Here is a 445,059-nt window from a genome sequence, read left to right on the forward strand (position 1 = left end):
ATTCGTAACCTTTGGGAAGCTGGCAAGGATGGAAAAGCATCCTTCACCTCCTTCGCCACTATCTCCATGTCTACGATCCCGATCACCCCGTTGGAGAAACCCCCAATGCGCCTTTACGACAGCGTGTCGTCCCGAATGCTAACTTCGAACCACCGATAGTCTTCTGCAAAATTGCTGAAATATGACTGACTCGCAAATTTAACTACGACAACTTCGTTTCGAAAGCATCGAGCAATTTCCTGCAAAGTAAGTATTAAAAATAAATTCAAAGGGCACGATATTTCTTTCTTTTCTCAAACGTGTATACAAAACTTAAAGTTTAATTCATAGTTGCGAAACGTGAGATACCTCTGAGATAGATAATATAGTGAAAATTCCCTTCTCCCCCCTCATTCCGCGAACTTTGTGACCTCCCTCTACTGCCTTCTACTCGCATATCTTATTGAAATCAATTGGTGATTAATTTCGTTCAACTGCTCGATGTACATACGTACCACGTCTGCGCCAATAAAATGTATTTATGATTATTAATACATACAATTAAAATTCATTGCGCAATTACCTACATCAGAATGTTTTCCATTAAACAACATCAAATGGTTCGAAAATTTCAAGCCATCGTAGTTTCGAAAATTCTAAATGAGTTTAAGTTTCAATACCAGCACGCAGTAATAACTTTATACGTTGGACAAATAAACAGAAATAAATTGTAGACGATCGAAAAACGAATTTTATAAATGTGCTTGAAAATATGTATTTGAAAACAAGGAAGTTCCATTACTCGTGGGTATTAAACTTTTCATTCTGCGAGCAGAGGACAATTTTGCAATGTTATGTATATTATGTGAAATCAAAACCCTATGTTATTACTGTTTCGTATTTCGTTGCAATAGTACATTTAAAATGCATTTGTCGCAAGGTTGCGAGTGGGCAGAGTACAAAACAGCCCACGGAACCGCAGAAAATGGTGAGAAGCTTTACCAAAGATACCTTTGAACTGAAGGAAGGCAGAAACGCATCCACCTACACAGTTTTCCTCTTATCCTTTCCATTTCCCACTCAATCGCATCGAGTATTTCTTTGCCATTACGTACCTTGATATCTAGTTACTAGGACAGCGACCCTAGGTTTGAGACAATTCCTGCCAAAACGTATACTTCCTATTTCAGCTAGAATTTCGTCAGGGAATATTTGAGAGAGCGATTCTACGAGCCAAAATAAAACCAAAACTAAGAATTCCCTCTCTGGTTGCACAACAATTTTCAGTGCAATCTGTGTCCGTTATAAACTATCGTACAATGCTATCATTCGATTCATATTTTCATTTAATTCCTAACGAGTAAGAATGTTTTCGTATCTACACGTTCAACCGATTGATTTATAAACAAAGACACAAAACGAGACGAAAAGGCGAACGAGTTTCGTATTCTCTTAAATAACACGGAGGACCATAATCTATAGAGAAAGAAGAACAACAGCTGATTTCCTCGTTTCAGCAACATTCCTGGAAGGAGCAACCAGTATACAGGGCGATTCTAATGTCTGAGTCAACGTATATACAGGGTGTTCAAATTTGTTGATGAAGGCTTCGTTAAACAGTTATTAACGTTTAGAGTTCCGACGGTACTGAATTTTTTTCTCGAAAATGTGCAAGATTTCAGGGGTATGTCTATTCACTAAAAATGATTGTAATTAACCCCCGCAGCCGAAAATAATTTTTCCAGAACGATTTGAAATTTTTGAATTTAATTGTTAATAACTTTTTAACGAAGCCTCAATCAACAAATTGGTATTCTTGATTTTCGTCTTATTTTGGCCTCTAGAATCCTCTATTAAAATTTTTGCCAGGGGTGGCCGAACACCCTGTGTAACAGCTCTATCGATACAATTTTTCCTTAAGAATTTAATTGCACTTTCCTCAGAATGGAACTATTCAATTTTTTCATATAAATCTTTCCGTGTGTGAAAGATACGAAATGAGATCATCGAAAACTAGAATACTTTAACGCGTTTGCATTGGATTACAAACATTTTCTTACGCGTTACGAAAAAGGTTATTAGACGACATAAAGTTTTGTGTTGTGATTTCTTTTCTTCCCTCGTTTGAGAGAACGCTGCAGGTCCAGTTATTAGAATCACCCTGTATAAGAAGCGGTACGTCTTCAGGTGTTGTGGCATATAAGACTGTTATACCTATACATATATACGTTTACCAGCAGGTCGTATCTTCTCGTTAGCCGTGCGATGAAGCTACCCGCGCGGTAGAGTCACGTTTTTAATTTCTACCGGGCTGGCCTTAGTTCATTTTCACACCCCCTCAGTGGGCGCCGTGTTCGCCAGGCGTCTAATAAGTAAATAATAACTCGTTGCGCCACATAACTCCTACCGCTGGCCTTCCCTTCGGAGACCAACCACGCCGCACGCTCTCCACGCAATTAATACAAATTCCACAGCGACACGTTGCGAGGAAACGATGTTTATTTGCGATCGTCGTCGCCCCGCAAATTTTGAAAGCTCGCAAACCTCGTACAAGACGTACAATGCAAACACCGAGCAACTCTGAAACGCGTAATAAACCGTGGTAGAATCATACATGATCACTTTTGAAATACTATCCTAGATAACGATCTATATCTTCCTTCACGATCCATTTTTTGAAATATAATTTCCTTGTTTCGCAATTTTGAAAATTATTATTTACTACTACACTAGAATTTAATATTTACGTTAATCTATTCTGAATAGATTATTAATTCTTCGAGAGGGAATCGAAGTTGACAGTGAAACTTGTGTTTTGAAAATTTTGTCCGCCCATTATTGGTACTTTCCACTTGCGTTAGCGTTTGAAAAGATGGATCGTTACGCGCCTACACAATCTTTTGTTCAAACTGAAATATCTTTAAGTCATCATTTAGCGTTTTAGGAATTTCGTACGAAATGGAGGCTAAAAATTCGCAGCCATTAGCTCGATGGTACCCGAGACTAAGGATTTTATGTAAAATCGTTAGTCGCGAGTAACATCGATTACCAGGTCTCACCACGAGGAGGTTGCTGCGACCGGAGACCCAAAGGGAGATAGATGGAATCCAAGTTCCGTTACATTCTTTGATTACTAAACTCAGGAGGTAGAAGGAAGTAATTATTTTATCAAACGAGGTGAAATCGGGAGATACGCGATTCTGAAACGTGCAGCAGATCCTAGGATCGAGTCATCTACTCGTTGGTGAGTCGAGTCTGTGGAAAAATGAGTTCGCGCCCCTGAAACTGGTCTCCATTTCTCCAACGCACCCCGCCGGGAGCCAAAAGGACCCGATTTAGGATGTCTGACAAAGAGAGAGTACCTGAGACAAGAACTTCCGCCGGAAGGTATGCGTTTCCGCGGGAAACGGAAACTCCACACCTTCCAGCGAAGAGCCATTTTCCTCGGAATCGTACTACTAGGAGAAGGCGACTAGATCGTTCACTGATAAAGAAGCTATTTTCATAATATGTAATTGCTGGACAGAGCACAGACATTCGTACACATAATTCTAACTTAATCCAAAGTTAAACTACTTAAAAAGTAAGAAATATAATATAGAAACAGAAAAAAATAAAAATTTAATTATATTAGACAGTATTAAACAAGATATCACATTACCAATCTCGTAATGTTACAATGAAAATATCACAAGAATTGAAACAACGTCTTAAACAACGTGAAAATAGAAATTTTCGAACGAAGTACTCTACCTGTACCTGCAGGATCATACAAATTTCAGTGACGAACGGAAACGGAAATAGTTAGAATCGAAGAAAATCTATTATTGTAAATGTTCTTCGATCGACGTAATACCTAAACTGAAATCCGTTTTAGAAATACAATATTCCTTTCTTACTATTATAGAAGCAAGTGAGAAAATAAAAATCGTAGGCAATTGAACGGAATAATGTATTATAAATTATATAAAAATTCCTGGAATAATTACAATACACGATGGCATTAAAATTATTAAAAATTACAATCGATAGAAATCATGATATAGCAATATTTGTATGGGTGGAAGGTAATGATAATTAATATTTATATATTTTAAAAATGTTGTTGTCACAATATGCATTAGTAGTAACAATTATTTACCATTAATATTAATTATCAGTCACATTTTTCACGTATAATTTCGTTTCATTCGTAGGAATAATCTTCCCAGATTGATAAATAAATTTCGAAGACGACAATAATCGATATTATTAATCAGAATATGCAGAGACACCTGATTCTTGACCGAGAAACGTACGATATTGCCATTTACGCACCTCAGTGCCCCCTTTGGTAGACTACAATTAGAATTGCACAGTAAAATGGTAATAGAAAATAATATCGAAATATTCTTGTCTCTCGGGAGCAATTCTCCATCATCGAACGTAACCACGCGTGCACGTTAGATAGCACGATCGCGTATGTGTAGAAGAAAGCACGACAGGACGGGGATTGGCAAAAGTACCTACCTCCTGGCTCGCATGAAAACGTAGATGTATGTCGCAGGGACCAAAAACGAAGGAAATAAGGGGGATGCTGGAGGGAGGAGGAGCCCAACCTCCTTAGAATGCATGTGTTTGCCTTTAATACATTTTTCGACGATGTTGACCGAAGCGTATCTTCAACCTGTGTACGTGTGCATGCATATATATGTGGGAACCAACAACGTACAGGGTGCCGCTAAAATATTCACCTTGTCAGAGCCGGGCCGCAAAATGTAGACGGCAATTTCCGCGGTACCGAATTCAAAGGGGCGGACGTAGAGACTAAGAAAGAAAAACGAGTCTCGTAGAAAAATGTGCTTTATCTGATTCCCGCGAAAGGAGGAGCCCCTCCAGCGCGATAATTGCATTCTTTCCAAGAAGAGTAGTTAAAGAATTTACCTCAAATCGACTTCGAATGAATTTCCACTGGCATTAGGGATTGCAAATTCATCGACATTTTCAATCACGCCGTAATTCGATAAAATTTTCAATCGCCACCTATTTACCAGCAACGTAAAATTAAAGTTATCATCCTGCGCGTGTTATTAACGTATCAAATTACCTACGAAGAATTGCTAATCGTCGGTAGAAATTTTTCGTGATTCAAGTATACGGCGATCCGTAGATTGGACGGTGTATTTAAAGGGAAGAGGCCTACTCATCGGTTATGCAATCTATTATGAATTATATTTTTCGAGACACGTGTATCTTGACGTAATCGATAGTACATCGATCATCGTTATCGATACACCAACGGACCACTCGCTACGTGTACAGAAAGTAACTTGTTATTATCAAAACAGACGGTCGTGTAAAGTAAACGGTTTTTTCATCGAATCATTAAGACAAACTGCATTAACGTAATCATCGTACGCAAACACAAATAGCAATTTCGGAAATAGGTTCTGGACGAAAGCCAGCCAGCTACGAAGGATTTCGCGTGACATTAATCTGGGCTCGAGCTCCTTCGTAACTGATTTTATCATGTTTTTTGTTATTATTAGTATAGATAATCTCGTACCCTCTCGTGGAGCAATCAGTTATCTCTTTTATTTATACAATCACGGAAAAATATTTCGGTATAATTTTTATTCGTTTAAAAAACATTCAATTAGAAAAGTGTGAGTTTAACTAGACGTCTCTAAGCATGGAAGACTGTCGCGTTAAAGTTCCTCTGCCCCTCGTACGAAAGCAATTTGTAAAATAGCATTTCCAATGTCCACCTCGGCCCCAGCCAGCCTATCTTTGAGGCGATTTCACGTGGTGTTACCTTGGACCGTGCTTTCGTCGCTGACCGGAGATTCAAAGGAGGTTCAAAGACCCTTTGGCGCTATTTCCCGCTAAAATCATTCGCGAAGGATCTTCTCATCTTACTATGCAAGAGAAAAGAAAAGAGGAGAGAGAAATTGACAATTCTTCTGGTCTCGGGAGTTCCGCGAGCAACCGTCGTCGTTCCTCCTCTTCCTTCGGAGTGACTTTCGTGAAAGGTTGCTCGCTACGAAAGGAAGGGACGAGGATAGCTCGCGACAAATCTTTTTCCCTGCGCGGGGGAACGACGAAAGATGGATAGATGGGAGGCAGCGGCGGGCGAGACAGAGAAGAATAGAAGCAGGAACAGTACTTGCGAAAGCTATGTCAAGGAAGAGAGGCAGAGAGAGACGCGAGGAAGGGCAAGAAACGAAGGGAGAAAGAAACGCGACTCGCGCAGTGTTTGTCCAGAAGGATTCGTAGGAGTAGAGCGTAGCGTGTTCGTGGAGGCCGGGCAGAGGGTGAAAGGGTGGTCACCCCTCTCACGGCTACCCACATAGGTGGTGGCTGTTGCAGGAGAGGTTGGAGGGTGGGGTGGTTCCGAGGCAGTCCTCTCTTAGAGCATTTCAATATATGGCAAGGGCCTTTGAGGTTGCGGGGGTTGGGTGCTCGAGGGCAAGAGGAGGCACCCACCTTCGTGGAAGCGAGGGGCACAACGATGGTGTGGGGTGAGAGGCGCTATTGATTCTTCTTTTAATCTCGTCGCGACCCATCCCTCCGGTCGACCTGAGGTTGGGGTAGAAAACGCTGGTGCGAGGAGGAGGGGGGGGGGCGAGTGGGAGGGGGCAGGGGGTGCGGGCGAAGAAAACGAAAGAAGGACCTTACGACCGAGGGGTGGCAACGCAAGGTCCCAGGGTTGGGTGACACGAAGAGCAGAGTCCCCGAGGGGGAGGGGGGGGGGGGGGGGGGGGGAGACGAAAGGATGGTCTTACTTATTTGAATGTGTCGCCGCGCGAGACAAAAACGACGCCGGTGAATCCTTGGAATCGATGTGCCGTGGCATCGCCACCCTCGCCGTCGCTTAACGGAATCGTGGAAAGTTCGCCACGAACGCGATTTAGTACAGCACACGCGTATCGAGTCCACGCACGTGAACATCCCGACGCGAGATGATATTTATGTACCTATTGATTGACTACCACCGCCGCTGCCGCCGCCGCCGCCGCCGGCTACTCTAGGCAATTTCGTTTCATGTGAAATCGACCTTGGTGGAAGGTCTGTCTTCTGTGTTACGTTACCCAGTCGACTGTTTTCGAATCGGGTACGTGCAAACGTACGGTACCAACGATAAAAATAGATCCGTTATAAACGGAGAAACTACATTTTTAACGTCGTTTTAGTCGCGAAAATAATCTACGCTTCCTTTGGACTCCTTGATTCGCGAATATCTAATATCGTAACATTTTTCTGATTCGTTAATTAATACATAGTTTTGCGTAGTTAATGCCTTATATGATATCAAATGTTTACAATTTGTTTAAGAAAACTTTGTTTCACTACTAAATATATTTATTTTGTAGATTAACTAATGTAAATATTCGAACTTTTAAGATTCAAAGGAAAAGACACAATTAACCCTTTGGCTAGCAACACACACGTTGAACGCTCATGAGCGTTATGGGTGCTTTTAGTAATCAAAAAGTTAATATATGACACCTTTCACACCTTTTTATAACGCCATCTACAATCTAGTAGATGGTGACAGTGGTGTCAAAAATGAAAATACAAAATAAATCACGCAACAATTGTATTCAGTAAAGAAAACTAGAGTGGCGTTCGAAATCCAGTCCGAAGGGATGAAACGTACGTTTTGTGTACACCCTCTCGCGTAAGATACAGTTACGTAATGCTTATATCGCAAACTAAAATGTATTCTATCGATAAATTCTCTACGAAAATCTAACGAGAAGAACTGCAGAAAATCGTGCACGATACCGACCCGAACATCGCGTTACTCTTTAAACTACTTCCGCATCTTTATTCGCAATAGATATCAAAGTTGCGAGCGCGTGGCACGTGCCAGCTAGGTATTAAAAGTCCATAAGTATGGGCCGCATGCGGCGTATAAAAATTCAGGAAACGCAATAAGCGCAACGAAATAAAGTCGTGCAGTTTCTTCCGTTATCCGCTATACCGTCGCCCTCCTTACACCACTTCCGAACTCTGTGTCTGCGTGCACTCGGTGCCTCCTGTTCGGTGTCCCTCTATCTCCGTCTCGTGTCCGCTTTCGACTGCATCCCGAAGAGGGAACAGAGAGAGAAAGAAAGAGCAACGGTAAGGGCAAAAAAAAAAAAGAATGTGCTTCGCGGCCGAAACAACCAGGGAGCAACGACTGAAAGACGCGGGGATGGATTCGTGGGATGAGAATCGGTAGTGGAAATGACGAGAAGACGGGGGAGTCACCCTATTTTTTTGTGCCCTCGCCCGGGCTAGGGTAAGATATTGATTTTTTTTATTTTATAATTAGGGGCTCGCACCCCTTGGCTGCCAGAAAAACATGTCACCCTGCGAGAGCCCCGACGCGTCGCGAGCCCCCGGAAACCCGTATTGTCGGACACGAAACCCACCCCTATCGCTGGCAGTTACTCTTTCGACCGCATCCGCGGAGCACACGCAACCGTGCGTCCTTTAAATTGAAATCGTGCCCGCGAAACGCCGCGCTATCCTCCAGTCGGTCCCACGTAACCGTCACTTCCGATTCCTTTCGAAAAATCAAAGCCACCCCCGGGGAATCTCGTCGCGGTTCCCGACAGGGCAGGAGGCCGGTAAAAATCACAGCGCGTCGGGTTTCTGTCGCTCTCGTTTCTCCATATAAGATACCAAGATTCGTAGAATTTCCAGCTTTACGGGGGTGGAAGATTCTCCGGCATGGGGTGAGTTCACTCCGCGAGGTAGAGGCTGCCGTGGGGTATGGGAGATTGCAGCAACCCTGCAAAGTACAAAGAACCGGCATAGCCGCGCACCCCCACCCCGATTCGCGTTTCTTCTCTTACTTCCTCTCGCTCTGCCCCCCTCTTTCTCTCTCTCTCTCTTTCTCTTCGGTTTTCTCTCCGCCTTACGGTCTCTCGCCTCTTCCACTTCCTCTACCCTTCCTCCAGTCCCGTCGGAGGTGACAATTCCTCATCTGCCTCTGCTCACACCTTCGCCCGATTCCTTTGCAGCCCCGCCACGATCGCAGACGAGCGAACGTACACATACAAACGCGTGGTTTCCCGTTCGCTTAAACGCACCGACGCAGACGAACACGCACGCACTTACCGACACGGGAGTCGGTACACCTCCACACCTACACGGGCATACATAACGAGTCGGCTTGTCACACACAGAGTATAATATGCAAAGACCCGCCCCCGGGTTGCTATGGAAACTCAGGAGCTAGCGTGAGAGGTGCCCGGTGCAGGGTGGAGGTCGGTGGAGAGCCAAGGAAAAGGAGGTTCGTCGGAACGAGGGAAACGAAGAGAGTAGACAGGCACCCTTGGAAATTTGTATAACTACCCCCAGGAGCGACGAGAGCAGTAGGAGAAAGAAGAGACGGGTGACTCTCTGTGGAAGGCGGGGGCACACACATCGATCCGGGGAACCACCCCGCGCCCAAGGCTCCTTCGTCATCTCTCAGAGCTACTGCCATCCATCCACCCCCTCCGCTCTCCTCAAGCTACACCCGTGCAGGGAACGGCTGCATGCCTGCAATGCCCGTTAGTCGAATGTTTGCGCCTGCATTAAAACCACTCTTTCTTCTTCGTGCTTCCGATACCACCATCACCCATCAAACATTATCCTTGCGTTACACCTAGCGCGAATTCCGTTTAGGAGGAACCCTTCCCACCTGTAGGTATTAGAACCGTTTGAGAATTGTGACAAGAAATCTGGATCCTCCGTGAATATATCGGTACAAAAGTAATTTAAGGGGTTATTCGTTTTTCTTCGAGTAAAATGCTTCGAAAATATACATGCGGTTCGTTAAAGTAACGAAGTTGTAGAAGTTTCGATACGTCCGCTACGCACAATCGAGTACCGTAGTAAAAACTTTAAACGTGTTTGTCTTGGTCTACTGAAAGTAGGATTTTTTGGGCTGGAACAGGAACCTTCTCGATTCAAGTAATATCTACGAATATTGGGAAATATCAGGAAACAAGTATATTTAGAATACGATGGAGATTCGTTTTATTTATAATTTAACAGTTTTACAACGCGTATCAAAATAGTTAAACTTTAGAAACGTACAGTTCCGAAGCTACTAGAGTTTTCTCCATGACTGAGCTATCGTTGGAAGCGATAAACCTTCCCCTTTGAAATGCTTTTTGAATTATGTCGATCGGGCTTCCCGTTTTCGAGATATCGTAATTTATGTAAAAGTGTATTTTTCTTAATTTTACTATCTCTGTCTCCGTCTGATGCATCGCGTCAGACCTCTTTGTTGCACGTGAGTCGTGACCGAGTGATCTAGTTTCGGGCGTAGTATTTCCAAGAATTTACTACGCACTGTTTACTATTTTCACGCGCGCGCGGTCATTGACCTCGCAGCAATGAAACGTAAACAAACACTTCGAACCCTTATATCTCCGGAACTAGCCACCGCATCGACTTGAAACTAAAATCGCTATATCTCCGGAATTAATAACGCTATCACCTTGTACAAACGCTCATTTTAAAGGGTATTTCATCCTCTATCTCATGATCGTATCACCTATTATAATTTATGCCATCTTCTATGTTTATTTTGATATTTACTTTGACGCTACATACTCAAAGTAGTTTCAGCACTTCCGATCGTACGACTGATGTGCGATAAAACTCGATCATAAATTGTTTATTTAATCGAAAATGAATTTAAATACAAGATGTTCGTGTAATTACCAGCCAGCACTTTTTCTTAAGTAGTTGTTTTCTCTAGAACTAACTACGGTATCGACTTGGAACAAACTCGTTTTAAAGAGCGTTTTATCCTCTATCCGATGAAAATTAAAAAATTTTTTAACGTAATAAACATTAAAACACAACGTAAGAATTTTTAAGCTGGAACAGTAACTTTCTCGATTCAAGTAATATCTACGGAAATATCAGGAAACGAGTATATTTAGACTACGATCGAGATTCGTTCGAGTACTTGCTGTAGTATACTCGAATAATGAAATATCTCTCCAAGTATCGAGTTTTCGATAATCTCGTCGTATACCTTTTATACGGAAAATAATGCAAATGGTATACGATAAAGTCACGGCTGTACATATAAGACCCTTTATTATCTTCTTTTTGTAATATTGAATTTTAGCTGTTTTCTCCCATCCTAGTTGTACGTACGTAAAAATCAACTCACCGTGATATGAAAAATGTGTGAATCAAAGAAAGCCATCAACATCAGAAAGTCCGATAAAACGAAGCACGACCTCGAGGTAGGAGATTAGTCGACCGAGGCCCTCATAATCCGAACGTAAAACAGATCCCTGATGGAGAGTCGCTCACGGCGAATCCTGACCACGGATATACACGAGGGCGATTCTAATCGAATTAACTGAACTTTCACCCGGCTCTATAGTCATCTAACGACCGGTCCGCGGCAATTACCAATCCCTCGTGTTTCGATCTGCATTACTTTTCTATCGCCTCGAGCTTTTTTCCCCCGCGGTTGCACGCTCGTCCGGACGCGTGGCTTCATTTTCCCGCGCCCGTCGATGCAGCAGCCCTTCGTCTTCCCTTCTAAATTTATGAACAATACTAGCATCATTGAAAATATTGTAAAACAATACACTATAGAAATATCGAATGCTTCCAGTATCGATATAATAATTTGAACAAACGTCGAGGATAAACCCGAACGCTCGAGGGACGTTCAGCGCGAATCAAAAGGCATGAAAAATTCACTCGGTACTCGAATAGCTTATGCGATAGATCCTGTATGCTTTCAACTTTTTTACGTCGCGTACCAAATAAAATATGGTACCTGTTGGTGACTATGGAAACCGAAAAGTTAAGGGGATCTTCTACTGTAAAACGTGTTTCTCTATGTTCTTTTTGGTATTTTTTTATAAAGAAACTATGCAACTTCTTGCATCGGCGTTTCGCATATATATTTGTTACTCTTTCAGTAATATTCACAAATTTTTACAACGAGAAATAGTCAAAATTAGTAGCAGTAGATGAGTACAGAAAAAGTGTTCTAATTGGCTTCCACGATTCCAGCCATTCTGTTTGCCTAAGTCAACAAAATGGAAAAGATTCTTAATTAGGATATAGTTTTCTACAGCTGGTACTAAAAGGAAAGAAAGAAATTGATAATTAAAAAAATGTCAGCATTTTGATGTTGAAACATCGATTTTTTCTTTTTTTCAACTTTAACAAGCTAAAAAAAAATAGGAATAATAATGTTTTTGACTTCATTGTAATACAAGCTATAGCGACACATGTACTGAAGGTACACGCCGAGTTTGAATGAAATCGGTCGAGTAGCTCTTGAGATATCGTGGAACCCAATTCAGAGAAGATAGTTTTGAGACAAACGCATTTAAACGGAAGTATACTTTCGTTAATTTTAGGAGTTCGGTGATACGCTTTTGCACATATATTTCTAAGACTATATCCTTTAAGAAAATGGAAAGAGCAACAGCAACGAGTTTAATAACAAGTCGAAGCTGTTGCTAGTTTTCGACTGCGAGCACAGTCATAATCATCATAACGATAATTACGTAGGTAAATGCAACTACGACAGGGAGAGAGGGATGAAGAGCGAGAGACGAGGATAAGTCCCGATTCCTCCGCTGGCCAGCTGCCTCGTTCGATCCTTCGCTAATTATCCTCGTAAGCATCGAGTTAATTGCTACACTCGCTGCCTCTCGGTTCGATCGGTCCTACTTTTTCACCCCCCTCTTCTCGGACACGGTCTTCCTCGGGCTTCGTTTGCCCTGGTCTCTGACCGTCTCCGTCTTATTCGACTCTCCACGGACCTCTCGCCAAGTAGGAAGTAGCAAAACTGTAACGTGGGACCCGGGTGTCTCTCGCCATTCGGACGTAGATCGGTCAGAGAGCCAAGAGTCAACGCGCCAACGGGGATACTTTCTTCGTGACGCGATGGTCATTGGTGACCGGCATTTCAAACTTACGACGTGTCTCCAAATCGTTCGCCACGATCGAACCCTAACGCTGGCAAAATTTTAACCCCTAAGTGGATTATTAGGGCCCTCCGCAAGTTTAAACTAATAATTTTTTAATACATGTCGATGTAATTATTTGAAAATTTATGCAATCTTTATCAAAAATGCAAATTTCATCTATCGATCTCAAATGTATGAGAATATATGTAGCAAAACAGTAAAGTGCATCATAGGGTGCTGTTGATGAAAGTACTATTCCTGGTCCATCAACAGAACTACAAGAAAAACGGATAAGACTCGTCTTTCAAAGCCAAAAATGTATGCAAAGAACATTAAAAAATAATTTGTAGTGACTGTTTAAAATGAAGAAGCATCGAATACTCTGTGCTTGACATTAGTCGAAAATTAATCTCACCTACTTTAGTTTTCAAATATTTCATGTATTTCTAAACTTATTACACTACAAAACAATTGTCATTTTAAAGAACATAGGCCCAACAACTAAACTACGATAGAATATCAAGTAATTTAATCTATAATTCGAACAAAAGCCGAGGGTGTCTCTAAATATAAATAAAATATACTCGCGTTGATTAAACGTCCGCTCATATTTCGAACAGTCATTAATGTATTAACCCCACTAGTTATTTTCAATGCGTCACCAGCAGTAACAAGACAAGCATTCATTCAAGAATTCGAATCCGACGAGGATGATTCGACAGATTCGTAATCAAGATTGCTGAGACGCGAGACTTCGAGCGCGTTAAAGAGATTGAATCCGATCTGTTACGAAGCGTGCAATAGGAAATCAGAAATACGTGTCGGAGGGGTTGTCCTTGATAGATAAATCTACAATCGTGTCTCCGCGAAAAGTCGTTTCAATAATTTTATAACAAACCACGAAGCACGTTACTTCAACGTTAACGAGAGTAGCTGTTGGTTTCTGGATTTATTTTAACGCGACTTCCCATTACAAAATCGAATGAAGACGACCGTTTCCGCTGACCACAATCGAACCACGAATATTGCAGTCCTAGATAGCCCGAGCCTCGAAGAAATGATGCGGCACCTTCGTGATCCCTAATACTAGTTCGCAGGGGCGCGAATTCAAATGAGCCGAAACGACCACGGCACGGTTACAGCGTAAAAATGCAAGGTACGTGGATGATTACAATGTTACCGCACGGTAGAACGTAGAATTGCAGAATCGAAAGACAGAAAAGGAGGGACGTCGGCCGAGGAACAGTCGCGCCGGACAAGGGTGGGAAAGAGAGGACTTAGAGGCGACCAGTGTGCGGGACCAGGACGGAAGACCTAGATGCACCGTGTGGTGTGTGCGTGGCGTGGGTGGAGACTGCCCCACGAAGCCCTACGGGCAGAATTATCATACCCACACACCGACGCGAGGCCTGATCTAATCACACTCCCATATACATAAAATAACTGCTCTACGGGGCCCTATGGGGCACACCGTGTACGATCCGGGGAGAAAGATCGAGAAAGATCGAGAGAGACCGACGGAGACCGAGAGAGAGCGAGATAGGTGGATTGTTTTCAGCTGGGACTCAAGTATAAATTGGCCAATTATTCGGAAATAAGGTAATTATATAAGAAGGGAGTGATCTCCGATCGCGCGGACTCGAGTAGAAGGAAATGAAGGGCGAGGTACGGGCAAAGTGGGAGGAAAGGGGAGGGTGGAGGGGAGGTGGGGTAGCAGGAATCGAAGAGAGAAATCAAAGGCGATTATCTGCCTATGAGGTAGGAATCGTTGGCTGGCGTCGGACCGTTCTCTCTAAGAATTATTCGCCGTGGGCCTTCGTCGTTTGCTCGCGGTGCAAAAGGGCTCGTTCGAAAGCGGCAGATGTTTTTTCTAAATGGAGACGAATTAGTCGATAAATAACGATCAAACGCGATCGCGACGCCGCGCGTAACGTCCAAAGGCCAAAGAGAAAACAGAGGGTGGGACGGGAACGCGTTGATCCACCCTCGAAATTCTGGTCAACCGGGAAGACAGCTTTCGGACAAGTGCCGGATCAAGAGGAACATTCACCGACGCTCTCGTATTTTCTAGCGCGTATAGAAGACTGGGGTTGGGGAAGGGTAGTAAAACCAGGCGATTCCTCGCCGTAAGAATGAGTGGAAAATATGGAGTAAAATTTCCTTGCGTAACGCTAAATATACACAGCGCAGAACAAATGTATTTAGACGCGAACGTTTTTCTCGATATTCGTTTTTCCTCGCGAAACGTTTTACTAGTACGTATCAGGATGCATTAAGTTACTGGACAGAAGTATTCGTTTACAATAAATTCTAGTATATCGTCTCTATCGTGTTTTACGATTCTACCCGAGATTCTTCTATTCGTTTCTTCTCCAAACTTTAGCGTGATCCGGCAATACCGAGTTTCCGAGATTGCCGAATTTCAAGACGTTACGAATGAAAATTATAACCCCTTCGAGCATCGAGCGCGGGGTGAAATTTTCTGAAGGTAGCAAACGAGGGGTTAGCAAACGGAATGCTTTCTAAAAATCACAAAGTATCGTCCGGCGTACCGTGCGGTATGTAGATACACCGTCGTTTAAAGGATACAAAGTGACGGCGTCTAATAAACTTCTTCAAAATCGGAGAGCACTGCAATCACGGTGTACGCGGCACGGCGTATATAACCCCCGAAGGTAATCGAAGACGGCCACTTAAACTCCCTCACTTAAATACGATAAAAAGACCCCGAATACCTGGAAAATAAGTAATAGGAGAGTCAACGCATTATCCCAATTACACGTACGAGCGCTAATCGTCGGCATGAGTTCGTAGGGGCGCCTCTACCAGGACATTAACATTCCGAAAAACCGGTGATTCTCGCCGACGGTACCATCGACTCCGAAGACCTCTATAACTACGAGATACTCTTCGTCCCTGTCTGTATATACGAGCGCTAGTTGCCGGCATAAGAGCTGCTCAGCTGGCTATTAAGGGCTGCGTGGTGGCCCGAGGCCGGAATTAGCATACCCTCGAACCGAACTCCACCTCCGCACCGATATCTCGGCTGCACGAGGAGGAATATAACTTAAGTTCAAGCGGATATTATGCCACCATTCTTCCCTCCGCCCGTGATCCGCCCTCCCCTGGCCTTACCCTTAACCATATAGGTGGGTGCATCGACTGGACCGTAACAGGCGATAGAAAGGGAGGATGCGCGGCTAAGAAGGAAGGTGGACGGAGGTCCTCTTCCTTATCGACGACGATCTCTTTTAATTGTAATTATATGCGGCGTCGTACCAGATAAGAATCGAACCAAAGGAGTCGGGGCCCGATAAGTCCTGGGTCCCAGTCCCACCCAAGCGCGTGCCGTTAACGCCCAGGAATCGAGAGGGTTAGTCCCCAACTCGAAACGCGTACCAAGTTACTTTCGTCCATCTATTCGACACGATGGACATATCGACCGTCGTGTTTGTCAACCCATTCGAATAGATTATCCACACCAGCGGTCTTAATCCGGGGTGAATAGATACACGGGGGGGGGGGAGGGTTACAAATCATCGCGAAGAGATACACGACTGCTCGACGCGTTCTGATCATTAAAATTTATTATCAAAATTTATTGTCTCAGAGGCCTTGAAACACGGAGAAAACCGAGTACTATTATTTTTGAAACAGCAAAGTTGTAGTGACATATGGTCACGATGTGCATTATTTCAGCAACAAAAGACAATCGCGATGCCGTTCCGCTTACCAAGATTATGCTGTCGCGTGTGTTTTTAGAGGGTCCGATCTAATTGTCGATTGTTGTAGAACTCCAACACTTTTAACAATCTTCGAATTATGTTAATCGTTGGGCATTCAAGTGTAAATACCTAAGAGAATTCTTTATTTTCTCATGGTACTGTTGGTAATTAATAATAAATTACAAAGTTGTATGCTAGGGCAAAACCGTAAGGAATAAAATCGGGTACCCGGTTTTGGACATTGAAGGATCGGAGATCGAAGAGTAATGATAGCAATAATAATGAAAACAATGATTACAGGAGCAACGAAGACATTTGTATTTATTGCCACGAATCCTGTTCATCGAAATTAAATGAAGTTTGCTTACTAATGCAGTGTACAACTTGTTCTATATGAGCTTACGCAAATAAATAAATAAAATTCTGGCGTCGACGATGGATCTAACAGAATCGATTCTATCCTTCGGACGCGTTTCCAGCGCGTCTATAGTTTCGCTAAAATTAAAACAAAACGTACACGGCGCTGGCAAACTGTTCGAACGCTGATTTCCAACGTTGAAAAATTTAAGGAACGTACAATCAAACTGAACGCCCGGGGCGACGAATTTCCGTAGCGCCGGGATTCGGGAATATTAAATCATAGCTGTTTAAAGAGGTATCGCGTCGGTCCCTTTATTTAATTTTCGTAATTCCGATTCCGGCCGCGGCGTTCGAAACTCCGTATTCGTTGTAATCGTTCCGCTAAGCGGACTATTATTACGGGCAGCGTTCGCTACGCGGACCTTGTAATAAAACGCTGAATGATCGTCGGGTATTTAAAACCGTTTCCCTTTCCTGTTCCTCTGTCTTCCGTGGAACACTATAAAAAATAATGCGGGCAAAAAAAGAGATGAAAATTCGCGTCGGAACGCGAACTGGCGCGTTTTATTACACCGGTCGTACGTACGTTTTTTCTCGCGTCGACGAAAAATTCTTTCGCGGCGCCTTTTTCCGTTAGATAGAAAACCGGATACGATTAATCCAAGCCCAGCGGGCTTCGATGATATTATGGCTGATAATTGGTCGTTCAGGTATCTCGGACATACAAGGGGAAGAAAGAGGAAGAAAGATGGCCACGGTGGGGAGGTAACCAGCAAGATAACACGGCGCAACTCGCCTCGGCCAACCCATAACTAAGCTGCGCCTTATTTAAGGCATTATAAGGGCCCTAATTAATACAATGTGGGGGTAGGCGAGATTTTTTTACGAGGCCGCAAGGTTTTATCGCCAATTAAGTGGCGCGCCACGAAGCTGCTCCGAGGAGAGGAACGCAAGGAGAATAAGAGAGATCGGTGGAATAAGAACGAGGAGGAACAAAAATTAAGGAAAAGAGAAGCCAGGACGGAAGATAGCGCTACCTTGGAATTTTTTTTGAATCTTCGACACCTCGACACATACAAAAGGCGTGCCAATGATCCCGTCAGACGTCGAGCCAAACACCGATTCCCTAAATCAGAACGATTTTGAACGACAGTGACCGCCTCGAATATACGATTCTGAAAAAGGAAACATCCGTTAGAATTTAATCCACTTCCCGTTGTATTTCCCGTTTCTGCCTCGGTTCTAATCGAAGGCCCAGTGATTCCATCGTGGAATTGATTTCCGTCTCATCTGAATATAATTTTCTTTGGACGATCACGGCCGCCGCAGATATTATGACGGAGTTATGCCGTAACACCTCCCAGGCATCCATTGTATATATGTACAGCGTGCATACATTGTGTGGTGCAGGGGAATATTCAAGCACACCCGTGAACCAGCGCGAGGAGCACGCTGTACCTCGCCTGTGAGCGTTCGTACGCTTACGTTCCGAAACAATAAATTGACTATCATGCTTGACTGACTAGCCGAGCCAGAACTCAAACACTGATAGACACGACTGTAACGAATCGTAAAACGTGCGGATTTCAAATTGAAACGGTAAGGCAAACTGTTACCTACGTGTCGTCAGAAGTAATTGAAACGTTTTTTCGACCGTACGTTTAATAATCATGTAACGCCGCGGTAATTGATACATTAACTATTCACCTTTTACGACACGAATCCAATTTTCATGTAACTTCATCGCGAAACGTTCGTAATAGTGGACCCTCTTTCGACTATAAATTTACACTTTTAGAACAGTGTTTTATAATTTGCTGACAACGTTACATCGACGAATATTCGCGAAAATGTCGAACGGACGTCGGATTCTTTTCTAAATAAATATAATCCAAATTATAGTATTAACTCTTTAACGCTCACGCGCGTCTCTGACACGGACATGCCTGACTTGCAGATTTGCACTTTGCTGATTCTGACACGGGCTGCTCTCCGTACACGGCGTCTGTCGTCACCGGTTCGTTTGCTGTAGCCGTCGAAGTCGATGATTTATTTAATGGTGCCTTACAGCAATACAGGGTGTCCCGTGTCGATCGATCCGCGCGAGTGTCGTTGCAAATAGAAACTTAATTCGTCCAAAAATAAATAGAAAACAATTCGATAGAAATTTAAAGAGTCTCAAGAGAGACGTTACGAAATGAATTTTATGCATATTTAAGAGAAAAAGCGTTAAAGTTAAAGAAAAATCGATTTTTTTAATCCAAAGAACACCGTAGGGGTATTTCTGTCTTTGAAGGTACGGCAAATTGGCACGAAACAAGCGTAATCTTCGCGCAGTACCTGCTTCTCCGGTGGTGTATCGCGAATTGGGCGGGCGATTCTTTTCTTACACAACAAACTGTTCTTCCGAGATTTACTGCCCCTTAAAGTATATTTCATTACGGCTGACCCTCATTGTCCGGCATGCGACATATTTCCGACGGTTGTAAACAGCCGTCCGAACCGCACAATTCGTTCAGAGCTCGTAACTAATTTCTGAACGTCCGGTACTAGCGTAGTGCATAAATAACCGGGCAATCGTGGGTGACGAGTTTTCGCGTCGCGTACGACGACCTTAAATCTCTTCGGGGCCGAAGATGACGCCTCGTAATGCGGGGTTGCACGAGTCCTCGGCGTGGACGGGGTAAGGAACGAAGGACCGAGCGCATCGACGTTACGGTCCCGCATTGGCAGGCGTTTGAAATACACTCGGCTGAATTATGAACCGTAAAAACACGAAGTATAGCGGCCAGGACGAAACTCGTGGGGCTTTAACCTGACGGTAACCGTATTCACCCTCGCGGAGGGTTATTACCGTGCGTGACTCGGTGTGGTCTGCGGTCCAAACACCTCGCCAACATGCCCGAGCAACAACAAGAAACATGGAATAAGATGCAAGAAAGGGGAGGGGGGGACGGTGGATCGTAGGCGAACCGGAGAAACGGAAGGTGGACGAGGGTGGAATCTCCTGCAGATGGGAATTCGAGTGGCGACCGTGCCTCGTTAACAGCTCGTCTTGTTTCGAATACGAACGGGGGGCCTTCGAACTTCCAAATCGACAACTTCGAATCCGTTTCGGACACGTTCCGTGCCCTACTCGTTTTTAAGGGGAGAGTCAGTAAAATGCTAAAACGAACAGTGATATTTGGCAATTTTTTTTATAATAGAAGACCTTCATAAAACTTTTCAACACTCTCCACGTATATTCTTCAACGTTTCAAGATACAAATATGTTTTTTTCGTTACGTTCCATCGACTTTTGATGAAATTATAAATGTTATTCCTTATGTGCAGTCTAGCATTTTTTTTCCTTTGATCTAGAATAAAAAGTCGAACGACATTTTGTTCATAATAGTACTATGCGTAGTATGAACTAAAGTTCTCCTTAAAGAATGCAAAATTGTTCAAGATACACGGATCTGAACACAAAAAGACCATTTAAACATCTTTCTTTAGACTTTTTTACGGATTACAGATTACTTAGACTTTTAACACTTTCTTTATAACAAGAAGCGCGACGTTGCTCTACTCTCGACAATTTGCCTCCTTGCTCGTTGCTTTCGTATCTGTATATAATACAGTCCCACGAACTTGATTGCTACGTTGCATGTACCTCCAATGGTAAATTACGTGATAACTACTTCATGCACCGTAATTATTCGGTAACCGATGATATCATAAAATATTTTATGACATCTAAGTGGATGGATCACCGTGGGCCAACGGTGGTACACGCGACACAGAACATGTTAAAGGTGTTCCTATCCGGTGATCCACCGTGAGAGCTTCCAATGATACATTGTAAGGTTTAAAATAGAACCACAAACGGGGAATGTCTACGTTGTGCCTACATAAACGCATAGAAAAAGAACACGAGGAACAACAAAAATTTTTCTCACCGTATTCAGTTAGCAACGCGACTTTATAAACGTTGGCCCATTCTCTCTTATTGATTGCTTAGGCGCGAATGAATATATCTTAGTCACGAGGTGTCAACAGAACATTATCACATTATCTCGTAGAGTATTGTTTGTAGTAGGTTCACATTTCACGTCAGAAACAGAAGTATTCGCAATTATTCAAGCTCGTGTGATTACGTAACAACAAGTGCATTAATTCATACGACTCTGAAGCGTGTCTGTCGGTTCCAACTCAGAGGATCACTTGTTTCGAAACAGGAAAGGACACCTGCTGGGTCTCGGTCAACCCCCGTGAACACTTTCTCTCCTGTGAATACGAACGTTTACGTATTCCTTGCTCGAAATGTCGTACACATATACACTTTAGAAGGGTTCGAGGCCTACGAAACCCTTGATTCACCGTAAGGAGCAAGACTGAACACTCTCGTGGACTTTTAACGTAAATAGATAAACAACGCGTCGCGTGCGATGCATTGGCTTTCCATGACAAATATTAAGTTCGTATTACTAACGTTATTTCGGTATAGGTATGGACTATACACGTATTTTTTGACCACTCGAAACTTCAAAACGTGGTAAAAATACGAGAATAGAAATATTTATTTTGTATATAAATCGAAATTTAAGTTTTTACGCCTCGATTATCCGGTGAGCTGTATTTCTATAATTTAGTGCTATCAAACGTAGGCATAATTTTAGCGTCTGCCTCGGTGTCGATAGGTTTTAGCACCGTCGCGCCAAAAATACCTGCGCACGGGCGTTCCTTTGCGACCGAAGATAGCGGACTCGTTAAAAATCTCGCGATGCGTGGCTCCGAGTGCCTCAGAATGGAACACAATGGAAACAGGAATGACCAGCTGGTAACGAGAAAAAAAAAGGAAAAAATAAAGAGACCCGAAGGTTAAGTACCAATCAGAACGGCCTTACACGTCGTTCGAGGAAGGTTGGGACCCAGCAAGGGCATCGACTGTTCAAGGATCGAAACACAAACTGTGTCAAGTATCCTTCGACGGAGGTGTGGCGGGCAGAAAAACGAAAGGTATCGGGGGCTGAAGATGAAGAAGAGGAAAAGAAGATGGACATTAACGTAATGACGTCCAAAGTGAGGTGTAATGACACCAGGGTCATCGGGCGATACTGCAGCGGATCATACTCCGAGGTCGTGATGGCGAGGTCGTTCCCTCCATCCTGCCCACCTCCAACTCCGCTATCGCCACCTCTCTCGTCCTTCCTCCTCCATCGGTTCCTCCACCTCCGCCTACTTCTACCTGACTCCTACAGCTCCTCTTTTCCTCCTTGTATTCGCAAATGCGCCCGCGGAATGAGCCAACTCGGACTGACTTGCCCGCCAATAATAACTCTTACCAGATTCAATTTGAATAATGCCGCGTGCGGTTTCCATCGGCATGCCCGAGCACGCCTTATTATCTCACGTACCAACTCGCCTACTCGATATCCATCGATGATATATCCCCCTCTATGCCAACCACCATTATATTTTTTCCCCTCTCCGATACCGAGGATTCTCCCTCGATCCCCTTCGTCCTCCCTTCGGTCCTTTATTCCTCCCCTCCCCCCCTCGTGCTCCTCTAGTTCGCGCCGAACCGATGGTTAAAATTCTAGAATTTATCTCTCCTTTATCCTTTCATTCATGTCTCGCGATTAATGTCGTCGCGCTTTCTTTTCTTGCGGCCTCGTCGCCGACTCCGGGTCCTCTTTTATAAAATCAAGGCGAAAATACGGTCCGCGCTCGAGTCGACGCGTCGACGGTCCCGACGTACGAAATTCGACGGAATTCCACGGACGAATTCGATTTCCATACAATTCACGGTCTTGATCCGCGCCCAGGATCAATATTTATGCGCCGAGATTAACGCGTTATTACCAGGAATCCGGCTCCGGAGTTTCTTCATGTGAAATTACAGCTTTAGACGATCCCCCTGCAGAAATTAACCCATACTTTGCCATTAAGTTTTTTCTTCGTTTCTGCTACTGCCCGTTCTCCCTCGTTTTATCAAAATTACTCACTCATCACTCGCGCCTCTTCAAACCTCAGAAAGCTCCGCCCTGCTCTTCCCTCTTCTGTTATGCTCGCCCTCCACTTTTGGCCGCCACTTTCTTCCGTATCCATCTTCGTCTTCTTCGCGGGGCTACTTTATCCCTGAAGAGAGTTAGCGAGTTCCGCGCTCGGCCGTCATTATTCCCCGCGATACTCGCGAGGTTACGAAAATTCTCTCGTCCCTTCCACGTATAAGGCATATCGAGGAAGGTACGCGTATCGTCGCGGTCCAATCGCAGGTCTTTTTCCTCTTTTTCGGCTGCTTCTTCCACCGCGTTAAGAAAACGATGTACCCGCCAGCCGACGACAGATCTACACTGCGAGCCACGACCCAGACGTTTTCGATTGACGCGTACAAAAGGACAGAACGTCACGGGCCTTCTTCCTCGGCTTTACGTCACGTACGAGCCTTTACACACATCGAAAATTCATAACGTATTTAACGAACCAATATAAATAAAATTAAATCGATCTATTAATACTCTTTCTTAGCGAGGATTTTCTATTCGAGATACGATTCGACCATTTAGATCTTTAACCCTTATGTGGACTCCCAATTCCAACTGAATTATTCTACTTAACGTTAATTCTTATCAAATTGGTAAATGGAAATCAGCTTTTCAAAATCAGTTGATTGTTGCGTCTAATTAGAATCTACTGTGTCGTACAAATTATAAACTACTATACCTCTCAATTTTTGTAATGAAAAAACGCATAGAAGGCATAAGATATTATATTTTTTTAATGATTTAAAAAAACCTCAAGTATCCGTTACTAGGGGAACGTCCCCTACATAAATTTTTAAATTACATTAATATATATTAAACAATTATTATTTTAAACTTACAGAGAACTGCAACGGCTCCAATAATCCACTTAAGGGTTCAATCTTGAAAAACAATTTATCGTCGTTTTATGTTCGAGGAGCTAAAAAAAAACCAACGACGCGGTATTTTTTGGCACCGTAGTTAGTTTCGCGCTACTAACTTTGGAGACCTTCGTCCCTTTCCTCGGTCGTCGACATAATGTCCTTTGAACCCCCTTTTAAAACCCCTAAGCAGTAATAGTTACAGCGTGATAGGGAGCTCTCTAGCCCCGTCGAGTTCGACATTTCAGTCCGAGAAAGAACTCTACTCTACGTGACTGCCATTAGGAAACCATCTTCGTCAAAACAGCTTGAATTTGTTTTAACGGTCGTCGTTTCGAGGCAAAGGTTTCAGCGTTAAACTTTTACATTAGGCCTTTGTTACGGGAAAAATATTTAACTAACGGTCAGAATTTTACGAGGCAAAAAAATATTGTTTACTGTACTTGTGACGAGTGTTACGAAAGTGGACAATTACTAATAAAAAAAACATGGACTGTATTGAAATTGGGTAAATATCTCGTAAACCATTAGACAATTTTCATTACCGATATTCATGTTACTTCGCGTTGTATAAATAATTTGGATGTGGCCTTTGGAGGTAGTCGAGTTGGTTGTCTGGATACGAATTTTAAACAAAAGAAAAGAACGGACGATAAAGACGTGGGTAATAAAAGTTAATATAATATTCTTTCTTTTTAATGAAGTTTGTTTTAGTTAATAGTTAATCGTTGAATTAGTTAAAAATTTTAAACAACGTGAAAAGAATTACGAGACAAAGGATTGAAAGAAGTAGCTCAAGAATAATTTTTGATGAAGTTGTTTCTCCTGTAAATATATATCTGTTACTTGTTATAAATATGTGGATTGTATTTTGTATGCAAAAATCGTGAACAGCAACGTGGGTGAAATGAAGCATATTTGCCATTAAAAAGAATAGTGTGTACCGAGCCGACCTGATGCGCGCCAATCGCACAGTTATTGATTACCTGTCGCTGGAATCAAATAGGAGATTGAACGGACTTGTGGTTTGAAAGAAAAACCACTGTAGCATATGTGTCCCGTAGGGGTTCTTTTTATCGGAACCATTATAAAGGTTTTCGGAAAGTTTTCGATGGCCTACCCCGGCATAGCATCCACTGCCTGGGAAACACATTAAATGTAGGGCTGTTACGACAACGCCATTTCGATGAAATCTACGATACGAAACGAATTTTTAATATATATTAAATTATATAAAAAAGACACGCATCATCGCCTGATCGTCTCCGTTTTCGGAATGTTTAAAAATTCTATATCATTGTATTACTTTTCACTAAATGCCCTAACGTTGACATTGAAATTGATTTTCTCGAAAATCTTAGTAAATAATTTCCTCGATATTATTTCTTAGCCTCGTAAAATTTGTACCGTTCGGTCCTTCTCGGAAAAAGTTAGCGGCCCCCCTTGGCCCAGAGTGGAAAAGTCCCTTAAAACCCGGTAATCAGGGAAGAAAGTGGCTTTGTCTCGTTTCGTTCGTAGAAAAACGCAATCTCCGCGTAGCTTTATCGCGGGTACCGCCTTCTTTTGCTGGGTGTTTGCGATTCAATACGACGGAAACATCGGGCCTGAAAGTCGTCGGAAAGAAAAAGACGAAACGAGCCGACATCGCCCCGCAGAGGGATCACCACGAGGTAAATCGAGAAGCTGCGCCAGTGGAAGTCAGCCGGACGGGTGCGGACGACCAGAGGACTCATGATTCAGTTAAGAGTTTGAGGTTTGAGGTCTGGTCGTCATTATGTCGCCTACCGCCGTAGCTGGCGGCCTGTCTGACGAAGAACGACGAGGTGGCTGCGAAGGAGGACGGGGCGAAAGGAGGTGGAGAAGATGGTGGTGGCGGATCAAGAAGGTGAAGAACGAAGGACGAGGAGGTATACCGAGGAGGGAGAAGGACAAAAACGAGGCATTAGCGCTGCCCATGCTACCGTGTGTTCCATGGTCTGCTTGACCGCCCGCTGATGCCCATTTCTACTTACCAAATTAGCATTATTACCCGGTACGGACGTAAAAATGCAATCAATGTGTATATCCGTCGGTACGTATGTAGAATCGAAAAAAGAAAGTGACGACCCCCGTCGGACGTCGATGTACCCGCCGCGAACCAGTGTTAACGACCCTGATCTCTCCGTCCCCGAAGACGAACGAGTACCTACGTCTGGCATCGGTTAGCGCCTCGATGCTTTATACACGCCAGGATTCCCCAAAACTTTTTCTTACGCCACTGGCTGTGCACGTTCAAAAAAACATGATTATTTTGCGCACGGTAATTGACTAAAGCGTCTTACTTCGCTCGAACCTGAAAATTTAATAAAAAACCATAAATCTTCGAGGTTACTTAACCCCTCGATCACGGAATCCATACATCGTACAAACCTTGAATCCGTTCGTGGAAGCATTTTCAAAAACGTGTGTCCCTATTCGACGTGCAGGCGTCTTGTGGAAACAACGTTCCAATGTCTGCCATTTTTGCAGTCCTGTAGTCTGTCATTATCGCTTCGAATCGAAACTACCACTGAGACGGGTAGTACTCTTACCTAGAAATTGTTTACAAGCAATTAATTCTCAAAAACTCTGCTAATCGTCGGAACGCGTCGCCAAAGCATTTTAGTCTCTTTCGAAATTTTATAGTTGGCAAGATTTTTTGATCGCGTTTAATAAAAACGATTAATTTAGCCTCGTTAAAATCAGCGTGGAGCACGTCACGTGGCTCCCATATAAGTAAATGCGATCGATTATCCGCGACTCGTAACGACTGCTAATTTTCAACAAAGTTTTAAAGATCTTTTTTATGAATCGTGGACGAGAAATTATGCAACGCCACTTCGGCAAAATCAGCATGCATCGACTATGCGATCAACTTTTCGAGCTACCTGTCCTCTCGTTAGTATGCACGCTTGAATTTTATGCATATCAGCATTTTATGAAAGCGATTTTGAACGCGCGGCTCCGCGGACGTAATTAACATGCAATCTCGAAGGTGGGCAGGCAACGCCAGAATGCATCAATTAAGTGAAAGATACTTCGCGGTAGAGAAACCTGCGCGATAGAAGCAAAGTATGATTGTTATAGATATAATTAAGTCGTTCTATCGAACATCCCGCGTAAAGTCTTTCGAAAGATGATGTTACGGCTATTAGAATTTAAAATAGATACCCTTCGGGAAGCAAACAAATGTTCGAAATATTAATAACGTCAAATTTCAAATTATTAAAACTACTTGAAATGAATTTATTCTTTTTGTTTTGTGTACGTAAATACATCTTTTCTATGTTTCGAGATGCGTTTCTCTGGTTTATATTGCTTCTAAGTTTCGACTCAAGACGAAACGAATTAAGCCTGTTATAGAAGGGTTGACAATGACGTCAAATTACAAATCACTAAAAATACTTGAAACGAAGTTTTTTTTATGCACGTAAATATGTCTCACCGAACGACACCTTTCGTGTGATTTTCTATGTTTCGAGATGCATTTCTCTGGTTTATATTGCTTCTAAGTTTCGACACAAGACGTAACGAATTAACCCTGTTGTAGGAGGGTCGACGGTGACATCGTGCGTTCGTTTTCCGAATAAAGAACGGTCGTTTGTTGCTTTTGCATCGAATAATTCAATCGTTGATGCCCAGGCAGAGGCGTCGTCCAGCCACGTGGTTACATATACATATGACAGAAGCCAGCGAGGGCTCGACTTTGGATGCCTCAGGGTACGTAAGACGTATATAGGCTCCCTGTCTTACGCATCCTGCCGCACACGGGGCATACATCACTCCACGTGTGAACCCTCACCACCACCACCTCATCGACCTCACCTTTTAGATACCTCGTTCCCGTCATCGTTCTTCGGTGCGCGGCACGAATGTGTTGGTAATTATTGTTACGAGGGATAAGAAGAACGAGCCGGAAGAGAGAAACAGCAGGGATCGGTGCGTGGATCTTCTTTCAGCGTTCCCCTGTAATCAGACAGCCGGACCTGGCTTCTAGGTAGGAGGGGCGAAGCGAAACAGAGAGAAAGAGAAACTGAGAGGCGTATTAGTGTCGTTTCTGATTTAAGGCGGCGCATAGATGAGTTTAATCGTTTCTAATAGATCCTTTAACCCGAAAGGGTTGCCTTTGACTTGTCGTAAACAAGTCCGGTGGCGAACGTGTCGATACGCGAATTCTTTATCGCATAGATGCTGATGGTATTAAGATGCACCGCAAGTTTGTATTCAGTCCTCGTGTCAATGACCAAAATAATCACGGTAAATCGTCTGCACAGTTTCATGAAAGTATTCAAACGATTACATATTCCTAATTGAAATTTACACAAACCTCACAGTGCAGTAAATATTTTGAAACTGTCGTATATATCGCGTATAGGAAATATGCGAGAATAACTTGGATTTAATAGCATATCGGAGGTCACAAAAGTATACGAACTGTACATTTAACATTAGTTAATAGCAACATTAATTGGACCTTTTGCTGTTATTACATGCTTCAATAATCTTCTGTTTCAATTCTTCTTTCGATGTAATCATTGTATTTCTTAATTTTCTTTCCACCTCATCCCATAGGTGTTCAATGGGACGTCAGGACTGTACAGTAACCATTCTTGAACAATTTTCAAAAATGTTTCCGATCCGAACAAAAGAATTCCGCCACGAAAGGAAAGATCGATTCTTCAAATCCATGGTAATTCTCGGTTTCATTTTGTAGATAGTCGCAACGACCGGCCAACAATTTGCACGCGATCGCGACTTTTCGTTCCATGGGTAATTGAAACTCGGTAACGTTGGTAACAAGTTTTACGCGCGAAATAAGAAAGTGGGGGCACAAGTAACGCACGGGTACCGGGTACCTGCTAGCGGGTGAACGTCGAATTATCGTTCCAGCAATTATCGTTACCCGGGTGTAATTAAATTATTTCTCGAGGGCCCCGTGGAATTTAACCCGTTTTACCGCTTTTAGAATTTCGCCCGATAGCACGATTGTACACACACAAACCACGGGTTTCAGCTACGTAATTACGGGCGCGATAATTCATCTGGTTGCTTAAGTGTGCGTGCGTGCGTGCGTCCGCGCATGCGTGCGAGTTTCGTTAATAACGGTTTGCACCTCTGTCCGGGCTAATTAATGCTTCCCACCCCGGTGCCGTTAATTACCGTGCTCCTCGAAAAAAATGTCCTTATTATTTTAAACACCGGCTTTCGGTTAAATCTGGATTCGTCGATCGCAACAGTGTAGAAATCGTTCCGTTCGCCTTGTTACCGTTCCTCTTGCCCGGTGAACGATAAATTTTCAACGCAGAAGGAGAACTTTCGGATGGCTGAGGGGCACGTTTTGCGCTGCTTTGTCCTTTCGACTCCTCTCTCAGCCTCCCTCGACCACTTTCCTTTCTACTTCTCTTCTCCGTTCACCGCCTTCGCTCTTTTCGTCCTCCTCGCGGTTCCCGCTTCTCGGCCTCTCTGCTCCTCCTCTACAAATTTACAATGCCCTCGCTTGTAATAAGCGGTTGCGCGCTTTGTTCACGATTATGAGCTCACTTCAGGTACCGAGGGGACTTATCGAGTTAAGGCTCTTCTGTGCCCGGAACACCGAAATCTTCTCTCTTTGAAACGATACTTCCCGTGGAAAAAACGATTTTCGTTTACCCTTGTCGCTTAAGATTCGCGCGTCCAACCGATTGCCACCGTGCAATAATCCAAGAACGTTCACGTTGAAAGAGGGAAAGATTTAAAAAAATTTCTTCCATTCGAGTTACGTTAAAGAACATATAAGCACGTGTCTTGAGAAAACGTTAATTACATATCAAGCATACGAGACATCCTACCGACAGTTTACTTCTCTATTATCGTGTAGAAAGGAACATAGGCGATCAAATAGTGACAAGATGCTGTTATCGAGTAAAAATCTTTGCAAGGATAGCATTGTATCTACAAAAATTCATGTATTTTTATTACGTATCGTGGAGCAGGACAGACACAATCTACGACACGATCACTATCCAGCATCTACGTTTCTTCGAATAAAAAGTACAATACGATTTCGTCGCTTTAAAGCCCCAGCTTCTTAAGTGCTTCGCGTATGCGAAGCTTCTGTATACCCCGAGGAAAGATTAGGGATTCGAATCAGTGGAATGTACCACGAGGCAGTGGCACGCCATGCTTTGTAAGGGGGACACGTGCACCACATGTTTAAGCTTTAAGTGACAGGCAGAGTCCAAACATGTCGTGGACAAGTTAGAACTCACACAACTCACCGCGGTCACATTCTTCTTCCACCTTTCAGGATTCAAAATACTCTTCTCGTCCCGCGTGTACGAAACCCCGATTAATTAAAGGAAGGCCAGCCGCCATTGTGAACTATTATAAATTTCAGACCACCCTTTAGCGAACTAGAAACAAATTGTCTTGTGGAAATTCAACAACAACATCGTTTACCAAAGAACGAAGATATTGCTTGCTTCGTTACGCTTTAAATTTTTTAATTAAAAATCGAAGATAAGCGTTCAATAGTATGTACTTATAGAATTAAGTAGAAACTAACGTTTAACCCTTAAGTGGTCTCTCAAATTGGTAAATGGGAAGTAACTCTCCTTTAAAACATTTAAAAAATAATAAACTAATGGAGGATTACACAGATTTACAAATTTATTTACAGCAGCCCCAATAATCCACTTAAGGGTTAAGTTTCCAGTTGACATTCAATATACAGGGTGTTCGACCACCTCTGGGAAAAGTTCTAATGAGAGATTCTAGGGGCCAAAATAAGACGAAAATCAAGAAAGCAATTTGTTAATTGAGGCTTCGTTAAAAAGTTATTAACGTTTAAAGTTCCGCCTGTAGAACAGCTACGTGCGCATGATAGTGGTTCTCATTCAACATGAAAAATTCTACTTACTGACGTATCGACAGCCTCACAGTTTTCTGAGTGAGAACCACCATTACAGCTGTTCGCAGATTGCCGTTCTACAGGCGGAACTTTAAACGTTAATAACTTTTTAACGAAGCCTCCATGAATAAATTGATATTCTTGATTTTCGTTTTATTTTGACCCTTAAAATCTTTCATTAAAATTTTTCCCAGGGGTGGCCGAACACCCTGTATAGGACAAAAGAAAGAAATAAATAGTTTGGTACAACTATTGGAAAAATAAAGGGAGAAAATGCCACATCGCGAGTTACGCGAAATGCATATTTCTACCTTGAACAATTTCGAAATGAATGGAAAGGCATACGGAAGTCCGAGGAGAGGGTGTCATAGTGTCAGCGACGGTGAAAAATTTGCCAATTAAAAAAAATCTCATTTCTCCCGGTAACGAGGGGCGGCGTGCAATTAACGTCAGAGGCGAAAATGATTTATGGGGTGAGGAGAGGAGGGTGTGGGTCGTAGACGAGAGGCTAGCTTATCATAAATTAATGAATTATCAGTCCTCACTGGGGAGAGCATAAGGGAGGAGGTAGCGTGCTGCATCAATATGATATTTAAAATATTCATCGGTACACTTAGATGTTCTAGAAACTTTCCTACAGTCATATTTATTTCACGGAAAACTTTTATCCGTGTCTGTAACATCGTTTAGGGTGAAACCGCGATAAAAAGGAACCCGATGGTGTACCTACGGATCTAACTATAATAAATTTACTTCCCTTAAAACTTTGATTGTCGCGTGATGATTTTTTACGCGCGAAGCTAGCTTAAAAATAAATCGAACATTTCTATTAGTTCGTGAATAAATTTTGGCCAATTTTGTTGATAGCAATAGTGATTCGTAATATGTATCTACTGTTAAGAATTACGTCGATATTCCGCGATTCACCTCGACACATTTTTTAACCTTATCATTCTATCTCTCTCATTAACGAACGAGAACGCGTCCCTGTCTCTTTTCCTTCGCGCTAGCATTCTCACTCTCGATCTATCCATTCGTTATCTTTATTTTACTTTTTAACGAGTCGATCGTTTCTTCTCTCTTCCTTTTATTCAATATCTCTTTCGAACTCCTCTCGGATGAGACTCGAATCAAGGTCGCGAGAAAATTGAACCGCGCGACCTGAAAAAGTGGAATATGATAGCAAAGACACGCACGATCGAACGAGATCGTACATTTGCTCGCGACGTTCTCACTCATTAAAACTTTGGCGCGTTGCTTTGTCGCTCTGTGCAAGACGTCGATAAGTAGCGTTCCCACGCGTATTATTGATTTTATTCTTATCCAAACGTACGTAAGAAACGTTGCAGTTTCCAATCGGAAATCGTAACGCGTGTGAGCTTTTCATACGATGCATTATAGATCGTGCGGGAACTCGATACGACTTCTCGTATCGTGTCTCGTCCAAGAAAGCGTAACGTGTACGAACCGTTTAGCTGGAATATTCCTGCATCGTCGACCGTGACGTTATGGGAGAGACGCTTCGACTACAATCCACCAGGTGCCGCCACTGTTGCCAATATGGCCACGTGCTAAACGTGTTTACGTGAACTGCGTCATCTTTCGTATTTTTCTTACTCGTATAGCGATGTGTTGATCGCGAGATTACGGTGCCGAGTTTCATGACATGTGTGTACGCTGTCTAACAGTCATTAACGTGCTCCTTGTGGGCATGGCGGCTCCGGATGCGTCTATTCCAAGGTGTACCTGCGATGTTAGGAATGTGGTGACCTGTTCCGCTGTCAATCAGGATGCACCCACGAGTAGAGGCGTAAGAAATTATCGACCGCACGGAAGCCTTGCCAGAATACTGTACGACAAGCAAAAGGCGGACGAGCAACTCGAGGCATACGACAAAACTCAGGTGCGTAAAATGTAACTAGGTTACGTTTCTCGTTCGGTTCTGCACGTCTGCACCTAAACCGCGCGTATCCGTTCTTCGTATCGCCGCCTGAGGTCACGTCAGTGGTTTCAGGATCGTAGATACAGTAGGGTACTTCTACGAACGATCTCATAATTGTGTATTCTCTTTCTTTCTTCGTTCGTGAAATACTATAACGACAAGAACATGAAAATTTTCTACCGTGTAACGATTTCCTGTAAAACGATGCATCCTAATGGCAGTAAAATAAAAGTCCTCGATTATCGTTTCGCGTAATAAACACGGGCCACCGAATACGCTTACGCGTTTGAACGCGCTCGTACTGGAAACTGGATTATTCTATGAGTCAGATAAGATAATAGAATTTTGAGTGCAGCCAAGCCATACGTTGTTTTTGTATTTCGTTGACGACTCGTTCTGTGTTTCAACTTTAATCGTATTTAATTATAATACCACGTCGAAAAGTTTCATTCCGAGAATTAAGTTTTTAAAATCTGGTCTACACAAACTCCAAGTGCGCCGCACGGGCCAGCAGAGTAATTGGGTTGCTTGTAGAGGAAGCGGTCACAGAGGGGAAGGGACAGTAATAATTAGTACAATTACCGCACAAGGCCAACCACTGACTAAAACCTCTTTCCTCGAACGATGCTACTCAAGAGTCAAGACCGTGCTCGGTAATTACGGGACAATTACGTCCTCGATATTCCTGAAACGTCTTCGAAGCCACTTCGAGTACTGTCCACGTTCTTAGTCCTACACGTAAACCGCAAGTTCATCCTATTTATAATTACACTCTACGGTTGCTTTTTAATTTGACTTTTAGAACTCACCGCCAAACTTCAGACGGCCATAATTGTATACGAAGTAATTAGGGTAGGTCTTCGACCTCGTACGCAGAATTCATGACTTTGTACGAGTACTTTATTAACACGTTGGCCTAGCTCTGCTCGCCCAACTCGCTACTAATGACCGCCATTTTTTGGCGCGCCAACAAGCAGTCTCTGTCCACTTTTCTAATTTTTTCCACGCGTATTTATTTCGCAATTCTTTTGTTATGGAAGTAAATAGTTATTGGTCGTTCAACCCTTTGACTGTGAAAGACGTTGTTTTTAATTAACTTAAAATTTTTTGATCGTTCAAAGAAAAATCAAGTGCTGCCTTTTTTATCATATTAGTTGCACTTGTAGCGGCCATTGTATTGCCACTACGCCCTTGCCATGGTATGAATGGAAGCGGCAATACAATGGCCGCTACACACTCATAATTGTATGTTACATGTTTTTGTATACAACTTTATAAAATTTATTTGATATTTTAGTTTAGAGTATTTTACAGATAGTATTTGAAATATTTTCTCTTTTAATTTTACCTAGTTGTATTGACGTTAGAGACATTCTTTAAACGAGCATTAGTATTGATTATTTTTTGCTATTTAGTATTATACGTATAGTTTGAATTACGTCCGACGAAACGAGAAGACTTTTCGCCCGACCCAACAGATCGTTCTAATACCCTGTTACGTTAACAATGTAACAACCGGCCCGAGTTACTCTAAATTTAGCGCACCATCAGTACGCGATTATAACGAAGTGCAAAATCGTGGTATCTCGTGAACCGTTCTCGACGTATAGTTTGCTAGCATGAGATATCTCGTGAGCAGTACGCGATGCATTAACGTCAAAAGCGTCTCACGTTCCGCGTTTCGAATTCGTGCTTCAAAATTGTTCCCCCGATGTTTCGAAGACGAAATTTAATTATTATTTATTAAACATACGCATTTAAGATCACGTGCTCATGAAAGATGCAAAATTCTATTCTAATCGAAAGATAGGCGTCTCTATTAGGTTGGTACATATGAAATGTCGGTTTTTCTTTACATGTGAACGTTTGTCTCCCTGTTTTCGTTATGCTTTTGTTTCTGGCGTAACCTCGTTTATAGTCGTACCACCCCATTGCCAGAGTCATATTTTAACAAAGAAGATTTTCTCAAAAGTGTTCCCTTTTGTTATTTGTTTTGAATTTTATACCGAAAAATTGTTTTCGGTTACGGAGGTCAATTACGATCATTTTTGGTGAATAGATATACCCCCGAAATCTTGCGCATTTTCGAGAAAAAAATTCAGTACAGGCGGAACTTTAAACGTTAATAACTTTTTAACGAAGCCTCCGTCAACAAATTGGTATTCTTGATTTTCGTCTTATTTTGGCCTCTAGAATCCCCCATTAAAATTTTTCCCAGGGGTGGCCCAACACCCTGTATTCCTCGACCGACTTCCCAATATCCCAGTCTAAGGCAGGGCCTGCTAGAAAGCCTTACTGACGAGTCCACTAGCAGGCCCGAACGAAACGCACCCCCTCCTTTCTTTTTCTGTCCTCCTACGAATTTCCCGAGTTCCTACCCGCAGCAAAACAGCGCCACATATGCATTAAAATCTCGTTGGAAAAATTATATCGAAACAAATGGAGCATATTCTAATTAAATAAACAGCTTTTGTAGAAAGATATGCAGTTTTATATATTCGCTTAAAACTCCGACATTTCATACGCACCAACGTAATAAAGATAGCCTCGTGGAAAATACAATATGACGCGTGGAAAAGGACAACATCCGTCCGTGGGCAAGGCCCTACTGGCGGAAGTAAGAAGCTTTTATCGGTGTTTGCAAGAACGTTTCGCCCGCGACAGAGAGCAAATCGATTCGGAAGGCTGGCTGAGCCGCGTACTCGAGCAGGTGCCCGCAGGAAAAGAGAAGAATCCCATTCGGTCGCGTGAAACGAGAAATTTGAAATTCGTGAGGAGGGACGCCCTCGCGAGATTTCCTCCTACCCCCTCAGCGACCGAAATCGACGCTAGACGTCACTCGTTCGCCCCCCGCCCTTCTTGCACGCCCGATGGCACGCTATGTTTCTGGGGGCTGCCAGCGTCTAATATCCCTGAGCAGTCTGAAAACTTTACTCTCAGACAGAGTGGCGTGGATGCGTCGACCCGGTGGTGTTTCAAGGTTTTTAAAAGGCTGGTGTACCGTCGATATCTCGACGATGGAGAGAGACAACCGAGGGGGAAAAAAAGAAAGCGGAAAGAGGGAGTCGCGGAAGGCGCTGCTTTAAAATATTAAGTGACTGATGGATGAGGCTCCTGAGGGGTAGAACGAGAGACGGTGGCTACGCGACAAAGATATCACCGCCACCGAGAGACGTTTGCATCTTTTTCTTACGTCCCCTAGCTTTTACGCCACCGCGTGTGTCCCCGTTTCTTAGGAATCTTAACTTGCCCGCCCGTAGTCGTTGGCATTGTCGTCGATCCTCGCGCGTCCAGAGCCAGGCGTCGAGTCAGCCGATGGGTAAGCACGGAGCTGGCGAAACGCGTCCAACGACGCGTATCTCGCGCAGGCCCGTAATAATAATAGCAATTCTCGTGATAGTAATGTTTATTACCTTCAACGGGGGGGGAGGGGAGTTGTAAGGAACGACGTCCTGATTGCAGTTGACTTCAACGATTAATGATGATTTGCTTTCGCCGTATCAAATAGAATTTTTCTTTCCCCGTTAACGAAGGGAACGAACGAAATAAGAAACCGAGATCGCGATTTTTATCTAACGCCCTGCCCGCTTTTTGCGCCCCTTCCATTGCGTACGCGTCATTGAAATCCCGTGAAATTCGAGGATTCGCAATATACCGTTGAGTAATAGACGATAAGGTCGAAAAAGTTTAGGAAAGCGCGGCGTTGCGTAATGCAAAATAAATAAATGAAAATGTTGTCGGTTCGCGATTTATAGACTTTGAAACCTGTCTCGAGATAAATCTGGCGTACGATAAATATACACATCGAGTGCCCGGTGGCGAGCAACAGCACGTGACACGCATGGTTGAGACTAAATGACAATGTAAATAATATCGTGCCACGATACTCCCATTATGTCACGCAGTGAATACAAAAAAAAAAGAGAAAAAGGAGAGACCGTTATCGTTCGCGCGACGAGCACGCGGAATTGTTTGAGGAAAGAAGAGGCGGATGATACGGCTCGCGTTTATGGTCCAGCAACGAAATCTAGAATCTTTCACGGCGCTTCCACGGCCGGAATCGCGAAGGAAGATCTTGTCGGATCCACGATAAATCCAGATGGCCGGCGGATCTCTGTTTATCAATTCATATAATCGCGCGTGGCGTATGCGCGCGCACTCATGCGCGGTGGACCGGTCGCGTCGAAAAAAAAACTGATTTCTGGACTCTCTCTGCATCCGCTCGATCCCCGAACAGTCGTATTTATGTCTTTATTCGTACGCGGAATACCGGTTCCAGAGACGAACACGATCCCGGACGGATTCTTCTGCTCGCGGACGATACGCTTTGTCGCCGAACTTCTTACGTATGCGACGCGAGTGTCGATGCGAGGAGCGGACCAGACGGCTGATTTGAAACTCGCGGGCCAAAAAAAGCTTCAAAGACGAGTCGGTGAAATGAAAGATTTCATTACGTCCGCTACCGTTCCTCGGCGTCTCGCATTTTTGCCAATTACTTCTGGCTCGCGTCACTCTTCGTCGCGCAAACGTGCAAAAAAATACTAAATACAATTTGTGCAAATTCTGTTCGCGGCCGACGATGTAAAAAGCTTTTTATTCGCTCGTATAGGGGAGATCGGGATCAGTAGTAACACTTTGACTTTGGAACACAATAAGTCAAAAAGTATTACGCTTAGAATAACGATTGTTGTATGAAAATGATACCTCATTATGCCAAATAATACTCAAGTTATTAGGGGGAGTTCCCCTAAAACCGGACGGCACCTAGTACCGAACAGTAACGATATCTTTAAAGTGTGAAACCCATAAACAATAGTAGGGTAAGTTTCACCATGTTCTAGTCGCGCGTACACAGCTAAAAGAATCAGTTGATTGTTGCGTCTAATTAGAAGCTAGTATATCGTGCAATTTTTTTCGATGAGGAATTTTTTTCTCGAAACTGAGTAGGATTTCGGGGGTATGTCTATTCACCAAAAATGATTGTAATTGACTCCTGCAACCGAAAATAATTTTTTCAGAACGATTTGAAATTTTTTCGTCGAAAAATTTAGGCACCTACCCCCTGTCGATTTTTCTTAAAAATTCGTTTTTGATTTTTAGTAATTTTGTTTGACGCCCTACAGAAAAGTTGTCTAATACTTTTCTGTAGGTACCTATGAGCTCTACTTTAGAAAAAAGTTTCGTTGAAATATATTCACAATTGTAGGAGTTATGGCTGTTTGAAATTTGGACCATTTTTATGGGGTTTTTCTCATTTTGCAGGGTCAAGGACCAACTTTTCAAATATTTTTGCGATTTGTACATATTCTCCATCAAAATACGCGTAGTTTGCTTTTTTAAACATTAAAATCGTCCAATCCGTTCAGAAGTTATGACGTTTTAAAGATTTGCATGAAAATTCGGGCAGATATTTCTGGCCAGAAATTAGATTTTCGGTAAGGAATTTTTTTCTCGAAAATGCGTAGGAATTCGGGGGTATGTGTAATGACCAAAAATAATTGCGATCGATTCTTAAAACCGAAAATAATTTTTTTTAAACGATTTGGAAAATTTTTTTTCACCCAAAATTTCCAGCACTTACTCGAATGTTTTTCTCGAAAGTGGATAGGATTTCGAAAGTATGTCTATTCACCAAAAATGATCGTAATTGTCGCGCGTTACTATTGACCCCGGTTTCCCCTACACTTCCGTAACGCGCGTAACTCGAAACAACAGTTTCGAAAATAAGATTGCCACGCGAAAGGTGTTATCCTTCGCGTCTATAAATACGTTAATAAGGGTGCGTAGACAATTTTCATGCGCAGCCTGCACTTATCGTCGCCGGGACAAAGCATCGCGATATCGCAGCCGTTTCAAAAAGTATCAACAACTCGCGGCCCTCCGTTCCACGAGGATGAGAAAAATATTATCGTTCGGGGAGGACTATCGTCTCCGCGGACCGATCGATGGGGGAATGGAAGGCCTGTCATAAGACCGTGGAAAACGCTGGAAATCCCGTTGAAAAAACGTCTGGAACGGGGAGAGATGGGACGGTCGAGCCGCACACATCGTAATTTGCAAGTTATTTTGCACGGCTATACGGATCGGATAACGAAACCGCGGGACGGACACAGATCGTTATCGGCTCGTTCTCGAAACATTCCTCAGGCGCACGACGTAAATCCAGGGACGCACGTAACAAGAGAGTGCTCTTCCAGGCGTATTCACGCATGATCGATCGTACCCGTGCATCAGGGAAAAGGGAGTCGAAAAGATAATATCGGTTTTGCGTAGGTACGCCTATGTCTACCGATTCGTTTCGAATCGTTGGGGTCAGTGACGATTTTCCCTTTCGCAGCAAACGGAAGTAAATACAGAACCCGTTGTCCTACCTTTGCCACTAAAAATGTGGTTTTACGTCATAATTCCGGCTTATGGCGGCTGATCATTGCGCGGAACTTGTGCTCGTCGCAATTCGTACGAAATGGTTATACGCTCCCTTAAAACGTCAGACTACAGAACATAGGGAAACTTGCAAAACGTAAACACAGTCGTATAACCGTATGCATCGTCGAGAAACGCATCCTCGAAGCTACGATATTTACGATTTCGTCGTTGGAACGCTATAATTGAAATGCTATAAAATTTATTTTTATAAAAAACGATTTTTAGGAAAAACGCGAACGCTGCGGGTATCGATCGCCATTATCGAGACCGATGCCTGTCTATTGTCCTCCGAAACAGCAATTATATCACACCGGAGGATTGTTTCCCCTTTCGATACCCAGAATTCGTCGAATAAAATGGAGCTCTGCCAAGAGTAGATCGAATCGCGAGATCTCGGATTTCTCCTCTCTCGTCGTTTCATTTCTTTCTCCCTCGTCGGGTTCCTTTTTCTGGAAATCTCTCGTATTCACGGATCGAGAGGGACCCCGAAGCACGCGTAAACCTGGCGTAAACTGTGAACAATAAACAACGCCGTCGAGCAGTTTATGCTTTCAGCGAGGAATACTAGGGATGTTTGGCCGCTCGTACGTGGAGCTCTTCGGATTCCTCGGGCGTGTTGGATCGCGAGTCAAACGCATTCTCTTCCTGTGCCATTATGTTATTGCTGCAGGCGGCGGCGGTGGCGGGCGCGAGCCAACGGGCGTTATATTGGCGCCGTGAAAGAGAATCGACGCCATCTTTACACGTTTCTGAACTTATCGTGTGATTTCGCTAACGATCAAGCAACAAACGCCACCGAGATTAATTTCAACGACGCAAACGTGGCCATTTTTGTTTTAACGTTTTAATCTACCTGTGTAAAACCAGAGGTAAAACTCTACTTTTGATCCGTTATTTATTAAAAATTACGCTTTCAATTGTAAAACGAAATGACGTTTCACGTTCGACGAAGTTTACCGTGGGTCAGAAGTGACCCTGCGTCCGCCTTTCGAAAGTGACTATATTTTATTTTACACGGTACCCAGTCGTTCGTTTCTTCTTTAAAAATTAGAAAAAAAGTTCTCGTTGAGAAGGTGAAACGAAGGTATAAGTGTAGGATAAGGGTAGTACCCCTTTTTGGAAGGATCACGCCGTGAGCAATTCGAGCAGCGACGCTTGATTGGAAAAGCAGCGGTGTACAGAAAGCGTCGGTGTAACTAACCGTGAAGAGTTTTTCATCGAGATCGACGATTGGCTAACGAAGCCCGCCGCGCCTAGAATATCAGTTCGTTTGCGCGAAAAGAGAGACGTTCCCGACTTTCGTTAATCCGGTAACTCGAGAGGCGGCGATAACCCGTGATTGCAATACGATGTAGCTATTTTCATATAGGATGTTAAAAGAAAAGAAAAAGCTTGTTCGTCGTAAGCAACGATTATTTTACAATACTTTTACTTCCACGTTTGGGAAAGAAGAGTAATATATTAGATCGTGTAACAAGCCCCGTCCGTGTTTCTCTATAAAAATATTGAATAATACTAATTTTATGTGGATCTTATTTGATCAATGATAGTTTGATGTTTTTAAACAATTTTACTCGGGGTAAAATGCGATTTGGTTGGCGCGTCTGTTCATTACTCACTGTTTCTACTTATACTGATGTCCAACTCGAACACTTACGCGCGACGCCATGCACTTTTAAACTCGATTTTCTTGAAAGCGAAGATTCTTATAAAGAAAACAACCGATTACACGCCTGCTTCCGTGTGTTGAAGGGAAGATTGCGATCTGTATTCGTTAAACACCTCGTAAATGTGCTTACCAACGATCGCCAAAAACACACATCCGACCGATTAGCGGTTATTAATATTTTTCAGTCGATTGAAACGGCCGAAAGGTTTTATATCACGAAACAAAGATAAATGAAGTTACACCGCTTTCAGAATGAATGGCTCGTATATTGAGAGTATTTGGCTTTTGTTAACGACAACGAAAGAAAGAAATAAAAGAAAAAGAAGAGAGAGACTCCATTTGTAGAAAGATCGAGTCTTTCTGTTGTTTGTCGGTGCGTTGCGAGACGTTGATTTAGATGACTGTGATTTCCGAGTTGGCTACTTGTTATCCGAGTCAGAAGGCGATTGGTGCGTGCTGTGGACTACACGGAAGGTGTGCGAATCTGATTCTCTTCTCTTCCCCTTTACCTGATTCATTCCGTCTCCCTCTGGCGCTGCGCAGCGCCACAGAAAGTCGCCACTAATGACGCAAAGAGGAATGCTGTCCGGCAGCGCACGACCACGTCGGTAGCCATTTGTAATTCGCTGAGAAAAAGTTGAGAAAAAGTCGAATCAAAGTGTGATGACGGAGGGGGGAAGCCCGGCTACCTGCAATTAGTGATGCATGCTGGCAGCCATAATTAAAATTGTATGGTTCCCCTTTCTTCCTCTCTTCTCACCTACCGTCTTGCTGATTTTCATATCCCTTCGGCTCCCTCTTCTCTGTCACTGTTCCAATTCAGTTGGCCGCGAAAGGTCGTCAGGAGTTCGTTCGAATAATAATCGACCTTCAGGATTCGTTACGTTACCAGATGCAGCTGGAATTATTGTCGCGCGTCTTTATACTTCTCAAGAATCAAAGACGGTCATTGCACACAATAGTTTCGTATCCTTTATATCGATTCTTCACGAATTCTTCCGAACGACGATAGATTCGATAGTTCCTAAGGGTAGTTGCGTTTGTCATCGTTCGTAGGATACGCTTTGAAAGAGCTCGAGGTGACGTTTAGAAGCCGTATATAGTTATTATATATTCGCTAAAGTAAATCTTTCGGTTCAATATCGTGAACTTAACATTATACGTTGTACAGTGAAATTACAAGTTTTCTTAACTAACTTTCAAAATTCTCTGAGAATATCTTTCCAAGAAACGAATATCGACGTAGGTAGCACAATTTCCTCGCGAATTCTCGTATGCTTCTGGGAATGGCGCGGCGCGTTTCATCAACTCGTACGATATAATTTTTTCACGATCACTGTATTGGTTGTGTTCGTGTGTTTATAAATGGAACACCATTATCACTCGCTTCGTGCGTATTTTATTTTCATTTTATTTACCGCCTTTATTACGCGAAACGCGAGGTACGTGAAATAAGAACGAACGAGCACCAGTACGTAAGAGAGAACTAAATATGTAAGAAACGAGACGCAGCTAAAGAACTGTTACGAAACCCTAGCCTCAAATTTCGATTAAACTCGTACGTAAGAGAGGTGGTGCAGCTAAAAAATTATTATGAAATCCTGACCTCGATTACCGATTGAATTTCTTTTGTTTCGAACGATGGGGCAAAAAGCAGAGTTTCGAGAAACAAAAGGTTTCGTTGGGCTTGGCGTAATAAATTCCACGACCGTTTCGTTCGACCCCCGATTTTCAGAATAACGCAGGACGAAGATGCTCGACTCTGGTTAAAAAGAAGCCATCGATTAACAAAGGTCGTGGTTTAAATCATAAATTCGAGAGGGCAAGTATACGCAATCCCGAGTAAAAGTTAATGAAGCACGGGGAACAAAGAGAGAACCTTCGGTAATTACGTTTTTATTGCAGTCTATTCTCGCGCCGTCTCTTGGTACATTGTATCGGTTCCGTGGCGATTTAAAAAATCGCGCAGCTCGGGCGCCCCATCCGACGATGACAGAGTCGACAGAATATTACAGAGGTTCGCCGGAGTTAATTCCCCGGGGCCGAGAAGGGACTGTTTTAATTAGAGAATCTAATTGATGGCCGCGTATGGTGTGGCTGCCGAGCAATCCATAAACGACTTCTTAGGGCCGCGCACCTGGGCAACACGGCGTTAATTACTCACCTTCTGTGGCCGGGTCCTTCCATCTCTCGACTCCCTCCCCTTCCCCCCACCCCCCCTTTTTTTCGTTCCTCGGTTGTTCTCATCGTTTTTTTCGAGCTCTCTCTCGACTCGTGAGCCTGAAAGGGACGCGGGGCGAAGAATAAAGGGAGGGAGGGGGCTGCAGGGGGAAAAAAGAGGAAAACGTTAGGTTCGCGCCGGTCGAGGAAAAAGGAAGGGGAGCGAAGTCACGGGGCCAGAGGGAGAAAAGAGAGAGGGAGTGAGAGCAACAAGTGTCTCCCGTCGCGAGGCGCAAAAGCATTCCTAATTACGCCCCTGCCCTTGGAGCGAAACGAGACAAAAAGCGCGTTGATTACATTTTCGTATAATTTCATCGGTCGGCTCTCGCCATTAAGAGCCACCACCGCGCGCAAATTAGATCGATTCTTTAATGCCCCCGGGGCCGCGTAATTGGTTCTCATTCTCGGAAGCTGACGATGAAATCGGATATCTGTCGTGTACCGGGACGGGTGGACCCTGGGTTGGACCAGTGGACCGGTCAACGTAATTGCTTCTCCGACTGTTTTGCGGTTCCGCGCCGAAACCGCCTCGTCTCCTGGCGGAATATCGTTAATGTCGCGATACGCGCCTTCGATAATGAAGCGAGAAACACTTTTTGCCCGGACACCTTGCGGGATGTTAATGAATCGTAACGCCGCGGCTGTTATTTTAACGCATTAACCCGTCGCGAAATTTACGGACACCGCGGTCGCGGTCTAGCGGTCGTTATGCATGTCCGTGATTGCCTGCGAAATTGAAAATATTCGCGGACGCGTACAGGGTCTTCGGGGTTCTGCGCTCACGTGCAGACGCGAGCATTTATTCAGCCGTCGTGAATTGCGGACACGCGAAGGATGTCTTATCCTATCGTAATGTCAACAATCATTTGTTACGTCGCGATTCTTTGCGTTACACGTACGATGTTATAATCGAAAATTAATCCATCGTGCGTAACCCCGTTTGCGGGATCGACGGGCAAAGCGGACGCGGCGGCGAAATATGTGGAACAGAGAGAAAAAGTCTACAGGATATTTCATAACGCGCGATACACCTACAACGAGACGCGGATGCGCTACGATTTCTGTCGTCTCGCGATTGGATCGTTTCTTTCAGCAATCGACGCTTGTTTCGGAGATACGAATGAAGGGTATTCCAAAATTCACGCAAGAAGTAATTTTGATAGAAAACACTGGTTCTTAATTGAGAATTGTAAATTTTGTATTGATTCGTGAAGTATATGGAATAGGGGGAGTTCCCCTAGTACCCCTATACCAAAACAAATAATATTATTGTAATAGTTAACTGAAACTTTGGTTAAACTTTGGTATAGAATTTGAACTACTGGTACTGTTGGCCACGTTCATCCGTTTTTTTCTAAATATTTGTCCTTCGTTACTCCAATTGGAATAAGTCCTTCTAATTAATAATTTGATTAGATTGCACAAGTTCATATTACGTTATTCTCTCCAATCCTACGATACACATAACATGATCTTCTTGAGATGTAAACCTGCCTTGGGCATATTATTATAAACAATCTATTTATTTTCATTCGTGAAATAATTCGATGATCCACTTCAAATATTGCGTTTCGAAAGAGAATTTCAAACTCACATTATGCGAATCCCAAACATCGTACATAGAAACTTGACATTAATTCTGCTAAGAGAGTCTATTCAAAATGACGAAATATTTTCTTTTTTGTATGCAATAATTATTGTAAATACTATGTATTTTTCTCATTCGTTATCTTCTATTTAATAAGCAGTACCTTATATGATGTAAAAAAAACTCCCCGATGCATTGTATTGTCGATGGTACTCACGTTTCGTGGAGAAATTTTTAATACGTTCCCTCTGCTTCTTATTGCAGTGGTACAGAGTAAACAGTACCAAAATCCGTGAGGATTTGGTCCGTTTATGGATTCCCCTCGGAGCAGGTCCTCAGCGTGACCAACCTGACAAAACTGCCGAAATCTTCCTAATGAAATCCGCTGAGAGATCGGATTCGATACCATTGCAAGCGTGGCATTCTTTGGCAAGATCTGCTTTGTCCTGGTTCATTAGCCGCACGTCCATAAATGGGTGAGTACCAAGCTGCACAATCTCCTCAAAATCACAAAATTTATTCGTCATTAATTCCCCCATTCTTTTTCTCCGTTCGACCATTACATTACATCCCTTGTTCGGTTCAATTTTAATTCAATATTATAGACGCATGCAGGATACAAACTTCGTACTTATGAAAATACGTTGCTTTAAAACTGTTCGTTGCAATAAGCAAAACTATAAAGTTAATCTTAACCCTTCTGATTCTCGACTATACGATGCATTTGTATTTTCTAAACTGTTTGAAATAAAATATTTTAACAAAGTTTATTTAATACTTGTCACGTTCTTTCGAAAAGAGATTTAATTTCAACCAAACGAGCAAAAGAGAAAACTCAAAGTTGCGAATAATGTTTAATTTTTAATAAAACCAGCTGTCTGTCGCTATCATATTGATGTCGACCATCGCATCGTCCCTGCATCAGGCAATTTCTTTTCTTCCAGTTCCTTCATTAACGCCAAACTAGTGAACCAGTTATCAGCCGCGATATTTCTTGCTGATCTGTAAATTGATGCGACGAGTTTCGCTACAGCAGATTGCGCAAAATTACTCCGACGATAGAGTTCCTCTAGTTACAACCCACGATATATCTTCATATTTGAAGTATAAAACGATCTGCATTAGATCGTAGCATGAATCTATAATATATTCGTCGAATAATGGGGAAAATATTTCAGCTCGCGACTCGACACTTAATTTGTCCCGCCGAGTCTAATAATTCCAAATGGGAAACGTCATCCATCAAATTGTCGCGCGCGTAATTTTCGTTGGACGGAAATTGCTAGCATTTTGGAATAACGCTAACGACGATATAGTATTCCCACCTGTTAGCAAGATGTCAACCAAAATATCTATCAAATCTATTTTCGACAAAATTCCTTATCCTATAATTGTACCGAGTACTTGTTGCGATACGACCTGTACGATTTTCACTCTGAATGACTGTAACTCTCCACGATGGCTTGTAAACCACTACTGGATACGAGTGTCACGTGACTGGAGCAAGCGAATAACAAATGCGGCGTGTATGACAATTGAAAGTCGTATCGGTCTTGTTGGAAAACCCTATACACGTTGTCTATACTTGCTAGGGCAAGGCCGAGGCCAACCGAAGGCAGATCGTTCGCGAGGTGATGAAAGGAGGCTTTCCCTTCTCGCCGGTTAATTAATAACCGCGCAGATACGATCTCCGCCTATCTCGCTGTCCGATGAAGCTCGACAAGCTGGTGGCAAAGGCCCTGGCATGGCCGTGGCGTTGCCTGGTCGGCTCGTGAGGTGGGCCCCTTCGGAACAGAGACGGAGATAAAGCAAAAGAAAGAAAGAAAGAGCGAGAGGGAGAGAGGAATGGTTATTGATGACCAGCTTTGTTTGCCCCCCGAACCGTTTATTAAAATCCAACGCGGGTGATTAACCTCTCCCCGACTGCGTCGTCCTGACAGCTACCAGGCGAAACACCTCCGCAGCTCGGGTGTGTATATAGGATTGACCGGGGAACCGTTTATTAAAATCCAACACGGCTATCCGAGCTACTAGGCGGAACAGCTCCGCGGCCGCTTCATGAATTAGAATGATGTAGAAGTTTCTTCGTGGCTTCTCGTCAGCCGGATTGAGCAATTAACGCATTAAGAGCCCGGACGTTTCGGATCCTGCAGGCGGGAGGATAAATTCACGGTAAAATATGGATTTTCTCGAAACTGTTTTATCGATCGTAAACGAGAACGAAACGTATCGGCGCGGGGCACACCAACCCCCGTAAAAGTCAATCCGTCGAGACAGTTAATATTGTCCGCGATGCCGTAAATATAAGTAAAATATGCGTAACCGCGCGACGAGATTGGCGTGAAAAGCATTACGGTCACGCCGAACACGCATGAATATAGCAAACTCAAAATTAACGCAACTAAAGGTAGGAAACTGTGAAACGTCGAGGCGATGGTTTAATTTCATATCCAAACGAGCATTACGATAGTAGGACATTTTCCTAGGGCTGTAGGAAAAATTTTTTAATTTAGACGACTTTGTCCACCTACTCGAATTTTTTTCTCGAAAATTCGTAGGATTTCGGGGGTATGTCTATTCACCAAAAATGATTGTAATTGACCCCTGCAACCAAAAATAATTTTTTCAGAATGATTTGAAAGTTTTTAATTTAATTTTTGAATAACTTTTTATGGAAGCCTCAATCAAGAAATTGATATTCTTGATTTTCGTCTTATTTTAGCCTCTAGAATCTCTCATTAAAATTTTTCCCAGCGGTGACCGAAGACCCTGTACAGCCTGGAGTCAATCGGTACCGGTCGATAAAGTGTTAACTAATTTTCAATTTGATAACAGTTGTGTTACCTGAACGAACATACGAATTGATTAATTTGAAAACGTATTTGATTTGAAATGGAAAACGATCACTGTATTTAACGTGTTAAAGACTTGCGAGCGGTTAGAAGAAATTGATCACCATCGACTAACGGGAACTCACCGGTAAAGGAGCGAAGCTACATTCGTTGGCTCTATGAATTTATGTATAATCGCAACGCAACAGTGATCATATTACCGATATAATAAGGTAATAACGTGAAATAAGTTTTACTATCTTTGTTTAATATTAGAATGTCCAATCTCAATCAATCCACCTAAGTATCTTTGAAACTGATACAAAAAATGTTTCGGATAAAAATTACTCCTTTTCCGAAGTGGACATCGTACGATGAATATAATATTGTTCAGAGTGGAAGCGCTTCTGAGATTTCAAGTACTTCTAATCTTTCTAGTAATCTTGCTTCTTATAATACATCGTATATATACAATTCGATTAACGTGGAAATCTTTAGAACGAATTAACAACGTAAGTCAAGAGATAACTGTATATTCGTATTACACACGTCTCATTTCACACTCCGAGTCCTTTACCAATTATTTCAACAATTTTATTGTCATTCAAATATGTAATTAAATTAGCTGTCGGACATATTGAAAATAAAATGTTGAGACTAAGACGGTACCTAGTTAGCTCTGAGTTATAGCTAGAAGAAACCTTCCAGCAGCGTACAAACAAAATTCTCAATTTCAACTTAGATTGAAGCAGAAACTATTTGCAATGCAGAGCGAAAGAGTAACTAAGGGTATATAATACTCTACGTTCCAAATTGCATCGCCTTATCGGTTGGCTGTGTGCCGTGAAATACTAAGATAATCTTCGTCCATCCAAATAGTAATTCAACGATATCAGATAATTTGGTCATTTTTAATCTCTTAACTTTTATAATCTCGGATTTTATTCCGTTATTTTAGGAATAGAGTGTGATATATTGCTACAATTCCCGAGCTATAATAATTTATCAATTTAATATTAGAAGAAATCAGTTCTAATATCACTTACTCCATTATTGACATATTACTATCTTTCATACTGCAATCTCTTAGTTATCTACTTTGTAACCATTTCGCTACAACTAATCAAGAAATGCATTTGAATAGCTAAACATGATTTTATTTTCCTAATTCGTAAGTATTACCAAGCACATAAAACGTGCACCACAAATCCGTACTAATATTGATAAGCAACATAAATAGAATTTAGACGATTACTAACGGTCTTCTATTTATCTTAGTCATCGCGTGTGTCCTTAAGACACGCGTGATTAAACCACTTCGCCGTTCGATGATAAACTGTTTCCTGTATCGAATGATAGGTATCGATCGGCGCAACGTTCAGTAACTTACGGTAGCCTAATTCGATAATATCGGATGTGCGTATGTTTTAACGCGATCAATCATCGGAAACGATTATCTTCGTCGTTTCGATCAACCAAAAAAAAAAACAAAGAAACACGCGTATTATAAATTGATCAAAATTTCAAACAAACGCGAAACATAATTGCACAGACGGCTAAACGTAACTCGACGACTCGTTTCGAGTTAAACAGCAATCAGAAACCGGCATCTGCAGCTTTGTTATGCATATTCGCGACAAATTTTCTGTAGAAAGGAATGGTCTAAACTAGGATGAGAAGAACAACGAAGAAGTCACCTGGATGACGTTCACGTGACGTTACGACACACTCCCGCTGAGAATATTCATTACATTCCCTTATGGCTGATCCCCTACGTCTTGGTAGCTCCTGGCTTCGAGGCCCGTTCGCTCATCTCACAAATTAATCATAATTAGCGGCGAGATGTCCTCCGTCGGTCCATCGCGAGAGAAAGAGACGAAACGCGATAAAAAACGAACGAAAGAAAAGAGACGAATAAAGAAGAGACGAAAGAAAATCAGCCGCTCGAAGCGTGCATCCGCTCTTGACTCTCGACAAGGGTCTCGACGTGGCCTTTTCGAATCTCCACGCCATCCTGATTTTATTTTCGGGGCAAATTGCGCGCAATTTTCGACAAATGGGCAGGTGTCCACGTACGAATCCTTTCGCAGCTCCTGACGTCAATTAACAATGATTGGTCGCCGTCGAATGGTTATTACTTCTAATTGTCGGCCGGAAATGTTCTCCTTTAACCACAAGTTTCTGTTATTTCCACGGTTCTTTGATAGTATCTCGATGCAAATTCGGTTGTTAGAGCCTGTTTGCTTCGCGAAACACGGAATAATTATAGTCCGCCTGTCACTGCTTCTACTCTAATCCTATTATTCTCTCGGAACATTTGAATGTACACTACCGTTCAAAAGTTTCGCCCTGCCTACCGTATTTCGGTGCTATAAGTTACTTCTTATGGGGGTGTTTTTTCAATACCAGGCACAGGCAGTAATATTTGAGGTCATTTTTAGAACTCTACTATTTAAGTAATATCTTTTAAACGTACCGTTTGCCTTCTGATAGGACCAATAGCTAGATTTTGAACGCAAGTTACCATTCCAATAAACATCCACCGATCTTCTCTGAAATCTACGCATGAGATACGACCATAGGCAAGGAGCTAAATCTAGGAATTAGAAGCGCCGCTATTACACTTCGAAAAGTAAAAACAGGAAAAATGATCTGCACGCCGAAAAGTGAAAATAAACGAATCGATCGAGAGGTGTACGTTTTCGCGTCGGGGACAACAAAGTCAGACAAGAAGATGGAGATCTTTCTGGCTCCAAAGTTAGACGGAATCCAGTAGCCAGTTTTTGTACCGGGCCCTACCATGTACGGAACTTTAAAACGACCGTGAGTACCTGTTAGAGGAAGACGATCGAAGAAGGGGGCTGTTTAGTTCCGTGTGCCACCTGTTATCTTCTTGCCTCCACTTCAACCTCCCCTCTATCCACATAACCCTAACTCCCGTAGGGTGACCAGATACCTAACTTCGTTTCTCGTACGATGTCCAGATTGGCGATGGTTATCGGATCCATTTGATGTATCCACCGATATGTGACTCGACGAAATTTGAAAATAAAAAATAATTACTGTAACGATATGAATTAGAAATGTGCTGCTCGGCACTGTTTAGAAATTACTGACCGTGCAATTTGCTGCGTTGTGCTAGACTGAAGGATAAACTGATCCTTCGATTTCTTTCTTCTTTCTATGTTACCGTGAAGGAATTATACGTAAGCAATAATTAACAAAGACGAATGGGCCAACACGTGGCTTTAATACTAATTTCATTTATGATGTACGTCACCAACACGCGTTTACGTTATACGACAAATTGAATTTTCGTAAAGGCACCTACTATTTTGTACGTGAATATTAATGAAAAATATCGTGAAACCGTTGTTCGTTATTTAATAAGATTTCGTATAACGCGTGAAATGATTAATGGAAACGAGCGAATGGGCACCTGTATGTCTTGGGAATGAGCTGGAAACCAACGGCTGGAACGTTTACAATAAAAATAAATAAGACTCGCGAATGCTATAATTAGCGTATTTTATATCGCCTGAAAACACACCGTTACATTCCACTTCGTTTTCACAGTGACCAAAGATCAATCATTTCGTAATTGCTTGTCGGTTGGATTTACAAGTTGAAATTGAACGTACGACCAATTTCAAAGTAAGAGGTGTAGCACCTCCCGCGCTCTCCAACAGAGGGATACGCTCGACCTTTACCTCTCCCACAAGCACTCGACTTACCTCCGTTATTGCGCTCCTCGACCGATCCGAAATATCTCGACGTCTAAAGCAGGACCCGTTACGTTGCCTTACTAGAAGACTCAGACCCAAGGCTCCCCTTTCCTTTTCTTTTCTCCTATCTCGTTGTCGTTAACCGTAGCAAAACAAAAGGATAGGTATTCTGCATTAAATTGCGTAATAAAAATTGTAGAGTTATGTTTAAAAAAAAGAGATGCAGTTACATTTTTTAGGTGCATCAATGGACAAAAAGGAATAAAATTACATTAATTATCTCTGATCTTTGTAAAAGCTTCGTAAAGTCGTGCTATTCAAAAAGTGAAAAGAAGGCACAATGGAGAACCATTTTCCGAGTTGGCGCTGCTTTAGGGGAAAGGGTTAATGAGCAATTACCAGGGCGCAAACTCGGAGAAGGGTGGTTTCGCTGAGGGTGGGTGGTGTACGTTAAACCCTCGGGCACCGCCCCTCAGTTATAATTAGTGGTCATAGCTCGGGCACAGAGAGAAAGCCAGAAATCGTTTTCAAGAGGTCGACGAGGCGGCGCCCACACGCTTTTCCATTAGACGCGAGAATTCGCGCCTGCGCTCCTGGATTAATTACAGAGAGGGTTGCCAATCGGAAGGAAAGCCAGAGTGCGCGGTCCGGGCGCGCAAACGCGCTAATGATAATTATTGACCAATCGCAGGATGCTGCGGAGAAAGGAACGAAAACGATACGGAAGAGGAAGAGTTAAAATAGCCCGGGGGTTGGACCGTGGAAAGGAAAGTTGCTCGCTGAGAAAAGTTCGTGGAAAGATTGGGAAAGGATATTCTTGTGAATTAAGAAACGTAACCCACTTACTCGGACGCTTACTTATATTAAAACACGTATAAATTACTGAGAGGATAATATTCGATGAGTAATGCCGAACTATTACTCCTTGATAAGCCAAAAACCATTAGTAAACTAAAATGTTCAGTTATTTCCTTAACGTTTATAAATATTATTGAAAGACCCTGAGATTATAAGTAACGGCCGAGTTTATCTAAAACTTACTTCTCTTCGATGAAAATCAGTTCGAAGAGACGAAGTAAAGCTTTACAAATATAAACATCTTAAGACCATACTCGACGAGACAGCCAAAAGAGATTTAGAAATTCGATAATGATATTACGATTAACGTATCTACGTAAATACCTATTAACGTAATACCCTACTTCTCAATAGCGTTTCGACTAAAGAAGCATAAGGTGAGCCACTAGAAGAATTAAGTTTCATTTCTAATCAAATCTCATATTTCATCTTTTTAACTGTGCAATTAAATTAAACGAACTAATGTTTCAACTGTTATTAGTTTCGATAAATATTTGTATCTTCATTGTTTTTATAGAGGATGAATAATGTTTGTCCGTAGGAAGATGTACCAGCAGGCCCCCCTCGTTATTAAACGTAACGTAATTACAAATATGGGCGTTTCTGGAGATTGAAGCTATCCCCGATTGGTACAGTCACGCGTTTGCGCTGTACTAATTACTCATTAATCCTTTCGCGAGAAGCGCATGCTCAATGAGGAAACTTGAAACGTCCCCAAACCGATAAAAGGGGTGTATCCTATTCGTCTTACGCAGCTTTCGAAGGGCTGTTTCGTCCCTGATATTTGAGATTGGGCCCAGATAAAACGATTCGTGTCCCTTAGATTCTAACGATCAACAGTGTATCTCGAGGAGAACAAAATCGGCCATCGGACACTTTGATAACCGTCCCTTGTAAGTGTAAGTGATAATTTAACGTTGAAAGTGATAGTTGGCTTGATTTGTGAAGAAAACGTTGACATTTGTGTTTTATTTGTTTGCTCTATTTACACTTACAAGAGTGATGTATCCTGCGTGTTTTGATGTGTTTTTTTCCTTCAAGTCTCCGTTACAACTCCCATCGATCGAAGTATTTTGGCGCGCAATCTGCACAGGACTCCCCGACGATTCATCTGACGATGACGTGGTATGTTTAGAATATTCTAGATATACTACTTCCTCTTGCTGTGAAACCCTGCATTTATGGTTTGCGTTGCAACACTAAGCATAATTAACAGTTCTGAACGATGTGGAATTAACAAAACTCGAACTGTCGAGTAACAAACAATATTCTGATACTTTTCAGTACTTCTAAACGTTTAACAAATCCTTAACCCGCAATAGCAAAAGTTCCTTAGGGGGTACGATTTAAGCAAATTTAGCTCGTCTCTGGCAATTTTACGATTTCGTTTACTGATGAAATTAAATAATAACCGATCGATACCACAAGTTCAACGCCTCTTTATGTACACGTCTGTCGGTAAGTTAAGATTCGTGGACATTGACCCGCGGAACACTAATGGACGATACTCTTCTCGTAGGGTAGTAATGACCCTTGTTACTTTCATATTAACTACGTTCCATGGGAAACGTCAGACTCATAAAAAGAAAAGAACCGATTGAATCGCGATTAGAATAAGGATTTTTAAAATGCACCCTTAGGGATACACGCAATGCACAGAAGCAATAGTAGAACACCTGTACGAGACCGAACTACATAATGCATTTAGTTGCGAATAACTAACTTGCAATTTTCTGTTCGAATTGTAACCCGATGACAATAATACCTTTGCAAATATTTAATAACTCGGTAACTTTAGGTTCGATACCTTCTCGTAAAACGCTAATCGCTTCTATTACCGATTATTAAAAGTGGATCCTGTACAAATACGCGTTTCACAACGTTTGCAGAAGGTCTTAAAACGTCCCTGAGATGCCTCCTTCGAGGATCGCGTAAAAAAGAAGCGGTCGTAGCCTTTTGAGGGTTTGATATCGTGTCGAACCGCTTTTCTTAGAATGTAGGAAACAAAAAGTAGTCGTAGAGAACCAAATTTGGCTATTACAATGACTGGTCGAGCGCTACCACCCTTTTCAACCCAAAAATTAACGCACGCACCGATTACTGTTCGCTTCGACGTAATTTTTCGACTACCACTTATGGTCAGAAATACATAAAATTTTTTATACTAAAATAAAGTGTCTACCTTTCTGTGCAAGATTCATACGGTACAAAATTAAATCATCGTAATATCATTAGAGGGAGAAATATGAACTGTAATAACAAATTTCCAAGAAGAATAGAAACGTCGAGTTTCCGAGTAAAAATTAACCTATTTAAACAATTTCTAGGGATAAATAATGTCACCTAAAGTAAAATCATGGTAAAAAGTTGGACATTTCCACGTTTAAATCGCCGTTTTCGAAGACTGCGCGTCTGTTTGCGATACCGTGTCGGGTATCGGTTGTACAGCGTGACGAACGCATCTTCCTCGTATATATCAGTATAAACCGGTATTTCCTCGAGAGATCACAACAACAACGCCCGTACGTAAGAATGGTCGCGTCCCGTCTCGTTGCAACTCTACGAATTACACATGCACGGGCGTCATAGTCGTTCGTGGAGTAGCGGAGAACTCGGCCAACGTCGCATAAATCGAACGATATGAACCTGGTCACCAATTAGAGGTGGCCTTTAGTGCCGGAATAAAAACTGACCACGCTTGGTGCGATCTCCTCGCTTCCATGCAGATATTCGACTAACGAACGCGAGCCCTCGCCGATTCCACGTACCTCGATACCAACGAGTTACATGGAACCGCGCACAGCTCGACTCTGAACTCGGTAGACTGGCCTCTGTCTCTTGCTATATACTCGCTTACGTGCACATAATGCATGCCGGTGCATTCGAGCTGCAGCGCCATCGACACCTCCGCGTATCGCCAACGATCAAAAGATTCGCTAACGCGGCGGAACGAAAGGTCGAGGCGCGCTTATTACGCCGGACGAAATTTCTATGAGACCACTTATTCTGTAAATATACGCTAGTAACGCGAGAAAGCCTTACGAACACCCGCGGTATCGTTACCGTGGGACAGTATTCGTAGACAAATTCGCGCGTTATTTTAGAAACGGGAACATTAAAAGGCTGACCGAGGTAAGAACGAAATTCGTATGTGAATGGTATGTTTTTCTCGAGTATTCGCATATCGCGTTGTATGAACTCGTCTTGTATGACGGATTAATTTAATCGTTGCAGAAAATGCTGCAAAACAACGTTGAAATATTCATCTCAAATGCTCCCTTCTGAAATCTGAGAAGAAAAACTGTAGACTTCTATTTAAGAAACTGACCTTAAGATGATTGTACGCGTATTGTAGGAAGAGCCAAACTGCACGAAAGAACAAAAATTTGAATCGATCTATCAATACTAAAAATGATCAGCGTAATTAAGTTAAATACGCGAATCATTTTATGCATTATGTTTGTTTTTAAACGGTATTCGAATGCCATTAAACTGATAAAAATTACTCGTGCTCTGCCAATGGTAATATTTTACGCGATATTTTATCTTTAGATTAACGACTCCGTGCTCTCCGTGCATAATGCATTCGGTTGCATTCGAGTTGCAGCGCCACCGATATCTACGTATCGCATTCGATCGCGAGAGTTATACCAAGGAAAGGTGTGTTACGTTCATTGTATACATTGAACACGTTCGGGAAGAACTTGCATTTCGGAGAGGATGTGTAACTTATTATATACGTTACAGTCGATAAAATGAAAGGTTCCGGTGGGGGAAGATACATTGACCTTATACACGGCGATCGAAGGAAACTCAAATCGAAGAAAAGGTACATACGTTCGTACATTATTCGCATCTTTTTATGTTTCAAGTAATTATTGCGAGGAGAACATTTCCCCCGGAGATTTATACATTTCAATCGAATAAAAAATACTAATAATACGTAAATTTGTTATGAAATCAGTTTTATAAGTTCTTCTAAATCTAAAATTTTCAAAATTACTGTTTGCAGTCGCTTTTAATAGCTGAACTTCTATTTTATTAGTTTGTATGATCAAGACCTACGCCTAACTTTTTGTTGTTTACGACGCAACAACTCGGCAATCGCGTTTAAATCGCGGTATTTAAGGTGTCTAAAATTCAGAAACGTCTTGAAGGAAAAGAAGGATTTATTGCAGCTCGTAGGTGGTGTCGTGAAGGAAAGAGTTATAAAAGTGTGTATTTCCCTCGCGAATAGTCCACTTTGTGCTTTCATCCAGCTCCTATAACCTCCCGTGACGATCCCGACAAGTATCCGAACAAAGTTCCTAAAGCTCTACCGAAATTAGAAGACTAATACCTTACGTTGCAACTGGAAATTGCCAAACTATAACAAAAAACAAACGTACACTACCGTGAATAAATGGCGTGTTGAGAGCCAGGGTTTAAAATCCATACACATATTAAAGTTACAAAAACACTTCCACAAGCTCAGAAACGTGTTATAAAATATCTGTATATAAAAATTGAAGGATGTTTAAATTCTGGAGTGAAATATGTAAGGTGGACTAACACCATTATGGTTCGAAATGCTATGCTAATTTTGTTTAGTCGCAAACAAAAGTTTCGCCATTTCTCGGCAAAGTATGAACTTACAAGTAAATCGATTTTGATGATAAATAGAAGACAGCTTAAAGGTTTCAAATCCACTGTTAACTCAAATTTGGAGGTTTTGGACTTACACCACTATGGCTCTCGACCCGCCAAATATAGCGGGTCGGTTTTCTTACCGGGAATTCTTACTCTTGACAGCGGCAATATACTTTTGTTCTTCGCTGTGCATCGAACCCTTGAAAGATCGACGCGTGGAAACAAGAGAAAAGGAAGAGAGTCGCGATTACTTCGGTCGCGCCCTTCGGAAACCCACGGACCTAGGGGGTGGCGGTGAGGTTGAATTGGTTCGAACGGATATATGCGAGACGTGATCCACGGTGCTCCGGACACGCTCACGCGCAATACACGCGACACTCGTCGAGTTGTGACGTACTAACACCACCGACGCGAGGAAAGCGCGCGCGCGCGCGCGAGAAAGAGAGATGGACGCATATCCGGGGGGGTGAAGAAGGGGTTTCGAGTCTGATAAAGGAGAGGGATGAAAGGAGACGAAATGGGTGGAGAACAAGAAAATCGAAGGGGATGAGAGCGAGCCGGGAGAAGGAAAAGAGAGTATGCGAAAGACTCGCATAACGATCCCGTTTAAGAATCCCTCCCCATCCCTCCCGCGCGACGAGCCTTTACCCCGCTTAACTCCCAACGAAACCGGGCGAAATAACAGGCACTCGTGCTGCTCGCCACCCACCCCCGTCTTTCTCGTTCTCCTTCTCCCCGGTCGGAGGACAGCATTTGCAAAACTCCGACGTATATAATAATAATTACTAGCCGCGGATACTCCTATCCACCCTTTCTCCCCATCCTCCCGCCGCCGCCTGGACAGATGGCGTGGCCTCCCCTCCAGAAATCGTGGACAGGGTGGTCCGTGGTCCACGCCTACCCAGCATCCCCAGCTCCGAGCTACGTCTCTGCCTTCCCCTCTTCTCTTCGTTTTCTCTTCCTTCTCGCATCCCCTCGGAACTTCTCCAATCTCTCATACTCGCGCTCTCGATACACCAGAGCCGAGGGAACGCTCGGAGGAGAGAAAAGCCGGCTAACGAGAAGTCGTCGCACGGGCAGGGGGAATGCTAAATAGACGTTACGTTCCTCTCTGTCTCCTCCATTTTCGCTCCCCTCGTTTTCCTTCCACGAGACACTGTCGTTCCCTCTTCCCCTTCCTCTTCCCCTCCCTCCCCCTCTTTCTCTTTTTCTCCACCTTGGATTCCCCACCATATCAATGTCCCCACTCCGGCGGGGACTTCTCGTGAAATAAGCTCGCGCCCCCCACCGCCGCGTATAAATACACGACCGTCGACGGAAACGACCGAACGAATCCGAGAATTCTTTACATTGTCGCTACGGACGCACACTATAGCTGCGCGCACGCTGCGTCGAGCGTGTCGTTCCCTCTTCGTTTGTGTACGTATTTCTTTCTCTTCCTCGTGTTCCTCGTACGCGGACCTAAAGCGTCGATTGTATAATCGTGCCAGAAGAAAGAAAAGGAAAGGGAACCCGGCGGAGGATGAGGACCGATGATATCGAAACGAAAGACCTCCCCGCTTCCTCGACCGCTTTCTTTCGCATAGTCTTCAGACTTTTTAGAGTATTCTTCTTTTTCGTACTCCCTGATGACGATGGAACCGACCGAATCGACTGCAACTTCGTACGCGGAATCTATAATATAGTAAACATGTCAAATTCATCTTTGCCCGAGAACCGATATAGTTACACATTGTTACCATGTTACGGGTGCACAATTATTTAACCACGGTCAAAACTATAAAACAATGGTTCCTTGACCGTGGAACCTAAGAAAACCGTAGAAATTTTAAATGTTTACAGTTAGTAATCGACGTACACGAAAGTTCGCGTATAATCCGCAAAAATTTTCAAACTCCCACGATCTCCTTGCTTCTTACCAATTCAAAATAAATTTTTCAGGGTGGCAGACATTGATTGAATACAACCAAGGAAAGTAATATCTCTAGAATTGACCGAATCGAATTCGAAGATTTTGAGCATAACGTGGGGATGCCTCGGTCGTTGTTCACTGTTCTATACCTTGGTTGTTTCCGTGATTAGATAATAAGTAACGATTGAACTGAATTTCGTGAGTATGTTAAAGATAAATAGTTCACCGTAATTGTAGTAAACATTAGTATCGAACTTGTAGTAAACACGTAATACTAGACAAAGTAATCCACTCCCGCTATAGAAACGCAAAATGAGTAATTCTCCTCATTTTTATTAATTTCTACCATTAATCTGTTAGTATCTTGCTTTACGTGCCACGCAATGCTATTAGGTTTATCCCATAAATGATCCGATTTTTCGAGTTGTGTGCAACGAAGCAATAAAACTGAATGTAACCACTGCCTATACGTTTGTTATAAATATCAATTCGAGTGGAAGTCGAAGATTTTATTTAAGAATATATTTTGTGCGTAAACTGCTTTTGAATTGAAAAGTTAAAAAGTTTCTTCTTATGTAGTTCTTATTCCATCAAACGATACTACGAAGCACAAATTGATTCTCGTAATTAATTAACGCCACTTTGCACGCGCGTTAATATGTGGAGGGGTAGCTCGAACAGTAAGGGATGATTTTCTAACGAGTTCGAAAAACGATCGCGGACAACGAAAGATTTCGAACGTGTCCCGGGAAGGGGAAAGAAAGATGACGTAGGAAAAAAGGAAGAGAAAGGTCAGGATACCACGTTGCTCGTTCAGAACGGCAAACGAAGGTAAAGATGACTGGATAGATTCCTTAAGCGTTGCTCCAATCAGATCCCATGTCACTCGGTTCATTAATCCATTCAGGGTGTACTCTGAAAAGTCCCACGTTGTATTACAGAGTTACACTCGTACGAATGTAACGACGTGAATATGTAATGGCATTCAGAACGCGAAGAATCTCGAGCGTGACGAGATTCAATCAAATTATAATTGTACAGCGTCGATGTACCTTTTAAAGCGGTTTATGCTAAATCAAAGTTTGCATCTATAAATACATGCTTGTTATTTTCTCGACGTAACTGTATTAACGCATTGAAAACCGGAAGTATTGCTTGTCCCGCGTGTAAAGTGACTCACAGATTTTACCACGTGTGTCTAGATGTTAACGTGGAGTTTGATAGCGTTCGTTTTCACTTTGACGAATTTCAAAAATACAAAAATGTATTCTACTCTTTCTTTGTTCTCTGTATGGTAATCCGTACGCTGCAACGTCATAAATTATTGTCGTAAATAATTGACGGGTCCAGAATCATAGTGACGAAAGCCACGTTCGTGCTGGTTCTCGTAAAATGGTGCTTTCCAATGCACTCTTTTAAACTACTCTTTTGTTTCTTGAAAAAGTTGTTGGTCTTCCCAATCTTTTCTTCTCTTCGAAATTTTGAGGATTGCATACAATGACCTTGTATTCATTTTAAGTGGTTTTAAATAATCTTCTTTTACTTACAATCACAGAATTCCTGTTTCTTCGTTCTCGTTTAATGATTTGTCACGTGGTTTGCTTTTATATTAACGGAGTCACTCCAACGAAAGATTTATAAGATAATACCCGCGAATATACCTTATAGCAATATCTTATAATTTTAATTTAAAAATTTCATATTATTGGGAAATGTTTATTTCGTACTTTCTGTTTGTTTACATCCTGATGTATAGTCTAGAAACTTTGTTAAGTGCATAGTGACAGTCGGAGCGGTCTGTCTCATGATTTGATCCAGTGTATTTCCAGTTTTTCAAATGAAAGTATCAGAATCGGAACTAGAAAACAAGGACCCATAAAACTCAGACGCGTTCCGTGTTGATGTCATTAGGTGTGTTTTTGTAATGCCAGGGTACCTTCGATTATTTGCGGGACGGCTATCGAAAGAAAGAGAAAGAGAAATCAAAGGAAGAATGTGAAAGAGAAAAAGAAGGGAATAGGTGTATCGAGAGCTCCGCAGTAATCCAGCAGAGAGCAGCACGGTTGAAACGGGGATTTGCAAACAATAGGCCCGAAGCAGGGTGGATTCTTTAGATGGCGGCTTGATACGCATCGCATTTACATATTATTGCTATTATTAGGTAAACGGTCCTTCGAGCGCCTCTTTAACACTACGCGCTCGCCCTTCGAGGTATTTTACGAGCGACCGCGAGAGGCCCCCACCGATAAAAGCTGAGCCCGTGGTCAGCTGAACCAGCGCCGTCTGTCGGTAGACAAAAATTGAACCACCACCTGGACCGAGTGGGTGGCTGGAATTGTAAATAATCGCCCGAATTGCTGGAAAAAGATTCTTATCGGATTTATACCCCGTACCATTCTATCCGCGCCGACTGCCAATGCTCGAGACACCTTGCAGTCACTTACGATGTCAGGCGCTGAAAATACTTTCCCCTTCGACTAGTTATTCGATACTATAACTTTATCCGATACCACTAAAGTCCACGATCGGTTTGCGTTACTGGAAACACTAACGACTTTTTAGATTCGCGTTTTTATGCTGCAAACAGCCTGCAAATATATATCTATCGAGCTCGTGTTCTAAAGATAACGGTATTAAACATTCGTTCGAAAGACACGGTTAAAAATATTTTTTTAACGTGCGTATAATTAACGTTTATTTTCTTAGAAGAATTTGCGGACCCCAGTTTGAGAAACACTGGTACAGAGAACCAAGATCGCGTTTTCATTCTTGTACGAAAGTACGCTTCTACCTGCATCGCAAGATGCCCGAACATTGTTGACCTTTGACCAGCGGATTCCGAGTACATTTTGACCCGTGCGAACCGTTTATTGTAACAACTGCGTAAAATGCAAATAGTATGTTTCGTATTTACCGTAGGCACGACTAGTCAAGTCGTCATAACACATTTGTCGCGACGCGTACGGAATATACTTTTGATAAGTTAGCTCTCCGGTTAAAATGTGTGTAACGCCTCGGTTATTGCAAGATCGGCTTTTTAAAGCTGGCAACACTGGACCCGCGCGCATCGGAGTTCTCTAGACCGCGTGACGCCGGGGTCGAAATTAAAGACGCGGCTTTAGAAGGTACGGGGCCCCCGACGAAGTCGAGGAAGGCAAAAAGAAGGAAGGCGAAGAGGGATCGGAATCGCTCGATAAAACAGGGCGACGTTGGAAGCACCGATGGGCCCGGAACGATTCGAAGGGGAGAAACATTGGACCGATGGAAGGGGGAGGAACGAGTACGTACACACAATGGGGTCCAAGAAGAGAAGCCGAGAGCAAAAGCGGTGAATTAATTGTCGCTCGCGCCGCCGACGAAGCCGCTACGATCCGCAAGCCTGATTTGTGAGCCGCACGCGTGTATATCGTATGTGTATCTCCCCGTTCAACTCCTCCCTTTCTCCCCCTACTCCTTCATTTTCTCCTTCGGTCTCTTCCCTTTCCATTTCTTTCATTCTTCCCCTCTCGCTCGTCGTCTCCACCGGCAACAAGAAGACCCGTGTAGAGGCCGCGACGATGGTGATGGAGACTGACAATGGAAACAAGCACAAAGAACGACAGAGTAAACAAACCGAAGAAAGAGAGATACGGAAGGAGAAGGGAGGAAGGAGGATGGGGGAAGGGGGGGGAACAGGAAACAAAAGCGGGATGGTGAGCAGAAAAAGGCAAAGAAAAGGAAAACGCGAAAGAGAAAGAATCGTCAAGGAACCATCGAAAGGAGAAAGAACAAAGTACAGAAACTGAAAGATGCTACGAAAAATGCGGCGACCGCGATCCCCGCGTTCCCTCCCCTTCTCTTCGTATCCCCTCGCCGCGTCGGTCCTCCTCTGCTTCTTCACTTCGCTCTCTTGTCCCCTGGTATCTTCTTATTCGTTTTCTTCCTTCTTCTTCTCTGTCTCTTTTTTATTTTTTTTTATTTTTATTTATTATTCAATGGAGGCCAGGAGGTGCTCGTTAATTGATGGCACCGGCTATGGTTGAACGCAGAGAAAGGGAGGGAGAAAACTCGAGGTGGGTCCCCCGAAGAAGGGGACCACGGGACCACCATCGCCTTATTTATAACGCCGGGGGTAACCGAATTCACGATCAAAATGCCGCGTTCCGCGGCATTGATGGATCGCCGCGGCCATGCACCGCGTCGCGGTGGCACTGGTATTTTCAAATGAACCCGCCCTTTTTCCTCGTCAGCCCGCCATCGGCCAAACAGATTCCCTCCAAACGGCATCATCGAATTCTGCTGGCTAAACCCGCGCCGCAACCTGTCAGACGTTCGATTTCTATGTATATACAGCTGCCGATCATCGATCATGAATGTTTCGTCGACTCTTGCAATGAGATGTTGAAATATTCGTTACCGTTGCATTGACTTATTCGATTCACTCCTTTGTAGTAGTCGACCTTGCCTTTGAATGATTTAACGAGTTAACGCAGTGGTTCGTTACCTTTTTTCTCTCCGCAGACCCCTTTTGCCAGTCTAATGGAGCTTGCTGGCCCTTTCTGTGCAACGTTCCTTGCGACCGACGAGCATTGCTCGATTCTATTGCAATTTTTCTTGTTCCCTGGTCTATAATCGTTCAACGTACAGCACTGCTGTAACTGTCGTGTTACGCTTCAGCAGTTCACAACGAATTATTCCACTTCGATCCTACCATACGCAAGAATCTTCTTTCCACGAAGGGTAGCTTTTGAGTTCTGACCCAATTTTTTACTCGTTAGCCTAGAATTGTACACAAAATTCACTTAATGTGTAAGATAGTATGTATTGCTCGATGAACCAACTATGTTTATAATAATACATGTATTTTAAGGAAAGTTTATAACATATTAAAGAATGTTTCGGTAAGAAAACGGATTCTCTATAAGTGTATATTCTTTACGCACGGTAGAGCACTCCGATGGTAGAAGAATTGGATCACGAAGGTTCGTACATTTAAAGTTCTGCTGTACTCAAATTCTATATAAGATAACATAAATTGAGTGTACCAAGCTCACATTCACGTTTGCTAACGTTGCCATTAAAAATAGCGTTTAAAAAAAAATACAAAAATCGCACTGAAAGTACGACGGTTTGTTTTCACGTCAATAATTTCCAAAATATTAAATAATCTGGTACGAGTATAACAAATTTTTTAAGAAGCATAAAACTTATAAATACGTTTGACAAAATGTTTCGATCGGTAAAACAGTAATATGTCTATTTAAACAAATTTAAATCTACTCGCTCAGATATTATCTGTTGAGAAATGTTTATACATTATACAAGATGTAGCACCGATTTCCGTACAAACTTTGTAAGCGTGTTCTCTAGCTAAAAATAAAACGAAAATGTCGTATAAACGCAGAACCATAAATATTCCATTGGAAATTTATGATCGTTTATATGACATTTTTCAACTTGGGCCACAGAACACGTTGACAAACTGTACGAATGTCTGTGGAACACCCTGATACGTTAACGGTATCGCAGTGTCTTTGAGTGAAACACTTGAGAGAGTTGCAGTTTGAAAGCTAATCGTGTTAAATGAAATCAATTGTGGATTGATACTTTTTTATATTAACATCCCTGCATGAGGTAAAATGTAGAAGACGGTTGTAATTTAAGTTCAAACGTAATAAAACAATTTTTACAGGCTGCTGGGTCGTGGTTCCATGCACGTCTTTTCTTGTGAACAGTTTCAAAAGCTGATGGACGCGAGTGGCTTTTCAGGACCATGGTATTCCTTGGTGGACTTAGGGGCGGGCGACGGTGCCACAACCGCTCACGTTGCTCATCTCTTTGAAAAAGTTTACGCTACAGACATATCGGCACCGATGAGATGGGCTCTGACCAAAAGGAAATTTACGTAAGCTTCGTTCCACCTTTTGATCACTTTCCACCATGCAAGATGAAATTAGAACGACAAACAAAGAGTTACTTGTAACCATTTACGGTTGCATACATATTCTGACACTGAAACGAAAAAGTGTCCTTTGTAGAATTTCTTTTGTTTAAGAATACTATAAACACGAATAATTTGAAATTTTTAAAAATTAATATAACTAAAAGATCGATACTTGTTTTGAAATTACCGAACTGCCCTCTTGATTTCACTGTCACCCGAAAATTAGGGTAAGCATAACGATGCTCTTATTGATAATGGTACACGCTGGTTTGTAATGCCCCGTCGTGCACTAGTAACAAGTTTATTGCACCGAATTGATTGGAGTAGAAGTTTACGGTGGTTTTACACCCCGACTGTCTCCCCATCGATACAGACAGCCGGTTGCTTTGCTCGAATTGCTCGAATTTTAAATAAGTCTCTGCAGGGGTACGATGTGCTCGTAACATTTTATAGAAATCCGTTTGGTCTTTTTCAAACGAGCCTGAACCTCTCTAAACATGTTTTGTCGCGCGTAACTTGATCACGAATGAAAATCTGCAACGTATAAATAAAATATCAAGGAAATTTACATTAAGTAATTATTCTAGTCTGATCGTAAATATTTATGCGTTCTCTGGAATGCAAGAAGAAAAAAGAAACTAAAATATACAATATAAAAAATGGTACTTCATGGTTAATAACATTCTTGAATATTATTATCCTCTTACTTTTCCACCCACCCAAAAAAAAATCGCAAAAAAACGCTTTATTTCAGGCTTTTACAGTGATCTTACCTCTTAATTGACTTAATTTACCTATCTCTTTATCTCTTGACTTAATTTATCTATCGTTGCATGTTTTAGTGAAAATTAACCGTGCATTACCGGCCCCGATCGAGCACTATTACAAAATTTTAAAAACTACATATTTACGTAAATGTTTTAGGGTGCTCGACGTAGAAAAGTGGCACGAAACCGGCCCTTTTAACGCCATACTCTGTCTAAATCTATTGGACAGATGCGACAGACCCAACACACTACTGAGACGTCTGAAAACATCCCTGGCTCCCGGTGGACGTCTCGTCGTAGCGCTAGTCCTTCCGTTCTACCCTTACGTCGAGTGCGGCGAAAGGGACGATCACAAACCGTCGGAATATTTGCCGGTGAAAGGAAACGGTTTAGAAGGTCAAATCGCCAGCCTTGTCGACCGAGTTTTCGCGCCGTTGGGTTTAAGGTGTCTCGTATGGAGCAAGCTGCCTTACCTTTGCGAGGGCGATCTCGGCCAGGCGTATTATTTTCTCGACGACGTGGTTTTCGTTTTAGAGGCACAGCCCGTTAGTACACAATCCTGTGAATACTCAATCGGAAACGTTTCGAAAATCTCATACGCCAGAAACTTTTAGGACACCTCGCGATATTCCGCCTCCGAGTGGACGGATACCGAGAGCCGTGGAAGGGAACAACGTGCACGAACGAACTGGACGTAATCGGAAATGTTAACGCAGGCAAGTCACACTTGTAAAAACATTTTAATTGATTGCTGTCATGAATCAGAATTATGCAAGAATACAGAAGAGCAATACTGGCAAGCGACAACGAGCTTAATGTGCAGATACAGCGGTAGCATTGGTGTGTATCGTATCATTAATTGTCCATTTGTAAACAACGAATGAACAAACGACGGTGCGCATTTTACAACGATCTTACTGTCAAAGTCGGTGCAGAAACTTGTACACGGTCTATGGTATAAATATGGCGCGAGAGCAATAAAACTCGGAAACGTGTTCTGAACCGGTCCACGTGCGATCTTACGTCACAATATCTATTGTTTAATTTTCCTCGATACTTGATTTTGTACCTTTGTCAGACTTAGTTTCCGCGCTCCCCTCAACTTCATTCGGCATGTAGAAAGTATTTCATCTAACTTGGTCACAGAAAATATCTTCATTGCAGTTTTTGCGGCGCAGGTAAGTGCCTGGTGTGGCTACCGGTTTATCTCGAAAGGGCGAAATGTGACATTTCCAAGATCATATAGATCATAAAACGACGCATTTTTATTACTTCAATATCGAGCTTTAAAAAAAAAACGTATTTAATTATGCGCACCGCTGATCTCAAGATACGCTTAAACTAAACAAAATTCACATTTGCATGGTAAAAAACAGAAAATTATAAAACGTACAGGCTCGATAAAGATAAATATATGTATATATAAATTTCGAGAAATATTACCTTAACGATAAACTATTACTCGTTATAACTGTTGCCCCTTCGAAACAAACAATACCGTCCTAGATGTTTCCTTATATCATCAAAGTAACAAAAATATTTTAAGTGATCAGGTTGAGCAAAACACGTTGTACGCTGCGGTTTAATCATGGATATGCTTAGTTATGTCGATACTTCGACAGCAAGACAAACGATAATACGTTTGCATTAGTTTTATATAGCTACTAGAAGAAATAAGTCCATTTAGTTGTTGTAAATACACTTTGGTGTGTAACAGGTAGTAATTATCGAATTACTTAGATATTGCAGTAGTCTTATATTAAGATATATTAAATAACAAAAACATGGGCTATACAGGACTCAAATTTCTGTGATTTTTAACACTTCAAGAAAATGATTTCGAACAATTTATAAAATTGCAAATGCCAAATTTGGATAACTTGACAGAAAAAATTGTCTGCTCCATTCGTTAAAGTCCAGTATAATCCAATCTCCAGTTAACGTACAACTAGTTTACTTTCTATAATTTCAACGAATTTTGAAAATTTAATTCGTAGTAATATTGCAACTTTTTTTTAAATACCTCAATTATAGAACTAACTAGTACTAATAAACGCATTGTATTTTCAAATTTATGGAAATATATGTAAGTAATCTTGAAAGCTTGTTATCATCCTCAGTACCTACACGTTCGATTTTTCAAATTCAAGGTACTGTACAAAGTATGCCCACTTACATATATGTATATTAATTAAAATATGAGTACGTATACTTACACGCGATCTATTAAAACAAAAAATAAAAGTGAAACACGATATTTTCCGTTTGGCAATGACACGTTTATGAGTATGAATGAAACCGATGTGAAAATCTGAGTCCTGTTAACAATCGATCGACACATTTTTTGTAGATATTGTAAATAAATATACATGCGTTTATAACAGACACATCTAGACAGGTTGTTGAAAAGGTATATTTTAGAACTGAGAAAACATATTACTTACTATACAAAGTAAAAAATATTTGATCAATGCAGGTTGAGAAATAATCTTGTTTGCAATTAATTTGCTTTCTTCTGTTCATTGCAAATTGTAATGTGCATTCAGTGATCTTTTCATTTTCACGTATACTTCGCATCGTAATGTTAACTAACTTAATTTATTTTATATTATAACACCAATTTTTACTGCTGGAGAAACAAACAAATGGCAATTACTACTAAAACCGCAAATCACTAACTGTGCCTAATTAATTTGTTTCAACCTGCGTTGATCGAGGATTTCTTACTCAATTTAATCTGTAACTAGGTATTTTCAAAGTTCTAAATATTTGTCTATCAACATCCTGTAAAAAGATATTTAGACACAAACATACGTAGGCATTCGTACGTGTCCATATAAAATTTTGCTATTTCATAGCCGAAACTTTATGTTCATTGAATCCGCGTACAAACAAGATCCATGCATTCATACCTTTTCCACGCACTCGATACACAAATTTATTGTTTATATTCAGAAACGTATAATCCGTAATTTGATATTATCGAGCAAGAAGGAAACATTTCACCATCGCAGATATGCGTATAACAATCGAGTTTAAAACGACTTTACTTCTACAATCAAAATAAAATGCATTCCATCGAGAGATATCGATCGAGATGACACAATATTTTTTTTATCGCGCATTTCGCGGTTCGCAGAGGTAATATCGCTTTTAAGTAATATTAGTGCACAGGGAAAATTTTGAGCATCAGTGCAAATCACACTTTAAAACTTTTTCTAATAATGTAACTTGTTTTCGTAACATGTTCTTGAAAAATATCTATAAATTGTCCAATGATTTTTCTTTCACGTGCACGCCGCATGTTACTGCCCATGGAGCTTATGAATTATTGCAAATTCTAACACGTTTCACTCTTGATTGCGAATAATACTAGACATAACAACAATATATGCTTGACTTATTCTTGTAAATAAACAATAATGCATTCAATGTAATTTTTAAGAAAACTATACATATATATATAAACATACAAATTGAATAATTACTTTAACTAGACAACTTTGCTATGACTTTGGTCATTTAAATCAAAACGATATATCAGTTATGTAATAAACATTAGAAGAATATTCAAAAATTAAATAACGCGAGGTCAAATGATAACAATTATGATTTCTTACGCTTCCATATTTAAAATATCCACAGTAATGTTTAATTACCAAACATTTCAAACTTTTATATAAGACCAATTTAGTCTTTATACTTCATTCAAACTTTCAGCACATTCATAAAATTTATCTATATAACTCATAAAGAATCTTTATAATACATTATTAATCAGGTAATCATTAGAACACAAATGGTGAGTTATTAAATCAATATATAATAATAAAATATAAATGCTGTTTTATAATACGTATAGTAAGCTAATTATTTGTTGCGTGGCCGATACTTAAAAATTATCTGACCGCTATTGCTAAGTAAGCCCCATAGGCAGATTGTAAAAATTTGAGAAAAAAATCATAGCAAAACGATAAAGCTGTTTTAAATCGGAAATAACGGTGTGAGTTTCGATTGACTATATATAAATTTTTTCACTACCCACGTTTATCACAGTCCACGCATGACTCATTTTGTCTCTTAGTATTCTGAGGTCCTAAACGCCAACAACATTTGAGCAATCCTTCGGGTTGTTTAAATATAAAACACCCGTCTAACCCATAAACACCACATGACTAGAACATCATAGAGCGCAAAGACAAAACCTGGTCTAACACTTAAAAAGCGAAGACATTGTTTAGTCTAACTTGCGTTGTTCGCACAACTCTTCTAAACCTCCAGTCTTTCTGCATAAAAATTATAACTCTTTATTTGATATCTCTAGTCATGTAACGAGGGTATACTTAAAATATAAACCATAAGAAATACTTACAATGATGGGAGATAAGGAGTACCCGTATGATCTAATCGATGTTTATCTTCATTTTTCCAGCTTGATACAGGAATATGTGGAGGTGGCAGGAAACTTCTTAATGACTGCACAAGCTGTATGGTATCCACTAGCGCTGTAACAAAATGAACATGCATTTCAGTGTTTTCACTAATGAAGAAAGATAAGAGAAATGCTAAATAATCGTTAAAATAGTATTTAATATTTAACAACATTACATGTTAACATGATATTGTGCAAAATGTAATTAATTTATGACAAAAATTGACATCTATACACAATACGATATAGTAAAATTTTTTTAAAAAAATAAACAACTTGTCGTTTCTATCTGTTGTGAATTTATCAATAATAACATTTGGAAAATATAATTGTTGGACTTTTCAGAACAGCAATTCGTTTAATTTGTCAAATTGACGAAAAACATAAAAACTCTTTTAAAGTATATATTGATAAATGAAAGAACCATGTGTCCTGGTAAATAAAATTGTTATATGAAAAAGCATGTCACTTAAAATAAACCATATTGTTAAAAATTTATAAAAACAAATTTGAATAAAATGATGCTAATCATTTTGTCACGATTAAAATATTCGAAAACTAACCTCTTTTTGAAAAGAGAACGTGGTAATCCTTAGTAATGATCAAAGTAACAGATCGACACTGCTCGTAAGATTCTGTATTTTATGAATTGTCAACCATGTTATTAGTTTTAATTTTTCGAAACGATTGTATTTTTTCTTTTCAACTTATTGTTACATGTAGAATCCCCCCACCCCCCCAATCGATTGTCCGTAATTCATAATCCACTCTTAATGTAAGCACATACAAAGCATGTGCACAACCAATAAAATTCGTCACGTATGCGTATACTACGGCTCAATTTCTCAAATGACACTTTAAATAAATTATTAAAAAACGGACTATAATAGATTAAGTATTTTATTACTTTTCTGCAAAGCTTCTGATTGCTTTCCATATGGTTTGCACATTGCAGGACGTACACAAGCCTTCATCCTTGCCATATTCTTCATGACCTCTGCAAAAGCCCTTACTATCTTCTCTTGTCCACCTAGAAGATAATAAAATTTTATCATTATATATAAATTCAATTTTGTACCGAAAAGATTATGCAATTTTTTAAAAACCTTCTGAATTTGAAGACGAGCGAGATCCTTTTTCATTTTCCAATGGCCAAGCTCCATTATGTAATGCTAACAGATCTTTATTTGCATTTCCTATTCCTTGTAAGTTCCCTAAACCAAGCCCACCGAGATTGTCCAAATTATCCAAATTTGTTCTTAAAAAATCTGTTAACTTATGATCAGACATTGAAATAGTAGGTACTAAAGATTCATAATGCTGCTTCCCAGTTGTTACTTTCTTTTCTTGCGACATAGGCCGATGTGGTATATTTAACGATGGACGGCTTGGAGGACGTTGAAGATTCATTTGGTTTCCAGCACTTCTAATTTCTGATAAATCTGCCGTAGATCCTCCACCCATATGAGTATTTGGATTAGCACCACTTAAACTCTATAATGTAAAGAAAACGTATAATTAATTTACATAATTGTAAAGGATAACCAAAAATGCATATAAATTAATATCAATACACTTATGCTTACTGCTTGAAAATCAGTATTATGAGGAAAGCTACTACGTAGAAGAGAGGCTGTTGTTTCGCTATCTTGAATATAAGTTGGCGCCATATGTCCCATTTTTTGGGTTAATTCCAATTGATTTTTGTAGTAACGACAAGCAGGATTCGGACAATTTTGTACCACCTCAATTATAAATTCTTTCTCCATACCAAAACATTCTCGTCCAATTGTGTATGATTCCATAACAGCTCTAACCGTGCCTTCTAAGCCTAAATGTAGACCGTGTGGACCATTCATGTGCTTCAACATCACAGCATTTGCAAAATGTTCATAGGGCAATATTATTTTTCCGTTCTCTCTAAGGACTAGCCTTCCCTGAGTGTCCAATGCTATTCTAGATGCCATCATCCTATTTATACATTAAAATACATATATTAAAGAACAGAAAATTTTATACATAAAAACTATGTACTTCATGACAAATTAAAAAACATTATTTATACACAAATGTAAAACAGTGCATTCTTACTGCAAATAAGCAGCACTTGGGATCATAGACGCATCCTTGAATTCCGAAAAACATTGCAGAAGTTCTATGCTTGGATTCCAACCTTTATTTTGAAGATAGGCTTGTAATAACATATACATCTTCTCAGTAACATAACCAGCACTACTTGGTGTACCAGGATAACCAGAACCTCCGCCTGGTGGTCCCATTTCGGTTTGCATACCTTTGGCAACAATGTTTTTCATAGTTTCTGCCAAGTCCATTCTGTACAAATGGAACCATCTACTTTAAAACTTTTTATGCACAGAAAAAACTGTAATCTCTAAAATTAAGAAAATTAAAAAGTACCATTCATCGACGGAGAAAAAGATTAAAAATTAATAAACGGTTAGGTATAATGTAATTGTATCAATATGTAGAAAACTAATATAATTTTATGGCGATCGAAATAAAAAAAAAATTGTATAATCTGAGTAATTAACTCACACAAAAATAATTCAAAAAAAAAAAAATTAAGATGTACAGTAGCCGTACCGATGCTAATTGACACATGTAATAAGAAAGGGTCAGGAAAATGCATGTAGGTTGCCAGGGTAGCAAGCTTGGCATTTTAAAAATCCATGCATATTCGAATCCTCCGGCCATTGTTATTTTCGGGATGAAGACGTCTAAAGAAACGATAAAAAAACACTGATGCGAGCCACCGCCCCCCTTTTAAAGCGGGGGGAATGAACGTTTTGGACACTCACCCCGTACCGAGCACAATTTTCACTCACTCGAAGTGTAACCGGGAACGTTACAAGGCCCGTTTATCACCCTAATCGCCGCTACTTGGCACACCCTCATTAATGATTCTTCTCACATTTACAAATAACATAAATCGCGATAATTATTTCCGCAACGATTGTTTGCGTCGCTGACCGCCAGGGGCGCATTGCCTTCACAATTTTTAGCGTATCCGTCCGTCGCGTATGAATACATCTACGACCTACGGCACAGCGGCATTTCGGCGCTTACGCGACGCCACTTTGCGCATTTATCAATATTGCTTTTTACAATTGATATCCCCTACCAGCTTTTGGAACGTCTCTCAACAAATCAACAAAAAATAGACATTTCATAATGTAATTGTAGTACGACCTAGCTAAATTTAAAAATATTTGTAATTACATTCCAATGGTACATCAATTTGTATAATTATCTATGATACATTTGATGACAAGAAGTCGTGCTGCACACAAGGGGAAAGAGGGATGAGTAGAATGTACACTGCGAAACATAACTACAGCACCATTATAATTTGCTATCAATGGTGGAATTGCATTTAAAGACATGATGAATGCATTTAATAGTTTTTACATCAGTTATATTTTCAAATGTACGGCTTAACTAGAATTGACAGAAAAATGCAATTAGTATATTCCTATTCATAATTCTTTCGATAATAAAATTGATTTTTTCTGAGATCGAATCTCGATCGAATTAATAATTTCGCATGCGACACGAAAATGAATTGAATGATAGGTCTATGTTCACAGACCAAGTATACGATTAGACCTTATGCAGTGTGACCAGATTTGGCATGGATAATTGAATGCATTAACGGCGATACTAGTAACGACGAACTTCTTTAGCGCCTAACGGAGTAGTGGGGAAAGCAGCATATGTATACTACCGCATGGACCGTATGTACATGAGCTCGGCACTTGGCCCAACTTTGGGAAATCGAGAAAGAAGGCGAGTGTGAGCCTTTCCTTCTTGCTCTTCCAACAGCCGAAATTCGACGCGACAATTGGTATACGATTTCGAGTCTCGACCAGAGATGCCAAATTCAGCACCCGGTGCGCTACTCACACATGTCAGATTCACGCGTACGCAAGCTCGTAGAGTTTCGAAAAGTCGACAAAGGCAAATTAACACATGCTCTCTTTCTGGATTCTTCGAAGCTAGCCGAAGTAATTTCGGACTGCCTCCAGGGAATCGAGAGAGCCGCCCATGTTTGTCGTGGAATAGTTTGTTATTTTCAACGATAGATGGCGCTTATTTTTCGACCTCAAACCCTCTGGTGCTAAAACGCCCAAGTTTGTCGTGGAATAGTTCGCTACCTTCAACGCTAGATGGCGCTTATTTACCGACCTCAGGCCCCCTGGTGCTAAAACGCCCAAGTTTGTCGTGGAATAGTTCGCTACCTTCAACGCTAGATGGCGCTTATTTACCGACCTCAGGCCCCCTGGTGCTAAAACGCCCAAGTTTGTCGTGAAATAGTTCGTATCGTCCACGCTAGATGGATTTCTCGACAAACTTGGGCGTTTTAGCACCAGAGGGCCTGAGGTTGTGGCCACCATTCGTAACTTTGGCGCTCCAACATTAATACAGTCATGCCTCTAGTGGCCAAATAATAGAAACAGTTTCACCATCAAGATCACACAGTTACTCTATACACTCTCTCTCAGTTCTTTCCGAACCTTACACAAGGACACACGCCACAGCTGTAGCTACATACACAAGTATCTGTTGAGTTTCGCCACGTTTTTTAATCATCAAGTTTATGTAACGTTTTCATTTGTGTTTTATTAAATAAATAAATAAATATACGTTTAATTCAATTCACCTCGTTCACTAGTATATTTGAATATAGCCACAAGCGCTATAATTGGTGACCCCGACGTGATCGAGGTGGATTACTTTATCGCGCGCGTAGCCTAAAAATCCACGTGTTCTTATACTCAACGCGAACCGCGTGTTTTAGTGACGCTTCAGCATTAACTTTGAAAATAAATAACTACATAGACATTGAATCATTTATTTATTTTGTTTTATTGTATTCTGAACAATTCATTTTCACAAGTACGTGAAAGCCACGTGGTGACAAAATAACTGCAAACAAGGATATGCCATTGCAACACTCACCGAGGAAGACCAAGGATTTGCAACAACCGGGAACGTCTCAGGCATCGCTAGATTTTTCTGACATAATAGACGAAACAATGACGAGCTACCAGAACAATACGACACTAACACAAGGAGACAAAAACCCAAGCCGCCGGTTCACGGACACGGTTTTAGCCAACTTAGCACAGGACATGTCTGCCATGAAGCATACAATGGAAGAACTAATGGTGCAAATAAAAGACCTGTCACGGACAATAGGTCGTAACAACTCTTATACTCCACAACGTGGTAGGAGCAGACAACGCTCGCACACAAGAGAAGCCACACCATCACGGGGTAGTGAGTGTTTTTATCACCGAAAATTCGGTGTAAATGCAAAGCATTGCACTTCACCTTGCTCATACAATAGCATCGATAAGCAGGGAAACTAGCAGCGCTGTCACACATACATGCGGTTAACAAGGGCAGCGTATCCAGTACCGCAATCAATTCCGAGGATACCAGATTATTTCTACACGATAAAAATACTCAACAACGATATCTAATTGATTCCGGATCAGTTGTTTCATTACTGCCGGTACGACTATTTAAAACTCGTACCCGAAATATTAATTTAACTCTGTTTGCAGCAAACTCTACACCAATACCCACATATGGTTTGCATACAGGCGATGTTGATTTGGGACTAAGACGTGCATTTCGTTGCTCATTTATCATTGCTGATGTTCCGGAATCCATCCTCGGGGCTGACTTTCTTACTAAAAACAATCTTCTTATTGATATGACTAACAAACAGTTGATCGACTCCATAACTGGTTCAACCACAAAAGGAAAAATTATCAAGACTGATGTCCATAGTATTTCAACAATCAGTCAAACAATGACATACGCTGATCTATTGTACAAATACATTGTCATAACAAAACCGAGATTTTTTTCACCAGATCCAAAAAGCGCATTCAGCCACTCAATCGTCACTACTGGACCACCAGTGACTGAACGTCCACGCAAATTATTTGGTGAGAAAGCAATTGCAGCTAGATCAGAAATTCAACGACTCTTAGACGACGGAGTTATTCAACCATCAAGTAGTCCATGGGCAAGTCCAATTCACCTAACGAAGAAAAAGGACAATACATATCGTCTTTGTGGTGATTACCGAAAACTTAACAGCATCACCATTGCGGATAAATACTCACCACCACTAATCCAGAGTTTATTTTTGATTACCCATGGGAAAAAGATTTTTTCTACTATTGACTTAGAGAGAGCGTATAATCAAATACCAGTCAACATAGACAGCATACAAAAAACCGCAATTACAACACCATGGGGTCTATATGAATATAAGGGAATGCCATTTGGTTTAAAGAATGCAACGCAAACTTTTCAGAGATACATGGACTATATCTTTCGTGGTCTGGACTTCGTTTTTGTTTACATCGATGACATTATTGTAATGTCCAAAGACGAACAACAACACAGAGGCCATTTACAACAAGTTTTTCAACGACTGTCCGATCATAACCTATCGATTAATGTAAACAAATGCAGTTTTGGACAAAAACAGGTATCATTTCTCGGGTATCAGATCAATGATGAAGGATACCATCCAAACCCGGAGAGAGTGAAAGCTATTGATGAATATCCACTTCCATTAACTGTAATGGAACTACGGAAGTTCCTTGGGATGTTCAACTATTACCGTCCGTGCATACAGAATGCAGCACAATTACAAGTACCTCTCACATCATTTTTGAAGAACTCCAAGAAGAAAGATAAAACTCTCATCGACTGGACAGATACCTCAAAACAATCTTTTTACTCTTGTAAAAAAGCGCTTTCATCTGTAGCACTGACTACATTTCCAGCTCCACACGCATCTCTACGACTGACGACGGACGCTTCGACCACAGCTATCGGTTCAACACTTGAACAACAAGAGCGCAATAAAAATTGGAAACCGATAGGGTTTTTCTCCAGGAAAATGACTGACACTGAAACAAGATACAGCACCTACGACAGAGAGTTACTTGCAATTTTTGCCAGCACAAAACACTTTAAGCATCTTTTAGAAGGACGTAAATTCACGATAAGAACAGATCATAAACCACTCATTTACGCGTTCTCACAGAAATTGGAAAAAGCTTCAGAACGACAATTGAGACAATTGGACTATATTTCACAATTTACAACCGACATAATCTATGTAAAGGGTGAAGACAACGTAGCAGCAGACACTCTTTCAAGAATTAATTCAATTAACCTACCAACGATACTAGACTCACAAACAATACAGCAACACCAACAAGACGATAATGAATTACGAGAACTTCTCGAAAACAATAGTTCATCCTTGCAATTGAATAAACTTAAACTCGACAACACTAACATTTACTGTGACGTCTCGACAGGAATAGTTCGACCTTACCTTCCACTCTCACTGCGCAAGGCAGCGTTTGATGTCATTCACGGACTGTCACACCCAAGTAAAAACATCACGTCACGCCAGGTTCGAGAGAAGTTTGTGTGGCCAGGCATTAAAAAAGATATAATCACCTGGGCTAGAGAATGCTTACCCTGTCAACGATCCAAGGTACATCGGCATACACGCATTCAACCACAACACATAGATATACCAGATGATCGTTTCGAGCATATACATCTGGACATCATCCTGGTACCAGAGCATAATGGATACAAATATTGTTTGACCATCATTGATCGCTTCTCTAGATGGCCTGTTGCTGTACCACTGAAAAATATCACTGCTGATACTGTCATCACCGCTCTATTTGATCATTGGATCGCACATTACGGCACGCCAACGACAATAACCACTGATCAAGGTTCACAATTCGAGTCATCCTTGTTTCAGGCTTTTACTAAATTCATTGGCTGCAACAAACGGAGAACAACACCATATCACCCGCAATCTAATGGTATAATTGAACGATGGCATCGTACCTTGAAATCAGCGTTAATGTGTTCACCAAAACCTTGGACAGAGATACTCTCCACTGTATTGCTTGGACTTCGCAACAGCTATAAGGAAGACATTCAAACCTCACCAGCAGAAATGTTGTATGGAACAACTCTACGCATTCCGGGAGAATTTTTTATCGACGGCAATTTTGCAGGGGATCCACGATTTTTCGTAGAAAAGCATCGCGAATACATGAGAGGGTTGAGACCAACACCAACAGCTCATCATATTAAATCGAAGATATTTATACCAAAAGACCTCCACACTTGCAGCCATGCATTCATAAGATCTGACCACGTAAAACTACCTTTAGAACAACCATATAGAGGACCATACAAAATTACAAAAAGACTTACAGATACAAATTTTGAATTAGACATTGATGGCATACTCAAAAACATAAATATTGACAGACTGAAACCTGCATACCTATCTAAGACGGATGCAGACATTGACTTAGGACCCACAGAAACTAATCGCGTTCCTGAGCATCAATGGAGTTCAACAACAACCATTCCTTTGAAAACATACTCAAAGAAGAAAGTCTCCTTCAATCTTCCGATTTTAAAGACTTAGGGGGAGTACTGTGGCCACCATTCGTAACTTTGGCGCTCCAACATTAATACAGTCATGCCTCTAGTGGCCAAATAATAGAAACAGTTTCACCATCAAGATCACACAGTTACTCTATACACTCTCTCTCAGTTCTTTCCGAACCTTACACAAGGACACACGCCACAGCTGTAGCTACATACACAAGTATCTGTTGAGTTTCGCCACGTTTTTTAATCATCAAGTTTATGTAACGTTTTCATTTGTGTTTTATTAAATAAATAAATAAATATACGTTTAATTCAATTCACCTCGTTCACTAGTATATTTGAATATAGCCACAAGCGCTATAAGGTCGATAAATAAGTGTCATCTATCGTTGGAGGTGACGAACTATTCCACGACATACTTGAACGTTTTGCCACCCGGATTTCCAAAGTGCCCTGAACATTTCCGAAATGCTGGCGGCCTTGCAAAGAGGTGGCATGTATCTTATAGCTAAAGGAATAATGGGGAGAGTTAAAGGAAGGTAAAAATGATGAGAACACATAGAATTCTATGAAATTATATCATTTATTGCCATAGATTTATATTATACAAAGCTTTAATACATATACATATATCATGTCAGTAGTTGTCAACGAAGGTCAGCAGGAACCACCAGAGGCTAGTAGAGGCCGGCAGAGGTAAGTAGAGTCCAGCAGGGGCAAGCTGTAACAAGTAGTAATCGTTATTCGTTGTCGGAAGCATCAGGGGTGGTCAGCTGTGGTCAGCAGGGGCTAGCAGTGGCAAGCAGTGGCAAGCAGAGTCCAGCAGGGGCAGGCAGTAGCAAGTAGTAATCGTTATACGTTGTCAGAAATGCAAGCAGTGGTCAGCGATGGTCAGCAGAGGCCTGTAGGAACATTCAAAAGTACTTAAAGTATTTTCATTTTGAAAAATCATATTAATAATATACATATGTACGCTCATACATAGGAATAATAAAAAAAAATTTCTTTTTCTTCAATAGTTAAAATATGATGGGGGGGAGGGGGATACTTTGCTTATGTTAGCCTACATAGGTCGCAAAGTAAAAATGCCTGGGCAGTCGAGATTCCAAATCGTATGTCGATGTGAGTTCGGATTTCAGTTGTTCAAGAGCGAGAAGGCAACTGTTAGCCTTTCTCTCTCGACTCCCACGAGGCGGTCCGAAATTACTTCGGGCAACTTCGGAGAATCGAGAAAGAGCGCATGCGTCAGTTTGCCTTTGTCGACTTTACGAAACTCTACGAGCTCACGTACGCATGATCTGGCATGTATGAGTAGTGCACCGGGTGCTGAATCTAGTATCTCTGACTGTAATCAGTAATGGAATGGTTGCGAATTAGGCGAGGGATGGGGGAAGCTCCGATGTCTCGCGAAACTTGTATTTTGAAAAGGAAGGTTAAACCTTCTTTTCGAAACTTCGTTAATTCGCTGAGCTAAGAATGCCTCAGGTAGAAACCGCGGATACAAAAAAAGAACGAAAATATTAGGCCTACGTGCCTGAACAACGTAAATACGTTCACTTTAGAACTTTATTAATGAATGATGGTATAATGTATAAATTAAATATAATTCAAACTTTTGTCGATTTATAATAGCAGGTGACAAAATTTTTGAATTTGTTAATGTTATTCACTTCGATGATTACACGTTAATTATGATTCACATAGTCACATTTCTTACGCATAGAGTGCGTACGAACATTTCTATTCGATTATCGATTGAAGAATTTCTGTTCTAACAAAATGAACAAATTTTATTCCTTTTCTTTCTGGATATATAAAATGATTGTCAAGGTCAGCTTAAATCAGAAACTGATCTAAAAATGATTCTTCTTCTGACAGAGGGTTTAATAATTCTTTATAATCTATTATAACCTGTCAATACAAATTGAATTGTTGTGCATACAATGTCTTGATCACAGTGAATGTTAATATTTCATTTATTTCAAATATAAATATAATGACAAAATTAAAGATAGGGCTTCATAAATAAATAAAAACTCTCTTCAAAATGTCATTATTCAAAAGATGAATTTTTATTTTACTTCATATGACAAAAATGATGAGAACGAAATGAAAGCAAAAAGATAAAGTTATTTGTTACTGTAATCGAAGAAACATCGGAAAGTATAATGCCTTCGTAGCGAGGATGAAAAATATGAGTGATATTTAAATTTTCGTAATGAGTTAACTCGTTTCGCCCGCTATAGAGATATTTTCAAATATGTAATTAATGTATGTACCCAGAAACACATTTGTCATTTTGTATAATTTGATTGTTAATTATATGTTTTCAGTTTCGAATATGTATATATGTTTCATTATTTTAACTTCCTTATTATAAATAAATTTTGTGTATTTATAAATACCGCAAATAACGTATTTGTCTGGACTGATGATGATTCGTATAAGCTACTAGTATTTCTTACAAAGTGTGGCTCTTTGTATGTTAATATCCTCTTACATCAATGCGTGTTAAAATTCAACTTCGAGAAAGATTCAAATTTAAATTGCTTATAAAACAATAGTGCCAATTACAAAAGCAGAAAAAAGAAATATTCCAAAGATCGTAAACATGGCCTCGCGGTACAATCACGGTGTTCAGCGAGTTTTAGCAAAATTAGAAGCGTCCGTAAATTCGGAAAATTATTATGAGGCTCATCAGATGTATAGAACTTTGTATTTTAGGTGAGACCACTTAATCAACATCGTCAAAGAGTTATTTTAGTGTGATCGTCGATATTACCTGCTTAACCTCTTCTTTTAGATATCTTGGACAGAAAAAGTATTCGGAACTTTTAGAATTACTGTATAATGGTTCAACCCTTTTATTAGAACACGAACAAGTATGTAACGCATTTCAACATTTTTAATTTTATGAAATTTTATCTATATATTACCAAAGGAAGTACTTTTAAACTGACGTCATATTATTCATTTTCAAGTGTTATTTACAAACTTCCTTCTCGAATGGTCTATATTTAAAGTTTATTATTAGTTATCGTTATGCACATTATAGTTTGCATTTATTTTCATTGACAAGATTTTGTAATGCATCAAATCCTTTTTTCAATAAGTAAAAGTATATAAAATATTACAAAAATTAATAAATTATATCATGTGTTTTACATTACTTGTTAATAGCACATAGTAATTTATTATATGACAATTTGCATTCATATGTATATATATATATATATATATATATATGTATATGTGCAAAAAGTACATATAAAATAAAAATAAATCACTTGATAAATTACATTACAGTATGTTAGCGGAGCTGACCTAGGAATTTTATTTATAAATGTCTTAACACAGTCAGGAACAGAACCTTCTCAAAACTATTTTGAAAAAATTATAAACTTATTTAGTTTAATGAGCCCTTTATCGCCTGAAAGAGATGTTTTTGTGCAATCTGCCCTACGATGGAGTATAAAGAATACAGAATATAAGACGGGTCACCCTGATTTGCATAAAAAAATAGCACAAGTATTTTGGAGAGGTAATTAACTAAGGGAACAAGAAACTTTGAACATATAGTTATAACTAGAAGTACATAATGATTGTTTTCTTAGAAAAAAACTACATAATGGCAAGACAACATTTCATATATAGTAGAGATGGTTCTGGATGTGCTACAATGCTTGTTGAACTTCATGAGCAACGTGGTTACACAAATGAAGTAGATCTTTTTATAGCCCAGGCAGTTTTGCAGTAAGCATACACTACAGTAATCTACTTAATAAAGTATTATTTGTTAAAAATTATGTAAAATCTGGAATGGTATAAATTTTTTCAGATATCTCTGTTTACAAAATACAGCAGCTGCACAGGAAGTTTTTAATTCTTATACTTCACGGCATCCGAAAATAAATAGCGGCCCACCATATATTCTTCCATTATTGAACTTTTTATTTTTTTTATTGAAAACAATTGAATGGTAAGTTTAAATTATTTATTTTTATAGCTACTAGCAGCTATTAATTTATGAAGATTATATATATTATATAATCAATATTTTTCAGTGGTAAACTTGCTGTGTTCACAGTACTTTGTGAACAATATCAAATATCTTTAAATAGAGACCCATGTTATCGACAATACTTAGATAAAATAGGGCAGTTATTTTTCAATATTCCATCACCGCGTCCTCGTAAACAAGGGCTATTTAGTTCTTTTTTACAATCTTTTTTTAACGATGTTGAAGACGAAGACTCAGACGATGAACAAAGAAATACAGCTTCAACCTCATACACAGCACAAGAACTTGACTGATTAAAGGTTGTGTGTCACTGTGCAAAGTGATGAAAGTAAGCAATGAACTATACGTGTGTGTCTCACATATTTTCAAAAATTACATTATGCTATTCTTTCAAATTTTTAAAAGAATAGTACATTGAAATTATTTTTTTTAAATATATTGTATAGATAAAATTATTTAAAATAAAAATATGTGGGATACATTACCAGAGGAATTTTTCAAAGTTGTAAGTTGTGCGAGTTCCAAACAATTCCCTAACTCACTTTTCGAAGGTCTTCAAAAAAAGAAGGCATCCGAGAAAGGTAACAGTTTCCAGCTTCTTTTTTCATCACTGATGTCTGTTTTAATTCTCTATTTAAACAAAATTATTTAATATCGTTATTTTGAACAGATTCCTTAAACTTAAACTTTGAACAAAATCCTTACATTAGTTACAATTCGTATATAACATACATATATTTAAACACAAACGTGTAATTGAGTGTAATTGCTAAAACGAAGATTTATTTTATATAAACTTAATCGTGTGACAAATAAACCTGACATATATACTTATAGTTTCAAAAACAGAGTACTTAATAATATTACTTGTTGCTAAATTATTAAATGAGGTAAAGCGAATAGTGCATAGATAAATGTAGCAACAAGTAAAATATTTATTTATTCAACTCTACATCAATATAAAAAATATTAATATTGTTTAAAATTTCAGTAGAAAAATAGATTACATATTTAATTTAAAAAATTAAATTGCCATGATTCTGTAACAAAGCATTTTTTAGTACTATTAATAAGAAAAGTATACTTTTGCTGTGTATTGAATAAAAAAAGGTATGGAACAAATATAATTATAAACAGATTTATAATAAGTATATACATATATAGACATATATTGTATATGTATTCTTATAAAAGTACTTGTGTACACACAGAATTTTCATTATGGGTATAGAAGCTTATTTTTTCATAGTTTATGGATACAATAAATATTGTATAAATATGCGGTGTTCAAAATGTCAAAATTTGTATGATTAAGTTTCATATTAGAAACAATTTCTATTCAAAAGGAAATAATTGTATTTATAAAATTCAAACTTTTTTCATACATTATTTAAAACGGAGACATCAGAGAATAGTAAGAAGATTCATTTACTAAGATCATATCGTACTGATGCTGGTACATATATATGGTCACATTGTTGCTCCAAAAGCTTTTCACAATGAGGCATCAAGAAAATCCAAATGTAAAGTATTTGGATACTTAGTATATAAATATTATATACAGTCCAATAGTCAAAGAAAAATAATGTACAAATAAAAGGTTCATATTATCTATAATAATTGAACAATTTTTATTTGAAATTTATTTTAACAAGACGAATTATACTACATTAACAAGTATATTATTTATACCTTTTAAAAATTATCTTATCAAGAAGATTAAACTAAATAAGTGCTATAAACATTATTTAATTCTACCAGTTATTATGTTCCTAATTGAAACCAATTTCCATTACTTAGCAACAGAATGCATGGTATCATTGTCTACAAGTTCATTATAAACTTTAATATATTGCTAATCTTTATCATTATTGATATTAATGTGTCATTACATATTGATTTAATTAAAATTTTACTGAAATATTGATTAGCTTTAGATTAATGATTTTCAATTATAAAACAAATATAAAATTTTACATAAAAAAGAATAGGGTTATGATAGTATGATATAGTTAAATATGAAATTAATAATTATTAATCAATTTAATTTAATGTTTTATTTAGAATTGCTATGCCGCAAGTAATAATGAAAATATTGAAATGTTGATAAATAATACAATAACAGTTAGAATTTAAAAAAGAAAGATGTGGTAATTCAATTATGAGTAACTACAAATCCTTTCCATATATGTAAGAATGTAGGAAGAAGGAAGTAAAGTTTAAATATCTATGTATGTATGTATTTATTTACTAGTTACCCCTTAGCATTATATGGGCTTTTATGCCCTTCTATATACAATCCCTCTTAGAACCAATCCTCCTCTTCCACCTCTATTTATTTATTTCTATTTAATACCTAATACTTGCTTTACGCCTTCTTACTCCTCTAATTTCGGTTCTCATTCTCTCTCTCTCTCACACACACTTCCTCACTCATACACACAAATTACCCTTGTCATCCTACTTCCTCCGTTATGCCCCTATTCCATGCTTTCCCCTCATCATCCAATATTACCCCCTAACATTTTTGTCAACCTTCCATCCATTTTTCCCTTCTACTACATTCCTTCTGTATCCCTGCCTACTTACTTACTAGATAGTTTAACCCTTTGCGAACGGGTGTCGGCAAATAGCCGCCCAAGCCTCTTTACTAGAAGTGTGCGAGAACTTGAAATATCGGGAACCCGATGGTCGGATCGGGTCGGGTTGGATCGGATCGGGTCGGGTCAGATCGGGTCGGATCGGGTCGGATCGGATCGGATTACCGAAAATGTTCGGGATTCCCGATATTTCGGGTTCTCACACACCTCTAACAAAAAGTCTTGGACAACTATTTGCCGATACTCATCCGCAAAGAGTATATATGCTATGTATTGTCACCATTCCTTTCCTAAAGTCTATTTGATTCGGTGGAACCATTTTCTTTTACTTCATATCCCACTTCAGCCTCTCCACCAATCTCATCGTAAAATTTAAATAGTTGTTTATATAATACAAGTTATATTTTTTTAAAAATTTTAATATTCTGTTAATAGTGATTTATAAAAATAAACTACAATTAGAAGTAAAAATTTGTCACACATATATAGAATACATCTGCATGCAAGTGCAATAAGTGTACAAATTTAAAAATTTTAGTATAAAAAAAATATACTATCTACATATATAAAAAATGCAATATTATAATCCACAATCTAATATTTTTAAAAAATGTTGTTAAATATTGTTTTATATTTAATTTCTTAAAGTACTTACATTTTTTAAGTAATTTATATCTATAAAAATATTATGTACTTATATAAATACATATTTCACACCAAATTTGTATAAGATGTTGAATATATCTTTAATATGTATCATAACCAGGCATAGCAAATTGTTTAGAAAAAGTTTCTACTTCTTCTTTTAAAGCTGCAACTTTTTCTTTAATACGAGCATCTGTATTCAGTACTCTATTATAATCAACGAGTAGAGGGCCAGAAATGTCAGATACTTCTTTGGAAAGTAATAAACCTGAAATACATTTAAAATATTTATTACACTTTCTTAATATTATTTTTACTCTTTTACTTATACCATAATTCATTATTATAATACCAATATACCTCTATGTATAAAGTCAACAACTTTATCAATATCTTCTTCGACTAAACCACGAGTAGTTAATGCTGGTGTACCTAATCTGATACCACTAGGGTTCAATGCACTTTTATCACCCGGTACTGTATTTTTATTACAGGCAATAGAAATACTCTCTAAAATCTTTTCTGCTTTAGCTCCTGTAACACCTGTAGACCGTAAATCTACTAATAACATATGAACATCAGTACCACCAGTACTTATTTTATAGCCATGTTTTTGAAGACTTGAACATAGCCTTTTTGCATTAGCCACTATTTGTTTTTGATATCTAAGGAATTCTTGTGATTTAGCTTGTTTCATTGCTGTAGCAATCCCTGCGATTGCATGATTATGAGGTCCACCCTGTAATCCTGGGAAGACTGCCTGATTGATTTTATTTTCTATGTCATACATAACTTTTTGTCCATTTTTCTTAATGCTTCTGACTCCCTTACGAAAGAAGATAACACCAGCTCGAGGTCCCCTAGTAATTAAAAAATAACGTAATATTTGTATTTTCTATCAAAACTAACTTTTAAATGCACTAAAGAATGAAATACAGTTAAGATAAAAAGATAGTACGTTTTGTTAATGATTTAATTTATATTGATTCTTCATCAATACTATACGTAATAACAATTACCTTAAAGTTTTATGAGTAGTAGTTGATACAACATCACTGTATTCAAATGGACTGGGAATCAATCCAGCAGCAACCAATCCTGATACATGAGCCATATCACTAAATAAGTAAGCATTATTTTCATTTGCTATTTCTCTAAATTGCTTATAATCTAAACATCTGCTGTAGCAAGATACACCTGCTATTATAATTTTAGGCTTGAATAATCTTGCTGTTTCAGCTAATTTATCATAATCAATTAAACCAGTTTCAATATTAACTTTGTATGGCATCGATTCAAAAAATATTGATGTTGCAGAAATTTTTTTATTTGGTGTAAAGAAACCTGCAAAATACATAAAATAATTAATAAAATTATAATATAACAATTCATAATATTTTTATTACCATGAGTAAGATGTCCTCCATCGGGAAGATCCAGTCCCATTATACGTCCATGAGGTTCAATTAAACCTGTATATACAGCAAAATTAGCTGGGCTGCCTGAGTATGGTTGTACATTACAGCCCCATTCTTCTGGATTTAAATTAAATGCTTCTAAAGAACGCTTCTGTGCCAATAATTCAATTTCATCGATGTATTCATTTCCTCCATAATACCTAAATAGGAATAGACACACTATTTTAAAAACTGTATAAATATTTGAAAAATACTAAATAATAAATTACATAAAATGTACCTTTGGCCAGGAAGACCTTCACTATATTTATTATGAAGACAAGAACTCAAACACTGAAGTACACTAAGAGATGTAAAATTTTCACTAGCAATCATCTCAAGACTAAATATTTGTCTCTTTTTTTCTTTTTCCATCAATTCAAAAAGTTCTGGGTCTGTCTCCCAAAGATTTTTTTGAATTAAGCTTACCATTTTCTATACAAAGGATAATATTTTTTAAACTTATATAAAATATTTATTCTATTGAATAAATATGTTTATTTCATCGAATAATAATAAATACATTTACGTATACAATATATTTTTTTATTATTTAAATAATACATTCTTCTGATAGAGATATTACGAAACGATTTATACTTATTATTTTCACAAAGTTCGAATGATTGTAACCGATGACCCCATATATAGTATCATGATACAGAGTTTGTTTACGAAGAACTCAAGAAGTATACATTTTTTATATATCAAGTACATATGTAGAAATGTTAAATCGGGATTTGTTTTTATTATTCATTTAAATTTGCACTTTGATTAATAAATTATAATATTTAAATGAAAAAAAATAGTATGTTTTAAAAAAATTGATGTAATACAATACTATTGAGGTCGTTCACTAGATTGAAAAATATAATAAAAAAATATTCGTATAAAAATTGTGATTTATACAAACATAATTTACTAATTAAAATTTCACTTAAGTTATAAAGTCACTTACAAGTTCGCGTGTGCAACAGGTGGCCATAAAGCGTACGTTACGATTTGAAATTCGAAACACTTCTGATATTCGTCCTTGAACAACATGATCTTTTATACGCTGTGTTCGAGTGATTAACAGGTTTTCAACTAACTGAAAACCGCGCTGATTTAAATTCGACCAATTCCGAATCATTGAAAAGCGTTTCCTAATTCATGTGCATGTAGATACTTATTAAATGCGCAATGCAATATTACATATTATAACACACTATCTAAAAATCCAGTCTTATCACATGTTCAACGATACATTCAATCATGCTACCTAACCTAACAATTTTCGAGAAGGAAAATTTTAAATCATCGGCGCTACAAAGCACGAATATGTGATACATGTAACTTTCGAGTTTAATTTGAAACATATTCCAATAGTAAATCAAATTGAATTAATTTGTAATATTTAAATTTATCTAATAATCCTTTCTATATGTAACATTGAAAAATATTTGCGTACCCAATAAAGAATATGTCAGAGGATTAATATGAAACGAACAAAAAATATATATGATTGAGTTCGTTATATGTTTTAAACGCATATATTATTACTCGTAATTAGTGTAACAGATTTATAAGTAAATGTGTAACTAACGAATCAAACTTTATACATTACACTATCAAATATTATTTAATTTAAAGTTATGCTTAAATGTAAAGTAACTTTAAACTAAACTAACATCATTTTCAATAAAGATAAAAACTGAAATTATAACTAAAATGTTGTAGCATTTCGGTTAATGCCATTTTTAATGTAAATTGTTACGATAAACAAATGAAGTTTCTTACTAACAAAATTTCCTATTACGATATTTTTTTAAAAGAAACTACTACATAATTCGACAACTTATCAATATAAACGTTTATAGAGTTATTAAAAATATTAATGTTTTTATTTAAATTTATGAAGAACGATATTTATTAGTGCCTTACGCCTTCAGTGTATAATTTAGTATGCACTACAATACCTTTACTAATAGTGAACAACAGTAACAGATTTTACGCCTTGATTGTAACAGCACTACTTTGAAAGTAGTTCACGATCAATATGTACAACTTTCTTCGGTTACGTACAAATTGTTATGTCTATCGTTTTTCAAACCAACTAAACCAGTCGACATTTTTATCGCGACCTTTCGAAACTCTGGGAGGGTTTCTCCTTTATTGCTCTCCAATGAAAGACTATTATGAGTTAATAGTATTGAATATGCATATCAAAACAATTATTTAAAAAATTCTAAGACCAAGTACATATAATTGCGTTAAAATATAAGGATAGTTCGATAAATAAAAAAATGAATGTTCCAATATTCTTGAAATATTTATTTGAAGAAACCACATTTCCCTTATTCTTTAATACGATCTTGCTTGTTGATCGCACATTTTATCCCATCTTATATAACTTTTATTTCTGTGATAACAAAATCTTGAAATTGGTCTTGCATTCACGTACATCGTTTTCTTAAACAGCTTTTTGTACTGTATCATAGACCCCAAAACGTCGAAACAATTTGAAATGTAACTTTTTATGAACGAAATGTTACTTAATCAATTTTTAGTTATAATCTGAAAGGCTATTATATAAAAAATTGATGTATTACTAACAGAGTCTTTTGTTACAAATTCATTAGAGGAAAATTTAAAATCTGTTGAACATAATGTACGTCTTGGTATTTTACAATTGATATAACACACGGAAAAATTCGGAGACTAAACTTGGATTGCATTTCTTCGTTTAATAATTCCGACGGGACATAACTCGTTCTTTTCTTTTCCTTAAAATCCAACCTACTCTTTATCATAGGAATGACCAAGCTTGTAGAAAGATAAAGCCAAAGTACATCAACAGTTAGGCATTACAATTAAAAAAAATGTACGTATTTTAACTACTTTATTAAAATTTTTACTTAGGTTATTTATTTATTAAATGACACTTAAATTCTATACTTTAAAATAACTTCGATAGCGTCACAACAACTAACAAGTTATCTGTGAATAATTAAATTATTAAAGTACGCAAAATAATATTTTCACACATTTTTCAAATGTCTGTCTTCCATTACATGTTAATCACATTTGGTTTATATAGTTCTTGATACGAATACGATATTTAGCAATACGTATTAAAAGATAACAGTACGGCATGGGGTCAAAACAAAATGTAAAAAGCAACTTGACAAACATATTTCCTTTACTCGGCAATAATAACTTGTTAACAAATAACTGACATTTAATATAATTACTTTTTATTATTATTATTATTATTATTTCCTTAATTATTTTTTAAATTAATATTTTTCAGCATGACAGTTTAAAAATATTAAGAAGATCGTAAAATTATAATTATGAAACTGTATATTTTTAGTTTTAAATTAAAAGTAAAATGCTGAATCTAAGATTCTATTTTTTACTCGTAATCAAATTTTAATATCAATATATGAAGATTTCTATAAGATAATTACAGTTGTAAATAATATTTAAACAAAATTTGTTCTCCATACGCAATTTATTCCTTTGAAATCAAAATTATTTTTTTTTTTTAGTAACTTTCTTGTTTAACAAATAGTTAATTTATAAGCGACTACAAGACCACGATAGAGAAAATTTGAATTGAAGCGAGGAAAGAAAGAAACAGAAAAAATACGCAGACAAGCTAATTGAAATTTTTCAACTCAAACTTCAATCGAGGCAATTTTTAGTGAATTTATTTAAAAAATTACATGATAGCATAGCAAGAAATTCGCAGTCATCGCGACTACAAGTGTATCTTACAAAATATTGATTCTTTTTCAAATAATTACCATCTCTATGAAAATGTTTTCCAACAGAAGTTATTGTGAATATTGTTTAAATGTAAAAACATAGTAGTTGATGTCTGTGATATTATTGTAGTTTCATTTTACTGCAGGTGATCTAAAACTTTCAGAGCACTATATAATAATATATCATACATCATATAATAAATGATGTTTAATATACTGCTACGTAATTAAACATTATAAATGGTTGGTATTAAGTTTTTCAAAATCAAGTTATATTACACAATTGATGAAAAACGAATTTGTAAAAAATATCTACACATTTTAAAGTAATCACGATTTTCATATTTCATTATATTTAACGAGCGTTTTATGAATGACAAAGTATTATTAAACATTGCACATAAAAAAAGTTTTTGATAAACAAAATACGATTAGACTGCTCGATAACAACGAATTTGAACAAAATAAATAACAAATAATTTCGACGATCACTTTATAAGGAAATATTAAATGTTATGTTATCAACATATTTACAATTTTAGTATTATTTAAGAAGAAAACCGATTTAATTACGTTTAATATTTATATACAAAACTTTTACTTAGGAATAAGGTCTTGCATAAGATTCTTATTCAAATGTTGCAGGTATAAAATATTAAGTTTTTGTAATATTTTAATATGATCGATTAATGAAGTTTATAAAATATCACTGCCATAACTTGATACCTTCATATTTCACCTTTAAAAATTTATTCTATTAATTATTCTAGTATCTATTTGATTTTTTAAGAACGCAATATTAAAATATACATATTAATGAAAATTCAAATACATAAAATAAAATTGTTCGCGCCAAGCAAAACATCAGTCAAAATCATAAAATATTAGTTCTTTTCTTTTTATTATCAATTATTTCTTTGATGCATATCTGCATTGCAGTTTGCTTTTATTTGCTTAGAAAAAAACTACTAAAAACTTATAGTTCAAATTTACAATCGCAATTGAGCAGCTGCTACAAAGTTAGCTGTACAAAACACAGAAACGCGCTAGAACTAATTACAAGCATTATGTATCAGAAGTGCGTCCCTTTTCGGATCATTTATTACATATGAGTCTGATACTTTCATTTTGCAGTATAGTACAATAACTTAAACGACTCTTCCAATAAACTTTTTATGTTTTCGTGCAAAAAATACACAGTTACTATTAATATCGTCATAAGTATCCATAATAGCTTCAACTTCAAGATCATAATAATCATTATTGGTATTCATCAAGGAACGTAGTAACGAAATATATGTATACAATTTATATATGTATATGTATATATGAACTACAAAATGTAATCCATATTTTCAGAGTTCCCAAGTTAACATGTATGATAGTTTGATTTCCTTCAATTAAAGGCTGTCATTTTCATATGTAAATTAACGAAAACATTTTCTGTCTATGGTGTTTTGTTTCTACATTTTAATAAAAATGTAGTCAGGAACATCCGCAATTATTTCAATATCGTTAAAAAAATTTTTAATTTCAATATTTAAAAAATACCTTAGTACTTTGAGTGTCTTAAACTCTGTAAATTTCCATTAATTCTATTTTTTACATAAATATCTTCACAAAGAAAATATTATCCATGATACTGTAGAATATATTAAAATTAATTTTGAAAACAGAAGTAACTAGTGATAAGTTGGGTGTACAATGACATAATGTTTGAAATACGCATATCATTTAAATCATGATTGTAAGTAGCCAAACTACCTGTACAATCACATTTGGATTTTTACAAACTATTGTAACACATCTTCACAACTAGTATGTCCAGCTTTCATATATATTACTGCACGTCGCATAGGTTTCGTATGTATTGTTCGTTTATAGTAATATTCGCCAATCTTGGAATGCGCTCAAGAAATGTAACATCATGAAACACGATAATTGTTTCTCATTATAATAACTAGATTTGACATGCTTCTTTAAATTATATACTTAATATTGATATAAATTATAATTTCAATCGAGTTGCAGCAATTTATTACCCTAACAAACTAACAGCTAATTTAATTGAATTAAATTTGTTAACTTGATATACTTTAAGTTTTCCTTTAAACTTTAGAACCTTCGCTCCATTTAATAATTGTAACAAACTAGTCTCTCAGAAAAACAAACAAACTTTATTTATTAAATAAATTGAATAAATTGCTTCATCTTCTTTAAATATTTAATAACACTCTTAGGTATTTCAGAGCAACGAAGTTTAAACACGTCTTGAAGAAAGACTTTAATCACAGTTAAGGCAGGAGAAACACTGAATAAAGTACGATTCATAAATAATAGGAGATCTCGTATAATATTGTGGCAAGTCTTCATGCGAAAAATATTAGGAAATAGATTTGAAACATGTAATGAATTACAAAAAAAAAAAAAAAAAAAAAAAAAGAATAAAAAAAAAGAACTGTAAAATATTAATCAATAAAAAGACAAACTTAAAATAACGATAAACATGAAATTGTGAAATGATTTTCCTTTTTAAATAATAGTTTACCTCTCTGTATTTTTAATATAGTTACTTACATTCAATGCGCGATGAGTTAAACATTTACTATGCTCGACGCGTTCTTTTCTTTTTAAATTAAAATTCTGCCTCATTAATATGTTAGTCTACTGTTACATATTTGCAAAATTTTATAGTCTCGGTAAAATATATAGGAATAGGCGTATAAAACACACACAGAAAAGAATATATTCAAACGCAAAAAATTCCAGGGTGTTTGGAAGGCAATTCAGAAATTTTACTAATAAATCACCCTAATTGGTGTTTTATAGTAAGTTTTGATATAACAATGGACAACAATTCTTTGCTTAGATTGTTTTTAAATTAAGGATCGACAACGATATTTTAATGTACAAACAAAAATGCATATTATAAGAAATGAGGTTATGAACAAAATGTTAACATTTATTTTTTCGTAAAAAATACCTCAGTGTGCAGCATGTAAGATTACAGGTTAACTGTAAGTCTGCGTTTCAAACATCCTGAATATAATATAAAACAGGTATATGTAGACAATTCTTCTCTGATAGTGAGCGTTAAGTATTACATCATGTAGAACAATATATAGGCATCACTTTGGATCTTATTAAATCAACACAAAGATTTTACGTGGCAGGATCAAATAACCAAAATTTCGAAAAAAATGAGCCTTTCTATAAAATGAATATTATGCTACATTTATAAATACCTCTTTGTTTCCTCACTTGAGCTATCTTCATTCTGCAGTTGCAATCCATAATTACATTCGTAATGAAATACGTATTTAAAGAAATTCTTGTTCTTGATAGAATTGAATGCATTCAAAACACTGTCTTCGAAAATACTTTTTAAACGATTGCCATAATGCGGCAAAATAGTTATAAATACAAAAATTGATTTCACAGATAGAAGTTTCTAATCCGTTGTTGATGCACAGTGAAATCGACGTACGTAGTACCATCGATCCAGCCACTACGTAAAATCCCTGTCGATTCGAAAGGGAGAAGTTCCATGATGCACAAAGTATCATTACATGTTCATTACACTCTCTTAATCCATCGTATACAAAGCATAGATTTACCTTTCGTTAACATGTCATAATATTAAAACCGCGCACAACCTGGCTGAAGAACCGAAAACATAAACGCATTTTTCCATTTTGTGTCAGACGTCGCTTTCTTACTATAAAGTTGTATAAATTATATGAGTGGCTGCCTAATTTTATTCCTCTTCATATGATGAAAATTTAATTGTAAATTTTAATGGCCTTTTCGAGGTAGTTGATGCGAGAACGCTTTGGCGCTTTGTTGACGTGTTCCAAACCAAGCCAAGGCCTCTGTGGCGATGTGCCTGCTTTTAAAAGTGGATAAACTACAAAATTTATTCTTCATCAGCGACAATTTAAAATTTATACTAATAAGAATATGTACTACATCTTCTACTGTCTTTTACTAACGAAATGTTGTTTTTAAATACACTTACTCTGGTTTGGATGAGTCTGGAAGTCAGCAAGATCAACAATGTATCCTGGCGAATCCATAATAAAGTGAGGTTTACCCATTGTCACCACCGCGAACTTAAACTTCAAAGTTTTTTTATGAATTCTCATAAAATATCAAATAAAATTAGATTAAGATGCCTACCTTTTCGAATTCTTTTTCTTGTACTCCTAATTTCTTCAATAATCTTTCCTTCATTTTTGGAAAAGGTTCACCCTGTAAACACATAATTGATAAAAATATTTATAACTACGAAACTGAAGTATTTATTTATTTTTTTTCAATTTCATCATATGTTCAATTATACTTACATGCTTAATTTTAAAGAAAAAGGGAATACCAAATGTTGAGAAAACATCCTTGTGAAAGTGTGCAACGGGAATCAACATTTCATCTTCTGCTAAATTTAATTCATCGTTTGGAACTTCTTCTATCCTGTATAATTTTGTGCCTGATGTATTTAAGTTATCTAGGGGTACTTCGTCTTTTGGACCAGGCGAAAGTTTACTACAATTGATCTCTAGTATCCTCAACTTTCCAGATCCATTTTCTGACAATTCCACTTGTTTCTTAGCTTCTTCAAGCAAAGTAGCCACAGTTCCATTTTTATTAGGATAAAGAATGATTTCCTTCTCTTCTTTAAGAGATGGACCAACCCATATACATTTAAATTGCTTTTTGTTTTCAAGCTCATTTACTCTAATACTGAGCTGCTGATAGTACAATTTCTTCGCTTTTGGTTTACCAAAAGAAACCAAATCTTTAAGCGAACCTTCGAATGTACATTTTAATGGATGTCCAGGTGAATCTTTGTAACTACAAATAAAATAATATTTATAACCATAATAAAATAAACATTATGCATATTATATATTGATACGTATGCAGATTACAAGTTCTTACTTTTGACTCTTAAAGAACTGCAGAAGATATGGATCTGTGCCAACCCTTTGTGCCACAGCTTTTGCTATTTGATCGTATGTCATTCTCAATGAAAGATCCATTGTAAAGCCTGGATCATTAGGAATTGTTTTATCAAAAAATGTTACCTCTACTCTATGAAATAAGTCCCTGAAATACGAGAAAACTTTTCATATTATTCTTTATAATAAAATAAATGTTTGTAAATATTTCTATAACTTACTTGAAATATTCTTTACATGTTGGAAGTTCATAGACTTGATTATCTCCTTCTTTCTGAAAAACGATGATATCTCCATCCATCAATTCTTCCAGGACTTTTTCTAATGGCTCTGATAAGTTATCTATCTTTTCTACCAAGTTCGGTTTGATTTCCTCATAAAGTACTAATTCTGTATCCGGCGGGAATCCAGCTCTTTCATTTAAAATTGGTACAAGTTCCTCTGCACAAAACCGTCATAACAATTATTTTTCACTGTTGTAAAATGAAAAGTTTATATTAACAATTAATAACCACGTTCTATACCAAGAAATACTTCCAGAGGATCTATAAGTAGTATTACAGAAAACATCAATTATAAAGTATGCAAGTATCAATAACATTTTACACAATGCTACACAATAAAGAATTCAATTAAGATAAATTGACCTAATTTCTTTCATCTTCCTAGTTATTTTAAATGGAACTTACGGACTTTAGCTGTGACAGGCATATAAAGGTGACCACAATAATGAATTTTCTTGATATTAGGATCATACAATTTAAAAAATAATAAAACATCGGTATCCTTATCGAAAGGTGGTAATGCTCTTAAATCTGAATCTGGAGGAACAAGTTCAACAAACACATTCCAAACATTTGGATTCTCTGAGCATTGATAAATGGATCTCTGCAGATCAATTTCTAATTCAAGTGGCATCGGTCTACAGGTCTGGTTCGAACGTACGTTCAATGGCCATAAACGAATTTTCTCTACTGGATATTTCTGTAGAAAAAATTCCACTACATTAGACATTTAAATGAAACAATTTTATTATTTGAAATAGAACACTTGATTCATTCATAAATATTGTGTTTTCAATCACCTACCGTGCTTGTAGATGATCACATTATAGTATATAACCAAACTAGTAGCACATATTATAAAGCCACACCAATATTTCAACATTATATAATTTGAAATATATGGATGTATCGGTATTAACATAACATTTCAATATAGTAACATGTGTAATAGCATGAGAAATTTGTCAACAGTTACACTTACCAAGCTATCACCCAGCAATTCGAGAAACTCGTGCAAGGTACACTGCTTACGTACGCGAAATACACGATACAAAGCATGCTCTGGATCATACAAGTCATTTCCTTGGTGACCGTCAAAGTTATCCTCAAGAAGGACGTTGACGGTTATATACAAGTATGCTTCTGTTCTTTCCTTTCTTCTTATTTGTTCCAGCCTCTTCTCCTCTTGCAGCCTCTCCACCAGCTAGACCAACAAAATTAAAATTATCCATATGTATACTAAATTCATCTCATTCGTAATTTTTTTCCTCATCTGTCTTCTAAAATTTAAACTTTTAGAAAAGCAGTGTGCTGGTATCATGCTTTTGATATTCGAGAACAGATAGTATTCGAAACATCAAAAGAATGACTTTTGTTTCTCATTTACGTAATTTTAATTTTGTTCATCTGCCGCAATACAGACTACTAAGTCAAACAATTACACAATGAAAATTATTCAGCCGTGAATGATGATTTCATGCACCGTACTTTAGATTTATTGTAGATAAATTTTGCGGAAATTTATATACTCCATTAGCAAACAAAATTACTTTTATACACAGGGATGATATTTTGATAAACGATTTTTGTTAAACAATAATTACAAATTCCATAAAACCTTTACATTATAATTGGATATCATAAATTACATTTGAATTTAAATGATAAATCAATTCTAAGTTTTAATTAAAATATACCACAAAACTTTTTTCTTGAATATTCATCAAATAGGAATTACAACATTCTAGCAATCAATATTATTTCTAAATTCAAAAGTATCATACCTGCATGTAACAAGTACTTTTTTAAGTACATGACCATCATTTATGCTAAATAATAATAAAAATGTAATATATAACCATAGTAGTGTGGAGATGCCTTACACTTTGAACTGTTGTTATATAGATATGTTTTAAACAAAAATACAGCTGCAAATGTTCAATAAATCAAAATTAAAAGTGGTTACGAATTAACTAATGTAAATTCTATTCTTTGAAAGTTTCTAGTACTCAACAGTTTATTCCATACTTTTTCATTTCTTTTATGTCTAAAATATTAGTATAGTATTTATAGGTACTTTATAGCTATTATGAAATATTCACTCTGTCGATGATGCATTGAGTTTTTTCTATTTATTAATATGTAACAAATAAATAGGTAGCATCTGTTGATGGTCATACTGACTATTAACATTGACAAAATTTAATGATTAACGACTTGATTGATTGATTCAGACCTTTTTATCAGGTTTAACATCCTAGCTTTGTTACCCACGTTAAGTCAAAGTATTAATTCACGAAAATTAGGGATTTGATAATATAAATCACATTTCACCTCACTTACTGAACGATCTTCATTAAATAACAAACACACTGTAGAAGACGTATTAAGGAAGAAGCCGACATTATTAATAAATCCTACTTATTGTTCATTTTTTTTCTTTTTTCCCTCAACGTTATTTATTCATGAGTTAAGACTCACTGCTTCAAATCAGATTTTTAATAATTATCTCACTATGTTAACTAATAAGTCTTTCCTGCCCTTATTCTTCATATAGTTATTCACACATTTCCAACCTATTTGCGATATGTCTGTGCATTCTTCACCCAAAGCTTTAAAATACTACAATACAATTATTCGTTTTAGATATAATATTGTACAATATTTATTACAATAAACATTTCAAAACGATTCTAAGGCTCATTATGATAGTAGCCTAATAATCAGATCCTATGTCAACCCGATTGTAGTTTTTTTTTTTGTAGTACCTGAAGTGCAACGCGTACATTAGTTATAGCTGTATAACTTTCAGTCAATTAATATATGTATATATATGTATATATATATATATATATATATATATATATATATACACACACATTATATTTATATTGAGATATACAAATATATGATCAATATAAATATATAAATATATATTGAGATATATAAATATATGATCAATATAAATATATAGATACCAATATAAAATTTTTGAGTAACAAAAAAATAAGTTAAAAAAATCAACAAAAATTTCATTCTTACACGACTCAATCGTCCATACAAAAAATCCTCTGTCAAAAAATCGAAAATATCTTTACTGGAATAAACAAATCTCTATATAACACGAATTATTAAAAATTTCACTGATAATATATATTTTAAATAACGGTGATGCAAAATTTTACATTAAATATTTTATATTAATATGATATAAATGATACATCTATCTTTCATTGCGTGTATTGAATTTCAGCAAAGTAATGCGCGCGTAACACTTTAAAAATGATCAAATGTGAAGTATTACATACAACATGTCGTACCTGAAAATGGACATAATGTATTTAGTATCAACATTTGGTGATATAACAGCCTGTAGCTGATAACACTATAAATTTCTGTTCATAAAAAATATTAAGAGAAATTTTATAACAAATATTTGGAAATATATGTGTATGTATATATAGATGCTAAAAAAAATATTAATTTATTAAATTTAATTTGTAGATCTTATTTTCTGATTAATTCACATGTCCAAAATATTGAATCTATTCAAATACGTTCCTACCTTGTTAAACTCATTTCATCCTTGCATTTAACTTGATATAATATGTTATGAATTTGATGACCTCATATGCTATGAGTTAATTAGCTTAAAACGTATTTAAGAAATGGGAAGAGTTTTATCGAAGAACAATGCAAACGATTTACAACTCTTTCCAGCTCTTTGCACGATAATTATTACTTAAAAATCATGAATATAGAGATTTGGATTTCGAGAATTTTGCGTGCACGGACGAAGAGTCGTAGTCTCTGTGTGTGAGTCTTTAATCGAGTCAGTCGTGTCTTTGTCACGTTCAAGGTCGCTCAACTCCTGGGAAAGTTCTCTTTGAAGGACGTTTCTGACCTCTTGAGGTATATCCTCTTCCTTTACTTCTTGCAAGACGTTTTCCAACTCAGAATTCCTTATGTACACCAACATATAGGCGTTCGTACAGTGTTTCACAGCCATAGATATGTCCTCATCTTGACCACCGTAATTATGTTCAATGGCTTCCTGCTTTGTACACTTCGAGACGACATCATCGTCGAATTTACACCACTGTTTTGAAATTAAGTATGCGATCAATGACATATATATGCATCAACCATTTATATTTTACAAAATTTAATATTTAAAACTATATATAAATCTTCAAAATCAAAACATTTAAATAATAGATATATATATAAAATATTAATGCAAGTTGCACATACTTTTCCATCACCCGCTGGATTGATAAATACAACATAATGTCCACCATGATTATCTCCACTGTGAACTAAGACTGCATGCAATGTATAATCTGCACTTGTTGCTTCTTTATTTTGTAAATATTTGCCAAGACTTATTTTATCATAGAATTCAAACCTTTATTGAACATAAGATACATTTTTTTAAAGACGAAATATAAATAAATAAATTCAGTACAATAATTAAATACTACTTCGATGTTATGTTGCTTACCTGTCATTAAATTTGACAGAACAATCTGTAACTGGATCATATTGAAATCGCATTAAATGCAAATGTAAAACTGGTGGAAATGATGAAAAGATAACACCTTTTTCTGCTTCCTGTAATCCATGTTCTCCCGCATCATACTTATTATCACCATCCAAACTTTCAGTGCTTACATAGTCATTAAAAGATTCATAAACTAAAAAAATGATAATTTTTATGTGGTACGGAGTTATGAAATGTTTACATGAACTCGCTGGTGATTACGAATACTTACTATTTTTCTTGCCCTTTATATTTAACTGTATATCATAGAAAGTTTCAACTCTGGTTGATTTGTAATCAATATTTTTACATTTAATAAATGACACCATTTTGCCCTCAAATAATTTCGGTACTGTACCCTCTACACATGTTCCTTTCATTTTACTTTCCAACTTATCTAAAAGCTAAAGCAGTTATTAGTAAAAAATATAAATTCAATCAAAATATTATTAACAATATATTATATTACTTCCATACCACTCGTAAAAATTCTTGTACATCATGCTGCATGAAAGAATCCAATGTTTCCCAACCAAAACTTTTGGTTAGTTTTTTTGTACCTACTGGCTTATCAGAAAATTGTAATTCATGAAAGACCCTTTGTAAAGCCAAAGCAACGCTCTTACTAGAATCATCGCTTTCTGTTGGCATTTTGTAGACTGCTTTGCGTAACTAAAAACAAAAATAAAGATATTTAAAAAATTGTATTGTAATCACAAACAAAGAATCCAGATACCACATAGTGTAAATTCATTATCAATTTTACGATTTTTTTACATTTTATAATCTATATGGTTTCTACCAAATTATCATTCGTATCATATCTGTATTATGTTTTGTTTTTAATAAATAGAACAATATATGTAATTTTCTAACTGAATCAAACAAACTCTTTAATTCCTTAATTTATCAATACAACTCATTTTTGAACTCCAAATATATTCAACTTACCTGATTGGTAAAATACAAAGTTTGAAGCAAAGAATTCATGTAACATGTAGCACCTTGATTTTTTAAACCTACAAATCCCGTATGTTTTTTACTATCCCAACTGACACCATGTGGAGCGTCAGCCATCACATGAACCTATTTCAAAAAATACTCATAAGTATATAAATATTTACTAAAAATATTTATAAGTGAAAAATTAATGTTTCAATTTCGGACGATTTTCTTAATAAACTATACAAAAACGGGGAAATCAGCTAAAATTACATTACATATTGAATGAATCGAGTTCAATGTACAAATCAACAGTTAATGTAGAATATTTAATTAATGCAAAAATTTTAAATATTTTCATGAAATAAAAATAAAACACATTTTTTTCTATACAATATTACAGATCACCTACCTCAAGTGTAATAGAATCATCTTTAATAAAACCTTTATCAGGATCCAGGACATCCTGCAATGTCATAAAATGACTAAATCCCCAATCATTCTCTTTACTATAGAATAGGTGTTGAATCTCTAAAATAAGAATGTATATACTTCAGTACATATAAAGATACATAATCATATTATCAAAGTGTTATAACATGAAAGAAATTAAATTAAAGTTTAAATGAAAAATGTGACACTGTTTAATTTAAGTAAACTATTGATATATTACAGTATACTAACTTCTGTTAAATGGTTCCTGTCCTTCCTTACAAGAAAGTAATCGAAGATCTGCAACAGCATAACAACTCCACGATGCTGATTCACTTTCCCCATTACATTGAAGAAAAAAACCAAGCGATCTTTGAAGTGGTCTTTCTTGTGCTTGACTTGACCTTGGCATTATCATTATTTTCCATGGCAAATTACGAACGTAACATGGCGGCGACAATTGTGAATCTTTCATTTTAGAAACATTTTCTACTGTGTAGCGAAATGTTGCATCCGATCTTGCTTCGTCTATTTATAAATGAAAGTACCATTAACATATTATTCATAAACTGCAATAACATGACTTGAAAATCATTAGCTTACAAAAACAAGTTTGTATAATAAGATATTGAATTGAGACAATAATATTATAGTATCATCATTCCATACCATAAATTCAACAAGAACATCTCTTTTTATACCAACAATGAAAAATCTAACATTTCAAATAATATAACTATTGCAGCAAACAAACAATATAATAATATTATATATAAAATCTTCTCTTTAAAAACTATTTTAATTACTAATTAGCATACACTATACATAATAATATACTAAACCCATAAGGCATGTAGTATAAAACTTTAAAAATATGTTATTACAATAAATGTTTTAAGTATTGTACTTCTAATGTATTAGTCATATACCTACATGTAATATGAAAAATACAAATAAAAAGTAGCACAATGAAAATGTGTCTCTAGTTTGAATTCCAATATATTGACATGGATTTAAATTGGTTTAATTAAATAATGAAATGCTCTTAATTTTTATAATTATTATAATTCCTGACATTCATAACAGTTAATATGCCATCTATTATTTAAAATTTTGAGATAGTAGAGTTAAATAAAATTTAAAGAGACAATATACATGTTGGCCAGCAGCAAAATTTAGAATTTTATATTTTTATGTACATGTTTTATACAATGTTTACACTGAACAAATAAACCTTATAGAGTTATAATTTTAATAAAGTGACATAATGGCATTTTTGTCTTACCTTCTTGCATTTCTTGGTCTTGGACTATACAACCTAATTCCGATTCTCCATTCATAGGACTAGTATCATTGCCATCTCCTCCACCATCATTTGGTGTTTCTACAAAGTTAAAATATTTGTTAATATATGTTTCTTCTTAATAACATGTGTAAAAAAAATTATTTCTTTAATACAAAAATCATTTAAGTTTTGTAAATGTTTTGAGGAAATAAAATGATATAAATTTTATATACATTTTTCCATTGAACAAATAAAATATTAATGTAAGTATACTTAAGATTTGCTGTAGTATAATTCTTGTTTACTATCAAAGAAATATTCTAACTTTAATCTAAGGTTAAATACTTATAATGCTTGTAATTACCTACAGTGAGTATAAAATGCACAATTTGTTGAATATTTAATAATAATCTTGGAAAAAAAAGAATTTATAAAAGTATCCATATAGTAATTTATATAAATGTTGTCAAATTGTAATCATTTTGACATGATTAAAAGACAAATGAATATTTTCATCAAATGAAGAACTATACATAACCCTATGTATATAAATTGTTATTAACTTTTTAAATTTCCACACAAAATTCAATAAAAGCTCAGATATCAATACATTTTAATAAAAGTTTTGTTTAAATTTTTAAAATAATGTTTAAATTTTCTTAGTCATATTAGTGTAATATATTGATTTTTGCTTTATTCTGTGTACATAGATGTCTAATATATGCATAATTTATTACAACAAAGGTTGCAATAAACATCATTGCACATAATTGCATTTTTATACACACTTTCTACAAATATTCTCACACAATATGTACAATTAAAATCATATAATAAAAATGAGTAAAAATATATATTACCACAATAGGAAATTACATTTAATTAAACATCAAACAGACAAAACAAAACAATAAACTAGAGTTTTGAGAAGAATACTATTCTATGCAAACAAAGATTTATTACAAAACAATCATATATTGTCATAAAGATATAAATAATTTCTATAACCTTCAAAGTAGAAATAAAAACAAATTAAACTAATATAAAAATAAAAATAAAACCAAATCAAATCAAACAGTGAAGGTGAAACGTACCTTCTTGCGTGTCCATTTCTTCGATTTCATTGAACTGAACGGGTGCCAGATCGAGCTGTTTAAGGTTTTTCTGGTCGTTAACGTGGTTCATCGCAATGCCGATATTGATGGTCGTCTTGATTGCGCCGGGTACCTCGGAGGCGGCTTCCGCCGTCGAGGTTACTTCCGATGGTAATTTAATTGATATATCCACAAACGAATTTCGAGCAGAAATATGTTGTTGTTCGATGTACTGACTACTTTCGTCGAGGACGGAAGACTTTTGCTGAAGCAAATTCTGTTGCGTCTGCTCGATTTCAATCGCAACCAGGTTCGCGTCACTACCACCACGACTTAACAGCGACGTTGGTTTACCACACGATAACGACGATTGATATTTGCTTGCGATGCGCCCAATTTCAGCAACTACCAAGTGCCCCCGTTTTTTCGGGGGACGCCCACAGCATATATTCCACCCTTGTGCGATATTTTCGTAATTCTTTCGTTGTTCTTTCTCTTGTCGCAACGGTTGTATCTTTTCTTACTCTCGTGGCACTGTCCTGCTTGCACCTCTCAATTTGTGCTCCCTCGCTCTTTCTCGCCCGATCCGAGAAACGGATTCCGCACCGCGGGACCGGCGCGCTACTAATCGGGAAACCTACGTACTTCTTGCGAACCTCGACTCCGTTACGTCTTACTCTTAATATTTGTTCCAATCTTTGCCAACAGGCCCCCGTGCAGACGAGTTTTTCTGCCAGTTCTTCCAGGTTTCTAACGTGATCACAGATGCACTCAGCTGACGTTTTCGCGGACGAAGACAGAACGATCTGCTTGGATGACCGTCTCTCTGATCTCTTACGCGAAAATAAACAAAATGGCGACAAACCGCACTACTCTGCTGCCTGCTTAACTGTCTGAACTGTCCTGCATACAATTCTTACAGACCATGAAATTGTTGTAACACTTCAGATGGCATAGTCGGTAAATTGTTTTGTTGCATAGACGCGGGAAATATAAAAACTTACATATGGAATGTATACAAAATAAAGTTTGAAATCTTTCATATATTCATATATAATTATAATTATACAAATTATACAAATAAGCAATTATAAAATATAGATTCTAAATAGATTCTAAATAGATGTAAAAAAAAGTACCAACATGCTTCACCTTTCGATTGGTCAAATACATGTTCCAATTTTATTCTACCAATCATAATCACATATATGCTTCGTCTAGCAAAGATTTCGGGTAAATAAAACCACACGACTTGCCACAAGAATAAAATGGTTGGGCAATGTGCTTCAAATAGATGCACATTCGATAACTATTATACAAGATATTATTTATGTATAATAATTAAATTAAAATTCTGTAGTGGAAGAGACAACAAGACAAAATTTGTAAAGATATCGAATAAGATAATATAAATAAAAATATATTAAAAAACACAAATAATAAGTTACAGACGGTGGACCAATGAGATTCTGTTGCAAATTACGTGATTTGTTTACAGAATTTCTTTCTCACTGGACAAAGTACATTTAAAATTTATAATAGATTATACAACGAATATATTATTATTAATTAAATATGTATCATAATATTTTATGTATGAATTGTGATACAATTGTAGTAGCTTATACACATGTCTCACATGTCTTAATTGTTATGAATTAAGAACAATGCTCTCTCTTTGAGTTCTGTTAATACATGTTGACGCTTTAATTACCAACAAAAATAATTAATTAATTTAATTACTTCAACCAAATTTGTTCATTTAAAATATTCACATTTACAATCAGTCTACTGTTTATTATCATGCAGAAAAAACAATATTTCCTTCTTTAATAATGTAATGTCACGCTAATAAACAATTATCATTTCTTATATGTTATAACATACATACAATAATAATTAAATAAGAGTTTCGCCTCTTAACATTCTAACCAAAATTATTTGACATACATATAACCAACCATAATTAATTATAGATTTGTAAATGTTAATTCCAATACATTCAAACGTGTGTCCCTATAATTTGTTGATCATCATAACAAACGTTAATCAAACGGGAGACTGAATAAACTAAATTAAAGTTTCTTTTGTACACGAATAAAAGTCGCAGGAAGATGAACATACTTTTTCTTATACAATATAGAAAAATAAATTTAACAAAATTAATTGAAAAAATGGTTATTTCTGTATCGATTCCATATTACCGATTTTATACACAATGGAATATGGAATTCTGATTTCTTTATTGTTACGCTACGTTACATTGTTATAACCTTGTATGAATAGTAAAAAAATAAAGGCAATTGTACCCACATACATAAAACCACTTCCATCACATTACTTAGTAAATTAAAACTTATGAATTATAATTGATATTCAATAAAATAGAAAAACATATAAACTTTAATGTTATAGTAATCAAACTGTTAATTACGACAAATGGATCTACTAAACAAAACGATATTAAAATTATAAAAAGAATTTGAAAGTATGTTTACGTTTCTAATAAAGACCATAATTATTTTCGTTCATTATCCTTTGGAGTAATAGGTTTCTTAATCTTTCATACTAACAATTCAACGAAATTAAAAACGTTTTATACTAACAATTCAACGAAATTAAAAATATTTTTTATTTAATTGTAAATAAGATTTCAGTATATGAATAATTATTTTAGTATTTAATATTAGACGTGTTGGATATTTTTGATTTGGAAAAAGTAGTGGGAAAAATAGCTAATATTGAAAATTGCACGTCTCTCTCATTCAGTGGACGACGCGAGAAGGATGAAAAACAGAAACATAGTGTAAACTGTTATACAACACATACTATATATGTATCTCTTATACATTTTGCCATGTTAACCTATTGCTTGAAAAGTACATGCTGAATATGGCAAATATCGCAATTATTCATTCTATGAGCTTTAAAAAAAAACATGTGCAACTTATTTAAATTAAAATGTATTAAACATTACTTCAGTAATAGAATATTGTTTAACAAAATTTTATTTTGTTAATACATATTAATACTTAATGTGTTCATAATTATCTATATATTGCTTTATACTTAAAACTTATTTCCTATTTAATATCAAGTTATTATTATGAACATATATAAAGTTAACTTTAGGCATTGTATATTGTGACATTTTTACACAATAGAGTAAGCTGAACTGTCATGTATTAATGTCTAAAGGTTTTAATAGATGTATATATCTAAAGAAAACATAAGTACATATAAATATCCATATAATATTTTAAAGAAATATTCAATTTTCCAACAAAATAATTATACAATACATTTGTTGTTATACTATGTATAATTTATAGGAAATAGTGACGATCTTTTGAGCATCAAAATCTTAGACTTCATTATAATAGTAACCCATTTATAGATTTAGAAACTTATACAAGGTGATCTATTAGAAATAGAATATTGTAATTTCTTAATATAGTAAATAATAAATGGTGGTGACGGTATCTATTTTATTATGTCTACTTTAAAGTTTAAATATTAAGGTGTATTTTCCCTAATAGACCACCCTGTATATAATATTACATATTCCTACATCTGTGTATGGTGAGGCAAATAATAAGTCGGCTTTAATTTTTTAAGCTATATTCAATTTTTCTCAAAATTTAACATTTTAATCTGCATTTAATTACAAATAAAAGTTTTAAATTTTAATAAAAATATTTCATCTTTTGTTTGTAATTATTCCCAGATTAAAAAGTTTCAATGCATTTTAATTATTCTTACTTAAAGTTGAGATAGCATAAGGTACTATGTTCAACAAAATTTCGTACAATAAGAAAATTAAAAAAAATTGCAATTTAATTTGTTTCATACAAAAATAATTAAATGGCTTAGGATACAATCATTTCTCATGTCTTTTAATATGTATGTATATAAATGCCATTAAACAATGCCATTAATTGCAGTCATCAATAGTTTCTATATCAATCTGTTATAGACAATCAGTCCATATCAATGTATAGTATCTAACATGTTCACAGTCTGCTGAACCGTATGTGAATAAGTACAATTTTATCTCAGATGACCAATAATCTATACGTGAATTAGAATAAATTTGATTTGAAAATCTACAAATCATACATAATTCAAGCCAATAAATATCACCTGCATGATCTATCTAAAAATTGGTCTATGTTTATAAGCTTAGACTGTGAACATGTTAAGATTCATTGAACTACTTATTCAAATAATTTATAAGTTACTACTTTAATATTACACTAAATAATAATATTTATGAAGCTATGTGTCACATATTTTAACATGTGTTAATATTACAATACTGTCTTTATATAGTACTTATTATCAACTTCTTGAAGTACTTACAAGAAAATTGTACGTATTTATGCAGTTTTAGTGACACGAAAAATAAAATTTATTCTGCTTAAAGTTAATAATAGAATTTATTTTTTAAATAATATAAAACTTTTCTCTAGCTTAACATTGTGGGTGGTCCCAATAAATAAAGTTGCAAAATAAATTAAACATCTTATAAATTATAAAATCATAATTAAGACAACCCATAAGATATAACACTATAGACAGATCTTTTCTTAAAATCAGTATTACATTTACGCAGTTTGACGTAAAACTTGCATATTTTCTTTACATAAATTATATGTGTATTTACAGATAAAATAAGTATTTATAATATAAATGACGAATTATTTAATCAATTATTTCATTATAATATTGTGTAAATTTATAATGAAATAATTTGAATAAAGAATACTTTAAGTAAATATAATTAACGCAATGCTTATATCCTTAAAATTTTTGAACATTCTTCTGAATTATGACTTATGCATACATAAAATGTATAAAGCATAGTTACGAAATAGCAGTAGGTATATACACACGGAAACATTGAATCTGTCGCAGGGTGTAAAATTTTCCGATAGCTGGAATGACATTGGTGACTCCCAAGTGGTAGAATGTGATGTTTTCAATGTACTTCCACCAATCGGAAGCCTAACGCTATACATATATGCGCCATGACCTCACACCAGATTCAATGCCCTCTAGAGTACAATTCAAACTTTTGTATACGTTTAAGTGTCAAAAGAAGTCAGCGTCTTTTCATTTCAACAGTACACGTAACTATTATACCCTACTACTGTAGTTCCTAATTTCATGAATAAACAGTTTACATACATCTTTATCTTGACTAGATATTACAAAGTGCATATTATACAATAACATGCTATATAAACTGCACTAGAAAAACGGTATTTGTTATTTGTGTAAAAAAGTTATGAACAGTTATAAATGTTTTATATATGTATAGAGAGTATACAAAAAAGAAGTGATATTGGTTGTGAGAATTGCAATAGCTATGTTCTCACGTTCTGGCATTAAAAAATTAGAACAAATAAATATATAATACTCGTGTTATACAAACTTGACAATGTGACATTTTTTTCACCGACGAAATTTATATCTACGTTTATTGAATTGAACATACTTTCGAAGTTCCATGGGATTCATCCATAGCAGCTGCTCGTCTCTTTATACCTTCCAAATATATCTCGCGGTTAAACAAACCACCACCAAGAGGAATTCTATAATAAATAATTATTAAAAATTATATAATATATTTTAATATCATATTTAAGTTGCATATGATATATATACGTACGTATCAATACCAGGCCTTATGGTTGTTTTAAAAACACCCCACACAGGTTTGTGGTCTGAAGTACAAATGCTTGGAACAGAATCATATACCAGACATTCTATAATTCCATCTTTATGTGAATTAGTACTTTCATGACTAACTCTTCGAATGTATCCTCTTGAATGTCCTTTTCCCTTAAAGAGAATCCTGTCGGTATATGCGGGTGTGCGCTGTTTACTACTTGAATCAAAATTTTGTGTTCCTGGATCATATTTATAAGTAGGAGGAAACATAATTGATGCCTCTTCAAATCCACGTAAAACGGCTCCTTCGTTAAGAATTGTTCGTAATTGGTCTTTATGTAAATTTATTGGTGACTGTTGAGGAAAACATGTATCTGTAACCCATTGGATAACTTCTTCTCTTGGCTGAGCTAGACGAAAATTTAAATCACCACACCAGAACACACAATCAAAGTTTTGAGTTACATCTGAAAGTATTAAATCTGTTATATAATATATAATTTTATAATGATAGTGATGATAATACAATTTTTGTCCATACCTTTGCTTTTATGTCTTGTAGGTAAATCTTTAGGAAGATCAAGATTTCTAACTATTCTTTTAATATCATTTACTCGTTCTTTAACTTTATCTTGATGCGCAGTTAAATGTGCAGTAACAAAGAGAAAACTTGTGCCAAATAACATTAATGCTATGGCTACTGCTCCTTTTGTTCTAAACGCAGTTCCTGTTCTAGTTGAAAAATTAGCATCCTCAGCAATAGAACAGAACCAAATTAAATCTCTCCTTAAAAACAGAGCAAGATGCAATGTCCCTAAACCAGTACTGAACAATAGTACGTGGGAAGGACCAAGAGTTTCTTGTAATGCTGCTTCCCATTCGTTTCGTTCAGAACATGATTCTTGTGTTCCAATTGCTAATAAGTCTGGAACAGTTTCTATGTCTGAAGGTAACATAAAATCATTTAATTCTTTTGGTGGACTTTGCCCATTCATGTTCCATGTACCAACAAAAATTTTCAATTCTCGATTTGGCAATACTTTCTCAAGTTCTACTGGTCCGAGCAATGAATTTGCAGCAATCCTTCCATGAAGAAAATTTCTGTAAGAAACCAGCAAAAGTATAACGTTCTTTAATACGTATAACTAATTTTTTTGTAAAATTATAGTTTTATTAACATTTGTATACCTTTCTCGTGCTTTTTGTGTAGGAATTAAATTAAGAACTTGAGCAGCTAATAATGCCTGTTTTGCTAAACTGTCCATAGATGTTCCAGTTGTTTGAGATCGATGACGTTCTTTCTTTTTGGACAAAGCATCATGAGATGTAGAACGAGGTTTAAGTTGAACAGGTGCACTTTTTATAGACTCTGGACTTGAATGTCGCATAGAATTAGTTGGCGAATTTGCTACTAAATTATCCACAGACCGTCTATGAATTAGTCTTTGTCTTAAGTATGCAGGAACACTTGGTGAAGTAGATCCAGAAGATGAATTTTCACCTAAAACATCAAAGTATTATACAATTATATTAAAAAATATATAATTTGTTGACACTAATGTGAAACTTGAATGATACATATGTCCTTCAATATAATGTCTTGATGAAATGAACTTAATATTACAAATTAGAACAATAAATGATAGTAGAATATGTATCTGTAATGAAACCAAATTGGTTCAATTACTTCTTATTGTGTTCTTGATTCTGACACAATTATTCAAAATGTAGCAGGAATATCTATGATTCATGTAAAGTATATGTCTTGATAAATTATCTGAAGTTATTTCAATGATAGAAATTAATATAAATATAATTAATTAATTATATTTTTGGGAATTAACAATTAACATTATTATATTAAAGAGAACTTAAATTAAGTGTTGAAACGATTATTAAGACAGCAGTTTACATGATTTACTCTGTAGGTACATGTATCAATATTATTTTTAAATACTTTTGGGAAAATATAAATAAATTTTATTTATAATATATAAATTGAGAGTACTTATTGTGCGAATCATTTGTAACAGAGGAAATGCTATCTAATGATTTAACATTAATATAATGATTTTATATCTTAGTTATCAATATTATACAAGTGGCCAAATAGAAGAAATAATGTAACATTTATACAATAATAAAATGAAAAGTATTTGAAGAAGCACAAGAATGAAACTTTAAGCAGCAGATATACTTTATTTATTATACCTTCTTTTCCTGGTTTTTCAGTATTGTTAGATTCATGGTACTGAACCATACTATAAACGTCATGAGGATTGTAAAACTGCCGTTCCATTTCCAAGAAGAAATAAGAGATATATTTTCCTTTTGTAAAATATTCATCCTTGACATTTTTTTCATTTTTTTCATAATCAATCAGAAGTTCATTCTCATCTTCTGATGATTCCTCAAATAAATCTTCTGTTAAGTCTGCAGAAAAATCACTATCTTCACTACTCTCTTGAGATATGACTTTTATTTCTTTTAATAAAAATTTATGAGTTTTATATGGACAACTTGTAATATTAGAATATGGAATTAAATTTGGTATATTCGAGAGAGAATTTAAGTATTTTGTAGAATTATTGTCATTGGATTGACACACATTTTCTATATTAAAATTCTTTGTCAAAAATGCAACTTTCATATCTAAATTCCGATCTGAACTACAACTAAACTCTCCTTTTTCCTTATTCATGTTAATATTTATTGGACTTGCTGCTTTTTTATCTGTCTTAAAATCTGAGATATTTGCATGTATGTCATCAATAGAATTACTACTTTTGTGCTTTGAACTTTGGTTTATATCAGATGTAATTTTAGTCTTTTCATAACATTTTTTCTCATATGAGTTTTTAGCAATTTCGTGATTACTATTTCTAATATTGTCAAAATTAAATTCATCATTAATATCCTCTTGTTGGGATATATTCTTTCTACAATGACTGTCACTATGAACTTTAACATTTAAATTCTCAGTACATTCTTCTGAAGCTTCTCCAAACTTTAAATTTTTTGTTGTTTCCTCTGTTAATTTGCCACTTTTTTTTTTTTTGAATACTCGGATTAATTTATTGAGAAAAAAAGTTCTCTTTGTTTTATTATCAGAATTAGACATTTTTTAAAAAGTGTTATTTAAAGTAGTACTTGAAACACGTTCATATGTCAAAGATTGGTCTTCAACTGACTATCATTAAAGCCTACACCTCTACTCATAAATACAATGCAAGCAATTCCTTTTCTACATTAATGTCAAATAAGACGTAGTGGGGATACACAAGGTCACTACCTCATTCGGTCAGATTGCACAATTAGCAAAAATGGAAACATTGTAATAACTGTAGTACTTAAATTTAATGAACTCCAAGTAGGTTTATATCCTCATTGGAAATTTTTTGCTACTTTAATGAATAACAACGATCATTTAGTAAAGAAAATTGAAGATAATCTTTTACAAAATATATTGAAATTCACATTTAAGTTGCCCAAATTAATGTTTAATTTAGGAACAAAATAAATCACTTTACAATGTTTTAGATTATGTCATACATTAATTTAATTTAGTGAAAAATAGTTTCTGATTGACACAGATAAATAATTAAAAAATTTATATTTTTCAATACAGTATGTAATTGTCTTACCTTCAACAAAAGTACTTTGTTGTTGTTCTTTCTCTACAAAAATACTATTCTTTTCCACATTTTCTTGAGCATTACATGCACCACTTGACGTGTAGATTTCTTCCTTTTCCACTAATACATCAGTTTGACAATTTCCATTAACAGAAGCTACTTCAGATTTGACGGATGTACGACTTAATGTAGTTGGGGATAATCTACTGACGGTTAAACTTTGCGGTGGTGTCCTGCTGCGTTCAGTCATTGCACAGCACAATGAAAGTTTTGTACTAGTATGAGATCCATGTTGTGAATTTTCCATTTTAGAATTTTTGTTTGAATTACCATCTTTGTAAGATGTTTCCAAACATCCAACTTTGGTTTTTTTATTCATTAGCATGCGACAAAGAGATTTTTTCTTTTGCTTTGTTTTAGGAGAAATGTCTGCTTTAACAGCATTTGTTGTGTTAGACACATCATTCTCTTCGCATTGCTCCATAGTAATACTTGTAATTTTATACTTTGAACACAATATAAGTAAGTAAGTTGTGCAAAGTATACCACATAGAAAACATTAATAATGTAGGTCTATTTCATATATGTTACTACAAAGTAAATCAGCAGTTAGACATTTACAAAGTGATTTTGATGTCTGTTGTACAATTATAATCACTTTTTTTTCAATATGATATACAATATAATTAATGATCATTTTAATCGCTTATGATTATTAACAGCACAAACTCTTGGTTGCAATAAATATCTGTAATACAGTCTTCCCAGAAACAATGTGCAATTCTTTCAATAATTCTAATACATATATTCTATTGTACAATGTGGACTAGAATCATAAAACAAGATATTTTATCTTGTCAACATAAAGAATATTTTATCTTGTTAATAGTTTATTATCAGCATATTTCTTGTTTAAATAAATACATTTAGTATTATATTAATAAGTAATTGCACTTCAAATATTAATAAATTTAACACTTTCATATAGAACAATTTGTATGCAATAATTAGACTAAAAGGAAATAATACATATTGTAAATGTGCTATTTAGATTGACTATTCAATTTTTAACTCTCCTTGATTTATTTGCTTAGGCACAAAATTCATCATCCTTACATGTAAGTATTTATACTTAATTATGCCCAGGAACTACTGTTGTAAATTTTTCTATAATATTGTGCTGTAAATTAAATTTGATAAAACAAGCATTGTGCCAGTCAAATAAAAAATGTGAATTCGTTAATATTGCGTACACTTGTCTTATATTGTTACGAAATTCAATTTGACTTTGAATCTCACATTGACAATGCATTGACACGTCATTCACGTCAAAATCCATAACAAACTGCATTGCGATTGAAAATACTTGACAAACGATCATTAACTCTAACTTCCGCTTCCATTTTTAAATTAATAATGAAATAAACAGCATAATACGTATATTATGTTCTTTAAAAATTAGTAATGGTCTTCATTATAATTATTATTCCCACAACAATTGTTCTTATTACGCATGAACTGTCACACATCCGAATGTTGTATCATTCACCACTTTCGAGCTAATATCTGAACTTGCGCAGCTATCAGTCAAGCAGACGACAACGTTATTATATTTTAATACACCTTATAACATTTTATATTCGGTTACTTAATGTTTCGTACAATTAACACAATAAAAAATAAAATTACAAAATTAAAGAAGACTCTTTGCCACTATTTAAAAAAAAGGATATTTCTTATATTTTAATTAAAAATATAGCTGTCATAGTGAGCAGACGACATTTACAGGCGCCATATTGTTGGCAGAAGCTATCTGTGACGCAATATACCTACTTCGGCATCTACTTATTGGAATCCGCTGCATACACATGAATAAGTATACAGGTACCTAGGGATACGTAGTTGGCCAGTGTCGTTTGGTGGGTTGCGTTATTATAATGTTTGTTTACGTTGACGATAAGTTTACGTACATTCGAAGAAATACAAATATATAATTGAATTATAATATAAAATGTGTAAATATTGATTTCAAATAATTGTTGAATTACAGATAAACAAAAATATTTTGATGTCGTGTAAATTTCATGACTCCTACCAATCGATTATGTAAATTTAATACAACATTAAATTTGAATAAAAATCGTGCGCATCTATTGAATAGTGGTGATCTAATGCATAATTAAAATTTAATAATGACATTCGTTGTAAAGATTTATGTTTTTATCGAAGATTCGAGAATGAGCATCAATGTAGAAGCAATAATACACGCACATAGAAAATAAAAATATACATATATACATATATTTGTGTGTGTATCGCGATTTTCTAAAAAACGTTTAATAACCAAACACATAACTTGTGTTCTTAAAAATTTCATATATTTTATAGTAACTTCGAAATAAATTATTTCGTTTTCTTAAATAACAATAAAAAGTTAAATTACTAAAATAATTGCCTCGAGTATATGGGCAGAATTGTAATGGAAAAAAATCCTGTAGCTAAAAATCGCAAATGTGGACGATGTTAGGAGTTGCGATAAGTTTTGAATTAGTTTTTAATATGTTAATAAGAAAATATATAGTAAACGTAATTCTAAAACACACACGCACGCATACAGAATGTTTGAAATTTTTATTTTAAACAAAATTTTATAATTATACTTTTTAAAATACTTTTCATTGTACTAATTTTACAAACATTGAAATAGTATATGAAATAAAATATATTTAATACCAGATCAATAATATGATTGTTGTGATTCATGATTTAACAAACGTAGGTAGATATTCCGAATAAGTACAGTCTGTTTGATAAGAGCGTGGACGCGATAAATCAGAAAAAAATAATTTTCTTCATAAAAAAATTGTGTACAAATCGCAAGTATATTTAAAAATCTAATACGCTTTTGTTAAATAATAGGTCTAATCTCCCCCATTAGCGACTATCTCTTAACAACTTTAAGCATGCTTTCTACCAACTTTTCTGCATATGATGATAAAGATCTCCATATCTTATGAATTTTTCTACTTAATGATTTGAGTGTCAAACAGCGTTCTCTTCGAAGTTTATATTTTATTACAGAAGACATTAAAACATTTTCGGAAAGACTTATAACACGACACGTCAAGATTCTCGTGTGCCCACGCTGGTCTCTTTTTCGACGTGCTTTGTTGGCAGCAACAGTTTGACAATTGTGCTTCACTATGCAACATTATTTGCTTGTAAGCGATGTTGGATAGTCAAAATACTAATATTTACGCCTTTTCTTGTTAGAAGAATTTGCCCCTTTCACGAAGAAGGCGACAGATTCTTGGGAAAGAGATGGACGATCGCTTTGTCCTGCTTTTCTGTAGTTGCCCTCTTTGATCCTCGATCAGGGAGGTTATCGACATTCTTACTGTTTTTATATCGTTGTACCCAGTTATTAACAAATTCGTGAGACTTCCGCATATATTTTGTTGCACTTCTAACACTCATTTTTGATCGTTTTGAATGACAACACCAAGACTGCTTCAAATCATTTAGCATATACGGCACTCATATTCGAAAACGGCTGTATATCGCATGTACACAACTGAAACTGAAGGACTCGAGTGAATGCGTATCGAAGGAAACTACAAGTGTTTAAACTAACACAATTTCCCTCTCATTAGGTATCAAGTTTCGAAAATATCACGTCCACGCTCTTATCAAACAGACTGTATATGCAATCCTTATGTATAAATGTATGATCAACTTCGTGTGCACAAATTATAATACTACATGTTTGTACAGATTTTTATAAGTATAATAGTAAGTTTATATAGTAAAATGGAATGGTTAAATATTTGAATTGCTATATAGAGAAATACCAAGTAGTAGTTTGTTAATCAAAAAGGATCGTGGCTGTACGAGGGAGAATGTACGAATGCGAACAGATGAGCGAGAAAGACTAATATTGAAGCGAGCAAGATAGAAACGTAATTCGCGCCGCCACCGTAAGGTGTCAGCATTGCATGCGGTTCGCTCGCTAGCGGCCACCATTGTTGAAATTCTGCTTTGGTTGATGCCCTGACGATTTTTTGGCTAAAAATCGTAAATTCGCCAGCCCCTGGCAAGGGCTTTGTGCGGAAGGTGCGTATCCCGTGATAAGCCCGCGACTATGTTTAAACCATAGTGACCGTCAGTGGCATGTTTCGCAATTAAGGGCCCACCGGGAAAACCCAGTGAAATCGAGTGTGCCCATCGATTTACGTGAAAGAAAGAGGCACCCATGTCCGTGTCGTGTGTCTTGTCGGGGTGTTGGTGTTGTGTGCGGTGTCTGAATTGTGCATGGGACATACGTGCGTGCATACGTGCCGGTACAATGCAACGCGTTTACATCACGCAACATACAATCTGTCGATCCTAGATCCTGTTGCCCGGAGTGAAAACTGAAATTACCCGAGTGTGTAGAGAGTGAGATATTTGAGGCGTCAGATAGAGATTGCCGCGAGTAACTTGCAATTTTTGAATAGGTGCACGTTGTTCCGCGTGTCGGCACACGCGGCTCGCGCGTTATCGATGATAGTGTCCAGGTGCGGGAACTACATCCCTGCTTCGTTGTTTCGTTTGTGTGTATGTGCAGTTTTACAGGGTTAGATGTCTTCTTCTTTCCACGGTTTGCACGTTGAGCGTGCATAGGCGTGTGCACGCGCGACACACGTCATTGATGTATGTATGCATACGCGTACCCGTGTGTATTTTCTACGGGTGTACATGCGCGGGTTGGTTAACGTGTCTTTCTTCGTGTATATGCGTGCTCCCGTGCGGTACTTGTACGCAAACTGCATGCCATCGGAATTTACGAAAAAGCACGCGAACTCTGTTCTGCTACGACGCTGTTGGATGAGGAAATCGAGACACACAGTATTACACTCGCATGCTCATCGCTCCCCTCGTGGGTAACATCGACTATGAAACACCTACAGTGTTATTTCTTACATAGTGCTTCTGTGGAAACCGTTAGAATTTTTTTTCGCTGCTATTCTGACAGATCCTTTAAGAATTGACGCTTTAAATCTATGGTGACAAATTTTCAAAATAAGCGGAAATGTAGTCTTGTTAACAACGTCAGTAATTGCTAAACGTATCAACGTTGACACCCTGACAAAACTTGTGAATTTTGTTTATTATATTTATATTCTTTAACAGATCCTCAATGTTTCGTATTTTAGGTGCTCTATATACATTATTGGACTTTAATCAATGTGAAAGGGTACTTACAATTATGTACTAATATTATACTATTGTTGATAAAGTAATAGCATTATTCCTTTCACAAATAGTTTTTATGAATTTTTCAAGTTGATATTATAATATAATATTAATGCTCTATAAAATACAATTACTTTAAAATTATTGACAATGTGATGCTTAGTTGTATGATAGTTTGCAATAATGAAAATGTAAACAATGTATATTATAAATCTTAACTGAATAGGATTTCTGCTTTGTGAAACATAATAATTATCTATCAATATTTTAATGGAGGAAAAATATGATTTAGTTTTCGTTGATTTAGAATCAAATAATGTAGCATTATAGACAATCTTGTTTTCTGTAAAAATGATTTTTTTGTATTCGTGTTAGTGCTTATAAAGTGTTATAGCTTTATAAGTTTTAATATTTATTGTTGGTAATAATAGTATGTGCATGTTTATGTTTGTTTATTAGCGATATCAATTGATCGTTTTCATATTATATTTTATTTTTACATTAATTATATTATATTAATGAAACATGTGCTCAATTGTGTTATTTCAAACAAATTGTTCAAATTTTTTTACATATTGTTTCTATAATAATTTCAGGAATTGGAAACACGTACAATAGCATATTACAAGGAAGAAAAATTAAAAACCCTGACATACATAAATTATCAATTAATCATCAATTTTGTCAAAATATACAAAATATTAGTGAACAAACCATAGATATTCCAGATCTGCATTATGGTGTGACTTGTCAAAACACATGGACTGTTCCCAGCAATGGTAAACATAACTTTTAGAATTCTCTTAAGCTCCTAAGTCATAAAGAAGAAAATTATATTTTGTTAATAACATAAATATAAGTTTATTTACTTGTTTCATATTTCAAGTAGTCACTTTTATTCAAAACAAATGGTATTAAATATTGAATATATTTCAAATCATTGATTATAAAATAAGGTACCTATAATTATAATCATAATTTCCTATTAAAATTTTCAATTACAGGGCCATTCATACTTGGAATTGCGCCAAAATGGGCGCTATCAAATAATTTCATGCAGTGGGATTATATACAAGAGTTGGTAGCACATGGTGGTATGCCAGATATACATGGTTTATGTCAGAAGGAGGAAAATATCATAGGTGTGTCAGACACAAACTCAACATATGTTAATCAATTTACAAACTTCTTACAATCAACAAACAACAGAAAAATAGCAAATTCTGATATACAGAGAGCAACGGATAATAATTGCTTATCAGAATTTTCAAAACACGAGTTTAAGAATCACAAGGAAAGTTATAGTACCTGTCAGAGTGACAATAGCAAAGTAAAAACAATTAATTTACCAAATACTAAGAGGGCAACAACTATCTATCAGTTTTGCAAAGACAACAGTGAAAATTTGTCTGAGACAAAAACAGAAATTGATTATAGTGATAAAAATCTTTATTTGTCAGAACACCTAAATAGTACATGGAATATTGCACAGCACAAGGCTTTATCAAACATTTTGAAACAGTGTAAAAATACTTATAACCTTCTTTGTGCTTCTGAAGAAGAACTACTTAATTTATCAAGAAACTTAGAAGACAGTAAAGATTGTCATAATACACAAAGTAGAGATAAGAAAAAACTGTGCAATTTCTCAGGCACAAAAGCATCTTTGAAGGACAGTGCCATCTTGAATCAATTAAATCATTCCTGTAACATAGAAACCTGCTATTATACAAAGTACAAGAAAATAGATTATGGTTTATTAAAATTTTCAGATTTGGAAAGTTCATCTCATAATTTAGAAATTGATAATACATTATTTAAAACTTATGATAAATACTTGAATTGTAAAACTTTGCTTTTATGCGAGAAACAAGATACAGACTTTTCTTTTACACATTTATCACCGAGTGTTAAAGATATTAATTTTAAAAGCGAATCTTCTACAGAGGAATATACAAATAAGTCAAAGAACATCTATTTTGCAACTGATTGCAAACCAATATTAAGTAATTGGGAGGATTTCGAAATGTCAGGACAGTATCCAGGTCATAGCCGACCTCCGGTTGGCACACCTCCACCACAGGCAGTCTGGAATCATCTCACAATGACACAAGGTCAAGGTAATATCACTGCTAATTTTCATTTATAAATATTTTTAAAGTAACAGATATCATATATATTCTCATATTTTATAAATAGTAATTTCCGTTGTAACAGTTTCAGGCTTGAATATTCATCCAACAGCACTGTCGGGTGCTGCCCTAAGTTCAGCTGGATTTTATACGCATCCATCTATAGCTAGGGCATCTCATATAACATCACAACTTACGCCTCAACTTGCGCATACTCAAGCACCTCCAACGTGGCATACTCCAACTGTTCCATCAAAAACTGTTACTCCAGCCAGCACACCAGGAAATCCTTTGTTTAGTTTACAAATGCTGGTAGATAATAGGCAGAATCAAAGTCAGTATAGAAACTCACCAGGTTCGCAAAATACGTTAGACTTATCTTCTACGTCTGAAATTATTCCTGAAAATTACTCACAAATACCTCAAGATATTCCAATAAGTTTGACTGCAAGAAACGTAGATAAAAGTAGTAGAAATGGAAATATAATTTCCCCTCCGATACCTTTGAACGGGGAAACTTCATCGGATAGTGGAATTAGTTCATCAGTTCCAACACCTAATTCTGTCAGTGAACCAGTTTCTCTCTCGACAAAAGAAGTTACAACACCTAAAATAACGGTCAAAAACTTTGAAAGCAATTTAAAAGGTGTGGCAAATCTTCACGATAAGATTAAGGAAATCAGTGTAGATAATTTTACGCAGAAAGTTATAAATTTACCACCTAGTGTAACAATCGAAAGGATAGTTCCGGACAAGAAAGAACCTGAGGTTATGAAAAATAAAGATACATTAAGTGTTATTGCGCAAATGCCAAGAAATGTTCTACCTGTTATTGTAAATCTTACCTCTAAAGTGGACAAAGATGTAACAGATAGTCCAAAAAGAGAGTCATCTTCAGAACGAGATCGAAAGATTGAAGAAACAAATGTAAGGTCCCCTAAAAATTTACCAAAAAGAGGTAAAAAGGGTGTTGACTCTCTTTTAGAAAAATTAGAAGGTGGCAATAAAAAACTTGGCAGTGCTGAAAATATTGGGTCTGTTATTGTAATGCCTGTAGAAGAAAAAGATACATCGAGCGTTAAAAGTATGTCCCCGGATAGACAAAAATCGAAATCCCCAAATAGAGAAGACGAGGTAGTATCACCAGCGTTCAGTAATGACGATTCTAATGATACTACTAAACAACGCAGAAAACGAAAATTAGAGAAGCCTGTGCGGCTTAGTAAAGATTCCAAAACGGAAGTGGAAGATATGGAATTAGAGCCTACGGAACCAACAGAACCTAGAATGAGTGAACCAATACCAGAGGAGGCAACAAGTGCAACTTCAGTTGTAAAATTAGAAGAAAATAGTGATTCGGTGGAACAGAGAATACCTGACAAAGTAGAAGAAAGCATAGAAGAAAGAAGCGAAGAAAATCAACCAATTAGAAGGCGGAGAAGTAGTGAAAGTACGCCTCCTAGTTCAACTCCTTCGAATCAAAGGGTCCGGAGAAAATCTAGCGATGACGCTACAGAATTTTCAAAAGTAACAAGTCCAAAAGGTGTAAATAATACAAATCCATTTAATGAAGTCGAATCAGAACTTGAAAAGATGTTTGCTGGCATTGTTGAGACAGAGATAGATGTCAAAAAGGAAGAATCAAAAACAGAACTTACAGAACCTGAGCTTCAAGCTGGAAGCACGACAAAACCTGAAAATTTAGGAAATAATATTCTGCATACAAAAGTTTCACAAAATATAAACCCTACTGACGTTTCATCTACGGTAGATGCAAAATTGTCTGGGAAAAAGGGGAAGAAAGCCAAAGTTCAAGGAGGTAAACGAAAAATATCAAGATCTTCCGAAAATATTTTCGGAACTATAGGCAACGATATACCTCAGAAGGAAGTAAAAAAAAGGAAAATGTCTAAAAGTTCAAAAAAACAAAACGTTTCAAAAAAAACAAAAAAAAATACAAAAATAGATGGATTAAGAGAAATGGCATATGATTCCGGTTCAAATGCAAGTTCTATTAGATCTCGTGGACCGGTAGTTCATGTTGAAGGTCCAAGAGACAGTCCATTAAGCATTCAAGTAGTTAATGCGCCAAGGGAGGAGGAAGAGGAAAAAAGTAAAGAAAAGCGAAAGAATGTTGGAAATGGTAGTGCAGGGAGAAGCAAGAGACTCAGTCATCAAAACGATTTAGACTATAGGGGTAAGTAGTTTTAATCTTTAACTTGCATACATATACAGAGTGTTCGGCCACCCCTGGGAAAAATTTTAATAGAGGATTCTAGAGGCCAAAATAAGACGAAAATCAAGAATACCAATTTGTTAATGGAGGCTTCGTTAAAAAGTTATCAACAATTAAATTCAAAAATTTCAAATCGTTCTGGAAAAATTATTTTCAGTTGCGGGGGTCAATTACAATCATTTTTGGTCATTACACATACCCCCGAAATCCTGCGCATTTTCGAGAAAAAAATTCAGTACAGGCGGAACTTTAAATGTTAATAACCTTTTAACGAAGCCTCCATCAACAAATTAGTATCCTTGATTTTCGTCTTATTTTGACCTCTAGAATCCTCCATTAAAATTTTTCCCAGGGGTGGCCGAACACCCTGTATGTAAATGTATGATATAAAATAATATTTTTCAAATTACTTAGAAAGATATTTAATAATTAAAAATTATTGATTATTTGAATTAATTATTTTATGTAGGTAAAGTCAGTAGAGCGGGTCTCTTTAGTTCAACATTATCGTCGCGTTATGATGCACATACAACAGATTCTACATGGGTTTGCGTATTTTGTAAACAAGGTCCTCATTCTGTTATACCTGGGGATCCTTCTCGACCACATCCTAATTTGGCTGGACCTCACATAGCACCAGGAACTTACACTGTATGTTATAATCATTTTCAGATTTTGTATTATGTATATTTTTTTAAATGAATCATTCGTATTAACTATGAATAGCATTTATAAACAGTGTTGTTTTCAAATTACAGGTTCCAGCAGGTGTTTTAAGTGATTTATTTGGACCTTATTTAATTGGTAAAGAACGTTTAGAAGATGGAATTCTTTCAGCTGATGAACAAGAAATTACTATAGAACAAAAAAAAGGTGGTAAGAATAAAAGAAGTTTGCGGTATGCTGGACTAGCTGATCAGTTCACTGCAAAAATGGGTAAAAAGAAACGAAATTCCGTTGAAAGTAATAGTAATGCCATTTTTACGGGAATGACTGTACTCCCAGGGGAAGAACAACGTTGGGAAGTGTGGCTTCATGAACAATGTGCTGTTTGGGCAGCTGGAGTATATATGGCAGGTATAATAAACGAGAATACTATCTATATTGATAATTGTTATAAAAAAATTTTGTTAAAGTTAACTTCTTGACGACGGTGGACGCGAGATAAAATTTTGCATTTAGTGTCGATGTAAATACAAGTGACTGAATTTTTATACAGTAGTATTCAAGATATTTTAAGTTTTGAGAATTCGTCATCTTGATGCTCAATGTTACTATTATCAACATCGATAACGGCAACAACAGTTACAAAATTGCTATTACGATTTTTGCTACCTGTTGCTGTTGTCATTAACACTTTGAGAATCAGAAATGTCTAAACTTTTTTCATAACTTACAATTGGTGGAACAGTCAAGGGGTTAAAATGCATAACATTAAATGATTCTAAAAGAAGTGATTTTTAATACAGGTGGCAGAGTAACAGGTTTACAAGAAGCAGTATGGGATGCAGCGAAGTCGATATGTGACTCTTGTGGTTTAACAGGAGCAAATATTGGCTGTGTTAAACGAGGTTGCAAAGCTGTTTCACATTATCCTTGTGCATTAACAAAAGGTTGGCACTTAGATACTAATCAGTATATACCGAAGTGCAATCTGCATCGAGTTACGTGAAACTTCGGTGAGTCTATAAGAATAGCATGAAATAAATTATATTTACTGTGTCACGAAGTACGGCTGTAACTTTGAAATATCGAATGTCGAATACTATCTTATAAGACACGACATTTAAATTTGTTAATAAATGAAAGTAGCATTAATTAACAAGGTATGCTTAAGTTGATAAAATATAAAATTGATCATTATTATGCGTCATTAATATTTTTGATGATGGATGTCGAAGACCTAATTAAGTCTGATGATTAATTTATATTTTTCAGCATTTAACAGTTTTGAGACGTTTTGAAATTACGCTTTGCATCATTTGGTGCATAAGTGTGTTTGAAGTGTGAAAGTATAAATGTCAGAACAGATATATGGTAATTTGCATACACAAAATATCAATATGCTCGACAGAAATACCTTCCAATGTACAAGATGTTCAAACGCGAATGCTGTTATTGTCTTTAAGAATTACAAACGAAAATGGAAATTAACGAAAATGAAGAAATGGAAGTTCTTCTTGTTAATTAAATTTAATTAATTTTCTTGGCCTGTGGCCTTGAACAGTGGCCTTTTCGACCTAATATAAAAGCAAGATTTTTTAATTTAAAATCTGTAGTATAGACGAGTCGTTACTGAGGAACAATGTTAATCAAAAAAGTATTTGCTTTTTTACTCATATTTAAGAAACATTGAAAGGTTACAAATTTTTCCCTAAAACATCATGTACGCCGGAATAAAATATAGGGCATATTGTACCAAAATTTGAAGAAAAAATCAGAATATGACAAAAGTATGAAAAAGCATAGAGTTCCCGTTAAGAATCATATGCATGTATATAAAATGGGATGGATTATTAATCAATTAAATTGCTGGAGTTTGAACACTATCAACATTTTTCATAAGAAGTGTGAATAAGAAACATATAGACAAGTGTTCTCCTGTGAATGTAAGAAATCATCTGTAAATAACAAAGTTCTTATGTGAGAAAATGACTATTATATTATTATACAATTCCAATGATACTACAAGACATTCTTCCGTTTATAAAAATCATGCTATTTTAGTAAGCATGTGTAGTTGTGTTCTTTATTGCGCGAAAATACATTTAGTGTAATGATACTTATTTCTATTATAATTTTTTGAAGATTATTTGTGACATATAAATCTGATATAGGTGTAAATAAATAGAATTTCGCTCATATAATATTTTTGTTTATTTCTTCACCTCGTCTTTTATAATTACGTATTGAAATCATTTGCATACCTAAAGAGAACGGGCTCACATGTTTACTTAAAGAGGACACTTGTAACACTTGTAATTATTGTTATTAATATAAACTCCAAGAAGAGAACGTACATTTGTTCCATAAATATTAGCTTCTGCTTTTCTGGCGTGTAACGATTATAACTTCACTGTCTACTATAATTTATGAGTGTGAAACCAGTAATTAAGATTTAATAGTACTTGTACGATTTAGTGATTAAATTAATCGCTACTTATAAAATTTATGGTAATTGCTACTGATTTATATAATTTTTTCATATTAATATTATTGTAGTCATCTGCGCCGTCATTACTGTCACTATCATTTTCATCACATTTTGTAAGAATGTAAAAGAGACAAGTTTTTGTAATAACAAATGTAAGAACAATGATAAGTATTGATTCTCTTAATGTATCAGGGAGAAGTAGTAAATATCAGGAAAATTGTATAAAAATATATAGAATAAAGTGTACATAACATTAATTTGAGTAGACAACAAAGAAATATACATAATACACATCAATAAATATGATAAATATAATTATCACTCTTCCTAGAACACGGAGTACAGTAAAGTAAAAATAATGATTTTTAAATACTAATTATATAGATACAAAAATTAAATTGTCAAAGGGAAAATAATTATTTGTACATATATAGCATATATATTAACAAATGTCTTGTAAAGAAAATTTGAAGAACATAAAAAAGCATTTTATTTAGGGAAGTATAGTATATCTGTTTTAATGTATGATGACAAACGGTTTACATAAAAGTAAACTTATTTGAGTTTCTCTTAAACTCCTCGAGACATGGCTCACTATTCTTGTGTGAAGGGCAGTCTTTGTAAAAACAAGTAACAAGTACAGTAAAAAATACTACTTAGATATAATAAGAAAAATTGAATTGTAAACAAAACGCTTATAATATACAATTATGTATGAAAGGGAAACAAAATTCTATCTTAGGCGAGTAATTGTAATATTAATATTTGTGATACAAAAAATTTCTGGACAGAATAGTGTGATGAATAATTCCAATATATTCTTATGTTACATTCTAACTTTGCGTACATAGAGCACTTCTCACATCTCCATGTACAGTTTAATTTTATATTAAGCCGTTTTAGTACTGTATACATACTTAGTCCATTCGTGGAGAAATAAAATCAAGATATTATATACAAAAAATGTTGAAGATTTCAGAATCCTCTCTGTACGCATAGGTTATTAATATTTAACGAATATTGAAAGTGACGTAGAAAACGTTTCACGACCTGTCTTGTATAAATGCTGAACGCATTTGGCTTGTAAATTGCGGAAAAGATAATTTAAAGCACCGAAATAATTAAGCGCAATGAAACTTGAATATCATCATGCCTAAGTAATTTGTATAAAATATAGATCTGTAAAATAAAATTGTCGCATCGTGATATGTGGTGAGAGAGGTACGGTAGTAATGATCGCGAATTAAAATCAACAAAAACAGTGTATCTTCCCTTCCTTTTCTGTTCAATTCTCTCTCTTTTTTTTTTTTTATTTCCTTATTCCTTCTCAAAGTCGATTATAAATGTATGTACGCAATTTTTGTGACCTGGTTTAGTATCAATAAGTAGTAGGACAAATATCGGTTTTACTCTACTTACTACTATGAAACGATAAAAAAAATTCGCGGAATGTATTTAAAATCGATACAATAATATAGTTACGTATACATCTTTGTGTAATATAAATATAATGAATAATAAATCATGATGTCACAAGTCGGAATAACGGACACTTTCAAAATAGCCCTTTAAATATTACGTACATGTAATAAATTTACAAAATACAGAATTACAGTACTCCTACCCTAACTTTGATTCCATTAACAAAGTACAAAGAATACGCAAATTTTAATCACATGACAAACATTTTGATGTACGTTAATAGAAGTACATATGGCATTATTTTAGTTCACATTTAAGTTTTGTTATACAGCGTAATAAAAATCTTTGTAAATATATTTAAATACAATAAATCAATAACCAAACTAATGTTTTTTTATATTGCATCGATACCAAATGACTATAATGCTTTTTTAGTATGTCACGGATACATCATTTTAGGTATGGTATTTTCCGAAATAATGTGCATTTGTTATTAATGTATGAAATGTAAGATTTTTAAGTATCGACAACTTTTTCATCGATAGCGGGCAGTGTTAAGCAACTTTTATTTATTAATAATAAATACAAATTTTAGATTCACTCATAGACTAGAATTTGCCCCTGGCTTCGCATGCTTGATGTCGATTTAAAAAATTCGTTAATGAATTCTAATTTACGAGTACAATGCATACGGAAATTAGTTTACGAATGAATCTAAAAATTTTATATATTATTCGCGAATGAAATTTACCCAATTTGAAGAATGTACTTGAATGTTGGATATAAAAAGATGTTTGGCGTGAGAGTTATAAGGAAGCATTAAGGAAAACTTAAAAATAAACTTCAAATTCAAAGGTAAATCAGCTTTATAACGAACAAAATTTTTGAATACTTTCAATATTCATTGAATATATAAAACTTAACTTACTGCTCTTTAATGTGCATTTAATTTTAACAGATTTTTTGCAATCAAAATTTAACCGAACGAATCTAGGGGAAAAATCTAGTAAGAATTAAAAGTTTTGTAACGTCCGACGTAACGTAACAGTTTACTCGAATAATATGATATTACTCAAAACTACTTATGCATATACATTAGGGAAAGGACATTGGATCTGTTGCGAAGCATAGTGCATATATGGCGCTAAGCATCCAATTGGTGAGACGACATTGTCAACATCACATTCTACCAATTGAGAATCGCCAATGTCATTCGACAAATCACAAGAATTACCATTTATAGGTTATTTTGTCCATTAACGATGTTTTAGTTTGTAACAACAACGATGATGATATTTTCATATTGAGTATGGTCTATAGATTGGGTTACCATAATCGTATGATTATCACGCACACTTACACAACACAACAAATCCCTATACTACATCGCGCTCGATGCGCCATCTTGAAATTCAAAGTAAAGTAGGTATGCAACATTGTGGGTCTTATCTCCAATATATCAATGGTTTTAATCTTCGCATCGCAGGTTGGGGGAATGAAAACACCTTCCCACTATCCCACTTTCTAGTAGAATTTGTTTCTTCAGTATGCTACCGACTGTCGCGAGAGATGGGTGTGTTATTAAGTGACTGAATGATGGTTTAGTTTTTCATGAAGTTTTGTGACTTTTGCGGCGGGCATGGGAATTATGTCGACTCAAAATGGGTAATTTATCAACAGTAGTGAAGTTTAGTGCAGCACTCTTCTCCTGTCTTGTGGATTATGCGTGGGCTGAAAACGAATTACGAGGTAATAAAAATGAACTATGCTGTGTTATGGTATCCTGTACTTTAAACACACGTGGTTAATCTGATTTATTAAATCTTTATGTTATATTTTGTCATTTATTATTTTTGGTGCTCTTATGTTGGTTCAAATCTTTTCATAAAATACAAATTAATAAGTTTTAATTAATCGAATAGTTTCTAGTAACTGTATAGATGTTTACTGTTGCTATATTGTCATTACACTATACTTTTACAATGATATAAACATATGAATGGAGAAATAAAAACAATATCGTATCAAAACGTAAACAAATTTACATAGTTTTGAATTGTAGATTTATTTGTTACTTTTACATTTATTCTGTACGATTAATCGTGCGATATTACGAACCGTAAAAGATGAATACCTACTTGAAATATATTTCGTCACCGTGTATAAAACACATCACTGTAACTGACATGATAGCTACATCATCTCAAAATTAATTGTTCTGCAATGCTTGCCAGTTTACACATGCATCATACCAGAAATCCTCTTTTGATGTCAAAAGTTTCCTTCGTGAGTCTTGTATTAAATAGTGATTTTTCTAGCAGTTGTTGAGAAATAATATCTACAAATATGACATTTAAAAACACTATCAAAGCAGTTTAGTTTCGATGATTATACAGCTTTTTGATGAACTTTATACATTTTATATATTTATTACGAAAATTGAGATTTTAATATTTCGATACAACGTATAAAAGAGAAATCGATACTTAATATTTAAAAGGATAAGACAAAGTGAAGATAATGACATGAAATGTATCATTCTGTGCAAAATTTTTATAAATATTTACGAATTTTAAAATTTTAATATTCTGAGTACACATTCGTAAGTATTCAACAGTAAAAAGATAGATTAATGAAAAATAGTCATTTATTTCATATGTATAGCGATTCTGACATGAAAATATTTATTTTTTTATGATGACTGAGTACGCGTTCAAATTTTAATGTTCAGTTTTACTTATCAAAACATTGTATTTGCGATTAAGTTATTTTAATTAGTAATATTTTCAAATTAAATGGTTATTATTTTACCATTGTTACGTATATTGACAAATCAAAATATGAGTAAATATATAAAAATTAAGGCGAGTTAATACGTAAGTGAATAAATAGATTTCAAAAATTAATGTAATACAAGACAACGATAAAATGTTAGACAATACATATCGCTAATAAAATTAAATGTGATTATACATTACGTAAGGATACGTGCGAAAATTATTCTATCGAATAGGGGGTAATAATAAAGTTTTATACAATGGAGTTATGCGACCAATCATGGTGGATGAAATGAAGTAGATGTTTGCGGCTTGTTTGTGCAAGTGAAAGGAGACAAGAATCGTTTTTGCGTTGTTGGTGCACGATTGTGTGTGAGTTACTCTAGGTTAGAGAACGCTACCAGCCCTGACCAGAACAAATCACCACTGGGCAAAACCGTAGATGCAAGGGAAAGGTATACTACTTCTAGGATGGAAATGCTTCTATAAAATCTTGTAGAAGAAAATGGTCGAACTTAGAGATACGATATTCTTCATACGTTCCGAAAAATATTTCGCGTTGAAAAAGGTGTCATAATAATTATTTTTCATTTTATACGTGCATATAACAAAAATAAACAATATTTATATACTTATTTATTTTCAATATAAACGAATCCTATTTTCGGAATTACACAATCAAAGTCTGCTTGTACATATATTGATCTTGTTGATAATATGGAAATAAATTAATGAAACTTGTTGAACGATATTTAAAAATGGACTCAGAGGTTTGGTGAAAGGCACATACAGAAAGTATTTTACACGTATAATCGGTACGAGCAATATCTTCAACTTCGAGAGATACATATACTTAATAAATTACAGTAAATGATGTATTATTTGGAAGACGCAAAAAATTTAAAAAGTAACGTAAATAAATAATAATGGAAAATCTTTAAATGTACGTTCGTTAGAAGCATTTAATTACTTCAATACTTTCTTTATAAGAAGGCTGTGATTGCAAGAATTCATTAGTTTTTACCTTTTCTTTATTTCGAAGATAGTAGTGGCTATTATGGATTATGTTGAAAGCGAAACTCACACATGAATACCTTAGAACGTCTTTTTATATCGTGTTACAAGTAGAAAGCAGGTACTTAGTATTTATGCCAGCCAGATTATTAGCAATTTCTACCGTAACACTTATAGTGTTGAATTGCTCGGTATGTATTTTATTTTATTTTCTTTAATATCACGTATCCTTATTTTATACATGATAAAATAAAAGTTTTAGCACAGGTACAACATTCCGTGTATAGTTCTGAATTGCTAACTTTCAAAGAAAATTTTATTTAATTAAAAACTTTTCTCCAAATGGTAATCACTTTTAATTATGTCTAAACTTCTCTTGGCTTTCTGCTTTCTATTATTTCTTAGCATTTCTTTAATATTATTATCAAAATTCTTGCTATTCTTACTCGAAATAATTAGCAGTGTTCTTATAGAAATTTCGTCAACTGTACCGCTGCCCCAATATTTTTGTGATCGACTGTATATTATAGTTCATTTTCCTATTGGAACATTATGCTCTTTATAATTCGTCGACCGTGTCCGGGGTTAGCACCATACGTTTAGTCTTTTATCGTATGCACGTGCTACGAGCGCATCGCTAGATAGTTCGATAAGCGGTAGCATCCTGTGAGCAACTTGCTCAATATGGTACCATAGCTATCATTTAGATGAAAAGATTACTCAAGTCTTTTTTAATTAGTAGAATCGTACCGTTTCTCTCTCACAGTTATTGTTTCGTATACGCATTACTCGGACTAATTGATGCCTTAGACCATACATTCGCAATAATTTTACTAATATCACTGCAGATTGCGATCGCATTTTTCATTTAATTAACAAATAAGCACAAAGATTATTTTTAAAAATGTTCTTCCAACAGATTATAACGTATAAGGTCCATAAAATAATTGAAAATTTTAACAGTTTCATTCGACCTTTGGTTTAATTGTTTAATTGTCCTAAAGTAAATATTAATCTAAAAGAATACCATTCTTTTTACGTCCACATCATAAATTGTATTACTGTGAGGCGCGAGCCATGTATTACTGTACACGTCAACAATCTCGAAGGCACCGTAGGTAAGCGGAATCTAGACTTTTTCGAGTAGCGTACGGTGTAGAGAACTGGTAGTAGAAAGGGAAGTTGGAACGGTAGTCTCCGTGCCGAACTCCCATTTGATTTTCCAAGGTACCGTTTTCTTCTACGAATCTAGCCTGATCCATGTGCCCAATGCAGAGTAAACTAACTTGTACCGCACGAGACCCGCATTTTCTACGCACACTCGACTCGCTAGTTTCAGGCTTGGATTTTTCTTCTTTCAACATACACTTAACTATTGTACTAGACTTCGCGGAAAGTAGAGGAAGTGCAGCATATTTGGAATACCAGTCTGTTTAGGATCCCAACATTCGAATAAACAATTGTTTTTAAATAGCTTAAAAAATAAAAGTCCAACAGATTTCAATGTGTAGAGCGAATAGGTCAGGCAGTAAGGTTCCGCAGGAACTCATCCATCTGTTAGAAAATCGTTCGTTGAAGAACTGTCTGGCTACTCAACTGAAATGAAACGTTGCACAGTCATGCACAAATCACATGTGACGTACAACATCTAATGGAACTTATTCCAATAATTCACACAAGCGATTACACAAGAAAATGATATGAAATTGACCTGTTAATCTCTTATTAAGGAAAATAAGGTGTTATCTAACATTGTGTATAAACTATTTAGTACAATCAGTTATACTAGCTCAATTTATAATTAAGAATTATCACAGTAAAAAAATTACTTTTAATTCAGAAAAAAATTAATAAACTAGTACAACATGAAAGAAAGAGAACAATAATGTTTTATTAATATATGACATTTTTAACGACATTATTTATCGTCACAACAAACTTATATTCTTATTGGAGTAAAATCACTTTCATCGTCCGAAATATCTACTGTGATTTATATCGATTGTGATGATGTTTGTTTCACTTGATTGTTTTAATACTTCGTAGTTCGTTCAACATTCGAATTCTTTTCTAAATAAAGAAAGTCTATTTTATGTTTTAGTATGTTTACGTAAAACATCAAACATTATTTCTGAACCGATGACTAACTTTAGGTATGATAATTTCCATGATAATAAGAAATAATCCTGTAAATTAATTAAAAGAAAGCTCGTATCTTTAAATATGATTTTGTAGTTAAATATGTAATAAGGTATAATTTCATACATTTTTAAAGAGACCCAGCAACCTTATCGTCCAAATACATGTTTTTATAAAGCACACGGCAATCTTACTATCGGCATCCGGTCTGACAACTTCCGCCTTGGCTCTGGTAACTCATCGTCAGCGAAACATCTGCATCCTTCTCCTGCCCCTTCCTTCATCATTTTCTGTTCCTCTTATCCTCGGCTATCTCGTTACCTTCTATAAGGGACTTTAATTCGATGAGAACAGTTTTGAAATACAATACTCGTGCGATAAAATAAAATAACATTAGTCTTGAATTTCCGCGAAGAGAATTTAAACACTAGATCCACCGAGAGTAGATTATAATTATAATAAGTAAATTTCTGTATTATTTCAATTGAACCGTTAAAGTTTACTAATAAATTAAAAATTTAATAAAATAATCATGTATATGAGATTTTGTATTTTTAAAAATGATTTCTTGTTCTCTACTCGTTACTTTTAGAAACGTCAAGTATTCTTACATTTCAATAAAAAATTTATTTCTAAATATGTTCTCAATTAAAGATAGGAGATTATACGGTACGACATTTAAATGTGTACGATTCGTGTCTCAAGAAAATGAACCTTGAGATTTACACAATGTTAACGGTTTTAGTACGCGTATGTAGTGGTTCCATGACCGCATAGTTTTCTTACCGTGTCGATTTCTGGTCTTCTTGCAGTTTACTGAATTTTACGGTTCTTTTCATTGTTTAATTACATTTACCGTGGACTAGGAACACAAATGGATGTCAGTGACAACCATCTTTTAATGAAGGAACAACTTTTCGAATAGTCTTGGAATTTCTACATATTCTTCGCCTAAATATGCGTTGTTTGCCTTTTGAAACATTAAAATCCTCCGATCCGTCCAGAAGTTATGGTTTTTTAACCATACGCATATTCGTAAATATGATTTCGAAATCGCGAAGCAAGATTCAATATCATTGTTATGCGGACTTCGTTGCTAGGTCACCAGTGCATTTCACGTGGCGGCGTATGTCCCTCCTTTCAAACGCGTATAATGTTCGACGTTTCACATTCTTAGTCAGTTTACTTACATTTCACGGGATCCATGAGTTATAACTGTATATTTCTGGAGGCAGGATAGGTCCTGGCATTAACAAAGTTACGTAATGACTGGTTTTCTCAGAGAACGAATTCTCGGTGTACGAGTTTCTCTGTTACTCTCGTGCACCGACCATTCGCTGGGTCGCTTCGGGATCACGAGCAAATTGCGAAGTACAGTTACTTATTTGTACAAATATGAGAAACTCGAGCGACGATACTGGCTAACATCGCTCGCATTGAACAGTTTACAAATATAGGCAAAAAATTAAGCAACTCGAAACCGAACGTTTATGTGTTTCTCGATAATTTATAAAAAATATTGAAAATAATACCTATATTAATATGGACCGATTATTGGGCAGGTTTCGTGCGGCTACGTGAAAAATACCGCATTGCGGAGAACCGTGTTTTTATAATGCTGATCATAATTTCAATAATTGAATAGTTCCCTGGAAAAAGGACGTGTGTTACGAATATTCGAATTTTATTTTATCGTGGAATCGTGGTCAGCATAATGTGATTCGTAGTTAATAAATCACTTTCTCCTTAGTGGATTATAATTTTAGTTTTTAAAATAAAAGAATGGTGTAACGTTACACCAGTTGCTTCTTTATTTACTGCAGTGTACAGTAAACCGTTTATCACTATCCTCTCAAATTTATGCAATGCAACATATGCCCTTTTTCTAGGAACTATTCGATTATTCTTTAGAATGTAATAAACATTTCTATAAGGAACATTTTACTGATACAAACAAATAACTGACAATGTCGTTTCTACAACAAGAGATTCTAACGTTAAGAAGTGTTCGTGAGTATATGTCCGCCACTGTATAACATGATAATAGTTCAAGGTCATAAGAAATTAGATAGGAATGACAATAACGGGTATAAAATCTTGGTACATATCAGAAGTGGCGTACTAACGGAGCACTGGCATCTTAGCCGTTGCTTAACCCTGTTTCTGGTATGTACCAGATACTCATTATGTGTTCCTTTTGTTATATATTTATCATTCGAATTAATTCTCTAAGCTTGCCACTTTTATGAGATCGTTAACTAATTAATTCCTCTATTCGTTTAACCTTACGTTCTATTTAACTGTCTTCGAGTTAATATAGAGAGATCTATCGTGTCAATTAATTTTGTTTGCAATTACAGAACTGATATTTCGAGCAATTTTCTGAAACATATGTAAAGCTAGTATGATGTCTTACAGTGGCTGAAAAAAAGTATTCGTACGCTTAATTTTTTTTCTAATAATATCATGCAAATAATACGAATACTTTATCGACCAGCTGTATTTAAAGTCGTAACACCGACGTTGTTAAATTTCTCCCACTTTACATTTATATTGTCACACGGTGACCGACGAACTTCCACTTTGCGAAATGAGGACGGATTCCGCAATAAGGAAACGTTTAGGAGAGAACTCGGTTCCTACTTTGTCACTGATGCAGATTGCCGTGCTACATAGCTAAATTGACCGTGGGTATGTGGAAAGTTCTCATACGTGGTTAAACGGCAATTTCTCTTTTATCGATTAAACAAGGAATGCCGTGTATCGATGCGTTACATATACTAAAAATTAGGTTCTCTAATAATATTTAAAGCGAATTTTATTTTTAACAATTTTTTACTTTTTGCAAATACACGTGTACGTACGTGTCGCTTATTATGAAAATGGCTTAACGGAGTATTCTACTGTAAACTTTTGAAAAAGAACCCAACACTTTTCTTGTATATTATATTTATAACGTGATTACCTAATATTAAAATTAATAAAAATCAACTGTATACTTTCTATGCATCAGATTTCGTTTCTACAAACTATTTATTACTGACATAGAATTATGGTTATATTCAAATTGCATAACTACTTAAATTTCTTGCTAGGAATGATAATTGCTTAAAATATAAAGATACCGATCATTCTGCGAGTAGAAAAACCGTAAAATGTAGTTCTACGAACTCGTAGCTTGAAATGTAAAAGGTGACCAGGACTTTCTCCCAATGTATTGCCAGTCGTCACTGCGAATGCAGACAGAATACTGGAAAGCGAGTTTCACGCTATGTTCCTATACATATATTCATACATCGTTCCATTAGTTAACAGTATAAATTATAATATTAACGATGAATGGTAGTGTAATCTTTCCTGAAAATGTATGAAACTCGCCCTTTATAAATTTATATTTCATCGAAAATATCTCTAAAATATTGAGATCAATACTATTATATCCCGTTGCCTGATTAGAACGTTTTAATACTTTGTTAATTGGTGTATGTAACAAATTACTCGTACTAATTGCATTATAATATAAATGAAAGCTTTAAAAATTTGTATCTATCCTGGCGACTTGAGTTATATTTGTTTATGAAACATAAATAATTTTAACGGCAATGCCATCAGTTTATTTGTCATAAGTAATATTTTTATTCATCGTTATTCGTATATTTTTTATTAGCATGCAATTTTTTAAAAAATACCTTTCCTTTAATCATGAATGTTTTCTACGTAAGAATCTTCGTAATTACATCATGTAATAAAAATTAATGATCCGCTTAATTGTGGAATGAATATTTAATTACCAGTAACTGTATTACGCGATACATGAACGTGTAAGACTCGGCTTTCTTCCCTTTTATATCGAACGAGCCCAATGATCACCAGATCGTTGTACAAAAGTTTTACACCGATGATGCAATGCATTCATGTGGTGGTACAGTATAGTATGTAACTTATGCGCTTGATGCCAGCGAAACGTAATCGTGGTTCGACATTTAGCAATATGGGTTTCCTAGCGTAGATCCTAGACTGCGTTTTAGAGTGCAGTCTGTAATACAATAACATGACAGCGATATCTAGAAAAGTCTGATCCAGACCTAATGAGGTAGAAATTTGAATAATCTAAACATACAGTGTGCCCCAGGGTTGTGTTACAGAGTGTACTACGCGCGTCGTTGAACACACTTGAAGCACTTAAAAAGAGTCACTCGTAAAGGCACCGCGCATCGAAAAGGCGTCATAATTATGTTCTGTGCCGTCCGTTGCATGTGTGGAAACGTGGCTAAAGATATTATAGACCGATGGCAGAAAGCAAGAAGTCAGCTTAAATGAATAAATGGGAGATACGAGGTGGATCTTGATCCTTTCGATACGAATACTGTACATAGACTGATTCTAGAAACTGGGACAAGCTAAGAACGAACTGCACAGAACGTTATTCGAATCGAACAAAAATTTTGACAAGTTTCAATAATTTCAACACATTCAAGATCACGGGGGGTTATGAATAATTGTAGAATAATAATTATTACGTTATAATAACTCTAAATGTAGACCATTATCATCACTGCACTGTTGCAGGTCTTTGAACCGCTACGTCACGTGCACGTTTTATAATTTCTGAATTCATACCAGCACACGCTGCAACGATGTTCTGCCTCATATTCTAAGATGTCATATTCTCTCTCATATTCTCATATTCTAACAATTTGTACTTCATTATACAAGATTTGATTTTTAGAAACACAAGTGCTTGACAAATATTAATCTTTTTCTCCGATTTTCTTTATTTATGTATAGCATTTTATGAAGCAGTCTACCATTGCAACCACTTTCTTTTAACGCTCAACGAACTGTATCCGGACGTAAAATCTTTCTGGTTTTATCAAACAATTCAGAAATATCGGATGATAACCGATACTTCATTATATGGAAAAAAAATCTTTTCTTCCGATGGTTTTTTTCCACATTTATATATTCATTTTGCTATTCTTGCTTATCTATTAACCTGTTAGAAAATATTCGAATTACAGTATCCTTTTAAGAATTACTGTAAGGACGTTGAGAGGTCGATAAGCCGCAAAGGCAACGACTCTGTTGCGAAAGCAAAACTCGTGCGTAATATAAGATGAAATCGGTAAATGCGAACATTGGCACCGCTCGTAGTAAATATAAAATAAGTTTCTTCGCGCTACTAATTAAATTGACTCTTTTTTTATCTTTTATTCACTGTGTCGGTTAAACAGGTCAAGGAGTATCGCGAGCAATGGTTTCACTGCAAAAGTTTTATTATGATACATTTTAATATTTTTTATATACTTACAGCGAAATCAGAATGTGAACGGATTCAAATGTTTAACGTTTACTACTATACAAATAGAAAATAATATGTATCTCATATTATTATACATTAATGGCATGTTTATAATATTCGTATGAAATGTTGAATAGCATACGAAAATCTCATTTTGGTAGCGTCAAGTATTATCTTCTTGTGTCTAATACTGTTACAATTCGTTTCTTTTTCGAATATTTTGGTTCGTAAGAAATCTATTAAAACGTTCAATTAGCACGAAGAAACAGAGTGTCGTGAAATTAACGAGCACAATTGGTAAATAGAGCCGGATGGGTAGCAGATGCTCATGACTAGTGGACGCGTATGCGCATTTACACCGTAAGTGTAACACATCCAACGTTACACGTAAAGCTAGCGGTTTTATATTAACACCTTTTCCACAAATATCCTAACATGAGTTTCGATAACAATCGAACGATTTCACTTTAATAATTCATCAGTGATCATCAAAAAATTTCAATGTACGTCGTAATAGTGACTTCTTTTCAAAATGCGTTAGTCTTCGTTATTTTATCATAGCGAGAACAACAAAGCATGTGTATATCTGTAATCGGCATTTGTTTAGATTAAACCAGCACATCAGCTTCGATTGAGGCAGTCACAGTGAAATCCACCGTAGTCAGTGGATCAAAGTATTAGGTCGTCCCATAAGTTCGTGCCGTTCGATATTCTGAAATTGACGAGGATAAAATTTATAATTTAATAGAAAACAAAGAAAATTTGTCAGTTGAGGGGACCTCTGAAATTTCAAATATAGTAACATGAACAATTCATAGAAATTTGAAACAAATAGATATTGTGTCAAAGTTCGCAGTTTGGAATCCACACTAGCCTGGTTGCATGAATATTTTTGTTATATTTTTGCATGAAAAGTAGGAAACGCGTGAAAAATAAAAATTATGTTCAAAGTGGTAGGTATGTAAAACTGAATATTACTGTTTTACGACGAAATCTTAAAAATCATAAAATTACGAAACGTAATATTATATTTACATTTGATTAAAATTGAGTATTCCTTACTAACGAAGGTGTACTAATGCGTGTTAGCAAACACACAAAACGTGCAATTATTAAAAGGAAAGTTACTTTAATTGATACTTTTAATAGAATTAAAAACTGTGGAAGTGAAACAAAATAATTCTATTACCTTAAAAAATTAGATTAAATTGGCTATTGTATAATGGACGCAAGCGAAAGCGATCTTTATCCACTAAAAACGGTAATTCCATTTATGTAGTCTTAGGACCCATCTCTTGTTATGCGTATTGTATCATATCAAATGCTTCAGTTTAATGATTTCATTCGACGAATATTATAAACACTTTCGTGTATAAATGTACTTCGTAATTAAATATTTGTTTCCTTTTATTATTTGCTGATCTGCTGCAGAAAGAGTATACTTATTGTTTGAAGTTAACTCCTGTTTACACGAAGTGAAACATCACAGTTTTATTAATTAAATAGGACATATAATAACAAAACATATGTTAAAAGTGGAGCTGCTTCTTTATTACAGCGAACCCTTCAAATATGTCATATCGGAATAGAATTAATCTCACCATTCAAGGCCATTGAAAGATCAACCCCCACTATATCCGTTTAGTTACTCTGTCATTTCTTCATACTAACCTGCTGTCTATCTTTCAAACATGAAGGCATGTAGCGGTATCGGTAGAGAGAACATAGTTTGTGACGTCATTCTCAGTTGTAGATAGACGAGGATGTGACTTAAAGCGGTCACTTCAATTTGTGCATATAACAATGTTAAAATTTAATTAAATATTTTAGCCCCTTTCCCTCATATCTATCAGTGTATATAATTTTTGACAATGAGTTCGACTTATGACGAAGTATATACATGTACCTACATAAAGTTCTAAAACTTTATTTGTGTACTATTATAACGGAGACAAACTAGCGGAATTGCTCTGCTCTCAAGAACTGCTGTGAATAGAACTGATGTATAATTTGAGACAGTGCTATCACAGTTTTGTTGACCTGGAAACATATCTACTTTAAGGAGAGGCGACAGGCATTTTACTTAACCTCGATAATTAATAATTAAAAAAAACAGATCACGTGAAACGTATACGTTTAAATGAAATCAAGTAAATTTCGCATGTAATAAGTGAATTTCTTTAAAATCATTAAGGTCTTGCATTTGTTTCGTATAAAAAAGCCTTAATGTAAGTAATAAAGTTACATAAATGGTACTATTTGGTCGACATACATAAGAAACGTAATTAACTGTATATTTATGCTTCAATTGCCATTAAATAATAATTGTAATACCTATAGAAACTTTGTATGTTTAGATATGTTTACAAATATACATACATATATTCTTTAATATGCCTATAATCTTTATTGCACAATATAATACATTGAATAAATATAGTTTATAATCAAACTATTTTTAAAAATTATACATTGGATATATGTAATGCATTATTAATGCAACTTCTACATAATAATATTTCAGATTTATAAAGATTATCCTCGAATAATGTTCATTATGTAAGAACAATTTCTCTGTTTATCCATGAAATATATTTTTGTGATAGCAATGTTATTAATCATTAGTTTATGACATGAAATTTTGATCAATAATAAAATAACCTTTTTCAAACATCCTGATCCCTAAATATGAATTCTATCTAGGGACAATTTTTCCTAATCCTCAGTATACATTAAATCTTGTTTAATATAAGGATACTTTAAGAATTAAAAAAAGGATAATAATTTAAAATTAATAGTAAGGACTAAATTTTATAAGAAAGTAAGAAGAATAAATAAAAAAAAGAAAAAGAAGGTAAATACACAGTTAGTACAATAATTATAAATCTGTTAAGAGCTTTTGAAACTATGTAAAGACAATTAAGATATGTACATAAGAAGAATATTGAAGTACATATGTTCTTGGAATAGTAATTTATAGAATTCTATTATAGTCTTAACAAGTATATGTTTTTTTAATTATTCTGTGCAGAAAAAAGTAAAATGTACATTTTTTATAGTTGTAGAATGTATTGAAGGGCAAGGAGGATGCAAGAGATGCAGAGATGGTACATGTGCTAGATGTGCAGTACTTTTACATCAAGGAACTTGTGTTGATACTTGTCCACCAGGTCACATTGCAGATTGGTCGACTAGAGATGAATATATGGGCAGAATTTGTAAAGAAACTGGATATATGTTTGGATTCACTGGTAGTCAGGTAGCCATTTTGGTAGGAGTTGTTTCTGGAGCAACAATATGTATCCTCATTATATTATGTGGAGCTATAATTGTGCATAGAAAAAAGAAAAAAACTGCTAAATTTATTCAGCAATTTGAAGACAGGTATATTTTTAATATATTACAATTATAATTTATAAAACTGACAATATTAGTTATACAGAAAGAGTGTGTTTTCACTTGTGTTTTAGTGCAGAGAGAAGAGAATTTTTAAAACACCTTGCAACACTGAGGGGAGAAGGTAATACATTTCTTTCTATGCTCAACGATACTAGAAGACAAGTTAGAGAATTATATTATTCAGGAAACAATGGGGATGGTGCTGTTGGAATACAAGCTTATAGGTATAATTATTTATATATGTATTTAATACAATATTTTAATTCATAAATTTTTTAAATACATATGTACAATTTACAGACCAGTTTTACGTGATTTGGCAAGGATACTAGTTCTTATTAACAGAAGAGATGATGAAATACCAGTTCCTCCAGATGATTGGCAAAGACTCTTTTCATGGGCAGAAAGACTCTTGAGGCGTTATAAAAGGCACAGTTCTCCTGAAGTAAGTTAAATATTTATTTAAACATCGATTTAGAAAGAATTGATTTCAAACAGCTTGTTATTTTATATTTTAATTCTTTTTCATGCAAGTCCTTAAAACATTTTGGTGAGTGATACACGTTGAAAGCATAGTTAATGTAGTTACTTTTCTATGTATATACAGAAGTATATCTTTGTAGAAGAAAGAAGTTGAAATGTTTCATATACCAATAAAAAATACAACATTTTATATAAATTTAAACAAAGAAAATACTATAGTGAATATTTATTTTACTCTTTAAGGTGGCTCAGCTTGTGACATTCTTGCAACAATCAACAGTATCCGTTCAAATGAATTCACCACAGCAAGCAACAATCACACAATCACCTCAGCCATATGAGCTGAGAACCACTCCAACTAATCTGACTACATTCCAAGCAAATGTACCACTTACAACATTTCAAGCAAGTGATAAGTCAAGTATCAGTCCTGCAAGTTCCAGCCTTGGATATGTAAAGGACAGCCCTGTAAGTTCTAGCCTTGGGCAAAACAGTTCTGGAGCATATAATGAGAAACTTAGCCCAAATGGATCTAGTATAGGACAGACAACTCCGCTAGTATATGACAACCAAAAACAACTGAAACCTTCAAGTACACATTTTCAAGAACTTGCCATTTCAACTTTCAATCATACTTATAATACTGGTGCAACTTTAACAGAACCAACTTGTGCAATAGATGAGTGTGAAGGAAATGGGCTTGATCATGAATTAAACCCACAATGGGAATTTCAAAGTACTACAGAGGCTGCTAACTATACTATTCTATCTGATTGGTCACGGGTTCGTGAATACCTCATTGATGACTTTACAATACTTGGTTTTCGACCACAAGATGAAATTACTACAGAATTGTAAATAACATGTTATAATATGTATAACATGAATATTTCTTTATAGTATTTACTTGTAAAAATACTTTTTCTATTTTACAGTTTGTATATATTTAATTCGTTATCAATTTTTTTTTGTGGATTCTAAAGTCTGCACACAGAAGAACCTCCATTATTTGTGCTATCTGAATAATAAGGGATATGTGATCGTTTAGAAAATAAAATGCTCACTTTTCTAACGTTGAACATTCTATTTGTTTCTCTTTTAAATGATATAAATACGAATAACAAATGAAACACATTCGTAATACGTATACGTGTACAAATTTTTTAAAATGTACGAATTCTATATTTTAGGTTGTTAAATCGTCTAAATACTTTTACATTCTTTTTGTATTTTGAACAATTTAAGCCTTTTATCCTCAAGGTATAAACGCATTGAAGATATTTATAGAGACATTTTTAATCCTAATAATCATACCTTCTCCAATGTCTTATATTGTTACTGCACATGAGATAATATATTTCCGTAGATGTAATTTTAGTGTAAGGTTAGAATATGAAGAAGCAACGTATTTCTGGCTAGCCAGGTACAAAGGGCAATAAAACCCTGTTCATAAGATACGAAAAAATTCTAATTAGATAGCGATACTTATCGAAAGTGCCATAAAAGGACCTTTTTTCTTGTCAAAAATTAAGTCGATTATGTCTACTCAGAAAAGTAGGTTTGCATCTCACAAGGTATATACACGAATTCTTTTTGCCTAATTTGAATTATAGTCAAGGTTTTGCAAGTTTACATCCAAGTTCATGAGATTCAGAGACTTTCTTTATTAAATCCAAGTCTAAATTATATGTATTCAAGTCTATAGATTTTCGAGATACATAGTGTAAAATAAGCCAACATAAGATCGGGAGCAAGGTTTCGGTAGAATTCGCTACTCTAGTCTAGAGTAGCTGATTTAGTCTTCAGAGATGAAGTCCACATGAAAGTTTGAAAAAATTGATATCCAAGATACGGCTGAAAAGAGAAGTTCACGTTATATAACTAGTTTTATAGTACTTACAACACATATTACAATTTTTTTTTTTTTTTTAATTTTTGTTGTATTTCTGTAGTTAACGCTACACGTTTTTATTGTTACTTATGAAAACATACGTTGCAAGTTTCATACTGTATTACGATCAAAGTTAATTTTTACCATAATAAACAAATATTCTTAAAAAAAAGAGATATTATATGAAGATATGTTCCGTTCGGATAATAAAATATGTAAAGAATAGAATGTTTGAATAGAAATAGTAGAACATTCAGATAATGGAGATTCTACTGTATTGAATATTAGTACCTAGAAATTGAATGCACTTTTATATTATTATAATAACTTATTTGTATCTAATGTATTTTTACAAAATCATGTTTTCAGTCATTTTCATAAAATTATAATTTTCAAAAAGACATGTATAATTTTAACATTATTTTTTTTAAATATTCAACAACGTATATATATATATATTATATATATATATAAAAGGTGAGATACCTAAGACTGGAATTTTAAATATCTGTTGTTTTTAATAATACGGAAAAATATTGAAGATAGTCGTATATTTGATTGAAAGGAGCATATAATATGGTAAAAATCATATTTAGTTAAGGTTCCAATTTTTTCGATTTCAAGATTACATAAGTTTTTTTTTAATGGAACCTATATTTCTTTAAAAGAAGTACAGTATAATGACACAAGTCCAATTATACAATATATCGTTACTGAGCAAAGGATAGAATGTACAAACAACTTTCTTTCTTAAGTAGGGGCATATGTTGATAAGTATTCCAACATGAAACACTGTCCAACAATCGATCATATTATATTTTACAAACAAACAAAAATATAGGATCCAAAAAAAAACCTTAAGTTTCTTGTGCATATCTATAATAGATATATTTATAATGATACCAAATAATTGTAAACGTTTATATGTTGATATTTTTTTATTTAATTTCTATCGTATGTATAATTAATAATTATTATTGTATAATTTACTATACTAGTCAATATTTCCTATTATCTAAGAATATGATTTATAAAATCATATCTTCATATCATAAATATCTGAAACGAATTTATAAAAATAATTTTAAACATTTCATGAAAGTACTCTTCATTGATGTACCAACATACCACTACCAAAACAAAATATTTCAAAATACTTTGCGCGAAAAATACATATATACAAATATTTGTATGTTATTATATGAGACGATTTTTATAAATTAATCAATGAATGGAATTGTATTCAAAGTTTGAGGACACGTGCAAATTGTACAATTTGAACTCTGCAGGTTTTTCAAGTGGAACAGTAATTATGTTATATATTTTATCTTTCAATAAAATCAAAAACTGATGTGGCTGACAATTTTTCTTGGTACTCTTTCATGTATATACATTAAAAGATAATATAGCTTCCATTTTTAAATACTTAAATATTTTCAACATTTACACATGAAAAATAATTGTTTGATTAATACGATGTCTGCTTATGAATTAAAGATTTTCTACATGGATAGTTTTTAAAATATGACCTCGAATTTTAAAAGTAATCACATAAATCAGTTTATATGTCTCATCCTATGTATAAAGACCAAAATGGTCAGTTGTATGTACAAATTGATGTAAATATTGACAATTTATTAGTAAATCTAAGAAAATGTTAAATATAATATATGTCTATGTAAAAATTAAAAATTAATTTTTGTTGTAACCCTTTTCCTTTATAGTATATTTTCCTTAAATATGAAGTTGTAATAAAGGATTTCTTGCTTCCGACAAATAACATAATGCAATAACATTATAAATATATATATATATAATTGTTCTACAAATTAACATATTTATTTTTACTACACAAAACTGACCTATTATCAGATTTCATTTTATTAAATTTTCATTTCAACTAAAGTACGTAGTAGTGATAATTATATAAAACAAAACAATTATAATTTATAAATTTTGACTATAACTATCGAAATCCTCGAATATATTTCAACCAATCATAAACGAAATTAGTAGATTAAAAATATAAGTACTTACATTGATATCAATATGCTTTCAAATTGGCGGGATTTGATACAGGAAGTGATCGAATGGCGCACGCAGCCGGATGTTGCGCGCGCATACCGAATGAAATAACAAAGAGCACTTGACATATTTCATTTTCTCGTATTATAAATCGGACGGTTTATTTTCATAAAATTTCGGTAGGAAATCATTTTTCATTGTGGCAAGTTTATTCGTTAAGTGATTTCTGCATAGGAGGTAATCAGAAGGTGGCCGACTAAATGATACTGCTAGCGCGTAAGTTCCTGCGGGGTGGGCGAGGGACGCCATGACAGTCGTCGTATTTTCTGTTAACCGCGAGCACGTAGGCTCTTGCCAGCGTTTTCGTGAAATTCTTGCGCCGTTTAGCACCCATCTGAGTAAAAATTGGCAGCCCCGTTTCCTAAGCTTCGCGGACTTTGCTTCAAATATATTGTGGAGGTGGAGGGCGAGGGCGCGTGGCCATTATCAGGGATTTGCTTGTGGGTACCCATGGCGAGGTGAGACGTCGAGAGGCGGCGAAAGGCGTCCCCCCCTGCATCGGGACGCGTGTCGCCCTGTGTACAAGACGGCCTAGGGCCGACGAAGCGAGATGCCAGAACCGCCGATGGCACCGTACACCACGTGAGTCCACCTTCCGAACTCTTTCGATTATCGCTTCGGCTCTCTCGTTCGGTTTCTATAAACCCCTTACCCCGAATCCCGAGGAACCTCCATTTTGTGACCTCTTGTCCTCGTTCTACGAGTCACGATAATTGACGCGTCATATGCCTAAGACACCAGAAGATGGTGCCCGTGAATCCTCTCGTAAGTGCTGGGGGATCTGCGGCAAGTCCTGGCAAATATGGGAACACAGCTGCGTACTTGTACAAACCGTTGGTACGCTACCATTTTAGTGTTTCACTATTTGTCTTTATCATCTTTGAACGATTGTATCAGATGACTCACCTTTTCCCGCTCACTCGACAAAAAACTCTTAAATATTTGCGAGGTTAAAATAACTACTTTCTTATTTTTACAGTATGTCGATTATTTCTTTTTGCGATATCAACCTACCGTATCAACATTATATAATAATAAATTTATGCCTATCGAATTTGTTTGAATTCGTTATATTCGAAGTATCGTTTCTTCTATCGATGTTAAACTAATTGATTTCGAGGTTAAATTGTAGGATTTATTTTGCCAGCCTGTTCCCACAGGTCAAAGGGCAACGTAGCTATTCTATTAATCATATGTAATGCTGTTTTTTCTTAAAGAACATATAGTTTATTAATAATCGTTAGTATTTTATGAGTAACATAAGATTACATCAATAGGATATGGAATATTATATTTTGTATAAGAAAATAAATTATTATTAATTGGTAATTGTTAAATTAATTTCTGTTTTGCAGGGTGAGAAACGAAATATATCAGGAACATTCAGTTAGTATTCTCCAGTGAACAAAGATGAATAGTGAGCAGCATGCATTGCCAGCGGCTACGCAGGCACAACAAGAGGTAAGAATATTTTCATTTGAAGCAGGCTATTTACCAAGCCACAAATGCGTAACTGATATATTATATTAAAATTAGAATCCAGAAAAATTATAGGGTAGGTTAAAATTATTATTATAATCGTTAGTAATTTATGAAATTTGATATATTAATTTGCATCAGTTATTTTTTCAAATTTAGTTTTGTTCATTTAACATTATTTTAATATTTTACTTAATCACATTTTGCAGTATAAAACAAAATGTTATATAAATGATGAAACTCATGTTTAAATTATGGTACTTTCTAAGTGAATTTAATTGCTTGTGGCTTTTTCAAATAAACTAGTTTATGCTTGAACATTTTATATTTACTTGTACTTTTCATAATATGAAATATATACAGAAGCACATATTTTTGTATATTAAGAATAATGGATTTCAAATATGCATAATAGATTTATGAAATTGAAGTGCATTATATAAAAATAGTTAGTACAAATAATATATAATTTTTGAGCATTAAAATATATTTTCAATAGCTTTGCAAATGGGGTCAAAGGTTTATTTTGCTGGCACACATTTCTTGTACATAATGAATCTCAGTATTGGTACTGGTTATGCAAATTTATTGGAAAACTGGAAAGTAGCGCATTTGTAAATTGGAATTGAGCCTGGTGCATGCTGTTGCATGCCCTATCAATGTTGTACAAATGTTTGAATGTATATTGGTAGGATGTAAACGCGGGTCAAAGTGGTCGTCCTTCATACCCAGGTGGTCTGGCTACTACAACTAGTCTTGGCAATGTAGGGAGTACCCCCCATTCATCCGCGGACCTGCGTGTAGGTACAGCCGTAGCGTTAGCCTCCTCGGTAGCTAAATATTGGGTCCTGACCAATCTGTTTCCTGGACCGCTACCTCAGGTCTCAGTCTATCACCATTCCCACCACAACTCCTCACATAGGAGTAGTGGAGGTGGAGAGGCATCTTCCAAAGAATCAGCCTCTTCATTGAATCAAGAAATGGCGTTGACTTCCAGTTCGCACCATCAGTCAACACCTACACATCATCATCATCAACCTTCAGTTAGCAGTAGCAGTCATCATAGTTCTTTACAACCAAATCCACAGGTTTGTTTATTTAGAGGTATGCAAGTCTAGTTATTGAGTATAGCTTATAGAGGATCCAGATTAGAAACTTCTTTTCAGGGATTGTGGTAACATACTAAGTTGTATGTAAGTTAATGTAAGTGTGAGTAGGTAGAAAAGTATGTATTGTATTAAATATGTAGGACGTATTTGCAACGTTACGTTTATAATTTGAAATATGGCTTTTTTAATTAAAGTTTGTTTATTATTTTATATTCTCTTTTTATTGCATATTATTGTATGTTAGTTGCTGTAATTTATATAAAATACGTAGTGTACATTTTATTACTGACACAATATTTTTACTATTATTATGTTTGTAATCCAATTTATGGTATGTCAGTGAACAAACAAAAATGCAAAATGCGTTTGATTAAAATTCTTAATGTTTTTAGTCATTTGATTTTTGAAATTATAATTCATTATTTGAAAAAAAAAAGTATTTTGTAATTTTTTTTTTATATTTTATTTAGCAGATTCCAGTTTCTCTGCCAGGCCTTAATTTAGATGGACCACATTTACCTGCCAGCGTCAGTCATTTACAGGCAGCACATGCACAAATGCAACAACAAATGCAGGCACAACAGCAACAGCTGCATCAGCAGCAACAACAGCCACAGCAGCAGCAGCAACCTCAGCAACAACAACAACAACAACAGTCTCACCATCAAATGCAAAATCATCAAAATGCTCAGAATAATGGACCAACTACACATAATCAAAACGCACAGAGAGATGATAACAAAGTAAAAGATGAAGGTGGTAGTTGCACAACTGAACGTTGTAGCGATAATCAAGTTCACTGTCAAGTACAATGTGATCTTCAGTTACAAACATCTCAAGATCTGCAACAAAGTCTTATGCAACAACAACAGCAACAACAACAAATTGGCGTAAATATAAGTGGGAATTCTTCGACCGAAGGTGGAAGTCAGAGCAATTCAGAAAAACCAGAAAAAGAAAAGGAGCTGCGTCAACTAAATATGACGCAGTACGTTTATATGGTTTATTTCTATATTGAATATAATAATTTTGTATGACATAACAAACGATATTACAATGTTTGTATAGATTTCAAGTGCCAGATTTAAAACCAGGAGGTCATATGATGGATGTAAGAACAGCCGATGGTTCAGTTGTAAAAATCAGTGCTGGAAATGAACAAGATTTAGCAAAAACTCTTGGTGTTGAAATGGTGCAAAACATGTATAAGGTAAATAACATTATAACATGTTATAGAGCAGTATTTTAACAGCCTTTTGTATCTCTAATCGTTTTAAAAATATATTTATAAAAATACCCTTTCCCATTTGCGTGTGACACCCTGTGGAGCATCTTATATAATAGAAACTCCAATTCATTTTCAATTTTCTATTAATTTTTTCGTGGCACGCTCACACTATCACTGCACACCGTGACGCGTCATACCCGTTTGAAAGAACTGATGCAACGTACAATGTTTAATTGTAAAATCTGTATTGTATTTTTCAGGTGAATGTTGAGGACATTAATCAGCTTTTAGCATATCACGAAGTATTTGGAAAGTTACAAAGTGAAATAGCAGCTGGTACAACCTTAGTCGGAAGTACTGTTCCTACTCAAACAGTTACCACTATACAGAATGGAACACCAATCGTACAACAAGTTCAATTAAATAAATTCGATATTAAATCGAGCGACGGTGAAGCTACGCCCGGACCAAGTGCGTCACCCGTATCAGTTGGCAGCCATGCTTGTGAAATATGTGGAAAAATCTTTCAATTTCGCTATCAACTTATCGTACATCGTCGATATCATACAGAAAGAAAACCGTTTACTTGTCAGGTACATAACAAATCATAGTTTTCGTATAATTTTTTGTATATTCAATTTTCTTTTACTACATGTGGAATACATTGAACTGTGCAGGTATGCGGCAAAGCATTTTTGAACGCAAACGATTTAACACGCCATGGTAAATGTCACTTGGGTGGATCCATGTTTACATGCACAGTATGTTTTCATGTATTTGCAAATGCGCCTTCGTTAGAGCGTCATATGAAACGACACGCTACCGACAAACCGTACAATTGTACAGTATGTGGAAAGAGCTTTGCGAGGAAAGAACATTTGGATAATCATACTCGTTGTCACACGGGAGAAACACCGTATAGGTAAATGCATCTATTTTGTTTCATGTAGGATAATTAGGATAATATTCTTCGGTTAAATAAATTAACGAAAATTGACTTTTTGTACTAATAATAATAATTAAATTCAAGAAACAGCTATAGGAATTTTAATATTTTTACAATTTTAATGTTTTGATTCTTCTATTGTGTCTCAGGTGTCAATACTGTTCAAAGACATTTACCAGAAAAGAACATATGGTAAATCATGTTCGGAAACACACGGGTGAAACACCGCATCGATGTGATATTTGCAAAAAGAGTTTTACCCGCAAAGAACACTTTATGAACCATGTTATGTGGCACACAGGAGAAACTCCTCATCATTGCCAAGCCTGCGGCAAGAAGTACACACGTAAAGAACATCTTGCAAACCATATGCGTTCACATACCAATGATACACCATTTCGTTGTGAAATATGCGGTAAGTAATCCATTTTTCTCATTAGCGTGAAGTATTATGTTTATGACACGCTGTTTCTACATATTTGCGTAATATGACTTATAATATACTTAATGAATACATTTTCTCAAAATATCTGCACTATACAGATTGAGACAAAATTTTCGTTTACCTGAGATGTTTCTGTCCTTTTTAGACATAGAAAAAAAATGTTGTTTACAGAAGTTGTGCAGTATAAAAAGAAACGTATTATGATAGTTAAAATTTTTTTTTCCCTGTAGATGAAGAGATCTCAAGGTTAACTTCATTATATATATTTTAATTACAATACTTATAGTGTATGTTCTTAATGTGGTTTTGTATGCAATGAATTCATCAGATTTCATTTAATTCTTTCTAAGATTTATTCGAAACATTTAAAAAAAAATTATTAATAATGAATATACATACAGCAAAAAACTACACGAGGTATCCTTCTAATCCATTATTCATGGATTAATTTTGCTAAAATTCCAGTCAGATCTTGAGTTAAGTACATAGAACTTCAATATAAAGTTTCATTGGAATTTACTGAGCCGTTTAGATACAATTGTATTGACAAATATATATATGTATATATATATATATATATGTTATTTATGTGCAATCCTAGGGATAGAGGTAAAAATAGGGATGAAAGTTATTAAGTGATTGTAGAACGAAATTAAAATAATGCTTTTTATTTTATATATATCCATTGACCAAATTTCATACATGCATAGATCTTATGCATTCCATAATTATATACAAATTATATTTATATCTTAAAATATATTTTAAACAAATATCTAATACCACCTTTATAGAAACAAAAGAAATATACATAAAGATTTTATTTTTAATTCAAACTTCCTCACATAATACATTTAAATAAGCATGTTGTATAACTGAATTTACAACTTAGCTTGTCATACTGCTTCAAAGGAAACAGTGCAAAGTACTAAACTTAAAAATCCAAGTATTTGTTAAATTCGCTAAAAATTATTAGTCGTAATTCCCAAAGCATTTATCTAACTGTATAATTATTATATACATACATTTTGAAAACATGTTATTTGATCTGATCTAAAAATCTGTAGCCACAAAGAAAACTGCATTTATGTATACCTATGAAAGGATAATAGCATTTGGTTATCCAATTTACTATCATGGATCATACTTAAGATATATAATAATTTAAACATAAAACATGATGGGACGATTTCAGAATATCATAGAATCATTAGTGATTATAGAAAATTAAAATTAGTAATGAAATTAAGATTTATGTTCCTTGTTGGCTATAACTTATTCTTAATTTCGTTAGTAAATTTTTTTTTTTATCCATATAATTTCATTAGTTTTAATGCTATGAGAATTCTACGTATTAAATTAAAAAAAATATGTGTTTTATTTCAACATATGCATACTTTAATTTACTGCGCTCGAAACCTTATATTTTTCAAATCAGAGTCAAATAATTCATTTTTTTTCCTGTTATTTCCTATCTCAATATACAAAAATAAATGGGACGATAGTTTAATTGTAAAGAATACAACCTATTGCTAACAGTTTATTGACCAGTGATAAATTAAACCATACTATTTCAATTACAAAATGTTTAATTTTTATTTAAACGATTTTCACAAATTTGAAATTTTAGTGGCGTAAAATGATCGAACTTAATCTGCAAGTTGTATCGTCAGACGAAAAATAGAGATTGTTTATTGCATTTTGCGTCGCGAAGTTACTGCAAATGTACTTTAAGCACGCCGGTTTGTAGGTTTATGGAACTGAAATAAAATTCGTGAGAATTGATCGCGCATCGTAACTAGCTACCCCCTGTCGCAGGTCGCGCGCATTCCTTTATAAAAGCGCCTCTCTAACCTTAGAATTACCAGAATCTTTGGCCGGCGTGTATTATTTCTTTCTTAGTTATTGTTGTGACGGGAAGTTTGTTGCTGTTTCATACGCCTTCGAGATACTGCATCTGCTCTCCACCACAAACTTTGATGACATGACTTACTATTTCGTAAATATAAGCGGTTGGTACATATTGCTATACGTTTTATTTTCATGTAAACAAGATATGATTTTACTTTCGAAATTTACACCAATAATCAGTTTTAGTTTGATAATGTTATACTATTATCGTGATAATTTAAACTTTAAATAGTATATTATTGTATTCGCTGCATATTTTTTTTAAAATGCAAAATATACGATTTGGAATAAAATAGGGTTACACATGCACATTGGATTCAAATATTTAATATTTATTCGAAAACGCCTGTTACACCATTTAGCTATTTTGTTATATTGATATTAACATATTATATTGAAATTATAGCTCTTTGCTTTTAATAGTTTGTATTTAATTGAATGTTTTTTAGTGAGTACAGGCGTATGCCTTGTTTTACGCCGTCCCGCACTTACGACACTTTTCAAACATAGGTATTCTCTGGTCTGTCCTTGTGACACGTGATCTATACTTACAACATTCTGTCAAACAAAAATCAACCAAACCGCAGTTATGTTAGGTCATCCCATAAGTAATGTCGTTTTTTGACATTGATTTTCACCATTAACATTTACAAGTAGTAATCAATCGTAGAATTAACTTTCACGTCCAACTAATGCAAATCACGGAAGATTTTTCATATGTTTCATATTCCTTCTATAAAATCACATTATACTCTCTAATAAATTTCGAAAAAACATCTCTCGTTTTTCGAAACACGATAAGACATAAGTTGAACTCTCTAAAATCCTTAACAAGTTGAGAAATTAGCATCGTGCTATTTAACAACAATAAGTAATATTTGAACATAGAACGCAATAATATAAAATACGTAGTGTTATACAGGGTTTCGGCCACCCCTGGGAAAAATTTTAATAGGAGATTCTAGAGGCCAAAATAAGACGAAAATCAAGAATACCAATTTGTTCATGGTGGCTTCGTTAAGAAGTTATTAACGTTTAAAGTACCGCCAATACTGAATTTTTTTCTCGAAAATGCGCAAGATTTCGGGGGTATATCTATTCACCAAAAATGATTGTAATTGACCCCTGCAACCGAAAATAATTTTTCCAATACGATTTGAAATTTTTTAATTTAATTGTTAATAATTTTTTAACGAAGCCTCCATCAACAAATTGGTATTCTTGATTTTCGTCTTATTTTGGCCTCTAGAATCTCCCATTAAAATTTTTCCCAGGGGTGGCCGAACACTCTGTATATAACACTTTGGTTTCGTATGAAAAATATTAAATTCGTATTACTGTCATTAATTAACTTAATATAAATTCTTTTCATAAATATCAGTTTTGGACCACAACTAATTTTCAATAAACTCTTGAGTTTTTGCAAACTTAATATTTGGTCCACGAGTCTTTGTCTTTAATAACGACTCGAATAAACATCAACGTACTTGTTACTAAATTTTTACACTATTTTCACGAAATACTATATTACTATTCCTGAATCCTTCGTCACATGTCAATCAATAACGATGGAGAAGCATCGTACCGTTTCATTTTTAAATATATCCAGACATTTTCTGTTGTATTCCAATCTTAGATTCGAACAGGTCATTCTAAGATTTTAAATGTTTTAATGTGTAACCAATTTTTCACATAAAAAGTTATTCGTTATTGGTAAAAAGGGGGTAAAAGAAAATAATATAATTTTTAACTATAGGTCAATTGATTAAGGGAAAAATCATTTCTAAAAAGATTTTTATTGGTGAATTAATCGTCTTGGAATCGTCCCATGCATGTACTCAAACGACAGTTTTATATTTTTCATTCGTATTACAGTATAATGAACTATTGGTGTTTTTGGTTCTGTTTAACGCTGCTAATGCAGGTAAGTCTTTTACGAGAAAGGAGCACTTCACGAACCACATAATGTGGCACACGGGTGAGACGCCGCACCGCTGTGATTTCTGCTCGAAGACATTCACGCGAAAGGAGCATCTTTTGAACCACGTTCGCCAGCACACGGGTGAGTCTCCACACCGATGCGGCTTCTGCTCCAAATCGTTCACCAGAAAGGAACACCTTGTTAACCACATCCGCCAACACACAGGTGAGAGCGGTTGGCAGATGTCCACTTCACGGACAACCGATTGTAATATTTGTCTCTAAGAGTAGTTATACCATGGCTAGAAGATTATTTAGTTAAGGAACACGTTAGGGAGCTGAGTCACCTTTCATAATGTCATGTAACACACACCAAAACGCTCGTGTTCGTCCAAAAATCAATCACGTTCAATTGTGTCTGTCAATATTTCGCTTTCGGGCAGGGACTGAAAACTGTTATAGTATCGGTTTCGTTTCTCGAAACAGCTATAAAGTACCGAAATGATATTATACCTGTTACGAGTGAAAAAGATTCCAGTAAATATCGATTGCGGTTACAGTTCTACAAAAATATCGTATCGGTTCCCTTATCTGTTACGCGAGTATCATTTTTACGTACCGATACTGTGGGAAAACAACCGTGATGTAAACCTAATGCTCATTTCGTTCAATTGTTTACAAACAATGTTTGTTATCGTGTAACCGATATAGAACCTCTCCAGACAGACATAGAACTGTTTTATGAAACCATTTATTGATATTTATTGAATCCATTTTTCCCTCGTAACGATTAAAGTATTATTTCTGATTTTCATAACTACTTCGGTTGAAACCTTTATATAACAGTTAATAACAGTTATTTCTAGAAACATTTCGGTCCCTGCTTTCGGGACGCAATCCTCAATTTTGCTTCTAACGGACGTTTAACTCTGAGTTGCATACTTGCATGCGAAACGTATACATGTGATCATGTATATATGTCAGGAAGTTCATTTACAATGATACCGGGAATAATCCGTTTATTGTGCGTGTATAACAAGTCACATTGTGTCTACGTAACAATTAGTTATCTAATCATTATTATCCCATTTCATTAAATCCCTAGAGACATTTACTGTTCTGCCTCATACACCGCTCTCATACATGCTTTTTATTAACTGTTTCAGAATCCTTTCGCTATAAACATTCACAATAGGTTTACATTCTAAAGACGTTCAGTGAACTTCTTATCATTTTGAAAACTTGTATATAGTTCCATTTTCATTTTCATTTAATTTCGTAGGTGGCATACCATTATATTATTTAGTTTTACCGCGAAAAAGTTTATAATATAATTTCGTTTTAAAATTGTAATATTTCAAATTAAAAATTGCATTTAAATATTAAACATTGATCTATATCTTCGGTAAATTTGTTGATGGTTCGATATATGCCTTATTTAAGCATTGCAATAAAAACCTCGAGTTGTGCAACATAATTCGTTATTTAAATAATCAGTAAATATCGGAATTTGTTGTAAACTGTACAGGAGAGACGCCCTTCCGTTGTCAGTACTGTCCAAAAGCATTTACGCGGAAGGATCACCTGGTGAACCACGTCAGACAACACACGGGTGAGTCACCGCACAAGTGCCAGTATTGCACCAAATCCTTCACGAGGAAGGAACATTTGACAAATCACGTGCGTCAACATACAGGCGAATCGCCACATCGATGCCACTTCTGCTCCAAGTCATTTACTCGTAAGGAGCATTTGACGAATCATGTCCGAATCCATACCGGCGAATCACCGCACAGGTGTGAATTCTGTCAGAGGACGTTCACTAGGAAAGAACACCTCAATAATCATCTCCGACAACATACCGGAGATTCTTCGCACTGTTGTAACGTGTGTTCTAAGCCATTTACAAGAAAGGTACGTTGATTTTAAAAATTGATATCATTACCACATTATAGGGAGAGATCGAATGAAATTGTTAAAATTTTTAATTAGTTCTAATATAACAGTAATTCTTTTGACTACGAACTTTTCATTCCATTCGTTTTTACATGAAGAGAAAATTAGAAATTATTCTAAAGACAGACCCTATATCCTAAAGAACCTGAAGACTCGTCACTTAACAAAATAAAAATTTTGGAATTAATCAAATTAAAAAAATTACATTGATAATAATGCGATAAAACGATTTTCAAGATTCCACTTTTTTTTTATTTTTGTTTTATTTTGTTACAGGAACATCTTGTAAATCATATGCGATGCCATACTGGTGAACGTCCATTCGTATGTACAGAATGTGGTAAAAGCTTCCCGCTAAAGGGTAATCTACTGTTTCACATGCGTTCGCATAATAAAGGAAGCAATGCCGAGAGGCCATTCCGTTGTGATCTTTGTCCGAAAGACTTCATGTGCAAAGGACACTTAGTGTCTCACAGGCGATCGCATTCAGACGAGCGACCACACAGTTGTCCAGATTGTGGGAAAACTTTTGTCGAAAAGGGCAATATGTTGAGACATTTGAGAAAACATGCAGCCGAAGGACCACCGACACAAGTTAGCACGCCATCGGCCATTCCTCAGTCTGGTGTTCTGCCGATCCCAGCGGCAGCAGTTTTGGTCGGGCATCCATTGGCACCGCCAGCACCGCCTCCCGTAGTGCCACAACACACGGTTGTTGTGCCTACTCCACCCGGTGTATTGACCTCCTACTAAACCAAATCAAGAAAAAGGATGTGAAAGCATTTGATGAAAGAAAAAGTGAGTGTATACATAATGAACGTTTGTATTGTTGATCATAAAAGTGCGTCATTCAGTTTTTAAAGACCAGTGGTTTCTATGGCCATGAAAGTTGATAAAAAAAAGTGTTATTGCATCGCAGTAGTATCATTGTGAATGTTGTAACTACAAACATTGTCTTCGTTTCAAACGTTTGCCGCAATATTCGCCTGTAGCTATGTGCAAAGAAGTTCATATGAACTTAACATTGAACAGTAACCGCTGTTATAATAGCAGTGTATCATCCAAAGTTTGAATTTCTTTGTTTCTTTTTTGTATAATACCTTTAGTAGATTGTTTATGGAAGGAAGTATATTCGACGTTTTCACGTTTCACTTACTATGCAAACTCAGGACTATGCGATTCAGTGATAGGCACACATAAAATTTCGCTGTTAATTAAACTACAATTAGGCGCTAATTGTAGTAGCAATATGTCACTGTATTACTTTTATACAATAATTTCGTTATAAAACAAAATAAGCGTATCTACCAGTGGGAAAAGGCAGAATTTGGCGTAATATATAACGTGCGATATATTCCGGATAGTATGATCGTAATTTGAAGAATTTATCAAAATGTTTGCTTGAAGTACAAAATGTATTTTTAATTCAAATTATACAGTGAACGCATCATTTTATAAGGCATCTTCTATTTCTTCGAGTTTCATGAAGTTATTCCTTTCAAATTAGTTGTAACGTTAAACGCAGAAATAATTATTTACAACCGCCGTAGTTCAGTGGTTAATTTTGCATTAAATTACATTTTGTGCTGTCGCTTTTATAATATTAGGTGATCTCGTTAGATTCAGAGTGGTATTTCTAATTTTATAGTCGGAATATATTGATAGGCGTCACGTTTACTAAGTGTGTCTAATCGATATGTTCTGAAATATCTTTGTGAAAGATATTATATGTGTGGGATTGGGTTCTCCAATTCAAGAAAAGGAGCTCTAAAGACCAGGATATCGAAGGATCATCGATGACACAATGATAAAGCGACCGGTTAACAATCACAATTGAAGGTTTTTAGTTTAAATTTCATCATCTGTGCCCTTTTTTCTAGGCTCCTACACACGAATTCACTTATTCTATAGAGTGTGATTCTAAAAACTGGTAACTCTCGTCTAAGTAAATATACACAAAATTGATATAATGTAATCTTTTATTTTAGTGCAACGATGCAAGTACTATATGCACATGCACTTATTTCGTACACTTTTGTTACATGTTTCTATTCTTTTCAACATTCTGCATATGAAAGTATTAGTCATGACCATACAAATTGCGATTCATTATACTATGCTTTAAACTGATCCAATCTAATACACTTAACAAACAAAATGTGAAAAGCAAGAGCCGAATGAAATATGGTTTTAATTAACGTTGTTTACTAGGCATCCGTACCTCTAATATAAATATAAAATTCGAAATATATCGTAAAGTACTACGTTTTCGATGATCATATCTTGATACTTTTATATTCAAGAAAACAAGAAAATTCAAATTATGTTTAAAAAAGTGGACCTATTAAGATACAAGTGTACGTGCACCATTCTAACAGAAATTAGAATTGTAGCATCAAAAAATGGTCCCTATTGAAAGATATTAAACTTTTCCCTGTATAACTTTTTGTATTTATATTTACAAAAAAATTATAATTTGTTCCAGATTTTAGAATCATTCTATACATTTGACTTTAAAAATACAGTGTTTCTCGCTTGTATGCAACTAAATTTCCACTCGTTTCCGTACATCTGAAAAGGCAATCCTTTTTTTTTCCAAAGGTATTTCTTTTATCCCTAACCGAGGCCTAGCCTCGCATATACATACAGTCAATAGTACAAATATGGTGATTTTATGAAAACTGTGGTGGTGTACCAAGAATTCAGCCTTAGCTATTAAAAACAAAAATGTAGGCATATATCTAATTTCACTGGAATAAAAATCTCACTTATTTCGATTTTAATCTAAATTTATTTGTTTTATCTTATTTTTCTGCTAGTCTCGTTTATCGGTAAATTTGTAACGTTTTATCATAATTTTTAGTCTCGCGTTCAATTCGAACGAGATAGTCGCAATCATTTGTTTCTTGTTAAAGCATTTAAATAGTCGTATATAATTCTATGTAAATAGCTGTATATAATTTTATTCAAATGAATAAAAATAGATTTATATAACGATGATAGTGATGACGAATTATTTGCGAATAATTTGTGAGAAATTTTTATTAAAAATGACTCGAATACAGATAAATACATTAATTGTGTCTTTAAATAAAAGAGTACAGTATGCCATCGTTCGTTGTTAGCGTCCATCTCAGATTTTATAACGATATAAAACAGGATTTTGTAATGTACAGTAGAATTTTAATTATTGCATTATTGTATTATGAATTATAGTCGTAAATGACCAATTACTAATTCACAAATGAGCAGTAACTGTCCGTGTTGATAAGCATTGAAGGTTTCATCTACATTAAAGAAAACAATTTATTACAGCTAAAAATAATTCAAAATAAACGTAACTTTATTAATTTTATAAATGCTATATACTTTGGTCAAATTTAGCGGAAATTTTCAGGCTGTAAACAATATTAATTATTGTCCATAAATAATAAATAGACTTTTTTGAGATGATTTAGTACTTTGTAAGTCTCAATGAGCCTTGATAACTGCTTTACATCTGTTGAACGTTAAATATACCACTCTTTTAAAAAGAATGTTCATCAATCAACTATAGGAAAAATATTTTGTTATCTTTTGTACCAAGTTCATGCCAAATTTGAAGACTATTTGCCTTCATGGTTGTATATAATTTCAAGAAAGTTAGTTACCTTACAATGTTTTAAGAATTAAATAACTTTCTGTAATTCTCAGGAATTCGATATTTCAGTGGTGTTTAGATGCATTAATAAAATTGGTTAATGTACGACGGTCGCGCTAGTCATCGAGTTGCTTACTCTGAATAAAAAAAAAACATTAGCGGAATCAATATCGTTGCCTTTAAGCGGGTGAAAAATTATCGTATACAAGCGAGGACTATTGTAAATAAAAAGTTTTGTTTTTCAGTACATACAAATCGGATACGATAAAAATTAAAATGTTTTATTATTTTCATTAAAAAATCTATGTAAATAGGACTGAGAAAGCTACTATATATTTAATAACACATAATTTTCAGATTAGTTAAATATTTACTTTTATGTTTTACCCAATTGGCGTGCAGTTTAGTTTAATGTGAAAATTATGTTTAACTTTAAAAAAGATTTATATTTTATGCATATACCAATTCTGCATCAATTGCCCGTTTTTAGCAATAATTATTGTTTTTCATTTAATCATAATTATTATAATTGAGTGCAATATAACTATGCTGATTTCGCTTAAGAGACATCTGCATTGAATACCACTATTACACCGGATTTTAAATAGGAAAAAAAATTGACAAACGATAGGAATTCAGTGCGTTTATCTGTACTCGAATTATTGTTTCGAATTTTTGGTTTTTAAAGTTAATTTTAAAATAATTAACAGTGCTTGTCTATTGTCTACATCAAAAGAAAAATGTTACGACTCTAGCAGTCTTGTAAGGCCATGTATTTCGTATTTACATTTAAGACAAAATAAAATCGTAAGCTTGGTTCTGCGACGTCGTTGTCGTGCTAAGTTACCTAAATATACTACGTATTTAAAAGAGCACTTGACATCAAAACGTACGTTCAATTCCTCTACAAAATTCGCAACTGCGTCTTACCGGTTGCCGCATTACCAAGCTTATCTTGATTATGTATGATATTCATAATTATTGAATAGACAAGAACAAGACGATGAGAAACTTATAAACACGGGTGCATGTGACAAATGGACTTTCGTGTGCGATAATGTTCGTCACTCCGTAGGAGTCTAGATTAATATATTACGACAAATATTATTAAGTATATTCAAACAATTAGATATCATATACTATTTAAAGTAATGAGGGGAAAAAACTAATTATACTGCAGGGTCACTGTACGAGTGACATAAATCTGTCACATACCGAACGTAAAATTTTCACTATATTCGTAAGAAAAAAAAAAAACACGCGAAGTTAGTGCAAAGATACGTCTATAAAGGAGAAAACTATATATGTATAATATATATATTGCTCGCGCTTATATACATTATGTATATATACAAAACACGATTTGAAAAGAAATGAAAAATGTGATGCAGTACCGAACACACTTGGAACATGTAAATGTGTCCAATGGCACGTGTAATGAATTCCTTTGCAATTTAATCGTGGCATCGCTCCTTGCAATTTGCTAAAAAAAAACTTTAACAAGGAATAAATAGAAATAATGTTTATATGAATTATTATTATTAATAATATACGTTACAAAAATAAAATTAAGAGTTGGTTCATGCTTTTAAGAGATTTAGTTTCGTGCTTGTTTTAAAAAAACAGCAAGCAAATATCAGATCCAGCTGTTCTCTTTGAATCGAAGCGACTTAATGCAGTTATAGTAAGTACATACGCGAGCGGGATGATTGATACTATTATATTTACATTTACGTTAACATACGTACCTCTTGTTTTATGCAATTTTTGCTACATCCTGTCATGATAACATCTTTTCGATGATAATAAAATCTTGTAAACGCTTTGATTCAAAGCGAAGTATGGTGGTGAAAGAGAGCATTCAAAATATAATTTACTTTAGATAGAACAAAATATGTATAGAATTTTATTATGCACCATTGTAATATTATGTATCCCAGTTGTGACACAATATACACTGGTGTTATGTTAAATGTGAACGCTATGTGTCCTGTCTTATATGTAATAATTTCCCATGTTTTAGTTCTATTATAAATAAAAATCTCTTTAGTATAAATAATGATTTCATGAAAATGCGAAAACTTGAAAATTCGTGGTCGCTAATCAGTTAATATCAATTAAAAAAATATCAAATATTCACGATTTTCTGTAAACTTATAGGAAGTTTTCCGATAAAAACAGTAGCACTTTGAATTGAAATAAAATGAGAACTACAGAAGATAATTCGGTGCTAAAGAAAATAAAAAATTTCATATCGTTCTGGAAAAATTATTTTCGGTTACGGGGGTCAATTAGAATCATTTTTAGTGAATTCACATACCACCGAAATCCTACGCACTTTCAAGAAAAAATTCAGGAAGGTGGACGAAATTAAAAAACTTCCAATCAATTGTTCTAAAAAAATTATTTTTTATTGCAATGGGCAATTACAATCATTTTTGATGAATAGACATACCCCCAAAAATCCTACGCATTTTTCAGAAAAAAATTCTTTACCGAAAATATTATATGTGGCCAGGAATATTTCTGTAATTTCATTTTCTGTCTCACTTCCTCTTGTGTTCATTTGTGTAACCTATTGGTAATGTTGCGAGTGACAGGAAAATGGTAATGGAGCTCTAGAGCCCCAGACAAATGGGCCGAAAAAATACATTGGGTGAAAGGTATACTCGTATACCTCGTCTGTGATCTTTCATCGCCTAGTCAATAAAATATTTTTATTTATGGTGAATTTTTCACCATATACATATATAAATTCGAACGAAGACTACAGTTTCTAAAACTACCGTTCTTTAAATGAAGAAATTGCTCTAAAAATACTATTTTACGAGGTTGACATATTAAATTATAGTTCATGTGTCACGAAGTCCCTTTAAACAATAGGTCTATTCTGTACTATGATGTATACATATGTCGGAAAATAGAAATATCTAAGCAATCCAAGACTCGAAATCATGATGCTGATTGACGCAAGTTGAATTTCTGCTGTTTCGAGAACGAGAAGGAAAGGATCACATTCGCCTTCTTTTTCGAATCCCCGAAGCTGCTGAAGCGTCAGAACTTACGTACGTATAGCTGTACATTAATGTGCATAAGTGGGGGGTAGTTTCCTCTGAGCACCGGTCTGCCATCTGGTAACACTGAATACATATTTATACTCATTGTTAGTTTATAACAGTCTTATGTGAGTGCAAGGCAGCGTAGTGTCATTGAGTATTATGGATCAGTGATATGTAATTCTAATGTGTAAGAATGTGTGAATTGGGCATATCTGGCATAGACATTTTCTTCAATTTTAATTATTACAATGAAAGTGGTTAATAAATAACGATTGAAAATTTTGGTATACATTTGTATACAGAATAGTGAATATTTTATTTTCGGCCAAATAAATGTATGTATAGTACAAATTAATTATTTTGAATACAATTTTGTATATAATTTCTACAAATTATTTTAATAAGAAATAACAAAATATAACGATATTGTAATATAATATTTTCCTTTTATTTTAGTAAAATTTAATATGCAAAGGGAAGAAAAACAATTGGATTCTGCCTTAGAGGCTATTATTATGAGAATAAACGACTTAAAAACAGCTATAGCTGCAATGATATTCAAATTGGAACATGAATATGAAACATTAAATTGGCCTAATTTCCTTGATAATTTTGCACTTATTTCAGGACACGTAAGTGATATTACATCAAATATTTCAAAATTTTTATTTAAAAAAATTGTGTATAAAACAAATATTTTATTCTATTATATTAATTCAAAATAAAATAGTGATAAAAAATAATCATTCAAATTGAGTAGAATATCAATATAATATAATATCAATATTAAATCAGGAATATCAAACACATGGTCTCACATATTCCCATTGGAGTATATTATGTACTCCTATGTGTTAAATAATTAGTGTTAAATGTGTAACTATGGTCCACAACATGGTGACAAATAACAAATTGGCCAAAATGAATTTGATATACCTGCATTAAATATTTTTTAAATTCTTACATTTATCAAATAAATATATGTTTAAATTATAATAAATAATTTCATTTAAAATAAAATTTTATAGTTAACTAGCTTATCAAAAATCCTTGGACATGATAAAGCACCAAACTTAAAAAATTTAACAGTTCTACCATTACGATTATGCCCTGAGAAAGATGAAGAACTGCTTCGATTAACCGAAGGTAGAATTTCTACATTTGCTCATGATTTAGTACCAGATTATCTACGAACGAAAGTGGAGCCTCAAGCTGAACAAAAAATGATACAGCTTGAAGCAAAAGCTGCAAATTTAAATTATGAGACTTCACATGTAAGATAAAATATGTCTTATTTATTTTCTACATACGTAAAAAATTTATCTAAGAAATACTTTTCATAAATCTCATTTTTCCTTGAATAATAATGTATCTAAGTACATATAAATTTCATCAAATTCACTTTTAAGAATATTTGAAGACACAGATACAATTATATGTCTGTATTGTGTAATTGTAGAAGCTTAAGAATAACTTAAGATGTTCTATTTCTCTGTTAATGTGCTAACTAAACAACAACTAGGACTGCAATGTAAGCTACTATCAGCTAGCTTTCAGCTTCTATTAGTTCCATTCGCTTTGGACTGAAATTGAAATAACTAGTTTCAGATTGCATATTAAGTAATTTCAACATTTTAAGAACATTCCATAAAGATACATTTTATGTTCTACAGCCATGTGTTTAAAAAAATGTACATTTTATCTTGATATATATTATTGTATTTGATATTATAAGTTATAAATTATTTTGCAAATTTTTTTATAATTATATGAGCATATTTAATGGTTTGCAATAGATATTTTACCAATTAACATTAAACTGTTAGAGGAAATTGTTACTAAATATATTATTTATAAATTCTTTGTAAGAATTTATACTTTTGTATGATGTTTGGTTGAAAAAACTAAATTTATTAAACATGTTTTATAATTATAATTTATTGAAAATAATTTTCCTCCAATAGTTTACGATATACAAGCAAAATTTGTAATCGGTCCATTTAGCGAGTGGAACACCAAATGTCTTGTTTTTCTAAAATATCTATGAACTTTATACATTTCAGAAACAAGTTGCACAATACACAAAAGTAATTAGTCATATATGGGATATAGCAAATAAAGCACGTGAAGAATGGGAAAGCGAAGCCGGATCTAGAGCAACTCAAGCTCAAACTAGTAGTACAGCAGATACTCATGCTCTTGTAGCAGCTGTAGGTATGGGTAAAGGTTTAAAGGTAAATTTCACTATGTATATACATTTATTGAATTAAATGCACGTACATTTTGTTATACATTTTTATTTATTGTAGTCTGATTCTGTTCAAATGGTTCAATCTGGAGTGAATTCTGTACCTAGTGGAATGATGGTAGGTAGGCCTGGAAATCAGCAACAAACTCCAGGACAAGGATCTCTTGGAAATCCATCTCGTAAGATACCTATTGAAATTTATTTAATTATATATTTGCAATTATAATAAACATATTTTGTACATTTATAGTGGGACAAATTAGTAAAGCGCCAAGTACAATCAAAACTAATATCAAAGCAGCATCGCAAATTCATCCATACAGATAATATATATGAACATATCTATTCAAAAAAACGTTTTCCATTCAACTAAAGTATCTTTGAGTTTGTAAAAATTATTGCCACTCATTTTTTTTTCTGTGTGTAATTTATCGCTACACTAACGTTATTACTTCGCATTCTTAATATTAAAATTTATAACAAATGACTAGAAATACATACACGGTATATAAATAAAAATATGAGTTATACAAACATACTCGTTGCAAAAATAGTTTTACGATATTTATTATCGTTTCCAAGATACAATTGCATATGACCGTGGAGATAACTGTTTGTTCATAACTGGAATAATTGTAGCATCTAAACCCCGTTCGTGCATCCAACATAACCAATCTTGAAGGATAAGTGACTCTGCCGCTGATTGTAACATCAATTGTAAAGCGGTATAAATTTCTACAACTTTTAGTTTATTATAATGATTTTTCCACAGTTCTATTATATTTTTCTCATGTATATCAAGATCGGATTGTATATCTAAAAAGTATTAATTTGATATTCTTAATGTCATTAAGATATTGAATATTGAATTTGCTTATATTGTATATAGTACGTATATTTAAAAAACTTCTTTAATAACTTTATAAATTAATAGAATATATTTTAAAAATAGTGAAGGAAAGTATGTAACTATAATACATATTATTACTTTGTACTTCGATTTTTTCGTCTTTTAATGACTGTAAAATATATCTATTTAATGAATCTTTAACGTAAGTTTCAAAATTTAAACACTGTGATTTTCTTGTTCCTTTACGAGTACATTTCTTGAGAAAGAAACCATCTGAAATATTATTTTACTTTATAAATCAAAGTGAAATAATTATTTCCAAAAAGAAAGAAACAAATACTCACTTTCAGTTGCATATAATTGAAGGACTGCCCTTGCAAGAACGTAAAAAGAATGTTGATTATGAGTTTCAGCAGACATATTATTCCATCTATCTGCTGGTTCTTGGCACGCTAATCGTAAAAACGGTTGTCTTAAGAAGAGACCAATATCAAAATCAGTGTTGAGAATTACGGATTTAAGACAATTAGATAATGGGAAGTTATTAAAGTATTGTTTTTCGGTTGATGCATTTATTTGTATACTTTTTGATATTGATAGTTTATGATAACAGCAAGAAATCATAATAAAAATCTGTGCTGCTTTCATATTGAGAAATATTTTTGATGCATGTATGCTAAGATCTCCACAAGCATGCAAACCAATTAAACAAACATCTGAATTTTCTTGGAATTCAGTACGTAAAATAGTCTCTATTATTTCAACAGAGTCACATGTTAAATCACAGCAATTATATTTAACATATTCTAATGAATCGGGATACATTTTTACTTGTCTGTCTCTAGCTTTATTTACATTTGCTTGATTTTTTTCTAATCCCAGAACTTTGTAACCATACAAATGATATAATAATTGACAAACATATCCCTATAGAAGAAACGTACAATAAGTTGAAATAGAAATACATCATTTATATAAATATATGTTTCTTACCAAACCTGCACCAAAATCAATAATAACGTTAATATCGTGCGGTGCGCATTGCTTATGCACTAAATGTGCCAAATGCATTATTTCATGTTGTTTTTTATCATTAAGTCCTATTTGAAAATTCTTTGGTAATGTTGTAGACAATACAGTATTTATAAGTGGTAATCTATTCAAATTTTTACATTTTTTAACAAAAGCTTTTAAAGTCTCTGGCCATTGTGGCTAAAAATAAAACAATATTCTATATATTATTAAAACAAATTTACAATACATAAATGATTATATTTATTTACCAACCTTTGTCGTTTTCTTTACAACCATGTTGTTAAGTTCTTGGATTTCTAAAATTTGCAAAACATTCAACCAGTCTGTTGGTAAAAAATCAAGTAATCCTTTGGCTAATAAATCTGTGACTGGAGTATTATAAAGCCACTGTGTTTCGGCAAATAAATTCAAGGCATCCGAAAAATACTTATTTTGTACACGTTCACTTACACACGCCATCTAATTGAAAGAAAATAATTATACTTTAATATCAACTTTTACTTTTTAATTATAGAAACAATCTATTTGGGCATTATATATCTGACTCACAAAATTGTAATTTTGATCAAATTTATTGTATGAAAATTACATTTATTAATTTATTATATACATAATACAAATTTTAATTATAGTAAATAATTACACCATTTTTTATTTTAACAAAAAATTTATTCGACAGCCCTTGCTTGAGTTTCTTCTTCTTGATTTTGTATTATCCAGTTTTCTGAGTGCCTATTTAATAAATCATGATTAACTGGCCCTATCAGTGCACGTCCTACTCTAATGTCTCTTTGACCAGATTGTAAATATTTTTTAGCAACGTGCATAAGTTGGTCTTTAGTCACGGCTTTTAATCGCTGTCTTTGTTCTTCAATATTATCATCTGTCAAATTATGTGTAAATTTAATCATCCCGCGATTACTTGGAGAAATTGGAGCATCAAGACGTTGAAATATTCCCAATTTTGCTTCATCAATATCACTTTGTGACAAAGAATACTTTAATAAAAAGTCATATGTTTTATCAAACAAATCTAAAGTACGAGTAGAATTAGGATCTCTATAAGAATAAAATATAAAGATTCCATCTGATGATAATCTTGCACCACCACCATAAGCCCCACCTTTTTCACGAATCTCTGGATGTAAATAAACCGAAGTGATTAACTTAGAAAGTACTTGTAAAGGCGCATAATCTGAATCTGTGTATGGAACTGTAAAAATTGCTTTTGCTACATAATTTACTGTATATGGTAGTACATAATGGATAGCATTCTCTCCTATTTCAATATTTTTATCATGTGTAAATATATGGGCGACGTTAGACGTGCCTTTCAATGATTTGTAAAATTCGGTTACACTATTTAATATGCTGTCTTTGTTGTTTTCAGATAAATTTATTGCTGATCGTAAATATTGTTTACTCAAAACTTGTTCAGATATCGTTTGCATTTGATTTAATACAGAACTTAAATCTTGCATTTGTGCTATTTTCTTCATTCTTGAGACAAATTGCAGTCCTGATAAAGATTCCTTAAACTTCGTAATCGGCGAAACTAAACTAGCTGCACTGCTCATTGCATATATATGCCCTGAATCTGCAATTCCATTTACCAAATCTGCTGCAATTGTTTTAACAAGTGTTTCAAATCTCTGAAGATCAGACAAATCAACATTATTAAACACTTCTGACCACAGCTTCCACATATCAGTTACATTATGATCTAAACAGTATGATTCTATTAGTATTCCTTCTTCATATTGTAATAAGTTACTTTTGTGTTCAACAATATGACTCATAAAATTCAAACCTCCAGTTTTTAATCGTATCATCTGATCAAAATTTCTGTAATCGTACCTTTTTGTACCCATTTTGGCAACAATACTATTAAAGAGTGGTAACAAGATTTTTAATTCTGAGCTTAGATCTTGTGTATTGAGAATTCCCCGATAGTAACAAACATTATTTGTGGGTTCAAGAGCTATTTGTAATGGAACACCAACAAACTTTGAATCCATAAGATTATATCGCTCTACGTTTGGTTTTATATCTTCCATTTTCAAAGTAGGAAGAACATTTACATCTTCCTCTTTTTGTTGCTCTTGAAGTAAAATTTGTCCATCGATATAAATTTGGTCTAATTCTGATTTAGAAAGTTGTTTTAATTTTGAATCTAATAATTTACGTTCAGCAATCATTTTATCATAATCATATTGTTCAGATGGTAACATTGTCAGTGTTAATTTATGAGTATTATCCATTAAGTACGTTTTCACTAATTCTTGAAGGTACTTGGGATTTTCGTTCATTACTTTCCTAAATTTTCTAATTGCTTCATTAATTCTCATTGACTGTATAACATCTCCTCCGTGATTCCATAATGGTGTCAAATTAAAAAGTAATTGTAACCCAAAGTTAGAAGTTTGATGTTTTACTTGAAGTTCAATACTATGCAGAACTGCTTCAATATGATCTTTCTCAAAGCCATTTTCAATAATTCTTTCAACCGTTTTATTAAATATTTGTTCTACCTTCTCAAAATTTTCTGGTTTAACACCAAGTAGACTTATAACAAACATTGTATCTTTACAATGTGCATCATAACCTGTTGTTGGACCAAAAGCAACTCCCAAATCTGATTCCACTAAAGACTTATAAAATGCTGAATTTGGACCTCTTAAAAGTAGTTGAGATAAAACATGCATTTCAAACGTTTTTTGTATATTGATTATGTCGTTGCACAAGTGACCAATAGCTATAGTACCTTGTCGAGTAAGATCTGCAGCCATAGGATCTGGTCTACATGTAATATGTTCCTTTCTTGGTTTGTCCCAACGCTTCTCCGGAGGAACTACTGACAGAGATGTATCAATTTTATCCATTAGAAACAAGTATCGATCATTAATGAATTTTAAATGATCTTCTAAAGGAAAATTGCCATATGAATAAAATCGACAGTTAGAAGGATGATAATAAGTTCGATGAAAATTGACCAGATCCATATGTCTTAGATTAGGAATAACAAGAGGATCACCTCCAGAAATTACTGCATATGTATGACTCGGTAAAATACTGTTCAGTAAGCATTCAGCTAATATGGCTTGATTTTCATTGAAAACGCCTTTCATTTCATTAAACACTACTCCCTTAAAAATAATGGGTGAATTTTTATCATTAACATCTTCGTGTTCTAATCTCCAACCCTCTTGTTTAAAATCCAATTCTCGCAGATTTGGTTTAAACACAGAATCCAAATATACAGATTGCAAATTTTGAAAATCTTTCAAGTTTTGCGTAGAAAATGGATATATAGTGTAATCAGGTCCTGTCATAGCATTCATAAAGGTAGCTAATGATCTTCTCAGCATTTTAAAGAATGGATCTCTGCATGGATACCTTTCGCTACCACAAAGAGTAATGTGTTCCAGAATGTGAGGTAAACCTGTGGAATCTTTTGGAGTTGTGCGAAATCCAACTGAAAAGACATTGTTACTATCGTCTCTGGCTAAATGTAAATATTGTGCTCCACTACCCAAATGTGTCAACTGCACTGCAGTTAAATGTATTTCATCTACTTTTGCAATTTTCTCCACTATAAAGCCATGAATAACTTGTCCATTTTGAAATTTATTGAATTCATCTTGAACTAAATTTATCTCATATTTTGTGCTTCTAAGTGTTGTATTTGTTTGCGAATGAAAATTATAACATTTAAAATATTTCTGCAATCTTAATGGACAAAAATTGGATCTCTGAGATAAATTTAATATCCTCAACATTGTTGTATAGTACTTCAATATCTGCAAAACACCAAAGACACATAACCTAACTACTATATTCCACCAATAAAATAATATACAATGAAACATTTTCATAAATACTACATGTTTTTACACTAAATATTACTTACCAAAAGTCAAATGTCGAATATGTGGATAATAGTTTATATTGTATATTTCACAGAGCAAACACTCGTGAATTGTTCACTTTTTGAATTTAAAATAAAAGAAATTACAGTACATAGTGATTTATTACAATGAATACCAACATTATATTAGTCAATATCTATTATTTAGTAATATTTTTTACAGTGCACTGGATTATTAAATAAGTACATAGCAAACGTGTTAATAATTACGCGCAAAAGTTCATGAAATAAAGAGTGATATTTAAAATTCATATTTATTTTTATTATTATAGTCTGTACATAATTCTTTGTATTTGACTATAAAATATTAATTATAATATCAACCAGATACAAAGAATAAGCATTTACCGGTTAAAATAAACTTAATAATTCTTAAGTCTAACCTCTACTCTAATTTAATAACGCTTACCTTTTCAAATTTGTATACAGCACGCGTTTCGTATGTGAATTTTAATTATTTACAGAAGTAATATGTTTTAAAAAGCTGATATCTTTACATTTTTATGAAACGATTTTAAAAAACTATTATATGAGTGTGCCTTCTATCTGTGATCGTTAACTGTGAAAACGGGCCTCAAGTTATTAAACCAAACTATCAATTATATCGTTCATGTTCGTGCCATTGGCCGTGTGTATCAATTTGAAAAATACTAGAATGCTATAAGCACCCTATAGGTAATATTGTTATTTGTTCATAAAAAATTCTGATAATTATTTTTTTACATAGAAGTTATTTGCAATTATGGTTAAATTCATATTTTATTTTTATTAATGTGTTTCTTACAGTTCGTAAGAAAATTTTTGTTAAAAGTCACACATATAGATATTAACGAATGATATTACTCCGTATATTATTATATCCTATAAATATATTTTAATTTGCCGTTGACAAATTACAATGAATAAAACATATATTCTTTATTTAATTTATCAATAATTGTTATTACTATTATGGTTCGTTATCAAATTCGTTGATGTTACGATATTATTATTTTAGCATATATAAAATAGTTATTAGATATATATACGTGGTTAAGTAATATCACAGCCGACTCAGCTGTGATAATATAAAAGAAATTCTCCAATGATTGACGATTTTGGAGAAACTGTGGATTTAATGAGAACGCGACCATGACACGTCAGAGAAAGCGATATGAAGCGATGTTCCCATAAGACGAAGCGCAAGATCTATGACGATCGAAGAACGCGCAAACATCTCGGATTTTCGTGCCTAGTAGACCGTCCACTAATCCTGGATTTTAAGTTCGTCATGGGTCGTGCATAAGTGCATTCCGCCAAAATTAACTATGTCAAAAAGCGCAAGTAAAACGTTGCGCGCAAAATCGGTATGACGGATTCGCGGTTATTCTTATATTGTATGCGATTCGGCAAGTTGTCGGTCCGCGCGAGTGGAGGGTCTCGAATGGCGCTCATGTATAATTACCGGGAGTGCAATGTTAACAAGTAGTCCAGCTGACTCTGACAAAATGGTAGGGCACTCGCGTCCCACGGGAGGTGATACATTTTTACATACGTAATTGAAACGCCTCCGGTAACGGGGTACGATGAGTACTGATAACCATGATCAATCGAAGCCCTGCGTCAGTAAGCTACCCGCAAGAATCGAGCTTAACGCCGACGAAAGCGCGTTCGATGGCAGGCGAATCAAGAAGGAACGAACTGACGTTTCCCTCGAGAACGGTGATGGCAGCATTAATGCCGGCGTTAACGATAATAACAAGCAAGTGCAACCGAGCCAGCGACCGGCTGCCGGTAGATTTTCGAACGGTTTCCACGACGGCGACCTACTTCAAGATATCATCGCGGCCAAGTTCACGGCCCTGGCGAACCATGGCACAGCTGCCAAGCACGATAAAATTCGGCTCATGATCGAAGATAGCATCAGGTTAATTCAACTTTTTCGTTCACTCGCGTACACATGCATACACATACACTCATACACGAAAGTATTCAAACGCTTACATTTATAACATTCGACTAATGAAATATGTATATCAAATTGAAGCTTTTGATATAATATGACATCTATAACAAGAGATGAGTTCTAAGATCATATAAAAGAAATTAGAAAGTAATTAGACAAATGTATACCGTTTTTATAATATATTTATTGTAAACATGTACCAGAAGCGGTTCACAAAAGTGTTTGAATAGAACATTTAATAGTTGTTTAAATTAAATAATTGAAAGTTTGAATAATAAGTTGGCCCATTATTTGCTTTTATAACAGCTCCAAATTTGTTTTCCATTGAGTGGACTAACTTGGAAGTAACATTTGTATCTATTAAGTATGATACATAAATAATATTTCATTTTTATGCTTCTTTTGAATCAATAACTGTATTTCTTAATAGTCTTTCTACTTTGTCTCATAAATGTTCAATAGGGTTCAAATTGAGACTTTGCAGTAGATATGGCAATACGCGTGGATCATTATACAATACCCATTCTTTAACTATTTTGGCAGTATTTAAAACTAGTCATTTAAATTTTATAGAATCTAAGAAAAACAGATTTGAATGTTCCTTGAATGTTTATATAACTTTTATATTTAAATTGAGTTATAATAAAGAATGTAATGTCCAAATAAATGAAGCGGTTCTTATTATGAACGCAATAAATTACATAGATAATTTCTGCCTTGAATGAACTTGAATTATAAATTGTTGAATCCACAGTGAATGTTCATATTATCGATTGATCAAAAAAATATAACATTGCATGTAAAGAATTTAAGGTAATCTTAATGAAGATTATCTTGTGTGAAGTGAAACTGTTCCTATTGTACTGTATCTTCTACAAAATCATATAACTTCCATAGGAAACAGTTTTTTGTAATTCTAAAAATAGAGCAGATATATTGGATAATAATATCGGGTAAGATGTCTTATATATGCAAGAGATTTTCATTTATTTGTTACTTGTTGAAGTTTTGTAACTCTAAAATATTAATGTATTATGTTTCTAATGTTTTCAAAATTAAAAAACTGTTATGCATACTTTTCAATGTCTTAGATTTGAAATATCTTTTTATTTAATAGATGTTGTATATATCATTTATACTAATTTTATATTAATTTTTGTATATAGTGAAGAATCGAAAACACGCATTCAGGATATCTTTTCACAAATTGAACAACTGAAAATAGAAGAAAAATTATTATTGTACCTGAAACTTCCATTATCATTGACTAATACTGGGGGAACTGTTGATCCTTTGAGACAACCATTAAATCCATTAGGAAATCGCTATGAAATTCATCAAACTATCATGTGGATTAAGACACATTTGGAAGAAGATCCTGATGTCTCTTTACCAAAACAAGAAGTGTATGATGAATATAAGTAAGAGTTTTTAATCTTACATGTCTTAAAACTTATATAGATTTATATATTAATTTGTCATAAATTTATAAGAAAATACAAATTTAGTATGATCACATTAGATCACAAAATAACAACTTTCGTTTTAAAACCACTTTGTATCTTTGACCACAAATTATATCATAAAACATATTGTAATTTGTCATTTTAATTTATTTGCAGTATGTACTGTATGCGGAATTCTATGAAACCCTTATCAACCGCTGACTTTGGAAAAGTGATGAAGCAAGTATATCCACGAGTTCGACCACGCAGACTAGGCACACGGGGCAATTCACGTTACTGTTATGCTGGAATGCGCAAAAGAGTTAAATTGGATCCTCCAACATTGCCTAACATAACTGGAACTCAAACTGTAAGACATATGATTGAATTTGAAATGTTGAATTTACTACTCATTTATTAAGATAATACAACATTAATGTTGCATATTGTTTTTCTATATTGGGAAATATCTAATCGTTCGTTTTTACACTAAAATTGAGTCCCACTTGATACTTTCTGAAAATAATATAATTTAAAGTTAATTTCTTTAGTAACATTAATTATTTTTATTTTAACTGTTCGATTTTTCAGAGCGACGATGTAGATGAGAATATTACCAATGAAATGTTGGGAGCTGCATCTACATTGATCAGAGAATGGGCAGAAAGACTGTTGGGCTTGAAATTTCCAACTTTGAGTGCCTTAGCACGTCATCTTGTTGATAATAATCTTTGTGTTGATACTGGATCTCTGGCTGCTGTATGCATATTGTGTACTTCAGAAGATTCTAATACATCAACAAATAAAGGTTTGTTAATTTTTGTCCATTTTAAAAATAATTTTATTACAAGTGGGTTACAAATAATATTTATATATTTAGAATCAACTACAGATTTGCGTGTAACACCTCTAACTGGAAAATCTGGGAAACTCAGAGAAGCACAGTTACAATTGCAACGAAAATTACAGCAGCGAGAACACATAAGGGATCAAAAGCATCGTCATCTTGATACTGTTATGCAGGTACAAAATGTTTTAGCTACATTATTTTAAAATTGTTGAATTTACAATGAATACAAAAATTTCCGTAACGTATGTAAATAATGTTTCAGAATCAGAACAAAGAGAAGACTGTTGAAAATAAAACTGGGGCAAACAAGGGAAATAAGAAAACTAAATCCAATCAATCATCTCAAGGTACAAATGTATCGAGTGGGCAGAACACATTAACTAAGTTCAGTTTATCTGCTGTAGTGACCAGTCGGCAGAAGAAAGTTCTTAAAGCTAGTAGTCAGCCATGTAACATCTCCCTGGAATCCAACTGTGATAATATAGTGGTACAATCGATTGAAGACGTACAGAATAATAGCAACCCTAGTGTAGTGATGACCAACTGCGTAAATACACAGAGAGATGTCAAACCTAAAAATTCCAGAAAGCGTGCCAATCCAATTGTATTGAATCAGCCATCAGATACCAGCCCTGAGAAACAAACAAAACTTACAGAACAGCAAATGCAAGAGAATGTAGAGCATTCCAATGTGTTATTGCCTAAGCTTACATCTATACAACGTCCCGAGAAAATTTCGGTGATACTAGCTGGTAATTTGAAACCTACCAAGTGCAAAGTAAACGAGGCTGTTAGTAATCAGCCTCCTAAAAACTGTGATATCGAAACATCAACATGTTCGAAAAGTTGCGTTAAAGTAAATGGTTGCCCTAACAGTTTTGATCCTAGTTTGAACACAACAGAAGAATCTACAATCTTAACAAAAGATCAGATTCGTTTATTGCAAGAAAATTCAAATCTCATAAGTAAAACTGAAAAGCTTTGTTCGATCGATTCAGACGCTTTAGATGATTATTTAAATGGAGGTAACAATTCCCAAGAGCAAGAAGAGGAATTATTACAGTATTTTCAACAAAGTAGCTCGTCGAGTTCGGATATGGAAGCCAACGCTATTGCTATTGATGAACAAATATCAAGATCTGATAAAGTATCGCAACTAAGACTAATATTGCAACAGAATTTAAAAGCAGGAACTATGCATGCACCCGTTGATATACTACCCGCTGCTATTATCAGGCAGAACATTGAAAAACGTGAAATTACTCAAAAACATAACTTGATATTACCAACGTTATTAAATCATTCAAATCAAAGTAATACCAGGCGTAGGGTCAGTTTTGAAACAAATGTTGTAGAACATGTGCAAGATACAAACGTTATTGCTAACACGGTACCGCAAAGTCCAAATACGCGTCGTAGAATATTTAATTTTACACCAATATCGCCAGGTCCACACTCGCCCATTAATGGTCGCGCTTCCAAATCTAATTCTGCGAATGCTAGTCCATTTGTTTCACCGCGAAATACGCCTGTACCACGCTCGAGAAGTAATTTACAAGCAAGTAGTTCTAGAGCACGTGCTCATAAATCATTATCACGTTCAATATCCTGCAGTATGCCTTACACTAGTAAAAACGATACTTTCGTCGTTCCAACAAGTGGTCCAGAATTAATTAGACAAGCATCTACACCGCAGTTACCATTGATTTCTACCAAATCATCAGAAGTACAGGTTGGCAGCAATACAACGCAAATTTCTGTTACTTCAAAAAGAGAAGGACAAGGGCCACAGTGTGCCGCATTTTTAACATCTGATTTAGCACCGCAGAAACAGTTGCTTATTAACTATCCGAGTCAGGAAAATTTGCAAGAAATAAAAAATGTTTATCAGAAAAATCAACCTGATCAGGAAATTAGCGAATTGTTTCATGGCAATAAACAATTTACCAACGAACTCTACAGATCACAATCAGTTCCATTGCATAGAATGGTAAATCCTGCCTTAATGTCGCCTATTTCAACGCAACATTGCCTATCAACATTTCAAAGTCCGAGTTTTAATCCGTCTACAAGCAGTTCTATAGCGCCTACGCCAGTACCTAGCGAATTTAACGATTTTGGATCAATTGGTCAATCGGAAGGAACTTCAACGTATTTACTCGACGATGTTGATCCAAATTTTATGTCGGACGATCAACATTTCTTAATGACCGATAAAGAAATTACACCTGAAAATATAACAAATATATTAAATATTTTGGACGAAGAAGGAACACAGAGCTTACAAATTTTACCAGAGCAACCTACAGAAGAAGGCTTAATAGAAAGCAATGCTATTGTATTGGATGCTTTACCAAATTCGAACTTAAACTTATCAGAAGAAGATATGTTGGACCCATCGAATGTACTTGATATTCCAGTAGGCGGAGCCTTGCAGAAAATAATACAATCACGCTCTTATCCTAATACACCACTACCTGTGCCAGTATCTACCTATACACCATCGTATGCTGAAGATAGTAATGGATCAAGATCGTATCCTTCAACGCCACTACATACAGTTCAGTCGCAAGAAACCTATCAGGAGACTAATGAACCAATGCTTTCAAGTCCTACTTTAAATTCTTTAAACTTACATAATGAAACTGGAAATGAATCTGCTTCTGGCAGTTTGTGTAGGAATGTTGTGGATTTGCTTGAGGCGAATTTTCTCGGAGAAACTGATACAGAAACAAATGATTTGGACCCACTCGGTAATTTTGATGGATTGCAAGATGTTGATTCATTAACACCTTTGTTTAATGAAGTGACAGAGCCTAATCGTTGAAAGCATACACAGAAGTAATTCGTGGATCTTAAAATTTTGTATAGTGATCTACCAAAGGATGGAAAAATAATTCAAGTTGTATGTTTATATGACTTCTTTTAACAATGATAATACTTTGCATAAGTATTTTATTTGAATATGCAAAGCATTAATAGTGGCAGTATAAAACAATGATAAACAAGTTAGTTACTTGTGCTAATATCAATCAATTAATGTCACAGTGATCAAATAATGGTATATCAATTTGAGCTTCTTTTATAACAAATATCTATTTTATATTCAATAGAATTATAATAGCAAACTTTTACTTACTTTCTTTTCATAGTTTCATCATGATTTATGTGGTTTTGTGATTTTTGACAATTCCTTGAAAAATTAAAAAACTTTACTGCCTACGTAATATACGGTAAGAAATAAATAATATCAATTGGAACTAATGTTATCAATTATCTTTTTAATTGCAGTACCATAGAAAAAAGTAATAATGACAACAGTTCATAATGGAAAAATCAGATATAAAAGAAAATATCTAAAAAATTTGACCAGTAAATTAAGAATATCTTTGAAGCAGTCTACAACTGCAAGTGTACAATTCAATTTAATCTATAAAGAGCAGAAAACAAAGTGAGTAACTGCCAATTATATTCACCTTAGACTTGTGTCGCTTATTTTTTAAAGTAAGTAAAGGGAAAAAAACCACTGTGATGCAAATGTAAATCTCTGAAGATTGTATATTTCTTAAATTTGCCACTAGTGAAACTAAAAGTGTAAATGTCTCCGGTGAAGTCTGAGGTGTCTTTGGTGGAACATTGAGTTTGCAAGTGTGAAAAATGACGAAGAAGTTGCTCAAATAGAGCGATTGTCGCTGTGAAGCATTTGAGATTCGAATAAGTGGAAGTTGATTTTATATAAATACTTTATATTCATCGTTTCGAAACGTTTGTTTCTAAGTCATTTAAAAACGCGTTATTGCGACTTTGTTATTCAAGCGTTTCTAAGAAATATTTACGATCACCTGCTGGACATTGGTGAGCTTCTTTTTACATAATAATCGGTATTGAACCCAGTACATAATACTTTTCCAGACCAAGAAAAGTCAAAAAACAGATATATGTATATATACATAAATTTGAAAATGTTACATTTTACATTTTTATAGATTAAAAATTTGTGTTTAATTTACTAAACATCGCGTATGAAATCAGAAGTATTCAAATTTCATAAATTCAATGTCATTGCAGAAAACTTTTACTTGACTTTTCTTCCTCAGTTTCGTTTGATATTTTAAATTTATAGATCATATAATTATCATATTTAGAATTGTTATAAACTACGGTGTGGCGAACCTGTGACATGTATGCTCAAAGTGGCACGTTAGACGATTTTGATTGGCTCGTTGTCATATCCTGAATATTAAAAGTTTAAAAGACATAAATATCTTTGAAAATGAAGTAAATTAAAAATATTTTCTAATAAGTGCAAAAATTTTAAAACAAGCAGATGTATTTGAACACCTTTCCAGTAACTGTTTGCACTACATAATAGTTTTCACGGTATTTCTGTAAAATGTAAAACCCTTTTCCAGCATCAATTTTATATGTAAAAATTAGGAAAATATTTTTTTTCGTCTTTGTAGAATTAAATTTTAGTCAGTATCTTACATGATCAAAAAAAGGTTCGCCGCTCTTATAAACTCTTTTTAGATAGTGTATCAAAGTTTGTTCTAGATCTGATTTTTAAATATTTGTTGGATATCTTGAAGATGATCAAAATTTTGGCTATTGAATCAAAAGTTTGAGAACTTCTGTTTTAAATGGAAAGAGTTATGACTTTCGAATACGTAAAATCATATATTTAAATTTCGTACTGGATTCTGCATCGATAATAATGCGAAATAATTATTGCTATGGCGGGTCTTCCTGGTATGTCGTTTTGTTCACGAAAGAATTCCGAATTACCATAAGAACACCGCCAATTTATATTTTTCTATGGCGCTCTCGATCGAGAATTTTATGAATTGGATAGTTTAATCGATTTTTATTCCTACACGTCGTGGTTACTTAGCTTTCAAAGCGAAGAACTTAGATCTTTTTATAGAAAAATCGCGCGTAATGGACCTTATCATTTGCAATTAATAAATTTCATCGTTTAAAATTATTTTTCACGTCGAAGTCTTAAATATGCGCTTCACATCGTAAAGTATTAGATTTTTATAAAATACGAAGTAAACGTAATTTACTCGCAAATGATCACAGACACACGACATTTGCAAAAATTCTGTATTATCATTCTGTAAAGGATTATATGGCGTTACAAAGTTAACACCATGTAAAATGTTATATAGTATGATTTTTGTGAAATCTTGTTCTTTAAAAGTTACTATTGACGTACAAATAACATGAACCAAATTGTCTGTTCTTGTATCTATTAACTTGTTAATAATCAAATAAGAGATTATTATGACAATAAAGACTAAAATAATAATTTATTTGACAATTACATTTTTGTACCAATAAAATTAATTTCTATTCATTTATCTCAGTACATTTTAGTTGACTAAAATATTTTGAAAACTTTATTTGGTTCATGCTATTGCTCTATAAAGCACAACATTGCTAATACCAGTTTTTAATCGCCATTTCACATACCGTAATTAAATGAATAACCATATGTGGGAATCCGAAAAATTTTGTATCCTGTGAATCTAAATAATGTTTAAGCATGTGTTATGATTTTTAATTTCTAACATGCATATTTGTATTAACCTTTTGAAGCATATATTGAGTAAACATAACAATCCAAATATTCGAAATATATTTTTTTAATTTGAAAGGAAATTCGATTTCTTTAAAAGTAATCATGAAGCATATCTTAAAGTTATGAGACGAACAAAAATAAGAATTTGAGAACAACAGTATACAGAAAGTCTGAATTATAAGAGTATGAATAAAGTATATTTTTCTATGGCTATCTTGATTTAACATCATTAAAAAAATGAAATAAATCAAGAATGAAGTGAGAACCGAGCAATATATTAACGATATTTCAAAGGGTTAATACTCGTTTTTTGTTATTGTATTACACACTCATATAAGAAAAAAAAAAGTTGGCTTCCCACACAGCCTAAAATACATTGAACACATTTTTTTGTGAAATGAGTTAAGCATAGTTCAAATATTTTAAAATATTGAACGACCATAAGACGGTAATCTTATTGTAAGGCGAGTTGTGAATTGTACAAACACAAACATCCGATGAACCAAGTAGTGATTTGGATCTAGTGATTAATTAATCGATGAACAAAAAAAAAACCCCCCCGACCTTTCAGGTTGTGTAAAAGAAAATGATGAAAAAAAGAATATAATCACAGCAAGTATAAGAATGTTATTAGGCAAAATAAGTAACTTTCATTAACTTGACCAAATGATCGAAGATCTTGGAAATTTCTATAATAGTACAGCTATTTGTAACTCGTAAGTAAAAAAAAACATGTATTACAATATTACTTGTTGTTATACGCACAAAAGATTTTAGATAGGAATTTTTCAATATTATCGTATAATCAGAGTTTGTCTGTGCTGTTCGATTAATAATTTAAATTTATCTAGATACAGATATCGATACATTTAGTTTCCGAGAAACGGAGCATCTTCATGCGACTAGTGCAATAATTATATATTTTTCTTTGTTTGCTTAAAAGACTATTCTCGCTAATAAATATTTACGATATATTACTATAAATATCGAACGTTGCTCATGCAATTAAGAACACGAGAATGAAAGCAAAATCGTCAAAATTGATACTGATATCTAGACATGTAACGTAACAGCACTGATTTATAAACAAAAAAAATACAGAAACAAATTATATTGAAACATATATACATTCATATTTACACGAACAGTCAATAGATATAGCTATATTTAAACAAAATGATAACAATGACAGTCTTGTCTATATAAAATCATGGACACCATTTTGCATCATACAATGTAATTTGAAAGAAAAGGAAGATATTCTGATAAGACAAGATTGTTTCAATGGGCATAGTATAACTAAATTACAATAACAATCTAACTTTGCACTGTATTTTTTGCCTCCATCGGAAGTTAATCCATCTGTGGGTTATTATCTGTTATGATTAGTTAATATTTTTTTTATTTTTTACGAAATTAATACTTGATTTTATAATATGATGTAAATACTTCTCTATGACAGTAATTTCGATTGAAATGTTATTTTTATTTTCGTAATACAAATTTCGAAGGAGAAAAAATGGGGTACAAATGGAACATTACTCGGATATTAATAATATTGCATGGGTAGGACAATTTTATAGAACAGTAAAATATATGTCGTAATTGTAGTATGCAATAATTTATCGATTGTCACTATTAGAAGTATGTAGAATGAAATAATTTTCATAAAACAAGATCCATCGATCATCCTTTTTAAAAATGTTGTTAAAGTTCTATTGATTTGATATGTTAAAATTTGATTTGTCTGTGTCGTTATATTTAAAGTATATTATAAACATTAGTTACTAAAAAAAACATAGACATTTGCAGAAATATGAAACAAGTTCAATGCTTGAAAATTAAATTATTAATTTTATAATAGTTATTAAACAAGAAACTCGCCTTGCTTATTTTCCGTCAAATATTAATAATACAAATAATCTTTGCTACACTTAAACGATCTGCGTTTTGTTTCTTGTCAACAATATGTATTACTTTCAACACAGGAAAGGTGGACCTGGCGATATTATGTGGCTACCGCTGCTCCAGAGGCTTATCGATCTTCGAAGGATCGTTTTTTTGGATTCTTCAAGATCTTTTTGCTTCGTTAATAAAAATTCCTCTACCCATTTTGTATGGTCGAATGCCAGGTGAACTATGTTAAGCAATAGGAAAGCGGTATTCCTATTGCATGTGCTAGTGTCACTGGCAATTTATTTTGCTTTGTAAATAAAAGTTCTTTTTTAGAAAAAAAGTTGTTGCAGAGAAACTTGGAAAAGTGATTCCCTTTTTATCCTTTATAAAATAATAATAAATTTTGATGACCATTTTGTTATAGATTCGTTTTAGTACTAAGAACATTTGCATGGATTAGTAGAAACTTTATATTAAAGATAACTGTGATATACTCGTTAAAGTAAAACATTAAAGCGAAGAATTTTCATACATTTCTAATTTTGGTCGGGTCGTATTGTATACATATGCTCGTCCATGGGAACAATAAAAAAACTGTATTTTTAATAGTTAAAACATGATCAGGGGGTCTTAATATGTGTATTTCTGTATAAAATTTTTTTCATTATGGATTTTGCTTATATGTATGTGCCTACATAAATCGAAACGTAAAAATGCCTGAGCAGTCGAGATTCGAGATTGTATGCCATTAACGCGAGGACGGACTTAAGCTGTTCAAGCTCAAGAAGGAAAGGCTTGCACAGTTAGTGTGGCCCGGTAGCATTGTTTGAAAATGTGGACACTTTATTTAATATGTATACTTGCTTTAATTGTTGTTCTAATTAGAAAATTGTATTTAAAGACATATAAAGAACATAAAAATGTCTGTGTCCTTGTTCTTGGAGATTTGGGTAGAAGTCCTAGAATGCAATATCATGTTATGTCATTTGCAAAAGAAGGGTTTACCGTAGATTTTATAGGTTATCCTGGCTCGTTGCCATTAAAAGAAATAAGAGAAAATCCTTGCATACGTATTCAGTACCTTCCACCCCCGCCAGAATTAAACAGTAGTATGATATCAACTTTATTATGCATTTACAATACGCTTCATTAACTACAATTGTAACAAATTCTTTTGCTACATATGTCTCATTCAAAGTTGTCTATGTTTCATTCATTCAAACAAAACATTTTTTTATATTTTAGTATTATCTCGGCTTCCATGTTATCTAATAAAAACATTATGGCAAACTATTACTCTAACATGGGTTTTGTTTCGAAAACGTATATCAAGTCATGTTCTAGTGCAGAATCCACCTGCGATACCAACACTTCCAATTTGTTGGTTTTATTGTATTATAATGAATTCACAATTTATAATTGATTGGCATAATTATGCTTATACTCTAATGGCACTTAGTTTGAGAAACGATCATTTATTAGTTAAATTTGCAAAAGTAATAGAAACATATTTTGGTTCTAAAGCACAAACTAATTTTTGTGTTTCTAAAGCATTGAAGAAAGATTTAGAAGTAAACTGGAAAATCAAGTTAGTATTTTTGAATATATTTTTCTCTTTAAATAGATCATTTAATAATGTTTTTTTGTTTAGAGCTGAAGTATTATATGATCGTCCAGCAAATGAATTTCATCCTCTATCATTAATAGAAAAACATACATTTTTATTAAAATTAAACGAAAAATATAATATATTTAAAGGTTCAAACGAAAACTCGACTATATTTACAGAATATATATCAAATAAAGTACATTTATCTTCTGAAAGACCTGGCTTCATTGTTTCAAGTACAAGTTGGACAGAAGATGAAGATTTTTCAATGTTATTAAGTGCATTGCAAGGTATTTCTAATTCCTTTTAATACATCCAAAAATAAAATATAAGATTATGAAATAATAAGGGACTTTTTAATTTGTTTTGACATAAAGAAATTTGTTGACCTGTAACATGATTTTAGAATATCCTATATAATTACTGCATGATTAAAATCTTGTATATAATTTTCTATACTTTCTATTATAATTGAAATATATGTATTTTTTCAGAATATGAAAATGCAATTATACAGAATATTTGTAATCTACCTGATTTAATTTGTGTAATAACTGGTAAAGGTCCTTTGAAAGAATTTTATATGGCTATTATAAAATTAAAAAACTGGAAACATGTTACAATCATAACACCATGGCTTGAAAGTGAAGATTATCCTAAAATACTAGGTATTTAAATATTATACAAAATGTATTCTATACTGATTTTGTATGTATTTATATATGTAGAGAGTATTCCATTTCAATCTTTCAGGAGATATGAAAAATTGTATGGTATCAATGTCGAATTTTTAAATTAAAATCTATATTATTATGGCTGACATGGAGACAAGTAATAGGAGGTCAAATAAATGACAGCATAATCTGTTCCCCTTAACACCTTTACAACTTTTGTAGAAAATATTTCTTCATAGCTTTTGCATCTTTTAAGATATTTAGCCTGAGAGATTGCAATGGAACACCCTCCCTCACTCACTCACTCATTCACTCATTCACTCACTCATTCACTCATTCACTCACTTACTCATTCACTCACTTACTCATTCACTCATTCACTCACTTACTCACTCACTTACGCTCTCTCTCTCTCTCTCTCTCTCTCTCTCTCTCTCTCTCTCTCTCTCTCTCTCTCTCTCTCTCTCTCTCTCTCTCTCTCTCTCTCTCTCTCTCTGCGTGTGTACATGCACATTTGGATATAAATATATAAAGAATGTAATCTTTGTATAAAGCTAGCGCCGACTTAGGCATTTGTCTCCATACATCATCTAGTGGTTTGGATTTACCAATGAAAGTTGTTGATATGTTTGGATGTGGACTTCCAGTTTGTGCATATAATTTTAAATGGTAAGTTTAATAATAAAAATTTACATTACTTTAAATATAAGTATTTGTTGTTTTCATAATTTTTGTCTGCCACATTCATTACTGCGTATAATGATGTTTTTAATATATTTGTATTTATAATGTCTTAAGGGTTAAAATTAAAGATTCAGCCACAATATTTTTATTTTTCAGTTTATCAGAACTTGTTAAACATAATGAAAATGGAATGATTTTTTCAAACGAAAAAGAACTATCGGATCATTTAAAATTTTGGTTTGAAAATTTCCCCAATAATGATTCTCAACGTGAGTTGGACGAAAAATTCCGGGAAAACCTTCGTAATTTTCAAGAAAATCGGTGGCATAGTAACTGGACTTCTGTTGTGCTATCTTATTTTAATAAATAATTTGTAACATATTCATTTTACGCATTTGTATATTGTTTAAAGTTTTTAGACCTATTTTTTACAACAGATATTTAACGCATTGACTGATAAGGTAAGGGATGGGTAATTAGGCCTTATATGAACTTTAAGATTAAATAGAAACTAAAATTTTTTTCTTAAAATTTTTAATTGTGTAATTGATTTATACATAAAGTATTTGATTGTTCTGGTTTACAAATATGTGAATGACAATGTGGATTCGAAGTTTAAAGAAAAGTTTTCAGATCAGATACAAATTACTTAAACTAAAAGACGTTCAATTTCTTGCTGTATAGCTTGAATCTGGGGTTTCAATTGTGAGCCTTCATTAACTGTTACAGAACAAGCAGCAACAGGTCTGGATACTCCACAAGCACGACCTAAAGCTTGTTTGCTCCTAACAAATACGTATGGAATGTTTTTATCTTCGCACAATAATGGTAAGTGTAGTAAGATCTCCAATGGTTCGGCATCTGCAGCCATTACAATAAACTCTGATAGTCCACGGTTCAATGTTTTTGTTGCCTCATTAGCCCCTTTTCTTAATTGCTTATAATTCATTGCTTGCTGTACTAAATTTAAGATTTTCGCGGTTAATGTAGCATCAGCTAAAGGATATGCTTTTGGATTAACTTCGTCTCCCTACATAAGAAATATTAATCATCAGAGAATTTTTATTTATAATAGAGATAATATTAACTTAAAGTAATAAAATTAATTCAGTTTACTACAGTAATGTGTCACGTGCAAAACTTAACCTATAATATCACACAAAAGGAAACACAATTTAATGTCCTTACCATTTTGTACAAGTTTATATTATGCTTGAAACTTTTATGTGAAAATAAAAATATTTTCCGTATAGAATAAGCAACCTCTCCGCGATTATTCTTAAAAATCACTTCATGGAGGAGCTAAACACAACATAAGATTTAATTACGAGATACCAACCAGTGTGGCCAGATTTGGCATAATTGGGTGCATTGACGTAACACTAGTAACGACGAACTTCCTTAGCGTCCAACGGAGACATGTTCTATAGTTCGAATCGTAGGGATTAGTACTACTTCTTTAAGCATTTTTCCACGGTAAAATTATAGAAGTACAAATAAAACTTAATGAAGTTAAAATTCAACGAAACCATTTATTTAACAACAATAATAAAATGTAACATTAATATGCATAGTAAGGTAATTACTACTGCACATGACTGAAAAAACCGTCTCACTAGTCACATTGATTCTACCAATCAAAACTTAGTACACGTCTAGCGTCTTTCATCACATAGATGTTGTTATAGCCGACTCTCAATCAAGGACAAAATCAAACTCTCGCGGGTTACTGTATTCATTCAACATGGCTAGTGCTGGAATGTGCTGTTGTGTATGATATTCAACAAATTCATAATAATAACATAAAAATGTCGTATTTGAAATAAAATAAGAGATATTTGTATAATACGATCGTCTATTTCAATTAACTACTAAAAATTTTTATCAGAAAATCAATTTAAGAGACGTAGAAGAAATAAAAATTTGTATTTTTAAAGCATCGCCAACAAAAGCCTAAAGCAAATGGCGGGAATATTACATGAAATCCGTTTTAGTAGTAACGTATAGTGTCATGGCGCCAAAATTTTACACTACGTATATGAGAAGAATAAATGTTAAATGGATTTCTTTCATAATGTCTTCTGCATTTTTGTAATTTTCCTTGTGCAGTGATGAAGAATGAAAAATATCACACAATACCTTATGGATGCTGTAAAATCTAGTAAAAGTACAGTACATTCTAATGATAACACGAAGAAAGAAACAAACTCTACGAAAGGTTCGAAAGGTAAATGTAATCATGTTAAAGTGAAAATATCGCGAACAGATACAAAAGATGGAGTATGTGATATTCTAAAAAGTAATACTGATATGATTGATGAAACACTTAATTCATTTACCAAGGTATATAATGTGGACAAAAAAGCACACAAACCTAAAAGTTCTTCCTCGTTAAAGTTAACATCGCAGAAATTACGAAATCAAGACCTAGATTATTTATCATTAGAAACAAAAACTATTTTGGTAAATAAACTCAAACATCATAGAGAAAAACAAAATTCTCAAAATTGTTTAGATAGTGATAAAAATTATAAGAAAGAATTGAGAAGTGAACAAAATATTAACATTGATATAAACTCCACTAGTACATTTAAAAATAAAAATCATGCTAATAATATAGATTTATTAATTATTGACTCTAGTGACAACGATGAATGTTATCATAAGGAATCTAATGCTTTTCAAATTATTATGAGTCGTAATAATAAATCAATTCAACAAACACCACAGATTAGAGTTCTTTCTCAAAATAAGGAAATAGATGCTGGAAATTCTGAAGAATATAAAGAGAAATTAAAACGTTCTAAAGAAAAGTTGATAGCTTTAGCAGATAAAAAAGGATATTCTAAAAGGAAATTATTCGAATTAGAAGAAAGTGAAAAAGTAGAACGAATTATTCAAAATCGTATAAAAGCTTTTAAAAAAGAAGAGAAGAAAGATAATGTACGCTCAACTGTTTTAAGTCAAAGACAACCACAAGGCAATTTGTTAAATTATTTCAGGTAATATCATTAATATCTTTTTCGATAAAATAAAAAATAATATTTATCTAAAATTGTATTGTACTTTATTTTATCTGTGATAGGAAAACACCAGTAGATTTAACACATACAAATATATCAGATATGTCTACTATTGTAGTCAAGGCTGATGTACATATAGCAGAAAACTCCATTAAACATGGTATACATAACTCAGATTTAAGCAATGAAATACGGCCAAATAGAAAAAATAGATCAGATTTGGATTTGCCTCAAATTGATGATATTAATATCATTGGATCTGAAAATATTAGTACATCACATAAAAAGAAAGAACATGATCAACAACAACAAAATAATAAATGCAGGTGGTCCTTACGAGTTAAATTTCGAAATTATGAGGATAAAAATTCTATCTTGGGTAATTTATAATTTAGTAAATATTGTAAAATAATGATTACACTATTTAGTATAAAAAATTTATTATGAAGAAAAAAAAATATAGAAGTCTCCCGAATTATATTTTGGTTGCAGGCAATGAATTTACACACTTTGATCTCTGATTTTTAAATTTTGTTTTAATATTACTTGTACAGTTATTATTCGATTTTAAAAGTTTTTGTTATTCGAAAAATAGGTAACAGTAGCGATGAAGAATTATTCTCACCAAAAAGTAAAGATAAATTAAATATGGAAAATTCAAAAAAATCTAAAAGAATTAAAAATATTTGTTCCGAAGATTTATCCTTAAATATTAAAAGCAAGAGAAGTATGCCAAAACGGATGAATGAATGTGTGAAGGTAAAATTAAAGGAATTAAAACAATCAGAATGTTCTACAGATGGTATTGTAATACAAGATAATAAAAATTCAAAAACTACATTTAAAAATGAACATAAAGTAACGTCTTGTAAACACAAATCAATTTTTATACAAGATAAAAATGAGATCAACTATGTTTGTACCAATTTAGAAAATATTAATGAAGTTAAACTGAGTAAAATAAACTCACTCATTCATGATAATAATTCAAAGAGAAAAACGACTGATAAATTAGCACCCTTATTTACAAAACGGCAAAAACCAGATCCGGAAATTGTAGCAGCACGGCAGTTATTTTTACAACCAGATATAACAGATAGAAATAATAAAACTATAGATCGAAAAGTAAATGGTTATGGTACATTGCCATTTCCAGGTATTAGTCACATTACACAATTAAGCAATTTAAATTCTGACGGAATGATTAATTTTCATATTCGAGACAAAATTTTGAATCAATATGTTCCAGTTTTAAATGTAAATAACTATAAATTTATAATAGATTTTTCTGAAACGAAGTTAAAACCATCAACAAATATTAAGAAACCAAAAATTCAGGAAGTATTATCAGAAATGGAACAAAACTGTCCAGATGTAAGGAAAATGTGGGATATTGTTTTGTTCGCTATTAAAGAAAATTCTAATAAAACGATGTCTCCAAAAACAAAAACTAGAAGAAGTAAACAATTGGAGAAAAAACAAATACTTGAATGTAAAAGCAAAGGTAATCAAATTGAAGATTGTAGTTGGACTTACAAGTATAGACCAAAAAATGCTAAAGAAGTAATTGGAAACGAAGAAGCTGCTGCAAAGTTAAAAGAATGGTTGATTGGGTGGACAGAAACATTTACAAATAAAGATGATAGTAGTGGAGATGAATTTTATTTATCAGATAATAGTTCCTCAAGAATTAGTGAAAATAACCAAGTGGCTGTATTATTAGGACCACATGGAAGTGGTAAAACAGCTACTGTGTATGCAGTAGCAGAAGAATTCGGTTATACGTTCGTATGCAACATTAATACTTAGATGATGTATAATTTAAATATTTTTTTTATCATATGTAGTTATTAAAAAAGAACTCTATTTTGTTTAGCGTATTAGAAGTAAACGCATCATCTAGAAGAACTGGGAAAAAGCTTTTAAAAGAATTGGAAGAGGCAACTAAATCGCATAGAATAAAAAAAAAGAACAGCGCGTCTGCTTTCTTTAATTCAATTTCAAATGAAATGTTACCAAAGGAAATACCACAAAATTCTCTCATTCTTATAGAAGATATTGATCTCGTATTTGAAGAAGACGAAGGTTTTACTTCTGCTACATATCAATTAGCATCAAATACAAAACGTCCAATTGTCATGACGTGTAGGGATGTTTATCCACAATTGAGTAAAATAGCACCTCAGCAAAATAGAATTTATTTTCAAAACGTTGTTGGCAGTAGAATGTTTGCTTTATTAGAACTGATTTCATTAGCAGAAACTGGTTACAAACTACCGCATAACTGCATAACAGTAAGTATTGTTAGTACACAGGCGAGTGAAAAAAATTTTTGTTTTCTTAATACTATCAAATTTATATATGCTACTTGTATGTTTCAAAACACTTTTTCTTATAGGAATTAGTGCAAACTGGAGATTTACGCAAAGCTATACTGCAGTTGCAATATCTATTGCTATCTGGTCCAGTACAAATACCAGAACAATGTATAATTTTCAAGAACTCTTTTTGGCAAAATATGCATCATTACTTATATAAACCAGCAATTAAAATAAGTAAAAGACAGAGAACAAAAAAGATTGCAGACGGAAAAGTAACAAATGATAATAAAGAAATATTAAATGATGTAGCAAGTAAATTAGATAACATAGTTTTATTGTCATCTTTAATTAACATAGAAGATACTGCATTAAATTTATGGCAAATAAAAACACAACCCAGTCTGTCTCTAATCGAGGATACTGCTTCATATTCAGTTTCAAATAATATATGTTTAAACATAGCTGAATGGATAAGTAACAAAGTTACGTATAAAGATCACTTAAATAAACACGATGAAACCCAGTATCAAAATAATATCATATTAAAGAAACAATTAAACAATGGAATAAATATAGCATTATCACACACTGCATCTTTAGTTCTCGATCGTCGAATTATATCTACAGATTATCTTCCATCTGTAAGAACGATATGTAGAGCAGAAGAATGTAAAGTTAAGATGAATCTTAAACGAGGAAATCGATTTTTTCATTATCTTCACAGTTTAAAAGTTCCATCTACATCATTCCAGCCTAATATTTTATCAGCAGCATGTCAAGTAATGTACGACAAAATAGATAATGATACACGTATAATTAAAAGTAGTAATTAACTTTTAACTATGTAATTTATAAGAATAGAAATGTATATTTGCAAATATTTTTAAAAACAAACATAGTATACTTAATGATACAAATTTTTGGACAATAAAATAATTAATATTATACAAATGCAAATATTTTATTTGTTTGATTTCTTTTTTAATAACACAGAATGTCAATCAACGATTACCTTCAGAATATTAAAAATTAAATCTGAATCTTGCATAAATCGATAATAAGATAAAAATGTTGATTTTATTTTAATAGTAAGAATCTATCAAATACTCAAATTTTTCTTAACATAAAATTGTATTATAATGCCTTTAAAACGCCTGGTAAAATGACTGACTATAATGTTTTTAAACCTTATAATTATACATAATAAAGTGTCTTTAAAGGATCTTTTGAAGTGAAGGTTTTGATTATACGATAAAAACTACACAATAAGAACGTATTTATTATTAATCAAAATTTTATTTTCCTTTAAAAAATATGATTACAATACAATTAAATTTTTATGTGATGTAATTTTCGATTTAACTCTTCAAACTTCAGAATTTTTCGAATGAAAAAGTCACCGTAACGATGTGCCACTTTTGTATCCGCGATATGGATCATGTCATGATCGATATAAAAGTCCAACTATAATAACATATATTATAAAATTACTATTTCTCATTCTTAGCTGATATTAATAATGACAATATTATGTTAATAAATACATAAATTACCTCTGAGCCAGATTGAAATTTTCCATCTAATCCTGATGCACCTTTTGTCCAAACAATATTTTTCATTTTATGTTTGAAACACAATAAATGAATGGTCAGCGTATTAACTTCCTTTTTTAAATCCCAACTTTCATCAGGTCTAGAATTGCTGCACATGAATGTAGCTAGTTTACTTAGCGGTAGAGTAGTATATAATTTTAAATATGAACGAATCGTTGGTAACATTTTCTGTTGAACTACTTCATCCATAAAGACTTGAGTTTGGTGCTTGATTGCTTCTCGAACATAGTCTTCATTTGGATTGTCAGGGTTCGGTGGTGTAAGGGACAAGAATTTTGGGCATGCAAATAGGAAACATGATTCAAATTCTGCTAAATCTCCATATTGCATCTTGTACATTTTTTCATGATAATTTTTATCACGTAGTGCCTGTTGTAATCCTTCATCTATGCATTGGGGATGAAGAACAAGACAAATGGCTAATAAATGATACATCTGATCTGTTTGCTTATTAATTTGATCATTTTGATAACTTCTTGTTGCAAATAATTGCTTTGTTCTTTGAATGTATAACAAAATACCAGAAAATGTTCTGATTGCATCTGCGTATCTTCGCATCATCATATATGCAAAACCAACATAATATGCAGTTGATATCTGACACCCAGGTACATGAGAGTATGCACTTTTTTTATAAAGTTCCACATTCTCTAATACTTTAATAGCTTGATAATAATCTCCTAAGAGAGAATGTAAGCGCAATAAACCTACAAGAGAAAAATATCCAAGCATTTTATACAAAGAATGTCTTCCAAATACTCCAGCAACCGAATCTGGATCTCCACCACTTGCATAAACTTCTAATTGACTTTTAATTTTTGATTTATCAACTAAATAATGTAAAACATTTAAAACGCAAAGTATATCCCATATTTTGCTGTGTGCACTCAAATTCTCAATTTCTTCTGATGTTTTATTGGATATATTAGCACGATATTGTGTAAAAGATTGAAATTGGTAAACAAATTCATCAATAAGTTCCCATAACCATTGATCGGGTAATTCCAATTGAACTGGTGTATCTGGATGCAATATGTAATTAAAAAGATCGCAATAATTATAAAAGGAACCAAGACGTTGTTCTAATGTTGGTCCTTGCATTCTAGCATAAATATGGCGATAATACAGTTCTTTATAGAGAGTGAGGAATACCGGATCATTGTCAACTATATGTGCAATTGCTTGAGCATCTGGCCACGAAGATTTATCAAATAATTGTTCTGAAATTTTCGGAAACGATGTTTCATAAAGATTTTGTATTTCAAAAATCATTCCTTCGTTTATACAGTTTCGTAAGAATACGAGAAAACTTCGTACAACTTCTGGTATTTGACGATAGTTCACTCTGTCATACTGTTCGCTATAACCATCCATCGATCCATATTCATCATATGTATCATACTGAAAATTGTGTAAATAATAATTTCATTTACGAAATTTACATCATTTTATCTTACTATTTTTCAACCAACACTTACCTCGTTATAATCGTCGTACATGATGTCTAAATGTATCTGATTTTATACGAACAAACTTACTTAACCTATGCGTTAAGGAGGGTACAAATTCTAACCAAAAAGAACCGTGGTAAGTCCACTCACCACCAACGCAGAGATGCCAGATTCAGCACCCGGTGCACTATTCACGCATGCCAGATCACGCGTACGGAAGCTCGTAGAGTTTCGGGAAGCCTCGTGGGAGAAGAGAGAGCCGTCCAAGTTTGCGTGGAATAGTTCGTTATTTTCAACAATAGATGGCGCTTATTTACCGACCTCAGGCCCCCTGGTGCTAAAACGCCCAAGTTTGTCGTGGAATAGTTCGTTACCTTCAACACTAGATGGCGCTTATTTGCCGACCTCAGGCCACCTGGTGCTAAAATGCCCAAGTTTGTCGTGGAATAGTTCGCTATCTTCAACACTAGATGGCGCTTATTTGCCGACCTCAGGCCACCTGGTGCTAAAATGCTCAAGTTTGTCGTGGAATAGTTCGCTATCTTCAACGCTAGATGGCGCTTATTTGCCGACCTTAGGCCCTCTAGTGCTAAAACGCCCAAGTTTGTCGTGGAATAGTTCCTATCGTCTACGCTAGATGGATTTCTCGACAAGCTTGGGCGTTTTAGCACCAGAGGGCCTGAGGTCGATAAATAAGTGCCATGTATCGTTGGTGGTAACGAACTATTCCACGACAAACTTGGGCGTTTTGTTATCTGGATGTTCAAAGTGCCCGGAACATTTCCAAAATGCTGGCGGCCTTGCAAACAGGTGGCATGTATCTTATAGCTAAGGGAATAATGGAATAATGGAGAGAGGAAAAGAAAGGTAAAAATGATGAGAACACATGGAATTCTTTGAAATTATATCATTTATTGCCATAGATTTACATTATACAAAGCTTTAATACATATAAAAATATTATATTATATTATATCATGTCAGAAGTTGTCAACGAAGGTCAGCAGTGGTTAGCAGAGATGCCGTTGACGTGAGTTCGGATTTCAGTTGTTCAAGATTGAGAAAGCAAATGTTAGCCTTTCTTTCTCGACTCCCACAAGGCGGTTCGAAATTACTTCGGGCAGCTTTGGAGAATCGAGAAAGAGGGCATGCGTCAGTTTGCCTTTGTCGACTTTCCGAAACTTTACGAGTTCACGTACGCGCGAGCTTGTGAACCACAAATAATAATGTGACTAAGAACAATACTTTAAAGTAGATACATTGGGCATAATAAATGACCAAACTACAAAATCTTTTATAAATAAAAAGTTTTTATCAGCTTTTTTAACCTTATGTTAATTAATATCTATTCATTTGTATCGTATTTACATTTACAATTTAAATCAACTTTATTGGCAATCCTCGTATCACTATTGCAGCCGCAGTCATATACTGAGAACAGGCATATTTAGACTTTGCCACTGCTCTCAACATCTCAGGTTCCAAAGGAATATTTTGAGCGACTTTTTGTGAATTTTTTGGAAATTCTAATTGAAAGATTAGATTAAAAAATTTGAATGGAATTATGGTAATAAAAGTAATTGAAAGATAAAAAATAAAAAATAAAAACGGTATAAGTATTTGTACTAACTTAAAATACCCGCAAGCCACATATTAATGTCGACGTCAGCCCATGGTCTGTTTAATGGTGATGGAATCCAACTACTAATGAAATTTGTAGTCATTTTATCAATATCAACATCTGTAATTTCCCATAACATACCGAGTACGCATGGACTAAAAATAAAATAATTACTGGAAAACACTTCTTGATTTGTGTAACAATTCAATTTAAATTATATGTTAAATCACACAATAATTTTTAAATCTTAAAATTTACTACCTGCTTGCTATTAAATACCGATTTGAAACACCGTGCGGTGGATAACGTCCTCCTACTTCGAGTAATTTTACACTACTACAACCAAATAATAAAACAATTGACTTCACCTTAAGTCTTTCAATTTGTTCTCCTGGTAAATATTGTATCCCATTACCATGACCATTATACCTATCGAAACAGCATACTATAAACATTGTATGAATAATGAAATATCAATATTTTAAATAATCATACATTAATATATCACGATTAATTAAAGTATCTTTGAAAATTTCTTGTGGTTCAACACTGTACGAACTTTTCCAATTTGGTAACCAGTGTTCAATAAAAAGTCGGATGCGTTTTTCCATTTTAAATAAATTTCCTGATGGGTTAACAATACATGTGCCCATATCATTTTTAACTGTAATTATTTTACAGCCATTTTTCATTGTACTTTCGTGTTCCTTAAATAATGCGTGCGCAACGTGCAGCGATGGAAAGCGAGTAATGGGATGACATTGTAAGATTTTCATAGATTCAAAGGGTATGTAATCCATATGCTGAAAGTTATTTAGAAAACTTATGAAATAAAACAATATAATTTATCCTATTAGTTATATGTAACAAAATGATGTGTACTTCGTCAACAATTAAAACCAATGTCTTTCTAGTTGCATCTTTTAATTCTTGTATACATGACAATTTACCATATATGGATAGTATAATATTATCAGCAAGTTTGTCATAACCAGGAAGTACATACTTTACTCCATATGCTATTTCTTCTCGTGTAAGAAAACATGCACCAAGTGCTATTTTTTTCAGTAACCACACAGATCGCTTTGGTATGTTCCATCTATAATACATAATCTCAAGTACATTGGCCAATAAAATGAAAAATTTGTCAATCTGAAAGCTTACTTACTGTATTTTGTTGTCTGATATAAGTTTATCAATCATTTGTACAATGTCTGTTACTAAATCATGTTTGTCTATTGGATCTGCCATAAATAAGATCCTCCATTCTCGTAACCACGTGTATTCCAATGCATGTATAGCTGTCTTCAATATATATATATACACACATTCATACAAAAAATATTAGACTTATTAAGATTTTACTTATTGATATTGTAAGTACCCTCATGCTATCATTTTGTCGATTGCGCATTTTCCAATATAATTCATGGTTTGCATAAGTAGCCTCGAGTTCTGATCTATTATTAGAAAGTATTTTCTGGATTTCATCACAAATGTCATAGGGATAATGAAATTTTGGCTTTGGTAATGTTATACATAAAGGTTCCATCTCTTTAGTTCCTGTTGGTAGTACGATAATATGCATAGCTTGCATTTCATTAAGTATGGATTTGCGATTTTCAGAAATACCTGGAGACTTATATTGAGCAGTAATTTGAATCACATACCATTCTATGCATTAAACAAAAATGAATAATAAATTAAGATATTGGATAATATTTGTGCAAAATGTATTTGTTTAGTGTATTTCACCTGTGGGTAAATCAAAGAGCTTTGCTTTTACATTATCAACACTATTTGGCAAGTTTATATCAAACTCTACGTAGGAAGACTGAAGTCCATAGAATTTTTTTGTATTTAAAATCAGTTCTTGCATCTTTGTCTTCACACACCTGTGCAATATTTGTTGACGAAGTATGACTGCGTGCGACTCGATTAATCGACATATAGCTTCAAGTTCATTACCCATCTGTAAACGATATTTATAAATTTATTAATATCTTCTGTATGTATATATATATATTGCTATTAAGTAAGCTCGTCAGTGCATAAGATAATATTAATACAATGATAACACCTTTAAATAACAGATGGCCAACATTTTGTTCAAACTTGCGTATTCAACACTTCCTATAGTGCACCTTGCGTTTGCAAGCAATTCTTCAGTATCCCTTTTTAAATTTTGCAAGGAACTGCTTTCAGCAATATCCTCCAATTCTTCTTCATTATTGAAATTACTTTCGTGAAGTATTTGAAAAATTTCTTCCATGATAACGGATAATATTTCACTTTTCACGTAATTATACTTGTTCTCGATAATTTGTTTGCTTTAAATTGTACAGCAACAGTTATCTTCACTGATTCAAATTAAAACGGACCGATTACAATAAAGTAAAGAGTACCAACTTGAAATCTAATGTCGGCCGTCCGGTTAGATAGTGTTATGCTATCGCGTGAAGCGGGTTTAGTACACATAGCGCCGCGATGGGAATTTATTAGAACTGGAATTTGCGTATTATAATACATATTACTATTGTAGGCTGTAACCTACGTATAGGGATACGGGGCCTAGGAAATAACTAAACACGTGGCTTTGCGGTTAGGATTCGCCTGTCTTTCAGGCTGGCTTGGAGACGACTGACTATCTCGCGAGGACCAGGGAGTACCTAGAGACAAATCCCCTAGAGCACCCTGGCCTCCATCTCGACGGTTGGCATCGGCGCCAACTGCACCATCTGCGGTAGTAACTAGGGAGTTACTTTATGCTCCCTACATATTAATTATAAGTAATAAACTTTTAAGAAGATATTTATTTTAACTATAATATTTATACAATTTTTATACATACCTATAATGCATATCGTAAACTGTAAATATCTGCCGTAAATAAGCGGAAAGTTAGCAGGAAATGACAGAGCCAATCAAAAAGAAGAAAGATTATGACGAGCATGGTGTAGTACGAATTCCTTCATTCCACTTCATTGTTTATGGTAAATATAACTAAATATGTGTAGGTTATCACGCATACATTGATGCGTCCATACAAATTGTCGTATATTATTACGCACACCGCGCGTAACGGTGTGTATCTATTTTGCAAATGTAAATTTGTTAGCTTTTTAAATACAGAATGGGCATATTAGAGAAAATATCTGAAATTGAAAAAGAAATTGCTCGAACACAAAAAAATAAAGGTTTGTACATATTTCAAGAAAATTAAAATTTCTTCCCTAACCATATTTTGAAATACTCATTTATACTTTTATGACATATGCAAAGAATGATGGAATATTACATATTTACTGAAATACTCTCGTTGTATATTTCTAAACAAAATTGTATAGAATCATAATTATTTTATATAATATGACGACTTTTTAATAAAGCTAATTTAAAAAAGAATGTATATGCATATTCCTTTTTATTATTATCTATGATTATTAGTATAGTGATAATGAAATGTTGCTATAATAACTACATATAAAGGTTATAAATATGATAAGATGAAAAAAAATATTTATTTCAGGTATTAGAAATTTATATAATATAATAATTATAGTAAATTTGTTATTATTAAGAATATAGAATTGTTTAACTGATACTTAAATTTCTTTTTATAAATGAAATTAAATTTTATATGATAATAATTTCTAAATATAATGTAGTTCAATTATAATTTATAAAAATATATGTATAAAGTATACAATTTTAATAAATATCAATACAATAAAATGATTCTATTGTTATTTAATATTTAATTTTTTTAATTTAATGTATTTGTTTTATTTTCAGCAACTGAATATCATCTAGGATTATTGAAAGCAAAACTTGCAAAATATAGATCACAACTTTTAGAACCGGGAAAGAAATCTGAGAAAGGAGAGGGTTTTGATGTATTAAAATCTGGAGATGCAAGAGTAGCTTTAATAGGTTTTCCTTCAGTGGGAAAATCTACTTTATTAAGTACTTTAACACATACTGAATCTGAAGCAGCATCTTACGAATTTACTACTTTAACTTGTATTCCTGGTGTTATTGAATATAAAGGGGCAAATATCCAACTTCTTGACCTTCCTGGAATAATTGAAGGTGCTGCACAGGTAATCACAATATTAAGTTTTGATAAATATATTATAAAATTTTATTATAGCTAAAATAATGATTTTATTTCATTTTCATACATATAAATAAATATTTTAGGGTAAAGGAAGAGGTAGACAGGTGATTGCTGTTGCTAGAACAGCAGATTTAGTTCTTATGATGTTAGATGCTACTAAACAAGATGTACAAAGACAACTTTTAGAAAAAGAATTGGAATCAGTTGGTATACGACTTAATAAGAAAAAGCCGAATATATATTTTAAAGTAAAGAAAGGAGGTGGATTGGCCTTTAATTCGACATGTCCACTAACAAAAGTAGATGAGAAATTAGTTCAAATGATTCTTCATGAATACAAGATTTTTAATGCAGAAGTTTTATTTCGTGAAGACTGTAGTGCAGACGAATTGATTGATGTGATCAATGCCAACAGAGTATATTTGCCATGTCTTTATGTACATAACAAAATAGATCAAATATCAATAGAAGAAGTGGACAGAATTGCTAGGCAACCTAATAGTGTAGTAGTTAGGTAAAGTTTCTGGCATGTATTCTTATATTCTATATGGAAAAGTTATCTTAATAACAAAGTTTTACATAATTAAGAATCAGAATAACGATAAATGTAATGTTTCATGTAATTTTCCTTGTAGTTGTAATATGAAATTGAATTTGGACTTCTTGCTTGAAACACTGTGGGAATACTTATCTTTAATAAGAGTGTACACAAAGAAACCTGGACAACCACCCGATTTTGACGATGGTTTGATATTAAGAAAAGGTGTTACCGTGGAACACGTGTGTCATGCCATTCATCGCACACTTGCTCAGCAATTTAAGTATGCTCTTGTTTGGGTAAGAATCATGTTTCTTATACCTTAAGAAATATTTAATTTATACATATATTAGATACTATGAATGGCCATACTTTAGGAGTACATATATTCAATTCATTATAAGGATCAAAAAGAGTCATGAACATTCACCTAACAAACTCTTTGATAAAGTATCCTTATAAAATAGACGTGATATCTTAAAAAAGATGAAAATATTGTTTATAAAATATTGAGAGTATGTTTACAAAAATTACTGTATTTTTTTCAGGGTACAAGTACAAAGTATTCCCCACAAAGAGTAGGAGTACAGCATGTTATGCATGACGAAGATGTTATTCAAATAGTTAAAAAATAAAATTCACGAAATTGTATAAATTATTATCTGTGAAAGTCTAAATGGCAAAGTACAGCTTTATATAGTTTCTTTTAGATTTTATATACATTTAAAACATACTCCAACATTAAATTCATTTTTTTAATATGACTATAAAGCATTTAAATTGTAAATTTTTAAACAATATAAAACTTAGAATTGTTTAAATAAAATTTCTAACAATAAAGATTATTCGTACAAAATTAATCACGAAAACTAATTTTTGTATAACATAGTTTAAACTTTCGTTAGATTGTCGGTAATCGAAATTAATTAAGAAATTCTTTACAATTTGGTGATTAGTACCCAAGAATATATGAAAACTGCATACTCTATTGAACAGTTTTATTGATGTCGATTACGGTAATGTCGAGAAGAGCCAAGCGCACAATAATTGATCGAGCAAATTAAAAATTGCTTTGACGTTTGCTAGTTAATAAACTTTTTTAAAAAATGTAAATATATTGTATATAAACTACGTACTTCGATACTTTTTCAAACTTTAACAGCCATTTATAATGATCCAAAATCAAAAACCTTAATAGCCATATATACTAACATATTCAGAAGACTTTCCTCTATTTTTTAAGACTATCTCGAGCTTCCTAGCTTTAGTGTTTAATGAAAATCGTGCTTTCTACAAGAATTTGTACTTCTTAAAAATTGAGGGTAATAGAGCAATTCTGCTTTCGGACTCGTGTTTGTAACTTGTGACAAAAATCTTACTAGGAACACTTAGTAGACATTGCAGAACAAAAAAGATTTGAATTTATTGGACAGTGTAATTGAGTAACATGGAAACTGACCTTTTGAAGTCCATTTTTGTCAAAGCATTTGTCGTCCATTACATAACCGCCTTATTAGTTTGTGGTTATTTGTCGAACGTACTTGACCTTCGAAAAATTCATGACAGCGGCCCTCAGAATAGTAATTAAACGTAGGTCGAATGATACGCTGGAAAGTAGACACCATTCTTGTTTTGTTATGATTTTGCTTAAAAGTAAAACAGTTGTTAATAAAAAAACAATAAGAAGAAGCGTCGTCGATGCGCTAAAAGAACTTAATGTTTTGTGCGGTATGATTTGATCAACGAAAAAGATTCATTAGAAAAGTTCATCCGTCCACGGATTCTAAACACAGAAAACATTAAAGGGGAGATCAGTGCTTATAGGGTCGCCTGCAGTATGCTCAGGGTTTCCAATACAGGGATATTATGGCTGCAGGTGAGGCCAGGACAACAAAGCCTCGTCAAGAAAAACAGTACGATTACCTCCTCAAATTTCTACTGGTGGGTGACAGCGATGTCGGAAAGCAAGAGATCTTGAGTGGACTCGAAGATGGTGCTGCTGAATCTCCGTTTTGCAGTGGCAGTGGTATTTATTCTTTTTAAATCGTTCTTTTATATCTATTTAAGTTTAGTACTATTTTATCTAATATTTCCCTGATTTCAAGTAGTACATCTATGCTGTGATTAAGTTCATTTAACCTTTTTCCTTCTTTGTGCATAATAAATATAAAATATTTTAGTTTCAAATTTTACCATTTTTATAAAAGGATGTATTAACTACATTCTATAAATTCTATAACTGTAGTATTTTATCGTTTCATTAATATTAGTTATTAATAACAATTTTTTAAAATTATTAAATCAAAAGTATGGTTTTTTTCAATATCTGTTTCTATATAGTAGTATATATACACACACACACACACACACACACACACAACACACAAAATACACATATAAATGTTGCTTTTAACACGTTTACAATGGTGGCTTTTTTTAACTTTCATATTCGATGGTATGGGAAAAAATAGCAATGTAGACATTTCAATTTTATTGTATCTTTCTATAAAGCTAATAGAAAGATTACAGAGATATCCTTTTAACATATAATGAAGGTTGAATGAAATATGGCACGCATGGAACAATGTATGATAAAGGACATATGTTTTGTGCCGCAGTGAACGTGTTAAAGGTAAAATTTCTAAATAATCCTTTCATTACATTTTACTTAATACACTATGTAAATTATATATAATTATGTGTAACAAATATATAAGTAAATATGTATTTTCTAGCATATAAAACTACTACTATCCTGCTGGATGGGAAAAGAGTAAAATTACAACTATGGGACACGTCGGGTCAAGGTAGATTTTGTACAATAATCAGATCTTATTCTCGTGGTGCACAAGGTATACTTTTAGTCTATGACATTACCAATAAATGGTCTTTCGATGGCATTGACAGATGGTTGAAGGAAGTTGAAGAGGTACATGGCAATTAAATGTTTTTAATTTTAATTATATAGTATATCATCTGAATTGCATTTTAGCTATATATTAAATTTATTGCACTATTTTATTTAATGTCTTTACTAACGTCTTATACAGGGTGTTCTATCAGAAACAGGACATTAATTAATATTTTTAAATTGTAGTCATGAAAAGTATTTCAGTGTATTATTATTTACAAAATAAAATTTATGTTTGATATATTTTCTTATAATATATAAAGATAATAAATTAAAATTATTAACCAATAATATGAAATAAACATTTTTTTTTCTGCAAATATTATAGCATGCTCCTGGGGTACCAAAAGTACTTGTTGGCAATCGCCTTCATTTAGCTTTTAAAAGGCAAGTAGGAGAACGTGATGCAGAAGTATATGCAGCTAAAAATCGTATGGCATTTTTTGAGGTATCGCCTCTTTGTGATTTTAACATACGTGAAAGTTTTTCGGAGCTTTCTCGCATGGCTTTACATCGTAATGGTATGGAAAGGCTATGGCGATCCAATAAAGGTAATATATTTATATGTATATTATTTGTTTAAGAGAATTCCGTATAAATATTTTATTTTTCAGTACTCAGTCTTCAAGAACTTGCATGCCGTGCAATAGTAGCAAGAACAACAGTTTATGGTATAGATCAGCTTCCGTTGCCTAAATCTATTAAATCTCATCTAAAATCTTATGCGATGACGACTACATCGCAATTACGTTATAATGGAAATAGATCATTGAGCTCTAGTAAAAGCCTAGGTTCCCATCACCGAAAATTACGTTTCGTTGGAGTAGGTCATAATGGACTATCGACTCCAGGTAGTTCACCTGGGAGTATAACAGATTCTCGTACTAGTTGCGTTGGTCGTAATTCTTGCACAATATCTTGAGAGTAATTTCAACGTTGCAGTTAATTTGTGAACATGCAACATAATGTCAACGTTCTTCCTTCTTATTTTGATATATAGCGTTTTCATAAAATATGTGCCATTGGAAGTGGTAAAGAATTTGTAATGTTTCTTCTTAAATAATAATTATAATATGAATTGTCAACAATCTAACATAGGAAAATGTGATTACTTATCATCAAGAAGTTTAGATAACAGTAATAATTTTACACTTGGTGTGACAGTCATTATATGTTAAAATACTTTTTATGTTGTATTTTTTCCGAATTTCAAAGGTATAAAGATATATGATAATAATAATAATGAGCTTAAGCAGAAATAATTTCATATGGATCGCTATAAGCGTGCTGTTTGTTATACAGAGTAGTATCTAACTTTTGGCATAAGCAATCAACTGTTTAGTAATACTTTAAATGTCAGTTTATATAATATCTTTAATGAAGTTCTTAAACGTTTATAAACATTTAAAGTCTAAAGGAGTATGAGTTTTATTCAACAATTAGCAATATATTATGGAATCACAATAATTGTTCCAAAATATACCCATATTTTGCCGAATCTCTATAAACTGCAGATGTTTTTGTCTATTAATTAAAAACCGTTAATACGTTTTACATATTTCAGTGCACAATGTTTTTTTAAATCGAAAAAGCTGGAAATGTTGAAGTGGAAAGTACAAGTTCATTAAGTCTACAGTGGTTGTGGTGTAGACTAGGAATAATATAAGATGAATAGTTTAGGGCAGCTAATTTGATATTAGCATGTAAGAACAATGTTCCCAACAGTTATTACATATAACTTTTTGCAAAAATCATTTTTTTTATACACTAATTTTCAATAACAATATAATAAGTGAAAGTTATTTTACTGCATCGCTTAAACATTTATATGTTAGTATCTATCAAAGTAAATGCAAAATTAATGTTAAATATTTAATTTTCTCTTTCATTATTCTTATCAACACTTATTTATTATGCAAAATTGAACCAAATTTTTTACAGTAATGAAAACAGTATATATTAATCATACTATTTAATTTGATTTTTATCTTATTTAAATAACTTAATATTATTAAGCATTATTTTATTTGTACAGTGTAGGTTTATAACAAAATATGTTGTGTATTATGTAAATATAAGAGAACATATTCACAGTATATTTCGACAAATTTCATTACAAAAATTATGGTCTCTCGACATCAGTAATATTACCTGTTTGTTTAGCTAATTTAGTTACATTACAACATTTTAAATTATACTCATTATTTATTCTCCTATTAAACATAATAGTTGTTAACGTTAAATCAAGGAAATCTGTTGTATGAAATGTATCGAAATATAATAACAATTCATATTTGTTTTTTTTTTTAAGATTACGATATCAAGAAAACGGAGGATGTATTTGTACTGTGTAAGATTCAAATTAAATTATATGTATATATAAAAGCGACTACTATTAATTATATATATAGACGAGCTTATTTGTATATTAAATGTACAGTAGAACGTTGATACTTGTATGTAATTAATTCTTCTTCTTCGTATTGTATTCATAAGTGTTGGGGGTAATTACTAATCAACAAGTATTATATCTTCCATCTGAGACAAAAACAAATATTGGTAAAAATCCAATGATCGTAAAGAGGTCACGTATGGATCCTAAATAATGAACATAGACTATATAGATATAGATGGTTCCTTATTGGATTGATTACCCCAATAAGTGCAAGAATTTTGAGCCCTGTTTTCCTACAACTATTGAAGTTCTACTGTATTACTAAATGTACAATAGACACTACATAATACTTGCAGAAATAATTTTAGTACTGTCCTAAAATGAATTTATAACTATAGCATTAAATTGTTCTTAATTGTTGATTAATACATTTTAGTAATAGAAACTTATAAGACAATGCAATTGAGTTAAAGGAACATTAGAGTCTCACTACTGCTGTATATATATATTTGACTGTAAAATAAGAAGATATTCACCAATATTAAAAATATAGTGCAAGGGGCCATCCGAGTAATTGGAAAAGAGTGAATGAAAGGATAATTTCTGATTATTAATTATCACTAACAAAAACTTATTTATGTTTATACTCGATGCATACTTTTTTTACAAATATAATACTGTAAATAAGAAAATTAATACTATTGAACATATTATATCAAACAAATCAAGCAATTTATAATCGTATTTCATACATAAAATTCCATTTTATTGTCATGTTTTCCTAACATTGTAATTTGCATTATAAACGCAATTAAACAAATCCTTTTTTTTAACAAAACTGTAATGTAATTTAATATTTAGCTATTCTATGTATAAATACACATTTTAAAATTGCATTAAACAATAAATATTATCTTTAATAATAAAAGATTTTTTTCATTGTAACAACTGAATACAATTGTACAACTTGAATCTTAAATTTTATTTATTTTACAATAGTAAAACATGTATTTCACTACTTTTATTTTTTCTATTTATTTACAATATGACAATTTTAAAAGTGGTCTATTGTATAAAGTTTGAATATTTAATATTCGATATCAAAGTTGAGTAATAGTATATTAAGTAGTGTTTTGATTTCAATTTTTAAGTATAATTCCATATAAAATAAAATTTTATTATCATTTATTCAAAAATTAATAAGTTAGATATCTTCTAATACAGAACAATTTAGTACTGATAGATATTTTTCTAAAAATCAAATTACTAACATATCACAGGGTATGCCATTTAAAAATATTCAATTGTTTAATAAAAGACTAATGTAGCGTAAATTAGTTTAAATATATATTTTTACACATGTTTTCTTATACAACTTGTAAACTGATTTAATTAATGATTATTTATAAAATATATTTATTTAACTGAAAATGACAACAATCGATGAAGGACCAATAGTTAAAAAAAATATTTGCATTCCCTTCAATAAAGGGAACGTTTTTGTTCCGCAACAGTTAATAGAAGCTAATGAATTATTGAATTCCGTCAATAGACGATTGGAAGATTGTGCTTTAGAATGGCAAGCAGAAATTTCTCGTAAACAATGGAAAATTTTTAATTCTAATATAATTGGAGAAAACCCAGCTGAAAAATCTTTATTGGCAAGAACATATTTCACTGATAAAAGTCTTGATGAAGCTTTTCAACATTTACTTTCTTGTAATAAAGGTTTTTCAGGATATTTAACTAATTTTATTGGCAAGTAAATTAAATATAGATACGTGTAATAATAATAATAATAATCGAAGTTTTTGAAAACTAAATAATCATACAAAATTTATTAATATTTTGTAGCTCTTCTACAAGGTGAAAAATCTGTTCTAAATGCTAAAGAAACATGTGATGCACAAAATCAATGTTCTAGAATATCAGAAAATTTGAACGTGTTAAATAATTCCAATACTGAACCAATGCAGTCTTTTTTGCTCAAAAATCAACGTTTAAATGAAACAATGAAAACTGAAAATCTTGTTGATAATATGTTAATGGCTCAAAATTTATTTGCTGATGTAATTAAAGCTAAAGTTAATTTTGATACAAAATTCTTGGGATTTGAAGCAATATTACATAAAAATACATCCATATCAACTAATGCGCATTGTTTATGTCATTATTGTTCTAAAATTATGGTAAGTAATTCTTATGTTATACTAAATTTTGTTGATACTATAAGAACATAATTGAATAAATAATATAACTAATCATATATCTTAGGCAACTACAAATGGACATAAAAGACTGCAAAATTTAATTGTGAATCAAAGAAATCGAATAACTTTAAAGTCAAAACGTTTAACTAGATCTATGAGATCACTGTCTAAGAAAAAAGAAATGAATGGATCATCTCCACCAATTGGTAACATCAATGATCAACCATCATTTGGAACAAATACAAGTTTATGCTGAAAAATTTATTATGTATGGTATTTATTTTCCGTTAATTATTAAATGTTTATATTCTATGGATACTAAAAATTTTGACTAAATTGTAATATATACATATACATGAAAAAACAGTTTACGAATATGACTTTGAAGTTTCTTTTATTATATCTTACTTTATTAGTACATTTTACTTTAATGATGATATCTTAGAAAATTAATTAGTATTTAATGAAGTAATCTATTATTATTTTCTTTAGCATAATTTTATTACATTTTAGCTAGAATGCTATAATTTATACACAGATTCACAACAACTTTATACATTTTTCAACTTTTTAATTTTATTTTTATACTATATTAAAAATAAATATTTCATTGGTCATATAAGTGTTTTTACAAGTATGTTGTATTTAATAATCAATTAACAATACAACAGATGTTTACATAATTTTTATACACTTACTTTTATTTAATTGTCATTAACCGATACTTTTTTATTTGTTTTAATATTCGAATAACTATGAATACACACACATGATACACAAATATGAAATGAATTCTAAATTTTATTGACTGCAACAAATGCAACCGATATCATGAAAATATTATTTTATTAAACATTTACACAAATTTAAAAATTTTTCTTTTTATATATCTATCATAGTACATTACTAATTTTTAATTTTTGTTAATTTTCTTTATGTAAACGTTAATATGGAAGAAACTATGCAAACTAATTCATTATCTGTTTAAAAAAACATGTTATACATAAAAATAATACAAAAAGTTGTCAAATTATATGTACTATAATATATTACATTTTCCATATTCTATAGACTCATATTTTAAAACATATTTCTTTAAAATTAGTATCTTACAAATAAACATTAAGAAAACTCCTACAGAAAACATTACTGACTTCTATAAACCACAATCTAACATAGTATTTAATGTCTAAAAGCTCTATTTAATAAATTCTAATTATATTTCGCTTGTGTAAGATATAAACAGCAACTGATGTTAATCAATACAATTAAGAGATGCAAATACAAAAAGTATTTTAACGTAAGTCACACAATCCATAGATATTTTATTTTAAAGTAAATAGGTATTTCTATTTTACACTGTAAGTAATAGGTATAACTAAATTCTAAATAGTGGATAAGTTTCACTATTTTGGTAACATTCAATATTTTGTAACGATTTGCCATTTTAAGATAATAAATTTCATTTTTTTTTTTTTTTAATTAAGAGATTCAAAATTAATGTTTAATCTTTTACATAAGATAAAAATATCATTTACAGTATATCCATATGTTAACTATACTATAACTTACTAAATGAATATATCAGTTTAAATTATTAGTTTCAATTACATATTACAATAAATCATTATAATATTTTATTACAATAACAGATTTCATATTTCATTAATGTTATCGTTACATCACAAGTTCTATAAACAGACAACTTGTATCAAATTTTGTTGTTCTGTTTGTATTATGAATATTTGTAAAATGCTTTCCTGTTCATTTGGCTCATTAAAACTGTGTAGCTTAAAGTGAATATCACGAAAGAGCTTACTATACTTTAGAAGTTCTTGTGATAACACAAAATTTGGTTGGATTAGAAATACAATAACAGTTATTAAGCAAATAGGTTAAAAATTGAACAGAATGAAAGAAATGTTTCTGGATAATATTATTAAAATTACTTTCATGTTTCAGTTTGATTTCTTCTCTTCCTACATTCACACCAATTCATTCATTGTCCTTCTATCATTTTTAGGCAGACAGATCTCATAAATATACAAATGTAATATATGATAAATAAATTTTGTATTGTTTAAAATCGTACAGCTATAAAAAGTAAACATTTTATAACATAGAATTTAAATGTAAAAAAATTATTCATTTTCTTAATTTTACACTTTCAAATTTCAGGCTCTGAAATTTTGACAGTAATTTTATATTATTTTATCAATTTAAACATAATGCCAAATATGTTACTTAAACTATAAAACACATTTAAGTTGTATGTAATACTAAAAACGATATTACAATTTTATAGTATGTAAGAATACCAAATAATCAACAACATTAATTTTAATTGACAAAAAGCATCAATTTATTTATTTCGATAAAATATCTTACAATGAATATTAATAACTAATTTATGATCAAGCGTATCTCAATGAGGCACAGCAATCCTCGTCATTCGTTCAATTACGATTTTTTCGTTTAAGACATGTCTAATATTTATAGGAAAAACAATATACAGTATACACTGTACATTGTTTATTAACATTAAAAAAGACTATGAAATACTTTGTCAAAGTAGATAGTTCTTTCATGAAGTACCTCACTTTTAAAGTAAATAATTTAAAAAGATATTTATTTGAATTGAGTTTAACTAATTTAAAGATTATGTTTTTTATGAGATCTGTATGCTAGGAGAGGTGAAATATGAATTTAAAGAGATAACTGAGCAACAACTATTGATTTCACCTAAATTCATATATCTGTATACTATGTTCTGGAACATGTTTCAAATTTAGAGATTGATACCTGAAATAATAAAGATATGTTCAAAATTTGCACAAAATTCTAGCTATTAAATTTATATTGTACACAAATAGTGTGTAGTTATATGTATATAGAATATATCACATTATTGAAAATTACTATATTTTAGTACAAACAAATTATATGAAGTATTATCCTTAATTTATGTTTATACATAATACTGAAATATTATATAAATTTTTACAAACAATTACAAAATAAATAATTTATGTTAATAACAAATTATCTATATATTTCTAAATGCTATTAATTGAATTCATTATGAATTATGACATAATTTATGTAAAATAGGTATCTATATTTCTTTCTATTTTTACATATAATTAATTGCATTTATAAATATATTATTAGTGTGATTATATAAAATAATATTACCATTCAGAACTGCGATGATAGTAAAAACCTTCAATTGTGGCAGCAGATTTTTGGAAGCAAATATAATAAAATCCTGCAAATGAGGCACCATTGATATCTTTAATGGTATGATCAGGAACTAGAAAGTGTTCCTTCCACCTCATAAAAACAAAATCAGTTCCCTTTAGAGCTTCATAATCAAATGTGTCCGAATTGAAAGTTTTGGCATATTGACAAAATGACTCAAATTTACTCTGTAATTATAAATAAAAGAATATGTAACATTAGAGAGTAATGGAAATATGAAATTAAACATACAATATAATACAAACCCAATGTTTTTTATCAACGTCCTCGTCTGCATCCCATTTACGAGTTAAAAAAGGATACTTCTTCGATATAATCTCACCATCAAAAAATGTAGTCAAAGTGGGGAATTCTTCTGTCAAACCCTTAATTTTAAGATAGCCGCATAAATAACTATTTTCCTCGTCTACGTGCTACAACAAAACAACATTCAATATTTCACCTACATAAAAATTACGTTTTTGCATAGATAATATTTATAAATATAGTACTTTTTATATGTATGCAATTAAAATCAATAGTAAATCAATTTTTTTATGTACTATTTACAAATTTCTATTTATTTTTTTTTTTCGTACAATTCTCATGATGGAACTATGTTATGCATTAATTAGAATGCTGAATTGTATGCATCATTTACAAATACGCATAAAAATACGGAGAAATATTGTTAAAATTGTTTTCATAGGTTACTTTAAATCTGTAATATTTTGAACGTGTAAACAATGCAATTAATCAACTGCGATACAATGAATTGTAAAATATTTAAAGAAAAAAAGGCACACGATTAATCATTGCGCAGTAGACAGATGTCAAAGGTAGAATAGAAATTTGAGATACTTGTGGCGCAATTTCTACAAAGGCAGAGAACTAACCTGCAAAACTACTTCTACGTCGTAACTATTGCCTTTAGATTTTTGGGAACCTTGAAATCGCGAACCGTTGTATAATAAAGATTTTGTGACACCCGGCTGCTTTGAGTTTGCGGGCGGTGGTGGTACTACGTCAACTTTCACCGGCATTCTCGGCTCAAGTGAACGTTCTTAAACTTTGCCCTCGTTGGGCGACAAACTCCTCATCACAAGACTCTTGCAATGACTTCCGGTAATTTTCTGAATATAGATGTATTTATATGAAGCCTCGAACCCAGACACGTTTGCGATCAGAATTTTTACGTAAAGAATGAGTTAAACATACCCTTAATAAAATTTCTTTTCTTTGCATACACAAATGATTTAAATTATTTTCGTTAAAAACGGAAGGCAAGTTTTCGTTTCTGAAACGAAAAACAATATCGCTTGTTTTGTTTAACTTCTGTGTTATGATATCATATACGGACTTTAGTTGTATCTTGCCGGATGTTCAGATTCATACTACGTACTAATAATTTAAATATTAAGTTTCTTCGATTCTTTTGAACATTATACTTACATTATTAATTTCTTTACTATCATTTTATTGCTATCTAACGCCATGTATAAATCTAAATTTTTTGGTAGAAAAATAGTAAAAAATTGTTGAAATCTATTTTTTTCTTGTTTATGGTTTTTATTTGCTTTCCCGCCATTAAATGTTTCAATTTTAATTGCTTTATTGCATTTTTAAACGAAAGTAAAATATATTAATGAATAGAACATACTGTTTAAATTAAATTAAGAAACACGTGCTGAAATAATTTTTATATTTACTAATGCGATATTTAAGGTATGGATTTGACTTGTCTCAAAACCTATGTACCGAAACAAGTTGGTTTTAAAGCAAGCATGGCGGATTTCAGTGATACGAATTCGCACGAAATGACAGAAAATCATGTTCAGAAACGGTGTAATAATCAGTGGGTTCGATTAAATGTTGGTGGAACATATTTTTTAACAGCAAAAACTACTCTAGCTAGAGACCCTAATTCGTTTCTCTATAGATTATGTCAAGAAGATTCTGACCTTATCTCAGACAGGGTTAGTTTGATGTTTTAAGATAACCGCGAACTTTGAAACTACCCAAACATTAATATATCTTTATTCTAGATAGTATGTATCTTGCACTGTTATAACTAAATGAGCGACAATTTTTATAAAAATTAATTTTATATATTGTTTTTAAAGACTTTGTATATTTAAAATAAACTTCAATGTTCCAGTAATATTACAAATTTTGCAGACTTTTAAAACTCATATGAAAATAACGTATAATTTATTAAATATTAGTATAATATGTAACATATATTGTTATATTAGAATAGTTGAAAATTAATTACATGCAGTATAATAAAGCACATATCATTACAAAGTAGATTGTAAAGTTTTATATGAAAGCATGTATTAACTGCTGGGAAATACATATTAAATAAATGAACTTTTCAATTGTTTTATTGTATAGGATGAAACTGGAGCATATTTAATAGACCGTGATCCAACATACTTTAGCCCTGTTTTAAATTATTTACGTCATGGAAAGTTGGTGATTAACAAAGATTTGACTGAAGAAGGAGTGTTAGAAGAAGCAGAATTTTATAACATTACAGAATTAATACGATTAGTCAAAGAAAGAATTTTATTAAGGGATACCAGACCACTACGTGATTCAAAAAAACATGTTTATAGAGTTATTCAATGTCATGAAGATGAATTAACTCAAATGATATCAACAATGTCTGATGGATGGAGGTTTGAGCAGGTATTCTTTGCTTTTTAACTACTTATGCAAAGAGGATATACTATTCATATAATGATCTATCTGTGCAATAGTTGAAGACATTATATGATGTGAACTATGAGTCTTCTTATCGATTTACAGTAGAGTGAATCCTTAAATTACACAGTTGTATTCTAATTTATGTCCTTATATTTACTTAGGACATGTGTATGCATTTATATTTATTTTAAATGTAGTTTCTTTTTTCTTCGGTTATCTTTTATAAAGGCATACATATATATTGAGTCGCATAAGTATTTATACTTCCACAACTGCTGACTGCAAACAGTTAATCTCTGCAGTCTTTTTAAAATAGTTGTTACAGGATTGTATGTAACTTTTGATGTATCTATGAAAAATAATAATTCAATACAACAAAAGTAGAAATTTAATTATATGAATATATTTTACAAATAACCAAATAATATGAGTATCAATTTCAAAGTCAAATAAAATAAACCTTGACACAGGAAATGGCTGTGAAAGTGATAATCTGAACACATGGATTTACTTATTTAAATTTTTCATTGTATTGTTATTTTTTTAAAGGTAATTTGTAAAGTGGTTATTTATTTTGGTTTTAATGTTAATAGACTTACACTGATTGACTTCTCAACCCTTTCTATTCAATCCCTATATTATATATATATATCTAATAATTATCATAAATTTAAATAAAATTAGATTATTAATATTTATTCAAGGAATTTAAACAATTTATCTTTATCTGTTTTAGTTAATCAACATAGGATCTCAATATAATTATGGAAATGATGATCATGCTGAATTTTTATGTGTGGTCAGTCGCGAATATGGGGCCAGTCAACTCAATAGCAAAGAACAAGAGTCAACGGATCGTGTTAAGGTATCATTATCGCATTCAAGTTTTTCACATCATTATCTCAATCAAAATAATTACACATAAATTTTTTATGGTTTCACAAAATAATTATAAAGTATTGTAGTAGTGATTTTATAACTTTTTTTATTATACTGTACTTCTTACTATAGAATCACGCCACTAATGTTAATAATTAAGTTTATATTTTGCTCATATCAGAGGTTCTGATTAATAATTACATCTACGAAAACAAATCTACGACAATGTTTATTTATTTAAAAAAGTTCAAGAACCTCTGGTGTGTGTCATTAGTATTATCTTATTTCATCATTACGTTTATTTGTATAAATGTCATTAACCTATTTGTAATAAGAAATACAGTAATATGTGGGCAAGATTTAAAAAAAGAAATTAACATAATATGAATATGTTACATAATACTAGTTTCTTAGAAATCACTAATTTTATTTAAATGTAACCTATAACCTCTCTTATTATTAATGGGTTAAATGAAATAAGACATTACAATAAATTGAGTAACAAATTGTTACCATTTTATCATTAAAACTTCAATACATTAACACTTACTAAGAAACCAAAGATCAGTTTAGAAACATATACATTTTAAAATTGTAGTAGATATTTTCTATAAGTCATGTTTCTTTAATCTATCAATTTTATTTTCATATTTCAACACATAGGTTATTTTATTTAATACACATAGTATCTATTTCAAATACTTTATTTTGTAAGATAAGACAATATAAAAATGTCTTATACCAGATTTTATTAGATAATTTATTTGATATTGTTTTATCTAAAACTTATAAGTATTCCTTTTTTTCATTTTTGTAATGTGAATTAAAATACCTATGTCTTAATTTGATCAGTAATTAATTCTATTTTAAGTATCAAAACTCTTTATACAAGTTTTTATAATTTGTGCCGATTCAGGGGCCAATTTGCATGAGCATGTTCTGCCTCTGATATTTGCTATATGTACCATATTGTTATTGTTGTATCGCATGCTATTCATCAAATAAAGAATTTTTTCTTTCATTGGTTTGGTTACTTTCTACCCTGTATCCTGCATGATTCATTATTGCATGACTGAGTTATTTCACACATACTCCATTTTTTATTCACAAGATGTTACTGTTTTGTTAATAGTAAAATTTATTACTTACTAAAAGCTTTTTGAAATTGCTGTTTCAAGAATATTGGTTAAAGTGAAATAATGTATAATATAATGATATCACAGTGTCCAGTTTGTTTCTAGTTTAGTTTCTTAAACATTACATTTGTATTAAAATATATTTATACAATCTGTAAAGATATTTTAACACAATGCATAGTAAAGATAATATTTATATAATCAAATGCAGAGGCTGAACAATGCTAAAATTATTTATAAACATTATGAAAAATTTTATACAATGTATTGGATAGATTTACTTTGTAGTTTCATAAAACATAGAGGTATAGTTTTTAACATAAAAGTTTTATGATATTATCTTAAGTTTCAATCATTAAATTGTATTTTAGGTTCTGCAGCAGAAGGGTTCTCGCATGTAATCTCTAAATCCGTCCTTTTCTTTCTTTACTTCGTTTAATTAAGTCAACTGTGCAGCGACAAGATGAAGACTGCTTTTGTTTCTACATTTACAAGTTTAAGTTTATGCAAATCTTCATTACTCCATTTTTTCTGTATGGTGGTAATACAAACACGAAATATGTGGAAAGGTATAATACCTTCTGTAGATATGTACCTATAATGTAACAACATAAGATGAAGCTTTAAGAACCGAAAGTATCACACACTGATGAATGAATTTTTTTTAATTAACATTTGACAAGAATAGATATGGATTGCAATGACAGGTGTAGGCTTTAGTAATTCAATGTGGGATCATACATTTTATAATAATGGAGAAAATTTAATACTAAATTAAAATTTTCTATCCCATTAATAAATTATGACAAACCCCTTTTTAAAAAGGAATGTACTAAAACAAAAATATTAATACATACAATTACCAATATTAATATGCTGTTAAGGAAATTGTTACTTAGCTATTGTAAAAATTGTGTTTTAGTTTCATTAAATAATTAAAAAGACAATAGCATTCAAGAAGGCAATCTTTTTCATACAAATTTCTACAATGAATATAGATACTATCTCTAGTAGTAAACAGTTAATCTTTTTGTACCAAATTGTACAAAAATAATTTTTACTTTAATTGTGTCTGTATCGTAAAATTATCTAAATTGAAATCCTCGCATTGCCACTATGAAACGTAAAATAATATTTGTATATCTTGCATAATAATTTTAATTATCTGATATAAAGTTATACTAAAGAGAAATATCGTTTTTAACAAAAGCAATGTATTATATTATTTTATAATACATGCTGATGTATACAAATGAAAAGAACTTTAATGTAAAATTTTTAATCTTATGTAAAATTATAAAGCAAGCAAAGGATAAAAGAGTATATTTTAAATCATTTAGCAATAATTTTTTTTTAAATGCATACAATTTCTGTTGCACAACAGTTTATTCCAAATAACACAATCAAAATAATAGATTGTAAAATTATATAAAAAGATATATTACTTTTTCATACCTTTCTCTCTTTCTTTCTTCTTTTGTCCATGATGCACGCATATTGAATAAGTTTTCATTTTCTAGACGTTAAAATTTGCAATACATTTATTTTGCTGTCACAAAAATAAAAGCACTTTACAACAGATGTTAACATAGGTTGTCAATTGTTGAAGGCCTATTAAGGAAGTGTTGTAGACAATATATTCATATTTAAAAACATTATTCACAAGGAAAATATATCTAGTATAAATTGTCATAAGTACTGTTAGAATGTTGTAATATAAAATATATTATATGTATAAAGCATTTACATACAGATGGGCAATCTTTTAGGATGTCATACTACATGCCAAAATAAAAAAATTAAAAATGACGCAATTACGTTTTAAGCTTTTTACTTTTGTATAATTTTATCTACATATATGCGTATATTCACACATTTAAAAAATAATTTTTTTCTAGTAGTTAAAATGTTTTCAAGTTTTGTGTATTTTTCAAACTTTTCTTAATTTTCGTTTCTTATATGTTGGAAAGTAAAAAATGTCTATATCACAATTTTGTCATTTTTCATTTAAATTTTATTTTGACATGTAGAATCACCTCCCCCCACACAAAAGATAGTTTACTTGTAGGTAAATACCCTACATATATGTAGGATGTCTCAATATTGATGGTATAACCAAGAAAGGGGTGATTTTACATGAAAAAATAAGTCGAAAATATAGAATAAAATTTTTTTATTGGAGGCTTTATTTTTGAGAAAATTGACTTTGAATATTCTTCAAGTACGTGTACACTCGATTATGTGTGGTTGAACAGATCTTGATAGACTATATCGTTTACATATGGCATTAATATGATATGTAATGTTAATTCATTATTAATAATGCGTGTTATTATACATATCTCTGTCCACCTAGAGCGGGGTAAACATGAAAACAAGCATATCCATGTATTCTCGATTATTGTTTCTTTATCATTGTGATAGATTGATGGAAATTGGTATTGAAACCAAAAGATAATAACATAGTAAAACAATAGATTATGGCATTGTATTAATATGGTTGTACACAAATAGAAAAGTAAATAATGATCTGTATCAAGATTAATTAAATCACAATATGAATATTCAAAGTTAATTTTCTTAAGAATAAAAAGCTTCAAATAAACAAAATTTATTTTGTTTTCGAATAATTTTTCCACGCAAAAAATCCTTTTCTTGATTGTACCATCAACATTGAGACACTCTATACATATGATACATATAAATATGTGTATAATAGTTTCACAAGAAAAAATTCTTTTTCTAGCTATTAATATGAAACAGTTCAGTGATACTATTAACTAATTACATTTTTACATTAACACGATATAAGTAAATATTATTAAAAATGTTTATTACAATTTACAGTGAGAAACTTTGTAATATAATGATAAGAACAGATCCTAAAAATTTATCAATTGGCTGATAATCATCACTTTTCATACTGAAAAATGTCAGGAAAATTAGGACCAATACTGATAATTAATTGCAATGTACAGTGTTATTAATATCAAATATGATATTGTTTTACATCTTCAATTCATGTCATTAATTTAATTGATATTAGTATTCACTATTGTCACATTAAGCATATGGATATAACTCTCTGTATGTGAAAGAGTTTGTACTTTCATAGATATATTTCTAAATTCATTAACTGTTTAATGTTTACTGTTAGAGAAGGCAGTAGTATTTATATATATTTAAAAATAAATTTTAATACTGATGATTGTTTTAAGTTAGATACAAGAGTGATTGTAGGAGAAAGTGTATAAATATAAGTGATACTAATGGGAGATTACCATATATCTATCTAGGTAGTAAAAGAAAATAATTCCACATATAAAAAGTATACTCATTTTGTGATTATCTTTCAAATGACACACGTTCATTTCTATGTAAACATGTCTATTTAATATTTAATTTTATATAAGTATTCGGTCAAGACTGTATTTCATAATATATATCCAATTTTAATAATTTTAGACCTAAATTACGCATATTTAATGACAAATGGTAAACAGAATGAATTATTTCAAATTATATAATTTTTGTTTTTTGCACACTTCATTACACTTTTTGTGTTTAATAGAAATATAAAAAACACAAATAACATAATTTGTTTTTCCTTTATTGTTACAAAATACACAAATTTAACTATTTTTTAATAATTAAATTTTGAAGATATGATTTAAATCTATACAAAACATGATCTTCACTTGCAATATTATATAAATAATTATTACTATTATGGTATAATAATGTTACTTTAATTCTTACATGAATATATGTAGAATGTTAAAAAAAATTATTCAGCATTTATATGGTAGATAGTACATACCATATTAAGTAAGAAATACTATAGTAAACATAGGTCAAAAGCTCAACCATTTTTTAGATACAATTATTTCTGTATGTAATATCATGATTGATTTATTAATTTTTACAGATGTTCCTCATATCCTTCTATTTCCATACACGTTTGGTACCTTCTTCTTATACAGTCATGAATTCTCTCAAAAATTCCAAGTTTCTGACAAATTATTGAAAACTATAAAGTAATATACTGATATATTTAGTATAATACTTTATGACTGTCTAATTATTAAAAAGATCCGCCGGTTAACGATAAATGACGGATTGTTGGTGAAATCTTCTGTTATAAGCTATATATATGGGAATTAAATGAAGACAATTTGAACACGATTTATAAACACTGAAGTAAATATCGCATGCGATACGTAGAAGCTAGTAAGTTAATCATCATTTAAACATACAAAAATGTTTATATGTCAGAAACAACTGTGCTTCGACCAATATTTATAAGATTTTTTTTACTTGGTGTGTACTATCTACCATATAATTGCTAAATGATTACTTTTCATACTACATATATATATATAGGTATACACACAAACTTTATTAATAGCATCCATTTTATAAGAATAAATATACATAACACAGTAAATATTTTAATGGTATAAATAAGTTTTTCTTACATAAAACTTACACTTTGATAAAAGAGTCATTTTAGTTCCTTTTTTAATAATGAAATATATAAAATAAATATTAACTGAATTATTAAAATTAAGATTACTGTGTGAAACTAATACACGGTTAAAAGGTGATATGAACTCTTGAGTCGTTTTATATAAATGCACTATAATGAGATTATCACAAAATATAAACTTCTATTTATTTAGTTATGTTTTGCTTTAAAAACAGATTTTAATTGTATTGTATGTATGAAACATAAAATAAATTGCTATGCAATAGGTTTTGTAGTGTAATTTACAATAAGTTAATATTAAAAATATATTAATATTTTGCTATGTACAATTCTTTTTCAAACAAATAATTTTTGTAAGAATATAATCAAAAGAATGTCAAATTCTCTATATTGAAAGTGTAAATTTGCAATGTTACACACATTAAAGAAAATGATTTTCTATATGTAAGTCATTTTAAATATATATTTTGATTATAGTGTATTATATGTATTCTTATTTGAGAATATATCAAAAGTAATTGTTTATATTAATTGTAATTCATTTAAAATAAACAAATGGTTACACTGATTAAATGTTGTTTAATGAGTAATATATATTTCACATCAATGTCTTTCAAAACAATGGGCATGACCTCTAAGGAAGGTGTTTTATAATCCAAGTAATTCACGAAAAGAAACATTAATAGCAATAAAGACTTATAAATATTTTCTGGTTTATTATTGTAGATTTTTAAACTAACAAACTTTCGATTTATTAAAAATATATTATTTACAGAGTTGTACAAATCATAAATTCTTACAAAAAATTACTAAAAAAGTATTAAGAGTATGGAATATCAGCACAGTTTATACATAATATACCATAGATAACAAAAAGTATTATTATATATATGATGTTCAAGGCATATTGGCTATTGTTTTTAGTGGTTGATCAAGATATCTTGCTAGAGCTTGTGCTTTTTCTCTTAATAAACCAAATCCTACATTTTCTTTTGCATATAAACATAATAGCAAATTTGCTACTTCAGTGATTACAACTTTGCCCTCCTACAAAAGATTAGTTAACAACTAAAAAATGTATTTATAACTATGGTGAAACAGTTACATTAAATTTTGTTTTGTTATAAAGTTATTAGCATCAAGTACTGTGACTCTATTATACGTAAAATAAACATAAATTATGGATTAGCATTGCAAAATTTCAATTAATTTATTTATAAATACTTCATACTTTTAATGAGTACTATTAAACTAAACTTAAGAACTATTTGTAAAAATGAAATTTGAATTAGCTTGAGATATATTAATTAATAAAATAAAATGGCAATCTTAAAATATTCTTTTAATCAACACCATATGACTTTACATTATATTATGTTTATGATGCTTAAAATAATTTCATTAATGTAAAAGTTTTAGATTTTTAAGTAGCAAAATGAATTCTTTCATTATTATATCTGACTGATACTCAAGAGCATGACAAAAGAAACTCAATAAATTTATTTTGTTATTAGCTAAGGCATTTTTGTAATATATTTTAAATATTTTAATTTTTAGATACTTAAAGGAAATGATTACAAATATACAGTAGTTGTATAAAATGATATATACTTAATTGATAGTAAAATATTTGTTAATTACCACACAATCCATTAATACAAATTGTAATTCATCCTCCTTAAATGCATTTCGTCCATTTTTTTCATAAGCTGACCAGATATTGCTTGTAATTGCAGCAGTTACTCTTGCATCTTTATCTCCATAACCACTATAAGCTAATAAACCACCATCTCTATTTAACAATCTAAAACATGTTTTTAATTATAAAATTTAATACTATTAATTAGTACTTATATTTATAATTTAAAAATATAATAATAATAAGATTATTTAGTAATATATATTACACACACACTCACACACGTACAAATATGTACATATCATACTGTATTATATAAAAAGATATACATAATTTTGACGAAGAATGTTTGTAATGTATGATATATCTTTACTCACAAAGTATTTTCTACTCCACCTGTATTGGCTTGACTCAGAACTTGTGTAAGAGCTTTTGGTTTTAACATATTTTCATAAAATAATAAATACAAGTCTTTCTTTACTATGAATATTTTATAAATTATTATTAATTGCTTTCACTGTAATCTTAATATTAAACAGTAACAAAGTAAGAACGTTGAGAACATCACTTTTCGATAGTTGTATTCCCTAAAACATAATATGAGGAATGTTCCTAGGTTAAAGAAATAATTGCACTGCAAACATTATACATGTAGGGAGCATAATGTAACTCTCTAGTTACTCCCGTAGATGGCGCAGTTGGCGCTGATGCCAACCGTCCTTAGTATATGTATACATATGCTCATTCATAGGAATAATAAAAATAATTTCTTTTTTTTCAATAGTTAAAACATGATCAAGGGGACTTAAAACGTGTATTTATGTGTAAATGTTTCTTTTATTATGGACTTTGCTTATATGTATGTGCCTATATAGCTCGAAACATAAAAATGTCTGGGCCGTCGAGATTCGAAATTGTATGCCGCGAAGACGGACTTCGGCTGTTCAAAAGCAAGAAGGAAAGGCTCCCATTCACGTTCTTTATCAAATTCCCGAAGTTGCATGAGGTGCTGACTTAGCGTAACATGTGGCTCGTGCGGTAAGATATGTCGGCTTTCCCCACCACTCCGTTAAACACTAAGGAAGTTCGTCGTTACTAATGTCGACGTCGATGCACTCAATTATGCCAAATCTGGTCATACTGCCCTGTATATGAAGAATTTCATTCGTATTTTGATAAAATTCCCTACAGTGTATCTACAAAAGCTTTACGTTAGATAGGAGGTGACGAACTAGCGATTCGCGAGCCAATTGTAACTTCTTCTCTTCCTTCATACTCAGCTCGAACATAATAGAACTACCTCTTCATTTTGACCCATAATATGTATACACGGAGGCATTGAATGTATTGCAAGATTGGAAGTCTTCCGATTGGTGAAATGACATTGATAAAATGTGGCGTTCCCAGTGCCAATCCCCTAATTGAAATTTTAGCGCCATATTACAGCCAATTCTAGAACAAATCATGCTGGGCGAGAGACAGCAAAATTGGGAGAGCCGATTTTGTATTGAATAGACAAAGACGCACGAACGCTGCTTATTCTTTCTATCGAGTGTAAAATCAGACTCTCGCAAGTTTACTGTTTCTTGTTTAGCATGGCTAGTACCGAAGTCAACTGTGGCAATATGGCCATACACTTACGTGCATGGTAACTTCGCGACAAATCCAATGCCCTCCGAGTAGCCCTCGCCCCTCAGTAACTTCCTGCTATTTTGACTTGGCTGTTTTCAGTCTCGTAGTTTTGTTTACGATGATTCTCTTAAAAATTAGCTGTGCAGTATTATAACGTTTTACATCGCAAGTTTCTATAGTACTGGCTTGAAGTTTGATAAATATTGTCATAACACGTGATTAATCTAATTTTTTTCGTAATAATGGTTTATTATTTTACGAGTGAAGGTATTATTATAAACTGTGTCATTTACTTTATATTTATAGTACACATTCAAAGTTTTTCTTATTATATTGTAATAATAAGTATAATAAATATAATATGATTCGAATAATGACTCATTTAAAATTACAGTTGTACAACCACCGGTAACATTATTTATGGGAGTTGATAAATACGAGAGTGAGTTAGAAATACTAAAGTTTATTATCATTTAGAAAAATGTATGTTCCCCTAATATATAATATTTTAAATATATGCTTTTGTAGACGAAAATCTTATAAAATGGGGATGGCCAGAGGATGTTTGGTTTCACGTGGATAAATATTCTTCAGCCCATGTATACCTACGTCTTCATCCTGTAAGTACTTTCTGTTGTTACTAGTATATACCATAATATATGTTACTAATATTATGTACATTATATATTTATATGTAATTTATAGGGTCAAACAATAGATGATATACCAAGCACAGTGTTAGAAGATGCTGCACAATTAGTAAAAGCAAATAGCATCGATGGTAATAAAATAAATGATGTTGATGTAGTATATACAATGTGGTCCAATTTAAAAAAGACTCAGGGTATGGTAGTAGGACAAGTTGGTTTCCATAAAGATAAAGATGTTCGTAAAATACATGTTTCTAAACGAATAAATAATATTGTTAATCGTTTGAATAAAACTAAACGTTCAGAACAAGTAGATTTTAAAGCGCAAAGAGAACAGCGAGACAAAAATGAACGAGAAGATAAAAAGAAACTTATAAGGGAACAAAAAGAAAAGGAAAAAGCAGAAGAAAAACAAAGGAAAGAGGAGGCAGAGATGAGGCAAGTTGCAAATTTCTGTTATTGTTTTGTTACTGCAAAATGTTTCTTTCTTAAATTCTATAAAACTAACATTTTTATATTTATTTTTTAGAAGTTACAATTCTTTATTCAATTCATCCAACATGATATCAAACACAGAGAATAGTGGATATGATTCGGATGATTTTATGTGATAAAATTATTTATATTATTAATAATGTTTGATTAATATAGAGTTAATAATCTTGAAAAATAGATATGTTTAAAATTAAAACAAAAACACTTATGACTTAAAAATTTGAGACTTAGACTGGTTTTAAATGAAAGTATCATTACACTTTACAAAAACAACACTGTTTTATTTGTAACTTATTTTTTCATGTAAATCACCCCCTTCTTGGTTGTATAATAGATATTGGAATACCTTGTATAAATTTTGTGAATCGTGTTTTTATCGGATATATATAAAATAAAATTAATTAAAAGTCTATTTTTTATGGAAATTAAGTATTTATTTATAGTATATTTATAAAAATTAATTTCGTCTTCTGTTTTATAATAATTTAACATTAACAGTCTCTAAGACACTAATTATCCATGAAGGATATTTTTTATCTGGATATACATTTAACATATATTGTTGTATAAATTTCGGAAAATTTTGTTTCATAATACTTTGTCTAATATCTTGCATTAATTTCATTTGAAATGCAATATTATGAACGGTTAGTAAATGACATGCAACTGTCTCTATCGTTACAATATGATGAAGATAAGCACGTGTATATATTTTACATGTATTACATTCACATGATTCATCTATTGGTCTCATGTCATTATGATATTGAATCTGCTTTAAGTTAAGTTGACCTGTACGTACTAATGCACAGCCAAATCTCTGAAAAAAATACATATCCATTAAATATCCATTAATAAATGACATGTTCCACATTAATCACATTCTGAATAAATATTTTTATTTGTTTCTTTTGAATAATAAATGGTTATAGATACCGCTGTTCTTGTGGGAAATACGCAATCAAACATATCTATTCCCAATGCAGAACAAATAATTATATCAGTGGCAAATCCAACACCCATTAAATAACGTGGCTTATTTTTTGGAAGTACATCTGTGGAAATATGTACCATTTTCCAAAAATCATGTTTACTTTCTCCACCACTAATAACAATCATTAACAAAATAATTTTTATTTTTGTTATTGACATTAATTTACGAATTGTTACCTTAATCCACCTACAGCATAACCATTGACTTTGCGTTTAACCAATTCATTAGCACATTCTGATCTAAGCTTAGGATCAAGACCTCCTTGTACAATTGGAAATACACTCTGCTCACTTGATCTTTCATGTGCTAATAAACATCTATCTAACCATCTCGTTGTCCTAAAATTACATGTTAAGTAATGAACATGATTCAATAACAATTAAAAATTTAGTTACTTATGTGTCATAAACAGTTCACTCTTTAGACAACAACCTATGCATTGCTTCTTCTACTCTTGGTCCTGTTAGTAAGCTAGAAACTACATCATCAAGTTGCATAATTATATCTGCACCTATTGCATTTTGTATTTGTATAGAGTGCTCAGGCGACAGCATGCAATCAGATTCTAAAAAATAATATTAGAGAATTGTTGAATTTTTCCTTATTTTTTATATAGTGAAATATAAATATGTTTTTAAATTTTAACTACCATTGTATGGTGATTTAAATTTGACACCTTCTTCTGTAATTTTAGCAAGTTCTAATAAAGATACCATTTGGAAACCACCAGAATCAGTTAATAAAGCCCTTTTCCAATTCATGAAATTATGCAATCCACCAGCCTTTTGTATAACATTAAGGCCCTGGAAAACAATTTTTAATCAATTAAGACACCATGTAAATAGAAATAATGTATCCTACTTAAATTTACAAAAAAGGTTTTTTAAATCTAAAATAGATTAATTTTTATTTTGAATGATGAATTGATTTTAAACAAATTCATATCCTAGATTTGATTCAATTAACATTTTAAGATAAAGAATTTATTTTAACAAAACAAATTCGACTTACTGGTCTTGTTCCAAGGTGATAAGTATTTGCAAGAATAATTTGGCAGTTCAATTGTTCTAACTGTTGAGGAAGTAGGCCTTTTAAAGTACCCTAAAATATTAGCATTAACAGTAGAATAGTGTTAAATAAATATTTTACAGTTTAACTTACTTGTGTTCCTACTGGCATAAATACCGGCGTATCCACGTGATAATGAACGAGAGTCATTCTTCCTGTTCTAGCTTTTGTCGTTTGACATTCATAAAATATTTCGAAAATTAATGGTGATTTTACAGTATCTGTCTTCAGTTTTTTCAAATTATCTAAGTGCTCTTTTGAGGATGCTAACATTTTGTTTTCTATTTACACACTAGTAAAAGAACTTTCGTTTGTAATTATGTCCATCAATGACAAAATTTTACTGCACATAAAAAACGTTCATATATTATTTTAAATACAGCATATTTCTACTACATATGTTTATATATTAACCTCACCATACGTAAAATAACACAAAAGCCAAAGTTTATGCACTGCAGTGTGACCACATTTGGCATAATTGATGTCGAGATGTCGACACTAGAAATGACGAACCAGTGTGGCCACTAGTCATCCCCCAGCCGCCATTTAAACCGAATCGAAGGGACTTGGTTTCTTCTATCTTCTTAGTTTAGTCATTCAGATTTTTTCGTGTCATTCGCAACGTTATCAATAGATTTTGAAATGAATTTTAATCCCTTCCATAGTCAACTTACATGTGCATACTTACGCACGCATACACTATGTGAATAGTTTTTCAACTGACCACCATCCATGAAAAGAGGACGCTAAAATCACCTCAGAATTTTCAGCTCAGTATGACAGTCAGATTGAGGAGCCACGAAAGCCCGTAAGTTGAAAGGTCTACTCGTGTACCTCGCCTGTGGTTGCAATACTGTTACTTTTTTTATTTCAGTTTGTAACTATTATAAATAATTTTTATCTCAACATATATACAAGACTGTTTATTTTACTATTGTACACAAACTCTTAAAAAATATATACAGTACATACTCATCAACTCAAATATTATATTGGAATTGGTAGATCTTTTGCTACCAATATTAGGATCTGATCTGTATTTAAACACCAATTCACTATATTCTTGGATACTTTACACCAGTTTTCACCATGATGAGGTTCGGCGGCAATGCATCGTTTCTTCACGTCTTCTTGTTGTTCTTCCATTCCATTTAAAAGTTCAAATTTGTAGAAATATGCCCATGCATCTCCTAAATCTGGATCTATCTTCACCGTTCTGTTGAACCAGTCTCTACACTTCGTAATTTTATGTTCACACCAAAACAATCTGGAACATGTGATGTATATTTTTTTTCACCATTATCACTTCTAGATTAATACGATATTGTGACATCAAATGCTGATATAGAAGCGCAATATATTTAACACTATTTTTACCGCAGTTTTATGCATACTTATTTCTACCAAAAGTGTCTTTTGACCGTTCACTGAAATCAGTGGTGTCTCCTAAAGTAAATATTTACCCTTTGTCTAAATTTACGAAAAAAAACCATTTATATACTAACTTGGATACCGCGAGAAGCACGTGAGGATCGTGTTCGCATTTCTTCAAAGCATCAACGCTTTTAGTCTTCCTTTGTGGCCGTGGTTCCATAAAGATTGCTTCCGCCCAAAGTAAACCCGACGTAGGACATTCTTGCAACGCTTTCGCCATGAGTGTATTAGCCATGTCCCTAACACCACCACTTTTTAGTTCGTTTCTGATAGCCTCTAACCAGAGTTCAGCATTCTTCGGATTTTTTAAACGCGCTTTTTCCAAAACCGATCGAGCTTTGGTAACTTGGCCTTTCCTGTGTTCTAGTTGTGCCAATAAACGCCACAGTGGAATCGAATTCGGACATTTCTTGATCTGCGAGGCGGACAAAAATCCATGAATAACAATTGAATTTAACTTAACTGCAAAAGAAATACTTACAGCTTGATTGTATGTGTCTAGAGCTTTATCCAAATTTCCTTGTTGTTCTTCAATTTGTCCCTTCATTAACCATAACTTAGGAAAATCGTCGAACGCCTCCAGAGCCTCTTTCAGAAGGAGTAATGCTGCGTCAAGATTGTTCAAAGCCCATTCTAATTTCGCACTTTTCATCATCACTCTAGGAGTTGGCGCAGACGCTCTCGCTTTCGCAAGTAACCGTCGAGCTCTCTCATATTCGGAATTTTCGGATTCTAGTTTTACGGCCGCTAACCAAATCTCCTCCGAATTAGGATTTGCTTGAAATGCGAGTGACAGAATACCTCTGGCTGCTGGAACGTCACCCTGTAACAAAAAAAAAATAGCACATATAAAATATTAACACGTAATTTAAATTCTACTAATTCTACTTACAGCCAACCATTTAGATTTTGCACCCATGAGCCAAAGTACTTCGCTTTTGGGACAGTGGGCAACTGCTCTTTGGAGCAAAGATTCCAAAGATTCTCGTGTTCCGTAAGTTTTCTCGAAATACGCAGCGCGCAGCCAAATCGATTTTTTACTAGGAAACGTTGATAATGCATAAGCATAGACAGCCCTGGCACACTCCAAAGCTCCTTGTTGGGCACACTGAAATAAATTAAGCAAATAAATTATTATTTTTGTCAAATTAAATACAACTATAGATTATAAATAATATCGATTTTACAGCTTCCGCATCCTCCATCCACGTATGTTTCCTATCTTCTTCTTCTACGCCAAAACCAATGATTGCTTTAACGATAACTTGACACGTATGGACTGCGCCAGCCTTCTCCGCCTCCATAGCTTCTTTAAACCAGTGTTCTCTGTTGATTTCGACTCCGTTTGCGCTCAACGAGGATATCGCACGATCAATGATTTTTTCCACCATGTGTTTATTTCCATTTGCCTCTTCTAATTTTGCTGCAGTAGTCCAGATTTGCCTATCGGTTGGAATGTTCTCTCTTGCTTTGTTAAGCACTTTTCTTGCATTGTCGTAGGTTTCTAATCTAGCGAGAGCAAGCCATAGATCTACGCTGGTTGGGCAACACTCAACCGCTCGACTAAGTAAAATGCGCGCATCTTCTGGTTCCTCCAACTCAACTGCCGCTTTCCATAATCTCACTGAGTTTGGAATATGCTCCAACGCTTTGCGATAAACCCTTCTTTTCGCTTTTGTTTCCATCTCTAAATCGGCTGCCTTTATCCAGATTCGAACAGACGTTGGTATATGTCGCACTGATTGTGCAATTACCGCTTTAGCCGTATCCGGTGGTTGAAGTCTAGCTGCTTCCAGCCATAAGTCTTCCGACGTAGGATTTACTTCGCACCCTTTCATTATTAAATTTCGTGCAGCTTGTACTTTCCCTGTAACTTCTTCTAAACGAGCCGATGCAATCCATGCTGGTGGATGATTGGGATTTGTTTCTCTTACAGACTTCAATAACAATCTAGCTTTTTTGATGTCGCTGTAACAAAATGAAAATATTTATGAATTTTTTAATTTGTAGAGAAACTTTATCGATATAACACTTATTTGTAAACTTACTTGATATCGCCACCGTACGTCGGAATCATACTTTGCAGATCGGTAAGATAGCCCTTTGGATCGACAACAGTTTGTCCTTCCACGGAATCAGAAACTTGGTTCAGCTTAACATTCATTAGAGTGTTTCTAGCCTGTCCAATTTTCCTTAGATCTAGATCTCCTGTAGGAGTCAACATTCCGGGAGTCGCTACACCAGGCATCATAGATGCCAGACCGCTCGATGGGTCAATACTGGTGGATGTTTCACCCCCTAAGTTTCTTGCGAGCACAGAATCCGGCAATGGCGTGAACTTTTCAGCCCGCGGATTCCGTTGCTTCCGGTTTCTAGCGTCGCCTACCTCTGGAACATTTTTCCATTCTTCCTCGGTTACATTTACCAATTCTCGTTTCAAGTCTGAAAACTGCTGTTGAATTTTAGGACGTTCTTGACGATACCTTTCTAGTTCCTCTCGGAGCCTCTTTTCCCTATACTCTTTGCGTTTTTCATCCATTCGCTTGTCGATGGCTTCATAAATGGCATCAGCTTCTTCGTCGTCTTTATCATATGGATCCTGCAAAGAATTAAATTGTTTAAAGCGTGACGACTAATCTGTTGGGCGTTTATCGTAAAGATGTAAAAGGTACACCTTATTAGATAAAACAGAAAATTCATGCATCGAATAAAAAGGTTTAAGTACTATAAAAACTTAATTTCTTGAATAACTTCTATTTTACTTTACTAAAAAGTGACCCTCCATATCCAGAAAATTCATCGTAATTGGAGTCATTTAAATCCTCTTCGTCTTCTTCTTCCTCTTCTTTCTTTTTTGTTCGTTTTGTAGGTGGAGCATGTCTGTCATCTCTATGAGCAAAGTATTGAAAGAGACAGGTAATTTTTACTAAATATATGGATGATCATACATACTATTATACTACTACATTACATAAAATACTTACGATACATCATTAGCATCTCGAGCTGGTCCAATATCAGATCTGGTTGTGAATCCAGTAGCTCTAAACATCGATAAATTAATGTGTTTTGCATTATGAAAAGAGACTAGATTAATTAAAGAATATTGTTTTGTCTGTATTACCCTCTTCCAACACCAGCAACGTATCCTAAAGGTGCCGGTACACCCAAGAAATGCTTTTTGTTTCTGGTTGCTAACGAAACTGATGGGACAGACATTTTTATTCACTGTCAAAACACCAGAGTATATAGAGAGACGAAATCTCTCTCAAAGAATAAACTTCACCAATGTTCACCAACAACAACTCCACAAGTGCAAAACAGTGAAACAATTCTATTTGAGTCACGGACAAATTATACGATAGACCTAACATCTCATGGATCTCCATTAAAAAGTATGTGGCGACCTCTTCGATAAAATATAGAACCACAGATTAGGTACAGAATATACCTATCGTCTAATGCATTTTCGTCTCACATATAATGTCATTGATTCAAAAAAGAATAAGACCGTGGCGAAAATTAATCTTTAATCTTTTTTTCTTACGATACACGGTTAAATGTTAATTATCGAAAAACCATGTGCCTTTAAGAAGATTTGAACTGAAGTTAGTTACGTTTCTGAGCCCACGAAGATAAATGGCGGGCTGATAATCATAATAGTGTAAGTACAAAATTTTAAAAATGTATGTTAATAAGATGAATGTAAAAAGTAAATATCAACAAACCAGTATTTTTCCCAACTTTAAGGATCGTTCGAATGCTTATGAGCGATATTGTATATCCCGTCTGTTCTGTCGCGAAAAATTTGACAGGCAATCGAATAACAAAAATTTGATGATGTATTTCGTAAAATATATTCGTACAACCATTTAATATTAAAATAAAATTCTTTGGACTGTTTTTTAATTCTATGGCACAAATTGCATAAAATAATAATGATACATTTTCATAAAATTTCTTGCGAGGATTACAAAAATATATTAAAATATATTTAGTACTTTTCTATACTAAATGAATTAAATTAAAACGGAATAAACAAAACGTAGAAATGAATTTGTCAAATCGGATTGTGAAAAAAGTTTTACAACATTATGCTTATTAGCCTATGTAAGCGATTTCGAAAAATTGTTCACGATTCTTGAATACTCGCATAAAATATTGCTATAGCTATTATACACATTAAAATTGTTAAAATCCAATATTTCCAATAGTTGTTACTTGTTTCTCTCTGTAACTGTTTCTTATCAAACTTGTCCTTTCCTTTGCGACGTGGTTTGAATTTCCGCTCGAACTTCTCGATTTCTTCCTGATTACGTATTTCTTCGGCCTGACGTTTTTGCTCCAGTAAAACAGCTTCTGCTTGGCTTCTCTCGTTCTTTAACTTTTTACAAATGTCGTCGCATTGTATATGAATTTGCTGTTTCTGTACCATCGAGCAGATTATGTCTCTCTTTATACGTTTGCATGAACAGAATAATTTCACTTTCTTGTTGCACTCGTTTCCGTTCTTGCACAGACCAGGGTGACAGTCGGCGATGCATCGATGTCCACAAGGGTACTGCAACAAAAATTGATTATCCAATAATAGTAAATAGAATTAATGTTGAATATGTTTGCAAATACAATAGTTATTCAAACAGTTAAATTACATTTTTAGGGCACTGATTTCCACATTTGAGCAATTCGTTACGTTGTTCTATCGTTGCTGATGTTAGTTGGACGCATCTTCGATAGAGCGTGCTTATACCACAATGACATAAAATTTTAACTAATTGTTTGCAAGGATTACATGGTGCGGGATGACATGGTTTTGGACACAAATGTGTACAGCCTTGCGGCCGAGAAAATACACATGGCTGTTCGCATTCCATGCACGCAGTATTATCCTTATCATCCACGGCGGACGGTACTTTGTGGCAAATTAATTCACAAGTATGATTTGTACAGGGTAATATTCTTCCGCAGAGTCTTCCACAAGAGGTGGGTTTGGCCATGTGACAAGGCCACGGGCGCGTCTCATGGCCTCCCAAACATGTAACCGGTACTGATACTTCGCATGGTGGACAAGGCAGTGTCTTTAGCTGCATGATCTCCTTCTGTATTTCCCATGGTCCCGTGGGTCGAGCTTTCATATCATTCTTGTTTACCTGTACCCAGACTTTCGTATGGCAAACAGCAACGCAAGAATGGCCGCACCGTTTGTACACCAAATCGCAAACTTTTTTACAAGGTGGACATGGACCTTGATGACATTTATGCGTTTCTCTTTTCAGATGATGACAAATCGGCGGTATTTTACACGGCTTATTGCATGGTGGGGGTTTTATTTTTTTCGTAACGCCACACGGTACCGTAATTTTGTTGTATCCGCATTTGCACTGAATAACGTCGGTACGTTCGCACGGATAACATGGACCACTGTGGCAGGGAGCAGAACACTTATGTTTACGACAATTTAAAGTGTTCTCGCATACCTTTTCACATACGTTGGATGAGTTTTTAGCCAAACAATCGCAACATTTTCTGTTACACAAGTGTCTCCCGCAAAGACGTACTTGGGTACATTTCTTATTGCAATGAAATTCTTTACCGCAAGCAATCTCCTTTTGATAACTGCCACATCGACACGATTTTGTGACCACCTCCAAGCATTGTCCACACCGATCTGTGTGACATCTCATGTTACAAAAGTGCGAATTACAATCCAACAATTTCCCACACGTGTCTCCGCACGTGGGTAACTTTTCCTGCCTGCAGGAAACAATGTAACGCTTTTTCCCGCAAGGACACGTTCTGTTTTTTTCCAAAGGACAAGCCTCGCAGTCACCGGGTAAATGACATGTGCTTTGGCAAACGTGAACGTTACAAGATAAAGGTCTGTGACATGGTTTATCGCAAATCCACGCACCCTCGGAACATTGTCTTATATCTGTGTTGCTCTTACAATGACACTCGAACAATAGTGTTTCCGGACAAGGGGGACATTTCCCTGCATGACACACTTCCTTACAATTATGCGAACAAGACTCGTATTTTTTATTACACAAGGTGCTACAACTCCATTCCTTGGCATTACATCGTCGCAGCTGAGGCGATTGTTTACCACAAAAACATTTAAACGACACCGTTTTCGCGCACGGTGGACACGGGCCAGGATGACAAAGCAAAACACATTTGTGACCACATTCTGGTTTTAAGAGCTTGCCACACATATCTCCACAAGAATGTGGAATATTCCATGGTTGAAATGTAGGGTCTATGACCTTTTTACAGAAACATTTGTAGACACGAGGAATTTCATCATGCTCGTATTCCATGCGACATTTTGGGCTAGAATAAATTTTTTAATACAGCCAGTAGTATAATACTTAAATTGTATAGAACAGTACTTCTCAAATTCAGGTTTGCAAATAATTGTATTCCCCTCTCGAAACCCAGATCCACGAAAAAGTGAAGTTTCAAAAACATAGGTATACAATTTAGGAGACACAGACAAAATTTTATTTGACTAGTAAATTACGAATACTACTTCCATATATTAAACTAATCGCATTATTCAAATTTTTATCTTTATCAAACGAATGTCGGATCAAAAGTTGTTTATTTTTCTTTTTCGCTATTCGAAATATTTTATCCAAATGAGAATTTTGTCTATCTCTGTAATTATCGTTTTTTTTTCTTTATAGTGTTACTTACCATGCCCAGACTGGTGTAATACCTTTTTTACGTTTAACGTTCAAACTATCTTGTATCCAATGTAGAATGCAAGATAAATGTAAAAAAGCAAAACACTTGTTACAATTCCAGATCTGAAACATTCAACATTTACATTCATTATTTAAAACACATCTTAAACCGCATTTTAAGCTAAAAATGTAAACTCTGAACTAATACAATTTGCCATACCGCGTCTGCTCTCTTTATAGTCGAAATACATATTAAACAGACAGCACTACCAGATTGAAAAATATTTATTAAATATGATAAAATCTTTTCTGCATCCTCTCCTCTTCCTTGGTAGGCAGATAATACTTTGCCAATTACATTTTCTATATTCTCTTCGTTTGTGTCGTTTTCATCTTCGCTTGATGATTCTAAATAAACATTAGCTTCCAAATGTTTCTTAATAGCTATTTTATTTTGTACTTGAGCTCGTCTAAATTTCTGCATGTTGCTTTAGAATTTTCTGCCAGTAACACTCTGCAATAAAAAAATATAATTATACAGAAGGTAATACATAACTTAAGAGCACAAGTAGAACAGTTATATGAGATGTCTCTATGAATGTCCAAATAAATATCTCGTAAATGGCAAAATTACAAAAAAATTCAATAAGTAAATTAAAAACACCAGGTAGAAAAAACATAAAAATAATACACCTGCAAATGGTTTGTTAGCCAATGTTTTGATGTTGGTAGAAGATCAACTTTACTTTTTGTAGTAAATTAGTATCAAACATTACTTGTATAAACATTCTGTGTTAAATATATTGTATAGTACAATATGAAAGCCATACAATGCAATGAAATCAGATATAAAACTGGTATGGCTAAGTACAACATAATAATTACATTACAAAATGAAATTCAATATATAAATACAACATAAAAACTTAGTACAATGAATAGCATAATACTAAGGTATATAAATACATCGAGTTGATTGTTCTCATTTTAGTAATATTTTAATTCTTGAATAGATCTTATAACCAGGGTCAAAATGTTGATTATTGAACTTTATTACCATGCACACGTGTATTATTGCTATATTTATTCCATCTGATGAAAAAGTTACATTGTTTTCAAACATCAAAATAATAGAACCACAATGCTTACGTTGCTGAAAACATTACATAAACAAGTATATGAAATAAAAATAGCTTAAATATAAGAAATATTAAAAAACAACAATTCTATAATTTATTTACCTAAGTATATTTATATATACGAAAACGACCAACGTTCAAATAACATGTATATAGCGCATTGGTTCTTCGTAAATGATAATTTCAAAGATGAAAGTGGAGTATTATGTTTAGAACGTAGCATATATATTTCAGTTGTTCCAAATTTCAGCCATATTTTTGCCACGCACTTTTTTTTTACAGCATTGAAATGCAACGGAACGAACAGTATGGCTGCACATTTGTTGGTTATGTGACGGAAAATAACGACGAAGATACAAGGAAACCAATCGTAATATCAAATCATTTGTATTACGAATTGAACTTCATCGATGAATTAGATTAAATTCAAGAAATTTCATTTGTAGGGTTATATTTTACAATTCAATCATTTTGATAGATAAAGCAGATCTTTCTTTGCTCCAGCAGATTTCTCTCAATTACTTCGATTCTAGAAAGTTTATTTAAGATCGTCTTTTCTACAAAAAATGCATATTTATAAGGTTTTATTGATTTCAATGTCTAAAAATGTAGGATTATAATTAAAGATAATTCAAAATCAATTCAAATTTTTAGATTTTCTTCTCAGTTTATGTCGTATGCCAGACGAGCATAAATCATTAATTACAAGTTAAGACGTGTTAAGACACGTATAATGTAGGGAAAATTAGTCACCGTTTAGTTATAACACTTAAAATATTAAAATTAAATGTTCAAGATTCGATGCTAGATATTTGTAAGAATAAGAATGTTCGAGATTTATAGCTATATCTATAGGTAAAGTAATATCATATTACGAATGTTTATTTACATATTTTACAGTACTTTGTAAATTATTTACAGTTCCAACAATCGTATTTAATCGATAAAGTAAGTTTTATATAATGTATATCAAAATTGTACACGTACTTAGAACATCATTTAAATTTTACTAATTGTCAAGTACAAAACATCATGGCATTGGGGTCGCAATGGCAGAAAAAGTTATATGAAAATTATGGCTTGCCGGACAATTATACGGATAGCTCGTTCTTGGAACAGTTACGCAAGAATATAAAACCAAATAACGTAACATTAACGGAAGCAGTAATATTTGGAGCCAGCATATGTATTCAATTAAACATTGTAATTCTTTTTGTTATTATATTTATCTGGTTAAACAAAGAATGGACCAGTCCTAATATCATCCTTGTATCGAGCATAATTTTAACGATGTTTGGTTATTTCGTTTATTGTTTAAAAGAACAAAATACTTTCACAAAATTAACAAAAGATTTTAGAACCGCGTTAATATTTCTCACATTTGGTTATATTTTATCGCCTGTCTTAAAGACTTTGACCGAAACCATTAGTACAGACACAATTTATGCTATGACGATCTTAATGTTTTTAACTCATTTAATATTTAGTAAGTACGGGTCTCTACAGATTTCTTTATCAGATTCTTTGTCCATAACCTCTTCAATTTTTGGTTCGTTAATGTTAGCATCCAGATTGGCATCCCCGTTGCATGCTTTTTCTCTTCTTACAGTCGCTGTACAATGTTTCGTTTTATTACCATTTGTAATGTATAAGTTAAGTAACAAAATACTTATTTCAACTGTTTTAACATTCAGTACTTTATACTTTCTTTTGTTTATTTCGTTAACGATTTCTTACGTCTTTATTGTGTCCATAGCATTTTTACATTTTATTTGTCCGTGTTGGTATGTACGATGTCAGACATATAAGGATAATATTTATGGTCCATGGGACGAGGCTATCATAACTGCTTAAAAACATTTAACACTTTTAAGATGATCATCATACATTTACATACATCCACTACAAATTTATAACACCCATCCTGAACAAGTTAAAAGCATAAGAGTTATGTTATTATAAGCTATTTTGTTATATATCACACTTATAAATAGACCATAAACATGCTGTATACATTAATTTAATGAGAGGAGAATAATATCAATATTTTAATATTTAATTTATTAATAATAGATACCACAATTAATATAATAACAAAACATTATTATGGAAGAATATTTGTACATATTATTACGCTCAACAAAATACTACAAAATTATATAATTTTTTTCGACCGAATTACCTTGTACATATACAAGACTGAATAACTGCAAAATTATATTCGATAATTATATAGTTCTATCAGTCCAGATTAATTTTTATAATAAATACTGTTTGTGGAATTTTCGGAAGTCTGTCATAAATGTAGACGGACATGTAAAAAACTGTTCTTATACAAACATTTGAATAATAGCCTCATAATATAAACTGTTGTAGTCTTTTAATTTTTCTAACCAGAACTTCGATAAAGCTATGATCCACTGTTGCGTATTCATTGTGCATGTCTAATAATTGTGTAATAAAACTATCTGTAAATATAGAAACGAGGCCTTGTTTCAATTCCATTCTCGTCTCCGATGATACTTTCCATGATACTTCGTCTATACCTGTTGAAGATATTAAAAAATAAATAAAATCTCACTGCGATATACAATTTAAAGTTAAGCAATACCGTTATCGATTATAAGTATTATAAATATAACTAGTTTAATTAAACATGTACGGAAATTAATTTCTTGGTTGTATTTGCTGACATATTACCTTGCATTTGGCTATGCCGCTGTGTTTCTTGAGGTATGTAAAAGTCACAGTGACTCCAAAGAATGTACAAAGCATGTTCTATTATCAGAGCACAATATTTAATGTTTTGTCGTTTCTCTTTTACCCAGCGACTTAATCGTTGCTCGACTATAATTCGTTGCTTCTGAACAACAAGTTCCGCCTCTTCCTCGGATAAGTATTCTTTCAATTCCGTCGTACTCATTTCTCCTATAATGGCCACCTTCTTTATTAGAGTATCGATATGTGGCAATTCGGTGTGCAATAACTTCGTTACGGATATAAGTTGGTCAGCAATTGTTCCCAAATGTATTCCACCGGTCGAATCTTTCATCCTGTCCTCCCTTCGTACTAGTTTCGGGGTCAAATGTGGCTCGAACAGCACATTCCATATCATTTGATCCATTCTGCTGTGTTGCATCTGATTACGCGTGTACAACATAACATTCGCAACTATCTGCACCGAAGAGATGTGTTGTTGGTTTGCATCCGTTTGCTCGTGACTCAAGCGAATCGGAGCTGGTTGCAATTTAAATTTACTCAATAGCGACAGCATCAGTCTCTGCAATCGATAGAGGTGCGCACGAAGCTCTCTTATTCCAGTGGAATTTTCTAATTTACAGTTGTCGTAATCCGATTTTTCCAATTCTTCGTCCACCAATTTATAAATATCGATATTCGCAGATCTGGATATTACACCAGTGAGACATGCAACCTCTTTCAGGAAAAGAGTGTTCGTCTTTGAGGAGGCGTTTCGCAAGATCATCTCAATTGTGTCCCTGTGACTTTGTAGAAACCCGCAAATTTGTATGGCACACGATTGATTCTCCGTTCCCAGAGTGGTAAGCAAGGCGTCGCAAAGATATAAAGTTGGTAAGAAGATTTGTTGATAGCGTTGACCAATAGAGGGTATAAAGGAGTAGTCACCGCCTTCGAATCCCATATGAACATCGGGATGGTGATCAAAAACGACCATGCTCGATAGAAATGACAAGATCTTATTCTCTAACAGACTTTCAGCCCCGAGCCTCGTGGAAGCTATTCTACAAAAGGTTGCCATTTTCGCCTCATACAAGTACAACGGTCTTAATGTCTGTGGCTCTGGTTGTAACATGGATCGTAACATGCTGTCAGATTCCAACAGACTGTCTATCATATGTTTCAAGTATCCCCTGCTGGCCAAGTAGATTATCCAAGCGTTGTCATAATCCAATTCTAAGATTTTATCCAAACAGGACAACGCCAGCATTTTGCAGACGTCATGACCGCCCGAGCAATCTTGACACAAAATGTCCATCAACTTATTTCCGAAACTGTTTATAACTTGTATCGTTGCATATCGATGCGAACGTTCTTGAACGGGCATGATTCTATTCACGGTGCTATCCAACTGGCTAACGTACATAAAATCTACAAAATTCGCGCTTTCTGACTTCTCCAAACCGACCACACAGAGGAAATTTAACAAAGCCGCGTACAAATGGGTAATGACTTTCTGCGACGAGGCGCCTGCGTTCAAAATCCATTGCAAAATGTGACTCAGAATGATTTTCATCATTGTTGTGTTCGAGGGCGACGACGGAAAACATTCCCCGTCCGTTTGCGCAATGAAGCTGTTTCGCAAATTCACTAACAGCATCAATACCGTACCAGATACTAAGGTTTTGATTTCGTTCAAAGCTTCGCAAGACGTCATTTTCTGCAACAGGTCGTGGGACAAATTCAACAGTAGATTTTGTTTTTGAGGCGTGGGTAGTAGCTGGTTGGTAGCGATGCAAAAGAATATCTCTGTCGTCTGACACCAACCTTCCACAAACTTCACCATGGCGTATGATAACGATTTGGTTTGATTCCTTTTTAATGCGTGCATTAAAATTTTCTGCACTTCCTGCTGCATAAGATTACGTTGAGTTGCAGTCGCGCTGCTTTGCGTGACAGCCAACTCCTCGGTGATAAGAGAATGCAGTTTCCTGATGTCAATAAGTCGAGGACTTCCTACCAACGTGACTGGAATGCTACAGCGTCCTAAAACCATCTCGATTTGCGACGGATCGAAAAAATCTAACGACAACGGTGGTTCTAGCTGAAGTTGAAAATCGATGTAATGTAGAAGATCCATCAGAAGCTTCTGCAAAGGTACGGTCTGTCCTTGTTCTTGGTCGAACTTTCCCATCAGCCTTTCGACCAGAGAACTTTGTAATCGTCCGCTGATCAATTGCAATTCGATCGCGGCTATTTTCAACAACCATGACATGCAGCCGAGCTCCGTTGCTGTGTTCTGACCCTCGAACGGCAATTTCAGAAGGTGTCTCTGAACGAAATCTTGATTGCCACTGCTCCGTAAAAATCTCAAGACTGGAACGGACGCCTTATTGTTCGCTGCTAACATATGAAGGAAACAGTAGCAAGCTTCCGTTATTTTGTCACGACCACGTTCCAGAGATTGTTCTAAAATTCCTAATATCGAGTGCAAGCACGTTCGCGGGAATCCAAAGTAGCCGGGCTGTAGCAGAATAGTCTTTTGAATATTGTTATTGATTTTGAATCCCAGAAGATAGTGAGAAAGATTCGGTGACGGTCGCGTGATGCTTTGCATCATAAGAAGCAAAATTCGTTCCTTACAATTGCCAGTATATTGCTTCTCGGACGATTCGATGTCTTCGTCGAGGGTAATGTCTGTGTCTAAACATTCCACGAAACCGTGTCTAATATTTGTGGTTAAGGTAGGAGTGGCCGTGAACGTTGAAAGCAATTCAGAGTCTGCTCCTGGTTCGTTGGCCACTTCACTGATGACACCGACGGCGTGGAATGCGTGCTGTGGTAGCCACGAACTGTAGGAAACATATTTAGCAACGTTTATCATGTAATCGGGTTTCTTCGATTGAGGATCCACTTCCAAAAGCAATCTCGACAATCCGGTAAGAATTTTGTGTATCGACTTCGCAGCAGCCAGTTGCGACATATAATTATGTTGCGTCTTCAATTCCCTTTCTAATATTTCCAAACAATAAAGAGTGGCGTTCTCGAGATTCTTTTTGCCAGGGAAAGGTTCGTACGTATTGAAGTTGGAGCAACCCTTATCAAGAACGTATAATATGACATGGAGAAGCTCCGACTTGGAATGTAACTGGGTCATTATATGGTATCCAGGCGCGGAATTAACTAGCATAGTTTCTCCGCTTTGAAGCTCCATTTTACATCCGGTGAAATCTTCCACGGCAGGTTCATATTGTTTGATAAGTTTCGAAAATATTTTTAAGCATGCTTCGGCAACTTCCCACTTTTCTGCTGGATTTTTATACGATCGCGTATGAAACTTCAAAAATACGGTGTTAATAATGAAATGCAAGTATGGATCGAAACCAGGATTACGCTGACCCATTCCTAGTAATCGTGGAATAGGAAAGTCTGTAAGCACATCTAGAAGTTCTAGCATAGCTCGCGTCAGTGGATATTCATCTTTTTTCGACTCGATCTCCTCTAATTCGGTTTGAACTCCTCTTGGTTGATAGCTGCTTATGGTTGGTATAGTGGAAAGTATCTGCGCAGCCTCTAAACTTTGCCATACAGTAGACGAACTTTCAGGCGATCTTGCTAACGCAGCAAGAGTTCGTATTAAAACAGCTTTTAACGGAATCGATATTCCGCAACTTACTAAACCGATCAAAGATGGCAAAATTTTCCATCCTGGATGATCGCATATTGCTATTCTTGACATTTCATCGTTCTTTGCGATTACTTGAACGACTAAAAATACAACTTCGAGTCCTTTAACTTCGTCTGGCGTGATACCTTTTAGATGACCTCTTTGACGGTAAACAGTATCCTGACTAGGAGGCAGTTCTTTCCTAAGATTCATGTAATATCGAGTCAAAGAACCGAAGAAGTGATCCCAGGAAATAGTTGTCGATCCGGAAGTTCCTATAAACGAAATTTGTTTACACGTATTTAAAAAAAAATACAATCTAATATTATAAGCTTTGTCTATGGTAAAATAAATGATATTATAGAAATACAAATGATTACCGTTTGGTTTAAGAAAGTTGAATGCTTGTCTCGCTGCTTGTGGAGAAGAAGCAAGAGATGCTATCATTTTGAGGTATGGTACAAACAACCCTGCTGGTAATATTTCATCATCGAGACGTACGAATTTAAACAGAGCAACTTGTCTAGATGGCAAACGATTCGTAAAAGCAGGAGCGGGTGCATGTGCAGAGTCTGAATGATAACACCAATAGTCCATGACTAAATCCAATTTTAAAGGATCCTCTTTATAAAGCTCCGCTATCGTCAACATCAAATATTCAAAGTGATTATCTAAATTTAAAGGTGGTTCGATACCCTCCTGCTGATATGCTTGTATCAAACGCATTGATTCGTCCGCTCGACTTCGTAGATTTTTTAGTTTCAACGGCATTAATAATATGAAGTCAGAAATGAGAGAATGAAAGTAACGAATATAAAATTCTTCGTAATATATGCTTTTGTTCTTGAACAATACTTCTGCCATAAAGTGGAAACATTTATTCGACAAAGCTGCATCTAGCAGTCTCTCATCGTCGTTGGTCTTATTCGTGGGCTGCGTATTAATTGCTGCTTTAATCGTTGGCAAAGCAACTGCAAAAGCAAACTGTATAAGTCCACGCAATCCAGCACACTCCCAATTTATATTAGTCGATATTAATTTTTGATGTAATTCTTCGTGCACATCGCTTTCCGCGATCAGTGGCATAGAATTTATTAACTCTGAAACAGATGTTACAAACGGTACGATAAACTGTAAAAAAAAAAAAAAAATTAATTACAACCAGTTAAAATATGTGTTATACCTTCGCCATTCTCACGATTATGTAATGCATTAAAATTAATTGTATTTAACATGCTCATTATAAGAGCAAGGGTAACTTTATCCAGTCCTCCTTCGCACGCTTCAAATTCTATTCGCTTCGTTTGTAATACAGATAATAAATGAAATAAGACTGTATTTGGTAACGAGGATTGGGCAGACCACAAATATAAAATGTCTGCCAAATCTTGTCTAGAATCGTTAAAAAGTTTCATGACCATGTAACGATGTTTTGGTCCACCCAATGCCCGATTTTTTTCTAGCAAGTCTTGTTCCTATTAAAAAACGAATATTAGTTTAAAATTAAGAAAGAAAAAATTTCGGTTACAGAAATTCTAACACATTTTTGAACAAATACAATTAGAATATTTTGAGTTACAGAGATTGAGTACTAAATTAAAAAAATTCAAATTATAGATATTGAACTATACCTTTACAGGATCCATTTGTTCTAATAAAGATAAAATTCTATCTAACAAATCATCTTCTTGCAACTTATTTGTATATTCTGTAATGTGTCTTATTAGAGCAATAGGGGCATCAATTTTCCAGCTATGTCCCATTCTAGCTTGTACAAGCATTCTTAAGGTCGATGTAAGTGCTTTCTTCCCATCATAATATAATAAAATAGCTGTTAATCCTCGAGGTAAACCAGGATGATGTGGCATTTGTAACTGTGCCGTATAGAGAAGATCCAAAGCCATGAATTCATTAAGATTATACATATCAGATATAATCAGAGTTTCATCAACTAATTCTTTTGGTAATGATTGGTGTCTCAATCCAGGAAGTGTAATACCATCTGTTACTCCCTTTTTTATTTCTTCTCGGCTGTTCACATTTGAAGGCTGCGATAAAATACATCTTAAAACATATATCATTGGTATTTACATTTATCGTTGAATATAATACCAATTATTTAATATCACACAATCACATACAGGATTTTTTAGAAGGGTAAGAAAATTTTGTTTATGACTTCGTAATGCTTCTGTGAATTCATGATATTGAAAATCATGAGTGGTAGGAGAAGATGTAATATTCCGTTCGACGAGACTCTGTAATTCCTTGTATGGAGTCCACATGTCCTCCGTTGTTGTCTTTTCTAAAGTACATACATAAAAAATTTACACAACCTTTTGGTAACACGATATGCAATTATATTAAAACCAATACTTTTACTGTAAATATTCATTACTGTAATGTTATAATACGGTACCAAACACACTGATAAAGTAAATACAATATAAACGTATCATATTATTTCGCATATTGAAGGTTATATTATTCATGTAACATTCCTAATATAAGTATTCGTAGAAATTAAAAACTACCTTCGGTCATGTTTTTGTGATAAATAGAACGTTACGAAAACACAAATCTGTCGACGCTAAACGCTATACTTATGTAAAATGGCAAGGAAGAAATTTTGTGCAACATAATACAAATACCGGTCCTCACCATACTGGCGGGAACAACGGATTTATACATAGTCATAGACTATTGGATAACGTTACACGATACTGCATTGTAAATTCGCTTTCTATACCAATCACAGGCGATTACAGTACTAGTCATGCTAATGGACGCAAAGAAACCATGAGAGTCTGGTTTTACACTTGATAGAAAGAATACGCAGTATTTGTACTCTCTGTCTTACCTTTTACTCAACATGGTTCGTACTAACTAGAGTCGACTATGTACGAGTATATTTTATTTTGAAAAATTGTGCAAGAGGGCAGAAATATTCCCAGATTTGTGTAGAGGCATGCACGTACCTATGCCGTCACAGATTATATAAATTCGTATGCTAGAAGAAATCTCTATAAACAAAAACCACGTGACTTTTAATAGTTAAAATTAATATTACACTTTTCACACTAAGAATTATAACAAATTCTCGTTTCTTTAAATATCTTCAAGATTATGTTTGTTATACTAATGCCTTTCTATGAATATTTAATAATTTACTTAACCATAGCCGATTCTCGTACAGGCCATGTAACATGACTCATATTGAGCGAGAAGCAGTAAAGCTGCGAGAGTCTAATTTTGCACTGAATAGACAGAAACTCACAAATGCTGCGTGCTTTTTTTATCAACTGCAAAATCAGACTCTCACGGTTTTATTGTTTCTCGTTCAGTACGGTTAGTACTGGAGTCGGCTGTAACTTAACTCTATTACAAGTTCATTTCAGCATAAGGTAGCGTAACTAGCAATAGATTTAGTCTATGGTTTATTTTTCTTTGGAGTCGCGATGTGTCCGAGATAGTAATAATTTAAATGATACTGTTATTTTATTGCTTTTCTTGTATTGTTGTAAAATTCGTAAATTCGTAAGTTTACATCACGGTCTACGTAATATTCACAAAATTACATAAGTGTACAATGCGGAACGTAAAAATATGTGACTCAAAATACACATATGTCGCCGGCCGGTAATTTTGTGTACGTGGTCAGTTGGCTGGTAGTCGGCATTATTTAAATCCTCATATTTCGTATATCGAGCATGTAGCTATTCTGTTGAAATAAAATAACGTGTTTGTCGTGCTAATTAATTTTTTCATCTATTAATGCTCAATATTTTTATTGTTTTTCTGTTTACTTTTGCAAAGAATCATAACCTAATACCAAATGACAAACGCCACGAGTTTTTCGTTACCTTATGTTACATTTATTTGTTAAAATTGTATTAAATTGTATTGAACGCGCATTTCTAAACATTTATTTGCTTTCCGCATGCAATACAATTGTAGTTTTTATAATAGTCAGTGACTCGTATTATTATTTGAAACTACCATATTTTTATTTATCTATATTGTACTTACTTGAGTGTCCGAATATCTATTGTGTCACTATTCTTTATGCTTGTATTAAGTTTAAAGACAAGGCAATAATGTAGCATGGTATATAAAAATTAATGCGAGTTGCTATAAACGAGAGATATAAAATATATTGAGACTCAAAAGGGATGGAAAAGTTCATAGAAATATATCCTATTTGATCTTACTCCCCTGTTATAGTCATTTTTTTATTTTATTTAATACAACTGCTTACTTTTAGAGAGATTGTTTAAAATCCAATAGATTTAAATGCCATTAATTGGAAAAAAAAACTTATATGTGTGAATACACACACTATTCTAAATCTGCATAATTCATGAGTGTAACTGAAGACTAACTATTAAGAGTTCTGTAAATATAAATCCATCATCAAAATGAATCTGACATGTTGGAAGATACCTTTTATATAAATGTAAATAATATATGTTTTGTTTTCTCTTTACATAGATAAATTGAAGAAAAAGGAGGTGCTTGAATAATTCAAAGTCTTATCTCATAGCTTAATCAATATGGGTACATTGATGAAAACAAGAGGTTTGCGAATGTCTGCACAAAAGCAGGAAACACTTTTAAAGTTAACTGTGTTGTCCCTTGCAGCAATTTTATGTAAGTTTTCTAGATCTGTATAAAAGCAACAATAAAAACTTTTCTAATATTTTGCATGTTTTTGCACAAAACATTTGATTTTAGCATTTGCAACTAGATTGTTCTCAGTCCTAAGGTTTGAGAATGTTATTCATGAATTCGATCCATATTTCAACTACCGCACAACAAAGTATTTAGCCGAAAATGGATTTTATAGTTTTCACAACTGGTTTGATGATCGCGTTTGGTATCCTCTCGGCAGGATAATCGGAGGTATGTTTCTGTTACTTAATTCCAAAAGACTTAGGATTCTCGGATATTGTCGAAATTCCGCACACTAATTCATATTCTACATATTACTTCCTTGTAATGAGTATAAGTAACATAAACGTAATCTTATTGTTTTGCAGGAACAATATATCCAGGATTAATGATAACATCAGCAGCATTATATCGTCTTTCATGGTTACTAAATATTACATTAGATATACGTACTATTTGTGTCTTCCTTGCTCCATTATTTTCTAGTTTAACAACGCTCATTACTTATTTACTTACGAAAGAGTTAAAGGTAAAAATGTTTATACCAAACATTTAGGTTTGTGTAATATTGCAATGAATCAAAAGTATTACGTTATTCTGTTTATTTTCAGGATCCTGCATCGGGATTGTTTGCTGCAGCAATGATAGCAATTGTTCCTGGTTATATATCACGATCTGTAGCAGGATCATATGATAATGAGGGCATAGCTATATTTTGTATGCTATTTACATATTACATGTGGATCAAAGCAGTGAAAACAGGAGCAATTTGTTGGGCAACTTGTGCTGCACTTGCATATTTTTACATGGTCTCCTCTTGGGGTGGCTACGTGTTTTTAATTAATCTAATTCCATTACACGTGTTAACCCTAATGGTTACTGGCAGATTTTCTCACAGGATATACACAGCATACAGTATTTTATACTGTTTAGGAACAATTTTATCTATGCAAATATCGTTTGTGGGTTTCCAACCTGTTCAAAGTTCGGAACATATTCTTGTGAGTAAAAATCATAATTATGTTCATTTTTCTGCCAAAACAGTTCTGCAAGTGCAACGTTTAATCCTTACAGGCATTAGGAGTGTTTGGACTCTGCCAGATACATGCCCTAGTTGATTACTTGCGCAGTAAAGTGTCACAGGATGATTTTGAAGTACTATTTCGTGGTCTTGTTGTTTCAGTAGTTAGTACTTCGTTTATTTTAGGGATTATTTTAACCATTACAGGTAAGTATATAATAATATTAATTCATTTTCTTAACGACATAACGAACGTTAACGTTTGGACATTTTATAATCTCTTTAAGGAAAAATATCACCGTGGACTGGACGTTTCTATTCACTTTTGGATCCATCTTATGCAAAAAATCATATACCAATAATTGCTTCCGTCTCGGAACATCAGCCAACATCGTGGAGCTCTTTTTATTTCGATTTACAAATACTAGTGTTTCTGTTTCCTTCTGGATTGTACTTTTGTTTCTCAAAATTAACGGATTCTAATATTTTCCTTATTTTATACGGAGTTACGAGTTTATATTTTGCCGTGAGTATAACTTAATTAGAAATTTTCTTTATGTGTACACTCGCGTGTAATTAATTGTATTTTTCAAATATGCAGGGCGTAATGGTTCGTCTAATGTTAGTTCTTGCTCCTGTAATGTGTATTTTGGGTGGCATTGGGGCCTCGTCTTTGCTTCTTACTTACATGAAACAAATAGAAAGTGTAAAAGTTAGTGATAAGAAATCAAAAAAATTTGAAAGTAATTATGTACTCAGAAGCGAGGTAACTATATTATACTATATTAAATGTTACATTAGTAAAGTATAATAAACAATTTATTGTAAAATAAATGTTCATTTTCAGATTGCTACACTTTTCATAACAGTGATGTGCATTCTATTCTTTTCGTATACCATTCACTGTTCGTGGGTTACAGCAGAAGCCTATAGTTCACCCAGTATCGTATTATCTGCTCGTTCTCCGGACGGTGGCCGAATGATTTTCGATGATTTTAGAGAAGCATATTATTGGCTACGCATGAATACACCAGAAGTAATTTTATTATATTTTGATTACTTTAATAAGCTTAATGAAATAAAAGTATACAATAAAAATATCTCGTGTTAAACAGTCTGCGATTTATTATCGCCCGCCTTCTTCAGAAATAATTCTGTACATTAAATGAACCCGAGATATTTTTACTTATTGATAAGAATTTTATTTCCAAATATAGTAGTTACAAAAATTGATCGCTCAATTTATAAAAAGTAATTAATTTGGTGTAAAATGATTATGATTTTTAGTAGTTTGTACTGCTGTTTTTCGATTTAAAAAAAAAAATTAATTTAATTAATTAATTTTATAAACGCAGAATGCCAAGGTAATGTCTTGGTGGGATTATGGATACCAAATTACGGCAATGGCAAATCGTACAATTTTAGTAGACAATAATACATGGAACAATACTCACATATCAAGAGTCGGTCAAGCAATGGCGAGTTCGGAGGAAAAAGCATACGAAATAATGAAAGAACTAGACGTAAATTACGTTCTTGTAATTTTTGGAGGACTTACGGGCTATTCGTCTGATGGTATACATAGCGAAAAGAATTTCATTTGAACTAAATGTGAAAATAGACAAACCAACTAGAAATAGAGATTTTAATTATATAAAATTTCGATTTATCACAATTTCAGACATAAACAAGTTCCTATGGATGGTGCGCATCGGCGGAAGCACCGAAAAAGGCAAATCTATAACGGAATGGGATTATTATAACTCTGCAGGAGAGTTTAGAGTCGACAAAGAAGGTTCTCCAATTTTGCTCAATTGTCTTATGTATAAGATGTGTTACTATAAATTCGGTCAAATTTATACCGAAGGTGGTAAGTGTTTCAATTATTTGGCACATTATTAAACACTAGATATGATTTTTAAATTTAAAGGGAATGTAAGTGTTTCTAATTTACTAATCAAATAGGCAAACCATCCGGTCACGACAGAGTTAGAAATATGGAAATTGGTAATAAAGATTTTGAGCTGGACATGTTGGAAGAAGCTTACACCACGGAACATTGGCTAGTACGAATTTACAAGGTGAAAGATCTAAGGAATAGAGGAATTTGAGAAGCATAGACTAATAACAAGAGAGTAGTGCTATCAAAACTTTGTAAACTATTTCATAATTTCGCTCACTTATAAGTTTTATAATTGTTTATGAGATATCAATGTGACACTAAATACAGAATTACATATTTCCATGAACATCGAGCGCATAATTGAAACTTTTATAAAAGCATACTCAAACCTCATTATATACATTATATACAATGATTCAGTTCTAGAAGCAGTCTGTGTATTGCTCCATAAAATCAAACGACGTATTTATTTTAATATTGTCCCTAATAATATACCATTAACTTTTAACTTAAAGATAGTTTTTTTTTATACTGAATATTCTTAAACAAAGCATTTATTTTAAAAACAATATTAATAAACAATCTCTGTGTTGAAAGGTTGATACTTAGTGATCATGATCATAATTGCTTCTTATACAAATTTATATACATGTATGTAGGATTAGAATGGTAAAATCTATTCCCTTAATAGAACGCGAACGAATACAATGAACGTATAACTCTTAGAAATGGGGGGAAAAACACGCACAGTAACAAATAACTTTAGCAAACGTAACGTACAACACAACTTGTATAACCGCAATCGTAACGTAACGTATAAAATATTCGTAATCGTACCGTATGATATCCGTAATCGTAATCGCAACGTTCCCCCATAACGGACTGCCGTCCAATCACCTCTCGTCTTCCGGACGCGTGCTTTTATCCCTTTCCTCTCGAACACTTGCCGGTATCATGTCCGGTAAAGCTTTGAAAACGTTCTTGTCGTTTCGCATCGATGTTCCGTAACCATAGTTCACGCACTCATACAATCAATCATTTACTCAATCAGAGTCGAAACATTCATGAAATTCAATCATTCCAGAACGTTCTTGACGTTTCGCATTTAACCCTTGCCAGTTCCTCTTCCGGTATTACTTCCCGAATGTTCCTAACGTTTATAAACATTCCGTTTCTAAGGCCGACGCACCATACATTCACCCATTCAATCATTCAGAGTCGACACATTCAGTCCGCTCAGCTGTTCACCGCGATCGATGCGATTCGACGAAGAATGCTCGTCTCCTACATATACAGGGTGTTCGGCCACCCCTGGGAAAAATTTTAATGGGGGATTCTAGAGGCCAAAATAAGACGAAAATCAAGAATACCAATTTGTTGATGAAGGCTTCGTTAAACAGTTATTAACGTTTAAAGTTCCGACCGTACTGAATTTTTTTCTCGAAATTGCGCAAGATTTCGGAGGTATGTCTATTCACCAAAAATGATTGTAATCGACCCCTGCAACCGAAAATAATTTTTCCAGAACGATTTGAAATTTTTGAATTTAATTGTTAATAACTTTTTAACGAAGCCTCCATCAACAAATTGGTATTCTTGATTTTCGTCTTATTTTGGCCTCTAGAATCTTTTATTAAGCAGTACTTTTTTTTTAATTTTATAATGCATACAGAATATTTTTTACTTATTTTTCTTACGTTTTGGCAATCAAACGTATAAAGAGTTAATTCATAGTAAGACAGTAATCGTTTAGCTAGGAAACAAATTTGATTTTAAAAGGTGATCAGTTAATTTTCGTAATTAAAACGATAAAGTTGGTTTATTATATATTTAAAAAACATTACATTGCATAAAATGATTACCGATTATATTCAGATTATTCGTGGTATAAGCATATACACATGCAGTCATGTATTAGGACTCGTATGTATCGTTTCACCATCTCGTACATTTTAAAAACGCATGTCTGTACCATGTGTTGTTTAAAACTGTAACTGATATCAGTTTTCGTTTTGCGAGCATGTATAGGACACGTGTGATTTCCGGTGAACGTGAAAATAAATGTAAACGAACAACATTAATTTTTATACATATATTTTATTTCATATATTTAACAGACTGTAAAACCCTTAAATCGTAAGGATTAAGAAACGTTCGAACAATAAATGTCTTTTATTTCGGAAATATGGATCATTTATAGCAATACGAACTGCGTTGTTTATACAATTGTCTTATAATCCTATTCTTATTAATATTGTTAATTTAAGAAACGTAGAAATGAAAATGCTCATTTAAATAATAGATTTATTAATCAGTGCATCATAAAATTTTACTTGTAATTTAATTTGATTATCTTCTAATGGACCATAAAGGATCTAGCTGACTTAGGGGATCGATCGTTCCTTCTTTACCTTTTTCTTGAATCGACGTTGAAGTCGGGTGTCCTGTACCGCTATTCGAAGAAGTCTTCGGTCGACCTAGAAGCATAAAATCATTATATTGTGGGTAATATACAAAACGTTATAAACATATTATTTGTAAGAACTATGATGAATTTAATTATTATATTTATACCTTGTTCGGTATCAGGATGTTGGGCGCTAATGCCAAGACTCTGAAGAAAATCATCAGAAGGATGCATTTTTCTCGATGTCTTATCTTTGTTTCCTTTGAATCCTTCGAAGTTCTCAAACGTGGAGCGAGTAGATGATAAAATACCACCTAATATTTGAAAAGGGCAAGTTATTTTTAATCGACCATCACCTAACATTGTGTTATAAGAAAATTGTATAGGTTTAGACATTTAAAATCAGTCACCTGAATAACTTGTTTACTTTTAAATGATAGAGAAAAATACTTTCGGACAAATCTTGCTTGGTTCCAAGAATATAATTAAGCATATTATACAATGCACAATACTTACGTTTCATTAAAATATCTTGAGCATGATATAAGACAAGCTGATACGCGAATAACAAGGACTCCTTATTTACAACTTGTTTACGGCACTTTAGGAGGCCCTTGAATACAAGTGGTACATCAACTATTCCACATCCAGCACGAATATGACATACTGTTGCTGCTGCTGCTAAGAATAAACTACTCAATGCTCCACCGTCTACGCAGTGTACAACTATTGGTTTCGAGCAACGCCTCAATGCTTGCTCGGTCATTACATCCGTTGAAAATGTAAGTAATGCACCAGGACTACTGGGAAATCCGCTGGAAAAGGTAAAACATCATATAAACAATGAAGTACGAGACAGTTTATGTATGAAAATTATAGGTTAGAATTATTTGTTTTGAAGACTTACTTGAAAGGCCATGTAAGAAATTGCATATGCACGACAGTCTTCTCTGATTCTTTCTTATTATTATATACAGACATAACTCTCTGGACGTACGAAACATGATTCGTTCTCTTCTTTAAGGAAATTCTGAAGCTACCAATATTTAAAATGTCTTCTTCGTTTATAGGCCAATATATCTCACCATTCAACTAAAAGAAATGCAAAACGTTTAATGCAAAAGATCTTGACTTTGGAATTTATTGTACGCGTAGAATGTATATTCACTTGCGAATCGGATGCTAAACACGCGATTATTTCGCTTTCTTGTTCCCAAATCATTATCCAAAACACTTCCGTTTTGTCTGGCAATGGTGATTGAGTAATGATAAACGACGTTGGTATCCACTGTGTAATTTCCATTATATGAGAAGCGTTAATATAATTTGGAACATCTGTTGAAGATATCTGTACCCTCGTTGTATCATACGGAATACATTCAGTCACTCTATTCTCTGAGGAATGTGCCAATGCTACCGTACAGGATTGTTTTCCACTTTCCCTTTCCTGTATTTAAATCAGACGTTTGAATGTCATAGAATCTAGTATTATTTATATTAAAAAAGTAATATGAATAGTCTTACTTCAAATTCTTGAACTTCCTTCCATTTTATATCAAGGTTAGTCGCTCCGCTTAACGTTTTAATGAGTAAACTATCTACAAATTTTTCATATTTTTCGACTTCGCTAATGAACTTCTGTAAAGCTGCTGGATCACCTAAAGGATCTTTCTTTGGTTGTACATCATTATACCACGTATCCCATACAATTTGTAAATGTTCATTTTCTACTTTATCTTCGGTAGTAGTAGACTGAACGCTTGTTTTCTCGTTTTCATTCTCCTTTTCTGTATTGTCTTCGTCGGTAGTATCTTTCGTCTCAGGTTCCTCTTGAGTTTGAGTTTTATTTAGAGGACGTACTTCTGGTACCAACGGCGCATGATTTATGGTAATGTCAAGATCAGAAAGCAAGTCCACGTTGGACTTCTCTGACGACTTTGAGGTTGATTTCATAGGGTTTGCGCTAGTTGTTGTATTTGTTCCATTGTTAACAGCTTGCATGTACGTTTGATTATAATTTGTATAGTTTTCAGTTTTGCTAGTTAACGCTAACAGGGGATAAAAAGTAATTAACGTAAAAATGTGTTTGAAATTTTAGAATATTTTGACACTTACGTTGGTTTTGCATTTGAAGACCATACGGTGTAGTGTAATAAATATCGGACGAGCATTGAGGTTGATATGGTTGTTCTGAATACTGAGAAGACGGAGTTTGACTGACCATAGAATTATTGCTAGCATTTGTGTATCTTGCGTTACTTTCTTGCTGCTGGTAACCGTTACTAACGTCAGTACATGTTTCTAACGTTGAATCGGAAACTTGTTGCGATATCTGAACAGGTTGTGACGTTTGAAGATTGCTAGAATTTTGTTCGTAACACTGAGTAGTAGAATTATAAGCGTATTCTATTTGACCGTTGTAAGGTTCTGCTACTGTATTTGCTATTTGATTTCCTTGCATGTAATTATATCCCTGGTCATAGGCTTGAGAATAACCGGCGTATCCGGAATAATGTGGGTGTTGTTGATATTGATACACTTGCGAATAATTCTGCGTAGTCGATGACTTTGCGTGACTTTGAATTATTTCTGCGATAGTAGGACAGTTTGTGTACGTGTATGTGTTACACGCATCTACAGGCATCATGGTCTGTGGATATGTGCCACTGGCACCGTGCTGCAAACTGTGGTAAGTACTAGGGTAGCTTAAAGAAGCATCGTTAATAGCTACTTGCGATCCATACGGATACGTTTTATCCGTGTAAATTTGTTGACTCTGTTCCGTACAATTTTGCTGTGGATATTGCACGATATTGGAGTTTTGTAAATTTGACGAATATGAAGTGGGCATTTCATTTCCTGGAACAGTTAAGGAAATAGTAGAATGAACAGATTGAGGAACGGTTGCATTTACATATTGTGTTGGTATATACGGCGTGGATGCAGCAGGATTGGTTGATCCAGATATATTTTGAGCCGACGCGGCTTGTTGCGTATGTGGATCAGATGGATTGTAGTATAATCTACCACCATAATTTTGAGAGCCTGGAACCTCGTTATGGCTAATTTGAGGGCCAACGTAATTCTGCATCTGAGAATTATCCGTCGGTAGTATGTGCTGCTGGCTGATAACAGTTTGAAGAGATTCTTGAGGGACATGTTTTTGTTGAGATTCGGGCACATACGCTTGTCCTTCTTGATCCACGGTAGTATAAAGATGCGACTGCGCGTCAATTACTTTGTTGACTGTACTCGATGTGGATATGGACGACGGTGCTACTTGAATTTGAGGCGGTACCTCTCGAACTTCCGTTTTAACGACACTACCAGTTTTCTCCAAATTAGTTGGATATTGCTGTTGTGCAATATTGTATCCAGTATAATTTATCGAAGGCTGATAAGTCTCATACGCATTGGAAGGAAGATTGTACTGTAGCTGAGTATTGGTAGAGTATGCGTGTTGTCCATCCATGACTCCAGAGTATTGTCCATTTGATACGAAAGTATTTACCGGATATTGTACTGCGGTGTTCGTCATAGTCGTTGTCGTGCCGGTAACGGGCATTTGCTGATAAGTACTTAGAGTGTCCGAGTTATTTATTTGCATATAATTCTGACCTAAAGCAATGTTTACAGCAGCATTTTCGTTATACGTAGACGTTTCGTAGGAATATGGCAAATTCGTCTTGTAATCTGTGTAAGTTGTAGGATAATATTGTTGCATAGGTTTTGCAGATGATATTGTATCCGACATTGAAATTCCACCAGAAAGAATTGCATTACTTTTATCCACTGTGTCGTTTAAATATGATTTGGCGGTTGCATCCGCTTGAAGTGATCTACCTTGTCCTTTATATAAATTATAATATTGATTTTGAACATTCTCTAGCCTATTATTCAAATAATCTTTCAATTTAAGACCACTGCCAGATCTACTACGACTTTGATCGTAAGTAGCGGACGTCATCGTATCGACTTTTTCTTGAGAACTTTTATTATCCTGTGCGAGTATGTGTTCGCGTTCCTCTTCTTGCACCTTGCAGGTGCTCTTAACTCTTTGAAGTAACTTCGAAATGTTTATTTCTAATTTTCTATAAAATTCTAGACCTTTGCTAGACTTGGCTAATAAATCTTCGTAGGCATCGTAAGACGCAATCAGAGAGGTAATAGTATGTTCTCTGCGCTTCAATATCTCCTCGACTCCTTTCCGCACATTGGCAGTTTGAGCATACGCATCTGTCAAAGCTGCTAAAATATTGTCTTGCGCAGCGAGATTTTGCTCGATTAAGTTTACCTGTAATATTGTTTTATACATAATAAATTATAAACGAAATTAAATCTAATATTGATGTCGAAAACATTTTTTTTATGTATAAAAAATCGAGTATTTAAGTGCGACAAATTTCATCGCTAAACCGAACTAGTATAAATACAACTACTTACCACTGTTTGATGTTTGCTAAGTTGATCAGCAAATAAGCGATCCAAGGGCCCAGAGTCAGACGTAGCGGTAACTAATAAGCGTGTTAGATCATCTTGAGCGATCGAATCTCTCAATTTTCCGTGTAATTCATTTCTTTGTCTACGCATTTCGTCTACTTTATTTAAAATACGTTTCAATTCTTTCGTATGCATTCGTTCTAATTCAATAGCACTGTGTGATTTTTCGCTGTTTTGTTCTATGGAAAATAAGATTTCACATGTAAAAAGAAGTATGTATTAGTGTATTGTTTATATGTTAGATTTAGTAATAAGTTCGTTCAAATTTACTTTTATTCTTAAGGGTGTTATTTCCCATATTTAATCTTTAGATATACCTGAAAGATATGCACTCGGTGAAGGTACATGTGCAATTAACTCGGCCAACGGTTGGGCAAGTACTTTTAAATTTTTGACATGCATTGTAATTGCTTTATGCAGAGCATGATTACTTTCCGATGCCTTGTTGTGTGCTTCCTCGTACTTCTTAGCTTCTCTGGTTAAATCAGTCGCTACTATTGACGGCGGTCGTTTTCCAACTGTATCCTGATATTGTTTCTCTCTATGAAAAGTAAACAAATACTGATTACATTAACGGTTAATGATAAAAGTGATGAAATACATTCTGATTCATTAGATTGTAACTTCATTTCTTCGTCGAGAAGAAGTTTCTTAATTTCCTTTAAGATTTTTTCAACGTCTTGACTGGTGTCGGACAATTTTCCCATTATATCCACCAAATCTTGAATTACGTGTTGTTTTGCGTTTAGCGCTGCACATCTTTCGACCAATTCATCGGGAAGGGGTAAACGTTCCCATTCTGTGGTTTGAACATCAGGGTCCCATAAACTCATATGTTCAAGTTTTAAAGACGCCAAGTAGGTATTTAATTGTTGATCTTTTTCATCAATTTTACCACCAACGGAACGTAATATTTTTGCTTTTTCTTCCGAGTACAAAGAACTTGCTTCGTGTACTTTCATTGGAACTAATCTGTATCAAATATAAAAACACAAATAGTAAACAAATGTTATAGCATATATACTACAAATAAACATACTTTGTTAATATAAATTAGTCGAAAATATAAATGAAACAGTAAAATGTAGTTTTAAAGAATAAACTATATTTATTCAGACTGTATACGATATAATATTTGTTTCAAATATGGCAAGCAAAATATATATTTATACAAATGATAAATTCAGACTGTCTCTTATCGTAAATTGCTTTAGAATAATACAGTATGTACCTGGCAAATATATCAGGACCTGAAACTTCAGGATCATTTATACTAAACGATATTCCTTTAACTAAGGATGCTCCCTTTACTGTAGGAAGTGTTTCCTTTTCAGGTACTTCCTCGTGATATATAAATTCGTTTTCATTTTTGGCTGCTTTGCGTTTCCCTTCTATCACATCGTTCGTAAACGTAAGTGCTTCTTCAACAATTGTTTTCTCATCGGCTGCACCCGTTATACCTATCGCTCCTTTTGCGTTAGCATAAATTAACTGTGCTTCGTTTAGAGAAGCCAATGCAACGTTATAAAATGCTACTCTTTCACCCATTTTTCTTTGTTCTTCGGCAGCCAAGCCTTGATATAAATGAGTGACTGCTAAGTGGTAAGCTTTTTTGAATTTTAAATATCGTTTCCAGCTCTAAAAAAATAAATGTAAATAATAATTAAAATTATTCCTATTAGTAAAAATAAGCTAAATGCTTGAACAAACATCACAGTTTACTAATTCTTCAGAGAGGACAACAATTTTAAAACATACCTTATATATTTTAGTACCAACTGTATCCAATATGGTTCCATCCTCGCTTCCACCTTGTTCAAGTGTAGTTAATGCCAGAGTAAAATAATCCACTATCTGTCTTGCGACTTTTGCTGCATGATACATATATCTTGTAGAATGATACACAAGAGTAGACAATTAAAGCCACAAAGGTGTAATACAACTATACAATTTGCAATTCTTTTATACATACCTACAATTGTGGGTTTGCGGTTGTCAAGCATGCTCTTTTCTAATATACATTCTTGTGCTTGAGCTAAACACAATTGATGCATAAATGTCATTAATTCTGGTGCTAAATCAACACCAGATGGCTGTGGGTAATTGCTTTTTAAATGTTCAAATGCCCATGCTGCACACTGAAAATGAGCACAAGCCATTCTCATACCATCAGCCGAAGTCCTCTCTGTACGTGCTCCCAATTGAGTATGCATTGCACCAATGTTATATAAGATAGAAATTATTTCAAAAAGAATACTTGCCAGTGAGCAAACCATATTTGCATATGTATCTCTCCTATTTAAATGTACAGAAATACAAATCATTGATTTCCAAAATATTTAAACAAGTTTACTTTAACCCATTAATTATTTTACCATGTAAATGTGATTGCTGCTGCACCATCTTTTTCCATGGGAAATCTGCTTTGAAGAAAATGCAACTGACAATAGTATTTTTTTAATAATAAACAGCCAGCCATATCAATGGGTGGTCGGACAGCCATTGTCCGTAAACTTTCCAACTGATATATTTCGTTTGCGTACGATTCTGCATCTTCGTTGTAAAAATCACGTATGTACTGAAAAAAGAGGCAGAGTAAAGATGTTTAGAATTTCCGTTAAGTTAATTGGCAGACCAAGACAAAGTGGATGACTCGTAGAATTTGATCACGTAAATTCGACGTTCGAAATACTAATTCAACATTTTACATAATAATAAAAAGAATTAAATATGAATACAACAATCGTTAACATACTACGGCTACTTCGCAATATCAATTATACCGTACCTGCTTTAGCTTTGGTCCAAACGTAGTTGGTTCTGGACTGACTTTCAACTGGAAATATATCATCGGCAACCTCGGTACTGCTTCCATCGTAAGATATTTTTTGAACAGTTATCGTTTCGAGGTTTTTAGAAACTGACAGTTGATTACCTGTCAAACTCGTAGAAAATGAATTTGTGCACAGAACATAGCTGTCGTCATCACGTATACTCTTGATGGACGATTGAGCCGCCTTTGGGCAAATATTCATGTGTATACGATGTAAACGCAAACAATATGTAATTTTCGTTCAATATAAAGATAGAGTAAATATAGACAACATCAAGTGACTTCACCAGAACTGGGTAAAAACTAGTACCCAGAATACACATAGACTTAGAATTGTAATTTTTTAAATCAATGAAAAACAGAAGCACTTTGTAAATAGAAGTAGCTTGATGTAATAAACAATATTTGATCAAAATAAATAGAAAGTATTAATAAGAAACATTTTTGTTTTATCCATATTAAATTTGTATAGTGTACAAATATGAATGGGAGTAACTGTATATAGTCACAACGGACCAATTAATGATGTGCTAATCTGTTTATATCAACTCAATTTTTCATTATAAACCGAAATAATTGCTTCATCTATTAAATCTACTTTGTCTACTTGGATTCGTACGTTATTCGTACAATATTTTATAACCATTTTCATCATTAATTGCAGTTAGAAATTGATGAAAGTCGACTGCAAAAACAGGAATAGAAAAATCGCCCTTTGTAAACTTGCCAAATAGAAATGTATGCCACAAATACACATGCATTGCTTCAGCATACATACGCTGTTGAATTAGGCTCACATTCTACAGAAAGAGAGTTTGGTCAATGGACGGTACGCGATGCGATAAATTGATCGCTCAAGCGCTTCTTGTTTGTTTCCTCGTGGATCAGAGATCGATAGATGTATGTACGAATGTGAATTAAACGAATATTAAGAAGGAAGTTAATTATATTTTTCAAATTTTATTTATTCAAACATGATTCACGTGCGAGACATAAAATTTTCGTGGACATAGCGAATGTTTGTATTTCATTTTCCGTTCGTTGGTAATTATGCGCGGAGAACTGTTAATCGAAAGTGAATATATTTATTTGTAACATGTCAGTAAACAGGCTTGACATGGATATTGATAATCAAAGTGAAGATGGAGAAATAAAGAAAAGCCCGTCGAAGGATATGGATGATTTTAGGTAACGAATAATACGATGCGAGATTTTAATCTCTAAACATAACCTTCAAGCTATATAGCTAAGATATAATGTGGCTTTTTTTCGGTACATATTCAAACTTTGAATTTAGAACTTTCTGTTAACGATTCTACGATCCTGTTCTATCTGTTCACCAATTTGTCTATTGCTCGATTAAAAACGTTATTTTTCTTTCCGTATTAAAAAAAATAATTCACATGCAATGTGTCGTTTTTAAAGGTGTTTTTATTTATTAGTTTCACATATCGCGTGCTTAAACATTAGTTGTTTTGAGAAAAGTATACTTAAAGTTTTTCAGAGGAGGATGGCGGGGATACTGCCGATTCTCTGGATATAAAACCACCACAGGCTATTGTTCGACATCATAAGTCTAACTCATCAAGAAGAAGAGACAAGCATAGCGACAGGAGGGACCGTAGGGAAGAAAAGGAACGAAAATCTCGGCATCATGATCGCGGGGAGGACAGACACAGGGACAAGCACAGACACCGTAGGCATGGCATAGACCTTTTAGAAAGATCAGAGCGTTCTGAAGGTTCCAAAAGGGATAGAGAAAGAATGGAAAGACTAGAAAGAATAGAAACTCATAGGGATAAGGAATCTAGGCACGATAGAAAAGAGAGGACCACTGGTGATCGTGTTTTAGAGGATTTAAGAGAAAGGTATAATAAATTCTATATATTTGAAACAGCATTGTATCTTTTTTTGCATTTGTAGCATCTCTATTGTTGAATTACATTATTTCTTTATACAAATAATATACATATATTTTTCAATATGATCAGTTATGAAATCACAATGTTTGGTTTAATCCTCTATGGACAGTTGTCTAGTTTTACCGACATAGTTTCACTATAATTGATAATATAACATTTAATAAACTATACTTGTTATTAGACCGTTTGACTTACAGATTATTGGATAAGAGAAGAGAGAGGCGGGAAGATTCGCGGGACATTCGTGATTACAAAGCGGATACTCGCAGAGAAATCCGTATGGAGGATCCACGCGAGTCCCGTGAGCGCAGAGAGAGAATGGAAGATCTACGAGAGCGTCGCGAGTTTCGTGCTATTGTAGACGATATGAGAGAACGTCGTGAAATTCGTATTGATGATCATAGGCACATAAGATCGATAGAAGAACAATATTCCGAAACAGAGCTCATTGAACGACCCGAGAGGAGCGAGAAGCGTCATAAAAGATCGCATAAGCACGATCGACTACGCGATAGGGACAGAGAGAAAGCCGAACGAGAAAAAGAACACAGAGAAAAACAATTGCGCGAAGCGATGGAACTTGTTACTGAGGAAGCTGATGAAATGGAGATTAACGAAATACCGATTCAGCCAAAGGATCCAAAGGAAATGACTGAGCAAGAACTCAGGAAAGAAAGATTATTAGAAGCTGATAGAGAGATGGCCAGGAGGAAAGAAGTCTCTAGATTGGAATTAGAAGCACGTCGAATGAAAAGAGGAGAGAAACGACCGTTAAGTCCCGAGAACAATCAAGATCCGTCCGTCGTAGAACTATCAGACGAAAGTCCAAGTCCTGTTCACTCGGACGAAGTTCGTTCGAAATCCGTGGAGTAAGTTTTTATTATGTTAACATTGGAAACGCATATACAATAATTTATTGATGTTTGGTGTATAGGTCCCGGCGTTCATCCGACGGTCAGAGAAGTATACGTGAAAGATCTTCAGATAGACATTCTTCTGATTCGTCTGAATCCAGCAGCGAGGATGATGATGAATCTAACGATTCGAACAAAGGATCTAATGCCGATTCTAACGATGGTTCTGATTACAATAATCCGAGTCCTTTGTCCGTTGATCGGTTAGCTAAGTCTGATCATTCTGACGGGGACTCACCCGGACACGTTGATTCAAATGGTGCGACTAAGACCGTAGAGGAAGAAGAAAAGAAAGAGGAAGTGCCCGAATTACCTCCATATCTGCCAGCAATTCAAGGTAAATAAAAAAACTTTTTGTCACGTTATGTCACCATATTGTTCAACGAACGTTTTATCTTATCAAGAAGTTATTTTCTCTTTTCTTGCTCCTGTAACTATCAAAAATAATGTTATACAGCGTTTGTACATTTATTGATTATATCAAATAAAAAAAAACAGAATTTGTTAAGTTATTTATTATAACGTTCCGATCATCGAGTAGCTCTACAGGTATAATCGAATCTTTAAAGAAACTATTATAAAGACGAATGTAGTGTCGATAATGAAACAATGGAAAATTGTGGTACTTTATTTTATCGCAGGTTGTAGAAGCGTAGAGGAATTTCAGTGCTTGAATCGTATCGAGGAAGGTACATATGGTGTTGTGTATAGGGCGCGTGACAAACGCACAGACGAAATTGTTGCTCTGAAGCGATTAAAGATGGAAAAAGAGAAGGAAGGATTTCCAATCACCAGTCTCCGTGAAATAAATACTCTGTTAAAGGCGCAACATCCGAACATCGTTACTGTCCGAGAAATAGTTGTCGGTAGCAATATGGATAAAATATTTATTGTAATGGATTATGTAGAGCATGATCTGAAATCGTTGATGGAAACAATGAAGCAGAAAAAACAAGTTTTCATACCAGGTAAACGATTGTTGGTTAGCGATGGGAATGATACCGAATCAGTGCCATGAAACAGGATACATGATTAAATATTCTCTTTCTAGGAGAGGTCAAGTGTCTTATGCAACAATTATTACGGGCGGTGGCGCATTTACACGATAATTGGATACTTCATCGTGATTTGAAAACATCGAATTTGTTGCTAAGTCACCGAGGCATCTTGAAGGTTGGTGATTTTGGTTTAGCGCGAGAATACGGTTCTCCTTTGAGACAGTATACTCCGATTGTTGTAACACTTTGGTACAGAGCTCCTGAATTGCTACTGAGCGGAAAAGAATATAGTACTCCTGTTGATATGTGGTCCGTGGGGTGAGTAAAATAACATTTGAACAATCAATGGCATTTCATTTATTTACTATTGGGAAACGAGATGTTGAGATACTACCTACAAACTAAATAACTCGAAGGACAAGGGGAATCGGTCGCCTGCTCTACCTAATTCCTTCTCCTTTTCAGGTTGGTTATTATTGGTTATCTCAATTGTGACTTTTATCGATTTACTCTCCTGTGGATAGTGTCTCAATGTTTTATCTCCCAATAGTGTACCAGTGTTAATTAATGAAATATTGTTTTTTTCAGATGCATTTTTGCGGAATTACTAAGAATGGAAGCATTGTTTCCAGGTAAATCTGAGATTGATCAGTTAAATAGGATATTTAAGGAATTAGGTACGCCGAATGATCGAATATGGCCAGGATATAGTAAATTACCAATGGTGCAGAAAATTCCGTTTGCTCATTACCCCGTAAACAATTTGAGGCAGCGTTTCAGCTTATCTCTGTCGGATTTGGGCATCGAGCTGTTAAACAAGTATGTTTCTTTTTATGAACGACGATTTGTTCAAAACTGAACATTAGTGAATATCATTTATTTTGTGCTGTCTCTGAAAAACATATTTACAGATTTCTTACATATGATCCTCAACAACGAGTAACGTCAGAAGACGCCTTGAAACATGGTTATTTCACGGAAGCACCCTTGCCAATCGATCCTCAGATGTTTCCCACGTGGCCAGCCAAATCTGAGCTCGGTGTTAGGACAGCAAACGCTTCTCCTAAACCACCAAGTGGTGGTAAAGAGTACAAACAATTAGGAGATGGCGATGATGCTGATTTAAGTAATTCTGGCTTTCACATGGGTCTCACAGAAGGTGGAAGGCAGCCGCCTGTCGGCGGTGGTTTCCACCTAAAGTTTTAAATGTCTACAACAAATTTTGCAAATGAATCGAATCCATGAGTGACATTGTGCTTTTCTACGAGAAATAAACTTTGTACATATATTTCGAAATACTTTATGTTTCACATTTCGATTGTAATATTAAATTAATATGAAACACGAAATCAAAAGACGTAAATTTTAATTTGAAATGATTAACGACGGGCAGGTACGATATATATCGATGATGTTCAAGTAATTCGATACAGAAGTACTTAACCCTTTGCTCGATAATATTTAATTCTATACACTACTTATACTTTACATACTATATACAGGTTGTTAAATGTTTGGTCATGGCTAGCATAGGTGAATTATACACCCTGGGATCGATGAAGATCTATCAAGAAAAGTTGCAGCTAAATTGACCATGATCTTGATGTTCAAGTGAGGAAGCTTTGTGAAAAACAATATAATTGGACCTTTTTATCTACCAAATCATCTAATCAGTTCTCATTATCTTAGGTGTTTGCATTCACACTTGTTACAACGAATTGCGATGTATGTACATTATACCGCGCGAGGGATGACATATTTATTTTATGCACGATGGTACAGTATCACACTTAGGTAGATCAATTCCACAGCTTTTAAATATTATTATATGTTCGGATATGAACAAATTGGACATCTGTATTATATTTATGTTCTTCGTGATCACTTAGCTTAAATCCGTTGGATTTTTTTTATGGGGTGCTGTGAAAAAACGCGTATATAGATCTGGGCAAGAAATACGAAGCGGGCAACAGAAAATCCGTATAAATGATACTAGCCAGTACTAGCCATGCTGAACGAGAAACAGTAAAATCGGACTCGACCAGTTTTATTGCCTCTTGTTTCGCATGGCTCGTATATACGAGTATCGATACGGAATTCGACTCATCGTTAGAAGCGATTGTACAATTGTTTAGCTAATTTCAGGTCATCGATCTATAATTAAATCTTATTTTTCAGACATCATTTCGTCGAAGAATGGAAGTATATTAGACTTCATTTTGTTTTAGTTATTCGTACAATATCCAACATTTGCAGCTATAAATGGATGTACGGTTCAAAAAAGATCATCAACGATGTAGTCTTCCATGTTTATTCTATTTGACACGTTACAAGCTCGAAAGATTTGTTAAAACATACACGATAAATATAAAGTGTAGCCTCGTTGACATTGAATTTCAGGAATTACACACAATATTTAATATTTTTTACATGAGCTATATATAACATTATATAATATTGTTTCCAACAAAGCTTATTCAGGATAATTCTCATTTTCCAGCGTTATTCATATTTTTTGGTAGGCCCAGTAGCGAGTTTATCAGCTCAGAGTTGCGTTTAGGATGATAGAGGCGCGGTGGTAGCAGCAATAGTCTTGCAAGTTGTAATTCGCTATCCTGAAAGCAGAATGGTTCACATAACTTCATGAAATTTTGTTCTGTGTATGTAAATAATGTTTGAAATGAGATGTTAAAACTTAGATAATCAAACAGGGAAATGTTTATTAGGTTAGATTTTAAAACCTAAGTTAGCCCAGCCATAACCCAATTCGTAAAAACTAAATTATTGTTTTGGCAGTATTTTGACCATAAAATATCCAACCTAAACTAAATTACTACTAACCACTGATGTGTTTCAAAAACAAAAGAAAAGTGGTTGGTTGCAAAGCTCACGCATACATTGCCACTGATACTAACGCTGCGTGCGTGTATAGTCATAATTCAATACTACTATAATATATCGACAGAATTTTGGAAATATCTCGGAAATTAAAGCCGAGAATTAAGTTTTAGTTTAACACTTTTGTTCCTTCCTAGACAAAATCCTGACTACGCCTTTCATTGATGAATTTATTATGACTTTACCAGTCCTCTGCCGTACGGATAGATTAGGCTTAAGAGATTTCTGTCGGAGTCCTCGATCGACGCAAACGCCTCATATGCGACTCCCAATATCACAATCAGGATGATCATGCGTTTGGTTAGAGACATCTTTGTTTCTGAAAACGACATGCAGGTATATTAGATGAATCGTTGTGATAAACTATCTACAACCGTTTAGGTGCGAAGGTATCATTTGCACCCCCGCCAGGAACGGTTCTGCAGACGAAGATGAACCAAACTTGTATCTTCTATATTATCTGCATATTATATTTATATTCTGTTTATTAATATATTCTCTAATTCTTTTTTATTTTATTTCAAATAGAGATATTTCTGAAACGGAAACACCCCTCAAAAAAAGGACCAAAACTTAATATTTTGTCAATTGTTCGCGAAAACTATTGGTAAGTTGAATTACCTGTTTATGTTCAACTGCCTGTTGATATTAGCGAAACGGGTATTGCAAATGCAACGTTTCTGTTCGAAATGTAAACTCGATGTGCTCTGAGAGTCGCCAGTAGCTGATACTTTTATACCTGTTCATCGTGCTCGTGGGGGTTGAAGTCTGCCCGCGACAGTCGAATCTGTAAACGACAGTCGTCTTCTTCGTGGAGATATGGAAGAAATTGCCTCTTAATTTTTTGAAATTACGTAACCGCAAATTGTGCTGTTGACAGAGTCGCTTTTCCTAATGATTACCTGACCGATCGAATATCTCGTGTGCTTCTTCTTTTTCCATTTACGAATAATTTAACGATAACGCGTCGCACAGTATTCTAAAATATCGGAAAGCTGGTCAAAATTAGAAACGCTAGAAGAACATTAAAAACTTTCCCAAAAGTTGAATCGGCGTTTCAATTAACCGGTCATGAATACAAAATGTTAATTACTTAAAAAGATTTTTCGAAAAGAGTATAAAAGCGAATAACAAATATAGCGGCTGTGATAATTGAAAGTTCTATCGCTCTTATTGAAAAATTCTATCCTACTATGCGTCGTTGCTCTTGTGATGTAGTTACGTTATTTATATAAAAAAAAGTTTCGGTTTAGCTGTACAAGCAAAATTTGTTTTGTATTCAACCGACACCTAAATGAAAATTATCCTGACCCACATGTGAGTCAGTAGACATCGTGTTAACGGATTTTCGATTCTGTGTTGACACCATTTTAGGAACATTTGAATTTAACGGACCATTCTCCTTTCCTCCAATTAAACCGATAAATCGAGGTTTTAGTATACTAATTTTTTGCTTCCTTCGAACAAATACAATTGTGATGGTTATGATTCTGTGTCTTGAATTCGATACTAAAATTCTATCTTGAACAATTACTGTAGTTAGGACTCAAGACCGTAGATTTTATATTATGTAGTATAATAATAATTGTAACTAATATTTCTATAAGCTAAGCAGCCTATGCTTTCTATTAAAACACAACAAGGAACTAAATCTGTATCGAACAGAAATAGTAGGAATGTAGGTAAATCACAAATACAGGTTTTTAATTTTAATGCTGTCACTGCGTTGAAAAAATTCTATGAATGTCTCGTTGGAATACTTAAAATGTCTGGTCGATCGGAATAAGGCGAAACAAATAATAAGAATGTGATAAGATTTTGTTCTGTCGTTTCGTGCTGTTGATCAATGTGATCCGATTAATATTTATAACGATCACCATCGGTGTCGCTACGGTTTATAGGACGGTTCTCTCGAGTTGCTCGAGTGTTAAATGTATCGAAAGTGCGGATCAAAGTCGCGTAAAGGAACCAGACGAAGAGTCCAGTGACCGTCGTTCGCGCGAACGCTTACGATTAGTAATAATCGTGAGCATGAAGCGCAATGTGTCCTTATCTGTCTTTACGGCCTCACAGCTCTCGAGTTAATGACGCGATAACGCGAACGCAATTCAATTTATGCACGCTATTTACGTCTGCAGGAAGACACTGGCGGCTCTCGGATAGCCGAGTTTACGATTGTTTACAATGTGTTTTACCTTTTGCTCGATAATGATACCTGGCGAGACTCTTCGTGTTCTCTAATCTGAGCCCGGACACTAAACGTCCCGTCTATCGATTTATCGATTACTATAGTGTTGCATTCGGTAACAGGTATAAATTTTAACACAGCAATTTCCAAATTTTGTTGGGAGCCATTCGCCTAAATAAGAGAATTTCTGCGCCCAAGATAAGCGATAGATTTGAAACAGAGGTGGGTCGAGACCTAATTTTTAATTTCTCGAAACCCTCTTGAAACTCTAAATTTAAATATTGAATCGAAGTTGAAAGTTTCTTCGTGTTTTTTATTTTAAATAAATTCAACCGTATTGATTTTACAAAAAATGATTTATTTCCACGAGCGGAAGTAGCAAAGGGATTGCTTTTTTACCGGTCTCGGTCAGCTGTTTATCTCTTTTAAGAAATTTCTTGCTCCGTCATTCCCTTTAATTTTATAAAGTGTTAAGCATATGTTTTCATGCAACTGCCGTTTAAATTTCTGAAACGACGCTGACGAACGATGTTCGGTATAAGGTTTCTTTTATGTAATCGTTCGTTTTGTACAACTTATGTATTTTCCGTTATATCGTGTAACTGTAATGATACAGATAGAATCTACATTGCTAACACACGTGATTCATTTCTTTGAACAGTGTATTTCTTAGGGACTGATGCGCAAGCGAGAGTGATGGATGATTTTCAGCGCGAGCCATTGCGGCATGTCGGCGTTGGATTTTCGAGAAAGTCACATTAATTCCGAGATACATGTGCGTGGTACCGATCACGACTGGTCTACGTTTCCAATGACGATCTGTTTCTTATTCGGTCATCGTTAGATATTACCGTGTTATTAACTCTTTGCGAACGATCGTTACATATACGTGTCTGCGTGTACCATCAATGTGACCTATGAACTTACGCATGCGTCACTGGTTTACAAATTTCCTTATATAAATTCTTATTAAAAAATGTTATTAACCGGTAAACTTAAAAAGTCTTCTGGATTTTACAAGTGTTATACCTACTATCATCGTAGATTTCGAAATTTACTGGAAAAGATATTATCTATTAAGAGAGTAATATAATAATTATTTATTAATGCAACGATTTATGATTTATAGATTAATTTGAGACTCAACGAAGATTGTAACACATCAAATGCTATAGCGTTTGCAGACGATCTAATAGTCTACATCAGCGTTTCTGAAACCGCGGCGCACGGACCCCTGGGGGTCTGCGAACAAGTTAGTCGGGGTCCGTGAACTCTCAGTGGAATAAAAAAGATACTTGGAGACCACAGGGGAACAGAATGAGACTTGGTTGTTCGCTTTTGAAAGGGCACACCGAGAAAGGTATTTTTCTATTCTGAAATGCAATTTTGTGTTTGGAAATGAAGAAACTTTTAAAATCGTCAAGTTATTATTGTTTGAAAAATAGTTTTTACATAGAATAAGGTAGATAAACAATGTTTATGCGTTATTACTGTCTAACGCTTACTATTTGAATTAAACAAAAAACTGCCTGGAAAATAAAAAAGAAAATCAAAGCTTTTCAATTGAGTATAGCACGATATATCAGCAATCCCGAACGTGAGAAAGTGGAAAATTCGTGTACGGTAGAATAAACTAAGAGTCATGAAAACGACGATCATAGGCGTAAACGAAATTTTGTAATCGTTAGCGACACTGTCTACCAGGAATACGATTCCAATAATTAAGGGAATTGTATTTATTCATGAAACGCCCACTAAAAGATGAAGAGCGATATATGGTGAAGATAGGTCCCGATACAGGGACCAATGAGGGAGTGGAAGAAAGAGCAGGGAAGAAATAAAAGAAGCACGCGTTGGACACAGGATGAGAGGGAGGGAGCTTAGAGTGTCCACGAACGATAATCGAAATCTCGGTGTTCTGGGATGGGCGTGGGTCACTAACCAGGGACCAGAAAAGCGGTCCTCGAGACTGTTGTGTCCTTGATTCGGTCTTAAGACCCTTCGAATTCAAAATCCGTGTCGCGTCGATCATGTTACAGATCGATTTTATCAACACCCGGGTACTTTCTTTCATGTAAACGTCCCTAGAATCTTGTCGCTTGTCGGTCGTGCTGCCGCAAGTTGATCCCCAAGGTGTCCGCGTAAAGTATAGGGTTTTCCAATAAGATTTATTTTTGGAGATATTTTCTATCTCCAAGAGTAGATAAGTTATTCAGGTAGCCTGTTTTAGGCACCCCGCCTTCTTTATGCACAAGAATCTGCTCGGCTCTAACGATCTTGACCTTTACGTATAGTCCCCCTTTTTTTTTTTAGATAGAACCCTACAGTTTTGAGTGGATTAGTTAATGCAGCTGTTCAATCTTCACAATAATGTTCTAAAATATTTATGACTTAACATCAAATACAATTTTTAATGGCCTCGTTTATTATATATATTTACTTTTGACTTTTGATTTAGATAATCCGCTCTACTGTACAACAATCTGTAATTTTTTAATTTATGGATGACGTAATTAAAACATACCTTGATTTCTGCGCTCAGGTATCGTAATTTCGATTGACGAATGGTACACGCGACTTTCCCAAGGATCTCGTGACTGTCCAAGGTGTTGATATAAATCAGCCGCCCCTCTCTCGGCAGCATCCGAAATATAGTCACGAACCAGAGACGAATTTTGCCTCCAGAATTATCTATTGCCCCCGTGTTAATAGCTTTCTCGTGTACGGACCCGTTTGTTAGATCTTAAACGATCTAAGATCTTTAAGAGGAGATGCACTAATGGTTAATGGCTTGATTGGTTAGACGACACAGTGTCTGAACGGATTGGGTCAAGGAGTTTTGCGATGAATCGCAACGCGACGAGAAATATTAGGATGTCCCGGTATAGATTATTAGGGTGTAAATTAAATTTCAATACTATGACACATAATTCTGTTACTTTTGAAGCTACGCGACGCACCAAAATTTTTTTCACAGAAACTTTTTTTTAAAAGAGGAGGGTACTTATTGAAAGGTTTGCCCCAAAATAATTGCAATTCCTTGCGATATCATGCTTAGTTTTTAAATACAAAAACTTACGGGCATCCACGTTTTTATGACGTCATAATTGCTGAATCATCCACCGCCCATAATGCGCGTTATTCCACGGAAGAGGCGATAATCGGATGAAGGGAGGTCTTAATTACACGCTGAGCAAATTATAATTTTAATCTTTATTAAAGACCATACAAAATTCCATGTTTCTTTGTAAGCATGCTTTAATAACATCGCACTAAATTAAAAAATATATTTGTGTTTTCATAAATAGGAAGCGGAAAGTCAATTTTATCATGGTTCTCGCGAAGGCGTGACGTGCCACCCAGAAAAGACGAGACGGAAGCATCGAGGAGGGATAGAATTTGTTCGGCGGCAGAATGTTTGACACGTCTGGTGGTATTCAAATTCGTGAACGCCAACGGCACGATTAATTGCTCGTTCCCCGAATTATGTACTCCTAACAGGAGATCCAGTTCAGACGACGTCGTAGCCCACGATAAAGAAGATTATTCACGTGGTCTTTGAAGTTCATTGGCATCTGGAAGTTAAATGTTTCGATACAGGTTGTATAAGTTCCCCGTATCTAGAACCAGTTAAATCGCTTTCATAACTAAACGGAATGTATAATTAAGTTTTTAATAGACGTCACTACTTGACACACGTGTGATAGACTATGCTGATGGAGAGTAAGATACGTTGGTCCTTTCGCCGACTTGCCAATGTAAGCTCCAAAATCTCCTGATCGTATTAAGACGTTCTACGAAAACTTGCCCAATTTTAGTCATTTTGCTTCCTGGTTATTAGAAGAAAGAAATATTTTGTGGGACCTATCTAACAAAAATATGACCAACATTTTATTTCTGTTTAAAGTTCTATCGCTCTTATTGGAAATAAGATAATATACTTTGAAGCCTTTAAATACTTTGGGGTGCTCCCTCCCTTCTTGATCTGTGAAACGCCCTCTCAAGGGGCCGCCTTCCCACTTTGGAAGATAGGCTCATATGATAGTTGTCTTTTCTACTAATGGAATCAGCGAATCCTGATTCTTTTACCGTGTCCAGCTTTTATAGCTTAAATGGTTTCTCGAGTTTTTTCTTGTCAAAGATTAAAATGCCTCTCTAGATTTTTCGCTTGATTTTCGCATTTTGTTGTTTTCTTTTCCAGAGTGTAAACAGGTCGATAAATCGAGCGTTCACAAGTTCAAGGCGAATCATCGTCGTTCCCTAAACTGTCTTGTTTTTAAGATTCCACGAGTTTTCTGGATATACCTGGCACCTCGATCTGTTCTTGAATTCTTCCGTAGGACGAGTTCTAAACTCCGACGCTCCCCCCCCCTCCCTCCCCTATTTTCTGCTCTTTTTTTCCGTCTTTGTCTGTAAATTTGGCAAGTTGGTTTGAAAACCAGATCGTGTTTGGCTGACTGTCTGTATCGGTGTTTGAATGAAGTTCTTTGAAAACTACAATAGAACGTTGATTATAGTAATATAACAAGGAGCATAACTGAACCAACATTAAGAATTTTTTAATAAATCGTTTAATAATTGCAGCAAAGGTTCAGCTTATTTAAGGTATTTTTATTATAAGTTTTCGTTTAAAAGAACAAGATTGACCTTCAAGTAATCTTAAAAACATGTAATATTTAAAAATTTCTTTCTTTTTATTCTGCTCTCCAAACAATGTAGTTTCACAATATTAATAAATTATAATAATGGAAGAATTACCGAGGTCAGAAATAAATCTTAACTATTCTGTCTGTGTCTTCTTAACTATTCGTAAAAAAATATTAATTCCGGAAAATTAATTTTTTTCTGAATGTTTTGTGAATAATACACTGATACATAATTGGCCAAGACAATAATACTTGAAATTGGAAGCGCATCCACGCAGCTAGTAAAAATAAAAAAAAAAATCGTAATCGCGGTTGTTCTGTGTTTCCGTCAAGGTGATCATACCTAGTTCACTGTGTGACATGAAACGCAAAGCAGAGAAGCTACTTTGTAAACAGCGAATCCCAGGAATTGACGTTGAGTCCTGCAGCATCCTAGTATTAACATTTTGATCCAAGCTTATTCCTCCCTCGATTTTAATTTTATATTTGGTTATTATAATCTCCGACAATATGAATTATTTTTTAAAAACATAACGTATGATTTTAGCATTAAAACATTTGATTCCAATGAAATTTATATATTATACTTTATCTTTACATGTACTACACTATAGAATCTGTGTCTATTTTAATTACAGATATGTCGTAATACTTTCACATACTTTAAAGTTAGCTTTGTTTAAAAATTGTTTTCCGTAATTACATTCACATTCAAAAGGAGACGATTATCCTACAATGGTAATGTTATTACTATTAACTTCCTTGTATCATTGAAGTCAAGGCATCGGTTAGAGGACGGAAGCTTCATAAAGAAACACAGCACGTTATCCTAGGAACTCGTTGATGTGGTGCACGCCATCGTTTTGACCTCTGTATCAACCATTGCACATTGTTTATTTTTTAGAAATGTGGAAAACAAAAATTCTCGAAGCCAGTATAAAAACAATATGACTTCGACAAACGTAGTTTAATCTCAAAGTTTATGAAACGTCTTAAACAACAAAAGAAATACATATGCTACTAAGGAATGCACCCCTGGAAACCATGGAACTCTTGTATAAAACAATTTTTTTATTACACCGCATGATTTACAAGTTATTCAAGGTGAACACGCTATTTGCTTTACTCTGTACGTACGTAAATTTGAAATTGACATCTCCCTCTGGACCGTTATATTCTTTAAAAAAATATGTATATAAATTTTTTTGTACAACTTCCCATTATCCAAGAAAATAACTAAAAAATCTGTCGTGTACGCTTGCATTTGACTAATTGTATGTCTCGATATAATGGCTTTTAGTGTAGACTGTATTTAATTAGCGTGGTTTCATGAATAAAGATGAAACAGTTACCTTGTAAGATTAATTCGATTAGAAAAATTAGAAATAGAACTGTGGAATTACAATTAGTCACGCATATCCAACAGATTTCCAATGGTCCTTTCTCCGCGTAACCGAAAATTAATACAAACTAATTTCTACATTTTCGATTCTGCCTCCCTTCCTAATAGTACCATAATTTTCTTTTTTTGTTCAAGATGGCTCTGATGTTTGAAGACTGTGAAGGCGTTTTGAAGAAATCTGGGGCTTTATAAAAGGTTCACTGCCTGACACCATGAGCAATATACAGTATACACAATGATATACCATGGACTCCGGGTCCATTTGGATCCATGCAAGCTATTTTTTTGAACTTGTTTTCAACATTTAAAGAAATAAATTTGTTATCATCTAACTGAGCACGTCCTTTTAAAACGTTAATCGATTTTAGGTAAACGGTCGTACGCGACGAGAGACGGAGTCGATAGGTGGGTATCGAGGATTAGAGAACGCGTGGAAATGGCCCCCAGGTGCACGGGTGCAGGATCACGCACACAAAAGATCCGCTAAAAGTCTGGTGTCGCTGCGAGGTGTATCTGGCTCTCGAGAGAATTGGTGTACATATGCCGTCGCGTTCTCGTGGTCAAGGACGTTGAGACAGGGTCCGTAGGGTGCGGGTCGAGGGGTCCCCAGCGATGGAGTAGGTATATATGGGCGTCCTCGCGCGTTCAGAATACCAGATTCATGCAAGTTAGCCCTCCCCGCGAGGCGGGTGGTGCGTTCTTTTTAAAAATTCATCGCGGACGTCCTGACGTAGGAGGTGGCGTATGTTCGGAGGGGGCCGATCGCGGGCTTCTCAATCATCATCATCGGTCAGTGCAGTAGAATCGGGTGTCACCGACGGTTCGTGGATAGACGACGTTCACCTTCGCGACCACGACAACCCGGACACGGATTTCTGGAGAACGCGTGGCCGTTTTTTCGCTCCGGGGCAAGGTTCGTCCAGTTACCATTTTTGCCATCTTTACGATTCCGATCACAGCCGCGATCGTAGCGATCTAGATTTATGATCTGTATACAGTAGAATACGTAGGATACTAAAATGATTTAGTACTTTTTGTTAGGGCTATTAAATTTTGGCGCATGCAAACAAGAAAAGTGGATTTTTGTCACCGATACTTGGAGCTAAACTAATTGAACGGTTTGTTACTTTGTAGGATGTACCTTGCTGAACTTTTCAAATTTCGCGCCAACCTGGAATAATAAATAATATAGGAAATTGGTTTTTAGTTTGGAATACCAAAAAGGTTTTAAGATTCTTTATTATTGTCGTCGGTGAAATATTTAACCATACGATTAAAAAAATTTCTGATGAACGATACCACGAGCAGAAGAAGCTGGATGTTTTATTGCATCAATATATTCACCGTGGACCGGAACATACGTATCCTATTTCGTTCCGTGCGAGCCATACTTCATCGAACCTTCGTTACACGACATACCTGAGTATAACTCAAAACTCACTTACTTGTTTCGTATTGTCGGACATGGAAGTCTAGTATAGCGTGTAACTGATCCTAAGTTCTAAATTAGAACGTGATCATCCTCTGAGTTCTTCTTTTGATTTCAATCAAAAGTAATATTTTCATTTGTTTACGTTTGCCCAGGAGATTTTTATAAATTTCGTTATTCGGAGCCATACATTTTTTAAGTACTCTTTTACGCTTCATACTGTTTTCAGTGGAAGGATCTGTTAAGTTTATGCATTCGCGTGTGCGTTTTAGGGTAAAATTTTGAGCTTCGTAATTCTCATTTATTTTAAAATTAATTATTGTTTGTCCAATTCTTCTATCGAGTTTCGCCGTTGTGGTCAAACCACGGCCATTTTCGTTATCAATTTTCGTTCACGTCGTAAACGCCTCGACGCTATAATGACGAAGTAAGACCAGTCCCAGAGATAAAGTACTTTTCCTCAAGAACCACTCGAAACGTAATTAATTGCCCGGTAAGATGGCGTTCAATCTCTTCTCCGTTCGTTCGATTGAAAATTAATTGGCACTTCTTCGTCGCAGAGCAAACCACGAAATTTGTTTCGCGAATACGCATTCCTGGCAGCGCGCGCTAATGATTTATTACGATTGGAACGCGTTTAAAAGACGAAAATGAAGGAAAACGAGACATCCAGCAGGCATATTAACTGGCAGTTACGCTGTTCGACTCTCGTTAACTCGAACGTCAAGATAAATGCTGCGTTTCGTGACGGTTTTATTCGTTGGGAATTAATTTGCAAACATACGACATCCGCCTTGCGTAGGAACGTACAAAGACGAGAGTATCGCTACTGCATTGTCACTAATATTTAAACTCAAAGAAACGATTAACACGTTGACAGCCATTTTTATTTTTAAAAAACAAATTGTACTATATTGAATGAACGTTCAAGAGATTTAATAATTTGAGTTATTACTACGGCGCTAAAAAAATTATAAGGTAGTAATATACTGCCAGGTACTTTTGTTATTAAAAATTTCAATGAATTAATTCTCGTCCTGCTCATTGTCAGTAGTAAAGTACAATATTAATCTTGGATATAATCAATTAAAATAGAAGGAGGAATGCACAAGGTAAATATGTTATAATTATTTTGTGCAAAATAACTTAACCATTTAATATACGTTGAAGAGAAATACGCACGAAATGAGTTATATGTAGTTATTATTTGTGAATAATGGAGTGCTGTCAGTTTATATGTGTATGTGTATACGTATACCTTGTTCTGTAAGTATTTCTTTTCAATATATATTATGTGATGTCGTACGTGTGTAAGAGTAATGTCCTTTCGGGCATTATTTTTAATGTCACAGCTAATTTATTTTGGTCTTCTTTACAAACGATATACAGGGTGTTCGACCACCCCTGGGAAAAATTTTAATGGGGGATTCTAGAGGCTAAAATAAGACGAAAATTAAGAATACCAATTTGTTGATGGAGGCTTCGTTAAAAAGTTATTAACAATTCAATTCAAAAATTTCAAATCGTTCTGGAAAAATTATTTTCGGTTGCGGGGGTCAATTGCAATCATTTTTGGTGAATAGACATACCCCCGAAATCGAGAAAAAAATTCAGTACGGGCGGAACTTTAATCGTTAATAATTTTTTAACGAAGCCTCCATCAACAAATTGGTGTTCTTGATTTTCGTCTTATTTTGGCCTCTAGAATCCTCCATTAAAATTTTTCCCAGGGGTAGCCGAACACCCTGTATAATATTAGTCCAATGCTGTTCCATTAGCATTTCGTATTTTTATTATAACTTTTTGATAAAGATTTAACTGATCTATGTTTATGTAATAATTTTTCTTCTTATTTAGTCGTATAGAATATACTGACAAAGTTTGGCCATTAAAACCTGGAACACTCTGTATACGTGCACACCTGTTGTTCTAAGGTCACCAGGAATTCCTCCATTTTCCGACACCCTCGATTAAACGGCTGACTCTGTTATATTGCATAATCAAAAGGGTTGAGAAGTCAGGAGCTAATTGTTCACCCGTATTCTCGTTTTGTAGAATATAATACATATATTATGTAATGCACAGTTGGATACTAACTCTTGTGAGCATTTGTTGAATTTTTAGGTGAAGCTTGAATGGATATCCCATTGACAATACTTGTACGTACATCGATAATTGAATAAAATTTGCAATCATTATACGCATTAAAAGTCAACATCAATAAATAAAAATTTGTACATTTTTTAGTGCACAGATTCTACCCCTGCAGCGTAAACATGTATATGTGCTGGAACGAAATATAAAGAATGTCTGAAAGGGTTGATTTGGTGCAAATAAACTCTCGGCAAGGGCGGCACGTGGCGACCCTGCTGGCAAACGTTGCCCTTTGTCGCGTCGGTCGCTTCCACCGTACGAGCGTCGCATTTTTAATGTCTTAAACGCCACCGCGAGGATTTAAACACTCACGCCCGTGTCTTTGTCCTCGAATGAATCAGCGCAGTGCGTTTCGCATAAATTACGGTTTCGCGATCGATGCGTCGTGTCGTCGCGTCTGACGATACTCTCCATGACTGATCTCGCAGAAACCATGCGAATCCCAAGGTCACTGAATGACAGCACTTCAAAATTAAAATTTCAGTATTTTAGTTTTTTCATAACTAGGATATTAACAAAAATAATAAAAGTCAATATTTTTTAATAATTCTAGGTCGAACAATAAAGGCATGTTTACTGAGGATTCTTTAAAAATTTGAAGTCAATCGATTAATTATAAATTATTTAGATAAAATTAAATGAAAAAAAGAATTGATTGCTGAAATTCAATGAAATAACAATGAATTCTTTGTTATACAAGGATAGAAACACTTGACCGTAGGAACATACGAGTCGTCGCAAGTATTTGAATGGAAATAAAGGATATCGACCGATCCTCCCCCCCCCCCCCCCTCCCGAAAATCTTGTTCGCGCACAAAAGAGAAAAGAGTCAGTCGAGAGACGTGAATTTTTCACTGTCTCCTCTTGCATTCTTCTGATGGTCGACTCGAGTTTACCACAAAAGAAAAGTCGCGACCAGATTTCGTAAATAGCTCGGACATAAGCGCCGAAATAGATGGTCCTCCGAAGGTTGGTCTTTTTATCGAAAACATTCTCGACGAAAAGTTTCAGGTATCTTCTTTCGAGCAATATAATGAAAGATAATAAATTACGAGCCTACGGTCGGTTAAAAAAATATCTATGCATGATTTTTAGTTGTATTAATAATAACTCATTTATTATATGTATATCGTATGTACACATTATCAGTTATGAATTAGAAAAATGCCTAGAATTGTTATAAAAACTTGTTGGGTACCTAACTAACATTTATCTTGTATAAAATATTTCAGAAAAGAAAAGGACCTAAAAATAAATCTATCATTAGGCCCCGATAAGTCTAGGTCTGCTACTGTTTGCAGCACTTTAATTGAGATACTAAATTGTGGCAGGATAATGGTTAGCGAGGTGATAAAATGAGTAACTTTCAAGAACCTGTGCTTTAGAAACAAAATACCACATGAAAGTCAAATTCATCACCACGATTTATGAACGATTAAACTATAAATACGTATAACTTAGCAAAACTAAAAAGTATTAATTATAGAGTGTGCTAAGTTACAGCTTCCAAAAAAGGTGGTGTCGATGAAAACGTCGTTGAGGTCACTCGTAAAAGAAAATCAAGATAATGTTCTTAATCTGTACGAAAATGGCTATGGTGTAAGAATTATTTTAAAAGAAGAGTGATCTTGAGACGAAAAATAGTGCCCTTTACCCCATATTATTTAGAACATGGTTATCAAATTTCATGAGTTGATTTTTTTAACTTAAAAATCCAAAAATTGCTAAAATTATTTAATATGTTGTTGCTCTAATACATAAAAATAAATTCTCATAAATTGCTCACTCAGAGAAACCAGAATGGAGTTCATAAATAAAACGACGGCGAACGTGTTGAAGCGATACTCGGATTTCAAATAATATCCTCCAGCGATACGAAACTTCCGTTTCAGGGGCGACGACACGGAGGTCGACAAAGAGGATCTTTGTTATGTTGCGGCGGTGCGTCGATCATATTTCAAGAGACCAGCGCAACTGGTCGTTATTATGATTGAACCTGGCCAAGCCCAATTACTGAAGGCCGGGATTTCTTGTCATGCCGAGCACACCTTGGTCTATATTTTTCTTTTCCGGTCTCAGTACACACGTGTTCCGTGTGCAGGACAGGTTTGGTGAGCAGCACGCATACGGACGCGAATGCAGCGCGATGCACCGAGAACGGGACCAAGCTGTGTGGTTGGCACCAGGAAAATTAATCACCCTTGTATTTAACACCCGCCAGTACTTAATCCCGTGTCGAACATTCGCATTTGTCGGAACGAATTGTTGTCGACTTTAATTGAGATCGTTGGGAATACACTGAGTCCTCGAGTTACACATATTTCTAGATAAGTAATTGTAGTCCTGTTTACGCCCTTGTTTGTACAGGTTGATTGTAGAAAATGGGACGAGCTTTGGTTCTTTTCCGATAAGGAAAGTCTCAGATGTGATCCTTTCCGATTTTAATGAAATTTGACAGGGTATTCTTATTTGCGCAGATGATTGCTTGGATCGTTCTGATTTTGGTGGGCCTGTCGACAGCGGGGCCACCTTATCGGATATCCGTGCACGAATTGCTACCACCACCGCCATGGGACTCGAGCCAAACAGAAGGGGACGTGGAGATTATCGGTATTCCTCCATTCCAAAGAGGCGCCGTTGAGAGTCCGCCGATGATCGACAACTCGATAGATTCACCCATCACTCACGAAGAATATGGATCGCAGAGATTCCCTCTGCGCGACGCTGTCGAGTCTTTGCCCTCGAATGCCATCGTTATCCACAGCGGAAGCCTGCCCCTGCAGGACATCAGAGAGTCTGTATCTGTAGAAAATATTGTCAGGCTGTTCCGTAGTGGAGTTGGAACAATCTTATTTTCGAATAACGAATAATGATAATTCAGTCGTAAACTATTGGGTCGAATGGAAAGTTCGTACGTTTTTGGTGAGATGTCTCTATATTTTTTTTGCTACATCATGCGTGCACCTCTTGTAATTACAAGCAGAGGAGATCAGGGATTTTACACTTTTTGATAGCTCAATTACAATTTGCCTTCTTTCGATGGTTGTTTCTTTTTATTTTTGTTACTCGTTATGGCAAAGAATTAAGATTCTTTAACAGAACACGAAAAACAAAAACAAAAGAAAGCCAGAATTCCCCCAAATATAATGAAATTTGTTGCATTTTTATTTAAGTCATAATAAAATTCATACTATCTGAAAGCTGAATTAATCTCCCAACTTTCTATGCTCCTTTCATGGCCAACTAGTCTTCTATAATTAAAATTATTACTGTTTAAACTGAAACAAAGTATCAAAATGCACTGGTGATAACATCATAAACTTGATAACGGATAAAAAAGACTTTTGCGATCGGGGATACTTGAATGCATCGAGTAACACTAGGTTTTGCAATTGAATAATAATATGTGGGCAGATTACCATCATTACCACTTTACCCTACTCATTGCTAACGACACGTATCAATTCCCAAGCATCGCGTGCAGGTATCAAACAGGTATCGGCATAAATTGCCATTGGCATTAATGAGATATATACTTGTTATCGTTTTTCGTGTTTTCGACACAATGTAAACATTGAGACCTTAACCAGGGGCGGATCCAAACGGCTTGGAAAAGGGTAATATGTAAAAGTACAATTTTTAATCTTCTTTTTCACGATGTTAAATTTGTTTATAATTCGTTTATTCATTTCCTTATCTCATAATAGTCTAAATAAACAAATTAAAAATTGAAAGGAATGGTTTATAAGACCATTATTATTACTATTGATATACGATATATTTTTTAACCAATGACCTTGACCTTGATTAATTTTTCTAAATGATTTAATTGACAATGTTTCATGATTTTTGAGAACAGCGTTAATAATGAAAATTTTTATGTCCACAATAGAGATAAAAATCAGCTTGTGGAACAGCCTGACCCGTTTAATCGAATTGTTCGATAGACGATCGATAATCGTAATTTTAACGTAGGCCTGACGGCCGAGTGCCTTTGAGAGACGCGGTGGAGCATCGGGAAACCCCTCCTTTCTTCGATACCGTTCAGCATGAGTCAATCTGGATCGAACCTCTGGCTCCGCCAACCCTCACGAGGACGCAACAAATCCTTGATCCTAAAGTGGTGTGTCATTTGGACTCCAGCGCCGTCCATAGGACAGAGCCATTCTCCTTGTTTCCACAGTCGGTGCCGGATCACAAATGCACTCATCTGGTCTACACTGCGGCCACATTAGGTAATTAACCCTTTAACCAAAATTCGTTGCCAACGAATCGAATACGAGGCTCATACGAATCTTGTCCCAACGACTATGCAATCAGTTTAATTAACGTCCATTTTTCTTTTCAGATCAGGAGAGACTAGTTGTTGTTTCAAGGGACCACGAATACGACGAAATCAAAGGTAAATCGAACGTTCTCTATCAATCCATCTTTAGAGTGTAGGGTTCTGCGAATACTTTTAATGTTGCCGCGCCGTTGGGTTGTTTGTCGGCGCGATATGGTAAACGGCGCGCCGACTTCAGCAAAGACTACCGACACCTTTGTAATTATGCCGCCATAGTGGAATGATTTCGAACCTTCGAGAAGGTGTCGGTGTCATGTGTAAGAGGACACGAGACAAGGGACCAGGCCAGACTCGATCTAGTCACCGAACACGCAACATCGAAATATATTTATCGTTAACCTGTGGCCATCATTTTATTTCATTCCTTCTCCGAATCACTGGAGACTTTTTTTTTAAATGTATACAAAGAGATATCGTTAAATTAAGAATTATAATTATTACTATAAAAACGCAACCGCAGCGAACGTGCCTGCGGATCAATCAGTCCCGTTAATTTATACGAACGATTCCGACAGGTGGATACAAGGCGGTAACGGGACATCGATCGAGGAACCCGTCGTTGCGAGTGTTGATTTCAATCGCGCCTCCAAACAGAGGAAAATTGTTCGTTGAGGCAACCAAGAACCATTGCACCCTCTATTGCGAGAAGCTGGCGAAATCTGTGTTGAGCTTCCTCAAGGAACACGACTTGGACGGCGTAGAGATCGACTGGGAAAGTTCGTCGGAGCATTCGAACGATCTGAAGCTGTTGCTTAAGATCCTGAAAAGAACGCTCGCCGATCACGAATACATTCTAGCTGTAGCCCAGAGACCCGAAGATCCGGTGGATCGGGAGATCGCCGCCGTTGTCGATTTGATCCTCCTACGAACATGGAGGGAGACTCCACCGTTCAGAAGGGAGAAATTGGCGCTCCATCCGGCGCCGTTGAAATACGTGGCTCGAGTGACGAACAAATGGCTCGATCGAATTCCCCGGGAACATAGATCGAAGATAGTTCTTGGACTACCGATATTCGGCCAGGGCTACACGATGAAGTTTGGGAACTTCACCGACGTCGGAGCACCCATCGCCGGGCCAGGAGTCGAAGACGCTTACGCTAAGCAGATGAATGGGAGACTGGCTTATTACGAAGTAACTATTATTTATTTTGAATCACAGGTTATTCGACTGCAATCTATAAATACGAGTTACTTGTAAATATCTGTTCAGTTTCGAAAATGTTTTTTTAATTTTCAAGGCTGAAAGATTAATTTCCAAAATAGATATTTAATTTTCGGTCGCAATTAATTCAAGGTCTGTGAGAAATTAGAAGATGGGCAATGGATATCTGGCCGGGACGAGGAGGGACCGTATATAAAACGCGGAGATCAATGGATCGGTTACGAGGATCCTCTGGCAGTAAAGATTAAAGTGGCTTACGTTCGATCGACTGGATTAGGTGGAGTTTCCCTGTGGTCCGTAGATCTGGACGATTTTCAGGTGAGCACGGAGCATTCATGTTTCAGGAAGTAAACGGTTTACAGCAGTGGTTCTAACCTGATTGATCTATAGATCCCAAGGAAGTCATAGATAGATTTGTGGGGCTCTGCGAATTATTAAATATTTATTTCTTGCGGATCTTGTTCTCACAGACTCCTTATTTCTTATTAAAACATATCACATGAAATATTTTGTATTCTAAGGGTATTTGTGGGAATCCGTGGCCAATGTTGAACGCTGCAACCGAGTCGATAGGATTTTACGATGAAACACAGGTGAAGAAATGTTTTGAGGACGGTCTCTTCAGCGATCCTGACAACTGCTCCGGTTTCTACTCCTGCCACGAAGGTAGTATACATTGGAATAATGATGTTTCATGATTACCATTTAATCCAGTGAGCGATTTAAACCCGAACAAAAGAAAAGTAGTTACTATTAAAAGAATGGCCATTCTCCAAAGTTTTATTATCACGATCTATGGGACTGAAAAATGCAAAAGAGATACAAATTCTTTTTAGGCATGCAGCACCATGGTTATTGCGGATACGGAAGATTTTTCAGCCCTGTCGATAATTCTTGCGTGAAGGCGTCACCGGAAGTTTGTAAGCCCGGACAAAACGATCGAATTCACGAACAGAATTTACACATGGGTCTACCAGAAACGCAGGAACTGGAGCATTTAGAGATCTCCACGAATAAAGGGCCACGCGTCGTATGTTACGTGACCTCGTGGTCACTATACCGCAAAGGGGATGGAATGTTCATTCCAGAACGTTTGGATCCGCGTTTGTGTACCGATGTCATTTATGCATTTGCTGGTTTGAATCCAGACACGTTGCTGCTTCAACCGTTCGACCCGTGGGCGGACATAGAACACAGTAAGTACATCGAACTGATTATTCTATGATAGGTACAATGTGTATAAGATTACATAACGTACTTAGATATCATATTGATAAAAAGTTATTAATCTACGAATCCATGTAACTCTCGAACCGACTTTTCAAACTAAAATTCTTTCAGATCTCTACCAGCGTATAACGTCGATCGAAGGACCAAGGATATTATTAGCCATTGGGGGTTGGACGGACAGCACCGGTGACAAGTATTCGCGACTGATAAGTAGCGGCGCCGCGCGTCGTAAATTCGTTGCTGCGGCGATAAACTTTCTGCGAAAGCACAACTTCGATGGGTTTTCGATCGAGTGGAACTATCCAAAATGTTGGCAGAGCGACTGTAGGAAAGGTCCGGACTCGGACAAGCCGAATTTCACGAAGTTGTTGCAAGAACTCAGGAAGGAATTCGACCAGCAGGAGCCTAAGCTCACGCTGGCGGTCGCTCTGTCCGGATACAAAGAGGTCATCGATAGAGCGTACGAGGTGGACGAGATCTCCAAACTGGCAGACTTCGTGTCTGTCATGACGTACGATTATCATGGCGCTTGGGAGTCGAAGACGGGACATTTGTCGCCATTGTTTGGGAGTTCTACCGACAGCAATCCGTATTACAATGTTGTAAGTCTAAATAGTCTAAATTCGTTTCAATCTCGCAAGAAGATCAGTTAAATTTTAAGGAAGAGTGCCATTTTTTAAGTACTCTAAATATAGTTTGGTTCGTTGGACCGTGGAAAAATGCACCACTGAAATTTTTTCAGAATTCTACACTGGAATACCTTGTACAACTCGGCGCAAAAAGATCGAAGCTCTTGGTAGGCATACCTCTTTACGGCCAAGCTTATCGACTGTCCAGCGAGGATCTGACTGACCTCGGTGACCCAGCGTCTGGGCCCGGGATTTCAGGAGAATTCACGAGACAGCCTGGCATGTTGGCATATTACGAGATCTGCGACAGATTGAAGAACAAGAAATGGAAACACGGAGTGGGGCCAAGCGCCTATTTCAAGGACCAGTGGGTGGGCTACGACGATCAAGAGAGCATCTTCGCGAAGGGACAACATATATTGCAAAGCGGTTACGGAGGAGCTGCAATGTGGACCGTTGACTTGGACGATTTCTTGAATCGCTGTTGCGCAGAGTCTTTTCCTCTGTTGAAGACCATCAACCGTGCATTAGGTCAGTGACATTGATTATTATCTGTAACTGTATCTACTGTATGTCGTTTATTTTATTCACAGGACGTTTGAAGACTAAAGCTACTGAGAGTTGTCAACGACCATCGGAACCAGTCACGCCACAACCGCCAACATTGACGACTCACAGCGATGCTGTGGAGGACACTCCGCGACCCACTGTTGCCATGACGAAACCAACTTCGACTCCGAGACCGAGCACGACAACCCAAAGAACAACGTGGCCGAGTTGGTCTCAGAAACCGAGCACAACGACCCAAGGAACCACCTGGCCTAGCTGGACTTGGACTCTATCGACGAGCAAACGACCAGAGCCCACCACGCAGAACAGCACTACTCCGTGGACTCAACCGACGAACGTTTCCTGGACCTGGACTTCGACCAAGTATGTATTTTTTAGAAGAAAGTAGAAATATCAGGATGTATCAGTCAACAAGTTTGTTACAAGGCCTTAGAAGAAATAATCTTGTAGCAGAACAAGTTGTCTAATGATTTATTACTTACGGTACGATGGCTAATGGCCTTTTCATTTGGTTATTAAATATTTGACTGTTAACTGATGCAACGCAGTCGCTACCCTCTAACTGCGAATGATGACTAAAATTTTAAAAGGTGTTGAAGTCTTGCCACTATTTAGGACACATTTCAAGTATGAACGATTTTAGACCGCCCAGCGAGAAGCCAACCCCAGAGATCACGGAGTCCACAGAAAGACCACACGATTCTACGAAGCCAGGGGCATTTTGTTCGATTGGAACGTACCTACCAGATCCTTCTAATTGCGGCAACTACTATAGATGCGTGTTAGGTGAATTAAAACGCGAACAATGCGCGCCGGGACTGCACTGGGACGCCCTTCGAGGTATCTGCGACTGGCCTGCCGCTGCAAAATGTCAAACAGGAAATAGTAAGTCTGTGTCTATTCTTATCAATTGCTTCTTCTTTTTGATCTTATTGCCGCTTTCAGGTTTCTCTTCAGACTCGCCTTTTATCGTTAAAATAGATTTCAAGATGATCGTACACCATGTCGCGTATCGTCGTTACTATAAGACAAGGGCATCCAAGAACGTTTATTTGCACAGGGTATTTTTAAAAAGCTCTTATCAAATTTGACAAGTATATCGTATTGATTGTAATAATGAAAAAGTGTCATGTAAACATAAGTTCTGAAGTGCCTCGTTACTAAATGGCAAATCTGTTGAAGTTTCTCATTATAAAACAGGTTTAAGTGGAATGTCAAGTACATGTACACGATTCTAATTGTTTAGATATGATAGCACGACATAAACAATCGCAAGTAGATATCATGTAATGATAACAATATCGGCAACAATCATCGTAAAGATAATAATCTATAAGACGACGCTTTAATGTAGAAGAATATTTAATTTCTCTTGAATCACGTGATGCCCATCCCTCTTCTATGGGCTGCACCTTCAAATATAAAAAATACTGAATTGACACATACATGCGATGAATTATGCGACATAGAGATGCGCATAATTTCTTCTGACACTTGTCAACAGACGTTGGTATAGTGAAAACCTGTTTACAATGCTGTGCGCGGTCAACGATGAATATATTCCTGCGCACATTTTTCCACGGATTTTGTAACCGACGCCTCCGAGAAAAGGTTGTCGTAGCATCTTCCCTCTGTAAATCATTCAGTTCCCGCAAGACAGTCAGCAATATCAGGGTTCTCTTTGCTTCGATCGATCGTGTGTCCGAATCCAGCACGAAGGATGACACCTTCCTGTTTGCTTTGGACGCTTTTGATTTCGATCACGATCGATTCCACCTTGCCGCAAGTGTACAAAATATCACAACAGTATATTATAAGTACATCGATAGTACATTGATCAATACTTTTTCTGGAACCCCTTAATAGATACCTTCTTAAACTTTTTAAGCATAATTTAATTTTACTCTCAATTTTTCAATAAAAAAAATTTTTCTTCGTTACAGCAATTTCTTTTCTCATAAGTTGTTCTGTTGGCTAGATTCTGCAACAAAAAAACCATCATGGACCACTACCACGAAGAGCACCACGTCGAGGCCGACTACATCGAGACCGACTACATCGAGACCGATCACGTGGTCCACTTCGCGAGCCACCACTACCACTCAGAAACCGATTACCACAGAAAATCCCAACAGAAGACCGGAGAAGACTTGCGAACACGGCCAGTATTACGCTTATCCGAACTCTTGCACGAACTTTCTGGTGTGCGTGAACGGAAATCTGGTCCCGCAGCAGTGTGGGCCAGGACTGAACTGGCACAATGAGAGAAGCATGTGCGATTGGGCCTTCAAAAATCCTTGTGTCGAGAAGCCAATGAAAAGCGCCTCGATCGTAGCATCGGGCTCCAAGTCCAACGTGAGTAAATAGTCGAGAATCGGTAGGGCAATGGTTGAAAAAAAACCAATTCATCGACAATTAATAGTTTTGTTGTTTTTCAGGCATGCATTCCTGGCAGCTACACGAATGTCCCTGGCGACTGTGAGAGTTACAAAGCTTGTCTATGGGGTCGTCATGAAGTATTTCACTGCGCTCCAGGGTTGCACTTCAACAAGCAAACTCGTATATGCGACTGGCCCGCTCGTGCTAATTGCAAGAACGAGTTAGACGAATCCGAGGTCGAAGATTCATCACCGTCCGGCACCAAACCTATCGACAAACCAATTTCCACCACCACCGAGAAACAATGGGAGTCGAGTACCACTCAAGCCACCACCACCACTACCACCTTACCGTCAGTAGAGATAGATCCTGATCAAGTGTCCCCGCTGTCAGGATATTACAAAGTAGAGTCATCATTATTTGTGTACCCGTGACGATAATTATCCTTAATCCTTAACGATAATTATATGTTTGTCGAACAGGTCGTGTGTTACTTCACCAACTGGGCCTGGTATCGACGGGGTATTGGAAGATATCTTCCGGAAAATATCGATCACACATTGTGCACGCACATCGTCTACGGATTCGCCGTCTTGGATTACTCAGAACTGACTGTGAAGGCCCACGATTCGTGGGCAGATTACGATAACCGTGAGTAATTAATTGTTGGGAGGATGTCAACTTTTAATCCTCGGATGGTGAATCTAGGCCATTCTTCGTTTTGAACTCGAAACATAATTATAATAATTCCCACTCAGACAATAAACTGTAGACAAATAAAGTATAAACTGTTGACCATTATTACATTATTTTAATTGTACATAATTTGAAGCATGTACTGCAATGAATAATGTATAAACGAAGCCTGATCTGTGGTGGACTAAATGGTGGTAGTCAAACGTGTCAAGCCGATTGTTTTCGAACAGATTTCTACGAACGCGTTGTCGCTTACAAGAAACGAGGACTGAAGGTATTGCTCGCGTTGGGCGGTTGGAACGATTCCGCCGGAGACAAGTACAGTCGACTCGTGAACAGTCCAATAGCCAGGAAGAAATTCATCGCCCACGCCGTCCAATTCCTGGAGAAGTATGACTTCGACGGGCTGGATCTGGACTGGGAGTATCCCGTCTGCTGGCAAGTAAGTAAATTCGTACAATTGGTTTTCCGATAAGAATTATAGAACTTAGAATTAAAAATTTTTTTCCAAATCATCTAACACTGGTATTGAAAGACTTAAGGAATGGAAAAATAAGTTTAAACGAACATTGCTTTTAACGTATTGGTTGTTGTTACAGGTCGATTGCAAAAAGGGTCCACCCTCGGACAAACAAGGTTTTGCAGATTTGCTCAGGGAGTTGAGCAGCGTGCTGAAACCAAAAGGATTGTTGCTCAGTGCCGCGGTTTCGCCTAGCAAAAAAGTAATCGACAAAGGTTACGATGTTCCAGCCTTGGCGAAGTACTTGGATTGGATCGCGGTGATGACTTACGATTTCCACGGTCAGTGGGACAAGAAAACTGGTCACGTAGCGCCGCTCTATTACCACCCGGAGGACGACTATTCTTACTTCAATGCGAATTTTTCGATCAATTATTGGATCAAAAAAGGCGCTCCTCGCCGAAACATCGTTATGGGTAAATATTTTAGCTACGCTTTATTTCAGGGGACCAAGAATCATGATTTTTTTAAATTATGTGATAGACGAAACTAATGGTTTGTTTTGATAATAGGAATGCCACTGTACGGCCAATCGTTTTCAATAAACGATCCAAGCGCGGGAACGGACCTGAACGCCCCTGCCAGCGCTGGGCAAGCTGGAGAATTCACGAGAGCAGCTGGATTCCTGTCTTATTATGAAATCTGCGATAGAATACGGAAACGTGGATGGACCGTCGTTCAGGACCCTCAGCACAGAATGGGCCCGTACGCTTACAAGGGCAATCAATGGGTCAGTTTCGATGATGCAGAAATGATAGAGCGAAAAGCTCAGTTCGTCAGAGATATGGGCCTGGGCGGTGGAATGGTTTGGGCTTTGGACCTCGACGACTTCCGTGGACGTTGCGGCGAGGGGCCCCACCCGTTAATGCACACGCTTCAAAGAGTGTTGTCGAAGGACTCCGACGAAGAAAATGAAGGTAAGATAATTTTTTAAAAAATCATTTCTGCCAAAAACTAGTACTCCTAAAAGTCTGCACTACACTTATTTAGATATTACACAATTTCCACTTTTATTTTAATTTAACAAATTCAGGTAATGGACATTCTATAATTCTTAGAATAGCAGAATATTTTGTCAAATAATTTCGAATTGCAGTGTCCACAGCTTCGAATCCGCCGATAATCCAGGAGGAATTGGATCAGACCTCAGAAACGATGGCGCCCTCCACTGTTACGACACCATCTACGCCGACATCAACTTCACCAGACTCAATGCCGAACGAAGACGAATTTAAAGTGATATGTTACTTCACAAACTGGGCCTGGTACCGACAAGAGGGAGGAAAATTCTTGCCAGAAGACGTAGACACAAACTTATGCACTCACGTCCTTTATGGCTTCGCTGTGCTCGATGGATCGCAGCTGACGATCAAATCGCACGATCCTTGGGCCGACATAGACAACAGTAAATAGACAAATTGATTTCTTTTATTGTTTTTTTTCGAAACGGATAAAATACAGTGTCATTGCAAGGGTTGGGTCATTAGACATCCATGAGGATAATTCATGACGCTATCCCCATGGACCTCTTCCCCTATCAGAACATGTAAAGTCTTTACAAGGGTAGGACATAACTAACGCACTTCGAATTTAAAAAATCTTACATATGGTCAATCTACATCGAAAATAAGCGCGATGCGTGAAGTTATTTGCTTCGAATGGCGTAATTAAAGAACTATTCCCAAGAGCGCGCTGCTCTATAGCCTGGTTATCAAGGCACTTGACTCCTGTTTCAAGAGACAAGTCATCAAATTTTGCTTCCTTCTTTAAACCATTTCTTTTCTAATATGTTTTAATATTTATGTATATGTTTACTTATTTTAATACACAGAAGAATAGTTTTCTATAAGAAAATGATTCTTGAAACAATTAAAAGTACTTTTTCGAAAATATTGATTCAAGAAAAGAAATTGTTTTAAAAGGAAGGGAGTTAATTTCTAAAAAAAAAATATACTCGCATTACTGATGAAAGTACCTGATGTACACGTCCCACGTTATTTTCAGAATTTTACGAGAGAATAGCAGCGTTAAAATCGAAGGGAATAAAGGTGTTGATGGCCATCGGGGGTTGGAACGATTCTGCTGGAGACAAATACAGTCGTCTGGCAAATTCGCCGTCTGCAAGACGAAGATTCATAGAAAATGTTATACGGTTCATCGAGAAGTATGATTTTGAGGGCTTGGACTTGGATTGGGAATATCCAGTGTGTTGGCAGGTAGGGAAAAATCGGATTTGAATATAATAAAGATATTAGAGGTTTTCATGGTTCGAATTCTGATATTTGATACTAGTTGAAACTTCCTTAATATAAATCTAGAGAACTGTACAACTGGTATTTGAATTGTGGAATATAGATAATTCATCGTCACGTTGATTATAACAATGGCTCTCAAGTAGTAGTATTCGAGTATTAAATTATTTGAATGATTTCAATCTTAATTTTGACTTATATATTGCACGTAACGTTTGCTAATCGACAAATTTCAGGTCAATTGCAATAAGGGGCCAAAATCAGACAAAGAAGGCTTCGCCAGTTTGGTTAAGGAGTTAAGCGAGGAATTCCGGCCAAGAGGATTGTTATTGTCAGCGGCGGTTTCTCCGAGCAAACGTGTCATCGATGAAGGTTACGATGTACCTACCTTGGCAAAGTATTTAGATTGGATATCCGTCATGACCTACGATTATCACGGCCAATGGGATAAAAAAACTGGTCACGTAGCACCACTGTATCATTTACCTGGCGACTGGGAGCCGACCTTTAACGCGGTACGTGTTCGAAAGTCGTAATTAATCATCTCGATACCATCGTTCATTCCACGGGACGATAAAGGATATTAATAAATTCAATGAAATCTCCCTACATTTACTAGTGAGTGTATATGCTTCCGTAAAAGCGGAAGGTCAGCGAATATACAGAATGTCTTGATAACTCTGTTACAAATCGGAATCTCCATTACTTTTAATGAGATAAGGGAATACCTCATAAAAAATACCAAACAAATTTATTTATGTGTTGGAAAAATTTTTTATTGTCCACTATTGTGATTATTTTGTTAGAATTTCTCCATACACTATTGGATGGAAAAGGGTGCTCCAGCGAAGAAACTCGTAATGGGCGCACCGTTGTACGGTCAGTCCTTCTCCTTGGCGGAAAGAAGTCAAAGGGGACTTAATGCTCCTACTTATGGCGGAGGAGAAGCTGGAGAAGCGACCAGAGCCAGAGGTTTCTTATCATATTACGAAGTAAGCATGATCTATTATTTAATTATTTATACTTATCGATAAATATTTTCATATGAAACATTTGTATAATTTTTCATACTTTTTAATGGTCATAGATATGCGAGAGAACATTGAAGAAGGGCTGGACCGTGGTCCAAGACAAGGACAGACGCATCGGCCCGTATGCCTTCAGAGGCGACCAATGGGTGAGTTTCGATGACTCGAAGCAGATGAAACTCAAAGCAGAATTAATCAAGGACATTGGTCTAGCTGGTGGCATGGTTTGGGCTCTAGATTTAGACGACTTCAAAAACAGATGCGGCTGCGAACCGAGTCCACTTTTAAGAACCATGAACAGAGTTTTGAGAAATTATCCTGACGGCCCATTGTGTCCAGTATCCACCGGTAAATTACTAGTAACGAGGGAAACAGTCATGTTACTTGAATCCGGAATAAAAATTGTTACTTATAACGAGTTAACATATTTAAATTAGAATTCACGACGATCGATGCCGGTGAATCCATCACAAAGCCAACGACTTCTGAGCAACCTGATTGGGAGCCTACGACGACTACTTGGCCAACTTATGTGCCACCATCATCATCGTCAGTTCCTGAGGTCGACGACACCATTGAAATAGAAGCTGATGATCTGCCAGGAACTCCCTCGCACGAAGATTGCCAAGGCCGTTTATTTGTTCCGCACAAAAAGGATTGCTCCAAGTATTTCTTGTGCAATTTCAACAGACTCACTGAGTATTCTTGCCCGTCTGGGCTTTATTGGAACAAGGATCGCTGTGATTGGCCAGAGAATACTAAATGCAGAGAGTCCCAGAGACAGGCAAGTGCTTGGAATTACTGTGAATTATACAATTTTATGAATAACTTGTATATCTGTGTTGGCATCTGTTAATCATCTTCTTGATATCGATACAGTAAGCAACCTTTATATGAATATTTACAATAAAAAAACATCGATAATTTGTTTCGCTTCACAGTCGAACGAATTCCTGCCTCTAATCGCCGCCAAAGAAAATAATGAAAAGAAAGTGATTTGTTACCTGATGAAATGGGCGCGAAAGCGGCCAAGAGATGGACAATTCTTGCCTGAAGATGTCGACCTGGATCTGTGCACGCATATTGTTTACGGTCTAGCCACGTTAGATTCGGAACGATTAACGATACAGAATCCCCAGAGTAGCAGGCAGAAAGAGTTTCTCGAGAAGATAACGAACATCAAAAGCAAGACTGGATTGAAGGTTCTACTGAGTCTGGGAGGCTGGGAAGAGTCCAAGGACGACAAATTCAGCAGAGTAGCACACAGCTCGATCGAACGACAAAGATTCGCGCGTCACGCCACTCGTTTCATCATGAACCATGGATTCGACGGCCTGGATCTTATTTGGGAGTACCCAGTGTGCTGGCAGGTAAATACACAATACACATAAAACATTCTTTGTTAACTCGACAAATTCAATTTTTCGTGAAATCTGAGATTTAAAAAAATAACGACGTGTATCCTAAGTTTAATAATTTCCAAGATATTAAATCTCTGAGAAACCATTCATAGCGCATCAACGATTCTTTGTATAGTTACGCAACACGTGGCACAGCGGTACAAACATAACAATTTGAATACTTCAGTTAATTTTACGATAGATGTAATACTATTATTCTCAGAATGCCTTATATTAACTATCGCAAAAGTTGAACTTTGGTATTATTTGGTAGTATTTGGTATTATTATATACATTGCACCTTTTTAGTGCAAGTAGAAATAGGTCTTTCACGAGGCTTTCGAATAAAGAAAAAAAAAAGAAAAACAAGATCATGCTCTTGCCTTGTAGATGGATTGCAACCGTGGACCACCAAGCGACCGAGAAGCCTTTGCACTCTTGCTGAAGGAACTGAATGCAGCGTTTCAGCCGAAAGGTTTGCTTCTGTCAGCCGCTGTTTCAGCGAGTAAGGACGTCATCGACGTGGCTTATGATGTGCCAGCGTTGGTGAAGTACTTGGACTGGATCGGTGTGATGAGTTACGACTATCATGGCTCTTGGGAAAGCAGAACAGGACACGTGGCACCGCTTTATAGTAATTCAAACGATGAAATGGATCATTTGAACGCGAACTTCTCGATGACGTATTGGCTGGAGCGAGGAGTGCCATCCAGAAAGCTCGTAATGGGCATATCAGCTTATGGACAAAGCTTCACGTTGTCCAAGACACCACAGCGAAAGGAGTTGCCGGGTTTCAATGTGCAAGCTTCTGGACCTGGTCATCCAGGAGAATTCACGAAATCGGCTGGTATCCTTGCCTACTACGAGGTAATAAAGATAAACGAAGTTATGTAATGACAGAAAATAGTTAGAACATATATAATTATTATTTAATCCTATTAAAATTTTATTCAAGATCTAGCAATAAAAATTCAATTCCACGGCAAAGAGTCATATCCAGAAGTTTGCTTTCCTTGCTAGTTGTAATATTCGAGGCTAGAACGATAGTTACGTTATTCGCCATGACACACTTAAGACTTACAATTAATGTAAACAAATGGTAATTCAGTGCATACTCTTAAGAGTAAACAAGTATAGTCTTGCATAGTGTGTTTAGTATAAAAGTGTTCTTATTCTTGCAAGTATTATTTATAATGTGTCTACTGGGACAAGTAGCTTTTTTTAATACAGGAATTAATTCCTACACCCCAAAATATACTATTGGACAGTTATTCTAAATATAAAATATTATGTATCAATTAAGAGTTTTGACACAAAAATTTTAAAAAGCTATATTTAGAGATTAATCTGAGCGACGTGTAGAAACAATTGTAATGTTTTAGATATGTAATAACGCGAAGAACAAAGGATGGTCTGTGACTAAAGTGCCTGGAGGTTTAGTTGGGCCTTATGCCACAAAGGACGATCAGTGGGTCGGTTACGATGACGTATCCAGTGTATTCCAAAAGGTAATTAACGATAATACAATCAAAGATTCAGCCCATTTAAATTAAACTTCTTTTTTTATCGCTGAAAATTACAGTCCTCTTCTGTTTCCCCTAGTCGTGATTTTATACGAACTACATAAACGGCACTGTTCATATCGAGCGGTTAAAGTCAACCATTGTTTCGATTTTTTACGTATAACGTGTTAATTATGTTTGAACGATCCATGTGTTATTTCAGGCTGAATTTATAAACGATCTGAACCTCGGTGGCGCGATAATGTGGTCTTTGGATATGGACGACTTCAGGGGTCGTTGCGGGGACGGCAGGTACCCCCTACTGACGGCGTTGAGTCAAGGAATTAGAGGAAATCGAGATCTTAGGATGGACTATACTTGAAAAAGACGCGTGTGCCTCGATAAAACACGCGAGTGGTTCATGGATAAGAGTTCCCATTAACATTGCGTTCCACTTTCACGGATCTCGCTAAATCTCGGATCGCTCGAGAAAGTATCGGCTAGCGTAAACACTGTTCGAGCGCCGATTCGCGTTGGGCATTCCACATGCCCAATAGTTGGACATTTTTAAAAAATTTCTGTTGTCTCGGAACTCCATCCAATGGCGCAAATACAAATACGGATCGACATGTTTTATTTTCTAAACATTAATCGGTGAATACGTTCGCTGCTGTACTGGTAAAAATAACAAAACTATTTCAGGTGGACATTTTGATTTAAAGAAACTATTTTAGAAATCAATTACACACCCATTTATAATTGATTTATAAGTAAGTCTTGCGTTTTCGCTCCGCCCTATACATAGGGAGTATCCTAACACGCGGGAATCACTTCAGTGGTGGATAAAGGACACAAGAACAGTGAGATTAGTTCATATAAACATGTGTACACTATTTGATCTTGTTCTCGAGTCGTGCCTATTTTTGTAAGCCGACAATTTCTAATCACAAACTGACCTGTATCTAACTGATTCCGCTAGACTGTTTGTATACAATGTTCGATAACTCCTCGTTTTCTTCAATGAGAGATTAACAGATCAATAGTATGTCAATTTCTTGAGTAATCAATTGCATACATTAGTAGAAGAAGTTCCATTAGATGTACGTCCTACGAGGTTTATCACACTTTATTCATGGAACTAGACAGTTCTTGAACGAACAATATGTACATAAATAATATTTTCTTCAAAAATTTTAATTTGTATGTCTTTTTGTCATAAAGATATAATAACCTTGAAAAAGTCAAGGTCACTTTAATGTCTAAAAAAGTATCAGATATAAAAGACCTAAATTGCAAAGTTTATTCGTTATTGACGTAACGAGGAATTATGAATATTGAATCGGGAGAAACAATATTGTACAATAGTTCTATTCATCATGATACAGTAATTAATTATGTAAGCAGCGTGGCTCAAGTTCATCTCAAAAGGACAAACAGATAAGGAATTGCATACGCAAGAATATGTTGAGCATGGTACGTGATGGAAAATTTTCATAAATAATCGACGACTCTTCGAGTAGAGTTGAACAAAATGTAACTTAATTACATTTGCGACGATAAAACTTACATGTAATCACACTGTAATTACACGATAATTACATGGTCTTTACACGCTTTACAGATTTATAATTATGCGTATAAACGTATCGTGGCGAATGTAATTAGATTACGTTATGCCTAATTCCGTCTTAGGGTGACGCGAATAGAGTTACTCTCGCACTGGAAAAGCAGAGAATGTCATCGCGTCCCCTGTGAACGCGCAATATTTTTACGAAACAATCTGTATTTTACCAGTATACGACTATAAATACAACATGAGATCACAAAATCCTGCCCTTTAAAATTAATACAAAATATTCGTTTGAAAAGTTACAACCGAAATATGTATTTCAAAAACAACGCATTTTCGAGGGAAAGATACGATACAAAAGCTTCTCTTAAGTGAAATATTTACTTATGTTTTCTCGTATTACGGGATTGGAATCTGGGAATGTCCCAAACAGAATTACACTTCTCGATTGCATTCTATTCGATTCCTTTCAAATCCTATGTATTCAATAAATATTCGACAATTTCAAATCCCTAATCTTTCGATACATCATGAACCATCAAATAAATACATAATTGAGCATCAAATTGCTTGAAAATCACGAGAAAGCCTAGTATCGTACCTATCGCTATCAAAATCTCCATCCTCTCTCCGACACGAGTAATAATACATAATTTTATATATACATAATTTTTCAAACGATAATTTAGTCAGTACCGTCAATAATTTCGCGTAAAAGTTTCTTTATTCCCGTGCAAATTCCCCAAGAAAATAGTTTCATAAGGTTAAAATTACTTAAAAGCAAAAAAGAATGCGTAGTGTGGGTATGTGGAGAGGGATACAAGGAGCTATGGTAGGGGGTTATGACTTGTGATCATTCACAGTGTTAATCTAGTATCCGGTGAGTACCGTGACAGAGCGGTTGGTCGGTTGTGTATTTTGGAACTCGACATTTCCCACAAAAAGAAATAGTAAGTAGTATCTGTATTACTACTTCTACTACTCATATTACTGTTGTCACTGTTCTCTAGAAAGCTAAATATAAATTTTTCTCTAAATTATAAACCAAAAAATTCATATGCTCACGTGCAGTTATTAGATTGTTGCGTATAAAATGGTCGATTTTTCGATTTTGTGCAGTGATTTACGTTCTTCGTTAATTAGGTCGGCAAATGATACTTATACGTCAACTTACTCTCTGTCAAGCATTATTTGTTTGATTGCAAGATTGTGTATACACGTGAACTATTCGTCGTATTAAAGTTGGCAATTAATAAAAGCAAAATATGTGTAATTTTCATGGATTGCAAAGCAACCGAGGCAACTTAAAGCTAAAAGGTATAAATAATAAATAAAAAAAGCAAAACAATTTGATATTAACAAGAAATTCTTCTTTATGGAAATTGATGCAGTATAACGATGCGTGTAAGAGAATCGATGAATATAATTACGTATCATTAGTCAAATGAATGGTGTAATACTGCTCTGTGACAATATCCAACCACATGTTGCACATCTATCGATCCAGAAAATAAACTGGCTTCAGTGTAAAACTTCCACAGCCATCCTATTCAATGGATGTGTCACTAACCACTGATAATCACTTCTTCAAACATTTGGATCGCTTACTAAAGAAGAAACAATTCATGGATAAAACATAAACAAAAGAGATTCATCGAGGAATTTAACGCATCCGGAACACCAGGTTTTTATAGCAAAGAAATAACTGCACTTGTATCTCGTTAACAAAAGTACGTCGAATCTGACAAATATATTTAAAAACAAGAGAATTTTTTAATTTTCACAAAAGATCAACCACTTTATATGCAACAACCTGCTCAATCAAATATCATGCGAGAATTTCGCCGATGTTTTAAAGTTTTAAAATTTCCGCTGTTACCTGTCACACGGTGCCAGACAACGTTGTATAGAAGCATTATTTCGCAATAAGAAATTTATATAAAATCGTATATGTTTCTTTTGGGCTCGCTGTATAATCATGCATTGTAAATTTAAGACGAATTTAAAACGAAAATGTAGCACTGTAAATACAGACGAAGGGAAATTCTTCGAAATACATCGTTAATGGTCGTTGTCCATTAAAAGTATGTGTTCGAACCGCAAGGTAATCGATCGATAATCAACTCGTGTCGCAAAGTTAACCATGCGTTTTAATTACAAACATTCAGATTTGAATATAATTGAAAATACATATGCATTGCTAAATTATTTCAAGAAATCTTTTTTCCCGCGTAGATTGCAGCGTACGCGTTCTCACAGTGATAAATCAAGGACATGGTTGACTACAAAGGTACGTAAACGATAATCGACGCACATTGTTTATGATTATCCGTTAAAATGAACAGTGTCAATGGAAAAATGGTCTGAATGAAAATATCTGGCCACAAGATACAGAAAGACTGTTCCCACTGTATCGTTTGTCTTTGGTTAAACTTCTGATCGTCTGATTACATTATACTCGTCAAGAGTCGTTAGTTTGTTGATATGTTAAAGATAGTTCGAATTGAGTATTTGTATTTACTTATGCAATTCATTTAAAATTGCTCGGTGATAATACGTTGATCATTCGTTGACATTGAAATTCTTTGTTGAAGATAACGTATGTATGTACATACATACATGTATACCCGACTATCGTAAGTCAAATTACATGTGTACTACAGTGTTTACATTCGCGGCTCGCCTATTAATGTGATACAATTGAATAACCAAATACTGCATTCTCCGTATAATTCACTATCACTTACTCAGTCAACATGGCATATGACTAGAAACAGTAAAACGCAAACTGTAATTCTGAATTCCGTAATACATGTTTGTCCATGATAGTAATTCTTTATCATAAATGAAAGGTATAATATTTCTCGATAAACCAACATCACATATCGCTTCCTATCTTGCGATTAATATTCACAGAAGTTAGTGGAATTGATCCAGTGATGATTTATTGCTTTCAATATGAAATTTAATACTTCGCCTTGCAAAAATAATGCTACTTTTTGGTACGTAAGAGTATCAAGTCAAAATATCTCCTGTCAAGGTCAGTATCGATCGATATTAGTTGTCCTAACGAAATAATTAAAACATATCCAAATTCGAATTACACTAACTAGACTGTAGTTGTACAACTACCAATATAAGGGAATACTTTCGACTGCTAATAGAATATGAATTGAAAAGATATTCGTTGTTCATATATTTTTTAAAATACATTTATCAATTTCTGATTAAAAATACGGGTTAATCGTCCAATTAGTATTGATCGGATTCCAAAATCAACTTGAAGTTCCAATGTATTGTAAACTGCACATTTATCAGTCGCACGTGATGCTTTTAAAAATATAGATTATACACGACGATAACGAAAATACGTGGACTTGTTGCCACATACGTACCTACATATGTATACATATGTATAATACAGCGTATATATCGCACACATTACCACAAGATCCGTAGCAAAGAATAGAATTCTATTGAATTTAAAACATCTCACAGCCGTAATTTTATTCGAAAGAGGCCCAAATTAAATATTAATATAAAACAAGGTGCGTACAATTAATGCTATTCGATTATTTTTATGACCCTATATCGGTACGTCTTTGCAATATATGTATCATAACTTCTATAAATATTATTATCAGATTTATTTCAAATATTGTATATACATATAACCTTAATACTGGTATTTTATAGTAGTTACAACATTACTTCAGAATTTAAGTCGACACGAGTATTTTTATTTTATTGTTTAAAATTTTAATAGCGAGCATTCGAATACTTTCGCAAGCCATTGTAGGTACACAACTTTCAGGAATACCCTGTATTTCTCGGTCATTCGCTCCACTCAAATAGAATCAAGTTACATCGAGATTCAAGGACGTAAATGTTCTCGCTAAGTAATACGTCAATAAAAAAAATCGAAAGATTTTACCAATCCCTTTTTCCGTACGTTAGAAAATACCATGTCAACAACAACAACAACAACGTTTCCATATTGCCAACGCCAACAACTACTCGATTCTGGTACATATTTACCGTTACTATGTTGTGTCAGTGATACACGTGTTTTACCTGACTTCAAGAAAACTTGTTTGTGCTACCACAATGCCCTGGAGTCATCGCGAATTACCTTTTGTATACATATAACGGCAATGACCAATCGAAAGTCGAAGTACACAAGTGCATCCATACTTTTGGACGGTGTGAACAAGTTTTTTTGATGCCAGTGTGCGAAGCATGTCGTTAGGTAATAATTATCGAACAATATTTTATCGTTTTTTTCCAATTTTGTCATTGTAAAATATTATTTTGTCGTGTCGTGTCGTTTGAATATTTTTTGTACAAAAAAGTATTTACTTTGATATACGTGCCTGAATTTGTCTAGACAAGTCGTATCTTTCGTGTGTAAATGATTGTGATTTTGACGGAGGAAGATAATTAAATATCTAAATGTAATTGCAGATAGTCATGCTGCCGTACTCACGAACGTTGAACGCTCGCGTCAAAATAGTTCGGATGATCATGACGAAAGATCGGTAAGTGTAATCAATTAAATGAACTTGGCATTGCTTGGTAATCTTATGCTTGTTGAAAACATGAACGAGTTTCTAGAGTTTTACATTTACAAAGGATCATAAAATTGTATCGTGTAAGAAAGATAAATTGTTGAAAGTGTTAAGTGTTCACTGAATGTATCAATATTTGATTAAAGCATTGCTAACCTTATATAAGTCGATATTTATGTATGTGGTTTCTTTTACCAAAGTAGTAAATACACATGAACATCTGTGTTATAGTACCTATTGAAATTTTGGAACTTGTTTAAATGAATTTTTTCTAGGCACCTGGTGGATGGACCATCGTACTGATCCTAGCAGGTGTTACAACTTGCCTTGGATCAGCAGTACCAGCAGGATTTAATATAGGAGTATTAAATAATGCGGTCCATGTTAGTATTACTACCTGTACTTTGTAAAGAAGAATAAAAAATGATCCTGGATAAAAATTGGAATCTGTATATTTTCCAGGATCACTCTTTACATCTTCTATGGTAGACATTAGTTGGTATATGTTAAAAAATGTAACAAGCATGTATGTGTGAATTGCAGCTAATAGGACATTTTTGCAATGAAAGTATTAGAGAAAGATATGATGTGGACATTTCCAAAAATGGTCTAAAAATAGTATGGTCTACCATCGTTTCGATTTTTCTTATTGGTGGTGTAACTGGTTCATTTCTTGCTAGTTGGTTAGCAGATAGATACGGGAGAAAAAAGACACTATGTATTGGAAACATATTTGGAATTGTAGGGGCTATAATGTTTTTTGTAGTGCGTATGTTGAATTCAATTGAACTCCTTTTAGCAGGTCGTTTAATTGTGGGTAAGTTTTAAGATGTAAATAATGGCTGCTTGTACGAAATTTATGTTAAAAATGATCTGTTTCTCTTAGGCCTTTCCGGAGGTGTTGCTACATGTATTGTACCAATGTACATGGCAGAAATAGCACCTCTTAGATTAAGAGGTGCTGTCGGAGTACTCTGTCAACTAGGACTTACGTGCGGAGTGTTTTTAGGGCAAATTGCAGGACTTAGTACAGTCCTAGGCACAGAACACTCTTGGCAATACATGTTAGGATCATTTATTCCACTATGCGTGTATGCTTTAATACTTACAAGTATTGTTTTACCAGAAAGTCCCAAATATTTGTTTATTATTAAAAAGCAGAAACAAAAGGCTTTGGATGGTTGGTGTTTATTAGTACTTTTACAATAATTTATGTAACGTGTCCCAGATTTTATTAATCAAACTTATTAATATAAGTTGTTTCAACATATAAATATAAGTTTATAATTTTCATCAAAAATTATAATTAGACTCGTAGAATATACTGACAAAGTTCGGCTGTTAAAACCTGGAACATCCTGTGTAATTATGATTACAGTGTTATATTAATTAGATTCTCTAATATTTCAGAACTCAGTAGGATACGTAACATGGATATAATGCTTCTGCAAGCAGAAATAACAAATTTACATGAAGAATTAGAAAAAGAGACAACGTCTGAACCTTGGACAATCAAACGCATGATAAAAGATCGAAGTTTGAGACTCCCTTTATTTTTAGTTTGTATAATACAATTTGGACAACAAATGAGTGGTATAAATGTCGTATTTTATTACTCAAACTCCATATTCCACGACGCTGGACTTGGCATTGCTGGAGCACAGTACGCCACTCTTGGAACTGGTGTGGCTAATATTATTATGGCTCTTGTATCTGTACCAGTAATGTCATCTTTAAACAGGAGAGGTGTCCTACTGACGAGTATTTATTTATGTTTCGGATGCTTGGTGATTTTGTGTACTTCCATTCTATTAAGCGTAAGTAATTAATTGCAAGTAAAAATAATTTATAAGAAAAGAAATCTAAGAATACAGATTGAAACATTAACATTTAGCAATGTATATGTTTATAAAATTATTATTTGTCTTTCTGTAGAATGTATCGTCGTATATGTCACTTCTATGTACAATAACGATACTGGCTTACGTAATATTTTATGGAATTGGTCTTGGTCCGATTCCATACTTCATTGGATCTGAATTATTCGACGTTGGTCCTAGGCCAATAGCTATGGCACTTGGTAGTGTCTTTAATTGGGGTGGAAATTTTTTAGTTGGAATGCTGTTTCCAATAATAGATACCGTAATAGGAGCATACACTTTCTTAATATTTGCTGGATTTCTTTTAATTTTAGGACAAATTGTTAGGTACGTGATAACAATTCAAATAACGATATAATAATATTAATAAGTAAGACTTAATGTTAATATTAACGTATTTAGGGTATACTTGCCTGAGACTAGAGGAAAGAATACAATGGACGTCGCGGCATCTATAAGTCAAGGCTTTAACTCCAGACCAAATGGAAGTTAAATTAAAAATATTGACAACAATTAAAATCTTTTCTATCACTTTTTATGTATATATATATATACATACAGGTTTTAAATGGTTGAATCGTATACTTTTTTCTAAATGTTCAATTTGTAAGAATTATTTATATATACAATTTTCGAGCTTAAGATAGACTTTGAAGAAAAGAAATCACTATGTCTGTAAATGTATACCTTGTACTTAATTTATTCAGAAGTTAGGAAACAACATTGATTTACCAAACTTCCACGATTTTGTGAAAAACAAAATTTCTTAATCATACATGGTAACTGAAATAATTGACATCTTTCAACATATTAAGGCATTGTCATGAATTTATAACGAAACGAACATAAGGTTTTGCATACGTAATTATTATTAAATTATTAACACATCACTGCCCATGTAAGAAATTAAAATTTATTCTTCTTTTACTTTAGAATGTTATAATACTTTAGCTTGAGAATTATAAAGCTTCTGTTATCGTATGTCTAGAACAGATATACGACGCATACAAAAACATTTAGTCACGAGTTACTGTTAATTTCAAAGTCTACTATATAATTGATCTAATTTTTCATAAAATACTAAACACAGCACGGTGTGCGGTGCTATTCTCATCCATGTTGGAAAGATTCCTTTGTACAAACCAGTCAGTCCTTCTTTTCGGAATATCTTAATGAGCGCGTCCAAAAGACCATTATACAATGAGCCTTTGCCGCCTGCATCCGTCTCTGTATTTTTATCGAACAATTAATTTTTAATACTATTGTTAAATTAAAGCAATTTAAACACTGTCGAATTAACAAAACTTACGTTGATTGTACAATCTTGTTGCTAAAACATCAAATGGTTGCATAGTGAGTGCTACGCAACTTCCACCGATTACGGACGCCAGAAAAGTCAGAAGTATTGGCTTATCTGGACATATCTGAAAACGATCAAAAACACTACAATATAAACAAAAATAACACGAATGAATCTAAAAGTTACGATATTCGCTTGAATCGGAATAATATTTTGTATGGTTTGCAGAACAAAATATTATTTTTATTCAAAATTTCTATCAAAGACTAAGAACAAAAAAAAAGACTTCGTGTAAAAGGTACTCACGTGTAACGAACGTAGCCAATCCGCGGCTAAACCAAAGGTAGTTAGTTGCGTTGCAGACCCTATAAAAACGCGTGGTATGTTAGCGTACCAACCACGATAAAGAGCAATTATTCCACCTTCTTTCCATAAAGATTTGAATGCACGCCAGGTACCCAAATGATTGTGCTGATAACCAACAGCTATCGTTTGCGCCGATTGTGATTGTAATTGCGTTTTTAACTATTGCCAAGTAAAGAACAAAATGTTATATTTTTTATATTATACGAAGAAAAGCAATTAAAAATTACTACGCCTTTAACAATGTGTCTTGATGTATTAACAGTGCCTCTGAAATCTAACTGTGATAAAACCCCTTATTAATTTTTTGTAATATACTGTAGTAGAAAAAAATGTATTTTTTTTTTTCACATTTTTCGAATACTTTTACGAGTAACTATACATGTAAAGTAGAAGTAAGAAGAAGAAATTACCATGTAAAACGGACTACCAAGTATAGCTCCTATGCTCCCAGCTGTACCAGACACTATTGCAGTCTTTAAGATATTGGTATCCCCTTTTTTGTTAGTAATAAGATTATATTTCTTGGATACATTATAAACACCTAACCGTATTCCATTGAGCACCACTTGAAAATAAAGAGCCGGTACAATACCAGCTTGTAAAGCGAGCACGCCCTCATGTTTTGCTATCAAATAGCCAGCGTGCAAAGTATTTTTGTATATCTTTTTGTATGAATTCCGTGCTTCTAATTCTCCCTGTAGTTGCAGACGTACTTTGATCACGTCGATCGGATTAGTGAAAAAACCAGCTCCCACAGCTGCCAATGCTCCAATTGCAAATTCGATACCTGGACTGAACAAGAAAAAGGGAAACGAAAATTAAAAGTTAAAGCTATATTTTATATTTGTTTGGCAACTGCTAATTTTAACACTATTTTGTTTTCCATTTAGGTGACAATGTAAATACAGAATATGTGTGTGTGTTGTGTGTCAACAAAAGATAAAGAACAGAGAATCTTATTTTTGTTTAATTAGAGGAATAAAAAACATTTGCAATAATATATTTTGTTTAAATTGAGCGCAAAAAAATTCATGTAGCGACATTTATGCGGAAGTTGCATGCAGTGCTATATTGACCTCAGTGTTCACTTTGATAAATATTTAAATGTTTCGCGAAACAATAAGTTACTATACGAGTATTGAGTTTATCTCAAAGGAAGAAAACAGTGCTATTACGAGATTATGTTACACGTAAACAGAAAACAACAATTTTTAAATATTAAACGAACTCCGCTAGAAATCAATTTATTCATATGAGGCGATTCTATTTTGATAATAGTGAACCTAATATAAATATCTTTCAATACTATTGATAAAATAGATGAATTTGACGATTTATATCGGTGTAGTAAGAAGTTCGGTTTACAGAGAAATTAAAAATTTCAATTTATATTTATACTAACGGAACTGATAATTATTCATATCCACGAATAGACGGTTCACGTACTTATAAAAAGAATTTTATTTACAAAACAGGAAACAGCTTTCAAAGTAAACCACAAAAATAAAACGATGAAACATCGTGTAAAATTAAGATGTGTATTTGATCGAATCCCAGTAATACTTTGATCGTTGTTGGCCAACCGATAGCGTTTCGTAACTATACCGTAGAACAGCAATTGTAGATACTTTAGTGCGAATCCCGAATTAGCAAGAGTGAGAAGAATGAGTAGGAACACTCGAATCTACTTGGACCGCAAGTAATGTGCAAATCATTATTGGCCGGCCGGTTACCGACATTAATTATCGTTGCATAACTAATTTGACGCGATACGTGCGTTCGTGCATACGAACAATAACGAAATGAAAATGAACGGAAACTGCGAATCCGTTAGAAATGCGTGATCAACGATAAAAACGCTCACGGATTGGTTTTAATCGCGCTCGGCGCTGCGGTCATTTCCCAAACGGAAGAACGGGACGTTCATTCATGTACGCGCGATTACTGAAAACTAATGTACATTGGGCCAACTCGGTTGAGTCATGCAGCGCTGACACTGTTTCTGTTTCTAACATTACCAATCTCGTTACCCCAAAGATCCACGGGTTTACATCATTCATTACGGTTCTACGAGATAACTATATTTGCGTAAGCGATCATATGATGTTTCAAGGTCGCGACTAAAAGATAACAGCTTCGATTGATACTCTGTGACGATGATTGATACCGATATGCATTTGTATATTGTTGTTTACTGAAAATTACAATAAGCAAACAAGTGCAGCGGTGGACGATAGTTTTAATATTATACAAATTTTCACATCTAAAGGTTTACGCATGCACCGTGACTGCACAGAGTGAAAATTTCCATTTTATGATACGATAATAGAAAAAAGTAGAAGTCGTAGATTATTGTGAAAAGGTTAAATAACATAATTGCAAATAAGTGCACATTTATTTTACAAAATACACATTTGAGGTTCGTTATCTTATTAAATTTAAAATCATCTCGTAGTGGAACTATTTACATCTTAATTGGTAATAGAAAAGTCGCTATTTTTCAGTATTTATCTTACAAAGGTTATTGAGAATTTTGATAATTGTTTAATTACGCGACAGACAAACTTCCACCAGCCTTTGAAATCTTAGCAATTTCTTCTTTAAACTTAGCAATAGTCTCTTTTGCTAATGTTAATTTTTCTTTAAGGTCTATAACTTCCAGTCTTATTTTGTTTCTTGCTTCCATTACTGCTTTCATTGTAGATTCCTTCTTAGCTTCAACTGTACAATAAAAACTGTAGTTTTTATACATGTTTTAAAAAATGGAAACAGTTCTAAGAAAGGAATGTATATATTTACAGTCTGTATTATGACGCCAGACACCAAGAGTTATAGGTCTGCTAGAATTCAATAAATGCTGCATCAGTGCTGTTGGATCTTGGAAAACTATTTCCTCATAAAATTCGGAGACCAAACTCTTTTTACCTAATTGTATGTCTGGTGTTGTTTGGAAAAGTTTTAATATATGATATATAGTTACCTGTTCAAAGTATAATGTTTTAAATAAACTCACATTTCTTTAGATCTTTTATATTACAAAGAATAACTCACAGGACGTTCGTTAGGATCGTGAAAATATATTTTTATCACAATTTCAAATTCTCCCCAACCAGTTTCGGTAAGTTCGTAAGGTGGTTTTGTCATAATACGATTTGGATTATTATAGCTTTCATGCAGTTTAAAATGAATCTTTTTTACATATGTAGACATGTCTTCATTGTGATATGGTTTAACATACACTGTCCATTGATGAGTGTGACCATCCTCTTCCCTCTTTTTACCAAAGTAACGTGCTATATTACCATACACTATGGGCTTTACTATTGTAACTCCCTGTAAGAAAATCCAATGATATATAGTTTTATATGGTACATAATGTTACTATAATACTATGGAAATATTGCTGTGCGATATAAGAACGTTTAATAAGTTGCAAAAAACGTTTGGCATAACCGAAAACCTTATTTTTCGATCGACACTCGTGTTTGAACATAATGTTTCATACCGTATAGACATTCAGTTATTCATATTTATTATTCTGATCTTCATCGTATCTAAACTGCTCGAATAATTATTATCTATCGTTAATTCATAGACTCTTTTTCTTCTTTTATAATGTTATAGGTTAAGAACATAAAAACACTGTATATCTCTCATGAATATTTTTAAAGAAAATTTACCTTTATCCTGCCTCCAGAGTCAGGGCCAAACTCATTGGTTGTTGCCATCATTCCGATTAGTCGCAATTTTCATTATGCCAACTTTAATAATAAAGATTAAATAACGCAAAATATCTACATAAACAATGCCTTTACGTTGAACTCTACTTTAGCAGTGCTATAATGCTGCATGAGTCTCATACTATTAGTGTAACCAGATTTGGCATAATTGAGTGCTTCGACAGCGACACTAATAACGACGAACTTCTTTAGCGTCTAACGGGTCGTAAAGCCGACATATCCTACCGTACAAGCTATGTTACGTGAGCTCGGCACTTCGCATAACATCGAGAAATCGAGAAAGAAGGTGAATGTGAACCTTTCCTTCTTGAACTTGAACTAAAGTCCGTCATCGCCTCAATGACACGATGTATGTATGAGCGTACATATGTATATTATTAATACGATTTTTCAAAATCAAAATAATTTAAGTACTTTTGAATTCTCTTACAAGCCTCTGCTGACCATTACTGACCACTGCTGACCTTCGTTAACAACTACTGACATGATATATATGTATTAAAGCTTTGTATAATGTAAATCTATGGCAATAAATAATATAATTTCAAAGAATTCTATGTGTTCTCATCATTTTTATCTTTCTTTTCCTCTCCCCATTATTCCCTTAGCTATAAGATACATGCCACCTCTTCGCAAGACCGCCAGCATTTTGGAAATCCGGATGGCAAAACGCCCAAGTTTGTCGTGGAACAGTTCGTTACCTCCAACGATAGATGGTACTTATTTATCAACCTCAGGCCCTCTGGTGTTAAAACGCCCAAGTTTGTCGTGGAATAGTTCGTTCCTTCAACGCTAGATGGCGCTTATTTAACGACCTCAGGCCCTCTGGTGCTAAAACGTCCAAGCTTGTCGAGAAATCCATCTAGCGTAGACGATGTGAACTATTCCACGACAAACTTGGGCGTTTTAGCACCAGGGGGCTTGAGGTCGGTAAATAGGCGCCATCTATCGTCGAAAATAACGAACTATTTCACGACAAACTTGGGCGTTTTAGCACCAGAGGGTTTGAGGTCGAAAAATAAGCGCCATCTATCGTTGAAAATAATGAACTATTCTACGACAAACTTGGGCGTTTTGCCATCCGGATTTCCGAAGTGCCCGAAACATTTCCAAAATGCTGGCGGTCTTGTGAAGAGGTTGTATGTATCTTATAGCTAAGGGAATAATGGGGAGAGGAAAAGAAAGATAAAAATGATGAGAACACATAGAATTCTTTGAAATTATATTATTTATTGCCATAGATTTACATTATACAATGGTTTAATACATATATATCATGTCAGTAGTTGTCAACGAAGGTCAGCAGTGATCAGAAATGGAATTCTTTGAAATTATATCATTTATTGCCATAGATTTACATTATACAAAGCTTTAATACATATATGTAGATCATGTCAGTAGTTGTTAACGAAGGTCAGCAGTGGTCAGTAATGGTCAGCAGAGGCCTGTAGGAGAATTCAAAAGTACTTAAAGTATTTTGATTTTGAAAAATCGTATTAATAATATTTGTTCAAGAGCGAGAAGGCAAATGTTAGCCTTTCTCTCTCAACTTCCACGGAGAATCGAGAAAGAGAGCATGTGTCAGTTTGGCTTTGTCGACTTTCCGAAACTCCACGAGCTCACGTACGCGTGATCTGATATAGTGTGAGAGAACACCTTCGGTGCACTTCTGGCACCTCTGACTTCGATATATATCGAAGCACATAGAAATGGCGTCGGTAGATATTAACGATAATTTGGAATAGTTTATATTTAACTGTATTCTGATCGCGATTGAATATTTCCGAGTGTTATTTATTTAATTGATTGCTTTTATTTCATTCATACTATGAGACTATGAGAGGCGACAAAAAATACTACATCAGCGACATTCGCGAGGTGCTTCAGAAGTAAGATGACCAGTGACCCCCCACTTTTCAACCAAAGTGCACAACCCTCGTGTATAACGAGAGATACAACTTGTGCGATTTTTTATCGTTCGGTTCTTATGCAAATTAACATCGAATTAAAGAGAGAAAAATAAATTTTTCAGTTATTTTGCACTCGTTGTTCTATTTTTCATCTGGCAAACAAATTGTAATTTAACAGTAATCTCGAGGTCATTACTTATATTTTTGCATTACATATAAATAGGGTATCGAAATTAAAAGATACAGAATATCATTTTCAAGTAAATGTATTTCTTCCATCGTGAAGGGTATTAAAAAAATATGTACACTTCTCTCGGAATAAATTATACTTCAAAAAGTTTCCTATCATCTTTCGTGTCGCTCGATCGTCTTGACAAAAATATTCTGGAACCTATTCCCTCATACCGGCAACTAGATTATTACATAAGGTGATAAACTTTTTAAATATAATCTTCGCCAAGACGATAGTTTCTATAACACGTCAACGTTTAATTACTTTCCTGATCGATATATGCAACTTGACAAGTTGACAGTTGCCGGAACACGGTAATCGATAAAACTAATTTTGTAAAACGTACAAAATGTCATTATATAACCACTATGTATCCGGGAAAATACAGACGAAGACTGATCGTCGTTTTCATCGATATTTTATCGTGATAATGAAATTATAAATAATGCTAAACATTTTGCAAATTGTAAATCCGAATACTTCCGAAGCAAACGAAGATGTTCTGTGTTGGTTTCACCGGTTCGAATGTAATCGTCGAGACATTAGATTCGATATTCATTGACCGAAGAAAATGTCAGACTGAAATTGATGCACGTTAAGTGGTTATATATATGCATTCACATTTACAATACTTTCCCTGTGATTTTGTTATTTTGCAAAATTTTCCTGTTCTTTCAGAGATGAATTCGAAGGTATAAAAGTCAGAGTACATGCGCGCAAATTGTACTACCATGCGGTACATACCGTTAGAAAATCAGAAGAAAAGAGAGGTATCTTTCAAGGTCATGTAATTTGTACTAGAAATGGGCTTAACGATATAATCTAAGAAGTAAATGAATTAAAATAACGAAATGTACATTTTTTTATCATCGATATTGAATTCCTCGATGATCGTTTCCGTATCTCATACCTGTAAATCTTGTTTTTGAATTATGGCAAATCCTGTGTTGTGTTAGTATTTGGTTGAACTTTGTATTTTGTAAACATTTTCTCTTAGTTTATATACGCGTTGTTGGACACCAACATCTAACACTAAATGTTAGATTATTGAAAATGGAAAGTTTCTCGAATAAACACATGCTATTATTCCCTTAAGACAACAGTAACAATTTAGCTTAAATGTATGGGTAGCAATAATAAGTGATTATTTAATTGGTCCTGTTTTCTTTCTTGCTCAGGAAAGGAAAAATTAAATTCGCAAAAACGTTATGTAATTTATATAAAAGAGAAGGTAAAAAAGAAAGACTCAAAATATTGCTGTGAGAAGTATGATGTGAGACTGTGTATAGATGACTGCTTTGATGTAATAAGATTGTAGAGGTTATACTTCCTGTATTTACGTGTATCTGACTTTGCAGAATAACCTCTTTTTCGAAGTTGAAACCGCTTAAAAAAAGCCACTACACGATGCACTATTTCTAAAGTTACTTATGTCGGACTGTATAAGGCAGTTTTCATTTCGCGACCATTGTCGTCGAGGGATTAATAATATATCGATAAACGGTAGTTCTGTAAATAATCGTATCGCTAAAATACCGATAAAAATCAGTAAGCCCATCTCTTTGGTTTGTACAGGATACATCGTCGAATGTTGTTGGGTAATGTTTCGTCTAAATTGTCGGGAGTGGAAGGTTAAATGGGTGCGCGTTGCATCGGACGTGCAAAGGCAGCCAGCTGCCAAAAGAATGCGTGTCTTCAGCACCTCGTAACGATCGTAAGAATTAGCTCTGCCGTGCTATAACGTCGTCGTTATCACGTGTGAAGCAACTTTCCTTTCCTTCGAAATTGTTCCTCTAGATATCCCGGGATCTGAAAATAGTTTCATAAGGACCGGTTACAACATTTGTATGATGGCCCGGCAGGTTACAGAAAGCGACAGCGACATTACTATATCTAGATTAACAGAAAAAGAATAAAGTGTGCACGCGTGTTATATCAAGCAAGATTTTAACGATAAGTTGTACAGTGACTGCGTCGTACCGCTGGTAGATGATATTAATACATGTTCATATCACAACGTAATACAAGGGTATTTGCATTATACGGATAAAACATTCACTATACTTATTCGCTATGACAATTTACATTCACATAGACAAATAATTACCGCAAAGGATTACGTGATTTATTTAAAAAAAAAAGCGATGGTAAACACGATTCCTACGTGGTTCATTGCAACGTTGTCCTTTAATTGTAGATGTGTATGTACAATCATGTATTCTTATAAGCGAGTTAGATATTTAACTTGTAACAGATAGACGTTCACTATTCTTATATATTTACATAAAACCGTTATTACGTTATAACAGTACAATAGTAAGTACGTGCGTGTTACGATGTCTCAGATTGTATCCGTATTATCTAATACAGAGAAATGCATGCGACGTAGTTTTAATTTGCAAGCTTGAAATTGGAGTGAACGGATGGCTTTAGGATACATTAGATACAATATTATAGGTACAAGAAAGAGATCCTAATCCACTCTAATGGTCAGGCATTCTGGGAACATTAAAACAAGAAACATAAGGAATTTTGGTATTTTATTAAGAGTAGTGAGTTGTGAGTGGGAAATATTTCGGTACGATATTTTTTTCTCTTTATCTTCTTAAAAATTTTAGGACAGCATAATTACACGCTCGCGTAGGATAGTATCTATATGGGTGGGGGACGATTACTATAGTTCAATTCTGATCGTGTCTACCTTTGGTTTTGGCCGATGCGTGTCCACTGCGTCGATGGGTAGTCGAATGTGTTCCACTTTACAACCGTATGCAACGGGCGTTAATTTAATAATAGTGTGTAGCGGTACTTGTAAATATGGCAATTCATCTGTAATAAAAAACAAATAAACATGTAATTACATAATCGGCTTATATTGATTCTCGGACAACTCGAAACGAAAGAAATAATAAGAGAAGCCAAATTGTTCTTTGAGATTGGCAATGTCAGTCATGCGGTCCGGGCTCGTCGAACCAAATAAAAATTATGCGCAATTTGCGGCAGTAAAATTATGTAAACGAGAACCGTGGCGCCTTGAACTTCCCGTTGCGCAAATAACTACGTCGCGCCTGACATCTCGGTCTCCGTACGTACACATATCTATTTTCCTATTTCGTTTCGATACGTCGAAGGTCAATAGTTACGTAACTTCGGTACGTCGATATTCCCTGTATATGTCTCGTTAACGCAATGCGAATGTGATTTACAATGCGGACGATCAGATTACGCTTATTCTGTCTACCATTTTTACACCGTATTAACGTTGTTGTTTTCACAATGATGCAACGAAGTAATCGGTAGACGCGCAAATGCGCAAACGCGTACAGGTTTTTTTAAAGCTTTCGTCAACGTATCGTACTCACCCGCGCTCTTGTCCAAGAAATAAGCAAGAAGGCATCGCAAAACCGCTTGATGACTTACGACCAGAACATTACCCTGTCGTTCTAGCTCCATTATCACCGGTTCCAACCGGGCGACTAGATCCTCGTAACTCTCCCCTCGCGGATAACGATACGAAAATTTGTTCTGATCTCTCGCAGCGAAATCTGTCGGGTACTTTCCCGCAATTTCTTCGTAAGTCATTTCTTCGCAGATACCCTACGTATAAGCGGATGGTTAAATAACATGTTACGAAACGAACGATCTTTTTGTTTTTCTTTTTGCTTCGGCTTACCGCGTCTATCTCGTTAAGAGCTTTCCACCTTTCCTGAGGTACGTCCACGTCGCTCGCCGTTTGTATGGTCCTCTTCAGCCAGCTAGTCCACACGCGCAGTCCCTATAATCGGTACAATTTAGCTCCATTTTCTCCAGAGGATGAAAACAGTTGTAATATTGGTTTCAGTTACTGTTCTGATATCGGTTCTATTTTCATTCCATTCCGGTACAATACCGGTTACGGTTCGAGTTACGGTTATTGAACAGCAGCTCTTTCCAATAACAATTATAACGTTATTATGGTCCTTTATAATTGTTTCAGTAAGCACCGGTATATAACACTTTGAAACAGTTATTTTCAGAACCTTTTCATCCCTGCTTTTCTCTAAGGGAATCCACCTCTCTTTTTACACATCTTACCTGTATATCCTGACTAGTGATGAAGTCAGCCAAAGCTTTGGCATATTCCCAGCCTCTCTCGCTTAGCTCCGAATCCCCGCCTATTTTACCTTCGAGGTTCATCGCGCTCTCGCCATGCCTGGTTAAGTAGATCGTACGTGGCACTATGTGGATGTTCATGAGATAATAAACTATCCTACTTTGTATATGACCTTCGTGCTTGTGGACCAGCACTTTCTCGCCGGTATTGTAAATCTTCATGAAGGAAAGATCGTTTTCTTGATTTTCGTCCAACGCTTGATACTTCTCTTGGTAATGCTCGATTCTCAGCATAAAGTCTGCCAATACCTCTTCCTTGTTCATGTTAGCGTAATCGGGACTGCTCACCTTTACCTAAACAAGCAGAAATTGCGTTTCGTTAAACTATTCCCGAGATTCCAAAAATTCTGTTAGATAATATCGAGATTGGAAGCAGTTATAAATCAACTTTGTTTATAACTAATGCCATAGACAAAACAAAAACAAGCAATTGTTCGATTGCACGATGAAGAATCGTTTCGAGGAAGGCGTCTAGTTTTACAACCGGCTAATTATCCCTTTGACGGGCAGAGGTGGGCGTTACGCGTTCAAAGAAAGATAAATATCAGACAAGGAGAGAGGGAAGAAGGTAGTAGATCCTTCTGAATGCAGAAACGAGCATCCATCCGTTAAGCTCCGCGAGAAAGGTTACGATTTCTTTAAAAAGAATTTCGCCACGTTGTACCAATGACATTAAAAAAATTTGTAGTATATATCATTGATATGTACATAGCGAAAAATAATTCGAATTAAATTGAAAACATTATTAAAATGTTGATAACGTCTTGCGTGTGTCAAACATATCCCCACTCCTTCTCATGGAACCTAACGGCAGTGGTAGAAGTACTCCAGTTCCTTGTTGACCTTGTACGGGCAATTAATTTTGTTCAAACGCGTTAAAAGAAGACTTTTCGTACTTCCATAATGTTCTGCTCAACGATCTCCGGATCGTTGCAAACGGACTCTACGAAGAAGAGCTTAAAGCCCATCTTCTCGACGACGATGTCCCGGATCAATTGGCGTCTATCGACGGTGGAATTGGTCGCGTCGAATACCGCTACCTCGCCGTCCCCGCTTTCTAACCACTGACAGACGTCCTTAAGGGCGTCCATCGCGCACTGGGTGCGTATCGCCATTGCTTTTATATTATCAGGACGGAAAAACTCGTGGCACTGGTACGCGGTAGTCGCGTGTCGTCTGTATTCCCCAAGGTTGAACACTTTCGTGTTGATGCCGATCCAGTTTAAATATCTGCACAGCTTTTTAGATATGTAGGTCTTGCCGCGGGCCGGCAGACCGACCATCGCGATCACATGAGGCTTATTCACGAAGTTCGCTCGTTCACCTGAAATCAACAACGGGGAAAAATCAAGACTTCGATCACAGAATGAAATATTTCACAACAAACGGATAAAAAATTTAACTGTTCGTTCGCATAAACGCCAGACACAATTTCCGAGCGTTGGTTTTTTTTTTTGGTTGCTCATTATTCGAGTAAAATTAATCTAGGTAAAACGTTTCTCGTTATCTAAATAAAAATGTCTTGAACTCTAATCTCAGGTCGCATATCCTATCGACGAAGAAATTCGTACACAAAAATTTTGGACAGAGTAACAACAAAGGTTGATATCGAATTTTTAATTTATCAACACTTTGCAAGGCAAAATGCATTATCAAACTTTCTTGTCAATATGAGCAATGTCGCGAACCGGTTTCTATCAATACGAGCGCCATATCTTATGCACCGCGTGCACAACGCATGCTCTTGATTTATCGTTAAGTCGTACAGTGTGTTCAAAAATTTATAACATGAATGAAAATAAAAAGACATTTTAACTAGTTTCGATAGTGCTTGTGAAAATTAGATTATATTTTTTAACAAACAAACATGGGACCGTATTAATTTTAAAGCGAGATAACTCTACTCCGGCAAAATAAATCGTAAATGCGTATTAAAATTGTTTTCAATATATGTTTGTTCAGATATGTTTTCGATTAATTTTTCTTTGTATACTATGTAATTCTGATACAGAATTTATGTACTAATTAATTCCAGAATATAAATAATTGCCCTCCCTCCCAGCTACAGATATCTATTTTTTAACCAATGAAATTTCCTCTCTCTCTCATGTGTGTGTGTGCATATATAAATTTTGTATCTTTGTTAAACTATATTAAATGACTTATTCCAAGAAAATAGAACTAACATATTTAATTCTTTAATAATTAAGTAATACAACAATAAATACAAGCATATCCTGCTAACTGAATATTTCGATATTGAAATTAAAAAGTAAAGGTAATTGGAATCGAAAATTGAAAATATATTATTGTTTACGTTTCATTTCATACATTAATATTATACCAACATAATATTTCACACATCGATATTAAATAAATTTTGTGAAGTATCGGAAAGTATTATAATTATTCTGGTCGCGTTGATGCATTTATACATATTTTTATTTACCTTAATTTTCCTGTTACACACTGATAGTGCTGTCTTTAGCGCGTGATAGCTTTTAACGTTGAGAAAAATTATCATCTTTAAGTTCGTAACTGCCGAACCGAATAGTTCCTCCAAATATTTGTCTATTATATATAGTTACAGTTAATACTGTAGTATAAAGGACCGTGTAAAGTGTCCGTTTCTTGAATCATGGTAGAAGTATTAGTGTATTTGGATCGATTTATGTGCATTTTCGACGAGACTTGCTCGATATACGTTAGATTTATGCGAAATCAGAACGCCACGGCTGTCCAAAGAAATTTACGCAATTCCTGTGTCGGTGCTATTAATGACCGCTTGCCTATATATTTTCATCAACTAGAAATACGGGACTAATCAAATTAGAATCTTATAAAGCTGACGAAAAAGGAATGTCGAATCCGAAGTGTTCTTTAATTCACGAACCTAGTTGATGTAAAGTAAACGTCATATTCGTCGTTATGACACGCGTATATATTGTGTTTGCCGATAGATTTTTCAAACGTAAACAGTTAGCGTTATCTGTCGCCGTTTGCGAAATAAACCGTTGTAGCTCAACAAACATATAATCCCGTGGCTACTTTTCATCACCGTTCAATCTTTCGAGATTAATTTTATCAGTACGTGGTTGTTTTTACTAATCGAGCAAAGACCAAGGTGCAACAACGGTAAAATCATTAACATGATCGAAAAAGTACCGACACACATTTGCCATTCAATTTTGATCGTAAAAGCAGAGTATCGCCTTCATCGTATTTAATATAATTTTCTACTATGTCGCGTTTCCAGTGGACACCTTGTTAGAAAATCTATCGTCTCCGAAGCTCTCACAATTATTTCTGAAACGATAGTAACTTTTCATTGATTTGTAAAGGAAATTGGTTTCTCTGAAATTTCTTTCAACGCACGAAAGTTCGCTCGTCTCGTTGCTCGTGCAGATAAAACTGCATTAATTTGAAAGATCAATCATTCGTAAGCAAGGTCAAGAATAAAGGCGATTTTTATCGGATACAACTTCTTTATATCAGCTTCAGTCGGTTTCGCGACACCACAAAGATTAGCCAGTTAATACAATCCCCTGTCACAATATATACCAACGTAATACGTGTCCATTTACTATGGACGTACTACACGCGGTCCAGTATGGTTTAACATTTTAGGTTATGTTCCTGGAAAGCGATCGGGGGTACAGTGCGGTGGACCGCGCGAAAGAAACAGTACATTTCCCCCGTATAGAACAAACTTCTTAACATTCGCTTGTGTCTAAAACAAAGGACTCACTATTCATGAAAAGTATATTATGTTGATTTTACGATCGAGTCGTTTTGCTGGTTGGTTCTTGTTTTCTTGTAGTTTAACACACGCTTTGAAATATTCGTGGAAATGTGTGAACGCGGAGGGTAGAAAAAAGAAATTTTCACGAAAAAAAGATACCAACAACACCAGAGATCAAACATTAGCAAATTCTTTCGATTTTCATTCACTTTTAAATGAAATATGCGTGGGTATTTCTAATACCTAAATAGTAAAGAGTTCTGTGTGTAATAGTTTTAAGAAACGATTCCCCGTCTATAGAGGATCGTAGAAAAATAGAATCTTACCTCGAATGGGAAAAGGTTTCGTTTGAATGGTGTCGGAAGTCGGTGGTGTGTAATGCATCTCGATTTTCGGATCGGTCATCCTACGAGATATGCGTAGATGTTTCCTTCCCGATCTGAACTAAATGTCTCTCGTTGAATCTCGCTCGCTAAGGGGAAAATAAGCACTTGAAGAATTTTGAAGTCTCGCCAGGCCTAGGGTGCACTACATACGTACGTGTTGCTCATTAATCGCGCATGGAAACTCGTCGCGATAATCTCACTGTCAATGCGATTCCATCCTACTGATTCGTATATTTTAAACCAAAACTCGATAGCGTTAGTTCGACATCATCACGGTGGAGTCATGAAATAGTACTGCAAGTTATGAGTAAAACGCGAGCAATAAACTCACACAGCGGTGCAGAACAGAGAAAGAGGGAAGAGCAACGTTTCGCCGGAAAAGACCGAAGTTTAGTACGCGCCGCGCTACGCACAGGTTTCGAGTCTCAAAGCGATTATTATTACGTACGGATCAAGCTGCGGGGAAATCTTTTCGCCAGTAACTCTCATTAGGTGGCTCCTTTTCTGTTTTCGAACGAAATCACCACGAACGATCATTGATCACCAAAGGAAAGCACAAATTTCGTTTCACGTTCCGCAAATTATGCGTATTCGGTCGCGAAAAGAATGCTGTTCCGTTTACAAAGCGCCGGAAATTTGTTACCGATTCGAATTCGACTTTCTAATAAACACCACTGTCAGGCAAGATAACTCTGACCAGTCCCGTAGCCTCGAAAGTGATCACGCGACTTCTCTTGACGTCATTGTATTCTTTTCTAACTAATTCCCTTTGATTTCGAGCACGGAGAAACGAAAACTGGTACATCGATGAAAATCATTTCTTGCTTTCCTACGCTCGTTTCCGACGATTTGTAACGGTAATACCGATACACAAACGAGCATTCTCTGGAAAATGAAATGCACGAGGAATTCTCCATTTGTACTTTCATTCGCAAAGGCAACCAATAAGAAACATTTGTAACTAGGTAGCATGCAACGAATAGGAAATATACGCGATTCTGAAAAAGCCACTAGCGAATACACTTGAATACGTTGAATACTTCCTCGACAAATTACTAATTGTTCAGTCTTGGCAGTTGGATAAATGAAGTAAATTGATTTATGTATAAAAATGTATTATTTTATTATCAAAATAAAAAATACCTAATAAATTATTACATATAAGATATTATTTATCATATTTTTCTAAAAATGAATTAACAATATTGGATATAGTCTCCGGATCTCTCATATGAATATGATGCGTTCCTGGAACTTCGTGCCAATAAACATTTTCATTAGTTTTTCTCATAGTGTTGAAATTATATAAAATGTTTACTTTATCAGATATATGGGAATGTTTCGCAGTGATGAAAAGACACGGGCATGTTATAAATTTAGCATAAGCATTTATGTGTTCATTGGTATATTGTGAAAACTCTGGTAAAAATTTAAGTCTTGGATCTCTATTAAATACATACATTCCGTGTTCTACTTCTGTAACTCCACGCGTCATTAATATCTTGCATGTATCTTCATCTAAACTGTTTTTTATACTCGATATCCATTTATCCATCGCTTCTTTTTTCGTGTATTTTTTTTCATTTACAAAAGTTTCCAATTCCAGAAGCTTAGACAGATTTTTAGAAAAGTTCGTGTGGTATTCGCTTCTAGATACACCTATAGTGAAAACTCCATCTAATAGTATAATATATTCAACTTCATTTGGAAAGTAAGATGAATAGTAAAAGGTTGCAAGTCCAGTCAATGAATGTGCCATTATTTTCACTTTGTCCCATCCAAAGTATTGTTTTATTCTTTGCATCAGTGTTATATAAATTAGATCACTGTACATTAGTCCTGGAGGTAACCAACTCGAAAATCCATGACCAGGAAAATCAATGGCCATTACTGGGATATTCTTCAACAGATATGGAGCAATTATATCAAACGATGCAGCATTATCTTGCCATCCATGTAAAGCTAATATAGGTTGTTTGTTTTCTGTTCCCCATAATTTTGCTGTAACAAATTGTTACTTTAGAATGCAAATCAATTACTTAATTTTGATCTCATTTATTTTCATCGTGCTTACCTGCAATCTTTCCCCATGGCACCTTGATTTCTATCTCTTTTACTTTGTTCAGCAACGGTTGTACTTTACTGTGTAACAGTCTTCTTACCAGACACCTTGAATTCATTTTGAAGCCCATTTTGATACAATGGCCCAAAATATATTGCATGCTGACTTTGTGATTTTTACAAATTTTGAAAATATCTTATATGTTCAATATTTTCTCAGCTTGATGATAGAACCAGGAACAAACAAAAACATTACTGTCAGAACTATAACACTCTATATTCTGTGCATTAGACTTTGTGAAGCGATAAAAACCTGAAAAAAATACACATAAAATATGTCTTTTAGAAATGTTGCAACTAAATATGAATTATTTAGACAAAAAAAGAATTTGATTAAGTTTTTGTCAGTTTATTTAGCTTAAATTTTGTACAGAGTAATTGTATACAGGTGGGGATCCAGAAGCCTTGCTTGAGATGGATGAAATATGTAAATGTATATTTTTAAATCTTATTTTACATGATTTAAAATTTGTTTACAGTTAATTAATTACTATTTTTATGCAAAAGTAGTCTGTATAATCAAATTCACATCATTTAATTATACAAACGTATGCTTGAAAATGTTTAGCGAGTATAATGTAAAATACAAATAAACTTTAAGCCGATATCGATCGCCGATATAAAAACGATTTAAACCTTTATAGCCCCCCATTCCCTATTGATCAAAGAATCTATTATCCGAAATGCAATCGTACCAAACGATTTTTTTATTCGAGTATTAAACAATCATAAAAACTTTAATATTTATATTTCTGTTTCTATAATTTCTAATGGTGGGATTCTCGAATCCTTGAAATTGTAATATTATTTTAAGATTTTTTGTTAGCCCCTTTTTTGGGCACTTTTACATCCGCCACTGGTCGATACTATCTATTTTAGCGATAAAACATGATTCGGAAGAAAAACCTGACAACGATAATAAGATTAAACAGAAAAAGGAACCGATTTAACTCGCGATATAGTTTTAAAAAAATTATCAATTGTAATTTTTATAAGATACTCTGCTGGAAATATTTATTGCATCGTCCACAAAACCACTTAATGTCTACATTTCTCACAATTACATGATCAGTAAATTGGTTGGTATCCCATTTGTTTTAACATAGATTAATAATTTTGTATAAATTATACAGTTTGAATTGAGTTTAATTATTGTTAATTAGGATTTTAATTATGATTTAACAAAGAAACGTAACAAAATGTGCAGAGTCATCGAGATTAGCTTTATGTTCCGAGATACCTTACAGGTTTTATTGTTTTATTATTGAAGGATGAGAATAAAACGATATCTCTATGCAGGTGTAAAAAATATTAATTTTTAATAAGATTGGTTAGAACGAAATACATACGATGTCGAATTCGGCTTGACATAGGATTACAAAGGGGGTTAAAATCTTTAAAACGAAGTCCACCGATTTCTTTGCCGAAAATATATCCCGGACCATTTGATTTTCTGTGAACCTAATCGTTAATTTTAAATACTTTGATAGAAATTCATCGCATTTTTCGTTCGTTCAAAATGATTATCCCGCGTCTTTTTCGGTTCAATCGACACATTTTAAACTCAACTATGTCAATTGTTTCATCTCTGGGTGGCAAGCAACGTCGTTATTTCCACTTTTTTATACAGCAGAATCTAAGCAGATCTTCCCCTATCACCCGACTACTTTAATTTGAGAGTCCTCTTCAAATAGTAGGAACGACTACCATTCACTTATCCAATCGATAACGGCTTACACTTATCCAACTTTATATTATTCTAGTAGTTTGCGTTAGATTTTTCTCCGCAATTAAGACAACTTTGATTCACTTTACTTTCCGAGATATTGGAACGGTGTTAGTTCGCAGCGTCGTTGAATAGGTATCGAAATCGTAGACGAGTGCAAGACAATAATGTCATTCAATTAGCAATGTTAAGATACAAACGGTAACACGTTAAATACACAGTGCATGCAATATATATTTCCAGTAAATTCAATAACGAAAAGAGCAATAATATATAATTAATTAATGAATAGAAATGTTATATACCTCATATGCGATTTAATTACTTTTAACACAGTTATTGTATTACGAGACGGAGCTAGTAGGGTACACGTAGAACTGTAGTGACTGACTATATGTATAACAGAAAACCGAATCGGAGATTCGCATATATTCGGAGTTGGATACGAATTTGTTCATTATTAAGAAATCGACCTTTCTTATCTTGCGACGAAACCAGACCACGCATGAACCGTTCAATGACAATGAACGTGATACACCACACTGACATTGTCGGCACGTGGTGCCGATGAGATAGTTGCCGATGCTAACTAAATGTTTTTATTTAACTAAAACGGTTAAAGGTATATGTAGAAAAGAGGCAGAATCTTTAATATGTGTTGGAGAACGGATCGAAATGAAAACAAGCAAATATAGACAGTAAAATGCAAGAAAACTATCCGAAAAGGTAACTAAACGAATAAAAAACGAAGAAAAAAAAGAAACAATTGGTACAAACAGGAAAAAACGAAGTTTTTAAACGACAAAGCCATAGATTGCAAAATAGTAAAGGAGTTTTTACTTTATATTGGCACGATGAATCAATCCTGAAAAAAATCCTACATTTTTGGGTAACACACTGTATAAGCGTATTTATTTACTTTATGTTTGATTTTGTATTGATCAAAATTATATTTAAACACTTATTTACTGTATACAAATTTTCGATACATAAATATAACTTTAAAGAAAGAAATCGAAAAAACAATAATACTCCGAAACCGAACCCGTAAACAACGCAATTTGAAATTGAACTTCAGTTAAATAACATCGAAATATGATAAAATAATTACCAGGATAAAAGGTTTCGCTCGAATAATTAAATGTTTAATAAAATGCTTTACTCGTAATCGAAATTTTTTATATCCAGATATTTCATAATTAAACTTATCGTGAAGATATCTGCCATATATCTATTTTTTCTGTTGTGGTTAAGGGTTATCTGTCTGTTATTCGCAGTTTAAATAAATCAAAGGTTTCATTCCACACCAAATCGGATATTTTCGTACTCAATGTCAAGGATTTGGTACAAATTCAAATATATTGCACTCCGTGTGAAAATTAGGGTTTTTTTGCAAATTTTTACGAAAATTGCCTTTGTAAAAGAATTTGTATCTTGAACCGACTCCATTTCCATCTCTCTCTTATTACGTAGCTACAAACTAATGCCTAGTTTAATGGCCATGAAGTTCCATTTCTATGTCTGTCATCTTAAGCAGGAACTTTTGATATAGTCCGCTAGAAGTTTTAGACATAGGTCTATATGTGAGAGGTGTAAGTTTCTGTTAATAAATGTTTGGTATTGCACGCCAGTGTTTCATTTTACACAACCCTTTATTATTAGTAACAAATTAAAGTATGTAATACTGATATATAGGCAGATGGGAGCATCTAGTTCGTTCCATGAGATCACGCGTAGAAGAAGGTCAACCTCATACGAAAACCCTAAATATGTTTATGAGTGCTTGCCGAGAGATGGCGCTGTATGGCGTAATCATCTTCGGTTTTTAATCTAATATGTGATACCACGCACCACCGCAATACTATATCACATATTTAAGTAAATGACATTAATCATTTGTTTATATAAATATTTGTTACCTCTTATTCAATGTATGTGATATATTCAATGTATATATCACATTTGCTTATATATGATATATAAATTTACTTGATATTTTCCAAAATATACAATCTTATCTTACTTTGTGAACTTTCAACTAGGTATTTATTTTTCACACAGCATCTTTTAATAAACATAGGTATACATAAAACCGCAGTAGATATAGTGTTAAGACTAGTTTTCACCAGTGTTACTAAATCGGTTACCGAGTGCATCGGGATTATCGGGAACTTTTCATTCCACTTTTGCACCATGCCCGATCACGAAAAAAACAAATTAATACTTACCCTCTTTCTCGGTTCTTCGAAGCTACCCGAAGGGAGCGTGGCATTTCGGATATCTTCGGTGAGTCGAAAAAGAAAGTACTCACGTACGCGTCATCGGGCATAATGTGCAGAAGTGGAATGAGAAGTTCCCAGTGCACAGTGCACTCGGTGTTCAATCTAGTACACTGCTCCTGCCGCTCCTAGTTACATCGCTCATTTGTTGAAATAAACTTATCTTCCCCTTTTACATACATATATACACAACGAACGATGTATATTAATTATCCAGATGATTTATATGAATAGAATGGTTTCATTAAAATTGTTATTTAAATATTCATTCGACGTTATTTAATCATATCCATGATACTAAATTGACTACATCGTTGCTTGTTAAAGTCTTATTGATACCTTTTTATTTGAATTGTATCAGTACTAGAAAAAATAACAAATACATCTTACTAATGCCAATAACTACATACATACTTATTTCGATGCATGTTTGAAAACACAATAGCTGTAAAGTCATACGTATTCAGTAGTAATGAATGCTATTGCATTGGTACCATCACCATATATAATTATTTGCAAAACATCACTGTTTGATAATATATACATGTAATAAAAACGTATGTAGCGCATTTCGCATTTTCTGATTCGTTTTAGATTAATGATCACTGATATAAAAGAATTCTATATAATCGAAAACTATACTAAGTGGGAGAAGAGAGCAGATTCCCCTCGTGACGTTCCCCTCAAGTAATTTATTTGAGTAGATCGTACATGCATTCCAGTTTATTTGATTCTAATATTTGTATTGTGCTTGCGCCATTTGCAGATTAAATGTTTCTAATGCGTATTGTATTGTTAAGAAAACAGTGATAAAAAAATAACGTCCAAGGAAGGATATTTAATTTAAACGTAATGGGTGAATGATGCGCTATGTCCGACACACGGGAAAAATAACAAGTACGCCATACTTGTTTTTGACACGACTCATTCTATGCCTAATTTACGATAATGAGGAAAAAATATTGGTTAAAAAATAAGTTAAAACACATAGATTTGCTTCAGCCTTAAAATTTATCTCCGTAGTCAACCGATAAAAAGAAAAGTTTACAAGTATTCCAGTTGGAGCAGTTTGACGTACCTTAAACATTTTTGCAGTATATATACATAACTATTATACACTTTTGTAATTTACTGTTTACGTGTGCAATATACGCATCTATACTTATTACCTATTATGCAAATAAAGTTCTGTTATAAAATGGCAAAGAATGATGGTTCAAAAATTTTTTGTGCAAATACTATGCAAGAAAATGAAAGGATATTACATGAATCTTGTCGTAAATATCAAGTAAGTACTGGCACCTCATGCATATTGATGTTGATTAATAGACAATATTATTAATATATTTGTGATTCTTCAGGTAGAGACCAAAACCAAGGAAGATTTTGAGAAGTTGTTTATTAAACTTAATTACGTCTGTCAAATAAGATTGACCAAAGAGGAAGTACAATTAAATTCTTCTTGGTGTAATAAAAATGTAAGATTAGCAATAAGATCGCTATTTTTGTCGATCTATTTTGTACAAAATTAATTTTATTATAATTTTTCTTTTTAGGTTATAAACTATACGTATGGACCTATTCTGGGTTTTCCATCTGGTTCTTGGTGGGGTATTCGTATGGATTGCTCCCGCGATCGTATTCACGATCCCTTTGACGAAAATATTCAGGTCGGACCATTTGGAGTTACATCTATCTGTACATCAAGCATTAATCTAAGCGAAGATGTTGACTTTGGTAATTCTCTTACCCTTACGGGTCAAAAGTATCTCGACGAAAAGTCCGACAATGATCCGCTTATCAAAAATTATGAAAATCAGATACCGGTGAGACTGATCAGAAGTTACAATTTATTGAACGAGTTCGCTCCGAAAACGGGTTACAGATACGATGGTTTGTATATCGTAACAAACGTTTGGATAGGTATAAATTCAGATTCTACGAAATATTATAAGTTCTCTTTATTGCGTTTTAACGATCAAGAACCACCATTATGGGGTATAAAACAGCCGCTTCTAGGTACAAGTAAATCTTTCTCTAACCAACATTTTACACCTATGCCTCTACGAAACTGCTCAGAAAATTCGTTCCCGTGCTTGTATGAATTTAAAAAATATTCGCACACCTCCGAGCCTGTAATCTCAAAAGGGAAACACGATAAGTCGAATGGATTTATACAATTTCCGACGTCTGAAAATAAAAAAATAGAAGAGAAGGAAAAGGTTACAGCTGAAAGCGGGATAGTAATGCGGCATGTGTTTAAGAAAGGAACTGTAGAATGTACACCTAGTATAGCCAGTATGTCTGTTGCGTCGGAAAATAAACCATTGGCCCATATTGGAACACAAGGATTTAAAGCTCTTAATACTAATATTTCTATACGTACAGGACTGTACGATTCGTCGCATAGTACACAGCACGATCTTAAAAAAACTACTTTATCGCCGTTTTGTAGAACAGCTAAATCACTTAATTTACTTAAAATTAATCCTCACGCGGAAAATTTGACTTTGTCTAACAAAGACAAAAATAAAAGTTCAGACGGAAAGATACAAATGATTACGACGAACGATTTTCCTAAACGTGTTGATTATATTTCGCCTAATACGGTGAAACCAGATTCATTGAAAATTAAATTGTCTAAAGATACAAATACAGAATCGAACAGCAGTTCAAACGATACAAGTTTAAATCCTTCCTGCACACACGAATGTAATAATAGTAAAATACATAAAGATGCGATAAATGATTGTATAGATGTGCATAAAAGTAATGTAACTTCCTCTAATATGCCAACTAGTATGCTAAACTTAACGGAGTCTACGTGTAAAAATGAGACTTTGACGCATAGAATTGCATCGAAAAAAGCACAGGAATTAAAGTCGCTCGATTCTATAGACTCGCTGACACCGGATAAAATTCTACATTTAATTAACAAGAAATGTCATCCTTTATCAAAGTTACTTATGGGCAATATGATAGGACTAACATCGGAACAATCTATAGAATTAAAAACACACGATTTTTTAACAGCCCAAACGGAAGTCAAAGATAAAATAGTGACACAAAACAACGGCGTGGAAGAAACAAAGGAAAAGAAACAGTTCGAATCTATTTCGGACGATTTAATCGGCGCAAGATATTATAAATTTAGAAGACGTAAAAGATTATCAAGAAAAATAATGAAAAAATCAGAGATAAGAAAATGCGACAAAACGCACAATGGAGATCTCCAGAATGATTCTATGCAGTCTGCATTGCAGAAAGATGTTTTGTATTCGAATAGACGTAACACAGATATACAAAATAAAATAGTAAAAGAAACTAGTATACAGAAGAAAAAAATACATTGCGTGCAAGAATCGGGAACAGATATTAAAAAGGACGTTGAAAGTAAAAACGAAACGAAAACGCGTTTACGAACTATGAAAGCAGTCAAGTCGTCGATCAAGAAACATATAAATAAGAAACAAAGACGAGAAATTGCAAATTTATTAATAGATGCAAAAATTGGCCCTAAAATACGCGGTCCGCGAAATAGAAGATTGCGATGCATGAGTAATACGTACGCGAAACAGTCGTATGAACGTTTCAGTACCGTGGTGTGTACTTTGAATAAATGCCGAATTAATTCAGAAATATCCGAACAACGATCTACCTTAAAGAATAGAAATAAACTCACAAAAATTGGTAGCTATAAAAGCATGAGAGGTAAAGAAACCAGAAATGTTAGAATACACAAGAATCTCACTGTTTTCAAAAAGATGGACAAGAATGATATTACAGAAAAAATGATAAACAATAATAATAATAATAATACCAACAATAACAATAACAATAATAATAATAATAACAATAAGAATAGTACGAACGACAATAATAAGAAACCAAAATCTATAAAGACTAATATTAAAAGTGTACAAACCAACGATACAACGATGATTGTAAATCGGAAAAGAAAATTGATGCAGAAAATTCCCGCGAAAATAAAATTTAGTACGGGCGAAGAGAAATCGCACGGGAATTACGAGAAAAACTGTAAGATGGATGCTGTAACTCAATGCAGTCTCATTAAAGAACCCCCAATGAAAAACTTGAAATCGAACGAATTGGTTAAAAAGTATGGTCGCAACGAGCACTACACTTTTATCAAGGTAGAATACGGTGAATTTAAAGACATGAAATCTGAAATGTACGAAGCTGCTAAATCTGCTACCGAGAATAAAGGTCAACGAGTACATAAGCCTAATGAAAGATATAAATCGTGTACAGAGACTGTACGTAATATACAGCACCCTAAGACTTCGAATGTACCGTTAAATAGTAATATTTTGAATACGAAGGAGCAAAGTAAATTTTCGATGGAAAGGGCGTCTGCATTTGTACCTGTTAACGTTTTGGATAGCGATTCAAAAATTGCTCGTCTCAGATCGATAGGATTCAAGCCGATAATAACCTGCGGTAACGGTAACGAAGGTATCAGTAATCAAAACAAGGAAGATTGTTCTGAAGTATTCAATAGTAAAGTGTTAAAGCAAAATGTTGCTGAAAAATACAATAAATATACTAACGAGGAAAATGATGTTGTCGTATACATGGATGATGAATTACAATATCAAGATATAGAGGACGAAGACAATAATTCGTTGTCTAGCAAACGTAAATCGTCGGAATCTGAAGATCGTACATCAAACAACGAGCAGTTAAACAATATAACTTTTGAAAAAAGATCGTCTAACGATCTGTCATCGGAACAAGATTTAGAATCACCTTGGCACGGATGGAAAAAAGTTATAACAAATAAAGATATATACTGGATTGGTTGGTAAGCAAAGAGTAAATCTTGTATGTAATTTGTAATTTTCTGTATTACTATGTCGCGACCAGAAAAAATTTATCTATAAAGAAAAAATATATATATAGATATATATATATATATATATATAGATAAATGTAGAGTAATATGGTAAAATATATATAAATATATATATATGTATGTATGTATGTATGTGTATATGTATATATATTTATATATTTGTGTATATATATATTTTTTCTGCCAAAAGAAAGGCTGTTGACAAAATATTAAGTTATTTTTTCACTGATAGTTGTAATATTTCAATGTATTGATATAATTATAGATAATGCTTTTGTAGATTAAATAGATTTGATCTTTTGTTGAATTAATTCGCGTTTAAATTGCTCTGATTAATTTCATTGTTATCTCCTTTGCTAAGTGTTTTACTAATAAGAATTAAAAGTAATTTAAGATACCAATTAGTAATTGTACAAATATAGCGATTTACTTTCAACAAATTAACTTTATTGTTATTTTATGGAGCAGAATAATATATTCTCTCCATAAATATAATTTATGTATACACAAAAATTTCTATTGTATAGAAAATAAAGTTTAATTAAGATCATGATTTGTTTCCATTGTTTAAAGCGTTCGATGGAACACAGAACATAGAACATTATATATATATCGAATGTGTATATGTGTAGAATCGTTAACGCAAAACATGAAGTATCAAATACTTATATGCGAATAAAACAAATACATCAAAGGAAAGTTTTTTAATTTTTGCATTATTAAATACATTCTATTTTAAAGATATATACACTCATTAGTTCTTTAATCTAGGACGCAAAGAGTTTTTCTGTGGCTCAGTTATATATTTCCCGGACACGTGCAAGAATTGGATGTACTTTTCTCGGTGTATTTCATAAAATAAGTGTTTTTTCATTGGCAAAAAGTTACGTTAATTTCATTCGAATTGGAAATATTTATGTAAAAACGTATAAGATAATGTTAGCTCAAAGTGTAAAAATATCAATCGGCTACGGTAAATAATACGGCAACGTATTTGTGAGTATTCAGATATTAAGTACTGTACAATGCCTTCTTTCAAGAAACTTAGATCATCTCGTAAATTAAAAGATAGTTACATTATTGTAGTAGAACCACCTCTATAGGTAACACTGCCTTAAACACGTTCAGCATATTAAAATAAATATCTTCTATGCTATGTTTACATGATGTAACATAATACATGTATTAACATGGATGTAACATTATGGAACTATTACAGTATGATGTATTATTTTACATCATACGATTTTCTTTTTTGTCTATCTGCCGTTTGTTCTGTGAGCGAGTCAAGTTCCTACTTAATGATGTACAATCAATTTAACGGTTTATATGTAGTTTTCTCGAGACCAGATATTTATAATTTCACGAAAGTCCAACGTTAATGTAGTGTTCTTTTTCATTTTCATTTTTTTTTTTTTTTCTTTCGCATGCAACCTGCGTTGTTTGCATCTATTGGAACTCATCGTCACTGCTCAACAGCATTGTTTTCTCGTTATAATTTTGAGAAATTGTCGCAACACGTTGATGAGAAGTGTGTCGTCTTTGCGGCGGCGGTACTGGCATATTCTGCGGATCGTCTGGATCAAAACTGGATATCCGCATACCACGTTGTCCCTTTGGAGCTCCTGATTGTTACATTACATCACGTATATATCGCTGGCAAAACCGTGACTAACGGATACATCGATCAGTCAGCGAACAACGAAAAGTCATGCGTGAATTTTCCATTTTCGTTTAAAGCATTATTCATTGCATCGATTGTAGTTTATGTACAATGTTATATGCGATCCGACAAATTTTTTTTTTCACGCACAGCGTTAATACATACAGCACTTTTATTTTCTCAACATCGATACAGAAGATATATTATGCACAACACAATCATACTAACTGAAACATGCGTGTTATAAAAATAATTCAAATTTACTAATTCTTGCAACGCTAAAAAAAAAAAATGCATACATAACATACATAGGTAGATTTAACGAATTTCTTGTTGCACAAATTCAGAAGTGAACATGTTACATAGATGAAAAGTTGTTTACTACTGATGATGTTTCTAATACGTCTAATTTTCTAATTTATCTAATATATCAATATCGATTTAAACAATGAATATAAAATGTTATGTCAGTGACAAAATATTTATGGGTGATGGGTTAGTTAATGATTCTTATTTCGCGTGTATGTAAATACATATGAATTAAATGAAGGGCGATTCGATCCAGTCTTAAGTCCACTATTAATGACATTATGAATAATACAAAATATAACGTGCCTTCGAGTGTAAGTTTAGAAATGGCAGATAAAAGGAGAAATGTTATGAAAACCGGAAGTTATATTGATTCGATATTTATTTTAATTCTTATTTATCTACTTCGGAAGTCAATAATATAAAATTACGACTTCAGAAATTGATAGTGTAAAGTTAACTTGATTCTTTGTATACGTTTCGATTTATATAATTAATTAAATGGAAACAAACACAAAGAATCAAATTATACAACTATTTCATCTTCTTTAATCATTTGACAAAAGCAGTCAAAATGCCAATAAATAGAACTCTACCTCCAAAGAAAAGGAAAGCAAGAAACAGGAGATAATTCTCATTGCCCAAAAGAGTATGGAAGATTGTAGCAGTGAGAAACTACAAAATGATAACAACTTCCAATAATATTCACCTGAATTTTTAAATATTGGAAATAAAATTTAAAAATTATAAATTCTTTTACTCTAGTAAGTATACAAAACAACGTATAACTTTTTTTAAAGAAATAACGAGCTATAGCAGAATAATCTATGATTATTTTAAAACTCAACGTTTTGTTCACATGCTTGCATGGCTTTCTTCAGAAAAATAAATAAATAATACAAAAATACGTTCATAAGCTATTATATATTTTTAATTCGTGTTTTTATCAATATTTTTGTATTATTTAAGCTATTCTCTTAAAGAGAACTACATAATCATACGATCGAAACGTTGATTTATTTAAATATTGAAAATAAAAATAAAAGGCAAACTCCCATACGTCGTAATATTATTTGTAACTTATTTATTTTATATGTGAAATGAAGAACAATAAAGAAGTCTCATAAATACATAAAAGCATTGTAAGATAATATTATGCCCTTTAATAATTTCTGTTCTATCAATAAAATAATATATTATTACAATACTGCCACAAAATAGTAATCAATCATTATTTGTCTTTTGCAGTTATTAGAAAGCAACACTTTTTATGAAATTACACTGTACTCTAAGTGCTCTTGTGTTAAGTGCTTAATTTCTATCGTACAGTAAATTTTATTAATTGCAAAATGAATGAATTGTATTATATAAATACGTATATGTATGCATGTATGTTTAGTATATACATATACTGATTTTAGTATAAACCTTAAATCATAATTTGAGCAGAGAACTCTTTGCCCGCCCTGCAACTTCATTCGAACTTAAAACATCAAGTAAATTTGTAGCATTAGTTCTAATAATCTACAGTGTAGTATTAAGAATTTTTCAAACTCCATTTAAAATTGTACAAATGCCTCATGTCCAATTTCTTGAAATTAAAAAAGTGATGCCTCGCACTCTCATAGTTTTTCATACGGCAAGTTGGTATTAACGTCTGAAAAACAGTAAACAGAAAGTGCCTTCAAAGAACTTAATGCTAATTGGCACGTATAAATTGAACTTACGATAGAAAATTTTTCCGTCTTTCGAAGAACGACTTCGTTATAATTTAATTGCAAAAGATAAATATAAATTAATATACACGGTGTTTCATAATAATTGGTACAATGGGAAAGATAATGATTCAACACGAAATAAGTAGAAAATATGGATTAGAATATTTTCATACGAAACTTTGTTTTTTAGAAAATCGAATTTGAGAATTCAGCTGGCAAGCATGCTATGTAGATAAAATAATAAAAAGTAAGAATTTATATTGAGGATAAACGTAAGCTAGTAGCACTGATAAAAAAAATAATCGTGATATTCACAATGTTTATTATAAACACAAACGCAAGTAGTGGTAACCCACAGCTATACGAAACGAATTTTTAAAAATCAATTTTCCAAAAAAATTAAATTCCCGTATAAAAAAAAATGTTATTCTATATTTTCTACTTACTTTTCATATAAAATCATTACCTGTTTGATCGTACCACCTATTATAAAATACCCTGTGTATTATTGCGCGCATTTAGTGGTTGGCAGTAAAGTATGTTGAAAGATACAAATACAATTGCAGTACATATACAGAAAATCAATATATTCATTTACTTTGTTTAAATTCGGATGAAACATTTTTAACGATTTTTAAACCTTAAATTAAAAGATTTTTCTATTGCATTTATGAAGTATAGTAAAATTTAAATTAAAAAAATATAAATGAACAATGAAATACAGATGATTTTAGATTTCATCATTCACTACATCATGCTATACGAAAATATATCAATCAGATCAAATAAGTAATAAAAAGACTTCAAAGACAATATTTATCAAAACAAACATCTTTGAAAAGATGAACTGTACATACCTGAACTATATTGTGTGTATTGTTGATATTGTGGATGAAAATTGTGGATGGCATCAGTCATTATATCTTTTGGATTCATAGTTTCCTACGCGTAAACGGTATTGAATTAGTTATATTTTCACTAGTTTAATTCCTAGAAAAATGTTAAAATTATGTAATGGTATACCTTTAAACTGCTACTAATACTTTGCATTGTTACACTTCTTCCTCTTGAATCTGTAACACAACCAGCTGAATATACTTGATAGGGGAACGCATAACGTAACGCTATAGCGGCAAATAACATTTCGATGCAGATTAAAAAATTCTGATAACCAGCGGAAACTGTGCCCGCACTCGTCGACTGGCCTAAGCTTATAGGTGAAATTACATTTGCTTTTTCAAGAATAGCCAGTAAAACTCCTAAAATAGAAATTAATTCATATAAATTATAAATGATTTAAATTCATTAGTTCGAAAAGCAATTAAAGTGACTTTTTTATTTGACAAAATAATCGGTATGCGATAACTTATGTGATACTATATTATATATTAAATATTACCTTGCCAAAATGAAAGAAAAATGACGCTCTTGACAGTACAAAACTTTAAGACAGGTTCAAATGGCGTTAGCAGGTCTCTTGTAGCAAAATAGAAGAGGAAAAGTCCGTAAAGGGCAAGGGACACACTGATATTATAAATTATAGTTATGTAAATGTAGCCCCCGTCCGGGGACCAATCTCCATCTCTGTAATGTCCAAATGCTTGAAGAAATATAATGACAAACGCCATTACTGGCTTTACTAAGCAAAATTGCAAGGTGGCTTGCTTGCAAAATCTAAGAAAACCGATAGTATATGTTTTTCCAACTAGGCAGCATGTTCCGTATAGGCAATTGGAACGAATAGGTTTACCACGGATTTCAGACATAATATTTCCTTCACCACCCAGGTACTCGTAGCATAGAGACAAAAAGTTGTATATAACAAATGCTTCATAACAGTCTCGTACAGTGAAGAAATAAACATAATAACTTTCGCTGTTAAAAAATAAAAGGGAGACCCAAGAATACGTTGCGTAAATTGGGACTATAAACAGAATTCTCACTATCCATCTTTGTTCTGTTGGATTCGTGTACCACCTTAGATGTTGGTAAATCTACAAAATAAAATAAAAATGATACTTTCCACTCTTTGTATTAGAGGGGACCACTGTGACGAATTTAAAAAATCAACATTTTTTCTTTTATCTCTTTTTAATGTTTTGGGGTTTTGGGGACATCAAATCCTTAACATTTTGATACATATTAATTTCTCCTATTAAGTACTTTGGTAATAAATTGATTGAGTATCATCAATAATATCTGTATTGATCCGATCATTACTTATAATTTAAGAAAATTGCACAACTTCCTGTTTCAAAACTTGCAGCAAAACATTATATGTCTACTCACTTTCAATAAACTTTTGGTAATCTTTTACATTGGTTTCCATTATATCTATAATAATCAATGTTTTTATATGAAATTTTTACAAGTGATTTAAGAAATGTACTTTTCAAAAACATTAAAGATTTACTAGAAGAGGTTTCAATTACCCCAAAAACATTCTTAAAATTTGCTTTTATTTTTAGACGTCACTGTGGCTTTTCCCTTTAACAGAGGATTACTAATCATAAGAAAATACCTGTTGACAAGTTAAGAACAGTGCCGCCCAAACAAACGCACCAGCAATACCTTGAGCAGCTCTTGTCTGTAAAAATATTGGCGCTGCTTTCCCCTTGGAAATTAAAGGATCGGTGGTTGTAGATGTCATACCGTTGAGCAAAGAGCTTACGATTGTGGATGATTCCGTTGCCACGGTACTACTCATATTTTAATCTGAGAAAAATCAGCGTTGCAAATAATAATTGCAGCTTAATGTAATTGAAGAAAAAGAAAGATAATCGTGGACGTTTATAGCGTCCATTTTAGTCACAGTCACAAATAGGAAAAAGTTAATAAACAACATTTTTTCTCATAACACAGAACAAGTGTCGAGATTATGGCTCGCGCGTTAAAAATCAATATATGCACAACAATAACAACGGTACTCCCATTCGTGCGCAAAATTTCGTTTCGTGGACGCACCCGTGCTCCATTCGCAGATTTTTTCGAACGATTTGCAGCATACACGCGTTCTCTCGTTGACGTATCTTGGTAGTACGTGGTCTCCTTTTCCCTTCGTATCGTATCGTACCGTACGTGTTGACCTGTACAATTCAGCTTCTCGGAGATTCCCCACTTTCAAATAACCAGTATCCGACGCAACCGTTTACCGACAGTCGTGACCTTCCAACAGAGAACGCGAATAATCCACCGAAATTCACTTCCCTTCACTACATGCGGATTTGTTCAGCTTAGATCACCGAGTTTCACTTTTACCCGACATTTTCAGGCATTTCTTCTCTTTCCCTCCTCGATGTCAAGCATTCGTTACGGGCAGCTTCGCGAAATATGTCAGTCGACAATAAAAATATAACTGGTCTCGCGTCTCACCACTATAACTACATTCTTCTTTGTCGCACCTGTGAATCTTCCCTTCGGTTTTCTTTGTTTTACTCTCACGGACGATCTCTTTTTCCCTTCTCCTTCGGGCTAAATCCCCACCACGATCATCTTTAATTAACGTCGCAACGCATGCGCTCACTTATGGATACGTCGCTACATTCTTCGCAATTTTTTAATGATAAATCGTCTATCGGTGGTTCGACAGAGCTTGCCCGTTTTCTGTGTGACTCAGTGCTATTACATGGATTATATGAAATCTCGAACTCCTTTTTTTATTAATATATTTATACGTGTGTTTTTGTGTGACGAAGAATAATCACACGGTTAACGCTAGATTTACGGAATTGCATTTTAATGTAACTGTCGAAATGATAAGTTTCGACGAAAATATGTGTAATCAATGTCCGTATATCTAGTATTAACAAATTAAATTTTTCACGATTGTATTCAGATAATCAATGCGTATGAAAGATCTTAAAATACAAGCATAACGCGGGAGAATAATCATTTTCTTTCTTTGTGATGTTACATCGATGATTATAGGAATTACAAGAATGTGTCGCTAATTTATCAAAATAGTTGATCATGTTACATATTATAATTCGCACGTAAGGAGTTAATATGAGCGATTTCACCATCTACTATATACTTAGCAACATGTCAATCTACTGTTAGCAGTCTCCTATACGTCAAATTTATATACAATTCTACAAAAATGGCACTTGTTTATATCGAAGACAGTGACCCTTGGTAAAAATCTTAATTTATACAACACAGCACTTAATGTTTTGACATTTCAGTAAATTTGAAATGAAAACAATTCTCACTAAAACTGAAATTCACTATCTGAACTTTTTGAAATTGTTCACTTTTCTATTTAGTTTGTCCAAAGAAGTCTAATGATACATACTTTGCACATATTTGACATTATTGACTTTTCTGACTAAATTTACTATTTTTAAATTGGATAGGTTAATGGAATATGATGCCTGTTTGAAACTGTTCAGAGAAATCATGGAACAACTTACTGCTCGTAATAGACATCCACGGAAGTCACAGACATATTCAAACTTATCTGCAAATATACGAATTCATCTGAAACAATACAAGAGGGAAGTTCAAGAACTTAAGAATAAAGTGGATGATGCATCAAAATCCAAAACTATGTATCCTTTCGTTTACTTATCTGGTGAAGATACAAAATTCACTATTTCAAGAAAATTTTTTCCTTAAAGTATAAAGGCATATAGAACTATTGAAGAAGCAGAACGAAGAATGCGGCAGATAGAGTTATTATTGAGCAAAGATGTACAGTTGCAAAAGTTGTATGATTCCCAAATAAATGAACTTGTAAATTCTCGTACAAATTTACTTACGTCTAAAGCATCGGCTTTTGCGGATGGAGGTACAACTTCTTGGGCAGGTGATGATGATGATGACAATAAACCTATAGATGTTCAAATATCTGTTGACAATCATGTAAATCGACACAATGAAATTTTACAAGGTATGTATAAGATTAGCATAGTTTCTTGTTTATCTATACTTTCATGTATTATTTTATTTTATTTATTTCAGAACAAGATAAGGGATTGGAAGAGTTGTGTAAAGTTATTGCAAGGCAAAAAGAAATTGGTGTAACTATCAATAATGAAGTAGGCCATCAAAATGGTAAATCAAACTTAATTTTTCTTATTCCTTGTAAGTAAAAAGTACAACAAGACTTCAAACTTATTTTAAAATCTTTGTTTCTATTTAGAAATACTTGATAATTTAGCCAATCACATGGATAGAACCGATAATTCATTAGTTAACAAGATACGTCAGGTACAAAATATTAGTGTCAAAGAATGTACATGTGGCTATTGGGTAGTAATAGTCTTTCTTTTTATTTGTATCATTACAGTCGCTTTAGTTTAATTAATAGAAATGCATATTTATAAATTAAATAAATTTCATAATGTATAAGTTTGAATATGCATATATATTTAAATTGTTTATTTATAAAAATTCTTTTTTACTTTTTTGATCATTTATTAGTTTAAAATCAATACTTTTATGTATTACATTATAAATAATTATAATTGTTAAGAATAATACTAGATAAAATATTTGAAATTTTCATTTAAAATATAAAATAGTTCATGACTAAAATTTTATAAAAGCGTGTAAAGTATTTAACGAAATCTACTTTTAAATATTTTAAATAACGAATATCTTGATGAAAATATAAAAGCATGTATTATGTTACAAATAAAATAAACTCCTATAACTAGGAACAATATTTTTACAATATTTATGTTTGTATAAATTATATTTCATTGCTATTGTACAAAAGAGAACTAGTTTTTTACATACTTATGTGATTAAGTTATTTTAAATTCTACTTTAACTTTTCATTATTAGTTTCTAACATTTTGGATTTGATATCCAATCCAAGATTTGTCAAAAGTTCTTTTGGATTAGGATCTCTACCTCTAAAGGTCCTGAAAATTTCATTTGTGGAATAACTACCTCCTAAAGATAAAAATGTTTCACGATATCTGTTGCCCATTTCCTGCAATGCTTCTTTATCTTTGTTTATCAATGTTTCTTGGAATACATTATACAGATCAGCAGCAAGCATTTGCGACCAAATATCACTAAAAATAAAACATATGATCTCTTGTGATTTTTAGATGTTCTAAATTATTCATATTTTGTCCATTTTTCAAACCTCACCAGTAATAAGAAGCCGCCCATTCTCCGCTAAAAATAGGTGCAAACGAACAGATATGACAATCTCTTTTATGTTGCGGGATTACAAAATATTTACTCCACAAGCGATTCATTATATTATTCCAGAATTCATCGCTAAAAATGAAAGAAATTACTGAATGTAATTACTATTTGCTAGTATTTACGCACTCGATCTTACCCAGAATATAATTCTAAATCCATTCGCGACAAATATAGTTCCCAGGATAGATTATAGCCAGCTAAATGCGATTTTGCGTTTCTCAGTGTTTCGATCATTTCTGTAGATAATGGTTCCTTTGTATCTTGATGACAAGAGATTTGTTGTAAAACAAATGGTTCGTACAACCTGTACACGAATAAAGGGTATGCACATGAAAAGATATTAAAAGCAAATAAAAAAAAAGTTTGATAAATACCAATTTTCAAAAAAATAATCATTAATGAAGACTGAATCCCATTCTATAGACGAAAGTCCAGCTATTTCAGCATATTCCACTGTTGTTAACGTGTGTTGTAGCATATGTCCAAACTAGATAACAGAAATTAATGTAGAAAACAAATGAATTTCATAATATTTGATTAAAGTTATTATTCCCATAATTTTGTATAAATCTTATCTAGATAAAACATTTTTATTCGCAGAAAAGTTTATCTAGATGAAAAATGTTTCTAACTCTATATTTGATTTTTATACATGAATAATTTACCTTTCGAAAGAGAGCCCTGACTTCTTTGAATGACAATAAGGATGGTCTTTCACCAAATGGTGGTTGAAAGTCGAATATCAATGCTACTAATGGTTTTGTGCCGCTTACTTTACTTCTTTCTTTTATCGTGATCATGTATCCTATATCTTGTGATAATCGATTATCACTGTTATTTTTATAGGCATCTAAATAAAAGCTACCTACTGGATTCGTACTTGATTCCTTCAGATTAAATATATCGAAACCCCGGACATCTTTGTGCCAAACATCTAATTTTGTGTTTTCAACAATCTTTACATTGAACAAAGTTTCGATTAATTCAAATAGACCAGATAATACTTTTGGCAATGGAAAATAATTTTTTATATCTTCTTCCCTATACCTATAAATGACGTTACAATAAAATGGTATTAAGTATAATTTTTCTTTTCACCAGAGGTAAAGCTCACTTCTCAATTACTTGTATAAACTATATAGCTGTTTTCTACTCCAGTATGGCACATCCCACTGTCGAAGTTTGCCTTCAAGACCTCTTTCATTTGCAAATTCATTAAGTTGTTTCATTTCATACTCTTGAGCAGGACGAGCTTTTGTTTATTAAAAAAAAAAAAAAAATAGATATGTATTTATTATATGTTTATCCATAACAGTGATAATTTTACCTGTATCCAGTAAAGTGTCCAGAATACTATAAACATTTTCCAAACTTCCAGCCATTTTAGTTTCCATTCTTAAATCAACGTACGTTTTGTATCCTAATAGTTTTGCCATTTTATTTCGTTCAAAACGAATCTCTTCTAACAATGTACTCGTTTGTAACAATCTCTCTTGTAATATAGATGTTTTGGTAACATCTGCATCCCAAACTTTCCACCTCAGAGCACGATCAGGGCAATACTCTAATAAGTACACAGTGAAAACAAATAAATATTTTTAGAACTATATCAAGTTAATTCCTCATTGTTTGAAGCATGTGCATTGTATTTTCATACCCATGAATGGCTTTTTTATAACAGAATCTAAAGTTACTATCCAAGGACCATCCTGATATTGTTGATCATCTTTTGCCATAATTTTTAAAACTTCCTCTGGAAAATCCCTTACAATCAAAGGATCTTTTATCGTCAAAGTAAATTGATTCATAGCTACCTATAGAAGAAGATATCAGAATTCACACTGGTTTACTTCGATTACATTTACAAACCTCCAATTTTTCTGCATATTCTTTGGTCTTATTTATCATTGAGAATGACAATTCTGTAAGTTCTATCTTCTTTCTCTCAGACAAATCCATTCCGTTTAGTCTTCCTTCCAATATGTATTTTAATAAAATTTTCTTTTGTTCATTGGTCAATTTAATTTCTTTATTATTTATGATATTCTTGCATGCCAAATAAATTGGCATGCTGATATATCTACTTGCTACAGCTCTTCTAGCACGCTCGTGAATACGTGCATAATATTGTGTGGGCATTACACAATGGTTTCCAAAGTATAATGTTTTTGAAATACCCCATGTTATATTCAAAGATGTATATAATTCCTCTATAGGGTTTAATACATCTTCAAATAGGTTCTTTGGACAAGGATTATCAACATCTAAAAAAGAACACTGTTAACTATAAATGATATTACAAGATATAAATTAAAAAATGGCAATAGGCATTGAGGTAAAATTACTTTTAATTTTTGTCCCTAATGTTTTGACTTCTTCTTCGAATTCTATCGACTGTTTTCCAATAGCAGCTACACATTTTTCTACTGTAATTGTATTAAATGCAATACTTTTATCCTCTTGCAGTAAAGGATATTTGCCTGGTAAATCTTCACCAATTTCTGGAACACTAAATACAAGAATTATTACTATATATCAAGAAGAATCCATATTTACGTAAAATAAACGAAACCGATATAACGTACTATAACAAACGAAAGTTTATTTAGAAAAACGAAATGCAATAATTTCTATTTTAAATAATATAGCTGCAATGATACGTACAGTACAAAATAACCATTACGTTTTGGAATTTTTAAGAAATTATGTTGTGATAAGATAACTCTTTTTCCAAAGAACGAGATCATTTTGGCATTTTTTAAAAACATCGTGTTTCTACGGATCTTCAAATTGCATTTTCGATATATAAAAATCCGGTCTATCGAAACTCAATTATGTTTCGTTCAACGTCGTCTTACTAGCTCTTACTACGTATATTATACGGTATACATATATACCACTACAGACTAGTGTACTGTAAACTGGATCGGGACTAGTGTGACCAGATCTCTATGCACTCAATTATGCCAAACCTGATCACATTGGCATGGTTAGTATTGAAATTGACTCTAGAGAAAGTAGTTTGAATACATAATAATATCTAAAACGGATATCGTCGTACGAAAAAATTTTGTTCATAAAAATCGATAAAATAAAACGAATTTTCTTATTATATAGTTATTAAGTAACAAATTTGTCGTGCTTTGCAATAGCGCCACCATACTTATCGTCGATATGCAGAAGTTCATGTTTGGCGATTTGAGAGCACTTACTGTTTTAATACGTATATTTCAGGGTAATCGCAATTTGGTGGAAAAATTACGTATTTGGGTTCGCGTGAATAGATAGGATAATTTTTTTCTGCCGGATTTTGAAGCTACGATTTATTTTCTACGTGGAAGACTATATTTACGCAAATATTTTGCTTGTTTAACCATCACGAATCGATACCTGCAAGAATGTCGGGAAAATTACGAAAAACTAGTCCCCAGTGGGATAGTTCGACAGAAGAGGATGACACGTATGAATGCAGATACAATATGAGGTTGAGAGATTCGCTGAGAAACACTCAACAGTCTCAGGTGTCTGAAAATGAGACTGTCTCAGAACCACGAAAACGAGGTAGAGGACCTTCTAAGAGGCCTTGCTTAAATAGAAATGCTTTGATGGCTCGAGAAAATAGACTAAAAAAGAAAGCGTACCTCGAAAAGGTAGAAAGCAAGTTATCCTATTATCAACAAGAAAATAAGAAATTGGTCAACCTTATAAGGAAACAGGGTGCTGATATTAAGCGATTGACTGATGAAGTTGCGTATCTTAGGAGCGTCTTGAACAACAATACTACCATTACTGCATTACTTAAAACTATCAATAATGGTCTTCGTAAAATCAGTACACAAAAAACAAATTCATTCTACCCACATAATGTTTCTCAGTGCTCACCCAAGTCTGAAATTGAACAGAAATGTAAACGTAACACAATTGCTAAGGAAAATATATTAAATACTCAGAATGGTAACATTTTTGCTACCAACATTAATTGTGATTCATTGAACGAGCATATTGTATTGGAAAGTCAAAGCAGTGAACCATGCACAAACACCAAGAACCAAGTTATTTGTAAGGATTTTGATATTGATAACATTTTTTTATTATCCTCAGATTTAGATCATACTTATGCTATTTCAAAAATTTCTGTAGCTAATATCAAGAATAATCTAAAAAACAAGGAAACTGTAAATACAATAACATCGACTACAAGTCCATTATCAGAAGACAGTTACATGGATAGTACAAAAGAGTTGGATGGTTTACTGCCATTTACCCAAACAGATTTATCCAATATAAAAAAGAATACAGATGCCATTGGTATTGACTTTGATCAATTGTCTTCGTTCAATATGGATATATTTGAAGACCTTCCTAAATGCGAAGAGATGATGGACACAGTGGAAAGTTTAAATGATACATCCAATCTTTTCACAGAAGAAGAAATATCTCAGAGTCTAGATAACACTGGAATTTGCCTTCATGTTAATTCTGACAAAGTATCTTTAGAATTTTGTTCCATTTGTCACGTAAATAGTAAAAATTTGGTATCAAATTAAAGGGGGAATCGATCGTGATTGATGCAAACTCATTAGATAATGAGTCACCCATGGAAGAGGCCAATCCAGCTATTCTGGAAATGTTTCTCAATCAGTGGAGTATAGATAAATAATGAGAACAATGTACTTATTTTAGTTCCTTTTCATAGATATTTTGTGAAATTTTAAAAAATATTTTATTGATTGGTAGTTGATGTTCTGTATATTTTCAGGTATATCAAGAAGATATATGATAACGTCTAGGTGTACCTGTTGTGAAAACGTTATAAAACTATCTTCCTTGTGGAGCGAAAGTTGCGTTACATTAGTATTCACACTATATATAGATTTATATGCATACACACGCGCACACATATATATTTATCTATAGCATGTATCCACATATACATATATGTATGTGTGCGCGCGCGCGTATATATATACATATATATATAAATTTTATAAATGACAAATTTATGTGGATAAAATTTCTAAAGATTACAATTGTTAATTAGTAATGGCATAAAGTATTTTATCACAGGCAGTATCATTAATAATTTTCAGTAATAGTATTCAACAATAAGAATTCTTGTTTTAGGACATATTTTTTTATGTTTAGTTGTAATAACTAGAACATGGAAAATTATTGATTATCCGTATGTAATATAAAATTACATTACTTCTTTTCCTCTGAGACTGTAATACTTTGCTTTTTGCAGGATAACACTGTCTTGGCACTGAAGTTTCCTAGCAAGGATCATACAAAAAGGTGGGAAATATAACTTTGATTAATTATCGTATATGTATACTGTGTTCGGTTAAATTTATAACAAATACAATTTTTCTATTTCCTCTAGTCATGGTCTGGCATTCCTGATGCGCTTTGGTTAATGGCGTAATGTATTATTTTGGAACTGTTACAGTTAGTTCTTGTTGGGGAAATATGCGGAATTACGGTCGCTCCCTTCTTTTATATATTCAATATATATAATAATATATATTGTGAAAAGGTTGAGTATGAATATACCGATATTTCTATGTGAAAGAATGTAGAGATGATATTTTGTAACAGCTACTGTGAATATCCTTTTTTTAAATAATTTCAATTTCAGCTACATCCCACGGATATTATTGCCAATGCGGAACATTGCATCCACTGATCGAGTTTTGTGGTAATTGAGATTAAAATCAGAGAATAAAGTAGTATATGTAATATTTTTTCCTCGAACACTAGTCAAAAGCGCTCTTGCAATGCCAGAGTTTTTATTTCATTCAGTTGTGTAGAAATTTTTCATGATCGAAAATTGTTCAAACGTTGTACAATATTTATACAGTATCTGGGGGAAAAGAAGTGTATTCATTTCATCTTAATGTTACGATATTTCCTCATTTTAATATGTACACTATTTTTATATATTTTTATTACAAATAAATTGTTTTTTTATGTAATAAAACAGAAGAACATAAAGTTATAAGTCAGATACGATTATGTTTCTTATAATGTAACTAAGGTCATTTTGTACAAATATAGAATTATTTTATGCAAAGACTGGTTAAAGTCTTAAATTATTTTGTATAATAATTTGTTACTTATTAGTAATAAATAATGTACCGATGCGAACTTCTTGTATCATTTAAAGATGAAATACATATGTATAGATATTTTCTTAAAAGAATATATTAAAGATTTTATTGCTCCTATGTGAAGAGAATGTGGAAAATGTATCTTTTATATACTCTTTTAAAAATAAAAAATCAATTTAATTTGAGCTTTAATTATAAAATTACATATTAAGGTATTTCTGAAAATTAAAATAAATATCTACATGATTTACAATAAAATATAAATAAGACTGAAAAATTTCTAAACGTAATGTTAATTTTTAATTAACGCAATTTAATGATCATTACTTTCTGTATTTTTACAGATTATTCAGTAGGAAACTATTTAACTTTGTACAAAGAAGTCTTGATCACAAACATACTTATTACTTTTATAAAAGAGACTCATGACATAAAGATTCACTCAAATTCCAAGGCGACTAAAAACATCTGGTTTCTTTATAGGTGTTACCATTGTAACTCTATTAAAAGTTACTTGTTTAGCACTATTTGTTTTTACTATTCCCAAACGTGCTTTTGCTGGTATAGAAGTCAATCGTTCTGAGGCTGAAAAAAACAATAAGTGCAAAATTGAAAGAAAATAAAAAATTGGCATAATTTATTATTAAATTAAACAATGTACCTAATTTTCCTGATGTGACACTAGGTTTTGTTATTCTAGCATTGCTTGAAGAAGTATTGAAGGAAATCTTTTTAGTTTTTACTATTTGTGTAACATTATTTGACATAATTTTTCTACTTGCTTCTTGATCTGCTCGCATTGTGCCCACACTTTTTGGTATTACTTTGTTTGTTGTAATGATCGACGTTCTTGTAGTAGGACTTGTAGTCTTTAATATGCCTGTATTACTTGATCCATTTTTCAATATACCTGCTTGTACAATATTATCTTTCTTGGCATCTTTATCTCCAAGCCGATTGAAAACACTTACGGATCTTTTAAAAACATCTTTTCCTAGTCCAGTAATATTAAAAGTAGGTGATGTTTCGGCTAAATTTGTTGTACTAGTTACAGAACTGTCACCTAGCCTATCAAACACAGTTCGTTTCTGTTCCGCGGATTTTTTAAGGATCTGTTGACTTCTAGATGTTGATCCTTTTGGAAGTATTACCATGTAGCCCACTTTATCATTTGTATTGTCAAATGATTTTATTTTTTTAACTGTTCCATTCCACTTGTCTTCGTTATTACTATCAGACTCATCTTCATCTTCCAATTTTCTTTTAAGAATGGTATGTTTCTTTTGATTAGCAAGGTCTGTAATTACTTCGCTAGATGTTGATATTGGTCTCTTAACAGCAACAGCTTTTTTCACAGAACTTGCTGGGACTTTGACAATCTTTTTTGTAATTGCTGTATCAGGTTTAATCTTTGAGGCTACCGTTTTAGCAGGTGCCTTAGTTATTAGTTTTTTAACTTCTGGTTTAGGTGATCCAAAAGAATCTTCTGTATCGACAAGGAATCTTTCACACGTTGTATCTTCAACTACTTTTTTTGCATACCTTAAAATAGCGATCATATCTCCCATTAGAGTTATTCCCATTTCTTTAAGACTAGGCTTATCTAAATCTGGCAACATGTCTGGCTTGATACGGTTATTAGAAAATACAACAGCATGTTTAGTAGCTACATCTTGAGGGAATCCAGCACCTTTAAAAAATTTCACCCAATATGCTGCAAGAAAAGAGAAAAGATTGAAATAGAAGACAATGTTGATACAAAATCAAAAGATTGATTGAAGAAAACTTTGACTACCTGATAACGATGATGCCATTTTACCGGTTAGGTTATTTGTATTATTATACTTGATAACACCACACGACTGATTTTTCTTTGATAAATATCAATTCTTCGAAGAAAATTTAACAGCACCTACTGTTTTACATATTTCACACAGCTTATTGTACCTTACAAAAATTGCACTTGAAGAAATTATTTTTGAGAGTGGATACGCGATGTTGTTTTAAGTACATCAATTTTGAGAAATATTTCACTTCCCCTCTCAGAAAAATATCACAGAATATAATTAAAAAATGATAATAAACATTGGCATTGCATCCCTTATGATTTCAGATCTATTCATGTCCATTCCCATATATATCTATATGTATACAAACGTAAATACGTAAGTGAAATTAGAATGATACAAAATTGTAGCGGTACTCCCTAATATAATAAGTCACTAGGTTAAGAACTAGATGTAGATTTTCTAAAGGTTGGTAATGTACATAAATGCAATAGGTAGTTGTAAGTCTAGGTTAAGTTAGCGTTAGGTTCAAGGGTCTTGCCTTTGAATCTGTCTGTTCTAGAGATGGCGTGCAAAATCATTAACTGTGATTTATCACAGTGATCACAAAATCACGATCACGCTCATGATTAACTCCATTCACGACCGTGATCCGAATGATGGCGTCTTAGTAGCAGTTCACGTTAACTGTGATTGTAGTGTTCCGCTAACTTCCCTTAGTGGGCATTCAAGGAAGTAAAAATGCGCCAAATTTAAATTGTATAGTAATGTAGTCTAAGCAATGAAAAAGGCTGCTTAATTGCATATTTTGTAAATTTCAAATGTCAAATTGTTAGAGTCAATTATTTAAATAAATGATAAGTTTATTGTTACGAAGAAAAAGTATTGCTTAGATGTTAACACTCGCTTTAAAAATAAGAAAAAGTATAAATCATCAGTAATGAAAATTCTTATGTTCATTCATATGAAAACATTAATATTATTGTCGCTAATAATTTTGAAAATCGAATTATTAATCAATAACAAATATCAAGTATCCGTAACAGTGATGGACATTCGTGGGAACTTTGGTCATGCGCACTGGAATTTTCCCTCGTGGGATTCTGTATGCCATAGATGTATCTTTAGCGCAAAAAGAGGTGCATGTTGGGAATTCCCATGTTTTGTACAAAATTGAACTTTCTACTTCAAATGCTCACCAATCACACAAAAATTAACTTATCGAAGATCCCCTACGTATTTCTCTAGCTATACTCATGTAGATTAAGAGAAAATTTTTTGTTTTTGTCTCTTTCCCTGTAACTTCCTTAAATTTTGTTCCTTACCGGGATCCAACAGTACCCTAAATTCTAGTTAAGTGTATACGGTAGTGATCATGCGTTCCAGTGCGCATGCCCAAATTCCCACGAATGTCCATCACTGGTTCCCTCCCTACCAATCAAAAGCGATCACGAAGAATCACGGATCACTGAAAAATCACTGTGATTGGGAATGAACGTGATCCAATCACGAGTGATTCTAAAGTAGCAGTTCTAGCCATCCCTAGTCTGTTCTGTATTGTACTCCCTAGAGCACGGATGTGCAAAGAATAAAGAAGCCCAAGTACAAAAGTGAAACACGTGGTAATTACTGTTCCGATACCTCGGGTATACCGCTACAAAATGATCATATATAGCGACATCATAGGCAAACATGTGCACTAATGTATCATTAACACCTTTTTATAGTAGTTTTTTACTTGCAAGTAAATTAAAAAGTGCTTCCAAATTTTAATATTTTCATAAATAGTGAAAAAATAGTTTCTTGCTTTATATTGCGATTATGACAAAAATATGACTGAAACGACAATACTACTCACGATTTATAAAACAATGTTTATTCGTTACAGTCGATCGTATAAAACGAACCAATTAAGTTTCATTTAATTCCTATATTTAAAAATTAATTGTTACAAAATATCATGTATATTAAATGTATCGTATTATTAAGAAAATGTTGTGTTATCGGTAAAATTTCAGATTCTAGAAAATTCATTTACTATAATAGATGTATGTTTGGCTAGTTAAATAATATATTGCATTGTGATAAAATTTATTACTATGAAAATGTTTCTTGTATCATAATATCCTCGTCTTGAATCGAGGATAAAGATACATTTTTTATTTATTGGAAATGAAGAAAATCGTAATTTCCATTTAATCGATTGTTGCCGCTCTAGGTAGAAAATGTTCATGGCTGTATGTCCGTGAAGCCTTAGAGGAATGGAGTTATCCTCGTTGTTTTGGGAATTTCGCGCGGATTACCGTACTATTTTTATCGTGTGTGGGTGAATCAGGTGTCTTAGTCGCGTTCGATACTATTTTCGATATCTTCGTATTCTTCGAGCTGCCTACTGGGCGGGATTCGCGCGCTAAAAAGAAGAACGGAGGTTAGTTTCGGCAGATGTGCTTGGGTATGTATAGTGATGGGCTGTTCGAATCTTACCTTTGCAATGGTTCGAAGTTTTTAAGTCTATGACGATTCGAATCGTTTCGAGGATGATTCGAAGCTTAGAACTCTTGAAATTCTTGATAAGTCTTAAATGTCTTAAATGTTTTGAGTCTGTAAGGTTTTGATAGATTTGGAAGTGTTCAGAATTTCAATAACAGTTGTATAGTACAATCGGTTCAAACATAGCGAGTAAAAGTAAAGTCTTCAAAAATATTTATATATTTCCCAGTAATAGGACATTTCGAAATTGAGGTAGTTCAAAATTATAAGACATTGCTGCTAGTCTGTTGCAATGTTTATTATTTGTAAATTATGTTCGTGTACAACATACAACAACTTTTTTTCAACAAACAAAAACACAGTTTAAAAAAGTGTATTAAATTCTATTTTCATGCTTAAAAAGCTGTAGTAGAATGTGGTTTAAAAGTGTCAGTAAAGACAATAAAAAGAGTGATTCAGCGGATGAAACATCTCTACAGAAGAAAATTTGCTATTAAACCTCCTTTAACTGCAGTGTACAAATAATCATCAAAAGAAAAAGTGATGGAAAATACTTAGTATGGATGTAAAAGAAATGAACTTCGATGGGCCTGATAAGTGGAAGTACTACTTCCATGATCTTTGAAAAGAAGAGAAAATTTCAAGTTGTTGTTAGAGAGGTTGCGGTTTTGTAATGTTATAGGCAGATGTTGTATACAATGGTAGAGCAGAAATCAAATTTGCCAAATTCAAAACTATGGTAATAAAATAGGCGAAGTACTGAGGGTGTCTTATAATTTTGTCCACCGGTATTTCAGATACTGTTTAATAGTTTGTTCGAGCTAGTTCCGATTGTTCCACCGCGTTCGCGTGTTGTTTACATCGTGGATAGCGGTAGTATCGTTCTCTAAGGGCAACCTAGCGTATTGTTAATCGTAACAGAGTTGAATTTCCGATTTACGCCACCCTGGCCCATACATATTCGGAATACTTGACCGGATCGTCAGCAGTTTGCGAGGGTTGGACACGGAAGCTGTTGCATGGGAACGAGATCTTTCGGAGGGTGACTGGGTGTCGGGTGAGCGGTGCGGGGCAGAATGGCAGAGAGAGAGCGTGGGAGGGGAGGCTCGTGCGCCGGCGAGCAAATCGTGTGTCAGACTCGTGGCAGAGGGGTCAGCGCGAGAGAAAGAACGACACGAACCGAACGTTTTCTGGGCTTAGCGGGTACGTTTTCACATTACAAAACGTACACCTCTTTTCTCTGCTCTCGCAAACCTCTACATTTCTCGTTCTTTTTCTTCTCGAATATTCTCCGTATCTCTCGGTCACCCTTTTCCCTCCTTTCTTTTTGCATTCGTGAATTATCGTTTCTTTATCGACGGTATGTTAGATATCGTTATGTTTCTGGTTGTCGCGGGGCGAGTGTAGGAAAAACATTGCTTAGCGCGATTCGAGATCGCCGTTCTCAGAGAGCATAACTGAGAGTGTCTGTAATCCGAGTGACACGGAAATCCGTTTTGCGTTTAAAGGAACGTAAGAAATCCGCGGAAGGATGAACGACATGGAAGCTTATGGGGACGGATACATGGAGCCGGAGGAAGAGTGGGAGAGGGATGGTCTTTTGGATCCAGCCTGGGAGAAACAGCAGAAAAAGGTGAGTCTTGATCTCTTTAATAATTCTTTTCCCTTTTCGAACATTTCTATGTGGTTGTCGCGTTTTTCCTTCGTCTCGGCGAGAACTCTCGATTCGATTGTTGCACCATTGCAACATTACATTCCCGATCTAACTAACCGGCTGCCGTTCCAATTTGCGATACATGCTTTTGATAACTGCGATTCTTCGTTTCGAATTCCTCGAAACACTTTCAAGCCGTTTTTCGTCGCGGTCCGTGATTCACGGAGTGTGTCTATCGATTCGGTTTTTCGAGCGCTATACATAACCTCACCGTGCACGGTGCAATTTTGGAATTATTCGGCCGCGAAAAGAACAATGAAACTTGTACGGAGCATGCCGTAATGATTTATACGATCGAGAAGCCGGTGACTGCGCGTAAAATAAAATTGTTGCATGTAAGTGTTTCGGAGGAAATAAATTTCGAAAATAATATACGCAAAATACACGTGTACATTTAACCAAAGTCCGCGTCCCTATATAAAATATACAAGAAAGTAATTTATAGTAAAAAAATTCGAGTCTCTGTTTGACAGTGTATTTCTAAACTTGATATTTTTAATGGAAACGGAAATTATTACATTAACGATTTATTTTTTTACGTGAACCGATTGTATTGTTTATTTGAAAAGATTTTGTTCAATGTTACATGATAGCAAAAGCACGATCGTTGTTCCGATCTGTCTTTCTAACCGACATTGCATCGTCGAGTCTTGTCTAATTTTACTTGACAGTTAAACCGATATTTTTGTTGGACCTCCTAAAATCGGCGTACAGAATATTGAAACGAAATTAGCAATTAAATAGTAACAGATGTTCGATTTATAACGGACGGTTCGATCCGTGCTCCACGTTCGGATAATTACGCGAGAGAGAATTATCCGGACAAGATACAAGGGAGGCAGGATTAATGCGGTGTCAATTGATAAAGTGGAGCAGCTTCAAGTACGCGTTGAAAACGTTTTCTTCATTTTTGGCAGGGGCTCAAGGCTCTCTCAGGTCCGAGTTGGTTTACGTATGTCGGCGGTCGGGAGCCCTTCGGATTGTATTTTCAGACTTTATGACAAAAATAATCGAGCACTGAGTCATTCCAGAGTAACGTGACTCCGTCGATGCTCCGTCGGACCTCGTGAAATTGATTACGACCGCAACGCGTAGAAAATCTCTTCGCTTTAATCGTGCGCGATAATATGTAGGTACTTCACGTATCATTCGTCCCTTGTACTTGGAGGATGTGCATAGGGTGACTCGTGTAACTGGGAAAAGCTATATCTTTAAGACGGTTAGAGATACGAAAAAATATTATACTAAAAATGCAACCGCATTCTTTTTTCAAATAGTACACATTTAATAAACAAAATAAACATATCTACTTTTTCATTATTCGTAAATACCATGGCGATGTACAGAGTTATCAACGAGAAAGTTAATCTTACGCTGATCGATATTAAATGTAGACTCGTGTTTACAAACATTCTGATGCGTAATAGTACACGAGAATGTCTTGACAGAAATGAATAGAGATACATTGAATTAATTTAGTAAACTTTAAAATGATATAACCTTTGGGTTTAGAGCATTACTTGATAGTTTTTTTGTAGAAATTATAAAACTGCATCGAATAGTATGATCAGAATTATGGAATTCCATTTAAAAAAAGGATGCAGTTGCATTTTTTGATTTGCACATTTTGCATCTCTAACCATTTTAGAGATGTAGTTTCTCCTAGTTGCATGGGACACCCTGTATTTTCACGAAGATCATTCGGAGATTCTTCTTCGTCTGCTTCGGTTTTACGAGGTCTCCTTGCTAGAAATATCCAACGTAAATCAGAACTCGGAATTATATTCGACAATTGGCTCGATAAACCAGACACAAGAATAGGATCACTGCGAATCGACACCGTTCTCACGAAAGTATCGACACCGAATCTTTTCTAACCTCTCCTCAGTCCTGATGGTGGATGGAGAATCGGAGAGCGCATGTGTCGACGTTGAATTTATCGATACTTTCCCCGAATCGAAACACAATAAATCACGCGCGTGTATTCGGTTAATGCTCGTTGATAAGTTTTATTTGATTATTAAATAAATAAAAACAAGGGAGAGTTATGATAATCGTATCACTTACAGAGGTAGTCTAGTAATTTTAGATAAAAAAGCCTGGCATATAATAATAACACCGTTCGAAAAGGGAACAAGCTCAATATATGTTAATAATTATTAAATAATTATTTATATTCATAAGTCACGATTAAGACTATAATAGATTTTATGTTTTTTCTTTTCATATCCTTTTACAACTTTTATGAGCGCACGATATACATTTTATGCTGTGGATTATATTTTCTATACGTGTCACATAACATATACGATAAGTTAAACGCGTGGTAGCGAATATGCTAATCGTGAGTTCATCAATCGTACGATTATGTTTTAAGGAACCTTGAAATGATAGGATTTAGAAAGTACGATAATTTCTACAAAAATATTGATTTAACTTTTATAATAAATGTAAAGTATTCTATAATAAAAACTACATTGTTAAAAACTGATTTTTAAAAATGTTTATAGCACGCACAAAACAAAATGTCATTTGTGGTACTTATATTCAGTCATAACAAAGGAATTGAAGAGGTAGGATTTAAGTGACCGACAGGCATTAGGCAACTCTCCCCTATAGCGATTCATTTGTAACGTTTATTGGTTTGAACAGTTACTGTGACAAGTTTTTGTTCGTTCAACCATGGTATACAGGGTGTTTCAGATTGAAATAGTCAGACTCGAGTTATGAATGTAGGACCATAAAACAAACAAATGTAATAATGTGAAATATAATTTAAATAATGTGGAATTATCGTTTCCTAGCATTTTTAATGACAGTGACGTTATTGAACCGTTTAAGTGCCAAGGATAATTTCGATAACTGCTATTGAAACTCTTAACACTTTCGAATCTATTAAGACACTTGATCGTAAACTAACATTCCAATTAATTTTCATTGGCCAATTGAAAACTAATCAAAATAAGAATTTTGTATCTGATTTTTTTTATTATTTAGTCATTTTTTTTTATCGAATATGATATTTAAAATTGCTAAAGATTTATCAAGACTTTCAAGACCCGTGATTTTCAAGGATTTTAAACTTTTGGTCGTATTCGAATTTTTCGTTATGTATGTATATAAATTCGAACCAATTCGAAGCGGTTGAAATCCTATCACTAGTTACATATTACGATGCGCGTGATTGGATATGGGTGGGAGTGGGGAAGGGAGGGGGGCGATAGGCGCGCGCGAACAGGCGCCGCGACAGAGCGAAAGAGTAAATGCCACATTACATTACGACTATCTCCGTAACTGTTCACCCGTAGTTCCGACGCACTGTAACACTATTTTTCACTCGATGTTCGAATCCCACCTCTGATCCACGAATCTGTTCGAAGGACCCGAAGGTAACCATCGTGTCGTTCGGCTTTTCTACGAACGATTTTTCGGTGCAACGAACGGTTCACGAGTAATTTGAGGTCGTCGAGTTAGGTGAATCAGCCTGTATATGGGAAACGAAACAGCCGACTAGTTCGTACGGGACGGTTAACTGTACAATTTCTCGTAAAATCTCGGCCGCTTGAACGGCTCGAAAGCCGCGTATGAAACGTTCCGGGGAACGCGGCATTTTTCTCTCTTCCTCTCAAATGGGTCACGTTGCTCGATGATCCGCGGAGAGAAGCTTTAGTCACAGAATCGGGCACATTTTTATCTATGATCGGTCACGAGTATATTGGGGTATCGGTGTAACTCTGACGTTATCCTGTATACAGGTTTTTTAGAATAAAATTATTATTTTCATCTGTATAATTTCCTTTAAAAAAATTCTCCGTGTAAACATTTTTATTCGTAGTACCGAAGGAGCCTTTACCATTGAATCGAAATGTATTTAAATGTACGAGGGTTGTTCAGTAAGTCTTTAGAAAATCCAAGACTGGTTTGTTTTTAGTAAGCATCATGACTCGCTAGACAACTGTCGAAGTTTCAGTTATATCCACCGCATGGTTTCATTTTTATTGTCGATCGAAGCAAGGAACTTCCTCTTGCATCAATGTAATTTATCTAGATAAAGATTTCGAATAACGACAAACTCTGATTTTATCGGCTTCCCATTGAATCTATTCTTCGCGAAAGAATCGAACAAAGACCAACGAATAATCCAATTCTTTGGTCTGAAATTCTGCGGGGGAACTGCCAAGGTTCACCTCGATTTTGTCGCACCGCGATTGTTACGCGCGATCGTCTGGTTGCGGGCTGAAACACCGTCGCTTGCCAAATTCGTGGACGTTAATTACCGTGCTCGTTGAAGTTCATATTGTCATGTTCGTCGTAAATGTCCCGCGCGTGGCCATAAGGTCTAGACCAGAGGTGCACAAAGTTCAGTCCGTGCGCCAATTCGGTTCTTTTCTCAAGACTTTGTCAACCGTATGCGATAACATAGTTCAATTTAAACTTTCATAACTCCTACAATATGGGGGATTCGTGGCATTAAACGATAAAAATGTAATGTAATGTCGTTTCGAACCGCAAAGGTTTAAGGGGTAAGACCACTGTAAGAATGTTATTAACCATGTCGTTAATAACATGGCTCCAGCGTCGTAATTTTGCACTATTTTTTAATAAATATTTTTTTTTTTAACACTTAACGACATGGTTAATAACATTCTTGAATATTATTATCCTCTTATTTTTCCATCCATCAAAAAAAAAAGAATCGCAAAAAAAAACACTTTATTTCAGGTTTTTACAGTGGTCTTACCCCTTAAAGGTACCAAATTATCCCCACTATTGTTTATGTTTCTACAGCCAGGACAAGTCGTTGTCTCGAGCAGCCAACAACTTTAGAATTTAAAACTCGTTGGCCGAATTTCAAAGCAATTACGTACGCATATCGTTGTACCGGTAACTAATGCAAACTAAGAACTTTTATATTTCTCGATATTTTTCGAAAGTTTCTCGATGAAAATAAGTCCAAACACGACCGTGTTCGGGCTATTTTTAATTGTACGTTGTTGAAGAGATTTTTTAAAATAAACGAACATGTAATTAAAAATATGTAGTCCGAATACGATCTCATTAAGTCTCATTTTATATGAAATATGTTATCCTTATTGATACGACGACTTCTATGAAAATACAATCAGGAATATACAAGATTTTTATTTAAATTGGTTGCTGTCATTCGAGACACGCGCGGTAGTTGCTTTGAAGCTCGGTCAGTCACGTTTTGTTTACACAGCTGCCAATCGCTTGAGATGACGGGTCTCTGGCGCCGCAAGAAAGAATTTTTGTAGTGGGGACGCTTCTTTTGCATATATCCGGGCAAAAGTTTTGCATCTACAGTGATGCACGGTTAACTTTTCTAAAATTTAGGGCTTAGCAGTGAAAGTTACGCGTATAGTGTAGCTGGCGGCTGGTGGGGATAGTTTTGTAGTAAGACGTCAGTCTTGAATCTGTTCACACGTTGATTGCCACTCCAATTTTCCATGTCTAGAGATATTCTATCATTTGTTCAAATTACAGTACAAGAAATAGAAATATTCTGTAATTCAATGATGTACTTCCTATTTTTTACCATTCCTAATGACAGTTAAATATATCATTTATTAGGCGAAGTTACCAACTTCAGCGAAGAAATTGTAATTAATAATGTAAACATAAATAACTCAACGATGCTCGTATTCCTGGCGCCAATTTTCACGATTACAAAATAAATACAAGACTGAAATCATTAATAGGTAACAGACACCTTTATCGTTCGCATAACAAACTAAATACTTTACACCCTGTATATTTATCTAAAAAAAATCATTTGGTTAAATTTTCTATTCAATCATACTATTTTATTCTTATTGTTGTTACAAACTTGGCTCGCAGAAAATTGTATTCCATTTTATTTGGCCCTCTAGTGAGAAAGGTTGTGCACCACTGATCCTAGACGTTTTGACTTACGCTAGATATTTGAAATGCTCCGAGCTTTTCAAGGACTGCTAAACCAAGGCGATCGAAATCTAACAGTTCTTAATTTTTCAAGATCTTCGACTTAGTTCTGTTATTCGAAATTAGGCGTCTATCTAATCCACTGTAATCGTTTCCCTGTATCTTTAAGTTCGAAATATCATGGTCAGCCGTACACCTGAACACGTATCGGTAACCTAAAAACACGTTCTCGTCGAAAACTTGTCGGCGAAGGCCAGAGAATGCCTTATCTAACGTTATCGTCGCTGGTCAATAGTATTATAGCGATACGAAGGTCTTATTTACAGTTCGTCATGAGAATTCGTCGTCGATGTGCTTTCCTCGTAGTTTCCGTCCGCGCGACGTCCAACGTTAACGTATAAATAGACGATATATAGGGTGGTCCATCGGGAACGCAACACCCAGTTGTCACCTTTACTGTTAGGTTCGAGTTAGACGAGTGTTTGGCACTTACACAGTTTCCTTCTCTAAACCGTTTCTGAAAAATATGTATAATATTTGTGGGGACTTGAAATCTGTTAGAATATAGGCTTAGGTATATAATTAGTTATATAATTTTATTCGTATTATATGTACGGTTTTAAATGTGATTTACAATTTTTTTTTATCGCTAATGACGAAATGCTATGAGAATTCAATTAACTGATTACACGACAACGATAACTATACATCTATGTAGATCCACGAACACAGATTCTTAATTGCTTAATACGCGGTTCTCGTGCCACGTGTACTCGTGTATTTTAGTACACGTCTAAAATCACGATCTCTAGTAAAAAGCTATTTGGACTATTCGAGCAGGGAAAACAGTCTGCCACGTGCAATGTAAAGAATGCTAGTCTAACTCATGCTCTAACACTTTGACTGCCACGTCACCCACATATGATAGGAGTTTTCGCTATGGAACTAAAAAAATTTAATTCCCAAGTTGATTAATAAATTATTCCCTTCGTATCGCACCATACATACAGTATTAGCTTTTCTAAATGCAAATCTTTGCGATAGGTTCAAATGTTTCGCCTGAATTACATCACAGGAGTATTGTTGCTATAAAATACCCATTTTTTATCCCACGTAACGATTTGTTTCAGGAATGGTTCCCGTCGTGATTGATTCCTTAATAAAACATATTTCGATACACGAATCAACTACTTTTTTTTCACTCAGAACGTGTGAAACCCAGATATCAAGTTTCGAAGGCGACGAAGGGTTTCAATGACACCTGTTTGAGAAACATTAAACTTTCATGCAAGTTCTCTAGTTGTAATTTGACAATTTATAGCAATTGTCACCTGTAAAATCAACAGACCGAAATTTTTGGAACCATTTTTGACATATGTCAATCTTTATTGTATTTTCTCTATACACCTCATTAATGTTCTTTACTGTACCAGCGGTTGTAGTTTCTTTACGAAACTCGTAAAATGTATCTTATTAGTGGTAATTTTTGAACGAAAGAATAACTACAAATATATTATGTAGCAGAAGGATGTAGAGACATCTCACCAAAAACGCACGAACTTCCCGTTCAACCGAACAGTTTACGATTGTCTAAAATCAAAGTTTAGTTTCGTAGAAGACGGTTTTATTCTAGCAGTCAACGTGTTAAAAATGTAGACGCCAAGAAGCTTTTCGTATATAATAACAGCAAATAACTTTCCTTGCTGGTGGACCAGTTTGTATACAAATAACGCACGCGATCGTATGACGTCATTCACGGTCGCGATTCGTATTTTTCGAATGACTTAACCTTTCACGATATGATTTTACACCGACCATTGTGCGGTATTTTTTCAGGCTCTCTGTACCGTCGATCCTACACCTTCGAGATCTTCTCCCAACGACATAACAAAAGCTCGAGTCGCATTCCTACTCGAAGGTTAAAAACATTGAAAAATTCAGGCGGTGCTATAGTTTATGCATTCGACTTTTTTTAATTCGACGGAACGGTAGGAGGATTCGACAGAACTGGGAGAAGACAAAGTATTTTTAGAAACGGCCGCGTGGTGTCCTCGCAGTACCAGTAGATTGGTTGGCCACAGGGACGGGCTGCCGCAGATTGATAAAAATCTCGAATGTTTGACGAATCGGTCGATCGATTTCTTTCCGCGACGCGTCGGAGAAGATCGTTAACCTTTGAGAGGAGTTTTAGGCTGTGCGCCAGATCTCAGATTGGAATCGGGTGACCCGCACACGGGCTACGTATTGCTAAGTCAATTGTTATGCGATGATTAAGTTCCGTGCTCGCGAACGCGCTCGTTCGCACGTTACCATCTGTTTATTGCGGGCTACAGCGATTACGTTTCGTTTAAAATGCAACCGACACCCACGCGATTCACTATTTTCAGCCGGCTGTTGGTCGCTCGCAAAGGTCGTGCGATAATTACGCGAAATATCTGCGGCCGACGTAACCGGTTGGAATGGTTTCTTGAATGAATTTTCAGCATTTCCGTTCGGCCCGTTGATACTGTCCGGAAATAGAATGTCGACCATGATGTTTTCCGTTAAGCACGATCCTTCAGGCTTTATTCTCGGCACTGCGGCGAGCATAACGTAAACGATGGTCGGAATAACAGCTTTTCCCTTGGGATCCCGTGAAACGTTCGTCTCGTACAGTCGCGAAGCGAAGTCATTGAATTCCTGTATCAGCTGTCAGTTTGCCTGCGGCAGACCGCGCGACAGATTCCACAAGAGACACCGGAAAAGTAGGACGAAGTTTGCTACAAGCGGAGCCTGTCTCGTGAAAGGTGCGAACACAATATGCTAGATACCTATTGTGTTTGCATTTATTTGTAAAAGAGAAATAAAAGATTTTCAGAACTATATGTAAATCGTAATACCGTGGACATGTAAAAATGGGCAAATTAAATATAAATTCGTTAAGGTATCGTTTAGCTGGGGAGCGATTCATGTTCGGTAGAAGTTGTGTCAGCCATAGTGTATTAGATATGTAACTGGTACAATATGGTTTAACCGATGACATCGCCACCTGCCTCTGCCAGCAGGAACACCTGCTCCTTACCCTTCGTTTCGGTATCGGGATAGCAGAATTTTGTAAACCACCAACGTGATCGTAAACCGTTCGACCATAAATATCACTTTCGTGCAATACAACTTTGTTGCACCGCTGTCGGACGCGCCTCGAGTAACGTCACAATTCCATTCTTTCATCTCTAGATTGCCATTTGTAATCTAGCTTCTGTAGGAATGTGTATTTTTAGGAAAAGTGATGCCGCTTAACCCTCTCCGCCCAAATTTGTTTCTGTGGGAAAATAAATATAGTTCGCATGCCTCGAGTTATTTGGGATTCAATAAATTCAGTTGCATTAACACTTTAATAGCCACGTCACCCATGTACAGTTTTAGGTTTTTTTGTATCAAAATTTGTCAGCACGGTCTAGATAAGAATGAAATATTATATAAACGTAGGTTGTTTAAAGCTTTATTGAAATTTCTAATGGTAGAGAAATAGATCGGCAATACTTACATTTAGGTTATGGAACATATTGTTGCATGTCGCCATGGCGGCAACAGTGTAGTACAAGGGGTTAATAATTACAGTAATATTTATTGAGAATGAACAATGATATTTATTTATTTACTTCTAGCGTAGAAGTTCACTTTAACGTGAACTAACAACGTTTTAGTCGATGAATAAAAATGTTACGTATACAACAAATAAATATTCTCTTTTGCAAAGTCTCTTTTACGATACACTTTGTTGTTTTAGTGCTAAATTATTTATATTCCCGGACATTTTGTATAAAAATATAATGTTAAGGGTCACGTAGATTACAAAGTACAACAGGCCCGAAGAAGGTTAAAAGTGCACTATCAATTGCACATTTCGTGTCACGGCTTTTCATTAGCCATTAAATACATTTAAATTGTCGTTGCATTGTCTTATCGTGAGGTACAGAAAAAAAATTCAATGCCAGACTTTAAGAATAGATATAATTTACAGGCTATGTCGACGCCTGTACGCGCGATATTTAGAATTTGGGTTACGTGAATTATGTGCATCGTATTTAGGACGTTTCATGTTTAACTGCATTTATTTTTAGCACGACCGCGACTACCTGTAAAAATTTCTCGCACGTTGACATGTTTTCGTATCTTCTCGCCTTGCATTTGATCTGAATGCTACGGACGACGATCGTGGTTGATGGATGTCATCATAATGGTCGATAAGTACGTCATCGTATGTAAATGGAAAACGATTGGCGGGGCCTGTCGAAGGTACATTCGATATAGGGCTGAGACTACTCGAATGTTTCTGTATTTTATTTTAAAATTACATTTCAGAGTTATTTGAAAAATAATCTATTTCGACAAAACATCATTATTTCATGAAGTTTCACATATGGAAAATAAATGAATATATTTCCAGTTGAATAATTTATTTGTCATTCCATAAAATACATTATTTGGTTTTGGCGATAATAATTTATTTCTTAATAGAATTTTGTCAAAGGTTAACTCGACTTTTATGTAATGGTTTGATACAATTATTTGTGGGACGTTTTAAAGTTTTGAGGTTATAGCTTTTATGGCTCGAAGTTTTAATCACTACGGCGATGTTTTATAGCGCAGTATCAGGCATTACGAATATTTTTCCACAAATAAAATGCATAAACAGATTAGACTTAGTGACTCAGGCAACTTCGATACTTTCTTTTCGTTTGTAGAAAGAGAGGGAGGTAATACGATTATTTGTGGGACATTTTAAAGTTTTGAGGTTATGGCTTTCATGGCTCGAAGTTTTAATCACTTTGGCGATGTTTTATAGCGTAGTATCAGACATTACGAATATTTTTCCACAAATAAAATGCATAAACAGTTTAGACTTAGCGACTCAGGCAACATCGATACTTTCTTTTCGTTTATAGAAAGAGAGGGGGGTAAATCACGAACGTAAGTAAAGAAAGTCTCGTAACGGTATTATTATTCTACGCGACTGTAATCGTTTGTTTACATAACTCGATTCCTTTTTATTTTCCAAAGCTGCCAGTTTACATAACAGAGCTTCCTTCTCGGCAATGCCTGCGGTTCTTTTGCAACAGAGAATCGCTAAAAAAAAAAAAAGAAAAAGAAAAAGACGTCGAGCATTTACGCGAATGCAAGTCATAGCACTCGTAGCAGTTAGAAAGTTAACGGCGTTACAAGATAACCATGAATTCTCGCGAAACGTATTTTTGGAACAGAATTTCTGGTTGCTACGGGAAATGTGATCGCGGTTTTCATATGGGTAATAGATCCGATGTTTGATCAGCAAATATCGTGTTGTCATTTTTATACCGTTCGGTGATTTATGAACGAGGCCTAAGGGTTCGTATGGCGCGTCTGTTAATTTATCCAATGACGTTCCCGCTAACCCGTGGAATCGTGTTTGTAAATAAATTAGCGAATAGCGGTCGACGCGGTTCAAGGATTTCGATGAACTTTCGATCGTGGTAAATAGAATTGTCGCCGTCTGACACAGATTTAACGCTCTATGACGACGAGCGTGAAAAAATTATGTGAAAATATCGCAGATTCGATGTCCTCGTCGGATACGCGAAACAGATCAGAATGTTTTCGAAATGCTTAGCCGCTCAGCGCGGGAGGAGTCAATGTTTTACAAATAGATCTTAGAGCGCTCGTAGAAGTTAAGGTGGCTCATGTCCAATTTTGGCCGGTCGCGCTTCACGCTACCCGTATTAAATTTCAGACAATATTTTTCTCTCTCTGTCTGTCTCTCTTCGAAAAAAATTCGCCGGCCGCCGGTGTCGCATTTTTTTTGTCCACGTTCTCACGCTATATATCTCGCAACGAAGCAAACTTTATTAAAACGCTGTTACTCGCAATTTACTTAACGACAGTAACGCGTATCGTGATCTTACGCTATTCATACAGTTCTTACTCTATTACCAGATCAACGAATATGTAAAATTTTATGTTTTATTAATTCCTTAAAAAATTCAACGCGTTACTCAAATTATTAACGTTATTGTTAATTTATTAATGATAAATATATTTTTATATTCTTAATTCATCTTTAATGTCTACGTTCTATCGCGATTGCGTTTCAATATGTACGATAATGTGTGTGCATTCTTTTATACAGTTTTTATAAATAATTAACGTGTATCAAGAAATTTTATATTTTGTTAACTTTGAACATATATAAAATATGCTTGTTATTTTATATCGTTTAATAAGATACTTTTTGTACGCGGCTTTCTATGGAATAAAAGATATAATATATATTGTTTGATTTTTATTTGCGTTGCTGTATGTTCTTCAAAATTTGTTGCAACGAGAGGGGATTTTTATCGATTATCAAAATACGTAGAATTTTATGCTCCGAGATATCAAAGGTTTGAAAATCTTTAGTCTGAGCAATAGGAAGCAGTTTAAGAACCAGGACAGAAGATATATATAGCAGGAGGGATTGGGGTCGTTACTAAAATATACACTAAGCAGCAGTCAAGCTCAATTCCCCATTTTAAATTCTTCTTGGTCATAACATCCTCTTGGATATCATATTATTTTATTGACAATGGATCGACCAAAATATTGTTGCAGTAACGCAGCTTAAAATGGAGAATAAGTAAATGTTTACGTGATCTTGGAAGAGCAATGGCGGACATGTACTCACAAACATGCGAATAATTATATTTTATTATCTCATCAACGAACACAAGGTTTACCATTCCATTAACAGCTCCAAACTAATACCAATCCGCCATTATGCTTACATAGTTGGTCGTAAATTTCGCGATTCTAATTCTGTGTTTTGCTCCTTCGAGTACTTTTACGACCGTCGCTACCAAAAATGTTAAATTTACTCTCGCCTGAGAGTAATACTGTGCCCCAGAACGAATTATTTTTATAAATAAATTTTTGCTTGGGACTCGTGCGTGTGAACCTTTATTTCTTAATAATCAACTACAGGTAACCCCCCTATAACACGGTAGATAGGTTCCTAGAAAATGCCGTGTTGTGTGAAACCGTGTTATATGACACCCAGAGCCAGTACAAAAAGAGGAGTTACGTTCCGAAAATTTATTAGAAACAAATACTTTTTTTAATTCTACATAAGCAACTTAATTTTTATGAAAAATATAAATGTATGTATAACAAAAAAAAACAAAAAATATTATAATTTAACGCAACCTTAATTTAATAAATTATAATTTGTTTATATTTTTTCATGTAAAGCCACTATAGTTCATTATTCCTTCGCGTCATTATTTTAAGGTAATTTAGTTTTTAAATATGTTAAGCAAAAATTATGTTATCCAGTGCTGTAGAAGTATAGTGTTGTACAGAGGTTTTCGCAATTTATGAATCGTGTTGTAGGAGGGCTACCTGTACATAATTCTGAATATACTTTTTTTTTTAGAATTGTGATCCAAGAGTAAAAGGATCTTCTTCGATTTTTCGAATAATTGTTAACAATTGTTCGTAAACGTATGTCCGTTACTGTAGATAAAACTCGAATACGAGAAGTATTATCAAATATTCGTGAAAATTCTATTAGTAATACGGTATTCGTTTCAATTTGCTTTCAGACATTCACAGCATGGTGTAACTCGCATCTTCGTAAAGCAGGGACTGCCATCGAATCGATCGAGGATGATTTTAGAAACGGATTGAAGCTGATGTTGCTGCTCGAAGTAATTTCAGGCGAAACTCTACCAAGACCAGACAGAGGCAAAATGAGATTCCACAAGATCGCCAACGTGAACAAAGCTCTCGACTATATTGCCAGTAAAGGCGTTAAATTGGTTTCCATAGGAGCGGAGGGTTAGTTTTGTTTCTATTCGTTATACGATTCGTTGTAAAATAATCGAGAACTTTGTAAGACTATTATTCAGTTTCTAACAGAAATCGTGGATGGCAACCTGAAGATGACATTGGGTATGATCTGGACGATAATTTTGAGATTCGCTATACAAGACATCTCCGTGGAGGAAATGACTGCTAAGGAGGGTCTTCTCCTATGGTGTCAACGCAAGACAGCGCCGTACAAGAACGTCAATGTTCAAAACTTCCATCTATCGTTCAAGGACGGTTTGGCGTTCTGTGCCCTGATCCACCGTCATCGTCCCGATCTTATCGATTACAATAAACTTAGCAAGGATAATCCTCTAGAGAATTTGAACACTGCCTTCGATGTTGCTGAGAAATATCTCGACATTCCTCGCATGTTAGATCCCGATGGTAAGTACGTCGTATGTTGTAATTATAAAAATATATTGGCCGTGAGAAACGAAATATTGAGTGTCATATACAGGGTGTTCGGCCACCCCTGGGAAAAATTTTAATAGAGGATTTTAGAGGCCAAAATAAGACGAAAATCAAGAATACTAATTTGTTGATGGAGGCTTCGTTAAAAAGTTATTAAGAATTAAATTCAAAAATTTCAAATCGTTCTGGAAAAATTATTTTCGGTTGCGGGGGTCAATTACAATCATTTTTGGTGAATAGACATACACCCGAAATCCTACCCACTTCCTAGAAAAAAATTCGAGAAGGTGCCTAAATTTTTCGACAAAAAAAAAAATTTTTAATAAATTCTAAAAAAATTATTTTTGGTTGCGGGGGTCAATTACGATCATTTTTGGTGAATAGATATACCCCCAAAATCTTGCGCATTTTCGAGAAAAAAATTCAGTACAGTCGGAACTTTAAACGTTAATAACTGTTTAACAAAGCCTTCATCAACAAATTGGTATTCTTGATTTTCTTCTTATTTTGGCCTCTAGAATCCCCCATTAAAATTTTTCCCAGGGGTGGCCGAACACCCTGTATATATTTTTTATTCTGTTTGTTAACGCGAAAGAAATTTTTTTTATCCTATTGCTTTAGGCGTTTTGTTGGGGTACAGGATGGAACTGTGATCAAAATGAGTTTTCTCGATGTTACTTAAACGTATAAATTCTTAATATTATGTTCCCTTAATATCATATAGATTTGATCAACACACCCAAGCCAGATGAGCGTGCAATCATGACGTACGTGTCCTGCTACTACCATGCGTTCCAAGGTGCTCAGCAGGTCAGCGTAAAGAAAATGCGTGTTGTTCCCTTACTTTGGTTACAAAACGACCTGTGCTATTCTTCACTAATACAATTTTAATTGTATGCTTACTATTTAACAGTGTTTGATCATGCTAATTCCATCGCATAACTGTTTATAATTGTTTTGTCCTCAGAAACTAGACACCCATAGAAAATATTGACTTCTTTGATTTATCGAATACATGTTTTCTTTTTTGTTTACCTCTCTCCCCCCCCCCCCCCCCCAAATACCGTACAATGAATTCACAATACTATTAATTAGAGGCACTTGTTAGCTCTTCAATGTACCAACAAATTCCAAGTACCAATTTAATTTTTATTCTTTGACGAAGAATAAATAAAAATTTACAGTGGACGTTATTACGCCTAACACTGCATGGTTTGAGTTTCTTTGAATGTGTTTTTCTAGATATGCGAAATACGCCAAAGACTGACGAGAGGGCTGTGATGACCTACGTTTCTTCGTACTACCACTGTTTTAGCGGTGCACAAAAGGTGTGTGTGGCATATGTAATTAACCAAAACCAAATTAACAGTATGATTGCTCGTGTGACATTTGCTTAATGAATGTTCAGCGAACGAAATTCTGATTAGACAAAATCTATCGGCGATGCGTACGCGATGGTTTTATACGATATACCCAAGTATGTGTTTTTGTTTTGTGAAATAAATTCGTCCGTTTCCTATTATAGGCAGAGACAGCCGCGAATAGAATCTGCAAAGTTTTGAAAGTGAATCAGGAGAATGAAAGGCTCATGGAAGAGTACGAACGCCTGGCGTCCGATTTACTGGAATGGATAAGACGAACGATGCCCTGGCTGGCCAGTCGTCAAACCGATAATTCTCTTGCTGGTTGTCAGAAGAAATTGGAAGAATATAGAACGTATCGTCGTAAGCACAAGCCACCGCGTGTCGAGCAAAAGGCTAAACTCGAAACGAACTTCAATACTTTACAAACGAAATTGAGACTGAGCAACCGACCCGCGTACATGCCAACAGAAGGAAAAATGGTCTCGGACATTAACAAAGCCTGGAAAGGTAAAATATCGTAACCGTGTTTCTGTTCGATAATAAATTGTAGCTTCGTCAACGCGGCGTGGGACCTATTATTTCGTTCGATTGCAGGCTTGGAGTTAGCAGAGAAATCATTCGAAGAATGGCTGCTATCAGAAATGATGCGCCTCGAGCGTCTCGAGCATTTAGCTCAGAAATTCAAGCACAAAGCTGACGCTCACGAGGAATGGACAGCAGGAAAGGAGGAGATGCTCACTTCGCAGCACTTCCGACAATGTAAACTCAATGAACTCAAGGCTTTGAAGAAGAAGCACGAGGCCTTCGAGTCCGACCTTGCGGCCCATCAAGACCGCGTAGAACAGATAGCTGCTATCGCGCAAGAACTCAAGTAATGCATACCTGAAACTCGATGTTTTATAATTACGAACAAATTCTGAGAATGAACTTCGATTCCAACAAGTTTCTATTTCCAGCACCTTGGAGTACCACGACAGTGCATCCGTCAATGCTAGATGTCAACGAATTTGCGATCAATGGGATCGTTTGGGTACTCTTACTCAACGTAGACGCCAAGCATTGGACGAAGCCGAGCGTATTCTTGAAAAGATCGACGTTCTTCATCTGGAGTTTGCTAAACGAGCTGCTGTAAGTTTCGCTTTATTCGTCGCAAAAGTTTTCTCGGAGTTTAATTGGTCGTTACACGTTTTGCAGCCATTCAACAATTGGTTGGACGGAACCAGGGAGGATCTAGTGGATATGTTCATCGTTCACACAATGGAGGAAATCCAAGGATTAATGGATGCTCATGCCGCGTTCAAAGCAACACTCGGTGAGGCTGACAAAGAGTACAACTCGATCGTGGGATTAGTACGCGAGGTGGAGTCAATAGTCAAACAGTTCCAAATCCCCGGTGGCCTTGAAAACCCGTACACTACGCTCACTGCATTGGTAAGCGAAGATTGTAATCAATTTTGTTTTGAAATGAAAAGATATTCGATGCAGTTTTTTAATCCCGACGATTGTTGGCGTTGTTGCCGATAGGATCTTACAAAGAAATGGAGCGACGTCAGGCAGCTCGTTCCACAACGCGATGGTACATTGCAAGCTGAACTCCGCAAACAACAGAGTATCCTTTTTCGAATTACAGTAGTCCCGGTTAATTCTTGACTAAAAACTGAAGAATCGATTGTTATTAATCTATTTTATAAGTCAATGTATGAGATTTCTTAATCAAGTAAATAGATAATGAACTGCTTCGACGACAGTTTGCTGAGAAGGCCAATGCCGTTGGACCATGGATCGAACGTCAATTGGACGCAGTTACAGCTATTGGTCTCGGTCTTCAGGTGAATAATTGATTAAAATTCACCATTTTCCCGTCGAACGTACCAAGATAATAATATGTTCCATTGTTTAGGGTACTTTGGAAGATCAACTGCATCGTCTGAAAGAGTATGAACAGGCAGTCTACCAATACAAAGCTCACCTAGAGGAATTGGAAAAGATTCATCAAGCTATTCAGGAAGGCATGATATTCGAGAATCGATACACTCAATACACAATGGAGACGTTACGAGTTGGTTGGGAACAACTTCTGACTTCGATAAATCGTAATATCAACGAAGTTGAGAACCAAATTCTTACCAGAGATTCCAAGGTAAATTTCTTCAAACTCGATCGCACTTTTTGCTTGGTTGTCATTTATAATAATTGTTATACTATATTTACAATAATGTGGCGTGTATTGTAGGGTATTACGCAAGAACAACTTAACGAATTCCGCAGCAGTTTCAATCACTTTGACAAGAATCGAACAGGAAGGTTGGCTCCTGATGAATTCAAGTCCTGTCTTGTCTCTCTGGGTTACTCCGTTGGAAAGGATAGGCAAGGCGACATTGATTTCCAGCGTATCTTGGCTATTGTTGATCCAAATAACTCCGGTTACGTACACTTTGACGCGTTCTTGGACTTCATGACGCGTGAGTCTACAGACACGGATACGGCCGAACAAGTTATTGATAGTTTCCGTATTCTTGCCGGTGACAAGGTATGTATTTATTTTTACGAAATAAGCGACTAAAAATTAATTTCACTTCGAAGTTTTGTAATTACCGTCGAATTGTGTTTTTCAGCCGTATATCTTGGCAGACGAACTGAGGAGAGAATTACCACCTGACCAGGCCGAATACTGCATTCAACGAATGCCTCCTTACAAAGGACCTAATGCTTCTCCTGGAGCATTAGATTATCGTTCTTTCTCCACCGCTTTGTACGGTGAATCTGATTTGTAAATTTACATATCAAAAGAAAAAAAGAAAAAAAAAACAAAACTAGGAGAAGATGTTTTTGGACGATTCCCACTTGAAAAGCAAGTCAAATGATATCCGAAAAGTTTGCTCTACGTTTTTGGTACTCAAACAGCACCTCTGCAAGTCAAGAATATCAACACGAGTAAGAAACCATTATTTAGTATCAAAGAGTACAGTACAATGTTCGGAGCGTTTGTAAGAAAAGGGGCTCTAATAGTTTAATACGCGTTACGAGTGTTATCAATTTTTTATTCGTGATATTGTTTTAACGCAAAGGAATCTGAACGCGAGGCATATCGATAAGTTTTGATACACCGGTATTTTGCTAGGATGACTACCTCCATTGCGAAACAAAATCATCGTATTAGCGTTGAACGAAGGTGGTTCGTACTTAAATTAAGTCTGTACAGTGACAATAAATGTCCAAATTTAGATACCTTGACGTTAGAAGAATAACACGCATTCGAACGCAACCAGGCTCTTCTAGAACGTTTGCTTCTTACCTATGGCTACGATGAATCCTATAATTAGTAAGTTAATTCTTCAATTGTATATAAATGTCCCCGAGAGAAGTCACACGAGTACCAATAATAAAGAAAATGAATAAGCATTTCCTTTTCGCAAGCGTTCCAGAAAAGGAAAAATAACGAAAGTGTCGGAAACGAATATTATATAATAACAAAAAAAAAAAAAAAAAAAAAAAAGAAAGAGATGAAAAAGGAGAACGCAATCGAACAATTTATTGCGTGTGATTATCGCTGGCATCGATATTGTAGCCTTACGTATCGTTGAAAAAATAATTGAAACACTTTTTCGACAAAGAAGGAAATTTAACACGCATTTCATTTAATTTCAATGAAACTTTACTTATTTTCGATGAATCTTTAATTTATCTAAACGAGAAACAATTATATTAGTTGTGTTCGAAAAAACGTTACTTGAGTGTCGCACAGTTCCTAAACACGTTCCTGCGGGTCAGCAGTTATTTTCATTGTTTGTCGCGAAAAGTCATGTTCATTGAGCAAATGACTACGAAGAGTCGCTTAGCTGGAACGTAAGGTATAAATCGAGGTTTTGCGTACCGTGCGAAAATTCATGATATATATGTGTATAAATTAAGGATAATTAACGATACAAACGAATTTTTGGAAATCCTTACAAACGTACGAATCGACTTTCTCGCTAAGGATCCAGAAAACATATAACGCTCGAAATCGAATATAACGTTCATATTTTTTATATAAGCGGCGTACACGAATTTTTTAAATGAGAAAAAAAGCCGCCTTTATACTTCGCCGATCGTACATTAAATGATACAAACGCGAAACGATGCTAAAGAAAGCAAATTTATTTATTTATTTGAATTAAATGATTATTTATTATTGTTCCGATAATTAATTACGGTAGTGAACGAAGCCACTTTTTCAAAGTATTTATTTTTATAAATATTTCGAGAGAAGTGATATAAAAACGAAAGGCCACTGTAATATATATAGGACCTAATGTGTAAAATTTCCAAATAGCAGCTGCCATTTCTTGTGTCATGTGTATCGGAGAATCACAATTTACACTCAGCAGCCTGAAAACTCATTTAGTCCAATCATTATCGTCCAAATCATTATTATTATTATTATTATTATGTAAGATCATGAAAGTTGCTCGTGTGTGAAATGCAATTACTTATTCGAGAGAAAGGAAAACAAAGTATACTGTAACTACTTTTTTTTCGCTTGAGGCTTAATGCTTTTTCATTGTCTATCTTAATGCGTTTTCAGAGTTCACTTTAATTTCTCGTACCTCTATTTTCGTTAAAGAAAGAAAAAGAAAAAAAAGAGTATTGGGCTTTTCACAGAGACGAATTATAAACGAAAAGAAGCACAGAAGAATCCACCGAACGGTATACATTTAGACACAACACGCACACGCACACACATGCACTACTCGCGTACATACATATACACCGAAAAGAAACCATTAATATTCGTGATTACAAAAAGTGTATAATAAATTTGAGACTCGTACGTATATGTATGATGTAGGTATACAGCTGAAATGAAATTTTCGTTCGAAAATTGTATTTTCGAGAGAGACTTGGTCATATCGTGTCATGCTATATACACGTAAACATTCTCATCGATAATCGTATATACGTATAATTACAATTCTTATAATTTTATTCTACTCAATGTAACTGTTACGATTATAATTCGATCCGACCATCCGCCCGGCACAGTCGTCTCGCATCGCATAGTATATACACTTGTCGACCAACTCTACTCTATAGTTTTGCCTATTTCATCTTCCTAAACTGGTCTCGGATATTGTAAAATCAGAACACGTGGAAAAAAGAGGAAAAATAGAAAGAAAGAAAAGAAATAAGCCTTTGCAAAAGGAAGGGAGACCCGCTCAACATTTATACCGGAGTAACAAAGGCGACAAGGCTTGGAATATTGTTTTCAGACATGACCTAGTATGCGTCATATCACGCGGGCGATATAACGAAGGATATTTAAATAAAAATTTCTAACAGTGTGGTTAAACGATGCTTTTATTCCGAATACAAAATCTTTCGTCGTTACATATACATTCGCGATGTAAATCGCTCGATCGAACGGCACGTCGATCGATCTTAAAGACTCAAAAAAAGTACATGGACCTTATAGAAAAATAGAGGTTCGATTAAAGCGCCCTTCTCGACGTTACGGTGCACTAAAACGCATAAGTTAAATGTCGTCGGTACGCCACGAGATAGCGTAAGCTAACCCTACTTATATACAATAACGCTATAATATTTACACGAAGAAACGTTTTAACGATAATATCACCATTACTCGTTTCTATCGATTATGGCTACTTGCGGTAATAAACATTTAAATCTTGATGGTTTCCGTATGTTGCGCGAATAATCGTTGATCTTGCGAGCTACGGAAATCGTTTTCTTTATTTATATTTGTTCCTTTCCGTTAGACGTTTGACACTTTCACGCGACTCTCGAAACGTAATCGCAGTTCGATCTCGGTGTGTATTTCAGAGAACAGTAAATATTTTTAACATTTTATTACTCTTTGCAGCCAAGGCCAGCGGACCAGTTGCAAATACCTCCGACTGGATCGTAAGACAATTTATCAGGACAGGTGTATTCCGCCCCGACCACTTGACCGTTCACCATTTTTGCGCAGGTAATGAACTTTTTGCACGAGTACGGGTGTGGGAAATTGCCCTGATCTAGGCACCGAATGGTACCTTTGCTCGTGAGGAAGAGTTTCCCGTTATAGGTGGACTTCCCGACCACAGGCTCCTCCTCGTCCTCGTAATAATCGTAGTCGATAACCTGCGGTCGTCTGGGTCTCGTCGTCACGTTCTGTTGCGGTTTATCCTTCGTCTTCGGCTTCTGTCGATCTCTGGGAACCGGCGCGAAACGGACGGTAGTCATCCTACTCTGTGTCGCGTCTGTTCTAGGTGCTAGCGTAGTGCTTATCCTGCGCCTTAGGGCGTTCCTTAACGATGGTCGACCTGATCGTGTAACCCGATTAATTATTCTGTCTCTCGTAGCGAAAAGATTAGAAGTAGCCGCGTTAACACCGACAGTGGGGTAACACAGAGAATGCATTTAGGCACATACGTGATAGTATCCAGCGTGAAGAACGAAAGGTGCCTGCTAACGCAAGGATGCAGACAAAAGAGAAAGTGAGAGTAAATCGATGTGCGTAGAAGTTATGGTTTTGCATTAGTAGTTGCGTCGCGTGTTTATAGACACGGCTGAAAGGGCACGATGATGAAGTAGTAAGCGAAGAACAAATGGTTGAAATTATAGAAGAAAAATGTAGGGTAAAGACACAGATAATTAGCGTAAACGGGTGAACAACTAATGGTGAAATCGACGAAGAACAGCCGTTGAAACGATTAGTTAGCTTCCAACAGAACCCCCAACAGCGATGTACCTCTTTGAAGGAAGAGAAATGCGATTAGTTTTTAATGACAACCTCAGTTTTGTCAAAGGCTTCGTGATGCTCGCGCGTACAGGAAAAGACATCGGTGAATAAGAAAGATATTTTCTATCGTTTCGATTGGCTTTACCGGGAAAGTGTATGGTATGATATAAGTTCGTAGATTGCAACGCGATGAGAGGTTATGTCCCAGGTGATCCATGAGCAATCGTGAGCTATGTGACGTGATCATTTAGTTAAGTAGATTAAGAAGTCTGATGGTGTAGTATTTATCAAGTTGAGTGTACCGGTGGTCGCTGACTGTGGTGGAGTCGGTGGCTCCGCCAAGGTTACCGCGATCTCTTGCGCCCGACTACTTTGATCGATATCCTTTTCGGATTTCGGCAACTCCGGCGTGTTGTTCGCGGCATCTGAAACGATATCACACGCATTCATATAAGATTATCTATACCGTAAGTACTAAGTTATTACTGTCATTAATTTTCTATGAAATGATTAGTTGATTAGAAGAGGGAAAACGAACACATGAATTTATGTTTGGTTAAAAGGACAGTAATCGTATCGTTTATTCTATCAGTATTTAGTTAGTTGGCACATATTTTAGGATTGGCAGTGATATATCCCAAAATATTCTTAAATTATTGAATTTAGAAATAAAAGTCAAGTCACGTTGTTTTATGTACAGAATTTTTTTATTCGCCAACGAAGCGTAGTTCTACTATTTTATGGAGTCAAGTTTATTTGTTTGTGATCGGTAAAATTTCTCAATGCTTTTCAGTTTTATCTGTAGGATCCAATAAATCTAATATAATAATACTAATATTTTTAACTTTCTGTAACGTTTTTCAAGACCAATGTTAGACGAGCTTTTATCGCAGGCGTAAAAGTCTTCCAATCGGATTGGACCAATTCTCTATAGATGGCGAGCTGCGCATGCGCAAGTAACTCGCGTCCAATACCATTGCTCGAGACACATGCCTCTGCAGTAGTCAAAGCGAACCGGGTCGAATGATATCGTGCGTTTTTCGTTGCTCGTGCTTTTACTTACCGAGTTTTTCGTTTCCATCGGTCGGGCGATTTTTTCGATTGTTCGCAAGTGTGTTCGAAGGCTTGTTTTGCGACGATGTCGCAGAGGGTGTAGTCGGTTTCCGCAACCTGGTCGACAGTGGACTTCCTGGTGTTCGAGTAGTCATTACCGTAGACTTAGAGGAATTCACCTGTTCGCGGAGCACACGCAGATTGTATTTCGTGTCAACACGCCGGAACAGTAAGTACAATTTGCTTATTTAACAACGATAGTGTCAGTTGGCGGTCAATTGGTATAAGCGAACAATATAAGCTGACAGTATGGTTTTAAACAAGTAATGAAATAGACAGAAAGCGTTCATTTGGTTAACTAAATATTACATGATTTCGGAGTTATTTGAAAAATATAGTTGGTCTATCAGAAGTCGCGTTTAGCATTAGAACTTCGAATATATTTAAATTCGAAATTGAACCGTTAATTTAGTTCGTCGTAGATGGCGCTTTCTAACAAACGATCAGTAACGTATCATGTATACCTTATCGAGTGTGACAAAACTAACGGCGTTTCTTTTTCTTTCGATTTACGGATAAACTTATACCGATTGAGCTGTCAGCCGTGTTACTTAAAATATTCGTTCGAGATAATAAAGCACTAAAACGATGTACAAGAGTAGAGGAGGGAAGTCCAATTCGACGACAAGCGAATGACATAAACAGTTGTACTTCATTCTCGTGTTAAATCGCCGAATCTTGCGACTAAGCATTAACCCTTTGCCCTCGAAATGCCAACCGTAGCATTCAAAGTTTTCATGCTTCCTACGGAAAATGTCAACCTTCCAAGAAATATAATTTCCATAATAGATCTATGTAAAATTATTGGTAATTTTATGAAAAGGAAAAGGAAGCTAGTTGAATTATATCCTTCGGGAGTATAATGCAATATTTTCACTTGTTCTTTGTATAAAAAAGAGATTAAAATAATTCATTCTTACGATGAGATGTTAAAAAAAATGAATCTAGATAGAGGTCACAAATTTCGATGATTATGACAAATGTTGCATTAAGTATCCAATTGTTTAAAAAGTGTTGGTCTTGTGAAAAATTTGATGTATGTATTTTAGTAAAAGTTAATCGTGCATTACTGTACTACAATACACCCCCGGTAAAAAAATGGCACGTCGACGTAACGAACCGATGGAATTTCGATTACGCGAAGTTCACGCTGGCATTCACATCCAATCTACGTTTAAGTTTAGCGAACCATGCAGACATTTGAAGTAGGTATGTCCTGCAACGCGCGTCGAACACGTGAGAATACGGCTTAACGCGAACAGTCAGCCGAGCACAAAGGGTTAAGATACATTGTAAGATGAACCAGATGATAAGCGTAGCGCAGACGCGCGAGAACGTGCGACACGCGTCTCTTGGAAGAGGAAAAGTTGTGTTAATTGATCTGAGTACAGAAACATCAGGCGGCAGATGAAGATAGGCAGGCATGGCGGCAAGACAGGTGTCCGTCGAGTTTCCTCCGTACAACGATCCACTTTCGATACTGTTCTTCCTTCCAGTTATACAATTCTCTTTCGTTAATCGTTGTCGAAGAAAGAATCGAATCAGCTTCTTGTTTCGTTAGGCACGGAAAGAAAGGCAATCGGGGCTCGCGCTTTTGTTACGTATGCGTAGGTAGAGAAACTCGTCGAAGCTTGGCTTCGTCGTTTTTTTTTTCTCCGATTCAAACGGTAAATTAGCCAGCGACAGAGAGGTCAGTTTTGTTTTGACGGTGCTTCGACGGCTCCCGTTTTGTTTAGTTTAGGCGTAAAAAGAAGGAGAGCGATAGCGCTTATGTTAGCGTATGTTCTAAGGAATTGTTATGCTTTTTTTTTTTTTCTATGCCGTCGAGTTTCGAATGTAGGAAGTTTAAGTCTAAACTGACCTCGGGAAGTTGCTCTCCGTGGACTTTTGTCTTAATCGCGTTTGGCACGAGCTTCTTTCCGTCGTCTGTCTCTCCTTCATTCGAAGTTTCTTGATCGTTCGAATTCTTCGCAGAGTTATTCGCTTTCGTCTCGACGGTCTTGGCTACTTTTCGGTTTTTCTGATCGCGAAGATCGTTTAGAGCAGTACTGGGTCTGCGTTGGCGTCTCCTGTAAGCGGGCACGGGTCGTCCAGAATGTTGCTGCCCTCTTCGCCTCGACGAATTTTCTTGATTATCGACCGATTGTCTGTCGCGATGACGATTCGCTCTGCGTCCAAATTCGGAAACCGAGTCGAATTTGATCTTTTGCCGACGACGGTTCGTCCGAGAAACCACCGTAGTCTCTTTAGCAGTGACTGGAGATAGCGTTGTGATCGAGTCTTGGCTATTCATCGTAAAGTTTCCTCCATCTTGAACACTCTGCGTTGTTGCGTCGGTGATCTCGTTCGTCGTGGAAATCTCTTCCGAACTTGCACCGGAATCCTTCTGCGTATTTAATTCCGTTTCTGTCGTTGGTTCTAACGTGTGATCTATTGCGATCCGAATCGTCGAAGGTGTGTACGAGGTTTCAGAAGTAGGATCAAACAGTGAATCGCTATTCGTGGTAGATTGAGAAACTTTATTCTGTTCAGAAATATCCGATCTTGTAACGTCCGTTAATTGAGAAGAATCGGTAGTCACCATTGGGGAATTATCTAACAAGGGTTCTCTAGTTACGTATTCATTGGAATGGAAGAAAGTAGACAAATCGGTTTCAGCAGATATCGAGCTGGTTAATAAACTAAAAGGCACCGAAACGGTCGTTGAATCTATCGTAGTCTTGCTGTCCGGCGATGCTTCTGTTTTCGCCAAATTTATTTCCGTTTCCGTTTCTTCCCGGTTGATCGAAGAAGTCGTGCTTCCGACTCTGTCTCTGATTACGCGCATCGTTTGGTGTTCAACAGCTGCTATGGAACTCTTCTCATCGTTGATAGTTGGCTGTTTTTCGGTGTTACTTGGCAAAGTCGATACCATGGTAACGGTCGGAGGTGGAATACTTTCTTCGGTGCTGTACTGATCGACAATGGCGTCTTTCATCTCTTCCATAGATAAAGTAGGTACCGTTGTCGGTAAGGTAGACGGCTCGGTCGTTAATTTCCCTGTTTTTCGTGTATCGACCGGGTCAGTTTCGCTTCTGGTCACGTAAAAGCCACGCGGAATTTGACTTTGAAACAGAGTAGCCAGCGGAGGACCGCGCATAGTGGTTGGTCTGGGCGTAGTGGTGGACGAATCTTGGCGATCTATCCTCTTCTTGTTCTTGGTCGGACCATCGTCTTCGTTGTCGGCGATATTGTCCTCGACGTAATACGCGCTCGCTCTGCCGTCCAATAAATCCAATTCGTTTCCTCCAGAGGCCAAAGGCGCTTCTACTGTGTCGCTTACTTTGCTACTCTGATCGATCTCTTCCAGGGTCCAGGGTTCTCTGACGCTCGCTGGCCGATTCTCGAAGTCTCCGGAGACTTTGGCCAAACTCGGGACCGATTCACCCGGAGCCGCGTCTTCCTCGAGAACGAGATTCGCGCGTTTGTCGAGCAAGCTCAAGTACACGGGCGACGGGCTGACGGCGCGATCATTTGTCCGATAACCAATGAGTTCCTTGAGGGTCGGTAGTCTAATAGCTTCCGAGTTGGCGACCTGAAAATCAGAAGAAGGCGGCACGCTTAGTGACGATCCTCCGTTCGACGGGATTCTCGTTCTCGTTATCTCTATCGAAGTACCGATCCTCGGTTGCTCGCTTGCTTGTTCTCCGTTCGATCGATTCCCGACGGTCTCGAGTCTGCGACGATCGGAGAAGGGAAGAAGAAGCAGAAGAATCGCGTCTCTCTTCTACCTGTTCTTCTCGCTCGTGTAATAGTTCGGATGATGCATGATAAGGAAGATGGTCTATGTACATTATCGATGACGGCGTGATCGATATAATTCGCGAATGATTCACTGGCCGGAGTCTCTGGTGCCGATCAAGTTGCTGAATACAGACTCGATCTCGATCGTGGATGATTCGTGGGACTCGGTTGTGAGCCAACCGGTCGCCCGGTGTAGGAACTCGCTTTCTATGGGCAACGTGGACCTTTCGACGTGGCTCTGACGAATCTCGTTCGCAGACTCGTCCTCGTTCGTTTCGCCGGAGGTGTCCTTGGACTTCTCCAACGTGTCGGGGACCGAGGGGGCGGTGGTCTGCAACGGAATCCTCGTGGTCGACGTCAACGAAGAGTACTTGGTCTTTATCAGAATTTTCTGCCGTTCCGTGGTCGCGGACTCCTCGACGGAGGTCACCAATCTCGTGACCAACGGTTTCGGGGGCGGCGTGGTCACGTAATCCGTGTCCACCAGGTTCTGGACCTCCTGTCGTTCCTCTACCAAGCTCCTCAGGGTGGTCGTGTCCTCCTCCGAGGGTCCGCGCGGAGTGGTCCGCAACGACTGCTGTCTTCTGTGAGCGTCTGCCACGTAGTCGAACTTCTTCGCCGGGATCAGAGTCTCCGTGACAGAGAGCTCCGTGGTGCTGGACACTGGACGTTTCGCGTAGAACCGCGATCTAACGTGGGTCGACGAGTCGAAGCTGGGCGACTGCGTGGCGTCCGGTACCTCCTCGTCCCGATACTGGTAACGCGTTCTCGGCTGACGGAAGTTTTGTTGCTGCCTAGGCGTCGAGTCGTTCGTTTCTTCGGATTCCTTCAGCGACGAGTCCACATCGTAACCGCCCTCCGTGCTCACCGTTTTCCTCAAAGAGTTCGGCACCCTGTACCTAGGACGATATTCCAACTTCCGGTTGCTGGCCAGCGTCGATCTGTACGTTTCCTCGCTTCCGGTGGAAATGGCCTCCTCGTCCTCGGTGACATTGATCGTCGATGGCGGGGTAACGTACCGACTCCAGAACCCCTCCGGTTCTTTCTTTGCCGACAGATCGATAGCGAACACGTCCTCGTCGTTCCCACGATGAATCCTCAGAGTCGCGTCGTTCGAGTCGAGGTGCTCTTCCAGTCTCAAATCCTTCTCGTCTACGAGCGTTGCCTTGTCCACGATGTTCTCCGTCGACTGTGTCGTCCTGACTGTCGTCGAAGTCACAGGCCTCCGACGGACGAACAGGCTCTTTCTGCGTTTCGACGCGCCATCCGTGTTGCTCCTCTCAGTTGTCGAAGATGGACGCGCGAAGCTCTTCGAGATGACGTTTTCAACGTTCTCTACGGGTCGTCTGCGTACGAATTTCTTCCTCACGTATCTAGAGTCCAAATAGTACGTTCTGTTGTACGGCTCAAGTCTGCGAGTGGTTTGCGTGGCTACCGAAAGCGTACTCGATTGCGAAACAACGGTCGATGAAGCGTCGAGTTGGCTGTTCGGCGCCGACGTCTCGTCGAATTCTGTCGAAAAGCTCGACGCGGTCGATTCCGTTGTGGCGGTATCGGTGACCGGTTCCTCGATCTCGAGTTCCGTCGCGGCGGTGGTGAAGTTGTCGATCATCGTCGAGCCCATCGTGACCTCGTCGTCAATGGGCGTCACGGTCGTCGTTTCGAAAGTCGACGCGAAGTCGCTGGCCAGTGTGTAATCTATCGTTTTCGAAGTCTCTGCCGTGGACGTGTCGAAAGCTTCCGTCGATACGTCCAACTTCGTGACCGTTTCTTCCTCGATGTCTTCGTTAGGGACCGTGTACCCGAATCTCAGCACCACTTGGTCCTCCTCGGTGGAAGAAACCTCCGTTACCGTGGTAGTGTTTTGAACCGGACGTAGACGCCTGACCACCTTCCTTCTTCGATGAAGCGACCTGTTCTCCTCCTCTTCCTGCGACGCAACGGTGCTGGACGCAACCGGTCGTTTCCTCAGTAGAACCTTTCGTCTCCTGGGAACCGTGGCGTTTCGACTGCCTTGAGTGGTTTGATCGGTCGCGTTCGTAGGAAACACGATTCTGATAACGTCTGGGTCGAAGTCTTCGACCACGACGTTCTTGTTGGTCGTGGTGTACGCTCCAGCATGCTCCTCGTTAGCGTGCAGTCGATTGTCCGGGGTCACGGTGACCACCTCGTTCTCCATGATGGACTCCGTGGTACGAATCGGCTCCACGGTGTTAGTCTCGACGTCCGATTCCGTGGTCGTCGAATCGGAGACACCGTTCAGCTCGTCGACAGAATTCGCGTAAGGTTCCTCGGTGATAGGATCGTTCGGAGGACTCTCCGCTTCCGTTGGTTGCGCGGAAACCGTCGTCGAGACAACGGTGGAAGGATACAGCGCGGTGGACGAGACCGCGTCTTCCATTTCTTTGCTCTGCTCCTCCGCGTTATTCCGTTTCCTCGTGTACTTGGTCCTAGAGTATACGTCCCGGTTCACCGTGGCCGGTTTCTTGAACACCTTTATGTTAGTGATTTTCTCTTTCTCGGCCTCGTCCTCGTCCACGGTCGCGCTCCTCGATCTCGAAGGCAGGCTCCTCCTCGGGGAGCCCTGAGTGATCCTGACGATGGGACTGTCCTCGAGTTCGTTCGCCTTCGGATGCTCGCCGGTGGCCCTGGCGCTCGGTCGTCGGAACCTCCGTCTGGGAGGCTCCGACGCGTTCTCCGTTGTTTTAGCAGCCTCCGTGGTTCTGGTCCGTTCTCTGACCACGGAGTTGACCGTTTCTTCGGTTTTCGTTTTGTAGGTGGACGGCGTGTACCTGCTGGATCCTCGTTGTCTCGTTCGTCCGGGTGCGTGGGAGGATTCCTCGGCGGCGTCGCTCGGCCGTTCTCGATCGTGCTCGATTGGTCTCGTTCGGTCGTTCTCGGCGATCGGCTCTTGTCGCGACCTTAACCGACCACGTCCTACCAAAAAGGACGAGCGCGTGTGGTTTCGCGACGATATACTCACCTTGGACCTCGTCTGATCGTTGGACGCTGGCAGCGGAGTGGTCGCGGTGTCTGCCGGTCGGTTACGTCGACTGAAGCCGAACGGACGCGGCTGCGACACCGTCGCGGCGCCGATCTTCGCGTTGGGCGTCAACAACGTCGACAGACTCGCCGGCGCCGTGGTCAACAGGATTTCCGTCGCCGAATCCTCGACCAGTTTCACGGTCTCTGTTGTCGTGCTCGAGACCGGTTCTTCCGTTTCCGGTTCGCGGACGATGTCGTTCGACGTCGTGGAAACGGTGCTCGAGGCAAGGGTGGTCGTCGACGGCGTCGTCGTTGTCGTCGTCGATGTCGTCGTCGACGTTGTCGTTACTGCTTCCGTCTTTGCATCGATTTTTGGCGCTTCGCTCGAAACTGATTCCGTGATCGGTTCTTGACTGGTGGAGATCGTTTCCGAGACGACCTCTGGAGACTTTGGAGTCGTGCTTCTGAATCTCTGAATGTTGATGTACCTGTGGAATTGTTTAGTTGGTCAGTTGATCGGGACGAAAAGACGTACAGGATCTAGTAAAAGCTGAGGTAAGGACCTAGATTTAGTAGTTGGCGAGCTCTCCTCGCTGGACTTTGATTCTTCCGAGGAGCTGCTCTCGGTACTCCTGAAAGCCGGACAATATTTCCGTGAACGTTAATTTGATAATACTTCTCATATTTGTGCTTTATGTACGGTGGCGAACATATACTAAACAGCGGGATAATATCCCTCGAGTAATTCATAGTCTTCGATCGCCTTCTCTTTTTCAAAATTTATTATAGCTACCCCTGACTCTGACTGTACCCGTACCCTCTTTTGAATAAATATTCCGGTAGTCTTGAGAGTTTGATTAATAAATAAGAAATTAGGTAAACTGAATTAGAGTCGATGAAAATATAATTACTCGCGTGTTCTCTAAGTACATGTCCGTCATTGCTCCGAACGCTTACTTTGACGAGATGCTAGGACGTCGAGAACGAACAGGCGCTGATTGTTCCTCCGTGTCTTCGTCCTTTTCGTCCACGTCGTTCTCGTTTCTAAACGGTACCCTGTTACAGTTACTTGAGAACTTTTCTTATCTGCTAACGTTTTACTCACCTCGACGTCGTACTCGATGGCCGAGCACGTCTGATGTTAATATAATTAGGAGTAGCTCTTTGCGTGGAACTGGTCAGGAAGGGATTGCTGACGGACTGTTCTTCGGAGGAAGCCACATCCGCGGTGTCGTCGTCGAGGTCTTCCTCTTCGTTGAGCTCCTCGTCTTCGACCGGTGGTTCTTTCGTGGAGGATCTGTTTAAAACGTAAACATTAGTACTTTCTTTTTTCTATGGAATTTTTTACGTAAGAATCGACGCCCTGATTCGACCTACTTGGGTCTCTCGATAGTAACGTATTGAGGCTTGTACGTTCGTCTCAGAGTCTTCACTTCGGGAACTTCGTCCAGGCCTTCGAACTGCGCTCCGCCTGGTCCGTTCGCGCGATTTTTATTCGTAGATGTGCGTTGTCTGCCGACGCTTTTTCCAGCCTGACGGTTCAACACGCGCTCGTACAGGGTACGACTAATCGTGGCTGGAGTAACTGGTTCGTTACCCGAGCTGGTCTCGTCGGAACTCTTGTTTTGGATAAATAGTTGCTTCTCCAATTCCTCTATACCACCTGTGAAACGAATAGTTGGATAAATAAATAGAAACGTAGCAGCTTTCGTTTGGCACTTTCTCTTTACTCAATTATCTAGTTACTCTACCGATGCATTACCGTTGTAAAAGCTTAAAAAAGAAGTAGAAGAAATATCCGAATTAATCACCTGCTTTCTTAATAAGCTTTATTAACTCCTTGATGACCTTAGGGTCCTCCTCCTCGTCTTCGCTACCAATCACTTTTTCCGGGTCGTGTTTCTCAGACTTGGAAGTTGTAGATGGCGCCTCTGTAGTCGTCGTGGTCGTCGTGGTGGTGGGCCTGTTTCTAGTGATCGTTTTGTACAGAAGCGGTTTCAAAGTAGAGGACACTTTGGGTTCTTCCTTTACTTCTTCTTCTTCTTCATCATCTTCTTCTTCGATTTCATCATCGTCCTCGTACTCCTCTTCGTATTCCTCTTCGCTGTCCGGTTTCTGGGTGGTCGGTTTACGCGTGCTGCTGTACAGATACGTTGTACGGCTGGTGGCAGCTATTATAGGCGCCCTGGTCGTCGAAACGACGGTCGTTTTTGACTTTGGACAGACCACGTTGCGTGGATAGTCGCACGAATCGGCTGCCTTGTTGAACACCAACCCTGCTCGAACGTATCGTAAAGGACTCTTAGAAACGATCACTATCATTTGTATATTTAGATAATTATTCTTATGTATATCAGTGTCACGTACAATCATAATTTCATATTTACTTTTTAGCTTGTTCAAGCATTTATTAGAATGTTTTTACGGAAGATTGTTTGACGTCATTTTAATATCTAACTTATTGTAAGTAATCTCTGTTCAAAGGAAAAGAAGAAGAAAAAGAACCCTTTGTTCTATAGCCCTAGCGAGTTCTCAGTTTTGAACTAATTAAAATAACTGTCGAGACAGTTAATATGATCTAGATCTAGTAATATCTTAAAATAGAATTCTATAGTTAAAGGAATGGGAATAGTGCCTTAATAGTTCCCTTTGAAAAGACAAAATTTTCTAACACTTGTCTTTTACACACCGAGTGTTGAAGTAATCTGCAAAAACTGAGTTAATAAAACCTTGGTTTAATGATGGTTACAGTTTCCTTACCCGAGGGACAAGTGAACTGATGCGCCACGACACCAAGACCACCTGGACCAGCATCCAAACACCAAAAGTACTTCTTGCAGTCTCGAGGATGCGAGAAGAATCCTTCGTCTTCGCACTTGAAGTCTGTTTAAACATGGACGATTAGAGGGAAATGTAACGACGTTGGTGAGATTGATATATCGAATCGGTTCATAAGTCTTTACGTATTTTCGCTCCAGTAAATTTTGGCTGAGTTTTATACATGTATACTTTTGAATTAATGGAAACTGATGGATAGTTTAGACACTGTAGACCAAATTGAGCCACACAAGGATACTAATATTATTATAAGTAGTCATAAATATAGAGATAGTGACCATATAGTGATCACACGAGATAAAATTTAAACCTAAACAAACATAAGAAATTGAATAGATGAACTGACCAGGTAATCGAAGCAATCAAATCACGTACACGTGACAGCGACCGCCAAAGTGTTAAATACGTGAAGACTTATGAATTTAATAAACCTAATCCCCAGTCAAATTTACCAGTTCCAGGATCAGGCGTAGTCGGGGGTTCCGGAGTGGTCAGTTTGTTGCTCAGAGATTCTTGCCCAGAGTCGTTGTTGCCACCCCCTTTGTGGCGATTCTGCTTTCTACGATTCCGACCAGAACTAGGTCTCTTGGATCTACTCTTGCTCTTTTCCCTCGATCTGTTACTCTTGTCCACGGTCCTCACCGCGTTGCCACCGTCGTCCTCCTCCTCCTCGTCCGAAGACGGATCGTACGACCTCCTGTCGACCTCCTTCTCCTCTTCCTCCTCGACGCTGGCTTTGGGCCGTGCAAACGTCCGGAATTTGGGCCTCGGTGAAGAGGTAACCCGTTTCCTCGTCGCAGATGCCGCGGTAGTGGTGCTCCTTCTATTCGTACCTTGTTTCCTTCCCACGGTGTTGCTCTGGACTCCTGATACGCGAGTCTTCTTGCGATTGTCCAAAGTCTTTGACTTTTGAACCGTATTCCTGTCGGTGGGAAGATAAAGAGACTTAATTGAAGTCGTTTCTATGGTATACTTTCCATGGTTCTAGTTTACAGTCTATTGTATCGCCAAAATAAGGCGAAAATTAAGAAGTACGCAGCTGTATGCAGGTTGCCTATCTACAGGCGGAACTTTAAACGTCAATAACTTTTTAACGAAGTTAACTCGATCAACAAATCGACATTCTTGACTGTCGTCTTATTTTGGCCCATAGAACCGCCCATTAAAATTTTTCCCAGAGAACACCCTGTATTTCCAAATGAATGCGTTAGAACTTTCAATCGTCGTGGCCGCCATATTTATTATTCGCTTGAACACAGTTGCTCAACGCGTTAAAATTAGTAAAATTTATTATAAAAATTCTTGTTCGACCAACGATTTATGGTCGAACGATTGCTGAGAGTTCAGATTCAACGGATGTGCTTACGTGTTGTCGGACAAAAGAGTCTCTTTAGCCGCTTCGATCAACGGATATGGACGATCGTGGCACTTGCCGCGGAAATCGTCGTTGTCGATCGTCCAGAACATGATACCGCCCAAGTTCTTCTCGTTCACGTATTTAGCTTTCAGTTTCACTATGTCCTCGTCGTCGTAGCCCACCCACTGGTCGCCTTTGAACGCGTAAGGACCCATCGCCTTCGGGTTCGGCTGAATCACTTCCCAGTCCTCCGAGGCTGCGAGGCTCTCGCAAATCTGAATAGTTAAATTATCATTATTATTACGAACCGTTCAAATACAACCGAGCAAAGGTATAGCATAATACGTTACAACGTCAGATAGGCTATTACAAAAGAAAAAATAATGATACTCGGATAGTTGAAACTAGTAGAACGCAAATTTAAATGAAAACCCGACCTCGTAATAAGCAAGATATCCCTTTTCTCGTGTCGCATCACCCTCGATTCCCGGACCATCCGCCGGGGATCCCAATTCGGTCGCATCCTGATTGAAAAGCGTGTAAGACCGTCCGTAGGTTGGAATGCCCAGAATGATCTTCTCCGGGGAGGCACCCTTCTTCAACAGATACTCGATCGTGTAGTCCTGTAAAGTTCTCGAGTTTAGCGCTCCGTGAACTCCGAGTAGGTGTTGTTCGATAACTTGAAAAGACTTCTAAGAGAGTGATCTGAACGTGGTGGATTCGCGTAGCTACCGGACGTAATTTGATATTGTTTAATACGATGTCTACCGAGCCAAACTCTATCATTTTAATATCTCAGGACGTTTCAACGCGTTATCTTCTTACGATAGTCAACTCGGTGTCGTAGTTATACTCGTTGTCCTCTTCCAAGGGATACAGAGGGGAGTGGTGATTCACAGCCGGTTCGTAGGACGAGTGATAGTCGTACGACAAGAGGTTAATGAAGTCCAGGTATTCGTTTAATCTAGGTACGTCGTAGCCTTTGTCGACGTACTCGATACCGGCTGGCATCGCCAGGGACAACAGCAGTCTCGGTCTTCCGGTTTTCGAGGACTCTCTATCGAACTCCTCTCTGAGTTCCTACAAGGACGGCCATTAGAGTAATTAGTAAAACAAGTATTTTACGGACCCTATATTGTAAATATTCGAATCTCGATAAAGTAAAAAAGTAGGATGATAAGGAGGAGTGAGTTTACCTGCACCAGATTGGCATAATTGTCTTTGTCTCGAGGCTTTCCACCGTCCCTGAAGGCCGGGTACTCCCAGTCGAGATCGAGGCCGTCAAAATGATTCTTTCGAAGGAACTTGATCGAATTCTTAACGAATTCCCGCCTCCTCTCTTGGTCGGCCACCATCGGTGAAAACCTGCTGGAACCTTCATTCCAACCGCCGATGGCCAACATGGTCTTCAGGTTTTTATTGTACGTTTTTAGGCCGGTAAATTTGGCGTAACCACCTGTCGAGATCATGCGAGATTAATCGTTGCGTTTCTCTCGCGTTCGAAATAATCTGATTTATCCCGAGTATATGAACAACTTTGGTTCTGGATCACAGACGAGGTATACGAGTAGACCTTACATCCAATGTATTTTTTCGGCCCACTTTTATGGGGCTATAGAGCTCCATTACCATTTTCGTGTCACTCGTAACGTTACCAGCAGGTTACACAAATGAACACAAACTGAAGTGAGACAGAAAATAAAATTACTGAAACATTCTTGGCCACGCATTATATTCTCGGTAAAGAATTTTTTTCTCGAAAGTGCGTAGAATTTTGGGGGTATGTGTATTCACCAAAAATGATTGTAACTTCCTGTCGATTTTTCTTAAAAATTCGTTTTTTATTTTTGATAAATTTGTTTGACGCACTATGGAAAAGTTGTTTAGTACTTTTTTGTAGGTAACCATGAGCTCTACTTCTAAATTAAATTTTAATGAGATACGTTTACTATTGTAGGAGTTATGATCGTTTGAAAATTGCGTTTTTTAATCCTTTCCATAGTCAATTCACATGTATTTATGCACACACTACAGCTGCTGCCCATAAATACTAGTTCAGTGAATGGTTTCTCAATTGACCACCACCCATGAGAAGAGGTCGCTAAAATCAGGTGATTCTATAAGGTGAATGGTCTACTCGTATACCTCGTCTGTGTCCATATATGATTCAGAATCAACGTTGTTCTACCATTGTGTCTATTAATGTTTTCTCCAGTCTGTACCTTTTTCGATGTCTTGATACTTGTCGAATGGTTTCAAAGCATTGTCCTTGGTAAATCCGCCGAAAGCGTAGATCAAATGGGTGCACAAGTACGGATTAATGTTTTGCGGCGAGAATTTTGCCGTCCCTGGTCGATAGATTGACCAGTTCGTATAGTAACACACGATCTTTCGCTCGGCATTTCCTGGAAAATCGAAAGGTGATCGTTTTACTTTCAGGTCACTCGATAACGGTCTCGTATAACACGTGTAAAGTTTCCACGGAGGGGGAGGGGGGTGTCTCCGATTGAGAAACACTGTCGGTATGGTTGGATCAACTAACGATTCCAGTAGTCGAGGCGCCAATCGGCCAATACCTTTGCAATGGCCTCCAACGTCACTTGGTCGCTACAAATGATTTCTGAAGGGGAACTGTAATCGTAATCCGTAACGAAAGGGTTAAGGACCCGTAACATGACACCTGGGGGCACCTGTCTCTTCTGTCTATTAAAAATCATTACAAAATGTATCCCGTCATGGGGTTCTGAGGCAAGTGCCACGAGATCAAGCATATAAGGTGACCTCGCATTCCCATTCCATGTCCAGATTCTTATTACAAATCCTACGAAGCATCGATAACATCAGGTCATCGGCCTCGTCCATGTGCTTTATCGATGGCCAGCAACAGAGTGTCGGGTTCTTTCTCGTTACCCTAAAATTATACGTCGTACTATGGTCACTAGAGTCACTGTCGAATATAAACATTCGTAACATATTTATCGTGTCGACTTCCTTAATATCCCTAATATCCTTAACACTAGATTTAGGGATACTGTTTGCACGTAATTTTATCGTCAAACGAAACAAGGGACGCATTATCTGTTTGTATTTTGTGTGATGATTTTGAAGGGTAAAGGATCGATTCTAATTATAGAAACAGCTCGAGTCGGGTGTCGAACGTAGAAAAGGATAGCGAGTGAAAGAAAAGGAGGTCCGTTTTAGCTGTCGAGCTTTGTCGAGGGGAATCTCTCCTCAGTCGAAGAACGAGACGCTTATATTGTAGATCAGTCCGGTCATTTATCCGACTTTTACTATATTTTAACACACGTACGGGATCGTAAATTCTAATCGTTCTCGAATCGGTGCGACGTACGGCCGACGGAGAAACCGTGTCGCAGAGAAATTGAGACGCGTTTGTACTTTCGTTTGTTCGACGCGAAACTGATATACTCCATGAATTTCCACGCAGCAGTGCTCTCGTTAATGCCTAGCAACCAGATGCCGAAACTATACGATCAATCGTTATCTTGACACATATCTGACAACTGGTGGCGTCTTTTGCTTAAGTAATACGCGGAAGACGGGGTCATTCTATGGTAGACAATAACGTGTGAAATATATTCGTATTATTTTACGACGAAGAACAAGCGTAGATACTAACGAAGAGTCGAAATCCTTCTTACCGACAGAGTTTACAGACGTTCGAGACGAGGCGTGTTTACGCCACGCGATTCGCGATTGTAAAAAGGTTTGAACAATTAACGAGCATCGAGACCAGCCGCGCGGCGTGTGTCAGTTTCTCTTTCATTTTCGCACGTTCATCAGGTTGTCAAACCGACTCGCTGGTCACCTTGCCCGGATCTCTACCAACGCGTACTTTCGATCAGGGAGTTACCCTAGGTGCTTTCACCGATCGAGCGAATCGAGGCCGTCCAAAGTCGATGCAAAAATCACGTCTGGAATTAACAAGATCGCTCATGACCCTGACCACCCGCGTGGCATCGAGGACTCGCCATCTCGGTTGCAGATTGTGACACGGTTTCATGGAATGTATAGAGATGGCGACGGTAACGATATGCAACTAACGCCTGAATTTATCTGATTTGTCTTATTAGTCGAAACAGTTTTTATCGAAAGTCGAACGAAACTGATAAAATTTGTAATTAGTTCTGATATAATAGTAATATTTTTACTGCTAACTTTTCTGCTCTAAACAAACGAAACTTTTTACAGTTAGCAGAGCGCGAATAGTTTTTCGATTCACCGTGTTTTTCCAGAGACCCGGTTATGTTTACGTCTCGTGTCGTCAACCCTTTCAATTACCAATCTCCCTTCCCCTTTCCCACGGCACACCTAGCGGTATTCGTTTTCCCGTTTCCCCTTTCTGACCCCAGTCACGTTTAGCATTCCCACAAGGCATATTAATCAATCATATTAAATTTACTTGATCCCAAGCGTGTTTTCTCATATCTCTATTTAGTGCATACCGATAATTCGTGAAAATCTAGCCGTAACTGTTCGGAATATAACATACAGGGTGTTCGGCCATCCTGGGAAAAATTTTAATAGGAGATTCTAGAGGCTACAATAAGACGAAAATCGAGAATACCAATTTGTTGTTTGAGGCTTCGTTAAAAAGTTATTAAAGTTTAAAGTTCCGCCCATGATAGTGGTTCTCACTCAGCACGAGAGACTCTACTTACTGACGTATCGACAACCTTACAGTTTTCTGAGTGAGAGCCACAATTGCGTGTACGTAGCTGTTCGCAGATTGCCATTCCACAGGCAAAACTTTAAACATTAATAACTTTTTAACGAAGCCTTAATCAACAAATTGGCATTCTTGATTTTCGTCTTATTTTGACCTCTAGAATCGCCTATTAAAATTTTTCCCAGGGGTGGCCGAACACCCTGTATGTATACATTCATAAATGCAATAAAAATGGGCAATTAGTGGTTCTAGATGAAGTAGCTTCGATGACCGTGACCTTGACATATCTAATCCTTTGCCCGCTGCTATAAGGTTTTTAGTATGAAATCAAAAAGGTTTCTTTGAAAAATGGCGGACCTTCTAAAGCTTGATAAATTGTTTGTTGTCTGTGGGCCCCAACAAAATTTAGCTACTCCACTAGCTTGTGTTCGAAAAGGTTGAAAGCCACTGTATCAGAGAAACTGTAGTCTAGGCATAGATCGGTCATAGAGAACCCGATCGAGATTCTCTTTCACCACACTCGCGCACGTTTGAAATAGTTTCGCGCATGTATCGCGACGGTAATGGAGTTAAGCACGGTGCATAATACTCGAGATAATATCGGTAAGAGGCGCGCTTGTTACCCGCAAACCTAGAATACTTGCCGCATCTAGCTCGCAGTGCGGTTTAGCCCCGCGAACAATACGTCGACACGATTTTCTTTCATCTTCGTACCTTCCCGCGATTATTAACGCTTTTAACGTTAATACAGTGGATTTCCTACCTTGTTCAATAAAACAAAATCGATTCTATTTATTTAAAGTCCAGACATCTTGCAAGCCATTATCGACCACTAATGATTTACCAGATTTTTATAGGTGTTTATTATTTCATTTATTAACTGTATATCATTTATATGGCCTCATATATTTTGTATTATAGTTTTGGTATACAAGGGGACTCAAACCGGTAAATAAAACGTATCGTTAAAATAAAATGTCCTAAACAGAAATTCTCTTTCGAACGACCATTTTCTTCGTAAAACCGTCGATTCCCGAGCGTATCGTTCCGTCGAGATCGGCTCCCCCGTCGATCTCTCGCGACTCGAAGTATTTATCGACGCTCGTTGCCGCCTGGCAGGACACGAGGAATTTTACGATCGGCTTAGAAACGAATTCCATCTTTTCCCTTAGCGTTCCCTACCGCCCATAGATCACGATCTCACCTTTTACCGCAGTACGATCGTTGCGTCAATTACGGTCGTTTCGTTTCTATGAAAAATCCCGGAAACGGTTACCGTATCGATTACGAGATGCAGAGATAGAAACTTGGCGGGAACGATCGCCTTAAACATTGCGCGCCATTTTACGCTGACAATGTTACTTTCGACGGTCCCTCCTCTCCCCTCCCCTCCCCGCCCTTGCGATCGACTGCACCGCGAGCGGGCCCGTTTTTGCCGCGACCGTTTTCTCCGAGAAGGTGCATACGTTTCACTGGCCGAGGTACACACGCCATGTCCAGTGAAACTGCATCCGTGCGTGTGCAGGTCCTCACGTGCACTGGCTCGAAGAAATTGCTGGAGGGATACCAGAGATACTCGGTCACGGCGTAAATGGGCCATACAGCGACTTTAGTCTTAACGATATACAGGGAGATTTATTTAACACGTCACTCTCTGAAAACTATTATATATGAATTACAAAGTACCAATGTTTAATTCGGTGTCAGTATCAAATAAAAAGAAAATAATACTTTATGATTCATGTAATATGTTAAAATTTACTCCCAAATGGGCCCCGGCGGTGTTTGGTCCGAGGCTGGTTATGCAGTTGGAAGAGAAAACATTATCTTCCAAGCACCAGTCATCTTCTGTTTTAAGACTACCAATTCACAAATGCTATAAGCGTCTCGCTATTCACGGTATAACAGACATGATGTTTTGCTCGTTGCAGTCATCGTGAGAATTACTTCTGCCTCGATCGCTTCTTCGTTCCTTCCTGACCCAGAAAACTACCATAAATGTAACGCACGATTAACCTCGCTCTTGAATTTCATGAGTCACATCATAAATTTCTAAGAGATAATAAGATATAATACAGAGCATCTGGTTGCTCTGTTCGGGGACACAATGAAGCAGCCTTTCACAAAAAACTAAATAAGGCCGAAAAAATTGTTCTGCTACTTTCTATAACCGTACAAAAAAACAAAAAAATAGTCGCTTATATTTAGAAAAAGAATTGTACAACACTTTCTTTCAACGCGTATCCACATCGTTTTCTAAATTATAATTCGATGCAAACGCCTCATGATTATTTCATCAGTATTCGTAACATGGTATAATTAAGATATTAAGTCAGTTTGTGTTTATGTTGCACTATTAGTTCGAGCGAAGATCGTCCTAATTCGATCGGTAATAAAGTTTAGATGGAAGATTGAATATAATTACTCCACATTCGGAATTAAAACATTGAGATTGTGCAGTATGCTTCAATCGTTCAATGCAAGGGAAAAGAACGGAGACATGTTATGTATGCGAAACATGCGAAAGAAAGTGGGCCTGCACGCGAAGAAAAACTTCCTTCTAAATAATAAAATTTTGGGTTGCTCGATTTTAATATTTCGGTAATATTTAACCATGCAGAAATTGTGGTTTCCTATCTTTTATCATTTTCCAATCTGTTAGGACTGACATAGTGTAGGGCGGTGATCGGTAACGGAACCACACTGCTGCCACCTACCGGGGGGGCAAGGAATACGAGGGTTAGTTCGTTCATGTAGTCAGTTACGCTTGGACGCACAAAGGGCAAACAGTCCGCGCTGTATCTAACGTATTTTATAAACTTTGTGTGTCGTCCTTTCTGCGTTCATCAACACGTCGCGCCATAAACACAATCCCCTCTAAAAAAAGTATTGTATTACACCCATGAGGAATCCCAGATCCGGTCGAAGAAATCGACGTACCTTTCCGTTCAATTCAATGTCGTCCTATTCGATCGTCGAAATGCCAAGCAATTTAGATGTTAATATTTCTGAGAATTATTTCATCAAGGTAAATTGAAAGTCTTGCGATAGACTAATGATCGGGTTCGGTCGTCGGTCCGCGATGATGAACGATCGTTAATCACGACCGCGGGAAATTGTAAAACGCAATCAAAGACGTAATTGGTCGTCGACGGTGGCATGAGTCACCAAGGATCGTTTCGAGTTTCTAATACCGATTCGATACGACGAAATTTCACTCCATCCAGGTAGGAACGCGTTGACGAAATATACTCACCGTGTTGGATCGTCGCTAGTAGAATAACCAGGCAGAGGAACAGCGACACCGTTTGCGTCCCCTGCAACGGAAGAGCGACTTCAACAATTTTGAGAATACAGGTGACAGAAGTAATTTAAAGATATTTTCCATAAAAAATCATAAAGAATTTATTTAAGAAATGTTCGTGCATCCTCGATAGTTTTCAAGGTAGCATGGAGGGATGAAATGTTAATGAAATCGTTTCTGGAGAGGTTAACTGTGATTCACGTATGAATGAATTCGTGGTTAGTCGACGTGAATCGAGCGTGAATTGCGTGACTCGCGGTGAAACCAAACGATCGTTTTTGCGTGCGTCGAGCAAACATACGTAGGATTCTTTGGTCTGGTTCAAATATCAACGTGCGTACGCGGAAACGAATTGTTTATCGAAATTTCCGGGTTTTAACTGTGTCTATATGCAATTATACCGCTATCGTAGACTGACGAAGACGGGCGTTAACCCTACCGATGTTTATACGTTCGAATTCTATACGCAGCGTGTTCCAAACACGATTAACTTCCCACGAATCATCCTCTCAAAACCCTTCCACTCATTGTTTCGAACTCGATAAAACCAGACGAAAGCAGACGCAGAAAGAGATGTCGTAAGAAGATTAATCATGCAATAAGACAAATTTTTACTTTTCGTATTTATAATGTGGGTGACTCATTTCTGTTCCAGAGCCAGTTTGTACATTGCTACCATGTCGTAAACCACGTTTCTATAGTTGTTTTGACAATAATATTTATAGACAATTTTTCAATCGGACATAATTATGTTGGTTTAAACAGAAGTTGATTCATTTACTTAAGTAACATTTTATATTATTCACGTAATAGTATTTTAGTTCGTGTTAAGACGAATTTAACGATCTGGTATATTATAACCTTTAGATGACCTTGAAGTAAAGAGTGCGAAATTGCAGTTGCATTTTTTAGATACATCGATGCGTAAAAATAGATCGAACATCCATTCAGTTTGTACATCGTTCGATGCTCTTTGATTTTGTTGTATAACATTTATTTGTATCTCTAACCGTTTTAGAGATATAGCTTTTTCCCCGGTCGAGCGAGATAGTCTGTATACACCTGCCAGCAGTCGGAGGCGATGATTTTATTGTATACGACGGGAATTCGACGACAAATAGACCACAGGGCCGTGACACCAAAGGAACCACTCCTCGTTACGTAATGCGTGTAAAGAGAAAGCAAGAAGAAAGAACAAACACCGCTCCGCGGCGACTTTCTCGCGTGTTTCGGCCGGCGAGCGCGTTACGTTAACGTTACGTCGTAACACCATTCCTCGCGATAGAACAATTAACGGCTCGACGGAGGAGGATCGCGATCTAAGATCGCGCATTCCACGCCTACGGACGCCCGGAACTCTCAATTTTTCGCTTTTTCCTTTCGCCTAAGTGTGCGCGATTTTACGCCGCCAGTTCGACGACGAACAGAAGATACGTTTCGTACGGTACTGACTGTGAGGAGAGATTCCTTTTGACACACCATACTATGGTGACCATAGAGTTTACCAACCGAGAGAAGGACCTCTCCATCGTTTACTCGCTATCCTTTTCTACGTTCGACGCTCGACACCAGGCTATTTTTGCACTCGAGCCAACGAAAGAGTCAGCAAACGAAAACAAACGTCCCTAAATGTGACTCATTGTGTCTCGTTGGCTCGAGTATACATACAGGGTTTTCGTTCACTTTTTGGCAAAATTTTAATGAGATTCTAGAGGCCAAAATAAGACGAAAATCAAGAATATCAATTTCTTGATTGAGGCTTCGTTAAAAAGTTATTAAAAAATTAAATTACGAAATTTCAAATCACGCAGAAAAAATTAGTTTCGGTTGCAAAGGTCGATTACAATCATTTTTGGACAATAGATATACCCTCGAAATCCTACGCACTTTCGAGAAAAAAATTCCTTACCGAAAATCTAATGTGAGGTTAGAAATGGTCCCCCGAAATTTCATGTGTATTTTTAAAACATCGTAACTCCTGAACGGATTGGAAGATTTTAATGTTTCAAAAGGCAAACAACGCGTATTTTGGTGAAGAATATATAGAAATTCCAAAAATGTTCGGAAACTTGTTCTTTAACCCCGTAAAGTGAGAAAAACTCCATAAAAAATAACTTACATACATATACCACTTATATATGCCATAACTTCTACAATAGTGAATATATTTCAATGAAATTTTTTTCTGAAGTAGTGCTCATGGGTACCTACGAAAAAGTATTAAACAACATTTCCGTATAGCGTCAAACAAATTTATTAAAAATGAAAAACGAATTTTTAAGAAAAGTCGACAGGGGGTAGGTGTTGAAATTTTTCGGCAAAAATAAACTATTCCAAATCATTCTAAAAAAATTATTTTTGGTTTGAAGCAATAAATTATGAATTAAATTCGTTGATTTCGTACGTTGTAGTTCTCGCGGCGTGAAAGCGATCGAGGATCGAGATCCTGACGGAATGAATCTCGCACGCGCGTGGAGCGTACACGCGGGTGGGTCGAAAAATTCCCCGCGGATCCTTCTAAATGTCAAATAACTTTCTACGGGGCCGTGAGGCTCGCGCAGAAGCACGCTTCGGTATACGGGAAATCGTTGCTAGGCTCGATAGTCGTAACGCGCGAAAACCACCTGTGCTCGTCTGGCGAGTTCTATTCGGAAAGTTTCATAACCGGAACGGAAAGCGTCCAGTCGACGCTTTCGGCGTATACGCGACCGTGGAACGTGTCGCGGAAGTTCTTTATCGAGCGTCGATCATCGCCAGACAGCATTCAAAATAATACTGCATGCAATCAAGGACAAATACCTTTTTGGTACAACGCGTCTTTGATGCAGCCTAATAAATAAGGCGGTCGTTCGATGGAACGGATTGCGTAAGAGCAATTCCCGTTCCCGCGTAACGTCAGAGAAGTTGGATAATTTCTGCGTATCAAACGGGAATCGGTTCAGTTTTCTAGTCACAGAGACCGCGACGCCCGGCGTTTCCCGGACCGATCGTTCGCGTCAGACGCAAAACAACCAACGCGTAGTGCTTTCACGGCGAGTAACGGCCTTTCTTTTCGCATGGGAAATCGAAAGGAACCGGTTGACATTTCCTGATAAAACCGTTTAAAAGTCGTCCGCGATTCGCGGAGCTTAGACCGATTCCAGAAATTTCGACGGATATCGAGTTTCACCGCTACTGTCGACCAAGTTTTGTTTACATGCTCCGCAGCAACGGTGCTTAAGATAAGGTCCGTAGATAGATGAGAATCGTGATTTCCCTGCAACTCCTACCATTTTTGTTGAATCCGGATGGTTTAGTAGCGCCTTCAAAGGAAAATATGAACTACATAATTTACAAATATATTAGTTATAATTATTTATACAAAGCGTTCGGCTGGGAAAAATTTTAACGGGAGATTCTAGAGGCTTCGTTAAAAAGTTATTAAAAAATTTCAAATCATGTTGAAAAAATTATTTTTGGTTGCGGGGGTCAATTACAATCATTTTTGGTGAATACACATATCTCCGAAATCCTACCCACTTTCGAGAAAAAAATTCGGTTAGGTAACTAAATTTTTCGACGAAAAAAAAAAATTTCAAATCGTTCTGGAAAAATTACATTAGTTGCAGGGGTCAATTACAATCATTTTTGGTGGATAGACATACCCCCGAAATCCTACCCACTTTCGAGAAAAAAATTCGATTAGGTATCTAAATTTTTCGACGAAATTGAAAAATTTCAAATCGTTCTGAAAAAATTACATTAGTTGCAGGGGTCAATTACAATCATTTTTGGTGGATAAACATACCCCTGAAATCCTACGCATTTTCGAGAAAAAAAATTCAGTACGAACGGAACTTTAAACTTTTAACGAAGCCTCCATCGAAAAATTGGTATTCTTGATTTTCGTCCTCTTTTGGCCTCTAGAATCTCCCATTACAATTTTTCCCAGCGGTGGCCGAACACCCTGTATATTAAATAATATAAAATAATTTAAAACCTCGCGTCAGCGTTCTAACGAAATAATTTTCATCTCGATTCGTTTGCGAATAAATTTCTGCCGATTTAAGAAAGTAAACGGAAGTTAATTTACGAGGAAATCTAATATTTTCGATCATTATTCGCGAATAAAATTTGACCAACTATCGTGATGGCGATTGCGTTGCGATTCTTCGAGTTCCTGTGGCATTTGAGCGGCTCGTTGACGTCTAGACTATTCCGATGACTTCACCCTTCTGTTCGATACCGTTGCTCGATACATCATCGAATGACCTCGATTGGGAGACCTTTTAGCGAGTAAAAGTCGAGACAATTGTTAAATTAGACGTTTCGTTAGTCTTTCAGGATCTTCGATCCCAATTTAAAAATTCTTTGCCTTAGAAATGTATTTTTACAGAAGTCGTGACAGTTCGAAATTGTTTTGAACATGTTTCAAAATGAAATTTTTGTTTAGAATTAAACGGTATACAAATTTATTACAGTAGAAAAATGTTTCTTTATTAACATCGAAACAAGAACTTGTTTTGTTCGAGTGATAGGTTATGTTAGTGCCCAAATATCGCAGTGCATTTGACAGAGTACTGTTATTTCATAGCGACACATGCGACTCGTTATGCATAAGTTAATCGCGTCTATACTGTAGCTGTGCTTAATCGTATTTAAATTACAGTAGTACCGTAACACCACCGTTAAAAGATAGTTATAAAATTGACGGGAAACGGATAATGACACGCTATTGTCGACGCTACAAACATCAACTCGAGTGGAAGCGGTATTTAATGGTCAGTCGTGTAAACTAAGTCGTTCTCAAAGCTGTAAGTCTTCGTAGCTTAGGCTTTTCGTATACCATAAACATTTTATGCATAAATTAGAAAATAATATGACAAGCGTTCAACTGGTCGAGAAACACCTCGACTCGATTTTACTTTCACAGCTGTAATTGAATATGAAAGTGAAGTTTTGCTAACGGCTAACATTTGAAAATCTTTTTCCCAAATAATCTTGAAAGTTTTAACAATAAAAACTAAATAGAGATCCGTTCTAAAACAAAGGAACACTAGGAAAACTCTATTATAGCATTATCAGCTTTCTAGAAACGCAATCTGAAAACTTCTGATTAGATATTTTTATTACAAAAGGGAAGTAAATTCCCAGGAAAATTCCAGCATTTTAAAGGCGAAAACACATCGATGAAAGGAATGAGCGACCGGTAAAGGTCGTTGCCGAAAGGTCGAGAGCAAAAGACAACGGGAGGGTCTGTCGCGGTATTTTAAGCACACGCGAGCGGAACAATAACAATGAAGGAAAGGCAGTTAATTTTAACGTGACCGTGAATGTCCAGAATCTGGTACCTGATGAACCAGCTGGAAAGGTGAACAGGGTGATTCGTGCGTCATTGGAACGAGGGCTGCCCATTCCACTGACGGAACCTGACTTCTTCGGACTCCTTTCCCGACCAGAGGCCTCCGTTTGTCCCTGAAAGGCTCGTGATCTGCTGCAATTAGTAACCCGATAGATCTCGGTAAAGAACGGCAGCAGCGAACTATTTTAATTACAAGCCTTCTGTGCGTTACAACGTACCAACGCTTCTATCGTCTTTACTTCTAATTCTTTAACGGTATAAAATTTAAATATTTACATACAAAAAATTCAGACAAATTGTATTAAGATTTTAAGATATAATAAGCCATGAATTTCAGACTTCAGTTTTGCCACACCGTGCGATATTTGGGCGTTGAAATTCGCATTAGGTGCGTGTAGTGTACTGGGCTTTAAAAACCGTACGTCGGAGAATTCCGAGTGTAAATGGAGCCCGTTCGCATCGCGGCGAAACCCGAGATCGAAAGTAAGATCGCCTCGATCCCTCGCCGGCGGATAAATCCACCGAGGCTCGGTCACTTTTACTTTTCACGGAATTCGCTTCGAACGCGCAACGACCGTACTCTCGGTCTGTTTACTCGGAAACTAATGGAACGATCACCGTTACTAATTAAATCTTCTTTGTTGTTCCTAATTGACCGCGGGAATCTCAACAGAGCCCGTAATCGCTCGAAGATAATGGCCTCCATCGCTCGTACTTTTAGCTTTTTTATCTTCCGTCGCGTCTCCCTTTCGTTTCGCGATTTCCTGCTTCGCGTTCGAATAATTTTAAACGGTAAAATAATCTAAGTCGATCGTGCTTCGTAATCCACTCTGTTCACAGAGTTTTCCCTGGGAAAAATTTTAATGGGAGATTCTAGGGACATTTTTTTTAGTCGCCTATTTTGTCTATTTTATTTTGATTAAAAGGATTTCTGCCCCATCGGATCAATACCTGAATAAAGAAATAAATTTTCCAACGATAGTTCGATCGTAAAAGATCGAAGCACGAACAGGATCCGTGGAATCCGGTCCAAGCTGGGAGATATCGACAATGCAAATAGCAACAAGATCATAAAACAGGATCGAGAGATCCTGTGAGGTGACACGATCGAAGAAATACCAACCCTCCCTCTCTCCCAAAATAACCACTTAGTCTCTTGACCCGATCGTTGGTAAATGGCACTCTGAAACGTATTTACTTTCCCTATCGGCGAAAACGGTTGCTTTCTGCGCCGAAAGGGGGAATCACAATCGACGATTAAGGAAAGAACGATGGAAGATCAGTCGACGTGTCTCGACCCGAAAGGTTAACCGGTGACCTTCCTTACTCCGTTCAACAGTTTTTTCGCTTTTCTCGTTCTTTCGTGTCTGCCTTATTCGCCATACATCATGTCCGTCCTTCCAGTTGCTATCGTTTTACACTTTTCTTTCGCGCGTTCCTTCATCTCGAAGAGCCACGAAGGTCGATTCACAGTGACACTGATAAGTAAGTCCCTGTGAGGTCAGCGTTTTTTAATTTTATGTTGTTATATTTAACAACAAAAATATTATTCGTAGACACGCGTCATCAATTGAAGGTTATGTTCTATTGCGAGGAGAAAGAGAAATCATTCTCGCATTAATGGGAACCATTGATTAGTAAAACGTCTGATTCGGTAGAAGCAATTTCTACCAGGATTGATCTTTCTCCCTGCAATAACTATTATGTTAATATATTCTTGACATTTGCACACCATTTAGCTTTCCAATACCGTGAAAGTAGTTAGGAATTTAGTGTTGCGTTCGATATTACAAGATTAGAATTATACATAATAATCATAATTATACACTTTCATGTCATTTCAATAAGAAATTAGATCCAATGAATCATCCGTTGCTAGAGCAGAAGTGTTCTTAGCATAAATAGAACAGCCAGATGGCGCAGGTGTTCAAAACACGTGCCGGTTAATAGTTTAGGGATATTTATGTAGAAATATCGACTCTGAAATTATGTCTTTATTCGGTAAACGGGAAAGACCAGGCATATGTATACCAGGTTACAAATATATCCTGCTTCGTATTGAGTCATCCTGACTCTGAAAAGATCGTAGATACATAAACGTATTCATGATTCTTAGCAAACTTTGTCGAATCATGATTTTTTTATACAGGGTGTTCGGCCACCCCTGGGAAAAATTTTAATGGGGGATTTTAGAGACCAAAATAAGACAAAAATCAAGAATACCAATTTGTTGATGAAGGCTTTGTTAAACAGTTATTAACGTTTAAAGTTCCGACCGTACTGAATTTTTTTCTCGAAAATGCGCAAGATTTCGAGGGTATGTCTATTTACCAAAAATGATTGTAATTGACCCCCGCAACCGAAAATAATTTTTCCATAACGTTTTGAAATTTCTGAATTTAATTGTTAATAACTTTTTAACGAAGCCTCCATCAACAAATTGGTATTCTTGATTTTCGTCTTATTTTAACCTCTAGAATCCTCTATTAAAATGTTTCCCAAGGGTGGCCGAACACCCTGTATATTGCGAAAGCGATGATTTCGATGTTACAGGATTAGCTGTAGTACAAATTTCGTGTCCCAGTTCCTTCTACGTTGCACAATTTATTTCCCATTGAACTCGAGCCGATCGTTCTCGAAAACGCCCGGCGGCATTTTAATTTCTAATTGTGCAAACATCGTGAACACCTGTCGGAGCGTCCCTAACCTTTCGACGATTAGAAAACGATTTCCGTGCATGGCTCTAGAATTCATTAGATTTTCTACCAAATAAATAAGTATGGTGTGGTCATTATGGAATGTTGTCCAATTATTTATTCTTTAATACAATATACAATATTTAAGTAAGTACCCCATTTGTCCCGCCACGATTCTGTTCTTTTTTTGCTGGGTCAGGTTTCGTTGAGCTCGAGACGCTGAGTAGAAGGATTGTGGGGGGGGGGGGGGGATGAATTGTGAGAAGTTAGTCACGCATTAGTGTATCTTAGGGCACCATTGTTTAAGTTCACGACTGGAATGGAGGATTTTCGAATAGGGATCGCAAAACAGGGAGGGATCCTGGCGTCCGCGGTGGAAACGGGCGAGAACCGTCGCGACCTCGACAGTTTTGCAATCTCGAATTGCTACACGCGTTCGCTCCTTCTTTGCTTGTCGCAGCTACTTGAAGCGGAGCGTGCAGCCCGAGACAGCGGTAAGTCTCGAATAACCGGTAGATTTCCTCTCCCTCCCCCGCTGGCAGGAAGCCGACAAATGTTCCCAGGTATTCGATACGCATGCAGATCTCGCCCTCGAATACTCTGACTACGCTTGAGCAGAGTTGTTAGCGATCTCGCGAACAACGAAACAAGAAAATCTCGTTCCCGAATATTCCATACGAGACTCGAATATTTAAGCGCGGTTTCGTTTTTTACGAGAATCCTGAATGCAAAGTAGGATTTCGTTTATTTTGATACTTTTTCTACGAGCAACAGACCTTCTCGTGTCTCGACCACCTGTGACGTCACGCCACTAACCTTAAAAAATGGTCAGTGCTCGATAGCGTGGGGCTGTTCGAATCTCAGCTTTGAAATGATTTGAAATTGTTAAGACCATAAAGATTCAAATTTTCCATCGTATGTATAAATTCGAAATGCTTTAAATTCCATCGTTAGAACCGGGAAAAACAAGCTAGTGTTAAAAATCGATCGGATAAGGTACAGAGAAAGCAGCATCGATCAACGATCTGGGAGGGTTGCGCAATGTTCAATCGATTGAAATTCGTGATTCGTGTTTCTTGTTTATCGACTCATATTTTCGGGTAAGGGTATTAATCGTTCGAATATCATCTTGCAAAAGCTAGATATCGCGATATCACGCGACAAGGACAATCAAAGTTTAAAAGCGTCAGAAAGTGAACGTTGAATTAGTAATTTGCTCTCGATATTCACGTTTAGAATTACATCTAACTTTTGATTTATACGGTAGTCAGATTCCACGCGTATTAATCGAAGCAGAAGATAATACAGATTTATTGCAGGCTCGAGTTACATCGCTTACGCGGGAAAACAAAGGAACTAAGAATTATTCAATATGGCGGTTAGGCGCCAAGTACGAGATAAATATACATATTTAATGAAAAATTTAGGAAGACTTTGTGTAAATAATTAATGTAACATAGGCGATATTCATCTCAATAGGAATAAAAAAATTGTTTTTCCATGGAAAAGTGAAGAAGGTACAAGTGAAATTTCACTTTCGTAAGTTTATTGTATGTTTACATAAATATATAATGTTTTGTGTACAGAAATAATGGGTAATACATATAAAAGTAATTCGTACGTTTTTTATTGGGACATAAAGTATGCGACAATAAAGTATGGGACAATCTATCATGCAAATTGAAGGTTAGGTACAAAGAAGGGCAAGAGTTATTTGTTTTCTGCGATGCATAATTCAATTGTATAATTCAAGTAATCATTTTTATTGGACAAATAACGGATAAAAAGTTGCTTATTTTATTCGTCATTCGAAATGTTTTATCTCGAAAAGAATATAACCATCTCCAGTTAGATATGCATTAAAAAAGTAGACAACCATCATTATCATTTATCTTTCTAACGAGAAAGTTACCTACGCTTTGGCATCGTTCGTTAGATATACTAATTGAGCTTCTCGTTGGAAATCTTCGAATGTTTTACAAAAACAAATATTTCTAAAACCAACTATCATCGGATCGACGCATTTCTCTACGATAGTTTGAGAGTGCTTGAAAAGATACCGCATGATGATTAATTTTAATTGTAAATAATGATACATAATCGAAGATATACAGGGTGTTCGGCCAACCCTGGGAAAAGTTTTAATGGGAGATTCTAAAGGCCAAAATGAGACGAAAATCAAGAATACCAATTTGTTGATGGAGGCTTCGTTAAAAAGTTATTAACGTTTAAAGTACTGAATTTTTTTTCTCGAAAATGCGCAGGATTTCGGGGGTATGTCTATCCACCAAAAATGATTGTAATTGACCTCTGTAACTAAAAATAATTTTCTTAGAACGATTTGAAATTTTTCAATTTCATCGAAAAATTTCGCACATTCTCGAATTTTTTTCTAGAAAGTGGACAGGATTTCGGGGGTATGTCTATTGACCAAAAATGATTGTAATTGACCCTCACAACCAAAAATAATTTTTTCAGAATGATTTGAAATTTTTTAATTTAATTTTTTAATAACATTTTAACGAAGCCTCCATCAAAAAATTGATATTCTTGATTTTCATCTTATTTCGGCCCCTAGAATCTTCCATTAAAATTTTTCCCAGGAGTGGTCGAACACCCTGTATAAACCATGGGGTACAAGTGTAAATAGCTGAATTGTAATCAAATCTGTTGCAAATGATTGAAGTTGGAATTCTGTACACTCAAACTAAATAGAAAAAATGCAAGAGAGAACGCCTCTACATGCAATGATACTTAGGCTCAAGATTAGGTCGTTCAAGTACCCTTCTTTGATTATACGAATTAGAGGGGGCTAGTAATTGTGGGTCTTTACACTGGGTGTGAAACGGTCAGGGGGCAGATTAAATATTTATGATCTTCGGATGATCACAGGCACGAAAGAGCTTTGTAACACCGATGCATCGACGCGCGAAGCCACACTGACTGTCCGAGGGTCAACAGAGGATAACAGTATAAAAATGTCTTACCCAGTCCATCTTCTCGTTGTTCCGCGACACCGAGCCTGTTGTCGATTGTTTCCGCTGGCGATCTCGTCAGGTCGAGCACATCGCGCACTATGCTTGCATAGACACGAGTTCTCGTTTTCACCGTGCACGTTTCCGGTGCACTCGCGACCTTGTACCTGGACGACGACACCGAGAATTAACACTGTTGGACTCGCGAGCGTGACCGTTCTCCAGGACAAGGAGAATGAGACTGAGTCCTGAACAGAAGGTGGAGAAGGCACTGTTACTTTCATGGGTCGTCTCCACCTCCACCTTCATCTCCATCCCCCTGTTCGTCCCCTCTCTATTCGAACCACCTCGTACGCGCTTCTCCTTCGACCGTAGGTGAAAGGAAAACATTTCTTCCCGGGGCCCCGCACCCAAAGCCAGCTCCTTTCAATATTGATAACGCGCAGTCATATTTTCAGACATTTTTTTGGCGAATTTATCTCTGCCACGAGCCTCCGGGAATGTATGCAAATCAGACGGCGCTCCTTAACATTTTTTCCTCGAATTTTGTCGAGTTTATAAATCCACCCGAATGTTCAGAGTCGACGGTGACTCTTATTATTGTAAAATGTAGAATTATGACAACAATAACGTAGAAATAACATAGGGTTTTCCAGGTAGAATAGTTCTGTGCAAGGAAAGACGAGTTGCACCAGTTGCATTTAAGAAAATAAAGTTGACCTTCAGATGCCCCCTATGTGTTCACTTAGGAAAAGCTTACATTAGATTATACGGACCCCGTTTCAACTTTGTACCTGAAACATTATATTTTTGATCCTCTCTAACCACAGTGTTATTCAATTTAATGAAACTTGTTAATCGTGGATCAGATCATACAAGATACAAATGGAACATAAGGAAAACAAGTGCTTCCTCTGGTTAACGATTCCTCGTTGTCTCGACAGGAAAACGTGGCTTGGCCCGATTCTCACTGGCAATGAGAAATGGATACTACATGACAATGTTGTTAGAAATAGTCAGCGGGCGAATAAGGCGTGAAATCATTGATGCAATTCTGTCCATTGTAAAGAGATGCAAAAAATGAATAGAAAATGTGGTGAATTAAGAAAGAAAAAGAAAAGATCGTCCTTTACGTTCCTCGAACATTACTTCACAAGATTGTACAGATAAAAAGGGTAATATTAAACGTTTGATCAGCATTGATATCAAACATTTTATTATTCCAAGGTTTCCAAGATTTCGCACAGCGCTATCCAGATACTGAATATTCAAAAGGAAACAGGAATCGGAGGTGGAACGCCTATAGACAGAAGAATAACGTGGAATTCGAGGACGAAATTTCTATAATTCCTTTATTCTATAAATACATGTTAGTATCATGTGAAAACCTTATTTTTATTCAAAGTAATAGTGTTTTTATAGAGATTTCATGTACTGCGAGCGCCTTAAACTGGAATCGTGACGTCGAGACGCATTCTTGTATCGAAACGTGGTGCAACAGCCGCTCTCGAGGCTGCAATTAAATCAGCCGGAACGTGGGTCGACGATCAATGCTGAGTACACGATGTTCATTGGCACGCGAGAGGGATCGACTCAATAGTATCAGAACCCAAATACATGCCATTAGTAACCGTGACACGGTGCACGTAGAAATCCTAAACATTTTCGAGAAAAGTGAGACCGAAGAAAAAGTTTCGACGTGACGCGAAGGTCAATATCGTTGCACGCCTTCGCGAGTCGGAAAGAACTTTTTAACTTTCCGTCGACTTGTCTCGATGCCAACGCTCGAACGGAAACGCGCGCGATAGCATCGTGCTTGTTCGATGAATTTATAGTTTATTCTGTACGTCGTGCGCGAATACTATGTACAAAGTCGTCTTATAAACAGTCAATTATACAAATGATTTACGTGGTCGACGAAACAACTCATTCTGCTTCCAAGCCAACGTCTTCCGGGCTTATCGTAGCCTTTTTGCTCTTCTTCGTCGGTTCCTCTGCAAAGGGATAATACATTTAACAATAATCACGCGATAAAGCGAGCCATAAGAAATTTACAGTAATCGTTTGAGTATGGGTACCTTGGTAAACGAAATGTTTAGCAGTTCTTTTTCTAATATCTTCCAAGTCCTCTTCGGTTTGAGCCCATTCCAGCACTAACCTTCGACCGTACAAGTGGGTACTTTGGCACAGGGCTTTAAATGCTTTCTGCGGACAAACGAATAGCAATTAAGAGACGGTTAATTCAATTGTTCTTTCGGCTCCGTAAGTAGATACCTTGGCCTCGCTTTTCGTGTAGAACTCCACGAAGGCGAATCCTCTGTGTTTCTCAACGCCAATTAATTTCTTCGGTAGTCTCACTGCTTTCAGTTCTCCAAATGCTCTACGAATTCGAATTCGAATACGATGAATTAAAATTTGAATTGAACTTGTATTTTCCTTAAGAATACTTACTTGAAAAGTTCAGTGATCTCCTGGACAGTCGCCTCGAACGGTATGTTTCGTATGAGGATCTTCGTGCCCGTTTGAGCCGTGACATTAGATGTTTTCTTCGCAGTCTTAACGTCGGTCCTGTGCATTCGAACGAATAATAATTTCCGTTTATGTAAAATTAGTTCAAGAAATTGAATCACAGGCGAAATTATAGACATACGTTAACGTCCGCTCGGAACGTTTCAGCTCCAAAGTCTTTCCTTCCAGCACAGTCATTTGTAACACTTTCAGTGCACGATCTGCATCGGCCTTTGTTTTGTAACGTACGAATCCATAACCCATGGATAATTTACTACCAGGATTCTTTGGATCCTTCTTCGTTGCGACTGTGGCATAATGAAGGCGACCGCATTTGCTGAAATACTGAAACATTAAAAGAATATGTTATCTATTCGATCAGAATAGTAAATACACCGGTTGTTTTCGTACTTAAGAGAATAATAAATACCGATTTTAATTGCTCGTCCGTAGTCGAGAAGTTAATATTTTTCACGAAAAGAGTCGTGTCTGGTTCAGGCTCGTCTTCGTCCTCGCTTTCTTCTTTCTCAGTTTTCTTAGTGTCGTTTATAATCTCCGAACGTTCTACCGATTGGTCTGCCGCCTCTACAATTTCCTTTCCCTCCTCTTTCTCGTTCGCTCGAGCGTCCTTTGTTTTCTTCCTCTCGACGAGAGGAACCGTGAAACTATTGTCGGGCGCCCATTCCAGATAAAGCGGCAAGTGTTTGTATTTGCTGTATGCTAATTTCGTGAATGCTTTGCGTGCTTCTGACGGTTCCAAGAATTCCACCAACGCGGTGATACCCGACGGCGGCATCACGAGCCTTCCCAATTCGCCGTGCTGCGCGAACAACTGACGGATCTCTCGCGCCGGTGTGGCCGCAGGCAAATTTTTCACGAGTATCACCGTTTTCGATCGTTTGGCCGCCGGCTGATTGAACGCGTCCAAACAGACGCCATTTTCTTCCAGGAAGTTCTTGGTGTCCTGCACCAACTGCGTTTCTCCCAGCGCCAGTTTCACCGCAGCACTCAAACCTTTCGTTCCATCTTCCAGCACCTTCTCCTTCGTTGTATTATAAGTAGCCGCTATAGCGTCCGCTACGGCATTCTGACCAAGGAACAGGGTATTCCAGTTGTGCGCGGATCCCGCTGTCGCTTTGACCTTCAATTCCTTCTTCTGTTTATAAGTTAATCCCTGTTCGTCGAGTTGCTCCATGGGATCGAATTTTGCTTTTCCAGGAAGAAGGTGTAGCATTCTGCCGTCCACGATCGTACCGTCTAATTCGCCGTACGCCTTGACCGCATGCTCGGTCATTAAAAATGTTACCGTGCCGAATCCTTTTGGTTTCCTGGTTATTTTGTCCACGGATAGATTCAATTCGGTTAAAGGACCTAATCGATCAAAATAACGATAGTTAACTTTTTTTTTTAACTTTTAAGCCTCATGATTTAACACTTTGATGGAGTTCGATTTTTCATGCAATACAATATTTCATATTTTAATTGAGATGTTTAATTTTTTTTAGTTCGAGCAATAACTGTATTCTTACTGAACAAAATGCTTTTTGATTTGTTTGTTTCAGATCGTGTTATCGTGTCAGCCATCCGGACCCATACTTTTGAGACATCCTGGATGTGCAATTAAGTAACTTCTACAATTTTTACTATTTTGTATTTAAAAAAGTGAACAGAAACCCCGTACAAAATGTTTTATGCGCGTTAATGGCGCAACAGAAAAACGGGGAAAAGGCACGTACCGTACTTTTCGAATAGTTTTCGCATATCGTCTTCCGTTGTGGTGTAAGACAGATTACGGATGAACATTCTTCCAGACTCTGCTATGCTCTCTTCGTCTTTTAGCGCCTCTTCTTGCTTTTTCCACCTAACATTAGGATCGTTTTCGTTCTGTTCCCTGTTAGATTTTTCATCTTTCGCTTCGTATTTCATTACAAATATTTGTTTTCCGCCTATGAAAATTGCAAGTATCGGCATAATTTGAAGGGACATTAGAAAGTAACATTTTATTTGTTATTGGCCGTTGTTATTACCTAAAAAACATTTATCTTTCAATAATGCTTTCTTCAGATGTTGCTCGGTTTTAAAACCAACGTAAGCTATGCCCTTGATTTTTGGCGGCACTCGTATCGATTTTGCTTTCAGCGGACGAAAAAAATATTTGATGTCCTTTTTCTTATGATTGTATCCCAGACCTCTAAGTTTCACAGTGAAGAATTTTATAGGGCCACCTTTTGATACTTTCTTGTCATCTGAATCCTTCTTCTTTGTATTTTGACCTTTTGTTTTCAGTGTTTCCATATACTGCACCGAAAAAAAAAATATTACATTACTACACTGGTTTGTAGGTAGCATATTTATGAAGTACATAAATTTCTATTCACCTCTAAATCAGATATGACTTTGTCTGCAAGTTTTTGCTTTTCAGCTTCTTCTTTTTCACTATCATCTTTATCACTATCATCTTTATTACTATCCTCTTTATCATTATCCTCAGCATCACTATGCTTTTTACTTTGAATAGCTGTTAGTAGAGTATCATTCTTCCATACAGTTTTGTTTGCTGTGTGGCTTTCAAGGAATTCTATGAATAATGGGTCATCCTTATGCTAAATTCAAATTAAATTAAACAAACATTAGACTGGAAATAATAACCATATAAAAGAATTAATTAAAACACATAAGTTTACTTTTTCCAATGCTTCTTTGATTTCTTCGTTTAGTTCTGTTTGTTTTTTACTTTTCTTGGCCTTCTTTTCTTTCTTTTTTTCATCTTTTGCTGTTTTCTTTAACAATTCAGTGTCTAGTGCATCTATAGAATCCTCGTTGCTTGCTATATTTTTTGAACTGTCGGGTGCATATTTACTCCATGACCTGGGTTTAGAAGAATCCCCTATGAGATTAAACAAATTAAATTCAACCTGTTACTTTCACGCAACCTTAATGTATTAAACATTATAGAATACCTAGACTCGCGCACTGCTCTATGGATATTTTACAAGTGTCAATACAGGTATTATCAAAATAATCTTTTGCAGCAATAGCCTGCTCTTCTGTTTTAAATCCGATAAAAGCAAATCGACGGAATTTTCCATCCTTCGTGTATTTCAATTGCACATCAGTTACCAAACCTTTCTGGCTAAACACTTCCTTCAATTTAGTATCTGAAATCTATTATTACAACGAATTAATATTTTTTACTCATTCTGACATTACGTTAATGTTATTACTCACTTTTTTTGGCAAATTCTTTACTATCAGTCGTGACATTTTCTATCAATCATAATTACTTTTAAAGAGTATTTTGTACTGATTGTTTATTTTATCGACGAGGTGAACTAAACCATGCGGTTTTTTAGAGGTTATGTTTCCCAATATTTTTATATAGGTTATAAAGAGTTATGTCAAGTATGCTTTCAACGTTTATGTAGTTTAGATCATGATTTTCAATAGCAAAGTTATGCACAACGTATGTGTGCCATATGTAATATTTTTAAGACATTGCAGCAATGTTTATGAAGATCAACAATATTGTTATCGACAATATGTTGACAAGATTCAAGGAATTTTATAAAATTTTATTCGGATAACAAATTAGGGATAAAAATCAGAGACATTTTATTTCCTTCAAATATAAATTTATTAACGATGGTAGGGACATAAAACTGTAACAGAGATAGATAGACGCCATATTTTAAGGGGAACAAGAGAAAGGAAAACAACATTGTCACTAGAAGTGCGTGGACATCGGTCCTTTTCATTCCGATTTGCACGAAGTTCGTAAAAAAAGGTTATGTACTATTTTAACACAAATTTATTAAAAACTTAGAGTTCGTACAAATGACAATTTAAAATTAATGTCTTTTACAAAATTCGAGCGTGAACCAGCATGTCTTACTGAATTATGTTTATCAACACGAAATAAATATCTTCCATTGTTAATTATGCATAAGAATAATGAGCTCAATTCAGGTATACATAAGGGAGTATTTTTAATTTTCGAGCAAATACATTTCGTAAAGTTGCCGGTGTTCTTCTTTCTGAAACTTTGGAATGAAATCAATTGTAAGGATTTCTGTGAAACCTTCGTCCAAGCTCGGTGGTTGATAATTTTTCCTAAAAAGAAAAGTAGCAACGTAAATTGTATTCGAATTTCAACATATTGGATTTTATGATTTTTACTCTACTCACACGTAACTGTTAATAACCACTTCGGTAACTTGAACGTGATTAGAATCTGTTAATCGTCGGAACTACAAATAAACATGTTCATTAGAATTACAAAATGGTCCATGCAATTCTTTCAGGTCATAACTCCGTTACTAGCTATCAGATCTTTTTTTAAATTATGCAATTATTAATTGCACATATACTATTGCATTAAAAAAAAAGAGATTCTAGATTAGTGTTTTATTACCTTGTTATTATGTTTTGCATGTTCCAAGGTTGTTGACATAACGAAACACCTTACAGACACTCCGTATTTTTTCGCCAATTCAATATACCTTTGTCTCGACACGGTATCTGGATTAGTATTATCCACGACCACGCTCTTTTTTTCAATTATATGTTTTTCCATTGCACTAATACATTTTTGCCAGCTTCCAAGAGTGTCTCTGTTAACGTGTGCATAATTATTCAGGTAATTTTTCACAAAATGTGATTTGCCTGATGCAGGACATCCAACCATTATAATTACCTAAAACGATAAATAAATAGCTGTACTACATTTATAGATTCAATCAAATGTTACGCTCTATTTTTGGTACAGTGTACGTTCGAGATTCAAGCTTGCCATTTTGAAAGGATTAATGTTTCAAATACCTCTTGAATACTCGAAGTTATATTATCTCTTAGGCATATCTCGGCAGTTGTTAAACATTTCGGATTAAACGTAGGCAATACGTAAGGTGCCTCTTTGTGACCAAGAAAATGTTCTTCCGGTGTGTGAAACTGTAAGCCTAAATTTAATGCTAGCAATCTGTCCACCAACGAGTGATCTTTCTTTTTCCCTGGTGCCCAATTTTTCGGTCGTCCAGCCGCATCTCCGACGTAAAAAGAATCGTCTTTATCGATGGATACAGAGTCATTGTTCTTTAAAAGAAATACTGTGACATCGATGTTATTTATGGCGATGATTCTTTTACAAAGCGTGTCTAAAATACTGAGACCATTGTCGAAAATGGAGATGTTAGATTTCAAACAGTAAATTTGATCTCGTTACTTTTTAGACGCGCCTCGTATAAATTAATTAATTGGGATACCTACTTCTTTCAGTTTTTGCCACATACCAATTGCTGGTTTTCTGTAGATGCTACTTCCAGTAGCTATAAAAACCTACAAACGAATTAATATACATACATAAAGAACAGAAGCAGTTTTATTTATTCCAATCTATGAAAAGCAAAATATACCTGCATCGGAACACCGATCCTCCGCGTTATATTTTCGATTTTCTTCTTGAAACATTTAACGCTTAGTTTTCCAGTTCCGATCCCCTTTTGATTAGTGAAAATCACTATTTTGTAGCCACTACTGTGAAGCTTCTTCAATTTACCTGACACACTGGGATATATAAGTTGCCAATCATCGTAATTCTTTGGGAATACTAATCCAGAACGCGTTGTTATCAATGTTCCATCCATATCATATGCTGCTATCTAAAAATCAATATATCCAAATAATTATTACATAAATTATGAATAATGTTTCTTTGAATTACCTTTGAACGCCCTTGTACCCCTTGCATAGTGTATATTAATAGTTCTTCGCTTTCTATACTTTTCCATATGTGTTGGCTATTATTTGAATCTTCGTTAGCTTTGTCTTCCAACTGGTCAGAAGTTGCATTACCTCTCTTTATGAATTTCAAAATACCGTCGCTACTATTTGTCTGTTTTTTCTCTTCTTGTGTTTCTCCTTCCTCTGTTCCTTCCTTACAACTAGGATTTATATCATCCATTTCTAATTTTGCCACTTTGCAAGCACCTTGTTCAATTTCGTTATTTATTTCTGACTCTCTAGCTCTTTTCTCCAATAAAAGAGTTTTGGAAGGTGGAGGATTAAATTCTATTTGGTACACATATTTTCCATATAAAATTTCCAAGCAATCCTCGTGTTTGCCTATAAATTTATTATCTTTACGTGTCTTGAAACCATTGAATCCACATGGTCTTTTGCCAAGCTGTTGAATGGAGACTTTATACTCTTGATAATCTGCATATAATCTCACTGTAACATGTAACAATTATATGATAAGAGTAACAATTAAAGGTATGAAATAAAACAAGAAATATTAACCTTGTTGTCTGGAGCACTGTGTATCTATAATGTTTGTTTCTGGACAACGGCCCACAATGACTGGTTCTTGGTGTGGTAAATATACTGTTAGTAATGCCTTATCATTACTCTTTAAATAACAACTTTTGGCTTGCTGGCTCATAGTAATTTAAATAGAAAAATAATGTATGAAATACTTCTGTAATAATAAAACAATAAGAGAGCTTAATGTATTAGATACTTAATATTTAGAACATTATAAATTAAATATTACATAACGCATCATGCTTTCGTAAAATTAATTTCCAAGATAACGAATTTTAAATATGAATAACAATAACAATGGACGACATTTCTGATAGCAATTCGTTTTCGCAAAATTTTATAAATTTCTGATAAACATTTGTTCGCTCATTAATATTAACATTAATTTAAATACTTCTACAATCTATGAATTTTGTATACCTTCAATTTAACATTCAACCTTGTCGAAAACAAAATCTTTCCTATCATTTTTGTTACGATTATATTAGTCAAATTGGGTTAGAGTCGGTTCAAGCCTAGGGATACATATAAAAAAAAAACATCGATGTTCATCGAATAATACTATCGATGGTATCAGATATATTGTTCAAAGACATCATAATTAATATATGAATTTGAATAAAATATCAATTATGATCGCATTAAACAATGTAAAACAATATAAATATCGATATTTATCGATGTATATTGTGCGCAGTGTCACCAACCAGCAGACTGGTGGACCACCAAAATTTTTCAGGCCAGTATGGCAGTCAGATTGGGCCACGAAAGTCCATAAGGTGAAAGGTCTACTCGTATGCCTTGTCTATGCTCAAAGGAACTGTGCTTTCACTTATGCACACTAATATTCAGTCCCGTGTACGTGAGCTTCTGTTTTGTACGATCAGGTCAGGTTAGAGGTGGTTATAATCTAACCTAACATAAACATAAAAAACAACACGTGGATTTTGATGATAGACAGACGTAAAGACACGTGCCTTAAGTTCGACTATTTTCATTTATCGTGAAAGTTTAATATGATTAGGTAGACGATCCGCGTGTGTAGTTATATAGTTAAAATAAAATTTGAAAGCAATGGCTACGACCGAAACCGCGGAAACCGCGGAAACCGAGAAAAATCCTTACGCGTACCTTGACAGAGATGATTTCACGTCGGAGAAATATAAAATTGAGATACGCGGTTTGCCAAAATACTATGGAATAGGCGAGTTCAAGAAGTTTCTGAACGAGAAGCTTGAATTGGAGTCGCGAAAGGTGAAGCCACCGAAACGTGGCAGTGGATGGCTTTACGTATCATTCAAAAGCGAAGAAGGCCGTCAAAAAGCCATAGAAAAATTAAATGGGATTCTATGGAAAAACTGTAAGCTCCGCGCTCAGGTATATTGTTAATTTTCATTTTTTACCAAATGTTGGTAAAGCACGTCCTCGGGTTACAAAAGGCTCTAAAATCATCTAAGTTGAGGACCCACTGTAATCGATAGATTTGACTTTGTAAAATAGATTGCAAAACCTGTGCCGGATCCATTTATAAAACGAAGGTTGGAACAGCAAAGTGCAAATAAGCGTTTAAAAACAGATGAATCTGATCAGAGTATATCCGAAGCAGATAGAGTCAAGGCAACTACTATACCATTGTGGAATACACCTTACGAGAGCCAAGTAAGATAATTATATCAAAATTTTTCCACCGGTCTAATATAATAGAAATACAAAGGCTAAAGGCTACACGATATATTTTCAGTTAGAGCTGAAACAAAAAGATATGAGATCTATTCTAGTAACTATCTGCAGACAAATGCTAAAAGAGAGCAAAGGTGATCTCCAGGATTGGTTAAAGTATCAGAAGGATAAATACGAAGGGTTGCCTTGCGAATTGCTCCCTATTCTTAGTACAGATACGATCACAGAATACAGAAACAAGTGTGAATTTACAGTTGGTAATTTTTTGTCAGGTCTATTTATCTCGAAAATAAATTTTAACTTCAACTGTTAATATAAAATCGATGGAATGTAGGTATGAGTAGCAAGGAAGACAAGGTTGTAGTAGGATTTAGATTATCTAGTTACGCGGCGGGTTCCACGGCGGTAGGGCCGATAGACGACTTGTGCCACATTCCTACTAAAATGAAAATTGTCGCTAAAGTGAGTTCTATTTTATAGAGAACTTCCATCAATTTGGTCGTACCTTTTAGATTTCTTTTTTTGTATTAAGTAAATTCTAGGTACTCGAAGAATTCATACAAAACTCTCAATTAAAACCTTTTCAACCGGTCGATCATAGCGGGTACTGGAGACAGGTTACCGTTAGAAGTACTCGTTCCGACAATTTAATGGTAATAGTGGGAATGCATCCTCAGGACTTGAGCGCGGAAAGATTGAAGGAATTAAGATCGCAGCTGAAAGATTTTTTCGAGACGGGGAAAGGCGCCGAGGCGCACGTAACATCTTTATATTTTCAAACGATGAGTAAAAAGTAAGATTCGTCTAAAAGTAAGATTCAAGAGTCGGGGGTAGTCTCGTTCCGGTTCGATCAGTTTTTTCATTCTCACTTAGAAGCATAGACGGGGAGAGCGGAGACAATCTTTATCATATCGGTGGAACAAAATATATAGAAGAGACGCTATTGGGCATGAAATTTCAAGTTTCTCCGCAAGCGTTCTTTCAAGTGAACACGCTGGGCGCCGAGGTATTGTACAAAGCAGCCATTGACTTGGCAAAACCTACCGAGGATACCGCGTTGCTCGATATTTGCTGCGGTACAGGGACGATTGGACTTGTATTTTCAAAGGTATAGTTAATCTCGTGAGAGGTACATAAAAGTATAGTTCTATTTAGACGCAAGTAACGGGATTAAAGTTATTAAATTCCTCCTAATACGTGGGCGTAGTATGGTCGCCTAACCAGAGTATTATCCATTCTAGACGCTAACTGGCAATTTAATTATATAGCGTATTGTTGCGATTAATAGGATATTCCCGTTTATTTGAATAAATAAATGTTAAACGCGAGTCGTTCCAGCATTGCGGCGAAGTGTTCGGACTGGAGATAGTGGAGGATGCTATTAAAGATGCCCGGGAAAATGTTATCGCGAATAACGTGACGAACTGTGAATTTTTCGTTGGAAAAGCGGAGGACATCTTGTCGCCGGTCATTCGGCGGACCACGAAGCCCGACATTATCGCTGTCGTTGATCCTCCGCGGGCCGGACTTCGTAAGATACCATTAATAAAAATTCAATATTTAAGGGGATATTAGCATTAACGATGTTATACTTAATGTTGTAATTCCGATGATGATCCCAAACTGGATATCACATACTTTCTTTGCTCTCAGAGGGTCATCTTCTGTCGATGTTAATAACAGTGATAATATTTCGATTATATCAAACGATACGGGACTATTTCAGACCAGCGAGCGTTGCTAACTTTACGCAAAGCTAGAAAGTTATCGAGGCTGGTGTACGTATCCTGCGATCCTGGCGCTGCTGCAAGAAATTTGGTGGATCTGGCCAGACCCACTTCGAAGCAATACGTCGGTGAACCTTTGGTGCCTGTAAAAGCCATCGGCGTGGACATGTTTCCGCATACCAAACACTGCGAATTGGTGTTGTGCCTGGAAAGGCTATCCGTAGCAATGAAATCACGCGACTCCACTTAGCGATCCAATCCTTAGATCAGACTTCGTTAATGGCGATCTATAATATTTGTTTCGTTGTGTTAAAACGTTCTGTCGATGTTACGTGCGTCCCGAATAAAAGCACCTTCCTCTGTATACAACTAGCAATTTGAATAATCACTTTATTTGATATAATAATATTAAGACCAGCGATATATTAGATATCGATAGCACGTCACTCACGAGAACCTATCGACGTGGATATGACATCCTTAAAATAACGGACTTACCTTCTACGCGACTCGGTGACAGGTTTGGGGAACGTCGGATTGGAATCTATTAGGATATCATTTGTCGATAAGGGATTGTTTAATTTTAGAACCAATTGAACGAGCACACTGGGTTTCGTCTTGCTTGATACGCTTCGAGTAGATATATACGTTTAATCGATACTTGTATGCCGATCGCTTAATAAGCCAGAGAGACAAATATTTGACACAGTGATTCGTATATCCGTTGCTCTCGCGGTCGTCGATGCTTGTAAGGGGTAAAGTAGAGTGTTAAAAGATGTTAGAATAGGTGGGACAAGCGGTGATCCCGACCCGTGAGGAAAGGCAGAATCATCAAGTTGGATTTAGGGTCTAAGTTTTGTCTTGGCTTTGTGATTTATTTCTCTTGTGTTCTGATCGGGTAAAGCACGCAAGGGATTTCGACCACGTTGCGACTGGCGGGGTGGGGCGAGGCGATACGAAGACGGTGAGGCTGATTAGACTCCAGCACGTTATCACTTTCTTTTGAAGCACGTCACGGCGTTAAAGTAGCAGCGCCAGTAAATCCGTCCTTTCGATTGCCCGCGTCGCTGAAGGTCCATCTGAAATTAACAACGGAAGGCAATATTAACCCCTTCTCGTATAATAATGTGTCCGATTTGTTGTTTTAGATATCAATCTACGCAACACTGTAATAAGAAAGGGTGATCTAGCGAACTAGCATTTTTAGTCTCAGAATAATCCGCAAGTAACACGTTAACAACCTTCACAGTTTCCTCGTCCGCCGACGAGACGATCTGCGAGTCGCTGGCCGGTAGATGAGGTCCCGAAGATCTCGAAAATGATCTACTGCCACTAAGTTCGCCTCTGCCTTGATTGTCGACGACGTTCTGCAGCGCAACCATCAGCTGGTCGAGCAAAAGAGCCGCCCTCTTCGGCACCACCACCTGAGAAAAGCCCAGAACAAAATGCCTAATGACAAGTCCAGACGTGTGCTTCCTAGTGCAGGCATTAAAAAAAAATTAATGCCATCTCATTATCCGCTTCCAGGGAATAATAATAACGTCCGAGCAACGAGTTATGTTATTCACGAACGCGTTAATTACACGTACGCAGGATTTACGCGATAATTGATTGAATAGCACGAAGCGGCGTACACGGTAATACATACAGTACACCCACGGTAACGCGCAGGGTGGACCCATTATTATCATGCTCGTTTCCATCGGTATTTCGCTCCCTGGCTACCCGATATTTAATGTTTACGCCAATTAAAATTAATTAGACACGAGGATAATTGCCATGGAGTTTTAACCGCCGTGGATCCTTGGCTGCGACTCTTTCGTTCGCGTCCCATCATTCAGATGTCACGACCTGCTCCTCTTAGAATGGTGTTTAACCTGCGTACGACTGAGAGAATGCAACCACAGACAAAGTATACGAGTAGATCTTCCATCCAATACACAGGGTGTTCGGCCACACCTGGGAAAAATTTTAATGGGGGATTCTAAAGGCCAAAATAAGACGAAAATCAAGAATACCAATTCGTTCATGGAGGCTCCGTTAAAAAGTTATTAACAATTAAATTCAAAAATTTCAAATGGTTCTGGAAAAATTATTTTCGGTTGCAGGGGTCAATTACAATCATTTTTTATTATTAGACATACCCTCAAAATCCTACCCATTTTCGAGAAAAAAATTCGAAGAGATGTGCAATTTTTCGATGGAAAAAAAAAATTTCAAATCATTTTGGAAAAATTATTTTCGGTTGCAGGGGTCAATCACAATCATTTTTGGTGAATAGACATACCCTCGAAATCCTACCCACTTTCGAGAAAAAAATTCGAAAAGATGTGAAATTTTTCGACGGAAAAAAAAAATTTCAAATCGTTTTGGAAAAATTATTTTCGGTTGCAGGGGTCAATTACAATCATTTTTTATCATTAGACATACCCTCGAAATCCTACCCACTTTCGAGAAAAAAATTCGAAAAGATGTGAAATTTTTCGACGACAAAAAAAAATTTTCAAATCGTTCTGGAAAAATTATTTTCGGTTGCGGGGATCAATTACAATCATTTTTGTTCATTAGACATACCCCCGAAATCCCACCCACTTTCGAGAAAAAAATTCGAAAAGATGTGAAATTTTTCGACGGAAAAAAAGAATTTCAAATCGTTTTGGAAAAATTACTTTCGATTGCAGGAGTCAATTACAATCATTTTTGTTCATTAGACATACCCTCAAAATCCTACCCACTTTCGAAAAAAAAATTCGAAAAGATGTGAAATTTTTCGACGGAAAAAAAAAATTTCAAATCGTTTTGGAAAAATTATTTTCGGTTGCAGGGGTCAATCACAATCATTTTTGGTGAATAGACATACCCTCGAAATCCTACCCACTTTCGAGAAAAAAATTCGAAAAGATGTGAAATTTTTCGACGGAAAAAAAAAAATTTCAAATCGTTTTGGAAAAATTATTTTCGGTTGCGGGGATCAATTACAATCATTTTTGGTGTATAGACATATCCCCGAAATCCTACGCATTTTCGAGAAAAAAATTCAGGACGAATGAAACTTTCAATGTTAATAACTTTTTAACGAAGCCTCAATCAACAAATTAGTATTCTTGATTTTCGTCTTATTTTGGCCTCTAGAATCTTCCATTAAAATTTTTCCCAGGCGTGGTCGATCACCCTGTATTTTTTCGACCCATTTTTATAGGGTCTCGAAATCCCATTATCATTTTCGTGTCATTTACAACATTAGTGGGATCGATATCACCAATAACCCCAACATTGATTGCGTTCGATAAGTGAAAATCGAATCTATTCCATAATGCTATATGCTCGTTTGCGAAATTCAGCGAAAACCGAGCGTAAACGAAGCATGCGCAGTTTTCCGTAGATACCGAAGTTACTTCGATGATCCAACGAGCCATTTACCGATGGATTCCATTCGATTATTTCGTCATAGCTCGAGGCTCTGCGAAAGTTACGAACTTGATCTTGAACTAATTATCGCGTTCAGTAACCGTACTAATTAACCTTTCTAATTAGCTAGCCAGTTTGCCCGACTGCGTATTATTTCGGCTTCGTTCGATCGAGAACGAGGATTCAATTTTGTTTTCTTTTATCATTGACATTACTAGAAATTTTCAGTCCGAAATGTTGGTCTTACCGAAGATGGGAAATTAAATAGTTGTCACAACCTACTAGTTATTTTTGAAGAACCATGTCTGAATTCTCAATGTGAGTTGTCGAAGGAAATAAATTTGAATAGAACTCGCGAATTTTAATGAAGTTACAACAAATTTTAGGTTATGTTATTTTCAGTTGTGTGTGGCGTGGCATTCAATGTGGTTAAACTAAGGTACTATTCTTCACTGTTGCCAACATATCGTACGCCCAAACAGTGGAACAATGGGAATAACGATAGCTTGAGGATTTTAATCGTCGATGAAAATCTCGTGGACGATCGTGACAGAGATTTCTCGACGGGACGGAAGATTTCACCCGTCCCAGTTCAATTTCTTGGGCGACCTAAACAGTAAAAGGTAAAAAGAAAAGGAACTCTGATTTCCCATGGAAAATGTCCGCGTAGTGAAATAAGTGATCACGTAGCACGGGTCAGACAAGGTAAACGTCGCTTTTTTTTTTGTCACAGTGTTATTTGTTCCGAGCGATTTCCCACAGGGCTTTCAAAAGGTCGGCCTTTACTTTCTCGCGACGTGTCATAGAAACGGTAGCAGTCTCATATCTAAGTCACGTGAACAGATTATTGGCCCATTCGCGAAAATATAAAGAAACTCGTCCGGCCAATAAACGAGGTTATTTCCGTTCGTGCGAATTCCCTCCATATTCGTTCTGCTGAAAACAAAATATCTAACATTTGTATAAACTATCATGTTATACAAAACTTTTGTAATTTAATTCGCTTTACTTCTTACGTTCATCAATTTTAGTTTGTCAGTGGTTGAATTATGTACGAGAGGGGGGCTTAGAAAAAAGTAACGAACAAAATTTAATTCGATTACTCTCCGCGAGATAAATTTGTTGGTAATTAAAAATCGGGGCCAGTTGCGGTCGTTCGCGATCAACGTCGCGATGCAACGGAAAAATGTCCGGGACAGTCGGGTGCAATTAAAGATTTCTTAGCCATGGATTAGCGGAACAGCGTACCGGAAACGGAAATGTAATTACGTGAGGAGCATCGAGCAATAGCGACGTCGTTGAAACTACTCAGAAGGAATTAGGAATAATCGAAGGAAGGATACGTCTTGCCGACTTCCGAAACTATTGAAAATGACAAATCTAATGGGGTTATGTGCGGGATTAGGTTGCCTGACTTTCTTGTCAGCGTTGCCAACTTAGTGCTAGAATTCACCGTCTGAAGTTAGGTTTCACCCACGTAAGCAAAGAAAAAAGATAGTAGTATTAATAAATATTTACATGAGATGTAATAGAATAATAATTATAATAAAAGATAGAAGGTATACGAATGATTTATCCTGTATACGGTTCGTTATTTGGAGAACTTTAACGTGATCGAAATAAATGGTAGTGAACAGCGTTGCCAACTTAGTGCTAGAATTCACCGTGTGAGGTTAGGTTTCACCCACGTAAGCAAAGAAAAAAGATAGTAGTATTAATAAATATTTACATGAGATGTAATTGAATAACAATTATAATAAAAGATAGAAGGTATAGGGATGGTTTATCCTCTACCCGTTTTGTTATTTGGAAAACGTTAACATGATCGAAATAAATGGTAGTGGACAGCGTTGCCAACTTAGTGCTAGAATTCACCGTGTGAGGTTAGGTTTCACCCACGTAAGCAAAGAAAAAAGATAGTATTCATAAATATTTACATGAGATGTAATTGAATAATAATTATAATAAAAGATGGAAGGTATACGGATGGTTTATTCTCTACACGTTTCGTTATTTGGAGAACGTTAACGTGATCGAAATAAATGGTAGTGAACAGCGTTGCCAACTTAGTGCTAGAATTCACCGTGTGAGGTTAGGTTTCACCCACGCAAGCAAAGAAAAAAGATAGTATTCATAAATATTTACAAGAGATGTAATTGAATAACAATTATAATAAAAGATAGAAGGTATGGGGATGATTTATCCTCTACACGTTTCGTTATTTGGAGAACATTAACGTGATCGAAATAAATGGTAGTGGACAGGAGTCATGTTTGGTGTATAGGGAGGGTGTGATTCCGCCTTGTTCAGTCTAAATCTATAATTTCCTGTTGGCTGTAGAAATACGTGTACGAGAATTGTGGCGAAACGGAATTACACGGTTTCTGTTTACGTGCGTCGAATGACTGCTAGTCAATGACTGCTGGTCGCGGTCCAATAACGGTTAGGTTAGAATCAAGAAGCCCCGAATACAATGTGTCCTTCATTTCTCATCGAACGGATCGTATCACTTTCGTTCGAGTTGTCTGACTGCAACAATTATCCAATAGACTCCATTTTGAAGTAGATTCAGACAAAATTGATATTTTTCATATTAATCGTGTTCTTGAAAGAGTATATGATATGACAAATGAAAATAGAAATTTGAGTAGGAGTAACAAAAAAGTAGTAGCCTTCTAATAAGTAAATATTAAGAAAAGTTGCAAGGTTTACAATTTCTAATCTCAAGCATTATTTCGTTTTAAGGATGTTTAACAATAAAAGGTAAATACAACTGTAATCTTATACCATAATCGAGGACCATAACCTTCAATATACTTTTGCCCGCTTATATTAAGCGGTAAAATTTTAATAAAGGATTGAAGGCGTTCATTGTGATAAATGCATGAATTTAGAAGCCTGGCAATAATTGGCCGACGTAAAAGCTCTTCATTTAAAACATCGTGGCGAAACGTGAAATATTAACGAAGCCATAACTGTTTCCGTGGGGCGTTTCCGAGTGTTCCGACCAACCTTCATTAAACTTTAAACGTGTTTTTCTCGGAGCGAGATTTTTTTATTCGATGCGTAACTTTTCTCTGGAACTCCGAGTGGCTTGAACTTTAAACTCTAATGCCTTTTGAGAAAACTTAAAGAACTGTAGATTCTTTGCTTAAGGAAGTTGCAATCGTGAAATAAATATTTTTAAAAAATTTGATAAATACGTATTACCAGGGTATTTTTTCTTTTTACTTGAATCATAGATCAGATATTCTGTATTTACACAGGTTAGAAAATTTCTAGATTAGGAGAGATTCTTTCATAAGTTTCTAACCAAACTTTTGGTTTTTACGTAATCTAATGTTAGAAGTTTTAAATATTAGTCATTGACGACAATTAGCCATTAGACAAAATGTCGAGTGAAATTGATCCGTGGTGTTTAATCATAAAGGAACGTTTCATGAATAATTCGTCAATGTTCATGTGACTGAAATGTCCCTAGTTCTTAAATAATTCCCTTTAAATTAAACCTGTCAATATTCTGACTGTAACATTAATTCCACTATACGAAGTGACAATTAGTCGATACTATTTATCTATTTTCCACATTATACGCGGGAGCCATTAACGGGGCACTTTAATAATTTTTGATAGAAAATCGATTTTCCTTATTTTCATTTTGATAAAGATTTGTTAAAAACACGGATAAAAATACTTAATGTTTGTACCTAAATACCGTCTGATGCTTAAAATAGTTTATCGATCAATAGATTAGGTTATTATTTATTAAATGTGCAATATTCGATTAAGAGCATATATCCAAGCGTATAATTTGAGCATTGAGTACTACAAAATGGAAACTGTCAGCAGCTGTGGTCTATTACGATATTTGATCATTATATCTAATAGACAAGGCTAATAAATTATGAATTTCATTATTATTTTTAATTATTTGATACTTCGAGCGTTAACGATTAATTAAATTGCATATTTAACCTCACATTTCAAATTTTCTTGCATACATTTTCGGTTTTGTAAAGGTTTCGTGGAAAAAATCGAGTCGAGATATTGCCTCGGGTCAAGTGTCCATCTTCTTGTTCGAATTTGCTCGCTGTCAAATATGTGGCATAATAAATATAAGGCACCGCGTCGATCGTGAATGGATGACACGTATTCTTGTCCCAAAAGTGTTTGGCGTGAAAAGGATACCTCGATCAAAGAAATATTTCAGATTAAAGTCGAGCAAAAAGTAGTAGATAGCGTAGAAACGAAAGTCTCAGGGAAACGATTGTGGTGAAATATATATTTATAGGAAGGGTTAAAACGTAAAAAAAAACCAGAATAAATTTACAAGTATTAACATTCGTTTATTGTAAGCGTTTCAAAGATACGTTGCGGGTTCAAAGCACCGGTGACCATCATGCCAGTAATCGCGTTAAATTGAAAAACTTTAAACGCAAGTCACTCGAAAGATATCGAGTTTCCTATGCTATAATGGTATTGTGGCGTCGCTTCCCATGTTCGCCACCAGAGGGGTCGCGCTCTCACAAGCGCTCGATCGACCTCTCGGTTGCTATATATACAATCCTCGACTGACTTCCTAATATCTCAGTCGTCTAAGGCAGGGTCTGCTAGAAAGTCTTTAATGATGAAACTCCCCCTCCTTTTCTTATACTATACGTATACTTCCACGAAGAGGGTGTCGAAATCTACACCAGCAGCGTAATAACAAAGTTTCGAATTAAATCTATGACTCGAAAGGCCCCCTTTGCCCTCTTCTTGCAAGGGCTGAAAACTATTGAAAACTCGTGGTCGAATCACGTAACTTTGGAACGCATTCCCTGCGTCTCCGTGTTTCTCGTTTCGAGGGAGGAAAACTCGTTTACGAGAAACGAGTCGAAAGAAGATACGTTGGCGAGGTGTTCGGTTTATGCTAAACAATGCTGATTCGCGGATGAATGTCGCAATTAAGCGAAACCTTGATCGATAATCCGCCATCCTTGTTCCCGTCGACGGTTTCGTCCTCCGTCGACGCGTTCGATGCAATTACGAGAGACGCGACCGGCCTTTCGAGAACTCGAACGAGACTGCAAGAATCGATTCGCGACGCGCGAATACAAATTAAGCGCTAGGGAGGATTGGGGGGGACCAATAAGCAGCAACTTTGTACCCGGGGTACTACTACTATTCCAGCGAAGCTATAATGAAACGAACACAAAATTAAGAGGCTCTTAAAAAATTTTCGTACGATGTATAAATGAAGACATTCGATTTCATCATAGTTGCGGTATTAATCTGTTTTTATACTTACGGTTTACGGTAAACTCTTATCCTAGATTTGCGACGCGACAAATATGTTTCCACGACACAAAGAACGGAACAGATTTTTCGACGTTACGTGGTTATTACGGGGTAGAGAGAATTTTCATGCGTAAAATCGTTGCTGTAAAACCGGGAATAGAGGAACGATCGCTAGGATCCGAACCTCGATAACAGATAATCCGTGGAAAGGAGTCGGCTTGGAGAACGTTGTTAAAGGGCACGCGTTTCGAGATTATCAGCAGCCTCGGTAAAGAGACGACGCGTAATCCGCGGCTACAAAGGGCTTGATCGGGTTTTAGACGCGTGTTTAAGGAATCGTAACGATCTGAAAATTTTAATTAAAATCGATTCCGCTCGGCGTGGACTCTAAATCTGTACCCATCGATACCAGGGTATTCGCTTTTGTTTTTGGACGGGATAGCAGGGAAAAGGAGAAACCTAACGGACAATTACGTTATCGAATCGATCCCGAAACTTATCGATAATTAAATCGTAAACGCGTGCATGTCGATAGTTTTCCGTTTATCGATAATTGAATCACGACCGTCTGTGAATCGACGCGAACGAACGCGTTCTGGGTTCCGACGGCTGACGCGTTCCCGTCGATCGTGCGTCTCTTCAACGCCGAACGATCCTGAAAACGTCCATTTTTTCGGGTCCGTTTACGTGATACGGTTATTTTACGGTTCCGTATCGCCGACGAAAATTTTTCATTCAGTTCGTCGTACAATTTATTACCTTCATTGGTAGAAGGCAACCTTAGCAGACCTTAGACATCGAGACATTCGTTAATTTGTCGAAGAATATAAGAATACGTGGTCGATCGAGTACTTGCAAGAGAGCGTAGCCCTCTGTTGGCAAGTGCAGAAAGTGTCGCCACAAATTGTAGTGGAAAATGAATTGAACGACCTCGTATCATATTTCTAAACAGCCTTGACCACGCTAAGGATAATAAAAGATTCTATTTTAAAAAATAGAGTGAATCTACCTAAAACTAACGGAAACGTCTCGGGTGGACGAAGTTTCCGTACCACCGTGTATGTCGCGAAGCTCCATAAATCAGAGTTTTAGGAAATCACACGGGTGTACGTTTGCCCCTAACTCGAGCCACGTTCGCCGACTAATTGTACATTATAACCGAATGGACGTCTATCTATGCGGTGAAGTAAACCACAATTTGAGGTTAGGAGCCGAGTGGAACGGTCGACGCTATCTTTTCCGGGCTGAATTTCATTTCAGAACACAAGTTAAAATTTAGATATACAGGGTGTTCGGCCACCACTGGGAAAAATTTTAATAGAGGATTCTAGAGGCCAAAATAAGACGAAAATCAAGAATACCAATTTGTTGTTGGAGGCTTCGTTAAAAAGTTATTAACAATTAAATTCAAAAATTTCAAATCGTTCTGGAAAAATTATTTTCGCTTGCGGGGCTCAATTACAATTATTTTTGGTGAATAGACATACCCCCGAAATCCTACCCACTTTCGAGAAAAAAATTCGAGAAGATGTGAATTTTTTGACGAAAAAAAAAAATTTCAAATCGTCTTGGAAAAATTATTTTTAGTTGCAGGGGTCAATTGCAAGTATTTTTGGTCAACAGACATACCCCCGAAATCCTACTCAGTTTCGAGAAAAAAATTCATTACCGAAAATTTCATGTCTGACCATATCGTCGATATGTTTCACTGAAATTTCATGCGTATCTTTAAAACATCATAACTTCTGAACGGATTGGACGATTTTAATGTTTAAAAAAGCAAACTACGCGTATTTTGGTGGAGAATATGTAGAAATCGCAAAAATATTCGAAATGTTGATCCTTGACCCTGCAAAATGAGAAAAACCCCATAGAAATGGTCCAATTTTCAAACAGCCATATCTCCTACAATTGTGAATATATTTCAATGAAACTTTTTTCTGAAGTAGAGCTTATAGGTATCTACAAAAAAGTATTAGACAACTTTTCTGTAGGGCGTCAAACAAAATTAGTAAAAATGAAAAAGGAATTTTTAAGAACAATCGACAAGGAGTAGTTTGACGAAAAAAAAAATTTTTAATTAATTCGGAAAAAATTATTTTCGGTTGCGGGGGTCAATTACAATCATTTTTGGTGAATAGACATACCCCCGAAATCTTGCGCACTTTCGAGAAAAAAATTCAGTACGGTCGTAACTTTAAACGTTAATAACTGTTTAAGGAAGCCTTCATCAATAAATTGGTATTCTTGATTTTCGTCTTATTTTGGCCTCTAGAATCTCCCATTAAAATTTTTCCCAGGAGTGGCCGAACTCCCTGTATATTATTGTTTTATAATTTTGTATCTGAGACTAACTCAAGCCCACTTTAACAACAATCAAAAGTAATTCATAGCTCGTTCCGTATGGCAGTAGTTTCAGTACTATTCAGAAATTTACTAACTCTCAAATTTCTAGTTGCAAAGAAATGTACATTTGCTGCAGTTTTTCTCCTGACAAATGGCAAAAACAGACTTAATTCGATACCGAGGAAATAGAACAAAAATTCTTTTTAAATTCAGTTTATCAACGAGGAGCACTAATGATAATTATCCTGATTATTGTCAGGGAAGAGTGTTTCAATAAGGAGTACGCTCTACGGGGGCGTACAACGTTTGAATACTAGATAGGTCGTATGGTTGAACATACGGATAATAGAGTTTCGCATAATGGAGGTCCAGCTGTATTTTTGTTAGCGGGACGACAATGAATCCTGCCCACGGGCGAGCTCGGGGCGGCGAAATCGCGAAACACGCACTGAGGGAACAATTACGCAGCTATTCGTCCCGCCAGAATGGATTTAATTGTCGGTGGAGATATGGCTGCCTCCGTTCGTTTCAATGCCGACCTGTCGAATTATCGTTAATCGTTTCACCGCGTCGCGTATCTGCTGGAACAATAATCGCGTGGTAAACGCTAATTCCGGCCAATTTCTTTGTCGCTAATTTTAGCAGCGACGCGGGAGCCATCGCGCGGACAAATCCCGCTAAATGAATAACCGACGCCGTTCGAACGAACGCGGGAACGATTGATTCGTTTATTTCGATAATAAAGGGGCCCAATTTCGCGCGAAACTTTGGTAGGACGCTCGGAACTCGAACGTCGAACCCAGTATTTCTCGTAAGAAAATGCAAGAATGTTTTGTTTAACAAACTTCAAGATACACTCCGTACAAAATCTTATTAGAATAATTCGTAGAACGCTGTCGAACGATGATGCTTACGCAAGTCCATAGTTTTCGAGATATCGTTTGTAAAATAATTTCATTGGAAAATTAATATACAGATATTAAAATTCAGGATAATTCGATGTTTTTGGGAGAAATTTCAATTATATTTGTTACGCGCTACACGCTTTAAACCGAAAAATGTCCGCGTTGGAGGGGAAAAGGGGCACGTGGCTGGGGTTTCTCGTTAGTCGAAGCATCGTTTCAGAGTCAATAAAGGAGACACGTCTCACGTTCGACTAGGAAAAACTGGTATCCAACTTATATCCTATAAGACGTCAGTCTAATCGGTCGGAAAGTCGAGGGGATGTTTTGCGGCCGGGGAAAATTGAATGGGGGTTCGAGTAAGCTAGAAATGTTTTTGGGTCATCGTTTTGGGGAGGAAATGAATACGTGGTCGACCCCTTAGTCGCTTACATAGGCGCCAGCAACACCTATAATACAATCCTAACTGTCGGGCGACGATTTTTACGAAGGTTTGTACAAATGTTTATTTCGTTGTATACTCTAATATGATGATTTAGAATTTTGATCACAAACATTTATAACAGGCATTTTCTATTTCGTAATGTCGATTCGTATGCTTTTAGTGTTTATCGAGTGCTCGATAATTTATGCCCAGAAGTTTACGATCGTTTAAAGAAGCTTAGTTCGCGAACAGCGTCGATCGAACTACTCTCTTATTCTTTTTCCTAATGGTCTCGTAAAAAAACTACCCTCGTACACTCTACTTTCAGAAGTTGCCTTTCCCGATTGGAAACGTTTCCCTATTGACTGCGACGAGCAATAACAGATTAGTTCTAAAGGTTGGCACACGGGCTCTTCCTCGTTTCAACAAATCGAAAAGAAGGAAATAGAAGTAACAATAACGAAGCTGGAAATTTAAAAAGAAGCATTGCAATAAATTCAAATATTTATATAAGATGCAACCATTTTAAAATCGCGTAATAAAATAACAGTGCGAATACTTGTACAGAGAAACGCAACAGCCATTTTAGTTCCCTAGCTTCGCGTCCTAAAACGTTCTCCATCAATTTCTGGTTCTCGAAATATCAAAATTCTTTTATTTCTATTTATAAACTACGAGGCTTTTATCCGCGTTGTCGATAGATTCGGGAACAATGCGGTGGCGAGTTCGGCGAAGTCGAAAAACATGTCGATATTTTTCGACGTGAACGCGACGCGTTTCGATCACGATATTCGATTCTGGTCACGCGACGAACAAATCGACGCGACGTCCGTGCGATTCGACTGTTATTCCGTGCACGATTTCGCGCCATTTTCCGTTCCCGTCGGATAACTTCGCGATAAAAGCAGACGAGAAACCAGAAGTTCTTCCCTCGCGAAATGATTCGGAGGAAAAAATAATCGAAAGGACAAGTGGTTCGACATTAACACTAGGTTTACGGAATACGTAAATTTGACGCATTAAGATTCTAAACCTAACGTTACAGAACTCATAAATATTTGCTAGCAATTTATATTGGATTTAATTGATGTAATGATACGAATATACATTCTAATTAAAAGAAAAATTGCATTTTAATGTAACTATCAACAGAGCGAATTACAATAAAAATATGCGCAACGAGTGTCCGTAAACCTAGTGTTAATGTTCGATATCTTTATTCAGTAATAATTTATAAATATCGAACGTTAACTGCAACTTTTCCATCGATCGATGCCCAACGCGGGGTAATTAGTTTTTATCCTCGTCCGAGTGATTACGAAGACTCACGTTCGCGAAGAACCGAAAAGTTCGAACGTATTTCCGGACCAGGGGTCAGCCGACAGGCACGTGATAAAGCATTAATTCTGCAAACGTTTAAAGGGCTCGTGGCATCACGAGACAGATGCTTCGGGCAGTAAATACGTGTTAAAGGAAGGGTGGTCGAGAAAAAGGAAAGACGCGTGGGAGTAATCGAGGGGAAATTTATGTTACGAGACGCTCGTTCCGCTCGGGATCAGCGCGTGTTAAAAATGAAGGAAAATTAAATTGGGCGGACAAAATCGGAAGACAAACGCTTGATACAATTGTTCACTGTTTTACTTTCGTCGATGGCACAAAAGGGTGTTGTGCTTGCGTCGCGTCAGAAGCTTATTAAGCGGACGCCATTGTCGGCGATAATAATTTTATTGCGCCACGGGATTATCCCGCGTCCACCAGCGAAATAAACAAATATCCAATCGTTCGATCTTGGACACATCGAGCGTCTCCTTTTGCAAATAATTCAACGTCCACGTAGCGGACGTAAATCGATTTAACGATGATTGAAACCACTTCGACGTCCTCGTTAGTTTTTATTAACGTACATGAGACCTATCGTCGCGAACTTGGCGACGAACGAAAGATGAATTAAACGTGGACTGCCCGGTTGCCTAAGTTAAACCGTTGTCAATATTTTCTTACGTTATTAAAATTTTCGAAAATGTTCGATTTAGTGCTTTTTGTTGGACTTCGTACCTCTACTTCCTCCTTTAAGCTTTTCTAAACACATTTTCAGTCGAAAAGCTAAAGTTTGTAGAGGATGATAAATCGAAATATGTACTTTTTAAACGATACGAACGCGACGCCATTTGCAAAGTGAAAGTCAAGAGACAAAGGCGGGAAATTCGAATTGCGAGAAACGGCCATTTCGTTTCTAACGATCTAATTATACTATCGTGTCCGAGATAAATTATATGTATACCTCTATCCTCCATCATTGTTTCGAAAATGTTCGATTTAGTTCTTTTCGTTCGACTTAAAATAATTAGGTGTTCGTAGTCGAATCAGTTATTACGCGCCATTTAGTTTGGAAAACACCAGATCGCGTTACATAGTTTTTGTCCACCAAGCGAACGTCACGACTGGTCTCGACATCGTTTGCCAACCATACTTTTTCATGCGTGGACGTCGTCCTTACGAAACTTTTTACACAATTCTTTCTAGTTGATTAGGTTCACATGGTATCCCCTGCTTGTAACGACATAAACAATATTTTGTATGCAATTTATACGGTATCGAAAGACTAATAATTTTTTATTTTTCCAATGTCATTTATGTCTTCCAAGCAATTTCTCAGTCTAATGATAATTTGTATAGAATAAGTTACTCGAAAAAAGAGTAAAACGATACGATATTTATTTGTTTTATTGTTTAATGAAGTTTCATATATTAAAAATCAATGTTTGAAGGCTCTAGAATTTGAAGCGACTCGTGTCTGGTAATTGTCGGTCAAGATCTTCTCTCCGAATGCGCCATCTTTTTAGAGACTTCGACGCCGGAAAGGACAGTGTCTTAAGTCGTCCACCGATGGGATGCTTCATCTTTGAACGACAATGTTTGAATATTTCTTTATTGAAAAATAACTAAATATATTACACCGTCGCTGTTCCTATCGAAAATAGGAGTGTTTGCTAAAGTTTACAGATTTTTTTTTAGGTGTTATTTCATTCTTTTTAAATATTACAACGCTACTTAAGCGCTTGCACATATTTTTGCATTGTCAAAGAGTCGAAGAATACGAATTTCGATTTTTTAAACTTTGTCGTTCAATTAAAGTTAAGCCTGCTGCGTGTCACTTTGAATGCAATTAAAATCGCAAGACAAAAGGAAGGGAATTACGAGTACAAAGGTGGAACCACAGAGATTGCCTTCCAGTGACGTATCCACGAAATTAGCTTGGCACGCAATAATTAACGTGGACTGCTTTTCCTCCGTCGAAAAAGACTCGAATTTCAGGACGAAAGTACGAGAACAAATAAATGAAACCTTTCAATGATATTATTTACGAAACCAGTATAGAAAATTAAAAAAAAATAAAACAAAAAAAAAACGAAACCTTCCATAGATATATTTATGGAACTAGATTGATACCTACGCAATAAACACGGACTATTTTTTCCACCGGAATAATATTCGGAAAAACGAAACTTTCTAGTGATATATTTATGGAGATTGGTACGCAATTAACGTGGACTAATTTTTCCAGCGGAAAAAGAATTCGAATTTTTTGGGGGAAAAAATGAAACGTCGGGCTGAATAAAACGATGGATAAGCGGAACGAAGTATTTTCGATGGATATTGATTGCGTCGGGACGGCATCGGCGTGTTAATTAATCCGAGGTCTGGTCCCATGCCGTGCACCAAACGGACCTTATTAACCCCGTAACGAAGAAGAATAGCTCGAACGAGAAAATATTATTTAATACGACGCGACGAAATGATTAAACACGTCGGGAATAGGGCTGGAGAACGAAAGCTAAAATTTAGACAAACATTGTCGGGACAAAAACAGTCGACATTCGATGCCCATGAAATTACAATACGTCGATTGCTCAAATCGTTCTGGAAAAATTATTTTTAGTTGCGGGGGTCAATTACAATCATTTTTCGTCATTAGACATATCCTCGAAATCCTACCCATTTTCGAGAAAAAAATTCAAGTAGGTGTTGTAATTTTTTGGCGAAATTAAAAAATTTCAAATCGTTCTGGAAAAATTATTTTCGGTTGCGGGGGTCAATTACAATCATTTTTGGTCAATAGACATACCGTCAAATTCCTACGCACTTTCGAGAAAAAAATTCGAGTAGACACTGAAATTTTTAGACAAAATTAAAAAATTTCAAATCGTTCTAAAAAAATTATTTTTAGTCGCGGGGGTTAATTACAATCATTTTTGGTCAATAGATATACCCCCCAAATCCTACGCAGTCTCGAGAAAAAAATTCGAGATGGTACTGAAATTTTTAGACGAAATTAAAAAGTTTCAAATCATACTAAAAAAATTATTTTTAGTCGCTGGGGTTAATTACAATCATTTTTGGACAATAGACATACCTTCGAAATCCTACGCACTTTCGAGAAAAAAAATTTTTCACTGAAAATTTCACGCGTATATGCAAAGAATCATAACTCCTGAACGGATTGGAGGATTTTGATGTTTCAAAATGGAAACCATACGTATTTACAGGTATCATTTTGTTAAAAAAACATTAGAATTTGTGTAATTTCATTTTCTGTCTCACTTCCTCTTGCGTTCATTTCTGTAAGCTGTCGGTAATGTTGCGAGTGACACGAAAATGGTAGTGGGGGTCTAGAGCTTCAGAAAAATGGGCTGAAAAAGATACATTGTACATAAGGATGTAAGGATCTCGCTTGACCAGTTCCTCCATACAGAAGATACATATTGGGAATAGTATTAAATTAGACATTTGAGAATGTGGAAAGAATGGATTTGGAACTTATGAGTTACGGCAAAATAATTGGAGGGTTAATTACGTTCGTATGAACGTGTGTGGGTATCAACGAGTGGGTCGTGTTATACCCGTTTTCAAGAGAAATCATCGACGAGATTAATTGGAAATTAGTAGAAAGTTACGCAACAGGGTGATTCATAGGTGGTACGGTGTCGCGTCTTGTCTCGCTGGTGTCCGAGCACCGAGACGCGTGATTAATGCAGTACGAAATAATTTATCAGTTATCCAAGTTAATTGCGAGTAAACTGCAGTAACAGTTTGCCTACAGTTGCACTGTTAAAAAGATTCCCCGGTTCCCAATACCCCGTAATTTCGCAATCAAGTATACAATAGTGCTTAGTAAATAATAAAGATGGCGATTTTCGTATCACTCGTTTCTAAGTTTAAATAGCCCCCGGGTAGATAGAACGGAATAACAATAATTGCTAGAACGGTTTTCATTCTGTTGGAGCGAGAGTTTGTCAAACGAACTTGGACAATTAATAAGTTGTCGAAATCTGCGCGACGTCGTCCCGATTCCGTTTCTCCGCGGTAATTATAACTTTCTAATTTAAAATTGACAGACCCACGGCTGGATCGATCGATCACTCCGACCGGATCGTCCAACGCGTCGCAACTAGCAATTAATTTTTTCACGAGCAGAATGTCCATTCGAATGAAACGTAAACCGTTCGATCCGTGCTAATTTAAGCACACTATTTCGTTTATTAAAATAGAAGATAAAATAATAACGCCGCTATCTTATGGTCTGATCGTACAATTCTTTTGTCACGAAAAATATTTATTTTCTTACGGAGGCTAAATAAGTAATTTCGGCGACGCTGGTTTGATCCAGCGATTCAAATATTAAAATATTCGAATATTATTGAAATACATTTAAAAATATCTTGGAAATTACGTTCCTCTAATTAACGAATAAAAAGGATTTGCAGTATTAAAATCGTTCTGGGGCTAGTTTCCGTTCGTCTGCCTCGAAAGCATCGCGCTGTTAGGAAACGTGGCACTGAATAACTCGCGAAAAGACGACGAGACGTAAACGGGAAGTTACATCCGCGATTAATTACTGTTCTCGCGTTTGCTTTTCGTTGAAGTCGAGAAACAAATGGGCAAAGTTCTCGCTGCGACTCGATAGTAACATTTAGAAAGGAATGCGTGACAATTATTAATTATTTGTCGCTCGTTAATGCGAGGAACCATGTTCATTATTCGGCTCTATTCTTTCCTCTATCACCGTCAAATTATTCTAACAACCGAATGTACAGAAATTAATATAAAAAACAAAGTGCAAAAAATATTATTACTATTATACAGAGTGTTCGGCAACCCCTGGGAAAAATTATAACAGGAGATTTTTGAGGCCAAAATAAGACGAAAATCAAGAATACTAATTTGTTGATGGAGGCTTCGTTAAAAAGTTATTAACGTTTAAAGTTCCGCATGTACTGAATTTTTTTCTAGGAAATGGGTAGGAATTCGGGGATATGTATATTGACCAAAAATTATTGTAATTGACTCCTGCAACCGAAAATAATTTTTCCAGAACGATTTGAAATTTTTTTTTTCGTCGAAAAATTTAGACACTTACGCCCTGTCGATTTTTCTTAAAAATTCCTTTTTCATTTTTAGTAATTTTGTTTGACGCCCTACAGAAAAGTTGTCTAATACTTTTTTGTAGGTACCCATGAGGTCTACTTCAGGAAAGAATTTCAACGAGATACCTTCACAATTGTAGGAGTTATGGCCGTTTGAAAATTGGACCATTTTTATGGAGTTTTTCTCATTTTTCGGGGTCAAGGATCAACTTTTCGAATATTTTTGCGATTTCTACATATTCCCCACCAAAATATGCGTAGTTTGCTTTTTTAAACATTAAAATCGTCCAATCCGTTCAGAAGTTATGACATTTTAAAGATTCGCATGAAAATTTGGGCAGACATTCCTAGCCAGAAATTAGATTTTCGGTAAGGAATTTTTTTCTCGAAAATGCGTAGGAATTCGGGGGTATGTCTATTGACCAAAAATGATTGCAATTGACCCCTACAGCTAAAAATATTTTTTTTAGAACGATTTGAAAAATTTTTTTTTCGTCGAAATATTTAGGCACCTACTCCCTGTCGATTTTTCTTAAAAATTCCTTTTTCATTTTTAATAATTTTGTTTGACGCCCTACAGAAAAGTTGTCTAATACTTTTTTGTAGGTACCCATGAGGTCTACTTCAGGAAAGAATTTCAACGAGATACCTTCACAATTGTAGGAGTTATGGCCGTTTGAAAATTGGACCATTTTTATGGAGTTTTTCTCATTTTTCGGGGTCAAGGATCAACTTTTCGAATATTTTTGCGATTTCTACATATTCCCCACCAAAATACGCGTAGTTTGCTTTTTTAAACATTAAAATCGTCCAATCCGTTCAGAAGTTATGACATTTTAAAGATTCGCATGAAAATTCGGGCAGACATTCCTAGCCAGAAATTAGATTTTCGGTAAGGAATTTTTTTCTCGAAAATGCGTAGGAATTCGGGGATATGTATATTGACCAAAAATGATTATAATTGACCCCTGCATCTAAAAATAATTTTTTTAGTATGATTTGAAATTTTTTAATTTCGTCTAAAAATTTCAGTGTCTACTCGAATTTTTTTCTCGAAAGTGAGTAGGATTTCGAGGGTATGTGTATTCACCAGAAATGTTTGTAATTAACTCCTGCAATCAAAAATAATTCTTTCAGAATGATTTATGAATAAATATTTCTCTTTAAGATTTCATTATCGCTATCAGGCGTGTGAAGGGCGAGGGGACACGAAGAATCGATTCGATTCGCGGATGGAAACTAAAATACCAATTCGTCGTGCTTCTTTTATTAGGTTTTGTTGTATCTTCGAGATCGAAGAAAGGGAATACACGATGAAATACTCAGCTTACACTTATTCACCACGAGAAACAAAGGGATCTCGCGATCGTGCAATAAAGAAACTGGAGAAGATTGCAATTTCAGGACCGGGGAGAGCCCGGAAAGAGCCAAGGACAGGTTCTCGCGACATAGTCATAACGTCGAGGAAGAATTGGATATTGTATGACACGATTACGAAACGCGAACGGTCGATTTGTTCAGCCGTGATCGAGAATAAGAACGATCGTGTTCGCTCTTCTTGTCGATGTCGTCGAATCCGGCGAGTTCGCAAGCCGTTCGAAAGGAGACAATTGATTGATTAAATTACTTTATTGTGCCGTCGACGTTCGTTTCGTTCTTGAAAACGTTTTTGACTGGTTACGACTTCAATGACGTCCGGCTACTGGTGACATTCGCGAACGAATTATGTGCGAACTAGAACTTGTATTATACGAACGCTTCGTGAAAATTCTGCTTTTCCCTCGTATCGTATTCTTTTACCATACAATCCGTCAAGAATCTCTCTATAAATAATTTTTGTACACCCAACGAGTCGAAAATTTAATCGTACGAAGTAAAAATTTTTACGTCTTCGAAAATATTTAAAATCCAAGCTTCTAGCGAATCATTTCGTATCAAGGGACTCGTAGAAATGAAATCGTACAAAATAAACGTTTTTACACTCCGTATTCGTTGCCTGAGAAATTCTCTATTATTTTCCCGAAGATGGCGTCTTCGAAAATATGTAAAATTCAAGTTTCCAACGAAATTATTCTGTATCAAGCGACTTGCGGCTGGGAGTGTACATCTGGCATACCTATGTACGTACAGATAATTTCATTTCATCCGAGACCTTTCACGGGCAAGCTTGACGCGAGGTTTCTCGGTTGGTTTTGCCGCTAAACGCGGTGCAAAAATTGAATCAGTGGCGAAAGAAGAAGAAAAAAAATAAACGGGAAAAAGCTGGAATTGGGCGTCGATGCGACACCACTAGCACCTGACCTTTTCAATGGCGCGCCGTTACAGGAATCAAATCCACGGATTTTTCTTCCAACGTTTCCATCGAACGGTATCCGTCGACGAGCCGCGAGAAATACACGCGAAATTGATTTCCTGCGATTCGAATCGCGGTTGCAAATGACGTTCCTTTTCGAGAACGATACCGCAGGAACGAAACGAGCTTTCCCAAGTTCAGCGGTTACCTTTTTGCACCACGAAAACGTCGGTTGGAAATTCTAACAAATTGGTACGAATGCTATTTCTTCCGTTTCTAATTGAATTCTGGGTACGATGAACTGCCAGTTATGATCAGATTGTAGCAGAAAATGTTTGGTAGATTTTTACGGGGTAGTCAAATCAATACTTTTCATTATTATTACTCTAATAGCGGGTGTTTGTATCGAGTATCAATACAGAAATTGAAGAGACACGATTTGGGCGACCAGAACGCATCAGGCAACCCTCCTCTATTTAGAAAACGTATCCACCTTTGTTGTCTAACTTAGAAAGTATCGTCTTCCGCTACGCCTTCGTATCTCGACCAAACTTTTCGCAATATTTTATTAGCTCTCTCCCTTGAGCTTTTCTAAATCTACCACTAATCAAGTATGAAAGATGACAAAAACACTGTTACCACATTCATACCGTTTTCGTACCTAATTCTTCTTGAAACATATTTTCAGTCGAACGACTGAAGTCTCTGGAACGCGACGCCACTTGCAAAGCGAAAGCCGAGGCACAAAGGCGGGGAATTCAAATTGCAACAGCCATTTCGTTTCTAACAATCTAATTACACCATCGTGTTCGAGATAAAAATATTCTCGCCATTTTCTAGCATCACTCGTACCCTGTTAACTGTATTATACCTCTATCCCCCATTATCGCCTCTTGGTTTGTCCAAGAAATTGCAATTCCAAATATTATGTTCAAATATTGTTCAAATATTTCCAAATCGTGGCGTGACAAATTGTTCAAATTGTTTCCCAAAATGTACAAATCTGTTTGAAGATGGAATCTTTCCATTTTGTTATTTCACTCCCCGCTATCGAAGTTTATATTAGTATATAATATTGCGTAGTGGTTTTAAAAATACAGTTTAGTTCGTATCTAAAGAAATTTGCTAACGAGAGGAACGGTTAATGAAGCGTGGTCGTGTTACAAAACTTTCTACGAATAATGAAGTGTTTGGACAGGGACGGTTCGATGAAAGTGACAATAAAGTTAGGGTGAAAAGCACGTTCCTCGAAGGTGTTCGTAGGAATAGCATAAATCTACTTGTTGATCGTGAGTCGGCGTCCCGTTTCGTCACATGGTTAGCTTCCCTCAATGGCAGACAAAAGCTTATTTTAGGGGAGTGAGAGAACTTCGAACATGGCCTCAAGATCGAGTGGGGAACCCGGAAACAATCACGCGGCGCAAATACTGGAAAAAATTTCAAATTCAAGATGGCGGTTTCGACACACGGCGTAAAGTGGTCTGAAAAGCAATTTACAAATTTGAAGTCGTAACAACTGATTGAAAAATACAGAGAAATATCAACGAGAACGATAAATCATAATCTACAATTCGTCAAAATGATCGCACGATCGCTTACAAATTTTAAATTTAAATATCTTCGAATATGTTAAGAATATTTCTGATTCGTATTCGTCTACGTGAACTTTTGCCCGATAGCATTAATTTGTAGTTTGTAGGGGTACAGAATAAAACCGCGAACCCTAACCTCTCGATTATCTCGCGGTGTCCTCGGCGTCTTTCTCTTTTTTATAAGTAAAAAAATCAATTGAAACGAAATAACTCATATTTTCTTAAAATTTAACCCTTAAGTGGATTATTGAACCCTCAGTAAATTTAAACTAATAATTATTTAGTATATGTCAATGTAATTATTTGAAAACTTATGTAATCTTCTATTAGTTCATTATTTTTTAAATACTTTAAAGGAAATTTCCATTTATCAGTTTGGTAAAAATCAACATTAAGTAAAACAATTCAGTTGAGATTGAGATTCCACTTAGGGGTTAATCACGAAATAACAAAATAAATAGGATCAATGGTCAGCATATGGACATAAACAAAACTATTAATACTTCTTTTTTTGCCATTATAGAGATGAGAAAGAAAGAACCGGATTTAAGCCTTTTAGACTAAAACGGTTGGAGATAGAGATGCCCCATAGGAAATCTATCAACTTGTTATTACATAAAAATGTATAGTGAATAGTGTCTCCAAGACTAGTTGATTTACTTTTTGACCCACAGTAACAAGAGTAGAATAAAAAGCCACTAACGCCAGTAGAATAAATCTACACTATACAGCAACGAACACTAAAGTAACAGACTTAATGGATATTTTTCTATCTATATCTAGCGTCCAGATAATGTGATTGTCTCTTTCGCGTGAATATTTTCTCGTCCCCGACTCCTACGTCCATCGTCCAAAGACACCCCCGCCGAATTTCGCCGAACAAACTCCAAAAGTTGTTACTCACCGGATAGTCGTCGTACTTGGTCGCGTAGTCAGGAAAGTCCAGGTTCGTCGGGACGTTCCTCTTGTTCAGTGCACGCTGACCAATGGTACCGGCGATGATGGGCACCATAGCCACCACCACCAGCGGAATCACTCCGTTCCCCATCTCTGAGACCTTGCTCGATCGACTCTCAGAATCCGGGACCAGCTATCCAAGGACGCGTCTTCGGGATCCTCGATTTCCTTTCGACTCCACAACAGTCTTCCTCGGTCCTCGATGGCGGGAAACTTGCCTCTCGATCCTCTCGCAAACTCGATCGAAACGGTCCCTTGTATCGACTTTCGATTCTGACCGGCTGTAAGCTGCGCTCGCTGAGTTACGAACGTGTATCGAACGACTGGACTTTGGCCTCGTAGTCTGTTTTCTAGGCTCTGTTACAGCGACTCGTGGGTGTCGTGTGGTTACCGGCACGCGGGTTGGTACCAGAAAGACGAAAGGACGTGCTCGAGGACGCAATGTGGCGGTTCGAACGGCAACAGGCCGTATATATCTAGGTAGTTCGCGGCGTACGCAAGCGCTGTTATACGTAACTTTTTGGCCCGCAGACTACCTCGCGGCGTCTTCCTCGTCGCACCGCGCACGGTAGGTCCAAAAGACCGATTTCTATCGGTCAAACGTCAATTTTTTGCTTTTCATATTTTAACCCTCCGACAAGCAGCCAGTCAGACCTGGTCTTCATTTATTTTTACGATATTCTGCAACCAGGATGACCAGTTAATTCTGAAAGAAATAAGCGTGGTCTTCTCTCTAAAAATCGCTTGGTCGAACGGTCAAAGGTAATTAAATCACTTGCAATTATTTTGTTTACCTTCGTATAGTTATTATCATAATAAATGAAAAATTTAAGGTTTCGTTTAGTAATCTTCTTACTGTTTTTTAATGATGGAAAGATATTTAACTTCTTGAAAGTCTCGCCGACTCTTGAATGCTTTGAGATTCTTGATGTTCCACGCCAGCACGCGCCAGGGATCGATAGTTACAACGATCGACTTCCATGGCTAATCTTTCAATTTTTTCGTTATATTAAACTTGACGCTCGTCTTTCTCTTTGTAATCCAATTTCCGCTAAGGGACGATATTTATATCTTCCGTATCCTTCCCAATTTGAATCCTATTTAGATATTGAACCATTTGAATTTAATTGGAATACTATTCGAGTATCTGGTTATTTCTGGTACCTGTAGAATCAAAATTATTTTTTTCTATTTTTCCTTTTGTTAGTATAAGTTTTAATAAGTCGAACAGATAAGAATTGTTTCCTTTAATATCAGAAAATTCAAATCCCCATTGGTCGATTTCGTTAAAAATGTAACCAGATTTTGAAATTGAGAATATAAAGATATAAAGTTTCAGTAGAAAACGTCTCGACAGTCATATTTACGTACTGTGCAGCAAATATGGGCAAAATTTTAACCGAGTAACGAATCGAATAAAGTTACTTTAACTGTATCCGTT

At 35.4% G+C, this 445,059-nt stretch overlaps 52 protein-coding genes and 2 long non-coding RNA genes across 133 annotated transcripts; 25 read left to right on the forward strand and 29 right to left on the reverse strand.

Moving 5' to 3' along the window:
- The first annotated feature begins 32,071 nt into the window (after positions 1–32,071).
- On the forward strand, positions 32,072–70,123 carry LOC143347374 (protein-L-histidine N-pros-methyltransferase). Of its 2 annotated transcripts, XM_076776455.1 has the most exons (6): positions 32,072–32,680; positions 44,887–45,098; positions 64,249–64,461; positions 65,425–65,812; positions 65,882–65,983; positions 69,700–70,123. In XM_076776455.1, the coding sequence occupies exons 1-5, from the start codon at positions 32,444–32,446 to the stop codon at positions 65,963–65,965; spliced, it is 1,134 nt and encodes a 377-aa protein (XP_076632570.1). In that variant the 5' UTR covers positions 32,072–32,443; the 3' UTR covers positions 65,966–65,983; positions 69,700–70,123. The 2 variants fall into 2 exon arrangements, with proteins under 2 accessions (XP_076632570.1, XP_076632569.1); XM_076776454.1 differs by lacking the exon at positions 69,700–70,123 and having other exon boundaries at positions 65,882–67,148.
- LOC143347373 (uncharacterized) lies at positions 60,233–72,943 on the reverse strand. 5 transcript variants are annotated; one of them, XM_076776451.1, is made up of 8 exons: positions 72,519–72,943; positions 72,304–72,437; positions 71,791–72,033; positions 71,286–71,670; positions 70,806–71,193; positions 70,607–70,729; positions 69,640–69,772; positions 60,233–60,534 (listed from the first exon to the last, which is right to left on the reverse strand). In XM_076776451.1, exons 3-8 carry the CDS (start codon positions 72,030–72,032, stop codon positions 60,411–60,413), a joined length of 1,395 nt encoding a protein of 464 aa, XP_076632566.1. In that variant the 5' UTR covers position 72,033; positions 72,304–72,437; positions 72,519–72,943; the 3' UTR covers positions 60,233–60,410. The 5 variants fall into 5 exon arrangements, 4 of the variants coding, with proteins under 4 accessions (XP_076632566.1, XP_076632564.1, XP_076632565.1 ...); XR_013080594.1 differs by lacking the exon at positions 72,304–72,437 and adding an exon at positions 63,061–63,335 and having other exon boundaries at positions 60,461–60,534; positions 72,519–72,942; XM_076776449.1 differs by lacking the exon at positions 72,304–72,437.
- A 1,307-nt stretch (positions 72,944–74,250) lies between these two features.
- On the forward strand, positions 74,251–84,440 carry LOC143348034 (Golgi to ER traffic protein 4 homolog). Of its 8 annotated transcripts, XM_076777797.1 has the most exons (8): positions 78,262–78,728; positions 78,831–78,885; positions 78,953–80,913; positions 80,993–81,071; positions 81,496–81,730; positions 81,804–81,942; positions 82,028–82,168; positions 82,254–84,440. In XM_076777797.1, the coding sequence occupies exons 3-8, from the start codon at positions 80,801–80,803 to the stop codon at positions 82,501–82,503; spliced, it is 957 nt and encodes a 318-aa protein (XP_076633912.1). In that variant the 5' UTR covers positions 78,262–78,728; positions 78,831–78,885; positions 78,953–80,800; the 3' UTR covers positions 82,504–84,440. The 8 variants fall into 8 exon arrangements, 1 of the variants encoding a protein (XP_076633912.1); XR_013080693.1 differs by lacking the exons at positions 80,993–81,071; positions 81,496–81,730; positions 81,804–81,942; positions 82,028–82,168; positions 82,254–84,440 and having other exon boundaries at positions 74,251–78,449; positions 78,523–78,728; positions 78,953–79,199; XR_013080694.1 differs by lacking the exons at positions 80,993–81,071; positions 81,496–81,730; positions 81,804–81,942; positions 82,028–82,168; positions 82,254–84,440 and having other exon boundaries at positions 74,251–78,449; positions 78,538–78,728; positions 78,953–79,199.
- Positions 84,441–85,268: 828 nt separating this feature from the next.
- Positions 85,269–90,181, reverse strand: Shmt (serine hydroxymethyl transferase). Of its 2 annotated transcripts, none has more exons than XM_076777799.1 (7): positions 88,871–90,181; positions 87,871–88,057; positions 87,154–87,347; positions 86,862–87,073; positions 86,475–86,799; positions 85,816–86,315; positions 85,269–85,723 (listed from the first exon to the last, which is right to left on the reverse strand). In XM_076777799.1, exons 2-7 carry the CDS (start codon positions 88,042–88,044, stop codon positions 85,557–85,559), a joined length of 1,572 nt encoding a protein of 523 aa, XP_076633914.1. In that variant the 5' UTR covers positions 88,045–88,057; positions 88,871–90,181; the 3' UTR covers positions 85,269–85,556. The 2 variants fall into 2 exon arrangements, with proteins under 2 accessions (XP_076633914.1, XP_076633913.1); XM_076777798.1 differs by having other exon boundaries at positions 87,871–88,178.
- Positions 90,182–90,590: 409 nt separating this feature from the next.
- On the reverse strand, positions 90,591–104,718 carry Usp7 (Ubiquitin-specific protease 7). Of its 7 annotated transcripts, XR_013080688.1 has the most exons (19): positions 104,203–104,443; positions 103,109–103,207; positions 102,076–102,351; positions 101,804–101,922; positions 101,401–101,535; positions 100,927–101,121; positions 100,682–100,853; positions 100,411–100,603; positions 100,161–100,314; positions 99,811–100,005; positions 96,889–97,110; positions 96,312–96,606; positions 95,844–96,063; positions 95,603–95,770; positions 95,011–95,515; positions 94,844–94,915; positions 94,683–94,782; positions 94,282–94,571; positions 90,591–94,185 (listed from the first exon to the last, which is right to left on the reverse strand). XR_013080688.1 is itself a non-coding variant. In XM_076777796.1 (18 exons), the coding sequence occupies exons 1-18, from the start codon at positions 104,291–104,293 to the stop codon at positions 94,447–94,449; spliced, it is 3,336 nt and encodes a 1,111-aa protein (XP_076633911.1). In that variant the 5' UTR covers positions 104,294–104,718; the 3' UTR covers positions 90,591–94,446. The 7 variants fall into 7 exon arrangements, 6 of the variants coding, with proteins under 6 accessions (XP_076633911.1, XP_076633910.1, XP_076633909.1 ...); XM_076777796.1 differs by having other exon boundaries at positions 90,591–94,571; positions 104,203–104,718; XM_076777795.1 differs by having other exon boundaries at positions 90,591–94,550; positions 94,683–94,776.
- Positions 104,719–106,885: 2,167 nt separating this feature from the next.
- Positions 106,886–115,333, reverse strand: Inpp5e (Inositol-3-phosphate synthase). Of its 4 annotated transcripts, XM_076777341.1 has the most exons (7): positions 114,767–115,333; positions 113,523–114,693; positions 112,090–112,311; positions 111,067–111,379; positions 110,420–110,979; positions 109,877–110,345; positions 106,890–109,799 (listed from the first exon to the last, which is right to left on the reverse strand). In XM_076777341.1, the coding sequence occupies exons 2-7, from the start codon at positions 113,995–113,997 to the stop codon at positions 109,685–109,687; spliced, it is 2,154 nt and encodes a 717-aa protein (XP_076633456.1). In that variant the 5' UTR covers positions 113,998–114,693; positions 114,767–115,333; the 3' UTR covers positions 106,890–109,684. The 4 variants fall into 4 exon arrangements, with proteins under 4 accessions (XP_076633454.1, XP_076633456.1, XP_076633455.1 ...); XM_076777340.1 differs by having other exon boundaries at positions 113,523–115,333; XM_076777339.1 differs by lacking the exons at positions 113,523–114,693; positions 114,767–115,333 and having other exon boundaries at positions 106,886–109,799; positions 112,090–113,466.
- A 910-nt stretch (positions 115,334–116,243) lies between these two features.
- Positions 116,244–127,478, forward strand: LOC143347546 (uncharacterized). Of its 8 annotated transcripts, none has more exons than XM_076776778.1 (9): positions 117,489–118,431; positions 119,345–119,527; positions 119,753–120,343; positions 120,695–120,868; positions 120,966–123,077; positions 123,586–123,767; positions 123,875–124,193; positions 124,586–124,795; positions 125,055–127,478. In XM_076776778.1, exons 1-8 carry the CDS (start codon positions 118,212–118,214, stop codon positions 124,786–124,788), a joined length of 3,984 nt encoding a protein of 1,327 aa, XP_076632893.1. In that variant the 5' UTR covers positions 117,489–118,211; the 3' UTR covers positions 124,789–124,795; positions 125,055–127,478. The 8 variants fall into 8 exon arrangements, with proteins under 8 accessions (XP_076632891.1, XP_076632889.1, XP_076632892.1 ...); XM_076776783.1 differs by having other exon boundaries at positions 117,494–118,431; positions 119,753–119,890; XM_076776776.1 differs by lacking the exon at positions 117,489–118,431 and adding an exon at positions 116,244–116,292 and having other exon boundaries at positions 119,753–120,868.
- Positions 127,479–129,194: 1,716 nt separating this feature from the next.
- T48 (FU domain-containing protein T48) lies at positions 129,195–146,288 on the forward strand. Of its 4 annotated transcripts, XM_076777499.1 has the most exons (7): positions 129,195–129,441; positions 141,984–142,308; positions 142,395–142,547; positions 142,624–142,768; positions 143,050–143,398; positions 143,486–143,660; positions 143,742–146,288. In XM_076777499.1, the coding sequence occupies exons 1-7, from the start codon at positions 129,354–129,356 to the stop codon at positions 143,785–143,787; spliced, it is 1,281 nt and encodes a 426-aa protein (XP_076633614.1). In that variant the 5' UTR covers positions 129,195–129,353; the 3' UTR covers positions 143,788–146,288. The 4 variants fall into 4 exon arrangements, with proteins under 4 accessions (XP_076633614.1, XP_076633611.1, XP_076633613.1 ...); XM_076777496.1 differs by having other exon boundaries at positions 143,050–143,660; positions 143,742–146,287; XM_076777500.1 differs by lacking the exon at positions 129,195–129,441 and adding an exon at positions 140,039–141,778 and having other exon boundaries at positions 143,050–143,660; positions 143,742–146,287.
- A 461-nt stretch (positions 146,289–146,749) lies between these two features.
- Positions 146,750–163,395, forward strand: LOC143347380 (uncharacterized). 9 transcript variants are annotated; one of them, XM_076776475.1, is made up of 12 exons: positions 146,751–147,364; positions 148,138–148,243; positions 148,954–149,349; positions 149,841–150,358; positions 150,439–150,580; positions 150,859–151,191; positions 151,276–151,520; positions 151,694–151,959; positions 155,825–156,046; positions 157,349–157,432; positions 157,517–157,734; positions 158,053–163,395. In XM_076776475.1, exons 2-12 carry the CDS (start codon positions 148,193–148,195, stop codon positions 158,527–158,529), a joined length of 2,952 nt encoding a protein of 983 aa, XP_076632590.1. In that variant the 5' UTR covers positions 146,751–147,364; positions 148,138–148,192; the 3' UTR covers positions 158,530–163,395. The 9 variants fall into 9 exon arrangements, with proteins under 9 accessions (XP_076632588.1, XP_076632590.1, XP_076632586.1 ...); XM_076776471.1 differs by having other exon boundaries at positions 146,752–147,364; positions 157,349–157,734; positions 158,053–158,574; positions 159,498–163,395; XM_076776474.1 differs by having other exon boundaries at positions 146,752–147,364; positions 148,954–149,061; positions 149,143–149,349; positions 157,349–157,734.
- A 1,188-nt stretch (positions 163,396–164,583) lies between these two features.
- Positions 164,584–167,113, forward strand: Med8 (mediator complex subunit 8). The gene is made up of 6 exons (XM_076777092.1): positions 164,584–164,810; positions 164,932–165,107; positions 165,504–165,749; positions 166,539–166,709; positions 166,785–166,902; positions 166,974–167,113. The coding sequence occupies exons 2-6, from the start codon at positions 164,943–164,945 to the stop codon at positions 167,048–167,050; spliced, it is 777 nt and encodes a 258-aa protein (XP_076633207.1). The 5' UTR covers positions 164,584–164,810; positions 164,932–164,942; the 3' UTR covers positions 167,051–167,113.
- A 178-nt stretch (positions 167,114–167,291) lies between these two features.
- Positions 167,292–169,383, reverse strand: LOC143347685 (methyltransferase-like protein 25B). 2 transcript variants are annotated; one of them, XM_076777090.1, is made up of 6 exons: positions 169,254–169,383; positions 168,861–169,067; positions 168,567–168,785; positions 167,918–168,500; positions 167,712–167,846; positions 167,292–167,539 (listed from the first exon to the last, which is right to left on the reverse strand). In XM_076777090.1, exons 1-6 carry the CDS (start codon positions 169,254–169,256, stop codon positions 167,292–167,294), a joined length of 1,395 nt encoding a protein of 464 aa, XP_076633205.1. In that variant the 5' UTR covers positions 169,257–169,383. The 2 variants fall into 2 exon arrangements, with proteins under 2 accessions (XP_076633205.1, XP_076633206.1); XM_076777091.1 differs by lacking the exon at positions 167,712–167,846.
- Positions 169,277–173,109, reverse strand: LOC143347684 (presequence protease, mitochondrial). Of its 3 annotated transcripts, XM_076777088.1 has the most exons (3): positions 172,946–173,109; positions 172,519–172,594; positions 169,277–172,408 (listed from the first exon to the last, which is right to left on the reverse strand). In XM_076777088.1, exon 3 carries the CDS (start codon positions 172,385–172,387, stop codon positions 169,277–169,279), a length of 3,111 nt encoding a protein of 1,036 aa, XP_076633203.1. In that variant the 5' UTR covers positions 172,388–172,408; positions 172,519–172,594; positions 172,946–173,109. The 3 variants fall into 3 exon arrangements, with proteins under 3 accessions (XP_076633203.1, XP_076633204.1, XP_076633202.1); XM_076777089.1 differs by lacking the exon at positions 172,519–172,594; XM_076777087.1 differs by lacking the exon at positions 172,946–173,109 and having other exon boundaries at positions 172,519–172,899.
- A 611-nt stretch (positions 173,110–173,720) lies between these two features.
- LOC143347696 (uncharacterized) lies at positions 173,721–184,559 on the forward strand. 7 transcript variants are annotated; one of them, XR_013080658.1, is made up of 7 exons: positions 173,721–174,442; positions 175,648–175,902; positions 176,104–176,296; positions 176,518–176,734; positions 176,807–176,949; positions 177,039–180,227; positions 184,349–184,559. XR_013080658.1 is itself a non-coding variant. In XM_076777111.1 (6 exons), exons 1-6 carry the CDS (start codon positions 174,102–174,104, stop codon positions 179,601–179,603), a joined length of 3,702 nt encoding a protein of 1,233 aa, XP_076633226.1. In that variant the 5' UTR covers positions 173,721–174,101; the 3' UTR covers positions 179,604–184,559. The 7 variants fall into 7 exon arrangements, 4 of the variants coding, with proteins under 4 accessions (XP_076633226.1, XP_076633225.1, XP_076633227.1 ...); XR_013080657.1 differs by having other exon boundaries at positions 177,039–179,837; positions 180,068–184,558; XR_013080659.1 differs by having other exon boundaries at positions 177,039–179,681; positions 180,068–184,558.
- Positions 184,560–184,900: 341 nt separating this feature from the next.
- LOC143347958 (chitobiosyldiphosphodolichol beta-mannosyltransferase) lies at positions 184,901–187,705 on the forward strand. Its single transcript, XM_076777642.1, has 6 exons — positions 184,901–185,365; positions 185,502–185,844; positions 185,908–186,155; positions 186,360–186,533; positions 187,094–187,208; positions 187,380–187,705. The coding sequence occupies exons 1-6, from the start codon at positions 185,089–185,091 to the stop codon at positions 187,591–187,593; spliced, it is 1,371 nt and encodes a 456-aa protein (XP_076633757.1). The 5' UTR covers positions 184,901–185,088; the 3' UTR covers positions 187,594–187,705.
- A 33-nt stretch (positions 187,706–187,738) lies between these two features.
- On the reverse strand, positions 187,739–188,613 carry Hoip (NHP2-like protein 1 hoip). The gene is made up of 2 exons (XM_076777643.1): positions 188,412–188,613; positions 187,739–188,253 (listed from the first exon to the last, which is right to left on the reverse strand). Exons 1-2 carry the CDS (start codon positions 188,412–188,414, stop codon positions 187,873–187,875), a joined length of 384 nt encoding a protein of 127 aa, XP_076633758.1. The 5' UTR covers positions 188,415–188,613; the 3' UTR covers positions 187,739–187,872.
- Positions 188,614–188,975: 362 nt separating this feature from the next.
- On the forward strand, positions 188,976–193,524 carry Elg1 (enhanced level of genomic instability 1). 2 transcript variants are annotated; one of them, XM_076776718.1, is made up of 6 exons: positions 189,368–189,450; positions 189,866–190,225; positions 190,309–190,625; positions 190,842–192,030; positions 192,123–192,540; positions 192,645–193,524. In XM_076776718.1, the coding sequence occupies exons 2-6, from the start codon at positions 189,915–189,917 to the stop codon at positions 193,398–193,400; spliced, it is 2,991 nt and encodes a 996-aa protein (XP_076632833.1). In that variant the 5' UTR covers positions 189,368–189,450; positions 189,866–189,914; the 3' UTR covers positions 193,401–193,524. The 2 variants fall into 2 exon arrangements, with proteins under 2 accessions (XP_076632832.1, XP_076632833.1); XM_076776717.1 differs by having other exon boundaries at positions 188,976–190,225.
- Positions 193,525–193,843: 319 nt separating this feature from the next.
- On the reverse strand, positions 193,844–195,829 carry Eif3l (eukaryotic translation initiation factor 3 subunit L). Its single transcript, XM_076776719.1, has 3 exons — positions 195,659–195,829; positions 194,121–195,581; positions 193,844–194,031 (listed from the first exon to the last, which is right to left on the reverse strand). Exons 1-3 carry the CDS (start codon positions 195,677–195,679, stop codon positions 193,897–193,899), a joined length of 1,617 nt encoding a protein of 538 aa, XP_076632834.1. The 5' UTR covers positions 195,680–195,829; the 3' UTR covers positions 193,844–193,896.
- Positions 195,830–196,677: 848 nt separating this feature from the next.
- On the reverse strand, positions 196,678–199,641 carry Sse (extra spindle pole bodies like 1, separase). 3 transcript variants are annotated; one of them, XM_076776546.1, is made up of 9 exons: positions 199,333–199,641; positions 199,008–199,224; positions 198,637–198,926; positions 198,421–198,557; positions 198,135–198,351; positions 197,748–198,055; positions 197,514–197,681; positions 197,262–197,407; positions 196,678–197,157 (listed from the first exon to the last, which is right to left on the reverse strand). In XM_076776546.1, exons 1-9 carry the CDS (start codon positions 199,522–199,524, stop codon positions 197,009–197,011), a joined length of 1,824 nt encoding a protein of 607 aa, XP_076632661.1. In that variant the 5' UTR covers positions 199,525–199,641; the 3' UTR covers positions 196,678–197,008. The 3 variants fall into 3 exon arrangements, with proteins under 3 accessions (XP_076632661.1, XP_076632663.1, XP_076632662.1); XM_076776548.1 differs by having other exon boundaries at positions 199,397–199,490; XM_076776547.1 differs by having other exon boundaries at positions 199,355–199,456.
- Positions 199,642–200,295: 654 nt separating this feature from the next.
- Positions 200,296–202,745, forward strand: LOC143347457 (developmentally-regulated GTP-binding protein 2). Its single transcript, XM_076776627.1, has 5 exons — positions 200,296–200,449; positions 201,048–201,355; positions 201,456–201,886; positions 202,008–202,209; positions 202,459–202,745. The coding sequence occupies exons 1-5, from the start codon at positions 200,386–200,388 to the stop codon at positions 202,543–202,545; spliced, it is 1,092 nt and encodes a 363-aa protein (XP_076632742.1). The 5' UTR covers positions 200,296–200,385; the 3' UTR covers positions 202,546–202,745.
- Positions 202,746–203,479: 734 nt separating this feature from the next.
- Positions 203,480–206,007, forward strand: Rab40 (RAS oncogene family member Rab40). The gene is made up of 4 exons (XM_076777591.1): positions 203,480–203,936; positions 204,646–204,839; positions 205,150–205,372; positions 205,436–206,007. Exons 1-4 carry the CDS (start codon positions 203,777–203,779, stop codon positions 205,741–205,743), a joined length of 885 nt encoding a protein of 294 aa, XP_076633706.1. The 5' UTR covers positions 203,480–203,776; the 3' UTR covers positions 205,744–206,007.
- A 2,568-nt stretch (positions 206,008–208,575) lies between these two features.
- On the forward strand, positions 208,576–210,181 carry LOC143347929 (uncharacterized). Its single transcript, XM_076777590.1, has 3 exons — positions 208,576–208,974; positions 209,071–209,405; positions 209,491–210,181. Exons 1-3 carry the CDS (start codon positions 208,647–208,649, stop codon positions 209,680–209,682), a joined length of 855 nt encoding a protein of 284 aa, XP_076633705.1. The 5' UTR covers positions 208,576–208,646; the 3' UTR covers positions 209,683–210,181.
- A 1,301-nt stretch (positions 210,182–211,482) lies between these two features.
- On the reverse strand, positions 211,483–213,795 carry LOC143347927 (glucose-induced degradation protein 4 homolog). The gene is made up of 4 exons (XM_076777589.1): positions 213,563–213,795; positions 212,933–213,100; positions 212,622–212,854; positions 211,483–212,228 (listed from the first exon to the last, which is right to left on the reverse strand). The coding sequence occupies exons 1-4, from the start codon at positions 213,707–213,709 to the stop codon at positions 212,165–212,167; spliced, it is 612 nt and encodes a 203-aa protein (XP_076633704.1). The 5' UTR covers positions 213,710–213,795; the 3' UTR covers positions 211,483–212,164.
- A 641-nt stretch (positions 213,796–214,436) lies between these two features.
- Inc (BTB/POZ domain-containing protein inc) lies at positions 214,437–217,903 on the forward strand. 2 transcript variants are annotated; one of them, XM_076778271.1, is made up of 4 exons: positions 214,437–214,642; positions 215,064–215,360; positions 216,115–216,243; positions 217,765–217,903. In XM_076778271.1, exons 1-4 carry the CDS (start codon positions 214,451–214,453, stop codon positions 217,792–217,794), a joined length of 648 nt encoding a protein of 215 aa, XP_076634386.1. In that variant the 5' UTR covers positions 214,437–214,450; the 3' UTR covers positions 217,795–217,903. The 2 variants fall into 2 exon arrangements, with proteins under 2 accessions (XP_076634386.1, XP_076634385.1); XM_076778270.1 differs by lacking the exon at positions 217,765–217,903 and having other exon boundaries at positions 216,115–216,846.
- LOC143348258 (uncharacterized) lies at positions 217,838–218,944 on the reverse strand. The gene is made up of 2 exons (XR_013080739.1): positions 218,849–218,944; positions 217,838–217,988 (listed from the first exon to the last, which is right to left on the reverse strand). It is a non-coding gene; the product is annotated as an uncharacterized LOC143348258 (long non-coding RNA).
- A 3,226-nt stretch (positions 218,945–222,170) lies between these two features.
- Positions 222,171–224,128, reverse strand: Lamtor2 (Late endosomal/lysosomal adaptor, MAPK and MTOR activator 2). Its single transcript, XM_076778274.1, has 3 exons — positions 223,899–224,128; positions 223,524–223,686; positions 222,171–222,929 (listed from the first exon to the last, which is right to left on the reverse strand). Exons 1-3 carry the CDS (start codon positions 223,964–223,966, stop codon positions 222,780–222,782), a joined length of 381 nt encoding a protein of 126 aa, XP_076634389.1. The 5' UTR covers positions 223,967–224,128; the 3' UTR covers positions 222,171–222,779.
- Positions 224,129–224,266: 138 nt separating this feature from the next.
- Positions 224,267–226,710, forward strand: LOC143348256 (coiled-coil domain-containing protein 25). 2 transcript variants are annotated; one of them, XM_076778273.1, is made up of 5 exons: positions 224,267–224,559; positions 225,548–225,595; positions 225,682–225,773; positions 225,859–226,241; positions 226,333–226,710. In XM_076778273.1, exons 2-5 carry the CDS (start codon positions 225,574–225,576, stop codon positions 226,412–226,414), a joined length of 579 nt encoding a protein of 192 aa, XP_076634388.1. In that variant the 5' UTR covers positions 224,267–224,559; positions 225,548–225,573; the 3' UTR covers positions 226,415–226,710. The 2 variants fall into 2 exon arrangements, with proteins under 2 accessions (XP_076634388.1, XP_076634387.1); XM_076778272.1 differs by lacking the exon at positions 224,267–224,559 and adding an exon at positions 225,179–225,420.
- Tgt (tRNA-guanine transglycosylase) lies at positions 226,650–228,881 on the reverse strand. 2 transcript variants are annotated; one of them, XM_076778263.1, is made up of 8 exons: positions 228,780–228,881; positions 228,454–228,703; positions 228,304–228,393; positions 227,942–228,095; positions 227,725–227,857; positions 227,469–227,630; positions 227,235–227,403; positions 226,650–227,118 (listed from the first exon to the last, which is right to left on the reverse strand). In XM_076778263.1, exons 2-8 carry the CDS (start codon positions 228,631–228,633, stop codon positions 226,774–226,776), a joined length of 1,233 nt encoding a protein of 410 aa, XP_076634378.1. In that variant the 5' UTR covers positions 228,634–228,703; positions 228,780–228,881; the 3' UTR covers positions 226,650–226,773. The 2 variants fall into 2 exon arrangements, with proteins under 2 accessions (XP_076634378.1, XP_076634379.1); XM_076778264.1 differs by lacking the exons at positions 228,304–228,393; positions 228,780–228,881 and having other exon boundaries at positions 228,454–228,777.
- Positions 228,882–228,978: 97 nt separating this feature from the next.
- Positions 228,979–240,111, forward strand: Pig-c (phosphatidylinositol glycan anchor biosynthesis class C). 3 transcript variants are annotated; one of them, XM_076778268.1, is made up of 2 exons: positions 228,979–229,171; positions 237,908–240,111. In XM_076778268.1, exon 2 carries the CDS (start codon positions 238,658–238,660, stop codon positions 239,477–239,479), a length of 822 nt encoding a protein of 273 aa, XP_076634383.1. In that variant the 5' UTR covers positions 228,979–229,171; positions 237,908–238,657; the 3' UTR covers positions 239,480–240,111. The 3 variants fall into 3 exon arrangements, with proteins under 3 accessions (XP_076634383.1, XP_076634384.1, XP_076634380.1); XM_076778269.1 differs by lacking the exon at positions 228,979–229,171 and having other exon boundaries at positions 238,324–238,573; positions 238,647–240,111; XM_076778265.1 differs by lacking the exon at positions 228,979–229,171 and having other exon boundaries at positions 238,324–238,480; positions 238,547–240,111.
- Prp6 (pre-mRNA processing factor 6) lies at positions 229,208–233,119 on the reverse strand. Its single transcript, XM_076778260.1, has 9 exons — positions 232,922–233,119; positions 232,782–232,841; positions 232,560–232,686; positions 231,846–232,396; positions 230,985–231,765; positions 230,690–230,905; positions 230,279–230,620; positions 229,869–230,212; positions 229,208–229,630 (listed from the first exon to the last, which is right to left on the reverse strand). Exons 1-9 carry the CDS (start codon positions 233,014–233,016, stop codon positions 229,351–229,353), a joined length of 2,796 nt encoding a protein of 931 aa, XP_076634375.1. The 5' UTR covers positions 233,017–233,119; the 3' UTR covers positions 229,208–229,350.
- On the reverse strand, positions 233,667–237,865 carry LOC143348251 (NF-X1-type zinc finger protein NFXL1). Of its 2 annotated transcripts, XM_076778261.1 has the most exons (5): positions 237,728–237,865; positions 236,707–237,000; positions 236,497–236,609; positions 234,450–236,130; positions 233,668–234,358 (listed from the first exon to the last, which is right to left on the reverse strand). In XM_076778261.1, exons 2-5 carry the CDS (start codon positions 236,968–236,970, stop codon positions 233,930–233,932), a joined length of 2,487 nt encoding a protein of 828 aa, XP_076634376.1. In that variant the 5' UTR covers positions 236,971–237,000; positions 237,728–237,865; the 3' UTR covers positions 233,668–233,929. The 2 variants fall into 2 exon arrangements, with proteins under 2 accessions (XP_076634377.1, XP_076634376.1); XM_076778262.1 differs by lacking the exon at positions 237,728–237,865 and having other exon boundaries at positions 233,667–234,358.
- Nup205 (nuclear pore complex protein Nup205) lies at positions 239,979–246,662 on the reverse strand. Its single transcript, XM_076778259.1, has 7 exons — positions 246,524–246,662; positions 246,131–246,294; positions 245,621–246,037; positions 245,173–245,464; positions 244,370–245,089; positions 240,326–244,264; positions 239,979–240,171 (listed from the first exon to the last, which is right to left on the reverse strand). Exons 1-7 carry the CDS (start codon positions 246,531–246,533, stop codon positions 239,981–239,983), a joined length of 5,733 nt encoding a protein of 1,910 aa, XP_076634374.1. The 5' UTR covers positions 246,534–246,662; the 3' UTR covers positions 239,979–239,980.
- A 744-nt stretch (positions 246,663–247,406) lies between these two features.
- Stt3a (catalytic subunit 3A of the oligosaccharyltransferase complex) lies at positions 247,407–251,930 on the forward strand. Its single transcript, XM_076776570.1, has 12 exons — positions 247,407–247,526; positions 248,481–248,639; positions 248,724–248,891; positions 249,029–249,189; positions 249,272–249,661; positions 249,735–249,888; positions 249,969–250,207; positions 250,283–250,447; positions 250,529–250,717; positions 251,037–251,256; positions 251,363–251,551; positions 251,647–251,930. Exons 2-12 carry the CDS (start codon positions 248,543–248,545, stop codon positions 251,790–251,792), a joined length of 2,118 nt encoding a protein of 705 aa, XP_076632685.1. The 5' UTR covers positions 247,407–247,526; positions 248,481–248,542; the 3' UTR covers positions 251,793–251,930.
- Positions 251,931–253,665: 1,735 nt separating this feature from the next.
- Mop (tyrosine-protein phosphatase non-receptor type protein myopic) lies at positions 253,666–261,525 on the reverse strand. Of its 2 annotated transcripts, XM_076776568.1 has the most exons (15): positions 261,280–261,525; positions 260,867–261,069; positions 260,464–260,786; positions 260,250–260,362; positions 259,723–260,129; positions 259,116–259,463; positions 258,809–259,032; positions 258,435–258,670; positions 256,107–258,285; positions 255,516–256,039; positions 255,160–255,438; positions 254,899–255,083; positions 254,508–254,806; positions 254,159–254,305; positions 253,666–254,061 (listed from the first exon to the last, which is right to left on the reverse strand). In XM_076776568.1, the coding sequence occupies exons 1-15, from the start codon at positions 261,364–261,366 to the stop codon at positions 253,934–253,936; spliced, it is 5,682 nt and encodes a 1,893-aa protein (XP_076632683.1). In that variant the 5' UTR covers positions 261,367–261,525; the 3' UTR covers positions 253,666–253,933. The 2 variants fall into 2 exon arrangements, with proteins under 2 accessions (XP_076632683.1, XP_076632684.1); XM_076776569.1 differs by lacking the exons at positions 260,867–261,069; positions 261,280–261,525 and having other exon boundaries at positions 260,250–260,379; positions 260,464–260,601.
- Positions 261,526–262,100: 575 nt separating this feature from the next.
- On the forward strand, positions 262,101–266,881 carry Pitslre (cyclin dependent kinase 11B pitslre). 3 transcript variants are annotated; one of them, XM_076777446.1, is made up of 10 exons: positions 262,120–262,224; positions 262,428–262,512; positions 262,821–263,192; positions 263,444–264,115; positions 264,181–264,497; positions 264,802–265,128; positions 265,212–265,476; positions 265,747–265,977; positions 266,070–266,551; positions 266,661–266,881. In XM_076777446.1, the coding sequence occupies exons 2-9, from the start codon at positions 262,442–262,444 to the stop codon at positions 266,362–266,364; spliced, it is 2,550 nt and encodes an 849-aa protein (XP_076633561.1). In that variant the 5' UTR covers positions 262,120–262,224; positions 262,428–262,441; the 3' UTR covers positions 266,365–266,551; positions 266,661–266,881. The 3 variants fall into 3 exon arrangements, with proteins under 3 accessions (XP_076633562.1, XP_076633560.1, XP_076633561.1); XM_076777447.1 differs by having other exon boundaries at positions 262,101–262,512; positions 262,829–263,192; XM_076777445.1 differs by having other exon boundaries at positions 262,102–262,512.
- Positions 266,882–267,455: 574 nt separating this feature from the next.
- Pdf (Pigment-dispersing factor) lies at positions 267,456–268,946 on the reverse strand. Its single transcript, XM_076777448.1, has 3 exons — positions 268,678–268,946; positions 268,242–268,375; positions 267,456–267,773 (listed from the first exon to the last, which is right to left on the reverse strand). Exons 2-3 carry the CDS (start codon positions 268,365–268,367, stop codon positions 267,648–267,650), a joined length of 252 nt encoding a protein of 83 aa, XP_076633563.1. The 5' UTR covers positions 268,368–268,375; positions 268,678–268,946; the 3' UTR covers positions 267,456–267,647.
- An 8,136-nt stretch (positions 268,947–277,082) lies between these two features.
- On the forward strand, positions 277,083–299,875 carry LOC143348522 (putative chitinase 10). The gene is made up of 28 exons (XM_076778816.1): positions 277,083–277,205; positions 282,353–282,669; positions 283,851–284,110; positions 284,224–284,277; positions 284,736–285,352; positions 285,515–285,700; positions 285,904–286,048; positions 286,219–286,578; positions 286,724–287,214; positions 287,355–287,772; positions 287,835–288,174; positions 288,455–288,696; positions 289,790–290,166; positions 290,250–290,594; positions 290,673–290,841; positions 291,117–291,328; positions 291,486–291,822; positions 291,919–292,323; positions 292,512–292,811; positions 293,411–293,622; positions 293,895–294,173; positions 294,465–294,650; positions 294,746–295,034; positions 295,124–295,470; positions 295,628–296,056; positions 296,477–296,953; positions 297,469–297,594; positions 297,812–299,875. The coding sequence occupies exons 2-28, from the start codon at positions 282,353–282,355 to the stop codon at positions 297,968–297,970; spliced, it is 8,079 nt and encodes a 2,692-aa protein (XP_076634931.1). The 5' UTR covers positions 277,083–277,205; the 3' UTR covers positions 297,971–299,875.
- A 133-nt stretch (positions 299,876–300,008) lies between these two features.
- On the forward strand, positions 300,009–307,513 carry LOC143348523 (solute carrier family 2, facilitated glucose transporter member 3). 2 transcript variants are annotated; one of them, XM_076778817.1, is made up of 9 exons: positions 300,009–300,108; positions 301,394–301,448; positions 303,623–303,696; positions 304,002–304,109; positions 304,270–304,543; positions 304,613–304,906; positions 305,137–305,543; positions 305,662–305,933; positions 306,009–307,513. In XM_076778817.1, exons 2-9 carry the CDS (start codon positions 301,433–301,435, stop codon positions 306,097–306,099), a joined length of 1,536 nt encoding a protein of 511 aa, XP_076634932.1. In that variant the 5' UTR covers positions 300,009–300,108; positions 301,394–301,432; the 3' UTR covers positions 306,100–307,513. The 2 variants fall into 2 exon arrangements, with proteins under 2 accessions (XP_076634932.1, XP_076634933.1); XM_076778818.1 differs by lacking the exons at positions 300,009–300,108; positions 301,394–301,448 and adding an exon at positions 303,181–303,407.
- On the reverse strand, positions 306,646–309,346 carry LOC143348525 (solute carrier family 25 member 35). Its single transcript, XM_076778819.1, has 5 exons — positions 309,137–309,346; positions 307,683–308,064; positions 307,213–307,431; positions 306,916–307,030; positions 306,646–306,833 (listed from the first exon to the last, which is right to left on the reverse strand). Exons 1-5 carry the CDS (start codon positions 309,169–309,171, stop codon positions 306,646–306,648), a joined length of 939 nt encoding a protein of 312 aa, XP_076634934.1. The 5' UTR covers positions 309,172–309,346.
- Positions 309,347–309,651: 305 nt separating this feature from the next.
- Gas41 (YEATS domain-containing protein 4 Gas41) lies at positions 309,652–311,489 on the reverse strand. Its single transcript, XM_076776692.1, has 4 exons — positions 310,953–311,489; positions 310,324–310,605; positions 310,072–310,252; positions 309,652–309,993 (listed from the first exon to the last, which is right to left on the reverse strand). Exons 1-4 carry the CDS (start codon positions 311,001–311,003, stop codon positions 309,821–309,823), a joined length of 687 nt encoding a protein of 228 aa, XP_076632807.1. The 5' UTR covers positions 311,004–311,489; the 3' UTR covers positions 309,652–309,820.
- Positions 311,490–313,172: 1,683 nt separating this feature from the next.
- Positions 313,173–322,285, reverse strand: Pfrx (6-phosphofructo-2-kinase/fructose-2,6-biphosphatase). 5 transcript variants are annotated; one of them, XM_076777882.1, is made up of 8 exons: positions 321,883–322,285; positions 321,375–321,520; positions 318,203–318,630; positions 317,229–317,600; positions 316,828–316,929; positions 316,517–316,751; positions 315,856–315,983; positions 313,173–314,963 (listed from the first exon to the last, which is right to left on the reverse strand). In XM_076777882.1, exons 2-8 carry the CDS (start codon positions 321,451–321,453, stop codon positions 314,907–314,909), a joined length of 1,401 nt encoding a protein of 466 aa, XP_076633997.1. In that variant the 5' UTR covers positions 321,454–321,520; positions 321,883–322,285; the 3' UTR covers positions 313,173–314,906. The 5 variants fall into 5 exon arrangements, with proteins under 5 accessions (XP_076633997.1, XP_076633998.1, XP_076633996.1 ...); XM_076777883.1 differs by lacking the exon at positions 321,883–322,285 and adding an exon at positions 321,589–321,851; XM_076777881.1 differs by lacking the exon at positions 321,883–322,285 and having other exon boundaries at positions 321,375–321,851.
- A 317-nt stretch (positions 322,286–322,602) lies between these two features.
- LOC143348361 (putative serine hydrolase) lies at positions 322,603–325,034 on the reverse strand. The gene is made up of 3 exons (XM_076778484.1): positions 324,905–325,034; positions 323,509–323,808; positions 322,603–323,435 (listed from the first exon to the last, which is right to left on the reverse strand). The coding sequence occupies exons 2-3, from the start codon at positions 323,654–323,656 to the stop codon at positions 322,603–322,605; spliced, it is 981 nt and encodes a 326-aa protein (XP_076634599.1). The 5' UTR covers positions 323,657–323,808; positions 324,905–325,034.
- Positions 325,035–327,708: 2,674 nt separating this feature from the next.
- LOC143348068 (uncharacterized) lies at positions 327,709–332,992 on the forward strand. Of its 3 annotated transcripts, none has more exons than XM_076777877.1 (4): positions 327,709–328,247; positions 328,327–328,848; positions 328,922–329,038; positions 329,117–332,992. In XM_076777877.1, the coding sequence occupies exons 2-4, from the start codon at positions 328,735–328,737 to the stop codon at positions 332,387–332,389; spliced, it is 3,504 nt and encodes a 1,167-aa protein (XP_076633992.1). In that variant the 5' UTR covers positions 327,709–328,247; positions 328,327–328,734; the 3' UTR covers positions 332,390–332,992. The 3 variants fall into 3 exon arrangements, with proteins under 3 accessions (XP_076633992.1, XP_076633993.1, XP_076633991.1); XM_076777878.1 differs by having other exon boundaries at positions 327,709–328,117; XM_076777876.1 differs by having other exon boundaries at positions 327,709–328,848.
- A 133-nt stretch (positions 332,993–333,125) lies between these two features.
- Tmep (Transmembrane endosomal protein) lies at positions 333,126–339,483 on the reverse strand. Of its 2 annotated transcripts, none has more exons than XM_076777886.1 (6): positions 339,091–339,483; positions 338,648–338,841; positions 337,526–338,120; positions 337,150–337,385; positions 336,984–337,068; positions 333,126–334,061 (listed from the first exon to the last, which is right to left on the reverse strand). In XM_076777886.1, the coding sequence occupies exons 2-6, from the start codon at positions 338,831–338,833 to the stop codon at positions 333,886–333,888; spliced, it is 1,278 nt and encodes a 425-aa protein (XP_076634001.1). In that variant the 5' UTR covers positions 338,834–338,841; positions 339,091–339,483; the 3' UTR covers positions 333,126–333,885. The 2 variants fall into 2 exon arrangements, with proteins under 2 accessions (XP_076634001.1, XP_076634002.1); XM_076777887.1 differs by lacking the exon at positions 333,126–334,061 and adding an exon at positions 335,470–336,065 and having other exon boundaries at positions 339,091–339,478.
- A 200-nt stretch (positions 339,484–339,683) lies between these two features.
- Syx8 (syntaxin 8) lies at positions 339,684–341,803 on the forward strand. The gene is made up of 5 exons (XM_076777892.1): positions 339,684–340,260; positions 340,482–340,676; positions 340,761–341,017; positions 341,089–341,181; positions 341,270–341,803. The coding sequence occupies exons 1-5, from the start codon at positions 340,226–340,228 to the stop codon at positions 341,428–341,430; spliced, it is 741 nt and encodes a 246-aa protein (XP_076634007.1). The 5' UTR covers positions 339,684–340,225; the 3' UTR covers positions 341,431–341,803.
- Positions 341,804–341,892: 89 nt separating this feature from the next.
- LOC143348069 (uncharacterized) lies at positions 341,893–345,199 on the reverse strand. Its single transcript, XM_076777879.1, has 11 exons — positions 344,956–345,199; positions 344,637–344,800; positions 344,161–344,555; positions 343,949–344,105; positions 343,619–343,855; positions 343,417–343,543; positions 342,957–343,338; positions 342,666–342,778; positions 342,428–342,595; positions 342,232–342,363; positions 341,893–342,152 (listed from the first exon to the last, which is right to left on the reverse strand). The coding sequence occupies exons 1-11, from the start codon at positions 345,057–345,059 to the stop codon at positions 341,894–341,896; spliced, it is 2,238 nt and encodes a 745-aa protein (XP_076633994.1). The 5' UTR covers positions 345,060–345,199; the 3' UTR covers position 341,893.
- A 19-nt stretch (positions 345,200–345,218) lies between these two features.
- On the forward strand, positions 345,219–348,362 carry LOC143348074 (uncharacterized). 3 transcript variants are annotated; one of them, XM_076777891.1, is made up of 6 exons: positions 345,219–345,280; positions 345,526–346,350; positions 346,432–346,961; positions 347,051–347,586; positions 347,675–347,827; positions 347,930–348,362. In XM_076777891.1, the coding sequence occupies exons 2-3, from the start codon at positions 345,690–345,692 to the stop codon at positions 346,836–346,838; spliced, it is 1,068 nt and encodes a 355-aa protein (XP_076634006.1). In that variant the 5' UTR covers positions 345,219–345,280; positions 345,526–345,689; the 3' UTR covers positions 346,839–346,961; positions 347,051–347,586; positions 347,675–347,827; positions 347,930–348,362. The 3 variants fall into 3 exon arrangements, with proteins under 3 accessions (XP_076634006.1, XP_076634004.1, XP_076634005.1); XM_076777889.1 differs by having other exon boundaries at positions 345,526–346,961; XM_076777890.1 differs by lacking the exon at positions 345,219–345,280 and having other exon boundaries at positions 345,461–346,961.
- A 69-nt stretch (positions 348,363–348,431) lies between these two features.
- LOC143348072 (uncharacterized) lies at positions 348,432–350,556 on the reverse strand. Its single transcript, XM_076777888.1, has 3 exons — positions 350,197–350,556; positions 349,063–350,115; positions 348,432–348,986 (listed from the first exon to the last, which is right to left on the reverse strand). The coding sequence occupies exons 1-3, from the start codon at positions 350,213–350,215 to the stop codon at positions 348,844–348,846; spliced, it is 1,215 nt and encodes a 404-aa protein (XP_076634003.1). The 5' UTR covers positions 350,216–350,556; the 3' UTR covers positions 348,432–348,843.
- A 1,871-nt stretch (positions 350,557–352,427) lies between these two features.
- Actn (alpha actinin) lies at positions 352,428–375,284 on the forward strand. Of its 5 annotated transcripts, XM_076778093.1 has the most exons (15): positions 353,670–353,881; positions 354,187–354,311; positions 367,910–368,144; positions 368,226–368,561; positions 369,313–369,402; positions 369,831–369,916; positions 370,114–370,459; positions 370,547–370,823; positions 370,909–371,080; positions 371,147–371,383; positions 371,477–371,561; positions 371,678–371,781; positions 371,853–372,092; positions 372,186–372,482; positions 372,568–375,284. In XM_076778093.1, exons 2-15 carry the CDS (start codon positions 354,210–354,212, stop codon positions 372,724–372,726), a joined length of 2,766 nt encoding a protein of 921 aa, XP_076634208.1. In that variant the 5' UTR covers positions 353,670–353,881; positions 354,187–354,209; the 3' UTR covers positions 372,727–375,284. The 5 variants fall into 5 exon arrangements, with proteins under 5 accessions (XP_076634206.1, XP_076634204.1, XP_076634208.1 ...); XM_076778091.1 differs by lacking the exons at positions 353,670–353,881; positions 369,831–369,916 and adding an exon at positions 352,428–352,640 and having other exon boundaries at positions 369,313–369,398; XM_076778089.1 differs by lacking the exons at positions 353,670–353,881; positions 369,831–369,916 and adding an exon at positions 352,428–352,616 and having other exon boundaries at positions 369,313–369,398.
- A 148-nt stretch (positions 375,285–375,432) lies between these two features.
- LOC143348167 (uncharacterized) lies at positions 375,433–391,100 on the reverse strand. Of its 2 annotated transcripts, XM_076778086.1 has the most exons (16): positions 390,975–391,100; positions 389,949–390,208; positions 389,578–389,832; positions 389,190–389,375; positions 388,762–389,027; positions 387,848–388,317; positions 387,318–387,440; positions 386,369–386,833; positions 385,935–386,220; positions 385,663–385,854; positions 385,515–385,601; positions 385,121–385,189; positions 384,556–385,045; positions 377,740–377,908; positions 376,979–377,101; positions 375,433–376,257 (listed from the first exon to the last, which is right to left on the reverse strand). In XM_076778086.1, exons 2-16 carry the CDS (start codon positions 390,153–390,155, stop codon positions 375,803–375,805), a joined length of 3,843 nt encoding a protein of 1,280 aa, XP_076634201.1. In that variant the 5' UTR covers positions 390,156–390,208; positions 390,975–391,100; the 3' UTR covers positions 375,433–375,802. The 2 variants fall into 2 exon arrangements, with proteins under 2 accessions (XP_076634201.1, XP_076634200.1); XM_076778085.1 differs by lacking the exon at positions 390,975–391,100 and having other exon boundaries at positions 389,949–390,270.
- On the forward strand, positions 377,817–411,989 carry LOC143348173 (uncharacterized). The gene is made up of 3 exons (XR_013080723.1): positions 377,817–377,958; positions 387,309–387,482; positions 411,829–411,989. It is a non-coding gene; the product is annotated as an uncharacterized LOC143348173 (long non-coding RNA).
- Positions 409,091–413,990, reverse strand: LOC143348168 (putative RNA-binding protein 19). The gene is made up of 12 exons (XM_076778087.1): positions 413,495–413,990; positions 413,227–413,431; positions 412,951–413,153; positions 412,645–412,869; positions 412,294–412,564; positions 412,003–412,212; positions 410,697–411,637; positions 410,409–410,611; positions 410,210–410,326; positions 410,033–410,138; positions 409,837–409,963; positions 409,091–409,752 (listed from the first exon to the last, which is right to left on the reverse strand). The coding sequence occupies exons 1-12, from the start codon at positions 413,528–413,530 to the stop codon at positions 409,685–409,687; spliced, it is 2,712 nt and encodes a 903-aa protein (XP_076634202.1). The 5' UTR covers positions 413,531–413,990; the 3' UTR covers positions 409,091–409,684.
- Positions 413,991–413,992: 2 nt separating this feature from the next.
- On the reverse strand, positions 413,993–417,198 carry Pnkp (Polynucleotide kinase 3'-phosphatase). 3 transcript variants are annotated; one of them, XM_076778098.1, is made up of 9 exons: positions 417,005–417,198; positions 416,561–416,738; positions 415,983–416,476; positions 415,675–415,920; positions 415,529–415,597; positions 415,085–415,354; positions 414,678–414,959; positions 414,452–414,513; positions 413,993–414,376 (listed from the first exon to the last, which is right to left on the reverse strand). In XM_076778098.1, exons 2-9 carry the CDS (start codon positions 416,700–416,702, stop codon positions 414,253–414,255), a joined length of 1,689 nt encoding a protein of 562 aa, XP_076634213.1. In that variant the 5' UTR covers positions 416,703–416,738; positions 417,005–417,198; the 3' UTR covers positions 413,993–414,252. The 3 variants fall into 3 exon arrangements, with proteins under 3 accessions (XP_076634213.1, XP_076634211.1, XP_076634212.1); XM_076778096.1 differs by having other exon boundaries at positions 415,983–416,491; XM_076778097.1 differs by lacking the exon at positions 417,005–417,198 and adding an exon at positions 416,814–416,897 and having other exon boundaries at positions 415,983–416,491.
- A 263-nt stretch (positions 417,199–417,461) lies between these two features.
- On the forward strand, positions 417,462–420,367 carry LOC143348170 (tRNA (uracil-5-)-methyltransferase homolog A). 2 transcript variants are annotated; one of them, XM_076778095.1, is made up of 8 exons: positions 417,462–417,961; positions 418,085–418,243; positions 418,326–418,521; positions 418,599–418,726; positions 418,807–419,057; positions 419,141–419,372; positions 419,603–419,795; positions 419,991–420,367. In XM_076778095.1, exons 1-8 carry the CDS (start codon positions 417,659–417,661, stop codon positions 420,239–420,241), a joined length of 1,713 nt encoding a protein of 570 aa, XP_076634210.1. In that variant the 5' UTR covers positions 417,462–417,658; the 3' UTR covers positions 420,242–420,367. The 2 variants fall into 2 exon arrangements, with proteins under 2 accessions (XP_076634210.1, XP_076634209.1); XM_076778094.1 differs by having other exon boundaries at positions 417,466–417,961; positions 419,138–419,372; positions 419,991–420,366.
- An 8-nt stretch (positions 420,368–420,375) lies between these two features.
- On the reverse strand, positions 420,376–444,255 carry LOC143348172 (uncharacterized). Its single transcript, XM_076778099.1, has 3 exons — positions 443,566–444,255; positions 421,233–421,415; positions 420,376–421,070 (listed from the first exon to the last, which is right to left on the reverse strand). Exons 1-3 carry the CDS (start codon positions 443,707–443,709, stop codon positions 420,984–420,986), a joined length of 414 nt encoding a protein of 137 aa, XP_076634214.1. The 5' UTR covers positions 443,710–444,255; the 3' UTR covers positions 420,376–420,983.
- Between the last annotated feature and the right edge of the window lie 804 nt (positions 444,256–445,059).

Source organism: Colletes latitarsis, chromosome 11 (assembly GCF_051014445.1).
Source record: "Colletes latitarsis isolate SP2378_abdomen chromosome 11, iyColLati1, whole genome shotgun sequence".
In the NCBI taxonomy this organism is placed as follows: Eukaryota; Metazoa; Arthropoda; class Insecta; order Hymenoptera; family Colletidae; genus Colletes; species Colletes latitarsis.

Excerpts from the sequence above, each read along its gene's own strand:
- LOC143347374 (XM_076776455.1), top strand. The coding sequence starts at position 32,444 with ATGTGTGTACGCTGTCTAACAGTCATTAACGTGCTCCTTGTGGGCATG. Across the intron at positions 45,099-64,248 it reads AGCCGCACGTCCATAAATGG|GCTGCTGGGTCGTGGTTCCA; the intron begins GTGAGTACCAAG and ends CAATTTTTACAG. Across the intron at positions 65,813-65,881 it reads TCGTTTTAGAGGCACAGCCC|GACACCTCGCGATATTCCGC; the intron begins GTTAGTACACAA and ends AGAAACTTTTAG.
- LOC143347373 (XM_076776449.1), bottom strand. The coding sequence starts at position 72,032 with ATGGACTTGGCAGAAACTATGAAAAACATTGTTGCCAAAGGTATGCAA. Across the intron at positions 71,671-71,790 it reads CCAAGTGCTGCTTATTTGCA|GATGATGGCATCTAGAATAG; the intron begins GTAAGAATGCAC and ends ATGTATAAATAG. Across the intron at positions 71,194-71,285 it reads ATAATACTGATTTTCAAGCA|AGTTTAAGTGGTGCTAATCC; the intron begins GTAAGCATAAGT and ends TTTACATTATAG.
- LOC143348034 (XM_076777797.1), top strand. The coding sequence starts at position 80,801 with ATGGCCTCGCGGTACAATCACGGTGTTCAGCGAGTTTTAGCAAAATTA. Across the intron at positions 81,072-81,495 it reads TTTTATTAGAACACGAACAA|TATGTTAGCGGAGCTGACCT; the intron begins GTATGTAACGCA and ends ATTACATTACAG. Across the intron at positions 81,943-82,027 it reads ATAGCCCAGGCAGTTTTGCA|ATATCTCTGTTTACAAAATA; the intron begins GTAAGCATACAC and ends AAATTTTTTCAG.
- Shmt (XM_076777799.1), bottom strand. The coding sequence starts at position 88,044 with ATGATTCGGAATTGGTCGAATTTAAATCAGCGCGGTTTTCAGTTAGTT. Across the intron at positions 86,800-86,861 it reads TGGAGGACATCTTACTCATG|GTTTCTTTACACCAAATAAA; the intron begins GTAATAAAAATA and ends TGTATTTTGCAG. Across the intron at positions 85,724-85,815 it reads TGTTGACTTTATACATAGAG|GTTTATTACTTTCCAAAGAA; the intron begins GTATATTGGTAT and ends AATGTATTTCAG.
- Usp7 (XM_076777796.1), bottom strand. The coding sequence starts at position 104,293 with ATGAACCACGTTAACGACCAGAAAAACCTTAAACAGCTCGATCTGGCA. Across the intron at positions 95,516-95,602 it reads CAGTTCTTTAAGAGTCAAAA|TTACAAAGATTCACCTGGAC; the intron begins GTAAGAACTTGT and ends TTTTATTTGTAG. Across the intron at positions 94,572-94,682 it reads CCAGACTCATCCAAACCAGA|TTTATCCACTTTTAAAAGCA; the intron begins GTAAGTGTATTT and ends TAAATTTTGTAG.
- Inpp5e (XM_076777339.1), bottom strand. The coding sequence starts at position 112,999 with ATGTCTAATTCTGATAATAAAACAAAGAGAACTTTTTTTCTCAATAAA. Across the intron at positions 110,980-111,066 it reads ACACAAAAAGCACGAGAAAG|AAATTTTCTTCATGGAAGGA; the intron begins GTATACAAATGT and ends GGTTTCTTACAG. Across the intron at positions 109,800-109,876 it reads ATAAGGCCTGGTATTGATAC|AATTCCTCTTGGTGGTGGTT; the intron begins GTACGTATATAT and ends TATTTATTATAG.
- LOC143347546 (XM_076776774.1), top strand. The coding sequence starts at position 118,212 with ATGCATACGCGTACCCGTGTGTATTTTCTACGGGTGTACATGCGCGGG. Across the intron at positions 123,078-123,585 it reads AAACGATTTAGACTATAGGG|GTAAAGTCAGTAGAGCGGGT; the intron begins GTAAGTAGTTTT and ends TATTTTATGTAG. Across the intron at positions 123,768-123,874 it reads TAGCACCAGGAACTTACACT|GTTCCAGCAGGTGTTTTAAG; the intron begins GTATGTTATAAT and ends TTCAAATTACAG.
- T48 (XM_076777496.1), top strand. The coding sequence starts at position 129,354 with ATGGGTAATTTATCAACAGTAGTGAAGTTTAGTGCAGCACTCTTCTCC. Across the intron at positions 142,548-142,623 it reads GTTGGAATACAAGCTTATAG|ACCAGTTTTACGTGATTTGG; the intron begins GTATAATTATTT and ends TACAATTTACAG. Across the intron at positions 143,661-143,741 it reads GATGAAATTACTACAGAATT|TTTGTATATATTTAATTCGT; the intron begins GTAAATAACATG and ends TCTATTTTACAG.
- LOC143347380 (XM_076776471.1), top strand. The coding sequence starts at position 148,193 with ATGAATAGTGAGCAGCATGCATTGCCAGCGGCTACGCAGGCACAACAA. Across the intron at positions 148,244-148,953 it reads CTACGCAGGCACAACAAGAG|GATGTAAACGCGGGTCAAAG; the intron begins GTAAGAATATTT and ends GTATATTGGTAG. Across the intron at positions 151,960-155,824 it reads ATTTCGTTGTGAAATATGCG|GTAAGTCTTTTACGAGAAAG; the intron begins GTAAGTAATCCA and ends CTGCTAATGCAG.
- Med8 (XM_076777092.1), top strand. The coding sequence starts at position 164,943 with ATGCAAAGGGAAGAAAAACAATTGGATTCTGCCTTAGAGGCTATTATT. Across the intron at positions 165,750-166,538 it reads TAAATTATGAGACTTCACAT|AAACAAGTTGCACAATACAC; the intron begins GTAAGATAAAAT and ends TATACATTTCAG. Across the intron at positions 166,903-166,973 it reads ATCTCTTGGAAATCCATCTC|TGGGACAAATTAGTAAAGCG; the intron begins GTAAGATACCTA and ends GTACATTTATAG.
- LOC143347685 (XM_076777090.1), bottom strand. Across the intron at positions 168,786-168,860 it reads TTGTAAAGAAAACGACAAAG|CCACAATGGCCAGAGACTTT; the intron begins GTTGGTAAATAA and ends TTTTATTTTTAG. Across the intron at positions 168,501-168,566 it reads TTGATTTTGGTGCAGGTTTG|GGATATGTTTGTCAATTATT; the intron begins GTAAGAAACATA and ends TTTCTTCTATAG.
- LOC143347684 (XM_076777089.1), bottom strand. The coding sequence starts at position 172,387 with ATGTTGAGGATATTAAATTTATCTCAGAGATCCAATTTTTGTCCATTA.
- LOC143347696 (XM_076777110.1), top strand. The coding sequence starts at position 174,102 with ATGAGTACTGATAACCATGATCAATCGAAGCCCTGCGTCAGTAAGCTA. Across the intron at positions 175,903-176,103 it reads GAAGTGTATGATGAATATAA|TATGTACTGTATGCGGAATT; the intron begins GTAAGAGTTTTT and ends ATTTATTTGCAG. Across the intron at positions 176,950-177,038 it reads ATCTTGATACTGTTATGCAG|AATCAGAACAAAGAGAAGAC; the intron begins GTACAAAATGTT and ends ATAATGTTTCAG.
- LOC143347958 (XM_076777642.1), top strand. The coding sequence starts at position 185,089 with ATGTGGACACTTTATTTAATATGTATACTTGCTTTAATTGTTGTTCTA. Across the intron at positions 186,534-187,093 it reads AGATTATCCTAAAATACTAG|CTAGCGCCGACTTAGGCATT; the intron begins GTATTTAAATAT and ends CTTTGTATAAAG. Across the intron at positions 187,209-187,379 it reads TGTGCATATAATTTTAAATG|TTTATCAGAACTTGTTAAAC; the intron begins GTAAGTTTAATA and ends TTTATTTTTCAG.
- Elg1 (XM_076776717.1), top strand. The coding sequence starts at position 189,342 with ATGAAAAATATCACACAATACCTTATGGATGCTGTAAAATCTAGTAAA. Across the intron at positions 190,226-190,308 it reads AATTTGTTAAATTATTTCAG|GAAAACACCAGTAGATTTAA; the intron begins GTAATATCATTA and ends TATCTGTGATAG. Across the intron at positions 192,031-192,122 it reads GCAGAAGAATTCGGTTATAC|CGTATTAGAAGTAAACGCAT; the intron begins GTTCGTATGCAA and ends TATTTTGTTTAG.
- Eif3l (XM_076776719.1), bottom strand. The coding sequence starts at position 195,679 with ATGTACGACGATTATAACGAG. Across the intron at positions 195,582-195,658 it reads TGTACGACGATTATAACGAG|TATGATACATATGATGAATA; the intron begins GTAAGTGTTGGT and ends CACAATTTTCAG. Across the intron at positions 194,032-194,120 it reads AATTTCAATCTGGCTCAGAG|TTGGACTTTTATATCGATCA; the intron begins GTAATTTATGTA and ends ATGTTATTATAG.
- Sse (XM_076776546.1), bottom strand. The coding sequence starts at position 199,524 with ATGGAAGAAATTTTTCAAATACTTCACGAAAGTAATTTCAATAATGAA. Across the intron at positions 198,558-198,636 it reads GACAAAATGATAGCATGAGG|ACAGCTATACATGCATTGGA; the intron begins GTACTTACAATA and ends TATATATTGAAG. Across the intron at positions 197,158-197,261 it reads GTGGCTTGCGGGTATTTTAA|AATTTCCAAAAAATTCACAA; the intron begins GTTAGTACAAAT and ends TCTTTCAATTAG.
- LOC143347457 (XM_076776627.1), top strand. The coding sequence starts at position 200,386 with ATGGGCATATTAGAGAAAATATCTGAAATTGAAAAAGAAATTGCTCGA. Across the intron at positions 200,450-201,047 it reads TCGAACACAAAAAAATAAAG|CAACTGAATATCATCTAGGA; the intron begins GTTTGTACATAT and ends TTTTATTTTCAG. Across the intron at positions 202,210-202,458 it reads TTAAGTATGCTCTTGTTTGG|GGTACAAGTACAAAGTATTC; the intron begins GTAAGAATCATG and ends TATTTTTTTCAG.
- Rab40 (XM_076777591.1), top strand. The coding sequence starts at position 203,777 with ATGGCTGCAGGTGAGGCCAGGACAACAAAGCCTCGTCAAGAAAAACAG. Across the intron at positions 204,840-205,149 it reads GGTTGAAGGAAGTTGAAGAG|CATGCTCCTGGGGTACCAAA; the intron begins GTACATGGCAAT and ends CAAATATTATAG. Across the intron at positions 205,373-205,435 it reads GCTATGGCGATCCAATAAAG|TACTCAGTCTTCAAGAACTT; the intron begins GTAATATATTTA and ends TTTATTTTTCAG.
- LOC143347929 (XM_076777590.1), top strand. The coding sequence starts at position 208,647 with ATGACAACAATCGATGAAGGACCAATAGTTAAAAAAAATATTTGCATT. Across the intron at positions 208,975-209,070 it reads ATATTTAACTAATTTTATTG|CTCTTCTACAAGGTGAAAAA; the intron begins GCAAGTAAATTA and ends AATATTTTGTAG. Across the intron at positions 209,406-209,490 it reads ATTATTGTTCTAAAATTATG|GCAACTACAAATGGACATAA; the intron begins GTAAGTAATTCT and ends CATATATCTTAG.
- LOC143347927 (XM_076777589.1), bottom strand. The coding sequence starts at position 213,709 with ATGCCGGTGAAAGTTGACGTAGTACCACCACCGCCCGCAAACTCAAAG. Across the intron at positions 213,101-213,562 it reads ACGTAGAAGTAGTTTTGCAG|CACGTAGACGAGGAAAATAG; the intron begins GTTAGTTCTCTG and ends GTTTTGTTGTAG. Across the intron at positions 212,229-212,621 it reads TATCATCGCAGTTCTGAATG|GTATCAATCTCTAAATTTGA; the intron begins GTAATATTATTT and ends TTATTATTTCAG.
- Inc (XM_076778270.1), top strand. The coding sequence starts at position 214,451 with ATGGCGGATTTCAGTGATACGAATTCGCACGAAATGACAGAAAATCAT. Across the intron at positions 214,643-215,063 it reads CTGACCTTATCTCAGACAGG|GATGAAACTGGAGCATATTT; the intron begins GTTAGTTTGATG and ends TTTATTGTATAG. Across the intron at positions 215,361-216,114 it reads ATGGATGGAGGTTTGAGCAG|TTAATCAACATAGGATCTCA; the intron begins GTATTCTTTGCT and ends TATCTGTTTTAG.
- Lamtor2 (XM_076778274.1), bottom strand. The coding sequence starts at position 223,966 with ATGTTAAAACCAAAAGCTCTTACACAAGTTCTGAGTCAAGCCAATACA. Across the intron at positions 223,687-223,898 it reads GGTGGAGTAGAAAATACTTT|ATTGTTAAATAGAGATGGTG; the intron begins GTGAGTAAAGAT and ends AACATGTTTTAG. Across the intron at positions 222,930-223,523 it reads TTGTATTAATGGATTGTGTG|GAGGGCAAAGTTGTAATCAC; the intron begins GTAATTAACAAA and ends AATCTTTTGTAG.
- LOC143348256 (XM_076778272.1), top strand. The coding sequence starts at position 225,396 with ATGGTTTATTATTTTACGAGTGAAG. Across the intron at positions 225,421-225,547 it reads TTATTATTTTACGAGTGAAG|TTGTACAACCACCGGTAACA; the intron begins GTATTATTATAA and ends TTAAAATTACAG. Across the intron at positions 225,774-225,858 it reads TATACCTACGTCTTCATCCT|GGTCAAACAATAGATGATAT; the intron begins GTAAGTACTTTC and ends TGTAATTTATAG.
- Tgt (XM_076778263.1), bottom strand. The coding sequence starts at position 228,633 with ATGTTAGCATCCTCAAAAGAGCACTTAGATAATTTGAAAAAACTGAAG. Across the intron at positions 227,858-227,941 it reads ATTTAAATCACCATACAATG|AATCTGATTGCATGCTGTCG; the intron begins GTAGTTAAAATT and ends ATTATTTTTTAG. Across the intron at positions 227,404-227,468 it reads TATGCTGTAGGTGGATTAAG|TGGTGGAGAAAGTAAACATG; the intron begins GTAACAATTCGT and ends GATTGTTATTAG.
- Prp6 (XM_076778260.1), bottom strand. The coding sequence starts at position 233,016 with ATGTCTGTCCCATCAGTTTCGTTAGCAACCAGAAACAAAAAGCATTTC. Across the intron at positions 232,397-232,559 it reads GAGGGTCACTTTTTAGTAAA|GATCCATATGATAAAGACGA; the intron begins GTAAAATAGAAG and ends AATTCTTTGCAG. Across the intron at positions 230,906-230,984 it reads GGATGGAGGATGCGGAAGCT|TGTGCCCAACAAGGAGCTTT; the intron begins GTAAAATCGATA and ends AATTTATTTCAG.
- LOC143348251 (XM_076778262.1), bottom strand. The coding sequence starts at position 236,970 with ATGCAGAAATTTAGACGAGCTCAAGTACAAAATAAAATAGCTATTAAG. Across the intron at positions 236,131-236,496 it reads ATTACACCAGTCTGGGCATG|CCCAAAATGTCGCATGGAAT; the intron begins GTAAGTAACACT and ends AATTTATTCTAG. Across the intron at positions 234,359-234,449 it reads GAAATCAGTGCCCTAAAAAT|TACCCTTGTGGACATCGATG; the intron begins GTAATTTAACTG and ends TTTTTGTTGCAG.
- Pig-c (XM_076778268.1), top strand. The coding sequence starts at position 238,658 with ATGGCATTGGGGTCGCAATGGCAGAAAAAGTTATATGAAAATTATGGC.
- Nup205 (XM_076778259.1), bottom strand. Across the intron at positions 246,038-246,130 it reads TTACCCTTCTAAAAAATCCT|CCTTCAAATGTGAACAGCCG; the intron begins GTATGTGATTGT and ends ATTTTATCGCAG. Across the intron at positions 245,465-245,620 it reads AACAAATGGATCCTGTAAAG|GAACAAGACTTGCTAGAAAA; the intron begins GTATAGTTCAAT and ends GTTTTTTAATAG.
- Stt3a (XM_076776570.1), top strand. The coding sequence starts at position 248,543 with ATGGGTACATTGATGAAAACAAGAGGTTTGCGAATGTCTGCACAAAAG. Across the intron at positions 249,662-249,734 it reads AAAGTTCGGAACATATTCTT|GCATTAGGAGTGTTTGGACT; the intron begins GTGAGTAAAAAT and ends TAATCCTTACAG. Across the intron at positions 250,208-250,282 it reads TTACGAGTTTATATTTTGCC|GGCGTAATGGTTCGTCTAAT; the intron begins GTGAGTATAACT and ends TCAAATATGCAG.
- Mop (XM_076776568.1), bottom strand. The coding sequence starts at position 261,366 with ATGGAAGCAGTACCGAGGTTGCCGATGATATATTTCCAGTTGAAAGTC. Across the intron at positions 259,464-259,722 it reads GGTCCTGATATATTTGCCAG|ATTAGTTCCAATGAAAGTAC; the intron begins GTACATACTGTA and ends TATTTGATACAG. Across the intron at positions 256,040-256,106 it reads TCTTCAAATGCAAAACCAAC|CGTTAACTAGCAAAACTGAA; the intron begins GTAAGTGTCAAA and ends ATCCCCTGTTAG.
- Pitslre (XM_076777445.1), top strand. The coding sequence starts at position 262,421 with ATGTCAGTAAACAGGCTTGACATGGATATTGATAATCAAAGTGAAGAT. Across the intron at positions 263,193-263,443 it reads TTAGAGGATTTAAGAGAAAG|ATTATTGGATAAGAGAAGAG; the intron begins GTATAATAAATT and ends TTTGACTTACAG. Across the intron at positions 265,477-265,746 it reads GTTGATATGTGGTCCGTGGG|ATGCATTTTTGCGGAATTAC; the intron begins GTGAGTAAAATA and ends TGTTTTTTTCAG.
- Pdf (XM_076777448.1), bottom strand. The coding sequence starts at position 268,367 with ATGTCTCTAACCAAACGCATGATCATCCTGATTGTGATATTGGGAGTC. Across the intron at positions 267,774-268,241 it reads ATCCGTACGGCAGAGGACTG|GATAGCGAATTACAACTTGC; the intron begins GTAAAGTCATAA and ends TTCTGCTTTCAG.
- LOC143348522 (XM_076778816.1), top strand. The coding sequence starts at position 282,353 with ATGATTGCTTGGATCGTTCTGATTTTGGTGGGCCTGTCGACAGCGGGG. Across the intron at positions 287,215-287,354 it reads GCAATCCGTATTACAATGTT|AATTCTACACTGGAATACCT; the intron begins GTAAGTCTAAAT and ends AAATTTTTTCAG. Across the intron at positions 290,595-290,672 it reads CGCTGTCAGGATATTACAAA|GTCGTGTGTTACTTCACCAA; the intron begins GTAGAGTCATCA and ends TTTGTCGAACAG.
- LOC143348523 (XM_076778817.1), top strand. Across the intron at positions 303,697-304,001 it reads ATGATCATGACGAAAGATCG|GCACCTGGTGGATGGACCAT; the intron begins GTAAGTGTAATC and ends AATTTTTTCTAG. Across the intron at positions 305,544-305,661 it reads GTACTTCCATTCTATTAAGC|AATGTATCGTCGTATATGTC; the intron begins GTAAGTAATTAA and ends GTCTTTCTGTAG.
- LOC143348525 (XM_076778819.1), bottom strand. The coding sequence starts at position 309,171 with ATGACCGCAGCGCCGAGCGCGATTAAAACCAATCC. Across the intron at positions 307,432-307,682 it reads TTGGTAGTCCGTTTTACATG|TTAAAAACGCAATTACAATC; the intron begins GTAATTTCTTCT and ends ACTTGGCAATAG. Across the intron at positions 307,031-307,212 it reads ATTGGCTACGTTCGTTACAC|ATATGTCCAGATAAGCCAAT; the intron begins GTGAGTACCTTT and ends GATCGTTTTCAG.
- Gas41 (XM_076776692.1), bottom strand. The coding sequence starts at position 311,003 with ATGATGGCAACAACCAATGAGTTTGGCCCTGACTCTGGAGGCAGGATA. Across the intron at positions 310,253-310,323 it reads ACGATCCTAACGAACGTCCT|GTAACTATATATCATATATT; the intron begins GTGAGTTATTCT and ends TACTTTGAACAG. Across the intron at positions 309,994-310,071 it reads CTGGCGTCATAATACAGACT|TTGAAGCTAAGAAGGAATCT; the intron begins GTAAATATATAC and ends TTTATTGTACAG.
- Pfrx (XM_076777882.1), bottom strand. The coding sequence starts at position 321,453 with ATGACCGATCCGAAAATCGAGATGCATTACACACCACCGACTTCCGAC. Across the intron at positions 318,631-321,374 it reads GAAACCTTTTCCCATTCGAG|GTGAACGAGCGAACTTCGTG; the intron begins GTAAGATTCTAT and ends TGTTGATTTCAG. Across the intron at positions 316,930-317,228 it reads TCACTAGTCAGGATATACAG|GGACTGCGCGTGTGGACTAG; the intron begins GTAAGATGTGTA and ends TACCGATTATAG.
- LOC143348361 (XM_076778484.1), bottom strand. The coding sequence starts at position 323,656 with ATGCAATATATTTTGGGCCATTGTATCAAAATGGGCTTCAAAATGAAT. Across the intron at positions 323,436-323,508 it reads GCCATGGGGAAAGATTGCAG|CAAAATTATGGGGAACAGAA; the intron begins GTAAGCACGATG and ends AATTTGTTACAG.
- LOC143348068 (XM_076777876.1), top strand. The coding sequence starts at position 328,735 with ATGCAAATAAAGTTCTGTTATAAAATGGCAAAGAATGATGGTTCAAAA. Across the intron at positions 328,849-328,921 it reads AATCTTGTCGTAAATATCAA|GTAGAGACCAAAACCAAGGA; the intron begins GTAAGTACTGGC and ends GTGATTCTTCAG. Across the intron at positions 329,039-329,116 it reads CTTCTTGGTGTAATAAAAAT|GTTATAAACTATACGTATGG; the intron begins GTAAGATTAGCA and ends TTTTCTTTTTAG.
- Tmep (XM_076777886.1), bottom strand. The coding sequence starts at position 338,833 with ATGAGTAGTACCGTGGCAACGGAATCATCCACAATCGTAAGCTCTTTG. Across the intron at positions 337,386-337,525 it reads TTTTCTTTCATTTTGGCAAG|GAGTTTTACTGGCTATTCTT; the intron begins GTAATATTTAAT and ends TTTCTATTTTAG. Across the intron at positions 334,062-336,983 it reads ATACACACAATATAGTTCAG|GAGCTCCAAAGGGACAACGT; the intron begins GTATGTACAGTT and ends TGTAACAATCAG.
- Syx8 (XM_076777892.1), top strand. The coding sequence starts at position 340,226 with ATGGCACTTGTTTATATCGAAGACAGTGACCCTTG. Across the intron at positions 340,677-340,760 it reads GCATCAAAATCCAAAACTAT|AACTATTGAAGAAGCAGAAC; the intron begins GTATCCTTTCGT and ends AAAGGCATATAG. Across the intron at positions 341,018-341,088 it reads ACACAATGAAATTTTACAAG|AACAAGATAAGGGATTGGAA; the intron begins GTATGTATAAGA and ends TATTTATTTCAG.
- LOC143348069 (XM_076777879.1), bottom strand. The coding sequence starts at position 345,059 with ATGTTTTTAAAAAATGCCAAAATGATCTCGTTCTTTGGAAAAAGAGTT. Across the intron at positions 343,339-343,416 it reads CAGCTATATAGTTTATACAA|GTATAGGGAAGAAGATATAA; the intron begins GTAATTGAGAAG and ends CGTCATTTATAG. Across the intron at positions 342,364-342,427 it reads GATTTAGAATTATATTCTGG|CGATGAATTCTGGAATAATA; the intron begins GTAAGATCGAGT and ends TTTCATTTTTAG.
- LOC143348074 (XM_076777889.1), top strand. The coding sequence starts at position 345,690 with ATGTCGGGAAAATTACGAAAAACTAGTCCCCAGTGGGATAGTTCGACA.
- LOC143348072 (XM_076777888.1), bottom strand. Across the intron at positions 348,987-349,062 it reads TGTCACATCAGGAAAATTAG|CCTCAGAACGATTGACTTCT; the intron begins GTACATTGTTTA and ends TGTTTTTTTCAG.
- Actn (XM_076778093.1), top strand. The coding sequence starts at position 354,210 with ATGAACGACATGGAAGCTTATGGGGACGGATACATGGAGCCGGAGGAA. Across the intron at positions 354,312-367,909 it reads GGGAGAAACAGCAGAAAAAG|ACATTCACAGCATGGTGTAA; the intron begins GTGAGTCTTGAT and ends ATTTGCTTTCAG. Across the intron at positions 371,081-371,146 it reads AGTTTGCTAAACGAGCTGCT|CCATTCAACAATTGGTTGGA; the intron begins GTAAGTTTCGCT and ends CACGTTTTGCAG.
- LOC143348167 (XM_076778085.1), bottom strand. The coding sequence starts at position 390,221 with ATGATCTCGACAGGTGGTTACGCCAAATTTACCGGCCTAAAAACGTAC. Across the intron at positions 385,602-385,662 it reads CCATCGAGTACGACGTCGAG|AAACGAGAACGACGTGGACG; the intron begins GTGAGTAAAACG and ends GGTACCGTTTAG. Across the intron at positions 377,909-384,555 it reads ACGATCAGACGAGGTCCAAG|GTGAATTCCTCTAAGTCTAC; the intron begins GTGAGTATATCG and ends CTCCGCGAACAG.
- LOC143348168 (XM_076778087.1), bottom strand. The coding sequence starts at position 413,530 with ATGTCACGACTGATAGTAAAGAATTTGCCAAAAAAA. Across the intron at positions 413,154-413,226 it reads AGAGCAGTGCGCGAGTCTAG|GGGATTCTTCTAAACCCAGG; the intron begins GTATTCTATAAT and ends TTAATCTCATAG. Across the intron at positions 409,964-410,032 it reads ACACGAAAAGCGAGGCCAAG|AAAGCATTTAAAGCCCTGTG; the intron begins GTATCTACTTAC and ends GTTTGTCCGCAG.
- Pnkp (XM_076778096.1), bottom strand. The coding sequence starts at position 416,702 with ATGAGCCAGCAAGCCAAAAGTTGTTATTTAAAGAGTAATGATAAGGCA. Across the intron at positions 415,355-415,528 it reads TGTGGCAAAAACTGAAAGAA|AACAATGACTCTGTATCCAT; the intron begins GTAGGTATCCCA and ends TTTCTTTTAAAG. Across the intron at positions 414,514-414,677 it reads ATGCAAAACATAATAACAAG|TTCCGACGATTAACAGATTC; the intron begins GTAATAAAACAC and ends GTTTATTTGTAG.
- LOC143348170 (XM_076778094.1), top strand. The coding sequence starts at position 417,659 with ATGGCTACGACCGAAACCGCGGAAACCGCGGAAACCGAGAAAAATCCT. Across the intron at positions 418,522-418,598 it reads CAAGTGTGAATTTACAGTTG|GTATGAGTAGCAAGGAAGAC; the intron begins GTAATTTTTTGT and ends GATGGAATGTAG. Across the intron at positions 419,796-419,990 it reads TCCTCCGCGGGCCGGACTTC|ACCAGCGAGCGTTGCTAACT; the intron begins GTAAGATACCAT and ends GGACTATTTCAG.
- LOC143348172 (XM_076778099.1), bottom strand. The coding sequence starts at position 443,709 with ATGGGGAACGGAGTGATTCCGCTGGTGGTGGTGGCTATGGTGCCCATC. Across the intron at positions 421,416-443,565 it reads CCAAGTACGACGACTATCCG|GTGGTGGTGCCGAAGAGGGC; the intron begins GTGAGTAACAAC and ends GGCTTTTCTCAG. Across the intron at positions 421,071-421,232 it reads CGGACGAGGAAACTGTGAAG|ATGGACCTTCAGCGACGCGG; the intron begins GTTGTTAACGTG and ends TGTTAATTTCAG.